The sequence below is a fragment of the Delphinus delphis genome, chromosome 2 (assembly GCF_949987515.2).
Source record: "Delphinus delphis chromosome 2, mDelDel1.2, whole genome shotgun sequence".
Classification (NCBI taxonomy): domain Eukaryota; kingdom Metazoa; phylum Chordata; class Mammalia; order Artiodactyla; family Delphinidae; genus Delphinus; species Delphinus delphis.
Genome location: NC_082684.1, coordinates 5,079,623 through 5,647,518, shown reverse-complemented (window position 1 = coordinate 5,647,518; position 567,896 = coordinate 5,079,623). Strand labels below are relative to the sequence as shown.

The following is a 567,896-nucleotide window of genomic DNA, read 5'->3' as shown; positions in this document are numbered from 1 at the left end:
TTTAATGCTGATGAAGTCCAATTTATCTATTTTTTTCTTCCGTTGCTTGTGCCTTTGGAATCATATCTAGGAAGCCTTTGCGTAACCCAAGGTTATGAAGATTTAAACATGTTTCCTTCTAAGGGTTTTATTGTTTTAGCGCTTACATTTAGGACTATGATTTATTTTAAGGTGATTTCTGTGTATGATGTAAAGGGTCCAAACTTCATTCGTTCGTATGTGGATGTCTAGTTGTTCCAGCGCCATTTATTGAAGACTATTCTTTCCTGCAGTGACTTATCTTGGAGCCCCTGTCAAAAATCAACTGAACATAAGTATAAGGGTTTATTTCTGGACTCTCAATTCAATTCCATTGATCTATATTATCTACGCCAGTACCACACTGTCTTGATTACTAAAGCTTTTCAATACATTTTGAAATCAGGAAATATGAGTCCTCCAACTTTGTTCTTTTTCAAGATTGTTGGCTGTTCTGGGTCCTTTGCATTTCCAAATGAATTTTAGGATCAGCTTGCTCGTTTCTGAAAAAGAGATTTTGACGGGGATTGCATTGAGTTTGCATTCAATCTGCGGACTGTTGCCTTTGTAACAATATTGTCTTCCAATCCACGAATGGATGTCTTTACTTTTATTTAGGTCTTCTTTAATTTCTTCCAATGACATTTTGTAGTTTTCAGTGTATGTCTTAACACTTCTTTTGTTAAATTTATTCCTAAGTATTTTATCCTTTTTGATGTTATTGTAAATAGAACTGTTTTCTTAATTTAATTTTCAGATTGTTCATAGCAAGTATATAGAAATACAATTGATTTTTTGAATATCTCTCTTGCATCCTGCAACCTTAGTGAGCTCGTGTATTAGTTTTAATAGTTTTTCAGTCGATTATTTAGGATTTTCTAAACGCAAGATCATGTAATCTGCAGATAGAGATCGTTTCACTTCTTCCTTTCCAATCGAATGCCTTTTTTTCATTGCCTAATTACCTCCAGTACAACCTTGAAAAGCAGTGGTGAGAGTCGATAACCCTGTCTTCTGACGAGCCTCCAGTCTTCTGACGAGCTCTTTTGATTTAAAAACTCTTATTTTGTCCTCAATTATGGCTTTTCCTCCCCATTTGGAACTCCTCTTATTTAGAAGTTAGATCTCTTGAATCCATCATTTACGTGCTTTATCTTGTCAACGATAATTTCCACTTCTTTCTTTTTTTACTCTGCTTCACAAAGTAATTTTTTCATCTGATCTTTTAGGTCCCTGGATTGCAGGCCCAATCCTGCCTGCCACCTGTTTTTGTCAATAAAGTTTTATTGGAACACACTCACATCCATTGGTTTAGGGATTGTCTGTGGCTGCCTTCACGCTGTGATGGCCGAGAGGAGTAGTTGTGACAGAGACCGAATGGTCTGCAAAAAGCCAAAAATATTTACTATCTGGCCCTTTGCAGAAAAGTGTGCCAACCCTAGTTCTAGATCAGCGTCTTTTCTGTTTTTCCCTGCCTCTAATTAATCTTTTAAATTATGAAGTAATGGTTTTTGTTCTCAAGAATTGTCTTTTGTTCTCAGATTGTTCATCTGCAAGATCTCCTGACTCTCCTGATAACTTCTCTGTCATTGCCTCCTCTAGACATGTCACCTTCTGACTGCTCAGCGTGGTAGAGCATTTTTTGGGGGGATGGCAGTCTTTAAACTTCCCAAGCTCACGGTTTCAGAGGCCCCAGGCCTCCCGGCTCTGTTGCAGAAATGAGTTCCCCACAGAGGCCTGGCTGTCAGAGTCTCCAAGGCAGGTGTGAGACAGCCGACAGGGAGAGAAGTAACCAGGACATTTCTTCCGCAGGCTACTGGTGAACAGCCACCCACACTGCGACCTGATGGCTGTTGCTGGGAATGCCAAGGAGGTTGGGCTTCCTAGGTAGGAGCTGGCTGGGGCATCCTTTTCCAAAGGTCTGGAGGCTCCTGGGTAAAGGCTTCCCAGGGATCAGCAGCTCCCTCTAGGATTGCAGGCTAGGCTGGCTTGAGGGATGCACTTGGCTAAGTTTTCTTAATTTAATGAAGTGGGAACATTAAGATCCTGTTAAGTGGGAACACTCAGGCAGCCCAGGATGGCAGGACTTGGCTCCAGGCTCCTCCAGAAAGGCAGGCCTGCTCCAGCCTGGGTCCTCGATGCTCCTCTCCCAGTGCAAAGAGGTACTAAGAAGTTGCCCTCTGCCAGATGGGTACCCAAGGTCCTCCCCCTGCCCCCAACATGCACACATCTGGCCCAGCTTCCCCTAGATTGGTCCAGGTCTTTGAGTTACCGAGGAGTCATCCCCGGTAGGACCACTGCCGGCTCCTCTCCCAAGAGTTGGCCCCTCCTGGGCCTTCAAAGTGGGTGAAACATAATCTTCAGGGGAGTTGCTTTCTGAGCTGAGGCGCCTGAGAGATGGAGTCAAAGAGAAGCTCCAGCTGTGTGCCCCACACCAACCTCAGTGTGCGGAAGGCAAGGTGGGCCAGGAACAACTTATATTTCCCACCAGATGCAACCAGAACACAAGCGAGAGCTTTGGTTTCCAAAATATAATGCCTGCAGGCTCGTCCCTGCCCCACACAAGCACCGTTTGGATGAGGATGACATGTCAGTTCTGTGCTGTAAGAAGCTTGGGGGCGGGGGGCGTGGGGGGAAGAAACTCGGGGGGGACAAAGAGGAATAAGCACGGAAGACATGACTGCTGCTCTCATGGAGTTCACAGTCCAGTGCGGGGGCCAGCAAGTGAAAAGACCATTCCAGAATGGGATGGCAAGGGTGTGATGGAGTGGAGCCCAAAGCCCTGAAGCCTTTCGGAGATGGGTGCCTACAGCCCTGTGGGAGGGGGTGCCGAGTGTTTGGGGGGCGGGGAGGGGAGGTGACATGTGGGTGGAGTTGAAGATAATCGGCCAGGTAGAGAGTCAGTGGGCTGGGCGTGAGAGGAGGCAGACGTGTGTAGGTGCTCAATAAACAATGAATGAATGAATGAAAACAAATGGTGCTGTATCTAAGGGAAACAACTATTGGTAATAACTGAATTGGTCAAGGAGATTAACGGTCTGAGTGGGGATTTTCAAAAAAGGGCTGCAGGGTCACAGGTGATCCCAAGTTCCCTGAGACCTCTGTTGTCTTCCCTTTGAAGAAGACACTTCAGGTGTCTGACACGAATTAGTAATTTACCTCGGCTCATTAATATAAACCAGACATGTTCTCCTTGGTGAGTCATCAAAAGCAACTGTGTTTCTTTTTATTATTAGTGATGAGTGAGGCAATTACTTTGTTTTGGCAACCTCAGGTAATGGAGAAGATGATCCATGGAGTTGGTTCCTCACCAGTGACTCCAGGCTGGAAAAACTTCTAGAAACAGGGAGGGAGTATGGGATAACGTGGGCAGTCCTGGGGCTTGTTGTTTGCAGAAATGTGTTCGTTAGGCTCTTCATCCACTCACCCGTGCACCCTCTCAGGGTCTCACCTCCACCCTCTGGACAAGGAGGTTGCATAGGATACTCTTTAAGGACTTTTTAGCTCTATTATGTATCTGTGGCTCTATGACTAGCCTGGGCTTAACACACAGCAGAAACCCCATCTTTCCTGCCTCCCCCATGAATGAGAAATCCAGTCCAGGAGTGCCTCAGAGCTGACCCACAGATAGCTTGGCCACTTGTCCCGAACCCCAGTACAAAGTCACTGACTTTGGTGAGCAATCTTTTCAAATACAAGAACTGGTGACTTCAGATACACATTGTTCAGGGGCCACATGTCCCCCCAAAATGTTAGTTTTCTTTTTAGCAGAAGAATGGAAAACATGAACTCATGTACTTTTAAGAAATAAAGCCTTCATTCAGCAAACGGGAGAGATGCTAAATAGATGATGGGTTTAAGTGCTGCACAGTCAAGGGAAAGGGGAAGGAGCTGTGAGAATGAGGCACTGGAGAAGGGCAGGAAGGATCTTCTGGGAGCTGACTTTGTGCTTATCCTCAGCAGTGCCTGCAAGACAGCGTTAGGAGTCCCATCTGTCAGTAAGAAATGGAGGCTCAGAGAGGTCTGAGCTGCTGAGTAAAACGCAGGGCTCTGTCTCCCCAAGCATCCTCGGGCTGGTTGGACAAATACCAATGCCCATTCATGGGGAAGTGGGGCTCAGCTTAGGGCACAAGTGGTCCCTACCTGCCCACCCGGCCCTTTCTGCAGCTCAAGAAGCCCTCTAACGAACAAACATCACATGGAAGAAACCTACCAAGGAGGCTGACACAGCTGATTTCGTGAATTCACTGAGTGACGTTGGGCCGCTTAAACCTTTCGCAGTGTTCTGTGCGCCAAACCCCTTACTAAGAGTAGGATTTGCAGGTCCCCAATAGCATCCATATTCTCTGATGCTCCTTAAAGGAACTTGAATGTCTTTACTGTTCCAGGAGATTAGTAGTTAGCAGGAAAGGTTGACGGAGGCAAGTCCCCCTCACCTTTGGTGCTAATGTTCTATAGGAAGTCTGCCATCAACATCTCCCAGCAAATCATCTTCCAGTTGCAGAGTCCAAGACAGCAGGGAAAGTGCTTGATCTAGAGGTTAGAGTGCACCACATGCTTCAATAAATCAGGCTGGGAACAAACAGGCCAACATCCTGGGAGGGTCTTCTCACAGAACTTTGATATGCATGAACCAGGGGTGACCCTGCCTCTGCAGAGCACATTGGGACATCTCCAAGTGACCTGGGGCTTGTCCATTTCAGTAATTTTTAGGGTCTAACAAGTCTCTTCTGTAGCAAAGAGACCGATCTTGACCCTGGAAAGAGAGGGACAGATAAGGTTAGGAGGGGCTGAAATCCTCTGGGGCTGCTAACAGGACTGTTAGAGGACCAAGGTGCCCTTTTGAGTTTGAAGACTCTAGCTCAAAGAAATCGGGGAAGGAAAGTGGAGATGTGACAGCCAATCGCTAAAGAACTCTGAGGACAAGTGGATGGTGACGAAGAGAGATCAATCGGCAACGTGTAAGAATGATGAACAACTGCAGCAAACAAGAATGGATGGGGGACTTCCCTGGTGGTGCAGTGGTTAAGAATCCGCCTGCCAATGCAGGGAACATGGGTTCGAGCTCTGGTCCAGGAAGATCCTACATTCCTCAGAGCAACTCAGCCCACGAGCCACAACTACTGAAGCCTGCGAGCCCTGGAGCCTGTGCTCCGCAGCAAGCAATGAGAAGCACGTGCACCGCAACGAAGAGTAGCCCCTGCTCGCCACAACTAGAGAAAGCCTGCGTGCAGCAGTGAAGACCCAAGGCAACTGAAAATAAATAAATTTATTTTTTTAAAAAAAGAATGGGGCTTCCCTGGTGGCGCAGTGGTTGAGAGTCTGCCTGACGTTGCAGGGGACGCGGGTTCGTGTCCCGGTCCGGGAGCATCCCGCATGCCGCGGAGTGGTTGGGCCCGTGGGCCATGGCCGCTGAGCCTGCGCGTCCAGAGCCTGTGCTCCGCAACGGGAGAGGCCACAACAGTGAGAGGCCCGCGTACAGCAAAAAAAAAAAAAAAAAAAAGAATGGATGGGCACTGGGATTTTGAGTCGGAAAAACCTTGGCTTGAGAACTGACTCCACCACTTCCTGTATCTTGGGAAAAACCACTCTTCTCACTCTGGGCCAGGAGTAGAATTGCGACCCTTCGCTGCCCTCCTACTATATGCCAGAAACCACTTAACGCTTGATGTGCTCTTGCTCAGAGGCAATTTTTAAAAAGGTAGATACGATTCCATTGTTGCTGTGATAGAGGGGAACGGGAGCATAAGTGGCGATGCTGAGAAAGCGTGACGAACTGTGTCTAATTAGAAGTGAGAAGTGAGACTCAGAGGGTTTAGGGTTTCCAGCCAGCTATGAGGATGACTAACCTTTAGGAAGGGTGGGGATTTAACAACCAGAGAAAACCTGGACGGCCTCGTGCAGTCGATGTGATTTTTCACAAGGTGTGGTTTGCAGGCGCCAGGTGGGGCTTTTTTGGACTGGGAGATCCTTCAGCTGTTGATATTGCCTCAAAGATACGACTCCCCGTCCCAGCCTTGGCTCTTTATTTACAAAGAGAGGGGGTTGCTCACTGCCTCGGAGCAGGCTGGGCACGCCGCAGGGCCGGGGAAGGTGGACTCCTCCCGCCAACTCGCACGGACGCCGGCGCGCTCAGCTGCCTTTGTAGTTGAGAGAGTCACCCCGCGCGGGGAGGGGTACACAGCGCTCCACGTGCCGCGCCAGCGCCCCGCCCACTTTGGGCCCCGCCCTCCTCTTCGGCCCCGCCCCTCACGGATCGCGCTTTCTTCTATGCCCCGGCCCCCTCACATCCGCCAGTCCCACCCCGCCCTCGGAGCTCCTCCCCGCCCCTCACTGAGCACCCTTCCTTCGAAGCCCCGCCCCTTGCGGCCCGGCCGGGCCCTCACGACCCGCCCCCCAAGGTTCCGCCCCGCCCTTCGCACACCCCGGCTCAGCTCTCCTGGAGGCGCGGACGGTGGGGCCCCGCGCCTTTTGTGTCGGGTTTGGGCCGCCGCGCGCGCTCTCTCCTCAGTTTCGACTCGCGGGCTGACTTTGCCCGCGCGCCCTCTTGCCTCTCCGTCGGCGGCCTCGCAGCCGCCCGCGCCCGCCCGGGGACCGCGTCCCCAGTCTCGGGCGGGCGCACGCTCCCCCGGCCGGAGGGACCCGGGCGACGCTCGCCCCCTCCCCTCCACTCCCCTCCTCCCGGCGGCGTGCGCACACGGCGGCCCGGGCACGCGCCCGCCAAGATGGCAGGGGCCGGGGCCCAGCTGTCAGGCGCCGCCGCCGCAGCCCGTCCCCGCAGCTAGCGGCCCGGACGCCAGCCCCGAGAAGATGAGCCCTCGCTGCCCCCCGCAGCCCAGCGAGACGCGGAGCCGCCGCGCCCGGGGCCGGCTGCCCCGCTAACGCCCCGCGCCCCGCGCCGCGCCCCCGGCCCCGCGCGCCCGCCCCGGCAGCGACAATGAGGTGAGTCGGCGGGCGCCTGGGCGTGGGGAGGTCGGGCGGGCGGCGTCCGGAGCGCTGGGCGGGCTTCGGTAATACCGTGGGGGTGTGGGGGACCGTGAGAGGGTCTGGGGGAGTCGGAGTGGGCGGCCTTCTGGAAGCAGCGGGGTGTGCCGGCCTTTGCAGCTCGCGGGAGGCACACGTGGGGGCTGGGGGCCGCGCGGGGAGGCCGACCGCGCGGCAGGTGTGGCCGCCCCCGGCCCGGAGCCCCTCCGGCCTCCCTCCCCGGGGTTCTGTACCCTTGGTCGAAGCCTCCCTGTGCCAGCGCTCTGGGGCTTACACGTTAAGTGGTCGTTTCTTTCCACCTGGAGCTCCTTGCCGGCTTCAGCTCCCTTTTTCTTGTCCCCGTCTCCTTTCTTCTTGCACGCCGGTCAAGTGCAAGACCCGCAATGTACAACTTATTGGTTTATCACCCAGCCAGGGGGACTGGTGGTTACCAGTTCGAGAAAAAACATTGCCAGCACCCAGGAGCTCGGAATTCTCTCTCCGGAGGTAACCCAATCCTGACTTTTTGGGGATGATCACGTCCTTGCCTTTTGTCTGTGTGAATTTACCTTCGAAACATATATCCCATAAAAACTGTAGTGTCGTTTCATTTTGACTGTTTTGTGATCTTTATATAAACGAAATACTAATGAAATATATATTCTTTTGTGTCCGGCTTTTTCACTCAACGTGCTTCTGAGATTCATCCATTATGTCGTAACCGTTGTTCATTTTTATTAATCTATAGTATTCCGTTGCATGAAGTACTACAATTTAGCTATTCTGGTATTGGTAGACATTTGAATTGTTTCTAGCTTTAGACTATTAATAATAATGCTGTTTTGAATATTCTTATACATCTGGTACATTCATTTCTGTTGGGTATATACCTAGCAGTGGAACTTCTAGGTCAAAAATACCCATATCTTCAACTTTAGGAAATAACACCAAGTTTCCAAAGTGTTTGTACCAATTTACACTCCTACCAGCAAATGTATGAGAGTTCTCGTGCTCCATGTCCTTCTCAGTACTTGTCAACACTTACATTTTAGCCATCCTGGTGAGTGTGAAGCCATCCTGGTGAGGTATCCCATTGTGTTTTCGGATTGCAGTTTCTTGCTGACTGATGAGGTTGAACATCTTTTCATGTTTGTTTGGTATCCTCTTTTGTGAAGTGCCTGTTCAAAAGTGTTTTCTTTTGGGATTTACATGCCTTTTTCTTCCTAATTTGTAGGAGTTCTATTCCAAAGTCAAGAAGATAGTTTCCTATGATGTCTTCTAAAAATCTTACTGTTCTGCCTTTCAAATTAAGATCTACAGCCCACTTGTGACTTTTGTGTAACTTGTGGAAAAGCGGTCAAATTTTATATTTAGCAGAACCGTTTATTCAGTATTGTCTATCAGAAAGGTCATCTTTTCCCCATAGTTCTGCAGTGCCACCTTTGTCATCTTCCAGTCTTCCATTTGGGATCATTTCTTTCTATCTGAGGAATACCCTTTAGAATTCCTCATGCAGGTCTGCTGGTGACAAATTCTTACAGTGTTTGTTTGCAAATGTCATTATTTATCCTTCATTTGAAAAAAAAAACAGATTTATTGAGATATAATTCACATACCATAAAATTTACCCATTTAGAGTATGCAGTTTGGTGGTTTTTAGTATTTTCACAGAGTTAAACCCTTACCACAATCTAATTTTAGAACATTTTCCTCCATTTTAGAAGGATCTTTTCAGTAGTTACAGAATTCTTGATTTACCGTTGCTTTCTTTTAGCACTTTAAAGATACCTCATTGTCTCTGACTTGGATTGTTTCTGTTGAGAAGTAACTTGTCTGTCGTTCTTTGAAAGTCATGTTTTTCTCTGGCTGCTTTTAAAATGTTCTCTGTGTTTGGTTTTCAGCAGTTTTTTCTGTGCTGTCCTTAGTATGGATTTTTTTTTTTTTAATAACTTATAACTTAGGGCTTCTTGAGTCTTTGGCTTTATGTCTCTCATTAGTTTTGGAAGTCATGAGCCCTTAGGACTTCAAATATTGCTTCTGTCCCATTCTCCCTCACCTTTCCTTCTGGGGCTACCATTATACATGTTAGGCTATTTCACTGTATCTTCCTTCTGTGTTTTCTTAACCTTCCTTCTGTGTTTTCTGTTTGTCTCTTTGCCCTTCATTCTGGTTATCTCCTCACTTATCTCTCCTATCAATTGACTTTTTAATTTCAGTTATTATATATTTTTTGATACTTTAATTTCCATTTGCTTTTTTTTATGGTTTCCAGCTGTCTGCCAAAATTATCAATATTGTCTTTCATCTCCTTGAATATAGTATGTATGATTATGTTAATGTTTGTCCAATTATGGCAGTATTTGTGAGTCATTTCCAACGTCTGTTTCTCTTGGTTTTCATTCATATTGTCTTAGCTCCTTTTGTGCCTAGTTGTTTTTGTTTTTTAATTCCATGCTGGACATCATATTTGCAGAATTGTTTGTAGAAATAATTTGAGGCCTAAGAAGATGTTTTTCTCTTCCAGAGATAATTCACATTTGCTTTTGCCAGACAAACGGGGCACTTATAATCTGGGGTCACTTCAGTGTAGTCTCAAGGAATTGGGCTGTTTCTAAGCTGAGCTCCAGTCCTTATGAGAGCCAGCCTGTTCTGTTCACCTTTAGTGCTCATGTTCAGCTCTTCACCAGCACCTTTATCCTCCAACCTAAAGCCAAACTTTTAGGATTCCCTTCAAAGTTGGCAGAAATCTCCAGGGGAAAGTAGCCCCAAATACTGAACTTACCTCCCTGAGCCTCTGATAGCCCTTCTTCCTCCAGGCCTCCAAGCAGATATTTATTCTGCTTTTTTCCCTGCTTTTTTAGTTCTTTTCAGCTGGAGGATTGTTCTGATGTACTAAGTTCATGTTTACTGGAAGTAAAAGTCTCTGATGTATGCATGTTAGGAGCAGTTTGAGTCAATATTCAATTTCAGAGGAGACTCAAGCTACCTGGTTACAGAAGCTGTGGGGAATAACACCACCAATTTTTTTGTGTTATAACTATTTTAGATCATTTCAGTTTGTGAAATGCACTTAGAATCAAGATAACTTTAAGAATAAATCTTTATTTCCTCTTAATATGTAATTAATTGAAAAAATGGCAGATCATTACTGTAAAGCAAAGGATTTTGGAAGCAGGTGCTTTCCTCTCTTCTTTTAATATTCATTTCTTTCTCCTGTCTTGATTTCCTTAATTGTTTATTTGATAAAAATTACCCCTTTCTTGGCCCACTTGAATAGAACATTTCATTTTTTGATCAATAATGACATAATAGTATTCTCAGATCCCGTTTTGGGGGGATCAAATGACAAGGCATGGATATAGAAATGAAAGTTTTTAAATACTTTTTCCAAAATGAGTCATTCAGTTACCCTTTTTCTTTACACAGATTTTTTTTTAAAACGCTGCTAGCCGTTTAACATGGTTCTCTGTTGCAGACTGTTTGTAGTTAAACATCTATACGTGTATATTTACATGTACCTCTTGAGGTACGTGGCTTTTGCAAATGGACCTGAATGAGTCGAGGAGGTCTGTTCATCATTACCGCTGTTGTCAGTTCATTTGATTTGCATATTTATAAGCAGTGTGGCTCATCTGTGAAAAATGCTCTTTTTTGTTCATTCTGAATTTTTTTAACGAAAACGACACATTTTTCTTGTTAGATAATCTCATGGGAGTACATAGATATGACGTTTTGAAAATGGTCTGAAATGGAGCCTCTAAACTGATGCTTTTCAGGAATGTCTCAGAAAGGCATAGAGCTAGAGATGCATTCTAACAAATAAATTGAACATTTGAGGCACATGTCCACATAGTTTAGTTTTGCTAAACTATGTGGACATGGTGAATTATCCGAGTCACTGTTTTGCTGACTTGGATAATTAAGGATGTGTCTGAGTTTTTCTTAATTTTCTAGACTATTGCCTGAATTCTTATTTCCCTTTTCCTAAGAGACGTTATGTATTCTCATATCTCATTCAGAAATCATTTTTCGAGGCCTTACCGTTGCCTGATACTGGATTTGGTGGTAAGGAGGTAGAAGGGGCCAAACCTCCCCTCCCCCAAATAGTCTCTATCCCTAAAAGATTTACAGAGATTTACTAAATCCCTTTGTGCATCATTTTTCTACTTAAAAACAAAGATGCCCACATACACAGTATACAATATATTTCTGCTTATATACCTTAGTCATCTATCTGTTGGGAAGGTTCTCTTCTGTGAACGTTTTCCCCCTCTGCCTTTTATCTTTTAAAGATTTGATATATAGAAGTTTAAGATTTTTATGTTATCAAGTCATTTTCTTCGTGATTTTTCCATCGTTTCTTATGTTTTAGCATTTGTCTAGTAGTTCGGTAAGTATTAAGTTGTTTTTTATATGTAAAATTTCACAAAAGTTCATCCTTCAGATTGTCTGGAATATGAAGTAAAGATCAAAATTACATTTTTCTTCGAAATGGCTGATCAGATACTTGATTATTTTAGTAGATACGTGGCGGAGGCATCAGGAATGGTTTCTAAGTTGGATGGCAGAACAAACCTGCAGATTCCAAAACCCTCTCCAGGGCTGCATGGTAACATCGGAAGCAGGATCACCCGCAGTCTTCAGAGAGCTTGCCTGCCCCCGCCAGGGCCAGCCTTGTGTGTGTAAGGCATGGCCAGCCTACCATCTCACAGGTCTGGCTGTGTGCCAGGGAACTACCTCATCTGGGCCAAGGGCACTTTATCAACTTGGAGTTCTGCAGAATGCAGTGCGGTTACAGGGTACAGCACGAGATACCCAAGCACAGACACAGTCTTCACACACCGCAGTTAGCCAGCACTAGCTGACACAAGTACATCTCAGCTTATTGCTGCAGGATAGGGGCAGGGGAGCATTCCTCCAGGAATCTTTGGAAGTTGTGTTCGGGAGACCAGCTGCGGGGTTGCGGCGCTTCTGTGTGTGTACCTTCGACTCTCTTCGGTTGTTCTGTTTTTAGACCTGTACCGTTACTATATTTACCTTGTGGGTGGTGATTTTTCATATGAGCAACATCATCTTTTTATTAATGTCCTTTTGAATTTTGCTGGGTTGGTGGTTTTGTTTGTATCTAGTTACATAAACATAAGAAATTTAAACTTAGTTTTATAACTGCACATAAACAAGCCACATGAAAATATATCGGATTGTTTCACATGAAGATTTTTTTCCCTGTAAAGGTAATCTATATACTACCCAGGTTTGAACCTTGCGGTAGACTATAGGCTCGGTGACTCCGAGTTGAGTGAATATCATAACTGCCTTAATAGTGTGACGATAACTTAGACAAGAGTACCTCCAGCTGACGTCAGGGTGGGGTGGGAAGGACAGTGGTCCCCGCAGCAAACAGCTTTTTCTCTTTCTTGGCCTGAAAGGAGAAGACCTCATAGAAATGACTTCTAGTGGCAGTTTTTATTTTTCTGGTTTAAATGTAGTATGTATTGAATGTGGAGAATTTGAAAACAGAGAAAGTATAAAGAAGACAATAAAAGTCAGCATTGATCCCGCTGTTTAGGGATAACCCATTAAACGTGGGGTATAGTCTCTTTATCTTTTTCACGTGTAAGTGTAACGTTTTCACAAAATTGATATTATACTGTGTATTCGTATTGGGCATTTTACATTCAACATATATGCATTTCCCCTTCGTTAAATGTTCTTTGAAAACATTTAAAATAGCTGCATAATAGTCTATCAGATGATATACCATAATTTATTTACCAGTACCCCAAGTTTGGGACAGTTAGCTTTGTTTTTAGGATTTCATCATTGTAAATAATACGATGATAATGACTGTACATAAATCTTAGGGTATGTCTCTGATTATTTCCTTAAGATAAGTTAGAAAAATAGTATTATTACTGGAACCAAAGGCTGTTGATAAATTTTAAGCAAAGAAGAGAGAAAGATAAAGTTAATGAAAGGGACTTTATTCCTGGTCTTAAATTGGAGGTTCCCCTCCCAAAAAGCAAAGGCCTAGGAGAGGAATCAGAAGTAAATGGTGTGGTTGCATCTGCTTGCCAGTGGGGGGAGCCCTGTTCTCAGGTCCTCTATAGCTACTGTGAAGATGGATTGTCTGTCTTTGTCTTTAAGGCTGTGGGAAAGGCATCTTCTGCTTCTGGGTTTGGACTTAACGTAGGAATGTGAATGACCTTTTTCTTTTTATAATATTGAGTTAGGCCACATTTGTCCCTTGTATTCTAAACAGCCTGGGTTTTAGAGTCTAATAGACCTGGATTCTGCCCCAGAGCCACTCCTTACCAGCTGACTGACTTTGAGCAAATTACTTAGCCTTTATGAGCTGACACTTTTCTCAAACATAAATGAGGATAACCCTCCTTTCTCGGGGTTTTGTGAGGATCAGATGAGAATACATAGAAAGGTCTCGGCTTACGGTGTCCAGTAAAGGTGAGCTGTTTACTTCCCCCACCTCAATTTGTTATGTCTGTGAAGGAGATGAACCCGGAAAGATCTGGGACAATTCTGATTTCAGATATTCTGCCCTTTTGTCAGATTGCTATATAAGTTCTCTACCATATGTGATAATTTTTTGGTTTAGAAACCACAGTTGCTATTGATGCTTCAACTTCTAAAAATGATTCAGGGCCATTCTCTGTAAAAGAGACAAAATAGAACTACTGAAATAAAGACAAAACAGGAGGCATGTTATTTTGGGGTAGAGGAGATCATTGTACCAGGAAATTTAGATTAAGAAACAGTTACTGCAGTTGAGCAGTTAGTTGTGAAAGTCATGGAGGTGGTGGCAGAAAGGGCAGTGGGAGCCAATGTGACACGTTTTCTGAGTGTCTTAGCGGAAATGGGCAACGTCCCTTACAAGGGCTTGGTTTTGGAAGCCTCTTACTCACCTTCTCCAGTCCTTCCCCCTTGTCGTATATCTGCCCTGGGCCCCTGTGTAAAGCTTCCAGCACCTTAAACGCTCTGTGGGTACTGCCCTCCTCTCTGGGCTCTCTCTGTGGAGCTGTGTCTATTGCTCTGATCTTGTCTACTTCATTCTCCTCCAGAGGATCCTTAAGTAAGAAAAGGTCTGATGGACTAATTCATGAGTTGACCAGAGTTCAGCTACTTCCTTTTCCTCTTCACCTTGCTAAGTTCTTAGCCTTCAAATCTTAGCTTAAATGTCACTTCCTCAGGGAGGCAGTCCTTGACTCCGGCCCGGGCTGATGGCCCTTCCCGATTATTTGCCTCTGTGGCATTCCATATTTCCTCTTCTGTTATTTTATTTTATTTTATTTTTGGCCAAGCTGCGTGGCATGTGGGATCCTAGCGCCCTGACCAGGGATCAAACCCATGTCCCCTGCGCTGGAAGCACGGAGTCTTAACCACTGAACCGCCAGGAAAGTCCCTCTGTTACTTTTTATATTTATAATTACTTATCTTTTTCCTCCTATGCTTCATAAAGGATTATGCTAGTTTCCATCTCTGTTGGGTCCCTAGAGCCTAGCGCTGTGCCTGGCAATTGGTAGATGCTTAATGAATATTGATGCTGCCACTTGTACGTAAAATGGGTAGTAAATCATGACATTCCTTCTGCATTGTCATGGGTCCTTCCAAGTACCACATTCAAGGCAGCTCCCAAATGAGTGAAGCTGGCATCCAAGATGAAAACTCTTTCATTATGTGCTCAATGAGTTAATGAATTCCTGGGTGACAGTGCTTTCATCTGGTGTTTCCGTACCACTACCAGGAGACAGGATTTGTTTATTGATGTGTGGATGGATTCTTTTTTCCTGAATTTTCTTTGTAAGGACATTGTGCACTGTAACTCTCGATGTCCCTGATGTTTCTCGAACTTTAATGTGCGTAGGAATCCATGTGTGTATGTCCTTCCAAAATGCAGATCCCAGGCCCCATTGCCAGGGATGGAGGAATGCTTTTCATAAATCTTTTTTTTTCCTGTTTTTATTAATAGACTTTATATTTTTTACTCTTTTTTTTTTTTTTTTGCGGTACGCAGGCCTCTCACTGCTGTGGCCTCTCCCGTTGCGGAGCACAGGCTCCGGACGCGCAGGCTCAGCGGCCATGACTCACGGGCCCAGCCGCTCCGCGGCACGTGGGATCCTCCCAGACCGGGGCACAAACCTGTGTCCCCTGCATCGGCAGGTGGACCCTCAACCACTGCGCCACCAGGGAAGCCCTAGACTTTATATTTTAAAACAATTTTAGAGTTATGGAAAAGTTGAGCAGAGAGTTCCCATACACTCTCCACATATATAGTTTCCCCTGTTATTAATATCTTACGTGGTACATTTGTTATACTTAGTAAACTAATATTGATACAATATTATTAGCTGAAGTGCATAGTGTATTCAAGTTTGCTTGTTTTCACCTAATGTCCTTTTTCTGTTCCAAGGTCTGATCCAGGATACCACATTACATTTAGTTGTTAAATCTCCTTAGACCCCTCTGCTGTGGATAGTTTTCCAGACTGTCTTTAATATTTGAAGATCTTGACTATTTTGAGGAGTACTTGTTTAGGTACATTGTAGCATGCCCTTCTGTTGGAATTTGTTTCATGTTTTTCTCATGGTTAGCCTGGGGTTGTTAAGTTTCAGGCAGGAAGATCGCAGAGATGAAGTGACATTCCATTCCATGTTACAGAGGGTACATACTGCAGCGTGACTTATCACTGTTGACGTTGACCTCGATCACCTGGCTGAAGCAGTGTTTGTCAGGTTTCATCACTGTAAAGTTACTCTTCTAGTCCCCTTTTCATACTGTCTTCTTTTCAAGACGGTCACGATTCGTAGCTCACACGTAAGGAGGAGGGAGTCATGCTCCTTCTGCTGAGCGCTTTTTAAATTTTAATAATTAAGTATTTATTTTTGTGTATTAGAAGAAAATCAGTGCATCAAATTAGTGGCATTTTAACTGGGTTCCCCAGAAAACTGTACCCGAGATGAAGGCTCCTGTGTGTTTGGAGGAGAGCACAGGATTGATATTTGTGGGGCCCGAAGGGAGAAGCCTATATCCGTTAGCTACTGTCTCCATTTGGCAAAGGATTGCTCCACGGGGCACTAATTGCCCCCGTACATGGTGATGTTCTCAGTGGGTCCTGACAGGGCTCACGTGGCAGCCCCCTGCGGCCGCAGCAGGGACTGGACACAGGTCAGAGCCCGGGCAGAACTGGTTGCCTCAGGGGTGGCTAGAATAAGAAACAGGTAAGGCAGGAGGGGCTGAAATGACACCAACTAGGTGCTTAATGCACGTGATTTTGTGGGGATTACTTCTCTCTTTTTGAAATTTTTTTTTACTCACTGCTTCTTGATTTTCAGTCATGGCTCGAAAGTTTTCTGTGATACCAGCTTGAATTCACCTATGTTTTTTCTAGTACTTGTACAGTTTCTTTTCTTTGTCAAACATTTAAATCTTTGATCCGTTTGGAATTAAATATATGGTATGAGAGCTGGATCCAATTTTAACCTTTTCTATCTGGTTTTTCAGTTATCCCAATACCCCTTATTAAAAATTTCATTTTCTGGGACTTCCCTGGTGGTGCAGTGGGTAAGACTCCACACTCCCAATGCAGGGTGTCCAGGTTCAATCCCTGGTCAGGGAACTAGATCCCACATGCATGCCTCAAATAAGAGTTCGCACATACCACAACTAAGGAGCCCACGTGCCACAACTAAGGAGCCTGCCTGCCGGAATTAAGGAGCCCATGTGCTGCAACTAAGGAGCCAGCGAGCCACAACTAAGGAGCCCCCAGCTGCAGCTAAGACCCAGCACAACCATATTAATTAATTATTTTAAAATTCCATTTTCTCCCAGTGTTCTGAGATTCTGTCCTTTGTCATATTTAATTAATTTAACCTATTTCTGGATTTTCCATTATGTTCCATTGGTCTGCATTTATTCATGTGTCAATACCTCACTTTTGATTAAAGAGGTTCTATAGTGTGTTTTAATATTTAGTAGGGCTAATATTCTCTTACTGCTCTAGTGAGTTGATTTTAAAGAAAAAGATTAATTGATAGCACTCACGTTAAACAGATATGACAAAAATCATGAATGACCAAACAGTGCTTTAATCCAAGGGAACAAATCCAGAATGGCATGAGTCAGGCGTCTGTCTGCCCCTCGGGGAGAATTCTCACTTATAACATGACATGTGTGGCTTTTGAATATGAATCCAAGGAGGCATCTGTGAGGCTGGAGGACACTTACAGGCAATGCGACCCCTCGGGCCAGGATTGTCAGCACAGTTGAAGCACCCCCTCTGTCACTCTCCCTCCAAAGTATTGATGAAACTGGTTTATTTTGGAGGGTTTTGACCTGTAAAAAATACTCATTTGTCAAACCATAGAAAGTTAGATTCAGAAACTTAGAAATTCTCTAAGTCCAGTGGTTTTTAACCCTCACTGGGCATCAGCAACAGTTGAAAAGGCCCTCTTCCCCACCCTCCACCTGATGCCCGGGCCCTACCTTAGAGAGTCCATTAATCTGGGATGAGATGTTTTGCTGTTGTTTCATTTGAAATCTCCAGGTTATTTAAGTGTGCAGCCACAGTTAAGAACTGCTGATCTAGTCCTGAGTTTCAAGACTGGGGCTGGGTTTTTGGAATGTAGTAAGTGCTCAATAAGTGTTTGTTGACGAATGAATGAGCCCCTATTTCTCAGATGAGAAAAAGGACACAGACTCCAGAGGCCACTTGCCTAGGCCTCACAGGCAGTGAGGTATTAGGGGCATGAAGCTCAGATTTCTTGTCTCGCAGTTCTGGTCTTATTTTTCACTCTTCTTCACCCACGGTTTCCTCTTTAGTTATAGGCAGAAGTAGGCAAGAGCATTTGCTCTCTTGATTCGTGGGTTCATCTTTATGACCTCAACCCTAGCTCCTCCTATTCAGTACAGCAAAAACTTGGGAATGAGCCTGAGACTTCGTAGTGAGACAGCTGGACTATGCTGAAATTTCAGCCTGCGTTCAGTGTCTGCCCACCTCTAGGTAGGGGTCAGGGGGAGACAGGAAAGGAGGAGCAGGGGCACCAGGGACTGCCATTCCTTGTGTATCCGTGCTGTGTCAGGCTCTGTGCCTAGGAGTTTTCAGCTCTCTCATTTTTTGAAGGGAGGTCCATGCCTCCAGCCATAAGGTGTGTGAGATTTTAGATTACAGTGCATGATGACATTACTTTTGATTAATGCTTTGTTTGAATTCAGGCTTTATGGTTTTCTGTTAGTCAGCAGTAATGCCTAATCTCTATTTTCTCACACTCCACATTGCTTCATCCCCTAAATTTCTTAGTCACCTGGGAAAAACTGAAACTTCAGAACTGCAGAAATTGTAGAGACCAACTAGAGAAGACTTGAATTAAATTATGAGTGATTTATGTTAGAAAATTGCCGTTTGGTTTCGTTTTAAACACGTTAAGTTGTACTGGATTGAGGGGTTCTACTTCTGGAACTGTTTTAGTCCTATTAAGAGCATGAAAAGTTAAAAAATAACATCCCAACCAAAAGACACAGACTGGCTGAATGGATACAAAAACAGGACACATATATATGCTGTCTACAAGAGACCCACTTCAGACCTAGGGACACATACAGACTGAAAGTGAGGGGATGGAAAAAGATATTCCATGCAAATGGAAATTAAAAGAAAGCTGGAGTAGCAATTCTCATATCAGACAAAATAGACTTTAAAGACTATTACAAGAGACAAAGAAGGACACTACATAATGATCAAGGGATTGATCCAAGAAGAAGATATAACAATGTAAATATTTATGCACCCAACATAGGAGCACCTCAATACATAAGGCAAATACTAACAGCCATAAAAGGGGAAATCAACAGTAACACAATCATAGCAGGGGACTTTAACACCCCACTTTCACCAATGGACAGATCATCCAAAATGAAAATAAATAAGGAAACACAAACTTTAAATGATACATTAAACAAGATGGACTTAATTGATATATTTATATTCCATCCAAAAACAACACAATACACATTCTTCTCAAGTGCTCATGGACCATTCTCTAGGATAGATCATATCTTAGGTCACAAATCAAGCCTTGGTAAATTTAAGAAAATTGAAATCGTATCAAGTATCTTTTCCGACCACAACGCTATGAGACTAGATATCAATTACAGGGAAAAAAATCTACAAAAAATACAGACACATGGAGGCTAAACTGTACGTGACTTAATAACCAAGAGATCACTGAAGAAATCAAAGAGGAAATCAAAACATACCTAGAAAGAAATGACAGTGAAAACACTATGATCCAAAACCTATGGGATGCAGCAAAAGCAGTTCTAAGAGGGAAGTTTATAGCAATACAATCCTACCTTAAGAAACAAGAAACATCTCAAACAACCTAACCTTACACCTAAAGCAATTAGAGAAAGAAGAACAAAAAAACCCCAAAGTTAGCAGAAGGAAAGAAATCATAAAGATCAGATCAGAAATAAATGAAAAAGAAATGAAGGAAACAATAGCAAAGATCAATAAAACTAAAAGCTGGTTCTTTGAGAAGATAAAAAATTGATAAACCATTAGCCAGACTCATCAAGAAAAAAAGGGAGAAGACTCAAATCAGTAGAATTAGAAATGGAACAGGAGAAGTAACAACTGGCACTGCAGAAATACAAAAGATCATGAGAGATTACTACAAGCACCTATATGCCAATAAAATGGACAACCTGGAAGAAATGGACAAATTCTTAGAAATGCACAACCTTCCGAGACTGAACCAGGAAGAAATAGAAAATATGAACAGACCAGTCACAAGCATTGAAATTGAGACTGTTATTAAAAATCTTGCAACAAACAAAAGCCCAGGACCAGATGGCTTCACAGGCGAATTCTATCAAACATTTAGAGAAGAACTAACACCTATCCTTCTCAAACTCTAAACTCAAAATATAACAGAGGGAGGAACACTCCCAAACTCATTCTACGAGGCCACCATCACCCTGATACCAAAACCAGACAAAGATGTCACAAAAAAAGAAAACTACAGGCCAACATCACTGATGAACATAGATACAAAAATCCTCAACAAAATACTAGCAAACAGAATCCAACAGCATATTAAAAGGATCATCCACCATGATCAAGTGGGGTTTATCCCAGGAATGCAAGGATTCTTCAATATATGCAAATCAATCAATGTGATAAACCATACTAACAAATTGAAGGAGAAAAACCATATGATCATCTCAATAGATGCAAAGAAAGCTTTCGACAAAATTCAACACCCATTTATGATAAAAACCCTCCAGAAAGTAGGCATAGAGGGAACTTTCCTCAACAGAAGAAAGGCCATATATGACAAACCCACAGCCAGCATCGTCCTCAATGGTGAAAATCTGAAAGCATTTCCACTAAGATCAGGAAGAAGACAAGGTTGCCCACTCTCACCACTATTATTCAACATAGTTTTGGAAGTTTTAGCCATAGCAATCAGAGAAGAAAAAGAAACAGGACTCCAAATCGGAAAAGAAGAAATAAAGCTGTCACTGTTTGCAGATGACATGCTACTATACATAGAGAATCCTAAAGATGCTACCAGAAAACTATTAGAGCTAATCAATGAATTTGGTAAAGTAGCAGGATACAAAATTAATGCACAGAAATCTCTGGCATTCCTATACACTAATGATGAAAAATCTGAAAGTGAAATTAAGAAAATACTCCCATTTACCATTGCAACCAAAAGAATAAAATAACTTGGAATAAACCTACCTAAGGAGACAAAAGACCTATATTCAGAAAATTATAAGACACTGTTGAAAGAAATGAAAGATGATACAAATAGATGGAGACATATACCATTTTCTTGGATTGGAAGTATGAACATTGTGAAAATGACTCTACTACCCAAAGCAATCTACAGATTCAATGCAATCCCTATCAAACTACCACTGGCATTTTTCACAGAACTAGCACAAAAAATTTCGGCTTCCCTGGTGGCACAGTGGTTGAGAGTCCGCCTGCCAATGCAGGGGACGTGGGTTCATGCCCCGGTCTGGGAAGATCCCACATGCTGTGGAGCGGCTGGGCCCGTGAGCCATGGCCGCTGAGCCCGCGTGTCTGGAGCCTGTGCTCTGCAATGGGAAAGGCCACAACAGTGAGAGGCCCGCGTACCACAAAAAAAAAAAAAAAAAAAAATTCACAATTTGTATGGAAACACAAAAGACCCCGAATAGCCAAAGCAATCTTGAGAAAGAAAAACAGAGCCGGAGGAATCAGGCTCCCTGACTTCAGGCTATACTACAAAGCTACAGTAATCAAGACAGTATGGTACTGGCACAAAAACAGAAATATAGATCAGTGGAACAGGATAGAAAGCCCAGAGATAAACCCATGCACATATGGTCACCTTATCTTTGATAAAGGAGGCAAGAATATACAGTGGAGGAAAGACATCCTCTTCAATAAGTGGTGCTGGGAAAACTGGACAGGTACATGTAAAAGTATGAAATTAGAACACTCCCTAACACCATATACAAAAATAAACTCAAAATGGATTAAAGACCTAAATGTAAGGCCAGACACTATAAAACTCTTAGAGGAAAACATAGGCAGAACACTCTATGACATAAATCACAGCAAGATCCTTTTTGACCCACCTCCTAGAGAAACGGAAATAAAAATAAACAAATGGGACCTAATGAAACTTGAAAGCTTTTGCACAGCAAAGGAAACCACAAACAAGACGAAAAGACAACCCACTGAATGGGAGAAAATATTTGCAAATGAAGCAACTGACAAAGGATTAATCTGCAAAACTTACAAGCAGCTCATCTAGTTCAATATCAAAAAAAAAAACAACCCAATCCAAAAATAAGCAGAAGATCTAAGCACACATTTCTGCAAAGAAGATATACAGATTGTCAACAAACATGAAAGGATGCCCAACATCACTAATCATTAAGGAAATGCAAATCAAAACTACAGTGAGGTATCACCTCACACCAGAATGGCCATCAAAAAAATCTACAAACAATAAATGCCGGAGAGGGTGTGGATAAAAGGGAACCCTCTTGCGCTGTTGGTGGAAATGTAAATTGCTACAGCCACTATGGAGAACAGTATGGAGGTTCCTCAAAATACTAAAAACAGAACTACCATAAAACCCAGCAATTCCACTACGGGGCATGTACCCTGAGAAAACCATAATTCAAAAAGAGTCATGTACCAAAATGTTCATTGCAGCTCTATTTACAATAGCCAGGACATGGAAGCAACCTAAGTGTCCATTAACAGATGAATGGATAAAGAAGATGTGGCACATATATACAATGGAATATTACTCAGCCATAAAACGAAATGAAATTGAGTTATTTGTAGTGAGGTGGATGGACCTAGAGTCTATCATACAGAGTGAAGTAAGTCAGAAAGAGAAAAACAAATACTGTATGCTAGCACATATATGGAATCTAAAAAAAAAAAAAAAAACTGGTCACGAAGAACCTAGGGGCAAGTCGGGAATAAAGAGACAGACCTACTAGAGAATGGACTTGAGGATATGGGGAGGGGGAAGGGTAAGCTGTGACAAAGTGAGAGAGTGGCATGGACATATATACACTACCAAATGTACAACAGATAGCTAGTAGGAAGCAGCCGCATAGCCCAGGGAGATCAGCTCAGTACTTTGTGACCACCTAGAGGGTTGGGGTAGGGAGGATTCGAGGGAGGGAGATGCAAGAGGGAAGACATATGGGAACATATGCATATGTATAACTGATTCACTTTGTTACAAAGCAGAAACTAACACACCATTGTAAAGCAATTATACTCCAATAAAGATGTTAAAATAAATAAATAAATACAAATACACACCAAAGGGGGGGAAAATGAATCAGTTTGAAGGCATAGGAGAACTACAAGGCAGAAAGGATTTGCAGAGCCAAGATTTGGTAGAGGGCTGTCAGGTAAGCCCGACATTGGGCACCAGTTCTTCCTTTGACGCAGTTGTCATTGCTGAAATTGTCAACTGAGAAGCTGGTTAGAGCTTTCGGGAGATTCATGGGACAGGGGAGATTTTTAAAAAAAAGTTGGTATTTGCACCCTTGCCAGGGACGAGGAGCCCTAGTAAACGCCCCAGTTTTCATAAGGGCTCTGCTTAGGAGCAAGGGTGAACTTAGGCATAGACTGGCCTTCTCAGGAGCTGGAGTACTGCTTTGAATCATCTCAATATCTAACTAGATTAAGGTGACCCGGAGTGGTTTGTACCCCTGACCTACCTATCTGCGCATTGGAAACAAAAGCAAATCCTCCTAGAGGAGCCGTGAATTACCTATACAGTTTTTATTTTTAATAATAAATTTGTTTTTACTTTTGGCTGTGTTGGGTCTTCGTTGCTGCGCATGGGCTTTCTCTAGTTGAGGCAAGAGGGGCCTACTCTTCGTTGTGGTGCACAGGTCTCTTACTGTCGTGGCTTCTCTTGTTGCAGAGCACGGGCTCTAGAGCGCAGGCTCAGTAGTTGTGGCGCACGGGCTTCATTGCTCTGCGGTTGTGGGATCTTCCCGGGCCAGGGATCGGACCCGTGTCCCCTGCACTGGCAGGCAGATTCTTAACCACTGTGCCACCAGGGAAGCCCTATACAGTTTTCATATACAGTGACTGGCACTCGATCAAAAATTATCAGATATATGAGAAGATAAGACTTAACCAAAAACCAAGGGAAAACATAGACAGTAAGGACAGACATAATAAAATGATCGACTTGGATTTTAAAAGAACTATGATTAGCATATTTAAGGAAATAAGTTGTGTTTTACCTTTTCTTGTTCACCATGGCCATCTCAGCTTAGAGGCTGACTCAGACTCCAGACAAGAGTGTTTATAGTATTTCAGTGGAGGACACGTGTGAACAAGTGTGACTGCCAGTTGTCCTTGGGCGTATTTGCATGGTTCTAATCATCTTTGCTTAATCCCCTGCTGTGTAGCTTTGAGGTAGGGACAGAAGAGAATTGGAATGATGATCACAGGCTTTTAGATCTCAGAACTAGAAGAGCCCCTGGAAGTCAGTATATTGACCTTTTTATTTTTATCTTTGAGAGACGTGTACATGGTGATTGGTTTAGGCAATGTAAACACATGTGGAAGTTATTTGACACAATAAAGGTGGTGTTAAATACTTAATGTAAACATAATTTCAGTAAATATGAGTAGTTTTTTTTTTGTCTGAGCCACATGGCTTGTGGGATCTTAGTTCCACGACCAGGGATTGAACCTGGGCCCCAGCACTGAAAGCGCCAAGTTCTGACCACTGGACCTCCAGTGAATTCCCTAAATGTGAATACTTTAAAAATACTTTAGAATTTTAAATTTACTATAATAAATGTGAATTTTTTTTTAAATAAAGTATAGACTTCTCTGTATTATAAATACATGACTACTGCTTATTTATCTATTTTCACATGTCACACCTGCTTAAATTTTTACTTGAAAGATAGATATTGAGTACCTACCATATGCAAGACAGTGGTACTAGGGATGGGGCGAGTGAAAGTTGGACCTTGGGTAGTAGTATGTAGCCAAGAAGGGGAGCGTGAGGCATCTGAGATGAGAGTGCCAGAAAAGAGGTATGGACAACACAGTTTTTTTAATTTATGTTTTTGCATTTGCAGTGGGCTAGGCTAGGCTCTTCTATCTTCTGTTTTCGTTCTTTTACACTTCTTTTTACTGGTTTATTCTTTCGTCCAGTTGGCTTTTCAGTTGCTTGAAAACAATAGTCTTCAGAAAGTCTCTCATCAATTTAGTTTAATGTCTCCGGTTCTTCAAGTTATTCATGATTTCTCTCTAATTAGTGGCCCTTTAGAGGGCTTTCCTTTCACTGAGCTCTGACCCACTGAAGTCATTAGCAATTTAAAAATTTAAATTCTCTAACATTTGCCTGAACACAGAAAACTGTTGGGCCTGGCACACGTTTGAAGCCCTTTATACAAAATGGAAACACCACACCTTGGAGCCTCGGTGCCTATAAACAGATGAAAATCAAATATACCCATTGATGCTGCGTTCTTCTACCAGCTGAGATTTCTAACTGATCAGCTTTAGGGACTTCCTTTCCTAGGAAGAAGGAAAATGCTCTCCTCGTTTTGTGTCACTGTACAAAATAGAAGTGTAAGCCATACACTGAATCAGAGAAGAGTCCCAAATGGAAGAGCAGTACTAGAAAGAGAACCAGCTGGTCCCTTCACGAGAGCAAAGAGTGATACACCTCAGAGTGTCCACATCTGTGGGTGATGAGGCAGCGACTGTGAATCACACAGATGGATAATCGTCCACTGACTTTCATCGAGTTCACTGATTCCTGGGCTGTGAGTAGAAGACATGGCTATCCACACCTGTAGCTTATTCCTAAGAAGACAGAGCACAGGTACCTCAAGTTCAGCGTGTCTAAAACTAGACTCACTACCACTATTTTATGAGCAATTGATTTTTGACAAAGATGCCAAGACAATTCAATGGGAAAAATAGCCTTTTTAGCAAATGCTGGGACAACTGAATATCAACATACAGAAGAATGAAGTTGAACCTACCTACCTCCATATACAAAAGAACTCAAAATAGGTAATGAACTTAAATGTGGAAGCCAAAACTTTAGTCTCTTATAGGAGGAAATATGAGTAAATCTTCATGGCCTTGGGTTAGGCAGTGATTTTTTAGACATAACACCAAAACACAAATGGTATCAATAAAAGAAAAAAATAAATTGGATTTCATCTAAAGTAGAAACATGTGTGCTGCAAAGTATACTATCAAGCAAGTGAGAAGACAGTTCACAGAATGGGAGAAAGTATCTGCACGTTATATATCTGATAAGGGACTTATATCTAACATATACAAAGAACTCTTACAACTCAATAATAAAAAGAAAACTGACTTTAAAAATGGGCGAATGATTTAAATGGACGCTTCTCCAAAGAAGATGTACAGATGGCCAATAAGCACATGAAAAGGTACTCAGCATCCTTAGACATGAGGAAGTACAAACCAAACCCCAGTGAGATACCACTTCACACTCACTGGAATAAAAGGGACAGATGATAACAAATGTTGGTGAGGGTGTGGATGCTCTGCACACATTGGGTAAGTGGCTCTGTGGGTAAATCTCATTGGAGCCCTCAGACACTGGCTGGGGTGAATGTAAAAGGGTACAGTTGCTTTGGAAAACAGTTCGGTAGTCCTTCAAAACATTAAACAGAGTTTCCATGTGTCTTGGCATTTCCCCTGTGAGGCACATACCCGAGAGAAATTAAACATACGTCCATACAAAACTTCTACATGAATGTTCATAGGAGCATTATTTATAGTAGCCGAACAGTGAAAACAACCCAAATGTCTGATAAATGGATAAATAAAATGTGGGCTCTTCATACAGTGGTACCCACTGATGAGGTACCCATACTGATACAACAGGGATGAACCTTGAAAACGTTATGCTAAGAGAAAGAAGCCAGTCACAAAAGACCACATATTGTTTGATTCCATTTATGTGAAATCTGTGGAGACGGGAAGTAGGTTAGTAGGGCTGAGGTTAAGGGGTAAGAATGGGGAGGGGCTGCCGAGGGGTGTAAGGTTTCTTTGGGGGATGATGAAAACATTCTAAAATTAGATTGCAGTGATTGTCGTGCCGCCTTGTGAACATACTAAAAAATCATTGAATTGTGTACTTTAAATGGGTGGTTTTTATGGAATAAAAAATCTCTTTCTAAATAAATCTGTTTAAAAAAAAAATAACTGAACACATTGCTCTCCTTCCCAGACTTTCCTTCTTCCAAAATCCTCAATCTCAGTGAGCTGCGCACTGTGGTCCAAACTAGGAACCTAGAGGCTTGATGGAGTCAGATCCAAGTGGTTGCATCATTATCATTATCATGTCTTCCTCCTTAAACTCTCTCTTGTCCCCTTCAGAGCCGTGATACTGACATACATAGGCCTTCATCATTATTAAAATGCCATAATTATATTCCGCTTTTGTTCTCTACCTCTTAAACTGTCTCCTCTGTATTTTGTTAAATTGTCAATACTCAAATCTGAGTTAATATTCTCTTCCTGAGTTTCTTCAGGATATTTCTGTGTCTTTCTGGGTAAAGTGATGTCTCCTTAGCTTAGTTTACAAAGTATTGCATGAACTGGCCTCTCTCTCCCTCTTCAGAGTAATTTCCTCTGTTCTCCATATTATAAGGAGCCTACCCTCACATGTTCTTTCATATGATACCTCCTGATTATAATGCCAATTTCAAGTGGTCAGCAGCCCCCTGTGGCTACCATGCTGGACAGCACAGATTACGGAACTTGCATTATTGCATCATAAGCACTCAGTTAATACTTCTTGAATGTAATCATAGCCATTATCTATGTTCGGCATTTACCCAGCTTCTGCTTTTATACTTTTGGTGGTAAGGTGTTCCCTGGGTTGTTACGTTACTAACCCAGCCCTGGGTATCTCTTCCTTCTTCTTATATTCAGCTGGTGTTTGCTTCTCTAAAATGTCTACTAGTTGATCCAAGTACTGCATCATCCAAAACGGCACCCAGGTTCTTAGACTATGGCAGTCATTTCCTCGACTTTGCCCCAGGTTAACACACTGCTCACTTGAGCTTTGTACAACAGGTTCTAGTTTGTCAGTGGTGCTTACAGATTGTTGACTCCAGTTAAGATGTGGATATGGTGTGACTGGTGCAGAATTCAGGGCTTTATCAGCTCTCTTTCTGATATGTACATTTCAAGTTGTGCAGCCCTAATTGTTAATAAGTTTCAGCATTGGGCACAAAGTTCAGCGAGTAGGCAGTAGCTGGCTGAAAGAACTATTCATTGAATGCATGTTGAATAAGCTTAAGACTTTTAAAGGTTTTTGGAGGGAGTGTTTTCTGTCACCGAGGTTGTGATCAAGTAAATTCTAATCAGTCTTGTCTGAAATTATTTATTGCCTCACTGCTATTAAGGCACCTCTTTTTTAAAAAATAAATTTATTTATTGTTTTTTGGGGGGCTGCGTTGGGTCTTTGTTGCTGCGCGCGGGCTTTCTCTAGTTGCGGCGAGCAGGGGCTACTCTTCGTTGCGTTGCGTGTGCTTCTCATTGCAGTGGCTTCTCCTGTTGCAGAGCACGGGCTCTAGGCGTGGTGTGGGCTTCAGTAGTTGTAGAGCGCGGGCTCAGGAGTTGTGGCTCGCGGGCTGTAGAGCGCAGGTTCAGTAGTTGTGGTGCACAGGCTTAGTTGCTCCGCGGCATGTGGGATCTTCCCAGACCAGGGCTCGAACCCGTGTCCCCTGCATTGGCAGGCAGACTCCCAACCACTGCACCACCAGGGCTCTTCTTTTTTTAAATCATAAGAATATTTGATCATTATAGAAAAATTTGAAGACGATGGATCAACAAAAATAAGAGGAAAAGCAGTTGTCATCACATCATCCATTGACAGTCACTGTTAACTTTCTGCTGTGTATCCTTTTCCACCGGGCGCACGTTAAAAAAAATGTATATATTGTGGATTTGTACTATGCATACAGCTTTGTAATCTTTTTTATTTACCAGTTCATCGTGTTTGATGACATATTTGTGTTATGAAGTACTCTAGAGCTTAACCTTTTTCAACATCTTATGAAAATTTTCAGACTTAGAAAAATCACATTATCCAGTAAATATCTATACTCCCACCACCATTTCACTATATATGCTTTGTCACTTCTCAATCCATATACCCATCCTTCTGTCCTTCTGTCAATTCATGTTGTTTTTTTTGATGAGTTTAAACTTTTTAACAACTCACTAGTATTTCACTGACTGGAAGTAGCTAGATTATCTAACCAGTCCTCATTGTTGTATATTTATATAGGTTATTTTCAGTTTATATTATGGTTGTTCTCTCATTGTTGAGTTTTGAGATTTTGTTACTCAGTGTGGATGTAAGCATTTGTCAGATATGTGATTTCTCCCGGTCTGTAGCTTGCCCTTTCATTTTCTTGGCAGTGTCTTAAAGCACATATATCTTTAATTTTGATGAAGTCCAGCTTACCAATACTTTCTTCTATGGACTGTTCTTTGCCTGACTCAAGATTAGAGAGATTTTCCCTTATGTTTTCTTCTAGAGGTTTATAGTTTTATACTTAGTCTGTGATCCATTTTATATGGTGTGAAGTAAGGGTCTCAGTTCATTTTTTTCGTATGGATCTTCAGTTGTTTTGGCACCATTTGTTGGAAAGACTATCCTTTCCCCATTGAGTTGTCATAGCACCTTTGTTGAAAGTCACTTGACTATCTACCCATTCTTTCTTTTTTTTTTTTTTTTTTGCGGTACGCGGGCCTCTCACTGTTGTGGCCTCTCCCGTTGCGGAGCACAGGCTCCGGACGCACAGGCTCAGCGGCCATGGCTCACGGGCCCAGCCGCTCCGTGGCATGTGGGATACTCCTGGACCGGGGCACGAACCCGTGTCCCCTGCCCCGGCAGGCGGACTCTCAACCACTGCGCCACCAGGGAAGCCCCTCATTTATTTTTAACTTGCTACAGCATATAATAAATCTCTCATTTCTGTTTTATTCTTTTTTACCTCTGTTCCTGATGGCTTCACTCACCAAGCATTTTGGAAACAGTGTATTCCCATGGTGCCTCTCATCTTGATTATTGATGCTGGGTGGCAGAGATCTGAGGGCATTGTGAAGAATTGGGAAAATACAGTGGCGGGCCCTGCGTCTTACCCCTTCTCCCTTCCACCAAGGTTGGTTATTTGCCTGGGAAAGTAAGTGATAACTATTGAGTGCCTAATTGGTGAAAATTTCATAAGAACAACGATTGAATACATGCTTTAACTGTAAAAAAAAAAAAAAAAATACCATCTAGCATGTACTAGGATATCAGCAAAGCTCAGAAAGCTTTCTTAAGACTAAAAGTTAGTTTCTTCCAGTACTCTCTCTCTTGAAGTCATCTTTCTCTGGGCAGTAATTTAATTGTTTTACAGTTTGTGAAAATGTGATTAAATGTAAAAGTGCAGCTTGGTAAGAAGATGTGAAATCTGTTTCTCAATTAATGTACTCAGTAATAAGGATGGCAATAGCTTGTACTAATGAGTACTCTTCACATGCCATCCTTGTTCTAACCACTTAACATACACTGTCTCGTTTTACCTTCGCAGTACTCCCAGAAGGTAGGTGCTGTTGCTGCTCTCTTTTCATGGTGAAAAGCCTGAGGCACAAAGAGACAAGCGACTTGTCCTTTTGGCTGGAAAGCATGGGCCCCAGCAGGTCCCAAGCACAGGAGTCACAGCCCTGTACTGCTCAAAAATTCACAGTGGTGGAGTTCCAGATACTCTGTTTATCTGTGATCCTAGCCTTCAGTTAGTACTCGATATTCCCCGTGTTTGCTATTGCATTTATTTTTTAAATCACTTGTAAATGTAATTGTTTGCCCGAGCGTAGCTCCTTCAGCATTTCTCGTATGGCTAACATAGCTATCTGGCTTCTCGTTGAGAATTTCAAGCTTTGAGGAAGTTGAGAAGCAGAAGGAAAGGACAGTTCAGTTTCTTTTGTCTGTTGCCGTTCGTGCCTAAAGGGCAGGTTGACGGCCAGCCTGTATCTGTTAATCAGCATGTAGGCTCATCCCTTATGTAGTAAAGGTCTGGAGATGGGGGTGTTTTACTGCCACATTGAGCATGTGGTGTATTCTGAGCGTCCACTTACCAAGAGGCCTGACTTCGATTCCGAGAGAGGAAAGGATTAGGATACGGAGGGCATAGGGAGCGAGGGTGGCGTAGGGCTGTTGTCACTGGAGATAGGTCTGAGGTCAGTCGCTTGAGGAAGGCGGTAAAGAGGGCATTAGGCCTGGATCCAGGAGAGCTGGGTTCTGGGCCTGCGCCGCCCAAGCTCCCTGGCAGCCTTGGTGAGTCATTTCCCTCCTCTGAACCTCATCGTCACCATCGATCTGTTTTTGAAAGGAGACTGAACTAAGTGATGTCCAAGGACGCTTCTGGTATGCTAGCCTGTGGTCCCGTGGCTCTTTCAGACCCGGGAGGACAGTGTGCTGACGTGCAAAATTAGGGCAGAATAAGTCAACCGGAGGCATAAACATAAGTATCTTTCTCGGTTGTTCGCATTAGGGAAAAGTGATCCTGATGTAAGCTACCTGGTGTCAGCCTCTGGCCCCGTCCTTGATTAAGCAGGGCTAAAGGCACAGCTTTATTTTCCCTCCCCTCTCATCTTTCCCAAAGGGAAGTACAGGGCTGGTCAAAAAGTTCGTTCGGTTTTTTCCATAAGCTGGCTCTAGTAGCGCTTAGTTGTCTTTAACTTCATTTGAAACAATTTTGTTAGATTGTATTGTGACAGCTGTCATATCAGCATGCATTTTAAAAAAACTTATCAAAATTGGTAAATTTTTGTGTAGCCATTTTAGTATTGAAGATGGAAGAAAAAAAGCAACATTTTCAGCATATTATGCTTTATGATTTTAAGAAAGGTAAAAACAACTGAAATGCAAAAAAAGATTTGAGCAGCTTATGGAGAAGGTGCGACGACTGATCAAACATGTCAAACGTGGTTTGCGAAGTTTCATGCTGGAGATTTCTTGCTGGACAGTGCTCCATGGTCAGGTAGACCAGTTGAAGTGGAGAGTTGATGTCAAATTGAGACATTAATTGAGAACAATCAATGTTATACCACGTGGGAGATAGCCGACATACTCAAAATATCCAATGCTATGTGCAGTTCCCTGTCTGTTACCAAGCATGGCTGGCAGTGTAAGGCTTGACTTTGATCAGGGGCACTTTAACCGCTTAGATCCATAGTTTCCCCCCCTCTGAAGTCAGCATAATAACCCCTGCCTTGCCTGCCATGGCAGATGATTCTTTGGCCAGAGAAGACGGTGTGGAGAACTGCTTTGAAAGGGTTCTGTAGATGTCAGCTGTCACTGAGGTGCTCCACAGTGAGAGCGTGGGTGTGTCCATTAGGTAAGGGTTTCAGCTGGAGGCATCTCAGATGGGTTAGTACTTCCTCTTAAACAGTGGGAAGAAGCAAGAGTTCCCATCTTTCTCATCAGGAGAACAAAACCACAAGCCGCCAGCACTTCCGCCAGCTCCCTCGTTCCGTGCTGTGCAGTCTTTAGCAACGGGCTGAAATAGACCAGGGTTTCTTGGGAGGCAGTGATTCCAGCCAGATCAAGGCAGACTTTATTTTCAGGTAGACAGGGATTAGGCTATTCTGGGAACGTTCATGAAGGTCAGTAAATTATTACTAATTAATAAAATCTGCATGTTTCTCAGATTTTAAAGGCTGTCCAAGTTTAGTTTATTGGAGCCAAGAGGCTATAATATAAATTGAACCAAAAAACTCCCATAATAATCATAGTAAGTCTTTCCATTTGTATAGTACCTGATACTATACAAAAAGCTTTTACATAATTATCACAGCATCCCAAGGGGTAGGTGAATATTACACTCATTTCATAGGTGAAAAACTGAGAACTTGTCCAGTGTCACACAGTTTGTCATTAGCAAACTTGAGACTAGAGGGAAAGAACTCTTTTATTGAACTTTTACTAAATGCAAACTGCTTTCACGTTTACTGTCTCATTTAATCCACATAATAGTCTTATAAATTGGTACAGTCCCATTTTATAGGTGAGGAAACGCAGGATCAGAGGGGTTGAAAATGAAGTGTTCAAGCTTAACAGCTAGAAATTGACAGAACTGGTATTTGAATCCAGCTGTTTGGCTCCAAAACTCAGCACTGCTGCCCTCTGTTGCCTCTCAATTCATCTGTTCCTTCATTCATTCAACAGTGTTCCAGGCCCAGGGTCTCAGGCTCCCCAGCTTGCTCTGTTTCTAATTTGAGATATTGCCTATCACGTGAATTCTATTGGAATAGAGAGCACATTCATATAGTACACTTATCTGTATGTTGGGAGGGTATATACAAAGCAGTGTTGTTGTTTTTATAAAAACCATACCTATTCATTGTAAAAATTCAGCAGTACGGGAAAGTACAAAAAATAAAGTACAGATGACCAGGGCATATTCAATCCCCTGGAGATAAACAGTTGTTAGCATTTTGGCTAACATGCTTCCGAACATCTCCTTATGCACATATGTACACAGATAAAAGCATAGTAATAATGAAACAGCTCAGCCTAAGAGCTGTTTCATAGTGGCTCCATGTGCATCGCATCATTTGATTCTCACCAAAACCCTATGAGACGACAGTGTTACCCCATTTTACTCAGAAGGAAACTGATGTTGACAGCAGTGCAGTAATTTGCTCCTTAGTGGTGAGCCCTGTGATCTAAAGACTTAGTCTGTAACTACTGCACTGTGTTGTATGTGATGTACAGGCCGACCTGGCTTTACTGCGCTTCGCAGGTACTGCGTTTTTTTATTACAGGTGGAAGGTTCGTGGCAACCCTGTGTCCTGCAAGTTTGTGGGCACCATTTTTCCAACAGCATTTGCTCAGTCACTTCGTGTCTCTGTGCCACGTTTTGGTAATTCTTGCAATATTTCGAACTTTATTATTATTATTATTTTATTTGTTTTGTAATCTGTGCGTGATCTTTGATGTTCCTACTACGACTCGCTGAAGGCTCAGATGATGGTGAGCATTTTTTAGTAATAAAGTATTTTCTAACTAAGGTATGTACATTTTTTAGACATAATGCTGTTGCACACTTAATAAGCTGTAGTGTAAATAGAACTTTTCTATTCACTGGGAAATCAAAACATTTGTGTGATTCATTGTATTGCATTATTGTGGTGATCTGGAGCTGAACCCGCAGTATCTCTGGTGTGCCTGTGTATGATGGGGCATAAGTGAGAATACACTATGGGCCTTTCTATAACTTGTTTTATTGTTTGATTTCTGGAAGTGTGTATCATACGATAATTCACAGTTTGTAATAATCCTCTAATGTTTTTACTCAACAGTAGTAACGTCTAGGCAGTTGATGTAGGTCTATACTTATAAAGACTCTTTGTATATGTACTTTATTTGAGCAATCCCTCGTTGAGGACATTTAGTTTATTTCCAGTTTTTTGCTATTTTAAGTTATGCAAGAATTAACGTCTTCGTGCCCTTTGGGTTTTAACTTGTTCTGTAGTGATTAAGAGGACAGAATCCCCCCAAGCTGAGGATCACAGGTGTTAGAGCGGTCAGTATTTCTCCATCTTGACCATGCATCAGACTCCCCTGGAGAGCTTGTTAAAACACACAGCTTGCTGGGTTCCGTCCTCCCAAAGTCTCTGATGCACTTCGTCTGGAGACAGGGCTGAGGATTTTCCTCTTTGACAAGCTCCCAAGTAATGCTCGCACAGCTGGCGAAGGACCCCATTTTTGAGAGCCACTGATGTACAGGAAAAGCACTTAAATTGGAAATCAGAAGACTTCAGTTCTAATTCCAGCTCTGACAGTAGTTCTGTGACCCTGAACGGGGGGCTGTGGTTTTCTCTGTCTTTGGTCAAAGTGGGAGGATCGGACTGACCTTTTCCTTAGGCCACTTCTCGTTATCAGTGAAAACTATGAAATCCTTCAAAATCCATGTTCTTCTGATGTCGTACAGTGGCTCTCAAGGTTTGCTTCATTCAGTGCCTGTGTCCTTTTTGCCCTCTTTTTCTTTCTTTTATTCAGTATTTACTGTGAGCCCATGGAAGGTAGTATCATAGGAGAGTTGAATGGTTTGAGAGTGAGGCTTAGAAAATGCTTATTTTTTTCGTGTTAGCAAGAATACATCTTTTAAAAAAGAACCGCAGTTCCAAATTTAGTCAGCTACCTAACAAATCCCAGCGTAGCACTAGCAATCCACAGGAAGGTCTTTAATCAGTTTGTCCTCATACCTATTAATTTAAACACCAGGGTTATATGCTGGTTGTCAGAGCTTTTTGTAAGAAGGAATATAAACACCATTGTAAGATTCATGCAAATGGAACTTTTTTGGAAACTAAGAAGCCGTGCTATTTTGGATGAGGAAAAACACTACCCTGTATATTTTAGTAGGAGATCAGAAATAGAGAAAGCCTGATTATCAGAAATAAAATATGAGAAAGAGGGGCTTCCCTGGTGGCGCAGTGGTTGAGAGTCCGCCTGCCGATGCAGGGGATGCAGGTTCGTGCCCCTGTCCAGGAAGATCCCACATGCCGCGGAGCGGCTGGGCGCGTGAGCCATGGCCGCTGAGCCTGCGCGTCCGGAGCCTGTGCTCCGCAACGGGAGAGGCCACAACAGTGAGAGGCCCGCGTATCACCAAATAAATAAATAAACAAACAAACAAATAAAATAAAATATGAGAAAGAAAAACTAGCTTTTAGAGGGAAAAAAATACATTTATCTAAAGCAGGACTTTTCATGTTACATCTCTCTTAGGCATATATTCATGTAATTCCTTTGTCATTATCTCTGCTATCAGAACATGTGTGAAATGAAGGTTTTCCTTTTTAGTGCTTGCAGATTAGGAAGAGCTTGCATGGCCTGGATTGGTGCCTAGACTTCAGACCTTAGGGAGGACCGCTGGCTTTGAGGGCAGCATAGGTGCCTTCAGACCTGTGTGGGTTGATTTGACATGTATGCATTTATGCTCCTTTAATTCCCTGCCTTCAAAATCAAATATCTTCATCCCTGCCTTGCCAGTAGGTGCTAGAAATTCCCACAGTGTTCATTCATTTGGTCGTTGCTATGATGTGAATGTTCGTGTCCCCCCAAAATTCACATGTTGTAATCCCTATGTGATGGTGTTAGGAGGTGTGGGGCCTTTGGGTGATTGTGTTACGAGGGTGGAGCCCTCAGAAGTGGGATTAGTTCTCTTGTGAGAGAGACCCCGCAGGGCTCCCTGGTTCTTTCCACTGTGTGAGGACCCAGTGAGAGGTCTGTGACCTGGAAGAGGGTCCTCGCCTGACCATGCTGGCACTCTGATCTCAGACCTCCAGCCCCCAGAACTGTAAGAAATAAATTGTTATAAGCCACGGGGTCCGTTACGCCACAACCCAAGCGGACTAAGCCGGTCTCCATATCTGAAGGCTCCCGCTGGACTAGTCCCCGGAAATTCCCTTCCTTACTTAGCCTCTTAAGAGACACTTAACATGCCAAAGCCTTTGGAATCCATTCATTCTTTCAGTTCTTTAGAGCATTTACTTAATTAATCTGTTTGTTTATTCATTCTAATTTCCTAGCCTCTGTGGAAAATACAGATATGAACAAGACATTCTCTGATCCATTAGATTTCTTCTTTGACTTCATATTATTGTGCATTTAGTGTGGGTTGGGTTTATATGTGCCTCTCTGTAGTGGGTTTGGTTTGTGACTTCCAAGCACGGTTATATTGGAAAGGAAGGAGTGATAGGGGTGGTTTTGTGAAGTTAGGAAATTAGAGTTAATTATGGTAACTGCCTCAGAATAGCCAGAGCCTGGGGGAGGGGACTCTCTGAATCAGTGCCTGTGAATCAGATGTTCCCTTTTTGTCTTCAAGAGACTCACAAGTGTGATAGCTGGAGAGAATTCAGAGAAGCACTGAAGGCTGGAAATTCTGGAAAACAGGGCCCCCCCAAATTTCAGATGATTTGACCTAGGAAGACAAAGCAATAATTTAGAATTGACTTCAATTATTTGAAAGGATTTCTTTTACAAATTAAGAGGATATAAATGAGGCAGAAGCAAAAAATGGACCAGATAGGAAAGAACTTCTCATCCTTTCCAACCAGTTCATTGGAATGGATAGTAAGCTAGGTTTAGATATTTTAGGAAAATTACCTAAAACTTGGAGAAAAGGCAAATTGATTATTATGTGCCCTTCCAATGTCACTCAAGAGCATTGTCTAGCAAACCTGTCTAAGGGGTATCTGATATTCTTGGAGTTGACTTACTTTTGTAAAGTTAGATTTTAACTTGTGAAAAATTGATAAGTGACAGGTGATCTTTTTCTGTCCAGAAGAGATCTAAATGATTTCTGTTTAGTAGAAGAGATAACCTCAAAAGTTACAGTTTAATTGCTGTGTAGGATATTAACCAGTTTTGTATCTAATTTGGCAAGATTATTACAGCATTCTTTTTTTCCACCACCTTTGAACCAGCTTTGCCATCCTGCTGGTTCCCTCATTAAGGACTTAGTTAATACATGCATACTATATATTTGTGAGAGAGTTATGTTTTTAGCTTTTTGAAGTTTATACTTTGACAGAAATGAGTGCTTGTGGAGGATATAAGCATCTTAGGTAGCTTACCCAGGAGTGGGGTTTGACTAATTTGACTTCATGTCCTTTCAGCCCTGAATTCCCACAATTTTGGGTGTTTATATGAATTCTCTTGGTCACCTGGGTAGTAAATTGCATTTATGGATCATCTAATTATCTGACCTGAATGAATACTTAAAATTCCTGCTTTATCAAGATCTCAGATAGCACAAAGTAGAAAAGGATCATTTCTTTTGTTGTTAAGAATAGCACTATTGGGGTTTCCCTGGTGACGCAGTGGTTAAGAATCTGCCTGCTAATGCAGGGGACACGGGTTCGAGCCCTGGTCCTGGAAGATCCCACATGCCGTGGAGCAACTAAGTCCGTGCACCACAAGTACTGAGCCTGCGCTCTAGAGCCCGCAAGCCACAACTACTGAGCCTGCGTGCCACAACTACTGAAGCCCACGTGCCTAGAGCCCGTGCTCCGCAACAAGAGAAGCCACCGCAATGAGAAGCCCGCGCACCACAACGAAGAGCAGCCCCCGCTCGCCACAACTAGAGAAAGCCCGCACACAGCAATGAAGACCCAATGCAGCCAAAAATAAATTAATTAATTCATTAAATAAATTTATAATAAAAAAAGAATAACACATTTATTTATGTAGCACTCACAGTTACAAAACACTGGCACACCTACTGTTGTATCTGACCCTCTCTCTTTCTTTGTGAGGGAGCAGGACAGGAATTATGGTCCCCATTTTATAGGTAACTAAGCTGAGCCTCCGGTAAAGTGCCCTTGCCGCAGGGCACTCAGCTGGTGACGAGTGGAGCTGGGACCACAGCGCAGCCCTTCACACTCCAAGCTCATCAGCAGCTGCACGAGGGAACCAGGGTTCAAGAGGGTCTTGATAAGAACAGTGAGCTGAAGCAGGGAAAAACTGAAGCAACCTAAATGCCCATCGACAGACAAATGGATGAAGAAGATGTGGTACGTAGGTACAATGGAATATTACTCAGCCATAGAAAGGAACGAAATTGGGTCATTTGTAGAGACGTGGATGGACCTAGAGACTGTCATACAGAGTGAAGTAAGTCAGAAAGAGAAAAACAAATGTATATTAACGCATACATGTGGAACCTAGAAAAATGGTATAGTTGAACTGATTTGCAGGGGAGAAATAGAGACACAGACGTAGAGAACAAACGTATAGACACCAAGGGGGGAATCAGCGGTGGCGGGGGGTTGGGGGGGTGATGAATTGGGAGGTTGGGATTGACACATATACACTAATATGTATTAAATGGATAACTAATAAGAACCTGCTGTATTAAAAAAATTTTTTCAAAAAAAAACCAACTATAAAATCCTACATCACGGCTCCAGACCCCTTGCACACTGACTTACCAGTCCTGACTCTCATCCTGTAGTTTTGTTCGTCTGTGTGCTCTGTTCCTGACTGTTGGAGAGACCTGAGATGTGTCTGAATCTTCCTTCACCCTCCCTCCCCTCTCAGGGATAGAGCGTTGCTGGACACACAGCAGGTGCCCAGGAAACAGTTCTCGAATGAATGTAGGAATTTGCTTTACGTGCTTTTATATCTTGATTCTCCCTCTATTCCTGGTAAGACTCTCTCGGCAAATTTCTGTCTCTCTGGGTGACATCGGAGCAGCTGCACTTGTTCATTCAAAAGGATAATCTGCCCTTTTATTTGATGCTTGCACTGGAAAGAGGACTGCTGACTTAACCCAATTTCATCTTTTTATGAAATCTTCCCTAAATCTACAAACTGCTGATTCGTTAATTCAGCAGATATTGATTGACTAGTCCTGTGTTCCAGGCCCTGGGGTAGAACGGGAAAGACGAGGCAGGACCTCCTCTTGTGGGGCTCCCACTCCCTTTGGCTCATGGCCCTGGTGGTGTCTTAGTATTTTTCTTTTTTCTTTGGCATGCAGGATCTCAGTTCCCCGACCAGGGATCGAACCTGCACCCCCTGCAGTGGAAGTCTTAGCCACTGGACTGCCAGGGAAGTCCAGTGTCTTAGTATTTCTGTTGAAATATTTTCAGTCTTTGCCCTGTTTCATGAAACACAACGTGAAACAACTGAGTTGTGAAAAAGACTCTCTGAAACCTGCCCCCAACCTATCAACTTGTCTCTCATCTGCTGCTGCCCCTGGAGTCCACAGCCCACCATCTCTCACCTGCACAGCTGCAGCAGCTTCTCCCACTTCCATTTCCTTCTAAAAATGAAAATCAGGTCATGGTACTCCATTGCTTAAAGCTCTTCAGCAGCTTCCCTGCTGATAAAGCCCTGCTTTCCCCTCTGTCTCCATCCCCCTCTACTCGCTCCTTCTCCGTTCCAGCCACACTTGTGGAAGGGCAGAAGCCAAGCTAGTTTCCTCCTCCCTCGGGCCTCTGTACCAGCTATGTTGTCCGCCCACACTGATCTTCCCCTGGTATTTGCACAACTGTCCCTACTTGTCATTCACATCTCAGCTTAAATATCCCTACCTGAGAGGGGCCTTTCCTGTTACCTCTTTTAAGTTCAGTAGCTCCTCCCCCATCACTCTGGTACTTTGCCCTATTTTACCATCTTTTTCTTATTTATTATCTTACTTCCTTCATTAGAATATGAAACTGAAGGCTTTAGCTTTTCACACAGAAATTTGTTGAGGGAATGCAAGGATAGTTTTCAATAACCTGGTACAGATACTTAGAGAGTGCTCATTGGGTGAGAGGGATTGATGTAGACAGGAATGAAGAAGTAATTACCAGTAAACTCCTACTTCTGAACAGTGGGAGACTGAAAAATGGATTGTGATTGTGTTTGCTTAATTGTGGAATGATTTTTTTGGATAGCTTTTACTTTATTTTATTCTTTTAACATCTTTATTGCAGTATAATTGCTTTACAATGGTGTGTTAGTTTCTGCTTTATAACAAAGTGAATCAGTTATACATACACATATGTTCCCATATCTCTTCACTCTTATGTTTCCCTCCCTCCCACCCTCCCTAGCCCATCCCTCTAGGTGGTCACAAAGCACCGAGCTGATCTCGCTGTGCCATGCGGCTGCTTCCTACTAGCTATCTGTTGTACATTTGGTAGTGTGTATATGTCCATGCCACTCTCTCGCTTTGTCACAGCTTACCCTTCCCCCTCCCCATATCCTCAAGTCCATTCTCTAGTAGGTCTGTGTCTTTATTCCTGCCTTACCCCTAGGTTCTTCATGACCTTTTTTTTTTTTTCCTTAGATTCCATATATATGTGTTAGCATACAGTATTTGTTTTTCTCTTTCTGACTTACTTTACTCTGTATGACAGACTCTAGGTCCATCCACCTCACTACAAATAACTCAATTTCATTTCTTTTTATGGCTGAGTAATATTCCATTGTATATATGTGCCACATCTTCTTTATCCATTCATCTGATGATGGGCACTTAGGTTGTTTCTATCTCCGGGCTATTGTAAATAGAGCTGCAATGAACATTTTGGTACATGACTCTTTTTGAATTATGGTTTTCTCAGGGTATATGCCCAGTAGTGGGATTGCTGGGTCGTATGGTCTTTCTATTTGTAGTTTTTTAAGGAACCTCCATACTGTTTTCCATAGTGGCTGTACCAATTCACATTCCCACCAACAGTGCAAGAGTGTTCCCTTTTCTCCACACCCTCTCCAGCATTTATTGTTTCTAGATTTTTTGATGATGGCCATTCTGACTGGAGTGAGGTGATATCTCATTGTAGCTTTGATTTGCATTTCTCTAATGATTAATGATGTTGAGCATTCTTTCATGTGTTTGTTGGCAGTCTGTATATCTTCTTTGGAGAAATGTCTAGACCCTTTTTGACCCTACTCCTAGAGAAATAGAAATAAAAACAAAAATAAACAAATGGGACCGAATGAGACTTAAAAGCTTTTGCCCAGCAAAGGAAATCATAAACAAGACCAACAGACAACCCTCAGAATGGGAGAAAATATTTGCAAATGAAGCAACTGACAAAGGATTAATCTCCAAAATTTACAAGCAGCTCATGCAGCTCAATAACAAAAAAACCAACAACCCAATCCAAAAATGGGCAGAAGACCTAAATAGACATTGCTCCAAAGATAGCTTTTACTTTAAATAGAATTCTCAACATGGAGGCAAGGGATGTCTTTAAAACTTTTGTTTTGAAGTTAAATAGTTCAGGTGACATGTAGTTTGGGGGGAGGAGTTACTGGAGCAGGACTCACACGTTCCCTGTGCTTTCAACGAGGTGAGGGTTTTGTGTGGTTTTAAATTTTTGAAAGGTTAATTCAACTGGAATAAAAGCACGTTCAGTGCATTCAGCACATCTCTGACAAAGAAATCTATGCCTAAGATTGTGCTCTGCCTTGTGAAGGCTTAGAAAGGACTGAAAACAAAGGTCACTGCTAGTGGGCTCCCCACCGATTCAAAATAGGAGAGTTCAGAGCCGGTGGTTCCATATCGTGGCGGATTTCTCTTGACACTGTATTTGCATAGCAAGCATGTTGTTTCACCTGGAATGTCTGTACATTTCTCTTTTTTTAATATTTATTTATTTATTTGGCCGCACCGGGTCTTAGTTGTGGCGTGCGGGGTCTTCAGTTGCAGCATGCATGCGGGATCTAGTTCCCCAACCAGGGATCGAACCTGGGCCCCCTGCACTGGACCGCCAGGGAAGGCCCTGTCCATACATTTCTGATGGAGGTTGTGAGGGGCTAAACCCCTCAGGTCTCCTGTCACCAGCCCCCTTAGACACTGTCCCCAGTGGCTCTCACCTGGTCAGAGGCCTAAGACACGTGATGGACAGAGATTACTCCTCAGTACAAGACTTTTGTACAGTATGTGAGATTTTTAAAATAATAGCTGTTGATTGTCACAGGAATTGCTGAGTTTTAGAGCTTATTGTCGGCTGGCTTTGGTCAGGAGGGCGCTCAATGGGATTTTGCAACATGCGGTAATATTAGCCACCGTGGCGTGCGGTTAACGTGTGCCAGCACTTCCTCTCCCCAGCATCCCACACGCACGCTGTCATCCCCGTTCTGAGATTAGAGACTGAGGCTTAGATGGGAGCGAGTTTTCCCGAGGCTTCTCAGGCAGGTAGTAGCAGCACTGGGTTCAGAACCCCAGTCTCCATAACCTCTGTGGAGAGGAGGCGGGGAGACCCCCACGTCCGGGTCCCGGGTTGGCAGGGTGGGAAGTGGGTGGAGGCGGGAAGGCCCGGCTGGGGTGCCGAGACTCCATTCTGCAGTGAGGAGGAGTTGTGGGTTTTCCCTGGGAGGTGCTGGGGTGGGTGACTGTGCCGGAAGGGGTCAGATGGCAGGGTGATCAGGAGCTGGGGTGCGACCAGGAAGGCCACTGAGCACACTCTCGAGCGTCTCTTGTTAGGCTCATCCCCCTGCTCAGTGGAACATCTGCGGCCAGGCCGTGAGGACAGAGCCGGATTTTCAGTCTTGTCTGTAGCTGGTTTCCCTTTATGCTCCCTCCCGCTTGGTCTGTATGCAGCACAGCCGCAAGTGTACGGGCCCGTGCATGTCAGAGCGTACCTGCTCATATGATGGGAATGCTAGTCTCTGCTCAGATGCCCAGTCCTTGTTTTGTTGCACATACATCATGGCTGTGCAAACCTAAAAACGTAACCTAAAAAAGTGGCAGAGGGGCTTCCCTGGTGGCACAGTGGTTGAGAGTCTGCCTGCCGATGCAGGGGACACGGGTTCGTGCCCCGGTCTGGGAAGATCCCACATACCGCAGAGCGGCTGGGCCCGTGAGCCATGGCCACTGAGCCTGCGCGTCCGGAGCCTGTGCTCCGCAACGGGAGAGGCCACAACAGTGAGAGGCCCGCGTACCGCAAAAAAAAAAAAAAAAAAAAAAAAGTGGCAGAGGAAACATTGGTTGTGATGCCTCAAACCCATGGGGCCTCAGGGCCTGGAACTCATAGATTGTGTCTCTGAAGGAGCTGTGAGGAGGATTCAGTGCCAACACTTAAATCACGACTTCACTTCCTTGGGAAATCGACCATCTCACGTGGAAGCCATGCTGCGGCAGGCTGAGCGTGTGCACCTTAAGCTAAGGAAGGACACCGGTTTCAAACATCCTTCTCATGTGGCTTTCCAAGATTGTCCCAGGTTTGGGAACACCTCCTGTCACCCACCGTGCTTCTGCTCCGTTATCCCCACGCCTGTTTTTCTGCGGAAGCCTCGGGCAGCCCGCACGGCCAGTACAGGCAGCAGGTCAGTACTGGGACCTGATGGGACAGCCGGGCCCAGTCAGGAGGCTTCTGTTCATAGGATGAGACCGGGAAGAGGAAGTGAGTCCAGAGTGACAAGGGTGAGCGTGATGACGTGTAGCTCGGAGAGGCCTCAGAAGGTCAGCGCTGATGGGGCTGCCAGGTCATCTAGGCCTGGTGTTGCCGGGCTGACTCTGGTCCTGACCCTGGTGGAGGGAGGGGAAAGCCCGGTAGCAGGTAGTCTGGGGCTCTTCCATTTTTATCAGTTTTGTGTTCATATCAGTTTCATGTTCCAAGTAAGTGGCATTTAAAAAAACAAAAGCCTAAAAAATTACTGTCTGGTTGTTCCTTGGTGTTACAAAGGGAACGTAAGTCACAGAGTAGGAGCGTGCTTTGTCACTGGTGGATGGCCTGGGATCACTCTTTTTCAAAGCATTGTATGGTCACAGAAGTGCCACTTAGAGGGGAGTGGAGTGGTCAGGAGTCCCTGTTCCTGACACTGGTGTTATTAGTTATCAAGTGGCCAGGTGCGATTGCCCAGCCTCTGAAGCACACTCCTTCCCAATCTGGTCCGAAGGCCATGTCAACTCAGGTTTTCCTACTTCCTGGGGCAGCTGAACCACCTTTTCAGCCCTTAGCGGTCTCTTGTCTGGCTGTGAAATCTGGGGATTAGCCAGGGCCAGCTGGATGAAGGAACCTCAAAGGTTTGCCATGTCCCAGCCCTGTCTCAGGGCCACGGCTGCCTGACAGTCTGTGGAATAAGTCCTCTTAGGGAGGTAGCCTGAGGCAGTTGGGTCTGTGGCGTTGGAACCCCAAGCAGGCACAGGGGTTAAAAACTGTGGCATTAAACCTAACCAGGTGCAGGCGGGACTTCCCTGGTGGTCCCGTGTTAAGACTCCACGCTCCCTATGTAGGGGACCTGGGTTTGATCCCTGGTCAGGGAACTAGATCCTGCATGCATGCCACAACTAAAAATCCCTCATGCCGCAACTAAGACCCGGCACAGCCAAATAAATAAATAAATAAACCTACCCGGGTGCAAGTCATTGCTCTGCCACTTCATAGCAATATGATCTTGGGCAAGTTACTTAACCACTGTGGCCTCTGTTCTCTTATTAGTAAATTGGGGAATCTCATAAAATTATGTCTCAAATACACTTGGTGCTAGGATTTGGCGATTTTTCACCATTTCTATCAACTCTACTAGGACCTTAAAAGAATTGCCCTGAAAGGTATAACCAGCTCTCCAAGAGGAGATTCTTGAGTCGCCGGTGGAAACCAGGCGTGAAGTCCAAAGGTTCTCTAACCCACCAGGCCTCATCACCACGCTGGACCTTCCTGGCGGCCATGGTAGAGCACATCTGGCAGTTCTCACCGTGCCCAGTCTCGGGGGGTTAAGGCCCCTGCTACTCCCCCCATGCCTTGCAAAGAGTACCGGGAATGTAGGTTTTGACCTTTATTATACCAACCAACAGATCCGTCAGGTCATTGTGGGGTGTCTGCTGTTTACTACCCCAGCCCTCAAGGGTGGGAAGGATGGGCAGTGGGTGCTCGGTCTGGTGTCTCCTTTCCCTCGAGAAGCTTGCCCCTACCCCTATCCATCTGTGACTCTAACCAGGTAGTTTAATAAATTAAAACATCATATCATTTTATTTGGTATGGGTAAATTGTTCTTCCTAAGACTTGGATAAACTCTACTGCTTTTTTTGTTTTTTAAAGGACTTAGGACAGTGATTTTATCTGCATATCCATTTATCTTGTATTCCTGTCCTGAGAATCACAGGACAGAAATACCTTGCCCCTCTTCCCCCTGGGAAAAAAATTAAATGAGCTCCTGTGAACAGACAGAACTTCAGTGCCAGGGTGGCCTCACATAGAGAAGAGCCGTCCCAGCGCTGTCAGCGAGAGACCACCTTGTGAAGTAATGAAGACAGTGAAGAACATCTCTGTAACTCTACATGCTTGTAAAGAACTTTCACAAGTCCTGCCTTGTCGGGTCCTTGCCCCCATCCTGTGACAGAGGCCTGGGCAGGATCCGCATTCTTCCCGTTTTACATACAGGGAGTCTCAGGCTGCCGGTGATCACAGAGTTAGCAGGTGGCAGGTCTGGGACTTAAACTTGGGTTATTTAGTGACTCTGCCTCTCCTGCGTTTTCTGATCTATCACAGTGCGGCCAGGAAGCTGCCACCCCTAGAGGGTCTCGGCAGAGGCTGTCAGGAATACTGTGGAAGGCATCTGGGCCGGCGTAGTTGACGACTGCTGTGTGGTTTGAGGGACAGAGGACTCCCCAGAGTATCCTGCTCACCAGTCAGTCGCCTCAGTTGGCCGTCATCACTTCATTACTTTAAAGAGGAGCTCCTTCATCCTGAGCACCTTTGTGTGAATGCACACATGCCCTAGCTTGCTTTTGCTCCCTGATAGAAAGCTGCGGAGGTTCGCTCAGCAAACCTTTACTAACTCCTCCCTGTCAAGCTCTCTACCGGGCCCTGGGAATACAGACATTAACTTACACAGACCTCCCTCAAGGGCCTCATAGATGTGGGGTGGGCAGGGTGCTGTAATGCAGCGCAGTTGACAGCAGAGAGAGCAGCTGACCATCCTGCGGATGGGTCAGGCCCCTGGGGACGGAACAGCCCAGGGAACAATGGGGGCCACGTGGAAGGGTGCAGCCCATGTGGGGAGCAAGAAATAATCTGGGCTAGTTGGCCTGGGGACCAGAGGACAGAGGACTGGCTTATTTTGGGAACTGGGAGTGTCTAGCTGAATTTTGGGGGCTGTGAAAAGTTTTAATGGAAGAAAGTTGGAGAAATAAGACTTTGTGTGTTGCGCTGAGACATTTTTACTCAATCCCGTGACCACCGAGGAACTAAGGGTTGAAATAGGTGGACATCAAAGTCAGACTGAGCACAATTGTTCTGGTAGATTGTTAGAGAAGGGACGGAACCAGGAAGACCGGTTACTAATGCAGGAGACTACGAGGGAAATGCTGAAGGCGAGAGCCGAGGCAGTGGGTCTGGGAGTGGGGCAGGGTCAGATTCAAAGAAACCTTCCTGAGGTAGAATCAGAGTCAGTGACCGGTGTGAGGGAGAGGAGAAAAGTCAAGAGTGACTCGCCGGTTTTTATTTGAGATCTGCCTGCCTTATTTTATAAAGATTTGCAATCCAGATGCTACAGTTCTCCTTAATGGCAACTTTCAGAGCACAGCCTCAGCTCACTTGCCAAAGCTCGCCAGCTCGGGCTTTACAAGCGGGGAAACATTCCTCTTTTTTTGGCTGACGTCTCGTTTCCTTTTTCTTAACTTCTGTTCTGAAATTATTACAGCAGTTTTTGTACTTCAAGGAATTGGAGCCTGGTACATATTAGGTACTCAATAAATGAATAATCAGATAAATGAGGTCACGCATCCTGGTTGACCTACAGGGTGATGTTGTTCGTGGTAAAGTGCTGGGCATAAAATGTGAATTCTGTCATTCCAGAGCAGCTTGTGCATTTGTGCTAAAATAATGTTTGATAGTGGAAGGGTAAAATACAGAATTCTGAAGAATTTCCGGTAGCACGCAGCCCGGTATCAGTCTCCTCTGCGTTCGCTGCCCACGGTGGTCATCGTACCTGACCCTGAGCACAGCGGTGGCCGCGGGAGGGTGAGGTGACCCAGCAGCGCGCGGGGGAACAGATCGCGCTCTGGTGCCTTTACACTCTTGCCCCCCACCCCATCCCCCGTACGGTTCTTGCTGGGGGGGGGGGGGGCGTGTGTTGTGTGATTTCCCCAGGATCCCAGGCGTGCCTGGGGTTCCACTTCTTGCCCGGGACTGACCCAGCTCCCAGCGTGGAGCCTCAGCGTTCGCTGCGTTAATCAGACTTGCTGGAATGATCACGTGGTCCTCTAGCTGCCTGCCTGTCAGCTGCTGCTCGTCAGCAGCTGGCTGGCTGGAGGCTGCAGGCCCGTCTGCAGAAAGCCTTCTACTTCAGAATATGGGGGGTCGGGGGGTGCAGACCCGCCTCTTTCTTCTGCACTTTGCACCATCTGACTGACTAAACGGTTGTCCTCCGAACCAGAAAGGCTACCAGGCAGTATAAGGAAATTGTCTCTGACTAGGTCATGTTTGCATTTGAAGAATTCAGGTATGTTCTGGGTTTTCTGCATCAGTCTGCCGCTGGGTTTTTGTTCTCGCTAGGTTTTTGCTGTGTAATGACAGCTTAGGCTCTGGCTCGTTCTCACAAAAGAAGGGTTCTTTTCTGTGGCGGGGTTTCTCCCGGTCACGGGGGCGGGAGGCGCGGAGGTGGTACCGGTCCAGGCTGTTTACTGCAGGACAGATGCAGCGTGGGTAATTGGTTTGATCGTGTGTGAATGTGCCGAGGACCCCACCTTGTGCCTCATCTGAGCTGTGCTGTTGCTGGTGTAGAGGTATGAATACAGAATAGGAACTGCTTATCCAGAAGGAGTCTCTTGCTGCCTTTTGTTTTTCTTCCTTTGTCAAACTCATGGAGCCTGACTGCTCTTTTAAAAAACGCTAACTGTAGCGGTGAAGGTGAAAATCCTGCAAGTCCGTCTGCTTAGTCAAGATCTGATCTGGGCTCTGATTTTGCTCGTTGTGAATAGTGATCTCGCGGCTGGGCGGTTTTCTGGGAAGTACCCTCATGATGTTTTGTTAACAGGGTCCTTCTTTGCTTTCGTCAGCTTTTCAGCTGCTGTAATTATCAATGCTCCAGATTAGAGTCTTTTGTGAATCTTATGCCTTCTCTTTCCTCCATCTCTCCTCCCCGGGTATGAATGCAGGGGCGGGGGGGGGGGGTGCTCCAGAAGAGATAGTCTCTAAGAAATGAAAATAAAGGAGCTGGGATGGGAGGGTTACCGGCTCATTCTTGTGCAGGTCTCCACCTCTTTGGAGCGTACGGAAGACAGTGTGTCTGTTTCTAACCTCTGACAGCTCATTTCTCAGATGGAATTTTTGTGTATTTTAGAACTGAACGAAAATACCATATTGATGGGCGAAGAAGTGATTGTGTGGGAACCTCCACAGGCCTTTTTCGTTCCCTCCAAATGTTGCTGCAATAGACATGAAAATGATAGTAGAATTACCGCCTTTCATTACTTGTAAGAGGAAACTAGAGACCTTTTGATCAAAATCAAGGGAGAGGATGAGAGCATTATCAGCTTTCCACAAGGAAAAGCAGGGCTACGGAGCTTGTTCCCGCCCTTTCTATAAACTTGGGGCTTTGGATCCAGGAAGTTATCCTTTGTTTAAGAGCGTGCCTCTGCATTATTTCTAATGGACTGGGTTTGTGAAAAGAACATTCTTTCTACGTGGCAACGTGCTCGGATGACATGGGGTGACACCGTGACCAGAACTGACAGTTATAGGATAGCTCCATTAGATAACTAACAAGAATTCATTTAATGCCTGGCATGTAACAGTAGATAGGTCCTTAGGGAATGAATTGTGAGTCTTGGGTTCTAATCCGAGTTTCAGAATTGGCTTTCCTGATCCTTGTGAGAGTTACGGAAGAGCTTTGTACATCGTAGAAAGTAGTACGATGGTGAGGCTCAGATTTTATTGCTAGCATTTGTTTGAGATGGAGTAAGTCTTGGCTTCTGCCTCGAACAAGCTTGGAGCCTTTCGTTGCATTTTGTAGTCAGTGGGGAGGGATGCATATCAACAAACCCACTCCCACCGTGGTGGCACCTAGTCCTGGAGCCAAGAGCTGGGTCTGATGAGGTGGAAGGGGGTTGAGTTAAAGGCCACTGCTCTGCTGAGCTGAGAAAGTGGGGAAGTCTGTTACCCTTCAAGTTTCTGCTTAAGCTGGCCCTGAAGAATTTCGCTGAGTATGATTGCATTTTATGATGGCTGCACGGGGGCCAGACCAGGTGGCTTTCTTCTTTAGTCATGGGGCCTATGCACATGGGGGCCAGGTGATTGTGGTGGGGCAACGCTGCGCTCGAGAGGAGCTTAGCTTAGCTTTTTAGTTTAGGTCAGGTCGGTCCTGAAGCTATAGCACACAGCAGAATCACCCGGAGGGCTCATGAAAACCCACCCCCAGAGTTTCAGATCTAGCAGGTCTGGAATGGGGCTCAGGATCTGTGTGTCCGATAAGTTCCCAGGTTTTCTGATGCTGCAGTTCTGGGGACCAGACTTTGAGAACCATTGGCTTGGGGAAAGCAGATGGTGTTGTTGTCGTTGAGGTGGGAAGTCTGAGGCAGAGGCGAGGAGGGAGGTACAGGGAGGAGCCAGAAGCTGCAGTTCAGGTACGGGCAGGTGGGCCAAGGCGGGGGTGCAGGCATGAGGGGGGCACGCTCGTGGAGCGGCGGTGGAAGGGAACACTGGGACGAGAACCAGGGGACTTGCTTTATAATCCTCGTTCTGCCGTGTGCTCCTTTGTGGGCTTGGCCAGCCTCTTCATCGTTCTGAAGTCTCAATTTTCTCAACTGAAAATGGGGATAGTTGTTCTTGCCAAGAAAGTGTATAATACTGTTAGAATTAAATGAGATAACATAAACTTACTTAATAAATTATAGCACTCTTTCCACATGAGTGTAAAGGGAGTAGAGGACCCTGGGGGTCTCCATCAGGTTATCTGGACACAGCCCTCCATACACACACCCAACTCCAAGAGCGCAAGGGCCACGTTCATTTTAAAAGGAAGTCTGATTGACAGACACGTTTACCTGCCGTTACTCCCTACTGGACTCTGAGTTCCAATGTGGTCTGTCAGTCCCGTCTTTTTAACTTTGTCTCCTTAGTGCCTAAAACTGCTTGACACACAGTAAGGCCTTAGTAAGTGGCGGACGCAGTTCATTTTCACGAGGACTTAATAAGGAAGAAAAGGCAAGCAAGCTCTCTGGCCAGCTCGGCGCAGGCCTGGGATAGTACCATGGTGCCCGCTGAGTGTGCTGGTTCAGAAGAGCATGTCGAAAAGCTGACATCTGACCTCCTGAGAAAAATGTGAAGTGTCCTCAGCACACCCCCATGGCAGGAGTGCCAGAGAACTGCGAGCACATTTCACGAGGAATCTCCGCGATGCCCTCACTCTAGAATGGGCTGCTGATTGTCGTGACGTGCCGGGGCCCAGGGCCCAAGCCTGGAGCGCTGCAGGGTCCCGAGAGCTTGAGAGACCGTGCCGGCATTTTCCAGCTGGTTAGAGGGTTTCTACCTTCCACTGACTGCAAGACTGTGTTGTCCTAACACGAGGCCAGCTGTTCTAGCTAGCTGTGCTGGGAGACGCACTGCATTTGTGTTTTTGCTTTAAAAAAAAAAAAAACTTCCTAGGCGAGATGTGTGCTGAACTGATAGTTTAAGTCAACATTTACCTGTTAACTGCACACCACAGAGGCTATCCTCTGAGCCCTGCTGGAGACAACTTTGTGGCATACTGTAGTTTTTCCTCTACCTCTAGACCCAGAATAATGACTGCATCCTCTTACAGACCTTGGAATAAAGAGTTTGAAATGTGATTTTCGGCTTCGTAATCCCTCAAGTGAGAATGGAACCCAAATCAGAAACCGCTGTTTCTCAGAATTCCTGCCACTTATTCTGATTTATTTCCAGAAGGAATGTGATATATCAACTCCAGTATTTAAAATCCACAGTTGGAGGGTTTCCCCGGTGGCGCAGTGGTTGAGTCCGCCTGTCGATGCAGGGGACACGGGTTCGTGCCCTGGTCCGGGAAGATCCCACATGCCGCGGAGCGGCTGGGCCCGTGAGCCATGGCCGCTGAGCCTGCGCGTCCGGAGTCTGTGCTCCGCAACAGGAGAGGCCACGACAGTGAGAGGCCCGCGTACCGCAAAAAAAAAAAAAAAGTGGCATCAGGGAAGACCTGAAGTTCGCACACGAGGAGAGCCCCACCACCCCGTTCGAGTGTCCAGAGCCCAAGCCAGCTTAGTCCCTCTCGTTTCCCAGGGTCCTGTAATCCCTTGAAGAAACAGATATTTAGGTACAGTGACTTTCACATGGTGGTGAGGAAATAAATCTCAGATCAACAGGAGATGGAAACTGGGCTGGGCAGGGAAAGGAAAGGTACAGAAACTTGATCACTGAGTACCTACTATGTACCAGACACTGCTAGCTGCTTTGCCCCTGGTAACTTTAACCCACATAAAAATGAAAACAGAGGCTCAGAGACATGGGACTGTCCCCAAACCTCCGATCCATAAATAATGTTAAGTGAGTGAAGGAAATGAGAACGGAGGCTCAAAGGGGTGAGGTAATTTCCCTGAAGTCACCCAGCGGTTATGGGGATCTGGTCAACTTCAGTTCAGTCCCTCTTTCTCTGATACTCTGGGCCTAGAATGCCATCCTATGAATTGACCTTGTGTCTTCCAGCCAGCGCAGCCTTTCTGAGTCTCTCCTCTGGGCCCAGAGCCTGTTGTAGCTCCAGGCACTTGGCTCACCTCCCTGACTGTGGGAAAAGATGGGGAATAGAAGAGGAATATTCTGCCCCCAAGGGTAGAACAGACTGACCCCTCCTCCTAGCTCCCAGGGCTCCTAGTGATGTAGCGATGTATCAGTAGTACTTACTGTAGTGCGGTTGTGTAACAATCAGTTTCTTTCACATCCTTCTACCCTACTAGAGTATGGGCTCTTGGAGGCCAGGAGGCATTATCTTAGTCATCTTACCTCACTACCAACTATTAGCCCAGTATCAGCTCTAGGAGGGATTAGTAAATGTCTGACTATTAAATGTCTACACTACTGACATTGTGGGCATTAGAATAACTTTAATTGAATAAGTCACAGTCCCTAACTGCGGGGAGCTTACCGTCACGCTGTCTGATCCCCCAGGGCCATTAGTATGCACAGCCACGTGGGTCTTCAGTAGGGGGTGGTAGGGGCACCTGGTTGGAGTACATGGGCGGAGGGTGGAGGGCTGAGGGAGAGAAAGGTAGAGCAGCAGAGAGGGAAGGACAGAAAGTTTCACTGACTTGACAGTTTCGCCGAGTGTTTGTCTAGCCACAAGCAAAACTTATTTTGCGAAACAGATAATTTAGCTGTAGGGTGGCCACGCAGGTATATTTAAAAATACCAGTCTATTCTCCATTATTAAGTGTTACAGTTGTTGAGTTTCACTCAAAGCGAAGCAGTGTTGTGGAACCAGACTCCCCTGCAGTTCATACAATGTAAATTTAAAAGCTGGGACCTTGCAGAAGTCACTTTATCTCTCTTAGAGGAAAAGGGCTATTTTGAGGATAACATATAGGAAAGAAGTGTATAAATTATAAAACTTTGCTATAAATGTTTGCATTTTATATTTTGGAATCAGTTCATAGTTGACCGGTTCAGGTGCTGCTTTATAAAACAATTTTTGTTTCCATCTCCCATTTCTCTTTGCTTAGCACTCTGGTCTCTTATGTAGAAAACAAAGCAAAACTGAACTAAGAGGAAAGAATTTTAACTGGACTCATTACCTAGAGGAATAAGCCCCAGAATAGGACACAAGCTTGGGTCTGTGTAACTCTTGCTAGTTACCTAGGATGGTTGCAGAAGAGTCTCCCAACTGTGCAGGTGTGTCCTTTTGGAGGTGGGAGGGCCTTTTTGCTATTAGGATAGCCCTTCATCCAACAGACCACTTCCTGAACATCAGTAGAAAATGCAAATATGTGTCATCCTTGGTCCTGCCCTCAGGGAATTACTGTCCCCGAGAAGGTGCTGAACCAACACCAAAAGCATGGCGTGGGGGTGGCCAAAGACAAAAGGAATCCAGGGAAAGCCAGGGGAAGTTCCACAGGGGTCCGGATAAGGTGCCTGGGCTGAGAGGAGGATCTGGTTTTTCTGTTGTGGAAGTTAGGGAGACTTGCGGGCCGGGCCAGGCCATCTCTTGGAGCGAGTCTTAGGGAAGCATAGGATTTGAGTGGGTGAAAATAAAGGGAAGGGCTGTTGGCAGCAGTGCAGGAGCTGAGGCCCAGGGAGCCGGGAGCCAGGGGCAGTGTGCTCTCAGCCGTATTTTGGCTGGTAAAACCTGAGGAGAAGGGACTTTTTCTCACTCTTTTCAGAGTAACCCAACCTGGTTGTCTTCCTCATGATGGTCACTTCTCTCTGCCCTGAAGGTCACTATTTTGCAGAGGCACACATTTTTCACCTTTAGGGAACAGGTAAGTATTCGTGGGAGACGCATGTTTTGCAGTGCTGGCTTGTTACTTCACACAAGTTACCTAAGTTCTTCGTGGTTTAGTCTGCCTGTCTGTAAGGTGGGGGTATTACTTACCTCCCAGAGCTACTGTGTTGATTAAATGAGATTACTTATATAAAGCATCTGGCAGGGTTCCTGGCACTTAGTAGATACTCAATAAATTAATTCCTTTAATTTACCTTAAGCAGCAGAGCATTTAATTCAGACCCTCATCCTGGATTAGAAATTACACAGGAGCCAGGAAGGAGACCTGACACACTCTTAAGGGTGGGGAGCACCTCTGATCTCCCCGTTTCCTTGGCATTCAGACTCAGAATGCCAGCAGTCAGTCCGTGGAAGATAATCCTGTTTGCTGCTGAAATGTTTATGACACAGTGAACTGACTGTGGTGTGACTAGTCAGCTGAGAGCCTGGATCTCGGCTTGGTTGGCACACAGATTCACTGGGCTGAGAGATTAATTAAGTTCCCTGAAGTTGACATAACTGGGACGCTGCCGCTTTCTGCCTAATCATGATAACATAGCCAGAGCCCACCATCAAGTGTCAACATTGTCCCAGTGCCTCCCTGGTTAGTCCGTGGCCCGTTCCTCATTGTTCTGTATTCCTCCGGGTCATATCTCTTTATCTCCAGAGACTGACATGAGCAGTAGATGTCTGTTGAACTGACATGGGCCGCACTGGACAGGTTCGGTGTGTGAGCCCTCCTTTGGGGGGAAGCAGAGTGAATTACGGGGGGGAACTCTGTGGAGAGCACCATTCCACCCAGCGGGCGCTGTTGGGGATGTGGCGTAGTATATCGTGGAGCAGCTCTGCTGGGCCTCAGGAGAAGCCACTGGAGACCTCAACTGGGGGATCCCCCGTAATGGTTCCCTACTGGGAGGGTGCACTGAAACCTGACACAGGTGCCCAGGTCGCACCTCAAACCCACCGAGTCCAGGTATTCAGAGGTGGAGTCCAGGCGTGTCCATTTTTTTTTCAAGGCTCCGCTGATGACACACCTCCCTAGCTGGAGTGTGTGGGGAGAACCTGAGCTTGGGAACCTGAAAGCCCTAGGTTCTAATGATACTGTGTTACCTTAGATATGCCACTTAACTTCACTGGGATGTAGTTGGTCCACCTGGAAAATACAAATAATAATTTATGTGGTTCAGAGAGAACAAGATGACGGCCATGCAGGAGCGTGGGAAAGTCAGGAGCCCTGGATAATGAAAGGCGCTGTCACACGTGCTTTCAAGTTCAGCTGGCGCCTCCTGCGGCAGATTGAACCCAGGTGTGTTGAGTGTGTGGGGCTCGTACAGACACACACTGGGTCTAGAACTGACGGCCTGCTGGTTTGTGGTCTGTTGGGTTTGGTAACTGGTCATGTGGCTCTCGAGTTCATCCTGAACCCGGTTACAAGTGAGTGGGATTGTTTTCACTCCAGTCAGCCACTTCAGGGCCTGCCCGACGCCAGGACGGATCTCGCTGTGCGTCTTTGAGACTAGCTTGGCCTCTGTCTTCCTCAGCACGAGGGCTGGAGGAGAGAAAAGGCAGCCTGCGTTTACTTGTGGAGGCACTGGAGAAAACTGGAAGCGGGGAGCCCTTCCGTCCCTGAGATCACCCCTATGCCCCTGGAGCACAGGGTCATTGGAAAGAGAACCCAGAGCAGGAAGGTGGGTGTCCCTCCGGGGCTCCCTCCAGGGTATTCAGAAGCTCTGTCCTTCCTGTTTCACTGTGTGCCGTGGATCAGAAGCTGTGTATTGAGTCAAGATAGAGCCTTCTCAGGACAGATGGGGAGATGGGTAAAACTATGTGGTTGGATATACGTTTATGAACAGGACATCAAGCAAACTGTATGATTTAAAGAAGTGTTTGTACTCAGTGATGAAATTCCTTTTCCTGGAGAGAGGATGCTTTCATAGTCGAATGAACCCTGGAGCACTTCCAAAGCCAGAGTGAAGACTGTGTATTTTCCTTATTCACCAACTTGCTGAAGAGTTGAGGGCATTAGAGATTCCTAAGGTAGAGGAAGGCAGATATGTTTTGCTACAGTTGATAAAACTGTTTGTTTTCCTGGTCTTGGTTGGGGCATTATGATAATCAGGTTCCTGTGGTGATTCGAAGTGTGAATCAACTCACCCCGCCCTGACTGAAAACTTAAATACAGCCTGCCTCAAAGAAAGGTGGGCAATGCGGGGAACAAGTCCTAGTATTGGGGGGACGGCCCTTTACCAAGTTGCAATAGAACTCTGTCCACCACCAGTGCAGCTCCCCTTTGTCTTCTGCGAATGAAGCCGTCTGTGGCCTGACTGCGTCCTCTCTCTTAAAGCTTAACTCCCAGGAATCTTCCCTCTGCTCCAAAAAACGGATTTAGTCACAGATCTGCACGTGCCACTTTGCTTCCCCGTCTCTAAACTGAAACCACAGAACGCGTTTCAAGAATTCAGCGAGAGGCAGAGTGACAGGTAAGCAAAGAGTTTATTAGTAAGTATAGGATGCTTGTGAGAGATACAAGCGGGCAGGCAAGGGAGTGCCGCCCCCAGAACTTAGTGGGCTACGGTTTATAATCGAAGGAGAAGTGGGGCGGGGGAGAAGACCACCTTCGTCTTCACTCTTAAGCAGACGTCAGGCCTCCACCATCAGCTCCTCCTCCACGGCGGGTGGGGGAGTTCTCTTGCCTCTACACTGGCGAACTGGGACTGTCACGGAGCCATGGAAACGAGCAAAACGGCGGTAACATACACTGAAATGCAGTAAACCGTCTCAGGTTTCAGTGTAATGTCACCTTTTCCTCACATTTTTGTTTTTCGTGTGTGTAGAGGAGCATGTCCTAGGATTCACTAACTTCCTGGCCTCACTGGGCAGGATGTGGGCCTCATTCCACCATTATTTTAGTGTTTTGGGGGGGCATGTCTCATGCTCCTGTTGCATGGTTTTGTTGCTAAGCAAGCCCGTTCGGTTTTGTGGTTAAGCAAACCTGCTTTCTTGACTGATCATTAACTCACAGGATTCGCCCATACCTTTTTCTTTACTTAAGATTCCCTAGTGCAATTAACTGTTTAATCACCAACTTCATCCCTTTACTCTTTTCCTGTCAAAACCGTTGTTTTCTTCCCATGAAACCCTTCGAAACCCAGGACTGCACATGCTACCTTCAGGAGCCTTTTCTGACCTCTGTCGCCCAAATACGTTCTCCTTTCACTGAACTCCCATAGAGCACTCAAGCTGTATAACACATAATCTAATACTTAATGTTTCTCAGTCTGATTTTCCTGACTAGACTGAGGGATACTTGAAGGCAGAAGCAGGGTTTGATGCATCTTCATCCCATCTGTCCCACTTGAGCAGAGCTGGATGCAGCCTGGCTTCTCGGCACTTTTTATTTGCTCATTTTTATGACTTATTTAAAACCCTCTGCCATATGCCAGTCATTGTTCTAGGCCCTAGAAGGGGAAACGGCAGGAAAAAGGACAATTTGCTGCCTCTCTGACGTCTGTTCATTACTGAGCACAGAGGCATGATTGGGATTTTGAGAGAGGTACTGAGTCTGGGGAGCAGGACCTGCTGTGCACGGGCAGGGTCTGTCCGGGCAGTAGACCAGCAGGAAGGCCTGGAAGGGCCAGGTGGTAGGGTTTCAAAGCTGTAGGGACTTAGAAAAGGTTTGAGCTAGTAAAAATGCATGTGAAGTTTAAAGAGTCGTTACGTATTTAAATGAAGTTTTTCTGGTTCTTCTGGATTCAGATGCAAACAAGATAACACCTGTGCACGTGTACCCGCCATATTCCAGGCACTTTTGTTATCATCTCTAATTTTCCCAACAATCCTATGAGCTAGGCATTATTATTACCATCTTATCTAAGAGGCACCTAAGGTTCAGAGAGGTTAGGTCACTTCCTCAGAGTCACACATCTGCTTAATTGGTAAAGCTGGAAATTGGATCTAGGTCTTCTAACTAAAACGTCAATGCTTGTTTTTATCATTCGGACCCTAATTTTGTAGAACAGAGTCTGTGAGGTATTCTGGCACTATTTGTTTTATATAATGTTTCATTGGATAAGTGAGTATATCACATTTATTGAGCCCTGACTGTGATCATTGTAACCTGCTAAGCCCTTTGTAGGCATGAACACATGTACCGCCGTCCTCATAGGAATCCTGAGACAGCTGCTGTTATTGTCGTACCTGTTTCACAACTTGTCCAGCATCACACAGAGCTGGCATTTGAACCCAGGGCCGTCTGACTCTGAGACCTGTGCTTTTGACTGCTGTCTTAGTCGTACAAGGGGCTTCATGGGGAGCAAAGTTCTGTGGTCAGCTGTTTGAGGAAAATTGCACACCCCATGCCCTGGAGAGTAGCATGAAGGCTCTGAGAAGTCCTGTAGCGGCGGGTGTGTGTATATGTGTGAATTTTGCCCCGAGTTTCCCATGTGTGTTTGATGAAGGAACTTTTATTGCCTAACACTTAATTTTTAGTTTTAACTCTGGAAAATGCTGCTGTAGCGGAAGGAGAATCAGAGCCTGGGAATTAGAAGAGGGGGGAGAGGAGAATATTCAGAGCAAAATACATAAATGGAAGAAGAGAATAAATGGAGCCTGTGATTTGAAGTCTCGTTTAGGTGTGAGTTCAGGCTTCTGCTCTTACTGGCTGTGTCATTTGGGGCAAATCACTTATTCTTTTTGGGTCTCACTTGCCTTATCTGTAAAATATTGTTGTGAGGAAAAGTGTGATTTTATACGCAAAAGTGCTTTGTTAACAGTAAAACGCGTAGTTCTTTTTTCAGTTATTTGCCAAGTTCATTTAGTGCCTTAGTACCTAACACGGCATCTACTAGATGTTTGAAGGACAATTAAAAGTTGTTCCATGGGGGCTTCCCTGGTGGCTCAGTGGTTGAGAGTCCGCCTGCCGATGCAGGGGACACGGGTTCGTGCCCCGGTCCGGGAGGATCCCACATGCCACGGAGCGGCTGGGCCCGTGAGCCATGGCTGCTGAGCCTGCACGTCCGGAGCCTGTGCTCCGCAACGGGAGAGGCCACGACAGTGAGAGGCCTGCGTACCGCAAAAAAAAAAAAAAAAAAAAAGTTGTTCCATGAATGAATAAATTTTGTCTTACGTGTCTCTGAGTTCTGTAGCTGACATGTTACAACTGAAAAGTTTTTTTAAATGTTCCTTGAATTTTCTTTCTCAGTTGTGTTTTTGCTAGGTTTTATGTTTTTGGAGGTTAATGAAGTCACTCAATTGGAAAATCAAGAACCATGTTTCTGTCATTCACTTTGTTGTACCCCAATTTGGACTGCCAAGGCAGTTTATTTTGTGTGTTTCTGACATGTCCCTGGCAGCAAGAAACTTTTGACAGTTCCAAATGGTAAATTTCATTCAACAGTGTGCACGTGTTAGCTTTTTTTCTTTAATAAATTTATTTATTTATTTTTGGCTGCGTTGGGTTTTCGTTGCCGTGTGCGGGCTTTCTCTAGTTGCAGCGAGTGGGAGCTACTCTTCATTGCGGTGCATGGGCTTCTTATTGCGGTGGCTTCTCTTGTTGCGGAGCACGGGCTGTAGGCTCATGGGCTTCAGTAGTTGTGGCGCGTGGGCTCAGTAATTGTGGCTCGTGGGCTCTAGAGCGCAGGCTCAGTAGTTGTGGCACACAGGCTTTAGTTGCTCCGCGGCATGTGGGATTTTCCCAGACCAGGGCTCGAACCCGTGTCCCCTGCGTTGGCAGGCAGATTCTTAACCACTGCGCTACCATGGAAGCCCTCTTTTATTTTTTACAATGCTCATTCTCTCAGATGTGCCCATCTGTGGTGGGTTTTTTTTTTTAAAGGAATTTCTAATGTATCACCCTCTTGATGGAATTACTCTTGATGTCTCCATGATAAAGTCTAGCTCTTTTCAAGGACTGTAAGGAGGAGAAACTTGCTGCGGTTTTGCTTTCCAGTACAGATCTTACTGATGGGAAGTACTAAGATGTCAGGGCATTCTTTACCCACTTCAAATAAGTCATTGGTTTTTTAGCACCTGGCCAAAGAGACAGAGATGGGCTTGAGGTTATTTCAATAAGTAAGATGTTGTACAAAGATCAAGAAATTTTTAAAAAGAGAGAGGCAGTCAAAATACTTTTTAGCACACCTGTTTGTTTGCTGGAATAGCATTTATTGCTAGAAAGATACTGTGTTTTGCCCAGCAGCCGTTTTGGAGAGGAGGGTTAAGTAGAGGGGAGCTAGCTTTCCGTTCCCTGGAACTTGACCTGGTCATGCAGTTTGTGTGGGCCTGACAACTCACCGCCACTCTGGGGTAGCACACAACCCAGGCCTGGCCCGGCCAAAACTCAATCCCCTGACTGTGGTGATTGGCTTAGGTGCAGGCATGTCATCTACGAGTCCTCTAGGAGACCGCTGATGGGCTAGAGCTATTAGGAAAGATGCTGGTTTTCTCTGTCAGGATCATGAAAGCCTCAAGTCACTGGTAACCTTCTTTCCCACCATGTGGGGAAAGATGGTCTGCTAGTGAAGCCAGAGAGAGAAGTAGGGTTCAGCAAAGGCCAAAGAAACCGAATTCTCCTGGCATCGCTGAGCTTGTGTGTCCCGCTTTCCGCCCTGCTTAATCCAGGCGTATTCATGAGCCCACTTTTTTGTACTGTATGAACTAATAAATTCCATTTTTTTCCCATTAATATCTGTCACCTACAACCTAAAGAATCCCAAATAATACAAAACCATGCAAGATAAATAAAAACAGACCCAAAACTGTATCATTTTTACCTCTGGAGGAGATGACTGTCCCAGTAATCTTCAAAATTGTCAGACCACATTTACAGTGTTGTATTCCATCTGGGTGTTTAACAAAGGACTGTGGCCTAGGACACTGATATGGATGGAATTGTGTCCCCCTGAATTCATAGGTTGAAGCTCTAATCCCCAGTGTGACTGTATTTGGAGATGGGGCCTTTAAGGAGGTACTGAAGGTTAAATTAGGTCGTAAGGGTGGAGCCCTAATCCAATACGACTTGTGTTCATATAAGAAGAGGCAGAGTCACCAGGAGAGCTCGCGCACAGAGGAAGGCTGTGTGACGACACAAGGAAAGGCGACATCTATTGTACAAATCAGGTGAGAGACCTCTAGAGATACCAACCCTGCTGACACCTTGATTTGGACTTGCAGCCTCCAGAACTGTGAGAAAGTGAATTGCTGCTTCTAAGCTCCCACTCTGGGGTATTTCTTTACAGCCACCCAAGTTGACTAATACAGGTTCGTTCACTTAACTTTTTTTTTTTTTTTTTTTTTTGCGGTACGCAGGCCTCTCACTGTGTGGCCTCTCCCGTTGCGGAGCACAGGCTCCGGACGTGCAGGCTCAGTGGCCATGGCTCACGGGCCCAGCCGCTCCGCGGCATGTGGGATCCTCCCGGACTGGGGCACGAACCCGTGTCCCCTGCATCGGCAGGCGGACTCTCAACCACTGCGCCACCAGGGAAGCCCTATCTTTTTTTTTTAAGGTTTTTTTTTTTAACATCTTTATTGGAGTATAATTGCTTTACAGTGGTGTGTTAGCTGATTCACTGCTATACATATACATATATCCCGATATCTCCTCCTCCTTGCGTCTTCCTCCTGCCCTCCCTATCCCACCCCTCTAGGTGGTCACAAAGCACTGAGCTGATCTCCCTGTTCTATGCGTCTGCTTCCCATTAGCTATCTCTTTTACATTTGGTAGTGTATACATGTCCATGCCACTCTCTCACTTCGTCCCAGCTTACCCTTCCCGGGTCCTCAAGTCCATTCTCTACGTCTGCATCTTTATTCCTGTCCTGCCCCTAGGTTCTTCAGAACCTTTTTTTTTTTTTTTTTTTTAGTTTCCACATATATGTGTTAGCATACGGTATTTATTTTTCTCTTTCTGACTTACTTCACTCTGTATGACAGTCTCCAGGGCCATCCACCTCACTACAAATAACTCAATTTTGTTTCTTTTTATGGCTGAGTAATATTCCATTGTGTATATGTGCCACATCTTCTTTTTCTCTTCATCTGTCGATGGACATTTAGGTTGCTTCCATGTCCTGGCTATTGTAAATAGAGCTGCAATGAACATTGTGGTACATGACTCTTTTTGAATTACGGTTTTCTTAGGGTATATGCCCCGTAGTGGGATTGCTGGGTCGTATGGTAGTTCTGTTTTTAGTATTTTGAGGAACCTCCATGCTGTTCTCCATAGTGGCTGTATCAATTTACACTCCCACCAACAGTGCAAGAGGGTTTCCTTTTCGCCACACCCTCTCCAGCATTTATTGTTTGTAGATTTTTTGGTGGCCATTCTGACTGGTGTGAGGTGATACCTCATTGTAATTTTGATTTGCATTTCTCTAATGATTAGTGATGTTGGGCATCCTTTCATGTGTTTATTGACAATCTCTATATCTTCTTTGGAGAAATGTGTGCTTAGATCTTCTGCCCATTTTTGGATTTGGGTTGTTTGTTTTTTTGTTATTGAGCTGCATGAGCTACTTGTAAATTTTGGAGATGCATCATTGGTTAGTTGCTTCATTTGCAAATCTTTTCTCCCATTCGGAGGGTTGTCTTTTCATCTTGTTTATGGTTTCCTTTGCTGTGCAAAAGCTTTTAAGTTTCATTAGGTCCCATTTGTTTATTTTTGTTTCTATTTCCATCTCTCTAGGAGGTGGGTCAAAAAGGATTTTACTGTGATTTTTGTCATAGAGTGTTCTGCCTATGTTTTCCTCTAAGAGTTTTATAGTGTCTGGCCTTACATTTAGGTCTTTAATCCATTTTGAGTTTATTTTTGTGTATGGTGTTAGGGAGTGTTTTAATTTCATTCTTTTACATATAGCTGTCCAGGTTTCCCAGCACCACTTATTGAAGAGGCTGTCTTTTCTCCATTGTATATTCTTGCCTCCTTTATCAAAAATAAGGTGACCATATGTGTGTGGGTTTATCTCTGGACTTTGTATTCTGTCTGTTCCGTTGATCTATATTTCTGTTTTTGTGCCTGTACCATACTGTCTTGATTACTGTAGCTTTGTAGTATAGTCTGAAGTCCAGGAGCCTTATTCCTCCAGCTCCATTTTTCTTTCTCAAGATTGCTTTGGCTGTTCAGGGTCTTTTGTGTTTCCATACAAATTATGAAATTTTTTTCTCTAGTTCTGTGAAAAATGCCATTGATAGATTGATAGGGATTGCATTGAATCTCTAGATTGCTTTGGGTAGTATAGTCATTTTCACAATGTTGATTCTCCAATCCAAGAACAGGGTATATCTCTCCATATGTTTGTATCATCTTTAATTTCTCTCATCAGTGTCTCATAGTTTTATGCATACAGGTCTTTTGTCTCCTTAGGTAGGTTTATTCCTAGGTATTTTATTCTTTTTGTTGCAATGGTAAATGGGAGTGTGTCCTTAATTTCTCCTTCAGATTTTTCGTCATTAGTGTATAGGAACGCAAGCGATTTCTGTGCATTACTTTGGATCCTGCTACTTTACTAAATTCATTGACTAGCTCTAGTAGTTTTCTGGTAGCATCTTTAGGATTCTCTATGTATAGTATCATGTCATCTGCAAGCAGTGACAGCTTTACTTCTTCTTGTCCGATTTGGATTCCTTTTTCTTCTTTGATGGATGTGGCTAAAATGTCCAAAACTATGTTGAATAATAGTGATGAGAGTGAACAACCTTGTCTGGTTCCTTTTATCTTAGTGGAAATGGTTTCAGTTTTTCACCATTGAGAACGATGCTGGCTGTGGGTTTGTCATTTATGGCCTTTCTTAGTTGAGGTAAGTTCCCTCTATGCCTACTTTCCGGAGGGTTTTTATCATAAATGCGTGTTGAATTTTGTCAAAAGCTTTCTCTGCATCTACTGAGATGATCATATGGTTTTTCTCCTTCAATTTGTTAATGTGGTTTATCACATTGATTGATTTGCGTATATTGAAGAATTCTTGCATTCCTGGGATAAACCCCACTTGGTCATGGTGTATGATCCTTTTAATGTGCTGTTGGATTCTGTTTGCTAGTATTTTGTTGAGGATTTTTGCATCTATGTTCATCAGTGATATTGGCCTGTAGTTTTCTTTCTTTGTGACATCTTTGTCTGGTTTTGGTATCAGGGTGATGGTGGCCTCGTACAATGAGTTTGGGAGTGTTTCTCCCTCTGCTATATTTTGGAAGAGTTTGAGAAGGATAGGTGTTAGCTCTTCTCTAAATGTTTGATAGAACATTTCGCCTGTGAAGCCATCTGGTCCTGGGCTTTTGTTTGTTGGAAGATTTTTAATCACAGTCTCAATTTCAGTGCTTGTGACTTGTCTGTTTATATTGTCTGTTTCTTCCTGGTTCTGTCTCGGAAGGTTTTGCTTTTCTTTTCTTCCAGGTTGTCCATTTTATTGGCATAGAGTTGCTTGTAGTCATCCCTTATGATCCCTTGTATTTCTGCAGTGTCAGTTGTTATTTCTTCTTTTTCATTTCTAATTCTGTTGAGTTGAGTCTTCTCCCTTTTTTTCTTAATGAGTCTGGCTAATGGTTTATCAGTTTTGTTTGTCTTCTCAAGAACCAGCTTTTAGGTTTATTGATCTTTGCTATTGTTTCCTTCATTTCTTTTTCATTTATTTCTGATCTGATCTTTATGGTTTCTTCCCTTCTGCTAACTTTGGGGGGTTTTTGTTCTTCTTTCTCTAATTGCTTTAGGTGTAAAGTTAGGTTGTTTATTTGAGATGTTTCTTGTTTCTTGAGGTAGGCTTGTATTGCTAATAACTTCCGTCTTAGAACTGCTTTTGCTGTATCCCATAGGTTTTGGGTCTTCGTGTTTTCATTGTCATTTGTTTCTAGGTATTTTTTGATTGCCTCTTTGATTTCTTCAGTGATCTCTTGGTTATTAAGTAGTGTATTGTTTAGCCTCCAATGTGTTTGTATTTTTTACAGATTTTTCCTGTAAGTGATATCTAGTCTCATAGCCTGTGGTCCAAAAAGATACTTGATATGATTTCAGTTTTCTTAAATTTACCAAGGCTGGATTTGTGACCCAAGATATGATCTATCCTGGAGAATGTTCCATGAGCACTTGAGAAGAAAGTGTATTCTGTTGGTTTTGGATGGGATGTCCTATAAATATCAGTTAAGTCCATCTTGTTTAATGTATTATTTACAGCTTGTGTTTCCTTATTTATTTTCATTTTTGATGATCTGTCCATTGGTGAAAGTAGGGTGTTAAAGTCCCCTACTATGATTGTGTTACTGTCCATTCCCCCTTTTATGGCTGTTAGCATTTGCCTTATGTATTGAGATGCTCCTATGTTGGGTGCATAAATATTTACAATTGTTATATCTTCTTATTGGATTGATCCCTTGATTATTATGTACTGTCCTTCTTTGTCTCTTGTAATAGTCTTTATTTCAAAGTCTATTTTGTCTGATATGAGAATTGCTACTCCAGCTTTCTTTTGATTTCCATTTGCATGGAATATCTTTTTCCATCCCCTCACTTTCAGTCTGTATGTGTCCCTAGGTCTGAAGTGGGTCTCTTGTAGACAGCATAAATACGGGTCTTGTTTTTGTATTTATTCAGCCAGTCTGTGTCTTTTGATTGGAGCATTTAGTCCATTTACATTTAAGTAATTGTCAATATGTATGTTCCGCTTACCATTTTCTTAATTGTTTTGGGTTTGTTTTTGCAGGCCTTTTCCTTCTCTTGTGTTTCCTGCCTGGAGAAGTTCCTTTATCATTTGTTTTAAAGCTGGTTTGGTGGTGCTGAATTCTCTTAGCTTTTGCTTGTCTGTAAATGTTTTAATTTGTCCATCTAATCTGAATGAGATCCTTGCTGGGTAGAGTAATCTTGGTTGTAGGTTTCTCCCTTTCATCACTTTAAATATGCCCTGCAAAAAAAAAAAAAAAAAAAAAAAAAAAAAATGCCCTGCCACTCACTTCTGGCTTGCAGAGTTTCTGCTGAAAGATCAGCTCTTAACCTTATGGGGATTCCCTTGTGTGTTATTTGTTGCTTTTCCCTTGCTGCTTTTAGTATTTTTTCTTTGTATTTATTTTTTGATAGTTTGATTAGTATGTGTCTTGGCGTGTTTCTCCTTGGATTTATCCTGTATGGGACTCTCTGTGCTTCCTGGACTTGATTGACTATTTCCTTTCCCATATTAGGGAAGTTTTTGACTATAATCTCTTCAAATATTTTCTCAGTCCCTTTCTTTTCCTCTTCTTCTTCTGGGACCCCTATAATTCGAATGTTGGTATGTTTAATATTGTCCCAGAAGTCTGTGAGTCTGCCCTCAATTCTTTTCATTCTTTTTTCTTTATTCTTCTCTGCAGTAGTTATTTCCACTATTTTATCTTCCAGGTCCCTTATCTGTTCTTCTGCCTCAGTTATTCTGCTATTGATTCCTTCTAGAGAATTTATAATTTCATTTATTGTATTGTTCATCATTGTTTGTTTGTGCTTTAGTTCTTCTAGGTCCTTGTTAAATGTTTGTTGTATTTTCTTAATTCTATTTCCAAGATTTTGTATATCTTTACTATCTTTACTCTGAATTCTTTTTCAGGTAGACTGCCTATTTCCTCTTCATTTATTAGGTCTGGTGGGTTTTTATCTTGCTCCTTCATCTGCTGTGTGTTTCTCTGTCTTCCCATTTTGGTTAACTTACCGTGTTTGGGGTCTCCTTTTCGCAGGCTGCAGGTTCGTAGTTCCTGTTGTTTTTGGTGTCTGCCCCCAGTGGGTGAGGTTGGTTCAGTGGGTTGTGTAGGTTTCCTGCTGGAGGGGACTAGTGCCTGTGTTCTGGTGGATGAGGCTGGATCTTGTCTTTCTGGTGGGCAGGACTGTGTCTGGTGGTGTGTTTTGGGGTGTCTGTGAAGTTAGTATGATTTTAGGCCGCCTCTCTGCTAATGGGTGGGGTTGTGTTCCTGTCTTGCTAGTTGTTTGGCATCGGGCGTCCAGCCCTGGAGCTTGCTGGCCATTGGGTGGAACTGGGTCTTAGCGTTGAGACGGGGATCTCTGGGAGAGCTCTCGCTGATTGATATTATGTGGGGCCGGGAGGTCTCTGGTGCACCAATGTCCTGAACTTGGCTCTCCCACCTCAGAGGCACAGGCCTGACACCCGGACAGAGCACGAAGACCCTGTCAGCCACATGGCTTTAGGCTGGAGGGCTCTGGTGTCAAGATTGCCAGATTCAAAACTCAGTTTGGCCTTCTCTGGCTCTGTGGTCTCAGGTGAATTTCATCATCCACTGGGTCCTAAAGTACAGCACCCGTTCCCTGTGACTCCGAAACTAAAGGGCAGGAGTGGTGGACTGAACTCTGAGGGGAAAAAAAATGCAAGGAAATGCAGAAGATGGACAGCCGGTGGTAGAAACCTGAAGAAGGAAGACTGGGCAGGGTGAAGCTGATGCTGCGCAGCAACAGCGGAAGCTGGAGGAGCCCATGTCAGGCTTCTTAAAGTGGACCTTTAAGGAAAGTGAATAACCTCGGGTGCACAGTATAGATAAAAGAACTAGGTTTAAACCATGTGCAAGAAAGTTCTAAATAAATGACAACGTGGGTCCATCCCTGCATGCTAAGGCGGTCCTAAGTAATTTCCTCTCCTGGACTCGTCAGCATCTTAACGCACTCTTTTCCCCTGGCTCGTGTGTCCCAGTGGTGGCTTCGAGCCGGTCCTGGGTGGTGTCTGTCCCTCTGCATGCTGGCTTCTGGCACGTGGACAGCTCGGCCAGCGGCTCAGTACATGGTGATGGTGTTACTAGCACCTTGCTCCCTCTGCAGTTTCTTACAAGCTCCTCTTGTTTCCCCGCTTTCTCTCCTCCCTGTTCTTGTCCGCTGTCATCAGTTGCTGTGTTTTTCTCTTGTGAACTTCTCCTTGCTCCTTGTTCGTAATCTGCTGTGTGGGGTTACTCCTGCTCCTGCATCCTCTCCCTCTGGTCCACATGCAGGCTTACCTTCTCCGCTGTACTTGGATTACTTCTGTGTTTCACTGTTTTTCCCATATTTTTACTTCAAGCGTTAGGGCAGAGCGAGGATGGAGTGTGGTTGCCCTCTTGCTCCTCTGGAAACTCACCTGAGGACAAAACAAGACAGAACAAAACCAACCCTGACTCCTACACAGTGGATGCCCTTCCCTCTCAAGAAGTTAAACCTTTTTATGCATCTTCTGTGCTTTTGCTTTTACATTTTCCCACCTGCACCAAGGAGTTTATACATCCATCAGTCAGACCTTCCCTGGGCTGTTAGAGACCAAGAAGAAGGGCTTCTCCCAGGCGCTTCTTTGTTTAACCTTTGCTGCCTGTGTGTTTAATTTGTTTGGTCCATAAGTAGCTCTGAGAGCTTTTGTAAAAGTCACTCAACTGTCCCATGTCTCAGTTTCTTCCTCTTTCAAGTGAGTCTGACACTATAAGCGTGGAAGAGCTGATAAATACATAAAATATCACACTGAAAATTCATGGTGCCGTTCCTACACTCATAATATAAGAGTATATCATATGCGGTAATATGTGTTTGTCACTGAACATGAATATGACTATTATTGACAGTAATGGTCTGCCTTCTGTTGTTCCCTTAATTCCAAGACCAGGAACGCAGTCAGTATTAATTAAAGGAGGAGGTTATGTTTGGTAGCATGGAGAGGGTACATTGGAGCGGATATTGAACTTGTTTTCACAACTCCTAGGTGTAAGACTGTGCTCCACCAAGCTGTTAGGTGTAGGGCAAGTCCTTCACACAGCTTTTCATGCCTTGCTTTTAATATGGTGATTGATAACCTCCATGTCTATCTCACAGAATAGCTTGGATAATTAGATGATATAATGTATCTCAAAGTACTTTATGTTTGCCTCACCCTTTACAGTTTACCAAGGCAGAATGTTGGCAGAGGGAGGGATGGGGCAGTGTGCTGTGGTACCAGGACCGGGGTTCAAGGTGACCTGCACGTACAAGTAAAGTGGCCTTGAACCCCCTCTCTGAGCTTCAGTTCTCTCGTATTTAAAATGAAAGTAATGCTAATAAATGTGAAGAGCCCAGCATTCAGTAGGTGCTCAGTAAATGTCTACAGAAATAGATGATTATTAGACGTATATCCTGGATGTGACATTTTCACCTGCATATTGCCAAGGGGATTTGGACCCCATAAATAAATGTGTCTGTCTTCGTGTATTTTCCCAGGTATTTTTGCCAAACTGTTTTTTATTTGTGTGAAAATACTAGTATCTGACGTAGAAAATCCTCTCTGAAAGTTTTGCTTTTGGTTTGCAAAGAATAGAACGATTCTAAGCTGGGAATCAATTAAGCAGTGATAGAGTGAATAGAAGCACAGAGTAGTGGCTAGTGTGCCACATTTTCTGGAGCAGCCCTGGCCAACAGAATAGAGCACAAGCCACAGATGGGAGCCATATGCCACATTTAAAATATTTCATAGCCCTATTAAGTAAGAAGAACAGATTTAATTAATTTTAGTCATATATTTATTTAAAATACTGTGTCTAAAATATAATTTCAACATGTAATCAAGGTAAAAATTAATGAGCTCTATTAGATGACTTTTGGTACTGAGTCTTTGAAGTCTGGTATGTCCTTTACACTAGCATCGCGTCTCTACTCGGACTGGCGACACTTCTAGTGCTCTTGGTCACGTGGCTCGGGGCATGGCACTGGACAGTGCAGCTCCGTGTCCCCATGAACTGAGAAGGAAAAGTAACTCAGACAGATCTCTTTCACGTTGCTGCATTTAGCAAACGGACTTGAAAGTGCTGAGCTAAATAGAATTTCCAGATTTGTGCAGTATTCCTTGCTCTGTATTAGGTTGCAGTGATATTGGAGGCTTCCACATACTCCTCGTTGCTCCTAATTTCTCTGCTCCTGACACGAGCGCCATGGGCATGCTGCCTGCCTTAACCCCCTCGTCTGTGGGCGCAGTGGTCCCTGAGCAGGGGAACGTACCATGATGGGGCTTCAGCGGCAGCCCCCAGGCTGGGGGCAGTTCATAAGCTTCCGGCGGTGGGAAGATCTCTTTTTGGAGATTTGGAGCACCTTTGAAACCTGAATGGAAGTTATTAACACAGTCCCTGGAAAAGTCCAACATGCTTAAAACACAGCATTCTGTGCAGTTTCAGGGGGTTATGGATCCCTGAAGCCAGCGTGCGCACCTCCGGTGTAGAGCGGGTATGCCGCCTGCACCCGTTTGTGAGGGAGGGAAGAGGCTGGGGGCTCACCACACACTTGACTGTGCGTGGGGGTGGGTGGGAAGGAACAGACATGGAACTAGTACCAGCAGTTACCCCTGGACAGAGCTTTTTATTTAAAAAAATTCTTTATGACATGCAACATTGCCTAAACACAGAGATTTTGCTTCAACACACATACATACAAACACAACAACACCCCTCCATCCAGAATCCCATGTTAGAACTGTCCAGAAAGCGTCGACTAAAGCCATAGGAAAATAAACGTGGGCTGAGCGCTCTCAGGCTGCCAGGTGCTGGGGAAGATAAAGTAGGGCCTGGTGCCTGCCCTCCCAGAGCCCCCAGTGGCAGACAGACCCCGAAACAGACCTTGTAGTGGGGTCCAAGCATGTCCTAGGCAAACCTGGAGGAGGGGGTAATTAAATGCATAGGCTCCTCTGGGTGAGTCCTGAATTCCCCCAGAGACAGAGCCTAAAGGGAGCCCTTTCACATCAGCGGGGGTGGCCAGAGTGGCCGCCGGTGGGAGCCGGCCTGGACTGTGCTTGCGGATAAGCTCCCCAGCATTGAAGCCTGGGCCGGCTTTACACCACTTCCCACAGGAGATGGGTCTTCTTCGGGGGGTTTTGTGTGAGGACCTGACATTGTCAGATGTGCATTTTATCCAGTTACTCTTGGAACTAAGTATGTGGAAGCTGGGTTTGAAGGAGCTATAGCTAGAGGCAGGGCAGCCAGTTAGGGAGCTGAGTTAGTCCACGTGAGAACTGCTGAGGTTTAATCTGGGTTGCCAGTTCTTGGCAAATTATTGGTTGAGGAATAGGAAAGAAATTCCAGATTGCCTGCCAAATAAATGTGGTAGCATTAATTAAAGTAGAAACTATTAGAGGAAAAGCTGGGCATAGAGACGATGAAAGAGTAGCTAATTCCAGCCAGTGTGTTGATACCGTCCTAGGGTGGTGAGCCTCCTGCCTGGGGTTGGTGGAGTTAGAGCTGCCTGTGAACTCTGGGTGGGGGAAGGGCTGTGAAAAGAAGGAGACACCTGAGAGGCAGGAGGCGGCAGGAGGAAGAGGATCTGAGCATCTGTCTTCTCGTAGGGACACTGAGGCCCAGAGAGGGGACTCACTTGGCCAGGCTGCTGGGGAACTGACAGGAGACCTGACGGGAAACCCAGGACCAGCTGCCCAAGTCACGTGCTTCCTGGGCCAGGGCTCTTTCCTCTGTGCCCGAAAATGAGCATCTCCTAAGTTTAAGATTTTAGAGAACAGTGCTGGTACATGGGATTAGCCTAGCATCCATCGTGTTTGCAGAGCAAGGAGCTCCCAGGAAAAGTTCTGATTGACAGTCACTATCCCAAATGCCAGGCTAGGAGAGGTTTTTTTTAAAATAAAAACAACTGGTCACTTTTTTTTTTTTTTCGGTACGCAGGCCTCTCACTGTTGTGGCCTCTCTCGTTGTGGAGCACAGGCTCCAGACGCACAGGCTCAGGGGCCACGGCTCATGGGCCCAGCCGCTCCACGGCATGTGGGATCCTCCCAGACCGGGGCACGAACCCGCGTCCCCCGCATCGGCAGGCGGACTCTGAACCACTGCGCCACCAGGGAAGCCCCAACGGGTCACTTTTGTACTTGCTTTGTAGAATACCCATGGCTTCCAGGTCCGCTGTCTCCTCATCAGTCCTAGGCAGAATAAGGACCAGTCACCTCATCTTACAGGTGATGAAATAGGCCAAGGGTAGAAAGGTAAAGAGATTTGCCTGGAGTCCCGCTGCTACTAAAGGACAGAGCTTGGGCTTGTCTAGGTCTTCTGATGCCAAGGTCAGGCCGTTTCACTATAATGTACTGTACTTCCCAAGTCAGCCTTCCTCCATCCAGTAATCCTCCATTTATACAGCAGCCCGAATCCAGTCCTGTGTCAGGGCCTGGGGCTGCAGAGATGACCAAAACACTATCCCTGCCCGATGGCTCAGTTTGGTGGTGGTTTCCCAGAGGACACAGTGCTGCAGTAGATACAGGTGGGTGGAGCAGAGTGCGTCTGCCCTCCATATTCCCTTGCTGGGTTCTCAGGTAGGTCTGTTCTGAATCAGTTTGGGCAGGACCTTAGGCAACCATTTCCTGGCTGTGAACTCAAGGTTGAAAAAGAGACTGGTATTGGTGGAAAATAGAGGTTGACTGTTACTAAAATTTTAGACCTAGGATGCTTTGTGAAGAACTGGAGATTGTGACCTCCTTTAGGGCCTGACAGATGGAGCAGCTGGATCTGTCTCGTCACTGTCGAGTAGACGACTTCAAGGCAACGACCTTGAGGAGTTTCTACTGAAGTGCTGGGTCAGTGGGCATCCGGAAGAGGCAGAGTTCCATGGACTTATGTGCCTATTGTCATCCTGCAAAGATTTTAGTGGCATGTGTCAAAAACAGATACATTAGTTCATAGATTCCAGGCCAGCCTGATAGGGTCTTTTTAGATTTTTAAATCATGAACTCTGTTATTAGCTAGATCTAGACTGATGAAACTGGAGTGGAGTTAAGCAGAAGTTGAAGACAGTCCCCCAAACCAGGAAGTGACTGTCAGATGGGTGGTAGTCGCTTAGAGGATGCCCACCCAGGGTTGTATGGAATGTGATTCCACCTGTCTGCTAAAAAGATCATATTGTAATGTAAATTGGCAAGAATGATGTTATAGGGGTAACTTTGATTCATCTTGGTGATGGGGAAAAAGGTAATTCTTGCAAACGTTGATACTTCATGGTAATAACTTGCAATGCAATTTTCTGTAGAACTTTTCCTGACACACGGGGTGAGCTGCACTTCCTTAGTTGAGAACTGCTGCTGAAGACCCCTGTGCCTGTGTAAACTGGCATCCACATGCATGGCCTTTCGTGTGCTAATTAAGCGGAGTGCTAAGCTCCACACCCCCCTGACAAGTGAAATGTTTTACTTTTCAAGAATCTTCCCCATTCGTTGTTGTATTTAATCTTCACAAGCAGCATGGTAATGAAGAAACAGACTCAGACCAGTTGAGACTTAAAATAGTTTGAGACAGTGTTGGCTGTGTGCAGGTGGCCTCCTAATCCCGTCCCTCATTTTAAAGATGAGGAGATTATGGCCCTGAAAGGTAACTCGTTTCCCTGAGACCCGACCAGGTGTAGCTTGTATCCCGACTCCCCACTCCCAGCTCATCCCATCACACCTGCCCTGTGTGTCCCCGAGGCCCTGAGGCCCAGTCAGGGCATCAGTCACAGGAGAAATGTTAGCGTGAACAGGAACTAAACCGTCATCAGCAAAGCTGCCTGAAACAGCAGCCAGGATGTTTGGACAGAGATTTTTTTTTAAGGATTCATTTTTTTTGAAAATTAATTCATTAACGAAGTAATTATATTTCCTGTCAGCGTAGGCTAAGGCACTAAGCTATACCAGCTGCCTCACCCATAACAGTTTTTGTTGGCCACACTTAAAAGCAGTATCATTGGCTTCAGGAATAGAGAATTTTAAAATAGCATGGACTCCATTTTCAGAGCAGGGAGGGCTCTCAAAGGTGATCTGTGGTTCTCTCACTGTGCGCACAGGCAGTGATGCCCAGAGAAGCCAGCAGGCTCACCTGATCTCGAAACAGGGAGCGGCCCAGGCCTGCAGTGCCTCCCTGCTCGGGGCCTCAGTTCACCAGGAGGCGTGCGTGCTTGCCGTCACAGGGAGCCCTTTCAGAGACACCTGTCCCATCTCCGTGGGCCGCAGGGGGGCCGAGAAACTCACGGCGGGTGCAGGGCTGGGGTGCAGCGCTTGTCGACTGCCCGAGACGGTGCTGACCGTCGAGTCCTGCCTCTCTCTGCAAAGCTCAGGGACCCTGGGTACAGCATTTCGCCCTTCTGGGCTTCAGAGAATGGAGTATATTTTTATCTTCACCTCTCCCACCTCGCTGGTGAGGCTGTTGTGATGACTGAGAGTGTGAAACCCACTTCTTTAAGTGCAGATCACTATAGAAATGTTAAAGGGTGTTCTAAGAGTCAGAAATAGACGGCCAGCTGCCTGCTTCTTCCTTTGCTTTTTTCCTTCTCCCCTTCTCTCTCCTTCCTCTCTCTCACTGCTCCAAGTCTGTGCTGCTCTGATACTAGGACTCAGGTTTATCCTCCAGCATCAGTCAAGCTGCTGCCCCAGCCCATTGTCCTTCATGCTTTCCCTCTGCTGCCCAGGTGTAGACCTGTACAGGCGATGACCTGGGACACCTGTCTGGGGTGCTTGGTCACGGGAGACCGGCGTTCAGGTTCCAGCCCTTCCACTAGCTTGCTGTGGCCTTTCGGACGAGTTGCTTCTCCTCTGCAGGCCTGTCTCCTTTACAGCAGGCCTGCTCAACATTGGCACAGTCGACATCTGGGGCCAGGTAACCCTTTGTCGGGGAGGCTGCCCTGTGCATTGTATTAATAGGGTATCTACAGCATCCCTGGTCTTACCTGCCAGGTGCCAGTAACCTCCCTGGTTGGGAGCCACTGCTTTATGCTACAGTAAGGGTAATAGTAAAATCATGGCCCACTTTTGCAGATATCTCGTGCATCATATAAAATAAACAGAGTGAGGTATTTTCTAAAATCTGGTACCGTCTTCTGCTACCTTAATACCCTGTTCATGCCATAACTTCACAATCGTCGTTTCTAACTGCCCAGCCTGGGAATGGACCCCTCCTGAGCTCTCCCATCACCCTGTACTTTCCCGTCATTGTGCTTGCAACAGTATGTTATGTCTGACTGTCTGGACTGCGGGGATATATTTTAGTTTACTTTATATCCATGAAATTTCACATGGTGCCCGCCATTTAATAGGTGCCCGGCACATGGTTGTTAACTGAGTAAATCTCTCCCTTAAGTACAGTGCTTTTCACTTTTCCTATCGGTCATCTCCTTTGATCCCCACCAGAACTCTGTCTGCTAGAAAGGACTGGGGTTATTTCTTCCCTTCTATAACTGAGCACACATCAGAAAGGAAGAGGTGGGACTGTCCGCCTCAGCCCTGTGGCGACTTCCTCCTGTCCTGCACCCTTGCTTGGGGAGCTTGGGGAAGGGAGGGGCTGGCAATAAACTGAAGCGTTAGCTACTTTTCTGCTTTGTCCTGTCCTGGGTATATTGGTTAATACTAAATCATTCAGTGATGTTTGTGCTCCTTGTTTGTCTGTGTTGATGGTTACTTGATGGAATGAATTATGGAATGAATCAGTGAATTCCCGGAATGCTCTGATGCCACTGTTGGCACTGATGACGCTAAGTAGTCTTGACAACTTTTTCCTCCAGCCATAGTCGAATCTCATGAAAGCCAGGTCTACTTCCAGCCTAATCAGAGTAGTAGGTCACCCAGAAGCAGCTCAGAGCAGAACGAAAATCTTCAGAAGAGCCCTGTCTGATTTGATATGATTTTTTTCCCCCGTCTTGTCATTGAAAAAAAGTGTTGAAATTCCAAATGTAGGATTCCTTTCTCTTTAAAGGCCTCTGAGACAGTGAGCCTGCGAGACTGAAAGCCCAAAGGGTCAGAAAAACCCAGGAGACACTATATATACAAGAGGAGGCACCGGGTTACTGAGTCTTCAGCAAATACAGTGTCGACTAGTAATTTTGACAAGCAGTGAAAAGCAGTCCTGGACTAAGCATGAGGAGGCTTGGTTTACAAATCCAGTTCTGCAGCCACTGTTTGGAGACCCTGGGCAGATCGCTTTCACGTGGCCTGAGCCTCTTCCTGAGGCCATTAAACCCAAAGACAGAAACAAGTCGTTTGTTCAAAAATAGAGTTGTTGGGCCACCTTTGGCAACCATGCAAAATCAGCGGCAAACAAGCCATTCAATCCGGTCTCCTATAAAGCAGATGTCCGTTACACTTAAAATTGCTTGGATGGCCCACGTCAAAACAAAACAGTCTTTCCTGTGGCTTCCCCCTCTGAAAGCAGGAAGCATATCTTGTCAGTCTCTGGGCTCCCAGCACATAGCACAGCGCCTGCTTTAGCCACTGGTCCTAATCATCTCCCTAAAGATCCCATAACAGAAGCACTCCGTCCTTCCGGTGAGCTCCACTGCATAGGTCCAGAGCTCGTGTTCACATTCGCCTTTCATCTCCAGGCTAGGCAGCCCCAGTTTTCTCAGCCAGTCCTCATGTGTTATGATTGCTCTTTGCCTCACTATCTTAGTCACCCTCTCAGAGTGTTTCCAGGTGGCCAGTACCTTTCATATTGCAATATCAAAAACTGACCTCGGGGCTTCCCTGGTGGCGCACTGGTTGAGAGTCCGCCTGCCGATGCAGGGGACGCGGGTTCGTGCCCCGGTCCGGGAAGATCCCACATGCCGCGGAGCGGCTGGGCCCGTGAGCCATGGCCACTGGGCCTGCGCGTCCAGAGCCTGTGCTCCACAACGGGAGAGGCCACAACAGTGAAAGGCCCGCGTACCGCAAAAAAAAAAAAAAAATTGATCTCAATATTCCATGTGTGGTCCAGCCTGGAGAGGGCACGGGTTACATACTCCACAGCCTGTAGCACAAAGGTAAATGAATCAAGTACCTAATCACTGTTTCTGATTCAGGTTCTGAGTTCTGATGTTGAGACGTGTGTGAGATACCAACAAGCTTGCCTTGTGATTTTGCAAGATGACTTAGAGACATGTTGGACACTTGGGTGGAAAATCCGGAAATAGGTCCATACAGATTTGTCAGTTGATGTTTGACAAAGGTGCAAAGGCAATTCAATGGAGAAAGCATTGTCTTTTCAACAAATGGAGTTGGAACAATTAGACATTAATCTGCCAAAAATTGAACTTTGATCTAATCCCCACACATTATACAAAAATTACCTCAAGATGGATGCTAAATCTAAATGGAACATACAAAGCTGTAAGAATTCTGGAAGAAACCTTGAGACGGCCTCCACGAGCTGGGCTTAGGCAAAGGGGTTGAGACACGACAGCAGAAGCAGCCATCCGTAAAAGAAGAAAAAGAGAGATGAATTGGACTTAATGAAATTAAAATAATTTTGACAAGGCAGGAGACAGACTTGGAAAAAATAATTGCTCATCCCAAAGGACTTGTCTTTGGAATGTATAGAGATCTCTCAAAGCTTAACAGTATTAAAACAGCCTGATTTTTAAAAAATGGGCAAAAGACTTGAATAGACATTTCACCAAAGACGATATACAGATGGCAAACAAGCACATGAAAAGATACACAGCATCATTAGTCATTAGAGAAATGCAAATTAAAATTACAATGAGGTACTACAACGCACTTACTAAAATGACTGAAATGAAGAAAATATTGACAATGCCAAATGCTGGTGGGGATGCAGCTCTCCTACATCGCTGGTAGGAACAGAAATGGTACAGCTACTCTGGACAACAGTTTGGCAGTGTCTTATAAAGTTAAACATATAACCCAGTAATCTCAATCCTGGATGTTTACCTTATAGAAAAGAAAACTTACATTCACGTAGAAACCTGTGTGTGTGTGTGTGTGTGTGTGAGAGAGAGAGAGAGAGAGAGAGAGAGACTGTTTACAGTGGCTCTATTTATAACGGCCAAAACCGTAAACAACTCAAATGTGCTTCGGCTTAGTGGATAAACAATTCGTGGTATATCCGTATGATGGAGTACTACTCTGCAAAACAAGAGAAAAGAACCAAATTATTTAATGAACACAGTAACTTGGATGAACCTCAGACGCATTATGCTGAGTGAAGGAAGCGTCCTAAAAGGTTACATACCGTAGAGTTCCATTAGTATAGCATTCTATGAAAGAAAACTGTAGATCTGGAGAACAGATCAGTGAGAGCAAGGCGGGGGGCGGGGGGGAGGGAACGTGTGACCACTAAGGGACAATGGAGGAGGTTTAGGGGGTGATGGAACTGTATCCTCTGATTGCGGTGGTGGTTACTCAGATCCATATGGGTGTTAAATTCACTGAAATGAGATAAAACCAAAACCAAGCCAAACCAAAAGTTCTGAGGAACAAACAAACAAAAAACTCCAGTTGTTTGGATGATAAAAAATGGTTTCTCATTATTGTGTTCCTTTGGATTTATTTGATTTATAGTTAACCAAAACTACCTAATGTGTCCTTCTATCTTCAGATGATCATTAAAACCATTGGAAATCACTGAAAGGAGGCAGAAGGCTTGGCAACATTAAAATACTCAACATATAGCTTGAGATATGAATTGTTCTTGGGTTAGGTTCGTAGGCTTCCCTTGAAGCCTGAGCATAATTCAAGTTCATAGGCATTGCCTTGAAGCCAAAGAGCATATATACTGCAACTGCTGGATTCTGGGGAGGTCTTTTTAGTCAGAAGTCCCCTTGATTCATTTTATATTCTCTATATTCTAGAAGGCTGAAATAACTTGAGGGTTGTCACCCTACGTGAGGTCCTTTCTACTGGGTATTGTTTCTGATGTGAGCCAGAATGGTTTTCTTCAACAATCTCAAAGTCCCACTAATTCATAATCCAGTTGGAAGCATTATATTTGCTGCATTTGGGGTTAATTTTTTTTGTTGTTTGTTTTTGTGGGCTTTTTTTGCTTTGTTTTTGGTTTTGTTTTTTTTTGCAGTACGCGGGCCTCTCACTGCTGTGGCCTCTCCCGTTGCGGAGCACAGGCTCCGGACGCGCAGGCTCAGGGGCCATGGCTCACGGGCCCAGCCGCTCCGCGGCATGTGGGATCTTCCTGGACCAGGGCACGAACCCGCGTCCCCTGCATCGGCAGGCGGACTCTCAACCACTGCGCCACCAGGGAAGCCCTTGGGGTTAGTTTTTAATCATAGCTTTACTCAGACATAATTTACATACCATAAAATTCATCCACTTCAAGTGTACTGTTCAGGGGTTTTAGTATATTCAGTTTTGCCACTGTTACCACAGTGAATTTTGGAACATTATCATCACCCCACAAGGAAACTCTGTACCCATTAGCAGTCCTTTCCCATTTCCCCCAGTCTCTTCCCCCGGCAACCACCAATCTACTTCTGTCTCTGTGGATTTGCCTGTTCTGGGCATTTCATATAAACGGAATTGTATGATGTGTGGTTCTTCGTGGTGGGCATCCCTCCCTTAGCCTGATGTTTTCAGTGTGCCTGAATGTTACACTGGCATTCCTTTTTGAGATGCTAAGTTGCACGAGTCCCTCTACTAAGCAGGGCTCATTTTAGTCCATCCCCACATTATACCTGACGCGGGTGTAATGGAAGCAGCGCTGGACCATGATAAATGAAAATTGTGACCCCTTATTCCGTACAAACATTTTCCCCAGCATGAACAATGGTTCTCTTTGGGGAGAGAGGACCAGAGGAGAGGAGAGGGGCCTTAATTTACTTTCCATATCTTTCTATAGTTTGAGTTTTCTAACTTTAAACAAATATAACTTTAAAGCAAGGACTAGCTGAGTGGAGAGCTAATGCCTCCCACTTTGTTTACTTTGTATCTCTCTGTTTTAAGAAAGATCTAATAAGTCATATGTTTCTAAAATTTCACTGGGATGGTTTATTTAACTGTTTCTCCTCATAATTTTTTGGTTACTTTACACAGTTGAAGCTATATTACATATGTATGTGCTCATGATTTGTTTTTGTATTTAATATTCCTCTGGATCCTTAATCATGTTTTTCTCCTTAAATTGTATTTGTGTGATATTAAAATTGCTAATGATGTTCTCTTTATATTTGCCTTATAACTTTTCCATTTATTTATTTTCAATCTTGAAGTATCCTTTTGTTTTAACTGTCTTGTGTTGACTCTGTAACTCTGGTTCTTATTTTTTATGAAATCCAACAAATCCCCGTCTGCTGACCAGTGATTTTAACCCACTTATGGTAGGTCGTGACTATTACATTAGCACAGCCATCTTCAAACTGGGGCACGTTCATTCCTGGGGGTGTGTTAAGACTTCCTGGGGCTACACTGGCAAAGATAGCTTGAAGGGAATAAGTCTCCTGAGTTCCCAGTTCTGTGTGCCTGTGCTATGCTGGCTCCCCTTCCTCACATCACCTCTCATGATTCCTCTTTTCTCACTGTGTGGAAGAGAGGCTTATCGCCTGCCCTTTCCAAATCTTATGAAGATTCATTGCCTCAGGATATACTAACTTTCAGTAGACCAAACAGAGGAATAATTTGAGAACGCATTGGCCTTGAAGGAGCGTCTCCTGAGAGCAGACCAAAGAAAGCATCTATAGAAAATACCAGGGGCTTCCCTGGTGGCACAGTGGTTAAGAATCTGCCTGCCAATGCAGGGGACACGGGTTCGAGCCCTGGTCCGGGGAGAGCCCACATGCTGCGGAGCAACTAAGCCCCAACTAAGCCCGTGCACCACAGCTACTGAGCCTGTGCTCTAGAGCCTGTGAGCCACAACTACTGAAGCCTGCGAGCCACAACTACTGGAGCCCACACGCTTTACGACCCGCGTGCCGCAACTATTTGAGCCCACGTGCTGCAGCTACTGAAGCCCACGTGCCTAGAGCCCGTGCTCCACAGCAAGAGAAGCCACCGCAATGAGAAGCCCGTGCACCGCAATGAAGAGTATCCCCTGCTCACCACAGCTAGAGAAACCCACGTGCAGCAATGAAGACCCCATGCAGCCAAAAAAACCATAAGTTTAAAAAAAAAAAGAAAGAAAATACCGAAGAGGGCAGCTCTTATTTCATCTAGGCTGCCAACTCGTGCAAAGTGCCGTGCCTTATACGTGTAGCTCTCTGTTCTACAATTAAGAATTCTCTCACTGTGCTGTGTATAAGCATGTTAGAGTTCAAAATTTAGTCAAGGACAGGACTTCCCTGGTGGTGCAATGGTTAAGAATCCACCTGCCAATGCAGGAGACACGGGTTCGAGCCCTGGTCCAGAAAGATCCCACATGCCGCGGAGCAACTAAGCCTGTGGGCCACAACTATTGAGTCTGCACACTCTAGAGCCCATGAGCCACAACTACTGAGCCTGCGTGCCACAACTACTGAAGCCCGCAACCTAGAGCTCATGCCCTGCAACAAGAGAAGCCACCGCAATGAGAAGCCCGCACACCGCAACAAAGAGTAGCCCCCGCTCGCCGCAACTAGAGAAAGCCTGCGCGCAGCAACAAAGGCCTGACGCAACCAAAAAATAAATAAATAAATGTATTAAAAAGAAAAAAAGTTAGTCAAGGCTTCCCTGGTGGCACAGTGGTTGAGAATCCACCTGCTAATGCAGGCGACACAGGGTCGAGCCCCTGTCCGGGGAGATCCCACATGCCGCGGAGCATCTAAGCCCGTGTGCCACAACTACTCAGCATGCGCACCACAGCTACTGAGCCTACGCGCCACAACTACTGAAGCCCGCATTCCTAGAGCCTGTGCTCCGCAACAAGAGAAGCCACCGCATAGAAGCCTGCGCACCACAACGAAGAGTAGCTCCTGCTCACCGCAATTAGAGGAAGCCCGCGCACAGCAACAGAGACCCAACTCAGCCAAAAATAATAATAATTAATTAATTTTTTTAAAAAGTTAGTCAAACTTTTTCTGATAGAAAGTATAACTGATTTGGCCGAATAGTTTTATAGAGCAAGCAAGTTCTACCAGTTAAGTTTTATGGCAGACCTTTTTCATAAATTGAAAGAACTTAAGCTTACATCTTAAATTGCGTTTATAAATTTAGCGTATTTAGTGCACATATACCACATATGATGTTTCTAAATATTAAATCCTTCGCAACCATCTACACTTCCTGTGAAAAATTATACATGTTGTCTTAAAAATATGCAGGAGGATATATAATTTTCTAAATATTTCTAGAAGGTACATAAGCAGAAAAATTGGGTGACCAGAGTAATACACTGATTTCTGCTGTCTTATTCTATATTTCTGTTTTTAACGCTTTTTACTCCTTGTTTTTTTCCTCCCGCCCTGCCTTCTAGTGTATTATGTATATTGAATTTTCCTAAATTGAATTGAAAGCTGTAAATTCTATTTTTATTCTCCTGGTTTCTGCTCCTGACTTACTGTGACCCATGCTTGCCCCTCTTTCATCATCATTATTGTTCTAAGGCTTGTCAGTGTCTGCGCTTCCCTCAGCCTTTAATGTTCTCTGACCTCCCTCTGTTCCTCATCGGCAGTACTCCCCCACCCCCCCAACACACACACACACACAAGTTGGTATATCTGGAATTTTTGTTCAAAATTATAGATACACTTCCTTAAAAAATGGTTACTGATTATCATTGCTTATTCAAACATAGATTAAACCTCAGGCTATAAGAAGCTTCACTAGATTTTTGCCCCGCCCCCGTAATTTTTCTAACTATTTTAAAAGACCATTTGAATCATTCTGCAGTCTGCAATTCAGTGATATTTAGTACATTCACAGTGCAGTGCAACCGTCACTACTATTTAGTTTCAAAGCCTTTTTATCACTTTTACCAAAAGGAAACTCCGTACTCATTAAGTAATCTCTTCCCATACCTCCCTCCCCTCCCCTCCATATTAATTATATTTTTAATGGGTTTTTTTTGATGTCTTGACATCTTTGGGGGGCCTTGCTGGCTGGGGAGAGACTGCCCCTCCAGGGCTGGCTAATTCCTCTAGACAGTAAATTTGTTGGTGGGTCCACCTTTCATGTACAGACCAACCAGTCTGGAGTCCATACCCTCAGCCGCCCCCTTTATCTAACTCACACACCAGGCCAGTATTTCCCCTGCCCTAAATCAAGCCTGGGACAGGTACCAGACAGCTAGGGACAGGCCCTGGGCCCCACAGCCTGCTGGAATTATTCAAACCAGCCAATCCTAATCTGTTTACCCTGCTCTGCTCTTCCCACGGAAACTCCAAGAAGGGCTGTCGCCTCTGCCTTCCCCTTGCTCCTTCCTGCCTCCTGACCAACACTGGTGCTTTCGCAATCCCAAACCTCTTGTTTCGAGGGAAACTGTCGGTAACGTTAAACTTTTCTTAGAACGGCATTGTCATCACTCAGTCACCTTTATAAATGAAAATCCAGACACAAATGACCCTCCTCAGCCCACCCCGCCCCGTGACAGCGCTAATCTGTGAATTCTGGGGATCACATGGAAATGGGATCATACAGTGTGTGGCCTTTCATGTCTGGCTTCTTTCACTTCGCATAATGATTTCAAGGTTAATCCGTGCTGTAGCGTGTGTCAGTACCTGCCTCCTTTTTATGGCTGAATAGTATTCAATTATATGCTCCCATTTTTTATATCTTATTTCTTCCTTCGTAAATTTTCTTTTCTTTTTTTTTTTTTTTTTTTTTTGCGTTACGTGGGCCTCTCGCTGCCTTGCCCTCTCCCGCTGCGGAGCACAGGCTCCGGACGCGCAAGCTCAGCGGCCATGGCTCACGGGCCCAGCCGCTCCGCAGCATGTGGGATCCTCCCAGACCGGGGCACGAACCCGCATCCCCTGCATCGGCAGTCGGACTCCCAACCACTGCGCCACCAGGGAAGCCCTCTAAGATCTTATATACCTGAAAGTACATTTCCCCCGCCCCACATTTAAATAATGGTTTAGCGAGGTATGAAATGTGAGTATCAAAGTTTTTCGTCCAGTATTCTGAAGCTAATATCCTGTTGTCTTACTGCAGCTAGGATATAGAAATCTGTTCTGATTTTTGTTCTTTAACTGGTCATCTGATTTTACTTGGAAAACTTTTTAGAATTTTCTCTCTGTCTGATTTTTTTTAATTAATTAATTTTGTTTTATTTATTTCCTTTTGGCTGCATTGGGTCTTCGTTCCTGCACATGGGCCTTCTCTAGTTGTGGCAAGCCGGAGCTACTCTTTGTCGCGGAGCGCGGGCTTCTCATTGTGGTGGCTTCTCTTGTTGCAGAGCATGGGTTCTAGGCGCATGGGCTTCAGTAGTTGTGGCACGCGAGCTCAGTAGTTGTGGCTCGCAGGCTCTAGAGCACAGGCTCAGTAGTAGTGGTGCACGGGCTTAGTTGCTCCGCAGCATGTGGGATCTCCCCGCACCGGGGATTGAACCTGTGTCCCCTGCATTGGCAGGTGGATTCTTAACCACTGCACCAGCAGGGGAGTCCTCGTCTGATGTTTTTGAATATTATTATAATCCTTGTATGTGCACATGCACACTTACATTTTTTACTTATCAATTCTGTTTGTCACCCTGTGAGCCTTTTCAGTCTGAGGTCTTACATCTTTCTTGAATTCTGAAAAATTCTGCCATTATTTCTGCAAATATTTCATCTCTTTGTTTTTCTTTCCTTCTCAGATGCCTTTTTCACAGAAACTGGTACTTTTCTCCTGTCCTCCTCTTTTTCACTTCCTGATGTGTCTAGGTCAGTTCTTTGACCTGATTTTGTGTTTTTCATCTCTCTCAGTTCTTCTGCTGAGGCTATGCATTGAGTTATTTCAACAATTATATTTTTATACTAAAATATTGTTTGGTTCTTCTTTCTCACTGCTTATTCCCACGTCATTATTAAATCTTTCCTTATATCTCCAATAACTTTTATCATACTTATTAAATTTTCAAATTCCGTTTCCCATGGTATACGTTCTCTAAAGGAGAAACTCCTGTGTGTTTCATTCACTGTTACACTGCTCTACTACAATACTGCTTCACTTCCTACTTTATTTTTTTTTATGTTTTAGTTTTATTGAAGTATAGTTGATTTACAATGTTGTGTTAGTTTCTGGTGTAAAGCAAAGTGATTCAGTTTTGTTTTGTTCTTTTTCAGATTCTTTTCCATTGTAATTTATTACAAGATATTGAATGTAGTTCCCTGTGCTATATAGTAGGACCTTGTTGTTTATCTATTTTATGTACAGTAGTTTATATCTGCTAATCCCAAACTCCTAATTTATCCCTTACTCCCTTTCCCCTTTGGTAACCATAAGTTTATATTCCATGTCTGTGAGTCTGTTTCTGTGTCGTAAATAAGTTCATTTGTGTCATGTTTTAGATTCCACATACAAGTGATATCATATGGTATTTGTCTTTGTCTGACTTACTTCACGTAGTACGTTAATCTCCAGGTCCATCCTTGTTGCTGCAAATGGCTTTATTTCATTTTTTTATGGCTGAGTAATATTCCATTGTGTATATATTACCACATCTTCTTTATCCATTCATCTGTCGATGGACACTTAGGTTGCTTCCATGCCTTGGCTATTGTAAATATTGCCACTATGAACATTGGGGTGCATGTATCTTTTCAAATTATGGTTTTCTCCTGATAAATGCCCGGGAGTGGGATTGCTGGATCATATGGTAACTCTATTTTTAGTCTTTTAAGGGACCTCCATACTGTTCTCCATAGTGGCTGCACCAATTTGCATTCCCATCAGCAGTGTAGGAGGGGTCCCTTTTCGCCACACTCTCTGCAGCATTTATTATTTGTAGACCAACACTGCTTCACCTCTGACACCGGATGTGGGGTTTTCACACATCAAGCAGTTCTGCAGTACCAGCTGGGTGTTCTAAGTTTAACTCAATTCTGATGCTGTTTACCTGGAGATAGCATCAGATCCCACAGGTTAAGGGCTCTGTCCCACAAGGCTGTTCCTCCCCCTGCTTCAAATGCCAATCACAAATCCAGGTTATTACCTGGGCTTCAGACCAACTGGCTATTAATTGGAGGCTCCCATGCCCCCTTCCTGGGGTTCAGTTAATTTGATAGGAGAGCTTCCGGAACTCAGGAAAGCAGATTATTACAAAGGATATTAAAGGATACAAATGAACGGCAAGAGGAGAAGATATCAAAGGCAGGGTCCAGAGGGTGCTGAGCGCAGGGGCTTCTGTTCTCATGTTTAGGTTGTGCGCCCCTCCCAGCTTGCGGATACATTCTCTCCACCCACCTGGAAGCTCTCCAACCCTGTCCTTTTGGGAGTTTATGGAGGCTTCATTAAAGAGGTGTGATTGAGTAAATCATTAGCCATTGGTGACTGAACTCAATACAGTAAGTCCCCTACATACAAACGAGTTCCATTCCGAGAGCTCGTTCGTGAGTCCAATTTGTTCTTAAGTCCAACGGAGTTAGTCTAGGCACCCAACTAACATAATCGGCTATATAGTACTGTACTGTAATAGGTTTATAATACTTTTCACACAAGTAATACATAAAAAAACAAACACAGGGCTTCCCTGGTGGCGCAGTGGTTGAGAGTCCGCCTGCCGATGCGGGGGACACGGGTTCGTGCCCTGGTCCAGGAAGATCCCACATGCTGCGGAGCGGCTGGGACCGTGAGCCATGGCCGCTGAGCCTGCGCGTCCGGAGCCTGTGCTCCGCAGCGGGAGAGGCCAGAACAGTGAGAGGCCCACATACCGCAAAAAAAAAAAAAAAAAAAAACCCAATAAAACAGTTTTAACCTTACAGTATAGTACCTTGAAAAGTACAGTACAACAGCTGGCATACGGGGGCTGGCATCGAGTGAACAGGCAAGAAGAGTTACTGACTGGAGGAGGGAGAGGAGGTGGGAGATGGTAGAGCTGCAGGATCATCAGCAATAGGAGATGGAGGGCCAGCTGCAATTTCACTCACGCCTGACGTTGATGGACTGCACGTTTGCATCTTTGAAAGTTCACAGCTTGAAGGTTCGTATGTAGGGGACTTACTGTATCAGCCTCTCTGCCCTCCTTGGAAGTTGAGGTCAAGGCTGTGGGTTGCAAGTTACAACCCTCTAATCACATGGTTGGTTCTCCAGGCAACCAGCCCTCACTCATCCTTAGGGGCTTTCCAAAAGTCACCTCATTAACATTAATTCAAGGGTAGTTGAAAGGGGCTTGTTATCAGTAACAAAAGACATCAGTTTCACTGTTATCACACAAAACTCTTTCAGGAAGTGAAGACCAGAGGCCAAGTATTATAACAAAGGATGCTTCCATTCCTCTTACACTTTGGAAATTCCAAGGGTTTTGAGAGCTATGAGCCAGAAACAGGGACGAAGACCAGATATATATTTCTTATTGTATATCACAGGTTTCTTCATTAGTTGCCTTTCTTTTAAGTCTTTTTTTTTTTATAGTTCTTACACTTCTCAGAGATATTATCATTTTCCCCTGTGAGTTCATCACTGTTTCCTTGGAACATTCAGTTGCCTCGGCCAGTCCTGCTGATTTATGCTGCAGATGAGTTTGGCCAGGACCTTAGTTGGGATGGAAGTTCCTTGGGGCAGAGGACCGTGGTATTATGGGCAAGGCTCAACCATTCCCTTTCCAAATGCTGAGATTTGAAAAACAAGCCCGTATCTGTCCCCTCTCTGTACCACTAATAATTCCTGTACTTTTTGAGTCCCAGTCTCTGCAGCAGAATAACTTAACAAACATTCTGAACACCCAGTATGTACCAAGAATTGTGCTGGTGGGTACAGGTGGTTATAAAAGATGAATAAAACATGGTAGCCCTTACCTAAAGGATAGTGATCTGCGACAACTATTGATAATGCTGTAAAATGCTGAAGAAACACAGCAGCAGGAATAATTTTCTCTGGGGGCCTGGAGGGCATTAGACACCTCACTGAAGAGGCGATATGTAAGCTGGGTCTTGAAGGACAAATCCAAGTTTGACTACAGTTGGTCATGAACCTTGCTAGTAGGTTTTCATAACATGTCAATGATGTTAACTAATTCTGTGTAGCCGTTTCTCTATCCTCTTTTTCTCTACTCCTAGAACACAAGGACCTACTGCTCAGAACACTTTGCTTCTTTTTAACGCAAATTCTCATGGAAAGCCAGTATTACACAAGCATAATTTTTTTCTGTATTTCTTAGTCAAAGACCCTTTTATGCTCAAATATACCACTGAGGCAGAGTAGAAGAGCGGTTAGTCTGTTTAAAGGAAAGGAAACTAAAGCCCACAGAAGGTGACTTCCCCAAGCCACACAGCAACTAGATCTTAACTAGATCTCCTAAGTAAGGTGTCTTTTAGTATAGCTTCCTGATTCGTTGTCAACCATTCTGCTTCCTTTTGGGATCTAGCCCCATGGAAAACATGACTCCTTCTTGACTCCTTCAAGTCAATATAGTTGCTGTTTATTGAACATGACCAAGGGCCAGATGCTTTAGCATTTAACATCCTGTGTGAGATTGCTGCCCTTCTCTTTCATCTGTTCATTCATACATTCATTCGTGCAGTTAGCATCTACCCTGTGCCTACTATATCCTAAACAGTATACTAGGTGCTGAGCTCAATTCATAGGAACACAGTATAGGGTGCTACCTTAAACGACATTTCTTAACTCTCTCACTAAATTGCTCTTCAAGTGTCAACAGCCCCTATCCTGTTTTTCCAATACTTTTGTTTCCCTGACACAGTTGATGTAGGAATTGGTGGTGTACCTGCAGCCCATAGTTATTAATATAACCAGTCCTTTCATTGAACAGATGAGGAAGCCAGGGTCGAAAGTGAGGAAGTGAATGCCCAGGGACATACAGCGTGCCAATGATAAAGCGTGGGCTGGGGTCCATGTCTCACAACACCCTGTTCATAAATCTTGCCACATTTCTTGCTCCGTCTCATAATCCTACTCAAGTGCTGTTTAAAAAATGCCCCCAAAAGATTCACTCTTACCTGTGACCTACTTATTGAAACCAAGAAAAAGCAGTAGTAACATGTTTGGAGGACAGAGGAAATGAAGGATGAAAGTGAAAGGCACATTTCTCACAGTGAGGATATTTACACTGAAACTAATATCTTTAGGAAATGCTCAGGAAATGAAAAAGAATACCCTTTGGTACTTTAATAATCATAATCAACTTCTGCTTCTGGCCATGACAGAGTATTTGTAATAGACTTGTCATCTTGACAAAAACAACTGTGAAACTGAACAAAATATACAAAATTCCTAAATATATGAAGGATATTGAAACTCAGACAAAATATTAAATTCTGGCTGTTTTCAGGCATTGAACAGGCGGCGCAGTACTCTGATCTTTGAGTGGAGAAACGCACATGATAAGCCCCACAATGGCTCTAGCTTTCTACCTGGAGTCTCTTTCTGGTCTTGGCACAGAATGGTGGAACCCAAGCTAAAAGTTGATCTTAGTGAGCGGAAGAGTCAATTGTTGGAATTCCAAGCTACTGAAATAGCTGGATGTTGCAGGGCAAGGAAATAGGGAAGAGGAAGCGATGTTGAGTTTTGTGTAGGGAATTCACTTTGGGTTGTTGGCTAAGGGCTGGCTGTGCATGAGTAGAATGGCACTCTCCGTGAGACCTAGCACAGATTCCCTTCTGTAGGGCTAAGAGCTGAATGATGATGCCAGAGGTCATGCAGTGCTGGGAAATGCTGGAGATCCCTGTCCACCTGAATGAAGAAACCTCACTGAGCAGCACCTAGGCATTCAGTTGAGACCCCAGAACAGCTATGCATTAGGAGTAAGGACTATGTCCTTGAGTAAAGGACATACCCTAGGGCTAAATCAAAATGGAAGTAGAACTTAAGAAAGAATTAATCCAAGCTTGTTAACAATAAAAGGACATGCCAATAATTTACCTAACTGCCAGGACAAACTCAATACCTTTAAAGGAAGACAGCATAGCCGAGACTGTGCAGTCTATCATAACGGGAGAGAAATTATATAGAGAGGATTATATGAATGACGGCTGACTTCTCATCAGATACCATGGATGCCAGAAGACAGTAGAACAACATTTTTAAGGTGCTGAAAGGGAAAGAAAAAAATCTCAGAATTCTCTATTCAGAAAAAAAAGTGCCTTTAAGTATGTAAGCAAAATGAAGACATTTTTCAGATAAAAGAAGAGTAAGAGAATTTATTGCCGGCATACCTGATGTACAAGAAATGCTATTGGCAGTTCCTCAGGCTGAAGAAAAAGGATGCCAGGCAACTCAGATGTTTAGGAAAGGGTGAAGAATACTGGGAAGGATAAATATATATGGGTAAATATAAAAGACTTTTTTCCATAATTAAAAAATACAAACACACATACAGCGTTCTAGTGAGATGATATAATGCATAGGACTACTATACCATTAAGGGTGGGAGTGGATTTATGCAGTTATAAAGTTCTTACATTTTACATGAAGTGTACAATATTAATTCTAAGTATACTGTACGAAGTTAAGAATGTATATTTTAATCCCTAGAAAGACGTCTAAAAAGTAATGTAAAGAGGAATAGCTAAAAAGTCAATAGAAAAATTAAAATGGAATTCTAAAGGGTACTTAGTTTACCCAAAAGAATGCAGGAAAGGCACAACAGGGGAACCAAAAACAAATGAGATAAACAGAAAAGTAGCAAAATGGTAGATCTCTACCCAATCATATCAATAAATTAAATGTAAACGGACTAAATATTCCAATTAAAAGGTAGAGATAGGGCTTCCCTGGCGGCACAGTGGTTAAGAATCCGCCTGCCAATGCAGGGGACATAGGTTTGAGCCCTGGTCCGAGAAGATCGCACATGCCGCGGAGCAACTAAGCCTGTGCGCCACAACTGCTGAGCCTGCGCTGTAGAGCCCGTGAGCCACAACTACTGAGCCCATGAGCCACAACTACTGAAGCCTGCGCACCTAGAGCCCGTGCTCTGCAACAAGAGAAGCCACCGCAATAAGAAGCCCGCACACCACAATGAAAAGTAGCCCTGCTCGCCACAACTAGGGAAAGCCCGTGCACAGCAGCAAAGACCCAACACAGCCAAAAATAAATAAATATATAAAATAAAATAAAATGAATAAAATCTATCTTAAAAAAAAAAGGTAGGGATGGATATGTTCATTAACTTACTTGTGGTGATTATTTCATAACATACATATATATCATGAGCCAAGGAGTACAGGTAGCCTCTAGAATCTGAAGAAAAGGCCAGGAAGTTCTTCTCCTTTAGAGCCTCCAGAAGAGACTGTATCACTTCCAACACCTTGAGTTGAGCCCAGTGAGGCCACGAGATCTATGTCAGATGGCTGGCCTACTATTATCTTACAAAACTAAGGTAATAAATTTGTGTTGTGGTAATTTGTTATAGCAGCAGTGGAAAGCCAATAAGGATGGAAGAAGATATACTAGGTAAATAGTAAGCATAGAAAGTTCCAATGGCTACATTAATATCAGATAAAGTAACCTTAAAGACAAAGAGTGTTACCAGCAATAAAGAGGGGCATTTCATACTGATCAAAGGGTCAGTTCATCCGGAAGATAGAATAGTCTTAAAAATATATGTACCTAACAAGAGCTTCAAAATACATAAAATAAAAATTGGCAGAAATACAAATCCACAATCATGTTTGGAGATTTGCCGCTCCGCGGCATGTGGGATCCTCCCGGACTGGGGCACGAACCCGTGTCCCCTGCATCGGCAGGCGGACTCTCAACCACTGCGCCACCAGGGAAGCCCATGTTTGGAGATTTTAACACCTTTGTCTCAGCAATTGATACAATTAGACAAAAATAAATCAACAACGACAGCAAACCAATAAAGACATAAGATCCGAACCACACTTTTTTTTTTTTTTTAATTCATTTATGGCTGCGTTGGGTCTTCGTTGCTGCATGCAGGCTTTCTCTAGTTGTAGTGAGCGGGGGCTACTCTTCGTTGCTGTGCGTGGGCTTCTCATTGTGGTGGCTTCTCGTTGCGGAGCACGGGCTCTAGATGCATGGGCTTCCATAGTTGTGGCACGTGGGCTCAGTAGTTGTGGCTCACGGGCTCTAGAGCACAGGTTCAGTAGTTGTGGCACATGGGCTTAGTTGCTCTGCGGCATGTGGGATCTTCCCAGACCGGGGCTCAAACCCGTGTCTCCTGCATTGGCAGGCGAATTCTTAACCACTGTGCCACCAGGGAAGCCCCGAACCACACTTTTAACCACCTTGACTTAATTGACATTTTTAGAAAAATGCACCCAGTTTCAGAACACATCTTCTGACTACCTGCTGGACCATCAAACAAGTCTCAGTAAATTTAAAAGGACTGCAGTCATACCAGGAAGAACCAAAGAAGAAATTCTAAGTATGTTCTTTGACCACAGTAGAATTAAATTAGAAATAAATAATGATAACAGAGGTAAGATAACACTAAATATTTGGAAATTAAACAAAATATTTCTCAATAATCTATGGATAAAAGAAGTCAGGGAAAAATAGAAAATATTTTGAACTAAGAGAAAATGAAAACCACAATATGTCAAAGTTTGTGGTTTGCAACCTGAAGCTGTGCTTAAAGGGAGATGCGTATCTTTGAAATCCTTTGAAAGTGCACTTTCAGCCTTCAGCTCTCACTGCCTGTGCTTTCAGCTCTCTAGTTAGAAGTGATCTTTCTTTTGTACTGTTCTCGGTGTAGCTGTTTTCCACTGTATCAATCATAACATCTTAACACATCAACTTGCTAACCTGTCGGTCTCTTCCTTTCTAACCGCAAAAGCCCTTTAAGGACAAGTAACTGCTGTTCCCATCGACGTTTCGTCTCTAGTTTCTAGCACAGTGCATGACACTTGGTGGGTCCCAGTCAATTTTGAATGAAAGATTGGGAATGGACCTTATCTTCATGAGGACCCTGTGGAGACAAGCAAACGAAGAATTATTAGCCCCATTTTACAGTTGAGAAAACAGAAGCCCAGGTTCCCTTAATGAGCCAGTGACAAGGCCAGGTTTCCATCATTCCTCAGAAATTTTCCTTTCGGGTCCTAAGTTGCTGACAGAAACGTCACCATTAGTGAGAAGCGTCTCCCCAGCAGAATTGTAGAATTTATACCGGGGTAGAACTAAAGCCTTCACCAGCTGTAACCTCATCATGTCGTCTTTTATTCTCTGGAGGCTGGGCCAGGGCACCTTTCCGTGAATGCTTGTAGGAAGCCCTCGGCGCTGGGCCTCGGCGTCCTGACCGGTGAGGGAGTCTGGCCCTTGACCTTTCAAAACGCCCTGCCCGGCTGCGACCTCATCCCGGCCCTGCAGAAAGCGCTGGAGCTGGAGGCTGCAGCCTGGCGCTTTCAGGCAGCCCACGCTGGTGGGTCTGTGCACCACGAGCTCTGTTTCTCTATTTTCTACCTAGGTTTCAGTTCTCAACTGGGGTTTGTTTCTCCGTTGCCTCTGGTTCAGCTTCCTTTTCCTGTTTGGTTTTAAGTAGAGTCTAAAAATCAAGTTGCTGCCTTCCGAGGGTCTGTGCTCTCTGATCAGCTGGCCTGGTGGGAATACAGGACTTACCTCCTCGGGTTCCCTGTGCTACAGACGTGCAGCCATGGCCACAGTGTGAGTACGGGGACCAGAGGGGACAGAGGGACGTCAGAGGAGACCGAGAATCACGGGGACTGTAGAGATCTCCCCAGATCCCCTGGGTGTACTGATGGGGAGACCGAGGACCCAGAGGGCAGAGGACTCTCTCACAGTCACACAGCAGGTTACGATGGAGCCTGCCCTCTCCGTCTGCTGGCCTGTCCACTACGCTGGCCTGTGTCTCTGGGTGCCTGTCATCTTTAATGGCTTTTTTGTGTGTGTCAGAATCACTTCCTCAGCAGTCAGGTGCCTGCCTCGGGTGGTAGAGGGGGCTCTGAACTATCTGAGGGGACTGGGGCTTGGCTGAGAGATGCTGTGGACAGGTCCTGGCTCTTCTCTCAGAACGACCTGAAAGCATCAGGGGGTTTTCTCTGAATGCTGGGCACAGAAGGAGGAGCTGGGGTGCCTTCTGTACAAGTTGAGACCTCATGGGCTGTCACAGCAGAGCCCTGACCTTCTGCTTGAGAGACTTGGGACTGACTTTAGACCGCAGATCACTTAGGCTGCTGCGGTTTAGCACATGTGTGGGCACCAGCCGGTCTGTGTCCTGAACTGGTCATTGTGAGCGCCCTTTCCAAAGGTGAGATTACGATTCAGACGTGATTTGCCCCTGCCCTGCGACCCCGTACAATACTGTGGCTCGTAGGACAGAGCTTCATCCTCTGGGATTTGGGGCATTGACTTGATCGACTCACTGCAGCTGTGCGTCTCAGCATAAATTATAATCCCTCCCCTTAAAAATTACTTCACAGTTCCCAAACTGCTGTTTCACCGGTTTTCTTGATTCTTTCAACCGTGTTGGTTGGTTAGCTCAGGAAGGGGGCATCACTGCTGTTCTGTGGGCGAGGAGGCCTGGCCTCTGATCGGCTGTGGCCCTCGCTCAGGGTTGCATGGCTGGTTGAGGAGGGACTGGAAGGAGAACCACCCAGAACAGCTGCGTCCAGCGTTTCTCCCAGGATGCAACACGGGCTCTCTAGGAGCATTTTGCAGGGAGTTATGAGAGCTGACACACAGTAAGTGGGGCCCGTCCGATGCTTCTGGTCGGCAGGGGAGCTTTGGAGAGGGCGGCGCTCTCGCGCCATGGCGCGGCCTTGGGCAGGCTGCCGGAGCCCTTCCTCCAGGCGCTGGCAGCTCTCAAGGCCAGGGCCGCAGTTGGCCTTCCCTGCTCCTTTGCAGCCAGTTTCCTATCATCCTCGAGCTCTAGAGGACTTGTGGGTGGAGCTGCAGCAAACCAGACTTTCCGTTTCAAAGGCTCGTTAGCTTCCAAAGTGGGCAGGCGCCAAAGTCATTACCTGCCGAAAACTACACTGAAAAGCTGAGTCTACTCTATCCTGTCAACTACTGACTGCAGAAAATAGTATCAGAAGTAAACCAGGAGGAAGCAAAGCAGTTCTTAAAAGTCTTTTAAAGTTGTAGAACTCTTAGGAGTTTCCATCTTGAAAGCAGGTTGAGACCATCTACAGTAGATCACCTGGGTTAGTGGTGCTTCAGGCATCTTACCCTCCACTTCAACCAGATCCACTCTCTTTTATCTTTTTAAAGTACTCCTCGATATTTCTTTGAGGAAAAGAAGTTGTATTATTGCTGGTGATGATGATTTTGAAATCTGAAAACTACTTATTTAGTCCAGCTCTGAGGTATACACAGTTGGGGAAATTGAGGCCCAGAGCTGGGGCAGAACTTGTTCTTTGGTGAGTGAGTTAGTGGTCCAGCCAAACCAAAACCCAGGTTCTCGGCACCCACCCTCCCCGTCCCAGGCTGCCTGCGCTCACGGTGCCAGCGGGGCCGCACGTACAGCAGCTGTGAGAGCCGTAGATGGCTTGCTTTCCACATGCTGACATAGCAGAGATGTGATCGCTGGATTCCTAGGTCACCGTGGTTCCTGTGGTGGGGATGGAAAAGGCCTTCCCATCATGAAAGCGGGTCAGTCCCAGCTCCGGCCATCCATCAGTCAAGAAACATTTTCTGAGCACTCAACCCTGGGCTGGGACCGGGGAGTTCTCTTGAGCACGTGCCGGCGTACAGCACGCTGTCTCGGGCATGATTTCATTTAATGCCTACGGCGATCCTGAAGGTGGCAGCTATTGCTTTTATTGTTCCCACTTCATAGTGGAAGAAACCACGGTAGAGAGGCAGGGAGTAAGTTGCCCAGGAAGTGAGAGACCCAGGCTGGAGCGGGCCTCCTGATGCAGACGCTCTGCACTCTTGCCCCTGAGCTGGTCGAGTGGGAAGGCGGTGTTCTCAGGAATGAAGGAATCACAGGGCCTTAGTCCGGTGCAGTGTAGACCATGGTGAGTGTAGACAGGAGGCACGGCAGGAGTTGAGAAGTCGGGGGCTGCCAGGAGGTACTTCAGGGAGAAAGTGGGGTCTCAGGTAGACTCGAAGGATAGGGGTGAGTTGTATTTTTATTTTTTATTTTTATTTTCGGCTGCTCTGGGTCTTAATTGCAGCATGAGGGATCTTCGTTGTGCCATGTGGGATCTTTAGTTGCAGCATGCCGGCTCTTAGTTGCGGCATGCGAACTCTTAGTTGCAGCATGCATGCGGGATCCAGTTCCTGACCAGGGATTGAACCCAGGCCCCCTGCATTGGGAGTGCAGAGTCTTACCCACTGGACCACCAGGGAAGTCCCAGGGATGAGTTTTAAAAGGGGCCGAGGGGCTGCTCTCGGTGGCAGGGAGACAGAGGGAACAGGACAGACGTCCTGAGACTGCACTAGGGGCAGTAGGAAGCGGGCGCACGGTCGAAAATCGTGGAGAAGCGGAAAGCCCAGCTAGAGCGACAGCAGAGGCGGGGCCCTGCTCACGCCCGCTGCAGCCTTCACCCCCCGACCTGCGCGAGGGCATGAGGCAGCCACGCCAGACCTGGGCATGAAAATATGAGGAGGGGCCACACGGGGAGGGACAGCGAGGGGAAAGACCCTGAGACGGGAACGGCTCGGTGCGTCCAAAGGTCAGGAAAGGAACGGGGAGGCTGAAGCGACATAAGGGGAGAGTGAAGGGAGGTGGGGCGGAGGGGCAGCCAGGCCTCATCACGCAGAGCCCGGGAGCCCGGAAGGAGTCCGGGCTGTGTCTGTCGTGTCACGAGAAGCCTTTGGAGGGGGTTACGCAAGGGGAAACACATCCGATAGAGCTTCAAGAAAAGTCACTCTGGTCACTGAGTGGATAAGGGTCTGTAGCGCGACAAGAATGGAGGTAGGAAGGCGTCGGGGAGGCTGCTGCAGTCACGCAGGTGACAGGCCACGGTTGGGACCAGTGATGGAGCCAGTGGCATAGCGGGAGAGTGGCCGGATTTGGGAGGTGCTGTGGAGGTCTAGCCTCTGGGACTGCCCGCTGGATCCAGGGTGGTGTGAAGGAGGGAAGTGAATCAAACCCAACTCGGGCGGACTCGGGGAAGGCCGGGTGCAAGCCTGTGTACTGGCTGGGTCGGTGAGGGTTAAGCCGGTGCAGGACGGCTTCCAGGGAGTGTTGGCTGAACGAGGCTGCACGAAGCGGGAACTCAGCGCGCCACGGCAGCGGGAGGACCGCACGCGTCAGTGATGCGTCTGACCCTTCCTGGTGCCGCCGGGTAACTCCAGCCCCTTCCCTCGTCTCCCTCTTGTCCTTACCGTGCTTGCTTGGTTGGTTTTCTAATGCACTTGTCACCTTCTGACATATCACATGACTTTTTAGTTTGTTGTTTGTCATCTGTCTCCACCCCACAAGGATGTAAGTTCAAAAGCAGAGGGTTTTTTGTGTTTTGCTGACTAGGGCGTCCTCAGTGCCTAGAACAGTGCCCAGCAATACACATTTATTAACTTGCTGGAATTAATTAAGTACTTTCGTTACGATACTGGAGATGGCTGGGCCACCGACGCTGCCAGCGGAGCTCCGCAGTGTGGCCTGTTGGAGCAGCGGCCAGGAGAGCAGATGTTCCGTGCGTTCTCAGCTCGTGATGGAGCCAGGGCTCCCTGTGCGACCAGTCGGTAGTCAGCTGCCTGGGCCCAGCAGTCACCACTTATTCCACAGCCCTTCAGAGCTTGAATAAGCAAACGTGGAAGAAGTCCCACGGCCTGGCCACCCCACGGTGCCCCCCAGCCCACACCCTTGCCTCTGCTACAGGGTTTGGAAGACCGTCTCTAAGGGCAGCTGGTGTTTCCTTTGACGTCTTGTCCTCACAGGCGAGTGTGAGTCCCGGAAGCTCACAACCAAACGAGCCCTCAGAGATCATGCTGTGCGTTTGCTGTCCCGGGATGTGTAGCCCAGTCATTTGAAGACGTCTTGAAACTTTGCTGTCTTCTTCTATTCAAAGAATCCAATGTGTCTGCAGTGGAGAAACACTCCCATAACGACTCTAAGTTCTTCTCATGGGAGTGTGTTGTGTTCCCTGGGCTTCCTGAGGCAGGAGATGGTTGAGAGCTAGTCTAGACTTTGACACCTGAACCCTTAAAAGAGAAAAGTAGCAGCAGTACCCTTTTCTGAGTGTTCCATGCCAAGCACTGTGCTAATTACATTGATGTGATTCGACATGTGTTGTACTTGACCCTCATCCTCGGAGGTGTTCGTTGCTGTTCCCATCTCACTGGTAGAACAGGGGTCAGCAAAGGTAGCTTGCTTGCTCCAGGTCACACTGGTATCACTTGGCAGAGTTGGGCTTTGAAGCCAGGTCTCTTGTGTTTTCAAAAGCTAAGCTTAGCTGTAGCCTCTCGAAGGAACTTGCCCAGAATGACCATCAGAGTTAGAATCAAGGCTCCTAATCTCTGTCTTTCTTTGTAGTCTCCGATTTTCCACCGTTAGTACCACCGGAGACGGGAGACCTCCTCAGCCCTCCTGTGGCGCCCACGCTTCTCTCCGTCAGTCATCTGTTCATCCACCACCTCCCCTCCCAGCCTAGAGCTGTTCGTGGACAGGGTCTGCGTCCGCCCCCATGGCCAGGGGATGGCACGCACTCATTCTGATGCGAATCTGAGCCGAACCGCCCCGCCGATAATCAGGGGTGTCAGCCGAGGCGCAGCCGGGTCTCATTCCCAGGCGATTGATTAACTTACCCTCGGGGATGCGTGCACCGCCCCAGTCCTTGGCCCAGCCAGGTCTCTACCTCTGTCCCAAGGCCGTGTTAAAACCTGTTCCACTCCCACAAGTGGTCAGAGGCACAGACTCTGGGGACACAGGCATAGAGTGGAATTTAAATACGTTTGAAGTTGGAGCAGTCCTCGTGTGCACATGGCCTGTCAGGTGGCTCCCCAAGGGAAGGGCTGCGTCGGTGGCCTCGAGAGAAAGTGTGGGAAGGGGTTGAGACAGGATCAGTCTAAGGATGTCAGGCCCTCTCAACAGTTGGTTGGAGTGTTTGTTCCAGATTCCACTAGACTTCACAGAGAAGTGGAGCCAGCTGTCCAGGCATCCGGGACACTGGCATCAGAGCAGAGAAAAGGCAAACAGTCTTTTTTTTTTTTTTTTTTTTGCGGTACGCGGGCCTCTCACTGTTGTGGCCTCTCCCGTTGCGGAGCACAGGCTCCGGATGCGCAGGCTCAGCGGCCATGGCTCACGGGCCCAGCCGCTCCACGGCATGTGGGATCTTCCCGGACCGGGGCACAAACCCGTGTCCCCTGCATCGGCAGGCGGACTCTCAACCACTGCGCCACCAGGGAAGCCGTGGCAAACAGTCTTGACCGCACATGACGTGGCAGTCTGGCTCTCCCAACCAACTTGGGTAGAAGAAAAGATACTTGGGTTTGATACCAAATTTGTTCTTCACTTACCCAAAGCCTTTCTTTAATTCTAACACTCACAAAAATGGAGCTTAGTCACCATTTGAGATTATGCGTGTTATTCTGTGCGGATCTAATTTATTGTTTTCATTACTGTAATGCAGCAGTTCTCAAAATGTGATCAGGAGACCTACTCTTTTAGGGGTCTGTGAGTCAAAACTATATTTGTAATAATACTGAGACATTATTTGCCTTTTTCACTCTCATGAGTGCAAAGTGGAATTTTCCAGAGGCTTACATGACATGTGTTGACATTGTCACGGTGACAGCCAAGGAAGTGTATACTTGTGTTTTTAAAACTTCTTAGTTTTAATTTCAAATATGGTAAATACAGATAGACTTAATCTCCATAAACAGAAGCTTTTTGGCACCCTCAATAATTTTTTAAAATTTATTGAAGTATAGTTGATTTACAGTGTTGTGTTAATTTCTGCTGTACAGCAAAGGGATTCAGTTATACATGTATATACATTCTTTTTCATATTCTTCTCAATTATGGTTTATCACAGGATATTGAATATAGTTCCCTGTGCTGTACACTAGGACCTTGTCGTTTATCCATCCTATACATACTAGTTTGCATCTGCTAATCCCAAACTCCCACTCCATCCTTCCCCCACCCCCACCTCCTTTGGCAACCACAGGTCTGTTCTCTGTGTCTGTGAGTCTGTTTCTGTTTTGTGAATAAGTTCATTTGTGTCATATTTTAGAGTCCACGTGTAAGTGATATCATATGGTATTTGTCTTTCTCTTTCTGACTCATTTCGCTTAGTAGCATAATCTCTAGGTCCATCTATGTTGCTGCAGATGGCACTGTTTCATTCTTTTTTATGGCTGAGTAATATTCCATTGTATATGGATAGGTACCACATCTTCTTTATCCAATCATCTGTTGATGGACATTTAGGTGGCTTCCATGTCTTGGCTATTGTAAATAGTGCTGCTGTGAACATAGGGGTGCGTGTATCTTTTTGAATTATAGTTTTGTCCAGGTATACACCCAGGAGTGGGATTGCAGGATCATATGGTAATTCTATTTTTAGTTTTTTGAGGAACCTCCATACTGTTCTCCATAGTGGCTGCACCAATTTACATTCCCGCCAGCAGTGTAGGAGGGTTCCCTTTTCTCCACACCCTCCCCAGCATTTGTTATTTGTAGACTTTTTAGTGATGGCCGTTCTGACTGGTGTGAGGTGGTACCTCACTGTAGTTTTGATTTGCATTTCTGTACTAATTAGCTGCCATCTCCAGTAGTTTATACGGGCGTACAGGGGTCCTGAGACCAAAACAGTTTGAGAACCACTTCTGTAACATAGTCTGTTATGTGACTGTGCTATGAAGGACATGCACAGAATTGGTAAAAGCCCCTGGTTCAGGGGGGTGGCTCCCACTGGTCGAGAGGAGGGCACTGGGATGCAGGGGCGTCCCAGCTGAACAGCCTTCTGAGATGACATCACATTTCCTGGCCTGAGTGGTGGGATCATGGGAACCTACTTCTCACAGGCGTGAACTGTTTTCAGAATAACATTTTACGTTTAGAACAAAACACCAAAGCTGTAGGCATGAACTGTTTCAGAATAAACATTTTAAGTTGAGATGAAAACACCAAACCTGTTTCAGGCCTGTTTCCATTAAGAGGAAAAAAGGTCACCCTAGAGGGGATTTACTCATTACCAAGAAGGAAGGCACCTTTCCATTGGAGACATCTGGCGTCTGCTCCAGTAGACAGGCTTGCCTCTGCAAGAGAAGGCACCTGAGTGTGCTGCCCCATGTGATGTGGTAGGATACATGCCCACTACCACCTGTGCTGTGTTCTTCCTGTTTACCCTGAATTTAGTCACGAGGAAACAATCCAGGATGGGGACGGCCCCCAACACAATTGGCCTGATCTCTTCACACACACAAAAATCAGTATCAGTGATAAACAGGAAAAAAATAAGCCCTAACATTCTAGCTTAAACGAGAGTAAGCAGACAACACAACTAAATGTAATGAATGAGCGGATCCTAGATCTATAAAAAATCAAAACATTTTGGGGAAACTTGGGTAACTTTTAATATGGGCTCTGTATTGGATCTATTAGTAAATTACTAATTTTCTTAGATGTAATAATGGTGTTTAAGTTATATATCAGAACGTCCTTATTTTAAAGAAATGTAAAAACCTTAGGATTGATGTATCATGATATCTGGAACTGTCAAATGGTTCAGAAAAAAATGACATAAAAAAGAGAAAACTTGCATGTGGCAAAAATGCTTTATTCAGGAGGCAGAGAAGCCCTATCTTGTAGCAGAAAGGGGTCTGCAGTCTAGTCCCGGCCTCCCGCATTTAGCTGTGGGACGTTGGTAAGCTTGCCCCCTTCACTTGGCCTGACTCCTCCATCTAAAGGTTCCTTACGAATGTTTCTGGGCTCTGACAGGGCTCTGTTTCCATCCCTGTTCCTTGGTCCCTGGATTGGGATGCGGTGCCAGTACGCCTGGTGCAGGCTCCCTGGTTCCCCTGGAACGCGTGCGTGTTGAGAAGTAACGGGAGGCCCAGGGTGATGGCCAGGAGCACCAGGCACTCTGCCCGAGACGCACGCACCCCCACCCTGGGCCAGACGCGCCAGGCTCCCCTTCTGCTGCGGGCGCTCTGCACCCCTGGAGTGCCGTGGGCTGCGCGCGCGCCTTCCCTTGATGGCGCAGACCGCGGCTTCTGTTCAACACACGGTCTGCTTTCTAAGGACCAGGCGTGGGGATATATTTGCTTCGTAGTCGGTACTCAGTGAAAGGGGTGTGTTCTTGGTTTATTTGTTAAATTAATGCGGGAAGAGAAAGCAGTGGTGGCCCGATCTCAGGTGGGTCGTGACCCCCTCCCCACCCCAAAGAATCCTCGAAGGCTGAGAAGCAGGATGCCTGGCAGAACTAGGCACACTCAGAAGCAAGCATGTATTCAGAGATAATTACTGAGCAATCCAGCAGGTCCCAGTTATTGGAGCTACAGAGATGAACATCTTTAAAGCAACCACAAAAAACCTGCCTCGTGGGGGAGAGAGAAAATCAGCAGACCTTCAGGACAGTGGCAGTGAATGGACAGGTGTTTCCTGAAGGCAGTGGCACTGAGCTGAGAAAGGTGAGATGCAAACTGTGGATGTAGGAAAGAGAAGTTGTCTTGAACGAGGGACATACTGGCTCAAGTAAACAGCACGTCTGCATGAGGTAAGACTTGAGGTGAAGCCAGTGTGAGGCGCCTTCTGTATCCACGTTGGAGCTGCCCTTACCCCTTATTCTTTTAACCTCCAAGGAGAAAACTAAGGTCGGGGGCTCCTGAGTGTGACCTGGAGAGCCACCCTGGGCGTTCAGGTGGCAGCGCGCAGGCTGTTGGGTCCTGCCTTTGCCGGGAGCCCCAGGGCGGAGGCCTGCCCACTGGGGGCACAGGCTGTGCTGCCGGGGCATCTCCCACGCCGGGTCTCCGAGCCCTGCTTTGCCCACTTACTCTCCTGAGTGCCTGCCCCTGGGAGGGTGATGGCCCACCCCCTGGAGAAGGTGCTGGGTGGCTTTCCTTCATGCCACTTACTGTACCTGCCACTGTTCTGCAGGTCTGTCTGGCCGGGTATCATATGTCTCAGCCTGACGGAAGAGAAAACGAGAGCTAGAGAGGTAGCGGCTGGGAGCAGGGAGTGGTGCCAGCTCATATCAGCTTACATCAGCCAGACTCACATTCACTGGGTGTTTATTGGGCGCTTAATCCTGCGATAGTTATTGTGGAGAGGGAGAGGAAGCTCCCAGTAGGGTAACCACTCACTCTGCTTTGCCTGGGACCATCCTGGTCTTAGCGCTGAGTGTCCTGCCCCACCTCCCGGGAAACGCCTCAGTCCCAGGCAAACCTGGATTCCTGGTCCTGCTGGGGCGACAAGATACGCCTTCAGGACAGAGTGTGATGAGTTGTTCTGTCTGAAGGGAGTGACCGAGCTGGGCATTGGGTTGAGCCCGTGCTGGCGGGGAGGGTGAGGTGTGATCCAGGCGACAGAGTGCGCTCCTAGGCTGACCTTCCAGAGGACCCCGAGAGGGCAGCCTGCACTTTCCCAGAGCCGCGGGTCTGTGTCTGCAGCTGGCCTCCTGGGAGCCTCACTCTCCGTAGGCCCACCCTCAGCACTGCGGTCTCCTGACTCTCAGATCCCAGGCCGCGGTGATCTGATGGTGCTCTGTAACCGAGACTTTTATTCAGCTACTCTCTCTGAGGATTAACGGACTCGGATTGTAGACGGAATGTTCCCACGGGCACGCGGTCATAAATGCACTTATTCACAGTTAGAGAGTCATGTATTCAACAGTTTGTAGTGTCAGCAGCACACAAGGGAGCAGATTTACGAAGGGGAAAGCAATAGAGCCCCTGCCTTCAAGGAGCTCACCTTCTAATGGGGCAGACGGATGCTGATGCAGATGTTGAGAAGCAGGACAGACAGGTAAGAGCTTTGGTGAGAGGCAGAGACGAGCACAGTGCTGCGGGGGCTGGTTCTTCTTACAGGTCCAAGTGCTGTACAGGTTCCAAGCTCAACCCTGGGCTTAGTTTTCCAATGAGCCTCTCTTCGTTGGACCTGTTGTTCTCTGTTCCCTTTTTGGCTTTGCACCTTTTTGCTCTTACTTTACGAAATTACACTCTGTTCTTCAAATTTTTGTAGTAAATGCCTGGAAAAGCCCCGAAAGGTATTTGTAGAGTGGAAAGGATTCCACATTCACTGCGCACAGGGAAGAGCGTGGCCAGGATGGGGTGTCACCGCAAGCCCGAGAGAGGTTCGGAGACCTCATTCCCGGTCACGTAGGGAGCGGTGGGGCGGGAGTCCACCAGCTGGTGGGACATGGAAGCTGCGCTTTTCCAGAAGGAATAGACAGAAGCAGAGGTGGAGACTGACTTCAGGCTACTTTCACTGTGTTTTCCCGTGTATTAGTTTTATCCACAGTGTATCAGTGGTTTCTTATGTCAAGTCCAGGAATATCTGTGAGTTTGTTTCACAGTTATATGCAGAAAGTTTGGGGTGTGTTTGCGCTTTTTCTTTTTAAGTGAGAGATTTCAACAGGGATTCAGTAGTGGTCTCTGACGTATAGCCTAGAGGAGTTAACTGCTGAACCAGTGACAAGACACTGACTGCTGACCCGGGGCTGGGCTTATGGGCAGAGCTCAGCACGAACGCTTGGCTGTCTGAGGGGGGCCCTGAGGTCAGACTAGCCTTGTACAGATGAGGAAACTGAGGCCCAGAGGACGCCATCTTCCTCCTCTACGGTTCTGACAAAAGCGCTGTCCCAGCTTTCTTAGTGTATGTCTCACCTGCCACTGGGAGGGAAGTTACAGACTTGAATATTTTGCTGGGCCCACAAATACCCATACAAAAGCCCAAAATGAGACTGGAATTGGACTGCTAGCTCTGCAAGAGCCTTCTCCTGGGAGAGAAACTGCTTGTACCTGCAGCTCAGAGCAGCCTGTTAGGTCCCAGGGGGCAAAAGTCCATCAGCCTGGCAGTTCAGCACCATGTGGAACAAACCAAACGGCATATTGGACTGATTCCCACTGGTCAGTGGTTGTTTGCTCACGTGAAGGCAGCCTGTCCGAGATGAGCCCTCAGGAGGACCAGCTTTGGCGCAAGTTGTGTAGGGCCAGGGCTGGGGGAGGGGAGGGGTAGCAGTAGTCCTTCTCAGTTTAGTAAAGGGAATCTTGTATGTATGTGTTTGAAAAATAGTTCAGCCATTCTGATATTTGTCTACCAAATTAACTTTCCTCAAAAAACTGATTTAGACAAATGAAGTGTCTGGTGCCTGTGAAATAACACGTGTAGTGTAGAGTTTGCATATTCATCCCCATGGAGGTGTCGAGAAGACAGTGAATATATGGCGCTCAGAGGCACTGTCTAGGCTGGAGAGGAATCAAGAGTTTACTAAAACAAAACACAAGAAAAAATTTTCATAACTAGGTGTGGTGATGGATGTTAACTAGACTTACTGTGGTGATCATTTTGCAGTATATATAAATATGGAATCATTGTGTTACACACCTGAAGCTAATATAATGTTACACGTCAATTATATCTCAGTAAAAATAAAAAGTAATAAAGTGCTGACTCCTGCAAAACAAAACAAAAATCCCGAAGGGATAATAAGACGAATCTTAAGTAAACACGTGTTTTCTTGCACTTAGGGTTTGTTCGTGGTAATAAAATAAGCAGAGATAGACAAGCACTAGTCAAATGGGAACAAAAATAGGGATTTTTGATTAACCACAAGTTCAATTTGAACCTAAACTGCTAAAAAAAAAACAAAAAAAACACAAAAAGGGAGCCTGTGGCTATGATTACAATTTTTAAAAAGTGGTTGATGTTGAAGCACCTAGCAGGGGCAAGCACAGCGGGGGGTCCGTTGCCGTATCATGTCCGTTGAACAGCCCCGAGAGGTGTATGTGGTGCCCCAGGTGGGCTCTGCACGCAGTGCGCTGTCCTTGCCTCGCTGGCTGCGGGCCGCCCCCGCCCGGAATCCCACATCCCCTTCCTGAACCCGCCTGGGGTTGAGAGCTCTTCAGCATTAAACCCACACTGCGGTTTCTGCAGAAAGTCTCCCCTGTTCCCTCAGTCCCTCCAGGCTGAGGAAGGTGTGTAATTATTTGTCTTATTTCCTGAGTAGCTGTGAGCAGAGACTGTCATGTGCATCTCTGCATCACTAAATGTTTTTGGACTCACCGGCATCTGTGCTTGTCAGACGAAGGCAAGAGTATCATACCCAGATCCTGAGAGAACATGTGACAGGTGGTGACTCACTGGGGTGGCACGGCGGCCTGTCGCTGTGTTGTGTGAGTGGTGGATGGCAGAGCCAAGGTGCTCCTTCAGTTGTCCACTAGACTGGCAGAGCTGTCCAGAGCCCCTTTGTGCCTCTGGAGGGCGGGGAGTGGGCTGACCCTCAGGACAAGGACAACTCAAACCGTTTCACAACAAACAGGCTGCTCTGGAGAGCAGAGTTCTCCGTCGCCAGCAGTTCCATTCAGAGGCTCGGCGCGCTCTTCGGGCTGCTTTAGGAGGTGTGCTGTGTTGAGCAGGAGAGGGGCTAGGTCCTCTCCAGAGCTCTCTTCACAGGGAGCAGTCCTCAGGCCCCTGCTGTCTGCCGGGTTCTGGAGATAGTGGAGAATGAGACCCCTGTGTCCCTGCCCTCGGGGAGCCTGCACCGTGCAGGCTGTGTTACTTCGGGTCTTCCAGAAGCAGACACCAAGTCCCCCAGGACGGCTACATTCCAGAGATTTATCAGAAGGTCAGTGAAGGGTGGAGGGAGTGGAGAGGCCCAGAGAGCCTCAGGCCAAGGTGCAGGTCTGGCGTCTGCAGAAGAAGGGGCGAGAAGGACTGAGGAGGAAGCGTCTCAGCCCACAGCACAGTTCTGAGACAATCTGGGCCTGGCTGATGAGGTTTCCCCTGGGGAGGAGCCCTGCGTGGGCCAGCCATCCCTGCCACCACTGAGTCATTGGCAGACAGTAGCCCAGAGAATGTGGCCTCTGTGCAGACGTGGTGGGCATCCAGAGGGCAGCAGCTGGGACCACTGGTCAGCTCTGCTCCAGAACAGGCTCGTTTGAAGGTGATCAGAAGGGCGGCACTCCGCGGCCTTCACACAGGGACTCTACCACACGGTTCCTTCCCGGCTTGCTCCCCCAGAGGCATCTCGAGGGCTTCTGTGTCACGTGCCAGTGAGCGCTACGCCTGGGACTTTGGCTCAGATCCCTCTGACTTGATCGAGTCTGTGCTTTGTTACCTAACACTGTGCCGCGTCTCAGGATCTCTCCCAGCTCCTGAGCCAGCATTCAGAGCACACACCTACTTGCCCACTGTCACCATGAGTGCCTAAGTGCGTGAGTAGCAGTAAGTGACACAGCTTAGCCCGGAACTTGATTAGTAATTAGTTTACATTGGTGTGGGACTCTGACTTGATCTGAACCAAGGTCTAATTCTGTGTACAGTTTACTCTGATTCCTACCTTCGACTTCATGAGGACAGGGCCCCAATGACTCAGCCAGGGGAGCGGCAACTCCTCCTAATATTCTCGTAGAAGATAACATGGTTTCGGGCTCCAGAGCTCAGAGAAGGCAAAGCTTAGTGCTGTGTTTGGTTCTCCTTTTGTTTTTCTTTTTTCTCCCTGCCGGTATGATATGGCTGTCTTCAGGGGAAGCCCATGCCTGCTCGGCTCATCACTGATTTCCCCTTAATTATTTGTTGAATGAATAATGAATTATGAGAAAAAAGATGCAGCACAATTGCACAACAAAACCCACCTAATTCACTCCCAGTACACGTGTCCACAGAGGGAGCCTCGGCACAGGGCGTGGGCGGCTGGCGTCCAGGGCACCCCAGACTCCTGCACCCTCGGGCAGAGCCGAGGGGCCAGCAGAAGGATTGAGGTGGAGCAGCGTAGGCCTGGAGCGGGTCTGAGAGCGCCGGCACGCGAAGTCGTTAGCCGGACAGCCATCAAATGTACGTAGGGATTCGTGTAACGTGAGGTGAGGGGATGTGTACGGACAGGTTTGTGTGTGCACATACCCAGAATCGTTGCTAAGGTGGTGACCATCTGTACGTGTCTCCTCCGCCGTCTTGGAGTCGTAGGGGAGCCGGGTCCCGGGGAAGTTCAGCCCACAAGAGCCCTCAGGCAGGCTGCCTCGGCCAAGCTGAGGTTTCCAGGTCCCTGAGGGCCAGTCTCCTGAAAACCATCGTTTTGTCACCTGGTGACCGCTGGGACTGGGGAGAGAACTTCTCCGAGTATTTGGTTTCCCTGCCCTCTTAGAGGTGGTGAAGGGAACGGACTGTGACTTTCTCCTGACTGCTTGGTCTCCTCATCACGACTATCACAATTACACTTTCACTTCTTTATAACTTGCCGCCGACTTGCTGGGCTTTAACTTTCCGTTTCTAATTCTTCAGCCTCCCTTTCTGCTAACAGCCACTCCTCGCTGCTGTTGGGGTGCCTACCTTTGAAAACCACGTCTTACCTTTTTTTTTTTTTTGCAGTACACGGGCCTCTCACTGCTGTGGCCTCTCCCGTTGCGGAGCACAGGCTCCGGACGCGCAGGCTCAGCGGCCATGGCTCACGGGCCCAGCCGCTCCGCGGCATGTGGCATCTTCCCGGACCGGGGCACGAACCCGTGTCCCCTGCATCGGCAGGCAAACTCTCAACCACTGCGCCACCAGGGAAGCCCGTCTTACCTTTTTAATTGGGGGATTCTAATATACTAGAGACTGAGAAAGTAAATGTTTAAGATTATTAGGCTTATATGTAAATGAAGAGGCCGGTGGGCTCTGGGAGACTTGCCCTGCGTGCTGTGGCAGGAGTTGCAGTGTGCTGACTTCAGTCATGACTACCTTCTCTCTCCGGGTGCTTCTTTTGCTTCTTCCCTCGTTTTCTGTCACATGCTGAACAGGGGAGTTTGCTCGGAAATGTCTCCATTGAAGCAGGGTGGACCATCTATTCATTTTGATTTTCATCACTCTGTTCTTCAGAAGATCACCTAATCATGTTATTGTCTACATAGCATGTGTGAAGCCACACTGTCGTGCTATCATAAACTGAGCGTTTTGTTGGATGTTGTGGAGAATATTATCTGTATCATGTATTCTAGAGTCAGACAGAACAGGTTGGAAATCCCAGATAGAGTCGCTGAGTCCCTATGTGAATTTGTATAAATCTTTCCAAGTCTCTGAGCCACTCTCTTGTCATCTACAAAATGGGGGAAATAAATGGCTGCTTCATAAGTTGCGAAGCTTATGTGCTTTAGTGCATTGTCTTATTCAACACCGTGCCTAGGACATTGTGGACAGTTGGCAAATTATAGCTGTAATTCCTTTCTAATTCAAGCACCTTTTCCCCTGAAAGTGAAGCTGGGAGTCTCTTCCATGCTATCAAAAACTTTGGCATAGAACCTCCTGTCCACTCCCCCTGGTCTTTGGAGAGTCAAAACTTATCACCGCACAGAGCGGCCCTTCCACAGACAGTTGGAAGCTCTGGCAACTAGGAAGTTCCTTTGTGTCAAGCGGCAGTTGGCCTCTGTTTCAGAAAAGGACAAAGCCAGCATCCATCCCTTGTAACTGAGGCTGACGCTTAACGTTTTCTCTTGGTCTGCAGCGAACAGAGTATCTGCCAAGCCCGGGCTTCCGTGATGGTCTACGATGACACCAGTAAGAAGTGGGTACCAATCAAACCTGGCCAGCAGGGATTCAGCCGGATCAACATCTACCACAACACTGCCAGCAACACCTTCAGAGTCGTCGGAGTCAAGCTTCAGGATCAGCAGGTGAGTGCTGGGGCGACAGGCCGTCCCCACACACACCCCTCACACACACACACCTCGCACACACACACACCTCACACACACACACACACACACACACCTCACACACACCAGACACACACACACCCCTCACACACACACACCCCTCACACACACACACCAGACACACACACACCCCTCACACACACACACACCTCACACACACACACCCCTCACACACACACACACCTCACACACACACAGACACACACACACACCTCACACACACACACCCCTCACACACACACACACCTCACACACAACTCACACACACCACACACACACAAAACCTCAGGCACACCTCACTTCACACACCCACACCTCACACACACACCTCACACACCACACACACACACAGACACACACACACACACACACACACACACACACTGGTGGACAATGGTCAGAGAACAACAAGGTCATGATTTAGAGTCAAAGGTCTGGGTTCAGTGTCTGGCTCTGTTCTCATACTCCAAGGTGTAAGATCTTGAGCAAACTATCTTTTCTGAACTTCATTTTTCACAGCTGTCTTACACAGGCAGTAATCCACACCCTGCCTACCTCACTGTGTTATTGTCATATTAGAATATAAATAAAATAATAGATGTGAAACAGCTTTGAAAAATATATTGTACAAATGTGTTAGTATTCTCTGCCTGCATACCCATAAGTAATATAGCTGTGAAGATTTTGGGTCCACCAACCCCCTAAGTCTTACTTTGGGGGGAATATCAAGATGATTTAAAGAATCTGGGATCATTCTCCTCCATAATAGTACATCCTGGAAAAATCAGATGAGGTAGTTTGTGAGTGTACCTGGTAAGTACCTGTGCCAATAAATACAAGGTCAGTCCACCTGTGTCCGCGGTAGTCGTGTACAAATAACTCAGACAGACTGAGCTGATGTGTCGTGGACTGAAATAGAGACATGGAGAAAGGGCTCGTGTGGCTTCACCACAGTGACTCTGTTAGGGCCTCAGGCTCTCCCTCCAGCTCTCTTCTTAGAGATGGACAAGGACATTTTTCAGCAGTGAAATCGACAGATCTGTAGTTCAGCGTTTATGAACACCTCTGCCTTAAATAGGCAGCCCTTGTCAGTCAGCCCTGGGCTGAGTTGAGCAGCAGGTTTGCTGCTATCTTTGCAAGAATCATCGTGTTCTCAAATAGGAAAGAGAACAGAAACTGAGGACTCTGTTTTTAGTGTGTTGCCTATTGAATGGGTTTCTGCTTTTGCCAAAATAGCCCTATTAGATTTCAGATTCTTGTGGCTAAAAGGGACCTCCTCACTTCAGAACCCCTGATCAAAGGTGGTCCTTCTGACCTGGAACTCTGGGTACCTTCAGGGGCATCCCTGTCCCTTGTTGATGAGCCTTACGGATAGGCAGGTTATTCTAAAAACCTTCTAGAAGCTGCTTCCCTGTTCTTCTAGTTCACTGATTCTGGCTCTGCCTTTTAGAGGCACAGCGCACCATACGCTGCAGGCTTTATAACACCTTTAGCCCCAACTCTAGTGACAACCAAAAACATCTCACACATTTCCCTGACAGCCAGGGCAGTTCCACCCTGGTACTCGCCTTTGACGTAAGGCGCATTATCTCAGGCAGTTCCTGAATCATAGTGGGTGTTCCCTAAGTGGCTGCTTTTATTATGACAAGTTTTCCATTCTCTTCATGCCTCTTGGTTGCCCTGCAGGGCACACTAGGAAGATACCATGGTGTGTGGGAACCAACGTGAACCTGGTTCTCGGAAGCCTCAGCTTCCTTCAGAGGAAAGCACGTGTTGGGGCTCGTTTGGGAGGAGACCTTTGCTGCGTTCAGGGAGGGACTGGCAGCCGTCCTCAGTGATCTCCTGGGGAAACTCAGAGAGACTCTGTTGCCTCAAACTTAGAGATCTTCTGGGACCTGATGGAGAAGTTACCAACATAGCCTTCCAGCTGGAATTACACGTTCATCAGACAGGCTCCTGGAACATGGTTGCAACTCTGCCCAGGTGGGTGGGACACATTAGCCAGGAACACAAAAGAGATTCTCAGTAAACCAAGGTATTAGAGAAAGTGTCAGGAAACCTGGTCCATAATAACTTTTATGGACCCAGGAGAAAATATGAATTTTCACAGGTCTGATTTCCAGGCAGTATGGATTACAAGGTCAGACATCTTAAGAGAGACAGAGATTCCTGGTCTTATAACCAGAGGGGGACATCGTACATGCTCAGTGCTCTCTGTGGCTTACAGGGCACTCTTCATGTTTATTATTTCAGTCCCCCAGTAACCCCATGAGGATAATGGTATAAGAATTGTCTCCCCCGTTTTGCTAATAGGTGGACATAAAACCAGGTGATCATTTGTGGGGAAAAGAACTGGTAAGTTATAGTATCATTAGCCAGGGTCTAACCTGAATCTCACATCAAAGGTGAAGAAACCAAAAGATGTTTAGTTGAGAAGGAGTTATGGCCACTAAAAATGTTAGTGACTCTCAGGCTGAATTAATAGAAGTAGAGGCCCAGAAGGAGGGATTTTATAGTCGTGCTCTGCTCTGCACTGGTTGTACTTTCCCGTGAATGTTGGGACCAAATCTGAGTGCCGTAAATGAAATCTGTAAGGAGGAGGGCGTCCAAACTGCTGAGAGGTCTGAAAGCAGCATTACTATGTGGAACAGTTGAGGAAGTAGCAAGAGATATTTACTTGGAGGAGAGAAAAACGGAAAGGGGCATGGCCACAGTTTTCAAATCTCTGAAGAGCTCCTTCTCCATGTGGAGGAGAAATCTTACTTTTTCTGTGAAGCCCTGAGAGCAGAACTAGAAATACTGCGTGGATACTACGATGGAGACGATTGAAACTCCATAAAAGGAAGAGCTTTCTTAGAAGCACACTACGGAAGAGGGGCTGTGTTGCTTTGTGAGCCCACGAGCCAGCAGGCCATTTGGTAAGCATCCTGGGAAGAACGTCCCATCACTGGGTGGACATTTGGATGAGACCCCAGAGGCCTTTGCCAACCTGTAGATCCTGGGAGTTTTAGACCCAGGTGAACATGTGGGTCAGGAAGACCATTCCCCACCATCAGCTTTTTCTGTAAAGGGCTCTTGATTCTTCTTACTCAGAAGCCTCAGAAACCTGTTAGACAGTATTTGGAGTTACAAGGTCTCCTTGAAGAGAACCGGAAAACACTCCCACTCGTTCCTACACTTCCCAAAATAAAACATGTGCAAACATTGTTAATTGTGGGCTCTTACACAAGAAGTGTGACCTTTTAAAATAAGTTTTACTACAATGAGGTACCACCTCACACTGGTCACAATGGCCATCATCAAAAAATCTACAAACAGTAAATGATGGAGAGGGTGTGGAGAAAAGGGAACCCTCCTGCACTATTGGTGGGAATGTAAATTGATACAGCCACTATGGAGAACAGTATGGAGGTTCCTTAAAAAACTAAAAACAGAACTACCATATGACCCAGCAATCCCACTACTGGGCATATACCCTGAGGAAACCATAATTCAAAAACAGTCATGTACCACAATGTTCACTGCAGCACTATTTACAATAGCCAGGACATGGAAGCAACCTAAGTGTCCATCAACAGATGAATGGATAAAGAAGATGTGGTACATATATACAGTGGAATATTACTCAGCCATGAAAAGAACGAAATTGAGTTATTTGTAGTGAGGTGGATGGACCTAGAGACTGTCATACAGAGTGAAATAAGTCAGAAAGAGGAAAACAAATACCATACGCTAACACATATATATGGAATCTAAAAAAATAGTTTCTGAAGAACCTAGGGGCAGGACAGGAATAAAGACGCAAACATAGAGAATGGACTTGACATGGGGAGGGGAAAGGGTAAGCTGGGACAAAGTGAGAGAGCGGCATGGACATATATACACTACCAAATGTAAAACAGACAGCTAGTGGGAAGTAGCCACATAGCACAGGGAGATCAGCTCGGTGCTTTGTGACCACCTAGAGGGGTATGATAGGGAGGGTGGGAGGGAGACGCAAGAGGGAAAAGATACGGGGATATATGTATACATATAGCTGATTTGCTTTGTTATACAGCAACAACTAACATAACATTATAAAGCAATTATACTCCAATAAAGATGTTAAAAAATAAAATAAAATAAGTTTTATCCTTCAGCACTTGTCTAGATTAGTCCTACCAAAGCTTGGAGAATTAGTTTTAATATAAAGCTGATAAGGACACAGGTTGAAAGTAATAGAGTGGAAAAAGATGAACCTTAACAGACACTAACCAAAGAAAATGGTGTGACTATATTAATATTACACAAAGTAGACTTTAAGGCAAGAATTATTAGTGAAGATAAAGGACCTTTTTAATGATAAAAGAGTCAACTGAAAAGGATGACATAACAATCCTAAATTTGTAGGCATCTAATATATCTTCAAAATATATAAAGCAAAAATGGACAGATCTAAAGGGAGAAATAAAGGAATCCAGAAGCCTGGTCGGAGATTCTGTTCATACCTGCAAGAGACTGGAATAAGTAGACGTAGAAAATCTGAAGAGCGTTATTAACCAACTTGACGTAATTTACATTTATAGAAACTACAGGCAGCCACAGTAGAATATACAGTCTTCTCAAGTGTACATTGAGCATTTAACAGGACAGACTACATGCTAGGCCACAAAGCCAATCTCAACAAATTTAAAAGGATTAAAATCATACAGAGTTTTTCTTAGACCACAGAGGAATTAAGCTAGAAATCAGTAATAGAAGGATAACTAGAAAATCTTCAAATGTTTAGAAATTAAGCAGTATACTACTAAATAACCCATAGGACCAAAAAAAAAAGTCACAATGTAAAACTAGAAAATATTTTGAACAGAACAATAGTGCAACTGCAATGTAGCAAAACTTGTGGGATGCAACTAAAGCACAGCATATAGACAAACGTATAGCTAGAAATGCATAGCTTAGAAAAAGAATGATTGAAAGTCAGTGACCTAAGCTTCTATCTCAAGAAGCCAGAAGAAAAAAATTAAACCAACAAAAGTAGAAGGAAAAATTAAAAGCAAAACCAAAAATCTAATGAAACAGAAAGCAGATACACAATAGAGAAAAGCAAAATGTTGTAGTTTTTTTTGAAAAAAAGAGTCTAGATAGACCCACATATATATGGTCACCTGATTTATGACAAAGCCCCGTTGCACTCAGTGGGCTAAAGATGGTCTTTTCAACAGATGATGACAGAACAATGAGATATCAATATGAAAAAAAAACTTTATCCCTAGTTCCCACTATACCCCCAAATTAATTAAAAATCAACCTAAATATGCAAAGTAAATCAATAAAGTGTCTAGAAGAAAATTCAGGAAAATATCTTCATTATATTAAGGGGAAAATACAGGAAAATATCTTTATGACCTTGAACGGGACACACAAAGCATTAACTGTAAAAGAAAAAAAATTAAGTTGGACTTCTTTAAATTTAAGGAGTTTTCTTTGTTAAAAGGCCCCATTAAGAGAATGAAAGGGCAAGCTACAAACAGGGAGAATATACGTACGTACGCACACACATACGTACATACATATATGCATGCATACATGTGGGCAGGGAGAAAGAGAGGGAGAGAAATGAATATGACAAAGGATTCATATGAAGAATATATACAGAACTCCTACAAATCAAAAAGAAAAATCATACAACCTCTTAAAAATGAGCGAAATGACTGGGACAGGAGTTTCACAAAAGAGAAAAGAGCAGCGAACAGAAGACGTGGCCAGTGAGCACGTGAAGGTTGCTCTACATCATTACCCATAAGGGAAATACAAACGAAAACTGCAATCAGAGTACTGCACGCACACCAGAAAGGCTAAAATTCAAAGGACTAAAGGCTAAAATTAAAAGGACACCAAATGTTGGTGAGGATGCAGAGCAGCTGGAGTTCCCATTACCGCTGGCGGAGGTGTCAATCAATACAGCCTGTTTGAAAAATGGTTTGCCAGAACCTAGTAAAACTCAGTATACACCTACCCTATAACCGACTCTTGGGCACCTACCCAAGAGAAATGAGTGTCTGTGTCCACTGAAAGACCTATATGAAAATATTCCCAGCAGTTTTATTCCTGATACCCAACAGTTAGAAACTACGAGAATGTCCATCAACAGGAGAATGGATAGGTTATTTATAGTATATCAAAAAATGGAATGTTATGTAGCAATCAAAAAAAACTATATACTTATAAATACAGTGACGCAGGTGAATCTCATAGATATTATATTGAGTGAAAGAACACAGAAACAAAAGTGAACATACCATATGAATCCATTTCTGTGTAGTTCAAGAACAGGCGAAAGTAACTGATGGTGATACTCAGAAACGTGGACATCTCTGGGGAGGAGTGTATTAAATGAAGCTGATCCGCAGCCCTAAGTGGACTTGTAGTAATACACATGCTCTAAGGAGAGTAAACAAGGGAATGGAACCATTGAGTAGGTACAGAGATTTTTAACTATCAGCGCTCGTAAGTTCTGTTTGTCAGTTAATGAACACTGACCACCTCTCGAGATGGTCAAGTGACAAATAGGCCATGTGTCATCTGCACATATGTCCAAAACACATTGCATGGACTCTCCTTTTTTAGAAGGCAGTTTAGAAGTTTCAGAGTAGATCTTTTCAAACAGAAAATATAAATGTTTAAATGGTCATGTCCATTGATCCAGAAATTCTGCTCATAGGAATGTTCACACAGACATATGCACAAGGATATTCAGTCCAGCATTATTTATAATATTTTCATTTTACGTATGAAGAAGCTAATGCCAGTAACTTTTCCAAGTTTATTCAGCTGCAAAGTAATAAGGCCAGAATTTTAATCCTGAACCGTTTGACTCAAAACCCTCTGCTCAGTCCTTGTACCTAGTACGGTAGTTGTGTTTGGAGCAGTCGTAGACCCTTGTGGGCTATGTCTGGCTAGCAGACACAGCACTCGGTGAGCAGCCTTTATAACTCTATGCTCTAGGTGTAGATGGATCAGAAATGGTAACCCAAGAGCTGCAGTTGGAGGACAGGCCAGCCATGTGCAGCAAAGAACCCAGAGGACTTCTGGGACAGCTTTATCACACTCTCCCAGTCCAGTAGCCGAAAATCTCTGAAAGTAGAGAATCGATTTCTGAGGCTCTTTAGAGGTTAGAGCTAGGACCAGAGAAGGAATTATGGGAAGAAAGATTGCAGCTCATTATGCTGGCAGTCAGAAGCAGCACAAAGTGCTAGGCTACAGGCTTGGATTCTAAATTCAGTTCTACCATTACTTACCTTGTAACCTTGGGCAAATCACTCATTCTCCCTGGGCCTCAGTTTTCCCAACTGTAAAAAGGGAGGATGAGTTAGACATTCTGTCTGGTCTCTGAGTTCCTTACGCCACACTGTTTCTAGATTCTGGATAGGCATCCACCTCCCCCAGTTCCCGCTCCCTCTAAGTCCCCCTCCAAGAACATAGCCAACCAGAGATTTCAGATCTTAGGATTCTAAATCTCACTTCCCCAGATCATCCCCTCGAGTACCTGGAAAGATATGTGATACACTGAAGAGTCTTCTTTTATCTTGCTTCCATATCCCTCAACCATTCTTGATATGATGTGGTTTCCAGACCTTCGTCCATTTGAAACACATCCCTCTGGCTTGCTCTAGTTTGTCAATGTCCACTAAAAGTGCAGCACCAAAACCACACAGACACAGACCTTCTGGTATAGACTTAACCACGGCAGAAAGGAAGAGGGTCTCATCTCCCTCATTCTGGTCACTGTACCGCTATCATCGTGCCCTCTCCTCTGAAGAGCTGTGTTAACCACAAGTCACTGTGCTTCTTATCATGCATGTAGCCACAAAACCTCCAGCCCTTTTCTGACGATCTAGAGCCAAACCCAGAGAGAGAACCACCGAGGAACCTGGTTATAGATGTTGGCCAAAACTGCAGTGTCAGTATGTAACAAGTTAAGAAACTGTTGGGCTTCCCTGGTGGCGCAGTGATTGCGAGTCCGCCTGCTGATGCAGGGGACACGGGTTTGTGCCCCGGTACGGGAAGATCCCACATGCCGCGGAGCGGCTGGGCCCGTGAGCCATGGCCGCTGAGCCTGCGCGTCCGGAGCCTGTGCTCTGCAACGGGAGAGGCCACAACAGTGAGAGGCCCGCGTACCAAAAAAAAAAAAAAACTGTTGTGTTTCTTTAGCTAATTTAGTACACGTGCTTCTCTCCCTCCGTCTCTCTCACTTGCTGGCTCTTTTTTCACTATAGGACAATCCAAACCTACCTTCCACCTGGCTGAGACTTGGGAAAAACCTCTTGTGGGTATTGCCCGTGTTTGCTATCCTCTGGCCTTTATCCAACAGCACAGCAGGATGGAGCAGTAAATCAGAGTTCTCATCTTAGTGCCCCAGCCAGCACACAGGGTGTCTTGGCCATGTCCCCTTGCATCTCCAAATTTTTTCCTGAGCTCTCCTTCCTGACCAGGGGGACAATAGACTGAGTTACCTCCAATTCAAGTCACAAAACCCTAGAGCCTCAAAGCCAGAGGAGATCCGAGAAATCATCTTGTACCTCTCCTAAAGCAGAATCTTTCCATTGTATCACTAACAGCAGGCCATCCAGCCTTATCTAGACTCTGCTTGCATATTTCCATCTCTGAGGACCTTAATATTTCTCAGTTAACACTTGCTGGCAGCCTGTGTGCTAGCAGCTGTGTTAAGAGGTTTCATATGCATAATTTCTCCCTGCCATTCCCTACCCCCCCACCACCACCTCTGGCAACCATCAATCTGTTCTCTGTATCCATGAGCTTTTTTTTTTAAGATTCCACATACAAGATAGATCATACGGTTTTTGTCTTTCTCTGTCTGACTTCTTTCCCTTAGCATAATGCCCTTGAGATCCATCCATGTTGTCAAGATGGCTAGATTTCATTCTTTTTATGGCTGAGTAATATTCCATTGTGTATATACCACAGTTTCTTAATCTGTTCATACATCAATGGACACTTAGGTTATTTCCATATCTTGGCTGTTGTGAATAATGCTGCCGTGAACATGGGGGTGCATATATGTTTCTGATTGAGTGTTTATATTTTCTTCGGGTAAATACCCAAAAGTGGAATTGCAGGATCATGGGATAGTTCTATTTTTAACTTTAAGGAACCTCTCTACTGTTTCCTGTAGTGGCTGCACCAATTTGCATTCCCACTGACAGTGCACAAGGGTTCCCTTTTCTCCGTATCCTTGCCAACACTTTATTTCTTGTCTTTTTGATAACAGCCGTTCTGACATGTGTGAGCTGATAGCTCCTTGTGGTTTTGATTTGCATTTCCCTGATCATCAGTAACGTTGAGCATCTTTTCTTGTACCTGTTAGCCATCTGTATGTCTGCTTTAGATAAATATCTATACGGATCTTCTGCCCATTTCTTAATTGGATTGTTTCTTTGCTATTGAGCAATACAGGTTCTTTATGTATTTTAGATATTAGTCCCTTATGAGATATATGTTTTGCAAACAGTTTCTCCCATTCAGTAGATTGCCTTTTCATTCTGTTGATGGCTTTCTTTGCTATACAGAAGCTTTTTAGTTTGATGTAGTCCCACTTGTTTATTTTTGCTTTTGTCACTTTTGTTTTTGGTATCAGATTCAAAAAATCATCACCAAGGCCTATGTCAAGGAGCTTACCACTTATATTTTCTTCTAGGGGCTTTATGGTTTCAGGTCACAAGTATGTGGAGATTAAACAACATGCTACAGAAGTGGGTTGAAGGAGAAATCAAAAGAGAAATTTAAAAAGTACCTGGAGACAGGGCTTCCCTGGTGGCGCAGTGGTTGAGAATCCGCCTGCCGATGCAGGGGACATGGGTTCGTGCCCCGGTCCGGGAAGATCCCACGTGCCGCGGAGCGGCTGGGCCCATGAGCCATGGCCGCTGAGCCTGCGCGTCCGGAGCCTGTGCTCCGCAATGGGAGAGGCCACAACAGTGAGAGGCCCGCGTACCGCAAAAAAAAAAAGTACCTGGAGACAAATGAAAATGGAAGTATAACATAACAGAATTTGTGGGATGTAGCAAAAGCAGTTCTGCATTCTACCGCTAAGTTCATAGCAGTCAGTGCCTACCTCAAGAAACAAAAGTCACAAACAACCTAACTTTATGCCCCAGGGAACTGGAAAAAGATGAAAAAAGAAGCCCAAAGTTAGTAGAAGGAAGGAAATGACAAAGATGAGAGCAGAAATCAATGAAATAGGACTTCCCTGGCGGCACAGTGGTTAAGAATCCACCTGCCAGTGCAGGGAACACGGGTTCGAGCCCTGATCCGGGAAGATCCCACATGCCGCGGAACAACAAAGCCTGTGCACCACAACTACTGAGCCTGAGCTCTAGAGCCCATGAGCCACAACTGCTGAGCCCACGTGCCCCAACTACTGAAGCCCGTGCGCCTAGTGCCCACGCTCTGCCACAAGAGAAGCCACCGCAGTGAGAAGCCTGCGCATTGCAATGAAGAGTAGCCCCTGCTCGCCACAACTAGAGAAAGCCCACACGCAGCAGCAAAGACCCAACGCAGCCAAGAAAGAAAGGAAGGAGGGAGGGTGGGGAAAGAAAGGAGGGAGGGAGGGGAGGGAGGAAAAGAAGGAAGGAAGGAGATGATCATTTTAAAAAAGAAGAAATCAGTGAAATAGAGACTAAAAAGACAATAGAGAAGGTCAAGGAAACTAAGAGCTGATTCTTTGAAAATGTAAACAAAACTGACAAGCCTTCAGCCAGACTCACCAAGGCAAAGAGAGGAGACTCTGTGCTCATGTTAGAATGTCCACACCACCCAAAGCAGTCAACAAGATTCAACGCAATCCCTATCAAAATGCCACAGAACTAGAACAATAATCCTAAAATTTGTATGGAACCTCAGAAGACCCCAAATGGCAAAAGCAATCTTGAGAAAGAAGAACAAAGCTGGAGACACCACACTCCGTCATTTCAAACTATATTACTGTAATTTTAGTATAGTAATTAAAAACCTTAGTAAATAAAAAGCATGGTATTGGCATAAAAACAGACACAAAAATCAACGGAACAGAATAGAGAATGCAGTAATAAACCCATCAGATATGGTTTTATTAATTTATGACAAAGGAGTCAGGAGCATATAGTGGGGAAAGGACAGTCTCTTCAGTAAATGGTGTTGAGAAAACTGAATAGCCACATGCAAAAGAATGGCTAGTTGTCCTTTTAACTAATAACCCATTTATTAGTGCATTCTGAGTATTAAGACGCTATGCAGAGGGCTATGGGAGGCATAAATATGAATTAGAAAAGGCTCTCGCCCTTAAGGATCTTAATATCCAGAAGCCTCCATAAGATATGTGTCACTGTGTGACCTTTGCAGTAACCCCATTAGGTCAGTAGAGCCAGGATCATTATCCCCATTTTATAACTGGCGAAACTGAGACCCAGAGAAGTGCAGTGCCGCCTAGGGTGACATGGCTGGGAGGCAGGGCCAGGACCAGGACCCAGGGAACCTGACTCCCAGCTTAGGGCTGTCCTGTGGAGGTCACGACCACACTCTTTGTTAGTTAAATGAAAGAACTAGTGTTCAAACCCTCAGTGTTGTATAGATCATGTTGAAAAGCTGCCGGGTCGTGCTTTCCCCTTCTGCTGACCCCATCCCCGTCCCCCTGTCCTCTTGTAGCCCCAGGGGACACAATATCCTTGCCCCACACAGCTCACTTACCTTTTATTTATTTACACGTATTTCTCTCTCTTTTCCCTTTCAGGTTGTGATCAATTATTCAATCGTGAAAGGGCTGAAGTACAATCAGGCAACGCCAACCTTCCACCAGTGGCGAGATGCCCGCCAGGTCTATGGTTTAAACTTTGCGAGTAAGGAAGAGGCGACCACGTTCTCCAATGCCATGCTGTTTGCCCTGAACATCATGAATTCCCAAGAAGGAGGTAAGCGGGGCTCGGTCTTGGCCTGGTGCCTAGACTCTCTCTCATTCTACCTCTGCCCTCCTACAGTTCTGGCTGCCTGGGTGTCCTCGCCCTGCAGCTGCGCTGAGCTGATGCTTTGTGGGTTCTCAGAGAAACGCACTGCCTGACTCTAGATTTAAAGCTACGTTAGCAATTTGAAGGGGGAGAGAATGGCATTTACATCTTTTGGCCCTCGGTAAGATACAGATTTGTGCTGTGTTCCTAAAGCCAAGTGTCCAGATGCATCTTACATTTGTCATCCTAATTCGATATTCTAGACACATGTTTGGCGTAGACCGGAGGGAACGAGCAAAAATGTATTCTTGTATTCAATCATGCGTATGTTTAGCACACTTTTACTCAACATTTACTGAGTGTTAGAAACTGACTAGACAGAATAGGTAACAAATGGGGAGATGGAGTCCTTTCCCTCAAGGCACTTGGTATCTTGGAGTAGACGGATTCATGAACTGCTAACTGTAACGTATTGTGATAAGTGCTCATAAGGTATGAGCAGGGCAGGGACTTGAGGAGCACAGAAAGGGAAATCAGGGACTGCCCCTGTGGGCTGCCAAGGGAGGCCTTGAGCGGGTGGTGACATCTGAGCTGGAGTTTTGAAGGGCAAAGAGGTGCGAGTGGGCATCCCAGGCAGAGGGAACAGCAAATACAAAGGCACGTGGGCCCGAAAGCCCAGCACACGCTGGGAAAGAGAGCGCTGCAGTGTCTGCAGACCGCGGTGCCGGTAGCAAGGAGATTGGATGTGGAATTAGAAGGGTGGCACGGACTGCACAGTGAAGGGCTCCAAATTGGAAGGCTTGGGGTGTAGACAGTGGGCTGGGGGCGGCAAGGGGCGCTAGCAGAAGCTTCCGTGCAGGGCAGGTAGAGCAAAGGAGCAAGAGCACACGCGGCCGTTCTCGGAAATTTGTAGCGTTAGCTTCAGAGGGAGGTCGCAGGCCTTCCAGGATGTTGGCATCTCGGTGGCCACAGACAGTCCTGCACTTTGCTGGAGATCTTACCTTGGTAGAGCGTGGTAGTGAGGAACTGGGCCTCGGGGTGCCCTGCTGGCCTTGAGTCCTGGTCATTTTTCTAGGCTTCAATTTCTTTAGCTATAAGATGGGTGATATGTGGTTGTTTCTAAGTTTAAATGAAGTCGAATGTATGTTAGCAGGCTGCCTGACACGTATTAATCACCCAGTATTAGTATTTGTGGGTATTATTACTGTCACTGCTGCTGCTGCTGCTACTGCTGCCAGAATTGGGGTGGGAAGTGGAACCTGGAGGGAGATGGCTTTTCAATACCTATTGTGCCTGACAGGTTGGAGCTTTGGGACCCAATTTAAACCCTAGGAGAGTTTTTTTAAGAAAATAAAGAACACGTTTTGAGTATGCTTCCCGCAGGTCGTACATAGAACTGGTACTTGTAGAGTTCTGTCCCCACTGTGAAAAGGCCCCAGGGTTTGTGGATTTTCTGCTGAGAACTGGGGGTGCGCAGCGAGGAACCACAGCGGTGTGCGTGATGAGTGCAGGGCCTGCCTGCAACATTGTAGGCACCAAATAACTGCGTAGTCAGCTGTCTTTTTTTCCACCCAAAAGCCTTGAGCTTCGTGGTGGAGGGAGCTGAGTTGAAGGTTTCCGATCCGAGCTGCCTCACTGGCCCCGGGATGCGGGAGTTAAGCTTTATTTTATCTGTACATGCAGATACATTAAGGGGGGAGAAGAAGGTCTTATTTTATTCAGATGACTGATGCAAAGCAACTACTGGTTATTTTTTTAACTTCACCATAGAATCACAAGGAAATCAGCTAATCCAGCCCTCATTTTCAGATAGGAATCGTGTGACCTAGTATGAAGAAATAACTTCCCGGTGCCAGGTAGTAACTCAGATTCAGAACCCCGACCTCCTGCGTCTCCTCTGGGTTGAACGGGTGTCTTTGTTGGGGTAGGGGGTGGATGTGTGCTCACGAGGTGACAGCGGCCTGATTTGAAACTTTCATCATGAATAGTAGTCGCCCATCCCGGTTCCACGGCCTTTGGTGGAGGGGAGACCGTGGGGCCGCTGAGGAGGAAGCGTTTTCTTCACCTGGGGTGTACCGCACTGTACCGTACAGAAACCTGAAGTGTGAGCTCGCTGAGCTTGTACAGATGCATATGCAGAACCCCTGCCAGGCCCTGACAGGGACCAAATCCCTCCGCCCCCTCCCAGGAAAACCAGGATGTCAAGTTCCGTGACAACAGAGCACTCTTACCTGTGTTCGAACTTCGTGTAAATGGATCATATAGTGTGTACGTCGGGGCCTGATTTCTGTCCCTCGACATTACGTCTGAGAGACCCGCCCCTGGACCCATGTGTCTCTGCAGCCGGCTCTGTCACTGTGGAGTGCCACTCCACGATACGGCTGTGCCACGCTGACCTGTAGTTCAGGCCTCAGAGCGCGGGCAGGGCACAGGCAGCCTCTCCACCAGCTACCGCAGGAGGCCTCTGCTGCAGGATAATAGTGAGGCTTCTATCAGATCCCCTCTGTATCGGCAAACTGTGTTCTGCCCTCCTCGGTGGGAGGCGGTTTGCGGTGCAGTGGACCCTTGAACCAACACGGCTTTGAAGCAAGTGGTCCACTGACAGTGGTTTCTTTTCCATGAATGCGTCTCCGGCCCTACATGATCCGCAGTTGGTCGCATCTGCGGGTGCAGAGCCGTGGATGTGGAGGCCAGCTGTGCCGTTACACGCAGGTTTTCACCCATGCAGACTCAGAGCCCGACCGCCACGTTGTTCAGGGGTCAAGTGTAGTGAGAAAAGCATGTGTTCGGAGGCAGTGAGATCTTATACTAAGTGGCCTTGGGGTAATAAACCCTACTTCCTAGGGTTGTCATGAGGGTTAAGTTTAAAACGTTTATAGAGTACTTAGTGTATCGTGCCTGGTATGGAATAAGAGCGTGAATGATACTGGTTCTTTCCGCTTTGGTCCTGTTGAATTTGCTTATCTTCTGTAGGCTTCAGCATCCTTATTTGTAAAATGGGGTCATAAGTCCCTCTTCCAGAGTTGTGGAGAGGATTCAGTTGCCCGGCATGGGGCCTGGCACCTCCTAAGTGCCCACCTCTGCTCCCTCCTCTCCTCACTGGCATGTCCTGTTCTGTGCTAGGCATCTGGGGCTCGGGCCATCGGATCGTGGACTTCCTGAGACTCAGGGTCTCATCAGCATGTCCCACCTCCCCCTCATGCGTGAGCGACACTAGTGTGGCCTCCTGGGGTCCAACAAAGCTGGCAGACACAAGATGCTTAGATACAAACCTGAAAGCAAAGGAGAGCAAATCGTGGCTGCCCAGTCTTCACACCCCTTTCTCTTACCTGATTCTCACCACAGCCCTGGGAAGTGAGTCCCCACACAGCATGGCTGGGTTAGGAGGCTGGGGCTCAAGAGGGGAAGGGGCTTCCCTGGATGTACACCCAGGACTTGACCCACTCTCGCAGTTTGCACCCTCTGTGTGCTGAGGACAGGTCACGACTCTGTTCTTTCTTTGTTCCTTCCTGCCTGTCACCCTGGTGAAACCCATTGTTCAGCCAGAGTTCTTGACATTATTCTGGAGAAAGAACGGGCGCAACAGAGCAATGTTCTCGCTGCCTGACTTCTACGTGGAAGAGAGAGGAGAGAGTCAGACCCTTGAGAGATCTGTTTTGCTGGCCTTGTTCCTTGGCACCCACAAAACCTGTCTTTTTATGCCAGTGAGTTTTGGATACTCATTCTTCAACTTCAGGCCCAACCTAGGGAACCTAAAGCCAATTTAGCAAGTCAAATCAACAAATTAAATAATGGTCCTGCTGCCTGGTGCTTTCGGTTCCCTGGGGAGGCACAGGAGTGCAGAGCTGGCTCAGGGTTCTCTTGGGACCCACAAGGCTCTGGGTTCAGGGGTTATCTCAGTGGATAGGGGGACAGTCAGCCCCTGGGTTCTTGGGGCTTTTTCTATAGAAATTGGCACCTGGAGGTAGTTTGGGGTGTGGGGAGGAGCCGTCTGTCTCCTAACGCGCAGCCGTCTTCTGCGTGAAGGAGGAGTGCCGACATTGGCGGAAACGGGGCCTCCCTGTGGGTACCGCTCCGTGACGAGGTGTGATGGCCGCGGGTGGTGTGTGTGCTTAGGGGGACTCAGAGTGGGGCTTCTGTGGTCTAGTTGGATGGCAGAGATAATGACTGTAGTAATAATAACATCTAGGCTTCCTCTGCAAAGCCCAGGATTTTCGTTTCTTACCAGGATCTTCTCCCACATGCCCCTTCCCTGCCCTTCTTGAGGGAAGGGGCTCCCACTAACCAGGCAGCCCCACAGGTAGGCCTCAGCTGGCTAAGAAAGGACTTCTTATACTCTAAAGAGCCTATAATTTGGCTTTTATTTCCCACAGGTTGTCAGGCCGGCTACTGTTAGACACATTTATTCAGATGGGGACTTGGGGTTAAAAGAGGCGGCATGTCTGCCAGGATCTTCCAGTGGAACTGAGACTCAATTTTAGGGCTCCTGCTTTAAAATCCAGTGTTTTTTCTACAGCTCTGCAGGGCCTCAGTAGGTCAGAGGGGAGGGTCAGCCAGCCGTGGGCCCAGCCTGAGCCCACAGCTCCGGGTGGGCTTCTTGCTCTGGGGATCACAGGGGCTTGGTCAGGGCGGTGAGCATGGCTCATGGCACGTTACAGCTGCTACAGAAAGAGGACCGAGGACGCGGGCCTCGGTGCCGGCAGGTCTGCACCGTCTCAGCTCCCACGCCACTGATGCACGTACCTGGACTCCCTGCGGCTGCTGTCCTCAGTGGGCGCGCACCACCGTCTGGTAAAGCCGCCAGCTGTCAGGCAGGGCAGCAGTGTTTACAGGCTATACTTGGCCACCCGGCCCAGCTCAGCTTCCCTCCCCGCTGCAGTTCATTCTCTTAGCAGACTTCAGTTCACAGTTTAGTGGCCTTGTAAAGGCAACTGCTTCCATATGCTTCCATGTGAGCCTGCTTCTGACCTTAAACAGGTCATTTCTCTGGGGGCCCCAGTTTCCCCGTCTCTGAAAGGAGGGATACAGACTTGATCAAGCTCTCTACAGGTCCTTCTAGCCCTAACGGTTTAGGTTTTATGTATATTGTCTGGACAGAGTGAATGCTAGTTCACTGCTTACAGATGTGGTCACTGTGGCCGATGCTAGAAGCAGGAAAAGCCCTGTGTAGAAACGGGAAGGAAGAATGTCCTTCTTTACTTCCCGAAGGACCTAGCACGTCCGGGAGGCAGCATTCCTCATCATCCGTAGTCCTTGTTTATAACTGAAAAATAGAAAATACAGACCAGCAAACAAAAAATTATCTCTGATCCTAAAACCCAGAGATGACTGCTGTTAACACTTACGTAGCCTTCCAGAGTTTTCTGCGTTCACATATGACTGAAGAGCTATTCCCCAGAAATAGTCTGTATGTACTGTCTTGTAAGCTTTTCTCACTTGGCACTATGGTACGCATGTCCTTCTGTGCCAAGGAAGTCGGATCTCCTCACCATTTAAGTGGCCAGAGTGTTGCACTGAGTACCATATAGAGATGTTACTACAATTTAACCAGCCTTCGGCTTGTAAGTAAGTTGTCCCCATTTTTCACTACTATATTCGTGTAACAGAGGGCTGTTACAGGCTCTCAGGCTCTGTTGTATGTTTATATGTTAATTTGTATGTATGCTTTGTGTCTCATGTTCATCTTTACACACTTGTCCGATTATATCTTGGGATATTTCTGAGTCAAACAATACATACATTTCTAAAGCTTTGACGTATCTTGCTGAATACACCTTCCGGAATGAGAGTACTGGTTTGTACTGTGTCCAGCCCAGTCGATGGTCACCCACTGCTGAGCCCGCACCAGGACCAGGCCTTAGTACTCCTATAACCTTAGCAAACACAAGAGAAGGGAAAACGTATCATTTTAATTTGCGTTTTTGTTTACTAGTATGATGACCATTCTTCATATGCTAATTTGAGCTTTCATTTTTCCCATTATTTTCAGGAGTAGCTTTAATTAAGTGCAGTACAACACGCAGGGCTGCAAACCTCCTGCGCCTTTAGTCACGTCTGCATAATTTCCCACTCCCACGGCAGGTGCGTCCTCTAATGACCAAGAGATCTTTTATTTCCTTTGGCAAACGAGTGGAGGCAGCCTGCTCTCATGTAGTGTGTTTCAGGCTCACGACAGATAATAAATACACCTCCCTCGCCCGGCTGCTGTGGCGTAGTGTTACTTCATCTGTATCTTAGGAGTCGTTGTTATTCATGCTCGGCTGCATAGACGTAGAAGAAAACATTCACTCTCTTTCATTCCCTGGAACTTTACTTCTGCTGGAGGAACTTCTTTCTGTTTAGAATCTAGAATCATGTCAGTAGGTCAGAGAGGTTCCTTGGCTGTTCCTTCATCTGGCTTCCTAAAGCAGGGAGGGGGTCTAGGAGTTAGAAGACCTAGCTGTCAGGTGTCTGGGTGCCCGTCTGAGAAAGCGTTTCCCTGAATGAGTCACTCGGTAACATGAAAAAGAAGAATGGCTCTTTTGTTGGAAAAGCAAGTGTGTAGATGAATAATTCCCTCATTAACCTATATTTAGAAATAAATTTAAAGATGGGAAGGATCTTAGAGATACTTAGCCAAGTTTTTTTTTCCAAAAAAACTGGAGGGCTTCCCTGGTGGCACAGTGGTTGAGAGTCTGCCTGCCGATGCAGGGGACACGGGTTCGTGCCCTGGTCCGGGAAGATCCCACATGCCGCGGAGCGGCTGGGCCCGTGAGCCATGGCCGCTGAGCCTGCGCCTCCGGAGCCTGTGCTCTGCAATAGGAGAGGCCAGAACAGAAAAAAACTGGAGTTTTTTTGTTTTTTTGTTTTGCCGTTTGGAGCTACTTCTCTGGTTGAAGGGGGAGGACAGAGGGGAGCTGGCCTCCCCGACGGCTCTGCGGCAGCTCTGGAGAGCACAGACCTCGGCGGGTGGTGCCAGCACCTGGCCCGTGCACCTGCTGCCGCACCCCACGGCCTCCTGTCGCGGGCGCTACAGCCAGCACCCTCGGCCCTGCACATCCCCTCTGCCGGGGTACTTACGTGTTTTACTCACAACACCTCTGTGGGGTCTGCTTCCCCGCCACCTTACTGGTTCTACTGGTGGTAGGACTGGTATAGCCTTAGTCACCAGCCATTTTCCAGGAACAGAGCCGGAGAGGCACCCAGGGAGCTCAGGAAATGCGTGTGAGAAGCAGCAGCCTTTTTGACTTCCTGAATCTCAGGAGCCCAAGTTCTGTTCCTCTGGGCTAGGACTCAGGAGGTCTGGCTCTGGTCGCAGCTCTGCTCCTCACGTGTGCCCTCGATCAGCACAGTGACCTCCATGGGCCTCAGTTTCCTCATCTGAAACATGCAGTGCTGGTTGTCCTCCAAGGTCCCCCCAGGCCAGAGGCCCTCAGAGCCCTTTGTGTGTGGTGCCCGTCGGCTCCGCGGAGGAAGAGGCCATGGTGGCCCGGAGGTGAGCAGACCTGGGTGCTGCCCGCCTGCATGCAGCCTGGGCAAATCACCTCCCTTTTCTGTGCCTCGGTTTCTCCATCTGTAAGATGGGCAGATTCTGAGGCGTTTAGCGCAGCCTGGCGCATGAAAGGCTGTGATGGTGACCAGCCAAGCCCCGTCCGACTAAGGCAGAGGCTCCCCCAGCACAGCGTCTGGGTTCCCCGGGAAGCTCCGCCCTCGGTGGGAAGAGCCTGGCCTGGAGGTCGGGCATCTGCTTGTTGGCCAGCTCGGCCGCCACCATGCCTGTGGCTTCAGGCGTGTCTCCTCTGCCGTGCAGGCATCGGTGCTTAGGCTGGACCAGTCAGGTGGTTCCAACAGGGACAGTGTGGGAGCGGAGAGGAGGCATTTGGTGGCCGGTGGACAGAGGGCCAGGAGCACTGGACGCATCACGGTGCGCTGGGCAGCCCCGTGTGATCCCGTACTGTCCTACGTGTTCCACCAAACACATGGAAGCAAGGAACCTAATTATCTGAGACAGAACTTTACTGTGTTGCGAGAAAAAGCACTCCTTTTTTTTTTTTTAATTAAGTTATTTATTTATGTTTGGCTGCGTCGGGTCTTCATTGCTGCACTTTCTCTAGTTGCAGCAAGCGGGGGCTACTCTTCGTTGCAGTGCACGGGCTTCTCATCGCGGTGGCTTCTCTTGTTGCAGAGCACAGGCTGTAGGTGTGCAGACTTCTGTAGTCGCGGCACATGGGCTCAGTAGCTATGGCTCGCAGGCTCTAGAGCACAGGCTCAGTAGTTGTGGCCCACGGGCTTAGTTGCTCCATGGCATGTGGGATCTTCCCAGACCAGGGCTCAAACCCGTGTCCCCTGCATTGGCAGGCGGGTTCTTAACCACTGCGCCACCAGGGAAGCCCCTCCTTTTTTTTTTAATACCAGTTCTAGTATGTGCTGGATTTTCTAGGAATGCAGCCACCCCGTGCTTCGGAAGAAAATTGTGCTTTAGTTTGTTTGTAACTTTACCAAGAGTTGTTTTCTCTTTTGGAAAATCTTATCTCCAGCGTTATGGCTGGTGAGATACACAGCACCGCATTATTGAAACCGCTTGTGTCAGTAGTGGCCACTGTGTGTCTGGGGGCGGTGCCGGCACCTGACTGATGATGTCTCCTACTGTAGTTGTCTGAGCTGTTACGTGGTGCAGTGTTGTCTTATTATTGGTTACTTCTCTCTCTTCTCTCCTTAATTATTTTTTTCTAATTTATGTAGGTAGGTTATATAATCTTTAAATTTCACTTCAGTATAATACAGGGAGTGTTATAAAATGTTTGTAATAAAAAGGGGCCATTGAGTCTGAAAGGAAGGGCTAGAAGTTCTGTAAAAACGAGACGAGTTCGGTCTTCGTCACGTCTGGTATCTCCTTGGGTCATCACCTAACAGTGCCGGCTGGATAAGGGAGGCTGGGATCTGAACACTGTTCCTCTTCTCCTCCAGAGACAAGCAGGAGAGGCAGCGGGGCCCCCGGGAGGCGGGGGGTGGGCGGGGAATGTACATTTTGGAGCCAGGGTACCGCGGTGTGAAGGAGAGCCACGCGTTCCTCCCACCTCTCCTCCGAGCACGCCTGTGCTCCGGCACCGCGTCCCTCCGACAGCGCGCCAAGCGGTCCAGACGCTGCCTGCAGGCAGCATCCCACAGGCTACGGGCTCAGCCCCAAAAGACCGCCCCCACCCCCTTCAGGAGCCAGTCACCTGTGCTTCTGACCAACAGGCCATGAGTCAGAGGGGCCTGTGCCCTCCTCAGGTTCAATGAATTTGCTAGAGTGGCTTGCAGAACTCAGAGAAATGTCTGACTTACTGGATTACCGACCAGTGTATTAGAAAGGATGGAACTCTGGAACAGCCGGATGGACGAGATGCACGGGGCAAGGCGTGTGGGACGGGCCCAGAGCTTCTGTGCCCTCTCTAGGCAGCACCCTCGCCAGCCTCCACATGTCCACCAGCCCAAGATCTCTGAGCCCCATCCTTTTGGGTTTTTTATGGGGGTTTCATTACATAGGCCACAGGCGATTGAACCCAATCTCTAGCCAGTCTGCCCTCCGTAGAGGTTGAGGGCGTGGGGACTGAAAGTTCCAGCCCTCCAATCAAAAGTCACTGCATTAACATCAGCTCAAGGGTGGTTGAAAGGGCCTGTTAGAATACACCCATCTCACCTCCATGCTCTGCAGCTGTGTCAGGAATTGAGAAGGAGCCTAAATGTTATCACGAAAGATGCCCCTTTGGCTCCTGTTTAGGAAATTACAAGGGTTTTAGGAGCTATATGCCGGGAACAGTGTGCGAAGACCAAATGTACATTTCTTATTATAAATCACAGTATCACCCTTGGGTTCAAATTTCTGCTACTCACAAGCAGTGTGACCCTGACGAGTCACTTCGTCTATAAAACGGATATAATAATACCATTGATGGCTGGAGGATCACCCCACACAATTCCTGTGTGACACCTGTACCTGTAGGTGTCCGGTAAATAAAGCTTGTTTCCTCCAGGCCTCTGCTCTGCCCCCCTCACAGGCACTGCTGTTCCTTGTCAGCAGAGGAGCGCTCTTTCGTTAAACTAGGTTCTCTCGGAACTTCCCGCAGTCACTGTCTAGTTGTCTTTTCCTTGTTCCTGAAGGGTAGGGCCTTGGTGGCACCGGATGCGAGGCCCCAGGCTGATGGCCTCCAGCCCTCTGGCGGGAGTGGGCTTTTGAGAATAATCTTCCCCCTCCAAGCCTCCACAGGTGTGGAGGACAGATGGTGGAGGCCCGGCCAGCACTGATGTGGGACCAGAGAAGGGCTTAGACGTCAGGGCGCTGGGCTTCCCTTTTGCAGCTGGGACCCAGTGCGGGGAGGGACTTGTGCGGGTTGCACAGCACATCGGGGCGGAGCTGCACCCAAGCCCCCTCCCGCTGTCCCACATCACGCCCAATCCTTCCTAAAGAAGGATTTTCCCTGGGACCCAGGCCCAGGGTGGGGCTAGGAAGAGAGCTGTGGAGCCTGGAAGGCGGGGCTCGGGAGGGCTGGAGAGCTTGGCTTGTCCGTGTTCTCTCCAGTGACATCCAGTCCACCCTCCCAATGGGCAGAGTCATGCTGTCCTGTAGCTCACTCAGAGTGGGAAGACCCCAGACCAAAACTGAGGGTCCCCTCCTCCATTCCCGCTAAGACCTCAAGAAACTCTTCAAATCCGAAGATGCGGCGACCCTCAACTCATCCCAGAGTCATAGACGCTCCCAGTAGGTCACCAGCAGTGATGAGGGGAGGGGGCCAATGTCATGTGCATGTGACCAAGCCTGAGTGTGCCGGGAAGAGTGGAAGAGACGGCCCAGAGGGCACCCCACGGCATGTTGGGCCTTCCGCACAGACTGCCAGGGTCTGGGGCCCAAGAATGCTTGAAGCAGGAGACCATTAAAGCCAGCACTGGAGGCGGGAGTCCGTTTCCCCAGAACCTTAGGGCTTCTGGAGCCCCCGGAGGGGTGCTGGGAGGACCTATGTCCCAGTGCCTGGGCTTCTAGGGCAGGACCGTGAAGTTGCATTCACAGGGGAGAGGCCAGGAGCAGCCCTGCTGCTGTAGGCTGTCAGACCTTGGGCAGGACTCCTCCCAGCCTCAGCTTCTTCATCTGTAAAATGGGGTGGTCATGCCTACCTCAGATGAGATCATGGGTGTACAGCAAAGCATGGTGCTGGTGGCAGGAGTTCTGAAGACTGGCTGGCTTGTCACGAGCAGGAGGTAACACCTCAGAGCATCCAGGCTCCGTGGGAGTGTGGCTTTCCTTTAAAGGCCTTGGGCTCAGGATTACTTGCAGGAATGCCTCAGGGCGTTAAAGCCTGATGCTGGCGCTGGGCAGGGAGGGGCACAGGGGCTTGCCTGGTCAAAGGCAACTTTGCTTACAGTTTGGGGTTGAATGCAGTGAATTTCAAACTGTCTATGTTGTGGAGTTCCAGGGGTTCACCAGGCATGTCCTACCCTCACACCCTGATGACAACCAGAATAGTTCCATTTTATCTTTTGGGACTCTGCAAAAAAGGAAAAGGAGCACCTGGTAGCTTGGTGCAAATCCACACGGGATGAGTTAAAGCACGTCTCTCAGAACATAGCGGTGTGGCCTTTTGTTACCTGGTTTGCTTGTGATAACATCATTCGTTGGTGCATTTCAAGCCGGTGCTGGTGATGAATGTTCCCCCAGTCTTTCCAATGTCCTTAACCGCTGCAGCGTCAGCTCCCACAGGAGGGCGCCCAGGCCAGGGGCCTCTCCTGAAGAGTGAGGCCTGGAGCCGTTTCCTCTCACTGTCCCACCTCCCGGCTTCGTAGAGCCGGGGCTGGATTCTGCTTTTCATAAACCTCTTTTCTTCTTAAAATTACCTGCTTTTTTCTCCTAAGGAAAAAAGCTGTTTTCACCTCCCTCCTGCGGAGGCCGTGGGCACTTTCTATCCCCGACAAAGGGTCACTGAGGACACCCGTTCCCTGAGGCTCCGCGTCATCTCCTGCCTGCCCCCTGGTGGCCGCTTCCTGCGCACCAGCCCCCGGGGCGTCCTACCACCTGCACCCACGGTGACTCACCAGGGCACCTTCCCCAGAGCCCCCCCACCCCCGGCGTGCCCTCCTGTCCCCACTCTTCCGAGCCCCACTCCTTCTGCAGGACCCTGGCTCTGCAGACAAAGCCGTTTCCGGCCACCGTGGCAGGGTGCCCCGCTCCTTCCCCGCACTCCCACGGTGCTCATTTACGCCTCCATCGCAGGGGTTAATGCCACCTAGCATGTCACATTGTTCTCAGCATGTGCGTTCGGTCAGGCTGGGAAGTCAGAAAGTGTCCTGTTTGTCTCTGGACCCTCAAAAACCAGCACACTGTCTAACTGACAAGCTCTGGCTGCATCCATACAGGTGAGGGGGGGCAAACCAAGACCCGGGGACTTGCCGGTCTTGAGACCTCCAGCCCCATATTGCGATTGCATTGGATGGTCTATCCTGACACGGACGTGCACTGGGCCCGACCCCAGACCCCAGCCTCACGTGTGTTGTCCTCGTGCTTCGTGCTTGGGCTGCGAGCCACAAGGCACCCTCCCCTCCCCTCCCCTCCCCTCCAGGGGCCTCCTCCTGCCTCTCAGCACATGGTCATCCACTTGGTTTGAGCTCGCTATTTGCTCATCTAGACTGTGAGCCCGTTGAGGGCAGGAGCCCCGAAGAAGGGCCAACACAACCCAGGTGTTTGGACAGTAGGTGAGCTCACTGGTGCGGTCACACATCTGTCTGTCTGTCCCTCACGTGGCCTGATGCTTCCTGCCGTCACGCCATCCTCTGCAGACCAAGACGACGTTCCTGGACCAGCACCACTTTTGGAACTGGGCGCAAGGCGAGGGGTGCTATCTGTGATTGAGGGACATGGCACATAGAATTGTCTCACACAGAAATCGCACCCGTCACCTTGGCCCGCCTAGCAGCACCCTGAACCGAGGAATACGCCTTCCCCAGCCAGCAGCCGTGTTCTCACCGACCTCCAGCTCTTTGTGGCCCTGGGGTACACGTGTATCGGACGTGGAGTCAGGCAAGTCTGGGTTCGTGCACTGCTTGTGCCAAGGCTGTGCCCTCGGGCAAGTCACTTCAGATTTCTGAGACTTAGTTTCTCCATCTGTACAATGGGTTTACTACACCTACCTCACAGGGTTGTTGTGAGGATAACATGAGATGATGTTTGTGCAAGTTTTTTGTCACCTGTAAATTACTATAACAATTTGAAGTTACTCTTTTTTTTTTTTTTTTTTTTTTTTTTTTTAGTATTTGAAAAGTTAACTAACTAACATATCAACTCCTGTGGTGATGCCTTGGGAGACACAGGGAGGCCGGGCTGCTTGGGCTGGGCTGGTGAGTTCAAGTCAAGGGTCCAAGGAGAGGCTGTACCTGACCCTTGGGGTCTCCCTCTGCACCTTGGCAGTACTTTGTAGCCTTCTTGGGACCCCTGATTTCTGAGCATCCCAGCAGCAGCCTGCTGCCATCATTGTCTTCCTTTAAAGCACTGCTGGTTTGTGTGTAGCTCCCATCCCGGAGAAGGAGGACCTCCTTCCACCGGCCCCAGGGTCATCTCCCTAACGCTAATGGGAGGATTTCTTTGGGGCTTTTCGTTTTCCTTAGATCTGACCTGGGTACCACATGCTCAGTTGGGGCTTGAGCTCCTGAATGGTCCATTATGGATGCCCGCCTCGCCAGTGCCCACCAAGTACATCTCGCGTTGGGTCGTGGTGAGCAGCCTGTGGTCAGCACAGCGACTGACAGATGACACAGACTCTGGGGGCAGAGGACAGAGTGCCAGGCCCGTGCTCCAGGCCCTGTCACACAAGAGCCTGTGAAACCTTGAGCAAGCCGTTTCATCACCCCGAGCCTCAGTTTCCTCATCGTTAAAGGTGGTTATAATAACCACCTGCAAAGTTGCTGTGAGACTCAAATGATAACATAAGTGGGAATGTGACTTGCAAGCTGTAAAGCACCCTAAGAATGCAACAGTGTCCTGGAGCACCCCATCCCAGGACACTGTCTGAGATCTCAGCCCTCAGAAACGGCCAGAGTCCTCACTGGTGTGGGAAGAAACAGTGACGTGCCCGGGGGCTGGCCCACACGCTCCTCAAGGAAAGGAACGTGTCTTTTGTTGTACCTGTCCCGCCTGGTCTCACTGGGTCCCCTGGCATCCTCCTGAGACTGTCGGGGACAGGTTAGGAATTCCTGTCCCCACTTTAAGGCTGAAGAAACGAAGGCTCACAGCAGTGATTCGCCAAAGGCTACACTAGTGAGTGACAGAGCCCAAGTCTCTGATTCAAAGTCCAGGCCTTTGCCCAGTGAGCCAGATGGCCTGTCAAAGAGATCCCAGTCAGCTGGTGGCCTCCACACTTTCTAAATCATAACCCAGCTTGATCACGGGTTGATTATTATGGGCGTTTAACCTGGCCCATCTTTATAGCGAAATGCCTACTTCTTCTGAAATAAGTCAAAAATTAATTAGCATCCATTTTCTTTTTTCTCAGTTAGCATACTCAATATCTTTCCTAAAGAATGATAATTTCCAGGTCAGCCTTCTGCCAACTTTAGCTCATATAGGATAAGAGCCAGCTCAAACATTTTAGTAAGTGACCATCCCAGGGACGCAGAAACCCAGGTGCTGGACCTGGATGCAACCTGCAGCTTCTAGAGTGGACAGGGTGTGAGCATTTGAGACCCTGCCCCCCACCCGCTTGTCAGCTGCCTGCCTTCATTCATCATTTATTCATTCAACAAACGACTGGGCTTTCACAGTGGACACCTACTTGATTTGCCTGCTTCTGCGCTTAGTCTGTTCTCCACACACAAGCAGATTGATCTTTCCATGTCTAGGTCAAGCCAGGTCGAGCCTTGCTCAGGACTCTCCAGAGACTTACAGTCTGACCCAGAATCAAATCCAAACCCTGACTGAGGCCCGCGTGGACCTCCCTGGCCCTGGCTGCCTTGCTCATTCATTTCCACCCCACTCTCTACCTCACCCACTTACTTCCAATCACAGCGGCCTCCTGGTCGCCCCCCGATTGTGCCACACGTGCCCCTTCACCCCGGTGTCCCTTCTATCTGGAATGCTCTTCCCTCCGAGTAACCCATGGCTCACATGACGCCTCGTCAGGGAGGCAGGACCCACACACCTGCCCCTTCAGCTCTTCCTGCTGCGTTCCTCCTGTTACGTGCTACCGTGTTGCCTGTCTTTCCTCTCGAGAACCAAGGGCCCAGGAGAGTGGTTTGTGTCCACAGCTGTATCCCCAGTGCCGCGCACAGTGACGTTTGTGTGATGGATGAAGGACCAGGCATATCCTGGGCCTGTTCTGTTATGGGCCGTGCACCAGCACACAGAGAGGACCAAGACACGGTTCCCGCATCTGCAGAGCTCAGTCAGGCAGAGAAGAGGGACTTGACAGTACAGTGTGGCCAGTGCGGGGACAGAGGGAAGTAAGTCCAGGGCCTCGGGAGCCTGAGATGCAGGGACAGGGCTCCAGGAAAGCCTCTGCAGAGGGCATGCTGGATCTGGGGCTTCAAGGATGGATAGAAGTTTGCCAGTTAGAGAAGAGAGAGGACAGTCAGGTGAGGAAGCCGCGCGTGCAAAGGCACAGAGACGTGCTTGAGCCTTTCACGGGGGCACTTCCCACCCTGGACGGGTGTGGGGGAATCGGTGAGGCTTGCGGAACAGTCAGGGCCAGGTCTGGAAGGGCCTAGACCTTCCCCTCGAGCCCCAGGCCTTCATGGCCTCCTCTCCCTGCCAGACAGATCTTCAGAGGTGAAAAGTTACATGCTGATGTCCTGCCCTGGCGCCGTGGCTCTTGCCGGGGCTTAGAGGGAGCGTCCGTGCCGATTCCCGGCTGCCTGGGACTTCCTGAGGCCTGAGAGCCTCGTGCTCTGCCTCTGCGGCTCCTGCGCAGCTCTTGGCCACAGCCCGTGGCTTCTAAATGGACTCAGCGATGGTTTGCCCCGGCCGGCCAGCCCCAGTTGCCACTGTCCATGGATAGCACCCCACCTGTCTCCCAGCTTTGGAGGGACACGGCATGCTGTTTGCGGTGGCAGACGGGTGGGACTGAAAGAGTCCTGGCTTCACCCATCTTTACCACCGATTGGGGGTAATTCATGCCTCTGAAACTCCATTTCTGATCTGTTGCATGGGGTTGTACTGACAGCCTGTCAGGTGGTTTTGAGAAGTAGACACGGTGGTGTGGGGCATAAATGTAGGGTATTTCACTTCTCAAGGCGCTCGCAGTCCGGCAGGGGTGCACACAGGCACCTACACAACTCTGATAAAGGACAGCCTGGGGCCTGGCGGGCGGGGCTTCACCAAGTCCCTGAGCAAGCCTGGGGCCATGGGCTTGTGGGGCAGAGGAGGGAACGTGCCACATCACAGGCAGAGGAAGCACCAGAGAAAGGCGGGAAAGAAAGCAACATTTCAGGAGGCCGCAGGCGACCGACTGAAGAACAGAGAGGTTAGGAGAGCGCACCGGGGCGAGGCTCAGAGAGTGAGTCGCAGGGCCCTGGATGCCGGTCAGGATCCCGCCTGTCCTGGGGCTGGTGTGCGGTGGAGCTGCAAGAGACCCCCAGCCTCCAGAGTCCTTGCAAGTCCTGGGCCATGTTGTAAAAACTCACGCAGATTTTATGTTCTTCTCCATGGTGTATCTGTGCCTCCTTCCCTATTTGGAATTATTTCCCATCCAGTAAAACTGATGCTCCAGGGCTTCCCCGGCGGCGCAGTGGTTGAGAGTCCGCCTGCCGATGCATGGGACGCGGGTTCGTGCCCCGGTCCGGGACGATCCCACATGCCGCAGAGCGGCTGGGCCCGTGAGCCATGGCCGCTGAGCCTGCGCGTCCGGAGCCTGTGCTCCGCAATGGGAGAGGCCACAGCAGTGAGAGGCCCGCGTACCGCAAAAAAAAAAAAACAAACTGATGCTCCAGAAGGGTGCCCTCCTGTTTCTGCACATAGCGCAGAGCACCCCACGCCGGGGAAGGGTCTGCCCAAGACACAGGGGCCTCTCCAGTTGAGGCGTGGAGGGCGGAGAGTGGCCTGGCCTCAGCGGCAGAGTGCAGGAGCAGCCCTACCGTGTGACCTCAGTGACTCAGGCACAGCTGGAGGTTAGCCAAGCCACGCATAACCGGCAGGACGTTCTTACGTGAGCTCATCTAGAAAACTTAGAATAAATCCTTGCTGAAGAACCAAATCCATTTAATTAGCTAGTTCACAGGCTCATAGCGTAGAAAAGGACCTTACAAGCCACATCAGCCAAGACCCTCGCGTTACACACAGAGAAACTAGCTCGGAAAGCCCCGCACCGGCAGCAACAGGGCTCAAATCCAGCTGTTTGCCTGACTGTGTTTCGGTAGCTCGTGATTCCCGTTGCAAACACTGCTAATGAAATGTCATCACACACTTCTGGAGCATCTAGCAGCTGGAGGTGGAGCAGGCAGCTTAGTCGGGGTCTGAGCCCTGCCACCTGCAGGGTGTGAATTCTGCGGATCCCATCCACTGCGCCTTCAGCAGTTGGAGGTAATGGAGACACTAAAGCCCAAAGAGAATTAACACTCGGCTCTGCTGACCCGCATCCTAGCTTCGGTTACAACCTCACCTTCAGTTTCTCCAGCTGCTTGCACCTAACGCATAGCGCTTTTCTAAGGAGAAGTGGTCCGTGGCTGGTGGGGTGGCCCGGGGCTGCGTTTCTGACCACTGGATACCAAGGAGAGAAACTGCTCCTGAAGACCTCCCCTTTGGGGAGTTTTCTCAACATGACCCATTGCAGAGCTGACCTCTGAAGAGACAGGAAGCTGATGGGGACAGAACATGGGCTCGGAAGCTGCAGGAGCTCGTTCTGCTTCTGACTCTGTCACTTACTTGATATAGACAAGCTTTTAATCTCTCTGGGCGTCCCTGGCCTGCTGAGGTAACGATTATTCCACTCCTGGGATGTGTTATGAGAATTTAATAGATAGAGATATGAAATGTTAGTCACTCAGAATTCCCTAAGAAGGAGGGGCACTGGCAGAGGGCTGAGTCGTGCTATGTCAGACTCTAGGCTGACACTAACGCGTTGAAGATGCACACCCCAAGATAAGGGATGCTCTCGCTGTGTTTCAGACCAGACAACAGAGAGAAAGAGCTTCAGCCATATGCCCAAGGTCAAAGAGTGGCAGAGCCAGGACTCAGATTTAGCTCCAAGTGGCCTCAAGTCCGTGCGCTGTGTGAACGGGGAGTGCCGCTCTCAGCACCCGATGCCTGCTCTGGCTCAGCCCCGCAGGTGGGAAATTAAGTCCCAAAGAGGGAAAGCGACTAGCTACCCAAGGCCCCAAAGCCCAGCAGAACCGATGCGTTAATCATCCGGGGAAAGATCTGGACAGGCAAGGCCGTGTGAGCCCCGCGTCAGGGAGGAAGGTCGGGGTGGGGGCGGGGGGTAGGAGGTGCCAACCTTGAGCTGCCCCTCCTAGGCAGCAAGTCTGGGGGATCCCAGATTCCTTTGAAGTCCTTTGTGGTACCTTACAAAGCCGTACATGTTTGCATTTTAGCTCAGGGCAGTAAAGACGGAGCAGTCAGCATCACAAGGGAAGATGGTAAGGGAGGTGGGGCCTGACCCCAGTAGGTCACTGGTAGGGAAAGAGGAGCTGGAGGAGGGGCTGGGGGCCCGGGAAGCGTTTCCCAAGGGACCCATGGGAATGATGTTTCCCACGTGGGGACCAGCACAGAAGTGCTATGCTTTCTGATGTTTCGTGTGAGAGCAGGGCTCAAGGGGAAGAGTCAGAGACAGAGAGACCGCAGGAGGCAACCTAGGAGTCGAGGAAGGCTCCACGGGGTCAGCGACCCCCTTGACTCTGGGCTTTATGGGCCCTGGGGCTTTGCCCGCTGGGGAAGTGCAGAGGCACCTTCTCAGCGGAAGGAGCAGCAACTGCACCCACAGGTATGATGGCAGAAGGGGGTCCAGGGTGGTGGAAGGGGGTGAAGGATTGACTTCCCGCGGGCCTTGAAGCCGGTTGGGCTGGAAAGCAGGCAGGAGGGGCAGGGATTGGCTGAGAGAAGCAGCGAGGAGAGGAGAGGAAATCCAAGGAACGGCCGATGGAGCTCGGGAAGAGTGGGCGGCCAAGGTCAGCAGTTGCCTGGGACTCTTCCCTCGGTTGGTCACCTGTTCCCTCTGGGTCCGCACCCACCTCGTCCCCTCCCACGGCCCACGGGGGCAAGAGGAGAGCGAGCCACGGTGGGAGGCTCCTTCTGGAAGACACCTGGCGTCACCAGGGCCCGTGGGCTGGCCCCACGAGGGGTCTGGACCCTCCTCCTGGGCCCCCAGAGCTTTCTGGAGTCGGGTAGGCAGGCGGGTTCTGATAGGTTAGCTGGGAAGCCTCATTAAACATTGAAGCGGCGAAGCCCATTTGACGGCTGCCCGGCGTATCAGTTTCCCAGTGCCCAAGCCAGGCGGCTGAGGAAGGAGAGGTAAGTGGGCAGGATGTGAGCAGCGCGCCTCCGGACTGCGCCCCGGGGCCTGCCCGTAATGGTCAGCAGGGAGTGGACCTTCCACTGCTTCTGCTTCTGCCACTGCGACTGCACCGTGCTTTGCAGAGTGAGCTGTAGGTGACGGGAGCCCCTCCCCCTCCTCCCCGCTCCTCCCGGGCCTCCCCTTCCGCTCCCAGGTGCTGGGGGAGGCGGGGCCGGAGCTCTGGGTCTTGCGACGACCTCCCTGTCACTGACGGTCGGAGGGTTGAGATGCTGTTCTGACCGAGGCCTTGCAGGAAGGGTGGGCAGACGCGGCAGCACGCGGGCTGGGCCGCGGCCAGTGTGGGCTCCGGTCCCAGCAGCCCCGTCCACTTGGGGTACCTGTGGCCTTGGGAAGTCGCTCACCCTTTCCAAGCCTCAGTTTCCCCGTCTGTGACATAGGTCTGACAGGCTCTGCCCTGGATGATTGAGCAGATTAATCACAAAAATGACGCAAAGGTGGTTTGTCACGCAGGCAATAAATGTGTGACAGATTTTATTCTATTTGAGATCCTTTTCAAGGTGTGTAATGTATGCTGAAAGGAGCTTATTAAGAAAGGGAGAAAAAATATTTTACTAGGATGATAATTGGCCTGAGGACCACAGCCTGAGTGGGACTAAGCAGGCTGGTTGGCAGCATCCTGGCCTGGAAGCCAGGAGACCTCGGTTCTCGCCCCGTTCACCCCTGTTTGGATGTGTTCTTGGGCAAGTCCCTCCCTTTCCCCTGGCCTCAGGATCCCTCTACGCCAGGAGAGGGGACCCTGCTTGCTAGCACCCAGGGTGGCACACAGGCCTCCTGCTGTCATTGGAGTGAAAGGGCCTTTGCTCTCTGGCGTACCATGCTGGTGCTGAATTGCAAGGCTGGTAGGTGCTTCTTACTGTGTGGCCTTGGGCAGTTCGCCCCTCTCTGAGTTGCAGCCTCTGCATCTGCACGTGCTGACCTGGGTCTACAGGTCATTTCGACGCTGGCCTCTTAGACACAGCTTTAACCACCGGTCACCCTGGGGTTGAGCCATAACTGGCGGGCCCGTGGATGAGGGTGTATTACAGGATTGCAGTGGATGATAAAACAGCTGGCCCTGGTGATCTGAGTAAAACAAAGCAAGCTGCCTCACGTAGCAGCCACTGTGAGCCTAAACTCACTCATAAGGACTGGCAGAAAGGCACTAGAAAATTGACACGGGGTAGCTTTCAGCAAGCAATCAGACTGGCAGGGCCGTGGCAGTCGGGATTTGTCTGCTGCTGAGCCAGGCTCAGGAGGTGGGTTAGGCACCCCTGCCTGGGCTTCCTGAGCATCTCAGAGGTGGTGAGGCAGCTGTCTGTCCAACCAGAGCCGAGCATCAGCATGCTGGTGTGGACAGAGCCCTGGGCTGGGAGACACTCGTCCTGGGCGCTGGTCCCAGCTCTGCCACCGATTCCTGGGTGGCCTTGGCAGGGTGGCTCTGAAGACCGTGGCCAGGCCTGAGCTTAGGCCCGGATCACAGGCTCCATTCCCACGTGTGTGTTTGCTCGCTTGGCAGCAGGAACCTAGACACGAGAAGGGAAGGCTGCACCCCATCTCAGAGTGTGGCTCTGAGCCGGTCCAAAATGGAGACACCTCTGGAGAAAGGAGAAGGAGTCAGCCAGAGAGACGGCAGAGGGGAAGGGGGCTCGAAAGGGCTTGGGGCTCTGCCCAGCCTGGGCCAGGTGGCTGTCACTTGCCGGCCAGAAATTCCATCAGGCATCACTGAGCAGGTGCTGGATCCTTGGTTTCTGGTGCTGCTGGGATCTCAGGTTCCATCTTTTCAGGAGGCCCAGGGGATGCCTTTCCTGTAGAGACTGCCTGGAAACCTGGCCTGTCCCTTCTGTCCCAGAGGAGCTGGGGGCTGGTGTCCCAGGGCCTCATAAATGTTAATGGCCAGCAGGAGGACGGCCTTTCTCATGAGAAGGTGTCCACAGTGCTTATCTGCCTACCTCAGCTGTGTAACTTGAAGTGCGGTACCTGGGGCAGGAACGGTACGGCCTCTGCCTGCCCTGCACAGCCAGACTCAGGGTGGAGTCGCAGTGGAGCGCTTATCCCCTCCGTGGGGACTCTTAAGTCTTTTGTTTCTTTATTATAAGCTGATGCGTCCTGCTTGTGCAGAATTTGGAAGTTCAGAAAGAGGGGAAGAACCCACAATCCAGAGGTAGCCACTGTGAACATTTAGGTGTATTTCCTTGTTTGTCCTTTTAAGTTGCAGAGATTCAGAACTAGGAGATCCTTGCTTCCATCCTTCTCACTCTATAGGAAACCGAGGCCAGGAGCGAGGAGGGGCTTAACTACGGCGTGGCCGAAATCCAGCAAGAACCTGGGTCTCCCCGGCTCCAGGTTCACTCCAGAGGGGATTTGAACAAACTGAAACGGTCCAGGGAGGCTAGCCAGGAACGGGGAGGGGCTGGGAAACAGGAATGAGGGGTGCTGGGAGGACTGGAGGGGGAACACGAGCTCCGCTCTCCACCGTCCAGGCCCCTGTCTGGTCCTGACCGGCTCCCGTGGGAACAGTGCCAGCAGGACGGGCTTCAGCCCACTGGGAAGTAGACCCCGGGTAGGCTCTGGGGTCTCTCCTCGCTGCGGCCCTTCAGGCTCTGCACAGCTGAGAGCCTGGGATACAGATCTTTCTCCTGGGTCAGGAGCGTTCATTTGTGCTCACTTCACCCAAGCACTACGTGGGCAGGGCACCTACGTGGGGTCAGGCAGGATGGCGGCAGGCAGGCCGACCCACGGTCTCCCTCTCCAGAGGCCAGTGGGTGCTGAGAGTCTGGGGGGGCTGGACTCCGGCCGGGAAAGGGCGCCGGGGCTCCCCCCACTCCCCCCCTCCCCGACCCGGCGGCCGCTGCCTGCCTCCCGCCCTGCACGCTGCTCTCTAGGACCCTCTGCCTCTGTCCTCCCATCCGGCCTCCCCCACCCTCCCTTCCCCGGGAGGCGGAGCAGTTCAAGGGCATGTGTCTAAGGGAGCTGAAGTCACTTCAGCAGAGCTGAAGTCTGCTCTCCGGCTTCCTTAGGATGAAATACGGATGCTACCAAGGCTCCTGGGGTGAGGGTGCGGGTTAAGTGAGTGACGTCTGGGAGTCTCTGGCGCAGGACCTGGCACGCAGCATGGTGGCTGCTCGATAAACTTGAGTTCTCTCATCCCGCATCCCGTCGCCTCGAGTTGGCCAAGTGCCACCCCCGCCGGTGACCACGGTGTCTCCCTGCTCGCGAATCTCCCGCTCGCGAGGCGCGTCCCCGGCTCGGCCACGGCCTGTTTCCAGCGTGAGGGGAAAGCTCTAGAATGTGCCACCTGCACAGCCTCGACAGCTGTTGGAGATCATCAGACAGTTTGCCTGGGGCCCGGTCATGCGTTTATTCAACAGGTATTTGTCGAGTGTTGACCGGATGCCAAGAAGTACGTTAAGTGCCGGGCACGTGGAGAACAGGACAGTTACGTGCCTGGGGGTTAAGTCGGACGGCTGTGCGCCCGGGTCCTGGCACATACAGGTGCACGTAATACGTCCTAGGGGACAGGGAGCCTGGGCTCGCAGAGTCCCCGTGAGGAGGTGCCCCCTGCACAGCAGAGCAGGGCCTGGGCCCCGCCTGTCCCCTGCACCCCTCTCAGCAAGGCTGGGGCGGGGCCGGGGGTCAGCCCCTTTGGGTCCCTTCTCCCGGAAGCCTGACCCTGTGCAGCCGGCTTTTCCTCCATCTGCTCTCCCCGTCCCCTTGCTGCTGAATGAGGGCAGTGTTCCCGAGGATGATCGCATCTCACGCTGGAATCTGCGTCACAGATGGAGGCCGTGGAAGTCTTCGGGGGCGCAGTACCCGGACCGGGCGCTCTCACCCCACCTGGGAACAGCCCTGTACCCCGTGGAGGGCGCGGGGTTGTTCACGCCCTGCTCGCTGCTGAGGCCCCAGGTCTGACCTCAGTCCTCCCAGCCCCTCTCTCCCCTTCAGTGTGGCCTCCGGTCACTCAGTGACTTGCCCTAGGGCCCTTCGGCTGCCAGCCCCCCTCCCGGGCGGGCTCATGGCCTGGGTCTGGCCAGCCTCTCCCTCCCCTCTGGTGTTGTCTCTCCTTCCCGTCCCCCACCTCATGACCCCCAAGGGTAAAAGGGCCTCCTCTGAGTCACCAGCGTGTTTGTAGGAGTGGGTGTGTGATGGGACTCCGACCTGAAGCTGGAATGTGGGCCTCAGGGGACAAGAAGTCACTCCTTCCCCAAGAAGCATCATGTCAGATGGACTCAGAGCGGATGAGCCTGCCTGTCCCATGCCCAGGCTCCTCTCTGTGGTCAGACAGGGGCTCCATCGGGCACGGGCCACCCTCTGCCCTGGCCTGCCACCAGGGTGTGCACTCTGACGCTGTGGGCTGGACCCACAAGACACCAGAACCTCACAGGCGCCCCGCTTCTCCCGATGTTGGGTCTATGTTCCACGTTCAATTTTCCTCTTTGTCACGTGTCTGTAGTGCAAATTAGCTCTTTATTGTGACTTTGCAAAACTTGTTTGAAGTGAGTGAGAGAAGGGCAGCATCTGTCTTAGTTGGAGCTCCCAGACTTGGCAAGCTTGTGACACCGAGCCCCATGGCCTTGGGCAAGCCCCCTCCCCACCTCTCAAAGCCACCAACACCCCTTCTCCGGGCGGCAGTGGGCCCCGGTGCCGGCGGGGAGTAGTTAGCCTGGGAACTGGGCCTCAGTCGGCCTCCTCTCTGAACAGGCACGGACCTGGGGAGCCCTGGTTCTGTGGCTCACTTCTAGGTGGGTCTTATCTTCATCTGAGCGAGTTCAGTCCCATTCCTTCACCTGTGCTTTTTTCCCTGGGCTTGGTGATCACACCAAGGTTCCCTCAGACCTTCCCAACTCCGTTTGATAAAATACGCCGAGTACCTGATGTGAGCCGGCCTTGAGCAGGGAGTGATGAGTGACAGGCGTGGTCTCTGCCCTCCAATCACTGTAATATCAGAAAGTGGTGTGGGAGAGGCCGAGCAGTGGAGGCAGGAGGAGGTAGGGCAGGCTTCCTGGCAGAGGCAGCTATGCAGTTGGGCCTTGAAGATGTGGTAGGTGAGGAAGGTGTCCCGGGTGGATGGGGGCCACACAGAGACGGGGAGGTGGGAAGCACAGCAGGTGATCCAGGCTTAGTGAGCAGGTGCAGAAGGCCTGCTGTGGGGGCGGGGGGGGGGGGCGGTGAGTCCAGGAGAAGCGGCTGTGGGGATGGGCTGGACTCCTAACTCCATTGAGCTTGGACTTGACCCCATAGGGGTCAGACTTGTGTTTTCCAGAGATCATGTGATCTGCAGTCAGTGTGGAAGCTGGATGGGGAGAAAGGGGTGTGGGTAGAGGCGGAGGTCCCTTTGGTTGACTAAGGCACGGGTCCAGGAGAGATGCTGAGGCAGCCGCGTGAGCAGGGAGAGGCAGGTGGATTCTGCTGGGGTCTCAGACGCAGCAGCAGAGAACTTGGTAGCTAAGGAGACTGGGGGGTGGGTGGCCTGCGGTCCTCACCTGGATCCTGGATCCTGGAGGTGGGGGCACGGCTGGCCTGCGGTGACTCGGGCACAGGACACTCCGCGTGTTTGGCTTCTGATCGCACCGCTCAGAGAATCATGGGAAGTAACTCGGGACGCGGGACAGACGGGAGTGATGACCAGACGCCCGATGCTCCCGCCCTGAGATCTCAACACAAGAGGCATCTACAGATGGGCTGTGCCCAGGCTTCCCGAAGGCCCTAGACCGTCCTGGAGGGTGGAGCCTCCTCCCCGTTCTCCTCCCGCCTCTGCCAGTGGGGCACCGTGGCCAGTGGGTGGAATGGGCCAGGAGGAAGGAGGCACGCCCCGCGCGCCCCTGGACAGACCCCTCCCCTCTGAGACAGAGGGCCTGTACTTCCTAATGCTAAGGACCCTCGCAGCTCAAAACATAGCCACGTTTTCTGAGGTTAAAAAGAGTGGGAGGCCTCACGCAACCAGTGTTGTCTCTTCCTGCCCCGTAGTGTCTAAAGTTCTAGCCGTCGCATTTTGAGATGCCTCACGCGCAGGGACTGGAGCCCCCTGGGAGCAGCGAGGGCTGCGCTCGATCCTCCCACCCTGGCCAGGCCGGCTGGCTGAGGGTGTCAGGAGGCAGTCCAGACCGGCGGGCGGAACAAGGGGCACAAGCGCAGGACCTCCGCAGTTCACGCCGTGGCAGCTGGCTGCCAGCGGGGGTCCTGACAGCTGGCGGAGCCCGGTCAGAGCGAGGGTGCGCTCCCGTCCTCAGACCAGGGGCCAGGCGGGGGCTCCGGGGCAGGGGCTTGGCCCCGGAAGAGGGGCAGATCCGGACGCGGGCACGGGCCCAGCAGCCGAGGCCGGGTCTTGGAACAAGGCAGGAGTCCAGCTGTGAGGCCTGAGCCCCAAATGCTGGGCTGAGTGGGTGGCACTGTCCGCCGCGCGGACACCAAGCAGAGCCTGGGTGCTGTCTGAGGGCTGCGGCCCCTCACCCAGGACTCTTCTGGCCAGTCTGCCACCTGCACTCTTCATCCTACAGGCCGGTCTCAGCCGACACCACAGTGCGACTGAATTTAAGAAAGGAAGTGGCGTTTTGCGGGTAGTCTGAGCTTGGTTCTCCTGTTTACAGGTGTGTCACTTACCCTTTCTGGGCTGTGCCCTCGCCTGTTACAAGCCTTCCTGGGAGCTGTCCAGTAGGGTTGTGAGAATTACAGTAACTGTAAATTAAATTAAGAGAAGTGACCTGACACTGCTGTAAAGCAGTGTTCTCGTATTCTTTCTCTGGTTTCCTGAGAACAAGAGGAGAGGAGCCCTAAGGCCTGGGCCTCACGGAGTAGGAGAGAAAAGAGGTCCCCTCCACCGCGGATTTTTTTTTTAATTAGGAATGTTTTTTCTTTATTAAACTTGAAAATTTTTCTAATGTCTATACTGGACATATTTACAGAAAAACCTATTTTTAGAAAGAGCAGAGTTATTTTATGTTAAATAAAGCAGAACAAGCATGTTTAGAGACAGGAAAAGAAAACCAGTATTTATTTCACACCTACTAATGTGCCAAGCCACCAGATATTTGTGTAGTCACCTCTGTAAAGAGTACGCAGGCGTCTTCTCTCCTGCCCGGCCCCTGAGTTCAGCAGTTGGCATTGAACAAGGCAGGGTCAGGCAGGGCCACCCAGGGGAGAAATTTATCCTCAGGTGCTGGGAGGCCCTCCTCCCGTCAAGCAGCTGGCCCACTGCCCACCACCTGGATCCTCTTTCCCCAACTAAAGCATCCACACAGGGGTCCGGAAGCAGCAAAGCAAGGCTCACTGAAAACGTGACTGAAGCCCATACTGGGGCCTAGGACTGGGCACTGCTGAACATGGAAGCAAACTCCCGGCTTGGAAAGGACTGTCAAGCATAGAAAAGTAGAAAAGGATTCAACCCGTGTTGTCACACCTGGGGGTGGAAATCGGGCCTTCCTGGGTGGGTAGATTTGGGACCTCGGTGTAGGAAGGGACCTGCTCCCTTGGGAGGTGAGGCTTGCGTTGCGGGGATCATGCTCGGAGAGCCGGCCTGGAGGGCACCTGTGCTGGGCAGAAGCTTGCCCCAGAATCAGATGACCTGTTTCGGCTTTGAGATTCTGTTACTCTCTGTGCCACTGTGCCCCTGGCCCAGGGGACGCCCTGCTAATCTCTCAGCTGTTTGAAACACCTGTGGGAGAAGCCTTCTGCCCATCGTGGATTTTGTCATACGCCCCTCATCCTAGAGAGGAGACAATGCCCCTTCCCCACCTAGGCAGCGAGGCGTGAGGCCAGCTTGCCCGGAGTCCCTCCCCCATTGCTGTGACTCCACAGTTCCCCAGTGACACCTGAGCTGGCGAAGAGAAGGAACAATCAGCTCCTTCTCAGATTGGAGCAAAAGCTTGATTTTCCTGTGAATGTAACACAGCACCAGCCCCGGTCTGAACAGGAGGTACACTCCACAGACCTCGCCTGTTCTGGGGCCCTGCCTTCAGGGTCAAGGGCAAGAATGTAGCCTGGAAGGCTCCACAGTTGCTCTGTCCTCTTCTGCCCACCGCACAGCTCCAGACTCCTAGATGCAGGCAGGAGGGCGTCACATCGCGGTGAGGGGCACGGGGCTGCGGCCCAGACCCGGTGCTGAAACCCCGGCTCCGACGCATACCTGCCGTAAGGGTCATTCGCCTGCTCAAAAGGCGGAATAAAATGGATCTGCTGGGTTCAGTGATTCCAAATTTTCGTTAGAACAGCTTTGTGGGGCATGGAGAGGCCAGAGCCAGATGGTGAGGGTCGAGGGCACAGTGGCAAGGAGGAAGTGGCAACGGCAGGTGCAGTTTGAGAGGGAGGCCAGAGGGGTCAGGCGAGAAGGGGCGATTCTGAGCCGTGTGAAATGGCACCCCCTTTACTGGCGCCAGGGCAGGAGCCGCAAGAAAGGGAGAAGGAGGTTTGACTGAGAGGGTGAGGTGGGACAGGGTGTTGCAGGGCTGAGGACCCGCGGTTGAGACCGTCTCCGGTGGGACCAGAGGGCAGAGGCAGGGAGAGTCCCGGGGGTCCTTGCTTCTCTGTTAACCGCTGCGCTCTTGTGCTTCTCTGCCCCACAGGCTCCTCCAGCCAGCGTCAGGTGCAGAATGGCCCGTCTCCTGATGAGATGGACATCCAGAGAAGGTAACCCCCCAGCAGCAGGGGCCAGCCTGGAGGACACACCTGTGGCTGCAGCCAGGACTCCCAGAGAGACACGGGGGCGGGGGAACAGGCCTGACCAGAAAGGAAGGGGAGCCAGCTCACTGCTGCTTTGCCAGTGACCGTGAGAGGGTGTGGTTTCACGGGGGGCAGGGGGCGGGGGTGAGCTCGCCGGCGCTGCAGCCTCGTGATCAGCCTGGCAGTGTCCTGTGTCGTTCACTTATTGAGCACAGCCCTCCTGGGTATATTAGGAGGTAGTCATCTGGGGATTCAGTAACGTGGCCAAGGCTGTACTGCTGGAGATGGGCGGACATGACCCGCCAGGCCTGTGCGACTGAGGCCCGTCCTTGACCCCGTCCTGTGCTCTGTCCGAAGGCCTCGTGAGCCCTGGTCCTGGCACACTCTCGCTGGGTGCCCTGGGTGGGTGCCACGGCCTCTCTGGAGGATCTTAACCCCTTGCCTGCTCACCTCCCGGTGGAGGTTAAAGCAGACAGAGGCTGTGAGAGCAATTTGTGCACTGCAGCTGCTCTTGGACAGCTGGGCCAGGGCTGCGCCGGTGGGATTTGGGCCATAGGGTGACGCCCTGCCCCCCCGGCCCCCTCCAAGGAGCCTCTTAAGTGTTAGAACTGGGAGGAAGGGCCAGTGCCATTGTCCTGAAGTTACAAAAGAGGTCGTGGTGGCCAAGGAGGGAGCAGCCTCCCCAGGTCACGTTGCCAGGTGAGGCAGCGCCAGGGCTTGAACCTGCTCTGTGCCTCCTGGGTGGGGACTCAGCGTCTCTGAGGGGCTTGGAGTCCCGGCTCTGTGGGAGCCGTGCTGCGGAGGCAGGCCTGGGGCCTGCATCCTCACCCGGGTCAGCGGGAGAGGGCGTGCCTCCAGGGGCCTGTGGTGAGGCAGGCAGAGCCCGGGGCCGGGAGCTGGGCAGGCGACATCCCCACCCTCACCTGGCTGTGAGACTCTCTCAGGGAGTTCTCTTCTCGAGCCTCTCCCCTGCTCTGAGCACCTTCTGGCCGCCATGGTGTACTTTGTGACCTTGGGCCAGTTACTGCTCTAGGCCTCGGCTTCCTGTTTGAAGGTAACAGTGTTAACGAAGGAAAGATGGGAATATGCTTCCCAGACTCAGGTTGGAGAGGTTCCTTTTTTTTTTTTTTCGGCTTTTTAACAATTTATTTAAAATTTTAAAAATTTTAAAAATCATCAGATTTACCATATTAGCCATTTTTAAGCGTACAGATCAGTGGTATTAAGGACATCCACGTCATTGTGCACCCATCCACAGAACGTTTGCATCAAAAATGAAACTCTGTCCCCATTAAACACTAACACCCGGGCTTCCCTGGTGGCGCAGTGGTTGGGAGTCCGCCTGCCAATGCAGGGGACACGGGTTCGTGCCCCGGTCCGGGAAGATCCCACATGCCGCGGAGCGGCTGGGCCCGGGAGCCATGGCCGCTGAGCCTGCACGGCCAGAGCCTGTGCTCCGCAACAGGAGAGGCCACAACAGTGAGAGGCCCGCATACCGCAAAAAAAACCCCAAAAACAAACAAACAAACAAACAAACTGAAACTCTATGCCCAGTGAACATTAACTCCCCCCTCCCCACTCCCATAGCCCCTGGCAGCCACCATCCTACTTTCCATCTTTATGAACTTGACTACTCTGTGTACCTAATGTAAACAGAATCATACAGTAAGTGTTTTGTGGCTGGTTAATGTCACTGAGCATAATGTCTTCAGGGGGCATCCAGGCTGTATCATGTGTCAGAATTTTCTAACTTTTAAAAAAAAATTTTTTTCTTCCTTTTTAAAGTACGTAATATTGCATCGTATGTGTAGACCACATTTTTCCTATATTATTTTTCTTGCTTTGACATTTTGGCTATAGTAAATAATGCTGATATGAACACGATTGTCCAGTGGATGAAGGTGGCAGCCTTGCAGCGAGTGGCCGAGACCAGTTCCCCTGACCTCAGAGGTTCCTTTTTTTTTTTTGCGGTACGCGGGCCTCTCACTGCCGTGGCCTCTCCCGTTGCGGAGCACAGGCTCCGGACGCGCAGGCTCAGCGGCCATGGCTCACGGGCCCAGCCGCTCCGCGGCATGTGGGATCTTCCCGGACCGGGGCACGAACCCGTGTCCCCTGCATCGGCAGGCGGACTCTCAACCCTGAGCCAGCAGGGAAGCCCAGAGGTTCCTTCTTATTAATTCCCCTGGCCTGTCTGCTAGCCTCTCAGGAGTATCACATACTGCAGTTTACAAGGGCTTTTACACACTTTGTTTCATTTTAATCCTCACATCAGCCGTCAGGGGTTGTTACGACCCATACTATTTCTCACATGAGCCAACTGAAGCTCAGAGAACAGAAATGACTTGCCCAAAGTAAGCAAAACTTAGTAGCAGAACCAGAACTGGCCCCAGCTCAGCCCTGTGCCAGGTCCCAGGGCTGCCTCCACCCAGAGAAGGGCCTGCGTCCTAAACACACCCTGCAGTTGTGCTCTCAGAACTGGTGAAACACCACGCACTTTATCCAACGCCACCCCCCAAGTCCAGTGTTCCAGGCCACTGGCTGCAGAGGGCCATTCAGTTTTGTCTGCAGTCGACTGTGCACAGACCGAGCGACCCCGAGAGGTCAGTCTATGAACCACAGGCATCAAACTGCAGAGCAGGGATCCTACTCCCCCTGCATCCCTGGCAGTCACCACGGAGCGGGGCCCAGAAAGAGAGGAATTGCGTGGTGCCCAGCAGTGAGGTAGGGACTCTTTAGGGTCAAAAGGGTCTTTTTCATTATTTTTTAGATCTCGGGCATAATCCTCAAAAGAACCCCATGAAACAGGTGTTCTTATGCTTATTTATGGAGAGGAATCTGAGGCCCAGGAAAGGGAAATGACTTGCCTGTAATCACAAACCAGTGAATCCCAGAACGGGAACCAGAAAGCTCTCTACCTCTAAATGACCTTGCAGTAAACCCCGGGTCCCACTTGACCTTCCTCCAAGGGGAAGGCAGCTGGGCAGCCCCGTGTAGCTCTTCCACACGCAGCGCGTACTGAGCAGCTGCTGCACGCACACCCGGCCCCAGCCCCAGACATCAGCGCGCTGCACACCAGCGGAGCAGACGCGTGGCCCACAGCCTCCCGCTCAGCCCCGCGCCCCATTACAGGCCTTCAGAGTTGGCTCTCAGCAGTTGAAGCCCTGCTGCCACCCGGGCCCACATGACTCCTCGAGCCCCTCCTCCCCCAGCATCTCAGCCCCAGGTTCTCTGGATGTGTTTGTGGGTCAGTGTGTTCACTCGTCCAGCCTTGAAGAGCAACCCAGGGCCACTCGTGCGAGGAGCTAGGAGGTTAGTCCCCGCAGAGGTACACCGCGCACTACAGCGCAGCCTCCCAAATGGCCCTCCAGATGGAGGCCAGGCCTCAGCTGGATCAGTGGGAAAGGAAGGGGACAGGTAGCCTTAGTGTCCGCTTCTCTCACAGCCAACAATGCCTGACAGTTGTTCCAGGAAACTGAGCCAGGTGCGGTAAGAATGGTTGCCCCTGAGGTCGAGTCTGTTGTGGCCATAGGCCCCCAAAAGCTAGGCGAGCTTGTCCAGCCTAGGGGAGAGCCTGGTCTGCCCAGATGTCTTAAGACTCAGCGGCTGCCGGTGCTCCCCTGTGTGAGCCCTGGAGCCAGGGCCTACAACTCTGCCTCTGTAAGCAGGGCGGCAAGCCCAGCAGCCGGAGCCTAGGGTGGGATGAGGCGAGCTCATGCTGAGCCCCCAGGGGCGCCGGCAAAGCCCAGCTCTGCAGCCTGGGCTCTGACGCGGAGCCGCGCGGTCTCGCCCCAGGAGGTGAGACCCACTCTGCTGTGTTTGCTTTTCAGACAAGTGATGGAGCAGCAGCGCCAGGAGTCTCTAGAGAGAAGAGCCTCAGCCACAGGTGAGAGTGTCCCCTGCCTGTGCCCACTGGCGCCCCTTCACCAGATGGTGCCCAGGGACACACTGGGAACGCTGTGACCAGCTGCTGGTCGCACAGGCCTCAGAGCGTGACAGCCACGCCCGGTGAACGTGGGGAAACAAGGGAACAGAGCACGGGTGCGGGGATTAGCTCAGCTTGGCCCAGCCCTGCCCACGGGCCTTTGGTCCTCCCCCGACTCATCCCCTGAGTAGAGCGTGTCTCAGGCCCTGTACTAAGGGCTGAGGACACAGCGGTGGACGAGGCGGATGCACCCTCTGCCCCAGGGAGCTGACTGTCCAGTCAAGGACACAGACTAATGACCCTGGGTCACCGCGGGGCACATGCAGTTACCAAGTCAGTGCAGGGGTGGAGGCACGTGGAGGGGGCCCCAGCTGCCCTGGGGGTCAGAGAAGACCCCAGGGGAGGGGTGGCTTCAGTCCTGAACAGTGACTGGAGCTCAGCACAGTGAAGCAGAGGGGTTTTCTGGAACAGGGTAATGTTGATTAGTAAGCATGGGACTTCATAACTTACAAAGTACTTTCACGTCCTTCGTTTCACTTAATTCTCTCGAGCCCTGTGAAGTAAGCAGGTGAATGTTTCCCTGTCTTACTGACGAGGACCCCGGGCCCCAGCTGGTTGCAGAAGCCCCCGCTGGTGGGGATGCTGTCTGGTGCCGCCCCCTCTCAGCTGGGCCGCTGCACCCCTCGGGCTCCTGTCCCGCTCTGCCCCACCCCTGCGTTACTAATGCGGGTCTCACCCTGTCACCGGGTCACCCTTCTCCATCACTCCTGAACAACCTGGGTCCTTGGCACGGGCTCCCGGTGCGCAGGCCCAGTCCCTGCAGACCCACTGCCCTGCACGCTCCCTCCCGCGGCTCCTTCAGTTCCCGCAGGGCCTCCCCCCTCGCGCTCACTCACCCTTCACCAGACGTCACTCCTGCTGTCCTGTCCTGTCCCAGCGCAGTCATTGCTTCCCTGAGGAGGCCTTGCACGGCCTTCTGGTTGGGTTGGGGCGCCTCCTCACAGGCCAGGGCGGCCCACGTGCGCCTGCTCTAGGAGGCACTTGCCCCCCTGCCGCGGGGACAGTTCTGCCTTCAGCCATGTGATGGGTTTGCTGCTACCAGGCCATGAGCACCGTGAGCAGGGAGCCTGTGGCCACTTGTCCCCAGCGCCCTGCACGGGGCCAGGCCTGCAGCAGAGGCTCGGGCGTTGGATGCTGGGTGGGGGACGGGGGACTGCCTAGCACGCAGCAGTGCCCCTGGACAGATGCCCCGGTCTGCCCTGCGACCCGCAGCTGCTTGCTGCTGTCCCCACAGGCCAAGGGGCAGTCACAGCTATATCTTGGGGACTAACAATTGCTGAAGCCTAGGGGGGTGCTAGGAGCTGAGGAGAAACAGAGAAGGAAAATAAGACACAATTCGTGCCACCGAAGAGCTTCTTGTCCCACTGGAAGACCACAGTTGAGCAAGAGAAAGTTAGCGTAGCTCAAGGGCTGCTAAGCAAGTATGTGACGCTGGGTCCAGCCCGGCCCCCGAAGTAGGGAGAGACTGGAACAACGCCAGGTGCATCCCGCGGGGGCTTCCTGGAAGAGGCCACCTTGAGCTGTTCCTCATCCCTCAGGGGAGTAGGCTGCCCTCTGTCCCTGCTCCCGGGGAGGCGCCCGCTGGGGGCTGGGCACTCACTGAGCGCACTGTTGTTTCAGGACCCACCCTCCCAGCGGGGCACCCCTCCATTGCAGCTGGCGCCCCCCTCTCGTGTAGCGGGCCTCCACCCCCACCCCCACCCCCTGTCCCGCCTCCACCCACAGGGGCCGCCCCCCCTCCCCCACCCCCCCTGCCAGCCGGAGGAGCCCAGGGCGCCAGCCACGACGAGGGCTCCGTGTCCGGCCTGGCCGCCGCCCTGGCTGGGGCCAAGCTGAGAAGAGTCCCGCGGGTAAGTGTCCCGGGCCCTGGCAGACAGGCGGGCGGGTGGGCAGGACGGACCAGGCTGGGGGACGGGTTTCTAACTGGCAGAGGGGCGGGCGGACCCTTTCCCGCGGCGGGGAGCGCAGCGCCGCCCTCCCCAGCCAGACGGCACCTCCCATCTCCTCAGTCACAGTTACCGGGTTACTGAGACCACTGGGACAGGGCCGCGTGAGAGCCGTAGGTGCCTGCAGTTACGTAACCTGCTGCTAGTCCTTTACAAGCGAGGCAGGGATCTCTGCCCTCGTAGATGAGGAAACCGAGGCGCAGGCACGAGCACTTGTTCAAAGCACGCAGGCCATCAGTTGCGGTTTGGAGTCAGGCCCTGGGTCTCCTGCATTTAAGCCCACCAGCTCCCTCAGGCTCAGCTGGCCCTCCCAGCCTTCCGCAGCGTCCTGGGAGGTGGGGCTTCTAGAAGGCCGTACGTGTGGCTGTGGGATTAGGAGCACCTGGGACACAGAACTGTGCCTCCTCCCCCCTCAAGCCACGCTGGCCTTGGCGAGGGTGCTGACCGTGAGCCAGTGAAGCTGGGGGTGCCTGCCAACCGTGGCCCCCCAGGCCCGGTCGCTCTCTGGACTCCAGCTCTGCCGCCAGCAGGTGGGGTTGGGGGACTAGATGGCCTCGACCTCTTGCAGCACTGCCATCACACGTGGCCCCGTCTCCCCTCGAGTGGCGCCCCGCCACGGACACCAGACCGAAGCGCGCCGTCCTCTCCCCTTAGCCAGAAGATGCGTCCGGAGGCTCCAGTCCCAGCGGGACCTCGAAGTCTGACGCCAACCGGGCGAGCAGTGGGGGTGGAGGAGGAGGCCTCATGGAAGAAATGAACAAGCTGCTGGCCAAGAGGTGAGTGCTTAGGCTTCCCCCAGACCCAGCCACTGTCAGGAGCTGCTGTTCCTCAGCGGAAGGGGAAGCCTGCCTGGCCCCAGGACCCACCGTCCCCTGGGTTCAGCCAAGCAGGGGACTGGTCGTCGCGCTTTCCCTTCTCCAGGGCTCAGTCTGAGACGTCAAGCCAAAGGAGTCCTCTGAGCTCTGCGTCCTTCCTCATTTCAGTTTAGCAAGTATCGTTGAAACATCTGCCATGTGTCAGCCTTGTCCTGAGCAGAGAGGAATTTGGAGATCATTTCAGAGATCAATTCCGAGGGAAAACAGGAGTATTCCCAGCGGTGACCGTATGACGGAGGGGCCCGTCTTGTGGGGGCCCTTACAGAGGACTCGGGAGAAGGGGTGCTGAGGTGGTAGGAGCCCAGAGGACATTACCCCTCAGGGACGGAGCAGCAGTTCCCTCCCCGTCGTGCTCAGCTCTGCGGCCCCCGCCTCCATCCTCACCAGCACATGTGCCTCCAGCTTGCCCAAGGCCATCAGCCTGTCACTATGGCTCTTCGTTGTTCCCCAACTGAATCCCAGGCAGTTGGAGAGATCAGACAGCTCCCTCTCAGAAGGGTCGCAAAAGCTTGGGTCTTACTTGTAAATGTGGTGTGGCAGCGGGAATGCCCTGATGGGGTTTCCAGGGCCATGGCTCACCCGGGCACCAGAGGACCCAGGAGTGGGCCTCACCTGTCAGCACGCTCCTTGTTGCCCAAGAAAAGCAACGGCAGGGGCCTTGCTCCCCCGTGACCCCTCCTGCCTTCTCTCAGTCTCCAGGCTCTTCCCGGTGCCCCCATGGCGGCTGACCCCGGGCGAGCGCTTTCTGTGCCGGGTCTTCGGTAAACCCACACGGCACTGCGAGGACACGGGGGAGACAGAGGCCCCCAGAGTGCAGGTAGCTGGTCTGGCACGTCTCGGCGGGGCCGGTCCAGGGCCCTGTGTGCCCAGCAAGGGAGGGCACAGGGGGAGGGGAGCAGCCAGGTGGGTCCACGTGCCGTGACCAGAGGTGAGCCGGCGACTGTGGCCGGACAGTGCAGAGCAGCTCCAGGGAGCCGGGGCGCTTCACGGAGGAGGTTCTGCATGTCCTCTGGGCCGAAGCAGCAGAGGAGAGGTTCCGTGCAGAGGAGGAGCAGAGATGGGTGTGGTGGGTGGAGTTACACTACCTGGAGAGGCTGAGACACGCCCCCCACCCCCCAGAGCCCAGGGCCTGGAGGAGGTGGACCAGGATGCAGGCTAGAGGGGAGAGCCTCGTGTGCCCGTGCGTTAGAGTCCATTCCAGAGGGGCCTCGCATAAAAATAGAAGATTCTTTAAAAAAGGAAGTGTTTACACTCTCCCCAAGTCCAACACCAGTGCGTTCCCAGTGACTGCTTGGCCTAGATGGTTTAGACCAAACGGAGAGGAAGTTTCTGAGAACAGGAAAAGGCCGGTGTGCCAGGAGCCAGTGAGACGCCAGAAGCTGGTGGCAGAGCCGGGCCCACCGAGAGCACTCACCCTGCACGACCGGCAAGGGGCGGCCACGCTGCTCTCTGAAGCCCACCTGGGCGCGCAGGATGCTGGGTGGAGCCTACAAGGAGATGCGCGCGAGGGCTACTTTTTTTTTTTTTTTAAAGAAGATCTCTACTTCCACTTTGTACAGACAGCTAATTCTCTATCTTAATCAGCTTGCGATGCTATAAAAATAAATCAGCATGCATGGCTTATAAACAGAATTTTATTTCTCACAGTTCTAGAGAAGTACAAGACTCCTAGAGAAGTACAAGACCACGGCACTGACCAATGCAGTGTCTGGTGAGAGCCCACCGCCTGGTCCATAAATGGCCATCTCTGCTGTGTCCTCACGTGGTGAAAGGGAGCAGGGAGCTCTCTGGGGTCTCTTTTATTTATTTATTTATTTTTTGGCTAGGGTCTTGTTAAAGCCCTTTTTTTTTTTTTTTTAATTAGGGTATAGCTGTTTTACAATGTTGTGTTAGTTTCTACTGTACAGCGAAGTGCAGTTCCCAGTGCCATACAGCAGGTTCTTATTAGTTATCTATTTTATACATATTAGTGTTTACGTGTCAATCCCAGCCTCCCAGTTCATCCCACCCCCACTTCTCCCCTTGGTGTCCATACGTTTGTCCTCTACGTCTTTGTCTCTGTTTCTGCCTTGCAAACAGGTTCATCTGTACCATTTTTCTAGATTCCGCATATATGCGTTAAGATACGCTATTTGTTTTTCTCTTTCTGACTTACCTCACTCCGTATGACGGTGTCTAGGTCCGTCCGTGTCTCTACAAATGACCCCATTTCGTTCCTTTTCATTAGGACTTCTTTTTCTTATCTGTCAAACAGGCATAGTAACAGAGCTTAGCTGATCAAAGGTCCTTGCGGAGTCGCTGCCTCCTCAGTTGCTGAGGCCTGTCCCGGCAGTGGACCAGGCGGGGGAACCGTGTCGCTGGGAGCTGCTCGATGCCGAGCGTGTCCACAGACACTCAGCCCAGGGAATCTTCACAGGCCTGGAGGGGCCTGGTCTGCTGGGTATCCTTAGAAGATTAAACGCAGGCTCTGGGTAGGAGCAGAACGTCACGGGCGCGGTGGCAGTAGCAGGCCAGGCAGGAGCTGGTGGTGCTCGCACGCAGCGTTGGGAGTGAAGACGGGCCAGACAGCCCAGAAACAAAGTACAGAGCCAGAAGTGAGCGGACCCACTGTCACGAGGAAGAAGTCGGGCGTGAGTCCCGGGCTTCTGGGAAGGGCCATAGGTGGATGGGATGAGAAGATGAGGAAGGAGCCCCCTGTGGCCGGTCCCTAGACGGGGACAGGCAGCCGGTGGCCCTCACCCCTGCCAGGCCAGCTTCCCTCCTGACAGCCAGCTACCTCGTGAGCTCCGAGAGCTTTGTTTGTGTCCTGGCGGCTTCACCGAGTTGAGAGCCCCCGGGGCCGGATCTTTGGAGAGTAGGAAGGGGTATGTGTGTAGATTTGGGAATTAGCCAGAGGTAGGCCACCACTGAGGCCGGAAAAGAGCAGCGAGTTCTCAGTGTCTGAGAAGGGGGCTCATCCCTGCAGGGAGGTGCGCGCCGTGACTAGAGGGCGTCTCTCGGGTTATTTCCTTCCTGAGCACGTGCCGCTCTTCGTGGTGTCCAGGTCGGGGAGGACATGGCTGCTGAGCTCTGAGGTAGGAGGAGCTTTAGGGCGATAGGGAAAGGCTTCCTCCTCCGTCCCGCAGGCGGCCTGCAGACGGGATGCCCCCAGGCTGACCTGTGGCGGGGGCAGCTCTCCTGCCCCTCGTGGCCAGGCATTGAGCGTCCTGGGAGGACAGCAGCCACCCGGCCGAGCCCAGGTCCCCCGGGACCTGGACAGGGTGTGGACCAACCTCCTCGGCCTTCAGGTGCTGTAGACAGAGATGGGGTGCCCCCCACCCCACCACCCAGACCAGTTTTGTGTCCAGGGTCCTGGGGCCAGCACAGAAGGCCTGGACACTCACCCGGGCATCGCCACAGGCCAGATGGGTGCCTGGACAAGTCACCTCCTTCACACGAAACAGGGGTCACACCCCAGCAAGGAGTCTCTGAGGACCAAGCTGTGTCCGCACAGAGGCGACGTCTGCTCTGTGTGGAAACCTTTAGGGCTGATTGTATCTTCTCCCTCCTTGTGTTAGGAGAAAAGCAGCCTCCCAGACAGACAAGCCGGCTGATAAAAAGGAAGACGAAAGCCAAGCGGTAAGCACACCCCACGGCCAGCCCAGCCCGGCTTCCCCAGAGGTGTGAATGCACCGGGCCTGCGGGACACCGTGTTTGGACATACACGCGGTAGATACTTCGCTGGGTGATTTGTAGGAGGGCGGGGGGACGGTGACAAGAGGGACAGGAGGGGGTAGTGCAGGGGGACAGGGCCTGTGGGCGCTCATGTCCGTCCCTGCTGCACCGGGTGGCAGGCCTGTGCTCACTGAGCATCTAGCAGACACTGGTCTGCTTTGGAGCTCGCAGCCTCGCAGGGAAGGCAGGGAAGAGGCAGAGAAGCAGGACCCGCCTGGGAGCGCCTTGAGGGAAGGGCCTGGAGGCTGGGGAGCTCAGAGGGGCAGCAGACAGATCTCAAGGGACTCGGGGGGTTGGAGAGTACAGTCGCAGTAGGCAGTGTCTGCTTGAAGACCAGGGCAGTTATTATTTTCAAATTATTCCTGTTCTTGAAAGGCTTCACTTGAGTCCGTGGATTCCAGCAAGAGCCGCAGGGAAGCTGGGCAGAGGAACCCAGCGCTCTGGCTCTTGTCCTGAGGGGGTCCTGGAGCCTAGTCTATCCACACAGGTTCCAGGCTCCCGCCGTCACTAGGGTGGCTAACACTCTTTCCCTCTGTGTTAAGCTTTCCCTGTAAAAATAGACTCCTACTGAAACGGCTAAGTTTAGACCTTAACTACAGATGGCATACAGGTTGCATCTCGGTGGCAGGAGACAGAAGAAATATTACAACCACCAGGCGCCAGGGTACCGTGCCACCCCCGTCAGCAGGGCAAGGCTTACCGGGTGTGACCCCCGGGCTCCAGCCTTGCCAGCGGCCCTCCCTTCCCCTGGTCCCCCCGCCTGGCACATGCGGTCCCCTCGGCCCCAGCAGCTAACTCCTCCTCGGCTGCACTTCTCTGTGTAAACAGTACTCCCTGAGAAACAGGCTCCCGACCTCCAGGCTAGTAAGGCTCTCTGCTACGTGGACCCCGGGCCCCTCTCCCCACCATGCTTCTCCCTGCCCTTAGCACACACATCTCTGCTTGTTCAGACTCGCTCGTTCCTGCTGAATCATGAGCCCTGTGAGTACCAGGCGTGCATATTCCACTGTTCCCATGCCTTGCACAGAGTATGGAGTTCATCCAGCTAACTCCCCACTAATTTCTCAAACTGCAGAGGCCTGTCTGGCCAGGAGCCCAGGAATAATTACAGGTCTCCAAAGGCGCCGGCCAGTTCCCGCCATCACAGCTCCAGCCCCGGTACCCAACCTCCCTCCTCCCTGGTCTCCAGGAAGAGTGTGTTTCAAATCCCAGGGACCCAGGAGAAATCTTTGACCCCAAGAGTAGAGTTTTCTTCCTCTGACTCTCCTTTTTCTTTTCTTTCCTTTCCTTTTTTAAGAAGCCTCCTGGTCACTGGGAGTTCTGTTTGCCTTGGTCCCCCGCAGTCAGGAGGCCCTGCCCACCCGGGAGCAGCCTCTTCCAGGGCAAGGGCTAGGGCAGTTCCACACACCAGAGCAGGTGCCACGTGGACGGAGACACTGGAGACTGGCTTTTCTTCTTTCTTTTTTCTCTTTTCTTTTTTGTTTTTTTGGCCACGCTGTGCAGTTGGCAGGGTCTGAGTTCCCCGCCCAGGGATTGAACCCGGGCCCTCAGCAGTGAGAGCACCGAGTCCTAACCACTGGACTGCCAGGAATTCCCTGGCTTTTCTTTTTTATACTTTTCAGTGTTTTCCAGATCCTCTTCATTGAACATGTACTAGGTTTATAATTAATGAGAAACAAATAAGCATTAGTTAAAGAAGGAAAACACCCCAAATGTGGAGTCAGATGTGGCTCAGGCGGGCGCTCTGCCGCTTGCTGGCCGCAGGCCAGTTATGTCACTGCTCTAAGGACGTGTTCCATGGCATGAAAACACAACCCCCAGGCGCTGGGCCGGCAGCCTCGGGGCAGGGGTGTGGGCACGGCTGAGCCCCGTGCGCTGGGAGCGAGGATTCTTGTTAACTGTTTCTGAAATAATAATAGGATGACACAAAACAACTTACTGATTTTTTTCAGTTACTCTAACTTCACCCATAATGGCTTTCATTCTTGCCTGTTTCCTCTGGGCCCTGGTCCCCACGCATACGTGTTGATTTATATAGTTTCATTTATTCCACTCTCTCTTTAAACCAGAACGCTCAGGAGACTTGGCCTGAGACCCACGCCTAGCACGTTCTTTCGCCCCTGGACCAGCAACTCCCAGGTTCATTCAGTCACCATGCAGATACAGGGTGGGGGTTCCTGATAGGTCTGATAGGTGCCAGGTCTGCTCTCGGCGCAGGGACCAGGCGTGAGCAGCCGTGGTCCTCGCTCTCACAGGCTCGCATTAGGTGGACCGGGTGTGGTGGGTCCTGATTGGAGCGCTGAGCCTGGAGTCCTGGCCCTGGAGGTGGCCGTGAGCGTCCGAGAGCCCTCACCCCAAGGCTCGGATGGACCAGATGGGAAGCAGAGTTGACGTGGGCAGTGGCAGAAGGCGATTCTTGGCTTTGGTCAGCATTATGCTAGTTCCGTCTCGTCGGGTCGGCTGGCTGTCTCTGGTCAAAAGCTCCGGGTAGGGCGTCCCTGGTGGCACAGCGGTTGAGAGTCCGCCTGCCGATGCAGGGGACACGGGTTGGTGCCCCGGTCCGGGACGATCCCACGTGCTACGGAGCAGCTGGGCCCGTGAGCCATGGCCGCTGAGCCTGTGCATCCGGAGCCTGTGCTCCGCAACGGGAGAGGCCGCAACAGTGAGAGGCCCGCGTACCGCAAAAAAAAAAAAAAAAAAAAAAAAAAGCTCCAGGTAGCAGCTGTATGTGTTTTGCTTGAGAAAAATGGAGGAATTATGATTACTTAATAAATGCCATTTTCCTAAGAGTGTAGAATCTTTCAAAATATGTGCGATAATAAACGTCAGCTTGTGTTACTGCTGCATTACTCACCTCCATTACAAGTGTCGCCACAGGCTTATTCCACGGGCAGAGCAGACACGCACGGGCCGCCTTCGTGGGGCCCCGCTGGGAGCCAGGCACGGGGGTCCTGGGTGGATAGGACCATGGCCTCTGTGCTCAAGGTAGGACACAATAAACTGACTGCCGATACAGAAAAGTGCTGAGGACAGAGACGGAGCACCAGGGCCCTGAGCCCCGCGAGAGCTCCCAGGACAGGCGGCACCTGCCCCGAGCTCTGAGAGGAGCAGGCGTGCAGGACAGAGACGCGCAGCGGCCGTGTCTGGGGGATGGTGGGGTGCACGGGCGAGCGGCCGGAGGCTCGGGGCTCCACCTGGCCCACTGGTCAGCAACATTGATGAACCCGTAGCCTGGTTGGACTAAAGATAACCTTCAGAGAATTCTGAATTCTTTTTTTCTTTTTTTTTTTCTTTTTTAATTTTTGGCCGCGTTGGGCCTTCTTTGCTGCGCGAGGGCTTTCTGTAGTTGTGGGAGCAGGGGCTGCTCTTCCTTGCGGTGCACAGGCTTCTCACTGCGGTGGCTTCTCTTGTGGCTCACGGGCTCTAGAGCGCAGCCTCAGTAGTTGTGGTACACGGGCTTAGTTGTTCCGTGGTATGTGGGATCTTCCTGGACCAGGGCTCGAACCCATGTGCCCTGCATGGGCAGGCGGATTCTTAACCACTGCGCCACCAGGGAAGCCCCTACATTCTAAATTCTTAATGCTTCCTCCTCTCCTGTGAAAGAGAAGTGAAGTGCTGGGGTCTCTAGGACTCAGGCTGTGTCCGTACCAAGCCTTGACCAGCAGGGCTGACCGGAAGCGGGCTCCTCCCAGGGCTGTGGAAGGGTCCCGGTGGACAAGGGGTGGCAGCGCCTCATGAGGGACAGTGAGTCTGTGGGCAGCGCCGGGCCCGGGGTCCAGGCCACGTCCACTGTGTCCCCCTGCAGCCTTCTCCTCCCTGACTTCCGTGGGGTGGACCACCTCCCCACCGCGACCTGGGGTTTTCATTGGTGAATCATATTTGTTGTTTCACTGATTATAAAAATAATATATGTTCGTTGGCTAATTTGGAAAACTGAGGTTTTCTAGATGACCTGGCCCAAAGGTCCCCCACCCAGCCGGCCTTCCTAAGCAGGCCGACAGCAGAGCCTTTCTCTTCCATTTCAGGAAGAGCCGAGCACCTCTCCATCTCCGGGGACCCGAGCAGCCAGCCAGCCCCCCAACTCCTCAGGTAAGGCGCACCGCCCTGCCAGCGCCAGCACGGGGTCTTAGCACAGGAGGGGCTCTTACAGGAAGGCGATCTGATCCCCCTGCCTCACTTTACGGTGAGCAGAGAGGCCCCGCCATCTTCGCGGCCTCCACGCCGAGCCTGAGCAGGGGCACCCTGGAGGAAAGACTGCCCAGTCTAAGCCTCGCGTCTCCCAGCCGGCCTGCCAGCACCTACCGAGTGGTGTGGGAGACCGTGCCCTGGGGCTCAGGTTCCTGGCCTTGGGCCCGTGCTCCGAAGAGGGGCACGTAAATGTCACGTTCCTGCGCCCTGCAAAACGCCAGCTGTGACCCATGTTACAGTGATTAGCAGTGAATCTCGCTCGCTGAGAAGTCAACCAGACAAGGCGGTCCTGAACCCCGCGCAGAAATCCCCCAGTCTGAGCTGTGGAGCGGGGGTTGCGATAAGAAGAGTGCCTTGAGGCTCTACGGTGGGAAGAAGCCACCGCAGTCAGTCACTCGTCCAGCGTTTCAGTGTCTGCTCTGAGCCAGGCCTGTGCTCCTGAGCACATGGTGCGGTGCAGGCTTGGGAGAGGCGGAGGGGAAGTAGCGCCCCCGCCCCAGCCAGCGGAGGGCAGCTCTTGCCAGGGGCTGGCTGCTCGCTGGGGCACGGCTCTGCCCCGCACGGGCCTAGCGTCCTGACTCTGTTGGCGCGTCTGCCTCCCTTGCGAGGCTGCAGTCTGTGCCCTCTCCTTCTCAGGCAGTGCCACCACAGTTCTTGGTGAGTGACTGCATGAACAGCTCACGTCCCGGTGGATGGGTTGTTCCCAGTCTAGGGGGTTGAGGCTCAGTGTGTTTAAATGGCTTCCTCCAGGCTGCATGCCTGGACCCTGGACGTGGTCCCAGCTCTCGTACCTGCCCTGCAGGCCCAGCGTGGGCCTGTCGGCCTGCACAGTCTCCAGGCTCAGCTCAGAGTGGTTGGCCCCCTGCTGCCCCAGGGGGTTTTCCTTCTGCCTCTCTGCTCATCCTGCAAAGTCAGTGAATTCTGTCCAGCTCGACAAATCTCTTGAAGTAAAGTGAGATGTAGTTTAACACGAGTTAAAAAGGAAAAAGGAAAGACAAATCAGCTTTGAAGCCCAGGCTGGGAAAGAACCAGCTGCAGTGTCGGGGGAGAAAGCAAGGAGTCAGGGTCCTGGGTCGTGGGCCTGGCCCCTGAAGGCGAACGTGGACCCCGGGCTGCCCGGAGAGTGTCCTGGTGGGGGCCTCCTGTGCCCTGCTCGACCCACTGCTGGAGTCCCAGGTCGCCTCTAGAAGTCGTAGTTAAGAGGTTCCCTGACCAGCTGGCTCACGTTCCAAGGACAGACCCAGTCATGGTGAGAGGGCTCAAAGCCAGGCCACAAGGTCAACCGAGTCGAGGGAACAGAGGCTCATGTCCTGAGGGGGGGTAGACGCCGGGTGACAGCAGGGCCATCTGCACCCTGCCAGGGCCGCCTGGGCCAAAGGGGACTGGAATAAGGAGCCGGGTCTCAGCTGTGACGGGGGAGCACGGGTGGGCCTCCTGCCCGGGACGCTGTGGGATGGGGGCCACTGAGCGCCCTCCCAGCTCTGAGGCGCTTCATCCATGACGTGAACCGACAGAGGCCGGCCGGAAGCCCTGGGAGCGGAGCAGCTCGGCGGAGAAGCCCGTGTCCTCCTTGCTGTCCAGGTGAGCTGCCCCGGGAAGGCTGGCCCTGCGCCCGGGTCGGTGGGCCCAGGCGGGCAACGGCACCAACTCACCTCTCTGTTCCATTCCGTTCCACCGCGCAGAACCCCGTCTGTGGCCAAGAGCCCCGAAGCTAAGAGCCCCCTTCAGTCGCAGCCTCACTCTAGGTACCGAACAGCCCCGCCTCTGGGGCCTCCTTTGTCCCTTGCCCATGACTAACACCCCGGATCCCACCTGTGTCCTATCATCTAACAGTCGGCCCTGGGAAAGGGTGGTCTGCGCTTCGTCAGGGACAGGGCGGGCCAGCTGCTTTCTGTCTTCTAGACAGAGGGCCCGAGGCCAGGGGAGGGGAGTGACTGTCCAGAGAGGCAGCGAGGTGGAGCTGGGATCGAATCCCAGCTCTGGCCTCGCTAATTCTGACACCGGGCAAGCCAGGGGACCTCTCCGAGCCTCCACTGCTCCCCCACGCCACGAGGAGGTCTCTTCATCCCTCACGCACAGGGTGACCATGTGTGGACAACAGCTGGACACAGGAAATCTTCAGCAGCCCTGGCTGCATCCCGCAGCTCAAAATCCTGGGGGCTGGCCCAGCACCCCACCTCCTCTCCTTCCTCTGCCTTTTCCCCGGAGATACGCTGACCATATTTCCCAAACCAAAAGCTGATGTGATAACAGGATGGGTTGTTTGAAACTGAGGTCGCCCAAAAAATCGAGAGACAGTCACACAGTAGCTATGGGCCAAGTGTGGCCTGAATTTTGCAGGCTTCTAGAATCCGTACTAGGAAGTGTCTTCAGTGCCCATCACAAATTGGAGGGGAACAGCCCAAATCCCAGAGCAGGTGGAGTTTGAGCCTGGTCTTGCCAAATCAAACAAGGTGACCAGAGAGAGCTCCAGCCGGCCCAGCAGGAGTGACGATGACAGATGCGGGTGAACAGGGTGAGGGGTCTCGGCGGCAGCCAGGACTTGTGGAGGGCCTTTGTCAGCCAGGCCCTGAGCTGGGCCCTGCAGGTCCCTGCCTGCGAGGAGCTCATTTTCCTGTTGGAAAGGCCCGTAAATAAGACAACTGTGAGTTCTGAAAGGTGCTCTGGGGAAGACGTAGAGGGCTGCGTGGTGGACGGGGCTGGGGACGGGGGTGCTTTAGCGAGTGGGCCTCTCAGAGGTGGCATTCGAGTTGACCCGGGTGAGAGGGAGCCTGCCCCGTGGAGACTGTGGGCACGGCCCTCCAGGCCGAACGAGTGTAAGTGCTAAGGCCCTGAGCCTGCCACCAGCCTGGCAAGTTCAAAGAACAGAAAGCAGGCCCTTGTGGCTGGCAGGTGATCGGACGTGGGGAGGGCAGAGGGAGGCACGTTTAGAGGGGCAGGAAGGAGCCGCACGGTGAGAAGTGTGGATTTTATTCTGTGTGCGGGCCCCAGTCTCCGAGCTCTGAGCAAAGGGCGCCGCGATGGAGTTGCTCTCTGAGCAGCTCGCTCTGGCTGTGAAGCGAGAGGTGGACCGGAGCCGGGCGGGAGCCAGAGCAGCCGGGGAGGCGAGGCGGCCGGGGCTGACCTGCAGCTCCCAGCAGAGCTAGCTGCTTCCTGGTCGTGGAGTAAGGACGGGCGGCCAAGTTCTGAGTGGCCAGGCGTCCCTCACAGGGCAGGAGCGTCGTCTAGGGCATTCCTACACGTAAGAGGGCTCTCCGGCTCCAGACTCACAGATGGGGCGGGTGCCGCAGGGCTCACAAAAGCTGTCGGGGTCACCATCGGGGGCACTTTCCAGGTCTGCAGATGGGGGGACCGAGGCCCAGAGAGGTGAAGCGGTTTGTCCAGGTGACTGGAAACTACAGGATGGGTATGACGGATCCAGGGATCTCAGGCCGGACCTCTTTCCACATCAGGACCCAAAGTTACTTACAAACTCAGTCAGGACCACATTTATTGAGTCTCCTTATTGAGTTCATCCAGGAGGGGTGCAGGAGCACTTTTTCTTTTCTTTTTTAACCCAGCTTTGTGCACTGGACACTAAAATTTTATTTACATAGCATTCAGTGGTTTTTTTTAATCCAGTTTTATTGAGATATAATTGACATCTAGTGTTGTGTAAGTTCAAGATGAACCACACTGTGATTTGATATACGTGTGCATTGTAAAATGGTTACCACAGTCAAGTAAGTTAACTCGTCCGTAACCTCACACAGTTACCTTTTTTTGTACGTGTGTGGTGAGAACTTTCAGATCTATTTTCTTCGCTCCTTTCAAGCATACGACACAGTATCGTTAACCATAGTTACCGTGCTGTACGTCACACCCCCAAGAGGGAGCCCATCTTATTAGCGGAAGTGTGTGCCCGTGGACCACCTCCACCAGTTGCCGCCACCCGCCAGCCCCTGGCAGCCACGAGTCTGCGCTCTGTTTCTGAGTTTGGCTTTCCTAGATTTTACATATAAGTGAGATCATGAGGCATTTGTTTTTCTCTGGCTTATTTCACTTAGCATAATGTCCATGTTGTCACAAATGGCAGGGTTGCCTTCTTTCTTGTGGCAGAATTCTCCATTATGTAACCGTGTGATGTACATATGTACACGTGTGTGTACACACACTCACACACGCACACAGATGCAGACATGACATCTTCTGTCTCCATTCATCTGTCAGCGGACCCTTGGGTTGTTCCCATGTCATGGCAGTTGTGAATAACGCTGCAGTGAACATGGGGGTGCAGCTGTCTCCTGGGACAGTGATTTCATTCCCTTCGGCTGTGTACCCAGAGGTGGGATTGCTGGCTCGTGTGGTCATTACGTTCTTAATCCTTTGAGGCCCCTCCACACTGTTCTCCATCGCGGCGGCACCAGCACTTTAGTTTTCATGCTTGTTCTCCTTCACTGTGGAGAACACCAGCCCTCGATTTCCCCAGATGGACCTAATCTGTACAGTGACCCCTGGTAGCCATGCCAGTCCGCCAGGTCAGTGTCTGTCCGCCAGCTGTCACATCCACGATCCCTGCAGCTGGCTCTAGCCACATCATTTCCCTGAACCTGCCTTTCTCTCCACGTGGGGACAGAAAGTGGATCCAGAAAGTGTACCCTCAGCACCATGGTCCTGCTTTGAAAGGCCAAGTAGTTAGACGAGCGTTTGCCAAGATTTCCTTCCTTCTTCCCTTCCTCCGTCCTTCCGTCCTTCCATCTTTCCCTCCCCTCCTCTCTTCCACTGGTGGGATCTTAGTTCCCCGACCAGGGAGTGAACCTGGGCCCCGGCTCTGAAAGCAGCAAGTCCTAACCACTGGACCACCAGGCAATTCCCTGCCAAGATTTTCCAGGGAGGATTCATGTGTAAGAGACATGAAGTTTCAAACCAGCTAACCTTAGTTCGGAAGCATCAGGACAGTCCCCAAAACTGAAACCTTTGCCTGAGACGAGCAAAACCACATCCAAGGACGTTTCCTGAAGTAATTACACACCAGAGCCGGTTACCAACACCAGGGACACGTGTTTGTGTCGGAAGTGGGTGCCTTTAGGATGAGTGTTTAAGGTTTTTGCAATTTTGTCTCGTATTTAATGCCATCGTTACTGGTTTCCCCCAAGCCTCCGTCTAGCCAGGAACGCAGACCCTCACACTGAGGGCCAGCTTATCAGGGTCCCTTTCCAGGGGAGGCAGCATGTGACGCTGTCCGCTTACGTGGCTGCTTCTGTGTGAGAGCTGTCCAGGCAGAAGACCCCAAGTCCTGACTCTTGGGTTGGGAAGTATGGTCACAGTATCCATGAGCCCCTCTCGAGGTGGAGACAGGGCATTGGAGTCCTTTTCAGGTAGCTAAGGAGCGGCCGGAGGTAGAAGCAGAAAGCGTGTGAAGGACGATGGGAGAGGGCAGGGCTGGGCCCGCAGCCGGGAGGCTCCGGGGCACCGCTCAGTCTCCCAGCACAGGGGCGCCTGCCGGGCCCCAACGCCCACCTGACCGCACCCTGCCGCCCTCTCCCCAGGATGAAGCCGGCGGGAAGTGTAAACGACGTGGCCCTGGATGCCTTAGATTTAGACCGGATGAAACAGGTGAGTGTGTCCTTCCCGGAGAGGCTGTGAAGGAGCCAGAGGCTGGGGACTTGTTGGGGCCGCGTGGGCAGGCAGGCCCGCCCTCTTGCCCAAGAGGGCCACGTGCGGCTGCCAGCAGTCGGGAGCCGGCAGTGGGGGAGGGGACACGCGCAGCGTCGGTCCCCCTGCCCCTGTCCTTACCAGGAAAAGGCTCCCGGCCCGCCTCTGGGGCTTCCCCTTCCGGGCACCCCGGCTCCTCCTGAGTATTTCTCAGGCGTGGGAGGGTGTCTCACGTCCCACTCACACACCGTTCCCCAGCTTGGGGAGGGAGCCGAGAACACGGGTGACATGGGCAGGGGTGTGGGTTGTGGCGCTGCCCCTGCCCCTCGGTCAAGGCCACTTCTCCTCTGCTGTCCCTTCACTCCGAGGCTCTGCCCCCACCAGGAGATCCTCGAGGAGGTGGTCCGCGAGCTCCACAAAGTGAAGGAGGAGATCATCGACGGTGAGTAGAGGGCCCCCACCCCCGGCATCGCCCTGAGCCGGGGTGCACCCAGCGTCCTTGAAGACGGAGGCCTGCCTGCGCCCAGGGCGGCCAAGCAGGGGTCCAGGATGGTCCAGCCAGGGAGGCCGTCCTGGGCCAGGAGGCCTGGGCCTTGTACCAGCATGGGGGCGGGGGCCAGTCTTCCTCCCAGCGGCCAGCACCACCCTCCCGCGTCTCTGAGCAAACTGAGACTCAGATTAAGCGCCTCGTGTAAGGCCGGGGACGCCCTGCTGGTCTGCTGCCGCAGTCTGAGGCTTCCCAGGATTAGCCTGTGTCGAGGAAGAAGATCCGCGAGTGCATTCCCAAGCCCAGAGCGGCCCTGAGTTGTCTGCTGCTTAGCTCAGCACCTGTGGACGTAGATTACTTCTGTTTATTCTGCCACTTCTGATCACTGGGTTTGGGGTTATAAGGGCAACCGCTGCCTTCCCAGAGGTTTAGGGGTCCAAGAAGCCACAGAATTACCTATGGGCCTGACCTAGTTCACAGCCTGCTCGGCCTGGCCTGAGGGCGCGGGCATGTGGCTCCAGCGGCAGGGCCTCGTCACGGTGAATCACATCCGTCCTTCCGGGCCCCACCGTAGCCTTTGATGCCGCTGGCTCAGATCTGGAGCCAGAGGAAAAGGAAAGGTTCGGGCAGGGCTGGCTCCGCCCGACAGAGCAGTGAGGCACAGCCTGGTGCCCACACCCCTCCCCATCCCACCTGCTGGGTGCTGGTGGCGGAGGGCCGCCAGACATGGGAGAGAGGAGAAGCGGCTGGGAGCCTGCGTGGGGTGCCAGCAGAGCCGGACCCCTGCCCAGGGCTGGGTGACGGCCACACCCCGTCCTTGACCCAGAGAGCACTCAGTTCCTGTTTGCCCAGTCCCCCCACAGGCCTGGGATGGGCAGATAAGGAGTTAATGAATGAAGAGAGAAAGCAGAGCCAGAGAGGAGACAGAGGCCAACTATTAACCCTGCTCTGATGCTGGGCGCTCCCACCTCAGGAGGGCTGCTTGTGTGGCCCCAGTGCCAGGGCTGGTGTGGGGCCCGAAGCAGGGCTGCCAGCCAGCCAGCGAGCAGAGGGCACAGGCCTCGACGGAGGGAGCCAGTGGGTGTGGGGGGGCCCCCGTCTCTGCACCTGCCACAGCGCGGCCATGGTGGACGCAGCCTCTGGGGCGGGCGGCTGAGAGGCTGGGGGAGATGTGGGCCATGGGGGTCTCCTGGAACCCTCCCCTCGTTCCCCTGCTGCTGGAGACGGGCCCGGCCCTTAGCTCTCTCTCCTGGCCTTCGGCTGCAGGCCCCCTGGGGTCTGTCCTGGCAGAGGCTCACATCTGGGGGAGGACTCTGGGGAGAGGAGTAGGGAGAAGCCCCGGCCCCCTCCGGATGGGGCGAGCCCAGGCCCGGGAGGCAGGGCGTGGGAGCCCTCCGCCTGCTCAAGGTCACCGACCTGATGCTGCCCCTGGGGGCGGGGTGGGGGGCTTGCCGGTCCTCCGACCAGAGCTGGGCTGCCTGCCTGCCCCTTACCAGTCCGTCCTCTGACGGGGAAGGGGCAGTGCCATCCTTGAGGGGCTGCCAGCTCACGAGAAGCGGCAGATGAGACCCACAGAGGGCTTTGCTGTCACCCCGGAGTCGGCCGGAGCCCGCTGCACTGCCTGCCCTCTGGCCTGGGGGGAGACAGAGCGGGGCAGACCCCAGGCAGGACCTGAGCAGGCCGGGGGGCGGCGCCTGAGCCTCCTGTCCCGCCCTGTCCCCTCAGCCATCAGGCAGGAGCTGAGTGGGATCAGCACATCGTAGGTCGCTCGGCCCCCGACGCCGCCTGAGACCCGGTCCAGCCGAAGGCGGGGACAGCAAGGAGCCCAGCGCCCCGGGCCTCCAGCACACACGAGCACGCACTGAAGCTAGGATGTGCTTCGTTTAAAAGTCTTAACCTGTGATAAAATATTAAAATGAGGAAAAAAGTTCAGCTCCTGGATTTTTTTAGATTCAACCTGACACAGCACACCAGGCCTATCGCCTTTTTTTGTATTTTATATTTGCCTATTTAAGTGTACATTCCTTTCGGTTTATAGAGAAGACACCCCGAGTCAGTCACGCGCCTCGCTAGGTGGTTTCAAGTTTTCTCCTAGGTGCCACCGGGAGCAGCGGCCGCTTCCACGCGGCTCCTTCCCAGCGTCCTGGTGGCTGGGGTCCATGCACGCGCCAGGCGGTCTGTGTGCACATGGTAATAAACGCTTACCGTCCACACCCCGGCTCCGACTCGCTCGCTGTTGGCGGCTCCCGGCCGGGGAGGCCTCTTTTGGGGGAAGGGCCCACGGCAGTGGCGGCCGTGGGTGCGAGGCTGGGCTGACTCAGATGCGAGGGGGGACGGGCCGCTGAGCCGCGCAGCTCAGGCACTGCCGGCGGGGGGCCCAGGAGCCGCCCCCCAGGGCCTCCTCCGGGGAGACGGGCTCTGAGTGGCGCCTGGAACATCAGCAGGGCCGGGAGGAGGCACCAGCTTACCCTCCCCGCCGCGCAGAGGGGCGCCCCGTGACTCGGGCCCAGCAAGGCGGGCAGGGAAGGCCTCCGCCCTGCCCCACGAGTCTCCTGCAGCCCCCAGGGAGGAGCACAGGTCCCCGCCTCCGTGGCAGGAGTGAGGCCCCAGCCAGTGGGAAGGCTTTGGCGTCCTTTGACTATCACGCAGGCACCACGGCACAGTGTGCCCAGGCGCTGGCCCAGGCGCTGCCCCAGCCGTCCCCTGGGGGCCACGGGAGGAGGGCCCCCAGTCTGGCTCGTGACAGTGGGGCTGTTTTCTGGCCAGGCTCTGGACACATCGTCTCACCGAGTGCTCCCAGCGACCCTGGGACACAGGAATAGGGCTGTTCTGCCGGCTGGGAGGTGAGCGGCTTAACCCACACACAGCTCCATGAGCCGCTCTCCCGGGCTCCTTCTGCCTCCCGCTGTCCAAGAACCCTGTCGCCTCGGTGCCTCGGGGAGAGAGTCCTGGCAGGTGGCGATGGGGTGCTCCCCTCTTCTGGGCAGCTGCCTCTCGAGAGATTTGTGCCAGAACCCTGCCCTGGGCCCACCTTCGGCTCTGGGTGAGGCCCAGCCGTGACCGTCCCGTCGGCAGATAAGCTCGCTGGCGGACACGGAGAGCTCGCGAGGCTCAGCTGGGCTCTCTGGGGCTCCCCTGGGCCCAGGCCAGCGTGTGTGCACAAGGAGGGGCCGCCTGCCCAGGCTCAGAGCCGCATTGCCCTCCCACAGCCAGTCCAAGGGCCTCTTCCCCGGGCCACCTCAGTGGTCAGAACACCCGTGGACAGGGGTGCCTGGCACACGCGAGGCCACTCCCAGCCCTGAGCAGGAAGCCCTTGCGTAGCAACTGCCCTGTCTCAGGCACCTGAGACCTTCCTCCCCGCCCAGCTGGGCCTTCCTCCCAGCCCTCTCTCTCCCGGGCCAGCTAAGGCAGCCCCGCCATGCCCGCCCCTGGGCCGTGGTCCTCGGCCTCCCCAGCCTCACGGCTCCAAAGGGAGGCCGTCTTGGCCCGGCCGCTTTCTCTGGCAGGGAGGGCCTCGCCCAGGCATCCCTCCTGCTGCCCGCCTGCCTCTGGAAGACCAGGACCCACACCCCGACACAGCCCCCGGGCCCAGGGGCTGGCGCCAGCGATGCCTCCCCACCTCTCAGCTGGGCCATTAGCCCTCCGCACAGTCCGGCCGAGCCGCATCCCGCTTCGCAGAGACACCGAGGACACCAGCCAGCTTCCGTCAGAGCCCTAGCTCACTTGGGCAGTCACCCGTCGGTCCAGCCGCCTGTGCACCCGCCATCTGCCTGGCCTGTGGTACCTGTTCTCCTCAAGCCCCACGTCTGAGCTGGTGGGGGTGAGGGCCCCAACGTGCAGCAGGAGCTCGGCAGGCGCGGGGGTGGGGGTGGGGGGCAGGGTTGTGGCGGGAGCAGGGACGTGGCCCGAGGACCACGTGGATCTCATCTCTGCCCACACCCCCAAAACCGGCCACTCAATGACAGGGCCCCCGGGGAAGGCTGCCCCAGAGGGAGGAGCGTGGCCTCAGGCCCTGCTGGCCAGGAGCCGAGCCCACTCCTGGGAAGCACCCTCTGTGGCCTTGAAAACATGCTGCTTTAATTTAGGGCATGGGCACGCCAGAGAAATCAGCTCCCTGGGCACAGGGCACCCAGCGCCGGGCCAGGCCTCGCGCGTGACGTCCTGAAAGGGAGGGCCCGGCCTGCGGTCACCAGTCCCCGTGCAGACCAAGCTTCTCCAGGCTGCCACCCGCGCCCGCTGTCTCCAGGCGTGGTCTCGGGACTCCAGGGGGACAAGAACAGCAGCCTAGGGTGCGGGAACTAAATGCAGCCAAACCAGTTCTGGGCACTGCACACCCTGGGGACAGGTGACGGCCAGCCCTGCAGGTGGGCGGGGCGGGGCCGGGCAGCAGACAGAGAGCACAGGCCCTGCTCCCACCGGGCACTGAGGCGCGCGCAGCAGGGTCCGTGCTCTCGGGGCACCGGCCGTCGGGCTCACAGGCCGTCCTTCGCCAGCTTGCACACCCGCTTCACCCTGGCGTAGGGCCCCAGGGAGTCCTCGGACACAAAGTCCCAGAGCACCTTCACCCACGAGTAGTGCTGGGGCAGGTGGTCGTAGTACTCGGGCGCGATCTTCCGCACCTGTGGAGAGGGCACATGGGTCAGAGGCCGCGCACAGGCACGTGCACAGCCACAGGCGCACGTGTGCGCAGACACACGTGAGCACACAGACCACGTGAGCACACGCGCAACCCTGTCATCTCCCAGGGTACCCGTGTCCGGGCCAGCCGGGCAGGAGGCCGCCCGGCGCTGCCCATAGGCGGAGGGGCCATTGGCCGGGGCCACCAAGAGGCGCTGAGGCCCCTGCCCCAGATGGGGGTGAGGAGGTAAAATGCCCACACCCCGAGTTTCTGATCCAGGAGCCTCGGGGTGGCCGAGTCCTGCTGAGCCAAGCTCACGCCCACGCGCCTCAGCCCGGCCCCTCTGACCTTGGCTCCCACCATACCCCCACCCCGTCGCCCTCCTGCCAGCCTCAGGACTTATTTCCCCCTCCAGCTCCCTGCCCCTCTCTGCACCTGACACCCTCAGCCCGCCTCCTCCAAGAAGTGCTCCAGCCTCAGCACCTACGTGCACACCAACTGCAGGGGAGGCCTCCCCCTCCCCCCACAGAGGACACACCGGGTGCACAGGGCCTGCTTTATAACTGAAAAGGGGGGCCTAAGGGGGATGAGGTGACATGCACGGCAGGAACAGGGAGCCTTTGACTTTGCTTGGGAGAAGGAAAGGCTCACAGCTGACAGCAGCTGCTTCTGTGAGTGTCCTGGGTCAAGATTCTGGCTCTGCTGCTTCCTGAGTCAGGGACCCCTGCTCCCTGAGCCTCTCCCTTCGCGTCCATGAAATGGGCGTGATGGGCTTGAAATGCTGCGTAGGCTTGTGGTGAGGCTTCAGTGAGATGGTGCCCAGCACAGAGCAGGACCTCAGTACCATTGGCGGGGCGGGGGGGGGGGGGGGGGCTGCACAGCCAGGGTGGACACACAGGCTGTCAGACTCCAGAGTCACGTGGGCCATGGCACAAACACCTGCACACCCAGACCAGCGCTCACGTGCACTCCAGCACACCAGTGGGTGAACATGCACTCACAGACATGCACATATGGACAGGCACACCTAATCACGTGTAGGAATGCGGGCACACAGACGTACACACAGTCTCACACACTCAGACACCCTTCCCACGACCACAGTCTCCAACCCCCTGTGCGCGGTCACTTCTGCTCTAACCGACCAGTGCCAGACCAGAACAACAACAACTCCCTCTTCCCCCTCCCCCTCCTCCTCCCCCTCCCCCGTTCTTCTTTAGAAATTCTCCAACCCAGATCTCCCAAGACAGAGGTGCCAGCCCAGAGGCTTCCACTCCGAGGCAGCTCGGGCCAAGCCCCTTGGGTCACAAAGGGCAAGGCCCACCCTGTCCTCTCTGTGCCGTGAGGGGGCCCCTGGAGGGTCACAGGGCAGTGACAAGAAATGCGGAGGGACAGGGTCAGGAAGGCGAGGCGCTTCACTTGCAGTATCGTTACTGCTGCACCATTTACAGGAGAGAAAGCTGAGGCACAGAGAGGGCAAGCGGCTTGCCCCAGGACACACAGCCAGCCAGTGAATATCACAGCTGTGCTCAAACGGGTTTTCATTAAACCAAGAGGCCTGAACTGTAAAATGCCCCTTGAGCCCCTGCCCCGCCCCCCCGAATTCACCTTCCTATTCTCCAGCCAGGCACTCCGTGTGCCAGGTGGCCTTTCCTTCTCCCCTGGGGACCCCAAGTGAGCACGTAGCCATCCCGTGATCAGCACGAGAGAAAGGCCGGAGTGTGGCCCAGAACCCTCCCCGCGTTCCCCCACCTCCCACTAAGGTGCCACTGCAGCCCCGCGACCATGGCCACATACCAGGGGCAGGTTGCAGCCCGGGATGCTGGGGAAGTCGTGGTGTTCCATGTGGTAGCCCACGTTGAAGGTGATCCAGTTGAGGGGCCCGTAGTAGGAGTAGGTCTCATGGCCCTTGAGGAACATGTAGTGCTCAGCCACGAAGTGGCCCGAGATGGGGTGCAGGCCCAGGCCCAGCAGGGAGCTGGCCAGCAGGTAGACCATGGGCTTGGGCCCCCAGAGGGTGAAGATGGTGGCGTTGGCCGCCAGCTGCGCCAGGGCGTTGAACACCTCCATGCGGGTCATGGCCTTGGGGTGCACGCAGAGCGGCCGCAGCGAGTAGAAGAAGGGCTGCAGCGCCAGCCAGAGCAGCTTGCGGGCCGGCGTGCAGAAGAGCCAGCCCTCGAGGCGCGTGGGGACGTCCACGTCCAGCCCGTCGCCGCCCAGGTAGCGGTGGTGATCCACGTGGTACTTCTTGAAGGAGGAGGCGTAGGGCACACCCAAGGGCAGGTTGGCGAAGACGGCGAACCAGCGGTTGTGGGCGGGGTGGCCAGTGCCGAAGGCCGTGTTGTGCGAGATGTCGTGGATGGCCAGCGTCAGCGCGTGGTTCACGCAGCCCCCGAAGGCGTAGGCCCAGAAGAGCAGCCAGCGCCACGCCAGGCCTCGCACCAGCCAGCAGGCCAGCAGCTGCGCCAGCACCAGCCCCAGCACCAGCCACTTGAGGTGAGGGTCCGGCCGCATCAGGGCCTTGATGGCCGGGTACTTGGCTGCAGGGAGGACGGGAGAGAAGGTGAGGGGGTGCTGGCCGCGTGGGTCCAGATGCGTGCTTCCCCTCCCCCCTCCTTCAATCTTTCCTGCCATCTTCCCCGTCTTTCCCTCCACCATCCATCAAGCCCCCAGGCAGTGCTCTGAGATCCGGCACTGCGGCTCTGGGCCTAGAAGCAGCCTCGCCTGTGCTCGTGCCGAGGGAGGCAGGCAGACCTGTCTCCCCCCACCACCCAGGGGGCTCTGGGGAGACTCCCCAGGGTGGGGGTCTTTGTCACCAGCCTACACAAAGAGCAGGCGTCAGCATGGGCCACAGAAACGTAATTCCCGCCATCAAAACAGATGCCAGGAGCCACAGGTTCAGCGCACGCGGTGCTGTGTACGGCTGCTTGGTTGCTGTGGGCTTCCAGGGAGCCCGAGAGCCACAAGCAGACTCTTCGGGGGGCGGGGGGGGCCCTGGGAGGGGGCAGGGTGGCTGGGAGAGGGGAAGCTGGAGGGCTCTGGCTTTGTCTCGGTGTTTCAGTTCGTAAAACAAACAAGATCTGAAGGAAATATGATAAAATGTTGAATACACTTATTTTGGGTGGTGGGTGTTTGTTATAGTATCTTTTGTACTTTTCTGTATTTTGTTTTACAGAAAAGGAAAAAACAATGGCAGTGGGAGCTGCCCAAGCAGGGAGGGCCTTCTCAGCCGAGGAGGCAGCCGGAAGAGAACAGGGTGGGGTGGGGGCCTTGGGGCAAGAGAGCGGTGCCTTCTAGAAACCTCTGCTTGTGGGAGGGGGCTGGCAGGCTTAAGGCTGGTGAAGCAGCTGGTGCTGTATCCAGGGGCACGGAGGGACAGGGCCGGGGGGCATCACATGCTCAAGGGGACAGTCAACCCTCCCACTCCAGGTCTGCTGTGTCCCTTGGTTCCCTGGCAGAGGAGACAGGCCCTCAGGTGGAACCAGCGTCCTGACACACAGATTGGGATCCAGGCCGGCGAGGGCGGGGCTCGTCCCAGGCACCCTTAGGACAGTCAGTACCCGTCTCCAGTGCCTTCAGTGCCCGCCCCTCCTACCCATCCAGCAGCTGGGCGGCCTCAGGCTGGCCTGTGAAGAGGGTGTCCAGGGCTGCAGCAGAGGCTGGGCCCCAAATGGAATTGGCCAGGCCAAGGTTGAATCCTGGCCTACGCTTCCCTCCTAGTGACCCAGGAAGTCGCTGCCCTTTAGTGCTCAGAATGGAAGTGTGTGACAGGGCTGCCTTCTTCCTCCCAGACCAGAGAACTTTCTGTCAGAGCCCCCCAGCAATGGAACAGGCTGCCTCACAGGTGGTGAGCTGCCTGTCCCTGGGGGTATGCAAGGAGAAACACAACAAGGACTTCTGCCCCAGAGGGGAGACTCAGGCTCAGAGTCTTCCTGCCCAAGCTATGGTGGTGCCACAAGCCCATCTCGAGGTCAGTCTTGATCCTGCTGTGTGGCCATGGTGCATTCCCACCCTCTCTGGGCCTCTGTGTCCCAGTGTGACACAGTGTGGGCAGGATGTGCCTCACGGGGTATGTGTTCCACATACCGGTCCTGGAGCCTGATGGTGGGACAGCCCGCGTCTGCTGGAGATGTCGGGGCGGGGGCGGGGGGCGGTAGTCGGGGTTCCCACATCCTAGAACCGCTGCCCAGGAAGCCCACAGAATCCCCCAGGCAGCACTGACACCCCTGCTATCTACACACCAGCACTCCCACCGAGCCTCCACCTCGTCTGGCAGCTACGGTGGTTTTGGCTCCGACCAACTGAGCAGTGGCGCTATACAGCCCTCAAGACAGCCTGCCAGGGGAGGCGGCCGAACCTCACACCCCTACCCCCGGCTCCCATTCCAGCCTCCTTCCCCCTGCTGCTGGGGCCACCCCCCAGGCTTCCAAGCTCGGCAAGACTGCCTGGGCCCTTTGATCCTGGGAGCTTTCCCCGAAGCTGCCAAGGACACCCCCAATCAGGCCCCGAAGGATGGTGGTCACAGCACAAGCGTCAAAGCAGAACTGAGGAAAGAGCAAGCGAGCCCAGGCCTGGCAATAAACCACAGCCCTGCTTAAGAGGGGCCCACGGGGCCACAGCATCTCCCGGGGGATGGAAGGGAGCAGCGTTCAGAAAGCGTTCAAATTCCAGCTCTGGATACGGGTTTAGTAACAAGAATATATAAAGATATCCTACAACCCAAAAACAAAAAGACAAACAACCCAACAAAAAATGAGCAAAGGACTTGAATAGATATTTCTCCCAAGATGTGCACCTGTTTCTCTAAGCACATGAAAAGGTGCTCAGCAGCAGCAGTCGCAGGGATGCAGCCAGCCCGACGGTGAGATCCCACCGCAGAGCCGCTAACGGCCAAACTCAAAAAACGGAAGATAGCAAGTGCTGACGAGGCTGCAGAGAAATGGGGGCCCTTGTTTGTATGCTGCTGGTAGGAATGGAAAACGGTGCAGGCACTGTGGAAAACAATTGGGCGGTTCCTCAAAAAGTTAAACATGGAATTACCATAAGACCCAGCAATTCCACTGCTAAATATATACCCCACAGAATTTAAATCAGGGACACAGACAGAAACGTGCATATCCATGTTCACAGAACTATTCACAATAGCCAGAAGGTGGAAACAACCCAAGTATCTGTTAACTGATGAGTAGTTAAACAAAATATGGTCTCTCTACACAATGGAATATTATTCAGCCTTAGGAAGGAATGAAACTTCCAGTTACAAAATAAGTAGGACATGGGGATGTAATGTCTAGAATGGTGACTGTAGTTATTAATACCGTGTTGCATATTTTAAAGTTGTTAGGAAAGTAGATCTTGAAAGTTCTCATCAAGAACTTCTCATCCAAATAAAGAGGGAGACATAGAGAATGGACTTGAGGACTTGGGGTGGGAGCGGGAAGCTGGGGCGAAGTGAGAGTAGCATCGACATATATACACTACCGAATGTAAACTAGGTGGCTGGTGGGAAGCAGCCGCATAGCACAGGGGGATCGGCTCGGTGCTTTGCGATGACCTAGAGGGGTGGGATAGGGAGGGTGGGAGGGAGGCTCAAAGGGAGGGGATATGGGGACACGTGTATGCATATGGCTGATTCAGTTGTGCAAGAAAAACTAACACAGTATTGTGAAGCAATTATACTCCAATAAAGGTCTATTAAAAAAAAAGAACTTGTCATCCAAGAACTCATCAAGAAAAAAAATATTTGTAACTGTGTATAGTGACTTGTTGGGGTCATTTCACAGGATACCATATCAAGTCACTATGTTGGTGGGGGAGGGATAAATTAGGGATTAAAATATACACACTACTGGGACTTCCCTGGTGGTCCAGTGGTTAAGACTCCATGCTCCCAATGCAGGGGGCCTGGGTTGGATCCCTGGTCAGGGAACTAGATCCCGCACGCTGCAACTGAGAGCCCGCATCCCGCAACTAAAGACCCCGCATGCCGCGATTAAGACCTGGCACAGCCAAATAAGTAAATATTTTTAAAAATATACGTACACAGGGCTTCCCTGGTGGCGCAGTGGTTGAGAATCTGCCTGCTAATGCAGGGGACACGGGTTCGAGCCCTGGTCTGGGAAGATCCCACATGCCGCGGAGCAACTGGGCCCGTGAGCCACAACTACTGAGCCTGCGCGTCTGGAGCCTGTGCTCCTCAACAAGAGAAGCCGCGATAGTGAGAGGCCCGCGCACCGTGATGAAGAGTGGCCACTGCTTGCCACAACTAGAGAAAGCCCTCGCACAGAAACGAAGACCCAACACAGCAAAAATAAATAAATAAACTCCTACCCCCAACATCTTCTTTAAAATATATATATATATATATATGCACAGTACTATACATAAAATAGATAACCAACAAGGACCTACTGTATAGTACAGGGAACTCTACTCAATATCTTGTAATAACCTATAATGGAAGAGAATGCAGAAAAATTATATATATATTTTTTTATATATATGTATGTATAACTGAATCACTTTGCTGTACACCTGAAACTAACACAACATTGTAAATCAACTATATTTCAATAAAAATTTTTTTTAAATCATTATGTTGTACACCTGAAGCTAATATAATGCTATAGGTCAATTATGCCTCAATTTTAAAAGCCCTTATATTGAATTCGCTGCTTCTCTGTCACAGTGCCGGCTCCCTCAATCCTGCTCCCGGGAACTGACTCCCAAATAAACTAGCAGCACCTCCGCCGCCCAAAACACAGGCATGAAGGACTACCGCGGGCTGCGTACAACACGGATGAACCTTGAAGACATGATGCCGACTGAAAGAAGCCAGTCAGGAAAGGCCACGTACCGTACGATTCCACTTACGTGAAATATCTAGAACAGGCAAGTCCACAGAACCAGAAAGCAGAGGTTTCCAGGGCTGGGGGGTGGGGGGAATGGACAGTGACTGGTAATGGGTGTAGAATTTCTGTTTGGAGTCATGAAAAAGTTTTGGAAATAGTAGTGATGGCTACACCACACCGTGAAAGTCATGAATGCCCCCAAATCCCATGCTTCACACACGGTTAAAATGGCAAATTCTATGTTATCCTTTACCACAATTTTGTTTTTTAAGTTTAAAAAAAAAAAATCCGGGGCTTCCCTGGTGGCGCAGTGGTTGAGAGTCTGCCTGCCAGTGCAGGGGACGCGGGTTCGTGCCCCGGTCCGGGAAGATCCCACATGCCGCGGAGCGGCTGGGCCCGTGAGCCATGGCCGCTGAGCCTGCGCGTCCAGAGCCTGTGCTCCGCAACAGGAGAGGCCCGCGTACTGCAAAAAAAAAAAAAAAAAAAAAAATCCCAGCTCCGAGCAGGTTACGTCAGCTCCAAGGCTCGTTTCTGAACCATAAACAGGTCACTGGGAGGATGACTAGATAAGGCACGGAAAGCTCAGGCTGACTGGCCGGGAGCAGACGCCCAGGTGAATCTGCGCTTTATGACGACCACCCAACAAAGTGCACCGTGAAGGCCGGCGGCCAGGATGCTGCCCGAAGACGGGCATGCTGGGGACAGCGGTGGTGGGATTAGGCTGCATAGCGCTCTCCTCCCGGGCCTGCCCACATGGCCCAGCGGCGGCCGAGTGGGCTGTCCCTGCGTTGCGTGTGGGAAGCGACTTGGCTGTCCCAGAAAGGCCAGAGGCCCAGAAGGGTACTCGCTGCCCCCGGCAGGTGGAGGAAGATGCAGGGAAGGGGATGCCAAGGCCCCGCCGCCTGGAACCAGCTCAAGGTGGAGGGAGAGACTGGCAACTGGGGTGGGCAGAACAGGGGCCCCCCAAACGCGTCCAGGTCCTACTCCCCTCACTGTGAATCGGTCAGCTTCTGAGGGACCCTGGAAGTCAGGCTGCACCCAGGGTGCTGGTCTGCGGACCTCACAACAGCAAGGAGAGCCTGGAGTATCCCGGCGGCACAGCGTCATCCCAAGCTCGGGACAGTGGGAAAGGGAGCAGGAGAGGAGGTCTGGGGATGTGCAAGGTCTCCACCGGCCTCGCCAGCTGTGAAGATCGAGGGGCACAGGCGGCTCCAGAAGCTGGAAAGGCCAGGAAACAGATTCCCCCCGGAGCCTCCAGAAGAAACTTCACCCAGTGGGACCCGGGTCAGAGTTCTGACCTCCAGAACCGTAAGATAAGCGCGTTGTCTGTGGTCATTTGTCTCTGCAGCTCTAGGAAACACACAGCAACTGGACGGGGGATGAGGAAACCCCGAGGCTCTGACAGCCCAGCTGACCTCACTGCCCCATCCCTGCACTGGCCTGGCGCTGGGCGCAGCGGCAGCTCACATTCGACCCTGCCCCTCAAGGGCGCCACTGCCTGCCAGCCTCAGCTGAGGTGGACCAGCCAGCATGACGTTCGCCCAGCATCACCCCGCCAGACGGGGCAAAGGAGACGAAAGGACCCCAACCGGGGGGGTTGGCCCCACTCGGGAGGGGGGGGGGGGCAAGCCTCATCCCAGCTTGTTCCTGCCGCCAAAGGGGGTCAGAGTGAGCGGGCACATTTCAGAAGGCGGGCCTCAGTGGTGCCCAGGAAGCTGCGTGATTCCACTGTGGGGCTGAGAGGCCTGAGGGGGTGGTGATCCAGCAGCCGCAGTGAGGTGGAGCAGGGGAGGACAGAAGTGTCTTCACGAAGGCCAGGGCAAGAAGGATGCGCCTGCAGCCCAGCCTTCAGGAATGTTCTCGCCCAGTGCCCAGGAAATCACGTGCAAAGTTCCCGAACATTTGCATACCTGAATGTCAGGTTGGAACCACAGGCCGCAGGGCTCCATCAGCCTCCCGCCCACCAGAGGTGGCCTCTGGACGCCAGCCTCCAGGGGTCCGGGCCCTCGCCCGCCCAGGCACACCTGGGAGCTCAGCCAGGCAGCCAGAGGCCACCAGCCTCCACAGGGCAGGTCTCTCCATCTTCCCCTTGGAAGGAGGCCAGGCCTGGGGCAGGCCACACCTGCAGCAGGTGAGCACAGACTGGCAAGCCAGCAGGGACAAGCACCCCAGCTCAGGGATCCAGGCCAGCAAACAGGCCACTTCCGCACCCCTCAGAGGCAAGGGCAGTGACAGAGCCCAGCAGCTGTGACCTTGGACGGTGGGCCTCTGGTGCCCCGCCTGTCATACAAGGCCAGTAAGTCGTGCGTGAGTGGAAGCAAAGGAGAACATCCTTGGGTGTCCCTTCCCTGCCTGGCCTGGCGCCCCTTCCTCCTTTCCTGACAGTTTCCCAGGGACTCAGCTGCCCTCAGCTCGGGTGCGGCCTCAACACAGCCTGGGGTGCCTGGTCCCCAGCCCCTCACCCCGGCCGACTGGGTAGCCCACAGCACTGCCCCAGCCTAGGTCTCCACATCTGGGAAATGGGGGTGACACCCCGACCTGCCCATCCAGGCTCTGGTGAGGCTGGGATGACAGCTCTGAGCCCTGGGAGCCGTTACTACTGTTGTTATTAAATACAGTTTTCTGATCTGAGAGTAAAAAACATCCCATCTCTGACCTTTGGGGCTGTGGGCTGCTCTTGGAGGTGATCTGGCCCCAGGCTTGCTTTAACCTATGAGCAAAGGCCCCATGCTCCCCGGCCACGATAGTCACTGGGCCCAGCCACCCTACTTGGAAGCAACGGAAAAAGGCGGCCCACGCACAAGCCGGATGCTGGGCAGCTCAGGGGCGATCCCGAGAAGGGGCCAAACACGTGAGCTCCAGACCACCTCCACCCTGCCCGGAGGCCCTGTCCAGACCACAGTGCAGACAGGAGGAGCCCCAGCAAGCCAGGCGACTCAAAACTGGGGGCTCAGGGGCTTCCCTGGTGGCACAATGGTTGAGAGTCCGCCTGCCGATGCAGGGGACACGGGTTCGTGCCCCGGTCCGGAAGGATCCCACATGCCGTGGAGCGGCTGGGCCCGTGAGCCATGGCCGCTGAGCCTGCGCATCCGGAGCCTGTGCTCCGCAACGGGAGAGGCCACAACAGTGAGAGGCCCGTGTACCGCAAAAAAATAATAATAGATTTTTTTTTAAAAAGTGGGGGCTCAGAGACAGTGGCCAGGGGGCTAGGAGCCCAGCGGATTCCAGGGGTAACACGGCTCGGAGACCTCGCTGAACACCCCTGGCCTTCGGCGGAGACCCCAGGAAGGCCCATCTAAGGAGTGGGGCCCCTCCGGACCCACCCGAGCCGCGCCGGCGAGCAGGGTCAGGCTGGTTCACTAGCTCATCTACCGCCTGCTGGACGGAGATCCATCTTCGCTCAAACGAAACAGCAAACATCGAACCTTTTCACTTCCAGGGCTTCTGGGTCCCTAGGAGGTGGGAGGCCTAGAGGCCTCCCTGAGAAGATGCTCTGGGGCCCTCCAGCCAGGCGGGCCTAATGAGGTCACTGGGTGCAGTCGGGTTTGGGATAAATGGAGCCGTGGGCTTGGGGGTGCCCAGCTGCCGGGGGGTCAAGGAGGGTCACGGCAAGGAAGGCCGGACAGGCACCTGCTGGACTTAGCAAGGCCCTGGGGGCCCCAGCAAGAACCGTGTCAGCAGGAGGCGAGGTGAGAAGGTGAGGCCAAGCGCAGGCCTGGGGAGGGAGGCCTGGCTCGGGGGGTGAGATGGGAGAGATTGGGGCCAGCGGATGGCAGAAGGAGAGGACAGAGATGCGGGGCGGGGGTCACGGAGAAGGCCAGGGGGTGCTGGCCTGACAGAGGGGCGCCTCTTCTGGGGCTCAGGGGTGAGGCTGGGTAGGGGAAAGCTGCTGGCTTCATGTTCTCTGGGCCCCAGGAGAGGTGGGATGCCCAGGAGGAGGGCGAGAGTGCCCTGGCAGCCCCACGAGGAGTCCTCCGGGCCTGGCTGGACACCCAAACCTGGCCCAGCCTGACCAGGCTCTGCCCCCCTGGGGGATCTCAGCTGATGTCGGGGGGGGAAACCTGCTCGCTCAGGCCTCCAGCACAGAGCACCAGAGAAGCTGGGTGAGGACACTCACGCCTCAAGGGCTCTCTGCTCCAGTGGGGCAGCCTGGAGCCCGCATGGACAGCCACATGGAACCAGAGACAAACAGACCCATGCAAATGGCCTTCCAGCAGCAGCCTGGGCGGGGCCCAAGGCAAGCTGCCCACGAAAACAACCATTGCTAGAAGCCACACTGTCCAGGCATGACACAGAAAGGAGCGGCAGAGGCCCAGGGAAGGGTCTGACAAGGCAGGGCGAGGCCGACAGAGCCAAGACTTGACCTCAGGACCCCCCGCCTTCAGGCCCGTGGACGTGGCCGGAGCCCGGGTGTGGACGTGGTGCTCAGCAGGTGAAACGTGCCCGGCGTCTGACACACTTCCTCGTGCAGCCCTCACCACCCTGCCCGGGAGGGGACCGTCCCCCCGTCTTAGAGATGAGCATGCAAAGCTTCCACCACACGGAGAAACGACCTAATTCTCCACTGGCTCCTCCAGAGTCCACAGGGATTCCTCAGCCCCGAGAGGAGCTGTTTCCTGGAGCTGGGCTACATCGTCAGGGCAGAGCGCCCAGAGAAAATCCTGGGTCCCAGTTCAAGAGAGCCTCACTGCAGCCTGGCTCAGTCCAACTGCTGCGTGCCCTTGGGCCAGCCCCTGTCCCTCTCTGGGCCAGCTTCCTCACTCTCCGTCCCTAAGGCACCCACTCGGACAGCTCTGGGCTGTGAGGGCCTGGAGGTGGGGCCTTCCCCGGGGCACATGGGCCTCGGGGGGACAACGGAGAGGAGGCCGCAGGCCCCGAGGTGTTGGGGAGCTTGGCTCCAGCAGCTGTGAACATTTCCGTGCATTACATATATTTACATACGTGGCGAACTTGTTCATGAGGACCCAGAGGGCTCAGCAGAGGAGCCTGCCTGAAGGGAAGCAGCCTGACCCCACTGCCCTACGCTGACCCCACAGAACAGTCTCCCCGTGGACACCAGGTTATTCCCAGAAGATTCCTGACAAATCCTGCTGTGCCAGGCGTGGTGGGGAGGAAACGGCAGAAACAGGCAGCCCGGCGGGGGCGCTGCCGGGCCCTCGCCCTCCGCAGGGAGCGAGCGTCCCCACGCAGCCCCTGCTAACCGGCGGCGATAAGGTCCCTTCTCATTGGCCTCCTCCAGGGCTCCCAGGAGCACATGGGGCTTCTCCCCACTCTGGGTCCTCCACGCACCCGGCCGGGCACGATCTAGGGCTAGATGCCCTGACTGCTTCCCCAGGGAGGTCAAGTGACATCGCAGGACAGTCCCGCTGGCTCCAGGGGGCCTTGTCACCGCCTTTCACCACCAAGCGCTCTCCAGCCTGAACATTCCATCGTGTCAGTCAGCTCGCTGTGCCCACCTGCCTCCAGCGCCTGTCTGACCCTGTCCCGCCACAAGCCACCCCGTGCGGAGCACCTTCCCTCTCCCCCCAGCGGCTGAGCACCTGTCCTCTGACAGCATCTCCAGCAGAGGCACCCAAGCCCTCTTCATCCCCTCCTTCCTAAACGGCTCCCCCGCAGTTCTGGCCCCAGTGCTTCCTAAGCCGCCTTGTTCTGCCCCATCTCGCCCCCTCCTTTCCGGTTTGGGAGCCCAAAGGCAAGCCTAAGCCTGGCTGGTCAGTGTGGGCGGTGCTCTGGGGGAACCGGGGAAGCGGCCCAAAGTGCCTTCAGGAATCACTGACCCACCTCCCGCCAAACCTGCTCTTGATTCCGGACAAATATTTGCCGAAGGTCTGGGCCGAGCCGGCCCCAGGCCCCAGAGGCGGGAGGGGCTCGCAGGCTCAGCGGGGGTGGGAGGCACACGTGCGGGGCACAGTGGTGTGTCCCGACTAGGACGTGCTTAGGACACACACGCTGAGTCCCGTGACACTCGAGCCGAAACTCGAGGGACGAGGAGTGGCTCTAAGGATACAGGGCGGGCTGCCGAGTGGCTGCAGGGGGTCCTAGGGACCTCTGGGGTGAGGGGAAGGCTCCAAAACTGGACTGTGTAACTTTACTAAAAAATCACTGCACTGTGCCTTTAAAATGAGTGAATTTTATGGCATGTAAATCACTTCATAAAAGCTGGTACGAATGAAAGAATGTGGATTAGAAGTAGGCCAGGTGAAGGCACAGCACACACATCAGTACAGAGGCAGAAAGAAGGAGAGGAAGGGGCCACGTGAGCTGGTGACTGCCCGTGGGTCACGTGCCAGGGAGGACAGGAGGGGGGACAGGCTCTCTTCAGGTCCCGCGTGGAGAAGAGGGTGGAACAGAGGCGCAGGCCGGAGTTACCAAGTTACAGCCCTGTCCTAACCCTAACCAGGCTGGGTGACCTTTGGGCAAGGGGCCTAACTTCCCAGGGTCCTGCCCTGCATTAAAAAAGATGCAAATGTCTGTAAGGCCAAAAAAAAAAAAAAAAAAAAAAAAAAGGAGTCGGGGGGAGAAACGAAACGAATGAAAAAAATGTTAGGACTTCCCTGGCGGTCCAGTGGTTAAGACTCCACGCTTCCAATGCAGGGGTGCGGGTTCAATCCCTGGTCAGGGAACTAAGTTTCCACATGATGTGCGGTGTGCACCCTGCCTCAAAAAATAAAAAAAGTTCCAAGGGAAAAGACAAGGGACAGACATGGGAAGATTCTCGTTACATGTGGCAAAAGCAGGGCCACCACAAGTCATGTGTAAAAGACTCCTACGGATCCAGGAAAAGGGCTCCTCAGATAGAAAAAGGACATGAGTCGAAAATTCACATAAGGAGAAAGACAGTGAAATCATGGAAGAAACACTCAGCCTCACTAATCAGCTCAGAAATGCCAATTAAAACGGGATGTCTCAGGACCTTCCTGGTGGTCCAGTGCCTGGGACTCTGCGCTCCCAATGCAGGGGGCCGACGTTCAATCCCCGGTCAGGGAACTAGATCCCAGAGGCCGCAACTAAGAGTTCACATGCCACAACTAAAGATCCTGCGTGCCAACTAAGACCCAGCAAACCAAATAAATAAATAGAGAGAGAGAGAGAGAGATTAGAGGGGAAGAAAAAACGGGATGTCTCCCTGCTCTCCAGCTGGCAAGGATTAAACCGCGTGCTCTGAGCTGTGGCTGACAGGTCCCTGGCACCTCTGGATGGAGGGAAACCCTGCGACGGTCGTGGCAGGTTGGACTAGAGTTGCTCAAGCTTTGGTAGGTGCCTACTGCCTCACTCAGCCTCGCTGGGAAGGGCACTGGTGGAGGTGGGCCCGGCCCTGCCCTTGGGAAGCTCAGAGTTGAGTGGGAGAGTCAGACAAAGCTATCACCCCACAAATCAATGTAGAATTACAGATGGGAGCAAAGCTCACAAGGTAACAGTGCACAGCACCCTACGGAAGGATAGGGAAGGAATAGCTGGGCGGCGGAGACGGGGGTAGACTGTGGTGTGGGCAACCAGCCTATGCCTGCCGCTGTCAAGTGCCCAAATATACCGCCCTCTCCCCAACTCAGTGGGCAGCGATGCACGTTGGTAGTTTGAAATGGGCCATGATGGAAATAGCTACAAAAATTGGCAAATGCCAATTTGCGAATCAGGGTCTTTTGTTCCCTCCAGAGATTCAGTTGATTATTTAACATTTCCCAGCATACGGCGTGTGAGGGCACGCGCTGTTAGACAGTGTTTCTGAGAAAGGGACATTTAGGCTGAGACCTGAAGGATGCATAGGAGCTCCGTAGACGAAGAGTAGGGAAAAAGAATTCAAGCAGAGGAAACAGCATTTGCAAAAGCCAGGAAGTAGGAAATGGGCAGCTGGCGGGTATATTCCACCAAGTGGCTAGAGAGCAGACAGTAAGGAGAAAGGGCAGGGGCCAGAGCATGGGGGTGCCAGTACGCAGAGCAGAGATGAGATTCTAGGAAGGGAAGCCCTCGGAGGACTCAAGCCAGGGAGGACACAGTCAGCTCAGATAGGGTCCTAGAGGGACTCCCTGGTGGTCCAGTGGGTAAGACGCCATGCTCCCAATTCAGGGGCCTGGGTTCAATCCCCGGTCAGGGTGCTAGGTCCCACATGCCGCAACTGAGACCCAGATAAATAAATATTTTTTTAAAAAATAGGGTCCCAGGGATCACCTATCGTCTGTGCTGCTGTGTGCCCATGCACCCAGCACCCCTCCCTCCCCACCCAACTTAGGATCACAGCACCCCTTTCTCGGAGAGCTGCAACTCTCTGACGTCACAATGTGACACTGTGCGGTTTGCCCATCACAGCCCCCCGCCCACTGGCCAATCAGAGGACTCACAGCTCTGGCCAGAGATGAGCTGGCTCAAGGGGAGGACGGGCTACTCAGGGCAGAAGGGGAGAGAGGCACCTCTCTCTCTTCTGTGGGAATCTCAGAGCTGGGTGGACACAGGCTGCAGCCCGCCTGGAGGACAAGGAGAAGGCTGACTGCAGCAAGGACACGGGCGGGAGAGAATGGCCGTGTGGCCGGCCGGCCGGCCCTCCACCCCTGGCTCCAGCATCTGTGTGGTTGGGTGAAGAGCCTCCACGAATGCACATACATGGTAAAACACAAAAAACAAAAACTCACAAAGCTATTTGTTTTTGAAAAGACAAATTCAAACCCTGCTTCTTATTCCGCTGGGCACACCTGGCTTGGACTCTGGTCTCCAATGTGACCAGAGTCTCGCCGGCTCCGTTCCTGCCCTCACAGCACAGGGAGCCTCAGCCCTGGCCTGCAAGGCACGCCCCCATCCAGGCGGGATCTGGAGACGGACCTTGGTCCTGCGCGAAGAGCACGGCAACCAGCTCTAGGCGAGGCCTTCCTGGGTTCTGACTTCAAGATTAGGATCCTTGAGCATCCAGTGGCCCCCCAAGGAGCTTGGTGTGGGCCACAGCGGCCAGCTGGCTGGGACTGGAGCACATCCCTGCCTGAACACCAACTTGGCCTCTGTGGCCACTGAGCTGTGTGGGCCTAGGCAAGTCACTTCCGCTCTCTGAGCCCCACTCTGGGGCCTCCTCTGTAAAGAGAGGCTGACAGTTACACATAGGATTTCCCTCAGGCTGGGAACAGCACAAGCTTCAGGAAAACAGAGATGGAAAGGCATTCCCTGTCCTTGGGGAAAACATGGGCCTTTCTGCAAGAGGTAATAATTATCATCGCAGCTAACGTTTTGTTGAGTGCTGGGCTGAGCATGAACACCACCTCATTTAATCTGCACAATAGGGACTTCCGTGGTGGCACAGTGTTTAAGACTCTGCGCTCCCGGTGCAGGGGGCCCAGCTTCCATCCCTGGTTGGGGAGCTAGATCCCACATGCATGCCGCAACTAAGAGTTTGCATGCCACAGCTAAGGAGCCAACCAGCCACAACTAAGACCTGTCGCAACCAAATAAATAAATACATTTTTTTAAATAAATAAAAATGATATTTAAAAAAAAATCTGCACAACAACTCCATAAAGAAAGTGCTACAATTCACCCCTTTTAACTCAATCAAACCTCAGTTTCCTCATCTGCTTATCGACTTGCCCAGGGTCACATGACTAATGAGTGGGTGTTGTCCTTGCCAGGAGATCAGCTCACAGCCAAGGTCTAGAGCCACATAACGTGCCCCAGAGAGATAAGGACCCGATGGGCTGGAGCAGTGGAGGGGAATCCGCCTGAAGCACCCTCCTCTGGCCCGGGCTCGGTGGGGGGTGGGGGGGGTAATTCCTACAGGAGGGAGAACTGAGCGAGCGGGGCAGAGTAGCAAGGAAGGTCCCCCAGGCGGAGGAACAGCGTGCGCAAATGCCTGAGAGGGAGGGGGAATGGCACATTCCAAGTTCGTTAGCTCAAAACTGGATGCGTGGGGAGGAATCCACAGCACACACTGCACAGGGGGAATTTGCAAAGCTCCCTGGAGAGTCAGCCCTTGAGAACCTGTGCTGTCCCCACCCTGGCCCAAGTCACCTCCCTCTCCTCCAAGTCTTCCAGGCTTCCCAGCCACCCTGTCCAGGATGCTTCCTGGATTGGTTCCAGGGTCCGTGGCTTCCATCTTGAGAGACAGATCATTCCCCATGTCCTGGCGTGCTGGGTACCACAGTGAGCACCTTCTCACCCAAGCTCTCCTTTTATCCTCATACCCACTCCTCCAGAAAGGATGATGGTGCCCATTATGCAGATTGGGAAAGTAAGTCTGCAACCCAGAGTGTCTGGATCCCTCCAGGCAGCTCTGTGGGCCAGGATACATCCCTCCCACAGCCTTCTCCACCTGGGGCCAGGTGCCCCGTGAGTCCTGTAAGGGGGAGGTGGGGGACAGCCAGGGGAGGGGACGGAAACACAGCCCTGCCTTGAAACTGCTGAGAGACAGCAGCCACGATGCCTGTGCTCCGTGGGGGAGGGAGGACCAGATGATCACCAAGTGCCCTCTGAGCCACCTGCAGGAAGTTCGCAGGCGTAAATAGTGCTGGGTTACTGCTCACCTCACAGGAGAAAACCACAGACGTTACAGACCCACCCAGGGGTCTCTAGGCCCTGAACCCCCAGCAACAGCAGGGCACGGTCATACACTAACCACTCAGTGCATCCGGTGTCTGAAAGGTAACAGGACAGATATTTCCCTAGTCTTGGGGTGGGGCAGGAAGACACCAAAGGGAAAATTCTAAAGAGAAAAAAGCCAACCTATTCAAATGCATTTAAAAAAAAAAAAAAAGCTTTTGTGACTATAAAGGGGAAAAGATTTGCAACGTATAAGACAAAGGGTTAAAAGCCTCTATACAAAGAGAGCTCTAACACCAACAAGCAAAAGACGAAGCCAAGAGAAAAAAAATTTTTAAATGGCCAATTACACGTTGAAACCAATCATCAAATTAAAAATTTAACCCACAATGAAATAGTATTGTTTTGTCAATCTGCTTGGTAAAGATTAAAAACGTTTGCCAAGCCCAGGTGTAGGCGACGGTGTGGTGAAATGGCGACGGACTCTGGGGCAGGGGAGCGCGTTCACCCTGCTGCAAGCTGGCCCGGCACTGCAAAGGCCATTTGGCGGCACCTAGTAAAAGCTGTTCTGGAGGTGCGAGCCCTTTAACCCCTAATTGCGGGTAAAGGACTGTACATCCTGGGTCTTCCTGAGAGACGGATGGAGCCCATCAGGATGGGTGAATCCAAAGGATGGGCGACCACGTAGGTAAAAATGACCTCCCGGGACACTGAACGACAGAGAGGGGGGCCACCGTGTATTAGGCTATAAAATAAAAGGACAGACTCTTTGGTACAGTCTGTTTTTTAAAAACTTGTCTCTCTGGTTCAGCGTTTGTTTCCTTCGAGGCGCTCATTCTGCCCTAAACTCCGGGATTGGGGGTGGGCTTGGCGACTCCTCCGGCTGGGCCGCCGGGACCCCGGCGCTCAGCGCACATAGGAGCCCGGGATGCGGCGGAGGACAGGTGGCTGCGGAGCTGCCTTCGAAGGCGGGGGCGGTGCATCCCGTACAAAGACAGTCCCTGGGGCCGACCTCTGCGCTGCGACCTCTCCCCAGAGCTCGAGCCCTGGTCCCGGCCCTGCGAGTGGTTCGCGTCCCACAGCCAGGATGGAGCAGCTGAAACGCGCTCCCCTGACGCGCGGAGCGCGTGTCTTAGAGCCCAGGACAGAGGCAGAGACGCAAGGGGAGTTCCAGGCCGGAGCTGGGGACCCTCAGGAACCCCGAGCCGGGGACGCTGAGGGAGGAGGAGTGGCGCTCCTACCCTCTCTGGAGCAGAGGTAGGGGAGGGCCTGCTGGGCATCCGGGCCTCAGGAGCGACCCCTGGGCTCGGGCTGTCCCGGGACACCAGACGGCCCCAGGGCTGTCCCCACCTGGGGCCCGAGCTCACCGAGCATCTCCTTGCGCCGCTGCGTGTGCGGCTGGTCCGTGTAGACCCACTCGAAGTCGCTGCGGCCCGCGCTGTTGCCCATGGTGGCGCCGGGAGCGCGGCTCAGGGCTGGGCTCCCCTCCACCTGTCTCCCTCCTCTGCGCGAGGACCAGTTCGGGCTCAGGGCGGGGCCTCCGGGGGCGGGGCCTCCGGGGGCGGGGCCGGGAGCGCCTCTGCCACCAGACCTGGGCGCGGTCGTGTCGGGGCAGAGGCGGGTCCCCGGGGCTCTCGGAGCCTCAGTTACCTCGGTTGGAAAATGAGACTGTTAGGACGCAACCCATGCAGAGTCCCCGGACCCCACGTTGTGTGGCGACGCCCCGTTCCCTCGGTTTCACTGAGGCCCGCCCCCCGCGCGGCTGAGCACCAGTTCTCTCCGCGGCCCAGGGCCACTCGCGCTTCTGCAACCCCTGCCCCTACAGACCCACCGGTGAAAGCGCCCACCTGGCACGGGGCAGGGGTTGGAGGGTAGAGATTAAATGGATGCGACAGTGCTGGTAAAGAGAAGGGGCTCGGGAAAGGTTCGCCACAGCGATTCTCCCTTCCCCTACCCACTCCTTTCATGCAATAAGGCAGAGGACAATGAGGTGTCTGCAGGTTGGAGGGAGTGAGTCAGCCCCACCCCTGCCTTCAGGGAAATCGAGCGACAGGGACACAGGCATGGAAGAGGCCTATTAATGACACAGGATGATACGTACTACGACACCTGTATGTCCTGGGACAGCTAAGGTTCAGTAGAGGGGTCTTTTGTATTAGGCTTCAAAGGATGAGTAGGAGTTCAACAGCTAAAGAAGGGCAAGGGCATTGGTGGTAGAGGGAACAGAAGCTGCAAAGGCTGGGACTTGAAGAATCCAAAAATTGTCAGAATGGAGAGTCTGGTTTGTGGGGAGTAGGGACACAGGGCCCCTCACTTCTCTTCTCAGGGATTCCTCCCAGCCTCCTCTTGCTTCTTTGGAGCTTTGTATGGTGTACCTCGTGTACCTGGAGCCCAGCCTGTAGGAGCTGCCTAGGTAGCAGACTGGCCTGGCAGCCAGAGGTACCACAAGGTGGGCAGGTAATAACGGTGAGCCTCCCTCCAGTCTCCCGCAAGTCTGTGGGCCAGGGCCGAAGGCAGTCCTGGCATGAGATGGGAAGGAAGGCAACTGGGTGTGGGCATCTGGTGGCAGCCAGCCACCTGCCCCTGAGTCAAGGATAGGAAAATGGGCCAACAGAGAGGCTGGATTCCCTGTCCAACAGAGAGACACTTAGAGCCTAGGGTTGCCACCACCCCTTGCACCACCCAACAGTGTCACCTACCTGGCTTGCACACCTCCAGGAATGGAGAACTCAGCACTCCCCAGGGCAACCTGCTCTATTCACAGCCAGAGGGACCCTCAGAATTCCCAGCCGCCCCAGCGGCTGCCACTTTACATATGGGTAAACTGAGGCTCAGAGATGAAGGGGGCCTCAGAATAAGCAGAAGAGATGGGACAGGCCCCTGATCTTTGACTTTAAAAGCCCAAAGTCAGAGTGTCGGCCCCGTGTTACAACCAGTGAGATCTGGGTCCCAGCTCTGCCCTCTGGGGCACCACCATGCCTGCCAGCTCCCTCTGCCCAGGATGGAGATCAGCAAACCACTCAGAGATCGACCCCAGGACTCAGTCTGTCCAGGTGAAACTAGCCCAATGGCTTCATTTTACAGAGGAGAAAATTGAGGCCAAAGAGGGGACAAGTCAAAGGACAGACTGGAGAGAGACCTGAGAGTGGAATAAAAGTTCATGACTTCCAGTCGGCTGCCATGCCAAGTAATCCCAAATTCCATGCGGTCGGGTTGGACCACAGAGACTCGGCTTCACGATGATGAAGCCACTCAGAGCACGTGGGCCAGCCTCCCCACCAGTCCCCGGTCCTAGAAATGAAAGAAACCGCATATTCATTTGTAATGTGGTGTCCCGGGTGGGATCCTGGGCCAGAAAATGGGCAGTAGGTAAAAACTAAGGGAATCTGAATAAAGTATGGGCTTTAGTTAATAATAATGTATGAATATTTGGTTCATTCCTTGTATATTAGATTATAATATGTCCCTATATTTTAAGAGAATTGGGTGTGGAAGCAATGGAACCATCAATACTATCTTCACAGTTTTTCTGTAAATCTAAACCAGATGTTAAAGTTTATTTTAAAAATGAAGCGGGGCTTTCCTGGTGGTGCAGTGGTTAGGAATCTGCCTGCCAATGCAGGGGATACAGTGTTCGAGCCCTGGTCCGGGAAGATCTCACATGCTGCGGAGCAACTAAGCCCGTACGCCACACTACTGAGCCTGTGCTCTAGAGCCCGTGAGCCACAGCTACTGAGCCCACGTGCCACAACTACTGAAGCCCGCGCACCTAGAGCCCGTGCTCTGCAACAAGAGAAGCCACTGCAATGAGAAGCCTGTGCACCATAACGAAGAGTAGCCCCTGCTCACTGCAACTAGAGAAAGCCCGTGCTCAGCAACAAAGACCCAACACAGCCATAAATAAATAAATAAATAAATATTTCTTTTAAATTAAAATAAATAAATAAATAAAAGTGAAGTGTATGGACTTCCCTGGCGGTCCAGTGGTTAAGACTCCGCACTTCCACTGAAGGGGGCACAGGTTCGATCCCTGGTCGGGGAACTAAGATCCTGCATGTCAGAGGGTGCAGCCAAACAATAAAAATAAAATTAAAATGAAGTGTCTAAAATGTACATATGTACAAATACATACATTCATAGATACATACATATATATATACAGATACATATATATGTGTGTGTGTGTGTGTGTATATATATATATATATATATATATATATATATAGTAGTTGTTGTTAAATCCCTAACAATATTGGAAAACAGGGACTTTTGTGGATGGAAACTGAGAGGAACCCAAGGCCAGCCACTCTTCCATGACTCCTGCACACCCTCCACTCCCCCACTTCCCCTAAGCTGGGTACCAGCCCCAGTAGGCAGGGTTCACCGAACCCCAGGAGGGACCCTGATCGGAGGCTCTTGGTCAGGGTGCTCTGGTGTCTTCAGCTGCCTGTGAGAAGCAGGAAGCACCTATGCCCAGAAGTTTTGACTATAGTGTTTGCTGTCCCAGCAGAAAGTCCTCTCCTGCCCCGTGTTTGCAGAAAACAGGCCAGAATGCATTCCACACAGCACCTCCCAGCCCTCCCCAAAGCCAGCTGAGTCTAACAGCCCGTGACCCAGAGCCAGCCAACGACAGAGAGAAATCACTCCACGAAAAAGGGCAACCACCCCAAGAATGGGAAGAACTTCACACCTGGGAAAACAGAGCCACTGGAGAAAACAGAACTGGACTGAGGAATGAGAGTAACGTCTCCCAGGAGACATAAAGGGCTATTCCAACCTATCAAAATAAACAAACACACCAGAGATGGGCAGGTATGTATTGTTCTTTAAAAAAAAAAAAAAAAAAAAAACCCTCAGAACTTCCCTGGTGGTCCAGTGGTTAAGAATCCTCACTTCCACCGCAGGGGGCACAGGTTCAATCCCTGGTTGGGGAGCTAAGATCCCACTTGCCACATGGGGCAGCCACAGGAGAATAAAAAAACCTCTATTGAAATAAGAGGGACTTCCCTGGTGTCGCAGTGGTTAAGAATCCGCCTGCCAATGCAGGGGACATGGGTTTGAGCCCTGGTCCGGGAAAATCCCACATGCCGTGGAGCAACTAAGTCCGTGCGCCACAACTACTGAGCCTGCATGCCACAACTCCTGAAGCCCACACGCCTAGAGCCCATGCTCCACAAGAGAAGCCACCGCAATGAGAAGCCTGTGCACCGCAACAAAGAGTAGCCCCCACTAACCGCAACTGGAGAAAAGCCCACACGCAGCAATGAAGACCCAACACAGCCAAAATAAACTAATTAATCAAAAAAAAAAAGAAATGAGAGCTGGGGGACAGGAACAGAACCCCAACATCCTTTTAATGAGATTTCTAGGAGAGAGAATGAAGGAGAGGTGACATTTACCCCTCCCCTGCCTTGTTTTCTTCAAAGAAGCCATCTCCCACTGGAATTATAATTTGATTATATGCACGTATGATTCTGCCAACCTTAAATAAATTGTTACATCATGTACTTATTTATTTGCTTACTGTCTGCTCCCTCCTCTCCAGTGTCTTGTTCCCTTGGGTTCACCCCTTGCATCCCTAATGCCCAGAAGAGTTCCTGGCACAGGAGATGACCTTAATAACAATTTGCTAAATGAAAGAATGAATGGGGACTTCCCTAGTGGCACAGTGGTTAAGACTACATGCTCCCAATGCAGGGGACCCGGGTTCGATCCCTGGTCAGGGAACTAGATCCCACATGCATGCCACAACTAAGAGTTTGCATGCCGCAACTAAGGAGCCCATGTGCTGCAACTAAGGAGCCTGCCTGCTACAACTAAGACCCGGTGCAACCAAATTAATTAAAAAATTTTAAAAGCCTACCAAAAAAAAAAAAAGGAGGGACTTCCCTGGTGGCACGGTGGTTAAGAATCCATCTGCCAATGCAGGGAACATGGGTTCGAGTCCTGGTCTGGGAAGATCTCACATGCCGTGGAGCAACTAAGCCCATGCACCACAACTACTGGGCCTGCGCCGTAGAGCCCGCGAGCCACAACTACTGAAGCCCGTGCACCTAGAGCCCATGCTCCACAACAAGAGAAGCCACCGCAATGAGAAGCCCACGCGCTGCAAAAAACAACAGCCCCTGCTCAATGCAACTAGAGAAAGCCCACACGCAGCAACAAAGACCCAGCGCAGCCTAAAATAAATAAATAATTAAAAAAAAAAAAAAAGAATGAATGAGTCACATCAAACAAGTAATAACTGAGGATTTCCCCAGAACAAAGGAAAGACACGAGTCTTCAGACTGAAAAGTGTGTTGTCAAGATGAAAACTTGGTTCAGCCAGTTTGGAAAACTCTGCAGCAAAATCTGCGAAGCTCCACATCCAACCACCTCATGATGCAGGACTTTCACAGCAGGGCGCATCTTGCAGAGAAATGAAAATAGACGTTCGCCAAAGACACGGGCAGGGATGTTCATAGCAGCTTTACTGGTAGGAGCCCTGTCCTGGAGACAACACCAACCTCCAACCACAGGAGAATGGACAGACGTCTCATGGCAAATCCACCTGCTTAAAGGTGTGCCACAATCAAACCGTGGCACCAAAACCTACACCGACGTGGTGTATCATCTGAGCTTTTAAAATTTACTGTATTTCTAATGCTTTGACATCTTGGGGCATTGCTGACCCTGAAGAGACTGCCCTCCAGGGCTGGCCAGTTCCTAGAGATGTAAATGCTTGGCCGGGGAGTGTGCCTTCCATAAGCAAACTCAGACCTATCTCCAGCCCACCACCTGACCTACCTGCTCTGTACGCAGGGCCAGTATTCCCCTGCCCAAATCACCCCAGGGCCAGGTACCAGACAACTCGACAGACAACCTGAATAAAATTATTCAAACTAACCAATGCTAAGCCTGTTGACCCTACCTCATCCTTCATGGAAACCACAATAAAGGCTCCTGCCCTGCTTCCCCCTCACACCCTGGGCTCCTGACCCTGGTGCTTCCCCGTATGACCCTGGTGGCACTGCCTCTGCTCTTGGGAACCATGCAGGACAAACTGTCTTGTCCAGGACAGTGGCCTCCTGATCTCTTGGCCTCACCATACCTGAATAATAATAAAACCTGCATTTTAAAACAATTGGTGCAGCGAGCAGGGTGTTTTGGCCTCAGACTAAAAGGATATGCTCTTGGCATACTAACTGGTCCCACCAGGTGGCAGTGGTAGCCTGGGAGGGTGGTGCCACCTGCTGGCAACACTTGTGCTTGGTGCCACTGCCGCTGGGGACTGGCGGACGTGGCCACAATTCCTGGAGTTCTGGTCTGAGCCATTACTTGCCGAGATTCCAGGAGGACGTTCCCAGGGTCCCCCTTTTTCTTGGTTGACCAGCTGAGTTTACAAAGGCCCCTCAGAAGGGAAGGAGGTGTGACTTCCCGCTAAATGTTGTGGCCGGGCCTGACCGGGCAGCACCGATACGTGTGCACAAACTGAGCTGCAGTGAAAGGTGCCCTGCCTTTCAGCCCGGCCCGTGGGGCAGAGTCGTGCTCTTCAGAGCCACACTGCCAGGGCGCCCACCCCAGGGACTGTGGCACCCTGCAGGTCCTGGGGGAAGGGCCATCGTCGTTGTGTTGTTTGCCTTGCTGCAGTCCCATTTTCCCTCCACCCAGAGGAATAGGAGGGAGCACACTGGTGGAGACCTGGGGCGGGGTTGGGGGGGGTGGGCAAAAGATGCGTCCCAGGTAGTGGCTGCTACCTAGAGGCTGACAACTGGGCTCCTTGTCCCTGCCCCTTTTTTGCTTATCGGCCCAAGACAGAAACTAAAAACCACAGAATCAAGCAGCTAAACGCCTCAAACAGAAAAGAAAAGAAAAAAAAAAAAGAAAAGAAAAGAAAAAGAAAAAAAGCAGGGGTGGGGGAAAAGAGAAAAAAAGGAAGAATAAAGAAAACCCTAGATACAGGGGGAGAAAGCAAAAGGTGAATAAATAAATTACATATCTTATAAATATATAAATATATTTATAAAATATATAACAAATAAATTTTACATATAGTATGTATTTTAAAATATTTTAAATATATTTATAAAATATATAATAAATTTTACATATATACATAAATTAAAGGTCCATAGTTTGACCCAACTGGAGATCCAAAATTTAGACACTAACAATTTATACAATAAATTATATGTATATCAATACATAACTATACATAACAAAAATACCACAGAATTTATATAACAAAAAAAATTAAAAAGCACCAGTTGGCTTTTGTGCTTCTATAACATAGGTTCTAAATTAGCTTTAGTATTTGCTGACGTCACCCACTGACAAAACTTCATGGGGCTTAATCAATACTGGGGCTCAAATGATTGTCATACCTGGGGATCCCACCAAATTTGAACACTGTGGCCCCTATAATCTTAGGGAAGAAACTGAATATAAAGTAGAGAGGAAATAGATAACACTTCACTTTAATAGTAGCCTTGCCTAAATTTCCCATAGTCATAGTACTTTTGCCCTAAAATATCTCATATTGAGCAAAGACGCTCTAACGCTATGAATAATAAAATTAAAGTCTTTGGCATCTACAAATTGACCTGATAAAATGGGACCCCACAGACCCCCAATTAAAATAGTTAATATGACCCAACGTAAGTTAAAACAGGGCCGTCAGGGAGTAAAACTTTTATATAAAACCTAATTAACAAAGGGTGAATATCCCCACTGCTTCCATTTAACGACCCAACTTTGCCTATTCTGAAACCTGGGAAAAGAAAGGGTTCCTCCTGGTGGATTCACAACAGTAAAGCTGTGGTTCATGCATTAAGGCCCCTGACCCAATACCCAATTTTTTAAAGAATATTTATTTATTTGGCTGTGCTGGGTCGTCGTCGCGGCACGTGGGAACTTCACTGCAGCATGCATGCAGGATCTAGTTCCCTGATCAGGGATCGAACCTGGGCCCCCTGCATTGGGAGCGCAGAGTCTTAGCCACTGGACCATCAGGGAAGTCCCTCCGATATTATTAAAATCACTCCCTCCACCCAATCAAGACCAGTATTTATTTTGCTCTTACAGATTTGGCTAATATGCTCTGTTCAGTGCCTATATCAACAGTCTTTCTGCCAGTTTGCCTTCAACTCTAAAGGAACACACACACCTTTTGCAGGCTACCCACGGGGACTTCGACAGCTTTGCCATCACCTCTACATGAGAACACCCACTCCCCAGGGCCTTCCCCTACTACACCCTCCAGCTTCCCAGCGGGACCACGATGACTGCCCCTTCCCCTTGGTTACGCACACCACCACTCACCCTCACATAGACTTTACCCGACGGTCACCTCATGCCCCCAGCAACTGCCCCCCAAAACACACCAAGATAATATTGTAGAAAAACAGCCAACAGCAGCAAATCATATGTATCTCTTATATTAATATTTTTAACACACTCTAGGACTCCACAGAGATATTGTTAGAGACCCTGGAAATTTCAGGTCTGTTTTCTTGGGTAATGCCATATAGATGAGAACCTTCGGTATAGACCAGCCTAGAAGGACCCCTAATACTTGCCCCTGTGTCCTTCCTATTCTCGCAATAGAAACTTATGGCCTACTCTCTAACATCCTCCTCTATCATCTCCCCACAAGGGTTCCTTAAAATTATGTCCAAGCAGCGCAGGGCCAATTACATTCATCATACCTATTCATTCTCTGTAATTCGAATGCTCTGACATCTTGAAGCCTTGCTGACATTGAAGAGGCTACCCACCTCCCAGGGCTAGCCACATCCTAGAGAGAATACACGGGGAGTGTGCTTTCCACACGCAAATTAACCAATCCCAAGCCCATGAGCCGCAATACTAAAGAATAACGAAGTAAAGATTTCAGGACTTACTGTGAGACAAGATGTCCACGTGAAAGAACAGACGCGCAGACCCACAGGACAGAACAGAAAGCCCAGAAACAGAGCCCACACGAATGTGCTCAGCTGATCTTTGACAACGGAGCAAAGGCATTCCATGGAGAAAAGAGTCTCTTCAGCAAAGTTCTAGAACCACCGGACGCCCACATGCAAAAGAACAAATGAACCTAGACACAGACCTCACACAAAAAATTAACTCAAGATGGATCACAGACCTAACTGTGAAGTACAAAATGATAAAACTTCTTCAAGAAAACAGGACGCTCAGGTTCGCCCAGGCCTTCGCAGATGGGTGCGCCGGCAACTGCTGGGCAGCGACACTGAGGCAGAGGAGGGGGAGGGGGGAAGGAGAGCCCAGCTTCGGGGGACGGCAACGCCCTTAACCACCCTGCGGGCCCAGCCCTGGCCGCCCCTGTGAAACGAGGTCCCTGGGGTTCCCTCTCCCCCACTGGCCCAAGGGCGCCACCTCTAGGCCAAGGCCCGCTAAACGGCCTCCTGTGACCGCGTGCTGAGCCAGGGCTTGGGCCGCGCGGAGGGGGCCCAGAAGCCAGCCTCGGGAAAGGGCATCTTGGATTACGCGGCGGGAGCGATGCCCTCTGCCCCCCAGTGCCGGGACGCCAGCTCTCAGCCATCTCGGTGGAGATGGGCCCGGCCATCACGCTCTGGTGGCTGGGCGCCTGCTGGGAGTACCACTCCCTTCGGGGACTCCCACACCACAGTCAGCAAGGTCATAATGGGGTGTCGGGTCCCTGCCACGTGCTGCCCTCAGAGGGCTCGTCTGCAGTCCTGGCGGCTGCTTTCTGTAGCGTTACACGGCTCCTGCAGCTGGAAGCGTCCCATTCTGGCCCCGGGGATGCTCATAGCTGACTGTAAAGCGTCTGGCACTCATTGGTCGGGGAGGTCCTCTGAAGAATCTGGATTCAGGCTGCCTTGGGGGTGCCACGATGCGCCACCACCCGGGACTTCAGGGTTGGCTCCGCGGGTCGCCCAGGCCGGAGGCATGTTGTTCCCAGGAGCATAGAGGGTGCTTGCATGTGGAGTGCAGAGTACGCATTGCTCCCGTGGTTGATGAATACCCTTTGCAGGTGAGATAGGAGCATCCCAGGTGCGGGGAGAGTTTAATCCAGGCTGTTCGCTAGGCCTGGGCACACTGGGTAGGGCAGGGCGTTTGAAACAGGGCAGGGCAGGGCTGTGACCTTCCCACCCACACTCATTGCTCTTGCTGCCTACTTCGCCTGTAACTGTAGTGTGAAGGCTGGGAAGAAGGCTGCTGGGATGGCTGGCTCCACTGGACTGGAGGAGAGAGGGAACCGGAGCAGCCAGGAGCCCCAGAAGAGGAGAAAGGGAGGTGAGGCCGATTCGACACCAGCTGTGTCAGGCTTCGAAGGATGAACCCACGAGGGCATCGGGCCACACGGCGACATTTTCATCCCTCCTCGCCAGCCGTTCCTGGCTCCCCAAGACTCAACCACGGAAGGTACAGAAAGGTGTGTGACAAGAAACTCATGGCTTTTAATCCTGGCAGGAAGGACAAGGAAAACCAAGGATAAAGATTTGATCACGTTTTACTATTCTCCCCCTGGAGATGGGGGAGGGGGAATCAGTCATATTTAATAAACATCTCTCTCCTCAAAAAAAAAAAAAAAAAAAAAAGAAAACATAGGATGGACTTCCCTGATGCTGCAGTGGTTAAGAGTCTGCCTGCCACTGCAGGGGACACGGTTCGAGCCCTGGTCCGGGAAGATCCCACATGCCGCAGAGCAACTAAGTCTGTGCGCCACAACTACTGAACTTGTGCTGTAGAGCCCGTGCTCCGCAACAAGAAGCCACCGCAATGAGAAGCCTGTGCACCACAATGAAGAATGGCCCCCGCTCTCTGCAACTAAAGAAAGCCCACGCGCAGCAACAAAGACCCAACACAGCCAAAAAATTCATTCATTCATTCATTCATTTTTTAATAAAAGAAAACAGGAGAAAAATCTACATGACTTTGGGTTTGGTGATGAGTTTTTAAATGCAACAGCAATAGTACAATCCATGAAAGAGAAAAAAATTATAGTTTCCACTTTATTAAAATTGAAAATGTTTGCTCTGTGACAGACACTGTTGTTAAAAGAATGAACAGACAAGTCACAGAGGAGGAAAAAATATTTGCAAAACACGTATCTGATAAAGGACTTGTATCCAAAACATGCAAACTACTACAAAAAGTCAACAATAAGAAAACAAATAACCCAATTAACAAATGGGTAAAAGATCTGAACAGATACCTCACCATAGAAGATATACGGGTAGCAAATAGCTTATGGAAAGACGCTCAACATCATGCCGAGCAAATTAAACAATAATGAGATACGACTGCACACCTATGAGAATGGCTAAACTCCAGAGCACGGACCCCACGAATACTGTCAAGGATGTGGGGCGACAGGAACTGGGCTGCATCCATACAATGGAATATTATTCAGAGATAAAAAGAAATGAACTAAAAAAAAAAAAAAGAAATGAACTAATAATTCACGGAAAGATGTGATGACTCTTCAATGCACACTGGTAAGTGAAAGAAGCCAGTCTGAAAATACTGTGCGACTCCAATTATAGAATATTCTGGAAAAGGCAAAACTATTGTGAATACAAACAGAACAGTAGTTGCCAGAGCGCTGAGGGTAGGGTTAGGGATTGATGGGGGTAGCAGGCAAAGCACAGGGGAATTTTTAAGGAGGTGAAATTATTGTGTAATAGTGACTATAAGACATTAGCAATTGTCAAAACTCGTAGAACTTTATATCACAGAGAGTGAATCTTAATGCATGCAAAAAGCCATTTAGGAGGTACGCATCCCAGGATGCAATGCAGAATATGACAAAAGAATCTAATTGTCTTAAAAATGGGTGAAACAACCTCACTGAAGGGCCTGGAGGAATAAGGTGCTGACCTAAGTAACACTGGAAATGTGTACAGACTGCAAGACTAAAGGCAAAAGAACTGTACTCTAGTTGAGAAAGTTGTTTCCTGTGGGGACATGTGTTAACAATTTTAGAACCACTCTACAAGTATCCTGGAATTGAACAATTAAGTAAATAAGTGGCAGACGGTAAGAGCCAGGTTTCTTGCTGTTGGAGTGGGATGTTAGGATAAGCAACGGCGAGAGGCTGACATGTTCCAGGCAGTAATGGATTAGGGTTGGAGACGCCAACGTAAATTTATGTTTAGCTTAACATATACACAATGGTTACATGTTGAAATAGTAATAGATTGCCTTGCTGTGTTAGCTCTGAGCACCTAGAAACAAGGACATCCCAGTAGCTATGATCACATGTGATCTTCATTTCTAATACCCTTCTCCAGTGAAGAACCCAGGCTCCTTGGAGAAATGGCAGATGGTACGACTAGGGCTAGAAATATACAAGATGAGCCTGGAGCATCCTGTAATGGCTGAAAGTAAGGAAGCGCTCAACACACACGCGCACACACACACACACACGCACACACGCACACACGCACACACACAGAGTGACGAGGGCATGACAAAGAGACCCAGGAGCCAACCACAAGAGTTCCCAATAGCCAAAGCTAGGACAATTTGAGCAATAAAGTAAAGTAGCATTGAATCATCAGAGAAATGCAAATCAAAACGACATGAGGTACCAACTCACACCGGTCAGAATGGCCATCATTAAAAAGTCTGCAGGGCTTCCCTGGTGGTACAGTGGTTAAGAGTCCGCCTGCCAATGCAGGGCACACGGGTTCGTGCCCCAGTCCGGGAAGATCCCACATGCCGCGGGGCGGCTGGACCCGTGAGCCATGGCCGCTGAGCCTGCGCGTCCGGAGCGCAACGGGAGAGGCCACAACAGTGAGAGGCCCGCATACCGCAAAAAAAAAAAAAAAAATAGCCTACAAATGACAAATGCTGGAGAGGGTGTGGAGAAAAGGGAACCCTCCTACACTGTTGGCGGGAACGTAATTGGTGCAGCCACTATGGAGAACAGTAACGAAGTTCCTAAAAAACTAAAAATGGAGTTGCCGTATGATCCTGCAATCCCACTCCTGGGCATGTATCTGGAGAAAACTCTAATTCAAAAAGATACACGCACCTCACTGTTTATACCAGCACTATTTACAATAGCCAGGACATGGAAGCAACGTAGCTGTCCATCGACAGAGGAATGGATAAAGATGTGGTACATATATACAATGGAATATTACTCAGCCATAAAAAAAGAATGAAATAGGACTTCCCTGGTGTAGCAGTGGTTAAGAATCTGCCTGCCAATGCAGGGGACACGGGTTCAAGCCCTGGTCCAGGAAGATCCCACATGCCACGGAGCAACTAAGCCCGTGTGCCACAACTACTGAGCCTGCACTCTAGAGCCCACGAGCCACAACTACTGAGCGCACATGCCACAACTACTGAAGCCCACACGCCTAGAGCCCGTGCTCCGCAACGAGAAGTCACCGCAATGAGAAGCCCGCGCACAGCAACAAAGAGTAGCCCCTGCTCGCCGCAACTAGAGAAAGCCTGCGCACAGCAGGCTTCATTCTTCATTGCACACAGCAATGAAGACCCAACGTAGCCAAAACTAAATAAATTTTTTAAAAAAGAATGAAATAATGCCATTTGCAGCAACACAGATGGGCCTAGAGATTATCATACTACGTGAAGTCAGACAGAGAAAGACAAATACCATATGATATCCCTTATATGTGGAATCTAAACTATGACACAAATGAACTTATTTATGACACAGACACAGACTCACAGACATGGAATATAAACTTATGGTTACCAAAGGGGAAAGGTGGGGAGAAATTTGGGATTAGCAGATACAAGCTACTAGATATAAAATAGATAAACAACAAGGTTCTACTGTTTAGCACAGGGAACTATAATCAATATCCTGTAATAAACCATTATGGAAAAGAATCTGGAAAGAATAAAGAGAGATATATATATGTATATTTCGGAGATATATATATATATATATAATTGAATCACTTTGCTGTGCACCAGAAACTAACACAACATTGTAAATCAACTATGGAAGGAAGGAAGGGAGGAAGGAAGGGAGGACTAGGACTTCCCTGGCGGTCCAGTGGTTAAGACTTCACCTTCCAGTGCAGGGGGTGTGGCTTCGATCCCTGATTGGGGAGCTAAGATCCCACATGCCTCGCAGCCAAAAAACCAAAACATAAAGCAGAAGCAAGATTGTAACAAACTCAATAAAGACTTTAAAAATGGTCCACATCCAAAAAAAATCTTAAAAAAAGAAGAAAGAAAGAAAATGGCATTGGATTATAGCCCAAAGCATTAAACAAATATCCATGAGGCCATATTGATATAAATGACTGAGTAAATAACTAAATGGAGAAGAGACAAGCCTCCCGTGCAGAAGAATTCCGAGGGATTTAGGTTCACACCCCACCCTCAAGGACAACTCCCCACTCCTCAAGTGTGGGCTGCACCATGACTTCCTTCCTTCCGAAGACGACAGTATAGGCAATTCCTTGGCAGTCCAGTGGTTAGGACTCAGTGCTGTCACTGCTGAGGACCAGGATTCAATCCCTGGTCAGGGAACTAAGAGAGAACAAGCCGCGCTGTGCGCGGCCAAGAAAAAAAAACAAAGCAAAACAAAAAAACCCCCGAAGAGGACAGTATGGAAGGGGAGGGGGAAGAGTCACTTCATGGAGGAGAAACCCGACAAGCACATCTCAGCCAGGTGACCCAGGGCAACATCAACAGTGATGAATCTCGTTGATAGTATGTGGCCTTGATATGAAGAAAGGACACTTCACCTCTGCGGTCTTCCTCCCAAACCCGTCACTCAAGTCTAATCACGAGAAACAGTCAGAAAAATCCCAGCTGAGGAACATTATACAAAACACCTGGCGGTACTTAAAACTGCCGAAACCATCAGAAACAAGGAAAGCCTGAGCAAGTGTCACGGCCAGGAGGCGCCGGAAGAGACCTGACAACTGAATGTAATGTGCTGTCCTGGAAGGAAGTTTGGAACAGAAAAAGGACATCAGGGAAAAACTGAGGAAATCTGAACAATGTATGGATTCTAGTTGGTAATAATGTATTGACATCAATCCGTGTTCACTAATTGTAGCGAATCTACCATACTAATGAGCATGAGTATAGAGAACTCTCTGGACTATCTTCCCAGTAACTGTAAATCTAAAACTGTTCTAAAATTTCAGACGTTTACTTTAAAAATATACACGAAGGCACGCAGACTATGTTTCCACTTACGTGAAGTTCAAGAATAGGCAAAACTAATCCATGGTGTTAGTGGTCAGAATCGTGGTTTCCTTTGCGGGTGAAAGGGAGCCCACCAGGGGCTGGAAGTGAGTGGTCTGCATCCGGACTGGGGTGGTGGTTACACAGGTGTAGACAATCGTGAAAATTCACGGAGCTGTATTCCTAAAATGTGTGCATTTAATAGGTTACATTTTTAAAAATTGGAGTAGAGTTGCTTTACAACGTTGTGTTAGTTTCTGCTGTACAGCAAAGTGAATCAGCTATACGTATACATATATCCCCTCTTTTTTAGATTTCCTTCCCATTTAGGTCACAGGTCACTGAGTAGAGTTCCCAGTGCTATACAGCAGGTTCTCATTAGTTACCTGTTTTATACATAGTGGTGTATATATGTCAATCCCCATCTCCCAATTCGTCCCATGCCCCCAATACATGTTACAATTTAATTAAACAGAGAACACAGGGACTTCTCTGGTGGCGCAGTGGTTAAGAATCCGCCTGCCAATGCAGGGAACATGGGTTCAAGCCCTGGACCGGCAAGATCCCACATGCCGCGCAGCAACTAAGCCCATGTGCCCCAACTACTGAGCCTGCGCTCTAGAGCCCACGAGCCACAATTACTGAGCCCGCGTGCCATAACTACTGAAGCCCGCACGCCTAGAGCCTGTGCTCCGCAGCAAGAGAAGCCACCACGATGAGAAGCCCACGGACCGCAATGAAGAGTAGCCCCTGCTCGCCGCCACTTGAAAAAGCCTGCGGACAGCAATGAAGACCCGAGGCAGCCAAAAATAAATTAATTAATTTTTAAAACAATGAACACAAAAGGAAACAATAACAGCAAAAATGCCTGACATCACCATCTACAAACACGGTCGAGAAATTTCTGAATACCTGCAATGAAGAGAAAAATGCCAAAAGCTCCCAAGAAGAGACAGAAAAGAAACAACCTGTAAAAGAACACGCGTCAGCCTGGCCACAGACTCCTCAGCAACGCTGTGCACAGGAAGCCCTGGAGCCGGCTGCCAGGTCCACCCCTCCTGCCTCTCTCCCACCTTGGCGCCCCCAGCCCGCCCAGTACGCCCAGACCAGGCCAGCTCTGCCCTCGTAGCTAAGTCTGAGCAGCTTCTCCAGCTGCACCCCACAATGCCCCCACCCCCTCCCTGTGTCCCCAAATCTCTTACCTCGCACGCCTTCCCCATCTCTCTCCAAATCCTTCATGCCCAGCCCAAGTGCCACCTCCTCCAGAAGCGTCCCAGACCTGTGAGCCTGACGAGAGGCTCATCTCCCTTCCACCCTCTCCCCTCAGCACTGGTCGCTATATAATACGGAAGAACCTTTGTATTCTATTACAAGTTAATCACTAAAGGGATGTTGCCTATAAACCTCAATTATACACAATGGCCCGTCTCTGGGGACCCTGCCTCCCAGGTAATGAGTGTTAAGCTAAAATACTTTTGTTTAGCTCATAGGAAACCTCCTGACCGGGTCCATCTGTGAACGGCTGCGGGAAGGAAGAAAGGAACACATCCCCTCCAGAGGCTGGCGGAAACCAGGACTTTACCCTGTCCCCTTTCAGTGTAAAAGCAGCCTGAATTCTAGCTCAGGGAAGATGGTTCTTTGGGACATCCAGTCCACCACCTTCTCAGTGTGCTGGCTTTCTGAAGAAAGTCGCTATTTCTTGCCCCAGCACCTTGTCTCTCCATTTATTGGCCTGTCCTACAGCAAAGCAGTAACATCTGTCTGTGTGATCTCTGTCTTCCCAGTTCTGCCCAAGGGGCAGTGCAGCCTCTAGACACAGATAGACCCAACTGGGATGGCAGCTCTGCCTCTCACCTGCCAGGTGACCTTGGGCAAGCTTCACATCCCAGCCTCGGTTTCCCCACCTGTAAAGTGGGGATAGCTACTCCACTTCCCAGGGTGGTTGGATGTAAGTGGAAGCCTGTGTAGGAAGCACCCAAGACCTCGCCTGGCACCTCGTAGGCCCTCAAATGAAGGCAGTTATCCGCTGGGAGAACCAGCTGATCACGGGATTGATGGACGCCTCCTCCGTGGGGCCCTTGGCACTCCGGGCGGGGAGCCAGGCCCTGAGCACTCTTGTTGAGATTTAATTCATGACCTTCTTTGATTAAGTCATTTCAAACATGTGGCTTAAGGATAAAATTAAAACCAGTTGGAGAAGTCCGCCCTGATTTGGCGGGGGGAGGGTTCCAACCACAGACAAACGAACCCAGTCAGGTGTGGATGGATGTTTGGGGCATGGGATGCGGTGCCAGTCCCACGGGCCCGAAGTCAGGCCCTGCCCCAGGCCACGCCAGCGCCTCCCCTGGTCCAACAGTAAACTGGGCCCTCCCCCTCCCGTGTGACTGTGGCGGAAACAGGTTCAGCAGAGAAGGGAGCTTCTGCCCAGGACTGCCTGGCTTGTGCGTGTTCCGCGGAGCTGAAGCTTCCAAATCAAAGCTCTGGAAGGCCCTTGGTCTCCAGGGCCAGATCCCCAGCCCAGGCCCAGGTGTGACAGTGTGACAGCCAGGCGCAGGGGCAGCCTAGGGCTGGCACGCTGCACACTCAGTCCTCTCCTGCCTCCGTCCACGCCTGTCTGTGGATCCTGGCAAGGTGTCTCCGCAGGGCCCACTCTGGACCTGGCAGCCTGCTGAGAAGCGTTCTGAAGCTCAGATCTTATTCAGGGTGTGAGGCCTCTAGGTGCCTTTGAAGCAGGAGGGGAGCAGACAGGGCACAACCTCTGAAAGAATGACACAGCCCTCGAGGACAGGACATAAACTGGTTAGAACCAGCTAGCTCCAAGAGAGCGGAAGATTCGACTTCCAGTGGACCCTGAGCCTCATTATGCGCTCATTGTACTACATTAGCATAAGCTAAGTGACACACCCACCAGCGGCATGACAGTCCCCAGGCCGACCATAAAAGGCCAAAAAGTGGGCGGCGGCCCAGTGCCTGGAAATCTCGGCCCTTTCTCCAAAATAGTTGGAATAATCCTCCCATTCATTACCCAGCTCATAAAAACTAACCACCCCATATTTCGGGGCCTCTCGCCTCTGAGACAGCCCCAAACCTGTCTGTGGAGTGTGTTTCTCCCAAGGCCGGTCTTGCCTTTTGAGATGGACCGCATTCTGTCTATAATGTGTATCTCTCTAAATAGATCCACTTCTTACCTATCACTTAGTCTCTCACTGAATTCTTTCTGTGATGAGACATAAAGAACCTGAGCTTCGGACTTCCCTTGTGGCGCAGTGTTTAAGAATCCTCTAGCCATGGGCTTCCCTGGTGGTGCAGTAGTTAAGAATCCGCCTGCCAGTGCAGGGGACACGGGTTCGATCCCTGGTCCAGGAAGATCCCACATGCCGTGGAGCAACTAAGTCCGTGCGCCACAACTACTGAGCCTGCGCTCTAGAGCCCACGAGCCACAACTACTGAAGCCCGCGCGCCAAGATCCCGTGCTCTGCAACAAGAGAAGCCACCGCAATGAGTAGCCCCGCTCGCCGCAACTAGAGAAAGCCCACACGCAGCAACGAAGACCCGACCCAGCCAAAAATAAATAAATTAAATAAATAAAAGAACCTGAGCTTCATTAAGTCCTGAGACCAGGTGTGTGATTTTAATTAAAAGACAGTGGGTTCAGGGCTTCCCTGGTGGCGCAGTGGTTGAGGGTCCGCCTGCCGATGCAGGGGACACGGGTTCGTGCCCCGGTCTGGGAGGATCCCACGTGCCGCGGACCGGCTGGGCCTGTGGGCCATGGCCGCTGAGCCTGCGCGTCCGGGGTCTGTGCTCCGCGGCAGGAGAGGCCACAACAGTGAGAGGCCCGTGTACCGCCAAAAAAAAAAAAAAGACAGTGGGTTCAAGTCCCAGTCCGGGTTTCGGCTGCATTCAAATCCCATCTGAGCTGTGCGCTTCACCTTCACTGCCGGCGCCACCCAGTGGGACCACCTTCTGAGCTGGGCCTGGAGTTGGGGGTTGAAATGCTTCCTCCCCACACCCAACACACACACCCACAGACTGTAGAAGACAGTGTCAACCAGTCAGGCCCCCTGGGGGCTCTGCTGGGGCTAGGATCACCTGGGCCATAGTGGCTTTCAAGAGAACTCCCCAGAATTCACCAGAGTGGGGGTAATGGTGGCATTGCAGGCAGAGTGACTGGGCCCCCATGTGTTCAGGTAGACCAAAAGCCCCGGGTGTGGGAGGGCCCTCTCCTTAAGGGTCTCTCCGGGGTCTGCTTTCAGCTCAACATGGTTGCATTTTCAGGGGATAATCAGTGTTTGCGGCCCACACGAATCCAAAGAGCCCCCAAGGCCTCAGACATGTCCCTTGAGAGGGTCAAGGGGTGGCCCCAGGCCAGCCACTGGCCTCTGACTTCTCCCCTCCTTGGCTTTGCCCTCACTCTCAGGGCCTCTTCCTGAATCCCAAGTGGTAGGCAATACCCCATGCCCACACCCAGGGCCCCCCATCACCACCACCCAAGCAGCCCCGGCAATGTGTCATCAGCCGTGAAGAGTTTAGACATGGGCCACCTTGCACCTAGCAGCTGGGCTCACCCACAGTGCGGAAGATGGGATGGAAATGTGAAATGCCTGTTGGTGTGGCAGCAGGAAAGCCGGAAAAGGAGGCGAGGTTTTTATGCAAAACCTGTAAAAATAAAATGTATGTAGATTCATCACCAGAGATGTGTCTGCCTAAATACACCCACGCCACAGAGGATTCTGACCAACCTATTTATGTGCTACAAGTGTTCTCATGTATCGGCGTGTCCCTGTGTGGCTGGGTGAGTGCGTGTCTGTGAGTGCATCTGGGAGCCTGGCACCTTGCTGTGTGTGTGTGTGTGTGTGTGTGTGTGTGTGTGTGTGTGTGTGTCCTTGCACACGTGAATGCTCTGGAGGAGGCCTGGAAGGATGCTCCCCAAGAGGGGAGGGCAGGGCAGGGATTACTTCCGAGAGGAGGGGCTGTGGGACCAGGGCTGTTATTTTAATGCTTCTGTCCTGTTTGAGTTTTATAAGCTTAGATCATTAAAAGAATAAAAAATATCTACATGGACCAAAAAACGTTGCCTGCCATCAAGCCAGCAGCCACTGCAGCCGCCTCCCACGGTGCGCCCTGAGGGGAATTCAGGATGGAGAAAAACGGGATACTGACCCTAAGTAGTTAGGGTGCATATATAAGGAATAATTTCAATGAGCCCAGACTCTTGCATCTTTTTTTTTTGCATTGGGTCTTCTTTGCTGCACTTTCTCTAGTTGTGGCTCACGGGCTCTAGAGCACAGGTTCAGTAGTTGTGGCCCATGGGCTTACTTGCTCTGCGCCATGTGGGATCTTCCTAGACCAGGGCTCGAACCCATGGCCCCTGCATTGGCAGGCAGATTCTTAACCACTGGACCACCGGGGAAGTCCCTAGACTTTTTCCTCTTTCCATACATAGAAAGGCACTAGAATCATTAACTTGAGATGCCTGGTTTTTGTGATTAGCAGTAATCGTTTGATGTTCTACTACTTTTTTTTTTTTCCCAGCAAAAACTCCTATATACCCTGGCTCCTCACTTACCTCTTTGGAGCAGTTCCTCAAAGCTATCTGAGAGGCACTGAGCTCTCAAGTTACAGTCCTCGGTAAGGCCACCAAATAAAACATAATTCTCAATTTTTAGGTTTTGCATTTCTTTTTCAGTTGCCATCTAATTTAATGTTTTAAAATTAACAGACCTCTCTGGTCCAGCATCGTTCAGTCTCGCCCTCCTCCACCCCCAAGGCCAACCCGCGCCCCCTGCTGGCTGGAAGGTACACACGCGTCCCTAGCCCTCACTGGGTCACCTGGCCTGTGGCCTTTTTTGTTTTGCCTCTGAGAGTCCCACCCTCCCACCCCGAATCCCGGCCCACCGAGGCAGCCCAGCCCAGCCCCTGCCTTGAACTGCCCCCGCCCCGCTCCGCCCCGTCCCCACCCCGGGGCTCCCCGGCGTGCAGCCGGTGGGAACCGGGGCACTGATGGCCCGACGGCCCCCCATCCCACCCTCCCGCGAACAAGCGCCAGAGGTAAGAAGGCCCCAGAGGGGAGACTCGCAGGTCTAGCAGAGAGCTTGGTAGCGGGGAGGGGGGGCCGCAAGGAAGGGAGAAATTCGCTTTTGGAATCCTTCTTTTAACCCCTTTTCTGCCGGCCCATCTGTCTCCTATCTCGGGGAGGGGGGCAACAGGCCCCTCCCTGGGCCACGCTCAGGGCTCTCAGCTCTCCGGGCGCCAGCCACGCCCATGCGGGGACGGGGGTGGGGGGCGGGAGCGGGGAGGGAACAGCCACCCAGATGCCACAACCTTGGTGAGGGTGGGAAGCCCTGAAGCTGCGAGTTCGGGCCTCCAAGGAGAGGGAAGAGAGGGTTCCTGACCAGAGGGAGAAGAGGGAAGAGACTCCCAGCGGAGGGCACCACTGGGCAGAGGCCTGGCATTGGGAAGGAGCCCGCGGGCTGCGGCTGGAGAGGGCGATCACAGGGGCCTCGGGAGGGGCTCCAGCCGTTGCGGGGGAGAAGGGGCAGATGACAGGCGGCCACGAGAGAGACCATTAGAAGTCCTGTAAAACGGGGGCTCCCCCCACAGTCCCGTGGTTAAGACTTCCACTGCAGGAGGCGCCGGTTCATACCTAGTAAGGGAAGTTCCGCATGAAGCCAAAAGAAAAGGAAGGGATGGAGGGAGGGAGGGCGGGAGGAAGAAAGAAAGGAAAGAAAAAGAGTGAATCCTCCTTCAACATTTCTTCTTGGGCCCCTGCTCCTGGGGCCACCTCCATGGGGTCTGGATCAGGGACACCTCCACTTCTGCAAAGAGCAAAGGGGACTGTACCTGAGACCTTGAAGGAGACAAATGCAACCAGCAAGTCAGTCAGTGGCTGAACCAGGGGAGGTAGCCAAGCCTCCTGTTGGTCCTGCCAGAGAAGCTGAGTGTGCCCCCCATCGGTGGAGTGCAGGAATGGCCTGCTCCAGGAGATGAGAGTAGAGAGCATGCCTAATAGAGCCAAGACTAATCCTTGTGCTGATTTCATCACCTGTAGGCCTAGGGCCCTGGCTCATTCAACCCCACCTGCCTCCCTGGCATGGACTGCAGCTTTCAAACCCCATTCACTGATTCACTACACCCCACCCTCCATTCATCTATCTGCCACAGGGAGAGATTTGGAGAGATTTACCCAGGGGCCAACATAGGGTCACACAGAGGGTGAAAGGAAAGCCTAGAGCTCAGGTCCTGCACCTGCTCCAAAGGGAGTCTCCAAGGTTCACCAACACCACCCCAAGGAGGGTCTTGGACCAGGTTCAACAAGCCTTTCTCCTGGGGAATTCCCTGGCAGTCCAGTGGTTAGGACTCTGTGCTTCCACTGCAGGGGACCTGGGTTCGATCCCTGGTCAGGGAACTGAGGTCCCACAAGTCTTGGTGCAGGGAAAAAAAAAAAAACAAAGGAAATAAAAAACAAAACAAAAAAACAAGCCTCTCTCCTGAACACTTCTCTCAGCCAGCAGCCCATCGCTGGCCCCAGATCACTCTCCCACTGCTAAGCCTTTGTTCCAGCGGTTCCCTCTGCCTGGAATAACCTCACTTAGGCCTGGCCAAAGTCCCTGAGGCTTCAAAGGCCAACTGCCTGGTGAAGCTTCCCCAGACCCCTCCCCGGAGCACGGCTCTCCTTGGCCTGGACAGGTTGGCTTATCTCTGGGTCTTCAGTGCCTACTCAGGGTACACAGTAGTCGCCTAATAGGTGCTGGCTGAGTGCTCATCCACTCCCTGAATAAACACTCAGCCTGCACTTGGAGCTTCAGTTTCCCATCTGTGTGAGGGAAGCTAGGAAGAGCAGACATGGCCTGTCCCTCCGGGAGGGACTTCAGAACCAACGAGAACCCACCCCCTAGGAGCCCCTGGATTAAGGCACCAGTCCAGAGATTTCAACCTGGGGGCTCTGGAGCAGGATGACGGAATGTTTTCTCCCCTCCAGACCAAGGCCAAGGCTTGCATGTCTCACCTCCTGGGTATCTACACACAGAGGAGGACAGCAGAGTCCTAGACACCAAGGCTAGACAAGAGCAGGCGCTTGACCTGGGTAGACCAGGGCGGGGCGGAGGGGTAGGGCCCAGTGACCCCAAGGGATGACAGAAGCCACCAGCTTGAGGTAACCTCAGGACGCTGCCAGGGCATTTATAAACAGCAAAGCCAAACCACAGATACCAACGACCAGTAAAGTGAACTCCCTGGCGTTCTCTGCTGCCCTGATTTCCACCTTCAGAACAGTTTTCAACAATGGAGTCGACTCAGGTCACGTTCTCGTACAAAAAAAAAAAAAAAAAGCTGAAAGGGTCAAGTTCCCTCAACCAAGCCTCACTATTAACTAATCACTTGCCATGTGCCAGGCCCCAGGGGGAGGGGGATACAATTATTATTATTGTCGTTATTAGTATAATAACATATAGACGGATAACATAATAATGTTGAGTGAAAGAAGTCAGACCCAAGAGAGCACATACTGTATGATTCCATTGATGTAAAGTACAAAAATCAGGCCAAATTCATCTATGGTGGTTAAAGGCAAGGTAGCAGTTGCCCTTGGTGGGGAATTTTGGGGGCTGAAATGCGGTTTGTTTTTTTATTTTTTATTTTTGTCTGCACTGGGTCTTCCTTGTGGTGCATGGGCTTCTCTAGTTGCTGACTGGGTGGGCTCAGTAGTTGTGGTGTGTGGGCTTAGTTGCCCCGCGGCATGTGGGATCTCAGTTCCCCCACCAGGGATCGACCCCGCGTCCCCTGCATTGGGAGGTGGACTCTTAACCACTGTGCCACCGGGGAAGTCCCTGAAATGTGCTATAACTTGATCTGCATGGAGTCACAGTGTAGACATAGGGAAGAATTCATCTGGCTGCTCACATAAGATTTTACACTTTAATGTAAATAAACCAGTAAAGCTAATATAATAATACTATACCAAAATACTAATGATTGCCCCCCCCCCCATTTTTGAGCCCCGCTGGCAGGAAGGGCCGTCTCCAACCGCCGTGTCCTCACTGCCACGCACAGGGCAGCCACTTGGCCGCAACTCTCTCTATTCAACCTCACAACTTTTACAACCATGGAAACCGCGGTTTGGTGGAAGTGGGTCTTGTCTGACTCCAGTGCCTTTCCCGGGAGGTTCTGTGGCCACTGCAGCTCTAGGAATGAAGGCAGAGACGTGAGTCCGAGGATGGAGCCAGGGTTTCCAGCGGCCTGGTGGCCAGCTACCCCCGGCCAGGCCGTGAGGGGCCAGAAGAGGGAGGGTCTAATGCTTCCAGCAGGAGGTGACGTTCAGGCTGAGGGTTTAGACCAGTGGGTGAGGTTTAGACCAGCAAAAACTGGAGGGAGGACGGCAGCCCAGGTGGAAGAAACAGCAGAAGCAAAGGCCTGGAGGGAGGCAAGTACAAGGCGTGGGCGGGATAGGGTGCCCTGGTCAGGCTGGCACACAGGAGCTAGAGGAGGCTCAGCGGAGCAGGTGTGACTGGCACAGCCATGGGTTGGCACCAGGCAATGCTGGGTTCTGCTGAGAACTCTGGGGTCCTGAGAAACTTCCAGAAGGCTTTAATGAGATGTTATTAAACAGGAGTTGTTTGGGGGACTTCCCTGGCGGTCCAGTGGTTAAGACTGCAATCCCAATGCAGGGGGCACGAGTTTGATCCCTGGTCGGGGAACTAAGATCCCACATGCCGTACAATGTGGCCAAAAACAAAAATAAAAACAAAAAAAACAGGAGTTGTATTTGAGCTAATGTCAGCCACGCCCAGATTCACAAAAAAGGCTGGAGAAAGAAGACAGTCAAGGCAGGGCGGATGTGACATCACCGCCCCCCCACCCATCCCCCCCTCCCCCCACTCCCACCACCCCCACCCCACCCCCGACACAGAGCTTCGCGCGTGCCTGGAATCCAGGGAGACACAACCAGAGCCCCTCCACCCAGGTGGCTCCTGCTGAGACACTCACAGCTGTGATCACTGGCAAGGACGCTGGACACCTCCCCCAAATGGCCCTAAGGAGGACAGGAACTCTGTTGGCAGCCCAGTCAGGGACACAGGGTTCAGAGACAAGCCGATCAAGAGGCCCCTGAATTCCATCTTGGGCATGACCACCGTTAGCCCTCTGCAGGGACTGCGGGATGGGAAAGAGTTTTGTTTTTGTTCAAGAAGCTGTTACTACGTCAGTGGAGCATCTTAAAATCAATGCCATCTTAGACACAAGGACATATTTTATATATATGTGATATAAATGGATATATTTAACCTGATGTTTCTTTCATTTAAAATTATATTGTGAAAAGGATGGTGGAGAAAAGGAAGGAGAAAGGAAAGACATAATAGTGTCATCATTACTCATAGCTGGGAGTCAGTAGATAAATAAAGGACTAAGGGTGTTATATAAACTTACAGAGGTAACCACAAGTACACAGCTACAAAATTTCCAAAATATCAGAAGAAATCTTGCACCTAAATTAAGCCAATAGTTTATAAACTACAAAAATAGAAAGCGTAAAATAAGATGACTTCACTGAGTCTAAGATAGATTTGTCACATCGATATATGCAAACTCATCTGTAAAGGGACCTGCCCGTCAGATGGCTCACGTTCAACTTTAAGCTGGAGGCAAAAGACACTCCCCAATCCAGAGGACTCAGAAGGAATGAAAATAGAAGCATGGTGCAAGGGATAACAGGCAAATGCAAACAAACAGAAAGCAGGGGTCAAGTTCAAGGCAAAACATTAGGTGGGGCCAAGAGGTGCACTTTATAATGAGAATGAGTGCAAGTCACAGTGAAGGTATCACATATCTAGTATGCACCAAACTGCATTCATTTGCTCTTCGGTGCCAACCCTGCATCAAATAACACAGTATCCACATTCATACAATGAAAAAAATACAGGGAGCAAGTGAAAAGCACATCGGTAGTAGGAAATTTCAATTCATCTCTCGCAGATACGTGTATTAAGAAAATTAAGAAAAATTAAGATTAGAGAAGACAATAATATAATTATTGACATAGATTTAATTAATTTTTTTAAAGATCTTTTCTTTCTTTCTTTATTTTTTAAAAGTTAGCCTTTTGGGCTTCGCTGGTGGCTCAGTGGTTAAGAGTCCGCCTGCCGATGCAGGGGACACGGGTTCGTGCCCCAGTCCGGGAAGATCCCACATGCCGCGGAGCGGCTGAGCCCGTGAGCCATGGCCGCTGAGCCTGCGCGTCCGGAGCCTGTGCTCCGCAACGGGAGAGGCCACGACAGTGAGAGGCCCGCGTACCGCAAAAAAAAAATTGTAAAATGGTTTAGAAGAGAAAAAACAGTAGAACTAATTCAAATAAAATAAATCCAGTAGAAATAATTTTTTAACAATTGAAAATAGCAGGAATTCCCTGGCAGTCCAGTGGTTAGGACTCAGCTCTCACTGCCCAGGGCCTGGGTTCAATCTCTAGTGGGAGAACTAAGATCCCACACGCCCCACAGTGCAGCTAAAAATAAAAGAAAAAAGAAAGATTGAAAACAGCTAAATCAGTAGTTGATCTAGTCAAGGAAAGAAAGGAATAAAATACAAATACACTACAGATGACGACAGTGGTGGTAAATTTTTCACTGCACACCCTCTGATGCCTTTAGAGCTTACCTTTTGCGGGGAGAGAGGCCATAGCGAGATAGATCAATAAGGTTGTTTCGTGTTTTGGCAAAGTCCTTGCTCCCACGGGGGTGAGTGGCCTCTGCAGCAGGACCTGACGCCTGCTAGGAGTGCCTGTTTACCCGAAGCTTTGCCCTGCGCTTTGCGTATTTTTTTTTTAATAAATTTATTTATTTTATTTATTTATTTATTTTTGGCTGTGTTGGGTTTTTGTTGCTGCGCATGGCCTTCCTCTAGTTGCTGAGAGCGGGGGCTACTCTTTGTTGCGGTGCGCAGGCCTCTTACTGTGGTGGCCTCTCTCGTCGCGGAGTACGGGCTCTAGGCACGCGGGCCTCAGTAGCTGCAGCACGTGGGCTCAGTAGTTGTGGGTTGCGGGCTTAGTACTTGTGGCTCACGGGCTCTAGAGCGCAGGCCCAGTAGTTGTAGCACACGGGGCCCAGCCGCTCTGCAGCATGTGGGGTCTTCCCAGACCAGGGCTTGAACTCGTGTCTCCAGCATTGGCAGGCGGACTCTCAACCACTGCGCCACCAGGGAAGCCCGCTTCCCATAGTTTTGATGCAGTTACACGCCGTTTTCACAGCTTGAATACTGGGTGCAAACGGTCCTTCCTTGGATGCTTTCTAAGGCGCATCTCCCTTACCCTCGGGCCGTCTGAGGGGTCGAGGCCGGGTCATTGGTCCCCATCTGGACTGGTACAGGTGGGGGTTCCGGGGCCAGAGGACACTTCCGGCTTCCCAGGCCTCACAAGTCACGACCGGCCTTGGCGGAAGAAGCCTCCCTGTCTGCATCTCCTCCGGGTCAGTTGCGGGTGGGCCAACTTCAGCCCTTTACTTTGCCTTGATGGACCCCCCAACGAGCCTGGGGCCCTGCCTGGGGAGAGGGCCCCTGCCCTCCGGGATAAACATCCCCATATAACGATGCTTCCGGATGGAGAGAAAAGCCCAGAGCCCTGGGAAGCCCCAGGGAGTCCAGCCGCTGGGGCCTCCAGGGAAGGCTTCTTGGACGAGGCGGCGTGCACGCTGAGACTTATAAGTCGGGACCTCACAAAGGGGGAGAGTGAGTGTTGGGGGGAGGAGGGCAGACTTGTAACTCCACGGCCCCCACAGACCCCCTCACTCCCGCCCTCAGAGGCTTGGAACTCTGGCTCAGCAGAGGGTGGGATAGAGACAACGAGAAATGATCACTTTCCAGCGGACGCCGGACGACCTCGGCCAACACACACGTCATCGTCAGTTCATAGAAATTGGTCTTTTGGCCAAGTGGACGTCCGGGGAATTGCTAATCTGCAACCTGCTGCCAGCCCCCATTCGTGAGCCCCAGCAGCCCGAGGCGCCCTTTGCCGCCCCCTGCCAGCTGGTCTGTAAGCGCCTAGCTGCGCGGCAGAGCTCGGGGCCCGGGACCCTGCCAGCGCGAGGATTGGCCGCTCTGAGTCAGGTGCCCCCGCCCCGGGCCAACCAGAGAGGGGGAGGCGGAGTCACCGGCGTGTCTCCTGCTGGGCGGGGCTGTGGGCGGGACGGCTGGGCTGTTCGCTCCGCCCCGAGCGCCCGGCGGGGGACTGGGTGCGCCCCTCCCGGCCCCCTGGGACTTCAGGACGCGGCGCCCTGGAGCTGCAGCTCCCGCCTCCTTTCCCCACTGCCTCCCTTCCGCACTTAGTGGCGGGGCAAGGTTTTCAAACCCCGAAGTGGCTTTTTTGGGATAAAGACGCAAATCCTTGCTAGGCCAAGAGGCCCTGCGGATCGGAGCCTTGCGGCCTCTCAGCCTCCCCTCGGCCCTCGTCCTTGCCGTTGGCTCCTCAGCTCCAGCCACAGCTCCCTCCTGCCCTGGGCTTTCACCCAGTCTGTGCCCTGTGCATAGTCAGCCCTTCCCCCTCCGGTCCCCTCCCCCTCCAGCCCCCATCTCTCCTCAACTGCAGCCTCCCTCCCCCCATTCTCCAGTTACGCTGACCCGTGCCAAACTCCCAGATCAAGGCCCCTGGGACTTTGCGCACGCCGCCGCCTCCGGGGTTCACCCAACCCCACCCCCATCACGTGGTCAAGAACAGTCCCTACTTTCCAGAGCCCAGTGCCTCTGCTCTGGCCCCACCAGTTCCCTGAGGACCCACAGTTGCAGAGACTTGAGTTCAAACCCAGCCCTCTGCCTGACACATTTGTGGCCGCCCTGGGAGAATGGCTCATCGGTGTTCTTGCAAAACAGTGCAGCCAACTTAGGGAGAACTCTGCTGATTTGCCGTCACTGAGCAGGGGCTTGGTGGACATTGAACCTCCACAGCCCAGCCTGCAAGGTCAGACATGTGGAAAGGGCCTTTCAGGTTCATAAACAGCTTTTTAACATTAACTCTCAGGTTCTAACTTCAGCAACATCTGACAGTGAAAATAGCCTGTCCTCAACATGAGTCTGGTCCCTCTGGCCAGATGGCCTTCTGTGCACCTCCAGCATCAGGTCCAGCGGGGCTGTAGGGCCCACCTCCGTCTCAAGTCTGAACTCTGGCTCAGCTCTGAATCCTGTGTGACCTTGGGCAAGTTCCTTCACCTCTCTGATCCTCTGTTTTCTTTCTCTCTTCTTTTTTTCTCTTTTATTTTCAATAAAATTAGTAACAGGTACACATCTTTAAAGGACAAATAGAATTACAAGGCTTAAAATGAAAAAACGGCAGTTTCCCCACCTTCTCCCCCTCCCTCAGCCCCACCCTGAGTCCTCCCCTCAGAGGCAGCCATTTGTGCTCTTAGAAGTTTCTTCTGGCTTTCACTTTTTTTTTTTGCGGTACGTGGGCCTCTCACTGTTGCGGCCTCTCCCGTTGCGGAGCACAGGCTCCAGATGAGCAGGCTCAGTGGCCATGGCTCACGGGCCCAGCCGCTCCGCGGCATGTGGGATCTTCCTGGACCGGGGCACGAACCCGTGTCCCCTGCATCAGCAGGTGGACTCTCAACCACCAGGGAAGCCTTTCACTTTTATATGTGTAAGCGACAGGCTTATACTGACAATTACTGATTTTTCACTTTTTTTTTTTTTTTTTTGGCCGCACAGCACAGCATGTGGGATCTTAGTTCCCCAACCAGGGATCGAACCCGCACCCCCTAAAGTGGAATCGTGGAGTCTTAACCACTGGACCGCCGGGGAAGTCCCTGATTTCTCTCTTTTTTTTTTTTTTTTTTAAGATACGATCCAATGGCTGCCTGCTGCTGAAAGATGAGGATTTAGCTCCGTTAAACCCTGGTACCTCCACACTTGTCCCTCGCCCTGTCCTCCCAACGTTACCACACGCCTCTAGGTCTCTCACCTGTAACAGGTGCTGGCTCCTCAGGCCTGATGTGAGGATAAAATGACCTCCTGGATCCTAGGAACACTTCACACAGTGCTTGGCACACAGCAGGTGCTCAATAAATGCAGCTATTCAGTGATAAATATCTGCTGATTGCTTCAGGTATATTTTAAATTTTTTATTATAAACAGTTCCAAACATACGTAAAAGTAGAGAGAAGTTAACAGTCTGATGAACCTCCAAGGACCCATCACCAGCTACAGCTACATCAACCCACAAGCCTAAGGGCAACCACTTTATATTATGGGTTTTCCTCCCATCATTTCTAACATAAATAAAAATGTAGCTATTTGTGTCCCCCTAACCTTTTTAGATAGATGATGACATGATATATACAAGAATCAAGTGGGTTTTTTTAAAATACCTTTTCATTTATTTATTTATTCTCTTTTTGGCCATGCAGCATGAGCGATCCCAGTTCCCTGACCAGGGATTGAACCCGTGCCCCCTGCAGTGGAAGCACGGAGTCTTAACCACTGGACCACCAGGGAAGTCCAAGAATCAAGTGTTTCTTCTTTTTTCTGTTTTTTTAACATTTATTTATTTATGGCTGTGTTGGGTCTTAGTTGCGGCACGCAGGATCTTTCGTTGCGACACATGGGCTCTTCGTTGCGGTGCGCGGGCTTTTCTCTACTTGTGGCAGAGGTTCCAGAGTGCATCGGCTCTCTAGTTGTGGCGCCCAGGCTCAGTAGTTGTGGCGTACAGGCTCAGTAACTGCGGCACGTGGGCTTAGTTGCCCTGCAGCATGTGGGATCTTAGTTCCCCGACCAGGGATCGAACCCATGTACCCTGCATTGGAAGGCAGATTCTTAACCACTGGACCACCAGGGAAGTCCCAAGAATCAAGTGTTCTTAAGTAAACTTTTTAAAACTACTGATTACAAATGTAACACAAGTTTATTATGTGTGTTTATCTCACACAATAATCTCACTGCCCAGCTCTGTGCAGGGACCACATTGCAGGAACGTGTGGAAATTGACAGAAATGTAGGTATTTGCCTACACACCTTTTAATACCACATTTATTGAGATACAGTTCTCATGGCCTAAAATTCACCCATTTAAGCGGTTTTCGGTATATTCACAGAGTTTTGCAACCATCACCACTGTCTAATTTTAGAGCATTTTCAACACCCCAACAAGAAACCCTGTACCCAGTAGCAGTCGTGCCCCATTCCCCAGCCCCAACCAATCTACTTTCTATCTCTTTGGATTTGCCAATTCTGGACATTCCATAGAAATTGGATCTTACAATATGTGGCCTTTTGTGGCTGGCTTCTTTCACTTAGTATATTTTCAAGATTCATCCATATTGTAGCATGTGTCAGTACTTCGTTCCTTTTTAAGGCCATATAATATTCCACTGTAGTTAAAACATTGTTTTTAACCTGCTTTAAAAAATAACAACTTAAAGAAAACCCCGCATATTAGGAAAGTAACACACATCATTGCAGGCGGTCTCCTCTGAAACATGAGTCATGCAAGAAGCTTAGAGATCATGGCAGGGAACAACTTTGTCATTCACTCATTCACTCTTTCATTTATTCATTCAACAAACACCTGCTGAGCCCTGACGTTGAGTTGGGCCCTGGAGACCCAGAGGTGGAGCAGCCCTGGCCGAGACCTTGCCTGGGTCCGTCCAGCAGGATAGCCCAGCCTGAATACAAACACTTGAGATCAATGCAGATGCTCTGAGGAGAGATGGTAACAGCAGGAAACTAGAGTGAGGGGGGACCTTGTGCTGGGGCTGAAGCAGGTGGAGGCTTTCCAAGGAGTTGGGTGGGGGTGGCAGATGGGGCAAGGGCATGGGGTGGAAAGGCCTAGCAGCGGGAACAGCATGTGCAAAGGCCCAGAGGCATAAAAATCGGCCCTATGCTTCCCTTTCAAGCAGACCCACCCAGTCAGGAAGGCTTGCCTCTCTCTGCACACACCCTCCCCCGCTCCTCTCCTAGTCCCTCTTTCACAAGCCTATTACCAGAGCAGGCCTCTTAACCAGGCTTCACAGAGAGAACCGCAGGGAGGGGAGACCGGAGGCTAGAGAAGCCAGGGGTTTCTGAAATTGGACACAAAAATTTTACATCCTCATCTCCACACACCTCTGACTGATATTTACTTTCTCATCAGTTAGGAATGGGGGCAACAAACTTCAGTGGTGTCAGCTGCACCCGTGACTTTGTCACCAACAGAAACCCAGATATTTTCAGATCACATTTCAACTGAAGAAAAATCTTTAAATATCATTTACACTCACTGCTACTTTAAAATGATGAATTTTAATTTTATTTATTTAATTTTGGCTGCCTTGGGTCTTTTTTTTTTTTTTTTGCGGTACACGGGCCTCTCACTGCTATGGCCTCTCACGTCGCGGAGCACAGGCTCTGGATGCGCAGGCTCAGCGGCCATGGCTCACGGGTCCAGCCACTCCACGGCATAGTGGGATCCTCCCAGACCAGGGCACGAACCCGTGTCCCCTGCGTCGGCAGGCAGACTCTCAACCACTGTGCCACCAGGGAAGCCCCTGCCTTGGGTCTTTGTTGCTGCACTAGGGCTTCCTCTAGTTGCGGCGAGCAGGGGCTATTCTTTGTTGAGGTGCGCGGGCTTCTCATTGTGGTGGCTTCTCTTGCTGCAGAGCACGGGCTCTAGGCGCGCGGGCTTCAGTAGTTGTGGCCCACGGGTCCCGCCGCTCCGCGGCATGTGGGATCTTCCCGGACCAGGTCTCGAACCCGTGTCTCCTGCATTGGCAGGCGGATTCTTAACCACTGCGCCACCGGGGAAGTCCTAAAATGATGAATTTTGGACTTGCAGCTTTGGTCTTTTTATTTAATGTGCTAATAAATAAAATACACTACTACATTGCACACGTGTTTAAAATTTTTTATTAATTGCTTTTCTATATAATTGGTTTCCTCCATCTACTCATTTTAAAATACTGTTTAGAGAAGTCCATAGGTTTCCCCCAGACTGCCTCTGGGGTCCGTGGCATGCAAAGTTCAAAGGTGCCTGGTCGAGAAAGAGGAAAGTTCTCAGGGGTGGCAGTGGAGGCCCCAGGGGAGGAGCAGGGGCAAGAGGCCAGGGCCCGGACCGTGGGGAGAGCCCGTAAAGGGCCTGCCACCCGGCCTACGGAGGGCGCAGACGGGACTGGTCCTTGCGGGGAGGGAGGAAGCCACTCCGGCCACTAACCCGGTTAATCTAACCGGACCCCAAAGCCCGACTTGTGAGGATGGTCAAGGCTGCCGCATTTGACAGCCTACAGCGTGCCAGGAGCTCCAAGCGCATCCCGTGTTACTTTCGCACCTTCCGATGACACAGGCCGGGAAGGCGAGGCGGAGGTCCCCAGGGCAGCCTGTGGTTCCCTGACGCCGCAAGTCACCCCCACGCTCCGCCAGCGCAGCCTCCGGACCCTGCCTGCCTGTCCCGCCCACCCTGAGCGCAGGTGCCACGGGGAGAGGGGGCACAGCGTCCGGAGCCATCGCCCTCTTGGGACGCTTGCTGGTGCTGATTCCCCCTGGCCTGGGGGAGCGACTTTCCCAGCTGCTGCCATGGGCCTTCGGACCCGGACGCGACGGGGCGCACCGGCCATGCCGGTGGGGGGAGGTGGGCCCCATGGGCCCAGATGCGCCGCGGCGCGCAGCCTTGGACACCCCAGCACTCGGCAGAGATCCCGAGAGTGCCACCCGCTCAACAGAGGGGGCTCCTCAAGGCCGGCCTGTAGTGTGACAGAATCCCATCTCCTTTTTTACAGGTGGAGAAACTGAGGCTTAGAGAGGCTGCGTGACTAGCTCGAGGTCACACAGTGAGTTGGTGGCAAGGCGAGAAGAACCCAAGCCCCTGAACTCCCCGGGCGGGGCCTCTCCCCACGACAGTCTGAGAAGGCAGCAGGTAGAGCCCATGAGGTGTGATACTAAGGTAGGGGCCAGCTGCACATTTCGGTGTTCCCAAGGTAAGATGTGTGTCGTAAGAGAAGTGAAAAATTTGGGCCCCCAAACAGGGACACACAGTTTGACCCATTATATTTTTTAAAGGGCCGGTGGTGTGGGGTGGGAACTCAGAGCCAGGCTACCTGAGTTAAAACCCTGCCCTCCGTCTTCCCTGTCACCTTTAATTTAAGAGCTCTGTGCCTCAGGTTCCTTACCTGTAATAGACATACCTAGTCAGGCAGGTTATTAATGCATTTCTAAAGCTGGGAAGAAATGCACCAATAGTTAACAGTGAGATTTGGGGCGATTTAATTTTGCTTTATTTATACTCATACCTGTACAGTGCAAGCTGTTTTAATTCCTGCTCACTGGAAAGTTTCGAAACACTTGGAACCTGTCTGTCTTAGTTACTGACGTATCCCAGCACTGAGCATGGTGCCTGGTGCACTGGACATGTTTGTTGACTGAATAAGTAAACTATCAAAAACAATGCCCGCCCTCTTGGAACACTCATTTGAGTAAAGAATAATTCTACCCAAAGCAATTTTGATAATATGCAGAAATAGAGAAAGAAGAAGAAGAAGAATGTATGTATATGTATAACTGAATCACTTTGTTGTACAGTAGAAATTAACACAACATTGTAAATCAACTGTACTTAAATAAAATAAATTTTTAAAAAATGAGAGCAGCACAGAAAAAGAAAAGAAAGAAATAGAGAGCCACAGGAGGGAGGGGACCCATAGCTAAAGGGAAGGGGCAGGCTGCCTGGAAGAGGTGATGTTAGTGGCAAAAGGGGTACGGACGTGACAGCCTTTGGTAGTGTGTCCGCACGGACAGAAGCTAGGTATGCCACAAGCTCCGCAGGGCACAGCACTAGGGAAGGGTGGACAGGTGGTCCAGCCACAGTTGAGGGCCATGAGCATCTTGCTATAAGTCTGGATTTTGCCTGGGGGCAGTGGGGACCCACGCATGCTCTGAAGCAGGAGAGAGCTAGGATGGAGATGGAGCTTCGGGAAGACTAGCTGGGGAGGCCCAGGGCAGTACCCCTTAGGGTGCCACAATGGTCCATTTGTGAGGTGGTCTGGTCTGGGAGGAGGAGAAGAAAGGGATGACATTTCTGAGAAAGTTGATCAGGAGTCGAACTTCCCACAGAGCAAATGGCCAGCCCAGATGGCTTCACCTGTGACTCTCACATGCATTTAAGGAACAAAGAGTTCCACTCTTACACAAACTCAGAATGTAGAAAAAGAGGGAAATGCCCCAGTCCTTCTGTGAGGCAGTCATAGCCTTGACACCAAAACCTGATAAGGGAAATGGGAAAAAGAAAAAGTACAGGGCAATCTCATGCATGAAATACAGGCAAAAATTCAACGTGAGTAACAAACGGAATCCAGCAATACGTGAAAAGGATAACAACACAGCCAAGGTGGGTTAATCCCAAGAGTGCAAGCAGATTGGTTCAACATTGGTAAACTCAGCATAATCTATTGCTTTAACAGAAAAAAAATGAGAAGTCATACCATCCTCTCTATGGTTGCAGATGAAATTCAAGCTCCATTCATGAGAAAAACTGTTAGCGAACTAGGAATGGAAGGGACTTCCTTGCCCTGATAAAGGGCAGCTACAAAACCCTATAACAAGCATCACATACAGTGCTGAAGCACTGAAAGCTTTCCCTGTGAGACTGAAAACACGACAAAGATGTCCATTGTCCACTTCCAGTATGGTTCAAACTGTCCTGAAGGTCCTGGCTAGAGCAGTAAGGCAAGGAGAAAAAGGGTATAAAGATTCAAAACGAAGAAGCAAAATTGTCCTTATTTAGAGAGGATAGAAAAGTCACAGAACCAACACATAAGTTACTAGGACACAAAGGTTTTAGCAAGGACACAAAGGTTTTAGCAAGGTTGCTGGATATAAAAATCAATGTGCAAACCCCGCCCCCCCCAACCCACCAGTGTTAAAAAAATTCTAGCTAAGACAATTAGAAAATGAAGGAAGAACAACCATTTACAATAACGTCAAATATAAGCCTCTTAAAACACGTACAAGACCTCTTTGGAGAAAATCATAAGACTTGATAATGAGATAAAGAGGCCTCAGTAAATGGTGAGATATACCATGTCCATGGATTGGAAGACTTAACATTATAAAGAGAGCCACTCTCCCCACATGATACATACGTTCAATGCCATCCCAGGTAAAACCCCAATGGGCTGCATCACAAGGCTCTGCACTGGGCTTACCTGCAGGGAGAAGGGAGGATCATGGTCAGGACAGGGCAATGTCTCTGGGGTTCAGCAGTGTTTTTATGGGGGGGGGAACATTTTCAGGCGAAACTGGTCCATTGCTGTTGGCCTTGTAAACTGATGCATCCCTTTGGGGGCAAAATTTGATAATTGTATATATCAAGATCTATGAAAATGTGGAATGCTTTGACTCTGTCATTGCTCTCCTGAGAATAATCCAAAAGAAAAAAAAAAGTAATTTATTCCTTGCCAACGTTATTTTAATCCTGAAAACTGGGAGGAAAAAGCCCCTCAGTATCCAGCCACGTGGCTTGAATTCTGGCCACCTACTAGCTGCTTGACGTCAGGAAAGCCCCCTCTTCTCTGGGTCCGTTTCCTCCTGTGTGGAATGGAGGGAATGGTGTCCAGCCCTCCGAGTGACTGCAAGGCACCTGGCACCCAGCCAACAGCTCCCTGAAGCCTTTCTGGAGTAAGCATGCCCCATGCTCCCGGGAGGTGACTCTCCTGAGGTTGATGCAGCCAGCTAGGCTCGGCTACCAGCCCAAGTGCCCTGGAGACAACGTCCCCATGGCTGCAAAACCCCACCATTCTGCTCTGCTCAGCACTCCCCGACCACCCCCGCTTCCGGCACCCCAGTGCTGTTCTACAAGCCGCTTCAGCTTCCCAAGCACCCACCTCCACACCCCAGCCAGAGGCGCCCCGGCCGGGGCCAGCTGCTGCAGCTCACCAGAGTGGATAGCAGCACCTGGCTACAGCACAGCACCTGCTCACACACCTGCTGGCCCTGGGCTAGACCCGGCTTCAGCGCAGCTGCCCGCCTGCCCACCGTCACTCCCGTCTGTCTGGATCAACTGCCATTTCCTGCATTTCCTGTGCTCTGACCGACTTGGCAAAGGCACAGGGCGAAAGGGAGGTGGCCCCCGGCCTCACGAGCTCCTGGGTAAGTTAACGACAAGCCTCCAGGCTCGTGGCTGTCTTCCATGAGGATGGCCTCCACAACCAGCTGATCCCACCACAGAGGCCCCATCTAGGAGCCCCCGCCCTGGTCCTGCTGAGGAGTGCTCCTTGGTCTGCAGTCTCCCCACCCTGGGTCCTGAGCCCCTGGATGCTACTGCAAGTTACAGATAAAAGGCCATGTAGAAACTAGCGAAACGGGCCACGTTGTGACTTTTTTGGGGTATTTTTCACAGATATCACAAAATAAGTCCATTTCAACCCAGAGGGGACTGACTTACCCAAGGTCACATGGAGTTAGCAGAGACAAACAGAATCCAGGTCTCTGATTGTGGGCTAGGGCCCGCCCCGCGCGCCAAGCTAAGGTGCTTTACATACAGAACCTCACCTCATTCTTACAAGTGCCCTGAAAGCCAGGCCTGTTTCCCCACTGTGGCTCAGAGAGGTTAGGTCACCTGTCCAAGGTCACACAGCTAGTAAAGAAGCAAGGGGGGCCCTGTTCTTCCTAGTCAGTGTCCAGCTTGGGTCGCATTTAGGACGCAGCCACAGAAGCAAAGAATTGTCAAGCTGGAGCAGGCAGGCACTGGAGAAGCCCAGCTCATCCACGGTCAAAGCCCAGCAGGACACAGCAGTGAGCGGGAGTCTGTTTGGAGGCGCAGACAAGTTCCTCCGTGCTATGTGGGGACAACAACAGACACCCAGAAGGACGTGCAACCCCCAAAGCAGCAGATGATGATACATATCTGTGGAGAATGTCCCACAGAAAATGAAATAAAATCCAGGGATCCAATCTGACGCAGAGAATGCAGATACAGAATAATGCACAAGGACTAAAAGACTGGTGGTTTCTGACGCTCGATGAAACGTGGAATTCAGAGGAATATCTCCATTTGGATTTGGATTTGCTGTTAATGTTGTATAGCTTTTGAGTAGTGTACTTTATGAATACAATGCTATACACATGATTTCATTTGAAAAACCATATTGTATTTGGGTATCTATTAATAGTTTATATTGGGCCCGGGTTTGATCCCTGGTCGGGGAACTAAGATCCCGCCAGCCGCAAGGCACGGACGAAAAAAAAAAAAAAAAGAAGAAAAAGTTTATACTGTATAGAGAGATTATTTTTTAGTTCAATTTAAAAAAAAGAAAAGAAAAGCACAGCAGATGCGGGGCGCTTCCCACGGCTCACACTTAGCGGCTCCTGTGGCGTTTCCCTCCCCAACCAGAAGGTAAGGCGGGGTCAGGCTCCTGTTGCAGGAACCCAGGAGCCCCCACAAGCACGCGCTGCTCAGCCTGCTCTCCCCTTGCCTTCACACCCTTTTGTCCCAGTTAACTCGGAAAGCTTTAAGGTCGTTTGGGAGCCCGACAGTGCAGATTCCCACTGGAAGGGACGGCCGGCCTACTGTAGCTCCAGGAAGGCGCCTCCGTCCTGTGTGCCCCACTTGCCTCTCCTGCAAATCCAGGCGGCTTCCTCACCTCACCTGGATCCCGAGGCAGTTGTTCCACTCCAGAAATAGCTCGTATTTGTTTTACTACTTTTGAGCTGATACAGATTCCAGCCTCATTTAAGGCAGAGGAGTTTCTTTGTCCCTGAGGTAGGCCAGAACCTGCCCTGAGGACAGAGCCACACCCATGACCCAGGTCCTGCTAGAATTCCTTGATGGGCTTTGGAATCAGAGCTTTGTTAAAACCAACCAGCAACTAGGTTTAAGGGCAGGGGGCCCGGCCAGGTGTTAAACCACCCCCAGGTATATGCAGTGTGTAAAGGATAGGCTGACTTTAAAGCAGGAAGTGACAGCTAGTTAGTTCTACCCCTTCCCTGACCCATTTTGCATTGGGAATTAGAAAGACGGAGGCTCTGGGAAGTCACTTTAGTCCAGATTCCATATTAAGCACCTCTCTGTACAAGCCCTGGGAAACTAGCTGCTTGCTAACAATGGAAGGAGGAGAGAGAAACAACAGGTACCCAAGGCAGTACAGAACTACACGCCACGATGCTGCAGGGGAAGGGAGAAGGAATAATGGGGAGGGGTTGCTGCCCAGTGCGGATGGTGAGAGACGGCTCTGTCTGGCCAGGCCGCTGTAACACAGTGCCATAGGCTGGGTGGCTTATAGACAACAGATATTTATTTCCCACAGTTCTGGAGGCTGGAAGCCTGAGGTCAGGGTGCCAGCACGGTCGGGTCCCGGTGAGAGGTCTCCTCCTGGCTGCAGATGCCCGTTTTCTCACTGTGTCCTCACAGGGCAGAAGGAGCAGAGGAGCTCTCTGGGGTCCATTAGGGCACTAATCCCATTCACAAGGGCTCCACTCTCATGACCTAATCACCTCCCAAAAGTCCCACCTCTTAATTAATACCATCACATTGGAGACTGGATTTCAACACATGAATTTTGCTCCGGGAAACATTTAGTCCTTAGCAGGCTCTCTCTCTGCAGTGGTTATATTTCTTATTTTATTCATTTATTTATAAAATAAATTTATTTATTTTTGGCTGCGTTGGGTCTTTGTTGCTGCATGTGGGCTTTCTCTAGTTGCGGTGAGCGGGGGCTACTCTTCACTGCAGTGCGGGGGTTTCTCTTGTTGCAGAGCATGGGCTCTAGGTGCGCGGGCTTCAGTAGTAGTTGTGGCTTGTGGGCTCTAGAACGCAGGCTCAGTAGTTGTGGCACACAGGCTTAGTTGCTCCGCGGCATGTGGGATCTTCCTGGACCAGGGCTCGAAATCGTGTCCCCCGCATCGGCAGGCGGATTCTTAACCACTGCACCACCAGGGAACCCCTGCATTGGTTATATTTTAAACCGGCAGGGGTTAACACAGGGAATTAATTTACAAAATCACTGGATGGGCTGAAAACAATGGGCCAGAGATCCAGGGATGGCTGAACCACGAACAAGGGCCGAGACCAGGAAGGCCACCACCGGGATTGCCGAATTCAAAGGTGTGCAGCAGGGAATTGACCCAGGGGTCAGAAGGCAGGGTGACGGCTGGAGGTACAGCCGTGGATGCGCTGGTGTCTCTGTGATCTTTCTCGCCAGAAAACCAAGTACTGGGAAGCCTTGCACGGAGGGGTGCTCAATATGGGAACTGGACTGGAAGTGATTTCCCTCCAGAGCCTCTGTCTTTCTAATTCCCAACGCAAAACAGCCCTCAGCGTCAGAGAGGGGGTAGAACCAATGAACAAACGAATGAAGGAACGAACTAACTGCACTGCCACCTCCTGCTTTAAATTCAGCCTGTCATTTACACACTGCATATGCCTGTACACGGCAAAGCTGACACTTTATTTCAGCCTTCCAAAATTGAGTATCTGACCGAAGAAACCCAATTTTCACCCAGAACCCCAGCGACCAGGGAGTCTGGGAAGCAGAGCAGGGAAGAAGGTGCCCAGCCCATCCTCCTTCCCAGGAGGCAGAGGGAGAAAAACTCCCCACAGGCCCGACGCTGCTGGTGCCAGGGACTGGATGGGGAGGGAGAAGGCCTGTTCCCAGGTTTTGGTCGGTGCAGTGGGTGGGCGGCGGGGAAAGCGTGGAGCTGGGGGGCCGGAGAGGGCCAGAGTTCAGCTCCCACAGAGCTGAGTCTCTGGGCCTCTTTCCCAGGCCTGTATTTCACAGGGCAGTGGGGAGCTTTTCTGTAGAAGATCATTGATCAGGGGAGAAAAATCAATTAAAGCCCACTGACTGGAAAAGTAACTTGGGCTGGAATTTTTCTAGGGGAAAAGCAGCTCCAAACCGTAACTTATCTACTGCTCTATTAATAACACACGAAGCCACAGCCGATAAGCAGAACAAGCGTGAAGCGTATACATTAACTTTATACTGAAGAGGGAGGAGCCAGTGAAGCCGGGGAGGGAAGGATGACGTATGGGGACAGGAAAAGGGAAAGCAACAGAGGAGGAGAGGAAAGCCCGGGAAGAAGCCAGGGAGACAAGGTGCAGAAAGGAGAGAATCAAGAGGAGGGAGAGCTGGGTGCAGAGGGGGAAGCGTTGGGCGACAGGGCCGCAGCCCCACATAGGCAGCGAGAGGCCCGGGTGATGAGAGGCTGACTGTGCCTGTTCTCCCATAAATAAGAACTCTATTTAGTTCACCAGGAATATAAAAATACGCCATGCTTCTGGAAGCAGGCTCCAGCTCCTCTGCCCCGAGTCGCTGACGTAACCCATAACCAGCAGGAAGAGCCGTGATGCGATCCTCAGCCTGCTTCCTAGTGACCCAGATGTGCGCTGCCTGCCTCCTTCCAGCTTATTTCCCGCACTTGCTCAGAGCTCAGTAGATAAGCTTGTTTTCAGTTCTTTACATTCTCCCTTGCCTCGCCTAAGGTGACCGTTAACTAACTAAAGAGTGGGTACATTCCCGTTCCTTTCTTCGTGCTCATATAACATAAAGATTATCTGTATATCTATATCTGGGGGGGGTGGGGAGAGGATGGGGACGACGGAGGGGAGAGAGGAGCCGACAACATATACACACAAGCACAACCGCAAGCCTGCTGCCACACGGAACATAAACGGCGCACCGATCAGAGAACAGAGGTGGATCAAACAGGGAGGTCTTCTGCCCTGCCCGGCTGGAGTGCTGAGGAGGTGGCCTTTGAGGTGGAAGTTGAAGGATCCAGCGGGCAGAGGTGGAGCCTGGGGAGGAAGACATTCCAGAAGGAAGGAAAGGCAGGGAGGGACAAGGCACACCCAGTGTGACCGCAGAGTGACATCTTGCAAAGGAGGAAGGAGTAGGGCTGACAGGAGGCTTGTAAGAGGAGGTTAGGGCCAAAGAGCTGACTTGGGTCTGCCTGGATGGTCAGAGCTCACAGACGATGGGCGTCAACCAGGATGAGCGCGGGAAAGGCCCTTTCAGCTGAACCTACAGCCTGAATGCCTCGCCTAAGTGTCTCACGTGGCTGGACGAAATCAGGTCTAGGGGCTCTGGACTCAAATTCTCTTTTTTTTTTTTTTTGGCCACGCTGCGCAGCTTGCAGGATCTCAGTTCCCCAACCAGGGACTGAACCCAGGCCACGGCAGTGAAAAACATCAAATCCTAACCACTAGGCCACCAGGAAACTCCCCTCTGGGCTCAAATTCCACGACGCCCACCAAGTTAGTGGATTCTAACACTGCCTCTTCCACCTGAAGCAACAGGTTCCCTGAAGGCCGTCTGGTACCCGGTGGGCCTGTTCTTCGCTGACCCCTGGGTGCCTAGCGGGGTGGCTGCCACGTGGGAGCACCTAATCTAGTGACTTGAACTTGCTGCTCTCTCGCTTTCTGTGTAGTTCGCTGGGGAAACTGATGACGCCACTACACCTTCTGAGTGCTGCAGGAACACCCAGGGCTGTGGGCACAGTGAGCGGCTCTCCAGGGACGGTCTCAGAGGCGGGGGGCCGACAGGTACTAGGGGAGCATTCTCAGGTGGTAAGAAGTCAAATAACCTGCTCTTTAACTACGAGGGAAGGGGGGAGATAGGTAGAACGCTTGAAAATGGTTAACCACTTCACTACTCTTAGGTTTTTAAATGGGGAGAAAGCTCCCAGCCACCATTCTTCCTTCTGATAGGGAAATGGTACAGTTAGTTGTCTAAAGTATCCAAAAGATCTGATACAAAATGGGAAATGATGGGAAAAAAGCACAAATTTAATATGGATAATTTGGCTTCCACAAGCTTTTCTTCATTTGCTACTTTAAAAAAAAATTATAAAATACTTATTTGTACCCCCATGTTCACAGCAGCATTATTCACAACACCTAAAATGTGGAAACAACCCAAGTGTCCGCTGAGGGATGAGTGGATTAGCAAAATGTGATATATACATACGAAGGACCATCATTTGGCCTTAACGAGGAAGGAAATTCTGACATACCTCATGACATGGATGAATACTGAGGATATTTTGTTAAGTGAAATAAGCCAGACAATAAAAGGACAAACACTGCGTGATTTACTTACATGAGTGAGGTACCTAGAAGTCAGATTTACAGAGACAGAAAGTGAATGGTGAGTGTCAGAGGCTGCAGGGAGTGGCAAGTGGGGAGTTACTGTTCGACAGGAACAGAGTTTCAGTTTGACAAGATGAAAAGAGTTCTGGGGACGGACGGTGGTGAGGGATATACAACAATACAAACATACTTAACACCAACGAACTGCACACTTAAACAGGCCTATGATGGTAAATTCTATGTCTTTTACCACAATAAAAAAATCTAACAGTAAAAATACATGTGTGATAACTGCACACAAATATAAACAAACAAACAAACAAAAACCTACCACATAAACCCCAACTGCTCAAAATCCTAGTTCCCGGAAGCAAACGACACTGTTTTGACATGTTTACTTTCCACTTCTCCTATACCTTTCCCTCAAAAGAGCTGGGATTATAATATATACATAAATGTGCTACATTTTTGCTTATTATTGTATCGTAGCATTTTTTTCATATTAAAAACGTTTACAAAATTAAAAATCATTACATATAAAATCTATCCCGTGGATTCCATATGGACGGACCATAAAATTACCAAGAGACAACCCTTTAGACACGCAGAACGGTAACACCCCCTTCAATGTCCCTTCCCCTCCATCCCATTCCCTGGTCTCTCGTTCCCCAAGGGAACAACTTACAGTCTCCTCTGTGGCAGTAGGTCAAGAATGGGCCCCTGCAAGTTCCTCGCACCCCAGGACAAGGGTTTACGTGAGAAGCCCAGTGGGAGCAGTGGGTTCACGGCTCCACAGGGCCTGACCCCTGACTCTGCAATTCCCTTCGCCTTTCCACACAGTCACAAGATAACGCCACAGTCCTCGCCATCACGCCAGTTTCTGGGCAGGAAGGAAGAGGGGCCGTCTTCTCTTAGGGCTTTATCTTCTTATTAGGGAAGGGAAGCCTCTAATGTAACATGTTTTCCTTAATATTTCACTGGCCAGAACTGGGTCACGTTCTCCCCGACTCCTTTTCACATCCATCACTGGCTAAAGGAAGTAAGACTGCCTTGGGGGGAAAAGAAAGGGACTTCCTGGCGGTCCAGCAGTTTAGGACACTGTGCTTCCACTGCTGGGGACCTGGGTTTGATCCCTGCTCGGGGAACGCAGATCCCGCAAGCCATGTGGCGTGGCCCAAAAATAAATTAAAAAAAAAAAATTTTTTTAAAAAAGGACTGCCTTCGCTGTTTAGCCAATCATGATTTATCCCGCGAGCTAAGATAGTTCCACCCTCTTCCCGAAGGAGCAGATTTCTACCTGCTACCCGAAGAAAAAACTGGGGCTCTGTAAGGAGGGAGCATTGGATGCTGGGAGAAGAGTGGTCGCTGGCCAGACACCAGAGTGGATGCCACAGGGACCTGATGTATTCTGCTAAACAAATGCACACACGTACATCCGCGTGACATACAGTAACGTGTTCAACCACTCCTCGAGGCTATTTCTAGAAGGGATTTCTGATGTACGACCCCAGCTTACATAAAGGCTATGTGAGAGTCAGCAGCTAACATCGAGCTGGTGGAATAACGTGATGGACGACGGTCAAGACGCCTCCCGTCTCCACAGGCTCCTATGACAGACACAGCCAATAAGATGAAGATCCACATATTACATCTCGTATGTAACAGGTAAGTCACTAAATTTGGATCCAAAGAAAAGCAACGGTTTGAATAGAGGATGGGGAAAGGCGATTTAAAAGCTACATACATGTGAAAGCAAGCAGTGGCTGGTTTGCAGCTCTGAACACTGAAAGGGATGAGTTCCAGTGAACCTTGACACCATGAAGTCACAGCTGAACATGGCCAGGCCCGCTACAGGTGGAAGCCAGAAGCGGACAGACTGTAGTCTTTCATCGAGTAGGCTTTGCATCTAGAATTCAGTGGTTTGGGGGAAAAAAAAAAAAAGGGATGAGTAAGCGTCCAAGGGAAACTACCACTTCATGGCTGGAGAGATGTGTGTGAGCAGATCTATAAAACACCTCTACCTGCCTGTAACACAAGCAGCATTGTTACCTGCTTACCACTGGATTAATACATGAATCAAGGCATTTACTTCGGCAGGAAATGGTCTTTCTATGTGGACTCCCTCTTTGTTGTGGCAGTTGCACTGGGGGTTTGCTTGTAGTAAAACGTTTGCTTTGAGAGGGCTGGAGCAAAGACTGTGTGGGCTTTGTGCAGGTCAAAATAAGACCGTTTTTCCAAAGCACAGTCTCCTTAAAGGGTTTCATTTTTGAAGACACTTTTGAGAAATAATTAGAAATATACACTTTCATGTAGTTTGGAATAAGCAATATTCTTTACTTGTTTCACATTATAAACCAGTTTTCACTGTTTGAATTTCCTAGAATTATGTCTAATTTCCAGACACTTATTTGCTCGCAAACGTGGAAATTCCTACTACTCAAAAAATCTTAAGGACGAGTAAGCTAAATTCAGGGTTCCCAGAGTCTGATTACTTTAAGACTCTGCCACGCTGCTTAGCCCATGAAGCAGCATTTTCCTGTCCCCACCAACCCCCATCAAAGTACACCACCATTCATTTAACACTTAGGGCGTTCCAGGCCCTGAGTAACTCAGATGCATGAACAGCTACGAGAAAGCAGAAGAAACATCCCTACCTTCTGGAAGCTTCCAACTCAGGAACTATCTACAAGTAATTAAAGTAAAAGACAGCTAACTGCTTAGCAAGTTGGGAATTTTCCATGCTGCGGGGAAACGGAAGACCAGGGAGGGCGTTATTTGCAACTGGAGGGTCTAGGACGCCTTGAGGCAGGCTCGGAACTGAGCGTGAGGAAGGCATTCCTTAAAGAACGGGAGTATGAACAAAGGCGGAAAACGAAGGGGCAGATTCACCAACAATGACGCTTCTGTGAGGCGGAACTGCGGGGGTGGGGTGGTGCCGGGAAGCAGCAGGAGGGAGAGTGAAAACCAGGAAGAGGTGAGGGAATTTATTTCGCACCTATTACATGCCAGGAGCATTGTGCGTATTATTTAGATCAAACGTTACAACAATCTTGAATAGTAATATTCTGATTTTACAGATCAAGAAACTGGCCCAGAGGGGGTCTCCTGGTGGCCTAGTGGTAAGGATTCCCGGCTTTCACTGCCAGGGCCCAGGGTCAGTCCCTTGTCGAGGAACTGAGATCCCACCAGCCATGTGGCCCGGCCAAAAAAAAAGAGTGAGAAATGCGAGTAGAGGGAGGAAAGAGAAGAGGACTGAAAATTGGGGCATTATTCCAAGGTGAGGTTGCCAGACAAAACGCAGGACAGCCAGTTAAATCTGAATTTCAAATAAACAAGGAAGACTTGTTTATCTGAAAAACCAAAAAACAGAAAGAAACTGGCCCAGAGAGTTCAACAAACTCACCTGAGATCACTTAGCTTATAAATAGTGGAGCAAATATTCAAAACCGGGTCTGTCTGATCAGAACTCCTATTTTTTTCCTGCTATGCCATGCTTCCTTTGAGCCCAGCCAAGGATTCGGGACTTTATTCCACGTGCAGCAGGGCTGGAGGACACAGAAGGAGCATCACGGGCACTTCTGCTCTGACAGGGCGGACGCAGGTCCGGCATTGGGCAGATGAGAAACTCCCTGCCCTCAAAGCATGTGCAGCTTTGTGGATGAGCAGAAACATTAACAGCCGTTTTCATTATAATGTGAGGACAGTGAGAGCAATTTGGTCAGAATGCTATGGAAATTCCCCCCCAAGGAAGGCTTCCTAGAGAGGTCATCTGAGCTGTTTCGGAAGAGGAATAAGGTCGAAGGAGGTGAGAAAGGATCTCCTAGGCAGAGAAAAACAGTCTGAAAACAAAGGTGTGAGCTCTTGTGGTGCATGTATCTGGGAGTAGCGGGAAGGACAGAAAACGAGGCCGGCAGGTTTAGGAATGCCTGGCTGAGGAGCAGCTCCACCCCGAGTTTGCACTGGAGTAACGTGGTCCCATCTGCATGTTAGAAAAACCCAGGAGAGCCTTGGGAACAGAGAGGGCTGGAGGCAGGTAGAGCGGCTGGTCGCCAAAGCTTTAGGTGAGAGAGCGCCAAGGCCTGCACCAAGACAGTAAGAGCAGGAATGGAGAAAAGTTGGTTTGAAAAATAGGAGGACTTGGTGGCTACACACGGGGATTACGGAGCCAGAGGAGTAGATGATTTTCAGATTTCGGCCCCGGGCAACTGGGTGTGACTGGTGAGAGGGTAGGTGCCCGAGAGGAAGAGGGCAAGAAGGTTGTTAGGGAGACCCCGTGGGACACTGAGTGGGGACAGTGGATGTACGTCTAGAGCTCTGTGGAGAATCCAGACTAGAGACAGAGGCTAAGACTGCTCAGCACGCAGGTGGCTGTTAAGGCCACAGGGATGGATGAGGTGACGCAGGACAGCATACAGAAGAGGGCCAAAAGGAGGAAAAGTCAGAAGCGAGAAGATGGACAGCAGAGCTAAGGAAGGAATCCGGGGACCGAGCAGCCGGCCACATGAAGTGCAAGAAAGGATGAGAAAACGAGGTCAGAAAAGCCTCACCTGGGCAGGGCACCACAGCAGGTGAGGACACAGTACCTGCGGCTCAACAGATGGAGCAGAGACTCTCAACACAGACCTGGTCTCAGGAGGCTTCGCTGGGAATGGAAGGAGATGGGCAATGGTTACAAGGAGACACAGGGTCAAGAGACAGCCTTGTTTCTGAAGACCAGGAGAGGGATTTCCCTGGTGGTGCAGTGGTTAAAAATCCACCTGCCAAGGCAGGGGATGAGCCCTGGTCCGGGAGGATCCCACATGCCGCGGAGCAAACTAAGCCTGTGTGCTACAACTATTGAGTCCACGTGCCACAACTACTGAAGCCCGCGCACCCAGAGTCTGTGCTCTGCAACAAGAGAAGCCACCGCAATGAGAAGCCAGCGCACTGCAACAAAGAGTAGCCCCCGCTCGCTGCAACTAGAGAAAGCCCGCGTGCAGCAACGAAGACCCAATGCAGCCAAAAATAAATATATTAAATAATAATAAAGACCAGGAGAGACTTAATCCAAAGAAAAAGAGCCAGGGACAAGAAAAGAGCCAGGGACAGACAAGAGATGACAAGTGATGGCACAGAGCCCGAGAGGAAGAGGAGGAGGGAACACAGGTAGAGACAGGACACAGGCTCATCCAGGAGCGGCCACAAAGGGAGAGCTGGTGTCTGAGGGAATGAATTCTGACCCTTCCAACTTTCTTGAAGTAGGAGGCATTGGAAGTGGGCTACTGCAGTGGGGACGGAGAGAAGGACACAAGCAGATTTCTTATGAACTTTGAGGCAAGTAATTTAAAGAATCTGCTGAGCAAAATGGTGGAGGGGGGCTGAGTCGGGACAAGTAAAAAGAAATGTCAAGTGACATCACTTAGGTGATGCCGGGGACCATAAGTCACTGCAGAACTCTACATACACAAGTGGCGTTTCTTCCAGTAGATGCCAGGATCTCAGAAGTATACAGACAAAAGTGATACAGACAAAAGGGTGACGTTTTATCAGCCATAAGCAGTGCGGGAAGCTGAGGATGCTGGTAATCGATTGTGGAGTTCTGGTCTGGGAAGGAAAGAGAGATTAGAAAATTGAAGGTTTGAGGCTGAAATAAAGGGATAACAGGAAAGACGGTGTGAGAGCTGGAGAGGATAGGAGATTGGGAGTTTAATGTTCCAAATGTGGGACTTCCCTGGCGGTCCAGTGGTTAAGACTCTGTGCTCCCAATGCAGGGGGCATGGGTTCGATCCCTGGTTAGGGAACTAAGATCCCGCATGTTGCACAGCGCAGCCAAAAACAAACAAAAAGAGATTCCAAATATGGCACTGCTCCTAGGAATGACAAGGACCAGGATATGGCAGCCGAAGAGGTGGGAATGAAGGTAGCTGGAGTTTTGGAAGCCAACGTAAAGAGGCTGCAGTGACTCAGACGACTCAGGGGCTGGTATGGCCTAGGTTTGAGAGAAAGATATTACACAAGTTTAAGCGCCAGGTCTTCGATGAGCACGGGAGACAGTGAGGTGATGATAGAGAGGGGCATTGTGGGGTGATGGCTTTAGCCTCCAACCATGTCAGTCGGCACTGCCTTTGGTATGATTTGGTCAGTCACTAGGAAAAGATCCAGGCGATCCACGATCGCATTCTCGCTGCAATGACACCGCTGTTTACTCAAAACAGTGCAAGGACACTCCCAATCCACCCCTCGGGAAATAAGGGGATGGCATGGTTTGGAATATGATAGTTCTTCCTTTGCATCCACCCTTTAAATCCCCCAATTAAAACTGTACACAAGCGCTAAGGAAGTTTGTTGGCAACCCTGTACTGGGACGTGGAGAGAGGAGACCGATGCTCATCCTCTTCTGTCTGCCACCTCTGGACTGCTGTTTCCCTGAGTGGCAGCTGTTGACCCCTCCGTGACGACGATACCCTTGCCAAGTCTTCCTGGGTCTACCCTTTCCAAAGCACCTCTGTGTCACAAGGGGAAAAGTGACCAGTAAGACACGAGCAGCTGGATCCCAATGTCGACCCACTTCCAAAAAGAGCTCCAGTGTTGAGAAGTTGAGTTCTGATTGACACAGAAAACACAAAAGCAGTTGTTTAGCCTACTTTTAGTAGACAGTAATCCACCTAGCTCGGGGAGATTCAAAACTTATCCCTGATATGACAAATCTCTTTAAGAAAAGTCTGGCTAGCAAATGAATTCTTATCTGCTCTAAGAAACCAAGTAAGCACTGGGTCCAGCCTATAAGGATGAGCCCTGAAACCAGCACAGAAACTGAGAGGTGAGTGGCAGAGGCTAGCTCACCTGGAGCGAGATGGTAAGAAGGAAATATAATCAGTCCTGGGAAGCATCAAGCCTTCACACGGTTTACTTACCGCCACGGCGGATTCCTATAAGCCTGAAGACTGGCACCGTTAGGCCCGTTTTGAAGCCGAGGAAATGAAGACCGGAGAGGCTACAAGACCTTGTGGATGTCACCTGGATGACAAAGGGCACAGCCAGGCCCCGACCTGTTTGGACGGCACTGCTCTGCTGCTGCCACTCATCAGTTTTGCCTCCCTAAGTACCTTTGTAGCTGGTCTACCTTCCAAGGCCTGGAACTCCAAGACCATTTCCATTATTAATCCCCAAGTTCAAGTGGGACTCTGAACAAGGAATGGCTCATAAAAAACGAAAACGAAAAAAAAAAAAAAAGGACATGATGTCAGTAACCAAGTACTGAGAAAACCTCAGGCATCTCAGTAGCAGTTTTGGTGGATTAATTTGCTCATTTGATGAGTTTCTGAGACAAAAATAGCCCTTTTACACTGAGTGTTGTGGGCTTATCGCAAATATTTACAAATTTATCACTTAATTTATTTTATCTACTTTCTTTTCACATAGAAATTAACATTTCAGGAAAAAAAAAAAAAAGCTGGTTTGCAGCCAAGCACTGGCCTTGGCACTTGGTGGTTTATTTAACTCTCAAGTCCCAGGTGAAATGTCCCCTCCTCAGGAAGGCCTTTATCTGACTAGCTTGGCCTAGGTCCACTTGTCCCCAGACTCTCCACTTCTTGTCAGGACTGCCAAGTGGAAGTGAGACCGGTATCTCTGAGCTCTCTGGTCATAGCCTGTCTCCCGTCTGGGCGCATTGTTTGGTTAACGGCAGTATTCTCCAGCCTCGAAGAGCAGGTGCTTGACAAACAGGGATGAACAGCTGGGCTCACCTAATCCGCCCGTCACTCCTCTTTAGCAAACGGAGAAAATCCCTAACAGAGGCTGCGTGTCCAGCCCACTCTCACTGAGCTCCAGCACTGACCTGCCTCACACACCGATGCAGGAGTGGCTCGGCTTCCTGTATTTCTGCGCTGCAGTAAGTATGCCGTGAAACAAGGTACCGCGGATTGAGACAGAACTTGCCATTCATTCTGTTCAATCACACGGGTGACATTCATTTGGATGGGCAGGTGGCAGGAGCAACTGCAGTACAAAGAAGCTGATTTAGCTTCTACTTTGGAGGGGCACACAACGAGCGAAGTAGAGAAAAACAAGGCGAATTTATCACTAGAGATTTCAACTTTCCTTAGACTTATGGGCAATAACCAGATTCATCTACTGTACTAAACCACTTAGCCTCAGAAAAAGAGTCTAAGACCCTATAAAAGCGAAGGACATAAAACGTTGCAGAAATGGTGCTAGCTTTACAGACTTGTATGGTTAAGGTATTTCACCACAATTTAAGCTCCAAATCTAATGTATGCATTGATTTGGGGGGAAGGGAGGAGTATCCCCTGAATAGCCCAGGTTTCAAAAATTCCACAATCAAGAAATAGTTTAGATGATTAGGAAAATGTGTACACACCTATGGTCAATTAACTTGTATTGATCCAAACCAGGGGTAACTAATTTAGATGCAGAAACACAAATTTTCATCCTGATTTTTCTACATGTTTTATTGGAAACTCGGCATGGATCTGGAACAGGGTCCGACCAGCAAATGTAAAAAGACTTCTAGCCTAACAAAAGGCAAAGCTCTAGCTGCAGCCCCATCACTACGCTGCAATGTGACCTTCAGCAGCTCCTCTCTCAGCTGGTTTCCTTAACTGCAAAATAGAGACTGGGCTAATATTCTCCATACAGTAACCAATGCACAGCACCAACTACCTGCTAGAAGTAACTCCAAAAGAACTAGACATTAGAACTAACCAAAAAGCAATTTCATGAGACAGCCAAACTAGTTTGCGGTAAGGGAAATTACTTAGCATGAGTTCACTGCCTGAACCGTTTCTGATCTGTTAGAAATAAAAATAAGGTAGAATCAGATTTCATCGCTAGCCTCCCTATAATTAATAAATGAGAAGATACTCTGAAAAAAGGAGAGAAAGAGATACTAGGTGTCTCTCAATTCACATCCTTTATTCTTCCACCCACTCCCACCCTCTCCCCTCCTCTCCACGCATGTCCCTTCCTAAACCACATGGTCTTAAAGCTGAGTTGGAAATTTAATGGAGGTTTCCGGAAAGGAACCATTAGGAATGAGGGAGGAGAGAAGCCATCCAAAGAGCTGTGGGTAACAGTCCACACCTTTGTCCTGTGCTGTCCTGTCAAGGGACACACTCCTTGCAGGATATGTGTCACGTCTCCTCAGCCATTAGTGAGCTGTGACTTCTCAAAGATTCTAGAAACTTTACACAACTCAGGATTCTTCCAACCTTCTACTTTCTTCTATAGTTGTTGACATTCATTTCCACGGTGGACTGGAAGTCGTTGGAGCTTTTTTTTTTCTTCTTTTTTTGCGGTACGTGGGCCTCTCACTGTTGTGGCCTCTCCCGTTGCGGAACAACAGGCTCCGGACGCGCAGGCTCAGCGGCCATGGCTCACGGGCGCAGCCGCTTCGCGGCATGTGGGATCTTCCCGGACCGGGGCACGAACCCGTGTCCCCTGCATCGGCAGGCGGACTCTCAACCACTGCGCCACCAGGGAAGCCCTCGTTGGAGCTTTTGAGACACCTAAAATGGCCGAGCACTTTCACACAGAAGTCCTCTCTGTCATGGTGCCTTCATTTTTTGATGAACCAACCAACCAACCATCATTCCATGTACAAGGCATTAGGCTGTAGACGGACCCAGCCGTGGTCTTTGCCCTCAGTTGGAAGGATGAAAGCACGCAAACATGGCTGTAAAATACCCAGTTTAATTAAGTGGGGTCAGTCAATTTTCTTGCTGCCAAGACAAAAGGACTCTAGAAGTTCCGAGGGAAGGTTCATTGGCCCAGTTTACTCTGCCCAAACAGAACAGGATAAAAGCAGTGAAATTATCCCTACCTTTAGAGGCCCATGGCTCTGGAACTGCACTTTAACCTGTCCTTTTAAATGGATTTTCACCTTTAGCAGCAAACGCAAGCAAGCTAGAGCAAATACAGCACCGTGTCTTTGCATGCCTATTCATAAGGTACTCCACAGCTAAAGAACACGAGACGAGAATCTCTCCCACCATGGAAAACTCAAGACCTATCTAACAGGTCACCTGCTCTGGGGCAATTTTTAAAAGCTCTTCATGCAGCAGGTGAATAGCTGGACCGTCTCAGTGCTTTCTCCCACCTACTACCCTTCCTGACAGATAAACCCTTTTCAGCTTTCTCCACTTGACTGTTAAGTCTGTAGACCTATGACTCAGGAGCTAGGCTGCCTAACTGGGTACTTCCCCCATTTCTCTTGTATCTATGGGGAAGCATCAACTACTTGCAAAGACATCCTCCCATCAATTACTAGAGAGTGGGGAAAGTGAAATTAATTAAGCCACACAAAAATTCTCCCACAATTCGTTTTCATTTGTGAAATATTTATGCAGAATTTATAAGCTACGAAGCCAGAAATGACTTATTTCAACAGACTTGACTTTGTCAAACTGTGTGGGTGTAGCACTCCAATGGGAATTACTCAGAATTTAAAACTCAAAGAGACAATGATCTAATTTTTCACTCCCTATACCAACATCCTCAAATATCAAGTCCAATGCCGTTGAAAAATAAGCACGGACTAAACGAGATTGACAAAGTCACTTTTTAATCAGAACACACAAACCTCTTTCTCTAAAGGTTCTCAAGAAAGACACCTGCTTGCTTTAATAAGTTGGATCTAAGATTAATGTATATATTACAGTTCAGAATAATCACGGTGTTCACCTGCAAGAACACTGTTCCAAAAGACAAGGCTAAACGTTGTGAATATACACGTTTGAGAAATGCACTCAGCCGTTAAATTGGCCAAACGGGTACAACAAAGACACACCTTCCCAGCTTCTCACTTTCACATGATTTTCTTTCTTAAAAACCAGTTTTTATTTCCGTTGCTTCAAACTCAAAGTCAGGTCGACCAAAACAATGAATAAGGGCAAAACCACTTCACCGCAGCTATTCAGGAAGGGTTAATTGCTGCTAATTCGTGCCAGAAAAAATATAGGCTCTGCTGCAGGTATTAAGGAGAACAGTGCGGGAAAATTGTGGAATTTTCAACGAGGAAACAAATGCAAAGCCTGGTGGGCATTAGGAGGAGCGTCTATGCAAGTGAGAAAAAGGTGAAGACGGTGGTCGAGGGAAACAATGATTGGCTGGAGAGCGAAGAAAGGGAAGCTCAGAAGGAAATTTTCGAAAGCCACAGAAAGCCAAGCTACCGGACCAGCGGCCGGGACCCTGCTGTTCTTAAGACCTATGGGGAAGCAGGCACCCAACGGCTTCGTCTCAGGTTTCCGCGGGTCACAAAAGGATAACGGACATCCTCCCAACGGTGGACCTGGGGGCTCCGCGCGCCGCTTCCGCCCGCCCCGCCCCGCGTGCAGCCCACCTGCGCTCAGCCCCGGACCCAGCGGGGACGGGGCGCTCGCGGCGATATGTGCCGACCCGCGGCCGCCGTCGGACGTTTCCCTCCGCTGCCCGCCCGCCCACCCTCCTTTGTTCGCCTGGCCCTCCTCCCTCACTCGGCCGCCATCGCCCGCCCGAAGCTAGGCGTCAAGAGCGAGCGCCGCCCGACATGAAAAAGGAGGCACAAGCGTTTCTCGTCAAAGCAGACTTTATTGGGGCGCCGGGACCGCCCCGCGCGCGCCGCCCGCTCCCCCTCGCGGCCCCCGGGCCGCCCACCGGCCGGGACCCTGCGCTCGGCCGGCCCCGCCCTGCCCCGCAGGCCCCCTCCCCCGCGGCGCCGGGGGCCGCGCGGACGGCTCACCGGCTCCAAGGCGGCGGCTGCAGCGTCGACGCCCCGCTCCCGAGTGCGGCCCGGGCCCGGGGCGGCGGGCTCCGCAGCTGTGGCACCGCGAAGGGCGGGGGCCGCGCGACTCGCGGCGGCGGCGGTGGCGGCGGCGCGCTGACGTCACGCGCAGCGGCCAGCCAGCGCGCGCGGAGGCCGTCCCGGCGGCCCCAATCCGGGAGGAGCCCGGGTTGAGTGGGCTGGGCCGCGGCGGCGAACGGGCAGATCGATTGGCAGAGGAGGAGGAGCGAGAGGGCGAGCAGGCAAGTAGGAGCGAGGCGGGGCGGGCCGAGGCTGCACGGAAGTCTCGCGAGGCCGAGCTTGAGCGGAGTGTGGCGGCGGCGGCGGCGGCGAGATCTGGGCTCGGGGTGAGGAGTTGGTATTTGTGTGGAAGGAGGCGGAGGCGCAGGAGGAAGGGGAAAGCGGAGCGCCAGCCCGGAGGGCGGGAGGAGGCGCGGCCAAAGCGGGCGGCCGAGGCGCGGCGGGGCGCCGGGGCGAGCAGCGGCCGAGCGAGCGCGGGGCGCACCGAGGCGAGGAGGCGGGGAAGCCCGCCGCCGCCGCCGCCGCGCCCGCCCCTTCCCCCCGCCGCCCGCCCCCTCTCCCCCCGCCCGCCCGCCGCCTTCCTCCCTCTGCCTTCCTTCCCCACGGCCGGCTGCCTCCTCGCCCGCCTGCCCGCAGCCCCGGAGCTGAGGCCGCCGCGGCCGTGGCGGCCGAGCCCTCAGTCATGGCCTCGGGCGACACCCTCTACATCGCCACGGACGGCTCGGAGATGCCGGCCGAGATCGTGGAGCTGCACGAGATCGAGGTGGAGACCATCCCGGTGGAGACCATCGAGACCACGGTGGTGGGCGAGGAGGAGGAGGAGGACGACGACGACGAGGACGGCGGCGGCGGCGACCACGGCGGCGGGGGCGGCCACGGGCACGCGGGCGGCCACCACCACCACCACCACCACCATCACCACCCGCCCATGATCGCGCTGCAGCCGCTCGTCACCGACGACCCGACCCAGGTGCACCACCACCAGGAGGTGATCCTGGTGCAGACGCGCGAGGAGGTGGTGGGCGGCGACGACTCGGACGGGCTGCGCGCCGAGGACGGCTTCGAGGACCAGATCCTCATCCCGGTGCCCGCGCCTGCCGGCGGCGACGACGACTACATTGAGCAGACGCTGGTCACCGTGGCGGCGGCGGGCAAGAGCGGCGGCGGCGGCTCGTCGTCGTCGGGCGGCGGCCGCGTCAAGAAGGGCGGCGGCAAGAAGAGCGGCAAGAAGGGCTACCTCGGCGGCGGGGCCGGGGCGGCGGGCGGCGCGGACGCGGGCAACAAGAAGTGGGAGCAGAAGCAGGTGCAGATCAAGACCCTGGAGGGCGAGTTCTCGGTCACCATGTGGTCCTCAGGTGAGCGCCGGCGCGCGCCGGCCCCCGGGATGTTTTTGTTTTGAAGGGAAGCCATGTTTTATGTGTGTGATGGGCGCCGCCATCTTCTTCGCGGGGCAAGTATGGCGGCCCCAAAAGATGGCGGGCCGCGGCGGGGGCGGCGGGCGGCGGCGCGGCGAAGATGGCGGCGGAGGCGCGGCGCCGCCCGCTAGGCCGCAATGGCGTAGTTTGCTCGGGCGGGGCGGGGCGGGGCGGGGCGTGCTCGGCCAACAGCCGGCCCAGGGCCCGTTGTTCGCGGCCCCCGGCCGGCCGGCCGCGAGGCCGTCTCCCCGCGAGGCCCGGGGGTGCGGGAGGGCGTTGGCGGGGCTGCGCGGCCTGGACCTCGCGCCCGGGCTGGGCCGCCGCCTTTCCCCGGCCTTCCTCTGGGGGGCGTCGCTGTCCCGGCTCCGCCCCCGCCCCTACCCGGAGCCTCAACTGATCCCGGGAGGCGCCTTCCGAGGGGGGCGGGGGCGCCCGCCCGGCCCTCCTCTCGCCCGCCCCGCGTGCAGGCCGGATCCTGCCCGCGGCCGCGCTAGCCTTGCCCGCCTCGGCGGGGCGGGACTTGGGCGGCACGTCGAGCTCGCGTGTGTGCGGGCTCGGCGTCGGCGGGGCCTGTCACCGCGCTGCGGCGAGGGCCTTGCCTCTGCTCCCCCCGCGGCGCCTAGCGAGAGGGGCCGCGGGTTTTTGCAGATTGTTCTCAGTCCTGGGCGTTTGGGGGAGTTTTCTTTCCCTTCTTAAGTATTTGGCTCTTTGCAGGAAGGCTGGTTAGTTACACAGCTAGGAACGTTTGCCACTAAATTGATCAAATCGAGTAAAGCTGCCAGATGCTTTTTACTTGACAGAAAACTCCTTATTTTTCCCGTGAAAAGAAGGATTCTGGAAAGGGTCTTTCTACTGTTTTAGTACTGCTTTGAAGGAGGGCCAGAAAAAATATCTGGGGCAGAAAAGCCTTATCTGCATATGTAAATTTTCTTGTTTTTAACTTCGTAACTGGTGTTTTCAAGTCCTTATCCTATTATTTTATCCACAGGCTATCTTGTTAAATTGTTGGAATAGTAAATAGACTGAGAATAATCCTACCATAACTAGTTAACCTAGTACCTGTGATAATTAGATTTAAGTGGTAGAATCCTTTACGCCATAGTTACTCCAGCGCTGTCTTAATAAATTCTCACAGTTGGATGGAGCCTCAAAATGCGGTGAACGTTGAGTATTGAAGCGTTGTTAACATTCTCAGGAACGATTGAAATAGGCGAAAAGTCTGGACTGAGAAGCTGGTCTGGTTGTATCGTATCTATCTACCCCAGGCGGAGGTAACTAAAGCTGGATGGATCTGTGACTCAGGACTGAGCGAAGGAGCGGAGGTTCTGTCAAAATGTAATAGCAAGTGCTAACAGGGCTGCTGTTCTGGATTTCGGAGGGCCTGGTAGAACTGTCAGTACTTTGAGTTTAGCGGGGGCTATAGGTTTCAATGAAACATATATTTGAGTACTTAAAAGGTTATCAAAAGATCCTTTCTGTATGCATTCTGGTAGCGCAGAATGATTGCACAGTGATCATGTTGGAACTAAAAGCCATGTTTTCCCATTATTAATCGGAATGGAATAAGAGAGGGGGTGTTGGTTATTGATGAGTTTGCTGAATTCGGGATATCGTTTGAAATTTTTTAATTTTTTAATTTTTTATTTTTTTTGCGGTACGCGGGTCTCTTACTGTTGTGGCCTCTCCCGTTGCGGAGCACAGGCTCCGGACGCGCAGGCTCAGCGGCCATGGCTCACGGGCCCAGCCGCTCCGCGGCATGTGGGATCTTCCCGGACCGGGGCACGAACCCGTGTCCCCTGCATCGGCAGGCGGACTCTCAACCACTGCGCCACCAGGGAAGCCCAGGGTATTTTATATATTCTGCATTTGATCTTATCAAATTGTTAATCCACTTTTCCATACTCAGAAAACTTGGTGATGTAGGCTTTACTTGAAGTGGTACATATCAGGTTAGCTTAAAAGTCATTATTTTCTCTGTGCAGGTGGTTGCTGCAGGGTTGTACAGTTTAGGGGTATTGTAATGTCCATTTCTTTAAATTGTTATCTTGGCATGTATGGTTGGTATCTTTTGAATGGAACAGCAGAAAGGGAATCTAGTAGTTCTGTAGTAGAGTAGTTATAGATCTGAAAGAGTGCCTAGAGATCCACTTTTTTTCTTTTCTTTTTATTGACATAATTCCCACGTGCACAGTTCGGTGGTTTTTAGTGTATTCACCAGTTTGTGCAATCATCACCACTATCTAATTCCAGAACATTTTTATCATCCCAGAAAGAAACCCCATAACTGTTATTCCCCACCCCCACCCCCAGCCCTTGGCAACCACTATCTCACTTTTTCACCGGATTTGCCTATTCTGGACATTTCGTTTGCATGGAATCATATAATATGTTGCCTTTTGTGTCTGGCTTAGTCTGTTTTCAAGATTTCATCCAAGTTGTAGAATGTGCTTCATTCCTTTTTACGGCTGAGTAATACGCCATTGTAGAGAGAAAACAGCAGGAGCTGCTTATTTTTGCAGATGAGAAAAGTAAGGTCTAGTTAAGGCTGAATATGTTTTAATATTTAATCACGGTTTAACTGTGTTTTGAATAGTTTTAATCCTTTGCTTTAAGGCTCATGTTTGTTTTTTTCCCTGGCATGTAATTAATGAACATTTCATTGTTGCCAGATTTAGGGCATAGTATTATGTATTTTTTTTCCCCTAGATGTTCATCACTATAGTTTGGGAGCGACATCCTCTTTTGTAGAACTTACTAAAAACTAAACCACTTAACTAAATCACTGGGTCGAGTAGGAAAGCTAAGAATAAGAGCTGAGTATTTAAAACATTTAGTTTTGAGAGAACCCTAAGAAGCCTTTCAAATCTTGAGGTTTCAGGTAGTTAGAATTCGTGATCTTCACTGTAGGTTGTTGGTATTTTAACTATCTTCGGTTAGACCAAATATAGAAGTGCTTTGTGCTAGATCGAGTAAAACATCTCAGAGCAGAAAGCCATTGACATCAGAATCAGCAAATTGAAAGAAAGTCAAAAAGTATTAAATTTTTTCTCACTTTCATATATTCAGAAGGTTCAGGTTTGCCAAAAAATTACTAATCCTGACCATTCCATTCACTATTTTTTCCTTTTTTACCATGCTCTTTAACACTAAGGAGAAATGCCATAAATGTAAATTCCCATGGAGCCAAGCCCAAGAAACCCTCCAAAGTAATCATGTCAACCCCATGACCTACATAGGGCAGCCTAAGTCATAGAGCCCAATGCCTAACCTGGTAGCTCTGGAAGCCTGGCTTACTGATAAGCCTCGGTGCTGTCAGATTGCATCTCCCGGTTATTAACCCTCCCTCCCCACCACCCCCAGTCAACAGCTGTCTCCCCCAGTAGGAAAAGAAAAATCCGTGTCTGAAGAGGCCCCAGCTCCTGACCTACCTACAACTAGCATTTTAGGCTTTTGGAAGAGAATGAATAATAATTTTTTAAAGTATGCCAGACTCCTGGGTTGATATTTACAAAAAGCTTTTCTATTTGTTTTGATGCCTGCTTTAGTAAGATCAGTTTTATTTATTTATTTATCTAAAAAATTATTTTGGCTGCGTTGGGTCTTCGTTGCTGCGCGCAGGCTTTCTCTAGTTGCAGTGAGCGCGGGCTTCTCATTGTGGTGGCTTCTCATTGCGGAGCACGGGCTCTAGGCGCTCGGGCTTCAGTAGTTGTGGCACGCGGGCTCAGTAGTTGTGGCGCACAGGCCTAGTTGCTCCACGGCATGTGGGATCTTCCCTGACCTGGGATTGAACCTATGTCCCCTGCATTGGCAGGCAGATTCTAAACCACTGCGCCACCGGGGAAGTCCGATCAGTTGGTTTTGAGGCTGGGAAATTCAGGGCCCACAACAGGTTATTAGCAAAAACAATTATCAAGAACGAACATTTCCTAAGATCTACATTCTTTTGTCATCTCATGACCTTCTCTTTCTAGGTGACCAATTTATAAACTGCTCTCACTACTTCCCATGGGAAGAGTGAATAAAAGTGAAAACTTTTTATAATTTTTAAATCTGAACATTTACCAGTGAGTTGTGTCCTATCGTATTATTGGATAAACACGCAAACATTGTATTTTCAAAATTTGGCATCAGAAACACTACCTGGATGTTGAAGAAAACATTCATGTCATTACTGTTAGCAGACTATTAGGAAGATGTGGGCAGGTCTTGGAAGTTAGTCGACTCTGTTGTGTAAGGTTGTGCCTTCCTATTTATGGTGGACTTCACAGGTCAGGAGAGGAGCCATTTTCTAGTCCTAGGTGTCTTGTGTTAGTAGGTCCCATTCTGTTTAACTTTATGATTAATTATCAGTAACAGCAAGCCCAGTGGTTTCTGGGAATCTTATAGTAGCAGCATCAAATTTCCCTTTAGAGGGCACTGACCAGAGGTCTGACCTTGGCATATCTTAACTTCTGACCTTGGGATCTTTGTAAAATGACTTGTTTGAGTAGGAGGACCCCAAAAGGCATTTTTCATTTCCTTTACAGCAAAGAAATTCTACTCCTTTATGAATTCTTATGTGACAAAAGGAAGCAGTAAACTCAATTTCTTAAAGAAAACTACCCAATTTTAACATGATCTGGTGAGATAATAGGAACTCTCTTGAGTAAAATTCATAGTAACTATTCAGTTACTTTAGTCTTACAGTGTGGTTTCAGATATGAATAAACATTAATGTAAATGGTTGTGATGGGCTCTTTTCTTTCTTGTGTAAGTTATTCCCCTCAAATATAAGAACTGAGGGGCAGGGAAAGAGGCACTGTTGTGCTGGAGGCTGTTCTGTGGTGTCTGGACCCTGTCTCCTCTCCTAGGAGAGCCATAAACTTCAGGTAGAATTTCTAGCGTCTCACAGTATCACACTCTTAAAAACACTCCAAAGTGTCTTTGTCCTTTTACAGTTCTCAACTCTGCCCCCTTCTTTCCCCTTTTTGTCTTCTAGATTTTAAGCACCCCAAAAAAATAGAAGCTGCTGCCATGACTCCAAATTGAGAGTTGGTTTTTAATTTTTTATTTTGTTGATAACTCACTTGTAATTTGCAGTAATACATATGGTTATTGTACTAACTACTGTTTTATAGATTCTTGACAAGGATTGAATACAAACTGCTGGATTTTACTTCTGGGGATCTGACTGGATCACACACACACTATTCCTTTCTGAATTAGATTCTAAGGCTTAAATTATGTGAATTCACTCCCTTGCATAAAAATCCCTCAAGCACAACAGTGAGGATATACTTGATACCACTGAACTGTAAATTTAAAAATGGTTATCAGAATGGTAAATTTTATGTTTTATATCTGCACACACACACACATCATCATCATCACCATCATCCCAGAGACATATCATTGCATTCAGTAGAATCCAGGCTTCTCATAAGCCACCAGCCACACGTGATGTGGCCCTGCTTCCTCCCTGACTTCCTTCCTTGTCCCTATGCTCCCATTATGCTCCAGCCTTCCCGGCCTTCTTTGGGTTTCTTGAACTTGTTTCTTTGGACTTATTCTTACCTCTGCTTCCAATGCTCTGACCTCAGATGTTCACCTTCTTAGTGCCATCTGTTTTTCAAGTCTCAGCTCTAAGAGGCCTACACTTTCATCCTTTCAAATTAGCACCCCCCTCGCCATCGTTCTCTCTCAACCCTGTTTTTCTTTGTAGCACCGTCTGAAATTGTCTTGCTTTTATCTTCTAACTTGCTGCTTGTCTGTCTACTTCCTCTAGAGTATAAGTCCTGGGCTGTAACCCTGCAGCCTTACGATGGTACAAGGCACATAGAAGATTCTCAGTAAATAACTTAGTGAATGAGTGCATGGAATTGTGCTATAAGGCAGAATCCTAGTCTAGAGTCCAAAATACCACTCTTACCTGTTACTACTTTCAGAAAAGGAGTAGTGAGTGTGGGGGAGAGGGTGGAGAAGCATTCCTTTTTTAGAAAACGCATGGACTTTAGTCAGTTCTAGATTCAAATCCTGGATCTACCACTTTGCCTCTTTAGATACACTACTTGGCATTTCTCCCCTGCCCCGGCCGCGCCATGCAGCATGTGGGATCTTAGTTCCCCGACCAGAGGTCGAACCCTCACCCCCTGCATTGGAAGCGTGGAGTCTTAACCACTGGACCACCAGGGAAGTCCCACTACTTGGCATTTCTGAGGCTTGATTTCTTCAACCAAAAACTTGAGGTTAATACCATAAAAGTTTTGTTTGAATTGAGGAATGTGACAGTTGCTGGCATGAAACAGGTACTCAGTAAATGATAGTATCCTTTCCTAAGGTCTCTGTTAGTGGGGAAAAGTGGAAACAGCCTATGTCTGATTTTTGTCTGTTGCTTAACAATGAATCTCAAGTATTAGCTCCCCCCCATTTCGGTGAAGGTTTGGCTTCATGGCGGTGGTGAGTATATAATGTCATTTTGGTCAAAAGTTACCTAGAATGGTCAGACCAAAGTTAATGGCCTAAGATGGAAGGTGTGGAGAAACAAAATCTAGCCAACCCACAAATAAATAAATAGGGAAGTAGGTAAAAAAATATGTAAATTGGTGAAAATCAGGATCACAGAAAAAAAGGAAGCATTAGGGTCAACCCTAATGAGCTTCCTGGCAATCAGGATAAACAAGGAAATTATACTACTGTTAGCTGATTCTAAGATAGAAAAGCTTCTAAGGGAATCAAACTTTTCTTAGGACTGAATTCTAAAATAAACTGTTTTCTATATAAGGGGCCCACTGAGTGATAGCAATGCACAGATTCCAGCTAGTATAGTGTCAGATTTCATGCAGTGTCTTGGAGCAGCCAAAAGACTTAAATGTAGCCTAATTGAAGGTGATTCTTTACTTGGCTTACTATAGTTTTTAAAAGTTCAACATTCTTTAAAAACCATAAGCATAGGACCTACTCTTCCCCTTAGGCCCAGGAGGGAGGGCAAAGTGGAATAAAGGTTTTTTGTTTGTTTATTTTTTGGAATAAAGGTGTTTTTGCACACCTCTTTTCCAGACACCATGGTTTCCATTTAATGTGTTACCTTGTTTCAGCCTTATATATGATAGGTGGTCTACCCTTTAATAAGTAAGGAGACCAAAGAAGGGTCAGTGATAGCAATGAGAGGCCTCTTGAAGGAAAGAGATCTTGATCTGGGCTTTGGAAAGCCCAGGTGGGGGATGAGAGGTGGGCAGGAAGGGAAGGAGCGTTGTGTTTATTCACATACCTTTTATCAGACATTGAATAACATTGCAAGCAAACCAGTTTGGTGGGAGCATGGAGGGCATGTGAAGCTCCACTTATGAACCTGTTTTCTAGGCCTGTAGAGTGCTCCCAGCCTTTACATTTAGTTCAGTTCCTTAGTCATTTCTTTTTGACTGTAAATGTTTTGAGTCTCTTTGCTTTGCCTCTCAAATGACTGAGAGCTTTGGTAACTTAGAAACTGAATAGCTAAGAGACAGGGACTTATTTATGTACCTTTTTAACCTTTTGAATAGTTCCATGTACAGAAAAAAGAATGTTTTTAAAATGTAAATGAATAGATTGTCCTGCTGAAACAACTCAAGGTGTGCCACCCCATTGCTGGATGGTATTGGCTAGAGTTTGTTTTTCCAACACCTTCCATCTTAGGCCTGGTTGTTGTAGGTCATTTGCCTCTAGCCATAGTATTAGTGAGCACGGGAATCATCTAATCCACACTTTTGACTAGAAGTTTTCTCAATATTACGTTTTTCCTACCACCCTACTTCTTTGAATCAATGACTTGTTTTCTCAGTTTTTTCCAAACAGGAATTCTGATATTTGGTTTTCATTTGCACTGCCCAGTTGTGTTGTATAATCACAATTATAAGTTTAAGTCACACTGATTATAGAAACTGATTTTTTTGTTTGTTTTGGAGTATAGTTGATTTACTGTGTTACGTTAGTTTCAAGACTATAGAAACTGATTTTGGTGACACTTCTAATGTGGATTAACCCTGTCCCCTTGAAACAATGAGATAATTAACTAAGTTCTACCCTCAAGGAAAACTCCAGAGAATAATATACAAAACAGATTTTAAAGCAAATTTAGATACTTTGCTTCATGAACATGCTTTACTTTGATGTGTATTTGTTTGTTTGTTTTTAATTTATTTTATTTTATTTATTTTTGGCTGCGTGGGTCTTCATTGCTGTGCACGGGCTTTCTCTAGTTGCGGCTAGTGGGGGCTACTCTTGGTTGCAGTGTGTGGGCTTCTCATTGCGGTGGCTTCTCTTGTTGCAGAGCACGGGCTCTAGGCGCTTGGCCTTCAGTAGTTGTGGCGCTTGGGCTTAGTTGCTCCGCAGCATGTGGGATCTTCCCAGACCAGGGCTTGAACCCGTGTCCCCTGCATTGGCAGGCGGATTCTTAACCACTGTGCCACCAGGGAAGTCCCTTGATGTGTATTTGATAATTACTCTGTTGCCAGTCACTAGAACTCAGTAACACATATAAGAAACTTGATAATCAGAGCTGATCAGTGAACACCTTCATTCTCTTCTATACAGTGAATCTATTTCAGTAGTCATTCTGAAATGGAAGGAATATAATAATGGCCACTGCAGGCAGTGAAAATCTGTATTTGAATACATATTATAATAGTAAAACATTTTAAAATAAAATTGTACAAAAAGAAAAAATGAATTAATACTTCTCACTTAGGTGTTTTGAACAAAGAGGGAAGCTTATGTACATATGGTCTGTAAATGCCGTTATTTGTCTTTCAGTGCATCATAAATTTCTCTTCTATTTGGCAAAAACTTATGAAGATTTTCTTTGCAAAAATCAGATAAAATGGACAAAGTATAGCAAACAGTGACATAATTTGATCTGTTGCTTTAATATGTGTCCAGTTCTTGGTGAAAATGAGGCAGACATCTTTGATTTCTTCTGGCAATAGATCCTAGCATCTTTTGTCATTTCTCTAGCAGTCTTCTTTGAAATGTGATTTTTTCCCCCTATATAAATAGTTTATTTTCTTAAATTTTGCTGTTGAATAGTTAACAACCGTCTGTTTTACAGTTTCTGTGCACTGGTCTTCAAGGAGTTCTCCAAATTAACTTCCATGAAATACAGTGTTTGTTAAGGAATAAGTAAGAAATATGTGATGATAATTTGAAGTTTTAAGTATATATTATGAAAGCGTACAGTAACCACAGCAATTATTTAGAACTTAGGCCAACAAAAGTTTTTTAATTTTTTTTAAGGAAAGAATATTGTATCACTGACATTGCTTTCAAAGTGCAGGTATATAGTGATAATCAAAAGCAGACTGATTTTTAATCAGTTTAGTTGCGGTTTTTAAAATGATGTACAGATCATGCACTTATTGTGTGTACTTCAGGGCAGATTGCTTTCACTGTGTGCCACTTTCACTTGGTGTGTCACTGATTAAGATTCTCATTAGACAAAGGTAGTTTTCTCTCTATCTGAACACATCTCTTTAGTCTCCTTTGCAAAGTCCTCCTCATTCTCTCAGTATTGGAATTACACAGCTTTTGGTTCTGAGCCTTTTCTCTTCCTATATTTTTTTTATAGATAAGATATATTTCTGCAGCTTTAAATGCAGTTTGTATGCCAGTGATTCCCATTATATTTCTCTCCAACCTAGATTTCTTTTTATCCCCAGTACATAGCTATGTCTTACCTCCTTGAGGTCTGTCCACTAGGTGTCGCACAGTTAGCCAGTGGAGCCAAACGAAAGTGGGATTCCAGATCCTCTACTGCAGGTTGTCTCTTCCCCCATTTTCCATCTTAGCTAATGACACCACTGTCCTCCAGGAAACACAAACAAGAAACTGAGATGGCATACTTGACATCCCTCTTCCACCCCCCCCCCCCGTCTGATTCATCACCCAGCCATGTTCATTCCTTTTCCACAATAAAACTTGAATCTAACCTGTTTTGTTTTTTTTAAATAAATTTATTTATTTATTTTTGGCTGCATTGGGTCTTCATTGCTGCACGTGGGCTTTCTCTAGTTACAGCGAGTGGGGGCTACTCTTCAGTGTGGTGCGTGGGCTTCTCATTGCGGTGCTTCTCTTGTCGCAGAGCACGGGCTCTAGGCGCACTGGCTTCTGTAGTTGTGGCACGTGGGCTTATTTGCTCTGTGGCATGTGGGATCTTCCTGGACCAGGGCTTGAACCCTTGTCCCCTGCATTGGCAGGCTGATTCTTAACCACTGTGCTACCAGGGAAGTCCCATGTATTCTGATTCTTAATCATTTGATTGTTTTCTGGGTATTTTATATTCTTGAATGTTGGAACTAAGAACTGATCCTCAAGAAGTATTTCCTCATTCGACTTCAGTTTGTGTCACCCCAGAATTCGTACGTTGAAGCCCTAATCCCTGATGCAGTGGCATTTGGAGGGTGGAGCCTTTGGAAAGTTATTAGGTTATAAAGCCCTCATGGATGGGGTTAGTGCTTTTATAATAAGAGACAGAAGCTATGTAATGTGATGAGAAATGGTGTGTATGTAAGGATACAACAAGAAGACATCTGATGTGTGGGAACCAGGAAGAAGGGATTCAATGGGCTGGCACCTTGATCTCCAGAACTGTAAGGAATACATTTCTGTTTAAGCCACCCAGTCTAGAGTATTTTTGCTGTAGCAGCCTGAAACAACTGAGACCACTTCCCTCGCCAGAATGTAAGTCCCATGAGGGCAGAGACCTGGTTTTGCTTCTGCTGCCTAGATCAGTGCCAGGCTCACAGGAGGCCCTCAGTTATTACGTGTTGAACTAATACAAGGAATGGTTGAGCCTGTGATTCCTTTATGCCAAGAGTTCAGCTTTGTTTCTGCCCCAGCACACTTGAGACATAATCCTTATCAGTGGCTTGCTCAGAGCAGCAGTGATTCTCAACCTTGCCATCATTCTTATATTTATTAGAAAGATACCAACAAGAATGTGTCTTCACTGTGAGAAGAAAAATAGTTTCAGTGAAGAAAAATAGCCTCCCTAACCACCAGTTTATTTCGATACCACTAGAAAGTTGATGTGGTAGTAGTTGTGCCTAGGCTGGAGCGATCAGAGGGTAAAGGAATTATCACAGCCCTGAGAAAAGAAATGAAAGAATCTGGTTACAGTGCGGAATCCCAGCTTTGTAACTTGTGATCAGTAGCCACATTTCCTCTTCTTTTTTATTAATGCATCCAGCGAGATTTTCTTAGGCTTCTTCATATGTAAACGGGTAACCTGGGTTATATTATCAGATTCTTTCTAGTTCCAAACAAGAGGCGGCTGAGCCTAACAGTAAAGCGCTCAGGTCTTAGAGTTCACCCGTCAGTTACTAACTGGTTAACCCTGAGCAAGTTACTTAACCTCTCTGTGTCTCAGCTTTCTCTTCTGTGAAATGAACTTGCTAATTTGCCCACCTCATAGGGTAATATGTGCAGTGATTAAAATAGTGCCTTCCCAGAAACATTCAATAACATGTCAGCTGCTATTATATTCTGTGGTTCCTTGTAATGACCTATAATGTTCCCTGAAGTGAAGAGCGGTGGGAAAGGAGAAGCATTTAAAGTTTAAAACTGTTGTATTCTGTGCTTTTCATTGTGAAGCAATTTGATGGAGAAGCAGAAATTTTCAGTTAGCATCGAGAGTTTTGAAGCATTCTATTTTCTGCTTTAGTCACCAAAGTAGTAGAAGACTGGTTTTGGTCTCTGGGCGCTTCACTCTAGTTTGAGAGACAAGGCCAACAAAAGTTCAAAACAGCGTGATTTAGAGTTCATCAATGTTATTATTCAGAAATAATCCAGGAATTCAAAGGTAAGGATCTGAGGTTGGAGCGATGGAATCAGCCAGCCCTTAGAGAATTTGAGCTAGACTCCAGAGGGTAGGCTGGGTTTGGAGAGAGGTGATGAGAAAGAGCAAAGGCAGAAACTCCTTATTCTTATTGAATATTTCCTTCCAAGCACTTCTGAATTAACCTGTGTGAAAAACAGACTGGTTGGAATATAGAGGGCATGTGCAAAGGAGAAATAAAATACTAGATATGGTAAAATGAGACCAGACAGCATAGGACCCAGAATGGTCAATAGCATTTGGTGTCTAGAATATAGGAGACTCATTGTGGGGGTCAGTATTCCTTTTCTTTTTTTTTTTTAACCTGTTGGATTTGTGATGGTAGTAGAGCTCTCCTACATTCTTTGAACACATATTTTATTTATTTATTTATTTATTTTTCTTCATTTCTTTGGTTGCGTCGGGTCTCAGTTGTGGCACGCGGGGTCTTTGTTGAGGCATGTGGGATCTTCTGCCGCCGCGCGGGGGCTTCTCTCTAGTTGTGGCGTGTGGATTTTCCCTCTCTAGTTGTGGCACACGGGCTTTCTCATTGAGGCACACAAGGTCAGTAGTTGAGAGGTCTGTGGGCTTAGTTGCCCCGAGGCATGTGGGATCTTAGTTCCCCAACCAGGGATCGAACCCATGTTCCTTGCATTCGAAAGTGGATTCTTTACCACTGGATCACCAGGGAAGTCCCTGAACACATATTTATTGAGGACCAACCTACATGCCGACTCAGAGCAAGGCTCTAGGGATACGGGATACATGGGGATCAAAACGGACAAATATCCCTGTCTTCGTGGAGTTTACAGTCTAGTGGGAGTGGGTGACGGAAATCACACAGCTCTGAGTACACGTCGTAGTCAATAAAAATTGCACGGGTAAAGGCCATGAGGTTAGGGTGGATGGGCCATGGTACCTTGGAGGAACTTAAAAGGCCAATATAGCTGGAGCTAAGAGTGAGCGGAGAAGAGTGAAGAATGAGGAGGCTGGAGCGGTAGGCAAGAGGCTAGCTAAGAGGTGAAGGCTAGAAAATCAGATCTGAGTCAGCGTTGCAGAGTTGCTGGTTAACAGGAAGTGTGTGTGGTGGACAGAAAGCAGAACTCTGAGAAGTGGTAGGAGGAGAAGCAAGGAAGCCGAAAATAAGCCGCCAGTTAGAGAAGTGGGCGTAGAACCGGGAAAAGTGGACGCTGAGGACAGTGATGGCCAACGCTTCCCACTAGGCTAAGAAGGAGCAGTGAGGGAAAGGTTGTTGACTTTGGCATTGAGGATTTTGGTGACCTTCAAGCAGAAACAGGGTTTTAAGAGATTGAGGAGAAAGACTGGGTGGTTAAGAGGTAATGGCTATAAATCACCCATTTAAGAAGCTGCTAAGGAAAGCATTTTTATGGTTTTAAAAATGTGTTTGCTTACATATACTTCTTTACTCAGCTAAGACGATCCATCTTACGATGTTTTTCAGATGAAAAAAAAGATATTGACCATGAGACGGTGGTTGAAGAACAGATCATTGGAGAGAACTCACCTCCCGATTATTCAGAGTATATGACAGGAAAGAAACTTCCTCCTGGAGGGATACCTGGCATTGATCTCTCAGATCCCAAACAACTAGCAGAATTTGCTAGGTAAGTTATAAGAACTTTTCCTTTCTTTTAGTTAAAGAAAGTACTTGAGTGTTGCCAGTTGTGTTTTTTAGTGCCTAAGTTACAATAGTGGTTTGTATTCTTGCTCTAGGGAAGCTTCTGAAAACAAAAGCAGTTGGTTTTTATTTTCAGTGGTAACTATGCTATGAATGTAACTGGCACCATTTTAGATTTGAATAAGATGAAGCAAATACCTACTCTTTAATTCTGTAATTGATGTTGCTTGTGAATAAATAAAATTGCACTTAATTTGTTTGGAAATGGATCTTTACACTGCCTCCTGGCCTCTTTGTATACATTTTAAATTTGCGTGTATTGTCCTGGTCTGAAGCTGCTGGAGGCCTGGGTCTGTACTGGATTTGTACAGCTGACCGCTGGAAAGGACTTCATCAGTTCCAATTTCAGCAGGTCATCAGTTAGGCTCCCGGTGTTTTGTTGATTTAAGCTGGCATGACAGGAAGAGATCAAATATTTAGGGCCAGGACCCTGTGCCTGACTATCCAAGGTGAGGAGCAGGAAGGAAGGTCTGAACCCAATGGTTGTTTATTTGTTTTGCCTGAAACCAGCCAGATTCCTATAGAAACCTTGGCCCCTTTTTACATTATTTTCTAGTATAGTTTGGCAGTTTTTATAAGGACGTGAAAAAACCCACACAGATGTAAAATTCTGAATAAAATGAACTAATAAAATCTAGAGTAGGAAGTATACTCCTTTTCCCTACTTGAGGTTGAATGGAACCTGGAACAGCCCAGGAAATTGAAGAAAGACAGAATCAGTAAGAAAGAAATCTTTGTGCTCTCCTGTCCTGTCTAACAGAGTGGAGCACCTTTTCTTTCCGCCCCCCTCTCTTGAGAGCAGAGTAGGGAAGAGCTGGAGACCCTGGGGTGTACTGGTTCCTCCCAGCCTGCCAACAACAAGCTGGGCGGCCTCTGGCCATTTGGAGCCTCAGTTTCTCCACATGTCACGTGGGTATAAGAATACCATTGTGCTTTGATAAAAGGGTCTGTACGCTTTTCTCCTTTCCAGTGAACTGTAGTTATAGGGAATATAAACATTAATTTATTTCTGACTTATCATGGCTTTAAAAAACTTAAGGCCCTATCCTTTTGTTAATGACACCGTGTTCCAGCTTTTTTTGCTGTTTGTATTTTAAATACAGATATGTGAATTGAATATTAACTGCCCTGCTCCCCTCCCCACCAGAAGTACAAATAAAAATGGAATCTGTAGGGTACATAGTTAGCAGTGAGGTCAAGAGTTTTTGGACAGATTGAGCCAAATATCATACCTGTGTTTAATGTTGTCATGTGTTCCTAAAGTTAGTCACATCTTCCTTATGGTACTCGGATTTATTAGGGTATATGGGCTGCTATCCCAGCGATAGAGAGCTGGAACACGGGAATCAAGGAGGGCTTTGTGGAGGGGCCAGCATTTGATTTGGGCCTTGAAGAACATAGAGTTGTGACAGGTGGATGGGGCTTTCATGGTGGGGCCTCCATGCCAGAACAACATGAACACAGAATACACATTCGCTGTCCAGTATATATTCAGAAAACAGAAGTAGTCAAGTTTGGCTGTGAATTAGGGTGCTTACAGGGAAATGACTGGGTTTAGGTAAACATAAACCAGATCATTAGAGCCTGTGAATACTGGGCCAAGATACGGGCTCTTTAGTATGTAGTAGACAGCTGGTGAAGGTTTTTGAGCAGTAGAGAAGGGGTTGTATGATCAGAGATTTAATCTGAGAGAATTACTTTTCAGCTGTATCCAGGCTGGATGGGTGCAGGGACACCCAGGAAGCGGGAGAAACCAGTTGAACAAGAGCTCATGAAGGCCTGAGCCAGAATTGTGGTGGGTGGCGGTCAGACTATGTAAATGTGAGTAAATGTGACAGAGATGACAGGAGACAGTGGAAGACAGAGACAGTTTGGCTGTATGTCTAGAGGGAGGGGCAAATGCACATTAATTTTTTTTAAATGCACATTAAAAGCTTTGCTCCATAGGTGACAGGGAAATTGGGAGAGGGTGCTGGTGTGGGGTTCAGAGTATGCAGTGTTTGGTTTTAGATGCTGAAGAGACATCCGTGCTGGACTTGAGATTGATTCAGGAAGTAAGTTAGGGCTAGAGCCGTCTGATGGGGGCCAGCTAAGAGCATGAGAGTGTTCTGTAAATAAGCTCTTGGCGGGGGGCAGTAGGAGGTTTTGGAGAGAAAAGAGTAAAGTCTTGGGAAGGCCCTTGTATTCAGAACCAGTGACAGAGCCAAAGGATCATTCAGACTCAAGAAAATAAGTACAGCGGACTTCCCCTGGCAGTGTAGTGGTTAAGACTCCGTGCTTCCACCGCAGGGGGCACAGGTTCCACTGCATCTCCCTGGTTAGGGAGCTAATAAGATCCCACATGCTGTGGGGTGCGGCCAAAAAAGAAAAGAGAAAAGAAAAAGGTAAGTACAGCATTCCAAGAGCCAGTAGAGTTTCCAGAAGGGCCAAGAGAGGGAAGAATAAATATTTCTCTAAATAATATATTGTGAAGTAATTCTGGTGGAGGAGCAGAGGGCTGAGGCAAGATTTTGCAGAGAGGTGGGGCCCATGGGTAGTGAGCAGTAGAAGTAATTAGGTGTTGGTGACCCTTAGCCTTGTTCCCCTTGCTGGAGAATTGGGGCAGCAATCTTAAAGCTTGTCCCCAGTTTTCTGAACGGAAACTCCAGGATGTTTCAGCTCTAAACTCAGGCACATGTCGCTAAAAGCTTCCAGGGAGAAAAGATAGGTCTACAAAAGGATGATAATTAAACCTGAATGAGAATTTTCTTCAACAGCAATAGATAATTAGAAGACAAAGGAGCAATGTTCTGAGATTTCTGAGGAAAATTATTGTAAACAGAATTCTTGATCCAGCAAAGCTATCAGTCCAACACAAGGGCAAAACAATGACAGTTTTAGACACCTAAGGATTCGTTTTATGTTACATGCATCCTTTCTGAAGAGGTTACTTGAGGGTGTGCTCCAGTATAATGAGGATGAACATCAAAGGGAAGACTTCCTAAAGAATACAGTGAACAGAAAATCAAGAAGACTGCTGTGCAACAGGCTGGAAAACTTGTTCAGTTTAGAATAGGAAGTCAGTGGGTTGTAAGAATTTCTTCAAGAAAAGTCCATTTCATTCAGTAGTGGATAGAATGAGCAAGGAGCTAGAAGATCTTGGTAGTATGGGAAAGAGTCTTCTAAAGAAGAGAAGATAGAAAGTCCATGACAAGCGTGGCAGGGTTAAGAAAACCATGGCCTGAAAATGGGGCATAATCTTGACCATATTTAAAGAGAGAACACTCATTTGACTCGACTCTAGGAAAGTTCTCTCCTTGGTAACTGAAGCTCTACTGTATTGGACTTGCAGAGCAGGAAATATGATCCTAGCACACAGTTAAATTCTTTAGTAAGCATTACTTATGTAATTACCTGAATATAGTGTGTGTTTATTATCTTTTATAATCAGCCTGTTAAAGATTCCATTTTGTATACAGAATAGAATGTAATCTTGCTCCCCTTGACAACATGTACAAAGTAAAGGTACAGGATTTGGGCAGTTGTGAGGTTGGGCTCATTCTCCTCCCCATTTTCCATAGTATCTCTTGAAAAGATGAGTAAAACCAAATAAATCTCTCTAATTGGGCAGTGGTGGTGAGAAATAGTTGAGCCTGGAATGCCCTATTCTGTTAGGGCTTCACATTTTGACAATGTAACAGCTGTGAATAGGACTTTCCAGAGACCCCAGAATGGTGACTGGGTCTCAAAGCTGTTGACAAAGAAGCACCAAGTTTCAAACTGTTGGGGGCCATATCTTATCTTCTTGGCTCATAAAAATGCACAGAAGGGCTTCCCTGGTGGCGCAGTGGTTGAGAGTCCGCCTGCCGATGCAGGGGACACGGGTTTGTGCCCCGGTCCGGGAGGATCCCACATGCCGCGGAGCGGCTGGGCCCGGGAGCCATGGCCGCTGAGCCTGCGCATCTGGAGCCTGTGCTTCACAACGGGAGAGGCCACAACAGTGAGAGGCCCGCGTACCGCAAAAAAAAAAAAAAAAAAATGCACAGAACTTGTTCTCCTCTTTTCATCCACCTCCACCCTGTGACTCAGTTCTCGGCTTAAGGTGGCATGTTAGTTGCTTTCCCCTCCCCTCCATGTACTGGCATGGTAGGATTCTAGACTGGACTTGGAACTGACCAAAGAATGTTCAGGTTCCTGCTGCACTGAGCCTAGACCGCTTGTAAATCACTTAGTGTGTGTGAACAGGTATAAGAAATAATGACTTATTTGAAAGTCATGGTATCGCGGAGGTGGGACTATGGTGATTTTGTTCTTTCTTGAAATGTGTTTTTAGTAAATACTTCAAAAATTGGTCAGTGGGTGGGACCTAGAGAATTCTGTTCCCTGATTAAATTTTGTGCATTTTTCGTTAACTAAACTTAGCCCTTTGAAACCTTCTGAGCAGGAAGATCAGAATAACAGGTGGTTCGATCAGTCCCGAGTGGGCGGTGGTTTGTTGTTGTGGTTCACTACCCACCCTGAGGCTTTTTCACTGGTTTGATATAAAGATGAGGTGTGATGGTGGAGCTGAAATGCCATAAAACCCCTCAATATCACATGAACGTACACTAAGAGAGAACCCCTTGAACAAACTTGGGCTCGTTTGCCTTAGGCAACACAAAGAAGGGAGGTGAACGGTGCTTGCAGATGGCAGCGCTGTTACACAGGGCCTCCTGTCCCGTCAGCACAGCTGGTTCCAGTCTGGAGTCAGCTAAGCTGCTTATTTTCATTCAGGAATCACTTCTTCAGAAATGTTTCATCTTGGCTTCTGGGACATTTACAGATTTAACTTAGTCAGAACTTCTGGTTTACATAACGCCCTGCTGAAAATTGTCCAGGAAATTCCTGCAGTTAGTGGTACTGGTGTCCAGCCTTCACAATGTATGCAGAATGGCAGAGTGTAAAATCAGCAGTCACGTCATAGGGCACGTAGTCTCTATTTTTAATTGAATGGGAAACTTCTGTTGCCTACCTGGCTCCTCCATATCATTTCTAATACATGGAGGGGCCTTTCCACGTTACCTGTGCAGTTCTTTCTCAGTCTCTCAGTCCTTTATTTGACAATGGTGGTTTGGAGCCACCAGTACCTTCTGGGTTGTTAAATACAACTGGCATTTTTTTAAGGAATGAACTCAGTTTTGCCTCGGCCCATTTAGCACAGGTTGGCGGTAATAAAAGCCGTCATTTCTCAAGAGCTTAACGTACATCATCTCTTAATTTCCACAGCTTTAAGTAGGTAGCATTAATACCTTTTTACAGAATAAGAAACTGAGGCTGAGAAGTTAAGTGATTTGCTCAAGGTCGTGCAGCTGGTTGAAGCCGGCACCCAGTCACACATCCCATTCCACCTCGCTCACGATGCTAATGCTCTTGTCATCGTCTCCGGGTCCAAGAGCTTTGTAAGCTTCTCAGTCAATGAGAAACTCATATCTTGGTTACTTGTGACTGACTAGTTTAGGTGGGTCAAGAAGGTATTCTAAGTAGTAGTATATAATTTTAGTCTTTTTAAAAAATTACTCTCTTTTTTAGGATTTCAAATATATATATCTTTTTTTATTTTGTAGGTTTATGTACCAATTGTTGCCACAAAGATTTTAATTTTAATCTTTACTCACAAAACAGAACACTGTCAATCTAGGCACGCTTGTTTGGAAAATGCCCTTTTTAGTGTTTGCATTCGAATATAATGTAAAAGGTACCTGCGTATACTGCCACTCTGAAGTGAACAAGACTGATTTGCTCAGGAGCTTAAGAGTGGCTGCAATTAAATACCTCCACTTCCTCCTTGAGTCCAAGGGTGTTTGCCCAGATGCGTTTTAAACTCTAGTTCTAAAATTAAGTATATTGCTAAATATTAGCACACATTTTAAAAACGACATTTTAAGAAGAAATGCCACTTAATAACATTCAAAAAATGAATCAAGAGTTGGGTGAATGGCACATAGGACTGTTCTCTTTACTTTTGTGTATATTTGAAATTTTCCATGATAAAACAAAATTAAGTTCCTAGGAATGAATTTAAGAAAATTTGTGAGGTCTGGGGACACTCGTAGGTAACTGGGCCACACCTATCCTACGGTCATAGGCATTTGACTGCCACTGTCCCCACGTTCAAGCCCTAAGGCGGGTGGAAGAGGGGAAAGGTTGTCAGTACGACGTATTTGTCAACCCAGTGAATGTGTTTTTAAAGTCAGAGTTTTTTGTTTTTGAGATAATTTGCATACAGTAAAATTCACCTATTTTAGGTTAGTACCATTCTATGAATTTGGACAATCATGTAGTTATCTTCACAGCCAAGACAGCATTTGAGTGGAATCATCAAAGAGTAAACATCTTAATTGGGAAGATTAAAGCTTGGTTCTTAATATACAGTTCTTATTATTAACATTTGATTGGTGTAGAACCCTGTCGTATGAATCACTATTATTTTTCAGACTCTGTTATTATAACCTCCAGGTGGCGCAGTGGCACCAAATTTTTGTGTACCTGGTTTTGTGAACTCAGACCCAAACTCTATTTAAGGTAACATAGGCTAGTTCAGAGCCCTGTACACAGCAGGCACTTAGAAGATGTTTGCTAACTGATGTGGTAATCTTCCAAGTACAAGAAAGAACAAGCATCTACACGGTTGGACTGGGGAGGATACCAGACTGAAAACGTTCTCTTAGAATTCCAAGTAGGAAATTTGTACTGTCTTGAACAAACTCCTTTAGAGATAAGTTATAGGTACCAGATGAATTGTTTCGCCTCTGCTCATCCAGGATGTGGAAAGTTTAAGGAGGTGATTTCATGAGTTCAGGTTTTAATAAAGTAAGGAGCCTCAGGGAATCCTTTTCTCAGATCAAGAGTGAAGAAGGATGATACTGTTAGGGCCTTTGCTCCCTTCAAGATGACAGCAGCAGTCTTTCATAGTAAAAGAGGGGTGGTAAGTGAGCCTGCTCTCAGGGAGCATCAGCTTAGTTGTGTATTAAATATGCATCCTCACACAGGAGTGTGAGATGGCAAAGCTAGGGACAAGAACATCGGTTTCAGAGATTTTAAATCTTTTTTTCTAGTTTTTCTAGGAACTCTTAATTTCTCACCCTCTGCCACACACAGATCTTTAGTGAGTTTTGGAGAGAAAGTTTTGACAAAAGACCAAAGGTTGGTTCAGTGAAAATAGCAGGTAGGTAAGTTACCAAATAAGCAAGCTCTGGGTAGTAACTCCACAAGCAGGACTCTCCCTGACTGCCCAAGTGGTCGAAACTATAATCTCCCTCCCATCACCACCAACACCAAAACTAATAGTATGATAAAAATTAAACAGTGTGAAAAGGTTTGGGGGTTTTCCCGCCAGTCCCTAGGGGCTCCTCCCCAGAGTAACCATTACTCACAGTTTGCTGTGTTTCCTTCTAGAGCTATTACACGTATATGTATAGAAATAATTCTCTGTTTAAAAGGACTTTTCTGTACCCTTTTTAAAAAAGAGTCTATTATAAAGATCATTTCTGTCAGTATGAGATGGACAACCCCCCCTTTTTTAAGCAGTTGTGTAGGATATATAGTTTTAAGACCCCCCTCCCATATCTTCCTTTTTTAAAGCACCCTTATTATCACAGCAGCTGCTTTTGGATACCTCACTTTGCTTACCTCACTTTGCTCCCAGTAGGAGTTTCATCTGTGGTTTTGGGGCTGTTGGTCTTTTTTATTTTTTAAAGAGTTTGGGGAAAAGAGCAGATACTTAAATCATGCAGCTCACAGTGCCATCCTAAGCTGCACCAGCTTATCAGCTACGAGACCATAGGCAGCCACTCAGTCCTGTTTGTGCCTGAGAATACTTACCTGTAGGTTGGAAGAGTGCTTCTTCACAGTCGCAGGTCCTCGGAGAATGTGAGTTTTCTCATCCCTTCCCCTTCACGGAAGCATGTTGTAATCTTAGTTTTTGTACCTATAGGGAAAGCATTTTAGGGACTATACGATTTATGCCAGATGAGTCTACCCATTCCTACAAACCTCTCTCTCTTTTTTTCCCCCCTTTGGTAAGAATGAAGCCAAGAAAAATTAAAGAAGATGATGCTCCAAGAACAATAGCTTGCCCTCATAAAGTAAGTAACGCTAGGGGGAAGGTGTGCATTACTGTGGATGAAGTTAGAGAGCCTGTAAGAAATCGCACTTTCTGTTTCCATCTTCATAGTTGAGATTCAGTGAGGAACTATAATCTGGTTTCTAAATTCAAGAGACTGTATCTTGTGATGTAAGTATTGTTGTTCCATAAAGCCACTTAAATTTAAGTACCATTAAATGGGGTTACTGTAGGGTGCCAGTGTTTTTATTATCACTGTACTGAATATACTCTGTTAGGATTTTCTTCTTTTTGGATTGTTAAACAAGTCAGTCTTAAGGCATTGGGTTGTGCCTCACCCATGGACCTTTATGGGACTGTGGGCTCCTTATGGAAATTTGGAAATCTTTTTGGATGTGGCTGAAGTGACCCTAATAAGACTTCATCATTTCCTTCGCAATTTTAATTTACCCTGTTAATTGTGTGTTGCTAGGGAGTACTTAATTGTTTTCAAATGTGGCTGTTTATTAGTCTTTAATGACAGCCTAAAAAGTACTTTGAGATATTGATTGGGTCTGTTTTAAACGTAATTGGAGGTGAAAATAAAGTATCAAGTAGGTGGTACAGAAAAACAGGAGGGGAGAGATTTTGAATGGAGTAAAAAATTTAAAAAGACAACAACAATTGGAGAAGGATAAACTTACTTTCGTGGTCTTCTCTCTGATGGCTGTGCACCCATAAGTTCTTTTTGTCTCTTTTTTTAATGTTCTTGCTGTGGAAATTTTGATATGTAAAAGCATTTCTGTTGAGGCCAAATACTAATAAGCTTTTGAAAACAGTTATGCCTTAAGTGCTCGTCTTCTCTCTAGCTTCTCTCTGTACTTCTTTTCCAGAAAGATTTTTTTTTTTTTCCAATTCCATTTTCTGGATGGAAACTCAGCCTAGGGGTCAAGGTGAAAAATCTGTGGTGCCCCGCCCCCCTTGCCTGTGAAGCTGTGCAGTGTTGACTCGTGCTGTCCTTCTGTCCTGCTGTCTGATCATTTCCCCATTCACTCCATTATTGGGCAACAACTGCAGAAGAAATGGTGCAGGACATGCTTCTCCCGAGCATCGCCTACCCATCTACCTCCCCCCCCCCCCCCGCTCTGGTATCAGTTTACCTGCTTCTTTTCCTAGTGTCTCACAAAATAAATTTCTTCTGTAGTTGCCATTCCTTGGAGACCCTCTTGCTTCTTTCTCTGTCAAGAAGGGGAAAGAGGCAAAGAGAGAAGAGGGAACAGTAGGCGATGGAGAATGACAGCCCATTCTTGCAGCACAGAATACGGGGCCCACCAAAGGTAGTGGTGGACTGCCGTCATCTTAACTCCGTTTCTCTCAGTGCTTCTGTTACTTCATCTGGGGGCATAGCCGGGTGAGGCGGCCGTGGTGTAGCCGGCAGCCAGGGTGTCTGGGTTCTACTCCCAGCCTGGCTCCTACTACTAGCGTGACCTTGGGCAAGTCTACTTAAAGACATCTCTAAGCCTCAGTTTCCTCACTGTAAAACAGAAGTTTGCATTTCATGTTAAGGCCTTTTTCAGCTGTTTTTTGGGTTTTTTTTGTCGTAAATAATATTTCTACTGTAATATGAAGTAAAATGTATGTGGGGAGGTTGGGAGGGTCGTTGTATTGTGTCAGTGAAGGCTGTCAGGCGGTAGAATCGTTTGTAACAGTTTGCAGTGTGAACCACTAAGCTTCTCTCTCTGTTCAAAGGGCTGCACAAAGATGTTCAGGGATAACTCTGCCATGAGAAAACATCTGCACACCCACGGCCCCAGAGTCCACGTCTGTGCAGAGTGTGGCAAAGCTTTTGTTGAGAGCTCAAAACTAAAACGACACCAACTGGTTCATACTGGAGAGAAGCCCTTTCAGGTAGAGCCAGCCCTCCTCCCCTCCGCTGTCCCCGCAGGTGTAGGCAGGGCGGCAGCCTGCTGGAGAGACGCCGCCCAGAGAGGCCACAGTGGGGTCCTGGTGACTCACTCGGGGGGCTGCCCCAGCTCTCGCCTCCGCTGCGTGTGATCTGTGTGGTACCAGAGACGGGATGTATCGAGGTGTTTCTGGAGTGTACTTGGCGTCAGGAGAAACACGGGATTGCTCGAGAGCAAGCCTAAAACAGAAGTTCTCATGTGTTCACTGCGGGATTAAAGCAATTTACTTGCTGTAGTTAACTTATTTTTTAGAGTATATTGAACTGCTAATTGACAGGGAACTTCTAAAATTTTTCCTGTAAGAGAGTAACTTTGAAAATAGTGTTTATTGCCTTGTTTTTAGAAGCCCATGGACAAGTGAGCGAATTAGCAGTGCAGCTGGTAAATCTCACATGGTTCTTTTTGATACTTGACACCAGGAACCTTCCTAACCATTTGCCTCTTATTATTTGAAATATTTACACAAATGTTAGGATCCTAACATAAGATTTAGGAAGATTCTTGCTGTTTTGCTGAATGTTTCTTTTACGTTGTAGTTAAACAATTCATGAGGGCTACGCATGGGTCCTAGGAGTTGTCTGGGCAGAGTTACAGCTCCCTGCCCCCTAATTTAGACTGTATCTCAAAAGCTTCCCCCCAGGGCAGGGCAGGGCAAGGAGGGGCAGGGAGGAGCGAGTGAGGTAGAAGAGGTAGGCTGCTCTCCCCCCAGCAGTGAGCTGCCCCCTCCCGGGCCTGGTCGGAGTCTGAGCGGGTTGTCTCTGGTCTCTCCTCGACAGTGCACGTTCGAAGGCTGCGGGAAACGCTTTTCACTGGACTTCAATTTGCGCACGCATGTGCGAATCCATACCGGAGACAGGCCCTATGTGTGCCCCTTCGACGGTTGTAATAAGAAGTTCGCTCAGTCGACTAACCTGAAATCTCACATCTTAACACATGCTAAGGCCAAAAACAACCAGTGAGAAGAAGAGAGAGAAGACCCTTCTCAGCCTCGGGAAGCATCTTCCAGGAGTGTGATTGGGAATAAATATGCCTCTCCTTTGTATATTGTTTCTAGAAAAGAATTTTAAAAATGAATCCTACATACCCAAGGGACATGTTTTGATAAAGTAGTAAAAATTTAAAAAAAAAACTTTAATAAGATGACATTGCTAAGATGCTCTATCTTGCTCTGTAATCTCGTTTCAAAAACACGGTGTTTTTGTAAAGTGTGGTCCCAACAGGAGGACAATTCATGAACTTCGCATCAAAAGACAATTCTTTATACAACAGTGCTAAAAATGGGACTTCTTTTCACACTCTTATAAATATGGAGCTCACCTGTTGCTTACAATTTTTTAATTTTGTATTTTCCAAGTGTGCATATTGTACACTTTTTGGGGATATGCTTAGTAATGCTATGTGTGATTTTTCTGGAGGTTGATAACTTTGCTTGCAGTAGATTTTCTTTAAAAGAATGGGCAGTTACATGCATACTTCAAAAGTATTTTCCTGTAAAAAAAAAAGTTATATAGGTTTTGTTTGCTATCTTAATTTTGGTTGTATTCTTTGATGTTAACACATTTTGTATAATTGTATCGTATAGCTGTATTGAATCATGTAGTATCAAAATATTAGATGTGATTTAATAGTGTTAATCAATTTAAACCCATTTTAGTCACTTTTTTTTTTCCGAAAAATACTGCCAGATGCTGATGTTCAGTGTAATTTCTTTGCCTGTTCAGTTACAGAAAGTGGTGCTCAGTCGTAGAATGTATTGTACCTTTTAACACCTGATGTGTACATGCCGTGTAACAGAAAGGGCAACAATAAAATAGCAATCCTACAGAAAGAATATGGCAGAAAAAGATCTGTAAGCACAGTCTTATTTCCTTTTGTTGTCCAGAATAATTATAATTCTTGAGCCTCCCAGAAATTGGAAGTTAAATAAAGCAACTCAAGTTTCCTTTATTTTGCGCTCAATTCCAGTGACTTGTGGTTAAAGCGATGCATGGCTATTGTAATGCTTCCCATGTGTACTGACTTCTGAGAGAGTAGGTAACAGGCATCCCGAGTTAAGGAACTACCTCAGAGTACCCCACGCCAGGCCCGTTGGTAATAGGATTTTGATTTTAGCTCCCCCAGCAAACGTGTGACCGAAGCAGTTTGTGCTACCCTGGCCTGTGTGTGTTCTCAAGGTAAGGTGTTACCTGGCAGGGGACGCGAGCAGAGGGGAGACCAGGCATTTCCATTGCTCAGGCCGCCTTCAGGGCAACTCCCGCAGGTCCTGGCCTGTCTAACAGGAAACGCTTATGGTTATTGGCTATTTGGTTTGAGAGCCTTGGTTCCTCCGTCTAGTGGAATCTTGCAGCGCTAGCACATTGTAGCAGTTGAGCGCCAGTAGCTTACTTTTGTGCTTCTAAACAAACGGATACTGAGTGCAGATTGGCAAGGTGATTCGGTTATTAAGAAAACTGTACTCAATGAGTACTTTACCTCTCACATTGTGACCTCTTAAATGTACGATTATAATTTTTGGGTTTTACTTAGAGTCAAATATCAAACTCATGAGACTGTTTTATAAACTGCCATGATACAGCAAAATCCCATTTATTCAAAATGCAAACATACTGTGTGTCTTTGTGCTGTATGCTTGACTCTGCAAAGTAATTGACGGACTAGCTAATACCAGAGATTCAGGTACAAGACGTCCAGGACATCATCAGGTCAAAAACAGAGCCCTGTCTCTTACAGCTTCTCCATTGGTCCTATACAGGAGGATTGGTGACCTAATGACAGTGACCCTGTGGCCCTCCGGAATTTTGAAGTGCCTTCTGAATCATAGATGAAAAATTTAACTTGAGACACTTTTTTCTATTTGTTCAGAATCTGTTATCCATTGAGTAGTTTGATGGAACTGAGTTAATCAGAAGACCCCAGCTGTTCTCTGGGTAAGCCAGGCTTTGCTGTATCTGGCAGTCAGGAGAGAGGTAAGCCCATGGCGGAGGTCCCCTTCAAAGCTGAGCGTCCCAGTGCGAACCTGTGGTTCTTTGACTAGACCTGGGGCAGAGGCCTCCACCGCCGCCCGTGGTGTCAGTGCCCGTGCTTCCCTCCCCACCCACCATCGGGTGAGCAGTCCCCGGCTGGCTGCGTTAGGCATCTGGAGCTGCGTCACCCTCACCCAGCGTTGTGCCACACTGGAGCCTGGTCCTGGCACCGTCCTCAGGACTCCTGCCCAACGGCCCACGGCAAGACAGACTTGGGCTGTGGGGAAGTCTCCCCGGCAGCCCCGAGAGCCATGTCATGACCTACAGCAGCCAGGCTCCTGAGTTGGAGGGAGGTCCCTCTTCCTCTGTGCCTTGACCCCTTGGGGGATACCTTTGGTCATCTCTTCTGTCCCTTTCTGTCTCTGAGTGGAATAGCCATCGCTCCCCTTGACTCTTTTCTCTGTTCACATGTTTGCTCTCAATCTGCAGTTAATTTGTGAAAGGCATTTCATTGGGCGTTTGAGGAAAATGTAATGCCCAAGCTCCTCATTGACAAAGCACTCTCAACTTAACACCGGTAGTGTAGGAAACTGATAAATGAGCAGCAGCTTACAGAGTAGGGGTAGTTCTCCTTGGGTATAACATACCCATTTTGCTCGTGGTTAGAATTTATAATTTTGGTAAAGATGTAATTTACTAAAATTTAAAATCATGTTCTCACAGTGAGTCAATTGTTTTGAGGATTAATCTGATTTATAAGTAATACTGATAGACATATTTTCTTACATCTGAGCTGAAATAAATGCATGTTTCTAGCATATATAAAAACTCCAGAGGATAAGTTTACATTTAACAAGATGTTGTTTTCTATTTTTGGATTTCTTATTATTTTCCCCTTTTTTTGGTGGTAGGGGTTTAGGGGGAAGCATAATATTTGTATAAAGAACTGTCACCCCAGAGTGACATTTATTTTCCAAGGTGACATTGAGCTCTCTGTTGGTTTCATATGGTGTTTGTGTGCTGTGCGCCTAGGTTCAAGGCCTGCGGATTTGAGGAAAATCAAAGTTGTTCTTGTGGTTTTTTTTTATTTGGTTTTTACGTACATTCTTTTAAATGTCGACTATTCTGCTAAATTTGAGTAAAGCGAGACCCGTTGGATAGTACCCTGGACGCCTGATGGTGTTGCTGAGTTCTGGTTTGTTTCTTCATGATCTATGAGACCCTTCATTCAGAAGGGCGCCTGTAGAGACCGGCGGCTCTGCCTGAGCAGCTGTTGAAGCTCTTTAAGGAGGTTTACTGCTGCCGGCGCTGCTTAGCCAGACTTACCTACTGTACCTTAACCTCAGGATCGGCGTCTGTGGCGCAGGAAGCCCTGGTCTCTCTACGTTTTTGAGTTGGAACCCTGATAATCCACCCGCACAACAACTACAGGAAGGGAACACGGATCACTTCTTGTGTCTGGTTCTTCTGGTTTGGGATCAGCATGCTTAGTAAGGCCACGTTACTAATCCTCAGTTCCTTCTATATTCTTGACATCTGACCACCAGCAAAAGCAAGGACCCCAGAGGGCAGAGCAGTGGCGAGAGCTGAAGCGGTTCGTGGGCGTCCGCTGGACGCCGGGCCGCACCGCGAGGCTCCCTCTCCCTGCCCCCGCCCGCCCCGTGACTGCCACTGGATGGCCTTGACCGTGGCCTCCCGGGCACCTGACTGCAGAGCCCCTTGCCCTGGCTCCCGTTGGCAGCGGTGCAAGTGCAGCACATCGTCAGAGCTCAGACCCGGCAGGTCCAGGCAGGTGTGTTCCACCCTAACTTTGACCCCAAGAGGTTGAGGAGGAGGCGCGACCCCCCAAGCTGTGCTTCCTCGCAGCCGAGGTCGCGCGCTCCACAGTCTGCTCCTCTACTTAACAGAGGGTGGCCTCGGGGTCCCTCGCGCCTGCGCAGAAGCACTTGACTGCGTGGCTGGCTAGGTCTCCTGCACTGCAGCTTCCTGCCCTTTATGGGCCTTGACTGTCACTGCCCGGACTGTGCGGACTGTGCTCGGGTTCGCTGGTTGCCTGAAGGCCTGTAAGTGCGGGCCCTTCAGAGCCACGGCAGCAGGCAGGAGGGGCGGGCCCTCCACGAGTGGGCGTGTCCTGCCAAAGGCTTCCGGTGTCTGTCCTCATGACCGAGTGGTCTCCGGAGGGCCGGAGAGGATGTTTGCTGGAGCTGGGGCTGGATGGAGACCTGATGGGAGGGGCGGGCGGCGTGCGGTTGGCACACTTCATGCGCTCCCATTGGAAAAACCGGAAGTGATAGAACGTTGGCCGTTAGGTCAGCAGGCAAATCAAAATTCCCACAGGTTGGTCACCCGGGCCCCCAGGTCTTCAGCCAGCATTCGGGGAGTCCGCAGAGGAAGGTGGGTGTGGTGGCATCACATTCATCTAAAGCGCGATGATTGGTTTTCCACAAAGTGGCAGGTTTGATCAGATTGACTGCTTTTCGTTCAAGGCACTCAGACGCCGTAAGAAACAGCCTTGGGATGTCATAGGGAGGGGGCCAGTCGCTGTGCTGTATTCTGTTTGCTGCTCTATCGGGGGGCTGCACGATGTCTGCATACAGTATGGAGGGGGAAAGGGCATCAGTACCAAACAATACCCTTTTTTCTACAACATCCAAAACTGGTATGAGGCTCTGTTATCTACAGATGGTGATTGGTTAAACTATTTTCATAGAACAATTCTGTTTTTATTCACTTTCTGGTAACTTCTGTAGGCCCTGGTTCAAGGACTTAGCATTGCGTCTCATGTACATCTTTTTCTTAAATGTTCTTTGCCATTTCTGGAATTGTCCTTGGTTTTTCCTTAGCTCATAGGTCATAGATGCAGAAATATTAATAGTATTTAAGGCATCCGCATCAAATGGCTTTGCATCCAGAAAAACATTTAACAATAACTCAGTTTGAAGCACCAAGCATGTGTAACATGGCTCTATAAACTATAATAAACGCATAATATTGTTAAGCTTTTTAACGCCTGTGCTTCTTGTTTGTTCCGCAATCTCTAAGCCACCTCTTTTCCTGAGTGTCATCACACAGTACAGCTGGCCGCAAGCTCCCGCTTGGTCTGCCGGCTGCCTCGGCTGCCCGGGGCAGATCCTTGTGGGTCTCCTTCTGGCACAGGAATGGGAACTCCTAGGATTCAATCTTTCTTGTGTTAAGAAATGCTTTCATAACATAACCTCAACTCCAAGATGGACTAATGGGCCAGAAGGAGTTTAAATGAGAACCTCACCCGCTTTTTTTTTTTTTTTTTTTTAAGAATTCAGAACCTTTAAGACCCAGAGCACGGTTTCAGGCCGTAGTAAACAGCAACATTATTATAATTTGTCGTTTTTCGTTTTTGGGGTTTTTTTTGGCCATGCGGCATGTGGGATCCTAGTTCCCAGACGAGGGGTCGAACCTGTGCCCCGTGCAGTGGAAGCGTGGAGTCTTAACCGCTGGACCGCCAGGGAAGTCCCTTCACCTACTTTTTTTTTTTTTTGCGGTACGCGGGCCTCTCACTGTTGTGGCCTCTCCCGTTGCGGAGCACAGGCTCCGGACGCGCAGGCTCAGCGGCCATGGCTCACGGGCCCAGCCGCTCCGCGGCATGTGGGATCTTCCCGGACCGGGGCACGAACCCGTGTCCCCTGCATCGGCAGGCGGACTCTCAAGCACTGCGCCACCAGGGAAGCCCTCACCTACTTTTTAGAGGGCACAGCCAAATGAAATTCTCATGCACTTGGGTCCATGACCCTCACTCAGTGTTAGTTCTGGAAGCTTCTGTGGCAAAAAGAAAAGCTTACTAAAACTGAGATAGACTCTTTAACACTTGGTAAATATACTGAGAACTAGATAGGATTTAGGGACTGGGGAACGAAGTACTCCCCCACCCTCACCCAGCCAGGCTCCTGTGACTTATGTACTGCAGATCAAGGTTTATTATTACCCCTTAATTCATGTGACTTTACCTCCTCTTTGCTAATGATGGAGGGGCTGCTGACAGAATGTGGCTGAGGGGGCACGTCCACGTGAGGCCCAGACTGCTGAGTGAAGGGCCAAGGTCGAGCTGAGCCGAGGAGCAGCCATGGTGAAAAACTGCGCATCTTCAGGCGTGAGATGGGAAGGACCTCGGATTGTGAGGGCTTTGGCGTTGCTTTCTGTGGGCACCCCCAGATAACAGCGAGACCAGCGTCCCTCCGTTGCACGTGCCTGTACCTCCACCCGGCGAAAATACCATTTGTTGAGAGCTGTGCCCAGGACCGTGCCCGGCATTGTGAACACCCTCTCAGTCATTCCTCCAAACTGCCCTTGGAGGAATTCCACAGATCACCCCATGCCATGGATGAGGGGCACTGGTGAAGGTTCGGGCAGCCACAAGTCAAAGCCCAGGCTACCTGGCTCCCAGCGGCACTCTGTTTGCCCCAGAACCCTCAGCCTGAGTTCATCTCCAACCCCCTTTCAAAGAAGCCCTGGTCCCTGTCTGTGGTGGACGCCATGGCCTCTGGGCTCCCAGCTAGGCAGCCTCTCTGGCTCTTAGAAGAGAGCATCTCCTGGTCTTGGATCTGGCTCTCCAGGCACTCCCACTGCCAGCAGTTTTTCAGCTCCTAGATCTGGCCCCTGCGGCCTGCCGTCACTGCCGTGCCAGGTTCCAGCGTGGGAGCTGTCACCGCACCGGAACCTCCAGTGACTCCCTGCTTGTACCCGGTAAAACCCTAAGCCCCAGCCCCGACCTACTTTTCCAGCCTCTTGCCTCCCTCTTGGACGTTTTCATTTCCAAAGCTTCCCTGTCCTTGAATTGCCAGGTTTATTCATACCGCTGAGCACCAATGATGTGTCACGCCCCGTTTCAGGTGCTGATGGGACCGCACTAACTAAGGGTACTAGGATTACATCTAGTAGAGGAGATGGCAAGAGACGATAAAAGATAAGTATGGGGGGGTGCTGTGAAAGAAAAGAGAGGAAGGGGCTGGGGAGGGAGGGCAGCCTCAGGGCAGGAGGCCCCAAGGAAGGGTGTGCTTGCCTGTCTGGAAGCGACCTGCCTTCTGCAACGTGTTGCTTATGTACTGGATCCCCCGAGTGTCCCCGGAGCTGGTGGCCAGAGACCCGCTCCAGCTCTGCCCACCACTCCCCCACACCCCAGGCTCTGCCATGGCGAGTTCAGGCTCTGGTCCCAGGTCCCACGCTGCCTCGCACCTCCGGCTTTGGAGCAGCTCGGCCGTGGGGGGACCGCGGGTGGGGCGGGGGGTCGTGTCCGGGCTGGTGGGGACAGGTGCCTGCGTGCGCGGCGTCGAGGTGCCGGGACCCCGAAAGCCAGCTCCCCTGGAGACGCCTGGCCATTTCGGGAGCCCGAGTGCCATGGGAAGCTTAGGGGCCCTCCGCCTCGGCACCCCATGGCCCCCATGCCCGCCGCGGGCCAGGGGGAGGGGACACGGTGGTTGGAAAGGCCTTGGCATTCGACCAACACGAAGGGCACATGACCTTGGGCCTGTTGACCTTGGGCCTCAGGAGCTTCCTCTTCCTGGATGGAAGATGGGAGGCCTGCTCCACCGTGAGGGGCCGGCAGGGGGACCAGGGGCCAGCCTCGGAGTCCAGGAGGAGGAGGCACCCGCCTTCCAGGGACCAAAGGCAGGAGGGGAGTGGGCGCTCGACTGGCCCCCAGGAGAGGCCGGGAGGGCGGTCGGGGGGGCGTCGGGGGGTCATCTGAGCGGGCCTGGGGCTGGGAGGGCTCCTGGCACACGCCCAGACCAGGGAGAGGGCGGTGCCTGCCCGTGGAGGGTGGGGCAGGGGGAGCAGCGGCCCCAGGAGGCCTGGCCATCTCGGCTGAAGTCAGGACCTGTATCGGGAGGGTGGGAGACGCTGAGGCTTCAGTGAGGGGGGCGTGGGAGCCCCCCAGGCCAGCGCTGCTTTGTCTCCGTCACCCTCCTTCCGTGGGCCAGGGGCTGGGCTGCTCATCTTCCCTCCCCCCCAGCCCCTCTCTGCTGCAGTCACCCCCTTCTAGTGCCAGGCCTCAGGCTCCCCACCACCCCTGGTGACCTCAGCATCTGTCCTAGGATGGCCCACCCCCGTCTGGCCTGTCTGTTCCTTGGCTTCTTCCTCCTGATGACCCCACCCCTGAATGCACTGCCATGGCTGCCCCCAAATTGCCTTGTCTTCACTGACACCCGCCCCCTCCAGTCTGTCCCTGGGCGTCCTGCTCTCTGATTGCCACTCCTGCCTCAGCCTGCAGGCTGCCAGCAGATCACCCGTCGCCATTCAGCCACTCAACCCCATGTCCCGGCTTCACTCTCCTGCATCCTTGCCTTCCCTCCCTCTGCGTAGGCTCAGCTCCCAGCAGCCGTAGCTAGTGGCCCTGGTCACGGTGGACACTGCCTCCCCCACGGAGCCCGGGTGGGTGCCAAGAGGTCAGGGTCTGGGTACCAACGCAGCAAGGGAGTTGAGACCAAGGCTCGCACAGAGTGGGCGCTGGCCTGTCCCAGGCTCCTCTGCTACGTGAACTGCCACTCCAACCGCAGAACTTGACGAGTCGTCCGCCAGGAGTCGGCGGGGCGGGTAGGGTGGGAGCCCAGGCTGATCCTGGTTCTTGTGAAGCTCCCGCCGGTGGGTGGAGGACGGCCGGTCGCCGTGAGGGCTGTGGGCCCACAGGGCCTGGGGCTCTGGCCTCGTGACCCTGGACAGGGCCCCCCGCCCCCCGCTGGTGTCCTCTGTTGGGCTCTTGGGAGTATTAAAGTGTGTGTGTGTGCAAAGGGCTGATCCGTTGTTCCTGCAGTCACAGGAGCCCGCCCCCCATGGGGGAGCCATGAAGGCCCCAGATCTGTGTGGGGCGAGGGGCTTTTGACCAGGAGAATTGATTACATCAGTGAAGGCGGGCCAGGTGGGGCCAGTGAGGATGGTGTCAGGAGGAGGGGCATGCTTTGTTCACTCCCTGTGCCTGGGGCCCAAAGGATAAAAAAGGAAAAGGAGAGAGGCGTGAAGGGGCGCGGGGAAGGGGACGCACTTTCCCACGGCCAGCCTCCCGTGCTGCAGAAATCGGGGAAAACGGTTGGTGGGTTGACTCGGGGTTTCCCTCAAACTGCATGGGGGCTTCACCTGTCTCCCTTCATTCCCCAGTGGCCCCGCCCACCTGCCACTGGCACCCTCCCTTCCCAGTCTGGAACTGCCCTTTGGCTCAGATGCCCCCATCCAGGCTTGCCTCCTCTTGCCCAGTGTAGCCCACTCACCTCACAGCCTCCTGGGGGGGTCTTTAAGGCATGACCCAGATCACCCCCCCACCCCGGGCAAAACCTGCCAGCTCCTTACCGGGTCGTGATGCATTTGGCTACAAATGACAGAGAAACCAAGGAAGAGTGTGTGACTGGCCTTCCGCAGGCCAGGCTGGTTCAGTGGCCCACCAAGGCCACGGGGCCAGCTCTATCCCCACTGCACCTGCAGGCATCCTGTCCCCATTTCATCAGTAAAAGGGGGCAGGGTCAGAGGGCAAGGGATGTGTCACAGCTGCGTGTGTCCCTTTCACAAAGCTTTCTCAGAAGCCCCAGCCACAGCTTTCATCTCACTGGCAGGATCTGGGACCCATGGCCACCTCTAGCTGCAAGGGAGTCTGGAAAGGTGTTTTTTTATTTTTCTGGACACACTGAAGCACAGAACAAACTGGGATTCTAGGCACCTGGGAGCGTCTGCCACGCCGCCCTTCCTTCCCGTCCTCCCTCCCAGGCCTTGGCTAAATCTGCCCCCTCAGCTCCAGCCTCACTGTCCCTCTGTGGCCTGGTCAGCTGTTGCCCTTCCTCCAAGACTGTTCAGCTGTCCCCATCCAGTTACTGTCCCAAGCGTAGCTGAAAGAATAAAGTAAGGAATGCTCACCCGATGAAAGGCCATGCAACTGTTCACAAAAACATGGCCGACTGGAACACACTGATAAGGAAAGGTGTCTGTTGTGGGTTGAATTGAGTCCCCTCAGACGTGTTGAGGTTCTTAACCCAGGTGCCTGTGAATGTGACCTTATTTGGAAACGGTCTTTGCAGGTGTTATTAGTTAGGTCATCCAGGAGTAGGTGGGCCCTTAAGCCAACGCCTGGTGTCCTTATAAAAAGAGAAGACAGGGAATTCCCTGGCTGTCCAGTGGTTAGGATGCCCGCTTTCACTGCCGGGGGCCCGGGTTCAATCCCTGGTTGGGGAACTAAGATCCTGCAGGCCGCATGGTTCCGGGTTGGGGCTGGGGAGAGAAGACGGAGACCCACAGGGGAAAAGGGCACATGAAGATGGAGGCAGACACTGGAGGAGCGATGTGCTTACAAGCCAAGGACTGCTGGTCACCAGGTGCTGGAAGAGGCCAGGAGAGATTCTCCCTCAGAACCTCCAGAAGGAACCAACACTGCTGACACCTGAATTTCACACTTCTGGCCTCCAGAACTTAAGAGGATAAATGTCTGTTGTTTTAGCCACACAATCTGTGGGCTGTTGTTATGGCAGCCCTGGGAAACTGCTACAATCTCCAAGATAATTGTCAACTGAAAAAAGCAAAGAACAGAACGGTCAGTACCTGGGCCGTGCTTTGCGGGAGCGTGGATGTTCCCACGTGCTGGGACTCGCCTGGGACGTGCCGGGAGGGGTGCACGGCTGGGAGGCGAGGACCCGGTTTTTCTCTTCGCAGCATAGCCTGGGTTCCGTTTGCATTTTTTACTTTGTAATGTTAATATAGTATTCATTGCAAATAAAACAAGTAAAAATTCAAATCAGGGAGAAAATAAAGTGTCAAAAATCCACACAAACCCTACACCTCTCCCAACCCCTCCTCCCGCCTGAGTCTTTGGTAACGTTTAACCATCGCAGCATGGATGGGAGTGGGGGACCCTGGGCTTTAGCAATTGCCTGGTTTCTTTCAGAGGGAAGGGAAGTGAGAGAGAGGCCAGAGGAACCTCACGGGGGAAGGAGCTGCTGCCTGGGACACGGGGGTCAGGGGGAACACCCCTGGGTTAACAGAGCCTGTGACGTGTCTGAGGACACCCTGCCCGGGGTCACCAGCCAGCCCCTTCCTACCCTCCTGTCCCCGGAAGCTGCAGACAAGCCTGACGTCACAGGCTGATGCTGGAGATTCAACGGGGTGTGAAGGCCCAGGAGAGCTGGCCCCTCCTGCAGCGGAAGCTGGGCCCTCTCCTGCCTTCCTCTGCGGGCGGGCGGGGGCTTCTGGCTCAGCAGTTGGAAGGAGCGTCCAGGCTGTAGCTGTGGAGACTCAGCGTGTCCAGGATTGACTGCAGGAGGCTGGGCAGAAGTGGGGGTGGGCAGACATGAAGACACTCCTTTGGCAAGCGAGGCTTCCTCCAGGAAGCCCTCTCGGATCACTTAGGTTGGGCTAGGTCTAACCTCAGAGGGACGGGTCCATTCGCCCTTCAGAGCTCCACTCAGACCTCCCCTCCTCCGGGAGGCCGAGTCTGGCCTCAGCTCGTGTCCCCTGAGCCCTCCCACCTCAGTACTTGCAGAGAGCTCCTAGCACAGGTCGCCTGCCCTGCCCAGCGGGAGGATGGGCGGGGCCCAGGCCTCCCATCACCCGGTCACAACAGTCACGGAGAAGCGCTTGCTGCCCGGCTGCGACTGTGCTCAGCATGTTTGTGAGCCGTACTCCCTTAATCCTCACGCCTCCATTAGCCCCATTTTGTAGATGAGGAAACCGAGGGTCTGGAGGTACCCCGTAGCTGGCCCAGGTCAGGCAGACCACCACCATGCTGGCCCCTCTGACTCGTGTCGGGGTGGGACTGAGACCTCTTCCTCTATGATACACAAAGCCCCGCTGTCTTAAAAAAACAAAGAACACTTTATTCCCTTGGCGGTTTCTGTACAACAATGATGCCACGTGTACAAGGTGGGAGACCTGTCCTTCCTTGAGCACAGCCTGCCTCCTGGGAGAGCTTATCACTTTGCCCAAGAGGCTGAGCGCCACTCGGGGCAAAGGAGGCCACAGTCACCTCCAACTTGTGCGGAAGCATCCTCCTCCCCGCCTATTCCCACGGCCATGAGGCACTGGATGCGCCCAGGCTGCCCTGAGCTCACACCACAGCCCCGCTTCTAGTGACAGTCCCTGGAGCGTGGGCTCAGATGCCCTTCGGCCTGGAGGGGCCCAAACTGGCGGTACCTGTGCCCACTTACAGGCCCTGCGATGATTCACAGGGACACGAAACATTGAGGTTGCCTGGGAAAGACACCATTTCCTGGGGAACCCTGGTGTTGGTTCCTGGCCGTTGGTAGTGGGCCAGAGCCCCAGACATCCGCTGACCCACGTCCCCATTTTACAGATGGGCAGCCTGAAAACCCAGAGGGTGAAAAGACTTCTCCTTGCCATGGCTGTATTTACCTGTTGAGATCTCCCCTCCCACTGACCTGTGCCCGCTCCCCCACCCCGGCCCCTAGGCCAATACGGAGCTTCCAGAAGGTCTCATGGCTTCTTAGTGGTCCCCCAGATTACCCTCCAGTGGGAGCGTCAGGGGTAGGGGTATTCCCAGCCTTGCCACATGGAGAAGCTGGAGTGCACTAGAGGATTCAGTTCTATGACACCAGGAGCCCCTGAGCTGCCTCTCTGTCCCTAACACAGACTGGACAGGTGGCCGAGAAGTGTCCCGAGAGCTCCGCCAGGTGGAGGATTTGCAGCGTTAGCGAGTCGCTGGCAAGCTCATGGGTGGGTCATCAGAGACCCCATGGTGGTGTGGCTGGGATCCCAGGAAAGGGCTGGCGTGTTGGCTGGGTTTCTGGAAGACTCCAAGTAACAGTGCCAGGCTGGGCGCCGCAGGGGCATCATCTCTGAGCTTCCTGACTGTACAACGTGGGCATGAGGATCCCCATTTCACAGAGGAGAAAACCGAGGATGTCAAATTTGTGGCCAGGGTCACCCAGCTCGGGCGTGGAATTCAACCCAGGTCTGATGGAGTCCACAGCCCACGGGGTCTGGGAGTCCGGTGCAGGGCGGTTGGCGTCAGGGGCCCAATTTATGTCTAGGCTGCGTTTTGGAAAAGCGGCCCCGGGAGAGGTCGGGCCCTCTGGTGCCGGGGGCCCCGGGTGTCACAGGCTGGAGGGCTGGGCCAAGGCGGGCCCCGCCGGGGCGGCGGGCACGGCATCGCCCTCGGGCCGGGCCTCCTCGCCGCGCGCGTAGCTGAGCACCACGGTGACGGTGGCGAAGGTGGCGGCGTTGACGGGGAAGGCGCGCAGCAGCGTGGAGGCCAGCCCGCGCGTGAAGACGCGCCAGCCCTCGGCGCGGTAGCTCTGGCGCACGCAGTCGAGGATGCCCCGGTAGCGTGGGGCGCCCCGCAGCCCGTCAGCCTGCAGCCGCGACTTGACCACGTCCAAGGGGTAGGTGGAGAGCCAGGACGCGATGCCCGACGTGCCGCCCGCCAGCAGCAGCTTGGGCACCAGCAGGCGGTCGCCCGGCTCGCAGCCCAGCGCGCGTGTCAGCGTGTCGTAGGTGAGGAAGTAGACGCCGAAGCTGGGGGTCTCGCGCAGCAGCGTGGACACCATGCCCCGGTTGACGCCGCGCAGGCCCTCCCGCCGGTAGACCTGCGCCAGGCAGTCCAGGGGCCCGCGGTAGGTGCGGGCCGGCCCCGCCTCCTGCAGCTGCAGCCGCGTCTTGGCCAGCTCCATGGGGCAGCAGATGACACACTGGATGGCGCCCGCCGCCGCGCCCGCCAGGAACTGGTTCAGCGGCGAGTCCCGGCCCAGGGCCCGGAGGGTGTTGCCCTGCACGCCGAACACCAGCGCGTTGATGAAGGTGAGCCCCAGGAGGGGCGAGCCCAGGCCGCGGTACAGGCCCAGCACCTGCGGGGCGCACAGAGACGCGTCAGGGGCGTTCCCGCTTGGAGTCCGGGGTTGCCCAAGCCCACCTCTCCAGGGACCCTCCATGCAGCTGGCAGCTGCCCCGGCCCACCCTAGCGGTACACGAGGATCAAGCAGAATTTTAGTAGAACCGAAGCCCTCAATCTGAGAGGCCTGGGCACTTGCACCCTGCCATTCGCAAAGCCCGGATTTGCCCGACAGTTGCCCCGACGCCTCTTCTTCCAGCTCTGTGGTCTGCGGAGGGCAGCATCCCAGAGGCTGGTTCCCCGCCACACCCCCACCGGCCCCAGGCCACTCACGCCTTCCTGCTTGATGATGGCTTGGAAGCAGTGCAAGGTCCCTCGGTACTGCGGCTTCTCCACACTCTGGACCTGGAGCCGCACCTGGAAGGAGGGCCCGGTGAAAGGCAGGCTAGTGGAGCCAGGACGCCCAGCTCCCCGGAGCCAGCACTCAGGACACCCGGGGAGGCGCTCTCCAGGAGGCCCGAGGCCAGACCCAGAAGGCAGGGAGCCAGGGAGCTTTCTGTGGCTTTAGGAGTTCCGGGGGGTGGGGGCGGGGGGCAGGGCTGGGTGTCTGTGCCTCTTCAGGGAAGGCTATCAGCGGGCAGCCACAGGGACAGCCAGCTGCAGAGGGGCAGGGGTCCTCAAGACCCCTGCTTCACTATCTCTGCGCCGTGTAGTGACAGTGGGGCATGAGACATCTCTCGAGACCTCCCCACCCTCCCGGTAGCAAATCGTGGCCGACGCCAAAGGGGCTCAGGATCTAACATCCCACCACGCACTCCCTTCATCAGGGGCTGGCAGCGCGCAACGGGCACTGAAAGTGAGGAGCCTCGGGCCTCGTGGGCCTTCCGCTTGGTTTCTGCCAGTGCCCCCCGCTGAGGGCAGTGGTCATGAGTTAGTAAAGCGGTGACAGGAGAGCAGCTGGCAGCCTCCTTGGGGACCGTGTCAGCAACTCTGGGGCCTGGGGGATCAGGCTGCGCTGCCCTTGGAGCCCAGCGGGCCAGAACCTCACTGTGAAAGCGTTCTTTGTTGACCGAGAGCTTATCTCTGTCCTTGATACGCAGGCCCCACAGTGCAGAGCAGAAGCACATTTCCTGAACTCCGAATCCCTGTCACGCGGGTCGGGGTGAGCTAGGTTAGGTCCCATTCCGGGAGCTGGTCTCCGGCTCTGACTCAGAGATTATCACCATTACAGGCATAATCACTGGCTGAAGTGGGTTCGGTCACTCCCATTTCAAAGGTGGGAAGACAGGCTCGGAGATGTTTTGCAGCTCGGTCAGGCTGTCCACTCCAGGGACCTGAGTGGCTGTGTTGGTCGGGGCCAGGGTGGGGTAGGGGTGCTGGCGAGTGCACTTACAGGAACTGTTTTGTAAGGAAGAAAAGAATATACCATCTCGGCACACGAGGACCTCAGCCAACAGCTGGCAGACACTGCTCTGAGAGGCAGCTGACCACCGAGGGCACCCTGCGACGTTCACCCCAGCACCCCTCCCTGCCCTGGCTGCCAGCTCAGAGGAGAGAAGCACAACCACTCGATGAACTTGGAGAACATATTAACACCATGAGCTCTGTCTCAGGTTGTTTTCTGTGATGGGAGGCTCTTCATTTTCCCTTCAATGTTCTGGGGTCTCTGGGGGACTGTCTCTTCCTCCTGTGGTCCCCCGACACTGGCACCAAGAGGGCTGTGTCAGCAGACATGACCTGAAACGGAGCTGTTCCCTCCGAGGCTGGACTTTCAGATGCCTCGGGGGAGTCTTTTAAGTCTTGACAGGATGTCATTTGAGGACTGAGGGACCCACCCCTGGAAAAGTGGTCATTCGCACACAAGCCCCGGAGGCTCCCAGCTCCCCGACGGGGCTGGGAGACCCCACGTGAAGACTCCCTGATCCAGAGGGGACTGATTTTTCTCAGCCAGCCCCCAGGGCTCCCACCCCAGGATCTGGGCTGGGCCCAAGCTCACCTCACACCCTCCCTGTCCCTAGCTGGGGAGAGACCTCTGGGGCATGGGGGGTGGGGAGGGGCGTGGCGTGGCGGGGTCCAGGCCCAGGGTCTGATTGGGGGGGCGGGGAGGGGGGAACGACAGAGAAGAGAAGCGTTGGGTTCACCTGGTCTGTACTTACTAGCGCTCTCCGGGGTGAGGCTTAACGCTCATCTACAACAAAGTTACATTTTGCTATGGATGGAGACAGCCCCTAGCTCAGAAAGTAAAGGCGGTTAAAGCAACACAAAATTTCAACATCACATCCAGGCAGGGACCCCCGAGGCCAGCCCCCAGCCTCCCCGCCCCCTCCCCTGCCCGGGCCGGCTGTTCCCTGGTGAAAGAGGGCTCAGACACGGTGTCCCTGGTCACTGTCACATCCAGTGACACAGGACAGAAAATGGCCTTCCCACAGAAACATGTGCGAAGGCGGTGTGTCTGCGGACAGCGGCTGTGGTTCTGGGTGCAACAGAGGAAAACCAAACTTTGGACTCAGATTTTAGCCCCAAAGACCTGGAGGAACAAGCTGCCAATGTTGCAGCCATAAGGCAGCGTGGATGGGCATGGAGCACGGGTGTCCCTGCGCGCATAAGGCAGCGTGGATGGGCATGGAGCACGGGTGTCCCTGCGCGCATAAGACAGCATGGATGTGGCCATGGAGCACGGGTGTCCCTGCGCGCATAAGACAGCATGGATGTGGCCATGGAGCACGGGTGTCCCTGCGCGCATAAGACAGCGTGGATGTGGCCATGGAGCACGGGTCTCCCTGCGCGCATAAGACAGCGTGGATGTGGCCATGGAGCACGGGTGTCCCTGCGCGCATAAGACAGCGTGGATGGGCATGGAGCACGGGTGTCCCTGCGCGCATAAGACAGCATGGATGTGGCCATGGAGCACGGGTGTCCCTGCGCGCATAAGACAGCATGGATGTGGCCATGGAGCACGGGTGTCCCTGCGCGCATAAGACAGCGTGGATGTGGCCATGGAGCACGGGTGTCCCTGCGCGCATAAGACAGCGTGGATGGGCATGGAGCACGGGTGTCCCTGCGCGCATAAGACAGCGTGGATGGGCATGGAGCACCGGTCTCCCTGCGCGCATAAGGCAGCGTGGATGGGCATGGAGCACGGGTGTCCCTGCGCGCATAAGGCAGCGTGGATGGCCATGGAGCACGGGTCTCCCTGCGCGCATAAGGCAGCGTGGATGGGCATGGAGCACCGGTCTCCCTGCGCGCATAAGGCAGCGTGGATGGGCATGGAGCACGGGTGTCCCTGCGCGCATAAGGCAGCGTGGATGGGCATGGAGCACGGGTGTCCCTGCGCGCATAAGGCAGCGTGGATGGGCATGGAGCACGGGTGTCCCTGCGCGCATTCCGGAGCCCAGGTCCGAGTTCATGAGGTTCAAGAGGTAAAACAGACCACAGATGAGAAGTTAGGATGGTGGCCGCCTGGAAAAGGGGAGGGCGGAGGTGTCAGGAGGGGAGGGGGGCTTCGGGGGGACCGGCCTCGTTTCTTCTCCCAGGTGTGTGCTTCACGGTGATTCATAGATTCGTACACGGAGCGCGTGCGCACATTTCTCTGTGTGTGACACTTCAATTAAAACAACCACCGCAGAGCTATGAAGTAAATCCCACCTTTGCCAAAAGCAAGCAATATATATGCGCCTGTGTACATGTCTGTTTTTTGGTAGAAATCATTAACAAGGTTTGGGGGAAAGGTTACATAAAGGACTGTTGTCTTTTTGTTTTCTTTTTAGTTTATATGTCTCTGCTACGGTGAACATTTTTTATGACCTACATTACTTTTGTAATAGAAAGTCAACGAAAAAAATGTGTATGTACCCGATGATTAAAAAAGCCATCAAAAAAAAATCACGTTTCCCAATTTTCTTTGAGAATGCTTAACTTTTATAATGGAAAACAGTAAAAAAAAAAAAAAAAAAAAAGGCCATTGGTGATAGAGCATTAAATCAAACCAAATGAGTGTCTCCCGAATCAGCACAATTTAATGGTACCTGAGCCCATGGGTGGGACAAGAGTGTCAGTGGTGACTGCTGGGGGTGGGTTTTCTCCCCCTTCCGAATAAAAAGCTTGGCTTTTTTTTTTTTTTTAAGAAGGAAACAATGTAAATATTTTAATAAAAACAATCCCACAGCATTTATTGTCATCTGGTAATAACATAAAGGTGAGCAAAACAACACGAATAAATGCTTTAGAACTACACTCCTAACAAAGGACACCTAACACACTGCATTGCCTTCTCAACAACTTCTCACTTCACTGATCATCTCTAGCTGGAGACACTCTGGAGCACAGTAATGTTATCTCCTTTCAGCGTGATCCGACTCAGCTGTTTTCTTGACTTTGTTTTAGCATGAATCTCTTCTGCATCATCTAATACGGAGTTCATATACTCATCAAAACCAGTGATACAGCCCTCTATCTGCATATTCACTTGCTCATAAAGCCACACGTGAATCCCAGATTTTGCAAGCATCGGACGATAAGATCGATGGGATGCACCTGCACCTTCTGCACCTTCTGGCCCCGGCCCCGGCCCCGGTACGCCATGGTGGAAGTTCACAAAGACCACACTACCCCGCACACCAAGAGCTTGGCTTTTTAAAGACAGCTTTGCCCAGATGGGATGCTGGTGGGCCACGGTGGCAAAAACACAGTTCCAAACGGATCTCCTCAAAGCCCACCCTCCAGGTGCCAGGTAAGGTGGGGGAGAGGGGTGTCCCGGGGGCAGGAACCCAGTGGGGCAGAGGCTCCTGTGCTCAAATTACTGCCGGGGGTGCTGGTCATGGTTCAGAAGGTCCGAGGGAGCTAGAGACGCCAGAGCAAAGTGCCCCCCAGCCTGGCGGGCCTGACTGAGGGGCCGGGGGCGGGGAGCTGCAAAAGGCCTGGCCAGGCCTGGCCGAGTCCTAGCTCACAGAGGCCTCTGCAAAGCTGGGCTGAAGAAGTGACTCGGAGACACTTCCTGGCTGGATGCAGCTCTGAGAGGCGTTCACAACACATGAACACGCGACAGAAACACAGCACGACGTGGACCCTGCTCGGCTGTCCTGGGCTGCTCTGGCCCGTGGGCAGGCCCCGGGGGGTGGCCAGCTGGGCAGACACCGGAAGCCGTGCGGACAGGCTGCCCCAGCACCTCACTCTCACAGGCCCATATGGGGGCTCAGGGGCTGCTGAGTGGCCAGAAAGCCCGGCCTTTCCAACTCCTCCCCAAATGCGCTGAGTGGCTTGGAAGGAATAAGGAATTCCACGACCTTCGGAACCAGCACTTCACCCGGCACAAACTGCACTGTCGAGCACCGGGCCCAAAGGCCTCAGTAATCTTGCCAACCCCTCACTGTGCAGGTCAGAACTTTACCCAGAGGTAAAGTGACTGACCCACAGTCCCATGACAGATCAGCCGGGCAGGGGGCCCGGAGCTGCACAGGCCCAGGGACAGACTTATTTTTTTTGGCAGGGGGTGGGGTGGGGGGCGGGGGAGACTTTGCTGAGTGGCTTGAGGGATCTGAGTTCCCCGACCAGGGATTGAACCTGGACCCTCAGCAGTGGAAGTGGGGAGTCCTAACTACTGGACCACCAGGGAATTCCCGGGACAGACCTTTTTAAAGTCAGAGCCAGTGCATAAGGCAGGGCCCTCACGCCTGTGCTGGAGAAAATCCCTGCCCTAGTTCACAAGACTTGTTCTCAGCCCAGGAACACCTGGGTTCCTGAAGAAAGAGGAGACAGGGAGTCCTCTCAAACCCACCTAGGGCTGACGTCCTCGCCTGCGCTCTGCCCTCGCCCCCCTGGGAAGAGATGACAAGTTCAGTGTTCACAGCGGGACACCAGGTCTGGCCGAGTGCCTGCTGCTGGCAGCTCACCGGGCTCCCAGGGGAAGCCCGCAAGGAAGGGTCCTGACGTGGCTACAGCTGAAGGACCAAAAAGCCCCAGAAACGGGGGTATCTTATTTGGGAATTTCCAACTGGGTATGCGGACTTCCTTGGTTTCCGTTGAGGTGCCGGAGAACCTGGGGCCCGACGACGTGCCAAGGTGTGGGCTCGCAGAGGGGAACTGGGCGCCGGCCCCGGGGCCATGCTCAGGAGCCACCAGCACCCTACAGGTGCACACCAGCCCTCGGGAAACGACTGCTCAGTTTCTCAGCCCTGATCACCACCGCTCTGTGAAGATCACGGTCACGGGAAAGGCTGACAAGGTTTGATTTTTCTGCATTTTCTCCCTGAACTTTCTTTCTTTTTCAGGAAGCTGTCTGGAGGAGTTCTGTGTAAAAACGGGGGGTGGGGGTGCCCCTTGCTCTGGGTGGGAGGAAACCTGTCCTTCGGCCCCTCAGTCCCAGCTGGCCAAGCCCCAGAATGGAGCTCCAAGTTCAGCCCCAGCTGGGAGACTGCAGGGACAAACCTGGGAGGAAAGGCCGACTTGGCCCGGTGGACAAGCTGCCTCTCACCTGGGCAGCAGGGAGAAGAACCCTGACTCTACCTTCATTCTAGAACCTGTGGGAGGACCTTGGAAGGGCTCCCAAGGTGGTGCCCAGAAAGGGGGGTCCAGCCACCAGGACGCTGCAGGCCGCCCTCCAATGTCTGTGCCTCCACGAGGGCCTGAGAATAAAACCTCGACGAGAGACTCACCTTGACCGTGTCAAACGGGTGTCCCACCAGCACACCTGCCACACCTGGAGGGAGAAGGGAGGACGTGTGACCCAGATGCCTCGGAAACCGCAGCGTGGGGCACGGTTCTGGCAAGGACGTGCCTGGCACATCCGGAGAGCCCCTTAATCCTCCGCGTGAGGGTAAGTGAGGGTGACCGCCCCGAGGTCAGGCCAGCACCTGGCCAGCTCAAAGCTGGTGACCCTCCCTCCGCCCTGCTGCTCACTGCAGGTGACAACAGAAGCTCCCCCTTGGGAGGCTGCACGTGCCATTTCTAAGATGCTCACATCACTCCAAATACCTGGCACGGCTGGGGGCTCCAGGGCTCTGGACTTGGGGCCGGTCCCTCGCCCAGATTTGAACTTTCCCTGTCATTTACCAGCTGCTCGAGCTCACAGAGAACTCGGTGTCCGAGCATCACTCTCCACCTGTACAGGTGTGAAGATCAACCTCCCCAGGGCTGCTCCTGGCCCCGAAGTGCTGACCCAGGACCTGAGGCGTTCATGCCTGGTTATGTACCAGTCCAGGACCTGTCCGAATCCAGCCCCCCTCAGAGGACAAAGGCTCCCCCTCCAAATGGCCCACAAGCACCTGTCAGAGTCCTGCGTGCTGTGTGCGTTACAAACATCCCTGTGAATCAGGCAGTCTTGTTACTCTGCTTCATGGAAGAAGTGAGGCTCAGTGAGGTCGGGTGACTGCTGCGCTGACTCCCATGCTTTCCTCCCTAGAATTTCATGTGTGTACATCTTACAGTTCTTTTTTTTTTTTTTTTGCTATATTTAAATACAGCAATTAAACAGGCTAACATTTGTTGAGTAACAAACAGTAACGTTTCTACCTTCTGGTTACCGTTCTTAGTTTTGTCCGTGTACCAACTCTCTTTCTTATGTATGTAAAGAAAGGACCATTAGCCCGTTTTACAGATGAGGAAACTGAGGCATAGAAAAGTAATATGTCCATGCCACACAGCTAGGTAAGCGGTGGAGCCGAGATCTGGACCCAAACCTTCTGGCCCTGGAGCCGCCCTCCTTAACCACTCAGAGCTAACTAACTCCCTGTCAGAGCTGGTTAGCATGTTCATGGATGCCCAGAGTCAACGGGAGTTACTACGCTTCTTCATAAATTGAATTTTTAAAAATTTATTTATTATTATTATTACTTTTTGGCCGCACCGCACAGCATGTGGGATCTTAGTTCCCCGACCAGGGATTGAACCCGTGCTCCCTGCACCGGAAGCGTGGAGTCTTAACCACTGGACTGCCAGGGAATTCCCCCATAAATTGTATTTTTAATCCTTGTATAATGTCCTCTTCATCTTAATGCTTCGGACCTTAAAATCCACTTTGTTTGATATTAGCTTTGCCAATCCTGCTTTGTTTTTGGTCACGTGTGTCTGGTATAGTTTTGTCCAGTTCCTAATTTTCAACCTTGTCTTACTGCTTTGTTTTAGTTGTTCCACAATCTACAGCTGGGTTTTGGTTTCTACTCTGGCCTGCAGCAGTCTCAGATTTTGCCAAGACAAGAGCTCTGACGTGATTCCGTCTTATTTTATGGGCATGATCTATGTACTTCCTTTCCTTTCGACATTTTTGCTGGTTCAGGCAAACTACTATTTATCCCCTTTCTGCTTGCTAATTTCTAACTTCAGCTAAGAGTTACTTCTGCTTTTGAACACTCATAACCCTTATGTAGAAACAGGGTGAGAACCGTCCCTGCCATGGGGTGAGAGTAGGAGGCTCTCTCTGCCCTCTACTGCCCCACCCTACCCCCAAGGGGGTTCCCACCCTGCCAGCTTCCACTGATCTACAAACCCCACGGGACTCGGGGCTATCCCATCTCCTCTTCACCTCTCCCGCCATCTCGGGGTCTCTACTCCGATCGTTGGAGCCTTTCTTGACTATGGCCCTCAGTTGTAACACATGGGAGACATGCCCTCTGAATTCCTGCTCATCTGCAAAATCTGCTTCTTTAACGCCATTAGGGAAAACAGTCCTGTGCTCTGGTGAGAATTCCGGGCCCAGGCCATTAAGGGCGGCAACGTCCCAGAATCTTCCGGTTTCCAGTGCAGATGAGAAATCTGTTGTCAGCGTGTCTGTTCTCCTTTATCAATAACTTATTTATTCTATGAAGAAGCCACTGAGATTTTATCTGTAGATTTCGGGAATGTCACCAGGAGATACCAAGGGTGTTGTCTTTTTCCTTTAAAAGAACCCAGCCTGGAACTCTCCCAGCACAGACTAGCCTTTTCCTGATCAGAGAAAATTTCCTCTATTATCTATTCATCATCTCCAGACCTTTTTCTCCCTCTGGGACCCCTAACATTCAAGGTGGGTGAAAAGACACCCCAAGCCTGTCTTTCCCCTCGAGACTTCCACCTCTGTGTTTCTGATCTTCGAGACACACTTTGTTTTTATCGCTTGAGATCTACCTTCTTTTTCATTTCATGTTTCGAATTTTCTGAATTTGAAAATCCTAATTCTAGGACCTCCTCTCGTGGGCTGTAACTGGATCTCCTCGGGTTCTGGAAACCTAACACTGCCTGGGGTGCGTTGCCTGGCCTTCCTTCTCTCTCCAGCCGTGCCCCCTGCAGCCAGGCCCAGCTGGGGTGGGGGTCCCCTTCCTGTGGGTGGATGCCCCCGCCTCTGGTCCCAGACTTGCCCAGGTGCTAGTAACAGCCTTCATCAGCCTGTGGGGTGGGAGAGGCGCCCCTCAATCCCACCAAGGGCTCCGAGAGCAGGCAGCTGCATTCCTATTTTCTCCCTTGATCTGAGGGCCCTCAGGCGAAGGGCTGGCGCCCCTCACCCTAAACATCTCCATCCACAGAAACAAGAGTCGGCTACGGGCCTGCCTCCATCAGGGCCTCCAGTCCCCCAAATCCTTACCCTTTTAACCTCCCAGTCACCTTGAGAGCCAGGAAGCCTGAGGGCCGTCTCCCTGAGAGGGGCCTACAGTCACAGCAGCCAAAGTGGACCGTGTCTCCCAACTCCAAAGCCGGTGCCCACTGCCTTACATAAGCTGCCTTTGAGGGGCAACCCGCATCCCATGACCCTCAAGGGCAGGAGGTGGGACCACTGTCCTGGAGGCGCCTGGCAGAAGAAGTGGTGGGAAGGGACACCAGGATGACTGACCTGTCCCCCATATGCAGGGTCCCACTGCCTACTGTTGAATTTCTCTCCTCCCATCCATGCCTGTGGCAAGGGGACCCCCATTCAGAGCCCAAGGTCAGACCAGGAACTGACCCGTGGTGGGGGAGTGCAGGCGGGCATTGGGACCCTTCCATCCCGGGAGACCTCGGGGAAGCTGGCAATCAAGGTCCCACCCGCACCTCCCCGGAAGGCGAGGTTGAACACGTGGCCCACACTCAGCCAATCAGAGGTGACGTACTGTCCTTCCTCCGGGCAATCTGAATCAAGAGGCACCCCAGCTGCGGAAAGGCAGCCTTCATCTGCCCTGAGCCTCTAGGCCTTGAGGAGCTCAAACCCCAAGGAGCCAGGCAGCTTCTGGGGGACAGGCCCCAGGGCAGGGGCGCCACCTGAGCAAGGTTCCTGGACGGCCCCTCTACTCCAGCCAGGCCGTGCCAGGGGCCCGGAAGGCAGGCCTGGGACACAATCCGGTCACTGTCCTGTGGGCCAGCCCCTAGCGCCCGTGAGGCTGGGGGCAGGGAAGAGCTTGGCAGCCTCTCTCCACTTCTGAGGGCCTAGGTTTCTCCTGGGTCAAATATACCAGGAGAGGGTCTCTCCTACCCTTTCCCGTCACTGCTCACACAGTGCGGGAGAAGGTGGGCACCACCAGCCCCAGGCTTCCACCTGGATCCAGGTAGGGCAGTGGGTTTGGGGGTTGTGGAGTACCTACAGCTCTCCCGGGTGCTGGACCCTGGCCTTGCCCCAACCCTGGGGCCTGGACAGGATCTCTCCCAGGTGGGCTTGGCGAGGATGGGCAGAAGGCATTCCAGGCAGGGTCCTGGGTAAGCAAGAGCCCAGAGTGACTTAACAAGTGTGTCTGGGGGGATGGGCCTGGCCTTAGGATGAGTGTTCCCAGCCCAATCCCCGTGGATCCCAGGACGCCTGCGTGAATACAGAAGGAATCCTGCGCCTCTGGGGAAAGAACCCACTCTGCCTAGCGGAAAGGGGTTGGAAGGGGTGTTGGCCCTGGGGCTGAGCCACCACTGGGGGTGGGTAGAGAAGGGTCTGGGGCCCAGGAGAAGCTGGCAGCCTGGTGGCAGGACGCTCAGGGAGGTCCCTCAAGGGGGACAGGAAGAGCAGAGAGTGGAATGGGGATGGGGGGGATTGAGAGCTGGGTCTACAGAGGCCAACCCCTCCTGTCTCCTCTGGCACCCTGGGCTTGGGAGAAATGCTCCCCAAATTACTGAAAGCTCTGGGGCCTGGAGGCCTGATTGGGTGACCGTCTGGGACACTTCCTGGGCACACCCCCTTCTCCACCAGCCCTCCTCTGGTGCAGAACAGGAAGCTAGCAATGCACTGGTTTAAATGCTAGATGCTCTCCTCTTCCTCCAGGGTGCCCACGGCTGGCAGGCAGCTGAGAGCTTTATTAAAGACAACAGGGGCAGGTGCCGGAGAAGAGAAGCACCTGATGTCAGAGACTGGATGGGGCCTGGGGACACCCAGCCAGCAGCCCTCTCCCCGTGAGGCAGAGCCCTGCCACTTCTGTCCACTCTGCTGAATTCCTGAGGGCTAAACCTGGCTCCCAGTGAATACCTGTTGAATAAATTAACTCTACAAGTAAATGCAGAGAAACTAAAGGCCAGAGAGGCCAGTGCAGAGCCCGACGCCCAACGGTCAGGCCACAGCAGAGCCCGTACAACACACTGACTCAGGTTCTCCCGGGGACACAGGACCCCAGCGCCACGCCCCGGCTCCGGTGACACGCACGCGTGAGACCAAGGCCTAGCTCGCGCGGCGTGTCAGGCCCACTCTGCCAGCCGGGTGGAGTCTAACCACCAGCAGAACCACGTAGGAAGGGGGCGGGGCGCCAAAGCGTGACTCGGTGCCTGGGGTCGTGCCGGCGCCTTTTACGCCATCTCCCTAGGGCATCGTCCAGTGGCCCCGGCCCCAGCCCCACCCAGACGGCTACGGGAGAGGGGGTAGAGCCAGCTTCAAACTTTTTGGGTCGAGGGAGGGGACCCTGCTCCAGGTGGGCGCGGGCTGGGGGAGGGGGAGAGGGAAATGGGCTCGGGGCCTCGCCGTCCGCCGGCCTCGGGCGAGGAGGGCTGTGGGGCATCCTTCTGGCAGTCCCCTGGCAGCCACGGTACTGTCCCGGAGCGCCAGACCTCTCGTCCGAACGTGCCCTGAAGGACTTAGAAGACACCTGCCCTCGCGGACAGCGTGCTAGGCACCCTCCCGGCTTGTCGGCAATTCACGCCCACGAGAATCCCGTGAGACAAGAGCACTGTTAACCCATTTTACAGACGAGGAATCCCCAGCCTCAGGGTAAGCCACTGGGCCGAGAGCTCGCAGGTGAGCTGGCCTCCCAGCCCGGATGCCTCGCCCCGGCGTCCCGGCGTTCCCGGCCCCCGCACGCGCCCGGGCAGGACCCGCCCGCCTCCTTACCCCCAGCGCATCCAGCCAGAAAGTCGAGCGCCATTGCCGGGTCCTCGGTGAGGCCGCCCTTCCTCCTTGTCCTCTTTCTCTAGCCCCTCGCCGGGCTGGTCGCCGTCGAGGGCTCCCCCTGCCCTGCTGGGCCGGGACTCGGCCTGGCCGCCTCCAGGCACAGAGCACCGCGCAGGCTGGGGTCTGGCGGCGGCGAAGGCGGCGAAGGCGGCTCAGCGCGCGACTCCTCGCCGGGCGCACGTCCTTCGCTGGCCGGCTCGCCGGCCCTTGCTGTCGCCAGCGCACCACCCGCGGTCCCTCACCTCGGTCGGCGTGTCCGGCCCCTCGGACCTGCCGGCCGGGCTCGGGCGGGGCGCAGAGCTCAGCCAACGGGCGGACGAGGCTCGGACAACACCCCGGGCCCTGCGCGCCGCCGCCGCGCTTCATTGGCTGGGCGGACCTGGGGCGGGCGGGGCGGGAGGCACGTAACAGGCAGGCGGGCGGGCGGGGGAGCTGCCGAGGCGCTGCAGACAAAGAATGTGCTTCGTGCGCCCGCCCGCGCCGCCCCGGGCGGGAGAGGAAGCCGGGTGTGTGCTGCTGCGGGAAGGTGGGGCCCGGCCCGGACGGGGAGCCAACGGCCTGCGCGGCCCAGGAGCTTCCCGGCGTGCGCGATGCGGGTCAGCGGGGCGGGAGGTGGCGTGCGCTCGCTCCGGATTGGGCCTGGGATCCTGGGGCCTGGGTTTAGATCCCGACTCCGCCGCCCAGCCTCAGGGTCCTCGCCTGTATAATGGGGACACGCCGCGGTAACGAACGTGGAAGCGCCAGGACCCTCCAAGGCCTGCAGGCTCGGACACTAATTGTCACACTCCTCGAGCGGCGAAACACCCCCTCGGGGAGTCTTCGCCCCTCCCGTCTGTGCGCCCTCCTGGCGGCGGCCCTGCGCCTTCCGGCCGCCTGGCTCACCTCGGGAGGGGCGAGGGGCGTGGTCAGGCCCTCGCGGGCCCGCACCTGAGCGCGAACTGCGGGAGCCGCGGAAGGTTGTGAGGCGGGGGAGGTTCCTGGACTGGTCCGAGAGCCGCGAGGCGGGAGAGGCCAGATCGCGGCGCCTCCATATCGGCGGCCAGGCGCTGTGTGGCCGGAGGGGACGGTCCTCGAGCCGCGGCTCTGGGAGGCCTGCGGGCCTGGAGAGCCGGGCGGAGGGGAGGGAGGGTGCGAAGGCGAAGTGGGAGGGCGCTGGGCTCCTGTCTACGCGGGTGGCTGGGCGGCGGGGGGTCGGGGGGGTTAAGTAGGAGCCGAATCCGACGCCGCTCCCCGCCCCTCCCCCCCAGTCCCCGAGATTGGCAGTGGCAAGGGACCCCCTCCCTGCTCCCTGGGGAGGGTCCTGGTCAGAGACTTCCCCCCTGCCCTCCTTCCCCAGCGCCTCACGAAGTCCTGATTGGCCGGTTGGGACCGGGCTTGGCTGGACGCTTCCTCACAATGGGAGTCAGGTGACACCTTCAGGCCTGCGCCCAACTTCCTTCTTCGTGCTCATGTGGTCAGGACCACACCTTGCGGTGTGGCAGATCACACAGTTCTTTTATTTGCATTTTACTGTTTCTGAAATCGACACGGGGGTTGCCGTGGACATGTATCTCATGGACAGGTTTTAAATATTATATATACTTGGTACTAGGGGGTATATGTCAGGAGAATGTACAATAAGTAGTGAACCCTGGTGGTACAGAGGCCACTAGGAATCCGACGATTATGTGCGGTTTCCTTTTCTTCTTCTTAGAATCTAAATAGAACATTCCGTAAGCAGAGACCCAAACCCAGGTCTGCTGACTCCTAGTCCAGTGCTTGTGATGGCTGGTGGGCCCTGAGCTAGGGGTCTGGAGGCCTGGGTTTGAACATCGCCAGCCTCTGACCCAGCTCAGGCCTCAACAAGGCCCATGAGCCAGAAAAGCATGTGGGCCCCAGGAGCAGCCCAGACTCAAAACAGGGGCAGGAGTTGGCTGGAGACCTCTGAGGCCGTGGCGATTAAACTGGACAACCTACGTCCAGGTGACTCACCTCTAGGAACAGGGGGTCCCTGGGTGACTGAGGCCTCAGGAGATAAAGCACAAATGCCTGTAGCATCCGTCCCTGTTTTTGGAGGTTTGAGAGGAGAGTCAAGTGCCTTAACAGGGCAGTGAGTCAGAAGATTATTATGGACCAATTCATAAGGAGACAAAGAGGACCCGCTTTGTTTTGCTTTTAAGAGAACACAAGTGCCTTTAAGTTAATGCCATGCTTGGGGCAGGTGGCATGAGCCCTGACTCCTTGGGGGGGGGCGGTCCTTGGGAAGGGGCCCAGCAGCCTGGTGCACAGTAGGCACTCAATATTTGAGCTTCAGAAAGCTCCTTGGAGGGAAGCCCTGTTCGGGCCGACCCTACAGGGATCCAGGTGGGGGAGCTGGTAGCTGGAGGGTGGGATCCTACAGGCCAGGGAGGAGGGGTGAGGTGTGAGGCCTCTAGCTGTGCATCCTGCTGGGAGGGCTTGGAAGTGGGGCTGGGCTGCGGGGGAGCCAGCGTTCAGGCTGAGGCGTGTCGGGTCTGGGGACAAAGGTCCAGTATGTGGTGAGCAGTAGAGGGGTGGGCTCTGGGGCAGGTCTGCCCACAGCGGCGTGTTGGAGAGGCCTAGGCTGTGGGTGCTGGGCAGTGGCCTCCAGCTGGGAGCACCCCAAGGGCAAGTCCAGGGTCTGTCCCGTTCATCCCAGGGTGTGCTGGAAGCAGCATTTTCAAGGCCGTGAGGAAGGAGTAAAAGCAGGCACTGCGAGGGGTGCGCCGCTGGCTTACTAAACCCTACGACCACAGCTCCTGAAAGCCGCCTCTCCCTGAGAATCACGCATGTCCCCGCTGCCCGGGAATCCCTCCCCCGGCTGGTGCTCTGGGCCTGGAGCAGACCCTGGACCACATACAGTGTCACTCTAGCAACTGGACGAAAGCAGGGCATGGGGATGGGGTGGGGGGAGACCCTCCTCCCTGACCTCCTGGGCCTTCCACGACAGCTGGGGAGAGACCCAGAAGTGAAGAAGTCGTGGCCAAGTAAATGAGTACGTCCAGACAGGCCTGCGTTATTACATCAGCCGCTGGGGCCCATGTCTGTTCTTCTTCATTTCCTGAGGCTAAAATTACAGCACAGAATGTGCTCTTTCAAACTTCTCACGTTCCACGGGGCCCCAGGACACTTCCCCCTCCCAGGGGAGGCCACCTTGCGGGGCTCAGACCCCAGCCTTTAAGAGGTGGGAGGGGCCCAAGGCCAGAGCAGTATGAGGACAGCTGGGAGGGGAGAAGTGGCACAGGGGACCAGGGGTCAAGCCAGGTCACTGAATGCACGGTAGAGTTTTTATTTTGCACAGCTTTTATAACTTCTTCCACAAGGCAGTTTGGGTTTGGAAAATTTAGAAACACGAGCAGGTAAAAAAAAAAAATGGGTCGTAAATGTTCTCACCTTGGAATCTGATGAATTCAGTGACGGGAGGCTATTTGGACCCCGGGTGGGGTGGGGAGTGAGATTGGAGCTCAAGGTGTCACAGGGTGAGTGGGGTGAGGGTGGACCGAGGCACCTGCTGTGTAGACCTTCTGGGGTGTTAGGCCATGCCGGAGGGTGCGCAGGGCGAGGCTGGGGGCCAGGGCAGGCGTGATTCTAGGATGGAAGCCACCGGAACAGGTTCCAAAGCTCCTGGGCAAAGGCTGGTGGGGGGGACAGGGCTGTCAACTGGCCCCCCTCTCACTTGGAATAAAACCCAAGCTCAGTGCCTCAGAGCCCAAGGTGACCTGGCTGCACCCTCACAACTCCAAGTTCATTCCCACCTCAGGGCCTTTGCACTGACTGCTTCCCCTGGGTGGCAGCTCCTCCTCCCAGCCTGGCACAGGTCATCTCCAGAACTCAGTTCCCTGCTCAACTCTCAGCTCCTCAAAAGGGGCTCGGCTGGGGGCCCCCCCACCCCATCCCCATGCCCTGCTTTCATCCAGTTCCTAGAGTGACACTGTATGTTCCTCTGTGTTTATCACCTCCCTTCCTCAGGCATGTTAGCTCCACCAGGGCCGGGACTTTGCCCCTCTTTACTAACACTAAACTGGGCCTGGCACACAGCAGGGGGTGAGCAGGCAGCCGAGGAGCCTGCCCTGGGTGAGTGAGTCCTGCCCTGTGGCCACGGGTCTCCCACCCCAAACCTCTAGGATTGGAGTCTCCCAGAGAGACCGCTAAAATGCAGATTCTAGGGCCCCACCTGGGCCCTCGGAGCAGGCAGAGGCAAAACCTGCATTGAAACTGACCTCTTCAGGGGCTGAGTCCGTCTCCAAGGACAGGTTCGGGAAGCTCTGGCTCAGTTTTGCTTTTCAGTCTCAACTTGGACCCCTCCTGGCTGTGTGGCCCTGTGAGCCATCTTTGTCTCAGGTTCGTCATCTGTCAGATGGCTTCAGGAGGATTCTAGGGTCCAGAGCAAGTGAAGGAGGCCACGCAGAGTGGGCACAGAGCAGGCGCAGACCCGACCTTGCTGTCGTTCCTCCAGAGCAAAGTGCCCGGCTCTCTGCCTTTATCCATTGACACCTTTGCAGGAAACATGGAAGATCAGAATTAATTAATCAGCTGAGGTACTGAAGGGTTTCCTAAGGGCCTCTTTTTTTTTTTTCCTAAGGTCTTCTTAAACCCTGACCCCACAGCTGGGCTCCAGGCCCTGGCTCAGGAGGGCCCTCTAATGGCTGCTGAAGATGCTGCAGTGAACAGGCGTGGTGGCTTTGTGCCGGTGCCGATGAAGGGGCTCTGCCCAAGGGGCGTCTTTCTCCCGGTGGATAAACGTCTGCCGTCTGCGTGACCCTCTGGCCTCTGGTCCAGTCTGCACTGGGAGTGACTCAGCCACCCCAGTGAGGGTGTCTGCGCTGGGCCTCAGAGGGTGGAGGGCCTGGGACCCCTTAGGGACAGTCAGCCAGTGTCCTGGCGGCCCCTCCCGAGTCCACGGCGCCCAGAGTTCTCCTGTTGGGTAGATTTTGTGGAATTCACATCTCAGTTGAATTTAGTCATCCCCAAAGCGGCCACCGCGCTGTGTGTGTGGGTTTCTTGCATCTTCCTTCAGCTGCAAACAGTCACAGTTTTCCCCAGGGCCACCTCTCCAAGTGAGCTGTGGCCTCCGCTGCGCTCCGCACCCACTTGGCCTTGGAGTGAGTGGACCGAGAGGCAGGATCGAGGGAGGCTCTGGCCAGAGTATGAGATGAACAGAAACTCAAGATGGGGAGTGACATAAATAGACACGGCAAGTGCTCCTGGTGTAAAAATAGAGCTAAGGGGAAGTGCCTGGGGCGCCCTGGACCCGGAAGGCCAGTAGGGGTGGACCCCGGCTTGGGTTGGGCTAACTGGCCAGCACAGAGGGGCTGGGCTGGGGGGAGCTCGGCCAAGCGTGGACACGTGTGCTTGCTGCCCGCGGGCCTCCTGGGGCCAGGCCTGATCGGTGCCCTCTGGGGGCCCCACTGTCATGGTGGGGGCAGCTGGGTGAGCAGACCGTCCCCGGCTGACGGGCAGTGTGAGCAGGCACCCAGCGCAGTGGCCAGAGGAGGGCCGTGTGACCCCACCCAGGCGGAGTCGGTGGGAGGGTGGGGCCCCGGGCAGGGGTACTGGGTACTGAGCCCAGGGGCGTGTCCGGACGGCAGGGTGGCAGGCAGGCTCCTCGCCAGCGCCGGAGACCACTGAGAAAGGGGCTGAGAGAAAGACCTCGGCACCCTGGAACCCAGGAGCCCTGCTGTGGTTGTTGGACCCAGAGTCCAAGCTCCCCTTTTCCAGAACCTGTCCGGGCGGGAGGGGCCTTTGTCAGCGCTGTGTCCCTCCTCCCTCCTGTGTCCCTCCTCCCTCCTGTCCCTCCTCCCTCCTGCCTGCCCAGCCTGGGGCAGTCACCCAGCCAGACGTGAGCCAGCGCCCGACTGGGGCAACCGAGCAGGGAGAACGGTCCCCTCTGCCCGAGCCAGAATCCCCCCTCTGCCACCTGCCCTGCTGCTTTGGGCTCTGCCCTCTGGAGCCCCTGCCACGGGCCCGGCCTTGGGCCCCTTGGGTGTCTGACACTCGGCTCCTGTGCCACTCAGCCAGGGGCCAGGCTCACCTCCCAGGTGAACCCCTCTCGGGGCCTTGCTGTCCAAATGGAGGGTGGCGGGCCGGCTTCTGTCATCCGCCTTTGAGCATCTGTTGTGCCAGCGGGGGTGCAGGTGAGCCTTCCCTCAGGGGCTTCCTGTCAGAGTGTGCCTCTCTCTCCTTCGCAGCTGGCTCAGGCGTCTCCTCCGCCCTGACACTTTGTCCCAGCCTCCCCTCCTTCACTGGCCACTGCCCCCCCAGGCCCGCCGCTTCCCCTGGATGTGCCTGTGCCCACAACCAATGAGATGTGTCCACATGCTCCAGCCAGGGTGGTCCAAGCCCCTCCCAGTCCTGGCCCGCCTTCGGCCTTCCCCCACCGCGCTCCCTGCCGGTCTCGTCCAGGTCTCATGTGCTGATGACGCCCGTCCAGGCAAGCGCTCCCTGCCCGTCTCGTCCAGGTCTCATGTGCTGAGGACGCCCGTCCAGGCAAGCGCTCCTCTTGCTGCCTGTGAGCAATTTGTCTTTTTTTTGGCTGCACGACGTGGCCTGCGGAACTTCCCCAGCCAGGGATCAAACCCAAGCACCCTGCAGTGGAAGTGCGGAGTCTTAACCGCTGGACCACCAGGCAGGTCCCCCTGTTGCTGCCTGTGCAGAAACCACCCCCTTCAAGAGGGCCACGACTGCATAAAGGCACTGTGGCCGGACCCCGGCTGTGTGGGAAGCTAGGCGCCGTGTTTTGAGCCTGCTCAGGCGGTCCTGTGGAGCAGGTCCATTTGGCCAGGAACTGAGGCCCCCAGCCGACAGCCATGTGAGCGAGTCAGCCTGGAACACGGTCCTCCGGTCCCCGGCAGGCGTCCGATGGCGCAGCCCTGGCTGACAGCTTGACTGCAGCCTCACGAGAGACCGTGAGCCAGAGCCCCGAAACTAAGCTGTTACCGGATCCCCGACCCTCAGAAATGGCGAGATAATAAACATTTGGTATCATAAGCTTCTGAGGAATTTGGGGATAATTTCTCATGCAGTAATAGATAACGAATACACTCCCCAGCCAGGCCGGGGCTGCCGGGCAGCATCTGAGTCATTTTTGAATCCCAGCACCCAGTGTGAGGCCTGCACAAGAAGGTGTGCGCTGGAATGAATGACTGACAGACGTCAATAGCTTGCTCTCCCCACATCATCAGATATGCTAGGCCTCAGGCCCTGCTTGGGAGAGAACCTCATTCCTCAATCCACGCCCCTGGGTCTTAGATCTGGGTGGTGTCAGAGGTCACCTTGTCCAGGCGAGAAGCCTGAGGCCCAGGGGGTATGGTCCTCTCAGCCCTTCCAGCCAGTGGACCCCAGGGTTGAAGATGCCTCCTGGGCAGGTCGTGAAGGGGTCACAGGGGACTGGAAACAGGAGACGCTGCAAGAAGTGACCAGAGGGTTTTGGCTATGGCCTGGGTGCCGGGGAACTGGGGAGACAAGGCCGGCGTGTGGGTGGAGGCAGGGCAGGACTGGAGGAGCCTGACCGCAGGCCCAGGAGCAAGCCAGCAGCGGAGCCGGGCCTGAGGCTGCTGGCTGGCCCTTCGAGGGTCTCTTCTGCTCCGTCTGACAGCCGGTGCCTGGAGCCTTCAAAGTCCTTACTGGCATTGGGACTTCCCTGGCCGTCCAGTGGTTAAGACTCCGCGCTTCCGCTGCAGGTGCTGTGGGTTTGACCCCTGGTCGGGGAGCTAAGATCCCACATGCTGTGTGGTGAGGCCAACAAAATAAGAAAAAAAGAATTTTAAAAGTCCTTATCTGCATTAACCCTGCCCTAGGTAGCTGTCGTCCCTGTTCGCAGATAGGGAAACTGAGTCATGGGGTCCAGTTCATCGGTGTCACCGGTGGCACAGCGGGGCTCAAATTCCAGGTCTTCCCCTAACTGTGGCTGGTTGTTTCTCTCTGGCCCACGGTGTCCTCATCTGTAACACAGGGGTGGCTCCAGGGGGCCTGGCGCTCTGAGCTGAGCTCAGACGTAAAGGCGGCACCATCTGGCACCCCCACTGGGAGCAGTGGGAGCTGGGGGCAGCCCTTCCTGTTCACCCCGTTGCCAGGGTGGAGGTGGGGGCACAGGAGACAGCAGGGGACGCGCTGTCATATGCTTTGTGACCGAGGCCCTGGGAGCCAGGGCCCTAACGCCTCAGGATATCAGAGGGGGGCTAGGGTGTCTGGGAGAAGTGAGGTGGGGACTCTTCCACCCCCTTTCCCCCGAACCAGTCACACCCTAGAGATAACCCCCCCCAAAGGTGGGTGCAGCCTTGCCTCCTGCCCGTGGCCGTGTGGTCTCAGCGCCCAGCTGGGCATGGTGCCATCGGGCAGAGCACGGCTGGGGTCGAGCCAGAGTGTACAGGCTTCTCTCCTGTCCCATTTTACAGATGAAGAAACTGAGGCTCGGAGAGTCACAGAGTAAGCCAGGAGAGCACCTGGGCCCTCCTGACCTCGTCCAGTCTTGCCAAGGAGCCCCGTTTTCTGGAAATGCCAATCTCTGGGGCCAGCCCGGTCCTCCAGTGCCCATTCTGGACTCATTGCCTGGAAATCCCACTGTCCTCCTCACCCCCGCCCCTCTAAATCCTGCCAAAAATGGCAACGTACGTGACAGATAAAAATAGTTCAGGTATCCTTGACCCAACAGACTCCTCTCTGAGAACGTGCCCACTGAAACGCCAAAGACTCCAAAGCGTGATTATTGGAGCACTTTCTGTAATAGACCAGAGTATCAAGTACAGTCCAAAGGACGTCACTAGCTCCAAGGACACCACTAGCAAGTTGAATCATAAGGGTGATGTTCAGAGCGTCTCCTGGCTGAAGGCATGGCTCCAGGAGCCTCGTGGCTGCTGACACCTTAGCTCTCTCAAAGCCATATGGTGGGAAGCAACAGAACTGCTCTCTTACAAAGACACTGAGGCCCCAGTGGATCACACAGTGAGAAGCGCAGGGTGAAGGCCACGCCCGGGCAGCCTGGCTCAGCCTCCTGTCCACCCAGGCCCCGCGGCCACCCCATGGGCACTGTGTTCATGCAGGAGAAGGAAGTGAGTCCCCAGGTGCCACGGTGGCAAGGCGTCCCAGATGTACTGATAAGGAAAGGAAGCAAGTCGCAAAAGGATGGTAAAAAAGAACTTGTATCTGCCTGCGTCGTGCTGGGTGGCGGGGCTCTCACTTCTGTGCCGGCTGCATCTCTCTGGTCTGGACTTTTTGTTAGTAACTTGCAGTCATTCCTCTTGCTATGAAGTGTAAGAACGCGTTTTAGGATGTGTCACGCTCCTCCATGGCGCCTCGGCCAGCAAACAGCCCCGCCATGCCCGGGGCGGGGCTCGCTCCCCCGAGCCCTTTGCATTGGCGGGGCCACGGTTGTTTGTGCCATGTCTGTCTCCCCCTAGAGGGCGGCTCGGAACTCCTCGCTCGGGCTTTGTAGGGCCGCACGTGGTGGGGCTCTGCCGTTGGTGGAGGAGGCCTACAGCTGACCTTGCTGCTAGTAATAGTAACCCTTGCCACTGGGGGGCGTGGCCCCAGCAGCTGCCCATGGGCTCTGTCTCCTGCCATCCATGCAAGACTCAGAGAGGTCACACCACTGTCCGAGTTCACACAGCTGGGAGAGGTGGAGCCAGGAGCCAAGTCTAGGCTGGGGTCTCCCCCAAACCATGTGGGGTTCTCCTGAGCCAAAACCCCTGCCCACCCTGCCACCAGACGGCCTCTTTGCCAACTCCTGTGTCAGGGGTGAGCACATGACCCTGCCCTGGGTTCATCCATCTGTCCATCCACTATCCATCCATCCAACCATCCCTCATCTACCTACCCATCCCCCACCTTTCCATCTCTCTGTCTGTCCTTCTATCTACCAGTCCTTCTCTTCTTCCGTCTATCCATCCATCCATCTCTCCATCTATCCGCCCTTCCATTCACTGACGCATTTTTTTCACGCATTTACTCATCCAGTCTCGCCAGGGTGCTCGCCCTGGGCTGGGCGCTGTGGGCTCAGGGACAAGTCCAGTACGACCCTGCCTGCAGAAGCTCACAGCTGGCTGGGGAAACGCGTAGACCTGCACAAAGCAGCCTGAACAGTGAGGTGGCATGTTTTCTGTTTCTGCTGTGGAGAAGGCTAAAGTTTGGGCATGTTTGTTCAGGAGACAAAGGGCAGGTGAAACCTGGCTGCAGTGACCAAGAAAACACGCCTGTCTCAAATGCCACCTCTTGGGGTGCCCTTTCTAGCACTGTCCCCGCCCCCACCAACACCCCCTGTCCCCTCCCTACTCTGACTCTCACTGGCACTTATCGCCCTCTGGCAGACTCTTTATTTTGGTTATTTATTGTGTTGGTTTTCTGTCTCCTCCCCTGGAACGTAAGAGCCAGGAAAGGACCTTTGCCTGTGTTTACTGCAGTGGCCCAGTGCCTAGAATGTGGCATGTAGCAGGCATGCAGCGTGTGTTGCCGAGGTGGGGGGCATGGGTGGGGTGGGCTGTTGTCCAGGGGTGGAGACCATGCAGCTGGGGGCTGTGCACGTGGGTAGCGGGAGTGGATCCCAACGTGAACTTCAGAGGGTTGACCTCAGGACCGGGTGCCTCACAGGATGTGGGGTGCAGGGGGAAGGGTGGCCAGGGCAATTCCTGGGCTCTGGCTCAGGTGCCTGGGGCTGGGTGGCACTTAACTACATTAGACACTGCAGGAAACATGAGACTAGACAGTTCCCTGTTCTTTCAGTTAGACAACACGCCTCAAGCTCCCTCATCATCCAAGGTTCCGGCCCCTCAAGTGTAACATCTGCAGTTGAACCCATGTCCCAAATGGATTTGCCCTGCTCAGAACTGTCCTTTCGTCACCTCCCTCCTTCTAGAACCTATGCTCCTACTAATGCAGCCTAGTGTCTGGCTGGCCACTCCCGCAGGGACACACGCGGGGTTTGCCCTGAGTGCCCACAGACGAGAGGCAGGCACTGTCCTCATTTCATGGGTGCAGAAACGGAGGTTCAGAGAGGTCAAGGGCTTGCGCAAGGTCTCAGAGCTGGGATTTGAAGGCAGACAGCCTGGCTCCTAACCAGATGCTAGCCTGAACCTCTCTAAAGGCCAGGATGGATATCAGGACTGGCCTTGGAAAGGCTGCCTTTTGCCCTTTGTCCTCTGTCGTGGCAGCGGCCACTGCCAACCTGTGTCCCCCCACCTTGCTCCACAAACAGCTGGGCAGGTGGAGGCAGGCCTCCCCCTCTGTCAGCACCAGTCAGTTCAAGGCCAGCCTGCAGATCCTTCTGTCAGAGGACAGGAAATGGGCGGACACATGGCCCCTGCCCCAGGGCCGCCTGGACAGGGCTGCCCAGACACGGCCCTGTCAACACCTCTCCCCACCGGGGGTGACCCTGGGCAAGTGCACAGCCTCCCTGAGCCTCAGTGACCTCGAAGGGCTGTGTGGGGTCACGTGGGGGCGTGTTGAGCACACCACTGGGTTGATGGCCATGAGCGCAGGGCTCACGGGCGTCAGGGCCTGGCCCTCGGCAGCAGAGAGGGGCTGGTTGTGCAAGTATCCAGCGATCGACTCTGGCCCTGCCGCTTGCATGGCCCTGGACGAGTCCCTTTTCCGGGCCTCAGCGGCTCCATCTGTAAAATGAGACCATCAGCCCTGCCTCCCTCCCGGGGCTGTGACGGGGACCCCCTGAGCTGGTGAAGGAGGGCGTGGTTAACTAAAGCGGGCTGCAGCTGCCGGGGGGTGCGTCACCATTCTTTACAGTGGTTTCCAGTGCCCAGCAGACAGAAGTGGCCTCTTATTGGAGCGGCTTCCCCTCCAGGAGTGCCCTGGTTTGGTTAGAGGCCAGATCAGCAGCCCCTGCCCCCGTCCTTTTGTTCAGTGAGCCCTGTTCAGAGCTGGGTCCGTGTTGGGCGCTAGGGACTCAGAACAGAGGCAGACCTGGCTGGGGCCCTGGGCGCAGGGAGAGAGGTATGGAAGCGGCAGGGGAAGTGTGGGCCCAGGGTGGTGTGAAGGGCGTGGAGTACAGGGTGGGCTGCCCGTGACCTCTGTTGGGGCTGCTCACAGAAGGGCTCTGGCCAGCCTCCTGGATGCTTAGTCGTCGGTGGCCTGTCGCCCCCAACTCCCTCCCTGCTAACTGGAGCTCCTTGGGGACAGGGCCGGGGTCTTATTTGCCTCAGTGCAGCCTCAACTCAGATAGTGTTTGTTGAATGAATCAGCGACGGAGCTTTGAGGGTTCCCTGGGCAGGAACAATTCCAGGGGAGTCGAGGAGGCCCCAGGACACGGATAAAGTCTGAGCTTGGGCTGGGAGGGATGGGGGCATCACAGCCTCCCCAGGAGCTGCCTGGACGTGGCCTGGGGCTAGGCCTGCAGGCGGTGCAGACGGTGATCCTGCTTCCCGAGCTTAAGCCTCCTGTGGTCTCCCACACACTTCCCGACACCTGGGTTCTGAGCACACTGGAACAGGGTCCTTTGGGGTAGTGGGGAGGGAGTCCAGGTGGGCACTGACCTGCCTGCTGCCCAGCACGGCCTCTGCCTTCGGGGCCACTGGTCAGCAGGCTCCGCCCCCCACCGCAGGTATAAGGTCTGAGAGGAGCCAGCTGGAGCTGTTGAGGCCACCCTGGTGGTGGCAACGTACCTCCCTCAGGCACGCCGACCGCAGGGCCTTCCCCACCAGCCACGCTGTCCATGGAGTTTGCTGCTGGAGCCATCGGAGGTAACAGTGGGGACAGAGGGGTCTCGGGGGGGACGCTGCTCCTGGGGCCAGCAGGAGGGGCTGGAGGGGGTGCTCTGCCCGGGCAGCAGTGGGGTTTGAAGCCCCCCGGAAGTGGCCGGCACCTGGTGTGGGCCACAGGTGCTGGGAGGACAGAGCAGTCTTCCCGGAGGTTCGGGGCAGGCGACACAGGGCCCAGGAGGAGCTTTTGGGGGGCCGGCGGGGGGGAGTCTGCACTGGCCTGGGGGGGCTCAGCCTGGGAGGGTGAGGGGCTGCTGGGTGGGAGCAGAGGGTGGTCTCTGCGTGGCCAGGGGGAGCCTGGGAGCTGTAAGCATGGAGTGGGATGGCGGAGTCATGGGAGGGGAGGGGAGGCTCCAGGAGAGGGTGGACAGTCAGGACAGATGGGGCCTGGGTCCTGCCACACTGACTGCAAGGGTGGGCGCGGAAAGGGAGGGTCCCAGCCGAGCCCAGCACCCCCGTCCGCTGGCTGTGTGCACACACAGGGCCAATCCCGGCCTTGCTGACCCCCGGACCGTTTTCACTTTTGGGGAAAGGGCTATTGTGAACGCCCGATCCAGAGGTAGCCGGCCCACGGGGAACGGGCTCCTACCGGCATCGATCACACACACAGGCTATTTTGGGCGAGGCGCCCTTGGCCTTGCTCCTCTTGTGAAACAGCAGCGGCTGCCCGTCAATACTTCTGGGAACGGTGTGGGGTGTTTTCAGAAGGGGAGGGCGGTGCCGAGCCAGGAAAGACCAGGGCCCTGGCCTCATCAGTGGGTTTCCTGAGGTCCCGCTGTGGGCCGGGCCTGAGGCCAGCTGCTTCCCTGGACATTAGCCCCCTAAGGAGGAGGCTCAGAGAAGGGGCTTGACTTGCCCAAGATCACACGGCAGGAAGGGCTCCCGAGTCCTGCATCTTTTCTCCAGATCCCAGGGAAGCCCTAGGTGGCAAGGGCTCCTGCTCTGTGCCTGGCTCCGGGTCATGGGGATCAGACCTGGGCCTCTTCCTTGAGGAACTCTAGTTCTGGAGTCAGAGACGGCAGGCGGTGGGACAGCAGCAAAGCCATATGACAGGGGTTGTGACTAACGTGTTTTCTGGCACAGAGGCAGCCCGGAGTATAGGGGTCAGGGAGGGCTCCTGAGAGGAGGTGATGCTACGGCAGGGCTTTGGTGGATGAGTAGGAGTTTGGTGAGGTATATGTAAGGGTCAAGGGGGGGTAATTCTACCCAAGTCAGTCAGTCAGTCTTTTGCTTCACTCTTTGTTCCTTCACTCATTCATTCAGTTTATTCTTTCATTCATGCGTATTTCGTGAGTCCTGGGATACACAGTAAATAGGGCACAGCCCCCACATGCCTTACTGTCCTCAGATGGCCCTCACCGCCCCCCCCAACCAGGGATGAAATCCCAGGGACCTGCCCACTAGCTCTCTGTCTTTCTCATGGCAGTGCTGGGGGCTTGGACGTTGAGACCCTGGTGTCAAGACAGGAGAAAGAGATAGGCGGGTGGCACCTGGCCCTCTTTGCAGGAGGCAGAGGGTCCTGGTCCAGGAAGCCTTGAGTCCTACTCTGTCCCATGCAAACTTGTGTTTCCAGGCAGTTCCTCACAGAGGCCTGGGGTGACCTGGACTTTCCCAGCCCCCAGCCTCTGCTTGGGCTGTGTCCCCCCGCCATCACCCCCAGAGCTGTGAGGTGCAGCTGCCTCCTGGCTTGCAGACAAACCCTTCACAGACTGAGACTTGAGGGTGAGCTCGGCCTGGCTTGGAGACAGGGCCCAGCAAATTTTGGACCAAGTCTCCCAAAACACACCGCCAGAGGGGAGGCCAAGGAGTGTCCCTGGCTTTCAGAATGCGGCTCCAGTGGGCCAAGCCTCGGGAAGGAGAAACCACTAGCAGCCTGGCAGACATCAGTTCACCTCTCTGAGCCTCAGTTTCCTCATCTGTAAAATGGGGTCACGCTCCCTCACTGATGAGACACGGTGTGGAAGAGAAGAGCCAGGTGTGGCCTTTCTCAGCAGGAGCACCGTCAGGGTTCACCCACCCCCTCTCCCTGGGACGGCTCAGGCTCCCGCTCCTCTCACCGGTTCCTCTGGTTTCCTTCCAGGCGTCTGCGGTGTTGCTGTGGGCTACCCCCTGGACACGGTGAAGGTGCGGTCATCACCAGGCCCCTGCTACCCACCCCAAGGCCCCTGCCTGGGCTTAAGCCCCCCATTCATGGCCAGAAGACCTTTCTAGCCTGCTATTCAGAGCCAGTCGCCCCATGCTCCTCGGGACTGTAGTGCCCCTTTCTCCCCCTGTGCCTCAAATTTCTCATCTTAAATGGGGCTCACTGTCCCTGCTCTGCCCACAGTCAGCAAGGCTGCGACAATCAGGTGTTGGCTCTTCCCCTCCCCCAGGGCCTGCCAACCTTGCCCCTGGCCTGGAGCCACGCCTTCCTGAAGCCCACTTCTCCCACAGGTCAGGATCCAGACAGAGCCCAAGTACACAGGCATCTGGCACTGCATCCGGGACACGTATCGCCGAGAGCGGGTAGGCCTGGGGAGAGGGTCACAGCAGCAGGATGTTGGGGCCTCGGACCCCAGGGCTGCCACTCACCAACCAGCCTGGCAATACTGAGCTCCTCTCTGAGCCTCAGTTCTCTCACCTTCCAAATGGGAAAAGTTGTACCAACCTCCTGGATTCCTCCGAGAACAAGAGCCAGGGTGTCTGGCACACAGGAGGTGCTCAGAATGAGGTCCTGCCTCCAGAAGAGGGTCTAGAGGGGACATCTGGGGACTTGGAAGGTCTGGGGAGGAACCTGTTTGCATTTCTGTCCCCTCCAGCCTGGGCACCCCTTGAAAGAATGCTGGGTGGAGTCATCAGGGGTCCCAGGGTCCAGCTCGGAGCCCCGTCCAGAGGAGGGTCTCAGGGACACTTACCAAAGTGAACTTGGGAATCAGTGCTGACCAGGGGTGAGCAAAAGAGAAACAGCAACGACCAAGCTGCTAGTTCAATGTCATCGTCATCAAACAGCTGCCCTAGGTCAGGCCTGGCCCCCCGCCCTTCAATCCCTCAGCACAACCTCACGAGTCGGGGGTTACAATCCCCATTTTACAGCCAAGGAAACTGAGGCCTGAGGCAGTCTACATGACTTGCCTGAGGGAGGACAGGGCAGGGGCTCAGGACCCCCTCGGGCAGCCACTCCCCCCAGCTGGGCCTCTGGCCTGACTCGAGCCCTCGGGCCCCCTCCACCTGCCGCCAGGTGTGGGGCTTCTACAGGGGCCTCTCGCTGCCCGTGTGCACCGTGTCCCTGGTGTCGTCTGTGTCTTTCGGCACCTATCGCCACTGCCTGGCACACGTCTGCCGGTTCCGCTATGGCAGCGCCGACGCCAAGCCTGCCAAGACGGACATCACGCTCTCTGGATTCGCCTCCGGCCTCGTCCGCGTGAGTGGGGCGGGGTGACGGGGTCCCGGGACCGCAGGGGTGGGGAGAGGCTGGATGGATCCTGGGGGACTGCGGCTGAGGACACAGCTGACTCGGTAACTGAGGGCAGGCTAGGGAGCCTCTCTGAGCTTCTGTCTCTTCATCTGTAAGAGGCGTGGTGAGGTCACGCACGTGAAGCCCCCAGCACAGGGTCTGACAGGTATGAGTTATTAGTAAAATTATCCTTTATGTTATCTATTAACTTTATCAATGCTTACATTAAGTGTTACGTTATTCTTACACTAAATACTTACATTAATTAAATAATACATTAATATGTCATTAATAGATTAATGATGAGATTAAGCGCTTCCGTGAACTGGAGTCACATTTACCCGACACCTACTGTGTGTCAGGCCACTGTGCCAGCAGAGAACGTGTAGCTAAAGGAAGCACTGCCTCCGGCTGGGTGGGCGCAGCCGGCTTTGAACCCCACTCCACCATGGCCCGTGGGCCAGCCCGGAGCCTCCTGGGGCCCAGGCTCCCTGGCGGTCACCACGGGCCACAGGGGCGGAGGGAGGCCAGGGGCAGGGAATGCGGGCAGCGGGCAGCGCTGCATCCTCATCCCTGTCGGCCCCGCCCCTGCTCCAGGTGTTCCTGACCTCGCCCACCGAGGTGGCCAAGGTCCGCCTGCAGACGCAGACGCACACACACACGCAGATGCAGACGCAGCAGCGGCGCCCCTCGGCCTCAGGGCCCTCGGCTGCGCCCCCCACGTGCCCTGCGCCCGCTGTGGGTCGGGCGCCAGGGCCCAAGTACCGCGGGCCGCTGCACTGCCTGGCCTCGGTGGCCCGGGAGGAGGGGCTGCGCGGCCTCTACAAGGGCAGCTTGGCCCTGCTTTTCCGGGACGGTCACTCCTTTGCCACCTACTTCCTCTCGTACGCCGTCCTCTGTGAGCAGCTGACTCCCGCTGGCCGCAGCCGGCCAGGTGAGCGGGGGCCAGGGCCTGGGGCGGTGCTGGTGGTGAGGCTCAGCCTGGCGGGGGTTGACGTGGGGGGAGGAGACGGGCTGAGGTCACACTGGCACCCAGGGCCTCCCAGGTGGGAAGCTCATTGCCCTCAACAGGAGTCAGGACAGGCCTGCTCTGGGTGGCCCTGGACAGGTCATGTCGGTGGCGAGACCCCAGGGCTCCCTCATGGCCAGGCCCCGCCCTGGGTACCCACCAGCTCTCCTCGGGGGCCCCAGTGCGGCTTCCAACCAACGTGCCTGTGGGGCCCTCCCCGCAGACGTCTTGGGCGTGCTGGTGGCCGGTGGCTGTGCAGGGGTGCTGGCCTGGGCCGTGGCCACCCCCATGGACGTGATCAAGTCGCGCCTGCAGGCGGATGGGCAGGGCCAGCGCCGCTACCGGGGCCTCCTGCACTGCATGGTGACCAGCGTTCAGGAGGAGGGGCCGAGGGTGCTCTTCAAGGGGCTGTCGCTCAACTGCTGCCGCGCCTTCCCCGTCAACATGGTGGTCTTTGTCACCTACGAGGCCGTGCTGAGGCTCATGCAGGGCCTGCTCTCATAGCTGGCGCCCATCCCCCGGGGCCAACCCGCCAGCAGCTTCCAGAGGCCGCAGGGGCTGGAGGGGGCGGAGGGGAGTGTCGGGGTCTGGGCCCCAGGGGGCCATCCCCTCGGCTGACCACGAGGAGGTCAAGGGGCCCAGGGCTGGCCTGAGGGTCACAGGAGCCAGGGAAAAGCGGGCCTCTGGGATGAGGATGCGGCCGCCTGCAGCCGTCTTTGCGTGTGGTCAGTGGCTTGTACCGGCTCCCCTCCCACCTCGTCCCGCCACCCCCTCGGCTCCCCATCCTTCTCTCCCCGCTCAGCTCTCCCTGCTGGGCAGCGTGCTCTTCATTCCTGGTCCGCAGACGCAGCCAACTGGTCTCCCCACCAGCCGGAACCCGGGTGCAGCCGCCTGGCACCCGGCACGCTCGGTCCCCACACCAGCATGCTCAGGGAGGTGTCGCCCGAGCCCCGTCACCCCCCCTCACTCCGCCTGTGGACCCGAGACTCAGCGGCGAGCTGTTGCCAATAAAACGTTTCTCGGGCAGTTCGGTGGTGTTGCTCCGTGGTCTGTGGGGCTGGTGACTGGGTCCCCATCTCCAGCTTGTCCTCAGAGGCCAAGCCCTCCAAACCTGTGTGACCAGGGCTCCCACTGCACTGACGGCACGCTGAGGCCCCGCCAGCTCTCCGGCTGGCCCCGCTCCCTCGGCCTTTGGCGCCGGGGGCCACGCCTGTGCGCTGAACCTGCCCCAGGGGGCCGTTCAGCGTTCAGTATGATGCCTGCTCTCCTCACCACCTCCATCCCAAACCCACCCCCTTTCTGAGTGAAACTGATCTCCAGCCAGTTCCAGACACCAGGATGTGAGCTGCCTTTCCATGGGGCCTGGAGGAGGGAGGCTCCGTGTGTCCTCAACACTGCTGGGTCCGTACACAGGTTATCACAATGGCTCAGAGAGGACCGGCCTACCCAAGGCCACCCAGCAGGGAGAATGGGGGTCTCACACCTGCACTTCTGAGGCCCCAGCCCTCTCTCTGGCATCACGTGGCTTCCGGTGACGGTCCAACACGAACCTTCCGGGTGCCCACCACAGCAGCCCCCTGGTAAAGCCAGACAGCACCTGCCTCGACGCTCACTCAGACACTAGCCTTGACCGTGACTTTGGACTGAAGTCCAGTGTTCACTGGTCCACCTCCAGTGTTCTGGCTGAACACAACTCGTTCCTGTTCCCAGAACACGTGGGTGGACCCTCTCCTCCGGCCTCTGCTGTCGTACGGACCCAAGCATTTGCTTACACCCTGTGCTCCCTGCCAGGGACGCCCTTCCCTCCGCTCTGCCTGGCTAACTCCACGCATCACTAATCCCAGACATCACTTCCCCCAGGAAGCTCAGCTGCTTTGAGGCGTCTCCTGCTCTGCTCCGTGGGGCCTGGTTTGTGGTCTGGTCACTTACCCACCTCCTGCCCCCCCCCCCGCCCCCGCCGCCCCGAGACGATGAGCCGCGCACGGGCTGCACATGCCTGATGTCAGGGCCCGGCACGCAGCAGGTGCTCAGGGAGTGTGGAATGCATGAATGCACGAGTGAGTGAACGAAGGCCCGCAGTGGATTCCTGGAAGTTCATCAGGCTTGCGGTTAAAGATGCTGGGATGCTTTGGCCAGGTGCTGGGAAAAGGGGGTCTCCTAACAAAAGGTTTCAATATTCGTCAAGCCCTGTGTCCACTTTTGGCAAGAAGACGACTAGTGTGTCCTCCTGCTTTGGCCCTGGAAGGAGAGTTACTCCTTCCTCATGGGGAGGGTGGGGACCGTCGGTCACGGAGCACCAGCTCTGCTGTGCTGGGGAAGTGGCTCTGCAGGAAGGCCCGGGCCTTGCTCCGGCTGCATCCTCTGGGAAGCAGGGCCCTTCGGAGGGCGGATGTGAAGGGACAGGGAAGAGAAGGGCTGGGCCCAGTGTCAGCGGGCCAGAGCTGGGCTCTCCTACTGAACGGGGCCACCCTAACCACGTCCGGGCTGCACCTGAAGTTTCAAATGGGAGATAAAGGGTGGTCACCCAAGGGCTCCCAGAGCCTGTGCTGACTGGGGGTCATGGGACCTCCGAGCCGCATCTGCCGCAGTCTGCGCAGGGCCTGGCCCAGCTCTCCACTGCCGTCAGCGGGCTCCTCAGTGCCCCTCAGATGCAGCTCCACTGGGCTCCCCCAGACTGGGGACAGAGGCGGAGCAAGGTCTGAGGGGTGGACATTAACTGTCATGGGGGCTGGGGACCGACCTCCCACTTCAGCCCCCAGACACCGCCGGGCCGCACACCTGCCCATCCTCATCCAGGGCGTCTCTCGGGGAACTTTAAGAATCTACTGGTTTGCAGCAAAATGTGGCGGGTGGGAGGGTCTGTGGCTCTTACCAGCAGTGACCTTGGGCAAGTCACCTGACCTCTGGCCCAGGGCCCGGCTGACCCAAACATGAGGTGTCAGTGCTCTTGTTTTACGGGCAACGGGGGGTCCCGCCCAAAGTCACTGGCCTGTGTGGGGCCTCAGCCCTGCCCTTCTGTGGCCCCAGGATGACGCCCACTCCTTCTGGAGGCTCTGGCTGGGTGAAGGGGCGGCTCTGCCACCCCGGGGACTTTGTTGTGGTCCCTCCTGTGACGTGGACACAATGGAGCAGAGAGAGGTTGTCTCAGCTGCCCAGGCCACACAGCCTCGCCACCTTCTGGGCTCACCTCCACGGGCCACATCCGGTCCAGCGGGAGCCGAGGCCGGGAGAGGAGACGGGATGAGCTCGTGCCGCACACGGCACCCGGTCACCCAGGTGGAAACCTCAGGGCCCTCACGTGTAAAACAGCCTGTGCGAGGGGACAGCACACGAGACAGGGTGGGCGCGTTTGGTCGCAACTCACTGTGTGGCCTCGGACAAGTCACATTCCTCTCCTGAGCCTCAGTTTGCCCACGTGCAGTACAGGGTGGGCGGGCAGAGTGAGCCCAGGGCTCCATTCCGGCTGGGCCCCTGGCCTGGGCCCTGTCACTACATGGCGCTGCTCTGATGCCCCCGTGCTGTCCGCGAAACAAGGACATCTGCTTGCATTCTCCAGCAGCTGCTGGGGACCTCCAGGAGGGTGGAAACCAGCACGGGGAGACCGCTGAGCGCCAGGAAGGCGCTGCTTCCAGCCTATTCCCGAAGGCTGCACCTCCACACCGTGGGGCTCCTGGGACCACGCTTCCATCCCACACACATCCTGGTATGACCCGTGCAGGAGCTAGGGCATCCACGGAGGGTCAGGCGCAGCACGGCCCTGGGCTGGAGCGAGGCCTCTGCTCACCCCTCAAACCCCAGACGGAGCACAGTGACACAGGCGGGACCAAAGGAAGTTTATCTGTCACGAGTGAGACCAGAGTGGGGCACCCAGGAGTGGACCCTGCACCTCCAGCCAGGGCAGGCTCTTGGACCCAGGCTTCCCCGAGACAGGCCATTGCTTTTCCGAAAGTACACAGGGCGCTTGGTTAAACAGGCCTCCCACAGACACACAGCTGAGGGCCTCGAGGGCTGCTGCACGCTGCCTAGCTGTGCCCACCCGTCTGGGGCACAGGCAGGGCACTGCTCTGTGCAGACAGACTTCCACGCCAGTCAAGTGTCAAAACAAAAGCACCTGCAAAGGCAGCACACTCCCCTCAGCGTCCGGCACCATCAGAGGAAAGCAGCCATCGGTTCTCAGGACGGAGTGTCTAGGATTACTTGGTGCAAACAAAATACTAGTATGTTCAGGGAAAACAGCTTGACTTCTGGAGTACAGTACATGCACGGTCTGGAGTCTGGCACGCAAACTGGGAAGTTTCACCCACAGAAGACTCAATTTAGTAAAAACTGGCCCACTCTGGCCAATATTCAGAAACGTTCAAGGCCACTTCCAAGCCGAGAGGTCTCTTGGTTAAATGCTTAGCAAAGTTCTTGGCCAGCACTTCTTTTTTGATTTTGGGGGCATTGCTGAAATGCCTCTTGTGCCCATTAAGCTTCCCCACAACAATTTTTCGAAGCACTTCTTTTTGGTTTTATGATAATAACATCTTTTTTTTTTTTTTTAAGGGATAATAACATCTTGATTCCAGGTATGCATACACAGACTACATATTCTTTGATAGAGCACGTTTAAGAGTATGTTTGGATGTGGGATGCTTTCAAACAGGAGCTGTCCTGTGGACCAGAAGAGGCTGGCCAGTGGAGCCCAAGGCTGCACATCCTTGGGGCTGCTTTGTGGGAGAGACTCCAGCTGGACTTGCCTGCGTGACCACTCAGTGTTACCCGGCACCCAATCACCCCACAGGGTTATGCTCACAGGAGACAGGGAATGACATTCAGCAGAAGAAACAGCATTGATACACACAGAGGGCTTATAGACACCAGGCCAGTAATTACCGTGTGACATAGCCTAAGGGAAGTGGTGATTCGACTGGGCTGGGATTCTTGGTAAATTACATCTCAGTAAATGTATAGAAAGTGAGCGTTACTCAAAGTCGTAGGACAGCTTCCGGGGAGTCATGAACTCTTTCACTATCTCGTCTGTGACCTCCTTGCGCCGGGCCTGGTGCTCGGCGATCAAGGGCTGCAGAACTTCTATGAGCTCCTTCTTGAGCTCGCCGGTGAGCATGGCCCCGCTGGTATAATCCTGCCCGGGAGGAGACAGGCCATGTGAGAAACGGCTGCGCACGCTCTGGGTACCTCCCTTGCCCGGGCACCACCCATGCAGAGCCTGGCACATGGGCGGCATAGAAAAACGAGAACCTTAAGCCATGCCTTTCTTAAAATGACTCTGGGCCCTGGTAAGCAGCCGCGACTCAGGCTGGCACAGCGAGGGGAACAACGGGGTCCGCCCCCCCACCTCGCCCACCCTCCTGCGGGGTCGGGGGACTCCAAGCCCTGAGCCCGGGGCTGCCCCCTTCAGCCTTACTGGCTTCTCTAAAATCTCTGCCGAATCTTTTTTCATTTTCTGATCGTGATGGTAACATGTACTTACTGAACAAACTTAACAAGGTACCGAAACCACAGAGCAGCAGCAAAGTAAAGAAAAAAACCCCCTGCGAAGCCAGTGCCCAGAGGCTAAGGGCCACTGCTACTATCCTGGCATGTCTCCTTTTAGACTTTTTCTGGTGCGTTGTATTTAAACATAGTGGATCTCACTGCACGTCCAATTTGGGGTCCTTTTACCACTGTCACTGGCGTACTCCCCTGTGTGATCATAAACCTCACACCTGTGTGATAATCCCTCCTGACGATTCTCAGTTAAGGTTTCCTCTGTTGTACAGAGTCTCTTCTGAACTTTTTGCTACTGTCATTTTTACCGTCTTTGCATAGAGAGCTCTTTCTTATTCAGGATTAGCTTCTTGGAAAAGATGCCAAGAATTGGAAAACCTGAAGCAGGAGCTATGAACATTCTTCGGGCTCTCTGGCTCGCTGAGAGGCACGCAGGGAACGCTCGACTCACCCGGGTGAGCCCCAAAGCGTCTGGATTACAATCAGTGCAAATACGGCACAAACCCGCTAAATCGGTAGTGGAATTGTTTCAACACTGAAGGCGTCCTGATTTCACTTCTGTTTCTCGATGACTCGTGGGATTAAACCTCTCTGTGTGGCTACTCACTAGCGGTTTGTATTTTCTCTTTTGGGAACTATCTGTTCAGGAGGTTTCTGGGCACGTGGTCAGAACACGACCGACCTACTCAACTCTAATCTGGTCTAAGCTGAGCGCCTGCCCCCCAGGCACCAGGGACACCGGCTGCCCCCAGCGTGGCTGCCGGGCCTTCCCGGTCCCGTGTGGGCACTGGGCCCCCGCCTCACCTTCCTGATCTGCTCCAGCCTGTCGTCATCCTCCAGGAAGAAGGTCAGGTACATGAAGGACACGTCCACGTCGCAGTTGCCCCCAAACTGCCGGTGCTCCTCCGTGGTGTCTCTGCCTCCGGAGAACGCGTGCTTGTTGACCTGCGCCAGCGAGAGGACACACATGCTCGTCAGGCCGCCGCCCTGCGCATGCAAGCCAGCCTGAGCAGTGGGGGGAGGCCTCGGACGCTCCTTCCCACTGAGCCCGGGACGGGCCACCGCGGGGCTCGCTGCGGAGAAGGGGGGACCGGAGAGGGGATGAGCTCTGACCCCCCCACTCCCCAGAGACACAGAATAGAATCGGGAAAGCCAAAGCACCACCTGTGCTGAAATTTGGGGAAAATGTCCTAAAGTGTCCTCGGATTCAGTAAGAGGACAGATACGAGCCATCTTCAGAGCAAAAGGGACGAGCAGGGAAGGGCGGCTGCTGCCTGGGAGGGTGCGCTCTTGGCGGAGGACAGGAGAGCAGAGCACCCCCCCACCAGCCCCCCACCGTGGACGGGAGGACGCGAGGCACAGGACCGGGCTCCCGGGAGGGCAGAACCCGTGAGGAGCGCCGAGGTGGACAGGGCCCGCAGGCGGTGCCCACCTAAAGACAGGCACTTCGAGAAGCTGAAGAAAGACAGACTCAGAAACTAACAAAATGGTTTGTAGGATTGAAGATAATCTTAGAGAAATCAGGATCAAGAGGTAAGAGAAGAAAAGCCAAAAAGGGGAGACAAAGTTCCTTCAGTGTTCTTTCAACGACTATTTGAGAAACCTATCACGTACAAATGTCACCCTCATTTTCTTCCGGAAAAGGGTGTGTCAGCAGTCTCAGTGGAGACGTTTGGTACAGCAGGACTCCAGAGAGGATTCCTAACCGGATCATCCAGAATCGCAGACTAACGTTGGGGGGCAGAGGCTGGCGGCCACGAGTGAGGCCAGAGAAAGCTGGACTTTCTGGTGGGAGTGCCAGCGGCTCTGAGGGACAGCAGAAGCTCCGACCTGTCCCTGGGCGTGACGTCCCAGGGAGGCGGGAGGCACGTTTTGGCCCGCATGACAAAGGAGCGGTCCAACGATCCACATTTGAACTGAAATCTTAAATTTGGGTGGTACTCTACAGTTTGCAACCACTTTATATGTGATCTCATGCAAGCCTTGCCCCTAGTCTGCAGTTCTGTACAGCTGCTCCCACTTGACAGTGACACCTGGACAGCCATGGTCACCCACCAATGGCAGGTAAGTGGCGGGGCCCAGACAACCCAGGGCTCCTGCCTCCAGGCCACCCGAGGGCCCAAGCCGTGCGGGACCCGGGTTATGGCCCTGCCCCACTGCTTCCCAGCTGTGTGAAAGTAGGGAAGCTGCCGGACCCCTCTGAGCCCTACGTCCTTGCTTCTGAAATGGACGCAGCCCCCGGGGTGGCTGTCAGGACTCAGTGAGCTCGCACAGGTGAGCACATGGCAGGTGATCACGCAGCCAAGCTGCCGTGTCCCCAGCACTCTACTGTTGTTATTCGTGGGAGGGGCCTGGAGCAGATGCCCCCTCTCCTGGCTGGCATGGAGATTCTGCTTCTGGAGTTGAAGGTGGGCTTGGGAATTGGGAACAAGGGTCTGGCCTGACCCTGTCCTGCCCCACAGGGTGCTCGTGACCCTGGCAGCCTGGGTGGCTCCCGACCCTCCACTCACTGCTCACCCAGCCCTCGGGTCTTTGCTCGTCCTGAGTGAATGAAAAATGTCCCAGAGCCAAAATGACTTCTTTAAAACTTCCAAAAACAAAACAAAATGACTTCTCTGCTAGAGGGAACAGGAGCTTCCCGTCCCCTCTAATGCACTCCGTGCTCTGGAATTTTCGGCCAGAAGTGAAAGAGAAAGGAAAGCCCTGCCGAGGCTGGGAAAGCTGGTGGCTACCACTTCCTGGAAGACGGTTCTGATACTAAGGGTTCCCCATTGTCCACCAGAATCTGGGACTTTCCAGAAGGCGTAGGGGCCCGGTGGCCACTCAGATGGGGGCACTACATGCCTCGAATCCAGTTTCTGTCACTCCTGTTGTGATCGTCCAACACGCAAACGTGCACTTGGTTCCAAATGAAATGTCAACAGCTTTGTGGAACAGAGAGGGGACTGAACACATACTGGCAGTTCAGAACTGAGCAACAGAAGTGCGGCCCTGAAAAGCAAGGAAGTTCAAACTCATTCTGATTTCCAGTTTCTCTGGTGACCCGGGAAGTATTTACTGAGCTCCTGCTGCATGCCGGGCCGGGCATAGCACTCCCAGGCGGGGCCCGACTGTGGAAGGAGGCTGATCAGTCCTGAGTCTCAGTGAGAACGCTCTGGAGAAAACCAGCCCCTACCAGCTTGGTAACGGCAGCTCGTGGGCCGTGGGCCAGGAGGGCATCTCCTGGTTTCCGGTGGAAACCTGGTCAAGCTGGTCATCCTCTCCGGGCCTCATCCTTCTTGTCTTTAAAGGGAACACACCACTATCTCCCAGTGAGAATTAAAACCTAGAAACATAAAGAAAGCACCTGGCCCAGCTCCTGGAATACGGCTGACGCCCAGAAATACACTACATTTTTTCTATTGTTTAACTGTAACTAAAGAAAATTGCCGTGATTTTGCTTCCCGAACAGGGTTGGTGAGGAAATCAGAGAAGAAAAAAAAAGAAAAAAATTCCAAAGCCTTGCCCACATGAAAAGACACAAATAAGAAAATCCCCCTGTCATCTGGGAACGGGGACAGGCTGCCTGGACCCTGGAATTCAGGGCCCCCGTGGCAGCGGAGGCCAAAGGACAGAGCAGCACCACGCGTGCGTGTCTCCCCGGGGTGTGGCCCTGCGCAGGGGCCGCCCGCGCCCCAGCTGCCGCTCACCTTGGTCTTGATCTGCTTGGCCGTGTCTGTGAGGAAGATGGAGGAGTTGGGGTCGCTGGCGCTCATCTTGGTCTGGGCCCCCTGCAGGGCGGGGAAGAAGGTCGAGTGCAGCAGGGCTGGCTTAGGGTAGCCAATCCTGGGGGCCACGTCTCTGGTCATCCTGAAGTATGGGTCCTGTGGGGAGGGAGGGGACGGTGGGAGGTGTGGGCCAGCTGCTAGCCCGTGAGCAGCCCCCGCGCTTCCGGTGAGCAGCCCCTGAGCGGGCCTCATGCAACCCCAAGCTTCCGGTGAGCGCAAAGAGTCAGCTCCGCCCCGCGGCACCTTTTCGACCCTCCTTTCCCACCGAAGAGGGCAAAGAGCCTCCTGCAACACCCAGGATGACACAACCCTGGCCCTGCCTCCTGACCTGGTCAATGGCACACGGGATGAGGCACTGGACATCTGTCCGGTCTCGGAAGATCTGGGGGAACGAGTTGCTGAAGGAGGGAGCGGCCTGGATGGCAGGAAAACTGATCTTCCCTGGAAAGGAGGACAAAACATCTTTATACACGAGACCGCTTCCTGCTGGAACTGTAAAGGGGTGAACAAAAATCGGCTTTCTCCCCACTGGAGAAGTAACAGTCATTAAAGAAAACCTGAAAACTACAGAAGAGCAGAAGGAAGAAAAAAACCCCTATAGTGCCAGTTTGTGTCTCTTTTCACCCATTTCCTCTCCCTCTCACACTCTGCCTTTCAGTTGTGATTCTCCTCCGGTCTGTTTTTACAGGCTCCACTTTGTACCCACACTCTATCCCATCCACGTGCCCTGGAGAGTCAGCGGTTCTCCACCCCCTGGGCGTCTGGGGTGTTCCTCGGCTTTAATTATGATACATTATGACCTCCTGGTGCATAAAACGTTCTCAATATTTTGGATGCTGCTGTTGTTAACACTGCTACTGCTATTTGCTTAGACCTGCAGAAGCGGAACTCTGGGGTCAAAGGGCATGGATCTTGGTGTGACCCTTGATAAGTGGAGCTGGGCCAGTCTACCCCTCTGCGCTGCTCAGGCATTTCCCAGGTAGCCCACGTGGCTCCAGCCCTGAAATGCTGTCTCTGTGATGCTCTTTCCCGGCAGCTGTTCTCTCCCCTCTGCAGAAAGACATGCCTCATTTCTGGGCTCCTTTCTGCCTCTGGGTGTCCGCGTGGCAGCTGCCACTGACACCAGCACCCCCTTTACAGCACTGAGCAGCCCCGGCTCTGGCTCAGGGCCTTCCCTGGGCTCGTCTACGCCCCACGACTCTATGGAGAAGGTGTCACTGTCGTCCCCATTTTATGCACGTGGACACCAGGCTCAGACTGCCTCTGTGGTTTCCTGGGACTAGTGTGCAGTCAGTGAGTGGCTGAGCCAGGGTTCGAGCCCAGGTCCCCTGGCAGCAAAGTGTGTGCAGCTCCTCATCGCGCCTGCTGTCTCCCTACTCACTTGGGCAGCCTTCAGGGAGACACCTCTCCACTCCATGCCGGGATTCCCAGGGTTAAAAAACCCTTTCAAAAGCACCGGGTTTATGCCCCAGTTGTCAGGAATGATCTGACCGAAACATCGAAGGGTTCTGCTTATGTGAAAAGCCTCCCAATAAGGCCTCTGCGCATTTCTCTCTGCACTCTTCCTTACAGGCCCCTCACGGTGGGCCCTGGAATGTGCTCCGTCCCAGCAGGCACACCCGGCACAGAGCGCCTGCAGGCACATCCTGGGAGCTGCCTGGGGCCGTGCACCCAAAATAAAGGGGAGGGGGTCCGGAGGCCCAGCCGCTAGTCTCAGGATTGATTCTCTGCCCAAGGAGCTAAGGGTCTCAAAGGAGAGAAAGCCAACGCATCTGAAGGGGGCGTGGAGGGAGACACAGGGAGAGGGGCGTAAACGTGGGCAAAGGGGCCTATCTGCTGCAGACAAGCCTGGAAGGAGAGCGAGGGAGCGCAGGTAGGGTGGGCTTCCCAGGGCCTCCAGTCAGGACCCTCCTTTTGCAGGTGGGGAAGCTGAGGTCCAGGGAGACAAAGACGGCAGGTTCCGGCCATAGAGCAGGCCCTCCTGCAGCCCCTGGGCCCCCACCAAGGCCTCCCACGCGGACTGGCGTCCCAGGAGCAGGCGGAGGACAGAAGTCATCCGTACCCTTCTCTTCCTTCTAAACCTTAAAACGAACGGATAACTAAGGAGAGGGACAGAGGGTGTCCCGAGGGATAGCTCCACATGGCCCAGAAAAGGGGCCAAAGGCATCACACCAGCTCTTGATGTTCCAGGGAAAACCCACCTATTTAAAGAGACAAACTGCAAATGCTACCACCTCAGAGAGAGCTCAGCCCCGGGCAGGCAGCAAGCGCGTCAACCTGCCTCCTGCTGAGCTTGGCTCCTGTCTGAGGGCAGCGGGGCGGGGACCGCGGGCAGCAGCGGCTCCTTACCGATGCAGTCACTGTCAGTGAAGCCGAAAATGCCTTTCACCTGGTTGAAGGTGACGTGCTTCTGTATCTTCACCACGTTCTTGTAGAAGCCTGGGCTCATCCTGCAGAGACAGTCAGAATCAAACTCTGGACCCAGAGGGTGGCGTCCACTGAGGGCAAAGCAGCAGATGGTACAACATGGCAGGCCAGACACAGGCCGGAACACACTGGGGAGGAAGGCGCTGTGACACCCCCTGTACGCAAAGATGCCTGCGGCAGGCGAGGCGAACACACCTCTACCTGTGGAAGGAAATCAACATGAAGCTGATAAGCAACTAAGGCAAGAACACACCGGATTCAGTGGTTGACTCAGCGGCTAACATGAGATATTGAGATTCTGCCAGGGTCACTGCTGAGCTTATGGGGCTGTAAGTTTGGGGGCCCCAGTGCAGCTTTTCTGTTGAGACGGACCGTGTGCTTTCTCGTGGGAGATTACCGTTGACCCTGGAACAACGCGGGTCCACTTACACGTGGTACTTTTCAATAGTTAACACTGCAGTGCTACATGGTCTTGGCTTGTTGAATCCACGGATGTGGGGAACTTAGGCTGTGGAGGGCCGACTGTGAGTTATACGTGGATTAACCTTCTCATTGTTCAAGGGTATTTGCAACCTGTTGCTGGATGTAGTGTCCGGATAGCAACTGACGGGCCCAGGAAGGAGGGTCTGTCTCAGTGCAGCTGGTCCTCCCTGCATCCGGCCACCACTGTCCCCTCCACCGTGGGGCAGCCAGGCTGTCTGGACAGGGCGAACTCTCCTGGGTGGTGAGGGGTGTGAATACAAGGCCTGGATCTGTGGCAGCCATTCTGCTATTAGAAGGAACTAGGCTGAAGGGGCAAAACCCAGAGGGGCTTCTTACACTGCATCTTTTGACTGACATATTCAGTAGCTTTTCCTCCAGGCCCTATTATGTGTCAGGCACCATAAAGATAAAAGGAAAAGGCGGGAAAGCTGCCGTTTACTATCGGGGGCAGGAGCTGTGCTGAGTGCGGGAGATACACTGCCACTGCCCCGCTCCCCTGTGAGGCGGCAGCTTTGCCTCCACTTTCACAGAGGCTCAGAGAGGTTATGGTCATAGACCTAGTGAATCTAGGACCTGGGATCCAAACCTAGGCTCGTCTGGCCCCAAGGCCTGTGCTTTTCTCACCACATCTCACAGCGTTTGAAGAGTTTAAGGCTTCTGGCCCTGACGGAGGGCCACCGAATGCCTCTGGGCAGGCACGGGGCGCGCGTCAGAAGCGCAGGGATGCCGGCTGCCTGCGTCTAGGGCAGCCACAAGGCAGGGAGGCCGGTAAAGGCCAAGGCCACCGCAGCAGGGTCTGTTTGAGTTGAGCAGAGTCCCACTCAGACAGGGAGCAAGGGCGGGGGAGGGATGGTGGCTTCCACTTCAGCCCTGGGGGCACCGGCCAGGGTGGGAACAGCGCTGCGAGGACGCGCCAGGAGCAATGGCAGCAAAGCGCTCCCAGCACAGGTCACCCCCCCCCCTACATCCCCCGACGTACACTGAACACACCAGAGAGCAGAGCGGGATAGCCACCTGCAGAGATGCCCGCTCGTTCATCCTGCCGGAACAGGAGCGACCTCCGTGCCAGGGGTCTCCTGGGGGAAAGCAGCAGGCCTCGTGCTGCCTACGCCTGGCGAGGACCAGCGCTGTCCACCACCAGGGGGGGGATGGGCAAGAACTCCGTGCATCCTGGGGTTGAGGCGACCGTCAATGCTAGTCCCCTGGGCAGGTCAGCCGGTAGGCCCATCCTCTTGTGTCTGGGGTCGTGCTGCATAAGATGGCCTCCAAGGCCCACAAGGAGGGAAAGTCTACAGCAGCCCTAGTATCAGAAGCAGTGCTTCTGAAGAAGACCGCCTTGACCGTTCTTGGAGGCCGGGTCGCTCTCTGGCTGCACCGAGAGCATGGCCACCCCCCGCCACCCCCCCAGGGATGTCTGTCCCCCGGGCTCGCCCCTGTGCCGATGCAGCGTGACGCACCCCGAGGCTTCGCCTTGGGGACCAGGAACAGACCCAGCTGCATCCTGTAAATGAGGGCTGGGTACCAGTTTGTCCGCTGAGAACACCTGCCCCTCACACTCACGTAGCTTGGAGAACATGGCCTGGATTTCCTCACACAGGCAGGCAAATGAGCGACAGGGTTCTAAGTTGGAAGAGATTTTCAAGAGTGACACTGGGCACTCACCAGGGCCAGGCTCTGCTGGAAGCGCCCCACATGCAGCAGTTCAGTGGTCAGTCCTTATGAAGCTGCAGCGTAGGTGCTCCCGTCCACTGAGCTAACCACCCTGTCCTTTCTGTTCTTCCTTTGTCCTCACAACACTCATTCTCACCTGGTTTACTACCTGTTAAGTCCCGTTAGAGAGAACCTGACGGAGCGGCTGGATAACTGTCTTGGCTGCTGACCCCCAGCATCATCTGACATGTAGCAGATGCTCAATGAACACCTGTCCAACACTCACTGCCCGAGTCACACAGGAGGTGGCGGTCAGGATGCGAGCCCAGGCGGGCACTCTGAACCCCTCAGCTAGACCACCCCTAACTAGTAGTAACCCCCCACTGCATAGGAAAACGGGAGCTCAGAGAACTGAAGGACTTGCCCACAGGAACCAAACCAAGCCCGGCACAGAGCTTGGTCTGGACCACTGGCTTTCAGCGTCCCGGAGCAGTGTCCTTCCACCCCTCGGGGGTCCTGTCAGGAAGGCCCCTCTGGGCCCAAACGTGTGGGGGGACAGGGTGGCGGGAAGCCTCAGCCCCAGCACCGACTCCTTCCCCCATGGAGCCCCCCGAGGGGGTGGAGGAGGCTTTGTTGTGTTTCTTGTTCGTAAGGAAGACTGGCTTGGGAAGGAGCTTTATGAAGTCAGAGGTTTAGATTTTGAGTTAAACTTCAAGAAAAACAGTAAAATGCTTGAGTGTTTAGAAGAAACTCTTAAAGGGAAAAAGACACTTGAAAACAGACTTTAACATTTAAATGTCCCTCCTAACTTTAGGTTCAACATAAAATACCTAAGAAGAGCTAGGACAGGCCCTTTGTCTGGGCTTTCATCTTTACCCCACGTTCATAAAGAAAAAGGGAGTTCTTAGGGAGCAAAGGTGGCAGAATTGAAGCTGCAGGTACCAGAAAGACAGGGTGGAAACCAGTCGCCACAGACGCCACATTCTCTCAGAACGAGCTGAAAGCACGTGGGCCATGGTGGTCTTCTCACGCGGACTGTTCAGAAGTTCACGCCCCCGCCCTGACATTCTCACGGACTCGTCAGAGGTGTTTGTTTCTGTCCTATCAACATCTCAGCACCACAACAGGGGACTTTGTTTTGCTCAGTGCTGTGTTCTCGGGGCCTCGGGGGGCACCTGCCACGGCGAGCACCCCGTGACGGCTGCTTTACTGGTCTAGTGTGAGAGGACAACCCCTCACACTGCACCAGAGGGGGGGCCCGGGGCGCAGGGGGACCAGAGAGGGGTACCTAAATCTGGCTGCAGGAGGGACAACTCCCAGGAGAAGGTGGTGCTTGACCACGTGTTTGGAAGGCAGCATAGGAATCCGCGGAGCTGGGAGTCCTGGGGTCAGGGCAGAGAAGAGCAGGGACAAAGGCGAGGGTGTGGAACAGCAAATTGTTCTGTATAGCTGCAGGGGGCGGTGATCAGAGAGGAACACAGGTCAAATCACAAGAGGCTGGTGTGCAAAGGAGAAAGCGAGAACTTTATCCTGATGATGATGGAGAACCAGGAAAGCTGTGAGCAGGGGACTGAGCCACACCTGCCTTTTAGAAAGATCGCTGGCTGGTGGGGGACCAGAGGCTGAGAGGGGCCACGGTGGGTGGGAAGAGGCTGCACAAAAGGATGCCAGTGACTGTGTGATGCCAGTACTGCCTTGTCCTAAAAAGAGCAGAACCCATGGTGTGTCTATGGGTTCAAGCAGTTGAATCAGGTCCTTTTAAGGAATAGGGGGAGAGAAATAAAACTAAGTGTCATGAAAATGATAATAACGGTGACAACTAAGGTCTCATCTAACCCTATTTCATGGACCAGACTTGCTGACTCACAGACCCTGAACAGAGGAGACCTGGGACTCGAACCCAGGTCTATTTTCCTCCCTTGGAAGGTCATGTTTCTTCATGGACCCCACAATGCCTCTGTGCCCACAAGAGAGTGGTTAAAAAAATGTAATAGGTAAAATTAGAAAATGCATTCATTTACTGGCTGCTAGAAAGGTCAGATTTCATACCAAGGCGTGTATTCCTCTCAATGGCTATAAAGCTCCCCCTCAGATCTCAGTAGTTACAGAAGGGACCCTTCTGGGCAGTGTTAACCAGCAAGCTCCTCTGCACCTACTGCTCACGCAGCCTTTGGTGTTTCCGCTACACCCCGTCTGGGCCTCTAACGAATCTCCTAACAGGGGCCACACTCCACCAGCAAGGTGGGCCCTCAAGCACTGTCCCCCACGGGCGGCCAGACCCGTGCAGGGAGCGCCATATCTTAGGGGCTCATGCAAGACTTGGTGACCTGAAGAGCATTCTTCTTGGGACGGTGGACAGAGTCTTACTTTTCTAACACACTTCTTGGTAGTCGTCTGGAATGAAGTTCAAAACCGCAGAAGTTACAGTTTGAGGACTTCCAGAAGGAAATCTTTTGGACTATTAAGTGTCTGGTTTAACTAGACTGTGAGGGAACTGTGTCACCAGTGAGTCTTTTCTCTGTAGGGAAAAAGGTACACTGAGAAAGAGAAAGACACCCACATTGGCACAACTGACCATCCGTGGAGAGAAACTACGACACAGATGCACATCTGTCACAAGCTGAGGATGGAAATCGTATTTGTCAATAAACCAATAAACCAGACCATAACATTTAATAAGGGAAGAAAAACACCTTCCAGACCTCGAGATGCTTCAGGTGTTTCAGCTGCAGCCGTGGCCATGATGACTTGTCTACAATCTGCATCTACTTATTTAAAAGGCAGGCAGGCGTTCTCTCCTTACCCCATGTAGTCAAGGTCAGAGAAGATGAAAGTCTTCTTGATGTCAAAGCCGCAGGCGATGATGTCCTTGGCGTTCTCCACAGCGTAGCCATAGGCCTGGTCCAGGGTCAGGTCCTTCCACAGGTACTTCTCGTCATCGGTCATCTGGATGACCAAGGGCACATTGAACACATCCTGCAGCCACCTAAGAGAGGGGGGGAAGAAGGCCGTCATCTCATTTCCCTGCAGAAAAACGCCACTGTGCCTCTGAAAACACGGTTCCTGCTAACAATGTATGTCAAAACGTCCCTGCCCACAAAATCACACGCTCTGATCACACTGTGAATTTGACTCCTGTTAATAAGGGCTACAACTGTTTATTACCGTGTCAGCTCTGTGCCGGTTTCCCTGCACACTTTATTTTGAAGCCTTACGAGAACTGTAGGTGGTAGGTATTATTACTCCCTCTGGCAGATGTGGAAACTAAGGCCCAGAGAAGTAACTCTTCTATGGTCACGTGGACAGGGGAAGAGGAGGACGCAGGTCCACTGACTCCAAAGCAGTGCTCTCTCTACCACCCACATCCCGCTAAAGCGACACCAGGAACAGGGTGAAGAGAAGCCACAAAGGCAGCAACTCCCCAAGACCTTGGTTGTTCAAGCAGATGTGAACTAGTACTGTCTTGTCAGTTCTAGACAAGGTTTGTGACTAACATTTCTTTCTTTTTTTTTTTTGGCAAAATAATACATATATTATCTATGATTGGCAGATATACTGCTGATTTAGTCTCTCCATGGTTCAAAAGAATTTCAAAATAACAAAGTAATTTTATACACCATACTTGATCAGTAATGTGACTAACATTTCTGATTCACTAATACAAGTGAGAACAGTCACACGACGCAATACTTACTTTGTGAAGATAAACGGGATGAGATGACCTACGTGCATTGCTTCAGAAGAGGGGCCCCTGCCCGTATACAGGTAAAATGGTTTCTTATTTTCATAGGCATCAAGAATTTGATGCATGTCTCTAAAGGAAAAAGGAGAAAAGAAAATAGTGTGATGTTCTGAGAAAAAAATCGCGGTGTGAATGCTCATTTGGAAATGATAAACAGACAAAACAACCCGGATAATCACTAGAGCTTGTTATCCTTGGCGCTTATGCTGTAAAAACAACAGGAAACTTCTTCTGAGCTGGTTCTCCTGTGATTGTTTTAAAAGTGGAAGACATGCAGATTGGGAATAATATATTTAAATGTTGGTCAGACGCTGGATCTCTCTTGGAATTCCTCCAAGTGTCGATGTTGACGTACTGCCTGCTTCACACACTTTCCTGGGAGCGACACCAGGCCAACACCACCCCGTCCTTGTTGAGAACCACACAGCGCCGACACTCTGCTGGCCCAGATGGGGGAAATCACAGGGCTCCCACAGTCCTGACTTAGGCAGGGAAGTGAGGGATGCCCCCAGGTGGAGATCTGCTTTGGGCTCCCTCAGCTACACTGGGACCAGGTGTCTTCATCTGGGAGTTATTCTGGAATCATCCACCCTCCCCAAGGACTGGGGTCCACTAACAGCGCACACGAAGAGGCCTCCTCCCTGGCGGTGCATCAGAATCACCTGGCCGGCTGTTTCCACACCACATCTGCCTGAGCTGTGCCTCCACAGACTCTGGTCCAGTGGGTCTGGGGTGACGCCTGGGAATCTGTATTTTTAAAACCCCTGCCGGTTCAGAATGGCCATCATCAAAAAATCTACAAACAATAAATGCTGGAGAGGGTGTGGAGAAAAGGGAACCCTCTTGCACTGTTGGTGGGAATATAAATTGATACAGCCACTGTGGAGAACAGTATGGAGGTTCCTCAAAAAACTAAAAACAGAACTACCATGTGACCCAGCAATCCCACTACTGGGCATATACCCAGAGAAAACCATAATTCAAAAAGGGTCATGTACCACAATGTTCACTGCAGTTCTATTTACAATAGCCAGGACATGGAAGCAACCTAAATGCCCATCAACAGGTGAATGGATAAAGAAGATGTGGCACATATGTACAATGGAATATTACTCAGCCATAAAAAGAAATGAAATTGAGTTATTTGTAGTGAGGTGGATGGACCTAGAGACTGTCATACAGAGTGAAGTAAGTCAGAAAGAGAAAAACAAATACTGTATGCTAAAGCACATGTATGGAATCTAAAGAAATGGTACTGATGAACCTAGTGGCAGGGCAGGAATAAAGATGCAGATGTAGAGAATGGACTTGAGGACACGGGGAGGGGGAAGGGTAAGCTGGGACGAAGTGAAAGAGAGGCATGGACATGTATACACTACCAAATGTAAAACAGCTAGCTAGTGGGAAGCAGCTGCTTAGCACAGGGAGATCAGCTCAGTGCTTTGTGACCACCTAGAGGGGTGGGATAGGGAAGGTGGGAGGGAGATGCAAGAGGGAGGAGATATGGGGATATATGTATATGTATAGCTGATTCACTTTGTTATACAGCAGAAACTAACACACCATTGTAAAGCAATTATACTCCAGTCAAGACGTTAAAAAAATCCCACAAAACAAAACAAACCCTGCCAGTGACTGCAACGTTTGGCAGGGTATGAAACCACCCTTCCAGGGTGTGAATGTTCTTTGTTTCTGGGCAAAGTATGCCCAAATAAAAGAGGAATAGCTGCCTTTTCCAGAGGTCTGGGCAGGAGAACCCAGACAAGAGTATTCTGAAAGTGACTTCTCCTTATGCCCCAGACCAGGGGCTAACAGTGCTTATCTCTGGGCTGATAGGATTAGGGGGATTCTGGTTTTCGTGCATAGTTTTGATTTTTCCCCAAGGAATGATCACCCAGTGCTTCTGAGATAAGGAAAGAATGAAACACTTGATTTTGGAAGAAAAAGAGTCCTTCTTTGGTTCTCATGAGTAACCAAATCAAACTTTTATCAGCTTATAGAAAAGAAAAAGAGCACAGCCGTCCCATGAGCTGCTCTTTTTATTTTTTTGCCGCACCGTGTGGCATGTGAGATCTTAGCTCCCCAACCAGGGACTGAACCTGTGCCACCTGCAGTGGGAGCACGGAGACCAGGTCCCGGCTGCGCTGCTCCAGATGGCTTTGCAGGAAGTCTCTGAGCACTCACGACGTGCTGTCCCGAGGGGTGCTGTCCCGAGGGCAGGGCGCCGACGAGGCTCCTGTGCTGGGCTCAGCTTTGTGAGGATGGCTTCCCGCAGGGCCCCCTCGGCTGCAGAGGGAGACAGCGCGTGGCAGATCTCATCAAACGCCTACTTCACAGACCTGAGAGGCGTTCTTAAATCTGAGCATGGCCAAAGCTTCAAGTCCTATGCCTCCCTAAACCAAGAGCCCACAGCATTATTATACTGAAGTAAATACGTCACAGGGCAGTGAGAACTGTAAAATGCTAAGATAAAAATTTGATTTAAGATCAACAAAATTGATAAAGCTTGAGCTAAAAAAACAAAAGACTCAAATTACCAAAGTCAACAGTACTAAACACTTTATAGGAGTAAAAAGGATTATAAGGGAATAATACTAGGGACAGCTGTATGCCAGCAAGTTAGACAACCTTGATGTAATAGACACATTTACCAAAACTGACTCAAGAAGAAATAGAAAATCTGAACAGATCTATAGCAAGCAAAGAAATTGAACTAGGAATAAAAAAAAGTCACACAAAGAAAAGCCTCGGGCCAGATGGCTTCACTAGTGAATTCTCTCAAATTTTCAAAAGAGAATTAACAACAATCCTTCACAAACTTCCAGAAAAATGGAAGAGGGAATACGTCTCAACTCATGCTATGAAGCCAGTATTATTCTGATACCCAAAGCAAAGACATCAAAAGAAAACTACAGACCAATGTCCCTTATGAATACAGATGAAAAAATCTTCAGCAACTCACAAACCAAATCCAGCAACATATAAAAAGGATTACACACCATAATCAACTGGAATTTGTTCCAGGAATGCAAACTTGGTTCAACATACAAAAATCCATCAATGTGATACACGGTATTAATAGAAAGCATGACAAAAGCCACATGATCATCTCAACAGAGGAAGAAAAAGGATTTGATAAAACCCAATATTCTTTCATGATAAAAATACTCAACAAACTCAGAACAGAAGGGAACTTCCTTAAAATGAAGGGCATTTATGGAAAACCCAAAGCTACTCAATGGTGAAAGACTGAAAGATTTCCCCCTAAGATCAGGAATCAGACAAGGATGCTCACTTTCACAAGGACTGTACTAGAATTTCTAGCCAGAGCAATTAGGCAAGAAAAAGAAATCCAAATTGGAAAGGAAGAAGTAAAATTATCCTTACTCGCAGGTGAAATAATGCTATATAACAAAAATGCTCCAGAATCCACAAAAAAAGAAAAAAAAAAAAGAGAATGTTAAAAAGAAAACCACAGGCCCAAATGGTATCATGTTAAAGCCCATGACACTAAACCAAGACTTAATATCTGATTTAACTGCACTTTCCACCTTCCCCAGAAATGTAATCTTAATCAACCAGTCTGGAATTTTCTGCTCAGCACCTATGAGGTAAACTGTCTCCTGCCCTACACCTTCGATCCCTCAAGAATCAATCTGCGTGGTAAAACCCTTGCCATTCCTGTCCACAAAAAGATGTCCTGGCCTAAAAATAATCCTTTTTTCCCTTTTGCTAATTCCTCCCTTGCCCCACCCCTCTCCCTGTAAAAAGCTTCCATTTTGTAAAACCCCTTGGAGCGCCTTTCTAGTTGCTAGATGGGAGGCTGCCTGATTTATGAATCACTGAATAAAGATAATTAGATCTTCAAATTTATGTGGCTGAATTTTGTTTTTTTTAATAAGAACTAATAAATGAACTCGGCAAAGTTGCAGCACGTAAGATCAACAAACAAAAATCAGTTGTGGTATTTCTATACAGTAGTGCAACATTGTGATTGATTGAAAGAAATATACATTTGGTCTTCGTTCTATCCTGTTTCAAGCACAGAGCTCCTTTAACCATTGTGGGAATTTCCTACGTGAAAAGAATGATAAAGATAGGAGTGTTATTCATATAATAAGCTCCTTTCAACCACACCAAAATTTATGTTACTTAAGTGACTTTTGGAAAGCCCATAGATAACCTAAGGAGGCGGGCTGGTTCCCAGGGGAGCTAACTCTGATTAGAGGATTGGAACTTTCAGTCCCCCCTGCCTTCGCCCCACTTTCTGGGGAGGGCGGAGGGGCTGGATATTGAGTTTAATTACCAGTGGCCAGTGATTTAAATAATCACGTCTATGTAGTGAAGGCTCTATAAAAACCCAAAGGACAGCTTCAGAGAGCTTCCGGGTTGGTGAACACATGGAGAAGTGGGGAGAGAGGTGCCCAGCGAGACCATGGAAGCGCTGTGCTCCCACACGCCCTGCCTTGTGCACCTCTTCCATCTGGCTGTTCTTGAATTATACCTTTTATGATAAACTGGTAATCTAGTAAGTAAAATGTTTTCCTGACTTACGTGAGATGCTCTGGCAAATTCACTCCACGAAGCAGTCATGGGACCCTCTGATTTATGGCACGGGTAACAGTCCAGACCCGTGATTCCTGTCTGAAGTAGGGAGGTGGGGGGCAGTCTTCTGGGACTGAGCCCTTAACCTGTGGAATCACACGCTATCTCCAGGTAGACAGTGTCAGAACTGGGTTAAATTGTAAGACACCAGCTTGTGCTGCAGAACCTGATGTGTGGAAACCCCACACATCCGGTATCAGAAGTGAAGCAGAGCTGCAGTGAGCACTGAGCTAGAGGAAACACACAGGAGTGTGCTTTCCCTTCAGAAACAGCAATGAACAATCCAAAAAAGAAATGAAGAAAACGTTATCTTCAACAGCATCAAAACAAACAAAACCTTAGGAATAAATCTAACAAAAGAAGTGCAAGGCTTGGGGCTTCCCTGGTGGCACAGTGGTTAAGAATCTGCCTGCCAATGTCGGGGACACGGGTTTGAGCCCTGGTCTGGGAAGATCCCACATGCCACGGAGCAACTAAGCCCGTGTGCCACAACTACTGAGGCTGCGCTCTAGAGCCCACGTGGCACAACTACTGAAGCCCACGCACCTAGAGCCCATGCTCCACAACAAGAGAAGCCACCGCAGTGAGAAGCCCGCGCGCAGCAACAAAGACCCAATGCAGCCAAAAATAAATAAATAAATAAATAAATAAATTTATTTAAAAAAAGGAAGTGCAAGACTTGTACACTGAAAACTATAAAACACTGCTGGAAGAAACTAAAGACCTGGTGAATGGAAAGACGTCTATGTGCATGGAAAGGAAGACTTGATATTTTAAGATGGCAACACTCCCCAAATTGATCTATAGATTCAGTGCAAAATCTCTACCAAAATCCTAGCTGCCTTTTTTACAGAAATTAGCAAGTTGATCCTAAAATTCACTTGGAAATGCAAGGGACCTAGAACAGCCAAAATAATCTTGAGAAGAACAACGTTGGAGGACTCACACTTTCCAGTGTCAAAACTTACTACAAAGCTACAGTAATCAAGACTATGTAGTATATTTAATAAACCCTTAAATATATGGTCAATTGATTTTCAACAAGAGTGTCAAGAAAATTCAACAACAGTCTTCAAAAATTGGCGCTGGGACAACTGGATATTCACATGCAAAAGAATGAAGTTGAATCCTCCCTCACATATATACAAAAATTAACTCAAAATGGATCAGAGACCTAAATGTAAGGGCTAAAAGAATAAAACTCTTAGAAGAAAAAACAGGTGTAAATATTCATGACCTTGAATTAGGCAATGGTTTCTTAGATATGACACCAAGCAACGAAAAACAAACAGAAGAAAACTGGATTTCATCAAAATTAAAAATTTGTGCTTCTAAGGACACTGTAAATTAAGAGCTAATATTTGAAAATCAAGTATTTGATAAGAAACTAGTATCCAGAATATATAAAGAACTATTATAACTCAATAATGAAAAGATAAATAACCCAATTAAAAAGTTGGCAAAGGATCAGAGGAGACAGTTCTCTAAAGAATACATAAAAACAGTCAATAAGCATATGAAAAGGTGCTCAACATCATTAGTCATTATGGAAATACAAATCAAAATCACAGTGAAATACCACCTCACACTTACTAGTATGGTTATGGAAAAACACAAAATGGAAAAGAATAAATGTTGGCGAGGATGTGGAGAAACTGGGACCTTTGTTTGCACTTTGCTGGTGGGAATGCAAAATGATGCAGTCACTGTGGAAAACAGTTTGGAAGTTCCTCAAAAAGTTAAATGGTTAACTTATGACCCAGCAGTTCCACTCCCACGTACACACTCAAGAGAACTTAAAATATATGTCCACATAAAAGCCTGTATACAGGACTTCCCTGGTGGCGCAGTGGTTAAGAATCCTCCTGCCAATGCAGGGGACACGGGTTCGAGCCCTGGTCTGGGAAGATCCCACATGCCGTGCAGCAACTAAGCCCGTGCACCACAACTACTGAGCCTGCGCGCCACAACTACTGAAGCCCGAGTGCCTAGAGCCTGTGCTCCGCAACAAGAGAAGCCACTGCAGTGAGAAGTCCGCCCACCGCAACGAAGAGAAGCCTCCGCTCGCCGCAACTAGAAAAAGCCCACAGACAGCAATGAAGACCCAACACAGCCAAAACTAAATAAATAAAATAAATAAATTTATTAAAAAAAAAAACCTGTATGCAAGTGTTCGGAGCAGCATTATTGATAACCCAAAAGTGAAAATACCCCAAATGTCCATCAACTGTTGAATGGGAGGGTATGTCCATTCAATAAAATATTTTTCAGGTATGAAAAGGAATGAAGTACTGACATATGATACATCATGGAGGAACTTTGAAAACATGATGCTAAGCGAATGAAGCCAGACACAAAAGGCCACATGTGGTATGATTCTATTTATATGAAATGTTCAGAACAGGCAAATCCACGGACACAGGAAGTAGGTTAGTGGTTGCCAGTGGTGCTGGTGGGGAGGGAGGAATAGGGAGTGACTGCTAATGGGTAGAGGGTTATTTTTTGGGGTGAGGAAAATGTTCTGGAATTAGACAGTGGTGATGGTTGCACAACCTTGCGAATACACCAAAAAAACCCACTGAATTATGTACTTTCAGAAGGTGAATTTTATGTCATGTGAATTAAATCTCAATTAAGGAAAAAGCTTTGATTGCATTCTGCCCAGAAAGAGGGCTGAGCGGGGCTTGGAGTTCTCGGCCTGTAGAATTTAAAGTGTTCGGCAGACTGCCGAGTTCTGTCCTGCACGTGCTCTCCGTAACCCTGATGTGCGGGCAGAACAGAACAACCCTACCTCGGACTATAAACTCCACGAACATGGCCTTGAACCCAACCCGAGGCGATGTGTGGGGTGGGAGAGGCAAGACCTCACTCAGAAGCCGGCTGTTCTCTGATGTTATCTGCATGGAATTTATGATCTCAGGTAGGGATATTCTGTGCGTGTTCGCTCTATTAGTTTCTCTCTCTTTTTTTAACTTTTTTTTTAACTTTTAATTTTGTATTGGTGTATAGCTGATGAACAACGCTGTGATAGTTTCAGGTGCACAGCAAAGCGACTCTTTGGCTATTATTTATGAGTAGGCCAGAACAATAGGAGGAAGAAGTATGTAATTTCAGGAAGCCTCCTGCTTATCTCATGGGAAATGCTGAACTTGGACACGTTGATCTCTTTTGTGACATTTTATAGTTTATTGCACGTAACCTGGCATGAATCTCATCTGCTGTGTACTTGACCTTCACCTTGTGAGGTGGGCAGTTTACAGGTGAATAAACTAAGGGCCAGAGGTGAAGGGACGGGCACCATCCCACGGCCAGTCACTGCCAGCACAGGAGGTGGAACCGGCCTTCTGCCAACTGGCAACCACTCGCCGCAAGGGCCTGGAGGTCTGAGGGAACAGCACCCTGATAGTTTTCTTCATTAGAAGAAGAGGAGGGGTGGGAGGCCCTGCAGTGAGAAGACCCTGACCTGTGTGAGAAGAAGATTCCCCTGCGCAGGAAGCGGTGCGGCCTCTGACCCGTGGCTCTCTCTATTCGGTTTATCAGCTCCTTGTCAATTTTACTGCTTCCGAACCGAACTGGAAAAAAAAAGAAGAGATGCCGATCTCAGGTGGTGGGAGGTTTGGTGATATTGCTGAAACGAGAGGGAAAGCCTTGTGATCCACGCACAGTCTCAACAGACCCAGGCCTCTTCAGGCCTGAGGCTCTGGTCCCTTCCACCAGCCCAGAGTGGAGGTCACAGCCAGCAGAACAGAGAATAAATTACAGAACAAAATGCTCTTTTGTCTGGGATGGGATTCTGACAGGAAACAGATCCAGAATGCAGTTTAGCCAGCAACTCCAGGCAACCACACACACACACACACACACACACACACACACACACGCACACACGCACACACACACACGCACACACGCACACGCACACACGCGCACACACACACGCACACGCACACACACACGCGCGCGCACATACACACACACGCACACACGCGCACACACACACACACACACACGCGCCCCCGCTGCTGACTGCTCATTAAGCTATCATTTATATTCACTCACAACCATAAATTTAAATAGTCTTTAACCGAATTAACAGCTGTCTTCAAGAGAATTTTCCCTCCTTGATAGTCTATAATAAATCATGGAAAATGGCTTAGACTTAGGTAAGAACATTTTAGTTCTGTTTCTTTTTTGACAGCCATCAATGTTCTCAGAGTAAGGATTTTCCTGAGCAGGAAGCCCTCCAGTGAAGGGCTTGGCAGTGAGGACCTGCCCCCTGTGAGGAGTCATCTTTCTTAAGCTGACTTCCAGATGTTTAGCTCCACACTCAGTATCACACTGGAGGAGAAACCTTAAGTAATCTATGACTGACTTGTACCCACTAAGTTAGAGACAACTTAAGTGACTGTAAAGATGCCCAGTTCCATGGACCTTCCCCAAGTTCTGAATTGCTCAAAAAAAGGAAAAAGCTTCTACTAAGCTCTCTACTATAAATCATTATTTTGAGATTTATTTTATATTGTTATGTTAATTAACAATAATCCTCTGGGAATAAAATGCACCACAAAAGATTTTAGGATCTATTTTCTCCTTGGCATTGAAGCTTGACTGGATGTATGATTAATTCAAATTAGAAAACATCAGTGGAATCAACTCAATGGAATCACTCCTAAAAGCTGGGGCTTTTCCCATAACGTACCGATGAGCTTGTCATAGTCAATGCCTTTTGCACTGCTTGTCTGTACTGTCCATGGGTCCACAAAATCCTCGCCTGCTTCTGTGGCATCCAGGCCACCATCACTCCCAGGTGCCGGGTCCCTTGGAGGGTAGTCAGCCTTGTAATCCTCCCCCGTGGCAGCTTTGTAGCTCATTTTCAAGGATAACAACATCTCCACTGCGGAATCAATTTCATTCTGCACAAAGGAGCAAGGGTGAAGGCTGAGTGTATTAACAACGACTAACATTTGCCGAATGTTACTGCTGTGTGGCAGGTGTTGTGCTAACTGCTTTCACACACATTACCTCCTTTAGCCTTACAATGACCCTACGAGGAAGGCGTCATTGTCACTGTTCTTTTCCAGTTGAAGAACAGAGACTCAGAGAGGTGAAGGAGCTTGCCCATGGACACACAGCAAGTCATGGGCCTGAACTTATTTTAATTCATGATTTTAAAAAAATCTATTTATTTTATTTATTTATTTGTGGCTGCGTTGGGTCTTCGTTGCTGCGCGTGGGCTCTCTCTAGTTGCGGAGCACGGGCTTCTCATTGCGGTGGCTTCTCTTGTTGCGGAGCACAGGCTCTAGGCGCGCCAGCCTCAGTAGTTGTGGCTCATGGGCTCTAGAGCGCAGGCTCAGTAGTTGTGGTGCACAGGCTTAGTAGCTCCGCGGCATATGGGATCTTCCCGGACCAGGGCTCGAACCCGTGTCCCCTGCATTGGCAGGCGGATTCTTAACCACTGCACCACCAGGGAAGCCCCTTTGTTTTTTTATCTGTTGGTCTAGTGCTACGGATTACTACCACAAACACTATAGGATACGTGTAGCGACACAATTTACACCGTTGTTTATGACAGAGTTAATGTGCTAAATGTTACTTAAACACCACCAATGCCAGCGAACATATGGGACAAGCTCCACTAATCAATTACACTGAGCTCTGCACTGGAACTTGTTTTTACAATCCACACAGGTTGAGATGAATATTTATGGAAACTTAAACAACGATGCCACCAAGGACAGCAACAGCAACTCAAGTAGACATTGTGAAAACAGATAAAGGCAAGGAAAAAATACAGACTTTCAGGTCATAAATTAAGGAGGGATTCACTGGGAAACAGTTATACTACAGCATTTTGGAGTCTTATCAAGCTGTCCAAAGTGTTTGCACATTTAGTGTTTTAAAATAAGCATAAGAAAAACAAATGTAAAATATATCCTTGGGTAAGCTGGAAACCTATTAAAGACCTCCTCTCTTCCAGGAGCCCACACTAGCCACCCCTGGAAGCCTGGCATTTGAAAAAGCAAACCTAATTAAGCAGATCAGTCATGCTATGCCCTAAAGCTCTACTCCCACAATTGGCCTTGCTGGATTAGATCACAAAGAATATACACAGTCCAATCTGCTTGCCAAGGGAAATACAAACACTTCCATTTAGAGTTTATACACAATGTGCTATAAACTGGGCTTCCCAGTGGAGAAACATCACAGCACCAAACTCCATTCAGAGAGAGCTCCTCTGTCAGGTACGGCACCTGGGCCACAGAGGACTGTTACTGTAGGGTGATTTCGCAAGCACAGATTTGTGTTTCAAACTCCGAAACCATCTGGAATTCATCGTTTAAACGAGTCAGAGTTGTGGCATCAATAGCCCCATGGATAGACCTCATGCAAGAGACAGGATGTTGGCCTACCTTAGACAGGCAAGCATGTTTTCCTCACCTCATTACGGTAGTGCCTAGGCTGTACGTGCAGCAGAATAAAGGCTTAGCAAGCATGATCTATCAAGTTATCTATGGGAGAATTACCTTGCTTTCAAGTGCCCTGAAGTCACTACCCTTTAATCACCAGCTGTGTGACATTCATACTCTATGTGGCCTAACTCAGCTTCCAACCAGGTGGCTCTTTGAAAGTCAAACATCTAACCAGGGTCCCAGTTCAAGGACCACCTGTTAACTGGAATGGGACCGAAACAGACAAGCAGGCTCGTCTTGTCCGTTTTCTTGTTCTCAATCTAACATGGACCAGGACATTGAAACAGATTTTAAAAGCTGATGTTCTGAAAAAAGCCAGACATGAAAGACTCTATATACACTACCTGATTAAATAAAGTTCCAACACAGAAGGAACTATCCACAGTGGGGGAGACAGGGTGGAGGCCTCTCTTGGGAGAGTAGAGGCAGGGCCTGAAGCGGCCCGAGGGCGGCTTCTGTGCCATTTCTCCAACTGGATGCTGGTTACACAGGTTTGGTCATTTTGTGAAAATTCAGTGAGCTGCCTGTTTGTGATCTCCATATTTTTCTGAACGAATGATGTATTTCAATTTAAAAAGTTTACTTAAACTAAAAGAAGAAGAAAAAAGGCTCTGTTCTCTACCTTAACCCCTACGATCCAGTGTCATTTCGTGAATCCCGCTCTAACTGTCTCCCGTTAGAGCCCCCAGATTCCGACCTACCCGCCAGGAGAAGCTTTGTGAGCTACTGCTTCTGAAAGCAGCGGGTGTTATTCTCTTGGTACACTAAGGAGAAAGAACGCCGAGGGCCATGACCTGGACAGACGGCAGAGAGAGTGGAGGAAGAGCCTGCGGCACCCTCACTGGACCAGAGATCCCCGAGTAGCTCAGCTATTTCACTTAAAGTGAATTTCCAAAACATCAGGTGCTTCTAGTATGATACATTTCAGGGTCAGATACAAACTTACTCCATTTAACTCTGGTTTCATCATGTAACCTCTGATCTCTCTTGTTGAGTCAGCTGACTATGCATTAGTCAAAGACCACCCTCGAAAGAGTTATTCTAAACTGTGTTAACAATGTTCATTGCAGCACTACTTACAATAGCCAGGACATGGAAGCAACCTAAGTGTCCACTGACAGATGAATGGATAAAGAAGATGTGGTACATACATACAAGGGAATATTACTCAGACACAAAAAGGAACGAAATTGAGTTATTTGTGATGAGGTGGATGGACCTAGAGTCTGTCACACAGAGTGAAGTAAGTCAGAAAGAGAAAAACAAATACCGTATGCTAAAGCACATGTATGGAATCTAAAGAAATGGTACTGATGAACCTAGGGGCAGGGCAGGAATAAAGATGCAGATGTAGAGAATGGACTTGAGGACACGGGGAGGGGGAAGGGTAAGCTGGGATGAAGTGAGAGAGAGGCATGGACTTATATATACTACCAAATGTAAAATAGCTACCTAGTGGAAAGCAGCTGCTTAGCACAGGGAGATCAGCTCAGTGCTTTGTGACCACCTAGAGGGGTGGGATAGGGAGGGTGGGAGGGAGACGCAAGAGGGAGGAGATATGGGGATGTATGTATATGTAGAACTGATTCACTTTGTTATACAGCAGAAACTAACACACCATTGTAAAGCAATTGTACTCCAATCAAGATGTTAAAAAAAAAACCATGTTAAGTATTGTTTGCTAAAATGCTGAACATAACTGGAGTCACTAAGAGTTACTAACTAAAAGCATTTATTAACATTATTCGAATTTAACGTTAAATGACAAAAATATCACCGTCAGGTTCCTGAAATGGGTTTATAGAGTAAATGATCAACATTTCGGTCCTTTATTTATTTTAGGTTTTCAGATTTTTTTTTTTTAAAACAACTTAGCCTCATCTATTGAGCCCTGCCTGGTGTTGTAAACCCCTTTCTGTGAATAATCAACTCCTTTTTTTGGATATCACTGTTTCTTTCTTTTAAAATGTAATGGATTATTTAGGGTCCAAATAGTCAAAGTAAACTACTGGAGTGACTGTGATATGGTTGATACCATCTGGTGAGAATCTAGGAAGAGATTTTTGAAAAGACGACGACAGGGATTGGAAGTGACAGACGAGGAAGTCATGGACATGAAGAAGCTGGGTGACCGAGAGTGAAAGAAAGTGCTTAGGTGATGGTTACAGACGCAGACTGAATGGGTTACACTTCTAAAACCCACTGCAGCAACAGCAAAGAGATCTTTAAAAAAGGCATAACCCACGAGGACCAAGGGAACAGGAAGAGGATGACAGCAACAAGATTCAGAAGCTGGAAAGCGGAGGGATGAGTGGTACCTGACCGAACACGGGAGAAGAACAAATGCTAAGACAACACGGGGAACCTGGGCAGCGACTGGACTTACATTGCTGTGGAATCCCTGAGAGGTCTGGGCATTGGCGGCCCTAGATACTCAAAGAAGTGAGGGTGAAAGCGGGCTATAAAACTAGGAGCACTTTGAAAGTCTGTCTAAGAAGCAGTTATTGAGATCTCCCCCCTACCCGGTACATCCCCCCTCCCCCATCCAGAGGTTTAGTGTCTCATCAAGGAGAGTAAAAAGTGTCCAGACTGGAGGCGCTTTGCCCAGCGGGGGCGGGGGCGGGGGCAGTGCACAGAGAACGGGGGCTTCAGCGAGCGATCACACAGCCCAGCTCCTCTGCCCCACTCAGCTCACAAGGCTGGCGGCTGGACCCGTACCCTCTGGACAGCAGACTGGAGGAGTCCTCTCTGGGGACTCTACAAGCCTCAAAGAAGAGCTCTAAAGACCCTGACACTGAAGCCTTCCCAAGGCCAGAGAGCAGCGTGGCTGCCGTCCAGGGAAGGGAAAGCCACAGGACAAGCCCCTCCCAGCTCTGAGCGCTCCCGCTAAAGTGCCGCTACACGGCTGAGCGTCACCAAACACCAGACGACGGCATCTAATGCAAAAGGCAGAAGGAACAAAAAGCTAACTTGGAAGAAACCGAGTTTATAAAGTGGGTAGAGAACACTGGGAAAACTATCACCAAGATCTCAGAGACAGAAGGACAGTGCACCCATGAAATAGGAGCAGAGAGCTATGAGGAAAGGCATGTTCAGAGGTCAAACGAGCTCTTGGAAGTCAAAAATGACAGAATAAGTGAAAAACCATAGGAGGGTTAGAAGTTGACGAAACATACCTAAAAGAAGAACAAAAAGAAAAATAAATGAGGAAAATAAGCCAAAAAATAAAAAATTCAGAGGACCAGTCTTTGAATTAAAAAAATACACAAAGAAACAGAAACCAAAACAAAAAACCCAGGATAAATCAAAGAAATGATATAATTTCTGAGAATTAAAGGTCATGAATTTCTGGTTTGAAAGGAACAAACTAAAAGATCCTGTACGCTGCAACTAGATCCCACGTGCTGCGACTAAGACCTGGCGGGCGCAGCCAAATTAAAAAGGAAAAAGAAAAGCCAAGCAGGGGAGTTCCCAAGTGGTCTAGTGTTTAGGATTCTGGGCTTTCGCTGCCGCGGCCTGGGTTCAGTCCCTGGTTGGGGAACTGAGATCCTGCAGGCCGCAAGGTGCGGCCAAAAAACCCCAAAATGAAACAAAGACAAGCCAAGCAAAAAGCAATTAAGACAACTATCAACTCTGGAGAAAACAAAAGTTGGGCAGGAAAGGAGAAGCACTTATGCTATACCCAGTGGGTCAGCAGCGTTTACAATGGAGACTGGGGGGATGGGAAGTGCTTACGAAAGTGCTAATTCCTTGTCGTCCACAGTGAAAGCCCCAAACCCGAACACCTATCAGGAGCAATATAATGTGTGGGGTTTTTTTGTTTTTTTTTTTTTAATGTGTGGTTTTGAGAGACGTAGGGGTTACATAGCCAAAGAATCAGCTAAAAGAATTGAAAATCGTTGTTTCTGGGAGCAGGAAACAGAGAGAGGCGGGATGGACGGCTGCTGTGTTTCCCAGGGGCTTCCCTTTAGACTACACGCATCGATGCTGATAAAGGAGAAAATACATTTAAATTGAGAGCCAAAACACCTCAGGTGGTGAGGGAACGGAATCCTGGTAACATGACCCTACAGACATGGCTTGGATGTGTGTGTGTGTGTGTGCGTGTGTGTGTAGGACCCAGCTAAATGACATACCTTTGCCGCGTTTCTGGCTTTGAGGGCCCTCACGAGCTCCCCTTGAGCAGCAATGTTCTTGAACAGCTCCAGTGGAGACCCACAGCCCTGCTCACCGTTGGGCACATCTGCCATTTTCCAGGACCTGCGTTCACAGCCGGCTAGGGTGTTGGCAGATTTGCTCAGTGGTCCAGACAAGACTGTGGGGGGAGGAGAGAGAGAGATTAACAAACCATCGCAGCTGTTTTTCCTTTACCGTAGCTAGTTCTTCTTTCCAAAAAGGTTGGAGATGAGTTATAAGAAAGGGCATAGATAATATAACATTAATACAAATATAAGCAGAAATTTGGAGCCATGAAACAGGGGAAAAGAGGAAGAACAAATGCTAATGATGAGGTCGAAAGGAATCGCTGTGATATACAGACTTAGGGCAAAGAAAGACCCCTCCTAACCAAGGGCAAGTGTGCATCTGCCGAGGTGCCCCTGTGCCTCGGCCAGTGCCCAGGACACAGGAAGGACTCGTGTCTGCTCAGGCAGCAAACATCAAAGTACTTTAGTAACCCTAAGTTCACCACAGCTAGAAACATTTGGCAAATGGCTATTTACTCTTTATCTTAATTGCTTTCGGGATGAATTCCCAGGCCTTTGCAGTCATAACCAACATACTGCTGAACAAATGGCTTCCTTTGCTGGCCAGCTGTTCCGTTCTCAGACGAAGGGAAGTCTGGGTGGAGGCAGGGCCTTATCCCTTTTGGGTTCCAAATGAGGTAAGAATCATATACAGCCTGTCCACTCCACATGCTGCCTTATTTAACTGCAAACCTCTGAAGAAGGTGTCCCTGCACCTCCTATTGGTCATTATTTACTATTAACCTTAAGAAAGGTGGGGCACACGGCAGGCTACCTGAGGCCGCCTTGGGGCCCCTTTTGGGTTGGTCACTTCCCTTTTCTGAGTGTCAGCTTCCTCAGCTATAAAGCAGCAGCCTCGGGAACTCTGTCACCTACCTCAAGAGCTGTTATGAGAAGAAATGAGAAAAAACGACATGGTGGCATTTTACAAAATGTAAAGCAAGGCACAAACCCATTGCAAGCATTATTTGTTAGGGCTCCAGAGCTTGGCTGAGCTCCAGTTCCATCTGTAACTTGCTGTTACACCTTGGACGAGGAGGATGACCGTGACAGTGCGGCTACACCAGAGCAGCTAACCTCCAGCTCTTAAGTGCCTGGTACTCTTCTAAGCACTTAAACCTACAGCAATCCTATGGGACAGATTTGTTATCTCTGTTTCGTAGATGAGCAAACTGAGAGGCTGTAACACTTGCCCAAGATAACGCAGTTACTGAGTGGTCGAGATGAGATACAAACTCAAACAGTGTGACCCCAGAACCTATGCTCTCAAACATTATCCTATGGGCTACTTAACTGTCATACGCCTCAGTTTCTCAACTGTAAAATGGGAATAACAATAACAACACTAACTTGCAGGACTGGTCACGGAATAAGTGCGATAATGTGGGTAAGTAAATAGTCTAGCACAGCATCAGCCACAGAGGAGAGGTTTAACGAATGACTATTTTGTGTCTTTAATCATTAAAATTTTTTTTTCTAGCAGCTCTATGAACAAAACACAAATTTGAGGGGGTAATTTATTTTTATTCATCCATTTGTTAAATATCTGTTTAAAAAATACGTAAAATTTAAACCAATCTTTATATAAGTCAATGAAACCGTAATACTGAAACCAGGATGGGACAGCAGCCAGTTTCTTTCTCCTCCTTGCTGAGAATTGCCTCAATTCCTGGAAAGGGAGGCCCGTAAAAAAGAGAAGGAATGTGGAAGAAGCTTCTGACTAGCGCTGGAGAGGAGAAACACTCAGGCCCGTATCAAACAACAACCAAAGTGAGGAAAATTCCTTCTAGCCACCAATGCTCGAACATCACGCCCAGATGCTTTACCCATGATGCCCAATTCTCCCAACCTTCAAAGCTGGGTGGTACAGTATCTGCTCTGCATTAGCGACCAGAGGCGGACGGCTCAGGGAAGTTAGAACCGTCCTCTGAGGTTCCATGCCAGAGTAGCCGAACCGGGATCTGATGCCAAAGCCCCCCTCGAGCACGTGCTCTCTCAAATTCCAGCTGCTCCCCCTGCCCGGAACGTCTCATACCCTCCTCTGCCCGCTGTCTTACTAATTCAAACCTCGGCTCCTCTTTGCGGCCTTTCCTGACCCCTGCACCCAGGGGCCAAGCTGGTTGCTCTGTCCTTGGTGATCCCTGAGCGCTCGTGAGTGAGGTTATTAGAGCACTCACACTGCATGTAGTTACTTATGAAAATCCGTCACACAGAGAATGCAAGTACTGGGTTTTATTCTTTCATGTGCTTCTAGCACCTGGTACAGAGTAGCTCATCAACAGACGTTTACGGAATGAATGTCTCACAAATCATCTAGTTTACTTTTCCCCTTCTGGTTTATATCCTCTTATAATACCTCTGCAGTATTCCAGTTTAAGGTAGATTTCTCCTACCTGGACTTTAGAAGTCCTCTTAGAACGTCCTGACACTGCACTGAGCCTTCCGAGACTTGAGAAGAGCCAGGTTAATCCCACGTACCCAGTCTTGTTTCCTCACCCATTGCGAACATCTGCCCACTATCCTGGTCATTCTTTTTGGAATTCCCTTCGGTTTACCCTTGTCCTTCCAAAAATGTGGTGTCCTGCACGGAAGGCAACAAGTGGCTTTTGAAGTCTGCTAGTAGGACCCAAATCAAGCACAGATTAAAATTACCCTTAAAAATTCCTAGGGAAAGCGCCAGGTAGAATGACTTGGTGAGCCCCAGACGGCTAATCTACCCCTGCGAAGGAGCAGATAACTGCAGAGGATCAGCTAGATGAACTGAGCCTGCATTTAGGGTCCCTGTTGTAGGGAAAAACATGTATCTTTAACTATCAGAATCCCATTTAAGTAAGAAGAGGCACACGGGAATGAAACTTGACTGAGGAAACAGCAGGTGAGGTCTCCCTGCTCTCAGGATCATGAGGCATGTACTCACTGTGTGGGAATCACCCACACTGGAATCTCGTGTGTGTGTGCATGATGCAACTTCCTGAGTGATTACAGTGCTTCGGCAGTGATCAGAGACAAAGAGAATAGAACTATCACTTCCCTCATGTCAGGCATCCATTCATTAGCCCATTTATGGGCACATACTCTCCTTTTGTCCTCCTATCTAGTCAACATTCTCCTTTATTTCTTTGTTAACTAACTTTTAGAATTTAATTTAGCTTCAGAGGTTTTTAACCCAGAGTTCAGAACCTCTGAAATGACGTCAACGGTTTGCCTGCACGTTTGCGGTTCTAAGCAGAGTATCCAGGTTTTACTACTTTCTCAAAGTGGTCCGAGATGCCAAGAGACTAAGGACCACTGCCTTCAGTGTTTACTGTGTAAACTGCAAATAGGGCTTTGAATTTTTGTCAAGGAAAACTGCTTTATCTATTTCACAAATACTACAATCTAAAACAAAGAAATGAAGCTATATCTGTGAAGTAATGTATCATCTCCTCTAAAAAAGGACTGGGAGTGAAAAGAGCAAAACTGCAGAGTCCACAGCAGGTCAGCACACAGCTAAGGAGGAAACGACAAGACTCTTCAAAATGAACTCTCCGTCCCTCTTTTTAAGGAACTTGAAACTTGTGCTCATTTTGAAAGGTTCCACTGTTCCCAAGGAGCATAACAGGCACCTGAAGAAACTGTGCACAGTTTTGGGATGAGGAATGGAAAGAGGAATTACAGAACTGTTTAACAGAACGGCAGGACAATCCCTTGGGCCACAATGAAACCATCTCACAGATAAGATCAGAATACATTGATTCTGCAATTTGGGGGAAGGGTGGCATTACGCACTACAGCCAATTCTGGAGCAGCTGAGAAGAGTGGGGTACCCAGAAGTTCCTGGATGCCTGGAATATTACCAGGAGGTGGGAGACCATCTTCCACATCCTGACCCCTGAGTGTGGATGACAATGGCCTTGGACTGTCAAGTTTCCAGAGGACAAGAAAATGATGTCTTACCAGCTAGGAGTCCTTTAATGCTTCAAACCTTGGAACAGATTGAGGTCACTTTTTCTTTTTTAAACACTGAGAGGAAAGCTTACTTTCCCCTCCAAATAATAAAATGAACATCATCTTAAAAGGCAAAGAGGACATTAATTTATATGAAGCCAGGCATAAGCTACTTATGAGTATCACAATGAGATACCGTGGATGGATATCGACTATTTAAGGAGGGCTCATCAGTGTAAAATAGGATAGCCAACATCAAAGTGCTGAAAGTCAAGCTACGAATCCAAATAGGCAGCTACTCTTCCAGTATCTCCACTCCCTACAGAAGCTGTGAGCCACCTGAACTTTGGGACAATGAGATGAAATAAAATGCACAACACCCTGGTCCTAAGAGATGCTACTCCTCATGCCCTAAGCCAAGGTTTCCAGTACTTTGGGAAAAGGCTGGTAGAAATACTAATAAACTCTAAGCCTAGCAAAGACGGCAATACATACCCAGGTTGCAGGAGGTGCTGCAGAGGTGGCCACTGGTCACGCTGGGCAGTTGAGAAGCTGAGACTGCCCAGTGCAGCTCGAGCTCGTCTTTAATAGTCTTTCCCTTTTTCTTTCAGTTTCCTTTCTAGAAAAGACTCTTCTCTCTCTTTTTTTCCTGTTTACCCCACCCTTTACTACTTGCATGTAGGAGCTTCTCGTAAATCACCCAATTTCTCGGAAACACTTGAGCCTCTCGACCAACCTCTTCGATGAGACTATCCAATCAGGGGTGGGCGGAGGGGGGGATGCGGGTGGGGACCAGGGAAACTCTCTCGGGAAGCAAGACATTAGCTGGTCATTGCATCAGCCACCCCGTATCCCAGGTTGGCCTCCATATAACCTCCCCACCCTCTTCCCGTTCCCTATTCTCAGGATCAGTATGAATAACTGTGTTTGTGTATAGTCTTGGGGCGGGGAGGGAGGGGGTTGGGGGGGAAGGCGGATGGTAAATTCCTCGCCGCTGCTGTTCACGGAGGCGGCACAGGGCAGTGGAGAGATCATGAGTTCTGGGGTCAGACCCGGATTTCAAACCCAGTTTGGGAGTCTTCTTGTTACAAGACCTTGCGCAAGTCACATTCCCTCTCCGCTTCATCCTGCGTTTCCTCATTTGTGAAATGGGCATAAAGAAGCCTCGTAACTTTATCGTGGAGGAAACTAAGTGCGATACTACCGGCAAAGCCCCTGTCACATGGCAGGCACTCGTTAAAAGTGAGGGCCTCTCCCCTCGGCGAACGAGGAGGGAGACGATGAAAGGTCGGTGCCGGTGGCAGTGGGCGACAGGCCAGGTCGGCAGCGCTGGGGAGGACGGGGGCGATGGGCGCCGTGGCAGCCTCCGCGCACCCCGTGGTGCCAGAACCCGGCGAGCAGCGAGCCGGGCTCTGAGGAGGATACTCCGGGCCTTGGTGTGCAGGAGGCTCCGGGAGGGCCAGGTCATCTGGCGCCGCCCCGGCCTCCCTCCCTCTTTCATCCCCTCACTTACCCGCCCAGCCGGGGCCGTCAGCGCTGCCGGCTCAGCCACGGGTGGCCTCCTGGGCGTCCGTGGAAACGCCTTCCGGCCGGAACAACTTCCGGCCTGGCTGCGCCATCATTGGCTGTTCGCGTCGCGGGGCCGGACGGAGGCCGCCGCTGATTGGCTGGCGGCCCCGGCGCCGGCAGAACGCGACTGGGTTGCGGGGTACAGGCAGGACAGCCTCCGGGAGGACCGAGAGCTTCCGGTGCGTGTGGTGAGCGGAGGGCCGGGGGCGGTAGGGGACTGGGATCTGGCGGTGGGCCGAGCGCTCCACGCCACTCCGCGCGGGCAGTTCACTGCCGCTCGCCTGTCCTGTGTCTCCGGTTACTTCCGAACGCGCAGTGCTCTGGACGATCCTCACCTCTCACTCTTGACAGCCCGGCTAACTCCTTTGCATTCTTCAAAACCCATCTCTGGTCGTATCTTGTTTGTTGCCTTCATCAGTCTGTGGCCTCCGGCGCAGGATCCGTGTTTTGTGCTTAATCTCTGTCCATAAGACCTAACATAAGGCTTGGCACAGAGTAGGTAATCAGGAATATTTGTTGAATGAGAATATCCTATTCCTTTTACTTTCTCTGTGCCCCCCCCCCGCCAGGTTGCATTTCACAAATATTTCTAGATGCTGGCGATCAAACAGTGAACAGAACACGAAAAGTCCAGCCCCGGTGGAGCAGACATGCTGAGGACTGCCAATGCCACTCCCCCCTTTTGTAGCCTTATTTCTCCAAAGATGACTTTTTCTTCTGGCTGTTCTTCTTGGTTTAATCGCTCCCTCTTTCCATGAAAAAGTTTCCTTTTCTTCCCCCTTTGCCTTAGAAACATAAAAGGCAGCAAACACTTTCCCCCTAAAGTTTACATTGTCCCCAGTGGCTCACAATCTTCTCCATTTTTGCCTGTTTTTCTTGAGTCATCCTTGCCTCCTTCTCTCTCACCCCATTTGATCAGTTTTGTTGGTCCGGTCTTCAGTGTTTTTTTTATCACCTCTGCTCCCTCACCTGCAGAGCATCACCTTCTGCCTTAGGCCTGCCTCGGCCTCCCAATGTTAAACTGCATCCCAGGCCCGCTACCACGCCTCCTTTTCTTTTCTGTTTTACTTTTCTCCTTAGGATTTCTCACCTCCGGACATGCTCTGTTTCGCTTGGTTCTGGTCTGTCTCTCCCCACTGGCATGTGAGCATGGCGAGCACAGGGCATCGTCGACTGTCTCATTTGCCCTGGTGTTCCTGGTGCCTCGTGTGGGGCTTGGCTAGTAGCCCATGCTCCGTCAGTGTTTGTTGAATGACTGAATGAAATGTACATGAAGCAGATGGGGAGCCCTATCATCCACCTGCCTGCATTCATTCAGTCCTTGCTGCCTTGCCTTGTAGGAAGTGGGGCTCATGGGCCCCAAGCCCACTACTCTCTGATCTTTTGCTGTAGACTTCATCTTTAGTTCTGGTCATTGGCGTCTCCTGTGATTCGACAACTGTGGACAACTGGGTGGGTAGGAATCCATCCCAGTGGCTGCAGACAGGAGCCTTTGTGGTGGGAACCTGGTGGGTTCCCTCTGGCAGGACGGAATGCTGTGGTGGGCGGTCCTGTGCATAGGAATTGAGACAGATGAAGTGTCTGATCAGGATGCAGGACCAGACTAAGTAGTGAGAGAAAAGAAATGCCAAATCCTTCACAGTGCACGCTTCCCTTTGTTTATAATTCGTCCGTTATATTAGTTCCATTTGAGATGGGCTGGCTTGTTGTGGAAGTTTTATTTAGATAACGGCTCTGTGTGTGGAAGGTGTTACCTGCCTGGATTGGGCTACAGGTGGGGGTGGGATTTTTGGAGGAGGCAGGCAACAGACATTTTTTGAATGATGACATAACTTGTTTGGTACCCTTTATGGGAAAGGCATGGAAGGGGTGGGATGGTTGATTCCAGGGGACATGAAACCCACTGCCCAGGGGAAGACGTGGGTGATAGACAGGCTGTCTGGAATGGCGTAACCGAGGACCCCCAGGGAGTCTTCAGGCCTCACCTGACCCCACGTGTGGGAAGAGGAGCTCAGGATGGTTTATTAAGGTAGGGGACGCAGGCTTTCCTGGAAGTGGCCTGTTGCCTGAGCTTTCAGGGCTGCTCCACCGCGCCCTCTGCTGTCCTGGATGTGTGCAGCAGCGTTGTTTTCCTCTTGATTACTTGCTTCCTGTTAACTGCACAGAATTGAATTCCAGGAGGAAGTACTTCTTTGTGGAAACTAGTTGGCTACAACTGATTCTGTAGGATGTTTCAGAATTCCAGGAAGAGTTTTTTAGAAAGGGGAAGTTGTTGTGTGAGCCTGTGTTTGGAGTGAAACTGGCAGATTTGGTTCACACCCTTGGAATGGGGTGGACCCATGCCTCAGGCACCTCTCCGCCCTGTGTTGCCGGTCTATCTCTCCGACTGGCTTGTAGTTGAGATGGGATATCTGGGGAAGAGTGTTCTAGGCAGAGAGAATAAAAGGAAGGACTGGAGCATGAAGGGAGGACAAAGGTGAGGGCAGCTGCTCTTAGCACTTGGTGGGTCCTGGTCATCTTTGCATTTCGGTATTTTCAGAACTAACCTCACTCGCGTTGATGAGTGTATGCTCTTCTTGTCTGTTGCTCATAAACAGTGCTGCAGGCTCTCTGTACACCTATCTTTGCAAACACGTGCTAGTATTTGTGTAGGACAGAGTTCCAAAGTGGGTTGTGGCAGTAAAAGCTATGTGTGTTTAAATTTACAATAGATCCTGCCCAAAGCGCCCTTCCAAAACGTCTCTTTAAAACCATGAGTCTTTCTGTCCAGGCACCCTGTCTCCATTTAGTCAGGTCCTCTTTTATATCTTTCAGTACATTTTTAGTTTTCTTTGTGTAGGTCTTACTATTTTCTTGTTGTTAAATTTTTTTTTTTTTTTTTTTTTGGCCGTGCGGCACAGCATGTGGGGGGATCCCCGACCAGGGATTGAACCCGCGCGTGGAAGCACGGAGTCTTAACCACTGGACCCCCAGGGAAGTCCCAAGGCCTCATTTTTAATGTGTTTATTCTTATGGGTTTTTCAGTCTTGGATTTGCTCTGTGGCACGTTTGCTTTTGGCACGTGGTAGGAAACATCCTGCCATGCACATCTTCTGACACTTTGTTTGACCTTAGGTAGTTTGCCCTTGACGCACAAGGAGAAACTGTGTCTTCAATGGCTTCGCTGGTGGCTTATGACGACTCGGACTCAGAGCCTGAGACTGAGCCTGGGGGCAGTTTTAATCCTGCCGGCCAGATGAAAGATGCTTCAGATGCCATCAGACCTCCTGGGCGGGATTTTGCCTCGGAAGTCCTGGATGCGAAGGACGGGGGCGCACTGCCCACAAAGCATGGTTCTTGTGAAGATGCAGCCAGCTGTCGTCTCCCTCTGGCTCGGCTCTGGAGCAGTGACTCAGGATCTTGCCCCAACCAGAGGCTGCAGTGGCCCAGGACAGAGCCTGAGGTCACCTTCCCCACCAGCCAGCCTGCTCGTCCTTCCCTGTGGACCAGCCATGCTCCAGCTGGCCACGTGCCCCTGGCAGCTGCCCGCTTAAAGCAGGTGAAACTCTCCTGGGGAACTTCTGGCTCCCCTGAGCCATCTTTCTGTGCCCGAACTGGATCTGAAACCCCAGGTAAAAACGGCAGCTCTCTTCAGAGGCAGTGGTGTGAGGACTGTGTTGTACCCTATACCCCGAAAAGACTAAGACAGTTGCAAGCATTAAGCACGGAAACAGGCAAGAGTAAAGACATGGAGCCCCAGGGTCCCTGTGCAGGGCGTGCCCCAGCCCCTCTCTGTGTGGCGCCCCAAGTGTCCGAGTTTATTCAGCCGTATTTGGACTGTCAGTATAAGGAAACCAAGATTCCCAGGAAGGTACTCTTCCATCTGAGAGGCCACCGGGGCCCAGTCAACAACATTCAGTGGTGTCCAGTCTCTTCCAAGAGCCACATGCTTCTCTCAACTTCTATGGATAAAACCTTCAAGGTAAGACTTGAGTGAAATTGCTCTTTTCAGCTGCTCTTAGGAATAAACTGCTGGGCTGTTTTGTTCTTCAAAACGGTGAGGTGGGGCCTGGTTACAGGTTTCTTTTTGGGCATTTCTGGAGTTCTCTTTGTTGCCTTTGGGAGAGGGTTTTCAATGGCCCACCTGGACGGCTGGTGCGTCCTGTCCCATCACCGCCCCCCTCCCCCGAGGCGGCCTTGCCCAGGCCACCAGAGGATGCTAGCCCTGCCCCCTGCTGGGGGCGCCAGGGGCGCCCAGACACACTCACGCCCCCGGAGGATGAGGTCGCTGAGTGAGAGGGAGCAGAGGGGGAAGAAAGGCCCAGGCCAGGCCCCAGGACCTTGGGGACATCCACTGCGACCCCCACTGAGTGCCGAACAACAGTTAGCTCTGTACCAGGTGCTGTGCCGGATGCAGGGGGTGTAAAGGTCGCTGAGCTGACCCTGGCTTCCAGGCTGGCACAGTGGACTAGGGGCCATGGACTAGCGGAGAGGCGCTCACAAGCCCGCGTCGGGGCCGTGAGGATGGGGCCCCAGGGGGTTCCATGGGGGCTGAGGGCACCCGGGGGAGGGCAGCAGCTCAGCTGGAAAGGGCTTGGTGAAGGCTTCCAGGAGGGAAGTTTCACTTGGTGAAGGGAGTGGGCTTGGCTCTAAGCATGGGCAGCTATGAGGCCCATGATGGGGTGAGGGGCCCGAGGCTGGGGAAGAGGGCAGGGTCAGAGCAGGGAGGGCTCTGGATGCCCCGCCGGGGACTTCCGGTTTACGCAGAAACTCTTTTTTGGTTGTTATTTATTTATTTTAAAAGCTCCCGAGGTAAGGCAGACTTGTAGTAAGCAGTGCCCATGTGGACAGGTAGGTAGTGTGACAGGTGTGTCACACCTGCCTGGAACCTGCCCTCCAGCCCCCTCGCCTGCCCCCCGCCCCGCCCCAGACTGTCCTCTGTCCCCCTCCTCACTTTCCTCGGCCCCTAGCAAAGCCCAGTACATAGTTGGTGCCAAATACACGTGAGCCAAGCAAAAGCTTCCTGGAAAGAAAGTAGCTTTGGAGTTGCAGGGACGGGGCTTCGGGTGCAGCTTTGCTGTGAGTGGCTGGCCAGCTGCCCAAGCCGCCCCCTCTGAGTCTGGAGGCTCATCTGTGAAGGGCCTGGTTGTACCTGGGTCATGGGACTGTGTGATGAAAACGCTTCCAAAGCCCCTGGCGCAGAGGCAGGAGCCCCATAGGTGCTCAATAGATGTCAGCTTCCCCGCCTGTTTTCCTCACGGTTTTGGATCCTGCCTGCCGAGGACACTGTATTTGCACGTTTCATTTTGAGCTTTTTTTCTCAGGAGGCATTTTTGGAAGCTAAGAAAGGAAGCCCAAGTACAGTGAAGTCTTGGAAACGACCTCTGTCGATGAGTGTCATTTTAGGTGGCACGTTTGAGTCCTGGAATGACGTGTCTGTGTTCTTGTCTGCGAGGCTGATGGAGTTCTGTGGGGACAGTGTCGTGTCCCGTCTGCAGCCTGGAGCCCCAGGGTTTACATGCATATTTTTGTTGCTTTTCCTGCGAGTTCGGGGGCCCTGTGGTCCGCTCAGGAGGCTCCTCACGTCCCTGGTGTGCGTTGTCACGTGCTTGGACCCATCCCCCAGTCCTGGGGCTTCTTGGCCCTTCCTCCCGCGAGCCTGCACCTGTCCCTCTGGTCAGGAGCCTGTCTGGAGGGTTCCTGGTGGGCAGTGTCTGGCTGGCCCCTGGAGTTAGAATGATCTGGGCTCAAGGGCTGGCTCCATCCCCAAAGCTTCGTGATCTTGGGCAAGGCACTTGACCTCTCTGAGCCTCTTTCCTCGATGAGACAAGCTTGTGAGACCTACGGCCGGGGCTTCTCAGGTGGGACACACGCCCAGGTGCTGTGTGTAAAGCCCCCAGTCTGATGCCGGGCCCGTGGTGTGGTGGAGTTCTGTGGAGAGTGGCATGGTTACAGGTGGGCCACCTGAAGGGCGTGGGCAGCCCCTTCCTAGGACCCCAGGGGGTGGGGCCAGTCTGCCAGACATGGGCAGCCCAGGCTTTTGTGTGTGTGTATATGTGTGTATAGTATGTGGTGTGATGTGTGTGTGTGCACGAACATGCAGGTATTTAAATTTTTTCCTTTTTTCTTCCTATTTTTTTAATTTTTTAATTTTATTTTTTTATACAGCAGGTTCTTATTAGTCATCCATTTTATACACATCCGTGTGTACATGTCAATCCCAATCTCCCAATTCATCACACCACCCCCACCCCGCTGCTTTACCCCCTTGGTGTCCATACGTTTGTTCTCTGCATCTGTGTCTCCATTTCTGCCCTGCAGGCCGGTTCACCTGTACCATTTTTCTAGGCTCCACATACATGCGTTAATATACGACACTTGTTGAGGAGGAGGCAAGCTTGCCGGGGGCCTCAGAGGACAGGCTGGGTCGCTGTGGGCAGAGCTGGGTGGAGGGATGTGTCTGCCCACCCGCCCTCGGGGCTGTGTCTCCTGGTGGGGAAGGGCAGGCCTGGAGCCCTGTGGGGACCGGTCTGCACCCGGCCTCAGTCAGGTGCTCTGCGGGCCCTGCTCCGGTCACTTTTGCCCAGAAAGTTTAGATTTGCTGAGCAGGGGCATCCCATGATAGTTTTGGAACACAGAGCGTCTGAGTGACGCCTCTGACTCGGGGCGTGGTGTTTGTTCGAACGTGTAGCGGGTGTTCGCGCAGAGATGAGCCTGCGGGCTGTGTGCTGGGGAGGCGGGGAGGCCCCGCGGAGGGGACCTGGGAGCAGCCAACCCGCTGTGACAGCTCATGACCAGAAGAGGGCGCAGTTGGTCCACCTTGGGACGACTGCTCAGGCAGAGGGACTATGTGTTACAGGAAAGCAAGCCCTGCTTGGGGCAATTCCCTGAGGCCTCCCCTGGCCGTGGGGCTGCCCTGGGCGGGGCCTGGCACCGCTGCGTCGCCCATCTGTCCCGAGGACGGTGGTGTGTGCTGCAGGCAATGACGCGGGCACTGGCTCCTTGCTTGGCCTGGCACCCTCCAGGGAGCCCTGCCCCCGGCGCTGTCCGTCTCTCATGGTGGGGCTGCAGAGTGGCGTTGGGGGTGGCCGCCGGGGCAGAGTGTGGCTGCCGTCATGGCTGCTGCGGTCCGCATCTCCTGACCATTTTCTTACCGTGGGTGTCTCGAAAATCAGGGCCTCTACAAGCCATAGATGCAAATAGTCTGGCCAGGGTCCTCTCTGCTTTATGATGTTTGACAGTTTTCAGTGACAGAATTATTTGGCAAATCGACCTTAAGCAACTTTTCAGTCTGAAGACCTTGAGGCAGGGCTGGAGGAGCCAGGATGGGAAGATGGATGGAGAGCAGCTGGGGGCGGGGGGCTGGAAGCCCGGGAGGGAAGTCCCGGCTGGGGCCTTGGAAGCGCTGGGCCCTCAGGGTTGTGTGTGTACCGGTGGGCAGCTGGCAGCTTTTCCCTCCCCGGTGTCGGAAGGTGGGCCACGTGGGGGTCCTTGTGGTCGGGTAGGAGCTGGAGGGGTGCTTGGGAGGCACTGCGTGGATGCTTCATCTGAGGTGGGGACAGGATCGTGGGCACAGGCAGGAGTCCTGGCTTGCTGCAGCCCAGTCCTGGGCGGAGAGCAGATGCTGGGTGAGTAGGGAATGAGCTAGAAGAGGTGGGTGCGACAGGGCACGCCCCCCCTCCCCCCCTTCGCCACTCTGCACTCTCTTTGGAGGGTACCTTCCCCTTGTCTTTCAGTTAAAGTCTACCAGAGTGCCTTCTTACCGGCCCCCCCGCCTTGGTCAGGAAGGAGGGGAGAGCTTGGGGGCTGGGGTCCTAGGACTTCAATTTGAATCCTCCCTCTGCTGCTGACTGGCTGTGTGATATCAGGCAAGTTACTTCACTTCTCTGAGCCTCAACCTGTGTTATGTAAAGTAGAGGTAGTTATGCATAGCTTGCTGGGTTTTCATGAAAAATAAATGCTATTAGTTATGAATTACCTGGTGCGGCTCCTGGCACATAGGAGGCACTTACTGCGTGCTCCCTCTCTTGCTCTCCCTGGGAATTTTCACCCTTCCTTAACCATGGGGTGGTATCTCTTTCTACCTGCATTGCCATGGAACCGTGTCTGCTTGTAGATTTTAAACTTCTTGAGCATGGGAACTGTACCAAATCCACTTTTATATTCCCCAGAGCACCTGGCACAAAGTTTTGTACATGTTAAGTGATCAATAAAGATTAAAAAATTATTTTGGATTTTACTTCCAGCCTTTGGGAAAGGATTCTCTTTGACGTGCATAAATGCTCTTTGCCACTAGGGGGCACAGTAGGACAGTATAAGCTGCTCACCCAAGCTTCTAAAACGTGGAAGAATCCTTGATTCAAGGTAACATGTACAGAAATACGATTTCCTTTCTGATCAGGAGAAAAACAGCACAATCCATGTGATTGATCTAAAGAACGTGGCGCGCCAGTTCCTTCATTGCCTTAAAATGCAGCTTTGGAATTCACAAAGTTCAACTGGGCACATTACGGCAGAAAGATTCTTATTTTAATATGTTCTAAATGTTCTGTGAGCGGTAAATTATGGTTATATTAGTTTTGAAAAATTTACAGCTGGAGAAATTAAGTAAAACAAAACAATGACTCATAATTCCTCATCGATGCTCCGTTTTCTTTCCTGCCCGTCCCTCCCTGGCCCTGTCGGTACTGTGCGTCTGTTCCCGTAGTTGTAATCCCAGCACGAATACCCTGCTGTACACTCTTTTCATTTCCCCCCTGTCTTCACTTGGCTCAACATGCTTGAATACCCATTCCACGTAAAGGTAGACTTCAGACTTTGAGGCCCTTTTTGAAGGAAAAAGCACAAACGGAATGTATCCTGCTTTGGCCAAACACGGGCAGCCCTGATGGTCAGCCCCGTGTGCAGAGCCCTCTGCCAGGCACCGAGAAGACTCCCAGAGGCATACGGCATGTTTCTTGCTGCCAGGGACCGACTTTGAAAATGCAGAAAACTCGAAGAATGAAGGAGAAAACAGAAATCACTGACAATCCTCACCCGAGCCAGCAGCTCATTAACACAGGGAGCTCCCCTGGTCAGGACAGCGCATCCCTCTGCGTTTACAGAATCGGTCTGGCGCTGCAGAGCGTGTGTGGTTTTGACTGTGCGCTTCCCCACCCGCATCTTTTTTTTTTTTTTTTTTTTGCGGTACGTGGGCCTCTCACTGTTGTGGCCTCTCCCGTTGCAGAGCACAGGCTCCGGACGCGCAGGCTCAGCGGCCATGGCTCACGGGCCCAGCCACTCCGCGGCATGTGGGATCTTCCCGGACCGGGGCACGAACCCGTGTCCCCTGCATCGGCAGGCGGACTCTCAACCACTGCGCCACCAGGGAAGCCCCCCACCCGCATCTTTTGTACTGTTTGTAAGGGGCATTTTTCTACCTCATTCAAAACTTTCCCCAAACATATTTTTCTCACTCTCTCAGATTCCAAACTTTGCTTGGTCATTTCCATGTTGTGTCCTATTGTTTCCTGCTTTTGTTTTTCAAATAGCCAGTACGGCAGTGAACATGGCTATACATAAATGTCTTTTTGCTGTTTTAATGCATTAAGGACGGCTTTGATTTGAACGCAAGCTTTAGCTGAAACCTTTGTGTGTGGTGAGTAGAACCTGATTAGATTGGCCAACCTCCATCAGTGCCATTGTTATTCGAGACTCCTGGGTTGCCATTTCGTATCTGCTGCTTGGTAGCTTTGTGACTTTGGGAGAATCACCTAGCCTCTCTGATCCCACATTTTTTTACTGGTAAAATGGGGATAATGGCTACCTGTTAGGGTTGTTGCTGTGGAAGAGAAATGAGAAGATGCAGCCCAGTGCCTAGCAGTGGGAGGGGCTGAAGAAACAGGTTCCCGACTCCCCTGCATCTGGATCTATTAATTAAAAACAACTGGATGAGAGACAAGTCACCCAGAATCCTCCGACTTCATGTAACTCTCGTTCTTGTGAATCTCTTCATAATCTGTCTATAGCTATATAGTTTTCAAGAGTTTCAATATTACTTCCTGAGATGGCTACTTTTAAAATTTAGAAAGTTTTTGAGATTGTCTGTAGCAAGCCATTTACCCGCTCCGTTTTCATGCACCGTGCGCTTGGAAGTTTATATTGGAGGGCTGGGTCCACGTCTCCAAACTGATCGCGTTCAAGTGTGATGGAGGAGCATGGACCCAGCGACATTCGCCAGTTTGCAGAGTGTTTCTGTGTCTGGGCCTCTGGCAGTGCTGGGGGCAGCGATTTCCCACCCGAAGAGACCCAGGAGAGTGAGTGCCCGGTAGGGTAGGTGTGCCGCCAGGTGGGCCTCGGGTCCCCTTCTTATGTACGTTGTCCTGGAGGCTGCGACCTCTGCCTGTGATACAGATGAGAGGATGGGGAGAGCCAACCATCCTGGAGCGCCCACCACCTGCTAGGCACACCCCTAAAACACCCCATCTCGTCTTCATAACAGGCGTACAAGGCAAGCGCTGTTATTATTCCCATTTTACAGGTGAGGAAGTCGAGGCACAGAGGGTTAAGGGATTTGTCCACGGTGACACAGCTGGTAAACGGTAGAGGCAACTGGCTGTCAGGCTCCAGAGTCTGAGCAACAAAAGCTAGAAGACCCATTCTGCTCCTCTGCCTCTGAGAATAAAGGATGGAAAAGCGTATCCCCTCGCCTCGGGGGTGCCCAAGCACTGCCCAGCTTCAAAGCCTTGTGGTTCTTGTCAGGGGCATCAGGAGACGAGGTGATTTCCGTGGTGGTTTGGATTTGCATTTTTATGTATTACAGGATCCCGTTGATTTGTCATTGTTAGCGTATCAGATGATGTTAGGGTATCTTAGATGTGCTTTGTAGCAAGTAGTATATCTCAGATTCAAAGACAAGGAATTTATGGATTCAAGTGCCAGAGTGAGGGTTTATTTCAGTTTTGAAAGAATTATTCTTGACGGATTTTACAAAATGAGATTGAGAAAGGACGTGGTGTGTACAGTGAGGAGTCGTGGAACATTATGCAGATGACCGGCAATGTATTCCAAGCACGAGGCAGATCTATTGGAAATGAGAGCCGCACAGCTGGGGAGGAGGGCTGGGTTGTGGTGGTGGGCGTTTGGTATTTGGGGAGTGAATGATTAACAGTGCATCGAGGGTAATTAGGTGAAGGCGAGGAGAGAATGGGTGGTGTGTGCGCGCACGTGTGTGTGCACGCAGAGATCATCTGGTTCCATCTGCATTTGACAGAAGCCCAGAGAGGGGAAGACACTTGCCCGAGGGCATGCAGGGAGGTCAGGTGTAGGAAGTGTTCGGCTGCTCCCCTCTCTGTACCCTATGTTTGCTCCTCTCTGTTCCCATCCTTTAAGGGTTTTCCTTCCAGGGAAAGTTCACGACCATCTGAATTGTAACAGACCGGGGAGTGAGGGCTTTAGGCTGGTCGACAGCAGGGCTGCCGAGCCTCCGGGAGGAGCTGTGAGATCCTGGGTTGGAACCTTCTCCTCGTGGGAAGTGAAGTTTTGACACTCCTCTCCCCCATATGAAAGCTGCGACGTTTCTGAGGCCAACAAATGAGATATTTCCCACTTCTCCCTCGCCTGCCAGAAGGGCCTTGTAAGCTTGTGACTTGAAGGAAAAACCCTGGGTTGAAAGAGGGATAAGAGAGGAAAGTGTGGCAGAACCCAAGCTGTGTTTTCTTTATGTCTTTTGAAAACTTCATTCGGTTTAACTTAAACAGTTCAGTGTCCCCAGTGCCAGAGGCTGATGGGGAGAAAACAGTGCCGTGTGAAGGTGCAGACTCTGTTCTCCGGGAACCGGCCTCATCCAGTCTCATCCTGTGTCATTAAGGGAAGAATAGAGCAATTTGGGAAAATGCTTTTAATGTAATTGAAAAATGCTGATTGCAAAATTGGCACACTTAGGAGTTGAGACAATCTAGTAAATTATTTCTTGCTGCTTTTAAAACTTGGACACCGAAGACTCTTAAAGGCCCCTATCTAGTGCCCAGTGATGGCTTTGTCCTTCTCCTTTTTTTTAAAAAAAAAGGCAGAAAATTAAAGATGTAACCATAGACCCTCCACTCAAACATATGGACTATGAACATCGGGCAGGGAGTGTTTCCCTCCAGTCTTTTTCCCCATGTGCATCAGCTGATTTTAATCATAGCCTAGGTACTTTATTTGTGTAACCAGCATTAAAAACTGTCATGGTGGTCATTTCCTCTCCCAACTGCTAGGATTTTTATCCCTTAAAAGAAGGAGTGGATGAGTCTCTCCAACTTCTCAGCCTTTTCTCCCGGCTTCCGCAGTTTGTAGTTTCGCGTCTCTCCCAGATGAACACGGCTCTAGCAAAGACCCCACGAACTGGGGGAGTAGAGCGGGTTGCAGGGGCCAGAGCCCTTGAGTGAGGCCGCGGTGTCAGCCCAGCATCCCTGGAAGCCTGCCTTCACATAGCTTCCCTTTGGCAAGCTTCCTGAAGTTTCTTTACTCGACAAGAAGAAAGAGAGCATGCTTCAGCCCCCCTCACAAGATACTGTGACCTAGCATGAAACGGAGGAGGGGCAGGAGGGCTTTGGAAACCTAGCACCGGGGAGGGTGTAGCTCTGCTTTGCCAGGGGTCTTGGAGCTGGTCCAGGGCTGTCTTTCCTCACGAGGAGTGAGATGTGGGGACCTCAGGCCCTCGCAGGGAAGGGGGGCCACGGGGAGATGGGCGACACCCCCCGTCTATTGCCGGTCAAGGGCGTTGACTCTGGGACTCTGATTAGTTAGATGATCTGCGTGTCCCTGGATTGCGCTTCTAATTTTTCTTATCTAGTTTTCTGTTGCTTTGCCTTTCTGTTTTATTTTTCTGGGGAATTTCCTCCTTTATCTTTCAATCCTTTTTTTCCTGGGATTTTGTTATTTCTGATGTCCTATGCTTAAACTTTTCTACTGAAGTATAACATATATTCAGAGAAGTATTCGGTTCTATCATATTTTTACATTCCAAGAGCTGTTTATTTTCTGAATGTTCCTTTTAAAAGATATTTATAGGGTATTATTTTTTATTGCATGTTTACAAGGTCTTTTCTTAGCTCTCTGAGTTCTTTGAAAGTTTTCCCATGTTTTCTGAAATGTTTCTGTCTTTTTTCAGCTCCTTTTGTCTTTTTTTTTTTTTTTTTTGCGGTACGCGGGCCTCTCACTGCTGTGGCCTCTCCCGTTGCGGAGCAAAGGCTCCGGACGCGCAGGCTCAGCGGCCATGGCTCACGGGCCCGGCCGCTCCGCGGCATGTGGGATCTTCCCAGACCGGGGCACGAACCCGTGTTCCCTGCATCGGCAGGCGGACCCCCAACCACTGCACCACCAGGGAAGCCCTGTCTTTTTGTTTTGGTGTCTGTGTTTCACATTAGAGATTTTCTGCTGCTCATTCTGATTCAGGAGGGAGACCCAAAAAAGCTGATGTGACCATAGGCTCTGTGTGTGCGTGTGTGCGTGTGTGCGTGTGTGTGTGTGGCTTGTCCACAGTGACGTTGTTACAGAGTGATGAGGTAAGCTGGACCCCCACATGTGAACATCTCTGATGATTTTCTCTCAGCCTAGTCAGTTTCCCAGAGAGGAACCTTCCATTCCCTGGGGTGCGCTCAGCCCTGCTACCTGCATTCTGGCATCTGCGTGGGAAGGAGGACTGGGGTCTGTGTTTAGCATGCAAACTTCACTCTCCGTGCCGTCCTCCAGCTGGATCTTTCACTCACGTGTGGTGCACATCTTTCCCTCGCAGTGCCCAGATCTACTTCCTTCTTTCTTTTTTTTTTAATTGGCGTATAGTTGCTTTACAATATTGTATTAGTTTCTGCTGTACAATGAAGTGAATCAGCTATATGTATACATATATCCCCTCCCTCTTGGACCTCCCTCCCCCCGCCCCCAATCCCACCCATCTAGGTCCCCGCAGAGCACCGAGCTGAGCTCCCTGCGCTATACGGCAGGTTCCCACTAGCTATCTGTTTTACGCATGGTAGCGTATATATGTCATTCCCAATCTCCCAATTCTGTTTATGGCACACAGCATCATTTACGAATGTGATCATGTCTCCTCATCCGCGACAGCGCTAGAATTATTACATTTTTAAACGCTTGCTAATCTAGTGGTATCTTGTTTGAGAACCAAATGAGTTCATTTATGTGCAGCTCTTTTAGAACTGAGCCTGGCACCTCGTTAAGGCTGAAGGAGTGTTTGTGGTGGTGGTTCTTGCCCATTAATCTCCTGTAGTCTTGGTGTTTCTCTTACCAGAGCAATTTACATACTAATGCTATTGACCTGTCAAAATAATCGCCCCTCCCCACCCCCTGCCATGTGGTGTTTGACTTTGGTATTTCATCGTTTTATTTTATTTTTTGCAGAGAAAACCTAACATTTTTTGTGGTCAAGTCTGTGGACCTTCCCCTTTGTAACTGTCCTCTGGCTTTAGAGCATGTCCTCTCCCATCCGGGTGCTGATAAATAGTCACCTATATTTGACCTTCATCTAGAAGTGATTGGCTGGGGCCCGCTTCAATTCTCGTCATCTCTCCCCGGCTCTCCGTGGGTCTGGACAGGCCGTGCGTGCTGTGATGGATGTGGTCCGGGTACCAGCGATCGATGGGTATACCAGGAGCAGCCGCGCTTGGTGACGCTCCCCACACGGATGCTGGCTACCAATGATTTAAAATGACCTTCCTCCCATCGGCTGCTTCCGTAGGGCACGGATACACCGCGGCTACCCAAGCCATTCCTCCAAAAAGAAATGTTGTTTTTGACCATAAAAGAAATATACATACACTATGGAAAAAACAGGAAGGCATAAAGAAAGAAATTGCCCAGCGCCTTTCCACCCAGAGGCAATGACTGCAGACTTTTTAGTATATTTCCATCCACTCTTCAAAAAAAATTCCACGTTGTTGAGTTCCAGCTATACATATAATTTTAAAGCACCCCCTCCCCATTACAGCAGCAGTTTTCAATGCTGTAGTTTATTGCAGTGGTTTTCAGTGTGTCTGCAAACCCCTAGGGGTCCTCGAGACCCTCTCATGGGGGTCTGTGGGGTGAAAATTATTTTCATAATAACACCTAGAAGTTCCTTGCCTTTTCACTCTCATTCTCTCATGAGTGTACGTGGAGTTTTCCAGAGGCTATGGGATGTGTGCTGTTGCCGTTGATTAAATGCAGAAGCAGCTATGAGAACGCAGCTGTCTTGTATTAAGCCAGCCATTAAAGAGATGGCAAAAATGTAAACAGTGCTTTCTCACTCTTTTATTTTTGCCTTGGAAAACAGTTATTTTTCATAAGAGATACGTTATTTATGTTAACGTGTAATGAGTTTATTATTGTTACTTTTACATAAATTAGTAAATATTTTAAAATGTCCTCGGTTTTAATTTTTAATATGCTAAATGTGGAGGGATTAAAACTCACATAAACAGCAGCTCTTTGGAGTCCTCCCTCGCTTTAGAGAGTGTCAACGGGACCAGAGGGTTTGAGAACTGCGGTTTTATCCTCATCTGTAATTCCATCTGGGGGCATGTTTGTAGTGTTCACAGCGGTGTCACATCCCCGCTCCGGCGCGTGTGTGCAGGTCAGCCCCAGCTCTGCCACTGCCGCCTCTTGTTTGGTTGGATTTCCAAACTGTGTGACCGAAACACGACCCTGCAGGGTGCAAGCCTCGCTCGGTCCCCCTGCCTCTCCTCCCTGCCCTCCATTTTGCCCTTTACAAAGATGATTTAACAGCATTACAAAATGATGGGGGAAGATCGCCCAATTCCAACGTACACTAAAATTATGATTATCCTTTTAACACCCTCCCATCAATTTCTGGTCCATATGGGCTTGTGTTTCTCACAGGGTGCACGCACAATTTTGCAGCCTGCTTTTCCCACTTAACATTCTCTCCCAGCCTCTCCTGCCACAGCGCTACCGGCTGCCTCTGAGTCGTTGGAGGGCCGTCAATTTCCACTGGTTCCATGATACTCTATCGAGTTGATTAACTGTAATTTACTTAGCTGTCCTTGGACACTTAGGTGGTTGCTAATTTTTGCTATTATAGATAATGCTGAAGTGGTTATCTTCATGCATGAAACCTTTTCTGTTGGATTATTTCTTTCAGATTGATTCCCAGAAGTGGGACTGCTGGGTCAAAGGGTTGTACATTTTCATGGGTCCAGATACATCTCCTGTCAGATTGCTTTCCAAAAGGATTATACCAATTTGCACTGCCACCACAAAGCCTGCGTAATAACCAACTATTTTGCTTAACTATCATGCCTAGAATTTTCCCTTGGAGCCCCGAGGGGGCAAAGGCTCTTATCTAAGTGAATGTGACCTATAATTATTTAGACTAACACCCAAATTGCTTTCAGAACATTTTTAACCTGCTGAGTTTAGGATTCTAATTCACATACATGCCAGCATTAAAAGTTTCACAAGTAGCAATTTCTCTCTCCCCGCTCACAGTGTGTTTACACAAGCCCTGGCAACTGGAGGAACACTCAAGGGCTTTTATAAACAGAAGTGATTTCTTTCTAAACTAGCTGAAGTGTTATTTTGAAAGGTACAAAAACACAAATTAAAACTCATTTTCATTGTAACCTTTGGTTAGAGAAGTTGTTTGTTCTCATCCTGGTTTCTTTTCATGTTCTTTTGCTCTCACCCAAGTGTGTTCTGAAATGTCCTGGCTCCTCAGGGTCTCGTTGTGATGCTCTTAGCCAGGTGGTGGGGGGGACGAGTGGGGAGCACGTGGTGCTGGCAGGGCCTTGGTGGGGAAGAGGAACGAGACGCACTCTGATTTGCTCCTAGGGCAGGAGCAGGACTAAAGGTGGAAATTGCAGGGGACAGAGTCAGCACAGGGGAGGGAGAACCTTCCAGCACTCAAGAACTGGTCACCATGGCGAGCGGATTCCTCTCAAAAGGGCTGAGGATGGAAGGGTTCAGGGCAGGCTGGAGCCCATGTGGCCAGTGGGCAGGGAGGTGGGTGCGGGTGTGCGTCAAGGCTCCAAGGCCCCTTCTGGAACAGTGGCTCTGCTGCCCACGGCCAGCCCCAAGCTTGGTCTTGACACGCGACAGCCCTGGCCTGCACGTGCTCAGAATAAGGTCGCGAGTCCTCCCCTGATTTGTCTGGGCTTCCGTGTTCTCATCTGTGAAATAATTACCTCGCAGGGCTGTAAGGATCAGATGAGGTTAGATGTGTGAAACCACTTTGTAAACTCTAAACCCTTACAAATGGAAGGTGTTATCAAGAAACTTCAAGCCAGGGTTTCTTCTGTAATTGCCTCCTAAGCCTCGTTCCTAAGCACATGGGGCTGGCGGTCCAGTTTGCCTCCAGTTGCCTCGATTTGTTGAACGAATAACCTGGCGGGCGCCCACTGACGCCAGCAGCCTCTCCAGGCACCTGGGCTGCGCCTGCCTATTTTCCGGCTCAGCAGCATGACGTCGGCCGCTGGTCATTGGGGTGTAGACTTGGGACGTGCAAGCCAGGCCTTCTGGACTCTCTGTTGTACGGCCAGTGAGTTGCTCGGACCTTGTTTTAGGCTCTGTCTGTGGTGTGAGCGGCGAGGGCCCCAGAGGGGCACCAGGTGCCAGGGTGCATGAGTTGCCCCTCCGAGTCTGTATCAGGAGACCTGCTTCCCCTAGCACTTCCTTTGATTGAGCATCCGTTGGTCCAGCCATTGATTAAATGCTGGCTCTGGACAGGCTCGGAGGGGATCAGACACCCTTGCTGGCACGAAAGCTAATGGGGGACAGGCATCAAAACAGACTGACAGTGTGACAGGCCCTCCAGGGGCCCCCTGTGCTGGGGACGGGAAGACAAGGGCAGTGGGGTGGCTCTCTTGGGGACAGGGGCTGAGGACCAGCCAGACTTCAGGGAAGGGGAAGGTTGAGCCGGGTCTTAGAGGACGAGGCGGTGGGCAGCTGGCTGGGTGACAGGGATGGCCCTGCGCTGTGCTGACTGCCACGCTGTAGGGGGGCCAGGGAGGGTGGGCCTAGGCAGTGCTGGGGCCCACCGAGGGGAGCCAGGTGGGGGTTCTTGTGGGCTCTAGGCCTGGACAGTCGGTGGCATGAGGCCAGCGCCTGTTTCCTGTGTCGGGTCAGCCTCCATACTGGGCTTTTGCATCTCATTTACCCCCAGCTGCGGCACAGGGCAGTCAGCAGAGCTGGAGTCTCACTGTGGTGGGTGAGGGTGTGTGCTCAACCCTGGCCCCCGCACTTTCTAACTGTGTAGCTTTGAGTAAGTTACATAACTCTTGGGACCTCAGCTTCTCCATCAGTAAAGCAGGGGTAGTCACAGCATCCATCTCAGTCATCTGACAATTAAGCAAGAAAACTCGTGGAAAACTCTTTGCCGAGCATACAGCAGGCGCTCCCTAATGTAAGCTGGCACCGCCATTAGCAGCATCCTTATGTCCATTTTACAGATGAGGAAACTGAGGAGCAGAGAGGGGCAAGCACAGAGCTGGTATGTGATCTCCCCTCTCTCTGCTCTTGCCTTCTGGGGTTGTTCCCTGTGCCCTTCCTGCTTGGGAACTCCAGAAGGCAGTCACATGTGTGTTGGCAGGGCCCTTAATCTTCGTGAGTCTTAACTAGTTCATCTGTGAAATGAGAAGAACTCTAATAACAATTCCATGACGGCAGGGAGTTTATTTTCTTCCTTTGTTGTATCTCCCCTTCTGGGAGGTGAGCTGAGCACATAGTAGGTGCTGAAGAAACATTTGGGAATGAATGAATAACACCTACTCGGTCTGCCGCACTTTTGTGGGCCTCCTTGGACCTCAGGGGCATGGAGGCTCTTGGGGCTGGTCTTGTCCACACACCTTGACGCCGTCCCCCACCTCCAATCCGTGCAGGAAGCATCCCTGCAGAGGTGGCTGGGCTTTGGAAAGGGCTTCGAAGATCATAGCTGGACACTAAATCAAAGCAATGATTGTTCCCCATCTGTTGAGATGTTTGCCTGTACACTCTCAGGTAATGGGCTTGGGCCGACGCTTGCAGCTTGTATGTCTGTTTATTTATTATTTATTTATAAATCATAAATCGAGAAAAGGTTTGAGGAGGCTTACTATAAAAGACACGAATACAGTAAAGCTGTTAAAACAAAACACAGCATGAAAAGCCACCCTGAACGGAGAAGGAGGCCCCTAAATCAGGGCTGAGCACCGCCGTAGGGCTGGCGTGGCTCTGCGTGTCCTCGCGGCCCCAGGGCAGGGGTGCAGGGATGCGCAGTCTTGCTGCCTGAGCGTAGCCACAGCAAGTGGTCCCGAGCGGGGACGTGGGCTGGCAGGATGGTGGGGCTTGGGGACAGGCATTTTATTCCAGGGCCTTGGCTGCCCTGCGATGAGATCTGAGGGTCAGAGCGGAGGCTTGGGGCAGTTGTGTAGAGACAGCCTGAGGAGTTCGTGTGCTCTCCCCGGGGCCCTGGGCCGAGTGGCCTGGGATGCCCCTCACTTTTCTGCACCTCAGTTTCTCTCCTGTCAAATGGTGCTGAGAATACGTACCCGGCTCGGCGGACCATTGTGAGGATTAAACGTGGCCCGAGACCTGGCACTTGGCAAGCGCAGTTGTTGCGAATCTGACCTGTGTGGGCTGATTCCCCTGATGAATGTGGTCCTGGGCAGGTCCTCACCCGGGCCCCCGGGTTCAGAGGGGGCCCCGCTGGAGGCGGTGGCAGGACGGGGTGCCCCCGCATGTCCTCGGCTCGTCCGTACTGACGCCGTGCACACTGAGCCTGGCCTGTTCGTTATTGCTTATAAACACTTAAGGAGTTCGAAGCAAAGAGAACATACTTTTTAATTATTTCCCTGCTTGTCTCCAGCAATGCTGTTGTCAAGGAAACCAAAACCTTTGAAAAGCTTTTCAGCTCTCTGGTCAGAAGAGGATACTTGTGCGGGACTCGTGTTATCTGTGGAAACGGACCCGTCATTCTGTAACAAAAATCTGTTTCTCTTAAAAGGGCTTGCTTCCTTCACTTCTGACAAATAGGACCCTTTTTTTTTTTTTTAAATAGGACCTTTTTGACCCTTTAACGGACGATGGAAGGTTGTATACTGGTATTTTCTCTTTTAAAAGAGTTGCCCATATTCTTGACTCTGAGGCTTTCATTCATTGAGTATCTGTCCCAAGACTTGGGTGCTGGGGATGGGAGTGGGATGCAGAGATGAATACAGCGTCTCACCCTTCCTTGAAAGACTCCTGGCCTCTTTGGGAGAAAGAAACAGGTGGACGTATACTTCTAGTGCATCATAGCTGCTCTGGTGGGTGGAGGATAAGATGCCCTGGGGCACAAAGGATAGCCCTGGGGGCGCAGTTTCAGCCAGAGTCACAGGGGGTCTTAGAGGATGGGTAGAAGTTGTTCAGCAGGAAAGAGACGGAAGAGCATTCGGGCAGAGGGAGTGGACTGTGTGAAGGCTGCAACGCGTGGAGGAGCCTGCAGATTAGGCAGGGCTGGTCGTTGGACCCATGGACCGAGGGGAGCGAGGTTCTCTGGAGAAGTCTCAGGAGGCAGGGAATCCAGAGCGTGCAGTGTGAGGAGGTTGTAAAGGCAGGTTCTTCAAAGCTGTTCTAGTTCTGTCAGACAGAAACCTCGCTCCTTGATGCGCGGGGACACGCCACTCCTTATATCCCAGGTGCAAAGCGCAGGGACACTGCTAACATGTTCCGAGTTCAGTAATTCACTTTTGCTGCAGGAGTACAGCTTTCGCTATAATGTTTCAGTCAGCCTTCCAGTAAAGCTTTAGGATAGTTAAACCCTATCAAGGGCGTTGGTTTTATATGAAAAAACTAAATCAGTGTGAGAAAAACAGGAGTCTCGTTTTTAAACAAACCTCGTTGTTTTTCTTTGAAAACTGTAAAAAATAATTTTAGATTTATAGAAGAGTTGTAATCCAGAGAGTTCCTGTATACCCGTCCCCAGCTTACCGTGGGGCGTTTGTCAAAACCAAGATGATAACATCCGTATAATTCCGTTAACTAAACTATAGACTTTCCTGGGGTTTCACCAGTTTTTCCCCTCATGTCCTTTTCTCTTTCAGGATCCAAGCCAGGATCCCATGTTGCGTTTAGAGCGCTTGTTATTTTTATTTGTTAATTATCCGCTCTTGGCGGGGGGGAGCTGGGGGGACAGGAAGTGGACTGAATCTTGTCCTGGCCACTTATTCTGAGCTCCTTGCACTGAGGCCCCCCACCCCCTGTCCCCCAGTCCCTGGCTGCTATCCCCTGTCAGAGCCCCACAGCCAAGCTCAGGCTGGACACTTTTTGGTTTTCAGGACCTGTTTCCTTGTGGAATCTCGAGCAGGACCCGCAGGTTGGCCCGTTAATGAGGCTCAGCGAGCACGCTCACTCATCAGGCACCAGTGGGTCCCTGTCCTAATGGCTGTAGGTCAGTGATAGCAGGTCTCCGGGGCCTTTTCTTTTTTCTTTCTTTTTTCCTTCTGGATTTAAGCCAGCCAGACCTTTGGGCTGATGTTGACATTAGTGAGGGTTTGGAGTTAGACCTCTCACTGCACGGACGTTTTTACACAGCTTTCCTGGGGTTTATCAGATAATTGAGCGTGTCTCGGGGCACTGACTGAGAGTTGAAATGTGTTACATTTAATGACTGAAACTAGAACATTCTTTGCGGACAGATAGAAGCACATCTGTAGGTGATTTGGCCTGACTGAAGTCTCAGCTTCTGATGTTTCCTCCCCTCCCTTCCCTTCCTTCTCTCACACCCCTCCCCACATTCCCCCATCCTTTCTTTCGCTGTCTTTTTCTGTACTTCCCCCCCGCCCCCCCCCCCCCCGCCTTCCCCCACGTCCTGTCCCCGTTTGCCCTCTTTTTAGCTTTTCCTCCTTTCCACTCCCCCCTTGCCTCTTTTCCCTCTCCCCCTCCAGTTTCCTCCTTCCATTCCTTTCTGTGACAGGCCAGTGAAGCTGTTACCACAGAAACAGAAGCCCAGCAGAAGCTCTGCTCTGCTTTCCGGATGCTTCTAACGATGATGACGCAGATAATGTTGAGCTCTAGAATCAGCTGAGCCCCGGCCTGTGGCCTTCAGAGTCCCTTCATTTATCAAAGGCCAAACTGTACCACGGCTCGTAAGTCTGTTCAGTAGACGGTCCCTTTTGATTTGGCAGCTTCAAAATTTTGAGTCATCCACTTCCCCGTGGCCCCAGAAGACTGGTTGCAACCCGTGTGAAAAATACTCGGTGGAGTTTACTTATATTAACGGAGGGAAAACGCCAGGGGAAAGGCAGTGGGGCTGCCCGGTTCAGAGAGTCATTTACATTCCACCTGGGAGGTGGGTGCTGCACGGTGGTCGCGTTCTTGGGGTGGGTGCCTGATTGCTTTTAAAGGAGGTTGGGGGAAAGAGAAATATAGTTGGGGCCTTAAAAAATCTTCAGATACTTAGTTTCACTCAACAAATGTTCAGTGAGGACTTGCCAGTTCCAAGACAGGCGCTGCTCCTCTGGAGAAGCCCGTACTTGAGTAACAGAGCTGGGGTACGTGTGTGCGCGCACGTGTACGCAAGAGTGCACGCGTGAGCACACACACGCACACACACACACTTTACTGCAGAGTCACATTCCTTGATATTTGTCATAGTAATCCAGTGAGTCCAGCTGTTGTCAGTTCTGCGGAACAGCCCGCATGCCTGCACATTAAGTAGGCTTTGTGGTCCCCTCAGAGGACTATTGGCTTCTGCGTCTTCGTGGAGCTGGTTTATAGTGGTGGCAGCGTTGCTCCTCTCTGTTTGTTCAGGGTCTGACTTAGGCCCAGCTTGTTGGCATTAGCTCAGATTTGGAGTTTTGCCATTCAGCCAATAACCCAGCTAAGAACCCAGCAGGGAAGAGTTAGTTCATGGATTATATTTAAGTTAGTACTTATTCCCAAAGGTAACTTTACTTAATGAAAACCTTAAGCCTTTATTACTGTGCTTATGGGTATCTTAGCTCCAGGGTGTAAAAATAAGACTTGTAAAATCCAAGCATTATTTGTGGAAATGCAAAAACATTTTCATTAATAGAGGGTGTGATAAAAAGCAAAAGGTGCTTCTCGTTGATGCCTAAGTGGTCTTTCCGCACTCGGGTCTTTTTATTTTCATAGTCATTTCGAGCTTATTTAAATATCGTCCTTTCAGCGGTGAGTTTTAAAGGAAGGAAGCTTTGGTGTGTGAATAACTTTATCACAACCCACGGTATTTCCAGCCAGTTGCTGTGACTTAAGTTGATAATGGACCCCACACAGCAGTCACTAATGGCTGATAATCTGGAGTGTTTTTGTTATTGTGGTTTTTATTTTAGAAGAAAGGATTGAAATTAGCATAGTAAATCTCTGTGGGATCTTTGCAAATAAAAGAATATTCACGTTAAAAACAACTTTCAGGAAAGATGTATGGTAATGAATAAAACATCAGTGAGTGAAAATAAGCGTGTTTAATTATTCAAGTAGAAGTAGTAATTTAAACTAATTATTGCTTGCGGATTTCATAATTCAGTTTTTGTCTTGCAATAATATTTCCTCTGGGCCTCTGGGGCGCATCGGCGGCTGCTCCCATTCCCGGGGCGGGGCCCCCCTCCCTCCCCACCACAGCCCCTTCTCCTCTGAGCATCTGCACGGCCTCCTGGGTGGCCTCGGGCCCGCGTGGATCCCCCCTTGCACTGCTTGATTAAGCATTTCCTTGCTTATGGCTTTCTCTGGCTGCTTCAGGGAGTCCCAGACCAGTCCTGCCCACGGGTCCTAGGTGTTATGGGGGCAAGACACCTCTCCCCGCCGCAGTGTCTTAGACTTCTCTCCCCTACCCTGGCAGAAGTGACCCCAGGGCCCACGTCCCTGCATCCCCAGTTCTTCACGAGGCAGGTCCTTGCCTTCCTGGGCTGCCGCGAGTTCCCTCTCTGCTGGATGGCCATCCTCACCCCCTGCTGGAATTGATCATTTCTTTCTCCTCGTAGCTTTGGACCAGTAGGCTCTTAGGACCAGTGGTCCGTTAAAAATTTTTTTTGTTTGTTTACAGTTTTTTATTTCTTTGGCTTTTCACTTTGTTTCTGATTCTAAAAGAAAAACATGTTCATGTGGAGGAATTGAAAAGTCCTGGAGAGGACAAGAAACTGCGGGTGATGAATTGCCTGTAACTCGCGCCTGGGCCTCTCTCCTCCTTCCGCAGCTGCCCTCTGCCCTCGTAGTTCAGCTCATCCTCTGCGTGCTGGTGCTTGCCATCTTCCCCCTGGATTTTGGGGGGTCATCTTATTTATTTATTTTTGGCCGCACCGTGCGGCTTGTGGGATCTTAGTTCCCCAACCAGGGATCAAATTCGGGTCCACGGCAGTGAAAGTGGACCGGGACCGCCAGGGAATTCCCTCGGGGTGTCATTTTAGCACGACTCCTGGGAGGGGCTCTAGCTCACTCTCCTTGGTGCACCTTTCTGGGGTCTGACTGGCATTAGTAGGTGCTGGGGAAGGAGTAGTAAGTGCTGGAAAGGACTCGTGCTCAATCGTATGGGGCTTTTAAAACCCAGTGATTACTGCTGCCGCCATGAATGCCTGCGATGGTGCGGGAGCTCTGGAACCTCCCTTTATTACACATATGCCACCCTGAACAAGTCTTGACGATTCAGGTGAATTATTATTCTACCCCTCAGAAAGTAAAGGGAAAGCTTTCTCTTTGTAACTTCTTCTTCCCAAGTGCCCTCTGTCAAAAGGTAGTGACATCTGCTCTCCTGACATGCGACAGCCATTATTAGCTTGGTATAATCACACACCATTCCATCTCATGCCCAAAAGCTTTCCATCCATCATGTCAGGAAGGACAGGCTTTATTTAAGACACCCCCCCTGCCTCTGTTATTACTTTTTCCTAAAAAAACAACCTTCTGATTTTACAGGCATGATCTGGGTGAGCAAGTGACTCATTTCTTTGTGCAGCTATTACTGTGGACGGGAACAAGACAGGAGAGCCACGGGGGTGGGGAGAGCCGTGGGCTGGCTGTCGGAGCCGGAGTCCACGTGCGGATCTGCGTCTACCAGCTGAGACCCTGAGAAGTCAGGCCAGCTCTGGCTTTGGTCTCTTATTGGGAAAACAGGAAGGTTCCACGGATCTCCAGGGCCCTTTTAAGTGGTTTTGTGATCTGCAAACTAACTTCAGCTAAATGAGGTAATGAGAGGATTACAGGTGTCACCCCAGCTCTTGCTGCAGAGTCACTGAAATGAGCTTTCCGGATGCTGAATCGGAAGTCGTTAAGCGAGCAGGGAAGTTACTAACACCTTGTGACCACCGTGAAAGAAAATGCCACGGGGATGAAACCGAGGCAGCAGCACCGTGCGGGTCCTTCCCTCTCGGAGGAACTGACGGCTGAGTTTCACTGCCTTTGTGACCTGTCTGGCCGAGCTCAGGGCCTCCATAACACAAGAGCCCAATAAATGGTTGTTGGGGTGAATGAAATTTTTCCTGTAGATCAAATCTCATCGCCCCTATTTGACTGTAAGCTTCCTCAGGAGGAAGAAACCATTTTTACTTATGTCATTAAAAAACTTATTTTTAAGAGTAGAAATACATGAATTTGGTACAAAATTCAAAAGAAATGGGTGAACTGTTTTTAATTTTTTTAGTTTAAATAACTTGGGAAAAAAATAGGCAATTAAAAGAAATCAAAGGAGACAAAGGATGTACAGAGAAAAATGGGTCTCCTCCTCTCTGCCCTCGTGCCCCCCGGTCCCCTGTCCTGAGTCTGGAAGAGCCACTCATCACTCATCTCTGAACCTTGGGGAGCAGTCCGCCCAACCGCAAACTGACTTGGGCTCAGTCGAATTAGAAGGACCTAGCTGCCTTTCCAACCAAAGCACTTATGGCCACATATTGAGAGAGTGAACTGGAGGCAAAAGCCTTCGGAATTATTGGGATCAGTGGGACTCCTGGAAGAAGCTAGCGGACTTGTCCTTTAGCGGCCGGTCTACCTGGGGCCTAGGGAAGGCCCTTGGCCTCTCTCTCCTGTGTCTCGTGAAGTGAGGCTAGTGCCACTCCGCCTGCAGGGCTGCTTTGCACAGTCAGCAAGATGGCAGCCCTGAGTGACGCCCGGAGCTTCGCGCAGCCATGGTAACTCCCGGTTCCTTCCCGGTGCTTAAAATTCAAGATGGAGAATGAATATGCATCGTTTTGAATGATAATGTAAAATCATTGTGGAGGTGTGATTCCATTAATAGATTGCTGATTAACGCAACTTTTTAGGAGCCCATTTGTTGCCCAGGGTGAAGCTGGCTGGAATGAAGTGGAATTAGAATGGCCAGCCTACTCTTCTAATTGAAACGTACATAAAGTGCTTGGCCCTCAGACTTCCATCGAGATGATTGCGGCGATCAATATTCCAGTTTGTTTGGCTGGCAGCTTGCAGGGAATAGAATGGATGACGGACCTAGGGAAGCACTGCCAAACGGAGCATTAAGTTAATTCTCGTTGGCCTGGTTTCTGCCTTGCCTGATGAAGTGTCTCGAGGAGAAGGGGCCCATGCTGGTGCAGACTTTACCATGGGCCGCCTCTCGTATCACCAGAACTCAAGGTGAGATGGAATTTTGGTGGGATGATAAGTCCCACTGGCTGAGATGAATTTTGGTGGGATGATAAGTCCCACTGGCTGAGATCCCACCATGTTCCCAGCTCAGTGCTGGCGTCACACACATGATCAGTCCTCCCCGAACCTCTGAGATGTTGATGGTCTGCCCATCCTACAGTCAAGGAGCCCAGGGCTCAGGCCCATCCTACAGTCAAGGAGCCCAGGGCTCAGAGGGCCTAGGGGCTTGCCGCTAGCAGGTGGCGGAGTTGGGACTGGAGTCCGCGACTGTTTACTTCCAAAGCCAGCGTTCTTCCCACCCTCGCGTGCTGAGTAAGTCACATATTTGGATTCTCCCAAGGCTTTGAGGCTCCAACTCAATCAAGACGTGTGGGCCCCGAGTTCAAAGCAAAGGACGGAGAAGGGAAGTCTGGAGTCCTCGTGCTCACATGGATAGACGTGTGCCCGCACTGAGACCTGGATGACTGGCTTTGGAGGCCGGCTGGGCTGCTGAGTACTGATGGAGTGGGCTCGCCGCAGGAGCACAGGGCAAGCGTGTATCCTGGTCGTCATACACCCAGGAGGGGGTGTGGGACGATTCAGTGACATAATTCAGCAGCAGCTGTTGACTGTTCACCGTGCGCGTGGACCTTCGTGTGGATAGCCCCCACTTCTTCAGGAGCCACTTTTAGGTGTTCTGTCTTCATTCTGCAGTTGAAGAAATTGAGACTTAAGCTGGCGGTGTCTGTATTTAGTGTGAGGAGCTGGGAGTTGAGTGGGAAATGCACGTGTGGCAGCAGGTACCAGGTCCCTCCTGGGCGGCTTGCCCAAGGTCAGGCTGCTACCGGTGGTAGAGCAGGAATCCGTGCCACCCAGCTTCATTAATCCCCACCCCGCCCCACGCACCTCCAGAATTTGTGCCTGTCGTATGTGCGCAGCCTGGGTCCCCTGATCGTCTTCATGTGCTTTTGGACTGGGTTCTTTAAGGTCGGGGCCGCGTCTGCGCTTCCCGGGCTCTCTGCCTTGCACAGAGTGGGTGCCGGCTAGGCATTGGTGCCGTGAGTGAATGAATGGCACACCATGGGGACAGAGAAAGGAGGGGCAGGCTCAGGGCAGTTGGGCAGATGCGAAACATGATTTAAAGACTCGGCAGTAGATCTGTAGTTGGGTCCCCTCCTTTCTCCATTCCCTTCTTTTTTCCTCATTGTGACTCAGAATTGCTGTCTGGGCAGGGGGCCACCGAGCAGGACCAAAGGTGGGGACCTGGGATGAGCCCAACTTGTTAGGGAAGCCCCGAGGCGTGCGTTGTGGGGATTCAGCATGGTGGTGGCTGCAGTTTGGGAGTGGAGTGAGTTAAGCGCAGAAGACAAAGTTTGCTGAAGTCCTTTCAGGGGAAGAAGCTCGATGCCGGGCTGAGTCTGCAGTTAACGTCGTGACAGTAACCAAAGAGTTTCTCAGAGATTAGGTATATATATATATACACTGATGTATGTGCAGTGCTCAGACATTTAATTTGCATTGTGTCCTATATTCCTGGAAAGTTGCTTTCACATTCTTATTGATGTGCTCCCATTCTGCGGGGTACTTGTTCTCCTTTGACATGAATAACTCCCCTGTTTACTCTCAGGCCCACATACCTCTCACAGTCCGGGGGCAGTGAGGAAAAGCTTTTAATTCTAAGCGCTATTCACCTTCCCAGCTCAGGTGAGATGGGGATTGGAAAGTCAACTTGGCTTCGATCAGCGAGGCTGGCTCCTGGCTGGCTGCTGTGGGCTCCCTCGACTCCTTCTTCAGGGTGCCCTCGTTGGGAGCTGGTGCATTCCCAGGGCAGCTGCTACTGGTGGCTGCTTATTACATGCAAATCAGAGAAACCTGCCAGGCCACCTGTACTCTGGGAGCTCTGGCTATGTCCTTTCTGGAGGCTTTGGAGGCAGCTGTCCCCTGAAGCATAAATGTATTAAGAGCGGGGACCACAGTTTCACACTTTGGTGCCCGAACAGGCTCCGATGCCCAGTATTGCTAGGTTGAGTCTGGGTGCCAGAGATTGGAGCGGGGACAGAGATGTGGCCAGGCCCTCCCCTGAGCGCTCATGGTGTCTGATGAACGTCCAGACAATTATAATAACGTGGGCTGTAGGAAGGACCCTTGGCTGGCGTAAACCGGGTGTCGGGGAGCAACGAGGAAGAGAGCCAGTCCTGATGGGGGCGGGAGGGGACAGGTGAGCTGGGCCTGGGGGTTGGGAGGTGGTTGGGGTGGGAGAGAGACTGCAGGCCGAAGGCCCTTGGGTGCAGAGTACAGATGCCTGCACATCAGAAGGGGAGGAGGGGTCTGGGGTGGGGAGCCGTGGTCATGGTAGTGGCCTGTAGTGGGGGGTCGGGGCTTTGTGGGGCATGTGGCTGGATCTCAAGTGTTTCGTATAAGAAGTGGGAGCCGTGGCGAGTTTGTGTACCGGTGTGTATGCAGTTGGAGGGAAACCCCCCTGGGGAGACCTCTTCTGAGGCTCCTGTGATAATGTAGACCCCGGGGTAGAGCAGATGGGGAACGGGTGTAGCAAGCCCGACTTCAGACAGCTTTGCCCACTCCTTTATTGCAGACTCCCGAGATTTAGGTATAAATGTAATCAAAATTTAGGGGCTTTAAAATGCCTGCATTTACTGAAAATCCACTTGCACGTATATTGAGCTCCGGTATTGCCTGGCCCTGTGTGGCGGATGTTAGGGGTGAAGAAACCCGAGGTGAGGGAAGGCCAAGATCTTTCTGGAAGCTTCCACAGAGCCCCTGCCCTCTTAGTGCCGGCTCTTTTCCTTCCGGTGCCCCCCCTCCCGCCCCCAGTCTCTAAAGCTGAAGGCGGCTGGGGTTATGAGTGTTTACGCAGGCCTGCACAGGGCTCGGTGACGCAGCAGAGAGCCGCAGAGTGCTGGGTGACTCATCAGACCTTTCCAGACACCGTGGTATTTTGCTGCTCTGAAGGGACGAAAGCAATTAGCTGTTAACGCTGGCAGATGACGCTGGAAGAGTACAAAAACCTTCCCGGCTGGTCTCTTCTGTGCCTCGGGTGTTTTTGTTTTGTTTTTTTTAAAGCCATGTGAATTATTTTCTTTTTAATAATGTTTGTTTTCTTCCGGTTATTAAAATAATGTATGCTTATTGTATAAAATACATAAATGCATTAAATAGGAAATAAAATGCATGAATTATTTTTCCATTACAGTCCTATTAAGAGCGTTTTGCTTGTGTGCAAAGGAAACTCGGAGCACTAGACTTATTTTATTGGAGGGTCCGGTCGAGATAACTCAGATGGTTGGTTTGCAAACTGTGCTTTGGGGGCTCTGAGGGCTTCATGGAAATTTTCGGGGGCTGCCGCCAAGGAGGGTGAGCTGGGGGGCTCGAGCACCCTCCCCCCTCGCCCCGCATAGTTCTGCATTATCTGTCTCAGGTGGGCTTCCTCACATGGCTGCCTTGGAGCAAATGGCTCCGTGGCTTATATCAGGATGGGGACTCAGTGATCCGGGCCCAGCCTGTCATCTCACAAGTGAGGAGTCTGAGGCCGTGGGGAGATGTGTCTGGCCTAAGGTGACATGGTGGCTTGGGGCTGGTCTCTGTGCTTTCTGACTCTGCATCGCCTTTTAGAATATGCATCAGAAATATTGGCAGACTTGAATGTCGTTATCCCAAGCTATGCCACCGTGCAGAGATCCCCCGCAGGGTGAGCAAGGATCTCTAAAGGGCGTGCTTTGGAGGGAAGGGGAGACCTCAGAGCAGCTGGCCCTCGAAAAGATGAAAAGCAAAAGCTCCATCATGACTGTTAGGTACACAGAGGACGAGAAATTGCTCTGGGTGATCCCTGGTTGTATGAATAATGAGAAGAAATTAAGTAAAGGCCGTGTTTCCTGACACTGATGTATTAGAACACAGAGTAGCTTTCTACAGGAAATTGGAACAGGGATCCCTTTAAATTGAATTTGAAGCTGTGAATAGCAAGCCTACATTGGCCCTGCTTGTCCTAAAGCAAGTTAAGTAAGCAGTTTCCTGGGTAGGAGTTAAGTACTTTAGGGATACAGGTTAATGTTGAGGCCAACATGGCACGAGTTAATAAATTACCTCTCCCGTGTACTGTCTGTGAAGACGCAGAAGAGTAATTTGCTGCCCGCAGAGCCGCGCCAGATTTCTCCTACTTGTTTTATTAGATTTTTGGCCCAATACATTTGTTCCCTCTCGTTGGTTTCGTTGATAATAATTACCCACCCTCCTTCCATCTCCCCATGGATCGCTTTCGATTTTAATTGTTTGCAGTAGCTGAAAAAGTTTACCATTCTAGAAAACAAGTGTTTTAAAATAAGAACAGTCGGGGCCAGAGCCCTTCTGAGTTTCCAGAGGGAGATTGTTAAAGCTCTGTTTTAAAAGGGATTCTGAGGATGACAGCCACTGAGATCAGGAAAAAGAGCAGCCCCCAGCAGCCGCGTGAGGCCAGTCCCTGGCCTCAGGGAGCTGCTTCCTGGCGTTTGGAGCTGCTCGAGGGCCTCCCAGGGGAGGATGGAGGCCAGAGCGCACGGCCTCCACTATGCTGCTCAGGTGTGGCTCTTGACCCTGCGGGCCCAGGGGAAGACAGCCGTGGGTAATGGCAGCCATACTCACTGAGGGCCTCCGGGGTGCCAGACGCCATGTGGGGCCGCTGTGCCTAGCTCACAGTCTAATAACTTAACTCATTTACAAGGTAATTATAAGTAGCAAAGTGCTCTTTACTGGGAAATAGAGGAAAATGGCCAGCAGGTAGGGGAGAACCCGTGGAAAGACAACATGGAAGCTGAGCTTGGAAGTGTGAGGGAAGGACTCAGGAACGAGAATGGAGGGGGCAGGGCAGGTGGTGGGGCACGGAGGCTGGGGCTGGGGGTTGGTGTGGCAAGAAGGGAGACAGATGCAAGAGCCGGCTCGTCCTCAGGTTCTCCTCAGACGAGGCATTTCCTGTATAGTTGAGTCTGTTGAAGTTTCTCAAATTAGAGGACACTCTCTTAATTTTGGACCACAAAGTTTAAGCAGATCTTTTGATATTTTGTCTATCACTTAGTTTGTTCCAGCCCATCTCTCTCTCTCTCTCTCTCTCTCTCTCTCTCTCTCTCTCTCACACACACACACACACACACACACACTCACACACACACACACACACACACACACTCATACACACAGTCTTGATAAAGCATTTAGCAGTAAATGCATCTGTGAAGGCCATGTTGCTTTGTGCTGGGTTTGGACCCCAACTTCTTAGCTCTATGATTTTGGGTGAGCAATCGCTTGGTGCCTCAGTTTCCCCATCTGTAAAATAGAGACAGTGGCGCAGAGGGTCTCAGTTTACAACGCTCTTAGTGTCACAGTAACGTCTCCCACCTTTCTCCAGGCCAAAGGAAGCCCCTTAGTGGTCCTGTTTACTAAGGAGTTCGGGCCAAACAGCTTAAGTATTTGTGTCCTAACAGCTCGGCACCTGTTGGACACGCACAAGTTCTCCAGTGTCAGGGGCGGGCCGGGCACTGCCACCCACATGTCCTGTTCCACCTTGATTTTCATGTGATACTTGCTTTTTATCACAGAACCTCTGATGAAAACCCAGCTTTGCATAGATATGACCATGGAATATAGAAACGCAGAGTGATCTAACGTTGAAACGGTTAACGACCTCAGCTAGCAGTCTGCATGGTGTCAACAGATAGTACTGCGTTTCCTTTAAAAGGTTAAAATATCTCTTGACACTCACCCTGGTGAGTTTGCTGGTGTGCCTTGGGGTGCCCTGGTGCAGAGTTTGGGAACTGCAGTGATGTTTACCTCTTGTGGTTTTGTGAAGGTTTAAATGAAGTGTTCATTGCAAATGCTCAAGGCAGTGCCCTATACTAGGTGCTTAGTAACCGCTGGGTTCCCTTTTGGACACGCGTAGAATCGTCTCCTTGGAGTGGTGAATACACTGATCTTGAGGATGCCTAGGGATGGCAGTGGAAGGAGACAGTATTTCTGCACTTGTCATAATAGGTGATTCTAAATATGCATGTGTGTAAGTTAATAAATTAAATATAAATATTTGATTATTTCCTCAGTATCTCTACAAGTGTATATGTTCAAGATGGCCTCTCTCCTTTTTGTTTTGTTTTTAATCTTCTCATTGGGAAAATGAGGGAGTTCCCTACAGTTTGCCTTAGGTTTGGGATATTAGCAAAGGGGAGAGTGGTGTGAGTTGAGGTTGGTGACTTAGGCAGGAACCAGATTGTGAGAGGCCTCGAAGGACATGACCGGGCCTTAGGGTTTTGTTTTAGTTTTTAATTTTTTTGCTAGGCACTGTTTTATTTATTTATTTATTTTTCCTTTTTTTTTTCTTTAACTTTTTATTTTATATTGGAGTATAGTTGATTAACAGCGTTGTGATGATAGTCTTAGGTGTACAGCAAAGTGATTCAGTTATACATATACACGTATCTATTCTTTTTCGATTCTTTTCCCATTTAGGTCATTACATAATATTGAGCAGAGTTCCCTGTGCGGTACAGTAGGTGGGATTTTATTCATAATGAAGTAGAGAGGTTTTACATTATTAAAAAAGTGAATTAACTTTATTAAGGTGCAATTTACGTGTAATGAAAGGCACCCATTTTAAGTGTGCTGTTGGGTGAGTTTTGACAGATCTGTACACTTGTGCAGTCATCCACCCCTTCTGCATCATCAAGATACGGAACATTTCCACGACCCAGAAAGTTCCTAGTGTCCTTTATCAGTTACCCTCTTCCTCCTAACCCCAGCCCCAGGCAACCATTGATCTGCCTTGTTATTATAGATCAGTTTTGCCTGTTCTAGAATGTCACGTAAATGGAATTATGCAGCGTGTAATCTCTGTGTCCGGCTTCTCGCACTCGGTGTAATGTCTTGGAGGCTGGTCCACATCACCGTGTGCATCAGCAGTGCGTTCCTTTTTATTGCTGAGTAGTACCCATGGCATGAAAATGCCACCATTTGTTTATGTGTTCTTCTGCTGATGGGCATTTGGTCTGTTTCCAGTTTGGGGCTATTAGAGTTAGGACTTTTATGAACACCTGTGTGTGGACATTTGTTTTCGTGCCTCAAGTAAATATCTAGGAGTGGAACTCCTGGGTTGTATGGTCATTGTACGTTCAAGTTTGCAGGAAACCACCTATCTTGAGCAGGGGTGCGACCTATTACCTGTGGGCATCTGCTGTGCCGGGCCTGTGCCGACACCAGCTGAGGGAGGAGTGCTTTAGCAGGACACTTAACACATGCTGGAGGCTTCGAGTTCCTCAGTCTCCCATCACCCAGTGAGTCCCTGGGGAGGCAGAGGACCTCAGGCCTGAAGAGCTAGAGTTGGAGCCATGTTTGGGGCCAGGCTCTTTCCCACAACCTGGGTGACTTGCCCGGAAAGGGCCTGAGCCTCCAGGCTGTGGATCCAGCCGCCCTGGCCCTGGCCCTGCCCCTGCCCTGATGCTACTGTGAGCATCTCCCTCCCACAGGAAGGAGAGCTGTGAGCATTACCTCATCCTGCGGATAGGGGTGCTAGAGACTGAGCCTTGTGCCGGCTGCGTCTGCCTGCGAGGTGGGAGAGCGAGCCTTTACCTCGACGCTGCCTGGTCTGTCTGTGTGACAGACACAGAGCCGCCATCGCATTTTCCGCCCGACTTCTCTGGGGCCGCAGTGACCCTGAGCTGTTCCTGGCCACTGCCATCTACCTTCCACTGTCTCTGTGATGGTGACCTTCTCCCCGCGCTGGGCCCCGACACTTAAACTCCGTGCGTGTGCTTTTAGGTTGGCATGAAGGTCATTACTGAATTCCTCACATCCTGCTTCCCTGCCCGTGATTTTGTACATTATGCACACAATGACGGCCCTGCATTCACTTCCCTGCATCTATTAAAAGTGACCACTTTGAGCAAAGTGGTGCCGTAGTCCCAGCCACGTGCGTAAAAGGCAGGATGTGTGACTGGGACACACACCTGGGACAGGCCTAGGGGTCACCGCAGGCCGTACTGAGTGGAAGTCTCCCCCCTGCCAGCATCACCCACGATGGCAGAGCGGGCCGGGGAGTGGTCTCCACGCCGCAACTCACATGAATCCCGTCCCCTCTCCTCTGTTTTCTCACGTGGGACCCCGGCCCTGAAATGCCGCGCTCCAGGGAAGCTCTGTTCCCCTCTCCGTGGGGGCTTCGTCTCTCTGGCTTCCTGGTGCCTCTCACGGCCTGCCTCTCACTGCCTGCCCTGTAATGTGATCTCCTTCTCAGGGAGTCTTCAAATGAACAGTTTTTAGAATTGTCAAAAGCTCTGTTGGAAAACAGAAAAGGCTATTTCATGGGAAGATGATGCCCTTTTTAACTATAATTAGGCAATTCACAGAGGTTTCCAGTACAGTCCAGCATCTTGCCTGGTTGAAATTCGGGGAAAATTCTATGGTAATGTCTTTGGGGATGTAATAGTCTTTAACACATTAACAGTTTAATTTCTTCTTGAAGGTTTGGCAGCCTGGTGTTTTCATTTAGCAAGCCGAGGTAGAGTTTTACAGTCATCCACATTAATATAATGATTATAATTGTGAGCAAGTCATTTCAGACACTGACATCAGGAGCTGTTTTTATAGCGGGAGGAGATCTCAGGTAAGAAGGTGGAGCCTCACGTCTAATCTCCCATGAGAAGCATGATACGGCAAACACAGGCGGTTCACGTCTCTGGACTAGACTTCATATTTCGGGCCGGGGATGTAAAGGCTCAGAAATTCTTTCTGCACTCAGTCCTCAGAGAACACGCGTATTTGAAGTTAATGGGAAACTTTCTTTCCTGAAGAGTTTCAAGTACATGAGCCCATGCTCTGAAATTCCTTCTGGACTCTTTGTATCAGGTTGCCCCGTGCCCTGGGGTTGTGTGAGGATGCACCTGGGAGGGGGCAGCACCCACCGAGTCCCACGAGAGCTTCCCTCACCAGGCTGTGTTGCCCAGACCTCTGAGGGCCCCTGGCAGCCTGGAGCTGCCATCTTCTGGGCAAGGAGGCTGTTACTCCCCACCCCCCGGCCCCCTGCACCCCTCCCCTCCGCACGCATCAGGCCCTGGCCGCTCCCTGTCCTCTCAGCTCCTTTTGCTGGCTGGGCCGTCCCTGCCCACAGCGAATAACCTGGGTTTTGTGTTTCACCTTTCCCTTGTGAACAGATTTTTTACAGTTCTGTAGGTATTATTCATATATCATTTTGGATCCTGTTTCTGAAGCTTAATGTCTCTCCTCTTTTTATAGGCTTCCAAGTAGACGACTTCTTTCATGTGGTTGCACCACAACTTACTAAATCGTGTCCCTATTGCTGAACATTGAGGTTTGTTCCAGCAGGTTTTTTATTGTTGTTTTATAGGCAAGGCTGCGGTGATCATCTTTATGTACATAATGTTTAGCTTCTGTGTAGTTATTTTCTTGGGCTTGGTTCCTAGGGCTGGAATTTCTAGCCAAGACTCGGATCAACTTAAAGAAAAACATAAAAATTTTCTTATCATGGTAACAGCATTTGGAAAATAGGAAAAGGGAGAAAAGGGAGAATAAAGATGGCCAGTTGTCCCCTCACTTGGCGTTTGCACCCTGTGGACTAGTAGTGCCCTAGGCTGCACATAACAGGAAACGCCCCCCCCCCCGCCCCCCCAGGGCAGCTCAACCAGGTGGAGGCGCGTGGCTCAGGGGACAGGATGCTCGAGGGGGCCCGTGGCTGCCTCCTGGGTACCGCTGAGCCGTTAGAGGTGCTGCCTGTTCTCTTCCACCCCCCGTCCTCAGTGGCTTGGCCGTGGTCCACAGCCCGCTTCCTCGTCCTCTGCTCAGCCTTCCCCATGCAGCAGCTTCCTCCTTGCCTGGCTGCAGCCTTCCCCATCCCTTCCTCTGGATGAGTCTTTTGATTTCTGTCCGCTTCTGCTCCTCAGACAGACCGTCTCCGTCTCCTGCATTTGGGCTGTTATTATAATGAGATATTTGCTGCTATTTTCTGTACCTTCTGCATTTGCAGCTGCCTGTGTTTGTGACATACCGTTTGGCCAAAGCTGCAATCTTAACAGTGTCCAGGCAGAGAAGGGGGAGCCGTGCGCCTCAGGCCGAGGAAGGGGCTCGTCTTTCTCTTTAGTGGAGCCGTCTTTCATCCTGCGTTTTGAGGCCTGCCGAGTCCCTTGGGTTAATTAGCGCATCTCCTTTGCTCTCTGCTTGGCTCCCATGCACCAGGGGAGGGAATGCACTCTTCCTGCGGCCTGTTGGTTTCTCCGGTCGACCTGGCAAAGGGAAGTCCGTCAAGCACCAACCGCGTGCAGTGGCGATCTCGAGCACAGTCCTTGCCTCAGGGAACTCCCAGGAGAGTGGAGGAATCAGCCAGAAATGCCATCACCAGCCTATCATCGTGTAAACCAAGCTGAGCGGCACAGAAATGAGCAGTTAGTGACCTGCTCTAATCCTACAGAAAATAAAAGATAATAAAAGGCTCCCATGGACCCCCACCGGATCTAACTGTTACTAACGTTTTGCCGTGTTTGTGTTGGGTCCCTCTTCTTGTTTTGTAAGGAGTAAAATATTTCTGATATAGCCAAAGGCCTGCCTCCCTCCCTGGCAATGGCTGCTCGCCTGAGTCTGGTGGATCTGCTTTTGAACTTTACTGCATGTGCTTATCCATAAACAACGTGTAATATCGGCTTTGTACTTTAAAGATTTATGGAAATATTACCATGCGCTATATCCTTTTGTAATTCGTAAAACATTAAACATTATGTTTTTGCAGTTTTTCCATACACACAAACACACACTCGCATCTGTCTGTTTTTCTGGATTATTCATTTTTAACTGCTGTGTACTATTCCACAGGATGGACTAACCTATAGTTTGTTTATTCATTCCGCTACTCATGGAAGGTTGTTTTTCGCTTTTTATCTCTTGCAAACAATATTTCAGTGAACGTGTTCCAGTCATCCACTGCTGTATAATAAAGCACCTCCAAATTTAGTAACTTAAAACAGTAATGTTTCTTTTGCTTGTGAATCTGCAATTTGGGCCGGGCTTCGTGGGGAGAGCTCATCTCTGCTCTGCTTGGCGTCATGTGGGGTGGAGTCATCTGAAGGCTGTGCGCTCACATGGCCGAGGCTGACTCTGGCTGCTAGCCAGGTCCTTGACTATGCTGCTGCCTGGAGTGCTGTGGCCTGGGCTTCCTCACAACGTGGCGTCTGGTTCTGTGCGCGAAAGAGCCAGGCCGTAACGGGATTGCTTTTATGATCTTGGCTCAGAAGTCAGGAAGCGTCCTGTTTGCTGCATTCTGTTCGCTGGAAGCCAGTCACCAAGGCTGACTCCCATTAAGGCTGGGGGGGATCCGCCTCCATCTTAACGGGACAAACATCACAGCTTTTAGAGCTGCTTTAAAACCGACAGCCTTAGCTCTGCTTCCTGTACACACCTGGGAGGGGCTCTTGGACCCCTCTGGGTGGGCTGACAGGCCTTGGCGTGGTGCCCCTTTGGCCCACCCTGATGTTGCCAGATTGCTGTCCTGGGTGTTTGTTCTCCTGACGCCACCACAGCACTCGAGAGTTCCATTACTTCACACCCTCTCCAGCCCTTGCTGGTAGGGATTTTGAGTTTTGCCCCTCTGGTGGGTGTGAAACAGGATCTTGTTGTTTTAATTTGTCTGTCCACCAGTGAGGCCAAGCGCCACACTGCCTCCTGAGATGGTGTTGTGTTCCCTTTCCCAGCTGGTTGCCCTAAAGAAGACAGAAACGTCAAAGGGCTATTTTTTTGGCTTATGATGTCAATTTTTCAAAAGAGAAGTGGTGAGTATCCCACAGAGTTTATTGAAAACTATTATAAAGACCTTGGAGTTATTATTGGTGTGACTCACTTATGAAAAAAATATGATCTCAGTAACTGCAGGCTGAATTTGTAATGTGATAGATTTTCATTTAATCTCTCACCTCTCTATAATTTGCCCAATTTAAAAATGCCCTGAAGCTTGCTTTCTCCTTGTCTGGGAGTCCTGTTCTTGCTGTGTGTTATCACAATAATAGTAATAAGAAATGATGCCGATATGAGTCTGTCTTCGAGCCTTGCTGCCTCCTTGGTCATTTAATTACTTCTGGTACCGATTCCCCCACCCTGGTCTCCTGCTAGAACAGCGTGTACGTGAAGCTTCTGGGCAGAAGGCCATCCAGGACTGGTAGCCATCGGGGTTGGCAGGCCCCAGGTTGGGAGGCTCACCGTGACCCCCAGGCTGGGTTGGGGTCCTCCCTGGGCCGCCTGGCACCCCACTACTCAAACACACCTTGCTTAATGACGCTGTGAGGTCCAGTGGGCAGTCTATCGCCTTCAGAAAGCCTGGCACCTGGGAGCGTTCAGGAAATGCTCACTGAACCAAATAATTCAAAACGCTTGATTATTGTAATGATCAGTCTGACCTACTGGCTTCTCTCCCAAACATCTGGAAAATAGCCACATCTGATCACGAGTTTTAAAATGAATCCCTAGGCCTTCCTTGAAAAGCGAACTTTGGGCTACTTTTAAATTTAATCAGGTTCCGTCTGAACACTCTCTCCGCGGCTTGCTGGAGAACATTATCTTCTCCATCGCCCTCCTAAGGGGCGCTCGGCTTCTTATCTGTGCTTAGAGCCGGAGCCTCTGTGCCGGAAATGAGGCCTCGTCTGTGTGCTGAGAGCTGGCTCAGATCCTCTGCAGACGCTCTGGAAGCAGCCTCTGCCTCCAAACCAGGGCCCCCGGTGAACCGTGCATGCCACTGCCTGAAGCTTCTAGGTCGGGTGCCTGCAGTGTCCTCATGCCATCGCTGCTGCCTTGCTGTCCAGACCTTGCAGCGGGCGCACAGGTCACTGCAGGAAGCTCAGGGGAGCTTCTGTCCTGGCCAGGCTCCATGCTGGTCCTGGGGAGCTGGTGATGGGTGTTGCTTCACAGAACAGGGCGGCCAGCCAGGACTGTCAATGCTGGTCTCACGGGGCTTGCCCTGTACCCACCAGAGTGGGTATAAATGAATAGTTCATTATCTGTATTTTTCAGGGGAGGAAGGCTTTGTGGTGGTTCGTTCGCTCCTACGTGGAGCCGCTGGGTCCTATTTGGGTTCTACTTGGGCAAGGCCTCCTAGGCTGGGGGGGTGGGTGCCCGCAGCTCAGGCACTCCCAAGACCATCCCACTTCCGGGGAGCCAAGTTTCAGAGCCTGTGGAGTTTTCACACCACATTCCAGGGGCCAGCAAAAGTCTAACAAGGGCAGGGCATTAGCTCCATTTTTGTGACAAGTTTGTTCACGGCCTAACAGTTTGTATCCCGTGTAAGCAAATACAAGTACCTGCTGTCTTAAACTCAGACCTCATTTGCATAAGGAGAGTAAGCAGGACATATCCTTTGCTGTTGGGGACCTACCCACTGACCCCAGGGCTTCCTTATCTGATGACCCAGGTGTGACCTGACTATGCTTTGCCAAGGGGCCCCAACCTCCTGTGGGTCTTGAAGGCGAGGACCCTCGCCGTTGCTTGGCATTTGGGCCGGAGCATCCTGGGCCCAGGGGTCTGGGGCCTGCGTTCTGGGACAGCCCTTCCCAGCTCGGGTCTTGGTTTCCTAGTCTGTGAGATTCGTGGGTTGGGCTGATTTGGGGCTCCACCCAACAGCAGCTGATGCTGTCATCACCTAGAGGGCACCCGCGATGGACCAGCCTCTGCCAGGTACCTTGCAGTCACGCAGGGCAAGAGTTTAATCATTCATCGCCCTGGTAGGGATACGTAGGTCCAACAAGATGATACCTTGCCCGGCACACCCGCCCCTCCTGCCTGCCCCTCACAGCGAATGATCCCACCTCCTGCTTGGTGGTTGGGTGAAGATACAGAGGTTGCTGTGGGGTGCACAGCTAATAATTAGGGAGACCAGGATTTGGACCCGCATCTGTTAGATTCCAAAACTTCGAGGTGTGATGGGGAACGATACCCAGGCCAAAGCCCGCCTTGTGTATTTCGAAGGAAGCGTCCCTGGCAGCCTGACTCGCCTCTGTGTGAAACCCATTAGGCAGGGCCGTCCCATGCTGACGACGGTGGGACCCGTCCCGCGTTGACGCGCACTCGGCAGGCTGTTATGAAGGCCTTGGCAAATTTTTGTTTTAAAAGAGTTCTCGAAAATGACAGCCGTCATTTCGGGGGTCTTTGTTAATCTAACAGTGTTTCCTGGCTGAAATGTGTGGACTGTTTACCAAAGTTCTTGCACATAATGAGCTCGGGGCAGAATTAAAACAATTCTGGCTTGTTTCAGGCCCGGTGTGCAGCCGGAGAAGCCATCTGGGGGAAGGAGCCCTCAACACGAGCCCAGGGCTATCCGGGTGGTGCCAGGGTTAGACCTTGAGGCTGTCGAAGGCCCCGTGCTAACATTTTCACCCCCAAGTGGATTTGCATCAGCACAAAGCAGTGCCCGGTTATTCTCCGCACGGTGTCACTGCACATATGCATTCCACGGCTTCGCATGGCGTAGTTTAAAAAATTAATAGACGAGCCTTTATTTCTCTCTCTGTGAGCCAATGCTTAGAATTAATTTTTTCTGGCCCACTAACTCCTGTGGTTAAAAGTACAAATTAAGCTTTCTGGGAGAATCCATCACAAAATTATTGAAAAGTCAGTGTGGAGAAGATAATGGGGCCTGTATTGGGTTATGTCTATAGGGTTATTGTTTTCTGCAATTACACTTTTCTTTGTTTTTCTTCTTCTGTGCTTTGGGAAATCAACCCGAGAATGGTCTTCCAACTCGGAAGAGTTATGGGCTATTTTTCCCGAATGGGATTGCCCTTCCCGAGAACAGTGGGCATCTATTTGACAACAGGTTATAAATTTGTGCTCCAAGTTCTCTGAAGAAAGCATGAATCTCAGACAATGGTGCTGTGGCGCGATATTTCAGGCGGGCGTGTAGAGGTGTCAGAAGTCAATAAAGTCCTCAGGCTCCAGCGTGTACCCAGGCAGCATCTGTCAAGCATTCTGTGTGGACTTTGCGCGGGATTAGAAGGTGGATTACAGCGAGTTTTCCAGCGTTTCTTGCCCTGCAACTTCCCTGTGCCCCAAAGCCCATCCTAGAGCGTGCTCCGCTCGAGCCCCAGCCCTCTGGGGGAGTGTGCCCGAGCCGCGCCATCTGTCGGCCACGCTCACAGCATCTTTCCAGTCACTAGACCCTGCTGGGTGCCAGGCGTGGGGCCGGGCAGTAGAGCACACAGAACGCAGGTGTGCCCTGCCCCGGAGAGCAGCTCCCCTGCCAGGTGGGCCCTGTGCCTGTTTCCCGCTCGTTTCTCTAGTGGCAGCTACTGAAGTTGCAGGCAGAGGGGCTCAGAGGTCCTTGATCACTCCCAGTCTTGCTTCAAACCATCCAGAGGTGCCCCTGCATCTCCAGAAGAGAGTCCCGATTCCCCCGTGCGCCTCTGAGGCCTTCTGGGGCCTTCCTCTTCCCTTCTGCGGTTTCATCCGCGTAATTCCAGCTGGACCTTTTCCCAGGGTCCACCCCCCCACACTGGGTTGGGAGCCCCTCCCAGCGTGTCCCCACTGCCCCTAATCTCTCCCCTCACCACACTTGTCTGTCACCTCTTGGAATGTGTCCCTTTGGTTAACATGGGGGCAGGGCCGCGGGGTCTTTCTCATGGCTGTGTCCCCAGCATGATCATGGTGCTTTGTCAGTGTTTGTGGAGTGACACACGGTGCCCTGCGGGATGGCGCCGGCTCCGTGGGCTGAGCGTGATGGCCCAGCAGCCGCCAGCATGTTAGCGGAGGTCTCAGGGAAGGAGCTGGAGGTGGCCGTGTAGGTGAAGGATGTGTGCTGGGGTCCCAGTCATCACTTTCTTTATTAAACTGGGCCTATCACTTGACATCCTTCGCCACTGAGGGAAAAATAGCCTGTTTCAAAGTACAAGTTCAGGGGTGTCTGGGCTGCTGCCGCTGGGAGAAAAATGACTCCTGGCGAGAGTGCTGGGGTGGGCGGGGCTGCCGTTAGGCTGCATTGACGGGCTTCCTTCCTGCTGCCCGCTCCGCTGTACCCACAAGGACACTGGGGCCAGAGGGCAGGGGGAGGAGCTGGGGCCCTGGCTGCCTGACTCCTGGTGCAGGGCTCCTTCCTGCTGTTTTTCCAGGCAGCGGAAGGGCCGAGCAGGCAAGAAGGCAGGCCTGTGCGCTGGAGTGGACGTCTTTGGCCCAACGGCCAGGTGGGTGCTTCTGGTGATTCTGCTGATGCCCCGCCTGGGGTGGGAGGCTCCTCCTTTACCGTTCCCAGCCTGGTTCCCCTGGGGAGCGCCCACCAAGGCCACTTTTCCCTCCCGGGGAAACACCTGTTGTGTGCGCCCATCGCGAGATTTGAGGCTGTGCTGTGGGTTCCCAGACGCCGGCTAGAGGCAGGCGGCGTCCCCTCTGCCCCTGGACGGTGAGGGTGGCCTGGGGCCCACGGGCAGAGGGCCGGGACGACTGGGCTCCGGTGTGGGTGGGCTGGTCAGCGTGGAGTGCGCGCTGGTGGGTGTGCGGAGCCACTGTCCCGGCCCCTCTGGGCTCCGTCCCCTCGTCTGCGGAGGGCTGGCCCCTGAGCTCTGTGCCTGTCGAGGGGAGCAGACCCCTCCGTGTGGTTCCTCCCGGTGCCGTGCCCTGCCTGCAGCTGCCCCTGAGCGGCGCCCTCTCTTCTCTTTCATCAAGGGGATGCGCGTGTGTTTTGTTTTCATCTATAACACGTTTTTCAAAAGTGCCGCACCTTAATTTTTATTCTACTTTGAATGTAAGTTTGATTTCAATGCACATTTATGTTTAAACCTCATATGTATTAACTTCATGATACTGGTTTGCTTTTCTTCTCACCGTCACGAAGCAGTATTATCGAGCGTTCTCCTGCCTCTCTGGCACCCGCGTCATCACGATCCCCCAGGCCACTCTGAGACATCTGATAGAGTTTTCCAGAGCGTGGCAGCTTCACTTCCACCTAAGTCATTTCAGATCCTGCACTTACTGAATCAGTGAACGGTGCTGTCACTGGAAGCTTTCTACCGGGCCGCAGGTGCTCATTTGTAAAACTTTTGGACATTTTGTTTTTCTATTTGGCACTTTGTGGACGTGGTCCACCCACCTTCTAGAACTCTGACCTTCAGCTTGTCACCACTCCCCCTGTCCTTGGGGACCAGGGAGGTATGGGGGCAGGGTAGCACAGCAGAGGGAAAGGGGGCCTTGCATACTCCCACCGCTTGGGGCTCACAGGAGACCTACCTACTAGCAGGTGAGCAGGGCCCAGAGTGAAAGGAAAGAGATGGAGCCATCCCCTCAGGGTTCAGGGGCTCGAGTGGTACAGGATACAAGCCTGTCCTCTTGTAGGACAATCCACTGTTTATCTGCAAGATGCCTTTTTTTCTTTTTTTTGAGGTACGCGGGCCTCTCACTGCTGTGGCCTCTCCCGTTGCAGAGCACAGGCTCCGGACGCGCAGGCCCAGTGGCCATGGCTCACGGGCCCAGCCGCTCCGCGGCATGTGGGATCTTCCCAGACCGGGGCACGAACCCGTGTCCCCTGCATCGGCAGGCGGACTCTCAACCACTGCGCCACCAGGGAAGCCCTGCAAGATGTCTTTTATAAACAAGGTCCCAGTGGTTTGTGGGGAGGCCTAGGCAGTCCTACACATACAGCTTCTAAGAGCCTCAGAAAATCAAAGATTCAACCCAGTGATGTATGTGAAATGCCATGTCTTAGTCTGCCCGGGCTGCCATGACAAAATACCACAGACTGCGTGGCTTACACAACAGAAATTTATTTTCCCACAGTTCTGGAGACTAGAAATCCAAGATCAAGGTGCAAAGGGTTGGTATCTGGGGAGGGCTCTCCTCTTAGGCTGCAGACGGCCACCTTCTTGCTGTATGCTCACGTGGCCTTTTCTCCTGCATGGAGAGAGAGTGAGCAAGCTCTCTGGTGTCTCTTACGAGGACACTAGTGCTGTCAGATCAGAGCCCCACTCTTATGACCCCATTTTATCTTATTTACTTCCTTAGAGGCCCTGTCTCCAAATACAGCCACGCTGGGGGTTTTAGGCTTCAACTTATGAATTTTGGGGGGACACAATTCAGTCTGTAATATGTTTAGCACATTGCCTGACACATGGTGGGTGCTGCTCAGTGAACATTTGTTGCACGTGAATCTGAAACATCTTAGGTAAGATGGAATTTGCCCCAAAGGCTCTAGCCAAATCCTGAAGATCAAGAGGCCCTGGGGAGTGGTGTGTCTTCCTAGGAAGGCACATCCTGAACCTGTGCCCTTTAATCTGAGCCATCTCCAGATGCCTTGGTCTCTGACTTCCTGACCCTCCTGGGGAAGTGGAAGAGTTGCAAGGTTTGACCAAGGTGAGGGGATGATACTAATGGGGCCAAATACTGTGAAGCCCAAATTCTTAGTCTGTTTGTTAATCATAATACCTTATTTCTGAGGAATTAGCTCCAGGAAAGCCAGGAGTTTGACTGTTTCATGACCAGCATGTTAAACAGTGCCCCGCAAAAATTAGGTGCTCCCTGAATGGATGTTGAATGGGTGTTGACTTAATCGGAAGAGTTGCAGGGTCCTCATGGACCGCTTAATGCTTCCTGCACTGGCAACTTCGGACGAGGCTGGCAGGGCTGCTGTCCCCGCTGGTAGGTGAGGACACAGAGGCGCAGACGGGACCGGGGACCGTGTAGGTGATCCAGTAAGGAAGCCTGGGCCTGCTGGACTCAAGGGGGCGACGTGGGGCAGGTCCCAGGAGGACCGGGCTGGGCAGGCGTGCACGGGAGGGGCTTGCTCTTCGGGTCCCCCCCCACCCCGCCCCCGGCGGCCTGTGCCTTTCTGGCAGGTGGGGAGGGCCCCGGGAGGTGCCCACTCTGCGGTGCTCCAGTCCTCAGCCTGCAGGGACAAACCGCTGGAGAAAGCCTCCATTCTGGCCTGCCTCGGGTCTCCATGGCCAGCCCGAGGCAGGGGTTTCCAGCCCGAGGCAGGGGTTTCCTGAGTGAGTGAGTGAGTCAATGCAAGGACACGTTAACCACCCTCGCAGGTTTAAATGGAGGCCATTTCTGCTCAGCTGGTTAACCTGTCACTCCCTTTGGCCCCTGACATTCATTCTGAGGTGCATTCTTCTTTTATTGGTGTGGCTAATTAATGCATGACATTAAAATACTGACATGGATTGATTCGGGTATCTGAACCCTTGGAGCCTCAGTTAATAAAACAACTTTTGATAAGACTAGTGGTTTTAAAACGTTTAGACTTAATTATATTTTCTAAAGGATTTTTCTAGACTCATATGGCTGCCTGGCAAGGTACTTCAATTCCCTAGTTAACTGAAAGAAATTGGTTTTTCATTTGGTTTTGCTTAATATAAATTAAAAGTCATATACATTTGATGCAAGTAGTTAAAGGATTATTTATTAAAGTCTCCCTCTTTATGTATTGGGGGAAAAATCTGTCAGAACTGAATTAACTTTGAGCATGATGTGAGGAGAATCTGACAGTTGGAGAGCTGTTTGGCCTGGCGAAAGCTCATTTCTGTCTAGAACTCCCTTTTCGATTCTTCCTCCGGGATGACTGCATTTCTTCTTTGAGTTTCTTCTGTGCGGTAGATGTGTTAGCCCACGTGCATCTCACTTTCAGCGTCAGCAAGTTGTGAATTAAGACAGTGCTTGAAATGGGAGAGCTGAGGAGAATTCAGGTGTTTTATTCTCATCTCACTCAGGTTAGGAAGCCTGCCAGAGGTAGCAATTTCAAAAGAAAGAAAAAAAGAGAGGAAATGAAAAGGAAAGTATCCTCAGAAACACTAACTGTAAGAGGATATAATAAGTCAATGGATATTACCCCACTTGTAAGAGTCAACTCCTCTCATTAATTATTTTCAGAAAGCTCACTGTCACAATGCCAAAATCTCCCAAAAGCATAGCCTAACAAAAGACCTTGCAAATAACTCCATCAAATTTACCAGCCTTCAAAAGAAATCTTTTCTCCTTTCTTCTTCTTTTTTAAGGTTTTGACATAATTTCAGCCTTACAGAAAAGTTTTGAGAGTAGTGCAAAGAATTTCCAGACACCCTTTACCCAGATTCCACTACTATTAATACCATTTTATCCTCTCTCTTTCTCTCTCTCTTGATGTATAGATGTACGCGTATATACATTCGTACATACATACTTAGGTACATTTTTTTTTCTGAACCACTTAAGAGTAAGTTGCAGACTGATGGCCCTTTACCTCTAAATACTTCAATGTGTGTTTCTTAAAAACAACAAATTCTCTTTCATAACCACAGTGCATTTATCAAAATCAGGAAAATAACATTGAAACAACATTATTATCTAATCTCCTGTGTATACCTTACTGAGATTTTTTTTCAACAATGTCCTAATAATGTCCTTTATAGTGAAAGAAAACTCAAGATCATGTGTTACCTTCATTGTCATGTCTCTTTAGTCTCCTTTAGTTTACAGCCTGTAAACATTCCTGTATTTCATGACATTCACATGTTTGGAGGGTACAAGCCAGTTATTTTGTAGACTATACTTCATTTTGGGTTTGTCTGGTGCTTCCTCATGGTTAGATTCAGGCTGTAGACTTTTGGGCAGGAATGTCCTAGGGGTGATGCTGTGTCCTTCTCGGTGCCTTGTGTCAGGAGGCACATGCTGTCAGTTAGTCCTATTGTTGGAGTTACTGGCTTTGTTTGGTTAGTGTGATGTCTGCCAGGTGATGTCTTTCCAGTATAGTTACTGTTTTGCCTCTTTTTTTTTTTTTTTTTTTGCGGAACGTGGGCCTCTCACTGTTGTGTCCTCTCCCGTTGCGGAGCACAGGCTCTGGACGCGCAGGCTCAGCGGCCATGGCTCACTGGCCCAGCCGCTCCGCGGCATGTGGCATCCTCCTGGACTGGGGCACGAACCCGTGTCCCCTGCATCGTCAGGCGGACTCTCAACCACTGCGCCACCAGGGAAGCCCGTTTTGCCTTTTGTAACTCAAAAGTATCATGTAGGGAGAAACTTTGAGACTAAATAGCCTGTTATCCCTCAAACTTTATCCACTAGTTTTAGCATACACTGATGATTCTTGCTGTATCAGTTCCTATGATGATGGTTGGAAAATGGTGATTTCTGACTCTATCATTTCTTCCTACTATAAAGAGACCCCCCGCTCCCCATAAGTTTATTTATTTTATAAGAATGTGGGTTCATGGACTCTTTGTCTAACAAATTCTAATTTTTTTTTTAAATAGAATTGCTGGGATTCTTTCTCCTGTGGGTTTTTTTTTTAATTATTTATTTTTGGCTGTGTTGGGTCTTCATTGCTGCGCGCAGGCTTTCTCTAGTGGTGGCGAGTGGGGGCTACTCTTCGTTGCGGTGCGTGGGCTTCTTATTGCGGTGGCTTCTCTTGTTGCGGAGCACGGGCTGTAGGTGTGCAGGCTTCAGTGTTTGTGGCACATGGGCTCAATAGTTGTAGCGCACGGGCTTAGTTGCTCCGCAACATGTGGGATCTTCCCGGACCAGGGCTCGAACCCGTGTCCTCTGCATTGGCAGGTGGATTCTTAACCACTGCGCCACCAGGGAAGCCCTCTAATCTGTTTTTATCATTGGACCAGTGGAAGCTCCTTCAAGCTGGCTCCTGTGTCCATTTGTCTCCATCATTCCGTGAACACCCACTTACTATTTGGCACGGCAAAATAATCCGGTCTCATCTTGTTCTATCCCTGTCCCATCTCCAAGGAGCTATCTCCAAGGAGCTCTAAGGAGCTCTGCCTTCTTTTAGTGGAGAAAGGCATTTAGAAACCAAGATTTGGGTTTTAAGTGTGCTCACCACTGCTGGGGTGTCAGTGCATCTCAGAAGACAGATCAGTAGATGTACACGTGCACATACCCATATATACCTCTATCTAGTTCTTTCCATTAAACCCACGAGTTCATGTGGGTTCCTCTGAATCCTACCCGGTATTGTGGGGTTCATTTCGCCCTTTTCCATTTCCGTATTTGTGACTTCCTTCTCTAGTAATGTGAAACTTAGCTCCCATTTTCACAACATATTTATATACTTGCTCAATTCTAGAATGTCAAAAAGCCATTTCAGAATTGTTAACCTCTGTAAAAAAGCCTACTAATTAGAATTCATTATTAAGAGTTCTTTCATGCCTTTAGCCTGAGGGTATAGAGTCCAAATGTATTCAGATGTTCCTTGGGCTAAGTTCTTTTTCTCTTTCCCTTTCAGTGTGATTTTGTTGTTTGTTTGAAATACCATTTGGTGCATTTGTTTTTCTTTGTGTTCTATTTTTTCCTTTTCCCTCCCTTCCTTCCTGCCTCCCTCCCTTCCCCCTTTCCTTCCTTCCTTCCATCTTCCATGTGAACCACTCACATATATATGCAAGTCAAATCTATAAAAAAAGTTCTATTTAGAGAGGTATCCCCCATCCCCACACCATTTTCTCTATCCCATCTGCCCACTTCCCAGCCCTGCCCTGTAGGTAACCAATCTCATTAGTCTTTGGCTTTTCCTTCTATGTTTCTTTTTGCTCAAATGGGTAGTTTCTTTTTTCTTTTTCTTTCTTTCTTTTTTTTTTTGATGTGGACCATTTTTAAAGTCTTTATTGAATTTGTTGCAGTATTGTTTCTGTTTTGGTTTTTTGGCCCCGAGGCATGTGGGATCTTAGCTCCCCAACCAGGGATAGAACCCGCACCCCCTGCACTGGAAGGTGAAGTCTTAACCACTGGACCACCAGGGAAGTTTCTTTCTTCTCCTTTTTTTTTTTTTGTGACTGTGCCATGAGGCTTGTGGGATCTTAGCTCCCCGACCAGGGATTAAACCGGAGCCCCCGGCAGTGAGAGTGTGGAGTCCCAACCACTGAACCGGCAGGGAAGTCCCTCTCCTTCTTTCTTCATGAAAACATATTAGCATATTATAGATCCTCTTTCACATTTTGCTTTTTTTTTTTCCCCTCCCACTTAACAATGTGTCCAATCAGGCCACACCAGTCCCTAGAGCTCCCCTGGTAGCTTTGTCACAGCTGCAGAGTATTCCATTGCATTCTCCTTCCTTTTGGCTATCATTTGGGTACATGAGAATGAACTATACTGCGTGTATCTAGGTGCTGGTAATAGTACAGTCCTTCCTGGATGTCACCTCGTTTCCACCTGATGGTGGAAGAGTGGCAGTGTGCTTGGAGGAGGAAACTGAGGCTAAGAGTAGTAGCATTGACCCCATGTTATGCACACTGAGCTGGATCCTGGGGTTTGAGGTCCGTCTGTGTGGTGCTGGAGATCGAGCTCATGCACGACGGCTACATTACACGCCCTAGTGGCCCGTCCTCTGTCAGGAGACGGGGATCAAACGGAGGGTGCTCCTAAAAGCAAGGCTCACATCCCTGGGTGCCATGATCCTGGGGGAGGGAGGGTAACCCAGGAGAAATTGTTGTGCATTCCATTTAGAGCTACTTTTCATATCATCATTCTGAAATTTCTATTTGTGTGTGTACGTGTTTTATTTTTTTATTTTTTATTTTTTTGCGGTACGCGGGCCTCTCACTGCTGTGGCCTCTCCCGTTGCGGAGCACAGGCTCCGGACGTGCAGGCTCAGCGGCCATGGCTCATGGGCCCAGCCGCTCCGTGGCATGTGGGATCTTCCCGGACCGGGGCACGAACCTGTGTCCCCTGCATCGGCAGGCGGACTCTCAACCACTGCGCCACCAGGCAAGCCCTGTACGTGTTTTATAATGTATCTAATGTGTCGGTAGAATAGTATTTCTGTACTCGAGGTTGTGTGCTCAAAAAAAAAATTTTTTTTTTAATGCTAGTGATAAGTGATCAAAAAAGTTTGGAGGCTACTGAAAGAGTTGTTCTCTCAGCTGTCCTGGAGTGGAAAGAGCCTGGCTGGGCCTTTGGTCCAGAGGTGACTCTTGTGACCCGACCTGTCCCTGCCAAGCGGGGTGAGGAGCTGGGCACTCATTGATTCATTTACTCAGCTCTGCTGGGTGGTGGGTTAATGCGGTGAGCAGTGCATTGCCCAGACCTCATCTAGTGGCTCCCAGTCCAGATGGGAACTCCCAGGCCTCTCAGGGAAGAACACGGTGCTGCGGCTCACCTAGGAGAGGCGCCTAAGCGAGATTTGGTGGTTGGACACGTCTTCCAGGGAGAAACGAGTGACAGCGCAGGAGACACCTGCGAGCCTTCAGCTGAAGAGGGGCCTGGAGGAGGGAGAGCGCAGCTGCGGGTGGAGTTCACCGTGCACAGATCTTTAATCTCCCCGGGGCCTCAGTTGACTGCTGTGCACCACCAGCCCAAGGGCGAGTCTTCTCAGATGAGTGTAGATGCTTCCAGCCCAGACTCAGGCGTCACCCTTCCAGACTCTTCCTTCTACTGACCAGCCACGTGAGCTTGAGATGTGTAGTGTCTGAGCACGTAACTTTCTCCCTCTCCACTCATCTCATTTAACCCTCCCATCAACATAGCATTTTTTGCATACGGGATCTTGAGGCTCAGGGAGGTGAAATGCTTGTGGAGGGTCACACAGCTAGCTGGGGATTGAGGCCAGGCGGGAACGCAGGGCTGATTGCCAAGTCTGGGCTCAGCTTTTCACCACAGACTGCGTGCTTTTTACTTAGAATTCTCTTGAGCTTGAGAAAGGGGTTGTTTGCTTTAACGTTACTTTAATGTTTCTTGGAATCTATTTCCTTTGTTTATTTTACAGCAGTATAATTTGCAATAGAATAGTTTTGCATTGAGCTTCCATGTTTTAATGGTGTTTTAATGGCCTCTTAATGGTGTCTCCATGGATTTGTAGTCAGATACTTTTGTTATCCTAACTTCCTCGCGGCCTGAGCGCCCCTCCAGGCCTGTTGGACAGCTCTGCGATGGGTGCCGCGTGTCTCAGGGCGAAGAGGCCTCTGTGCGCTGGGGAGAGGAGAAGGGGACGTAGGTTGCCCGTGCGCCTGGGTTTCACTTTGCCACGTCATTGGGTCGCTCCTGGGGTTGATTTCCACCTAACAGCACCTGCCCGGGCATCATCTACATAGAAGAGAAAGTCCGAGTCTCTGTCCCCGAGTCCTTGGGGATGTGGAGGGCGTGCACCCACCCTGGAAGCCAGGACGCTGACCCCACAGGGCCTCGGTTTGCTAGGATGCCCTGCTTGCAGTTGTCCCTGTGCCACACCATAGGCTGAACCATCTGTTCTGCCTTTCTGTTTTGGAAACCGTGACACAACAGTTAGGGTCTTGCCTGGTGGAGCACAGAAGGCCCTTTAGGTCTGCGGCTGGGCCTCAGCCTTTTGGGTCCCCCCAGTGCTTGGCATGGAGCAGGGGCTCAGTGCTTGCTCATTGAATGAATGAATGAAGGCTTGAATGCTGAAGACGATGATAAGAAACGAGGAGGTGAAACCCAGTCCCGGGGACTTCTGTTCAGGACGAGCCCACTTGTTGGCCTTGCTCCTGGGACAGTGTCCAGCTACAGAGAGCAGGTCCCTCCATCTCTACCGCCATCCAGCCTCAGCCCTACTTTCTTCTTGGCTTCAGCAAGACCCACCTCCAAGGTACCAGCCGGTGCTCGTCGAGGGCCGAACCTTGCTGTTGTGGTGGTGTTGGCACCCAGTACGTGGTGCTCGTGCGCTAGGGAAAGCTACCGAAAGCTGGGCTCGTACTCCCGCTCTGGCGCTCACTAGCTGTGTGGCCTTGGACCAGGTGGGTGCCGAGCTCTGGCACCTCAGTGCCCTTATCTCGAAGTGGGGACAGTGTGTCCCCGTTTGCAGAGAGTGGCTGTGGGGACTTGGAATGCTGTGTGTCCTGCCCAGCACCCAGACACGCGGACATTAGTTGCTGCTGTCATCATTGTCATTACTATTACTGTGCCACCCCAATGCGATTATCTGCTGTCCCCCACTAGCACACTCCCCCCACTGCGTGTTCACCCACAGCCCTGGCGCGTTAACTCTCCCTCAGTGAGACAGGAGAGACGCTGGCGTCAGTGTGTATGTCTGCTAAGCTGCTCAGAGGCCCCAGCGGATGACTGGGGATTGAGGACCGGAGGGGCTGGAAGGGAGCGGCTGCCCTCCCTTTTCCTCGCCTTCTCTCTCTCTCCTCTCCTGACGCACCACACTTTTCTCAAAAGAAAAAAAGACATGGTTTGAGTCAGGGAGAGAAATCCCCAGGGCCCTGTTTCACACAATTGTCCCATTTCTAAACTTGAGTTAATAAGAATAAACAAAGTAGTAGGAGGGTTTGCACAGAAGAATATTATTCTGACGATTATGTAAATATTTATGTGTTCTGGCTTTCTCATTTTGTTACTGGTGTCTAATTTCTGAGTCTCATAATGAAGTGTAATTTGGAGAAGATTTGCAAAGACAGGCGCAGCCGTGAAATAATTTGATTTGTTCAGTAAACTTGGTTTCAGCTATTCCTTTTCATCAGTTGTTTTAGAACCGCTTCAAGTTCTTTGTGATTTGACAACCGCTGTTAGCCTGATGAAGATACGACTCTTAAACATTGCCAGGAATTCAGAAGAGGTTTATAATATCGTTGCTTAATAAGAAAATGCATTCATCGGCAGGATATAAAATTTATGGGCTTCAAATGGATTTGAGTTTGTAGTTTTAGCCTTCTGTGCTCCTGCCATTCTTGAGGCTACGAGTGGGGTTTTTTCATTAAGTTAAATTGAATTGAATGAGCTTTTACTGAGCGCCCACTCCCTGCTAGACACAGTCTCCTTAACCCGTGCACTGCCTGTACGGTGGCAATGGGGGGCGAGCTAGCGGAGGCCCAGCGAGGTTCTGCCCCGCGCTCACGCACATCCGGCTGGCGAATCTGGGAGGTGGGATCTGAAGTTAGGGCTGAGGCGTCTGCTCTTTCATCCCCTGCTGATTCCAGGCAGAGCTGATTAGAGAGAAGAGACGGGTTGAGTGGCTTTGCATATGTTACCTGGTTTAATCTTCTCAACCACCCTGTGAAGTTCAAGTTTGTTACATTTCCTTTCCTTTACATCTGAGGAAACTAAGGCTCCGAATGGTGTGGTGACACGCCAGGTCACAGAGCTGGTGAGAGACGGAGCTGGGATTTGAACTCAGAAGCCTCTGGCTCCAAAGCCAGCGTTCCTTCTAGAACTCCTGGGGGGAGGTGGGGGGAGGAGTGTCTGCATTTCCTCCAGCATGTGGCTGACCGCCTGCCGTGAAAGTGGCCTAGCACTAGTGACTGGGGCACCTTCCTGTAAACCGAGGCAAGGGGAGGTATGGAGGCGGGGCTGGCCTTCAGTTTCCTGGGCACTTTCTAACTCTCTGCCCCAGCCAGGGCCATCTGTCCTCTCTGACCCTCCCTTTTCCTGCTGGTGAATGAATGGCCACGATGACACATCCTGGGTTGTTGGTGGGATTACAGAGAGTATGTGTGAGGCACCTGGCGGTGTGTCTGGCGCGTGGCGGGCCCTGCAGTGAGGAGCCCTGCCCTTTAGAGACCCGCTCGCTGCCGCGGCTGAGAAGCTGCCATTGCTTCAGCCCCGGGACTCCTGTGCATCATGGAGCTGATTGCCAGTGGAGACGGGCGATTCATTCGACGGCCTTTTGTGTGGCATGGTGCAGTTCAGCCTGGCACAGCACGCCACGTCCACAGCAGGTATTCAAGAGCCATTAGTGCTTATGAAGGTGGTAAAATTGCTGAGATGGAGGGAAGCCGTCAAAGTAAGAGCCTCTGGCTGTCTTGTGAAAGTTAACTCGCAAACCTAATGACTGTTGCGCTGTCGAAAAAGTGTCATCTGGGTTTCTCGCTGGAGATGGAACCCTCTGGAAGGGTAGTCGGGCAGCCCCTGATGGCTGCGCGGGGGCGGTGCTTTTTCTATGACAGTGAGTTGGAGAAATTAACAGTGGTCTCTGAGGAGCCGCACTCAGCTTAACCCTTCGAATGGCAAAAGCTTTAAAATGGATCCTGGAAATAGCTGTATATTCTTCATACCCCGCCATGTTTTCTCTGAAAATGAAAGCGACTTTGAATGTTTGAGGTTTTGGTGACAAAGATCCCTCTCCTTCGTAAAGCATGTTTCAGTGGTTGGGAACGAAACCAGCACAGCGTGTTCTGTGCTGTAGGGGAGGCTGAGAGATTCGTCCAAGCCCCACTTCTGTTCGGTGGGGGGGAAACAAGGACCCCGACTTTTGGTCCGTGTCCAGATCTATGTCAAGGAGAGGATTCATTCTTTAGAAACAAATGTGAGTAACAGCCCCTGAATAGTCATTTTCAAGTCATTCTCTGATAAAGATAGAATGCTTAATTGAGGCACATTGAATGGTTTCAGGGCATTTGGAGTAGTCCCAGGGTGGAACGTTTCTACCTGACTTCATTCTGCCATGTGGGTTAAGTGTCGTTATACCAGGGGAGCATTTTCCTCTTGGCTGCGTTTGTACCTGGCAAGTTGCGCAGGAATTCCTTAATTGCAAAGTAGCTGCTCTCAGAATGCAGCCAGGCAGCCGCACTCAGTAGCCTCTTGGCCACGGGCAGCGGGCTGGTGCCAGGCACCTGGGCTTGAGTCCTGTTGCGCACGCTGCTTAGCTGTTCTCAGCTGCCATTTGCTCGCTTGTAAAATGGGGCTAGGATGGGACCCCTCGGAAGGTTCTGGGGGGCACGGAGGCCGGCTAGTGTGATGCGGTGTGTTAGCTCTGCGGGGGCCGCACTGGGCGCTGAGGGACCGTGGGACAGAAAGACAGGCCCCGGTCCACTGAGGTGGAAGAAGCTCGTGTGTCCGGGGCCGCGCGACACCCACCTTTCCCGGCGACCTCTACCTTCTGGGGTATTGCGAGGCTCGTTCCTTGTTTTTGTTCCCTTTTCTTATGTAGGGAGAGTCGGAGCAGCAATTCTCAGGTCAGATTATTTGGAAGATCCATATTACCACTGATTATTTACGAAGGGACAGGCCAGGGGGAGGTAACCAACTCGATTAATTTGTCAGCGAGGCAGCTGGAAGGATGTGTGACAAACAGACCAAGCTGTCATTTGGCCAGAGATTGTCAGCGCTGGGGTTGTTCCCCCAGGAGAGCCATGATGGCAAATGTAATTGACATTTTTTATTAACCCTGAAATGATTAAAGATGCCACTGCTGACTTTGTGTCAAAGTGCCCAGTCCCTGGCATTTTGAACCAGGGTTCTGTGTTGGAGCCAGTAAACAGCCTTGTGTTTACTTCCTGCTCATCGCTTTAATCAAACAAGGCATACAGAGATCTGCCTGATTTGGTCTTGAAACCAAGCCAGGGAGCCAAGGCTCTGCTTCCTGGCTTAGGTTCTCAGAACATTCTGGTACGAGCGTCATGATGGACACTTAGAAGGCACTCTGTTCATTGACCCACTTAGGCATCAAGCGTTAGCTGAGCTCCTACTGTGTGCTGGGTACCGAGGTGTACAGAGGTGCGGGTTGGGGGCCGTCCTCTCGAGGGAGGTGTCACTACAGAGCGGGGATGGATAAATGTTCATCACTAATTGCGTGACCCAAGCTGTTGGGACCGCGACCAGGGCTGCCCTCATTGCCGGGGGAGTGAGAAAAGTGGCACAGGGGTGATTTGGGTCTCAAAGGGAGAGCGTCTCCTCGCCATGCAGGACTCACCTCAGGGGCTTTCCAGGCAGAGGTGGAAGCAGCCGTGCCTGGGGTGAGCGGGCACGTGGAGGGGCGTGAGGGGGGAGGGTGAAGGGCACATAGGGCCGCTGGCAAGAGCATCCCTGCAGGTGGGCTGGGGGCTCAGTGGAGAGCGGCGTGGGCCTGCTGCTTCCTCTCCTGCCGCCCAAGTTACTGAAGCTCTGTGTGCTCAGTTTCCTCATCTGTGAAGTAGAAGCAGTCATAATCTCCCATCTGTCAGGGCTGCTCTGAGGAGGGAATGACCCTGGGGGTAAAGCTCCCGACCAGCCCGGGCCTGGCAGAGGGCCTGCAGGCACGCCGACGGGGGAGGAGGGAGGTTTGCGGCCATGCAGAGTCCTCACTCTGACTCTCTGTTAGGTATTTTTATTCCCATTTTATAGCGGAGAAGCCTCCTCGTAAGAGGGTCAAGCAGCTGCCCAAGGTCGTACACGGCAGTGCAGGGGCTGGGAGGGTGCAGGGGGGCTCCCGGAAGAGGAGCGGGCCTGTGTAGCAAGGGGGTTAGGACGTGGCCCATCACGGCGAAAGTCGGTTTGTCGCACCGCCCCTGAGTGGAGCAAGGACTCGTATGTTTCCTGAGCACCTGCTTTGTGGCCCGCTCTCAGATGGGCGGTACACACGTTCACTCAGTCACTGAGCAGTATTTAGTAGGCACCGACTGCATCCCAGGTATTCTACCAGATCCAGAGTACCCTAGTGGGTACCTGGCGGGGAAAGAAGGAAAGAAAATAAAATTATGACATGTCCAGCAATGTGGATAATTGCTGTTTCAGCCTTGAAATAGTGGGTGCGTGTCATTAAAGTTTTATATACTAGCTCCCCTACAGCCCCAGCTAAAGCCCCCCCTGTCGCCCTCCCCCACTCCCCCCCTCCTCCCCACAGTACAGGCTTAGAACGAGATTTATCACTTGTGACTTAGACCTGTTGCTTGGGAGCCTTCCCCATCAGTTTAATCTCTTCTCCCTTTTAATCCTGTGGCTGGCAGGATGTTGCAGGGGCAGTAATTTAATAAAAGTACGCAGTTTGTAAAGCAGCTGCTATTCTGTGTACTAAGCACATTTGCCAACCTTTTCGGGGAAACCTCCAAGCTGTTCTAGGAACTTGGCGATATTGCAGGAAGAAAAAAGTTATATTTAATTTCATCCTTTGGGTTCTGCGGCTAATAGAAGCGTAAATGCGAGCCATGTCTGAAAGCCATTTCTTTATGTGATTCAGAGAATCAGGACGCTGCAATTACCCCGTGTATGAGATTTATGAAAACATTAATGCCTAACGAGAAGAAAACATCTCGGTAAGTTATTTAATTTGAAGTTGCAGGCCTGGCTGCTGGTTCCTAATTCAGACCTCGTGCTCTGCCGCCAGCCCACAGGCACTCACTGCCCTCTGGCTCGCCCAGGAGCAGGGGTGGGGCAGGGCAAGGCGGAGCTGGGTTTGAATCCCGTCCGTCTGATTCCGAGCCCACCCCTCGCTCCCCAGCCCTGCACGGGCAACCTCTTTAGGTTTGTCACATGTGGCAGCTGCATGATCTGCACACATTTAAAAAAATGTACGTGCCGCATGCTTTTCCTTTCTTTATTTCGCTTTCCCCTGAACTGACATAAAAAGGGGAGTCACACACAAGCAGATGTCAAAATGACTGCCGTGCTTTGCCTCATCAACTGGAAAAGCCACCGACTGAATTACTCGCGACACCATTTCTGTTTACTCTGTTTACGGCAGATGCAGAGCGGGGCGCTCGGGCTGGGGGCCGTATGTTTTCCTGTTTTTGGCGATGGCTGAAGCCTTAATTCAAAAACAAATTAAGTCCTTCAGCTGTCACTTGATTGTTCCCTCCGATCTTTGGGGATAAATATCATCGCTCCTACCTCGTATCTCTTCTCTCTCCTTTTCCCCAAAGGTTTTCCCCCCTTAATTTTTTTCTCTTTGCCCAGAACTGAACATTTTTTTTTGACAAAAGCATGCATTATTTAGAGCCTGTCGCTTCCTGAAGTTCTTTAATTACAGAATTAAACCAAAGTAATGACAGTTTAATTTGTTCTTTCATTAATTGGGAGCGCTCCGGGCCGATGTGAAATGAATGCATTTGGAAAGCATGAGGAATGTGCGTTGAGTGATTGGAGCATGGTAATAATGATCGCTGTCGTTTAACGCCTGGCACTGGGCAAGGCGCTCTTAAAGCATGTTCTCAGTTTATCCTCCTAGCCACCTTGAGGAGGGGGTCACGCTTCTCTGTCCTGCAGATTAGATCTGGAGGCCAAGAGAGGAATGACAGGGCGAAGTCCTCCCGGGTGCCCGGAGGGAGAGTCAGGCCCGCACACCAGGTCGGGCCGCCGAGCCCCTGTCCTGTCCACAGCACCCCTCGGTCCTCAGGCCCGAGCGGTGGTCTCAGTTCTACAAGGAGCCGCCCACAGGAAGACAGGCACAGCCTGGTGGGGTGTACCTGCGAAGCACGCACCCGTGCCAGGCTGAATGCTGAGGTTGAGCCCGTGGAAATGAAAGGAAAGCTGGGCAGGAGGGGGCTGATGCTTCGCCGAGGCTGCTGGTGGTTTTTCTACTTTGAAAGTAGCCATGGGGATGCAGAGAGGCGCGCTTGCAAGCACGGCCCGTTCCGTTTCGTTGTGGGTCAGGAGAGCTGCCCCAGAGAACCACAGGACCTATGTCTCTCTGAAGCCTGTGGTTCAGGGTGGAACCCAGGTGTGTGGGGCTCTGTCAGGCCTGCACTCCTGGGCTCCACTCTGTCCAGGGCCCGGTCCAGGTCTGCTCCGGCTTAGGACGGGTCTCATCTCCAGCTGAGGCCAAGGCCAGGGCAGCTGCTGAAGCCAAGATGGCAGTCATCAGGGCAGCTGCCTTTCCACGGACACACGTGGCCCGGGCATCGTCCTCCTCACACTGGCCTCAGGGTCCGCCAGACCTTTGGACCCTTCTGTGCAGACTTCGGATGTCCCCGTCATGTCTGCATTGGCCCTGGGCTGGGGCTTTGGTACTGGGCTTCTGGGACCGAACTGAGGGTGGACACTTGGTACCTTCACTTGTGCAGCTGAGCCATCTGGCCCGGCCAGCATCCCGAAGGGAGGCACTCAAGAAGGACCTTACTTTGTAGGGTCTCGAGTCCTGTTTGCTCCAACAGAGGGTCATTTCGGCAGCAGGTGGTAAAAGACGGGAAAGAGAACAGACGGCTAGTGGCGCCTTCCTTTGTACCTTCTACTTTACCGTAATGCCCTCTGAGCCTCCCTGCAGCTCTGGGAAGCGGTAGGCCTGGCCCCATTTTCTAGCTGTGGACATGGCAGCTCAGAGACGTGGTCGTCTGCTCAGGCCATGTCAATAGAAGGGGCACAGCGGGGTTAGGATTCGGGGTGTCTGAAGTGCCCTGTGGAATCGGACCTTGATGTCCTTGTTGCTTTCATCCGGTGTCCCCCAGGCCGCCTGCTTGCTCTCACGGTTCCCAACCCCCGGGACTCTCAGAGCCCCGCGCTACAGTTCCCCTGTGAACTTGGGATTTTATTATTAATGCGTTCTCTGCAGCGACGTCTAGATGAGTTTAGGATTAGAGGATTCAGTTACACTTTATTATTGTTTGCCATTAAAAATCATGCAAATAAGACACAGAATAAAGCAACTTGTATTGTTTTGGACAGCAGATTTACATGTTTACTGCAAGAAAAATGACACCAAACGCCTGCAAGGTGGTAATAAGATTGTACCTCAGAGCTTTCGCTTTGTTGGTCTTTATTCATAATTTATGCCACGACAACTTCCAAAAGAGGTTTTAGACTAGTTTATCATAAAAACTTACAGCACAGCAAGAGGATTTTAAAGCTTACTGTTGTAGAGATGAAAAGAAAGCCTGGAAGCCATGTAGCTCGGGGGAGGGGGTGGAGGCGGCAACACATGCTGTAGCCGGCTGACCTGGGCCCCGAAACTGCCGCAAGCTTCCTGGTCGCTAGAGCTGAAAGGAGGCCTGCTGGGTGGCAGGCTTCTCAGTTTTGGAGTAACAGGAAGCTTTCCTCCACCTTCGTTCTCAAGCCCTTGGGTTGCCTTGTTGGGCTTCTGACTTCTCTCTGGGAAGAAGTGGGCACGGAGCCTGTCTGGGAGCATCTGGGCGGAGAAGGGCTGGTGTAGGAAGACACTCTGTTCCATCCTAACCCGAGTGTCGGAGGTGGTGCTGGGGAGCTGTTACCACGCCTTGGAGTTTAGAACCCTGGGCTTCTGACTTGGTGGTGGGGCTGCCTGGGCGATGCCAGCCTTAGGGGCAAGGACTTTAGGTCGGCCAAGGAAAAGGAGGCTCAGTCCACGGTGACCCCAAGCCTTCAGTTAACTGCTACGTCTGGTGCTTCCCCAGCACTGTGACCACCTGATGTTTCAGCCCTGGGCCCACCTTCCGGCGGGCAGGGTGGGAAGGATCGACCGAGGCCCAATCAGAGTCCAGAGCAGAAGCGGGCTGGCCTTGTGCGCCTGCTCCTGGGGTCCCCAGGGGTCTTCACAGATGATGTGGAGCCACAACAGGTGCACTGCCGACGTTGATGGTCACATCAGTAAAAATATATAAATCACAGCACACGGTACACACAGCGCAGTACTGGTAATAATTAACTCAACAAAGGACAGCTCGAAAGCTAAGCAGCAGCTGTCCTGCTTTCCCTCTTCCAAAAAAAAAAGTTGGAAGCCGCGTGCCATGTCTGAAAGCTTGTGATCAAGAGTGTAGGAGAGACAGATTGACTAATGGCCAAATGAGCCTTCTGTAATCACTACAGGTATTGCTGACCTCACCTGGCTCTTGGGGGAACTGCTGTTCTCTGATGTGTGAATCCTTGTTGCTGTCAGCACAGGTTCAGGTAAAGGGATTTCTGGCCGTTAAACTCCCAGCCAAGCACCTTCTGTAAACTACAGGCTGTGTGACCACAAAAATCATTGACCTAAGTGCTATGGACTTATTATCCTATTATATAACTTTTCTTAATCCTTTAGAATCACTTGTTAGACTTTTATAGGTAACATAATTTTGTGCTCATTGAAGTAATGTAATTATACAGACTAATTCAAGACTATTAGAAATTTTGGGGACACCATTTATAATACCACCGAATGCATTTCAGGCACAGTTTGTTAGGGAATAATGAATATTCAACCCCCAAGAACCCCAGGCCTGGGCGTGAGCTTGGGCGCTGAGGAGGTTTGAGTTGACTGAAAGCTACTGGAAACTGGTTAGTTAGTCCTTAGCTGGCCCCTTCAGAAGCCATTAGACTTAGGGGTTGTTTCTGAGAAATGAACTTGAGACGCATAAATGTACTATGATTTTATTTTTGGGCACCAGCCTGGAGATATCACAAAGATAATTTCTGGGGAGTTAACAGCAGTGCCGGCCGCAGAGCAGGAACTTCTGCTGCCGGTGGGCATGGTGGGCATGCGAGCTTTCCGGGGGGAGATGGGACTTGTTCCTTGTCAAGTGTCAGCAGCTCTTTTACTGTCTGTGAATTGAGCAGATCAGAACCATCTCCTTGTCTTTCAGGAGGGATTTGGGGGTGATCTGGGCCGAGGGGCTCAGCCTGCTACCACCCCGGGTGCGAGTGCTCTGAGTTTGTCTAATGCAGCGCCGTGGGGCACCACTGGGCGGGTCGGGGAGGTGGCAGAAGCCGGGCCTGCAGAATGACATTTCTGTGGCCTAATGATTTTCAAAAACCATTTGTGAGATTGAGGTAATGTATTTCCCAGGCACAAGCAATTTACTCCTTCCCACCGTGCTGAACCAGGCTGTTAAATCCTCTTGCTGTGTGCATATAGCTGTCGGCACCAGGGGGAAATGGTCAAGTTCAGTGCCCCTGCCATAGCCATGCTTGGCTTTTCTGGAATTGATGAGTAACTGCTCTTTTGGAAAGGAAGTTTTTAAGAACACTGGAAAGTGTTAAGTGAGGAAAGCAGGAGGCCAAATTGTATATTCAGTGAGATCCCAGGAAAAACCAAGCCTGCAGAGAAAAACACTGGGCGGGTGCTGGCAGCAGGGTCACAGTGGCTCCTTCGCCTGAGCACAAGGATTAGATTCAGTGTCCCCTTCTGTACTTTTTCAGTCCCTTACCCACTTCCCACTGCCTAGAGTGGCAACACCTGGCACCCAGGTGAGGAGCACCCCAGCGAGAAGCACACAGATTTGGACACTGGCCATGAATCCTGGGCCCGTTACTTGCACATTGTGTAACCTTGGGCAACTCTCTTCATACCTCAGTCTCTTCACCTATCAAATGGCCCAGTTACATCTACCTCAGAGGGGTGCTGTGAAGATTCCATCACTCGGCTCAGCACCTGGCAGTGTGGGGCAGGTGGGGGTCTAAAGAAGTGATAGCCCCGGGCTTCCCTGGTGGCGCAGTGGTTAAGAATCCGCCTGCCAATGCAGGGGACATGGGTTCGAGCCCTGGTCCGGGAAGATCCCACACACCGCAGAGCAACTAAGCCCGTGCGCCACAACTACTGAGCCCACGTGCCACAACTACTGAAGCCCGCATGGCTAGAGCCCGTGCTCCACAACAAGAGAAGCCACCGCAATGAAGAGTAGCCCCCGCTCGCTGCAACTAGAGAAGAGCCTGCACTCAGCATCAAAGACCCAACGCAGCCAAAAATAAAAAAGAAATAAAATAAATAAAAAAAAAGAAATGATAGCCCTTGTGGGGGTTATTATATAAGTGCATGTGTTTCTTTCATAATCTTAAAAACATTATAAATAAATAATGGGAGAAAGGAGTAATGACTGAAAATGGAAGAACAAAGCAGTCCATCTAGCTGCACAGTGCCACCGACCACTCTGTCCCGACCACAATGACCACTCTTCACTTGTCTTCAGGAAAGAGGTCAGAGGGCAACCACTGCCACATGGTGCATCCAGCCCTCCAGGAGGGAAAGCATGGAGCGCGATGGGAACATCCACTGGGATTATATCCCAGATAGTCAGGAGGGCTTCCTGGAGGAAGGAACATCTCAGCTGAGACTGGAGGGAAGAGTAGGGGCCAATGTGGTGGAGAGGGAGGAATTTGCTTCGGGTACAGGGAAGGGCATGTGTAAAGCCACAGGTCGCAAAGAGCAAGGTGAGTTTGGGAAGCCTAGCTAGAGGGCGATGCGCAGGTGAGGTGGTGGTGAGAGGTGAGGCTGGGCAGGTGAGTAGGTGGCTCTCAGGCCAACTGGAGGCTTTCCCACTAGACTGGGTCCATTTGCAACCCGTATGGAGTCCCTGAGCGTGGCCAGCAGAAGCCCACAGGCAGATAAGGCCTTAAGGCCAGAAGGCTCTGAGCGTACCTCCTTGCTGGGTGTCTGCATGCGTTTTAGGGTGAGGGGCCTGCGTTTTTTGTTTCGTTTTGTTTTTTAATGCATAGTGAGAAATCATAATGAGAATGACCACCCCCATCCAAACCCCCTCACGGAGGGCTGGTGAGAACCGTGGCTTTGGTGGGCAGTGTGGGCCTGACGGAGCCTGCCCTCAGGGCTGCCCTGGAAGGCCTCTTTGGGGAGCAGAGACAGCCTGGTGCTGGCCTGTGGCGGTTGCCGTGGCAGCAGGACCTGAGTGGCCTCACTTTCTGAGAGTGGTCACCCTGTTGGGGGGTCCTGCCCTGGCTGGCGTCAGGTGGGGTGGGGGACTTAGCTGGGTCTCTGGAAAAGCTGTCAGGAGGTGCTCCCCGGGGACAAGGCTGTGTGTGACAGCCAGGACACCAGGGCCCCCCAGCCTGGGCCTGCACAAGGATTAAGTTGGAGGCCACTGGAAATAAGTCAGGCCGTGCTCTCAGGGGCCCCCACTCAGTGACTGCTGCACGCAGCCCCTCCCTGCCCGTGGGTGAAGCAGACACGCTGATCACGAACCGGCTCCTCCCCCGGCTCAGGTGGCGGGTGTCCCACCTCCCTGCCACTACTGTCCCTTGTCCCCGTCTGTCTTCCCTGCCACTCCTCCAGTGGTGCCCCCTCTGTCTGCAGCACCCCACCTTCTCAGCTTCTCTCCTTCCACCTCACTGCCAGTCAGATCCACCCCCAGGTCCTGGTGACACTTCTCCAAAATGACGTCCAGTGTGTCCTTAGCCCCGGCCTGCTCCCTCCCCTCTGGTCGTCCTCTTCACTGGTCTCCCCACAGGTTTCTGGCCTCCTGTGCAGCAGCCAGACTGTTCTTTCAAAAGGAAAGCTGACTCCTGCTTTTCTCTCCTATGTTTAACCCTTCAACAGCTCCCCATCTTTTGTGGAGGGAGACACTTCCAAAGTTCTCCGATCTGTTTCGCCCGCCCCTGCTGCGCTCCCATCCACATGGGGCCCCTGGCCTCTCTGCAGGCTGGCTCTCCCCGCCCTCCCACCTCCCACCTTCCTCAGCAGCCCGCCCACCTCCCCAGTCAGAATTAAGCTTCACCTGCTATTATTATCTCTTGGAGGCCAGCTCTTTTCTCTTAGCACTGTCCCCAGTTGTAATACCCGTTTGTACATTTGCTTAATATCTTTTTCTTTCATTAGACTCTTGTGAGCTGTTTTGTTCCCCGGAGATTCTAGCAGTGAGCAGTGTTCTTGGCACGTAGTGGACCCTGAATAAATAAATACCTGTGGAATAAACCCAGTGAATGAATGAGAGTTGCCCAATTTTCAAAGCCTCTGTTTGCACATCTGTAAAATGGAGGTAACTTCCCTGCTGACCTCATGGGTCTATGTGAGGGTCACATGGTTCCGTAATTTGGAAAAGTACTGTGGAAAGTGATGCACAGAAGTTAAAGTATGATATTATGACTCCTTCTAACCAGGTCACACCCTCCTCTTTCCCCGGGCATTTTTTGAGAACGAGTACTTCTTAGCATGAAAGAGTAGGGAGCAGTACGAAGCCCCTTTTGATGATCTGGCGCGGAGGAGAGAGGCCTGCGGCTCAAGGGCAGATGTGACATTCCGCCTGGAAAAGTCCCTAACTGCCCCTCCTGCTCCCCCTGAGGCGGCTGGTCTGGAAGAGCACCTGGCACTGTTTAAGTGAGCTCCAGCGCTGAGACCTAGAGCATTCTACCTATGTTGATGGGCTGCGGTAGCGCTTAGAAACTGTGGCGAAGGGGGGAAATTTGAGGAGACGAGATGGGCTTTCCAAGAGAGAGAAAAGGTGGTGTTAGAAGCTAACTATCAATAAAACTAACATTGACCTCTGGAAAAATTCTACAATGGATTTGTGTTAGAACTCTTGGTTCCAAGTGATAGAACACTCAATTCCTAGTAGCTTAAAGCAAAAAAGTGAATCTGTTGGTTCAAGGGTGACAATGCTGAGGGCTGTTTAGCTTCAGGCGTGGCTGCACTCAGGGGTCAGATGTCCTCATGTCTTTGTCTCACCTTCTCTGTCTCTAGGTGTGCCCTGGTCTCAGGGACACACCACCCCTGTGGTGGCTCCCTTTCAGCCTCAGGGCTACTGCTTCGCAGCCCCAATAGAGAGGAAATGCCTCTTCCCCTCTACTGCCTGCTGCAGCCCTGGGCTTGTACCCCAGTGCCTCGGGTTGTCCAGGACTGGGTTACGTGTCCTTTGTAGAAGCTTTGAGCCAGTGCCTCGTGCAACACACTAGCCGAGTGGGGCATGCGTGGTTCTCCAAGGAAGGTGGGCGCATGGACACCAGGCAAGCAGTAGAATCCATGGCACTGCAGGACTAAAAGACAGGTGTGCTGCTGGGAGCCAGCATTCAGTCACCAAAACCATTCATTCTTTTTTGAGTTCTTAGACTCATAGGATCTGTGTATATTGAGGCCGGAGACCAAGTGTATCTTAATTTGCAAAGGCACCTGACACTCATGGGGCCCAGGTCTTTAGAATCTTGACGATTCTATCTCATCCTTATTTTGCAGAAGAGCTGGAACCCCAGGTCCTCCTGGTGCCAGAGAATCTCAGGCTGTTCTTGCGAACATGGCAGGGTGGTGGTGGTGGTGTCTACCATGCGATAGTGTCCAACTAGATGGCCGTGGCTTGTTCAAAAATAGCACCCAACCTAAAGAATCAACGATTTACTTCTAGGGTGGTAGAGGTTTCTCATGACCAAAGGGCACGATACTTAGCATTCTTCTGTTCCACAGCTTAATAATAAACAAATTGGGTAGCATTTCAGAAGGGAGGTCTGCTTGTCCAAGCTATAGAGGACTCAAAACTAGGATAGCCATCCTTTGGTTCCTCTGTCCATTCGTCCATACATCTGTTCATCTGTCCATTTGTCTATTCATCCGTCCCTAAAGGGCTGTCAGTGGGAAGAGGGCTCCGTCTGACTTTTTGTTGTATTAGTCCAGAGCCGTGTATGGGACCGCAGAGCACACTGCAGGTGGGAGGTGGGTGAGCGTTGATGGTTAAGCCTGAAGGCTTTCCAGCCAGTCTGCCCCCATCTGATTCTCTGCTCCACCTCTCACCATGTGACCTGGGGCAGATAACCTCTCTGTGCTTCAGTTATCTCAACTGTCAAATGATGTTTATAATAATACCCACCTCCTACTGTGCGGTAAAGATTGAGTTAATTCTTGTGAAGTGCTTAAAACACGGCTTCTGTGTAGTACGGTTGAGTGCGTGATTACTGTTACCTGGAGGTATGAGGTGAGGTGGTATTTTGTCTCAGAATAATGTCCAAGGTTGCAGTGCTCTCAGAAGGGTCTCCAGCTCCTCCTGGAGTCGGGCAATCCCCACCGCTGGACAGGCTGCACCACCTGCTGGGGGCTCTGCAGGCCGAGGGCTCCTCCCCACTCCACAAGGAGGGTGGAGTGATGACCTCTAGAGCCCCCGCCTCCACTCTCCACACATTCTTCAGCAACCTCTGCAGACATCTTGCTCTTAATCCTTTTTACGCAAAGAAAACTCTTTTTTGCTCCTTTACATCTTCTACTGGCATTTAAAACTCCTTCCCTTTGTTCTGACCTTATTGAACGAGAGAATAATTTCTTGGAATTCTCTGTCTAATGAAAATGCTCATGTACTTACAGATTCTGATCAAGTTTCTCCTCAACCTTTACTTTGAAGGAACTTGCATCATTTGGTATAGAAAACTTTTTTTCTTTTTCTTTTTTTTTTTTTTTTTTTGCGGTACACGGGCCTCTCACTGCTGTGGCCTCTCCCGTTGCAGAGCACAGGCTCTGGACGCGCAGACTCAGCGGCCATGGCTCACGGGCCCAGCCGCTCCGCGGCATGTGGGATCTTCCCAGACCGGGACACGAACCCGTGTCCCCCGCATCGGCAGGCGGACTCTCAACCACTGTGCCACCAGGGAAGCCCCTGGAATGGCATCTTTAAAGTGCTGATAGAGAAATAAAAATTCTCAACTCATGATTCTGTATCCTTTAAGAATGAAGGTGAAATAAAGACATTTTCAGATGAATGAGAAGTAAGTGAGAATTCATTGGAAGCAGATGTGCACTACAGAAATGTTAAAGGAAGTTCTTTAGGATGGAGGAATATGATACCAGATAGGAACTCATATCTTTAGGAAGGATTGAAGTGGCTGTCAATGGCAAATATGTGGGAAGATATAAAAGACTATTTTTTCCTCTTAAATTAAAAGAATACATATGACTATTTAAAGCAAACGTTTTCACATTGCATTGTGGGGTTTATAACATATATGGGTGGAATACGTATGACAACTATAGTGTAAAGAATGGGGGTTGGAGAAGACATTTATGGTTGCAAGCTTCTTATATTTTATGTAAACTGGTACAATTTACTATAAGAAGACTTTAAAATATTAAGCATGACATATATACAATGGAATGTTACTCAGCCGTAGAAAGAATGAAATTGAGTTATTTGTAGTGAGGTGGATGGACCTAGAGTCTATCATACAGAGTGAAGTAAGTCAGAAAGAGAAAAACAAATACTGTATGCTAACGCACATATATGAAATCTAAAAAAATGGTACTGAAGAGTCTAGTCACAGGGTAGGACTAAAGACTCAGACGTAGAGAATGGACTTGAGGACACGGGGGGCACAGGAAGCTGGGATGAAGTGAGAGAGTAGCATTGACATATATACACTACCAAATGTAAAATAGGTAGTGGGAAGCAGCTGCATAGCACAGGGAGGTCAGCTCGGTGCTTTGCAATGACCTAGAGTGGTGGGATAGGGAGGGTGGGAGGGAGGCTCAAGAGGGAGGGGATATGGGGATATATGTATACATATAGCTGATTCACTTTGTTATACAGCAGAAACTAACACAACATTGTAAAGCAATTATACTCCAATAAAGATGAAAAAAATAAAATATTAAGCATGTATATTATAATCCCTAGAGCAACCACTTTAAAAAGGTTAAGAGGCATAGCTAAGAAGCCAATAGATAAAATGGAATTCTAAAAATAGGTATTTCAAAAGAAGGCAGTAAAGGGGGAAAGGAGGAATAAAACAGAGGTAAAACAGAAAACTAATAGCAAAATGGTAGATGTAAATCTGCTCATATCAACAATTACATTAAATGTACATGGACTAAACACTACAATCAAAAGAGATTGTCAGGGCTTCCCTGGTGGCGCAGTGGTTGAGAGTCCGCCTGCCGATGCAGGGGACACGGGTTCGTGCCCTGGTCCGGGAAGATCCCACATGCCGCGGAGCGACTGGGCCCGTGAGCCATGGCCGCTAAGCCTGCGCGTCCGGAGCCTGTGCTCTGCAACGGGAGAGGCCACAAAAAAAAAAAAAAAAAAAAAAAAAGAGATTGTCAGAATGGATACAAAAGCAAGACTAAATTATATGCTGTTGACAAGAGGTGCACTTCAAGTAAAAAAGAAACAAATAAGCTAAAAGTAAATAGGTGGAATAAAGGGATATCATCCAAATAGTAAGCATAAGAAGACTGGAAGTATTATAATACTAACCAATAAAATAGACTTCAAGACAAAGGGTATTACCAGAGATAAGAGGGACTTTTCATAGTGATAAAATGATTAATTCATCAGGAAGACGTAACAATCTGTGTACCTAAAAACAGAGCTTCAAAATACATGAAAAAGTTTTCATAGAATTAAAGGGAGAATAAACAAATCCATAGTCATAATTGGAGATATTAACACTCTTCTCTAAGTAGTTGATAGAACAACTAGACACATCAATAAAGATGGAAGATCTGCATAACATTATCAACTACCTTAACTAAACTGACATTTATGGAACACTATACGTAACAATGCTGGGTACAGATGCTTTTCAAATTCAAATAGTACTTCTCTAAGGTAGGCCATGTGCTAGGACATAAAGCAAATATCAATACATTTAAAAAAGCTTAGAGACTTCCCTGGTGGTCCAGTGGGTAAGAATCCATGCTCCAAATGCAGGGGACCCGGGTTCAATCCCTGGTCGGGGAACTAGATCCCACATGCATGCTGCAACTAAAACATGCTGCAGTGAAAATCCTGTGTGCCACAACTAAGATCCGGCGCAGCCTAAATAAATGTAAATAAATGAATATTAAAAGAGGGTTTAAACAATAGAAAGCCAAGTCTTTGATCACAGTGGAATTAAATTAATAATAAATAATAATAAGATACTGAAAAGTAAGAAAAACTCCATAAACATTTGACGGTTAAATCACATACTTCTAAATAACTTATGGGGATTTATGCTTTCGGCTAAGATGGAGTAATAGGGACCAGATTTATGCTTCAATCTTAAATAATTAAAAGAAACAGGTAAAATATAAGGAACAGTGGTTTTCAGGCACTGAACACCAGGTAGTGTAGACAGTGATCCCTGAGAGAGGGGAAACAAAATGGGATGAGCCCTGAGATTGTTGCAGCTTACAGCCCGATGAGAGTTTCTGGACTATAGCACAGGGAGAAGAAACCCAGATGGGTCCCAGTGATCTTCCTGAGTTGAGGAGACAGAGCTGGAATCCAGGAAGGGCAAGGCAGCTAGAGTTCTCAGAGTTCTCTCTAGAGTTCTGTTTCTCAGAATAGAGAACCAGAGACTAGAGAGCTGCCCAGAGAGAGAGAGAGCTCCAGAGCCTACAGGAGGTTCCCTCAAAGTCTTCAGTGAAATACTGATCAGCACACGTGTAGGAGGAAACTCCCCAAGGTGGGGAAAGAGCCACTTGAAAGGAACAGGATGAACAATCCCCAGAGCTCACAGGACCAAGAATACGTCATATTCCCATAAGCCAGAGTGGGAAATCCTTGTAATTCACAAGGGTATTGCCTCAGGAATGGAGTAAAACAACCCTAGATAAATGCTGCTCTTTTTCCTCCTATCAAAGCTTAGAGACTATCCTGGCGAGAAGTGAACTGTTTCCAAGTAATTTAATTGTGTCCCAGAACAAACCTCAAGACTATTATAGGAATACAAAAATAAAAAAAAAATCCACTAAAGTAAAATTCACTGTGTCTTGCTTCCAAACAAAGATTACAAAGGCATGTGAAAGAAGAAGAAAAATCTGAACCATGATGAGAAGAAAAATCAATAAGTAGAAACATACCTAGAAATGGCAAGATGATACAATTAGTAAATAACGTTATACCAGCTGTTATAAATATGCCTTATATATACAAAGAGGTGGAGAAAAGTATGAACAGAATAAGGAGAGACATGGAAGACAGAAGAAAGGTCCAAATCGAACTCTAGAGGTGAAAAAAAAATGTTTTGGATGAAAACTACACTAGATGGAATTAATTGCAGATCATAAACTGTAAAAGAAAAGGTTAGCAAATTTGAAGACATAGTTATAGAAACTATCTAAAATGCAGCACAGAGAGTAAAAAGCTTGGGAAAAAAAATAAACAGAGCACCAGTGAACTGTGAGATAACTTCAAGCTTACCCAATATACATGAAATTGGAGTCTTCAGAGGAAGAGAGAACAGAAAAAATTATTTAAAGAAATAAAGGCTGAGGGCTTCCCTGGTGGCACAGTGGTTAAGAATCCACCTGCCAATGCAGGGGACACGGGTTCAAGCCCTGTTCCGGGAAGATCCCACATGCCATGGAGCAACTTAGCCTGTGCACCACAACTACTGAGCCTGCGCTCTAGAGCCCACAAGCCACAACTACTGAGCCCGCACGCCTAGAGTCCGTGCTCCACAACAAGAGAAGCCACTGCAATGAGAAGCCCACATACTGCAACAAAGAGTAGCCTCTGCTCACAGCAACTAGAGAAAGCCTGCATGGAGCAACAAAGACCCATCACAGACAAAAATTAAAAATAAATAAATAAATAGAAAGAAAAAAATTTTAAATAAAAGAAAGAATGGCTGAAAGTTTTCCAAATTTGATGAAAATTAGAAACCCATATATCCAAGAACCTCAATGAACCCCAAGCACAAGAAATATGAGGAAAAAGTTTACCAAGGTACATCATAATGGAATTTCTTATAATCAATGATAAAGATAAAAATCTTAAATGCAGCCAGAGAGGGAGAAAAAGACAAGTTACATACAGAGGAACAAAGATAAGAATGGCAACAGACCTCTTATTGGAAATGATGCCAGTGGAATAGCATACTTAAAGTACCAAGAGAAAACAAACAGACCACTGTTAACCCAAAATTCAAAACCCAGCAAAACATCTTTTTAAAACAAAGGCAAAATACTGTTTCAGACATTTAAAAGTTGAAGCAATTCATTTCCAGCAGACCTGCACTAAAGGAAATGTTAAAGTTCTTGAAACAGAAAGAAGGTGATGCCAGATAGAAATTACATCTTCACAGAGGAATGATGAGCACCAGAAATGGTGAATATGTGGGTAAATGTAAATATTTTTCTTTTTATTAAAAAATCACTTTAAATGATGATTTATGTTTAAAGTAAAAATAATAACAATGTTTTGTGGAGTTTATAACATATGTAGGTATAAAATATATGATAACATGCATAAAAGCTGAGATAGGAGGAATGGTGTATATTGTTATTATGATTGTTATGATTCTTAAGGCAAGTGCTAATATTACTTGAAGGTAGACTGTGATAAATTACAAATGTATGCTGTAAGTCTTAAAGCAAATAGTAATAAAACAAAACCAAGATTTATGGTTAGTAATCTAACAATGGAGATAAAATGAAGTAACAAAAGATACTCTTAACAAAAGATAAAATGAAGTAACAAAAGTTACTCAATCCAAAAGAAGGCCAAAAAAAAATTAGGAAAGAGGGAACAATCGAGATAAATGGAAAACAAATAGCAAATTTAAGCCCAAACCATATCAGTAGTGGATAAAATGGCCTAAATACCCATTTAAAAGACAAAGTTTGGGGACTTCCCTGGCGGTGCAGTGGTTAAGAATCCACCTGCCAATGCAGGGGACATGGGTTTGATCGCTGGTCTGGGAAGCCTGTGCCACAACTACTGAACCTGCTCTCTAAAGCCCACGAGCCACAACTACTGAAGCCTGCACGCCACAACTACTGAAGCCCACATGCCTAGAGCCCATGCTCCGCAACAAGAGAAGCAACCGCAACGAGAAGCCTGTGCACTGCAACGAAGAGTAGCCCCTCCTCGCCACAACTAGAGAAAAGCCTGTGTGCAGCAACGAAAACCCAACACAGCCAAAATAAATAAATTAAAAAAAAAAAAGACAAAGTTTGTTAGGTTGGATAAAAAGGCAAGACCCAATTATACAATACCCGCAAGAAACCTTAAATGAAAAGACACCAAAGGTTAAATGTAAAAGGATGGAAGAAGATATACCATACTAATAGTAATTAAAAAAAAGAGTGGCCATATTAATATTAGACAAAGTAGATTTCAGAGCAAAGAATATTAGCAGGGATAAAGAGAGACATCTTATAATGAGAAAGGGGTCAATTCATCAAAGGACATAACACTAGATACTTAACTTCGGGCACATAAACATTAAGGGCATAAATATGTATACATCTAATAAGAGAGCTTTAAAACACATGAGGCAAAGCTGATAGAACTGCATGGAGAAATAATCATATATACAATTATAGTTGGAGCTTTCAACACCATTTTTTCGATAATCAATAGATCAAGTAGACAGAAAATCAGTAAAGGTGTAGAAGACTTGAACAACACTATCACCAACTTGGCCTAATTGGCATTGATAGAACAATCCATGTAACAACAGCAGAACACACATTCTTTTCAAGTGTACATGGAATGTTTACCAAGATAGACCACATTCTAGGCCATAAAACAAGGCTCAGTAAATTTAAAAGGATTGAAATTATTCAAAGTATATTCTCTAATGGTGATAAGATTAAATTAAAAATCAATGACAGATATCCCAAATATTTGGAAACTAGACAGCACACTTGTAATTAACCTCTGGGTTCAGGGAGAAACTGATAGGGATATTAGAAAGTATTTTGAACCAAATGCAAATGAAAACACAACATATAAAATTTTGTGGAATGTAGCTAGAGTAGTTCTCAGATGGTAATTTATAGCATTAATGCCTATATTAAAGAAGAAAATTTCAAATCAATGATCTTAGCTTCCACTTTACATACAAAAGAAAGAAAAGCAAATACAACCCAAAGTAAGCAAAAGAGAGGAGATAAAGAAAAAGCAGAAATAATTGAAAGAGAAAACAGATAAACAGTAGAGAAAAGTCAGTGGTGCCACAAGCTGGTTCTTTGAGATCAGTGAAAGTGATAAACCTTTAGCCACTCATCAGGAATAAAGAGAAAACATACAAGTTACCAATATTAGGAATAAGAGAAGTGACTTAATTACAAATTCTAAAGATATTAAGAGAGTACTAAGGTAATATTATGATCAACTTTCTGTCAATGAATTCTACAACTTAGATGACCTGGATAAATCCCTTGAGAGACTCAAGCAATAAAAGCTCACTGACAAAATTAGATAACTCCAAAGCCTTGTCTCTATTAAAGAAATTGAATTCATAGTTAAAAGCCTTCCCATAAAGAAAACTCCATGCCCCAAAACTTCACTAGTGAATTTTACCGAACATTTAAGTAAGAAATAGGACCAATTTGTTATTGGTTAAATTGTGTCTCTCTCAAAATTTGTATTTCTAAGTCCTAACCCCCAGTGCCTCAGAATATGTCTTTATTTGGAGATGGGATCTTTTTTTTTTTTTTTTTTTTTTTTGCGGTACGCGGGCCTCTCACCTCTGCGGCCTCTCCCGCTGCGGAGCACAGGCTCCAGACGCACAGGCTCAGCGGCCATGGCTCACAGGCCCAGCTGCTCTGCGGCACGTGGGATCTTCCCGGACCGGGGCACGAACCCGTGTCCCCTGCATCGGCAGGCGGACTCTCAACCACTGTGCCACTAGGGAAGCCCTGGAGATGGGATCTTTATAGAGATATTCAAGTTAAAATGAAGTCTTTAGGATGGACCCTAATCCAGTATGACTTTCATTTTCTTTTCTTTTTTTAAAATTTATTTATTTATTTATTTATTTTTGGCTGCGTTGGGTCTTCGTTGCTGTGTGTGGGTTTTCTCTAGTTGTGGTGAGCAGGTGAGCAGAAGACTGCTTACCACTCTTCGTTGTGGTGAGCAGGCTTCTCATTGCAGTGGCTTCTCCTCTTGCAGAGCACAAGCTCCAGGTATGCGGGCTTCAGTAGTTGTGGCTCTTGGGCTCTATAATGCATGCTCAGCAGTTGTGACGCATGGGCTTAGCTGCTCTCTGGCATGCGGGATCTTCCCGGACCAGGGCTTGAACCCGTGTCCCCTGCATTGACAGGTGGATTCTTAACCACTGCACCACCAGGGAAGTCCCTATGTTTTCATAAAAAGGGGATATATGAAGACAGACAGGCATAGAAGGAGAACACCATGTGAGCGTGAAGACAGCCATCTACAAGTCAAGAAGAGAGGTCTGGAACAGATCCTTCCCTCACAGCCCTCAGAAGGAACCAATCCTGCCTTGATTTCTGACTTTTGACTTCCAGAACCACGAGACAATACATATCTAGTGTTTAAACCAGCCAGTTTGTGGTATTTTGTTATGGCAGCCCTAGAAAATTAATACACAATTCTTTTCAAACTCCTCCAGAAAATCAAAGAGGAGGAAGCACTTCCCAACTTGTTCTGTGAGGCCACCATTACTGTGGTACCAAACCAAGAGAAGAAATAAGATTTAGCAAATCAATCCAACATTTATTTATTTATTTATTTATTTATATGTCATGACTAAGTAGGATCTGTCCCAGGAATTCAAGTTTAGCTTAATATTTGAAAATCAATTAATATAATACAGCCTATTGATGAACTATAAAAGAAGAACCATATGATGATCATCTCAAGAGATATAGAAAGAGCTTTTGACAATATCCAGCTTTCATTCCTGATAAAAACTTTCAGCAAACTGGAAATAGAAGATAATTTTCTCAAACTGTTAAGGAGCATTTATGAAAACATAACCTCTAGCATCTTACTTAACTGTGTAAAAGACTGACTGCTTTCCCCATGAGGTCAGGAACAAGGCAGGGGTGTTCACTCACACCGTGTCTGTTCAGCATTGTTCTGGGGATTATAGCCTGTGCAATAAGGCAAGAAAAAGAAATAAAAGGTATCTGGATTGGAAAGGAGGAAGTGAACTTGTTTTTGTTCACATATGTGATTGTCTATGTAGAAAACTCTTCTGAATCTACAAAAAAAACCCCTTTAGAACTAATAGTTTAGCAAGTTTGCCGAATTCAAGGTCAATATAGAAAATTAATTGTATTTCTACATTAGAAAAGAACCTGAAATTTAAAATTTTTAAATACTATTTACAATATCATCACAACATGAAAAAAATAGGGATACATTTGACAAAAGTTGTGCAAGATTTTTTCATCAAAAAACTATAAACCATTGCTTAGAGAAATTAAAGACCTAAATATTGATAAAAAGAGAGAGATATCCTGTTCATGCATCAGAAGACTCAATATTGTTAGGACATCTCCCCATATTGGTCTGTGGATTCAACGCAATTCCAGCCCTTGAATACACACACATCCTGAAGGATTCCCAAAACTTTTGCAGGTAAATGGCCTGATGAAGGCTTGGGCACTGGCTGCACCGGCTTGTGCTAAGCTGTGCAAGCCTGACAGCGGTCTCTAGAATGATATCCTGGGACAGCAGAGACTGTCGAGGATAAACAGGAGTCCATGAGCTGGGACTGAACTAGGAGGGTCTGTGAGGCAGGAGCTGGCAGGACAGGGCCAAACGGGAGGCAAAGATTCACCCAGAAGTCTGACAGCTATTATCTCCAGGTAGTGGGATGATAGCTGCCTCTTATTTTCTTCTTTGTGTTTTTCTGTTTTTTTTTGTTTGTTTGTTTTGAAAAATTTTTTGCAGAACACTTATTTACAATGTAATCAGAGAAGCAGCCATCCTGTTGTTGGTTCCTATGGGGTTTTACTTTTTGCACTTTTGTATAATTTGAGTATTTTTTACAGAGATTGTATTTGTTTTATAATATTGGGTTGGCCAAAAAGTGCCTTCGGTTTTTAAGGAAAAATAAAAGACACATTTTTCATTTTCACCAAGAACTTTATTGAGCAACATATTCACCCTTTCGTTCCACTACCTTCTGCCATTTTTTTAGGCAACTTCATAATTCCATCTTCCCAAAACTTTTTATCTTTTTGAGCAAAGAACTGTTCCAGGTGCCTTTTACAGTCTTCTAGGGAATTGAAATTTTTTCCCTTAAGAGAATTTTGTAAAGACTGAAATAAATGGAAATCCAAAGGTGCAATATCTGGTGAGTACGGCGGATGAATCAGAACTTCCCAGCCAAGCGGTAACAGTTTTTGCCTGGTCATCAAAAAACATGTGGTCTTGCGTTATCCTAATGGAAGATTATGCGTTTTCTGTTGACTAATTCTGGATGCTTTTCGTCAAGTGCTGCTTTCAGTTGGTCTAACTGAGAGCAGCACTTGTTGGAATTAATCGTTTGGTTTTCTGGAAGGAGCTCGTAATAGAGGGCTCCTTTCTAACCCCACCATATACACAACATCGCCTTCTTTGGATGAAGACTGGCCTTTGGTGTGGTTGGTGGTGATTCATTTCACTTGCCCCACGATCTCTTCTGTTCCACATCATTGTACAGTATCCACTTTTCATCGCCCATCACAATTTGTTTTAAAAACGGAACATTTTCGTTATGTTTAAGTAGAGGATCACATGTGGAAATGCAGTCAAGAAGGTTATTTTCACTTAACTTATGTGGAACCCAAACATTAAAGTGATGAACATAACCAAGCTGGTGCGAATGATTGTCAACGCATGAGTTGGATACTTTGAGTATGTCAGCTGTCTCCTGAGTGGTTCTCAATTAATGTCTCGATTTGATTGGTATCAACTTCAACTGGTCTACCTGACCATGGAGCATCGTCCAGCGAGAAATCTCCAGCATGAAACTTTGCTGACCACTTTTGACGTGTTCAATCAGTCAGAGCATCATCTCCATACACCGCACAAATCTTTCTTAGTGTTTCAGTTGCATTTTTACCTTTCTTAAAATAATAAAGCATAGTATGCCGAAAATGTTGCTTTCTTTCTTCCATCTTCAATATTAAAATGGCAACACAAAAATTCACCAATTTTGATGTATTTATTTTTATTGGGGTATAGCTGTTTTACAATGTTGTGTTAGTTTCTACCGTACAGTGAAGTGAAGTAGAGTTCCCTGTGCTATACAGCAGGTTCTCATCAGTTATCTGTTGTATACATATTAGTGTATATATGTCAATCCCAATCTCCCAGTTCATCCCACCCCGCCTTTCCCTTCTTGGTGTCCATACATTTGTTCTCTATGTCTATGTCTCTGTTTCTGCCTTGCAGACCGGTTCATCTGTACCGTTTTTCTAGATTCCACATATATGTGTTAATAGACGATATTTGTTTTTCTCTTTCTGACTTACTTCACTCTGTATGACAGTCTCTAGGTCCATCCACGTCTCTACAAATGACCCAATTTCATTCCTTTTTATGGCTGAATAATATTCCATTGTACCACATCTTCTTTATCCATTCGTCTGTCAATGGGCATTTAGGTTGCTTCCATGACCTGGCTATTGTAAATAGTGCTGCAGTGAACATTGGGGTGCATGTGTCGATAAGTCTTTTTTATAAATGCATGCTGATATGACAGCTGTCACATACAATCTAACAAAATCGTTTTGAATGAAGTTAAAGACAACTAGGCGCTACTAGAGCCATCTTATGGGAAAAACTGAACAAACCTTTTGGCCAACCCAGTAAAAAACAAAAGCCAGGCAGGTAGGCAGAGAGAAGGTGACCCGTGGCTAAAGCTATAGGTCTTGAGAGACTGTTAGGAACTCCTGGTGGGGCCATGTCTCAGTAAGCAGAACACGGAAACTGCAGTGAACGTGCACCTGCACCACATTTCACTTGTCATGTTCTTTCTAAACCTGACTTTTGTTGGACACGTAGAATGTCTCCAGTTAATACAGCAAGTCATCTTAGCACATGTGACAGAAGACTTAACTCCTTAATTCCATGAAGGCAGATTGGGCTCTCTAATTACTTAATTGAAAAAAGGTACACACTTCAGGCTGCGCGGTGTTTGGGAATTAATCTTTAAAACCTGACAGCAAACATTAAATTCAATTAGGGAGAGCGATTAGCAAAGATTCTTCTCTCCCTCACCCTGGTTACTTTGAGAAGTGGCTGACTGGGGTGCATTGATTCTGATGCTATCGTTGTGTATATATCAACCAGGAGAGCCAAGTATGCATTTTTCATTTCAGAGGGGAGTTACTGGATAATTTACGGATTGATGGATTTCCTTAAACATGTCTCCGCGGCTGATTTAGGAGGCCGTGGCCAGGAACTCAGACCTCTCTGGTTGCTGCTTTCGGCCTTGGTGCCACCGGGTTTAAGGTCTCTTTTTTCCTCCGTCTTTGATTAGGGTTATGAGCCACCCCCTCCTCGTCCCCCACCACCTCCTTCTCCTCCTTTCCCAACACCTAGCTGATAGCAGGTACCCAGGAAGTGTTTGCTGAATGAATGATTAAATGAATGACTTTAATAGATGGGGACATTTGGGCATGTTTGCTTTGGAGCACATTCATTTTCTCACGCTCTCTCTCTTTTTTTTTTTTTTCTGTACGCGGGCCTCTCACTGCTGTGGCCTCTCCCGTTGCGGAGCACAGGCTCCGGACGCGCAGGCTCAGCGGCCATGGCTCACGGGCCCAGCCGCTCCGCGGCACGTGGGATCCTCCCAGACCGGGGCACGAACCCGTGTCCCCTGCATCGGCAGGCGGACTCCCAACCACTGTGCCACCAGGGAAGCCCTCTCACGCTCTCTTTGCCTCTCTTTAGGGGAAATACAGTGTAGTGTTCACAGCTCCCATCCCCCAACCCTGCCCCTCTCCCTCTCCCCTCTCCAAGCATATTTTTTATAGTCTGACTACAAGTACACAAAGAAACATGATAGAGTTTTGCTTCATGTGTGTTTTTAAAATTGTGGTGAAATACACGTAAGGGTTACCAGCGTAGCCATTTCTAAGTGTAGGTTCAGCGGCATTGAGTACATTCATTCACATGGTTGTGCAGCCGTCATCGCCATCCATCTGCAGAACTCTTCATCTTGCAAAACTGAAACTCTGTCCCCATTAACAAGTCTCCATTTCCCCCTCCCCGCAGCCCCTGGTAACCACCGTTCTACTTTCTACGTCTATGATTTTGACTGCGCCAGGGACCCCACATATGTGGAATTATACTTTCTGTCTTTTTGTGAGTGGCTTATGTCACTTAGCGTGTTGTCTTCAAGGTTTATCCATGTGGTGGGTTGTGTCAGAATTTCATTTCTTCTTAAGACAGTAATATTCCATTGTGTGTGTATATATATATATATATGTATATATATATCACATTTTGTTTATCCATCTATCCATCAGTGGACACTTGGGTTGCTTCCACATTTTCACTGTTGTGGCTAGTGCAGCTGTGAACATTGGGATACAGATATCTCTTTGAGATCCTGGTTTTAATTTTTTGAGCACATACACACACGTGGAATTGCTGGATCACACTGTAAGTCTATGCTTAATGTTTTGAAGTTCTGCTCTGCTGTTTTCTCTAGTGGCTGGACCATTTTGCCTTCCCACTAACAATGTACAAAGGTTCTGATTTCTCCACCTCCTTGCCAACACATATCTTCTTCTTTTTTTTTTTGATAGAAGCCATTCTGCTGGGTGTGAGGTGGTGTTCCATGTGTTTTTAAAACTTAGATGGCATCGTACTGCATATATGCGCTTGTCTTATGTATTCAATATTATCTTTTCACTGTTTAGCCAAGTTAACCCTGTAGATCTAGCTCACTCATTTTACTTTATTTTTTCCTTTCAAGTCATACTTGCACATCGTTTTGAGAGAACAGCAGTTCCCTGTGCTCTGCGTTTCTGCCATGAATTCTCACTTCACTTTGAAGTCTTCTGGCTCTTTCCTCTGTTACCTCTGTTCGTATTTCTAAATGTAAATGTTGCTACTTTTTGCTTTTCAGTCTGAAACCCCAGCTGTTGACCCCTAATTAGGAAGAAAGGAACTGAGCTGTCTTAGCATTCTTTCAAGGCTACCCTTGACCTCTTGTTTTCTTAATCTTAGACATTTCCGTATGCCCGGGAAATACGCGTTCAGAGCTCTCATCCTATGCATTTTGAGAACCTTCAGGATGTGGCGGGGTGAACTTTCTCATCTTGAAAGGGGAGCTTATCTCTCACATCCAGTTTGTGGATCTGTGTGGGCACGCTTTGGGTTTACTCTTATCAAGGAAATAAGAGAGGGTCAGGGAATCCTGCTGTTAAGAACCGCATGCACTACCTGCCTCAAGAAGCACAGCCTCCGGCGCCGTGGCTCCTGCTGTGCTCCAGCTGCGGTGCGGTGTGCCCAGCCCTCGCTCATTCCTCACCACTGCCCTTGGGACGGGGCTCTTCTTATGCCCATTATATGGACGAGGAGACTGAGGCCTGAAGAGGCCAAGCTTCAGCCAAGTCACAAGGCTGGAAGCATCACACAGGAGGCCCTGTGGGTGCCTTCCTGCTTCTGTGTTCAGTCCTCTGACCCACCTTGGATGGCAGGTGAGAGCATCCCTTTCTGCCAGCAGTGACACCAAGGGAGGACAGTAGCACTGCTGAGCACCTCCGCGTGCCAGGCCCTGGGCCAGCCTGGTTGGGCTCCTCGCCTGCCGGCCTTTCCCTGGGGTGTGTGGTGGTCGGCAGAGTTTCCTGGGAGAGCCGGTGGGAAGCCGAACGCAGCCCTTTCATGCACAAGTGGTCCTGGCCCTTGGAATGTACAGTTCTATACTTGAGGGCCTAAAAACACATTTCAGAGGTCATTAAGTATACATAGGGCTTTCTGCCACAAGCCTCGCTCCCCAGGGAAAGCAGAGGGGAGTGAGGGGCAGTACTTTCTCTCCCAGAAAAAAGGCCAGCTTGCCCCTCGGGCAGAGATCTGCTCTGCCTGGTTGCAAACACAGGTGTGGCAGACTCTATTTTGGATCTTAGTCTTAAAGCGGGACCCGTGCAGGTAGCCTGGCCTGGTGCGGCATCCACTACAGGTCTCAGAAAGTCCTGTCTCGGAGGACACATGTCAGAGGTGCAGGTGAGGCTGGGCTGGAACTTTTTGGTGGTGAGCAGGTGTGAATCAGGTGTGAAGGGCTGGGCAGGTGAGCGGCAGAACACAGGACATGCTGTTTCCTTGTGAGCTCCCTTAACCCCCAGAAAAAATTTTGTGAAAGTCTCCCCCTCGACTTGCCAGTCCCAAGGCCTTATTACATTTCCACGAAGAGAAGTTTAACATCTAGATGTTGCTTTGATGGTAAAATATTGGGAATCTAGTTCCACTGTGAGAGCCTTTTCCCCGTGCACAGGGGCTGAGCTGAGCCCCCAGGATCAGGCCCCCGCTTGTGACATCTGGCGCTGTGTTTGCCTCGTAGGTGTGGAACGCCGTGGACTCGGGAAGCTGCTTGCAGACCTACTCCCTGCACAGTGAGGCAGTGCGGGCTGCCCGGTGGTCCCCCTGTGGCCAGCGCATCCTCAGTGGTGGCTTCGACTCCGCCCTGCACCTAACAGACCTCGAAACAGGTGTGTTTCATTACCCCGAGGCGCCCCCTCCTCCGAGTTGGCGCCTTTCTCACTGGGGAGGTTTCTGGGAGGGGGATTCTGCAGCCGCCAGCTGCAGACGGTTTCAGGGCAGGGGCAGACGGGACGAGGGGAGACTCATACTCGGCAAGCCTGTCTCCAGGCTGTTTGCCTGAAACCGAGACTGGCCCGTAGGCTTCACAGTGGACCTCTGCCAACCTGCCCGGAGGACAGAGTCCCAAGGTTGTCCCAGCCCCAACCTGTGGAGCTGGATAGAGGTGACTTTTTAATCAACTTCTGACATGCAATTTGTACTGAGATAGATTTAGCTTCATCACAGCGTCCTTTGGTTGGAATCAGTTTAGAATTCCTGTCAATTCACTGTCGCTGAAAGGCTGTAAGGAATGATTCCAGCTCGTACGGAAAGCCAGCAAATGAGCTCTGCTTTCATGCCCACACTGAAAAGGCATTTGGGCGAGATGGATTCACGCTGGCTAAATCCTAAGGGGGCTCTCAACAAGCAGCGCGAGGAGGAGAGAGGAGTCAGTGGGAGGAACTTTCCATTCCCCGGCATTCCGATGCAGCCGGCACGTTGAGCACGAATCCCGCCACAGCCCTGGAGCGGGGGCCTGTCTGTGCTTCGGGCGAGAACAGAGCCAGCGAGCGCAGACCTGGGTTCCAGCCTTGCCCCTGACCCCCGGGCCGGCTGCCCTCAGCGCCCACGTTGCCTTTTCCTCCCTGGGTTCCTCCTGGGTCACTTTTCTGCTGGGCATCGCTGCCAGCACCAGGAGGGGAGGCCTGGGTTCACACCAGTGCCCGGGGCGTCCCTCGAGCCCTCAGGCAGCCCCTGCCTGCCTGGCCCAGCTGTGGTGGTCCTGGGGTCCGTGCCTCTCCCAGAGCCTGGCAAACAGGGGGTGATCACTCCGGGGTCCAGCCACCCAGCTCCGCCCCGCAGCTTGGATGCAGCGGGTTTGTTGCTACCTGGAGTGTCCTCCTCTCTTGCTGGGTCACTGAGGGACGACCCTTTTGAGGCCATGCAGCTCCTTTGGCTGGGCCCCGTGTGCCGTCAGTGGGGTGTTGACCAGGCTGTTGGCTGTGTCGGCGGCTGGTACTGTGCCACAGGCTTTGCACACATTTCAATCCTGCCAGCCATTGTTATCCCCATTTCACAGGCGACTAGACTGAGGCTGCAAGGGCCGAGTGACTGGCTCAGGGCCTCCAGTGGTGCAGGGCAGGTGGGGGTTTGGAGCCACGTCCGTGCAGCTGCAAACCCTGGGCCCTTTACACAGTGCTGAGTGTACGGTGTTCTTTTTGGCAACAAAGACCACGCTCTTCCTGTGAGCCCCTCTGAGAGGGAGTCGAGGCTTAGGGGGTTTGGTGCCCTGGGTGACGGTGACAGTTGGGTCGCTGGTGCCAGCAGTAGGTACTGTCACTGAGCACCGACTGTGTGCAAGGCATTCCTCTGCAGCTTAACATGTGGGGTGAGGGCCCATTCACCCTTTGAGACTGGCACCACCGGAATCCCCTCGTCACACACAGGCACGGGGCACAACCAGGAAGTGGCTGAACCAGGATGCACACAGGTCTGCCAGGCTCCGAAGCCAGCTGCCTGACTGTTATACTTTGTTACCTGTGTGTCCAATAAGCCGTGCTCGGTATTGGAGACACAGAGGTGAATAAGTCCCAGGATCCACCCTGGAGGAGCTCACATCCACTGGGGGAGACAGAATTGCAGAGAGTCCCAGGGTACAGTGATGGAGAGAGATATAGGAACCGCAAGGACATCTAGCCTGGGATATCAAGGAAGGCTTCCTGGAGGAAGTGGGACCCAAGCTGAGGCAGGAACTGGGGGACAGAGAATCAGGATGGAGTGGGGCTGGGGAGGGGGAGGGAAGTGGGTTCTCAGCAGATGGAATGAGGACGGAGTTCAGGAACATGAACCACGTGGTGTGTGTGGAAGTGTGGGGTGCAGGGAGCTGGGGGAAGTGAGTTTGGGGGTGCAGGAAGGGGAGCTCGGGCTCCATGCGCTTCCTGGCCTGTGGGGTGTGCATTCCCCAGATGCCGCTCCCCAGTCCAGTGTCACTGAGCACCCATGGGTACCTGCACTGCCTGCCCAAGAGTGGAGAAGGGATGCTTCTCACATGCTGGTGATGCTGTCGTGTTAATCAAATACAAGTTCATTTGATAACATTAATGGATTCCTAGCGGCCCTTTGTCATGATCTATCTTCTCAATCAACAGATGTTAAGCAGACATTGCCATTGTGTGTGTGTATGTGTGTGTGTGAGTGAGTGAGTGGGGGGGGGGCTCTGACATTTTCAGACGTTCGAAGAGAGTCCTCTCACCTGGCCCGTTAGGCACTGCCGCAGCAGGTGGCAGTAGGGGCCATTGCTGAGTTTGGAGCAGGAGAGAATCATGGCTCCATGTGCACCCTGGGCAGGCCTCCCTGGTGGCTGTAGCGGGCTGGGGGTGACCCGAGGCTGGGTGGGGAGCTTCAGGAGGGGATGTGGCAGCCCTGCCCAGCTGGTGGTAGAACTCGCTGGAGGGAACATTGTCTGGCCCGGTCCCAGCTGCTCCTCTAGCTGTGGTGTGTTGGGTGGGACAGGGAAAGCATGGCCGGGCCCTCAGGGCTTTGCCGTCCCCCCGGGGAGGTGAGGGGGCACTTTTGCCCCCCACCCCTCTGCTGGGAATGGGCTCACCACCCGGTTTGCCTATTGAAGGCCCCCTCTCATTCCTTCAGCAGCTACTTGTACAGGACCTGGGCTGGGGCTACCATGGTCAGCGTGCTGGATGTCCTTTGTTGCTTGGTGCGTAGGGTCCAGGGGTCTGGCCTTGCCCTTGGGGAAGGCCGCCAACCCCTGGGTGGGGCCTCTGCCACTGAGAGGTTTGGTTTCTGTGTCCATCTCCATGGCTAGTGTGGGAGCTCCTTGAGGATGGGGCCCATCCAGGTGGTCTTTGTGTCTCTGTCACGTGGCCAGGCCTGGCTCGGAGCAGCTGCTCAGCATGCGTGCACGTGAGGCAGAGCTGAGGAGGCCCTTGCCAGGCGGGGGTGGGTTCATCAGGGGCCGCCGGAGTGGGGTCTGCACGCACGCCCACGCCGCATTCCGGCACCCCACCTGGCCCAGGGCGTGCGGGGGCTGTATACAGCCCCCGTGGCTCTCGGCCTCATTTGACTTCTGTCCTTTCTTGTCACCGAGTCTGATCTTCCTTTTCACTTGCTTTGCCTCTTTCCGCCCTTGGTGATTTGGCTGTTCCATTTCAATCTAATTAGAACTCCCCGCCAGGAGAAAGCAGCGCAGGGCGTTCTCACCGCGGCGCTCTGGGAATTAGTCACTCGGTGCCCATTGTCGTTAATGGGAATTTGGCGCCAAGGCCATTTATCCTGGTGTCCTCAGTCAATACAGTTAAAAATCTGTGGATTCTAAAACGTCAATACCCGGCCTGAAATATGGAGGGCCAGCAACATTTTATCTCGTTAATTTATAGTTCTGACGGGCTGTTGGCTTAGAGAACAACCATGAATCAACACTTAAATAAAATCTGCTCACAGGTTAATTATTTCTGGTGCTATCATTTCAGTCTGTAATCTTCCTAAGGAAACGTCTCTGGTGCGTCAGGCTGAGGCGGCCTCGGGGAGCGCTGGTCTTCGACTCCACCAGGGCCCCGAGTGCCGCCGGCTTTATGAGTCAGCTGTCCGGCACACCACATCGGCCAGTCTCCTCAAAAGCCCCCGAAGAGCTTGAGCTCGTTCAGTTCTAAGTGGTACTGGTTCTTGCAGATTCCACCCCTTAGACCATCGCCCCCAGCCTGGCTGTTAAGGCCTGGGAGGCACACGAGGCCTTGAACTTTGCATTTGTTGGCTGCAAAGGAGATGGTCCTTTCCCTGGAGCCTCCAGGGCCCTGGATGGGCAGGGCACCCTGTCCTCCTTCCTGTGCCCAGTCAGCTCTCCTGACGTGTGTCCAGCCCATCCGGGGCATCCAGGCCGTGCCACCCGGTCCCAGCTCCCGGATGCTGGAGGCAGCCCCGTGTGGTAGGAGGAACTTGGATGGGGAGACACGGCTCTTCCACCTACCCAAGCCGGGCGTCCTCGGGGAAGCTTCCTTTACTTCCGTTTCCGCATCTGTGAGATGGGTAGCAATGCCCAGCAGCTGAGGTCATGGAGGGGAACAGCTGGGATAACGTATCCAGAGTGCCTGCCGCACGGCAAGCGCTCAGCAAAGGCTGCCCTTCCCTTCCCCGCCCCTGCCCACAAGGCCCTTCAGAAGGTAGGAAATCATAGCCGTGTTCCTCTGAGCATCCGGAGAGCCGCAGTGGCTGGACCACGTCCCCAAACGGGGCAGCTTTGGTGGCTCAGTTCCAAAAGCCCCCAGAGGTCCCCCCGAGCCAGCTTCCTGGTGTCGCTCTTGATCCCACGTGTGGGTCTGGGGGCAGACCAGCAGGAAGACCGCCTTTCAGGGTCTCCCAGCCTCTCCTACGTCCTCCGCTGCTCCGTGACAAAATGGCCTGAGCGGGGTAGCAGCTTCCTCCTCGTGATGGGTCGGCACGTGCCTTTCGCTTGAGCGGGCGTCCTCTTCACTCAGACCCCGCTTCCCGCGCCCTGCTGCCCCCGCCCCTGCCTGGCTCCTTCTGCTCTGGGGTCCCTGTGTCTTTCCGTGGGGGTCATGGTGCGTGGGCCCGAGTGACCGACTGGAACTGGACCCATGAATGATCATGACTTTTCTTTTCCAAGAAGTGTCTTCTGGTGTCTCCCTTGTTTTTGCATCATGACTGGGGCCTCCATCACAGGAATGCTCCAAGGAAAAGGGGAGTGACAAATCGGCTGGGCGCTCCCTGTGGGCCAGGCTGTGAGCCGTGTAGCCCTGGTTCCTGGCACCCTGCCTGGCCTGGATCAAGCCAGAATGAATAAGTGGATGTTAGGCTCTCTGCTTATTACATAGTTAGTCTTCACGCTAACCTATGGGGGAAGTGTTTTCATCCCTATTTCATGGGCTCAGAAACTGAGGCTTGGAGCGTTGGATGACTTGCAGTGACAGAGCTGGGGTTCAGCTCCGGCCCGTGTGACTGGCAGAGGCTTTGGCTGTTCAAGGACAAGAGTGGGTACCCTCAAGCACGTGTGTTTCTGGGCTGTGACCGAACAGTTTGCTTAAGCCGACTCCGGGGGAGCCCGCTCTCACCCGGGCAGCTGGCTCACCACCTGCCGAGGATAACTCGGGGCCTCTGGGAAGAAAGCGCGCCCAGACTGATCCCTCTGATGAAGTGACTGGCTGAAGGGTGCTTCTCCGGCTATCGACAGCCGCCGTCCCAGCAGGAGAAATGTTTGCCCTGACGATTTTAAAACACTTGTCAGAGGAAGGGTGAGAAGCGTCCATATTAAAAGCCCGGAGAAGAGTGTCAGGGGCTCACTCGGCTTTGGAGAAGTGGCGGCAGGGGGGCTCCTTGTTGGGCTAAAGCCTTCAGAGTGGTGCCGCACCCTGACCCTGGGTCTCCTGGGAGGCGCTGGTGAGAGGGGCCTGGGCTTTTCCAGCCGTTAGGCTTTCCAGCACCATGACTATTCTCTGGAACAGCTCAGAGGAACCCGGTTAGGTGTCCTTCACGCGCCCGCGGACAGCAGCGGGCATGGACATGGAGCTCCCGAGGGTGTGGGCACGTCTCGTGTCATTGCTCCTTTGGTCCTCGGGGTTTTACTACTAGATCCAGATATGGAGGCTGTGCAGAGCTCTGTGCCCCAGTGAGGTCTGAGCTGATGGCGGTCCCTGGCTGCCGCCCCTCCAGTGCCCTCTTGCCCTGGGAGCAGCCGCCTGCCCTCCTGTCCTCCGTCCCACAGATACAGGCGGGACCCCGCAGACTCCTCTACACAGTGGAGTCCCACTTTCTCCTAAGCTCGCTCCTTCACCGGCATCCCTTTCCCAGCCCTCCTTTAAACTAGTCTGTTCTCAAGGCTGTGCCCTTTTGATCCCGGGCACCCGTCCCCATTCCCACCCACGCTCTTCTCCTCCGCTGAGGAGTATTTCTCTGCAGTCCCAACCTCGATTTCTCCCCCTCTTTCCATACAGCTTTGGAGTAAGAAGCTGACCTAGTTGTGGATATTAAATCAGATGTTACCAAGCTTGAGTAAAGCCCCTGCCAGCCCCATATCTCACACTTTAGAACCTGCCTTCGAGGTCCTTCCACGCCTCCACAAACCTCTGACTAGTCATCTGCCTCTAGTTAAGCTCGTGCCAGCCCTCTGGATAAATCAAAGGTGGTTTTTAATCAACGGCACTGTTTCATTCATTACCCTTATTGCACAGACGTGATGTTTTTATCTGTGTGTGTGTTTAATTGTGCTTGCACTGCAGTTTGGCTCCCTTTGTAGGTAGGACGACCTCTGTTGACTGACCCCGGAGGCTAAACACAGTCACGGCTTGTTCGTTGTCCTGGTGGTGACTTCTGAGTCCCAGAAAACCAGCATAAGTTGTACCTTTGGGACCTGTTTGCAAGTTGAGAACTTTTTTTTTTTTTTTTAATTTTGGAAAATTCAGACTTGTCCAGTTAATGAAATGCAGTGGCCAAACTTGATACGAAAGAAATTTCTACAACAGCTACTGCTGTTTCTGCTGTGACTACTGCTGCTGCTGCAGCCGCTGTCTGTCTGTCTGTCGGGGCTGTCGTTTGCCTGGGGCTTGCTGTCTTATGTGCATTATTTCTAATCCTCACAACAAGCCCTGAAGGTAAGATTTATTCTCCTGAGTGCACGTATTAGGAGCCCACGGATCTGAGAGGCTTGCCGGCGGATCCCGGGGCTGCTAGCTTACCTACAGGGAGCGTGCAGACGCGGGCCCGTCTGACTCTGGCCTGGACCCTCCCCGGGACTCTGCCCGGCGTGCCAAGATGGTGCTCGTTTCTGATTCACAGAGTTTGATTTGAAAGTTAGTAAGCTCCTTTCTTCGTTAACTTTGAGTCAGGAGGGTTAAATTTACGGCTGGCTGAATACTTCCCAGAGGATGAGTGTAACGATATTGATTTTCACAGGATGAGTCATACACCGCCTGCCTGGGAACACGAGCTCAATCACCACCAGCCGACAGCACCAGCCAATCCCTCGTCAGCATCTCCCCTACCGGCTCCCGAGCCTGTGATGTGCGCGCAGAGCTCAGCGGAAGGAAAGGTCACGAATCGCTCGCGGGCGGGCTCCAGGGTCACAGGGGTCCAGCCTCTGTCCCAGCGTGGCCGACTCACAAGGCCCTGGACGAGGCCTCACCTCTCTGGGCTTCCATCCCTCATTCCCCCAACGCTGAGAAATGGGGTAATTACACCTCCCACGCAGGGTTGTGGCATGACACGTGCAAGCCCCAGGCAGGCCTGGAGGCGATAGGCGCCATCTCTCTGGAGAGGAGGGCATGAGCTTCCCTGCTCTTTCTTGGGGACCCGTACTTGGGTTTCACCTGACCTGTGTCAAGTGCTTCTTACGTGCCAGGAGCTGGGCCGGGGGCCAGACGTGCTGGGACAGAGGAGGCCCCTCAGGGCCCTGGAGCCCTCGTGACCATAGGGTCCCACAGGGTAGGCGTTAGGGTTGACAGGCAGTGTTGCCTGGCCACGCAGGTGGTCACCCTGGGAAGCTCAGTGTCTCCACCGGAGAAAGAGGGGGGCTCCCCGAGGAGGAGCGCGGCCAGTGTTACAGCTGCCTTATCACAGCAATATTGGTGACGGTGCATTGCCAGCGCTAGTCGTGTCAAGAGACCCAGTTGAGTTTCTGCGTTCTGTCTTAAACAGGCTTTTGTTTTAATGGCGATTTATAGTTTATCTGTATCATTATGGATTCAAGGAGGAAAAGAAGTGGTTTTTCCTAACTCCAAGAGAGTCTGAACAGTTCTTTTATCCTGGTTGAGATCATTAGAACAAGATCAATAAAGTCAGTGTCAGTGGACTAAATATTTTAAAACTCGGTTTCTTATAAGCAGCATGCAGTGAATAAATGGAATTTTCCATAACAAACATGTAAACAAGCCAGATAAGTCTCACGGTTAAAGGTTATATACAACTAACCATTGTGCTCAAAGTAGCATTGCCCAGGAGGGGGTGCGATAAACAAGCTACTCCCGGCTTCCCTGGTGGCACAGTGGTTAAGAATCCGCCTGCCAATGCAGGGGACACGGGTTCGAGCCCTGGTCCAGGAAGATCCCACATGCTGCGGAGCAACTAAGCCTGTGTGCCACAAATACTGAGCCTGCGCTCTAGAGCCCGCGAGCCACAGCTACTGAAGCCCGCGCGTCTAGGGCCTGTGCTCCGCAACAAGAGAAGACACCGCAGTGAGAAGCCTGTGCGCTGCAAGGAAGAGCAGCCTCCGCTCACCACAACTAGAAAAAGCCCGCGCACAGCAACGAAGACCTAACACAGCCAAAAATAAAAATAAAAAAAATAAAGAAAATAAATAAAGAAAAATTAAAAAAAACAAAAACAACAAACAAAAAAAGCTACTCCATTTATGAAAAGTTGCAGAGTAGGAACACATCTGACAGCAAAGGACCTTCACCTCCAGCGTGGCTGTCACCTTCAAGACAGTTTCTGATAAATATTTACCAGCCTTTATTTGTATCTCTTTAACTAAATGTAAAGGCAGCCCAAGGCATTGTATTCTCATAGCCTCAGAACAAAAACTCAACGTCAGTAATCTCTCAAGTTCCCTGCTCTTAAAAACTCATATCCCTTGGCTTTAGCTTTCAGTTTAACTAAGGGTGGATTCAATAATTTGAGGTTTAGTTTTTTTCAAACTGTAAGAGTTTTCCCCTTTGTTGTTTGCTGTCTGCCAGGCCCTCTAGAATGCTTTCCGTACAGCCCTCCCGACAGACGTGTGTTTATGAGGGCGTGTGACACAGCAGGGAAGGGCCCTGCCCAAGGTCGCTCCACTGGAAGTGACAGAGCTGGGGCGGGACCCGGGTGTTTGTGACTCCCCACCCCTCTGCTGTATCACCTCCCACTTTGAACAGGTTGCTGGGTGACAATGGCTGGGGTCCTGATTTCTGTGCCACAGTCTCGCCCCAGACCTCCTTACCTCGTGTTTCCCAATAGGTATCTGTAATTATTATTCAAAACTGGAAAAATTTCATTTTGGTCCCTTTTAACAAAGAAGTACAGTGAAGGCCTAGTTATTACAAGTAAAAGTAGGAAAAAGTAGAAATTACAGCTTGTCTTCTAACTGGAAAATTTTAGTACTTAAAAGACATAGATTCTCTCTCAGTCTCTTTGGGGGATTGAGGATGAATAACGTAGTCAGAAATACATTTTTTCAGCAAAAAAGTCCAGTCATTATCTTTTAGCAACTCGACTTTCACTTTTCCTCTCATCTTTTTCCCCCATTATTGGCAAGACTGTCACGGCACTTTTTGAAAAAAACATGGCTAATTCACTGCTTTTCCTGAAATAAGCATATGGTATATGCTATGGTCCAAGAAACAGGGAGAATTTTTTCTCCAGGCATATAGAGTTTGTTTTTCCTTTTGGACTTAAGGGTTGGCAGTGAGTTCCAAATGAGCAAGGAGTCGGCATTAGGCGCGGCTGTATCTGTCTGGAGAGAAGACTTCTGGCCTACAGGGGCCTTCTTGCGCCGGTGTGAGGGTCGCAGCGACATCTGTGCTCCTTTTCCATCGAGGGGATGTAGTGATAGTCCCTCGCCCTTAGCCCCCATGTGGCTCCCCCAGCCCCCTGGCTGGAGCGAAGCTCCTGCAGCCAGCGCTGCAGGCACGAAGCCCATCCCCAGGGCACGCGGTACCGCACGGGCGGGCGGCCCCCTGCTCCATCCTCCCTGGGCGGGGGGCTTGCTAACCGGGCATGTCACGCTTGCTTTCTGACCCCGAAGTGTAGCAGAAAAGGCGAGGAAGAGTTTGGGTCCCAGACAAGTTTCAGGAAAGGAAAAGAAGAATAAGAACTGGGAATACCAGGTTTCCAATTAGACCAGTTCCTCAGGAAGTGATTTTTTTGGTCTACTTGAGAGTGTTGCTTGTCTCTTGACCTAATGAGAGGGACACAGCACACAGCATACGACAGGTCTGCTCATCTTCCTCGTGCTTTTATAGAAGAGTTCTTTACTTATTAGAAAAACAGTATTATGACAGCAATATTAGTATAATTTAAGAAGTTACCTTACTACCCCTAGAACAGCTCATTTCCTGTGGGTGAATCACGTCTTCCCTATCTTTGTTCATGTCAGTCCTTCTTTAATACTCCTGTAATTTAAGAACGGGTATCGAGCTTTGTCCTTCTTGCCACAGAATGCTATTTATCATTCCAGTTGGAAATGGCTTTTCAACATCCCACCAGGCAGAGAACCACATCTGCCTTAACTGCCCTCTCAGCTCGGACAGCTAGGCTGCTGTCTATAGTCCCGTCACCGTAGTCAGTGCAACGACCCAAACTGGCCAGGTCTTGACAGCATTGTGATGACATAGGATGACCGTGGAAATCTTTGTGAGTTGCATTTTGTAGCAAAATAGTTAAGGGGCTTGTTGAGCTTAAAGAGGTATAGAGTCTTCATTTACAAAAAGCCAAGTGTTTCCAGAGTTTTCTCTGATGACAACTGACTGCCAATTGTAGGCCCTTAGAAGATACTAGAAAAAAATCCACACAGTTAGTCATCCATCAGGGTAAAGGTGATGCTTGAACAAAGAACAAGGGAGCAGCCTCTTTCCAAGAAATCTGCGCTTTGGAGAGAACACTTTGAAAACAGATGTTTTTAATTGTTTATACCACTGTAATTTTTGTTGCCAAAAACTATGTGAACGTGTCACCTATTAAAAACTTCAGTGTCAGCACTGTTAACCTGGGAACAGTGTTTTTCTAATCCTGCTTTAAAATCCTGTAAATGAAAATTTCAGTGGATTTTGAATTAGGTTGTTAGAAATAGGAGCATATACAGCAATACCCGCTGATTAGTGGCGGGAGCCATTATTTGACATTAGGGGAACTGGAGCTTTACTAGCAAATTGTTCACAAAATCCTTTGCATCAGTGGTAGATGGAAGCGGAAAATGTCTCCCCTGTTGCTAGTGGTAAACGTCTCTTCCATTCTGGGTCCTCACATCTCTGGAAGGAGGCTTTGGGGCTCTGACAGTGTTCAGTGTGTAAACTTAAGCTGTAACCGGGCTACTGTCAAATCACTGACTCACAAAAAGGTCCCTACATTTTAAAAAAGTGTAAGCATATTCAGTCCTGTTGCTCTTACTAAAATTATTATAACTCATTTGATTTAATAATTTCCAAGAGGTTTGTTGATACTCTTAGTAAATGGCATATTAAAATATATTTTAAAATATTGTTTGTTTTATCCTTGTCTCATCTTTCAAAATGTTCTTATTTTGGTAATTGCTTTTAGACTCATAATATACTGGTACAGTAGCACATAAATAAATATACACGTGTTGGCGGTATGCGCCTAAGGGTTTCTCATGGCTGGGATGTACTGTCAGACAAGTTTGGAGACCAAGGATCTAGGCAAATTGGATTTGTCAAGGCTTCTGCTGTAACTCTCGAGAGGACCAATTGATGCCTTTCATTTCCTTACCTGGTGAGCCGGTGGAGCATTTAACTACAGTGTGGTCCTAAACACAGAGCAGGACAGCCTTCCGGAAGTGCTCTCTGAATTGAAGGACCAAGTGTACTTCCTGGGTTCCCGTAAGAGGAGGTGATGCTTGAGATCTTGGCGTTGCATTGGTATCCAGCTTCTTATGTCCAGGGGAAGGGTTTCAAGCTAATTGAGTACCAGGTGGCCAGAGAGTGAGGGCAAATGCCGCTGCTGTTGTGTTTCCAGAAAGTCTCTGTTGGCCGCCTCAGGCCCAGGGGAAGGGTTTCAAGGTTGTCCCTCCTGGGCTGTGGCACCGTGTAGAGGAAAGCATGCTGGCTTTCGAGACCTGGGCTCAGCACAAAAGATCTATTCCCCGAGTCTGACCTGTTCTAAATGATCGACATTTCTGGCGTTTTTATGGCTTACCTCTAAGAGAGCTCAGTGACAGGAAGACAGTTTCCACGGCAGAGGTGTGTGTGTGCACGCAGACGTTTGCACAGCATCCAGGAGCAGTTGACAGCATTTCATGGCAGATAGAAAAGGTGGTCCACGCACCCCCTCCAACCTGTGGCCTGAGCCACTGTGACGTCACACTCGCATTTATTGCCCAGACGCTGACGCCACCCCACTGGCCACGCTCTATGGAAAACCATCGATGGGTTATCATGAGGGTGTGACTGTAAGATGCTGATCCTAAAAAGAATCACTTTGGAGCATTCTGCTTTTTTTGTTTTTTTTTTTGCGGTACGCAGGCCTCTCACTGCCGTGGCCTCTCCTGTTGCGGAGCACAGGCTCCGGACGCGCAGGCTCAGCGGCCATGGCTCACGGGCGCAGCCGCTCCGCGGCATGTGGGATCCTCCCGGACCGGGGCACGAACCCGTGTCCCCTGCATCGGCAGGCGGACTCTCAACCACTGCGCCACCAGGGAAGCCCCTGCTTTTGGTTTTTAGACTCCCAGTAAATAATCTAACAAAATTAATTGTGTAGCTCTGGAAATGTTATTCAGTCTCCCCGAGTCTTGGTTTTTTCAACTGCAAACTGGATTATGTGCTTGAAATGAGTTGATGTGCATGATGTTTACAGAGCACCTAAAAGGTGGATTCAGACGTCTCGTTTATCCCTGGGGGTGGGGGGATTCAGCTAATTGAGTACCAGGTGGCCAGAGAGTGAGGGCAAATGCCGCTGCTGTTGTGTTTCCAGAAAGTCTCCGTTGGCCGCCTCAGGCCCAGGTGGGCTTGTGCTTTCCCGTGGCTCCGTATCAGATGGCATCTTAGTGTCAAGGTATTTCGTTTGTGATCTGAGTAGTTTCTAACCCTCTCTTCTCTTTTCGTGTTGTAGGAACCCAGCTCTTCAGTGGTCAAAGTGACTTTAGAATCACTACCTTGAAATTTCATCCAAGAGACCACAACGTTTTCGTATGTGGCGGCTTCAGCTCTGAAATGAAAGCTTGGGATGTAAGGACCAGCAAGGTAACACCCCTCTTCCTCACATGGCCTTTCCAGCAGAGCTTGCCTGGACATTTTGAATGATTGGGGGTGGGTCAGCATCTATATATAGGACCCTTGAGATGGAATAATTACCACTTAATATTGAATCAGTGGGAAGCATAATTTTTAGATGTTTTGAAAGAACATTCTTGAGTTGTTAGATTATTAAAGCACTATAGGTGCAATTCTATACAGCATGTTACTAAACATATTTGTTGAGCACCTACTGTGTGCAAATGCTTCCTGATGTTATAAGATGAATCAACCTCAGATTACTCAGGGGAATAATATGTAGATACAAATAAGTGGGGTGGAGAAGTGCTCTGTGTGTGTATGTGAGTGAGAGGAGGGGTGGTGGGGAGGGAGGGGCTGGCATTCAGAGCGGGTGAGCTTTCAGTTCAGCTCAGTGTAAGGAAGGCTTCTCGGAGGAGACAGTGTTCTCGTTGGGGCTTAAAGGCTGGTCGCCGTCAGTCCCATAGAGAAGTGATGTCCACTCCCGTCCTTCACCACAGCCTGCCACTCCTGTTGCTTCCCTAACTTAGGAAATGGCAAGTCCAGGACTTCCCTGGCGGTCCAGTGGTTAAGACTCCACGTTCTCAATGCAGGGGGCATGGGTTCAATCCCTGGCCAGGGAACTAAGATACTGCGTGCCACATAGTGTGGCCAAAAAAAAAAAAAAAAAAAAAAGTGGCAACTCCATCTTTCTGGTTGTTCAGGCCCAAACCATCAGAATCATCCCTCTCTCCACTCTTCCTGTCATCCCCCCAACACCCAAACCATCAGCAAACCCAGTCGTAACTCAGGTTTAAGCTGCCGTTGTCTCTTGCTCAGATAATTGCAGTAGTTTCCTCTCTGGTATCTGTCTTCCCCCACCACACCCCCCACCTCCCCCGACCCCTTACGGTTTGTTCTCAACACAGTAGCCGGCGTGGCCTGTGACAGTGGAAGTCAGATGTGTCACTCTTCTGGTCAGAACCCTCCAGGCTCAGGTCTCACTCACAGGAAAAGCTGTGTCCCTAGGGCGGCCCACAAGGCCTCCTGATCTCCGCTCAGCCTCAGCCCCACCCGCCTCCTTGCCTTTCCTAGAACACACCAGCACAGTCCTGCCTCAGGGCCTTTGCACTTTCTGCCTGGAATGCTCTCCTCCCAGTTTTCTATGGAGAGGCTCCCTCCCTCCTACAGGGTTCTGCTCAAATGCCACCTCTGCAGTGAGGCCTTCCCAGACCACCATGCCAGCCACCCCTGCATTCACTAGTCCCCCTGCCACCTCTTTTCTCCCCATAGCACTTATGATCACCCGGCACACTATGGATTTTCGTTGTCTATTTGCCTTGTCTCCATCCCCTCGAATGTAAGCTCTTCCAGGGCAGGGATTTTTGTCTGTTTTGTTTGCTGCTGACTTCTAGCTCCTAGAACAGTGCCTGGCACATAGTAGGCACTCATCAGACCGTGGGTGACCGAATGAGTGGACGGAGGCAGAGGGCAGCCACACGGGATGGGGGATACAACGTGTGTGCAGGGCCAGTGGCCTGCTCGACGTGGGGGATACAACGTGTGTGCAGGGCCAGTGGCCTGCTCGACTTGGGGGATACAACGTGTGTGCAGGGCCAGTGGCCTGCTCGACTTGGGGTATACAAGGTGTGTACATGGCCAGTGGCCTGCTCAACTTGGCCAGGCGTGGGCCCCAGGCAGTGGGACAGGCCGGGCAGGGAGGTTTTTAATGCCATGAGTCTGGGTTTGGATCAGCAGCGGGGAGCCATGGGAGGTTTGTGAGCAGGGGTCTGGGATCAGGGGTGCAGAGGGGCTCAGGGAGGGGCAGTGGGGAAGAGCCTGACTGCCTCCTGCCTCTGGGGGGGCTCAGTGATTTCAGGATGGCTGTTTCAAGCTCTGAGAAGCACCGCCCTGGTCTGAAGGAGGCACACAGCCACTAGGATGCTACAGGGTAGTTCATGATGATACCGGCATTGATCTTGACCTTGAAAGAAGAGGGTGTGGAACGTCAGAGAGTGTCCTCCTCCATTAGGGATTCAGGGGCGTCAGTGGTCCCACACCAAAGGGCTCTAGCCTGCTGCATCTGCAGCGCCAAAGCCTCTACCTGAAGGCATCCCCCTCCAGGGCCGCCTCCTGCCCCATCCTGGGCAGGTGCAGCCCCCCATCAGGTCTTCACTGAGCAGAGGCCGTTCTGCGTGGCCAGGATGGAAGGAGGTGGGACACGACCTCCACTGCCGGATTCGAAAGGCGAGTTGGTGCGTCAGACCGGCTGCTGCAGAAAGACGCTTTCCCCCCAGGCTGTGGGAAGGGGCTGCTGGTGTTTGCAGGAGAACCTAAAACCAGAGACAGTTTCCTTAAAGAGAACAGGATGTTCTATCCGTAGGTATTTTGCCTAAAGTACTAAACAAGTGGGAGAATGAGAGCATAGAGAGATGTACTCTTTTTAAAAAAAACACACATTTTTCTTTTACAAGACTTTTTAAAAACAAGAACATTTGGAAAAGAGAGAAAAGTTACCCGTAAAGAAGTGGATATGTGGACTTTTAAAAGCACTTGAACACTTGTATATGGGATATAAATACATGATAAATGAAAGAAGACATTGGAAAGTGCTGCTGGAGTTAGAAACTCTTAGTCATGCTGTTTGAAGCGGGGCCTCCTGATCAACCAGCCCCTGGTGACAGCCACGTCCCTTAGAGGTGTGCTGTTTTTAGCCTCAAAGAGCAAACACGTAAGAAATTACTCATCAAGGACGCCATCTGATTTAAGACTTTGTTAAAAATATCGGATTTTCTCCTAGGGCAGACGCCAGCTGACGTGTTCTGAGAATGCTGGGGGAGAAGCAATTAGGAGCAGATGTTGCTGTGACTGGTATCGGCATGTTTGCCAGTCTCTCCCCAGCTAATAATGTGGGTAAAGGGATCTGTGCAATATTTGTTTCTACTTCCTTTTTACCAACAATCTGACTGCCTGTCCTCCCTTGCTGGGTCACAAGGACTGTTTCCATGTGCATCAGCCAGACTCAGGGGACCAGTCTCTTTCCTGCTTCAGTTCTGTTTCCTCTGATAGGTGTGGCCCAAGTGCCTTGTACGGACCCAGCAGGAGGACCAGAGAGGAAAGGTGTGGACAGCCACCTGGGGTGGCTCTCTGCCCTCCTGCTGGGCTCCCGTGGGGCCTGGGGCTCTGTCCCAGGTGCTGAACTTTCCAGCCCTCCCTGGTGAGTGTAGGAACACCTAGGGCTGAGCGGCTTGTCTTCTGACTGCCTTCAGGGGCAGCTGTGGAAACTGCAGGAGGGACACAGACCTTAGCTTAAAATCAAGACGGGTTTCCTCTTTTAAAAACAACGGAAGGACTGTTATTATTATAAAAGTAATATGCGATTATATGAAAAAACAAATAGAAACAGAGAGAAGGGGTAGTTGAGCCAGCCAAAGGTAAACATTAGTAACATTTAAATATTTTTATTTCATTGTTCTTTTCCACTGTGTGTTTTTTAAAACACTGTTTGGTCTTATTTTGCTTTTCACGCAGCATTGCAAGGGTTTTCCTCGCAGTGAAATGAACTCTTGTAGGTGTTTAATGCGTCCCTCTGACGCAGCTGCTCGGCTAATTCGCTCCATGTTTTAGCCTCAGCGCTCAGGGCCGCGTCTGACACAGCAGGCACTCGATAAATATGGATCGAATGAGTCAATTTCAGATGGTTGAGCTTATTAAGCCATTTCCTGAGGTTGGATTTTAGGACATTTCCTTTTGTTTGGTTTGGTTTGCCATTTAAAGTTAATAGATGTGAAGGTGGAGATCAGGGATCGGCAAGTGCAGCCTGGGGCTAAATCTGACTTGCTGCCTGTTTTTGTAAATAAAGTTTTATCGGAATGCAGTTCCTATCATTCATTTGTGTAACGGCTGCAGCTGCTTTCACACCACAGTGGTAGAGTTGAGTAATTGCACCGGAGACCACATGGCCCGCGAAGCCAAAAATACTTAGGATCTGGCCCATCCCTGCTAAGACGTATCTGGCTGTGGTGTGTGTCACGCTGTGGCTTGTGGGGACTGATCCTTCTGACCTGGCTGACAAGATGGGTGCCCCTGTGCCTCACCCTATTATGGGCACCCTGTGGAAGCCGTGTGCTCAGAGAATGTCTTTTCCAGAGAACCGTGCCTCAGTCAGGGGTATATGGGTCGTTTCCCCCTCTTCTTTTAATCTCCAGACAAACCGTCGCAGTCTACTTTGTGATACATTCCACTGTGGGACACGTTTGTGCATCTAGTGTTTTCCACATTTGCAGTTTCTTTCCTGCAGCTTGTGCCCCAGAACTCAAACTGCTGGGTTAAAAGTGAGTCAGCATTTTGAAGGTAAGGGGTAGGTTTCCGACGATGGAGCTGAGCCCACCACTGGAGCAGGACGGTGCGGCCAGACAGCCTCTTGCCGGGTCTGAGGAGTAGTTGGAACAGATAACTTTAAAGCTACTTTCCAGTCATAGACTTTCATTCCTTAAGCTTAGCCACACGATGAATGTTGGGACTCTGGACTTCTCTGGTCCAGCCCGGTGCATTACAGCAAACGGGCTCTTTGGTTCCCCTGTCTTTTCTTGGTCCATCTCTCTCTGCTCTGGTTTGATGAGTGGATCACATCCCTTGTCGCCGCAGAGCGCCTGGCTTCATTTCCGGCAGGTCGGCAGGATGTGTTCTGCACGAACCCTCCGAGCCTGCTTACTCGTGCCGACCCCGTGCTGCCAGTGCAGGGTCTTCTGACTCTTCTGTCTCCCGACGGTCTGCTTGAACGTGGGTCTGGTCTGGAACCCAGGATGTCTGTGGTCTGACCTTCATGTTACCACGGGGGTCCAAGCCCCTCCGGGCTGCCAGTGCTTATTGGCCTGAGATCCAGCAGCCCTGGGTTCCCATCCTCCCTCTCCTACTTGCTTAGCTGGCTGATTTTAGGCAAATCTCTAAACTCAAGCCTCTCCCAGTCAAGGGTTTCCCCCGTGGTATAGTAAAGGGGCAGGATGAGGTCATCTTTCAAGCAGGGCCTCTGAACTCTCCTGTGCGTAGGAGAGCGCCTGGGACTCTTGTTAGGATGCAGACTCTGTTTCAGCAAGATGATGTCTTAGCTCAGACTGCTGTAATGAAATACCACAGCCTGGGGGGCTTAAACAGCAGACATTTATTTCTCATTGTTCTGGAGGCTGGAAGTCCGAGATCAGGGTGCCAGGGTGGTCAGGTTCTGGTGAGGGGGCTCCTCCTGGTTTGTAGATAGCTGCCTCTTGCTGTGTCCTCACATGATGGAGAGCGAGCAAGCTCTGGCCTCTTCATCCCTTAGAAAGGTCCCATCCACTCCCGTCATGGGACCTCCACCCTCATGACCTTATCCAAACCTAATTACCTCACAAAGGCCCCACCTCCAGATATCATCACACTGGGGATTAGAGCTTCAAAATATAGATTTTGGGGGGGACACAAACATTCAGTCCTTTGCAGGTGAGATCCTGCATTTCAGCAAGCTCCCAGGAGATGCAGAGACAGACGGCCCATGGACCACACTTTGAGAAGCCAGGTCTCAAAGGGCCTCTGAACACAGAGGTCCCATGCTTCTCTCACGTGGGCACCCTTGGTCTTCGTCCTCGATTGACCTGCACCACCTGTGACCTATCTCAGCGATAAATAGGTTGTGAGCACCTTCACCTGACAGCTATTCATTTACAACTGCCTGTGAGGGGGGCTCGGTCCAGTCATGTCTGCGCCTTGGCATCTTCCACAGGACCTGGAACCGGAGCAGGTGCTCAGGGGGTAACTTGGAGTGAGCTGCTGGGGTCAGCCGCCCCTCCCATCACGATGGAGCCCTGCAGGAGCATCCACCTGCCCACATTTCGAGGGGCAGTGGCCTCCCTGGGATTTCTGCAGAGGGAGTGGGCCCTCCAACAAATGGGAAATAAAGGCTAGCTGCAATTCAGCTGTAACTGGTCATTCCAGAAGTGTAGACAGAGGCCGAGGACTTGGGAGATCCTGGGCCAGATGAGGGCTGGTGCAGTGAAGCTGTCAGCCAAGTCTGAGCTCTCATGTGCCCCAGTGTCTCGTAGATGACAGAGTGTCCAGCCTCGCAGGGCCCTGGCTCTTTGCCCGGCCGGGAATGGGAGCTGGAGAGTTCCAGATCTGCAGGGCCCACCAGCACTGTGGGAAAGGCTCCAAGGTAGTTACTTTTAGGTTTGCTTTAAGATGACTATGTAGTTTGAGCCAAAAGTTAGGATAGGTAATAAAATTTCTCCCTTGTATCATGCATTAAAGTTGTAGAAAAACTCCTACAGAGGCTTAAAAATCCTATTGCATATTTCGTGAATCACCCTTTTTGCGAGACTAAATTCTGGAACCCCAACCTCAGCAAATGACCTCTCGGTCAAGCAAAACTGAGCACTGCCAATTGGAGCAGCCCTGGAAAATCTGGGACATGTGGCTCCCGACACTGGGAGCCTGGCCTCTGCTCCAGTTCTCTTCCCTTCCGTGGGCAGGGCCGACACTGGGCAGGCTAGGGCCCAGCACGACTTCCGATGCATAGGTCTACTCTGCTCCCGAGAAGGAGAGTCTCAGGTGCCCTCAGGTCCCCACTGGGCCTCGAAAACACCGACCCCCACCCGCTCGGGTAGTTCTCAGGATGAGATCTACTCTGACAGACCAGCTCACTTTCTTTGCTCTAGTGTTGGTTTGACCCGAATCATCATCAATAGTCCATGCTTGTTCTACATCTTTCTTTCCTTTTAAGTTTGTAAAGGGCCGTCTTGACTTCCAGATCTTGAGTTCATTCCTTGACCTCCTTTGGGAGCTTTGTCCCAAACCCACTGCAGGTGTGTGTCCTATCATGCAGGTGACAGTGGGCGAGGCCTCTGGCTCGTCCTTCCCACCTGCTTGGGTTCTCATCTCTGCCTGTTGTTGTCACAGCCCCTCACTCTGCTGCAGTTTCCCCACAGAATGTAAGCTCCCTGAGGGCAGGGATTTGCTCCTTTCCTGCTGTTTTCCCTGAGCCTAGCGAAGTGCTGGCTGGATGGGATGGGACTGTTGCAGGAATGACTAACGGCCTTAATCCAGGCCAATTAAAAAAAAATCCCAAGTGATAAGCCTACCCAGGTGAAGTGGAAGCTGAGTCAGCATCTGTTAACACGCTCTTCTCCGGCACCGACCGACCTTGGCCGTCCTGCCCCGAGGGGGAATGAACCAGCTGGTCACGCAGCCAGTGGTTGCCGGTCTGGACTGGCTGCCCTGGTGCCATGGTTAGAGCACCCGGAGCCTTAGAGGATACCCACCCGCCCCTGCAGGTGGCCTCGGCCTCCAGCATTGTGAAAACTCTCCAGGTGGTTCTAATGAAGAGCCCGAGTGGCGAACCACAGCCCTGGGGGCCAGGGTTTGGGAGCAACAGTGCGAGTCCTGAAGGGTGTTTTGCAGGGTCTCTGCTGGTGTAGGTGAGGGTGTCCTGAAATGTCCATTCCTGCAGTGGCAGCTGTCGGGAAGACTCAGCACCTTCACCTCCTGGTTCCTGGGCGCCATCAGTCTTCGTGGCGTTGTAGGCCGGTTGCTTATTTGCCCTAATGAGGTTCTGATTACTCTCCATTTGTCTCTTTCATCAGCTTTATACTAAAAAGCCTTTTGTTTGGACTCTCCATACTTCTGCAGTTCTGGCTAAGTTTTGCCTTCGGCCAAACTTTTTATGAGATGAGAGCGGGAGCCTAAGGGAGGTGGAGACGGGGAAGGGCGTGGACAGCCTGGGGCTGAGGGAAGCGTGGTCGCCGCTCCGTGTGACTCGCCATGGGTCCTTGTCTCTTCCGGGCTCCCATTGCCCCACCTGTCAGGTGGCGGTGGGGTGCTCTCGGGTGGCATGGACTGGGCGGCCACCACCTGCCAGGCTCTGTACTGGACCCTCCCTGTGTGTCATCTACCGCGACACAGCAGTCCTGGGAGGTGTACTAGGTGCTGCTGTCACCCCATCCCCCTGGCGGGGTGCCCGAGGTTCAGCAAGGTTCCAGCAGCCAGCACACGGCTGGTTGGTCGGGGGGTAAGACCTTGACCCGGTGCCTCGATTCCCGCGCCCTTGCAGGCCCTCCTGTTCACAGGTCGAAGGAAGCGCTGGTCTTGGGTGTAAATAAAGCTTTGGCAGTGAGAGCCGTGTGCTTTCTTCTTGGAGAAGCCTGCAGGGGGCAGCCCTTGAGTTCAGACGCCTGCTCGGTCCCGCCGCTTGCAGCTCGAAGCCCGGTGTCAGGGGCCCCCCCTGTGAACTTGACAGTGGTGGGCCCTGCGGCCTCAGGCCTGAAGTCACAACCCCGGCGCCTCTGTGAGGGCAGCCCTTCGGCCTCCACAGGTGGATGTGGAAACCAGTCCTGAAAGGCTCAGCTTTCAGCGCAGGGGTGGACGGCCACGGTGGGGCTTGGACCTGATCTGTCGGCCTCACCGGCTGCCTTCACAAGCGGCCAGGGGGTCCCCATGTGTCTCCTGGGTCATCCAAAATCTTGGGCGAAGCTGGGGAAGGGGTCCCTGGAATCCAGAACCTCAGACCCCTGCCCCCAGCCCAGTCCTCCTCTTCACCTTCACTCGGCAGCGCTGTCTTGGGGTGTCAAGCAGACTCCAGTTAAAAACCTGAAATGTGAGTTGCCACCTGGAGCTCAGTGTGTGACAACGGGAGAGCATGGCACTCAGGAGGGCCACGTCCCTGTGTGATCACTTGGGCTCTTAAAGATGCAGTAGGATGTATCAGAAAATATAAAGCAGACTCTGGACCCGTAATGATTATATAAATAAAATATTTATGTAATGCTACTGTATGACCTTTGTAATTCGCTTTGCCGCTAAAATAAGCTCTGTTACATACACTGAACATCTCTCGTTGAGATTTTTTATCTCCTTGAGATTTTTAAAAATTTAATATCTTTATGAAATAGATTCACAGTTTTTGTTTTACCTAAAAACTTATTTTAGTTTGCCATAACTGATAGTATCCCAAAAAAATCATGGGTTTGATGCCCTAGTTATTTTTTTGTCTTAATATACTTTAAATACTTATTAAATTTTTTTGGTAGCAACATTTTTTCTTTTAATTAATTAATTAATTAATTAATTTTTTTGCGGTACGCGGGCCTCTCACTGTTGTGGCCTCTCCCGTTGCGGAGCACAGGCTCCGGATGCGCAGGCTCAGCGGCCATGGCTCACGGGCCCAGCCACTCCGCGGCATGTGGGATCTTCCCGGACCAGGGCACGAACCCGTGTCCCCTGCATCGGCAGGCGGACCCTCAACCGCTGCGCCACCAGGGAAGCCCTAATTTACTTATTTACTTGCCTGCTCCAGGTCTTAGTTGTGGCGTGCAAGATCTGGGTTGCGGCGTGTGGGATCTTCAGTTGCGGCATGCAGGCTCTTTTAGTTGCAGCATGCGGGCTCTTAGTTGCGGCATGCAGGATCAAGTTCCCTGACCAGAGATCGAACCCGGGCCCCCTGCACTGGGAGCGCGGAGTTTTAACCGCTGGACCACCAGGGAAGTCCCAGTAGCAGCTTTGTTGAGATGCAATTCATATACCATACAATGCGCTCATTTAAAGTATACAATGTGTTCGTTGTTAGTATATTTACAGAGTTATACAACCATCATCACTGTCAGTTTAGAACATTTTCATCACCTCAGAAAGAAACCCTCTACCCTTTTTAGCAGTCACCCCAACTCCCCTGCCTCTATCCCCTACCCCCAGCCCCTGGCAACCACTGATCTACCTTCTGTCTCTATAGATTCGCCTATTCTGTACATTTTATAGAAACAGAATCATACAGTATGTCACTTAGAATAATATTTTCAAGGTTCACCTATGTTGTAGCATGTGTCAGTACTTCATTCCTTTTTACGGTCAAATAATATTCCATTGTACGGACAGATGCATTTCGTTTATTCATCAGTTGATAGGCATTTGTGTTCTTTCCATTTTTTGGCTCTTATGAATAATACTGTTATAAATATTCATTTACAAGTTTTTGTGTGGACATGTGTTTTCGTTCCTCTCGGACTCCACCTGGGAGTGAAATTGCTGAGTCATGGTCCCTCTATGGGTGACCTTTTGAGAAACTGCCAGACTGTCTTCCAGAGTGGTTGCACCATTTTGCAATGTATGAAGGGTCCGATTTCCCCGTCCTCGGCTTACTTGTTATCGGTCTTTTTGCTTTTCCCCATCCCAGTGGGTGTGAGGTGGTGTCTCCTTGTGGTCTCCTTAAGGTTTGATATAGGACTGTGCAGACTGTATATTTCTTCATGAATGAGCTCTGGTAGTTTGTGTCTCTCAAAGAATTTGTTCATTACATCTAAGTTATCAAATTTATAAACATAAACTTGTTCATAATATTCCTTTATTATCCCTTTTGATGTCTTTAGGTTCTGTCTTCTCCTTCATTCCTGATATTGATAGTTATGTCTTCTTTTTTTTCCTTAGTCAGTGTGGCTAGAGATTTATTTTCTTCTACTTGCTTTGGGTGTAATTAGCTCTTCTTTTTCTCATTTCTTAAGGTAGCAATTTAGATCATTGATTCAAAATCCTTTTTAATGTAAGCATTTTAATGCTATACACATCCCTCTAAGAATGCATCGCACAAATCTTGATATGCAGTATTTACGTTTTCATTCAATTAAAACATATTTTCTAATTTGATTTTTGCCTCCTCTTTGAACTATGGGATATTTAGAACTTATTACTCAGCTTCCAAATTTGTGGGGATTTCCCTGATATCTTTCTGTTGTTAATTTCCTTGTTATTAATTGTTATGCTCAGAAAACATACTTTATATGATTCAAATACTTCTACGGCCCAGAATATGGTCTGTTTCGCTACATGTTTCATGCGCTCTTGGCAAGAACGTATATTTCACTGTTGTTGGGTGGAGCGTTCTATAAACGACAGTCTGGTCAAGTTAGATGATGGTATTGTTCAGTTGGTTCTTCTCGATCCTTGCCGATCTTTTGTCTACTTGTTCTTTCAGGTATTGAGAGAGGAGTGTTGAGGTCGCCAGCTAGAATTGTGGATTTCTGGATTTCTCTCTTCAGTTCTGTCTTTTCTCCCTTATGTATTTTGAAGCTGCTACCACAGCTCCACTGGGGGCCTGCTTGCTGGTCAAAGCTGTTAGACAAAAGAAGATGAAGAAGAAGAAAAAAAAAGACCAAGGAAAGAAAATAGCAGCTCGTCCCCGTGCTGCGCACTCCTCCAGCTTTGCCCTCTCTCCGGGGTCTGTCTGCTTGTGTCCACTTTCAGTGTTCTCAAACGCCAGAGCCTGTCGTAATCAGTGGGCAGAGAGGCTCTGGTGGGCTTACTGGATCCCACGTGGCCCCAGGTGGACTTTGAACATATTTTTTTCCTGGCCTTGAGTTTCCCCTCTTCTGTTGGCTGGATGCCACCTGCCCGTGGGCCTCCACTGCTGTCTCCTCTCCAGGGGCTTTTCCCAAGCCCCCCTGGGTCGGGTGCCCCCCTCCTTCTCTCAGTCTGGGTTGTAGCTGCTTGGCAAGTGTCACCCCCGCACTGGAATGTGAGCCGCATGAGGGCTGGGGGACACGACGGCCTTGTCCTACCTGGCATTGTGTCCCCAGACTCCGTATTGCTGGCATGGGGTCAGTGGCTCAATCAGTGTTTCTCGAATAAATGGTCACAGCAACCTCCGTGAATCTGCAGCCTAACTCTGCAAAGATGCTATGACTTTGGGAAAGTTTGTGCGATCCAAATTCGTGCCCCAACCAAGAGCCCCCCAGCTAGAGGGCGGTGTGGACAGCTGTGCTGTTTCCAGTGCATGGATGTTCTGTGTACCCTGCCAGTGGGCAGACTCTCCCGGTGGCCACAGCCTTCCCTACCTACCCTGAGGGAAGACTGCCTGGTGCCTTTCACAGACGTAGTGCGCAAGCTGAGAAGGATGAGGGGACGTGTGAGAGGAAACCTCGTGGTGCATCCTGTAATTAGGCTGTGCAGAGCTGTCCACTCATCATGCTGGATTCAGAGAGGAGATGAAGGGTGGACATCTCTCCTCACCCGCTGTGTGCCCTTTTTATATCAAGTGAATTTCTCAGTTTTTAATTCTAGTATTTCACTTAAAAAATTTTTTTAAAAAGATGTGGTTACCTGGTTTGCCTCATTCATTTATTCATTGAACATTTGCTGGGCACCTGCCACGTGTAGGACATCTTCCTAGTTTCCAAGACTCAAAGAAGCTACAGGAAACGCCTCACGCCTGCTGTTGCCACCGTTATCCACCAAGTTGCTAGACCATGTGGGAAACCTCCCTGGCAGCTTTAGGATTGCCCTCCCCATACCACCCCCATACCCTGTGCTTCCCTCTTCTGGGGTCGTGCAGGCTGTCCACTGCGCACAGGCACCTGGCCAAGGGGGTGGCTGGGTGCTGGAATCCAGCCTATGCTCCGCTGGCCAAGCGATGCCCCTAGCATGGGGTGATCTCCACCTGAAGGAGGGTCTTTTCCCGATATGCACCAAGGGGCCAGGTGGGGCAGCCATGGCCCCATCCCTTCCCCTCTGTCTGCTCTATCCACTCCCTCTCCATCCCCGCAGCCTCACCAGGTCTGCCCCTCGCCCTCTCCCCCCGAGATGCCAGCGCTGCCCACTGCCCACCGCCTTACGTCTTCCACACCACGGCAAGTATCATCATTTGGAAACGCAAATCCGAACACATCGCCCTTGGGCTCAGGGCTCTTCCCGGCCCAGCTCCCTGCAGTGCCCGTGAGAGCAGGTCCAGGCCTTCCTTCCTGGTGAGGACAGCTCCGCACCGCCCAGCCCAGCCTCCCTCACCAGGCTTGGCTCTGAGAGCCCAGCCTGCCCCAAGCCACCACCTCACAGGACTGGGGGACTTCACACCTTTCCAGACTGTTTGACTTGTCTGCCACGAGTGGGATTTACTCTTCAGAATAAAAGAGTAGATACATTATTTTCCAAAGAAGATAGAGGAAGGGGAGCTTGCAAAGGAGCAGCCAGAGACCTGGGAGGAGAGCTGGGTCCAGGGCTGCGAGCTGATGGGGATTGGGGGAGGGACTGTGGACTCGGGGTTCCAGCAACATGCAGAGGTAGAGGTGTGAAAGGATGTCAGGGACCTGGAGACGTGGTGTGCCCGTGACATGAGAGCAGAAAGGGAGGCTGTTCTCTAGACGTTCAGATTACAGAAGTAATCTGTGCTTTTTGCAGGCTACTTGCAAAATGGAAAACTGTAATGAGGACGATAACGCATTCAATTTCAACACAGCCAGAACCACCGTTGACAGTTGGGGTCCTTCCTTCCAGTTTTTCAATGCATATATTTACATTTTTAAGTAATTTCCCCCCAACTGAATATATCCTTAGTGTTTCTGTATTGTTAAACAGTTTTTGGGTGGTGTAATTTTTAATAGTTACCCAATATACTGTCATGTATTTAACCAGCCCTCTATGATCGGGTATTTATCATCTTCCCAGTGTTCCCTTTATGACAGCACTAAGGCGAACATCCCTGTGTGCAAATTCCCAGATGCAGACTTGATCAAAGGGTACGTGTGCTTTTAGGTTCTGGATCGCACTGAATCCAGAAGCCACTCCTTCCAGAAGGGATTACCAGTTCACCCTGGGAACGGGCTTGGTGGGCTAGCTCGCTTGTTTTGGGCATAGGCGAGGCGCATGCAGGCTCACCACCGTCTGGGGAAGAGCTGGTTCAGGGGGAGGGGCTGAAGGTTGGGGTGGGCGGGGCGACCGGAGGTGGAAGGAAGTGGGGCGGGGGGCCAGGGCAGCCAGGCCAGGGGGGCCTGCTTCCTTCCAGGGCCCCTGTCTCGGCCATGGACTAGGTCCCTTGTGCTCTGGTTTCCTTCTCTCCGGCCCAGGCAGGACAGCCCCACACTCTCCGTCTGTCCTGTCCAGAGTAGGCCTGAGCCTCTGTGCATTGCCCCGTGTTGCTTCTTGAGGGTCCGAGACGCCTGGAAGAGATGGGTGCATACCGTGCACGGCGCAGGCGCCCAGACTCCGCCGAGCTGCGCTGCCCTTGGAGGTGGCTGCATTGTTAGAACCCTATTTTAATTCATACCTCCATTGTAAAGTGAGGAAAACCAATTTTTCACTTGAGAGGTTCAGCAATGTGGATACATGTGTAATTGTCTATTTCTGCCTTTCTTCCTTTCTCTCGTGTTCTGTAGCCGTAATTTAAAATCTCACGGTCTCCAACCTGATGGCTTCTCTGTGGGCATGTTCAGATCCGCCTCAGGTTCAGCAGGCACTAATTGAGCAGCTACTCTCTGCCTCTGGCTGGGCAGCCTGTGGGGTGCGGTGGGGGGTGGGGACGGGCTCCGGTGTCGGCCGCAGATCGCATGTCACGCCGGCTCTGCCTCTACTCAGCTGTGTGGTCACCGGCAGGCCCTTCCCGTTTCTGAGCCTGGGTGTCCTCGTCTGCACAGTGGGGCTGGTAATCTCCACCCCGCAAGGTGGTCATGAGGATTAAGTGAGGCCACACGTGAAGCCCCTAGCAAGGCGCATGGCACACAGTAGGTGTTCAGTTAATGCACCCTGCCGTCCCCGATGATCACCACAGGGTCGTGCTTTCCATGAGCTTGGGATAATTGGCAGTCAGGAGCTGCCTTCAGCTTTGCTAAAAGCTGAGTGGGGATCGTACCTTTCCCCCAGCCAGGCAGCGCGCCTGACCGAAGTGTCAAGTGCCTGCTTCCGGCTGAAGACGTTCTAACCGGTTGTGATAACACGGGCTCTCTCAAGCTGATCAGAGGCTCAGATATGCATTCCCCCGCGCCTCTGATTAATTTTTAAAAGAGAGAAATGAATTAATTATTGCCTAGTGAGCATGGATGCTCAGAGCACAGGGGAAGAGCAGACAGCGGGACCGCAGGAGATGCCTCGTTGGGAACCTAGCCCCAGGCGCCCAGGAGTTGTCCCAGGTCCGGTGAGTCCCAGAAAACTGGCCAGTGCAGAGACAGAGGAAGGTGGCAACTCAGGCCCTATCCAGGGGTGACTGTGTGGGTGTGGGTTTCCTGGATTCCCTGGGGCTCCTGGACAGTGAGATGCAGTTGGCTGCTTCTCTCCAGGTGTCCCCTCATGTCCCCCTCCCCCAGGCCCGAGGCCCACGACCTGCCCTGCTACTCCCTGGCCAGCTCCTCGGGCTACATTGTGGAGGGTCACACCTAGGAAGGCGGTCCTTGGGGGCCATATCCTGCTCCTGCTTGGCCGTGGTGGAGGAGCCTGAGGCAGTTTCTGGAGGTGCCGTGTGGGGAGAGGTGCGGTGCCCTGGGCCTCCCACCCAGCTGCAGACAGCTGGTGGCTTCCTTCTCCACGTGGTCTGAGGGACAATCGTCCCCGCCACTCCTCCACTCCCACCCCCTTGGGGAAAATGCCCGTCCTCTGGGCCGTAGTCCTCCCATCGGTCAGGAAGGGGCTGGACTCTGTGATGGGGTCTGCACCGAGCAGAGCCCCCTCCGCACAGGGTGTATCTGGGAAGGGCTCAGCTGAGGCTTCATGCTGCAAGCAGTCAGCCTCCTGTCCCGCGCTCAGGGGAACTGGAGGCCCAGACGGGGCTGCTCCCCACCCGCTGACTCCCCAGGGTCCTGGAGTGCTTGGTCTAGATCCATTCATCAGGGGCTCCTTCAGACGCTCACCAAATACCTGCCGGGTGGCATGTGGCCACAGGATGGAGGGAAACGAGGCTCATCCCTGCTCCGAGCCCTGAGCTCACAGTCAAGGGGAAGAGACAGAATCAGGCAGAGTGTAGTGTGATGGTAGCTGCCGTGGAGGGGATGACGAGAGGCCCACAGAGGAAGGAACTGATGAGTCTGCCTGGCACTTTGGGAGGCTTGGTTGGCAGAGGGTTTTAAAGGATGCATAGGAGTGTTCTAGGCATCAAGTCTGGGTAAGGAATTCTAGGCATAAGGAATGCACAAAGGCACAGAGGCGTGAAAGGGCTTGACAGGTGAGGGAATGGTGAGGGGTCTGTGTGGCTGGAGTGCGCACAGGGTGTGTGTGTAAGTCGATGTGGGTATGTTTGTGTGTGTGTGTCCAGGAGGGTTAGGAATCAAGGTGGCTGTCTGTGCAGGGCCTCCACCCCAGCCATGTTTAGGTTGTGGCCCAGGGCTGAACACCTCGAGGGAGGCTTTAGAGACAGGGAGCCCTCGGACACCCCCGGTGCCCTCAAACAGGCACGCAGGCACCCCCAGTGCTCACGACATTGCCTTTAGGGAAGGCTCAGAGCAGAGGCTGGTCCTCTGGGAGCCCGAGCCAGCTCATCAGTTACACCTAAATGTAAAAGGGAAAGGTGTCCTCCCCCAGCATATGGTTATTAAAGCTCGCCATCTTTAAACCTCATTAAGGAGTGTTAAATGCTAATGAATTTACAGAAGGGCATCTTGGGGCCTCTGTTTCCTAGGAAACATTTGAGAGCAGGTGCTTTATAATGAGCTGTACCTATTTTAAAAGTGAGCCACGAGGCCCACTTTGATAGGCTGGATCTCAGATGCTGATGGGTAAGTGTGAACAAAGCCGGTGGAGGCCAGTGGAGATGCTCTGAGCTCTCTGAAATATCATTCTCTGGTGGTTTCTATAGAAACCACTGGCACCTAGGTAGGAGAATTGCCGAGCTCTGGAGTCTCATTTACGCAACACAGCGTTGCCTGCAGCCTCAGCAACTCGGCCCCAGCCTCTGAAGACCACTGGAGTCCTGTTGGCAGGTTGGGACTGGGTTCTGGACAAAACAGGACAGATGTGTGTTGCCACAGCTGTAATTTTGCTTTAATTATGTCTGTTCTATACCTGCTGCTTGATTTCCGCTGGTCCCCACTCTGCTTGTTATTTCAGGCCCACTGACAATGAGAAGAATTAACATTTGTGGAGCTCATTCCTCCCCACAGAGCACTTTAAAGAAACTTTTTATTATTGAAGCAGTTAAATATATACCAAAGTAGAGAAACTGATGAACCTCCAGCACCCTGTTTAAACAATTATAAACATATGGCCAAGCTTCTTTTAGCTATAATCCTACCCGTTTTCCCAACAGTCTCTCCCTCCGTGCCCCCGCTGCTGAATTATTCTGAAGCAAATCCCAGAAACATGCTAGTATTTCATTTGTACACACTCTTGTTTCTTTAAAAGATAAGGACTGAAAAAGATGATTATCATACTGTTGTCCCTTCTAACAATTTAGCAATAATTCCTTTATGTCATCAGATATTCAGTACATATTTAAGTTTCCCTGATTGCCTCATAATTTTAAACATTTTAAGACAGTTGCCTTGTTCAAATGGGAATCTGAACATTTGGTTGATAAATCTCCCAAGCCTTGTTTAATCTCTGGGTTTCTCTCCTTCTTTGTTTTCCTTGTAACTTATTTACTGGGGAATGAATTGGTTGTTTGTCCTTCATTTTCCTCACTGCATCCCCTGTGGTGTGATTTAACACATTCCTCTGTTCCCTGTATGTCTTATAAACCGGCAGTTAAGGCCAGACAGGGCTTCTCATGCTGTGGCGTGCATGCAGATCACCTGGGGAGCTTGTTACTACAATTCTAATTGACTCTGTGGCTCCAGAGAAGGTACATTTCTAATAAGCTCCCAGGTAATACCTATGATGGAGGCTTGATAAGAGTCAGGGACTTATTTTCTCTTTCCTTTTTTAAAAAAAAATTTTATTATAAATTTATTTATTTATTTATTTTATCTTTGGCTGCATTGGGTCTTCGTTGCTGCGCGTGGGCTTTCTCTAGTGGCGGCGAGCGGGGGCTACTCTGTTGTGGTGCGGGGCCTTCTCATTGAGGTGGCTTCTCTTGTTGCAGAGCACAGGCTCTAGGTGCGTGGGCTTCAGTAGTTGTGGCGTGCGGGCTCAGTAGCTGTGGCTCATGGGCTCTAGAGCACAGGCTCAGTAGTTGTGGCGCACAGGCTTAGTTGCTCCGTGGCATGTGGGATCTTCCCGGACAGGGCTCGAACCCATGTCCCCTGCATTGACAGGTGGATTCTTAACCACTGCGCCACCAGGGAAACGCTCTTTTCTTTTTTTCAAGAATATTTGATCAGATTCAGGCTCAGTTTTTTAAAGACGAGGTCATAGGTGGTGGTACATACTTCCATCAGGAGGCACCTAATGTCTGCTTGAACCACTTTTGATGATGATGTGATTGATCAGGGAGTTCAGGGGTTGTCTGCCTGGTACCTCATTTATAAAATCCTCATCAGCTTTGCACCTAATGGTCTCAGTAGTTACTAATGATCATTGTCTAGATCTATGAAGTCATTAGAAGTCGGAAAATACTGGACTACTTCTATAGAGAAAGATTTGCTTTCAAACTTAGCTACCCTGAGGTCAGGAAAGCCAAGAGAAAGGCTTGAATCTTTTCCTTTATTCACAAGTTTTCAGAATAATGGGTTGCTTCCCTAGCATCTCCAAAGGTACCTAATTGGGTTTTCATGGGTGTTCTTTTTTTTTTTTAGTGTCATTATGAACTTCTGGCTTTATAAAATATTTGCTATGTCTCAATCAGTTGTGGCCCTTATTACCGCGGTGGTCAAATTGCCCTGTATTTCGTGAGTGAGTCTCTTTAAATATGCTTCTGAATCTTTTTTTTAAACTCAGCTTTACTGGAGTATAACTTGATACAGTTAACTGCCACCCATTAGGGCGCACAAATCAGTGAGTTTTGACAGATGTACACATGTGTGGAGCCACCGCTACAATCAAGATACAGAACATTTCCATCACCCCAAAATTCCCTCGTGCCCCTTTGCGATGAATCCATTCCTCTATTTCAGCCCCTTGGTAACTACTGATCTACTTTCTGTCACTAAAGAGAGGTTTGCATTTTCCTGGACTTTTCTATAAATGGAATCATAAGTAGGTAATCTTCTGTATCTGGTTTCTTTTAGCATCATTATTTTTGGGTTCATCCATATTGTTGTTTGTATCAGTATTCCTTCTTATTGCTGAGTAGTATTCCATTGTACGAATATGTCACACATTGTTTATCCGTTTACCTGCTGATGGACATTTTGGGTTGTCTCCAGTTTGGGGCTGTTACAAATGAAGCTGCTGTGACTGTTCATGAGCAGGTCTTTGCGTGGATATGTATTGATATTTTCATTTCTCTGGGGTATGTAACTGGGAGTGTAGGTGTTAAGTGGTCTAGTATGTGTAAGTTTACATTTATAATAAACTGCTAAGCTGTTTCCCAAGTGGTTGCACCATTTTGCATTCCCATCAACAGTGCAGGAGAGTTTCGGTTCCCCCCACGCTCTGACCAACACTTCGCGTTGTCGATCTTTTCCATTTTAGCCATTGTAGTGGGTGTGTAGTGGTATCTGATTGTGGCTTTCATTTCATTTTCCTGATGACTAATGATGCTGCTCATCTTTTCCTGAGTTTGTAAACCAACCATTTGAATATCTTCTCCTGTGAAGGTCTGTTCAAATCTTTTGCCTATTTAAGATGATGATGATGATGATGAAGAAGAAGTTCTACGAATTCTTTGTATATTTTCTTCTCCCATTCCATGGCTTTTTGTGTCCTAGCTAAGAAATCTTTGTCCACTGTAAGGCTGCAAAGATTTTCTCCTGTTTCCTTATACAAGTTTTATAGTTTTTCCTTGGTTTTTTTTTTGTTTTTTTTTTTGGCTGCGTTGGGTCTTCGTTGCTGCGTGCGGGCTTTCTCTAGTTGCGGCGAGCGGGGGCTCCTCTTCGTTGTGGCGCGTGGGCTTCTCACTGTGGTTGCTTCTCCTGTTGCGGAACACGGGCCCTAGGCTCACGGGCTTCAGTAGTTGTGGCGTGCAGGCTTCAGTAGTTGCGGCACATGGGCTCAGTAGTTGCGGTGGGCTCAGTAGTTGTGGCTTGCAGGCTCTCGAGCACAGGCTCAGTAGTTGTTGCTTGTATTTTTAAGTCTATGATCCATTTTGAGTTAATTTTTGTGTATGGTATGAGGTAAGGTTTTTTTTTGTTTTTTTTTTTTTTATTTTTGGCTGTGTTGGGTCGTCGCTTCTGTGCAAGGGCTTTCTGTAGTTGCGGCGAGCGGGGGCCACTGTTCATCGCGGTGCGCGGGCCTCTCACTGTCTCGGCCTCTCTTGTTGCGGAGCACAGGCTCCAGACACGCAGGGTCAGTAGTTGTGGCTCACAGGCCCAGTTGCTCCGCGGCATGTGGGATCCTCCCAGACCAGGGCTCGAACCTGTGTTCCCTGCATTGGCAGGCAGGTTCTCAACCACTGCGCCACCAGGGAAGCCCTGAGGTAAGGTTTTTATTTTTGTCACAGTATTTTGTAGGATACTCAGTTGCTTTAGCACCATTTGTTGAAAAGACATTCCCTTCCCCATTAGATTGTTTTAGGACCTCTGTATGAAAATCAATTGGCCATGTAAGCATGGTCTCTTTCTGGGTTCTCAGTTCTGTTCATTGACTGATATAGCTATCCTTTTACCAATACCATTCTCTCTTGGTTACTGTAGCTTTACAGTAGTTCTTGAAATTGGAGAGTACAAGCCCTCCAACTTTGTTTTTCTTTTTCAACATTTTTCTGGCTATTTTAGGTTCTTTATCGTCCCATTTCAGTTTTATAATCACCGTGTCAATGTCTACAATAAAGTACCTCCTGATATTTTGATTAGGATTATGTTTAATTTATAGATTGATTTCAGGAGAACTGACATCTTAACAATATTGAGTCTTCTGACTCATGAGCATTATATCTTTCTGTTTGTTTAGATCTTCTTTAATTTCTCTCAGCAGTGTTTTGTAGTTTCCAGTGTTGAGATGTTTCACATATTGTATGACATTTATTCCTTGGTATAAACTATATTTCATGGTTTTGGATACTATTGTGAATGAATTCTTTTAAAATTTCATCTTCCAATGTTTGTTGCTTGTATATAGAAATACTATTTACTTTCTCATTTGACCTTGTATCCTGTGACCTTACTAAATTAACTTCTTAGTCCTAGTAGTTTTTTCATAGATTACTTAGGAATTTTCATGTACATGATCATGTTGTCTGCAAATAATACAGTTTCATAGCTTCCTTTCCAATGTATATGCATTTCTATCTTTTTCTCACTATATTGCAATGGCTAGCACCTCCAGTACAGTGTTGGATAAAAGTGGTGAGAGTGAACATCCTTGTCCTGTTCCTGATCTTATGGGGTTTTACCATTAAGAATGATGTTATATGTGGGGGTTTCTAGATATCTTAAATTGGCTTAAGGGACTTACCTTCTAGTCTTAATTTTCTGAAAATTTTTATCATATGTTGGTGTTGAATTTTGTCAAATCTTTTTTTCCTAGATTCAGTTAATATGGTGGATTACATTGATTTTTTTAAAAATGTTAAATCAATATTTATGCATTTCTGGGATAAACCCTACTTGGTTGTGATATATTATCCTTTTTATATACAGTTTAATTCTAGTTGCTAATAATTTGTTAAGGATTTTATATCTATGTTCATGATGATTATTGGCTTATACTTTTTTCTTATGTTGTCTTTGTCTGGTTTTGATGTGAGGTTAATATTTTCCTCACAAAAATGAATTGAGAAAGGTTCTCTCCTTGTATACTTTCTGAATGTTTGTGTAGGATTGGTGTTATTTCTTTCTTAATGTTTGATAGAATTCACCAGTGAAGATACCTGAATCCAGGGTTTTCTTTGTTGGAAGGCTTTTACTTATAAAATAATTTTTTTTAAGTATAAATAAGGAAACCATAAACAAAATGAAAAGACAGCGCACAGAATGGGAGAAAATATTTGCAAATGAAGCCACTGATGAGGGATTATCTCCAAAATATACAAACAGCTCATGCAGCTGAATATCGAAAAAACAAACACCCAATCAAAAAATGGGCTGAAGATCTAAATAGACATTTCTCTAAAGAAGACATACAGATGGAATAGACACATGAAAAGATGCTCAACATTGCTAATTATTAGAGAAATGCAGATCTAAACTACAGTGAGGTATTACCTCACACCGGTCACAATGGCCATCATCAAAAAGTCTACAAAAAATAAATGCAGAGAGGGTGTGGAGAAAAGGGAGCCCTCCTACACCGTTGGTGGGAATGTAAATTGGCACAACTACTACGGGGAACAAACAGTATGGAGGTTCCTTAAAAAACTAAAAGTAGAAGTACCATAGAATCCAGCAGTCCCACTCTTGGCCATATATCCAGAGAAAACCATAATTCAAAAAGACACATGCTCCCCAGTGTTCATTGCAACACTATTTACAATAGCCAAGACATGGAAGCAACCTAAATGTCCATCAACAGATGAATGGATAAAGAAGATGTGGTACATATATATACAATGGAATATTACTCAGCTGTAAAAAAGAATGAAACAGTGCCATTTGCAGCAATATGGATAGACTAGAGATTATCATACTACGTGAAGTAAGTCAGACAGAGAAAGGCAAATATCATATGATATCACTTATATGTGGAATCTAAAAAAAACGATACAGGTGAACTTATTTACAAAATAGACTCACAGACTTCAAAAATAAACTTATGGTTACCAGAGGGGAAAGGTGGGGGTGGGGGGCTTCCCTGGTGGCGCAGTGGTTAGGAACCCACCTGCCAACGCAGGGGACATGGGTTCGAGCCCTGGTCCAGGAAGATCCCACATGCCGCGGAGCAACTAAGCCCATGAACCACAACTACTGAGCCCGCGTGCCACAACAACTGAAAGCCCATGTGCCTAGAGCCCGTGCTCGGCAACAAGACGAGCCACCACAACGAGAAGCCCGTGCACCGCAACGAAGAGTAGCCCCCTCTCGCTGCAACTAGAGAAAGATCATGCACAACAGCAGAGACCCAACTCAGCCAAAATAAATGAATAAATTAATTAATTAAAATTTTTTTCTTAAAAAAAAATCTGAAAAAGAATGGATATGTGTATATGGATAACTGAATCACTTTGCTGTACACCTGAAACTAACACAACATGTAAATCAACTATACCCCGATATAATATAAAAAGTAAATTAAAAAAAATTATATATAGGGCTATTCAGGTATTCTATTTCTTCCTCATTTTTGTAACTTTTTTCTTTCAAGGAATTTGTCCATTTCATCTAAGTTGTCAGATTTGTTGGCCTAAAATTGCTCTTATCATTATTTCTTTCAATTTATTTTTTAATTGGCTGTAAGGTCTTCATTTCTTCCTGTTGATCTGAGTACCAATCTGCTGTCATTACCCTTCAGCCTGAAGAACTTCCTTTAACGTTTCTTGTAGTACAGGTTTGCGGGTTGTGAATTCTCTCAGTTTTTGTTTATCAAAAAAGTCTTTATTTTGCCTTCATTTTTTCCATGTCAGCCCTTTAAAAAACACCTTTATAGAAGTACAAATGACATATAATAAACAGCACATATCTGAAGCATACAGTTTGATAAGTGTCGACATGCACATATGTCCGTGAAACCATCACCACAACCAGGGTTAAGTATTGATACATCCATGACCTTCAGCTGTTTCTGTGCCCCTTCATAATGCTTTCCTCCTACCCCTCCACTGATTTGTTTCCTGTCATTGTAAGTTAGTGTCCATTTTCTAGAATTTTTGTGTAAATATGGTCATATGGCAGGTGATTTTTGATTTTGCGTGATTTTTTTTCCCATTCAGCATAATTATTTTGAGATTGATCCATGTTGTTGTGTATCAGTAATAGTTCGTTCCTTCATATTGCTAAGTATTCCATAGTATTCCATTGTAAGGATATACCACAGTGTATCTTTTTACATATTGATGGACATTGGGTTGTTTCCAGTGTTTAGTTATTACAAACAACGTTACAATGACCATTCATATACATGCCTTTGTGTGGACACATGTTTTCATTTCTTTAGGTGTTATGGGCCGAATTGTGTCCCCACCCCCCGGACCCCTTCCCCCAAACTAAACTGGTATGTTGAAGACCTAACCCCTAATGTAACTATATTTTGAAAGCAGGACTTTAAAGACATAATTAAGGTTAAATGAGGTCATAAGAGTGAGGCCCTAAACCAATAGGACTGGTGTTCTTAGAAGAAGAGGAAGAATCACCAGAGCTTTCCCTGTGCACCGCATAGAGAAAAGGCCACGTGGGAACACAGCAAGAAGGCACCGTCGTCAAGCCAAAGAGAAAGGCCTCCCCAGAAACCAGCCCTGTTGGCACCTTGATCTTAAGACTTCCAGCCTCCAGAACTGTGGGAAAATAAACGTCTGTTGTGTTAAGCCCCCAAGTCTGTGGAACTTTGTTATGGCAGCCTGAGCTGCCTGAGACATTGGGTAAATACCTAGGACTGGAATGTCTGGGTCATATGCTGGGGTACGTGTAACTCTTTTAGAGAAACTGCCAGTTTTCCAAATGATTGCACTATTTTACATTCCCGCCAACATTTTGTGAGGATTCCGTTGCTCTCTGTCTTAGCCAGCATTTGGTATGGTCAACCTTTCTAAGTTTAGACGTTCTAAAATGTACTGATACATAGTGTGGTATCTCACTGTGGTTTTGATTTGCATTTCCCTAATGACTAACAATGTTGAGGATGTTTTCATGAACTTATTTGCCATCTGTTGATTTTTTTGATGAAGTGTTTGTTCAGATTTTTTGCTCATTTAAAAAATCGGACTGTTTGTTTTTGTAATACTGAGTTTTGAGTGTTCTTTATATTTAGAATATAAGATGTTTATCACATATGTGATGTGCAGATACTTCCTCACAGTCTATAGGTTGTATTTTCATTCTCATAACAGTTTTTTTTTAAAAGAGCAAATTAAAAAATTTTTGGTAAAGTCCGATTTATCAACATATCTTATTGGTGTACAATCTAAGTAAACTTTGCCTAACCTAAGGCCACAAAGATTTGCTCCTGTTTACTTCCAGAAGTGGTATAGTTTGGGGCTTTATATTAGTCTGTGGTCCATTTTGTATTAATTTTTATTTTTGGTGCAAGGTATGGATGGAAGTTAATGGTTTTGCATATAGATACTCAATATTCCTGTAACATTTGTTGAAAACAATATCTGTGCCTTTATGCCTCTGTGGAAAATCAGATGACTAAATATGTGTAGGTCTTTTTTGAACTCTCTCTTCAATTCCATTGTTTTCTTTGTCTATCTTTACCCCATTGTTTCCATTATTGTAATCTTATAATGGGTCTTGTAATCAGGTAGTGTAAGTCTTCCAATTTTTTTCTTTCGCAAAATTGTTTTGACTATTCTAGGTTCTTCGCATTTACATTTCAATTTTACAATCACTTTGTCAGTTTCCACAAGAAAAACCTGCTTAAACGTTGAATGATATTGCATTTATTTAATCTACAGATCAATTTGGAGGAGGACTGAATTCTTTTTTCTTTTTATATTGACTTACAGTTTTGTTTCAGTGTTCTTATGTGAGCTTATGTGAGCTTTATGAGGGAGGACTCTACCCTAGTTTTATTTATACCTTAATTACCATTCCTCCAAAAACCAACCAACCAACCAACCAACCAGCACTCCTTATTGCTATCTAAAGGGACATTTTATATATATATATATATATATATATATATATATATAAAATTTTTAATTTTTGAATTTTATTTTATTTATTTTTTTATACAGCAGGTTCTTATTAGTCATCAATTTTATACACATCAGTGTATACATGTCAATCCCAATCGCCCAATTCATCACACCACCATCCCCACCCCCCTGCGGCTTTCCTCCTTGGTGTCCATAGGTTTGTTCTCTACATCTGTGTCTCAACTTCTGCCCTGCAAACTGGTTCATCTGTACCATTTTTCTAGGTTCCACATATATGCGTTAATATACGATATTTGTTTTTCTCTTTCTGACTTACTTCACTCTGTATGACAGTCTCTAGATCCATCGATGTCTCAACAAGTGACCCAATTTCATTCCTCTTTATGGCTGAGTAATATTCCATTGTATATATGTACCACAACTTCTTTATCCATTCGTCTGTTGATGGGCATTTAGGTTGCTTCCATGACCTGGCTATTGTAAATAGTGCTGCAATGAACATTGGGGTACATGTGTCTTTCTGAATTATGGTTTTCTCTGGGTATATGCCCAGTAGTGGGATTGCTGGATCATATGGTAATTCTATTTTTAGTTTTTTAAGGGCCCTCTGTACTGTTCTCCATAGTGGCTGTATCAATTTACACTGCCACCAACAGTGCAAGAGGGTTCCCTTTTACCCACACCCTCTCCAGCATTTGTTTGTAGATTTCCTGATGATGGCCATTCTAACTGGTGTGAGGTGATACCTCATTGTAGTTTTGATTTGCATTTCTCTAATAATTAGTGATGTTGAGCAGCTTTTCATGTGCTTCTTGGCCATCTTTATGTCTTCTTTGGAGAAATGTCTGTTTAGGTCTTCTGCCCATTTTTGGATTGGATTGTTTGTTTCTTTAATATTGAGCTGCATGAGTTGTTTATATATTTTGGAGATTAATCCTTTGTCCATTGGTTCATTTGCAAATATTTTCTCCTGTTCTGAGGGTTGTCTTTTCATCTTGTTTATGGTTTCCTTTGCTGTGAAAAGCTTTGCAGTTTCATTAGGTCCCATTTGTTTATGTTTGGTTTTATTTCCATTACTCTAGGAGGTGGATCAAAAAAGATCTTGCTGTGATTTATGTCAAAGAGTGTTCTTCCTATGTTTTCCTCTAAGAGTTTTATAGTGTTTGGTCTTACATTTAGGTCTCGAATCCATTTTGAGTTTATTTTTGTGTATGGTGTTAGGGAGTGTTCTAATTTCATTCTTTTTCATGTAGCTGTCCAGTTTTCCCAGCACCACTTATTGAAGAAACTGTCTTTTCTCTATTGTATATCCTTGCCTCCTTTGTCATAGATTAGTTGACCATAGGTGCATGGGTTTATCTCTGGGCTTTCTGTCTTATTCCATTGATCTATGTTTCTGTTTTTGTGCCAGTACCATATTGTCTTGATTACTGTAGCTTTGTAGTATAGTCTGAGGTCAGGGAGTCTGATTCCTCCAGCTCCGTTTTTTTCCCTCAAGACTGCTTTGGCTATTGGGGGTCTTTTGTGTCTCCATACAAATTTTAAGACTTTTTGTTCTAGTTCTGTAAAAACTGCCATTGGTAATTTGATAGGGATTGCATTGAATCTGTAGATTGCTTTGGGTAGTATAGTCATTTTCAGAGTATTGATTCTTCCAATCCAAGAACATGGTATACCTCTCCATCTGTTGGTGTCATCTTTAATTTCTTTCATCAGTGTCTTATAGTTTTCTGCATACAGGTCTTTTGTCTCCCTAGGTAGGTTTATTCCTAGGTATTTTATTCTTTTTGGTGCAATGGTAAATGGGAGTGTTTCCTTAATTTCTCTTTCAGATTTTTCATCATTAGTGTATAGGAATGCAAGAGATTTCTGTGCATTAATTTTGTATCCTGCAACTTTACCAAATTCATTGCTTAGCTCTAGTAGTTTTCTGGTGACATTTTTAGGATTCTCTATGTATAGTATCATGTCATCTGCAAACAGTGACAGTTTTACTTCTTCTTTTCCAATTTGTATTCCTTTTATTTCTTTTTCTTCTCTGATTGCCATGGCTAGGACTTCCAAAACTATGTTGAATAACAGTGTTGAGATGGACATTCTTGTCTTTTTCCTGATCTTAGAGGAAATGCTTTCAGTTTTTCACCATTGAGAATGATGTTTGCTGTGGGTTTGTCGTATATGGCCTTTATTATGTTTAGGTAGGTTCCCTCTATGCCCACTTTCTGGAGAGTTTTTATCATAAATGGGTGTTGAATTTTGTCAAAAGCTTTTTGTGCATCTATTGAGATGATCGTATGGTTTTTATTCTTCAATTTGTTAGTATGGTGTATCACATTGATTGATTTGCGAATATTGAAGAATCCTTGCATCCCTGGGATAAATCCCACTTGATCATGGTGTATGATCCTTTTAATGGGTTCTTGGATTCTGTTTGCTAGTATTTTGTTGAGGATTTTTGCATCTATATTCATCAGTGATATTGGTCTGTAGTTTTCTTTTTTTGTAGTACCTTTGTCTAGTTTTGGTATCAGAGTGATGGTGGCCTCATAGAATGAGTTTGGGAGTGTTCCTTCCTCTGCAATTTTTTGGAAGAGTTTGAGAAGGATGGGTGTTAGCTCTTCTCTAAATGTTTGATAGAATTCACCTATGAAGCCATCTGGTCCAGGACTTTTGTTTGTTGGAAGATTTTTAATCACAATTTCAATTTCAGTGCTTGTGATTGGTCTGTTCATATTTTCTATTTCTTCCTGGTTCAGTCTTGGAAGGTTATACCTTTCTAAGAATTTGTCCATTTCTTCCAGGTTGTCCATTTTATTGGCATAGAGTTGCTTGTAGTAGTCTCTTAGGATGCTTTGTATTTCTGCAGTGTCTGTTGTAACTTCTCCTTTTTCATTTCTAATTTTATTGATTTGAGTCCTCTGCCTCTTGATGAGTCTGGCTAATGGTTTATCAATTTTGTTTATTTTCTCAAAGAACCAGCTTTTAGTATTATTGATCTTTGCTATTGTGTTCTTTGTTTCTATTTCAATTATTTCTGCTCTGATCTTTATGATTTCTTTCCTTCTGCTAATTTTGGGTTTTGTGTGTTCTTCTTTCTCTAGTTCCTTTAGGTGTAAGGTTAGATTGTTTATTTGAGATTTGTCTTGTTTCTTGAGGTAGGCTTGTATAGCTATAAACTTCCCTCTTAGAACTGCTTTTGCTGCATCCCATAGTTTTTGGATCGTCGCATTTTCATTGTCATTTGTCTCTAGGTATTTTTTTATTTCCTCTTTGATTTCTTCAGTGATCTCTTGGTTATTTAGTAACGTATTGTTTAGCCTCCATGTGTTTGTGTTTTTTAGGTTTTTTTCCCTGTAATTCATTTCTAATCTCATAGTGTTATGGTCAGAAAAGATGCTTGATATGATTTCAGTTTTCTTAAATTCACTGAGGCTTGATTTGTGACCCAAGATGTGATCTATCCTGGAGAATGTTCCGTGCGCACTTGAGAAGAAAGTGTAATCTGCTGTTTTTGGATGGAATGTCCTATAAATATCAATTAAATCTATCTGACTTATTGTGTCATTTAAAGCTTCTGTTTCCTTATTTATTTTCATTTTGGATGATCTGTCCATTGGTGTAAGTGAGGTGTTAAAGTCCCCCACTAATATTGTGTTACTGTCGATTTCCTCTTTTATAGCTGTGAGCAGTTGCCTTATGTATTGAGGTGCTCCTATGTTGGGTGCATATATATTTATAATTGTTATATCTTCTTCTTGGATTGATCCCTTGATCATTAGGTAGTGTCCTTCCTTGTCTCTTGTAACATTCTTTATTTTAAAGTCTATTTTATCTGATATGAGTATTGCTACTCCAGCTTTCTTTTGATTTCCGTTGGCATGGAATATCTTTCTCCATCCCCTCACTTTCAGTCTGTATGTGTCCCTAGATCTGAAGTGGGTCTCTTGTAGACAGCATATATATGCGTCTTGTTTTTGTATCCATTCAGCAAGGCTGTGTCTTTTGGTTGGAGCATTTAATCCGTTCATGTTTAAGGTAATTATCGATATGTATGTTCCTATGACCATTTTCTTAATTGTTTTGGGTTTGTTTTTGTAGGTCCTTTTCTTCTCTTGTGTTTCCCACTTAGAGAAGTTCCTTTAGCATTTGTTGTAGAGCTGGTTTGGTGGTGCTGAATTCTCTTAGCTTTTGCTTGTCTGTAAAGCTTTTGATTTCTCCATCGAATCTGAATGAGATCCTTGCCGGGTAGAGTAATCTTGGTTGTAGGTTCTTCCCTTTCATCACTTTAAGTATATCATGCCACTCCCTTCTGGCTTGTAGAGTTTCTGCTGAGAAATCAGCTGTTAACGTTATGGGAGTTCCCTTGTATGTTATTTGTCATTTTTCCCTTGCTGCTTTCAATAATTTGTCTTTGTCTTTAATTTTTGCCAATTTGATTACTATGTGTCTCGGCGTGTTTCTCCCTGGGTTTATCCTGTATGGGACTCACTGCGCTTCCTGGACTTGGGTGGCTATTTCCTTTCCCATGTTAGGGAAGTTTTCGACTGTAATCTCTTCAAATATTTTCTCTGGTCCTTGCTCTGTCTCTTCTTCTGCTACCCCTACAATGCGAATGTTGTTGTGTTTAATGTTGTCCCAGAGGTCTCTTAGGCTGTCTTCATTTCTTTTCATTCTTTTTTCTTTATTCTGTTCTGCAGCAGTGAATTCCACCATTCTGTCTTCCAGGTCACTTATCCGTTCTTCTGCCTCAGTTATTCTGCTATTGATCCTTTCTAGTGTAGTTTTTCATTTCAGTTATTGTATTGTTCATCTCTGTTTGTTTGTTCTTTAATTCTTCTAGGTCTTCGTTAAACATTTCTTGCATCTTCTCGATCTTTGCCTCCATTCTTTTGACAAGGTCCTGGATCATCTTCACTATCATTATTCTGAATTCTTTTTCTGGAAGGTTGCCTATCTCCACTTCATTTAGTTGTTTTTCTGGGGTTTTATCTTGTTTCTTCATCTGGTACATAGTCCTCTGCCTTTTCATCTTGTCTGTCTTTCTGTGAATGTCAGCACTGAATTCTTAACTTCAAGTCTTCCAATCCTTAATCATAGTATATTTCTCCATATATTTAAACCTTTATTTTTTCTCACCAGTGTTTTGTAGTTTTTATTGTACAACTCCATCACATTGTTTTTGTTTAGATTTATCCCTAAGTATTTATATATTTTTATGCTATTGTAAATAGTATTTTTCAATTTCAATTTCTGGTTATACATTGTTAGAATATAGAAATATAGTGGATATTTGTATATTTACCTTGAATTCTGCAACTGTGGTAAGCTCATTTATTAGTTCTAGTTGCTTCTTTGTAGGTTCTATTTCTGCAAAGATGATCATGTCATCTGTGAATAAAGGCAGCTTTAATTCTTCTTTTCTAATTTGGATGTAATTTCTTCTTTCCTTCTTCCTCCTGTTACCTTATTGCACTGGCTCAAACCTCTAGAACAATGTTGACTTAGAAGTGGTGAGAATGGACATACTTGCCTTTCCAATCTTAGAAAAAAAAATTTCATTCTTTTTCATAGTTACATATGATGTTAACTGTAGTTTTTTTCGGTAGATGCCCCTAGCAGTTTGAGGACATCCCCTTTTATTCCTAGTTTGTTGAGATTTTTTATCATGAATAAACGTTGGATTTTGTCAAATGCCTTTCTCACATCTATTGAAGGGATAGTGTGGTTTTTCTCTTTTATTTTGTTAATATGGTGGAATTTCTTGATAGATTTTCAAATATTAAAACAACATTGTATTACTGGGATAAATCTCACTTTATTATGATACATTATCTTCTTTATATCTTTATGGGATTCTATTAGGTAAAATGTGTTAAGAATTTTTAATGTATGTTCATCAGGGGTATTGATCTATAGTTTTCTTATAATATCTTTGTCTGGTTTTGGTATCAGAGTAATTCTGGCCTCATAAGTAATTTGGGAAGTTTTCCTTTCTCTTCAGTTTTCTGGAAGAGTTCATGTATAATTGATATTATTTATTCCATAAATATTTGCTAGAATTGACTAGTGATGAGACTGGCTTGGCCTGAAATTTTCTTTGCGGGAAGATTTGAAACCTCAAATAAATTTATTTAGTAAATATAAGGTTATTCCAATTTTCTGTTTCTCTTTGAGTGACCTTTAGTAGTTTGTATCCTTCAAGAAATTTATCCATTTCATCAAAGTTATCTCTTTGACATAAAGTTTTTCATACTATTTTAATTATTTAAAAATATCTGTATAATCTGTAGTGATGTCACCTCATTTCTCTCATTCCTGATATCGGTAATTTGAGTCTTTTCTCTTTTTCCTCTGATCAGTCTGGATAGAGATTTATCAATTTTGTTGATCTTTTTTAAGTATACATTTTTGTATCATTGATTTTTCTCTATTTCTTGTTTTTAATAAATTTATTTATTTTTGGCTGTGTTGGGTCTTTGTTGCTGCACGTGGGCTTTCTCTAGTTGAGGGGAGAGGGGGCTACTCTTCATTGTGGTTTGTGGGCTTGTCATTGGGTGGCTTCTCTTGTTGCAGAGCATGGGCTCTAGGTGCATGGGCTTCAGCAGTTGTGGCTCACGGGCTCTAGAGCACAGGCTCAGTAGTTGTGGCGCATGGGCTTTGTTGCTCTGCGGCATGTGGGATCTTCCCGGACCAGGAATTGAACCCATGTCCTCTGCATTAGCAGGCATATTCTTAACCACTGGGTCACCAGGGATGCCCTGATTTTTCTCTATTTCTTTTATTTAAAAAAGTGATCAATTTTGCTTTTAAACATTTTTTTTCTGCTTAAAATTTAGGTTTATCATTTTTTTCCATCATAAAGTGGAAGTTGAGGTCATTATTTTGGGATTTTTATTCTTTTCTATTGTAGATGTTCAGTACTTTTAATTTTCCTCTAGGTTTTGCAGCTGCATTACACAACTGTTGATATATTGTTTTTCATTTTCATTCAGTTAAAAATACTTTCTAATTACGTTTTGTATTTCTTCTTGATTCATGGATTATTTAAGAGTGTTTAGATTACAAATACTTGGGAAATTTCTACATACCTGTTAGTGATTTCTAATTTAACTCCATTGTGGTCACAAAACATACATTGTATGTTTGAATCCTTTTAAATTTATTGAAATTTTGTTTGATGTCCTATAACATGGTCTATTTTGGTAAATGCTCTGTGTGCATTTGGAAATAATGTATATTCTACTGTGTTGTGTGCAATGTTCTATAAATGTCAATTATCTCAAGTTGGTTAATAGTGTTATTCAAGTATTCTGTATCCTTTCTGATATTTGTATTTGTTCTGTTAGTTATGAGCACCTAGTTGAAATTTGTGACTATAAGTGTAAATTTGTCTAATTTACTTTTTAAGTTCTGTTAGTTTCCCGTCACTTATTTTGAAGCCCTGTTATCAGGTGCATAAACATTTAGGATTGTTGTGTTATCCTGATGAATTGATTCTTTTATCATTGTGAAGGACCCTTTTCATCCCTGAAAATATTTTTTACTGTGAAATCTACTTTGTCTGTTACTAACAGGCATTCTTGGTTTATTTTGATTACTGTTAGCATGGTATATCTTTTTCATCTTTTTACTTTAACCTATTTGTGTCTTTTTTTTTTTTTTTTTTTTTTTTTTTTTTTGCGGTACGCGGGCCTCTCACTGTTGTGGCCTCTCCCGTCGCAGAGCACAGGCTCCGGACGCGCAGGCTCAGCGGCCATGGCTCACGGGCATGGGATCCTCCTGGACCGGGGCACGAACCCACGTCCCCTGCATCGGCAGGCGGACTCTCAACCACTGCGCCACCAGGGAAGCCCTGTGTCTTTATTTTTAAAACATGTTTCTTATAGACAGCATTTAGTTGGGTATTGCTCTTTCATTTTAATTCTGTATAACAATCTTTTCCTTTGACTTGTGTATTTACCCTATTTTAATTTAATGTAATTTTTGATATGGCTGGGTTTAAATCTAGCATCTTGCTATTGTTTTTTGTTTGTTCCATCTATTCCTTTTTCTCCTTTTTTTGTTTTTATGGTTTCCTTATAGATTAATTTAGCTTTTATTTTGTGATTTCTTTCTTGTCTCCTTTGTTGCTTTATCATCTGTGGATTTGTGTTGTGGTTTATTTTTAGTGGTTGCTTTAGAGTTTATAATATATATTTTTATCTCATCAGTCTACCTTCAAGTCTTAACTCCTTTTGTATTGTATGAGGACCTTGGAACAATATGCAGATGTTCAATTTTACCCCTCAGGGTCTTTGTGCTGTTTTTGGCATAAATTTTACTTGTACGTATATTACAATCCCCTACAATACATTGTTATTATTTTTGCTAGAAACAGCAAGTTATCTTAAAAATATTTTAATAATAGAAAAGCATTTTTTATTTTCCTTCATATTTACCATTTTTTGCTGCTTTTCATCCTCTTGTGTAGATTCAAGTCTGGTATAGTTTTCTTTCTGCCTTAAGGACTTAGAATTTTTGTTTTCAACAGTCATGCATATTTTAAAGAACTTAACTGGAGAAAAATGACCTTTTATATTTGCCCAATCGTATGCCATTTCTGTTGTTCTTCCTTCATTCCCGAAGTTCCAAGTTTTCCTCTGCTATTATTTCTCTTCAACTTGAAGAACTTCCTTTAGCGCTTGTTTTAAATAGAGCAGGTCTCCTGATGACAAATTCTCTTAGTTTTTCTTCATCTGTCAAGGTCTTTATTTCACCTTCATTGCTGAAGGATATTTTTACTGTCTATAAAATTCTGGGTTGACACTCCTTTCTTTCACCATTTTCAGTATGTCCCACTGCCTTTTAACCTCCATAGTTTCTGATGAGAAATCCACAGCATTTAAATTGTCGTTCATATAATGGTTCATTTTTTCCCCAGGTGCTTTCAAGATTTTTTTCTTTGAGGTTTTCAGCAGTTGGATTGTGGTGTGTCAGGGCTTGGATTTCTTTGATTTTTACCCTCTTTGTGGCTTGCTGAATCTCTTGACTCTAAATTTATGCCTTTCACCAAATTTGGGCATGTTCAGTCAGTATTTCTTTTCTGCACTGCTCTCTTTTCCCTCTCCTTCAGGAACTCCATTGACAAAAATATTTAAGCTTCTGATATTATCTCACAGGTTCCTAAGTCTTTGCTTATTTTTTCTTTGGATTAAATTATTTCTATTGATCCTTTTTCAAGTTCACTAAGTCTTTCTTTTGTCACTTCCATTTTGTTATTGTGCTTATCCCATGATTAAAAAATTTTTTTTTCAGTTCTAAAATTTCTACTTAAAAGTATATATATAATTTCTGTTTCTCTGTTGAAATCATCTCTCCATTTATTTCAAGGGTGTTTATCTCATTGATGATTATTATTTAATAGCTGTTTAAATGTGTCTGATAATATGGGTCAAACATCTGGGTCACTTCAGGGTTGACATCTATGGTTTCTCTTTTCTCAAGGGTACTGTTTACATTTTCCTGGTTTTTGTGTGTCAAGTAATTTCAGAATATATCCTGAATATTTTGAACATTATGTTGTAAGATCCTGGGTCCTATTAAAATCCTGTAGAGAGTAGTGATTTGTTTGTCTTAACAGGCAACCAAACCTGCTAGATTCATATTGCAAGTTCCTTCTCTCCTGTGGTCAGTGGCTCCATTTTCAGTTCTGTATTAAAAACCTTTGTTATGCGGAACCACTAAAGGGTTAGTTTCGGACTGAGGCAGCAGTTATATGGTACTCCACGTCTCAAAGCTTTAGCTGTGCCCCTTTGGCCGTGTTCCATGCACATGTAGCTTAGGGATTGTCCTGGGATGTGTGTCGGTTCATACACAGAAGTAGAGGATTCCCTTCTCAGCTATCTCCTCTTTGGAATTTCACCCACACTGCCTGGCTCCCTGGGCCTCCTTTCCTGGTTCTTCTGCCCAGAGCAATGGAGTTCTTTCAGAATGTTAGCCTTCTCCCTTGTCACACAGTGTCCATAACCGGGATCACTTTCAAAGCAAATGGGCCAGAGAAGATAGAGGAAAAAATAACATGAATTTCCGTCCCTTTTCCCAGTTCTTCTATTCAGGTTTTTTTCCCTTCTGGTTTTTAGGTATTTGCGCTGCACTACCAGAGCTGTTGGGATTGGCATCAGGGCAGGGCTAGGAGAGCAAGGAGATATTTTAAAAATTTCACCCGATACTCTCTGGCTCACAAGGACCCACTTTCTTGTTCCTCTGGCCAGGATGATGGATTTAGTTCAGAAGCTTTGCTGTCCATGTCTACTGTGTAATTCCTTGATTCAGTCTGTCTGTGGGTCAACACCAGGAGTTAAAAGACAAAAAAACTCCCCCAAACCCCCAAAGTAAAAACTAAAACAAAAAACTAGAACCTTACCTGTCATATGGGTCTTTCTTCAAATTTTGACTTCCCTCTTCAACCTATCAGCTGTTATTTACTTTTCAGAATCTTCAGGTAGTTGCTTCTTGAATTTCGTCCAGAGTTTTTAGTTGTAATTTATGAAAGAGAGTGAGAGACCATAGTGGGTTTGCTCCATTTTGGTTTAAAACTAGGTTTTGTTCATTTTAAAAATTCAGTCTTTTTTCTCTCCAGTATGTTTTGGAATTTTCCATTGCTATGTCCTCTAGTTTCAGTAATGTTCTCTTTTGCAATGTCTCATCTGATGTTAATGCCATCTAATATAGCTTTTCCTCAAACATTGTGCATTTCATCTTTGGAAATTCAGTGAGGGGCTCATACATCCTCCATGTCTCTACTAACCTTGCTCAGTCTTCCTTCTACCTTCTTAAACATATGTTATGTATAGCTGTGATGACCATTGTAATGCCTTGCTCTGTCATCTGTGTCACTTGTGGGTTTAGAGACCAGAATCTGAGTGTTGTGGTTGGTCATTGTTTCTAGACTTCTTCTGTGGGCAGAGCTAAGAAATGTTTTTCTTGTTAAGAAAAAAATATATCATTGTTTATGCTGACTTGTCCCATTCAAATTTAGCATTACAGAATTTTTCTTTAGCTTCTTTGTTTTTATATGTTTTTGATCTCTTTTAAACTGAAAAATTTTATTTCTGTCTTCCTTACCACAATTTTTTGGGTGTATGTGGACACTAGCAATGTAATGACTGAAAACAATTGAAGATTTCTCACAGTTCTTTTTGTCCATAAGGTATATCCAATTAGGGTTTACCATCAGATTACTGGTTTTCTGTTCATGATGTATATTCAGCTGAGGATCTGCCTTAAACTACTGTGCTTTAATGTCTCTTAAAATAAACCCCATTTGTGTGATTAAGCTACCAACTCAATACATGTTTAGTTTCATTTGCTTAATTTTGCTTTCACATTTTAGAGCCTGCTTTTTAAGTTAATTTTGTTGTATAATTTTATAAAATACGTACATGGTTCTGGAGAAGGGATTGGAAAACTACAGCCCATGGGCCCAGTCTGGCCTACGGCCTGTTTTTGTATGGTCCTTGAGTTAAGAATGATTTTTACATTTTTAAATGGCTGTAACGCACATACACACACACACACACACACACACACACACACACACAAAGAGAAGGCAACAGTGACTAAATGTAGCTTCCAAATCCTAAGATATTTACTGTCTGCCCCTCTACAGAAAGCCTCTACTTTCTGCCTCCAGCCCTGTCTCCCCCGTTCTGTCCCCTCCCCTCTAGAGGCAGTCTGACTGATTTATTTATTTAGTTTCTGGTTTATCTTTCTACTGTTTTTTATGGAAGCAGACACAAACCTCTCGTATTTGCTGTACGCCCTTTTGCTCTCCACCTTGCTTTTGCACTGAGCAGTACCTCCTGGAAGCCAGCCCACAGCAGGCGGGGAGATGGGCCTCTTTTTTACAGCAGCACACATGGTATTCCAGAGTGTGTCTGGACTGATGTCTGTTTAACTGGTCCCTTCTTGTACATTTGGGTTATTTCTGCTTTTTAATTTTACAGGTAGTGCTGCTTTCAGCGGCCTTGTGCTTGTGTTTTCTGGTGTTTGCTGCTGTAACTTCGGGGTCAGTTCCTACAAGTTGGTTTGCTGGGTTATGTATATTGCCGAGTAACAAGGCACCTGCTGCTTTGCTTGGTGTCACCCGAATTCTCTCCATAGGGACCGTACCATTTTGCATTTCTGTCAGCAGTGTGCAAAGTAAGTAATGCCCAACAGCCACCTAACGGAGTGTGTTGTCAAACTTCTGGCTTTTCTAATCTGACAAGTAAGAAATGATATCTCCATGTCATTTAAAATTTCATTTCTTATGAGCAAGATTGAAGGACCAGTTACATTCCCTCTCATATGAACTCTCTGTTCACTTCTCTTGCCCATTTTTCTGTAGAGCTCTTGGTCTTTTTCATTGATTTTTAGACCCTGTCTGTGTACTAGGGACAGTGACCTTTGCCTCTAATATAAGTTGCAAATATCTCTCCCATTTGTCTTTTTTATTTTTCTTAATTATTTACCTGTTTTTTATGCCGTGCAATAATGTTTATTATTATTGTTACTACTACTATTATTTTCATGTAGCCAGATTTATGCATCTTTTCTTTTATTGCTCTGGCCTTGGCGTGATGACCAGGAAAGTTTCCCCTACTCTCAGATTGCACAAAAATTCAGTCATACTCTTTTTTCATACTTGTATAGTTTCTTTTGTTTTAATATAAATTTCTGTTTTTTTTAAAAAATTATCCACAGAGCACTTTTTTTTTTTTTTTTTTTTTTTTTGCTGTACGCGGGCCTCTCACTGTTGTGGCCTCTCCCGTTGCGGAGCACAGGCTCCGGACGCGCAGGCTCAGCGGCCATGGCTCACGGGCCCAGCCGCTCTGCGGCATGTGGGATCTTCCCGGACCGGGGCACGAACCCGTGTCCCCTGCATCGGCAGGCGGACTCTCAACCACTGCGCCACCAGGGAAGCCCCACAGAGCACTTTAGGTGTACACTATCCCATGTGATTGGCTACTTTTACTTGTGTGATTTTAAACCGTAGAAAGGGGCTCTCTACTCACCTCTCCAGTTTGCCATTGTGCAGAGACTCCTCGCATCTTAGAATTTGAAGAGGCCAATATATTCAAGGGGAAGGAATTGAAATCTGGGGAGAAGGGACTTGCCCAAGGACCCCCAGCCCCATCCCAGGGACTAGCTCTGGCCGGCCTGGGAAGAGGTTTGTGAGCATCTGCTGTGTGTTGGCCTCTTGGCCAGGCCTGTCACCGTCCTTCACGCCCAAGCTCTAGGTCCTGCTATTAGCCCCACCTTATAGGTGTGGGGACTGAAGCGCTGAGAGGTGAGCTGCCTGCCCAGCGGCGCGCAGCCAGTGATAGGCCATCAGGCTCAGATACCCGGGTGTCTGCCTGAGAGCTTGGCCCTCCCGCCTCCGGATGTCTGGTGGTGGCATGCATGCACTGAGCCCTTCCCTCCCCTCCCCCCTCCACGGTCTTGGAGGACCTTGGCGGATGAGGTGTTCTTGTCTCCACGCCGAGGGCCATAGAGGGCCCCGTGAATGAACATCATCTCCCAGGGCGCCTGCTGGAGCCAGTGGCGGCAGGTCCACGTGCATTGCCTCAGCCCCAAGGGCCCGCCTGTTACTGGCAGCCAGAGGCCTTTCAAGCTGTCCTTTCGTTCGTCCGTCCATTTGGTTATCTGCTCATTCACTTATCCAGCCCTTAATTCAGCACAACTTACTGATGCCTGCAGTGTGCAGACCCAGTCCTGGCCAAGGGTGTCCCAGAAATGTGACAGGCGTCTGTCCCCAGGAACTCACAGTCCTGTAGGGCGGGCAGGTGGCCTCGGCCGTCCTGGGGGGCCCAGAGCAGTGTCTCCCTCATTTTCCCTCCAGGCTTGGGTGCAGAGGACTGGCCGGGGTGGAGGGGAGGGGGGAGCTGGGCCCCCAGCCTCCCTCTTTCTGGGGTCCGGTAGCGCATAGACGCGAGAGGCTGGCTTGTTGTCCAGTCCAGGCCCCTGGTGGTGATGACTCAAAACCAGCCGCGGAGCGGGCAGGGATGCCCCAGGCACACAGTGAGTCAGCAGCGGGCCAGGACCGGAGCCTGCCCCCCAACCCCGCGCACCTCGGAAGCGGCACGGCCCGGGGAAGGGAAAGGCGAGCCTTCGGAGGTCTGTTTGGTGGGCCAAGCAGACAAGATTTTAAGGATATTAGGTGATTTTCATCACACCTGAATGTGTCTTGATCACGTCTTCCATTTTTCCCAAAGCCGTAGACTTTTGGCCAAGTGTCTGCAACTGTCTGCCGACAGGGGCCCTGGTTGCCAGAAGGGTCTGAGTGAGGTTCCCTCCGGCTCCAGCTAGTTAGGCCCTGCAGCGCTGTCCCACGCCCCTGGGATGGGACGTACCAGCTGTCGGTGTAATTAAGGTTGCCATAAAACCCACCAGCTAGACACACAAATGGCTCCTCTGCTCTTTCCCGGGGCAGCAGCAGTTGTGAAGGCAAGTGAATCATGTTCGGCGGCAATCACTTCAAAGGTCAGCCTTCCACTGACAGCAGCGCTGTTGGCAGGGATCGCCCGTGACACGGCTTGTTTCCCGGCCATTCGATTTTACGACGCCCTAATGAATTGGGCCATTTCCATCCATTCTCAGGAAGTGTACAGAACGAGGGTTTTCGTTCTCCTGGAAAAGGCAGGTGGTGTGTCGGTGGGCACGTGGGTGGTTCTGCCGGGGACAGGCCGAGGACCCGTGGCACGTTGCTTCTCTGGGCCTTCGCACCACCCTCTGGGATCAGCTTCTCCCTGCTGCCATCAGGAGATGATTTCTGTGAAACCCCCGGCCTGTGGCTGGAACTCAACGGGCCCTCCTCTTCCTCCAGGCTTTCCTGGGTCAGTGTGTTTTCCGAGTGCGTGTGGGGATCCAGGTGCCGCCGCTGGAGAGGGGCTCAGGTGCCCACAGATGTCACGGTCCTGCCCATCGGCAGCCACTCCCTATGGGCTCTTGGGGCTGTGTCCCCGCTGCCCGGGAGGAGACGCGCCTCAGTGCACAGGCCACATCTAGGGACGTGAGTTGGGCCGGACTTATCACTCTCCCTTGATTCCCTGCTCCTCGCCTGGACTGTGGTGATGGGGAGGGCGTCGGGAAAGGCGGCAGGAAGGCCTTCAGGCCCCACGTGGCCTTGGCAGATGGAGGCCTGGGGCTGCTGGTGGAGAGGGTGGTTTAAGTCAGAGGTGACCGTGGCGCTGGGGATGGGAGGTGGGGATGGATCTGGAGCCGTGACGATGGGCCTTGCTCCCTCCCCTCCCTTCTCTTCCCACCAGAGCAGATTCCAAACCCTGCCCTGGGACAGCGCTGTTCTTTGAGTCGGGATGTTGTGCACTTCTCAGAGCACGTGCTGGGGACTCTGGTGGTCCACGTCCCCTCCCAGGCCCTAGACCGCTGCCCCAGCTCCAGACTGGGCAGGCCAGAGCATCTGCCAGCAGCACGGCTCCTATGCCCCTCCTGGCGGGGGCTCTGGAGCTTTCCTTCCAGTCCACACTCCAGGAGACTCATGGCTACCTGGGAGGGCAAAGCGGGCATGTGGGATCCTGGTGCACAGAGTGGGAGAGGAAGGGAGGGAGGAAGGTGGGCAGTTCCACGCTGCCTGGGGCACAGCTACACAGGCTGGCCAGTGTTCAGAGGCCTGCAGGACTGCCTTCACTTTTCTACCCCTGGACTACTCCTCAGGCTCCAGGGGGCCCACCCTGAAATCGCCCTAGCTGAGGGCTGCTTCTGAAAAGGCTCAGAGAAGGTAATCGTTTGTTCCCCACCCTCCACCAGGAATTTGCCCCAGCGTTTACTGAGGCAGGACTTGGCCAGAAGGAGATGGGGATGTAGGCCCCAGAGAAGCACCACACCCTGGCCCTGCGCCCTGGAGTAAATCCCTGCATCTCTCTGAGCCTCAGTGTTCCTCATCTGGAGAATGGGTCTCAAAATACCCCTCTGTCTAAATTGGATTTATGGAGTGCTGCATTTAATGTGAATTTGACTTATATATATTTGAAAGAGGATGATAGAAAATCTATGTCTGAAACATTTTGAAAGTTTGTAAACTCCAGTTTTTATTTTATTTATTTTTTTAGATATTTACTATTTAAAATTATGTTTATTTATTTCTCTTTGGCTGCTTTGGGTCTTCGTTGCTGCGCGTGGGCTTTCTCTAGTTGTGGTGAGCGGGGGCTACTCTTCCTTGGTGTGCGCGGGCTTCTCACTGCGGTGGCTTCCCTTGCTGCAGAGCATGGGCTCTAGGTGCCGCAGGCTCCAGTAGCTGTGGCGGACGGGCTGAGTTGCCCTGCGGCATGTGGGATCTTCAGGGACCAGGGCTCAAACCCATGTACCCTGTCTTCTCAGGCGGATTCTTAACCACTGCGCCACCAGGGAATCCCTAAACTCCAGTTTGTAAGTAAGTGTGAAGACAGCTCGTTTCACGAGCCGGCTGCCAAGGTGCCGGAGAGCTGTGTTTATGCTGTGGCCACATGGTGGCGCCCTGGGAGCTGGTAAACAGGCCGCCAGACCCGGCAGGCGGGCCCGAGGCACTGTGCCCGCGGCCTGTTGCTCACTATTGCAATTTGAAGTCGTGTTGCCCAGGAGTTTACTGGAGGTGCGTGTTAGTCCGGGCGCTGGGACCTCCACCCTGCCCCTGCCCAGCCCTGTTGCTGTAGGCTGGAAGGTTCAGGTGAGAAAACACCCTGAAGGAAGCGGGACAGCAGCTTGCCGCTTGATTGTGTTAGTTTGGAGACAGGAGGCTGTGGAGTGTTGGTGATGACGTAAGAAAGAAAGAGTGTCTTTAAAGCTAACTTACATGCTGCGGTTCTGGTTCCGTGGGCTCGAGAACACTGGCTCCCACGATGCACTTATCACTCCAGGGACGTTAGGCTGAGGCTTTGAAAGCTGTGAATTACGTGACCTCTTCAGAAGCCAGACCCTCGCACAGAGTATCGCCCTGGCATTGATGGGCATCACTGGTGCCTTTAGGTGCCCTGGGCTAGGCGTGGGCCCTTCCCTAAGCTCTCCTTCGCTGGACCCCCGCTGCTCTCCAGGGCACCAGTCTGACTGGGGAGATCTTCATGCCTCCCTGCACCCATGCGCCAGTGGGTGTGGGGAGGGGACGCGGAGGACTGCCCACTGTGGAGGTATCACGGGGCAGGGCCTGAGGTCACCCCGCAGCAGCCCCACCTCCACGCTTGGGCTCCTCAGCCTGGGGGCGCATTTTCCAGCACCAGCCTCTCCAAACTCTCCAGCCCTCGGGGCACTCAGCGGCCCTCCTTGTCCCTGTCTGTGGCACCCGCCCTGTACCCCTGGGGCCCACCGGCATGACGGGTGCCCACTCTTGCAGGTGGTGAGAAGCTACAAGGCCACCATCCAGCAGACCCTGGACATCCTCTTCCTCCGGGAAGGCTCCGAGTTTCTGAGCAGCACAGATGCCTCGAGCCGGGACTCTGCCGACCGCACCATTATTGCCTGGGATTTCCGGAGCTCCGCCAAAATCTCCAACCAGATTTTCCACGTGAGAAACCCTGTTTGGCATTGCTTCCAGTTTCAGGGTGCATCCGTGTAGTCCCAGGCTGTCCGGGGCCCCAGGTCACTTCTGCAGAGATGGTTCAGCAGACAGGACCTTTGGAGACAGATGGGCTGCCTGAAATCTGTAGGGTCGGGGAAGGCAAAATGCAGGTCCAGGCCTGCGCAGAGAACCTTCCACTGGCTCCCAGATCGGAGTGACTCCCTAACGGTCCTCTCACTCATCCTCCGTCCAGCACAGCCTGGCTCCGGGGTAAGCGTGTGGAGGGGCGGTCCAGATCCACGGGAACGCGGATGCACCCCCGAGACACCCCTACCCTCCCTCCGCCACCCCAGCCAGCCTGCAGGGTTCCACCTTGCCCTGGCTCAGTGGTTTTGGCAGGGGCTGTGGCTCAAGGGTTCAAGCAGGGACCCCGAAGGTAGACCACCTGCATTAAAATCCTGCATTCACCACTTATAGGCAGAGGGCCTGGGCCCGTTATTTACCCTCTTTGATTCTCATTTTTCTCTTCATAAACTGAGGGTGAGAATGTTTCTTGCCTCATAGAGAGGCTTTGAGAATTAAAAGACATAAAGAATCCAGCACAGTGCCAGGCACAGGGAGTTCTCCATAAAATGCACTACCTGTCATCACCCCACCTCTATTACCATCACCACTGTCATCATCATCACTACCGTCATCACCATCACCATCTCCAACACCATCACCACGCGTCACCACCATCACCGACATCACTATCGCCACCCACCATCATCTTTTAAGGTTTCAAATTAGCGATGGCTAGTCTCTTTGGTGCTGCCACCCTGAATTTAAAAATACATGTCACGTGTATATATACACCATCTTCCTCTCCCTGCTTTTCCCCTTGTTCTTAGAGGATTCTAAGTGACCCTGAGCCAACCTGCCTCTAGACCTTCACTTCAGGGTTCTAGTGCAACCCACCGGGAACAGTAAGCCCTGGGAGGGCCCGGAGGGTCATGTGTAGCCATTGGGGCATCCTGCCTCTGACGGCCCTGCAGAGACCAGGGAAGCAAGTGAGGTAGCGAAAGTGCTGTGTGCCTGAGCCACCAGCCCTCCTAGGGTCACACCTCCTCACCTTCTGTGCAGGCAAGCAGGCACTCTGCCCGGTAGCATCACACCAGGAGCTCATCATCAGGTTCCCATGTGCCTCTGACAGCACATCAGTCTGCAGCCATGGTTCCACCTGCTCCTGACGTCACCCTCTGAATTTGGGCTCATTTAGAGGCTGTGGCTTCAGGACATCACCTAGAACACGGAACGCGTACAATGGAGAAGGGAGCTTTTAGGGGTGTTTCTGTGTGACCGAGCCTGTTAAACAGTGAGATTTTCCCTCCTGTTTGGAACCCCTTGTGCAGGCGTTTACCTCCCCGCTTGGCCAGTCACCTTCTCACTTACTATGTGTTCTGGCTGCGTGGGACCCTGGGCTGGGCCGGGGACCCTTGACGGCTCACTGTGGAGGTGGGGAGATGGGCGTGTGGATTCGTTTTCTATCGCTGTATGACAAATTACAAATTACCATAAACCTGGTGGCTTAAATCAACAGAAACGTATTTTTTCAGTGATGGAGGCCAGAAATTTGTAAAAAGTATCACGGGGCTGAAATCAAGATGTCGTCAGGGCCCGCTCCCCTTGGAGGCTCGGGGGAGCGCCTGTCCCTTGCTTCTTCCAGCTTCTGGTGATACTGGCTTGTGGCTGCATCACTCCGGTCTCCGTGCCAGCATCTTCAGGTCTCTCTCTGCTCCGTCTTCACATCGCCTCCTCTGTGTGTCTGATCTCCTCTGCTTCCCTTTTATAAGGGTGGCTGTGATTTCATTTAGGGCAGTAATACGCGATAATCTCATCTCAAGACCCTTAAGTTAATTATACCTGCAAGCTCCCACCGCCTTTTTTTTTTTTTTTTTTTGACATATAAGGGGACATTCACAGGTCCCAGGAATTAGGACATGGAAGTATTTGGTGGGACATTTTTCAGTCTACTCCAAAGGCCATGAGCCGAGGAGTGCAGGGGGCCCCTAGAAGCCAGAAAAGACAAGGGAACAGATTCCCCCCTGAGGACTCCGGAAGGAACGAAGCCCTGCCGGCCTCTTGAGTTCAGTTAGCCCAGAGAGCCCGTTTGGGACTTCTGAGCCCCAGAACTGTAAGATGATACATGTGTTGCTTTAAGCCACGACCCTGGAGGCATTTTGTTACAGCAGCAGCAGGAAACCCACACACCCCTAAGCCAGGTCTGGGCAGAGGGCCCGGGGCCCCGCGGGCAGAGTCTGGGGGGCGAGTCCGTCAGAGGCAGAAGCCCAGTTGGGAGCCTCCTCCGCCCTCTCTGTGGCCCTGCTGTTTCTCAGGAGCGGTACACCTGCCCCAGCCTCACCTTGCACCCGAGGGAGCCTGTGTTCCTGGCGCAGACCAACGGCAACTACCTGGCCCTCTTCTCTGCCGTGTGGCCCTACCGGATGAGCAGAAGGCGGCGCTACGAAGGCCACAAGGTACCTCGTCCCTGTCCCCCAGGTGGAAAATGGTCCCACTGACAACGCCAGCACGGGGCTTGCGGCCCCCGAGGGCAGGGACCCTCTGTCCAGGCAATTCGTGTTTTCTCTTTCCTGGGTGACCCCCATGCCACGTGGCCTGGTGTCCGCTCGAGGCCCCGGGCCACATCTGGGCAGGGACAGTTTCGTTGATCTGTCAGCTCACATGGACAGGTCACGGGGCTTGGGGAGGGGCGCAGGACGGAACGGGAGTGGGGCTGTTTCTCCATCTGCCCCCTTTCCCTGCTGAGGGCTGCCTCATGGGGCAGAGCCAGTGGGGACCCAGCGCCTGGCGCGGAGGCCAGACGCCATCAGCTGTGCTGGAGCTGGGCTGTCTGGGTTACGCTAAACCAGCCTTGTGACACAGGCCGATGCCGGGACCCTGGCCTCAGGGCAGGAGCTCGGCCGCTGGGTGTGAGACCCAGCCCTGCTCCTGGCTGGCTCTGGGCCCCAGCCCGCTCCCCTGTGGGAGGGGCGGGCGAGGCCATGCGCCCTGTGCCGCGCGGCCTGCTCACCCCGGGTCGCCCTCTGACCCCGGGTCGCCCTCTGCAGGTGGAAGGCTACTCGGTGGGCTGCGAGTGCTCTCCAGATGGTGACCTGCTGCTGACGGGCAGTGCCGACGGCCGGGTCCTCGTGTACAGCTTCCGCACCGCCAGCCGCGCCCGCACGCTGCACGGACACACGCAGGCCTGTGTGGGCACCACCTTCCACCCCGTGCTGCCCTCCGTCCTCGCCACCTGCTCCTGGGAGGGCGACGTTAAGATCTGGCACTGAGCCTCCCAGCACGGAACCTTCCAGACACCGGCCGGGGTGGGCGTGTGTGTGTGATGAGGAGGCTCTGAGGTTGGCTTCGGGGTCAGGCTCGGGTGGCCGCTGCCTTCTCCACCCTCTGAGCCTCAGCGTCCTCATCTGTAAAATGGGGACAAAATCCCGTGTGCCTCGGGGTTCTGAGGACTGCGTGAGAGAAAGCGCCTGGCGCGGTGCTGGTGACGCTCAATAAACGAGTGTTTTGCTCTTTCTTAGGTTATTTCAGCGACAAATATGTATCGGCTCCCCAGTCGCAGGCCTGCTGGAGCTTGGAGACAAAGCCTGGGGTGGGAGCTGGAGGGGGGGCAGCCCCCGGGGGCGCTGGGTCCGGGTCTGCCCACCCCCGGTCTCACAGGGCCTGCTCAGGCGCGGGCCGCCCTCTCCCTCCCCCGAAGTGTGGCCAGCGGGGTCCCCGGGTTTGTCCGAGCCCTGGGCCATCTGCGCTCCTCCTTGCCCACTGCCTGTCAGGTGTGCGCGCTGCCCACGGGAGTGCGTCTGCCCCGGGGGAGGGAGCAATGTGGAGAAGCAAAGGTCCCTTGAGGAGCCGCAAGGAGCCCTAAGCCCCAGGAGCCCAAGGTCCACCGATGGGTGGGGGTGGGGACCGAAGGTGCGCACGTCTCAGGACAGGGGCGTCCCCGAAGCCTTGGACGTCTCCCTGGAGGGGGCAGACCGTGAGCCTGTGAGGAGGGTGTCCCCGGCAGGGGGTCAGTGAGAAAACACAGGGGACCCGAGGAGGAAGCCACGGAGCAGGTGGTGCCCAGCCTGGCCTCTCCAGAGCCTGGGCTCCAGGCCCAGCTCTGCTGTCCGTGTAGCCGAGACCAAGTCACATTTCCTCCCGGAGCCTCAGTTCCCCCCTCTGTAAAGTGGTGTCAGGATCCCCAGCCTGCAGGCTTGCTGTGAGGGTCCAAGAAGGTCAAGTGTGTGGGGGTGTCAGCACCCTGGGAGCTCCAGTCTGGGAGGGGCACTGGGCAGATTGGGGGGTGCTCTGGGGCTTGCTGGGGCTGGTGGTAAACGTTTATTTCAGTGTGTCTAACCCACCCCCGGGCCCTCGGGAATCTTGGGGTCCACAAGCAGGGCATCCCAAGCGGAGGGAAGGGCAGTGCAAAGGTCCTGAGGCGGGACTCATCCTGAGGGCCGACCCCTTTTCTGTCCTTCGTCCTCTTCCCCTGCAGTCAGCACGAAGCCTGGCCTGCAGTGGGTGTTGAGCGGACACTGTGTCCCCGAGCTGGGCTGGAGAGGCCAGGGCCAAGCGCGTGGGTGGGTGGCGAGCACAGGATCCCGGGTGTGCCTCACACCAGGGAGGTGAAGAATGGCTCAAGAATGGCTCAAGGCTCAAGAATGGCTTCTTTGGTGGAGGGAAAGATAACCGCACCCCATGCTCAGCCCTGGCAGAAGTGGAGGCCCGCACGGGGGGCTGCCCCAGCCTGAGCAGAGGGGAGGCTGAGTGTGCATCTGCTCAGAGCCTGGGCAGGCAGTGGACACTCCTGCCTCGCCCCTCACGCCCCCAGGTGGCTTCGCCTGCTCTGAGTGGGGAGCTCTGTGACCTGTGAAGCCCGCCCTGGGGTCACTTCCTCTGTGAAGCCTTCCCAGGTTACAGCTGCCTCCCGCCGCCCCCTGTGCTGGGCCCCTCTTCCCCCCGCACCCCGCACCCCGCTCCTTCAGGGCCCCGAGTGTAACAGGCGCCCTGAGCCCCGTCCCCTCCTGACGCTGCCTCCCAGCGTGCGTGCTCAGTGCAGTGCAAACTTCCCGGGCTCGCAGGGCCCTGCTCCCGGCTGCATCCCTGGCCCCTGCGTGCGGGGGGCATTCTGTGAATAACTGCAGGTAAGACCTGCCCACAGGATGTGGGCTTTGGGATCAGACGGCCGTGGACTTCAACCCCGTCACCCCCTTTCGCTATTGCGCGGTCACAGCCAGTGCTGAGCTGCCCCGTGCCTCCGTGTCCCCTGCTGTAAACGAGAACTCACAGCACCCAGCTTGTGGGGATTCATGAGGTTGGGTGCGATGGCTCTCGGCAGGACGTGTATGCAGCAGGCGCTCAGGAGCAGCAGTGGGAGTATCGGTATTAGCGATAGTATTAGCATCAGTGTCAGCCCAGCCACTGGTGCAGGAGTTGAGCCAGTTCAGGCCAGAGGGCGCGGTTGGGTTCATCCTCAGACCTGGTCTGGCGAGGCCCCCTCTGGCCAGCTCTGGCTCACTCTCACGGCAGAAGCCCCCCGTGAGCTCCTCCCACTTGACAAGTCTCAGGGAAGGCCTCTGACTGGCTGGCTTGTGTCACATGCCCGCCCCAGACCAGGGGTCCCTGGCCAGGCATAGCTGCCACTATGCAGCTGGAGGGGAGAGTGACGGGACCCCCACAGTACTGTCATGAGGGTGTGTCCCCCCAGGTCCAGCCCGAACAGCCCCTTGGCTGGCATTTGTCGGATGGATTGACCACGTGTGAATGAGCCCAGACACAGGCCGGGAGGGGAGGCTGTGCTCGTCTGGGGCGTAGCGGGGCCCGGCCTTCCCAGGTGCCTCTCGCCCGCCTCTCCTGCCCCCACCTTGCATCCAGCCCCAGATCCTGGGGTCCAGACATCCTGCTTTCTAGCCCAGCCCGAAGCGGGCGTTTTTCTGCCTTCCTTGTTGTGGAGTGTGTACTGAGTGAGAATTTCATCGCGTGGTTTGCTGACTGCTCTCCCCACTGTGATATGTCAATATGACCACTCCTTTGTTTAATGAGCATCAGTTACACACGTGCTCGACTGGCTTTGGCGTGGCTGCTGGGGTGTGGCCAGGGGATGACCTCCCTGTCCACCGAGCTGCCCGGCCCCTCCCCTGTGCTGAGTCCACACCCCGGCTACCTGCAGCCCTGTGGGACACCATGGGTCCCAGACCCGTCACCTGCTTGCATGGGGCCTTTGTGGGCTGGGACCCTTTCGACTTCTCTCGGGGCAAACACCAGCCAAGTCTCTGTCCTTGGAGGCCGTTTCTTTACCACACTGGTCACCTGGAGCCAGCCGAAGCTCTGACCCTCCTGGGACAGGGATATCCAGGGATCCCCGGACACCACTGCAGCTGCTTCTTAGCACCCCTCCCCTGTGGATTTGATTTCCTAACTACGTGCCCTGCAAGCCCTACCCCTTCTTAGGTTATTTTACTGGGAAGAATGGCAGGTGCTCTCCGTACCCTGATCCTCTGCAAGGCGTCTAGGAGTTCACCATTTGCAATTTTAAAATAAGAGAGCTAAATTTAGAAAGTATGGAGCAGGAAAGAAAAAGGAGTGTGGGCTGCCCCTCCACCCACCTTCCTGGGGCTGAGTGCCTACCTTCGCCTCACCCGTGAATCTGAAATACAGATCCGAAGCCATCGTGGGAGAAGAACGCTTTCATGTTGAGATGCCAGCGTGGCTGTGTCTGTTGCTGAGCGAGGCTGATGCTCGCAGCCCCCGTGAGGTGGCTGTGGGCCCCACCGTCCCGGTGGGCAGAGGGACAGGCCCGGGAAGCCTGCGCTCCTCCCCTCCCTCGGGACCCATCTCTGGCCCAGCCTGGGGCTCTCCGTGCAGTGGGACAGCCACCAGTCTCGAGGGCCCCTGGGAATCTCACGAGTCACAGTCCTCAGGCTCCAGAAGGGGAAACTGGCCCAGAGGGCCCAGGACTTGCCCAAGGTCACACAGCCCTGCACTGCCTGCTGTGGGTTGAGAAGAAACATGGACAGAAGGGTCGGTGGACGGTGGGTGCACAGCCAGGGTCCTGTTGGGAGTGAGGCAGGACCGGAGTGGAGCGAGGGGTGCTTGGTGAGGGAGGGAAGGAGGGAAGGAGGGAAGGAGGGAAGGAGGGAAGGAGGGAAGGAGGGAAGCCCATCCCGGCCGTGGCTGGCTTCAGAGGCCATGGCAGGACAGCTCTGTGAGGCCTGTTGGCCGCCTGCAGGGACGAGCAGTCAGACTCTGAAGTGACCATGTAGGGGCCCGCCCTTCTGGGCCCAGACTGCAAAGCCCTCGGGGTTCCCAGCCCTGCTGTACAGTCTCACAGCCCACGTGGTGCTGACGAGGCTCAGGGCCCCTCTGGGAGCGTCTCTGAGCGAGAGCCTGCTGGGTGCCGGGGGCCATGTGTTTTCCCCTCCACCCACTCATTTGCTCCCCAGTTCCGTGAGGGTTGCTTCCCCACCTGCCCACAGGGAAACCGGGCCCCACACAGGGGAGCTGACTCCGGAGCCTCTCCACAGCCCCTCCCCCGCCAGCAGGCTGCTTCCTGGGGTGCATCTGCTCCTGGGGGTGGGCAGCCGGGCCTGCAGTGGCAGGTCAGGTGCAGGCACCCTGGAGCTACACAAAGCTGGGTGGGCCGGAGAACTTCAGGTGTGCACCTGGGCCGAGGTGGTCCCCTCCCAGTGGGAAGAAGCAGACATAAAGCCCCCTGGAGGAGGGGCCCTCCATCCTAGGCCTTGCAGAACGTTCACAAGTACTTTCTCAAGGGCATCAATGAGCATGCTCAAAGATAACCAGGCACACACAGAAACAAGGCGACATGGGCAGGAGCCAAGATAAACAGTCCACACAGACCCCACCTGATGGACGTGTCAGGCCCAGACCGTGAGCCAGCTGTGCCCGCTCTGTTTAAGGAAACAAAAGACAAGCTTGGAAATCTCTCCAGGGAATAGGAAACTATTAGAAAGTGGCATAGTGGGTTTGTAGAATGATCAGACAGAACTTCTAGAAATGGAAAACATTAATAACAAAAACTAAAAACGTGGTGGCTGTGTTGGGCAGCTGAATGGACGCAGCAGAAGAGAATTAGTGACCTGGAAGAATGCAGGTTGAGCACGGTGACACCAAGGTGTGGGTCTCAAGGAGGCAGGGACACGGAGGTAGAGGCAGTCCCAGGAGGAGGGACGGGTGGAGAAATAGTTTAAGAAGCAGCTGAGGATTTTCCTCAACTACTGAGATACACCAATCCACAGATGCAAGACTCCCTGTGAATTCCCAGCAAGGAGAAATCCACAGCGAGACACACCTCAGGGAAATTGCAGAAAACCAAAGGGAAGATCTTCCACCGCTGGAGAGAAGAAGACAGATTAGCACCAAAGGAACAACTCCTGGGAAGGGGGGGGACTGATGGCGAGTCCCACCCCAGCAGGAAGCCAGGGGACATCTCTGTGCACTGAGGGTAAGAGACGCCCGCTGACATTCTCCCCAGTGAGAATATCCTTCAGAAATGGGGCAAAGACATCTTCAGAGCAAAAAAAAAAAATAAAACCCAAAAGAGTTTGTCACCAGCAGAGCCGAACTAAAGGACATCCTAAGGAAGCTTGAGGCAGAAGCAAAGTCTATAAGGAACATCGTATGAAATGGCAAAAACAACGTTTAGTGGGTTGAGACGATGGAAGAATTCAAACACTGGACGACACGGTGCCAGGGCGGGGGAGGAGTGTTATCATCAGGCTGCCCTGGCCTCAGAGAGGGGAGGATGGGGGGAGACACCCAAGGCCACACGTCCCGAGATCAAAAGGCAGGGGGGAGAAAAAACTACCGAAACCCAAATTCTTTCCACCGACGTCTTTTATTAATGAATGCAAAATACAGTACTGAGACGGGGCATGCATCACAGACGACAGGAAAGCAAGCTACAGAAACCGGGGTCGGAGGGCCTCATTACATCTGAGGTAGAGCGAGGTGGTACCGGGGAGCGGGACACTGGGGGGACGAGCACCGGCCCCACTTGGGACTACGGACCACGGGGGAGCTGGGGGGTGGTCGGTCGTCGGCCACACGGCAAGAACAGCTGAAAACGTTACACATCCCTCCACCCGTTCCAGTCCCCCTCTTTGTGGACAGAGCGTCAGGGTTCCCTTGTCACTGGCTGGCGGGGGGTCTCCGCGGGACACCGTCCTTCCCTCTGAGGGGCAGGCCCCACTCACCCTCACCCGAAAATCAAGGAGCGTCGCGTCGAAAACGCCTAGGCCACCATCCAGGGAGCTGGAGGCTGAGTGCGTTAAGAAAGACCCTTTTGCTCTATAAAAATAGTTGCACTTTATAAAAGGGGGGATGCTCATCTCCGGTGGGGAAGGAGGCTGCTGTGTGAGAAACGGTCCACCGTGGCGGTGCGGGGACGGACGAGACACGTGGGTGGGGTGCCCCCCCTCCCCCGGCTCAACGGGGTCCTCGTTTGCGGGGCCGGGAGGACGGGTATCAGGGAGGCGAGGCAGCACCCCTCGGGACCCGGTGTGCGGGGTGGCCACGGCCGAGGCCTGCACGTGGGTGCTCAGTTGAGCAGGGTTCCGTAGAGCTGGGCTTTTGTGAGACTGTCCTTGCGGCTGAGCCCCGAGCCGCCAGTCCGAGGGAAGGCGGGCTGGGGGCTGAGGCGGGCGCCGGGGTGCATCTCCGGGGAGGCCTCCATGGAGCTGGGCTCCAGGGAATCCCTGGAGCTCCGAGGGCTGTGCTCGGGCTCGGGGCTGCCCCCCGCCCCACAGAGCTGCACCCCGAGCCTCTCCCGCTCCCCCTCGCTGGCCGCGTAGCTGGGCAGGGGCTCAGCCGAGCGGCCGGGGCTGAGGCTCAGGTCACCGGCCGCCCGGAGGTAGCGGGGCTCAGCCAGGTGGCCCTGGGAGAGGTCATCGCCCTCCGAGAAGCTGTCAGCCTTGTAGCTGGCATAGAGGGGGCTGGCGCGGCCCTCGGCCTTCTCGCCCGGGCCGCCTCCGGCCCCGAAGTAGCGGTCGTTGAAGCCGCCGGGCGAGGCGCGGCCGGGGGCGGCGGCGGCCGCAGCGGCGGCCGGGAAGGGGTAGGCGCCGATGTCCTCCACGCTCAGCGGCCGCCACTGGCCGCGCACGTCCTCTGCGGCCAGCCGGGCCGACCCCGGCTTGGCCCGCAGGTTCCACAGGTTGGGGGGCATCAGGGCGGGCTGGGGGCCGGGGGAGACCGGGAAGCGGTAGGGCTCGGCGGGGTACGGCGACACAGTCCTCGCGAACCCCGGGGCCGCCTCGGCCTCGAGCGGGGCGGCCACCGCAGCCGCGGCCGAGGCATAGCGCGGGCTGCTCCCGTAGGCCGCAGGCGGCGTGCGGCCGAAGAGCTCGTCGCGGCTGTTCAGGTAGATGGCCTGCTGCGAGGCGGTGAGCGTGCTGGCCTGGGCGTGCTCCTTCTCCTCCGACGCGGCGCTGAAGCTCGAGTAGGAGCTGGACGTGGGCAGCGAGGCCGCGTAGCCCCCGAAGGCCCCGTGCCGGTAGCCCGCGGGGTAGGCCGCCGCCTCGGGCTCCTCCTCCTCGGCCGCGCTGTCAGTGGAATTCTGGGCCCGCAGGAAGCCCACGTCGGTCACGGGCCCGTCCGCACTGGGCCGCCGGTCACGGCGCCGCTCCTCGGGGCAGTAGAGGGCCGTGTCGCTGCAGTAGATGTCCCCCTTGTAGGGGGGCCGGGGGCCCGGCTTTTCCAGCCTGTCGCGGAAGGCCAGGTCACGGGCTGAGGCATCCGACAGATGGGAGGACAGGCTGCCGGGGTCTGGCTTCTCCAGCACCTTGGCGAGGACGCAGGGGGGGACACTGTCAGCGTACGCCGGGCGGCAGAGCGGGGAGGGCAGGCTGCAGCCTTGCTTCTCCATGTGCAGGCTCACGTGCTCCTGGAACTCTGAGGGCAGCTAGAATGGGATGCCGCGAGGAAGAGGAGGGGACGGGGGTCACGGTCGGCCCCGGACCGGCAGCCAAGGCTGACCCACCGGGGACCTGCCCAGGGCCTCTCTAATCCCACCAGCTGGAGCCGACGCCCGGGATGCTCTATTTCGCAAGCTCCCGGGATGTGCCTGTGAACCCCTGGTCACCGCCACCCACCCAGGCCCACTCCAGTGGGGCACTGCAGAGCCTGGAGGCTGGAACCCGGCTCTGACTCAGGCCTCTCTCGGGCCTTCCCCTGAGGGGCTGACTTGCTCTCCCAGCCCCAGGGTCTCTGGGAGGGCACCCCTGGCCCACGCACGTGACTTGGGTGCTCCCAAACCAGACAGACTCAGAAACAGATGCGACAAAGATTGAGGGCCAGGCGCCCAGCGGTTTCCGCAGGAGCGCCTGGTGCCCTGTGGGGGGCGTCCCACTACTGTTTGATCTATTTTGTGAGCGTCTTAGGTGTGGCCCAGGCTCGGGGAGGCGGCAGGTGGAAAGGCCTGGGTGAGGGGAAGGGCAGCCTGGCTGGGGTGGGAGCCCTGGGTCCGAGGCTGGGCCCTGTGGCCTTGGCCCAGTGACTCCCGTGTGAAGCCAGTTTCTTATCTCTGAAATGAGCACTGTTAGGAATTGTACCCAAACCAAACCACAGGGTTTCGGGGGGAGGGGGGCTCACACAGCAGGTGGGGACTGGGGGCTGTGCCCAGAGGAAACGGGGTGGGGGGTGCGCTGGCTGTCTGGGCTTGGCGGGGAGGTGTGTATGCGGTGGTCCCTCCACCACGTACCCAGAGAGGCCAGGGCACGGCAGGATCGAGTAGGGCCAGGGGGCCTCGGGCGCAGCCAGCCCCTTCGCTCTCAAGGGTGGGACCTGCGAGGAGGGGCCCCGAGTGGTGGCAGGGGCAGCGGTGGGCCTGGCCGGGGCGGGGCTCACGTTACCTCGGACACCTTATGGCCCCTGCCGTACGTCTGGCTGCACTGCAGCAGCTGGGCCGCTAGATTGCAGTCCTTCCTATAGAGCTCCTAAAAGACAAGAGAAGCTGTTCTGCACAGGCTCGCCCCTCGCCAAGGTCGCTGCCACCCTGACCGGTGCCCAGTGGCCAATGCGGAAACCGGCGGGCAGAGCCAGCTGTGCAGTGGGCAGCACGAGGACCCTCTCTGGGCCTCACACTCTCGCCTGCAGAACGGGGGCCCCTGCTCTGACCTGGAGCCGCTGGTGCATGGAGGGCACCCTCCCAGGCAGTCCCACCACTGACCCGGGTGGGAAGCTCCCACAGGGTGGGGGGCAGTGGGAGAAGAAGGGCCCGCAACGTGCCCTAAAGTCCCAGAGGCCCCAGGCATGGACACCAGGCCCGGTCTCCCTGCCCGCGGCCTCTGAGTCCCTCCCAAGGGAACACAGTGGAGAGCGCCGGCAACGGCGAGGGACGAGGAACGGGCCTGCCGCTCCCACGTCTCAGAGTGAGGCCTGGACTCGGGCGTGGCTGCAGGGCCGGGCAAGGGTCAGGGCGAGTGGGGGGCAGAGGGCCTGTGTGACCCCGGGTCCGGGCGGGGACCAGCTCAGCCTCCTGAGCTGAAAACAGATGCAAACAGTAGGCCTCGAGGGGTTTTGGTTTCATCTTTGGAAAATCTCTGTTGCACGTGCCTGCCTCTGGGCCTTGGTTCCCACTGCCGGCCAGGGACCCTCTGCAGCCAGGGCTCTGACGGCGGCGGGGGGTCTGGGGTCCACGGATGGGCCCTGAGGTCCACCTGCTCCCATAGTCTCAAGTCAACCAGGCCCAGGCGTCCTGCAGCTCAGGCGAGCTGCTGAGGGCGTGGGCGCCCCTGCCATGCCCTGACCCTGGTCCTGGTGGCTGCCGCCCCTCCACCTTCTGCACTGAGGCTGGTGCCCCGGCTTGGCCTGCACAGTGGAGGGAACCCGGGTCTCCCACTCCTTCATGCATCCCTGAAAGGGTATAGTTGGTTGAGAGCTGGGAACTGGGCTCCTGTGAGGCCCCAGACTGGCTGCCGCTGGCATCAGAGGGCTGCAAGCACCGTCTGGCCAGCCCAGACCTGCCACCAAGCTGTTAACAGTCTTCTGAGAGCCGCCCCTCATCTCTGTGCACTCTTCCGCCATCTCCTACCTGTGGCATCTCCACCTGGCTGTCCAGGGCCCGGCTCCAGCCCCACGCCTGCCACCCCTCCCACGTCTCCCCCAGAAGGTCCCAGCCCAGGAGATGGCAGGTGGCTCCCTTCCAGCAGACTCGGACCCCTGCAGTCGGGCTGGACCCATTTTTTCTTCTCATAACCCACATCCCAAATCAGTCAATCACTTTGGTTCCAGCTTCAAAATATAACCAGAATCCAAGCCCCCCGCTTCCCACCTCCCTGGCCGCCATCCTGGCCAAGCCACCATCGTCTTTCTCCCAGGTTGCTGTCTCATTGACCTTCCCACGCATGGCTTTGTCCTCTACGGTCTGTCCTCAGCAGAGCAACCACTGGAGCCCAGTAAGAGTAAGTTCAGTCAGGCTACCCCTCTGTTCAAGAACCTTCAGTGGCTCCCTACTTCACTCAAAAAAAACCCCCAGATTCCTATCGAAGCCTATACAATGCGGCCTCCTGTTTTCCTTCTGATCTCAGACCCTCGGCCTCTCCTCCCCACAAGAGCCCCTTCTGGTCTCTTTGCTGGTCTTCAAGTTACTCAGACCCACCTTTGCCGCTGTGGCTCTTTCCGCCTGGGAAGCGCCCTTCCCCGCTGTCGCATGGCTAGCTCCCTCATTGCTTTCAGGTCTCGGCTCCAGCAGCCTCTTCCAGAAGCACCCGACTGAGATTCCCTAACCCTGCACCTGGCAGCTCCCAGCGCCATCCCCTGCTTTATTTTTCTCTGCAGCATCTAGCACTTCTAAGTCACTACACAGTTGACATATCCATCCTGTTTACTGTCCGCCCTCCCCACTCCCCTGCTCAGATGTAAACTCCACGTGGGCAGGGCGCTTGCCTGTGTTGTTCACACGTATTCTCAGAGCCTCGTAGGGTCTGGCCCGGCGAGGAGCAGAGGCTAATCAGTGAGTGTGTGCTCAGCTGACGGGTCTGTGGCAGGCAGCGGGGCCCTTCTCGCGGGACCCTGGAAGTCAGGACCCACGGGTAGCCACAGGACTCTGATGTCCACTGAGAGTGGCCGAAGGCAGGAGTCCTGAGTGGCCACGCCCCAACCCTGGGGTCAGGAAGCCCTGCCTTGACTGGGACAGCGTGGCCCCATGCTCCCTATCTCAAGCCCCATCTCCTTCCAGTAGAGGGTCTCGCGGGATGCAGTTTGTGAGGCAGCCCCCGTCCTTCCCCGACTGCCCAGGTACTCCGTGAGGTCCTGACCATCCCATCTGTCCACCCGGCCCTGCGCCAGCCCCTCAGGGTCAGAATGGCCCGGCACTCACGTTGTCCTCCGATAGCTTGTCGATGGTCACCTTGGCCTCCAGCAGGTGGCTGTTGAGGGCGACGATCTCGTGGCTAAGCGCTCGTTTCTCTTCCTCATAGTGCTGGCCCTGGAGGTGGGGGACAGGCAGAAGAGGGAGGCGCTCAGCAGCCAGCCAAGGCCTGGGGGCTCCTGGGTCCCCTCTCGCAGCCGATAACGAGGAGGAGTTTGGAGGCCAAGGCACGCAAGGGTCAGAGCACAGAGCAGCCCATGTTCCAGTCCCGCTCTGCCAGGGAGGAGCCAGACGGCCTTGGGCAAGTCACGGCCTCTCTGAGCCTCAGTCTCTCCTCTGCACCATGGGGACAGTGATAGGTGAGTGCTGGAGAGCACCCAATCAGGGCAGAGACAGGTGGGACTGGCCCAACCCCGGGGAGCAGGGAGCGGGCAGCGTGGAAACGAGGCCTTTGGCCCAGCTCCTCATGGGCAAGGGCATGACCACCAGGCCCGAGGTCCTCACCATGGTTCCAGAGCTGGGGGCCCAGGGCTGGGAGTGCTGGGGTGTGGGGGTGTGTGGCGTGCCCTCACCATGCGGTACAGCTTGTCCTCCAGCTCCTGGTTGATCCTCTGCAGCGCCATGTAGTTGCTCTGAATCCTGGAACGGAGGCCTTGACGTCACCGCTGTGCCAGGCCTGACCCTCCCACGGCCCCCGTAGCCATACAGCCCGCTGAGGGCTGAACACAGGCCCCACCCTGCTCTAACTGCTCCTGTGCTAGAAAGCATCTGATTGAAGCTAACTTGTTGCAACATTTCCTGGGCCAGGGCCGAGGACCCCTGTAGATGAGAAGGGAAGGCCTGTTATTCACAAGGGACTCTGTCGGGTCCTCACTCAGAGCCGGTTAACTCACAGTTTACACACAGTCCTTACAAAGCTGGCGAAAGGGTTCACAGTTCAATAGCAGTTTAGCAGGGGTCTAACCTGAAGACTGTGTGATGTGCCCTGGGGTGAGTGCTGGGGACACACAGTGAATAGGATACGGTTCCCCCTGGAAGAGGCTGAGACGGAGGCAGGTGTTGGGTGGGAAGCCGTTGACGCCATGCGGTGTGACGGTGGAAGGGGCAGTGTCCATCCTCTCGACAACCTATGTGTAGTGTTATTGCCCCTGTCTTGCGAGTGGGGAAACTGAGGCTGGAGGTGCTTAAGTAGTGAGGGACAAACAGCCTCCCTGCAAATCCAATGCTCTATAAACATTTATAACAAACCAAGCCAACAGCAAAGTTTGCGTTTCCTTTCATTCTTCCTAAAAGAAGCCTGGAAAGCGTGTAATAGTTTTTAGAAGAATACCCATCTTACACGTGCAGCACAATGTTTACAGAAGTTTTGTTTTTAAGGGAGCCATTGCTCAGGGTCCCGCACCCTAGCCTGCTGTCACTGGCTGCTGTGCTGCTCAAGGGAACCGTCTCTAAATGCTGGTTCACCTCCAAGGCTGGACATCATTTCCCGGTCAGAGACCCAGGCGCCAGTGGCTGGGGTCTGGGTCTAGGGATGGCTGCTCCTGTGTCTTGCTGCCGCCCCACCACATAGATACAACAGAAGGAATGAGCAGGGGACGCACAGGTGCCTGGGAAGAGCCTGTACCCGGCAGTAGCCAGCGCCAGTTCAGATCCTGGTGTGGCAGCTCTTGGCACAAAGCGCGACTCTTGTCAGAGCCGCCTGCCCTCGCTGAGCCTTGGACTCCCCGTGTACGAATGGGGTCACCAGCTCGGGTGGGAGGCACGGCCCTGCTAGCGGCAGGTCGCCGGCCCCGCGCCCCGCGCCGCCCAGGCCCCGCCCCTCCCTGGCCCCGCGCCGCCCAGGCCCCGCCCCTCCCTGGCCCCGCGCCGCCCAGGCCCCGCCCCTCCCAGGCCCCGCCCCCCTACCTGCGCAGCTTCTCCGTGACCTTCTCCAGCTCCTCCTGCGCTCGGCGCAGCTCGATCTCCAGGTAGTGGCGGGTGGAGTCGAACTCGGTCTCGAGCTTCTCGAGCTTGTGCGTAGTGTAGGACAGCCGCTTGCGCAGCTCGCCCTTCTGCTCCTGCAGCGCGCTGCAACGACACGCGGCGGCGGGCCGGGCCGCGGCGCTGAGCTCGAGGCGCCGGTGGGTGCGCACGGGGTGCGCCAGGCCGCACCAACGCACGCGCACACGCACCACAAGCACGCACACCGCCCAGCCCCCGCCCCGGGGGTCAGGGTCTCTGACCCTGAGCCAGTCTGGCACTGGGGGGGGCAAGTGCTTGGGGCGGCTTAAAGGACCCTGGTTTAAAGAGCACCCATCGGCACCCAGTCTCTCGGTCTGCGAGCCGACCTCCAGATGGCATCGCTTACAGGGTCCCCCACTTTTGCTCCTCCACAGCGCTGGCTGGGGACGCTGAGGCCCAGAGGCACTAGTGCCACACCCTAGACCAGGATTGTCTTCCCCAAATTGACTGTGTGGTCCCAGCAGGCTGTGTGATCTCTGGGCCAGGGAGAGGATGAGCCTGGATGCCCCACGTCCAGGTAGCATCCGCCACAGTGGCCAGCTAGCTGCACAGAGCATCAGACACTCAGAAAACCACTGGCCTGCTCATGTCTCCCTTCCTCCAGGAAGCCTTCCAGGGCCAGGCTTGGCTCTTCAGGCGCTATTTTCCCCACAGACTGAGGGCTCCTCTGGGACCCCAGGCCGCCGAGTTCCCATGCTCAGGAAAGAGGAACGGGATGATTCACCCTCTGAGCCATATGCCATCAATTCACATCAGCTACCGTTGGGCACAAGGCAGGAGGGACAGGTGTGGTGGCCACACCCAGGGGACTGGCCGCGAACTCCACCAGGGCAGGGGCCACACCCTCCTGTCGGCAGCCACCCAGGTCCCAGGGAGCACCTAACCACGGGCCGAGCTGAGGCACCTTTCCCCTGACTGGCTGAGCACGCAGAAGGGGCCAAGGGGGAAGGACTCACCTTAAATAGCCGGGAGGGCTGATTTCTGCAGGGAAGGGAGAGCGGCCCGGTGGGTGAGGGGCGCCAGGGGAGTTCTGCTGGCTGTTAGCCACGAGTGAGGCTAAGGTTCAAGCTGCCGTTCAGTGCCCTGGGTGTGCACTTTGCTCTGTCACTCCCTGCACTTTGCCCCCGTCACCCCCTACATTACAGTCACAACGAAGCCCAGAATGGTGCAGCCTGAAGGTGAACTCCATGGTGTCACGGGGTGGGCGGGGTCCCTGCCATCCCACAGACCTGGCTGCTGGTCCCCGCCACGCACCCCCCCAGTCCACCTGCGACTGTCCTCATCTTGCCCTGGGGACACAAAGCCCTGGCTTCAGAGAGGTGTCCGGGTCGGAGTAGGGGCCCAACTGGGCTGTTTGCTGGAGGAAGCCCAACCCTCCTCAGGGGACCATTTGGAGCTAAGACCCTTTGGATGGTAACTTCTGGTGGGTTTGCTGTGGGCAAGCAGGAGGCTTCCTCCAGAGCCCGGGGTAGAGTGGGCTTCAGTCTTGGGCCCTGTCTGTAAACCACGCGTGTTACCATAGGCGCACACCCAGAGAGCCCCGATTAAGCCTTCCTGGATTCCTGCCCAGGTCTACATTCTTAAAAATAAATAAAAATAGGGCTTCCCTGGTGGCGCAGTGGTTGAGAGTCCGCCTGCCGATGCAGGGGACATGGGTTCGTGCCCCGGTCTGGGAAGATCCCACATGCCGCGGAGCGGCTGGGCCCGTGAGCCGTGGCCGCTGAGCCTGCACGTCCGGAGCCTGTGCTCCACAACGGGGGAGGCCACAACAGTGAGAGGCCGCATACCCCCACAAAAATAAATTAATTAATTAATTAAAAAAATAAAGAGTTGCCTACGTTTTGAGAACCTCAGAGAAGGGCGGGGTGGGTCCTCCCAAGAGTTGGTCCCCAAGGAAGATGCAGAGTGACAAGCAAGGAGGGAGACCAGTGGCAGAGTGCCCGCCCATGGCTGCCAAGCAGGCCCTGCCGCTTCCTCCAGGCAGCACGCCTGACTGACTCACTCCAAGCCCCCTGCAGCTACAGGTCCCAGACTGCCCCTGGCCCAGGCCTTTCTCCCCAGGGGGCTGCCGAGCTTCCTGGGGGCTCTCCCATGTCACCCAGGGCCCCCTGCACACATGGGGTCAGGCGTGGGAGTGGGGCGGCGGCCCCTGAAGTCAGTCATCCTGCAGGGGCTGCAGGTCACCCACAGCCCTCGGTCACAGGGTACAGGCGGGGTCCGCACCCTCGGAAAGAGGTGAGAGCACCCGTGGGGCCACCTGAGCCCCTGCCCTCCCCCACCTTGGTCACTCGCCTGCAGCCACAGCTCGGACCCTGCCGTCAAGACTCTCCACACCTGACGTGACCCAGCCGTATCCCCCTACGATGCATCCACCCGTCACCCTCCTTCCTTCCTTTCCTGCCCTGTCCCACCATTCCCTGCGCCTCACAGCACGAATGAGACAAATGTGGTCCCCGCCCCGCGGAGCTTATAGTCTCGAGGGGAGACAAACAGTGAACAAGGGAGCAGGTTCACCAACAAGGCACGTGTAGGAGGAAAATATGACAGGGCTGTAAGGTGGGCTCCGAGCAGAGCCGGGACCCGCCAGACGGGCATCTGAGCCGCGACGGCCCCTCGCGAGGCAGCCAGCTTCATCGAGCCGGCCCACCCCAGCCTCAGTTTACCCTTGGCCTCCGGATGGCCTTCCAGACATACTGGGCGGCTCTGTCCCACCACCCGTCAAGTACTGCTCTCACCTCCTGAGCCCCTCACACCCACCCACCCACCCCTCAGCCGCAGCGGGTCCGGCCCTGGGCTGCCACAGCCCCCAGCCCGCTTGCTGGAGGTACCTGGGCCCTGGCCCTGGACACGCCCCCCTGGTCCCTCAGTCACAGCAGCGCCAACCCCGGTGCCCCACCACGCCTCCCCACCTCTGCCGCTCCAGCTCCGTCGCCCAGGCTGATCCTCAGGGCCCTGGTTTACCCCTCGACCCCTCCCCGCACATCTCAGGCCTAAGGTCCTCTGTGCCCAGCCACACACGAACCCCTCCCCAGCCTCCATCTGCAGCCCCGACCTCTCTCTAGGGCTCTACTGCCCTCCACGTCCAGCCGCCCACCGGCCTCTCCTCCCAGAAGGCCTACAGGCACCTCACAGCCAGTGCGTCCAGTGCTGACTCTTCTCTGCCCCCTGTGCTCCCCAGCCCCGGGAAGGTCACAGCTACCAGCGGTCCCCAGTCAGACCCTGAGAAGCCGTGGTGACCCCTCTCACTGCCTGTGGCCACCCTTCACAGTCCTTCACCAAGTCCTGGCCATCAACTACTCCAGAGCTTTGGACATGTCCCCTCCCCTGCCTGGTCCAGGGAGGGCCCTGGGCTGGGCACCCTGAGGTCTTCAGTCACCTGTTTGGTACCACCATCCTTTCCTGCCTTTCCCTCCCAGGGAATTTGCCCGAGCCCTGCCTGACCTCAGCCTCAGTCTCCACATCTGTAAAACGGGGATGTGTGCACCCACACGCTGAAGCACCCGCCCTCAGGGAGCAGGGCTGTCACCGTGGTCCCTGCATTCCCCGGATCATCAGAACCGCCAAGAGACGATGCCGGGGGCAGGCACCATGGGGGGAATGCTCAGTGCCTCTGCCTCCCCCCTGGTGTGGAGTTGGCTCAGGGGGCCCCTCAGCAGATGCACAGGGAGGGCCTGGAAATGCCTCATGCGCCACCCTCCGGATCAGGGTCACCCTCCCGGCTGGGGGGCTCGGGAAGCCCTGCTCACACTGCTGCCCGGGGGGGTCCCCTCGCTTTGACCTGGGTCCTGGTGAATTGATCAGTATCTGGCCTCACCCGGCAGGGTGTGTGCTGGTGGGTGCATGCTTCGTGGTTCCCTCCTTGCCCGTGGGAAGCCCCTGGAAGGCTTCCCCACCTCACAGGGGAGAAAGATGAGCTCCCTCGGCGCAGAGTGGGACCCCGCCTGCCTCCCACCAGGAGCCCCTCTGGCTGCTCAGCAGAGGCCTGAGCCCGATGACCGAGCCCAGGGCTGGTCTGTGGGGACACCGGGGCCTCGCCTCCAAGACCAGATGGCCGGGAAGCAATGGCGAGGGTGTGCTGGCAGCCGACACACCTCTCTGGGCCTCATCGGGGGAGTTGATGCAGATGTGGGATGGACGTCTGGGGACAGGCGCAGAGACACCGAGGAGCCGGGGAGACAACAGGTGTATTACCTGTCCCAGAGCGAGGGTGAGGACCTGGCCAGTCGGCCCTGCAGGACGCGGGGTTGCCCGAGGCACGAGGGCACCCAGGGGCTGCGCAGCCTGTGGGTGAAGAGGACAGAGCTGCTCAGAACGGGGACCGGGGGCCACGCCGGGCCCGCCATGGGCACGCAGTCACAGAGAGATGGGGGATCGTCCCCCACCGGCAGGAGAGCTCCTTGTCATCAGCAGGGTGGCAGGGTAGGAGCGTAGGAGCTGGGGGGTAGGCACCTGCCAGCCCCGGCTGCCCGACTGCATTGCTGTCACCGAGTCCCACCCCAGGCCTGCATCCCCATCTCAGCCTCAGAGGGGAGCCACGGGGGGCAGGCTCCCCCAGCTCCAGGTTTCTGTCTGGCTACTGCTCCTTCCTTGCAGGACCTGTTGGTCAGAGAGCCTGGGAGGCAAGGAGGATGGAGGGCATGTGACCCCCGACCTCTGCTGACGGACACCAGGGGGGTATTCTGGAGGTTGTGGGACCTACTGGATGTTAGGGGTCCAGGGCAGGACCCACTTCACCCCTCCTGGCACCCCTTCTCACTCACCCTGCCTGTGGCCTGTCTGGGCTGGGCGGGGGGTGGGACAGAGGCGGGTGGATGACCCACCCCAGCCCCATGGTGCCACCCTGCTTGGGGGCAACGGGACGTACATCACAGTTTTAGGCGCAAGTCGGCTTGGTCGCCCCCTTCCCGTAGTCTCTCCAGGGAGGGCTCCCGGTGGCCTGGCTGGCCCCGGAGCCGGAGCAGAAATCTGACGGGAGGACGCTGCCCCGGACATCAGGCGTCCAGACAAGGCTTAGAGACACGGGCGAGTGTATGTGCTAAGAGAAACCCCATTTACAAAATAACTGCGTACAGACGCCACACAAGATAGCAGAAGGGAAGGAACGTTAATGTCGTCTTGGGTGGGTGGTGGGATTCTGGGCAATTAAAAAATTTTCTTTTATACTTTTCTGGATTTGTCATATTTCCTACAGCGAGGATGAAAAATCCTCACTGGCGGTCCAGTGGTTAAGACTCCGTGATTCCACTGCAGGGGGCGCGGTTTTGTTCCCCGGTCAGGGAACTAAGATCCCACATGCTGTGGGGTGCAGCAAAAAAAAAAATTTACTAAGGATCAAATTTTGCCCCTCCCCCCAGAGAAGGTTGAAAGTGTTGATTTGATAGGCTGGGGGCTGAGGGGACCGCGAGCTGCACGTCGATCACCACTTCCGTAAGCCCCCATCTGCTCATCTGTGAAATGGGCTGCCCCTGGCCCTGGCCTCCTGGGCTGATCTGCAGGCTGGGCTGGGGGAGGGGTGGGGGGAGAGGCGGCCGCTTGATCTCCATTTGAACTGGACTTTGGAAGTCCAGGCCCAGGGTTCACTCTTGGCCCATGACCCCGACGCTGCTGAGTGAACGGAGAGGAGGGGCAGGACTGGCCCGTTCCCGTGGGAGCAGCCAGAGACCCAGTCTCCCCTTTGGCGGCTCGGCTGGGTCCAGCAATCCCTGGGGGAGTCCCCGTCCCAGCCCTCGCCAGCCAGTCCCCACCCCAGAAGGCCCTTCCGCTCGGGACTCCTGGCAGGTGAGTTCTCAAAAGAGTAGAAGGGAGGCTGGGACCCTGGGAAACTGAGGCCCAGGGAAGGGGCGGGGCTTGCCTGGAAGCACAGAGAATGGGGGGCATGGCTGTGACTTGACCCAGACTCTGCCGCTGGTCACACACAAGGCATTTATCCCTGACAACCGCTCTTGTTCTGACCCAGATTCTCATTTCAGGCCTATGGCATGGGGGAGCGCCTCTTCCTAGAGTTAAGAAAACTGGGGCCCAGAGAGGTTAAGCAAGATCACACAGCAAGTCTGGGATGCGGCTGAAATCCCCCGATGCCTGTGATGCTGTGCTGGGCACGGGGTGGAAGGACACGTGAGCTCTGGGGCCCGGGGGCCATCCTTCCCTCCTCCGCGGTGTGAACAAGGTTCCTGGGGGCAGAGGTGCTCCCTGGTGGGCTGTGGTGATGGGGCGGGTGGGGCTAAGGAGCGTCCGCCCTCCGGCTCCCAGGTACCAGGAGCCGGTCCCTGTGGCACCCCCGTGGCACTGCCTGTCTCCACACGCACTGTCCGCGCTCAGGCTCTGGCCCCCAGTCATGCTCCAGTGACACCAAATTGCTTGTCATTCTTCACACGCTGCAGGCAGCTTCTCATCCTGGTGACTTTGTCGCTGTGTCCCCTCTGCCAGGACGGCACTACTCCTTCCCGCTCAGGTTAACTCCTCCCCACCCAGGGCTCACTGGTGGGACCCTGACACCCATCCCGCCCCAGCCTGCCCGCCAGGGAGCGTCACTGGGGTTGAGCCTCTGTCCCGGGGCCCGGTCTCCTGCCCTCCGCCAGGTCACGAAACCCAGCCAGACCACTCCCGCCTCTGGGCAAAATTCCCCGAGATTCCTTCCTGAAGCCCCCGTCCCCTCAGACCCCCACGGCCCCCACCTCGCCCTGCGCTGGCCCCCTTCCCGCGCGCTGGCTCCAGGCTGTGCCCGAGTTACCCTGAGCCCCTTCCTCTCCACCTCAGGGTCTTTGTCCTCACCGTCCTCTCGGCCAGGTACCCCCCCCCCACCTCAGGCCCCTGCAGCCAGGGACAGCATTCCCTCCTCCACCCTCTCCCATTCCTGCGGGGACAAGGACCTGGGGACCTACCTGCCTGCCCTCCCCTGGGACCACCTCCCTCCTTCACCGACTCGTCCCGGTGCCCCGTGCTGTGTCCACGTGGAGCCAGGGACCAGCAGCATGTGCTGTGTGAACGGCTGCAGAAACATCTGCAGAAACATCTGCAGGAGAGGAGCCGATCTTGTCTCCGGGGCTGCAAGGTCCGGTGCATTTTTATATCCCCGGGGCCTACTCTGGGGTTGGATAAATGGGGGGGTAAGCCCCCCCAAGTCCTCCTTGCTCCCCTGAGGTGCTGGTGAGAGCACCCGGTCCCTCCCCCACTGGCCTCTCCCCTTCCCGCAGGGGCCGACACCCTGGAACTCATGGCACAGGGACTCGTGCCAGCTCCCAGTGTCAAGGGCAATGCCCAGCAGAGGCAGACACCATGGAACCACCCTCAGAGCTACCACTGACGGGCCACCTTGGCCAAGGTGAGCCCAGCCCTGGGAGAAGGTCTTTGCCCCCAGAGCTGCTCAGACCCAGCTGGTCCTCTCCCAGCTGGGCCTCCAGTGGGCACCTTGGGACCACCGCATCAGACTCTTGGGATGCCCTGCGTGGGCCCGGGGGCGGGTCCCTGGAGAATAGCCTCTGGCCCTGTCCCATGCTGGCATCATCTCTGAGTCTCCCTGTAGAAGGTCTGGTACCACCATCCTTCCACAAAAGGAGCCAGAGGCAACCCCTGCAGGGCCTCAGAGCCCCCTCGCCCCTGCCGCACCCCCCGTGCCCTGGCCTGTGCCCCCGTGCTTGGTGGCCACCGCTTTTCTGTGTCTCAGAACAAACAGTCTTTCTCTGTTCCCCTTGAACTTGTTCACTGCTGCACTGATTCCATCCTGTGTCCCCAGTGGGAACCTACTGAGGACCCTTCTCGAGGGGCAGGTGGGCATGAACGGTTCACCAACGCCCCCAGCACCTGCCGAGGGCCTGCCCTGCCCCAGGTGCCCACACGCACCTACTCATCTAGTCTCAGGCCACCCTGTGAGGGAGGCGTGCACCACACCCATGCGACAGATGAGTAAACTGAGGCTCACGGCAACGACGCCACACAGCCCTCCTGGGGCTCGACACCGGGCAGCTGTTCTTCCCCTCACGTTGAGCCAGGTTTTAGCGCCAATCGCAGCCCTTTACTCTTCCTTGAACCGCCTCCCACACGTCAGAATCACAAGGCACAGCCACGGGCTCCCTGTGAGGGTCGACCGCGGCCAGCTTGACGGGGCAGAGGCTGGAGTCTAAGAGGTGAGCCACCTGGCGGGGTCAAGGGCAGGGGCCTGGAGTCCCACAGGACAGCTCATCCCGCTTCCTGGTGGGCCGTGAGCTTCTCCTTGGAGGGAAGCAGTCCTGGGCCTCCGGCTGGCACTGGTCTGCGGCTCAGACACGCCTGCACAGCCCCTGGGCAGCCCCTGGGCTGACTGTAGCCATTTCACCAGCACCGCCACGTGCACGGAGAAGGGGACTCTGGACACGCCAGGCCACTGTGCAACAGCGTGTGCGTGTGTACTGGGGGAGGGGACTGTCACAGGGCTGGCCTGGGGGCTCACAGCCAGGAGGGGTCACCCACTCAAGCCAGACAGGGGGTGACCTCAAACTCTACGCCTGCTCAGGCCCTGCTCTCTCCTGGTTTGCTGACCGAGGTCATCCAGTGGAACCAGTCCCTCTTCCCTCCTCGCGGCCCGGTGACACGGACGCTCCACTGCTCTCCTGCCCAGAGACAGGAGATGGGAGACGCTGCAGGGAACATTTCATCTCGCTTCCGCCTCATCTTATCAGGCGGCTGCAGCCCTGCTCCTGCCACCCCCTCCCCCCACGCCCATCAAGGCAGAACCACGTGCTGGGAGCTGGCAGCTCTGCAGCCTGGGAGCCCTCAGTGGGCGGGTGGACCCAGGGGTGCTCAGGGCCAGGACAAAGAAGAGCAACCTGGGCAAGTGGGCGGAGCAGCTGCAGAGTCACCGCCGGGCCTTTGCACATGCTGCCGCTCCTGCTGAGAACACCCCCTCCCTGTTCTTTAGTTCATTCTGTCTACCTCCTCCAAGAAGCCCTCCCGGACCTCCCAAACCCCACTCTGGTTAGGGTCAGCTCTCCATAGACTCGGCGCCTGCACCTGTACAGATGGCAGGAAGTCACACGGCCGAGCTGACAGGCCTCCCTTTCTGCTCATCCGGCAGACTGACCCAGGAACCTTACCACATCCCCTGTTCCGTTCCTTCACTTTCTCCTCCCTGCTCAACCTCCCAACGCCTCCTCCCGCACCGCCACTCACAGCTGATGACCTCGCTTCCTTTTCCTCGGGAAAAAAGAAGCCACCCCTAGGGAACTTTCGCAGATGCCACCGCCAGGTCTCCCCACCTACCAGCATCTGCCCGCCTGTTACTATAGACAGCCCGCCAGGCAGCCCCTCCGCCCACTCCAGGCGCGGCTCCAGCTACCCTCCCCTCACTCCCAGACCACCAATTTTCCCCTCTTTACTGCATCATTGTCTCCAGCACAAGAACATGCAGGTACGCTTGCCATATTGAGAACAACCCTCTGCTGACCCTCCTGGACCTGTCCTCATTCTCTGCTCCAAGAAACGTTGCCTGTCCTTGCACCCAGCCTGCCAGGACCAATACCCAACCTGGCTCGCGTCCCCTCCACGCGACTGAACCAGCTCTCGCCGGTCCCTGAGCTCAGTGCCCAGGCGACCTGAGCCCTCAGCGGCCAACGGCACGGTTGACGCCTCCCTCCTCCTGCAAACACCATCCTCACCTGGCCGTCCTTCTCAGCCCCCTCTGCGGGTGGCCCTCCTCTCCCTGGCCTCCTAACCAGCAGGACCCAGGAATAGTGCCTCCAATCTCTCTCCTGCCCTGGGTACACTCACCCCATGGTGGCCTCAGCCACAAATACCATCGCTCCACTGAGGGCCCCCAAATTTGTGTCTCCCCGACTCCAGGCGTGCATACCCTCTGCTGCCTCTGACTCTGCTTGGATATCTCGCAGGCGGCACAGACCTGTGGGGCCCACTGTATCCCACTCCGCTCGCCCTCCCCAAATCCACAGCCTTCCCTCCCCAGTCCCTGCCCCGACCCAGCAGGGCCAGCACTCCTCCCCGAGCCTGGAGGCACCCTTGACTCCTTTGCTCTTTCCAGCGCCGCCCACCACCCTGAGTCCAACTTTTCTTGTGCGGCATTGCTACACAGCCTCCTAACTGGCTCCTGCCCTCACCTGCTCTCAGCCAGAGGGGTCCTGTTGAAGGCTAAGTCCAATCCGCCCTCCATCTCCAAAGCTCCTACATCGCCAGGGTCAGGCCCAACGTGTTCACACTGATCACTGATGGCAGGTAGCCTTCCCATTGCCCCCTGGACCTCACCTTCCAGCCGCATTCAGCACGGCTTTGCCTCAGGGCCTTTGCACGTGCTGTTCTTCTGCCTGGATCTGTCTCCCAGATACCCCACGGCTGCCCCTCTCCTCCTTCACTCAACATTCAAACGCAACTTTATTGGCGAGGCCTTTCCTACACTCTGCAGGCATCCTCTCTCCCCGTTTCCCTGCCGGGCCTGTGTGTCCTTGGCCTCACCCCCCTGGAGTGGCAGCTCCCCAGGACAGGGATCTCTGTCTGCCTCGTTCCCTGCTGGGTCCTCAGACCCTGCAGCAGAGGCTGGCAACCAGGAGGGCCCAATAAACATTCGCTGAATGAGTGAAAAACACAGAGTGAATGCATTTTACAGATGAGCAAACTGGGGCTTCGAGGGAGAAAGCGCGCCCCGCCCCAGGTCAACAGGCTGCGGGCCTCCTGGCAATCAACCCGAATTCCCCTCCGCAGCCTCCAGTGTTTTGGGCTCTTCCTTGCCTCTGAGGTCAGCGGCTTTAGGGGGTTGGCTTTGTTTGTCTGGCTCTGCCAGAAGAAGTTGCTCTCTGATTTCCATAAGGGCTGAGCGCCCTGAAATGATCATGAGAGGGTGAGATGTGAATTTCAGGTCAATAATGAGTGTTCAGTGTAAGTATGTGCAAAACACGGCATGGAAGTGCTTACACTAAGTAAGCATCCAGCTGTTTATTGAGGCCGGGGAGCCCGACAAAGTAGAGGATGCCCAGTGAAATTTATTTAAACTCGTTTAAATTCCACTGGCCATTCTGTGCTTTATCTGGCAGCCCGAGTACGGAGACAGAGGTGACCCCATGGAGGAGGGCCTCCAGCACCGGCAGGAGAGGTCATCCCGTGCCCGTCATGAAGAAGGCCAGCCATCTGCGCGGGAGACACAGCTTGGGCAAAGGCCGGGAGATGAGTGTGGCCAGAGCCCAGGCCTGGGGCAGCTGGCAGGAGGCCGAGAGCGCCTGGCCCTAAGTGTGGGCCAAGTGTCCGGTCCCCTTGCTCGGGGCGCCGGGAGCCCCAGGGGAGCTCCACAGTGGAAGGGACTGGCGACAGGCTCCGGCCTGGGGCTGTCCCTCTGGTGGGTGAGTCGGGACAGGGAGTCCCAAGGAGGCTGCCTCAGGAGAGGTAGGGCCAGCCACACAGCGGGCCCCAGGAAGCCCCCAAGGCCCCCCTTTCTGGCTGTGTTGGGGCTCCTTGGGCACCCCCGCCTGGCCTCGTCTTTCCTAGCACCCAGCCCAGCACCGCTGCTCATCTACTCTCTTTCCTCACCCCCTAGACTGAGGGGGCCTGGAGGGTGGGACTGTGCACACGTTGGCCCTGGACCCCTCCCCTGCCCCAAGGCCACACCTGCTCTCTGCCCAGAATCCGTGTGCAGGGGGCGTCCGCTGGGAGGACAGGTGGGTGGTGTGGTGCGACCGCGGGTGAGGCTCCCAGATGAAGCTCCCAGCGCCCGCCACGCTGCCCTGGAGCCCAGGTGAGAAGAGGCTGCCGTGCAACACTCTGATGATCAGGTTCTGCCCACCACGGAGCCCACGCTGGCTTCACTCATGTGACCACCCCACCACAGACACGGGCACGCATTAACTGGACCGGCGGTGGGGCCCGCTTTCCAGAATTCTGGGGATCATAAAGGTAATCAGGGCTGTGGGAGGCTTGTTGATGACCCTGGAGCGCGGGGCATAGGGTGGCCTGCCCAATCCCAGCACTCTCTACGTGCCCCTGGGCCCCTCCGGGATGCCCTTGGTCCCTGGTCCCTCTGCCCTCACCGCCCCACCTACCCCGCACCTCTCCACACCCACAGGAGACAGTCCTGGGGGCCAAACTGAGTCTAGAAGAAAAGAACACTGGCGTTATGATCATAGATTTTAGCAGCAGCTGGTGGTTGCAAGGCACTGGGGCCGAGGAAGGAGGCTGCTTTTCTGGGCCTCAGTTTCCCCATCAGTAACCAAAGCCCAAAGGACACCTGTGACCATCACCTCCTCTGGAAGCTTCCCCCGAGATCACCCCCATTCAATCACTCAATCACCCAGAGAGACCTACTGCGTGCCCTTGACAGTCCCCTCACTGAATCCTCACCCGAGGCCTGGCAGGGAGTGGGGAAGCTACCCATTGTACAGATGAAAGAATTGTGGCCTGGAGGGCCAGGGCCTTTCTCAAGGGCACCCAGCTAGTGAGCATGGGAGCCAGGATAGAACCCTCCCCATGGCAGCCCCTCTGGCCAGGACACAGGACACAGAGGCGCAACCCCCTGCCCTGGCAGGGCACCCCCCCATGCTGTCTGCCACGAGGGCTGAGGATCCCAGGATACCTGCTCCCGAGCACCCATCCCACAGACATCTCGTGCATCCCCGCCTGCCCCATCTCCATCCTCCCCATGTCAGGTAGCAGCAGCTCCATCGCTCAAGAAAGACACCCAGGCCTTGCCCCCGACACCGGCGCCCTGATGGGCAACGCCTCCAGAGCCTCAGTGGGCCTGTCGAGGGATGCAGGCAATGCAGCAGCTCTCAGGCTGTCATGAAGGTAGGGTGAGAGCGTGCAGGAGGGGGCCAGAGATCTCAAACAGTCAGGGCTGGCTTTCTGCCCGTGGTGAACGGGGGTGAGGCAGAACGCTGAGAAACAGGTACACGGCACGTCCTTGCTCTGAAATACTCAGCCACCACCAGGACTGGTGATGCGCCCGCTCTGGGAAAGATGCAGTCTGGGGGCACAGCAGAGCCGGCCCGCTGCCCCTGACCCTGAAATGCTCTCGCAGTCCTAATTCAGTCTAGGTCTGCAGGTCACAGCCCGACACCCCCCCTCGCCAGGCGGTCCTCTCCTTCACGATGGGAATAATGCCATCTGCCCAATGGTTGGGGAAACAGGGTCTGGGAACAAATGAGACCATGTGAGAGGCGGGCAGGAGGCTAACAGGGTGAAGCGGCCCACACAGCGCCAGCCACGTGCCCAGCTCCACGTTCACGAGTTCATTCGCAAAACAACCTTCCAAGTTAGGTGCTATTATTATGATCTGCGTTTTAGAGATGCAGAAACTGAGAATCAGAGAGGTTCAGAAACTTGCCCAGGTCCACACAGCCAGTAAGTGGCAGGTCTGGGATTCAAATCCAGGTAAGTCCACCTTCTTAACCACGTACTTCATCAGGGAGCCTTTGCAGAGGAGTGGGACTCAGATGGGCTGTGAGGACAGGAGACTTTGAAGGGCAGGGCAGAAGAAGGTAAGAGAGAACAGTCCATGTGGATGGTCCCTTTATAATGCCCTGACTCCCAAAGGGAGAAATCAAAGTGAGGCAGTCATTCACAGCTTAGTAAGAATTAGCACATAAGACTTCCTCTGCTAGAATCATGTTTAGAAGTGAGGCAGAGCTGGGAGGAGCAGCTGGGTCCAGGGCTCAGGTGGCCACACAGAGGGGCGCTGGGTGCCACACAAGAGCTTTGGGTTTTCTGAAGGGTCAGTGGGGGCCCGGAGGCCTCGGAGGTGCATCCTCACTCTGGGCTTCGGGAAGGGTGTGGGTGTGGCCCTCAGGAGGGAAGGGGCGAGTGGGCTGCAAATTTTGGCCCAGACACAGAGAGGCCTCCTCCCACTGGGCAGTGTCCAGCTGCTCTGGGAGGCTGTGGCTGTCCTGACCCCGGAGACCTAGACAAGCCCCTTTCCGCCTCTGGCCTCTGTTTCCCCAAACCCCTTCGGCTCCGTGATCCCTCCTGGCTGGCAGGGGCGGGAGGCCGAGAGCCCGAGAACAGCAGAGCTCAGCTGCCAGGTGAGGAAGAGCATCCGCCCTGCCCGCGGGCCTTTGCCCACGTCGGACCCGCTGCCGGGAATGCCCTCCCCCCACTCCTCCTTATCTCCGTCCAAGCATCTCCCTCTCAGGAAGGCTCCTCTACATGCTGCTGAGGCCAGATCCCTCCGGTGGAGGCTCTCACACCTCTGAGGGCCTCTCACGGGGTGATTTTTTTTAAAAAACACTACTCCCTGAGGGGGTGGGGGGCAAAAGTGTCCCCAACACTCCCCTTCCTGGGGGGCAGAGTGGAGGCCCCCCTCTCGGGCATCATGAAGCGTGGGGAATCGCTGTTCCCCATCCTCCTTCCTCACTGTGCACCACACTTTGGTCTCATTCCAGAGCATTTACTGAGCATCTACTACGTGACAGCTCTAAGTGCTGGGGGTCAGCAGTCAGTTGCTGTTCTTGGCGGGGAGACGGACGTAAATAAGATAAATAAATAAGACAAATTGAGAGTCAGGTGGGGATGAGGGAGATGGAAAATCAAGGCAGGGAGGAGGAGGAGGCTGGGGGAGGGGCTATAATTGTACATGGAATGAGTGGTCAGGAGCACCACCCTGACCAGGGATGACATTTGAGAAAGATGTGAGAGGAGGGGAGGCAGGGAGTCACGTGGATATCTGGGGATGAACATTCCACGCAGAAGGAAAGGCACCTGCAAAGGCCCTGGGGCAGGAGCCTAAAAAAAAAAAAAACCCAAAACAAGGAAAACCAAAAATATTTAAAAAACAAAAAATGAAAAAATTAAAAACACAACAAAAACACAAAACAACCCCCCAAACAAAAAAAAGCCAAAAAACAAAAAACCCCCAAACTCCCACAAAACCCCAAAAAACACAAACCCAAAAAAACACAACAAAAAAACCCAAACAAAAAAACGAAAAAATTAAAAAACACAAAACCCAAAACACAAAAAATCTCCAAAAACCAAAAAAAAAAATTTAAAAACAGAAAACCCAGAAAACCAGAAAACAAAAAAAGCCAAAAAACCGAAAAAAATTTTTTAACCCCAAAAACAAAAAAATCCCCAAAACCAATTAAAAAAAACCCAAAGTAAAACCCCACAAAACTCCAAAAAGCAAAAAAACACATACACACAAAACGAAAAACCAAAACCAAACCAACCAACCAAACAACAGCAGCAACAAAAACCCACAAAGAACGACGACCAAGAGGAGCCTGACCTCAAAACCATACGCGAAAATCACTTTCAATAGCTTCATGACGACAGAAGGGTTTCTTAAACAAGACACAAAAAGCTTTCATCAAAAAGTGAAAGTCTGAAAGATTCAAGACAAATTCAACGGAATTAAAATTAAGAACTTCTGTTCATCAGAGGACCATTGAAAGAGTGAGAAGCAAGCAAACCAGCGGGAGGGGCATTTGCCACACGTGTGACTGACAAGGGCTCTCTGAAGAGCTCCAAATCAATAGGACAAGCGATGGAAAAACACACAGAAGTCACAAACGAGGAAGCCCAAACGGGCAGTAATCCAGGGCCGTGCAATTAACGCTACAGCTACCGGAGGAGCAGCTCCCCGCCTGTGGCCTGAGGGAGCCCAGGGAGGGGAGGCTGCGGAGACACAGGAAGTCCCAGTGCCGCGGGGAGGGCGTGGCCTCATCTCCTAAAGCTGGCGGTGGGCGTGCCCTGTGCCCCCGCAGTGCCGCCCCGAGGTACCCCAGGGAGGCTGCACGAGCTCCCCAGCACCTGGACAGGCACGGTCACAGCAGTTTCATTCAACAATGGTCCAGGCTGGAAGCCGCCCGTCCGGATGGCCATCAGTGAACAAAGAGGTATAACTTCACTCACAAATGCCGTTCCCCAAGACAGCCAGCAATGGGCAGCTCCACGCACTCTAAGGACACCTCTCGAAAACATGATGCTTTAGTGGAAAAAAAAAAAAGCCAACCTGAAAGCACAGGCTACTAGACACCATGTATGTGAAGTTCCAGACCGGGCAAAACAAAACGACCTCTGTTAGGGATGCTTTCAGGCAGCCAAATCGGGAAGAAAACAAGCAACCACTTTATCACAAAAGCCAGGATCCTGAAGACTTCCGGGGGAGGGGGAGGGGGCTGTGACTGGGGAAGGGTCTCGATGGGGGCTGATCCCTGGGAGGTTGGCAGCATTCAACGTGTTGACCTGGGTGGCGGTCGTCCTAAAGTTAACCTCTAAACGGCACAGATGTTTATTACTTTTTCTAGATGCCTATCACAGTTCACAACTTTGGACAATTATATTGTGGGGGGAGGGATGGACTTGGAACAGGAATAGCTCTGGGTTTCCTAGGCACCTTCTGTGTCCCAGGTGCCATGTGAGGCGACTGACCCACTTTGCTCTATGACAGAGGAGAGAACTGAGGCTCCCACAGAGGAAATGGCTTGCCAAAAGGCATGCAGCAAAGCGGCCACGGCGGTTGTTAAAACAGGCGGAGCCGGGGCAGACAAGGCAGAGGAGGGGATTAACTTGGGATTAGCGGTGCAGCGGCTCCGCGTGCTGACAGCCAGCCGGGACTCGCTAATATCTGCAAATATTTGAGTGTCACGGGAAGAGTTTTTCAAGCAGTCAGAGGCAGGAGAGCTGGGTGAGCGAGGGACAGGGGGCATGCATCAGGCCAGAGCAGAGGCGGCCAGATCTGGGGCTGGAGAAATGGACCCCATGCTCTGCTCCCAGGGGCTTCCTTATGGGGTGCAGAGGACAGAGGACACCCCACCGACCTCCACTCCCCACCCCTCACCGGTCTCCCTGAACACAGCCTTGTTTCCTCAGGCCCCCAGGACTCTGCACCTCTAGGAAGGCTTGTCCTATCTGTCCTCCTTGCAAACTCCTATTCATTCTTTAAGCCTTGGCTCAAGTGTCCCTGCTTCCAGGAAGCCCTCTCTGATTCCCCAGGCTAGTGTCTCCAACCTGGGATCCCCGGGGGCCTGTGTTTTGGGCCTGGGTCCCTGTTCTGGAGGGCTGACCTGTCTCAGCACGAGCGCAGGACCTGGTACACAGAGGGGGAATGAGCCCATCTGGGGGTGAGGGATAGGAGAGTCACAAAAGCCACAGAGAAAAGTGACAAGGAGGATAACTAGTCTGTCATGTGGACAAGAAGGTGGGTGGAAGGGCATTCTGAGCAGAGACAACAGCATGGGAGGCCTGAAAGGCAGAGAGGCATGAAGGTGACAGCTAGTTCGGGACTCAGAAGTGGGGCTGCAGCGTGGGGTGGTGGTGAGGAGAGAGGCTCGGGCAGAGGGAGCCCCAGCTGGGTACCTGCTCACAAAGGGAGCCGCTGAGGGTCACAGGACATAGTCCTTGTGGTTCGGGCACTGCGGGTGGGTGTGTGTGTTGCGTGACAAGTGTTGGACGGGGCAAAGGGCCTGCCCTCTCGGAGCTCAGTTCAGATTCCTAGGCCCAGCCTGCGATGCGGGCCCCAGGACAGGAGGAAGGACCCCGGCACAGAGCCATCCTGCTGGACAGCCAAGACCCCTTCACTTGGACCACAGATGAATCTTCTCCCGCCTGAGAACCCAGAGTTGTGCAGGTCGGATGCCCCACAGTGAACCTCTACCTGGACACCTGCTGTGGGCCAGGTCCTGGGTGAGGCCCGCCAGACCCCAGTATCTCAGGTCGTCCTCCCAACAGCCCTGCAAGGTGGGGGTGCTCAGGATACCCACTTTACAGATGAGGAAACTGAGCCCCAGAGAGGGTCAGGACTTTGCCAGAAGACCCTGTGACCTACACCATGGGAGGCCATGCTGACCAGCTTCCCCTACATCCCTTGGGGCCTCTTGGTCCTGGACCCCCAACACTAAATGCAGGGCAGAACCCTACAGGGGCAGCCCCAGTACTGGCTGGGAAGAAATAGTCTGGAAAGGCCCTCGAGGTCGCTCTGAAACTACTAATAGGGTGAGAGGGAGAGGAGAGCAGGATGCTCCCCAATTCTGGGAGGCTATGCTGTGTCCTGGCCACACGGGACCCCCAATCCCACCAGCTCCTGAGCTCTGCTTCCGATGCCTCAGTGAAGCCAAGAAGCCTGGAACCTGGCCACTGCGACCAACCTTCAGGATTCCGCTCAGGGAAGCCCTCAGACCACCCAACAAAGAGATGCTCGTGCCCTCAGCAGCTGGGACAGTGGATCTGCCCACCCGGCTCACTTGTCCACCTGTGTTCCAGCCAGGCTGGGCCATGTCTCTGTCCCTACTGCTCACAAGCTCCAGGCTGGGCATGGAGAGAGAGGGAAAGAGAACCAGAGAGGGGCCCCCCACCAGGCTGGCCTCAAGGTGCCCCATGAATACTACCTTCTTTTCAAGTCCCAGCTACGTAGTGATGCCTCCTCCACAGACAGCCCCATCCAGTAGGGGTACTGGTGAGATGATAGCTGATGGGGGTATAGAGGAGGGTCCTGGCATGAGGTCAGAGGCCCGAGCTCATCTATGTGGCCAGAGGCAGAGCTGCCGCTGTCTGGGCCTCATAAGCCCCACCTGGACCTTGACCATGATAAGGTGGGCCTGGCTGATGGACGTTTGGTTTTGTGTCTGAGCTCCTACGACCTAAGAGACTGGACTCCTCCTCCCAGCCCAAGACAGATGGGTTCTGGTCCTGTGGGACCCACAAGGGAGGGCTGCACTCCAGCTCAGCGGCCAGAAGAAGGCCCTGCTCTCATGTCCAGTCTGGGGCCTCCGTGTGGGCCCACCTGTCCCCAGGTCCCCCGGGCATTCCCGAGTGACTCATCCACAGCACTGAGGGTCACTTGGGAAGGCCCCGGGGCCCTCTCCCCTAGCCCGTGGGGCCTGCCCTGGAACAAGCTGGGCTCTGCTGGGTCCCTGCCCCCTGGGGAATGGGTGCACCCGCTACCGAGCTGCCTCCCCAGGGGTGCTGATCCTGGCCTTGGGAGGGGGGAAGAGGGGGAAGGAGGAGGCCAAGAGACCCTCCAGGCCCCGCGGATCTTCCTGAAACCCAGCAGCCAGAGCTGGGCCTCGGTTCAGCTTCCGGAAGGCAGACACAGGAGGGGTGATCCCAAAGTGGGGGTCAGGGCGCCCAAGGGAAGTTGTGAATATTCAAATCGACTGATCCCGGGCCAGCCGAGAAGGGCGCCCAGTGGAGTCCTTAAGGCTCAAAGTTTAGCACCTGGAGGGAGGCCGAGGGAGACTCTCCCCAGACGCCCTCTCGGGATTCCCCTAAAATGGCTCCAAGACGCGACTGCCTGGCCCGCCGGGAGGACCCCATCCCCCGTCCCTGCCCCCACAAAGTGGAAACTTAAAAACTCAGAACAGGCAACTGTCAGCTGGGGGATGGGAGACCGGCCGGCGCGGGGGACTGATGCGTAACGGCAGGAGCAGGGTCCCGGGGGACAATCCAGAGTCCAGGGCAGGGCCGGGGGTACCGCGTAACCCCGCGCGCGCGCCGACCCGGCCCTGGGTGGCGCACTCCCACCCGCAGCCGCATCGGCCCAAGCCCGGCCGGGGACCCCCCGCGCGGCGCTCCCCGCGGTCTAGCCGAGCGCGCGCGCGCGCACACACGCACCACACACACGCATACCGGCCCGGGCCAGCCCCGCCGGGCGGCCGCGGGCCGTAGATGCGCTCGGGCAAAGCCCTCTCCCGTCGCCCTCCCTAGCGCCCCCATCCCCGACCCCGGCCCCGGGAGCCGCGGCACGGAAGACGCTCCACTCACCTGAGTTTCTCCATGTCTGCGGCAGAGGCCTGCGAGAAACCAAACGAGAGGGTCAGCAGTCAGGAGGCGTGCGCTCCGCGGCCGCGCCGGGCGGAGCTGGGCACCGCGGGCACAGGCGGGCGCGGCGGCGGGTCACCCCCGCGCGGCTCGGTTGTTGGAAAGTCCGGCCCGCGCGCCCCCAGCCCACACTCACTGGCCGCAGTCCCTGGGACTCAGTGGGTGCGCGGGGCCTCGGCCGAGTAACAGGTGAGCCCGCCCGGGCCGCCGCGCACCGAGTTACGCCCCCCGGGGAGAGGAAGGGGCTGGCCCGGGGACTCGGGACCGCGCTGACCGGGCCGATCCCAGTCTCGCCTGCCCGAAAAAGAGGGGACCCGGACTGGCTGCGTTAACTCTCCGGCGGCCGCGGTCCCCGCTGCACCCCCCGCCCCGCCCCACCCCGCCCGTTAACCCTTCCAGCCCCGCGCTCCCTCCCGGAGGAAGCCAAGCCCTGAATTGCAGAATCTCCGAGTCGGAGAATGTTCAAATCGGGCAATTGGGGGCCATATGGAAGTGCAGAACCTGACACGCACACGATCCGAGGGTGCTAGCAGTCGGGACCTCAGACTCCTCAATCAGGGACCCTGCTGCCCTCAGCTCCTGGGGTCCGGGCCTGGCTCGCCCCTCCGGGCCCAAGGGATTAACCCTTGCGCGCCCTGTTCGCCAGCGGGGCTCCCTGCCGGGCTTGCGCAGACCCGCCCGCGCGCGGCTTGGAGACCCTCCCCGCCCAGCCCGGCGCAGCCGGGAAGCCCCTCCGAGGGCCGGACGGGGGGCCCATCGGCTGCCATTAACCCTGCGGGCGCCGGCGAACAACCCGGACCGCTAGCGGCCCGGGCGGGATCGCACTTCCTGCGCGAAGCGGGGGGCGCGGGAAGGGCTCTCCATCGCCCGGGAGAGGCCGCTCCCGGGGGCTTTTCCCCGTCCTTCCGTACCATGGCCGGCATTAAAGGGGGACGGGGGGCTGAGCCCAGGGACCACGCGACACACCTGGGAAGACTGATGGCTGCCCATCCCGGCCCCTCGCGCCAGGAGCCGCCGCCGCGTCCGCCGGGAGCGCGCTCCGCTCCGGTCGGGGCCCCACGCCGCCTCCCCACCGCCCCGCCGGGCGAGGGCGCAGCCCGGCAGCCAGCGCCGAGCTGGAAGGCCCGACCGGGGGCCCTCCGCCAGGCTCGGCCACCAATTCCCCGGGTGCTGGTCAGGCCCTCCCGAGACTCCCCTGGCCTCAGTTTCCTCACCTGCGAGCTGGGCTTGGGGGCAGGGGGAGCAAGACAAGGCGCTCTGCTGCCCTTCTGCATCGCGGACTGCGGAGGGGCTGGGGTGCGGGAAGGAATTCCAGAGGAAAGGATCCCCGAGGCGTCTGGACTGGCGGCCAGACACAATCCCCGACGCTCTAAAAGTTGTCGGAGACCACGAGCCCAGACCCCTCTATATACCCTCCTCCCCCAAGACAAAGAGCTGGCCGATTGGCCAGCATCTCCCCGACGCCCCCTATGTACCCAGGCCCACCTTTCCCAGGTTCCCATCACCGCGCTCAGCACACTAGATCCCAGCATACAGCAGGCGCTCAATAAACACGGATAATGCATGCTTGAATCCTACACCTCTCTGGCGTGTCTTTCCTGCCTCTTCCCTTCTGGCTGTGAGTTCCAGGCAGGAGCCCGGTCCCTTCACCAGGGCACCCCCAGCACCCAGCAGGCCTGGCTTCCACCCCGCCAACGCAGGGTGGGAGGAGCCCTGCGCTGCGAGGGTCAGCCCCAAGCCCCAAAGTCCAAGTGTTCCATCATCCACCCACGGTGTCTCGCTCATTCATTAGCTCTGGGCTTGGTTCTTGCGGTTCGGAGGCGGCAGCAAATGAGGCGAGCCCTGCCCTCAGGGGCTAATGGTTGAGAAATGAAACCGCGGCTTGCCTCGCGGGAGTGTCCACTCACAGCAGAACGGCAGAGATAATAAGGACACCACCGCCCAGCAGCCCCGCGTTCACCGCACTGTCCGGCTCTTCCTCAGGGAAGCAGTCACTCGCATTTTACGCGTAAGGAGAGCGAAGCTCAGAGACAGAGCCCAGCCGGGCCTGGACCCCATTCCTCAGAGACCTTTCCCACCCAAAGCCTGGGGACACCCCTCAGATGCCTCCAGTTGCCTCAGTCACTCACAGTGAATGACCTGCCAGGGAGTTTGTCTAAAATTAATAAGAATGTATTAAAATTTAATTATAAAAATCTCACATTTATTATTTATATTGAATGTTTCAGCTCTTCTCGAAGGCCTGTCTGGGGATTTCTTCCCCAAGAAGGGACTCTAGGAGAGGCTGCTGAGTCGCCCTGGTGGCAGGGGGTGGGGTGGGAGGGAGGGAGGGGGGTGGGAGGGGCAGAAGGCTGACAGGGAATGGGAGGGGGGGGGTCCAGCCGCAGCACCTCAGCAGCCCCTGCCTTCACTCTGCTAATCCAGACCCTGAAGCCTGGCTCTGATCCTACCACGCAGTCTCCCCAGACCCAGTGACTGTGTGGTCACCACCGCCCTCACCCTTAAAGGCCGCTTCCTCCAGTCAGCCCTCCATGATGGAGGCCCAGCGGAGTAGTTGGGTTTGGCCTCCACACCAGTTCTGTACTCCCCGGGGCAGGGCCTGTGTCTTGCCCAGCTGTGTCCCGGGGCTAGCCCAGCACCTCACCCAGGGGGTGGGAGCTGTGCGTGAAGCTCTGGGTGTATGTGCAAAGAGTGTCACAGCTGTGTGTGGCTGGCCCTGTGCGGAGGGGCTATGCCTTTGGCAATGGTCTTGGTATTGGGGCCAGAGAACCACGTTTGAGTCTTGACTCTGCAAATCAAAATCACAAGATTTGGGGATACTCCTGACATGCCCCTCTTCTGGATGAGGAGACCTGGGCCGGAGCATGAAGTGGCTTGCCCTGCCACCTGAGGTTAGCTGAGGCTGCCTGTGGGGCTGGGTGCAGGAGAATGGGGCACTGCGTGGGTCTCAGACCACAGGTGGTGCCTCCATTATAGGAGGGGGGCCGGGGCTGGTGGAGACCATGACTATGAGGGACCTTGAGATGTCTAGGGTCCCCAGTGTGAAATGATGGGGCAGGAAATACCCTCAAGGTCCTATCTGGCCCCTCCAGGGACCACAGGCAAGTGGGGTCCCAGTGCTCTCCTGATACAGGTAGGAACACAGGCTGGCACTCCGGGTGCCCTCAGAGGGAGGGTTCATCCCTGCCCTGGGCGCTGTCCCTCTGGTTCACCCCATACTCACAGCCCCACGCCTATTCCTGCGACACACCTGTGACATTGTCACTGTCTGTCCTAGACTCTCCTCTTGTCTCTTCTAGGTGGTCCAGCCCGGTGGCCGTCTTTATTTCACAGAAGCCCCACTTGTTGGCTAAACCGGACCACACCATGCATCCCTGCCTCAGCCCACCTGCTACGTCTTCCTCCATGCCTTTGCTGGTGCTGGCCCCTGCCGCCCCGAATGCTCACCCTCCTTCACCCCAAGCCATATTCTGAGCTCTCTGCCGACCACCACGGCCCCACCACCTCCCTCCTTTCCCTATTCCCTGAGAGACTCTGAGCTTCCCGAGGGCCAGAGACAGGCCCCTCCACCCTTAGTTGCCTACTGTACAGCCCGCGCAGCCTTTGGCCCTGTTAAGGAAATCAATCCTGTTTAATCCCCATCGTGACTTGCGAGGCGGGTCTTACAACCCCCATTTTACAGATGCCAAAACAGAGGCTCCAAGAGGCAAACCCCTGCAGGTCGGGTGCAGAAGCGTGGAGGGTTGGGGCAGCTTCCCGAGCGGCCATCCTCCCGGTGGCACCTGGGCACGTGACTGATGCACACAGTAGGTGCTCCCAAGGGCAATGGAGGGAGGCGACTCTGCGTCACAAGTCAAGCCTCAACGAGGGGTCGGTAAATACTGACTGGGCCCGGCCTAACCCTCTGACCACACCCCCACCACCTGCCCTTCACTTGGCACACATTGGCCACACTGGCCACTTTGCTGGTCCCAAGCTCACCCAGCTCACTCCTGCCTCAGGGCCTTTGCACTTCCTTCCCTCTGCCTGGATCTTTCCTTCTCTGACTACCCACCTAAAGTAGCTCCTCTCTCCCACCAAATGATTTCTCATCACGCCCTGTCCCTTTGGACGCATCCTCCGTGTCCGTTTGCCTGCCCCCGCCCCTGCACCTGCACTACAAGAGACACCCCTGACAGCAGGGTCCCTCTGCTTCAGCTACGGTGTCTCCATCACCAGGGCCTGTTGCAGAGGCCTCTGATGAGCCGTTGGTGACGCCTGAATGAATGCAATCGCTCTTAATCCCCAGCCAGTGGCATCTGCTCTCCACCTCGAGCAGCCTCTGGTCTGCTCTCACGGTCCCTGTCACTCACCCGTCGTCCCATCCCCTCCCCCAAGCCCACCCCCATGTTGGGGGCACCTGAGCCCGGTTGGTACCCAGCACACACACACCTGCACAGAGCCCTGCCCAGGGAACCCCTCTGCTGATGGGGGTCAGTCCCACACTGGCTCCCACGAGCAGATGTGTGAACCCTCTACTGGACCATCTGGCCCGGGTGTGTTGCTGCCCTTTCCCACCCAAATCTTGTGATGCCTGGAAACTGTCGCGAGAAGGAAAGCGGGTCCAGGTCAGGGAGGGGTCTGCTGGGTGCTGAGGCCTCCCCTCTGCTTCCGACTCACCCTGTGACCCTGGGCGAGTCCCTGCCTCCCTCAGGGCCTGTGATGGGTCCCCTGGGCCCTCCTTAGATCTACTCTGAGCTCCAGCTTCCTTGTTCCTGACCCTGTTCCCTCACCCTCTTCTCAAGGGGAGGAAACGAGCCGAAGAGTACAGAGGGCAGAGATGGGGGGGGGACCAAATCCCAGATGTGGCCCAGGCAGCGGCCACCCACCTCCCACTGACGGAGACTTGGGCTTCCTATGCAGCTTTGTGAACTTGGGCAAAACCCTCAACCTCTCCGAGCTCAATCCCTCATCTAGGGAGGATGGAAGATCTTCAAAGGACGTTGTGAGTGACACGGTGGCCACGCATGCGTATGGGCCTGTCTTGGGGATAGGGCTGCAGCCACTCCCGAGCCAGACTCTAGACGTCATCACTCAGGGTGGACCCTCTTCTAAGAGGTTTTACATCACTCCTTGCCTTCTTGCATTCACTCAACAAACATTCACTGTGTGCCCTGTTCTAGGGGACTCAGCAGTGAACAGACTAAACTAGAGGACCTTCTCTGCTCTCACGGTGCTGAGATTCCCACCGCGGGGAGGCAGATTAGCCAGGGCATCAGTGCAGTGCCCGTCCTGCCCTGAGTTCAGGAAGCGTCCGGTCACCAGTGGGCAGCAGAGGTTGAGTTGGGGGCCCCTCGGGCTGCTGTGCGGAGGACGCACTGAGGGGTGAGGGCAGGGCCCGAGGAGTCCAGCTGCAGGCACCTACACAAATCCAGTGGGGACCAGGGTGGAGGCGGGAGAGGCACTCAGATGCCCTGACAGACTAGAGAAGGGGGTGGAAGGAAGAATCGCCAAAGATGAGGCCACGGGTTTTGGCCTGAGCAGCTTGAAGGGGGCTGGGGAGAAGCTCGGGATTCGGGTCCAGACATCCCAGCAGGGATACGGACAAGAGGGTGGGGACTTGGGTTTGGAGTTCAGAGGAGGGTCCAGGAGATGTGAATCTGGGAGTGGCCAGCATGGAGACAGCAATTAGGCTTGGAAACTGGATGAGGTCGCCAAGGGAGCAAGCGTAGATGGGGAAGAGGAGGGGCTCTGCCAGGCGAGGGTTCAGAGAGGGGGCGGGGCCAGCCCAGGGCACCGAGGAGGGGCAGGCGGGGAGGTAGGAGGAGAGTGTCACGGGTGAGAAGCCAGCCTCGGGTCCCTCAGCATCCCCCGCAGGGCTCGCTGCGCTGGGCACACAGTGGGTCATCCTGATACCTCAGTCGGAATACCAAGGTGAGCACAGGTGGACGGGAAAGGGGCGAGCGCTGGCCCAAGGTCACTCAGCAAGTTGGGGGCTTGAACCCGTACCTTGGCTTGGGGCTGTCCCCAGATGGGGCCAAGAATGTCCTTCCCCTGGGGATTCTGGAGGACCTCGCTGCGGGCTGAGAGGTGCTCCGTCCCATCCCCCCGGCCGGGCCCCAAGCTTCTCTGCGTGGCCTGGGCAGGGCCTCGGCTTCCCAGCCGCGCGCCGGTACAGACGGACTAGGCCCGCGGCAGCAAACTGGCCCGCTGAGCTAAATTGGGCCCGCCGGCATGTTGTATTTGGCCTGCGAGAGGGTTTTAATTTTTTTTTTTTAAACGTTTGAGCCAACATTTAAAAATTGGGAGAGTTTACATTTTAAAATCCGTATTTTTGGCTTCTACTGAAATTTTGGAAGATCTGGCAACTCCGGCCCACATTCCCACATGGCAACAGTTGGGGAGCAGGGAAGCAGCTGCCCCCTCCAGAAGCACCTTGGGGGTCCCCCACCGGGGAGAGGCGCTATCACACCTTACGCTGGCCCTACAGACGGGGAGCCTGAGGCCCAGAGGGTGGAAGGGGCTCGCTCGTGAGGTCTCACGTGGGAAAGCCCCTCAGGCCGGATCCAAACGCAGCCTTGGGGAGTTCCAGGCCTGGCGTCTGGGGTCTTGTCACATCACTAAGGCCACTTCAGAGCCGCCAGCCCGCCTCTCCTTCCTTGACCCCGGCCTGTGCTTTCTGCTCTCTTCTGCCCGTTTTGTTCTCAGGAAACGCCTGGCTTCAGTCATTGACACTGTAGTACGAGTGAGCCTGGTACCAGGTCTGTGACAGTGACGGCTGGAGGTCCCTGAGACCTTCCACAGTGGCTTCTTGTTTGCTGGACAGTGAAGGGGCGGACCAGAGTCCCCCACGACCATGCCGCCAGACGGGGCAGAGGCCTTCCCCCACCCTTGCCTGCTCTGCCACTTCCTCCCTGAACTGGCTGACGGCGCGGCTCCAGGCACTGTCCTCCAGAAAGGGCTTTCAGACGGCTGCCTGGAAGCCCGGGGTCTCCCTACCTTCCCGAAGCCCCACCTGCACCCTGGGAACTGTTCCGAGGACACAAGCCTGTCCAGGCTAGGTAGAGGGGCCGTCGTCATCACCTTCACGGCCACCATCGTCCCAGGGACGGGATTCCTGTCGTGCGCCAGGCACCTCCACTGGCCACACACACGAAGACACTGGGGGATGCGGCTTGTCCGGGTTCCCTGAGCCGGGGCACAGCCCAGCCAGAACCCTGCCGGGCCCTGCTCGCTGAGCCTCAGTTCCTAGTCTGAGAAATGGGCCAGATCCTAGTATCTCTCACTGGCCTGTTTGGAGTATTCGACGCGAGGCTGGAGCTGACCACATATGACGCTGGGCTGGGCTGGGCTGGGGGCTGAGGCCCACCTCCCGCTTCAAGGAGCCAACACCAGCTCCTTGGGAAGGACATGCTGGCCGGGACCCAGGACAGAGCCCTGCCCCCCAGCACCTGCTGCAGGACCCCGACAGGTCCCCGAGGCCCTGTGCTGCCTTCAGACAGAATCTTCCAGAGGCCTGAGCATCACGGGGCTCCCCCGGGCCCAGTGGTCCCTGGAGTGAGGTCTGCATGGTGTGCAGAGCCTAGAGCGGAGGGTGGGGAGGTCCCGGATGGCCAGGCCCACGTGGAGGGGGCCGGGGACGCGATCCTTACTGGGTGCCTGCTGGATGCTTTCCCCGTGACAAGGCGAAAGAAAACTCGTGACCATGACCGCTTTTCCACGGCCGGGGAAACCGAGGCCCCGAGTGGGTGGGCAACCTGCCCAGGTCCTTGAGCTGGGTCCCCCTGAGCTGAGAACTCCCCGGCTGCACTTGGCCCAGCAGACCCCAGAGGAAGGGCTGGTGGTCTTCAAATACCCAGAGCTTCCCTCCAGCCACGCTGCTCCCTGGCTCTCCCTGGAGAAAGGCAGGTCAGGTCATTGGAGGCAAGTGACGCGGAGAAGCATAGGTGCAGAGGGGGAGGTGAGACGGCCTGTGTCCAGCCCCGGCTCCTCCCGTGACCTCCCCTCGCCTGTCGCCTCCCAGTGCGCAGTAGTTCCGCAGCACAAGGATGACACCGACCCGCTGGGGGTGCACAGGGATGGAGAGTTAGAACAACTCTGGTAAGCACTCGGCAAGCATCAGCTCTCTGCTACCGCTCAGGATCTTATTTTTAAAAGAACCCCTCCGTGCAGGGCGGCCATTCCGGGAGGGGCCGGGACGAGATCTCCACCACCTGGCCCTGCAGCCCCACCTCGAGCCTGTGGCCAGGACAAGGCCCTCAACAGCCCATAAGGACCCGCCCTGGTCCCTGGGGACACAGGTGGTTTGGGAGACGAAGGCTAGCAGCGAGGTGGGGTGCCGTCATCCTGACACCTGCACGACCCGATCCCCCAGGACGGCCGAGCAGGTCTCACCGAGTCCTTCTTCCCACCTGTCTGAGGCTGAAGTGTGTGTGTGGGGGGGGTGATGATGGGCTACTTAGATTCCAAGACCTCAGTCCAAGCCCAGACTCCCCAGGGGGCCCCGGGGCAACTCAGAGCCTCAGTTTTCCAACTCCATAAAATGGGCAGCTAGGAAGGACGTGGACCCACCCGTCTGCCTGACAGGACTGTGACATCCGACCTCACGTGGACGTGTCTGAGGTTCAAAACTTCAAAAGAATCATCATATAAAATCCCGCGGTGAAACACCAAGGTCTCTGCCACTGGGGGTGTGATATTATTGTTATCATTGTTTACTCGTACGCACTCCAGAAATAGCCTGCCTGCCCCAAAGCCAGAAATCTCATCCTAGAGCTGCATTCTTCGGGTGCTTAAGGTCTTTCCCGTGACAGTGATTATGAAAGGGGGGTGATGAGGGAACTCGGAGGGGGTCAGCCAGAACTTGTGAGGAAATGGCCCATCAAGGAGAAGGGAAGGGGCCCCAGCAGACCTCTGTCCAGCTGCCCCCTGGGGGATGGGCGGGGGCTGAGACTCACCGGGCTTGGAGGCCTCTGGGGGGAAGCAGCTGGGCCTCCATGCTTGCCGCCGCCCACGCGAGTCTCCGTGGCCCGGCCCGGCCCCCCTCTGCTTGCAGCCTCCGGGGCCACCTCCGAGGACAGCTGGGGGCTCAGGGCCAGGGTCTTCTCTGGGGCTGCAGATTCTGCGAGGGGCTCCCGGGCCAGGCCTGGGTCTTGCTCGCCTGGGGAGGGCTCCGGGCTGCGGCCTCTGGGGCCCCGGAAGGCCTCCAGGGTCCCGGGGTCCAGAACCCGCACGGCGACCTCATCCAGGAATCTGGAGAAGGGCAGCCTGGCCTCCTGTCGGCGGCTCAGCCGGGCGAGAGGGCCGGTGGCAGCCCTGCTGCCAGTGCCCAGGGGCTCCGGGATGGACAGCGGGCCAGGTGATGCCTTTGTCTCCTCCTGGCCAGGCTGTTTCAGCCAGCTGGGGTGAGATGGTGGGCCCTTGGGGTTCTGACCTGAGCTGGGGCTCAGTCTGCAGCTTTGAAGGTCCTCTCTGCAGACCTCCTTCCTGGGGGCTTCGGCCCTAGGCTCCACAAGGGAGCCGTGGCCATCCTGTCTGCGGCTGCCGGGGTCAGAGCCCCGTGCCTGGAAGCCGGCCCCTGAGAGCATCCTCCTTGGGCAGTCCAAGGCCAAGCCTCTCCAAGTACCTCACTGACACCTACTTCTCTCCTCCCACGTGGCTGGGACCCCTTTGCCCTCTGTGGGGGGCGGCGGCAGGGCCACCCGTCCCTCACTGGCCAGAGTGATCAGCTGAACGCTCGCCCCCATCGATCCAGAGAGCACGTGGCAGGGGGCCTCCCGCCCCCTAAATTGATTCTCAGTAAATAGGAGCTGGACTCCAGGGCTTAGAAAGTGCTAGAGAAGGGAAGGTCATGTCCTGGGCTCTTCATCTGCCTGGGGAGGCAGCCTGCACTGAATGAGCACCTGCTGTGTGCCGGGGGGCGGGGGGAAGCCCTGGGCTGGGCCTCACACCCTGCACTCCCCACGTCTCCTCATCTCTGCCAGGTGTGGGGTTGGGTGCAGGGACATGGGTGAATATGGGGCCTGAAGGAGGGGAAATTAGAACCGCAACCATCTGGCAGAATGGGAGGGTGTGGTGGAGACTGCTGGCTGCCCACTGTCCTCCCACTCTTCCTTAGTGAAGAACCCTCCTTTTATTCTGGGAGGCAAGATACCCAACTAAAAGACTGCATTTCCCAGGCTCCTCTGCAGCCAGGGGTAGCCAATGAGATATAAACAGAAATTACTGGGTGTGACTTCTCCTTAAAAGGGATCAGAAAGCTTGGCTGTGCCCTTTTTGCTCCCACTCCCAAACTCTCCTGCTTCTTATCTAGAACATGGAAGTGATGGTCGGAGCTACTGCAGCTGTTTCGCACTGCGAGGCAAACTTGAGGCGGAAGCCATATATAAAGGCTGGAGGAACAGAAAGACAAAAAAGAACCTGGGTTCCTGATGACCACTGAGTCATCACACTAGCCCTGGACCACCTGCCTCTGGCACTGCCTTAACTTGACAGAAATAACCCCCTGTCTTACTTAAGCCCTGGTTATTTCCAGTCCCTGTTACTAGCAGCTGTGTGCAATTCCTCACTGATACACAGGGGATAAGGTTAGGAACCATGGTTGACAGCGCTACGAGGCCAGAGCCTTTGGCACATGGGGGCCCAGGGTGCAGTTAGATGGGGAGTGAGGTGGGGAAGAATACCCCAGAGAAGGGCCAGAGCCCTTGCTCCTTTGCGTGAAGGGAGACACACAGATCCCTGGCATCTCAGGAAGCCAGGGGTCCACGCAGAACTCCTGGGATGCAGCTGCATGAGTCAAAGGAAGGCTCGCTAGGGGGTGGCAGCCCCAGGCTCTTGGCCATGATCCCCAGCCCTGGCTTCTGGTGCTGCTTGGAGGATGGCCTAGGCTCTCTTTGGCACTGCCGGCTCACGGCTGTGTACCTGGGGCCTCTGCCCATCTGGCAGTGCCGAGGTGCCTCACATCAAGTGCTGGGGACCCTTCTTTTCTGAGCTCGGCTGGACACCTCTCTGGACGCCTCACAGCACCTGTGACTAAATGTCTGAAAAGCTTCATGAGCTCACCTGCCCAAGACAGGGGTGGAAGCTGCCTGGACCTGCCCTCTCCCTCTCCCCCTTTCCCCCACTGTACCCCTAGCCATCAGGCCCTGACTATTCAGCCTTTCTCACACCTGGCCACCTCCCTCCATCTTCAGCATCACCTTGCTGGTCCCAGGTGCCACCATGTTTCATCCGAACACCTATAATCACCCCTCCCTGGGGTCCCTGACCCCAGCTTGGTCCACCCCACAAACGAGCCAGTGTGAACTTTTAAAATCACAGACCAGATAACCAGACAACATCACACATTCATACGCCCTGCAAGGCCCCAGTGTCTTTTCTACCCTCCCCCACAGACCACTCCAGGAACTTCCGTCTAGTTCCTGGATGTGCCAAGCTCTCTCTGGCCTCAGGGCCTTTGCACTTGCTGTTCCCTCTCATCATCTAACTCCCAGCTAACTTTCAGGGCCCCAGTTCAATAGCCTGTCACCTTCCTGGCCCCAGTTCAACAGCCTGTCCCCAGGCTATTGAACTGGGGCCCTGAAAGTACATGATGCTAGCATGTACCCATTCACACCTGGTCTGATCTGGACTAGCCCCAGATCAGATCAGGCACCCCTGCAGCAGCCTCTCATAACCCCTGCTCTTCTTAACATGACGCCTACCTGTAATCGACATTGCAATTATTTGTTTATTATCTGTATCCCCCTAGAATGTAAGCTCTACCCCAGCTCCCCGCACAGGGCCAGGCACATAGGGGGCACTCAACAAGTAGTTCTCGAATGAATAAGTGAAGGCACCCCAGGTCCGACTCTCTCTTCACAGGCATCCCCAGCCTGGTGTGGGCCTCCTCTGGGCTGGGCACTGGGCAGGAGAACGTGGGGAGTCAGGGGTCTCAGGCTCTTTGGAAGGCCACAGTGCTCCCAGCCACTGCTGCAGGCCCTGGAAGGCCACCCCTTTACGCATGGACACCCCCCTCCCCCGCAGCAGTCATCCAGCCCTGCTTCATTACTAGTGGGAACTGAACTTGGAGGCCGGCAGGTCCAAGGTCAAATCTACCTCCAACACCCCAACTGATCCTGGGCAAGTCACGTCCCCTCCTCATTGCCACGTGGGGACACAGCAGTACCCCGCCCCGGGCAGTGATGTAGTGAGAGTGCAGAGAGCGCGCTGGGTGTCTTCAGCACAGAGCCTGGCATCTCGTGGGACCTCAGAACCCATCAGCCCAGGGCTCTAAGTTGGCCATTCCCCTACTATGTGCGGTCACAGGAATGTGCTGGGGGCCCTGGCCAGCCGGTCCTCTGAGCCTCTCCCAGAGTTGCTGGCTGTATCAGACAAGTTCCTGTTGTCATAACAACCCCCTGGCTGTCCGCCGCCTGGGCCCGAGGCCCCGGAGGATGCTGTCGGCTGCCACGGCTCGCAGCCTGGGCCTGCTCACCTCTTAGCAGCCCGGGCTGCCTCTCCTGAAAGGGCTTCCGGCTCCCCTGCCTCTTGACTCATCTGCTCCAGCCCCGCTTCCTGAGCCCCTACTGTGTGCCAAGCTCCACACCATTGCCCAGATCCTCACCCAGTCCTGTGAGGGGGGACAGCCGTGAACTGTCTTATGCTTAAAGGAGCAGCCTCTCACGGGGGGCAGGTGACTTGTCTGAGGTCACGTGGCTTGGAGGCGGCAGACCCAGGATGGGACCCCCAGAGGTCAGGCACTCATGCCCTGTTTCACTCCTGGACCCCCTCAGTCCCTCCTCTACCACCCAGACCCACCCTGCTCCCAAGGATGGGAAGCTGGTGTCTGTGAGCTCCGAGGGAGGAGGGACCCAGCTCCTGGTTGCCTCCTGGGGCTGGAACAGGAAAACCTGGCCACAGGGCACTGGTGGGACCCTGCAGCGGGGGCTGGGGGGTGGGGAGGGCAGGCTGAGCATTCGCTAAGAGCTCCAAACATCACCTCACTTATTCTCACGGCACCCCCCAAACTGGGCCGTGCTACCCTATTTTATGGAGGAGGGCACGGGCTTCGGGGGCTGAATGGTAAACAGCCATGGCCTGCCACAGGCCAGGGACTGCAGCCAACACCCACAGAGCGCAGTCACCTTCCAAGCCTCCCTCAAGCCAGCGCAGAAGTTCCTATTACCATCCCCCGCTTTCATAGATGAGGACTTTCCGGGTCTGAGGATTCGCACACTTTTCATCACCCTGCCTCTGCTTCTGGTTATTTCTGTGCTGGCCTCAGAACCCTCGAGGGCGGCCACAGGCCCAGCATTCATGCTCTGTGCCGTCATGCCTGCACTCTGAATTTGGCCCCGGCCTTTGTTCCTCAGAAGGGGGGTGCACTTGAGCCATCCAGACCTTCCAGAAAGTCTCCCGGGACAAGGAGCTCCATGCAGGAGTCCCCGCTGGTCACCTGTCTTTACAGAAGGCTATACTGCGGCTTCGTCGTTCCCTGAGCATGTCTTCCAGCATAACTGGAGAGGCCTCATGGCCCCCTGCCCTCTCCCCAGCTCTGCAGCCTCCCTGCTATGGGATCACGGAACGGGAGGGACGGGGGGTTACATGAAAAGAGGCTCCACCCATCCATCCCCGTAACCATTCATCTGCTAGCACGTACCCATTCACGCCTCAGTGCGTCCTTCCGTGCCTGTACCTGCCATCCGCCTCCCATTCACCCATGTATCCATCCTTGTCATTTGTATCTCATAACCACACATCCATCTGTCCATCCACGGTTGCATACCTCCACTGACGTGTGTCTATTCGTGCACTGATCCACCCTCAAGCATGTCTCCATCCACTCTTCCTGTACCCATCCATTCACCCATCCGTTCTTACATCCATCCCCTTATTGACATTATTCAAGTGCCCATCCATCCAGCCCGGCATCCACGTGTTGCTGCAGTGGCAGCCTCCAGGCGCATGGCCTTTGGGGGCTGGAGCCACTGCTGCGTCCCCTTCCTGGCTGGGGGCGGGGGGACAGTGAAGGTCCCCGTCACTCTCCTAACACCTGCCACACTAGTCAAGGTCCATGTCTCCTGGCGGTAGACTGAGATCTTGAAAGGTGAGGTCTGTATCAGAGTCACCTAAGTGGTCCCAATGAAAGGGGCAGAGGGGTACATGGGGAGAGTGCGCTAGGGGGATGGAGAATTCCTTCATTTATTTGCTCACTCAGCCATTCATTCCTGTAATATTGAACCAACAGAGACAGCTCTGGCCAGCTCTTCCCACCACCAGCTACCATCGAGGGCCTGCTCTCGGGTCACGGAAGCCACTCCTCTGACCGAGAGAGGTGTTGTGCCTCAGACAGTGAGCCCCAGAGGGGGCAGGGCCTTGCTCAAGGTCACACAGCAGAGGAGGAACTGGAACCCGCGACTCCAGACTCCTATCCAGGCCTCTCCTCCAGGCTAGTGACCTGCTCTGCGGCAGGAGCGGGAACCCGGAGGGGACCCTGGGGGTGATTCTAGGCCAACACAGTGAGCCTGGGGTCACCCTTGGATTTGTCTCCAGAGATCTTTACCTGCTGTGAGGGGAGGAGACACACACACACACACACACACACACACACACGCACACATGCCGACCCATGGCCATGCCCTTGACCTCCACACTCCAGCTGGACTGACCCTCCTCTGATCCTCGCACGCCCCCCTCTCACCCCCAGGCCTTGACTCAGGCTGTGCTTCTCAGGCTCTTCCACCCCTCCCCTGTTCAACTCCTACTCACTCCTGGGCTTCACGAGCCTCCTGGGATTTGGGAAATTGTGAACCATCTCCAACCAAGCCCTGGATCCACGGACTGCCCTCCTCCCCTCTCATTCATTCATTCTTAACCATCCTTAAGTGCCTACAGGAGTAGGGGTGCTACTTCAAAGTGTTGCCGGGGAGACGATGCGTGAAGATGTTTATACCGGGCCTGGCACGTAGTAGGTGCTCAATAAGTGGCAGCTACCTGGGGCCAGACCCTGTACCCAAGGGTCTTTGAGAGAGGATGGGGTATCGATCACCTTCCAGACTGCTTTGACTCACTTCCGCTCCCTGACCCGGAAACGACCCACTCCCCACGCCCGGCGCATGGAAAGCCAGACCCACACCACTGAGGCTCTAGGCACCCCTAGCCCTGCCCACTCAGCATCCCAGGTGCGAACAGCTCCAGGTTCTGAGGATAAGAGGAACTCGAGCGCAGGAATCTATAAATATGAGACAATAGCTCGGGAGGGTCCCTCTGCAGCAGCGCAGCCTCCCCTCGCCCGGCGCCAGCGCTTAGCAGCCGGGAAGAAGCCGCATCTGCCACTGTGCCTGCTTTTCTGTGCCGGCCTGATTATAGTGAGACTTGGGGAAATTAAGGGTTTTCGGGGACGCTGCCAGGGCCCAGGCTGCTGCCTTCCCGCCCTGTGCGTCACAGATGCCAGCGGAGCCGCCTCCATGGGCCACTTGCCCCAGCCGGCAGGGCCGCACCCGGCGTGCCTGGGACGGCACACCACAGTGTATAAGGGGCTTTCTTCCACAGTCCTCCCTGGCCCTGGGAGTGCAGAGGGCTCTGCTGCAGGCAGTGGGCAGGGGAACTGGGGCCCGGTGAAGGGCAAGGACCTGTCCCCGGCCCCAAAGATCTAGGGCACTGGGGCCTCCATAGGAGCCAGGCCCATGGAGACCCTGTCCTGCTGGCCTGGGGCCCCAAGGCCTTGACCCCTGGTCAGCTTTCGGTCTGCACAGCCCAGGTCTGTGGCTGACCTTGGCCATCCAGGGCTCCTCCTTTGTAGGCACAGCTCATTCTGCCACCCCCGCTCACTCCTGGGTGCCTACTCTGCTCCCCTCCTGCTGGTCCAGGAGGCTCCAGGATGTCGCCCACGCTGTTCCTGCCCCAAAGGAACCACACTGGGGATGGGGTGGGGCCCAGACAAGGAAGGAAACACCTCTAAACCAGGCAGGAAGCGGAAACGCTAGGGCAGCAATTCCCATCCAACAGGGCTGGGGTTCAGGGAGGGAGGAAGCTCCAGTGGAGCGGCCCTGGGCGAGCCCTCCCCTCCCTGAGCCTCAGCGGCTTCGCTTCTTACTGAGGAGAAGGGGAACACCTGCCCCGCAGGTGCCGAATGAGACCACCGAGGGGGTCTGGGGCCGGCGCAAGCCCACGCGCTGCAAACGCTCAGTGAACCAGCCCCTGGTCCAGCCTCCTTCCGGCTCCTCGACCTCTCCCAGGCGGTCGGCCTCACCGAGCCCTGACCCCGGGCAGGAGGGGGCCTGCCTGCACCGCGGCCACCCGCCGGGCACAGCGGAGGGTCCCAGATCCCTAGGCCCCGCCCTGCCCCCCTCCCCCGTCCCACCCTCCCTTTCGCCGCAGGGACGCACGTGTTGGGGGGCGAAGACCCGGCAACTCGGGCCCAGGTGCTGAGGCCGGCCGCGTGGGGGGCAGGGCAGCGCGCTGAGGCCGAGTCCCCGCCCCGCCCCGCCCCGCGAGCGCGCCCCGCGAGTGCTCCCCGCGGCCGGGCAAGCGTTCCTGTTGGGGCCTCGGCGCACCGGCACCGGAGGGAGCGCCACGGGCGGGGGAGACGACGCTGGACCGTCGCCCCCCTAGCGGGAGGGGGCACGCGGGCCGCCTCCGGCGCCGCGCGGAGACCGCCCTGCCGCGTGGGTGGTGCCCGCCCCGCCTCCGCGCCCGCGCCCTGCCCTCCCGGCTCGCAGGTACTCACCGCCCGGCGGAGCCGGCCCGGCCGCCGGCCACCCGTCCACATGGCCCCGGGGCAGCCACGCCGCTCGCCGCCGCGCTCGGGTCCCGCCGCTGCCGCCGCCCCCGGCCCGCGCCCTCCCCGCCGAGGCCGAGCGCGCCCGGAGCCGGCGCGGCCGGGGCTCCCCCACCCCGCCCGGCTTCCCGCAGGGAGCGCCCGCCCCCCGCCCCCAGCCCGGCTCCTCGCCAGCCCCGGCCCCGCGCAGCCGCGGCTGATTCAGCGGCTCCCCCCGCAGCGCCCTGGTGGGGCGCACTCGGGGGCCGCGGGGCCGGACTGGGGGCGCGGGGCGCCACGTGCGCACGGGAACCGGGGAGGGAATGGCGGCGGGGCAGGGAATGAATGAACCTGCGTGAGCATGAATGGCAGAGCGCGTGAATGAATGAGTGCGGAGCGTGCGGGAGGAACGAATGAATGAGGAATGAATGCACGGGCCGAGCTTTGAGGGAAAGAGTGAATGAGCCCTTGAAGGCGGGAACCCTCAGTACTCACCTGTCTAACCCATTCACACATTCACTCAGTCCATCCCTCAACATTTATTGAACACCTCCTGTATACCAGCCCTGCTCTAGGCCCTGGGGATACTCCGCCTCCTGGAGCTCACGCTTCCCAGATTTAGAAAATTCAGGGCGAAGGGTGCGACCCGCCGACTTCCCCCTGTCCCTTGCTCTGCCCCACTTCCCACTCGGTGGCCCACTCCAGCACTGCAGATGTCTGCCCCACTTTCCCTCTCTGCCTGACCCGGCACACGTGTGCCAAGGTAGCCAAGTGATGGGGGAGGGGCACTCCCTTCCCCCACCCCGCCAGCAATCAGGAAGGGGAGGTGGCCTCTGGATGGGTCAGTGTTGCTCCGGGAACCTCTAGCTGGAGCACCCCTATCCCTGGCCCCAGCGGAGCCCAAGGCTGGCCCTTTCCTAGCCCTGAGGAAGGGTGCAAGGTGAACCTCAGCCCTTCCTCCCTGAGGCATTGGGCAAGGTGACCTTGCTGGTCCAAGCCAGGCTGGGGCCTCCTCAAGAAGCAGCCTCAGTTCTGAGGGCATCAGAACCCCCTGGGGGCAGCTGGACAAGTCTGCCAGCCCACCCAGCCCAGCAGCAGCCAGTATTCGAACCCTGGAAACAAACACAAGGGGGCCAGGAAGGATCCTGGCTGGTGCGAAGAGAGGTCACAACGCACAGGCACTTGACTCGTGTCCTCCCTCAGGACCTCCGGGCCCATCGTTCACACGTGTTTATATAATTCCCAAGCACATGCTACCAGTGAATATATTTTTTGACTTTTTTTCATCATATGGTAAAACATACACACAGAATGTACCGTCTTAACCATTTTGCAGCATACAGTTCAGTGGCCTTAAGTACATTCACCTTGTTGTGCAGCCATCCAGCTTATATTTTATGTGTTGTGTACTTTGCAGATTCTATTCACTCATTTAATTAGGGGAGTAGGTTGCGACATTCAGGCATAGGACAGTGCTGTGAAAAGGCATTGAAAGCAAGGCAAGTGAGAAAAACAATAAAAGGAGACAGGAAAAAGGAGCCAGCAGCTGACTGGAGGCATGAATGTGGAGGCAGAGTCCTCTCTCTCCTCCCCCTCAGGCCCTGGGGACATTGTTGAGTAACAAATGGAGAAAGGGAGGTGCAGGGTGGGGTGAGCGTCAGAGGACAAGCTTCTGTCTCCAGGCGGCACACAGGGTCTACGATCCGGACAAGAGGAGAGGTGGCGGCTCCGTGACCTTCACTCCTGCCCTTTAGGGTTCTGACACCGTTCAGGCCACAGGCAGGGGTGGGAGTGGCCCACAAGAGGCAGTGGGAGCCCAACCCCCCACCCGCCAGCCCTAAGGTCCCTGCCCTCCCAGGTCCCAGGGGGACAACAGTAACGGCGGAATGTGGATGAAGTGTGCACACAGGGCTCTGCCCACATCTCCTGCCCAGACACTGGTCCTGCTCAGATGGTGCCAGAACATTCGCCAGCAGCCCTGGCTCTGCTGCTGCCAACGATGCAGATGGCTGGGGAGGCGGGGGAGGGGCGGGGGCGCCCATGCCCAGCTCTGGCAGCTTGCACCCTTGAGCTTGGGGCCGGCTTGGGGAGGCCCCAGGAGAGCCCTTCCCCCACGCTGCACACCTAATCCCCACCCAGCAAGCCCTCTCTTCTCCCCTCCCCCAGCTCACTGATGATGGGAAGGAGGGGAGAATGCCAGCACTGGCTGGTGGTGGTGGGGGGGGTCTCAGTTAACCCCCATGGGACCTTGTGAGGGAGGTGGCACTAGCCCTCTTGGGCTGATGGGAAAACTGAGGCTCAGAGAGGCAAAGTCCCTTGCCTAAGGCACTCAGCAAATAGGGACTAAGCTGGGATTTAGTACCTTGGTCATTCTGGTCAGATGTTCACCCCCATTCACATCTCACCTTAGGACCCACCTCTAGGCATCTCTGAGGAGAAGGTCCAGTTGATGCAACCTGAAGATCCTTGCAAGACGGGCTGGTCTGGAAGGGCCTCTGAAGCCAGTGTAGCAGGAGCCTGGAGCATCAGTGGCATCCAGGCAGGCTTCCTGGAGGAGGTGGGGTTTCAGGTGAAGGTGGGAAGAAGAGATAAAAGTGGCAGGGCTTGGAGACCATGCCCTGGGGCGGGGTAGGTCCCTTGTCCCCTGGCCTCCTGCCCTCATTTGGGCGTCTGTGGACCACCCTGGCCACAATCCCTGCCCTCTGTCTCTCAATTCCATTCCCTGGTTTTATCTTCTTCATGGCTCTTGCTAATCTCTGCGGTTACCTGATTTACTTGTTTCTGTGTGTTTACTTGATCTCCCCAGCCGGAGTGTGTGCTTTGAGATGAGAGGAGGGGAGCTGGGGAGGAGAATGAACAAATGAGTGGAGGATTGATGGAGGGCGGGGAGCAGAAGGAGGGAGGGTTGGAGGAGGCCTCTGGTTGCGGTGGCCGAGTAGAAGAGGGAGGACAGCAGATCAGGGGTCATTGAGAGTGAGGTTCCTGTAGACACCCGGGTGTAGGAGTCCAGCCCGTCCCTGCCTCGGGCTCCAGAGTTGGCCGGTCTGGCCAGATGCGAGCCTTCTGTGTTTCCTGCTGCCTCTCAGGCTGGGATGGAGAAGTTTCTTGGAATGTGAGCTCTGGACCTTGCGGCAGCGGAGAGGTTTGTTCACGCCATGCCCTACGGATGCTGTGACTTAGCCTCCAGGCTGCCCTGCAGGGTCTGGTGGAGCTGCCCTCTGCAGGGCCAACGCCCCCAAACCACTGCTGCCCCATCCTGTTGCCCTCACCGTCCCTCACTCATTTCTCCTGGGAACACTTTCTTAAAAGTCAAGGATTCAGGGAATTCCCTGGCAGTCCAGTGGTTAGGGCTCTGTGCTTCCACTGCAGGGGGCATGGCTTCCATCGCTGATCGGGGTACCAAGATCCTGCCTGCCGCACGGTACGGCCAAAAAAAAGTCAAGGATTCAGTGTCTGCTTCTGGGGGTAACCAGACTTCCAGGCAACCAAAGAACAAAATTGTACCCAATTCACTCAAAAAAATAGGGGAGTCAACACCATGTAGCAAAGGCTCCAAGAAGAGTCCTGCCCTCTCCCGCCTCCCGCGGTCCTGGGCCCGCCTCACGGGATTGCATCCCACCCACAGGTCCCAGGACCCAGCTTCTGGCCCAGGGCTGTCTTTGGGTTCCTCATCCTCCCTGCTGTGTCCCCACCCTGGGCCATCCCTGTGGGAAACGGCAGCAGCCTCTCCAGGACTCTGCCCCGTGCTGGGCTGTTCTACCAGGGAGGATGGACTGGGCGCTGTGACCTGGGCTCAGAAACTATAAGGAGGAGAAACATTTCTACCAAATATTTATCAAAACAATACATGTGAATATACTTACTTATCACGCAGAAATAGACAAGCCAGGTGAGGCAGAGAAAAATGAGGGCAGCCCTCCTGGAAGGAGGGGCTTCCAGGCACCACAGGACATGGATCATTTCATCCCACCGGGGACAGCTCTGGTCAGTGCCTTGTTCTCCCTCTGGACCACCTGTAGCCCCTGGGGAAGGGCAGCGTCCAGATTCCTGCTGGGAAGGGGCGCAGGCCTGGCAAGGGAGCCTCTCTCTGGGCCTGGACGTGGTGAGAGACACGGAGCACGGGATGGTACCGAGGTGGCCTCACTGGGACGAAATTGCCACTAAGTGTATACCTGCCGCCAGTGGGCAGGTGTTAAGTAAGGCCACACCTGGGGACCCAGGCTTCTTCAGCAGCCCACCTGCTTGGTCCTGGTCCAGGCCTTGGCTCCTGGGGTGGGTGGGCTCCCGCCCTCCTGCCAGGCTGAGGGCCCTTCCGCAGCTGGCCTCAGCTCCAGCCCCATTGTCAACGTCCACACGCTCCCGTTTCTGGGCCTTTGCACCTGGTGTCCTCTCACCGTGGGATGCCTTTCCATGGAGTGTCCTCCTGGAAAACTCCTCATCTCAGCTCCCAAAGTTGCCTTCTCTCAGGAGGTGTGACCCCAATCGCTGTGTGTGGCTTCCAAACGGCAGCAGCCTGGGGGTCACCAACCAGGTCGTAGGAGGGGGACCCTGCAGGGGCCTGGGCACTGGGGCAGGGAAATGGAGGCCAGCCCTCTGAGAGGCTCAGGAGGCAGGAACAGACCAAGAGGCAGAGCCTGAGGTCAGGGATGGCCACAAGCCAGGTTGCCTGGAGGCGGAGCGCCGACTCCTGGTGTGCTCGTCTGGCACTGTGCTGCATGGCATGGCTGACGGCGGGGGGCAAGGCAGTGCCAAGCGGGTGGGCTGGTCCTGTATCTGGGCAGGTCACCACACCCACTATTCCCAGCCCAGACGCTCCCATCTCCAGGGAGCCCCCCCAGGTTCCCTGGCGCTCCCTCTCTCTGAAACCTGCCTTATGTCTATTCTGGGTCCTGGACAGTGTCCCCAGTACCTTTCTCACCCTGTCCCTCTATTGTTCAGGAACCTGCAATGGCTCCCCACTGCCTGACACATCCCATCCGGCGCTCAAGGCCTTCCGTGGGCTTCCATGAGTCTCCGGGAACCTGCAAAGGCTCCCCACTGCCCGACATGTCCCATCCGGCACTCAGGGCCTTCCACGGGCCTCCCTGAGTCTCCGGGAACCTGCAAAGGCTCCCCAGTGCCTGACACGTCCCATCCGGCTCTCAGGGCATTCCGTGGGCTTCCCTGAGTCTCCGGGAACCTGCAATGTCTCCCCACTGCCTGACACGTCCCATCCGGCACTCAGGGCCTTCCACGGGCCTCCCTGAGTCTCTGGTGTGACTTAAACTCTTGACAGAGGTGGAGGCTCTTCTGCTTCCTCATGTCCCTTCCAGACTGCCCGCTGCCCCCCTCCACCCCCAGGAATGCCCACTCAGCTACTTTTCCTCTTGTCCCAGCTCAGAACAGGAGACAACACTACAATAAAATAAAGGCTCATGGGCTTCAGAGCCCCTGGAATGGTTAGGGTGGGCCCCGGGTGTGGGACGGGGTCCGCATGGTGCCACCTCTGTCCAGATGTCCCCCCTTCCTGGCCCCCAGCACACACCGTTTCACCACTTCATTCTTCAATAGCTGTAAACCCTCTTCTCCAACCAAAGGGTGACCCCTTCTTGGTGGCTCCCACCCAGGACGATGACAAGGTATGGGTGACCTGTAAGTCCCCTACATGTCCAAACGGCCACTGGTTAGGCCTCTGGCCTGGGCCCCAGGAGACCGCGGTTCCGGTCCTGTCTGCCTGGGATTCCCCGGCAAGACATTCTCCCCTCTGATCTGTTTCCTCACCTGGGGGATGGGAACCAAGCCTGTGAGCCCAGGGACAGAGGAGTTTGCAGCCTCGGTCTGGGGGTCAAAGACCCCGGACGCCCCGTCGCTGGGACGCGGAGCCACGCAGACGGCGAGGTGGGCGTGCAGGCCGGGGCCGCTGGAACTGGGCGGGCTGCACTTGGTGAAACTGGGCTGCAGAGGCGGACGCCAATTTTCCCCACTCCACTGGGCAGGAAAATTATTTCTTCGGATTCTTCTGTGTTCCCGCCGGTTCCGGGCCTGCAAGAGATCTAGAGGCTGGTCGGAACAGTGGCTGCGGCGAGCCTCAAAGTCACGCAGCGGCAGGGACACCCGCTCCGGCCGCGATTGGAGGCCGAGGCAGCCTGCCCGCAGTGGCCGGAGCTCTTCGGGGCCCTGGAGCATCTCCAGCTCCTCTTTCTGTGGGCTCTGCTCTGACGGCCCCCACGCCAGAGCAGTGGATTCGCTCTGGGCTTCTTACGTCCAAAACGAGGGACCCAAAAGAAAAGCGAGTGGGACCGCCCCGCACGTCCTCTGCCCATTATTGCTGATCCCATGGCAGCCTTGCCAGGAAGGGTCTCAGCCCCACCTTAGAGGGGAAACCGAGGCACAGAGGATGAGGTGAAAGTTCCCAGCGGGAGTGAAGAGGCTGCGATTTGTCTGCCACAACATCTGAGCTCTTCCCCGTAGCCAGTGGCCTCGCTTGTCCACAGATGGGGCCAGCCAGGTGGAGGGAAGCCGCAGCATGTAAAGCAATGGAGATGGTCCCTGTACTGAAGCGCCCAGGACAGAGAAGTCACGTCCGGGCGGTCAGACGCAGGGAGAACACAACCAAAGCCTCGCGTCTGAGGATGCGGGCCAGGGGTGGGGTCACAGCTGAGGTCTGGGAGCCCAGCGTGCTGCTCTGGGGCTGGGGGGCGGGGGCGCCAGGGACCAGGGCAGCCTGGAACACAGCTAAGGTGACTGACCCAGTTGGCACAGGACTGAGTGGGTTCCCGGGACCTGGGGCTTTCGGCTCTCAAATGGGACAGTCCTGGGCAAACCAGGATCAGTTGGTCACCCTAGGCAGATAAAGAACTTGCAAGGGTTCAAGTCCAAAACGGTAGACTGGGAGGTAGCGGAAGCTGCAGGGCTAGAAGGAATCAAGTGGAGGGGGGGAGGGCTTTGCCTCTGGAAGCATTTCTGGCTGGGAGGGAGGTCAGGTCGGCGTGTTCCAAGGGTCTGCCAGGAGCTGAGCACAGTCCTGAGGGACTTGTGGGCTTTTCCTGGTGGAGCTGCCCCTCCGGGACCCGGTGTTGGACCCCACCCCTCCTCAGGGCAACCACCCCCGGATGCTGGGTCCGGCCTCCGGGCCATCTGGATAGCCATCCCTTCATTGCTAGCGTCTCTCTGGCCAAACGAGCAAACCAGGAGGCAGAGGGAGCACAGTCAGGGCTTCGTTCATTCTCAGCTTGGCCTCCTCCTTTCCCTGGGAGAGGCCATTGCAGCTCGCGCCTTTGTTCCTGCATCTGCAAGACTGCATACTGACTCTTCTCTGCAAGGATGCTGTGAAGCTGGAAGACTTGAAATAAGGTCTGTGGAGGCCCTGGCATGGACCCCGGCGCACCGAGGGAGTGTAGCTTCCCCTGGGCATTGGGTCCGGGAGCAAGGAGCTTGGAAACGAATGGAACAAGTTTGAATTGCTGAGCAGGAAGACAGGGGCTGGATAGGGGCTCCCAGACCCCGGTCAGCCCCGGGGGCCCATCCACAGCCCCCAGGGGGTGCTAACCCAGAGACTGCACTTGTGGCCAGTGTCTCCCACCCACATGGCTCCCTCCCTCCCTCCTGAAGAGAACCTTGTTCTGGGGGCGGAGGCCCAGGCCCAGCCGAAGGACGACATTTTCCAGCCATCCTCACAGCCAGAACGGCCAGGTGAATCGTGTGGGGAATCGTGTGGAAGAAGGTGTTAAAAGGGATTTTTTGTCGTCGTGGTTTTCTTACAGCATTATTAAGGCACAATTGACTTACAATAATCTGCTCACACGTAAACTGCACAAGTTGATAAGTTTCGACATGTATGTCAGGAAACCATCACAATCAAGATAGCAAATATTTCCACCAACTGCAAACACTTCCTCCTGCCTCTTTGCAAGCCGTGCATCACTTCCCCCGTCCCCAGGCAACCCCTGATCTGCCTTCTACCATTACAGATTAGCTTGCACTTTCTAGAGTTTTATATAAGTGGAATCCTACAGTGTGTATTTGCTCTCCTTTTTTTATTTTTTATTTTTGGCTGGGGGAGTTCTGGCTCTTTCCACTCAGCATCATGATTTTAAGATTCGTCCATGCTGTTGGGTGTATCAGTAGTTCATTCCTCTTTGTTGTTGAGTCATATTCCACTGTATGAATAAGCTATCATTTGTTTATCCATTTCCCTATTAATGGACACTTGGGTTTTTCCACTCTTTGGCTATGATAAGCAAAGCTACTTTTGGGTCCAAGTTTGTGTGTGGACATATTGCTTTAACTTCTCTTGGGAAAATACCTCCGAGTGGAATGGCTTGATCATATAGTAGGTGTATCTCTAACTTGTTAAAACATTGCCAAACTGTTTTCAAAGTGGCTGCACCATTTTACCTTCCCAACAGCTGAGTATGAAAGATCCAGCCGTTCCACATCCCTGCCAGCACTGGATATGGTGAGTCTTTTAAATTTTAGCCATTCATAATGGGTGTGGGCTGATACCTTGCTGTGCTTTTAATTCTCATTTTCTGAATGACTGATGATGTTAAGAATCAATTTTAGTGAAGCGTCTGTTCAAATCATTTGCTTATTTCCTAGTTGGATTGTTTGGGTTATTATTATTCAGTTATAACTGCTCTCTCTCTATTCTGGACATGAGTTCATTGTCAGAGACCTGTTTTACAAATACTCTCGGGCTTCACTGGTGACACAGTGGTTAAGAACCCGTCTGCCAATGCAGGGGACACAGGTTCGAGCCCTGGTCCGGGAAGATCCCACATGCCGTGGAGCAACTAAGCCCGTGCGCCACAACTACTGAAGCCTGCGCGCCTAGAGCCCGTGCTCCGCAACAAGAGAAGCCACCGCAGTGAGAAGCCCGCACACCACAACAAAGAGTAGCCCCCGCTCGCTGCAACTAGAGAAAGCCCACGTGCAGCAACAAAGACCCAAGGCAGCCAAAATTAAATAAGTAAATTAAAAAAAAACAAACCAGACAAATACTCTTTACCAGGCTTTTTTTTTTTTTTTTTGCTGTACACGGGCCTCTTACTGCTGTGGCCTCTCCTGTTGCGGAGCACAGGCTCCGGACGCATAGGCTCAGCGGCCATGGCTCATGGGCCCAGCCGCTCCGTGGCATGTGGGATCCTCCCGGACCGGGGCACGAACCTGTGTCCCCTGCATCGACAGGCGGACTCTCAACCACTGCGCCACCAGGGAAGCCCCTCTTTACCAGGCTTTTGCTTGCCTTTTAACTTTCTTAAAACTCTTTTTATTTTTTTTATTTTTGGCTGTGTTGGGTCTTCGTTGCTGTGCACAGGCTTTCTTAGTTGCAGCGAGCAGGGGCTACTCTTCGTTGCGGTGCGTGGGCTTCTCATTGCAGTGGCTTCTCTTCTTGTGGAGCACAGGCTCTAGGCACGCAGGCTTCAGTAGTTGTGGCTCACAGGCTTAGTTGCTCTGTGGCATGTGGGATCTTCCCAGACCAGGGCTTGGACCCGTGTCCCTGCATTGGCAGGCGGATTCTTAACCACTGAGCCACCAGGGAAGTGCCAAAACTGTCTTTTGAAGAGTAATGTTTTGATAAAGTCCACATTATCAATTTTTAAAAATAATTTGTATTTATTGTGTTAAGAAATCCTACCTAGCCAATCGTTTGTTGCTAGTATGTAGAAATACAATTGGCTTTGTATCTGGCAATCTTGCTAATCTCACAGATTAGTTTTAATAGCTTTTTTTGTAAATTCCTTAGAAATTTTTACGTAGGTGACCATGACATCTGTGTGTAAAGTGTAGCTTTACTTCTTTCTTTACATCAGTATGATTCTCACTTTGTTTTGTTTTCTTGCCTTATTGCACTAGCTAGGAACTCCATTACAGTGTTGGATAGAAGTGGTAAGAGTGGACACCCTTACCTTGTTCTCTGTGTTGGGGGCAAGCATTGAATTCTTCACTATTAAGTGTAACTTAGTATTAAGCTGTTAGGTTTCTCTTAGATGCCTTTTTCAGGTTAAGAAAATTCCTTTCTGGGACTCCCCTGGCAGTCCAGTGGTTAAGACTCCACACTTCCACTGCAGGGGGCATGGATTTGATCTCTGGTTGGGGAACTAAGATCACACGGTGTGGCAAAAAAAAAAAAAATCCTTTCTGTTCCTAGTTTACTGAGTCTTTTTTTAAATAAATAAATAATTAATTATTGGCTGTGTTGGGTCTTTGTTGCTGTGTGCAGGCTTTCTCTAGTTGCAGCGAGTGGGGGCCACTCTTCATTGTGGTGCGTGGGCTTCTCATTGTCGTGGCTTCTCTTGTTGCGGAGCACGGGCTCCAGGCACGCAGGCTTCAGTAGTTGTGGCTCGTGGGCTCTAGAGCTCAGGCTCAGTAGTTGTGGCGCACGGGCTTAGTTGCTCCGCAGCATGTGGGATCTTCCTGGACCAGGGTTCGAACCCGTGTCCCCTGCATTGGCAGGCGGGCTCTTAACCACTGCACCACCAGGGAAGCCCTACTGAATCTTTATTAGGAATGAAAGTTGAAATATGTCAAAAAAATTTTTGCGTGTGTTGAGATGATCATATATATATATATGATCATATATATACACATATATATTTTAGTTTGTCAATATGCTGAATCACAATGATTGATTTTCAAATGTTAAACCAATCTTATATTGCTGGGATAAACCCTACTTTGACATGTTGTCATTCTTTTTATACTTTGTTGAATTCCACTTGCAAATATTTTGTTAAGAACTTTTGTGTCTATGTTTATGAGGAATATCGGTCTGTAGATTTCTTCTCCTGTAATGTTGTTGTCTAGTTTTGGTATCAGGGTAATGCTGGCCTCAAAAGATAAGTTGGAAAGTTTTCTCGTCTTCTACCTTTTGGGAGAGTTTCTTTAGAATGGGTATTATCTCTTCCATAAGTGTTTGGTAGAATTTGCCAGAAAAGCCATCTGGGTCTGGAATTTTCTTTGTGGAAGCTTTTTAACTACAAATATAATTTATTTAATAGATATGGGGTTATTCAGATATCAATTTATTCTTCAGAGAGCTTCGGTAGTTCAGATCCTTCAAAGAATTTGTTCAGTTCACTTAAGTTGTCAACTTTTTTGGCATAAAGTTGTTCAAAATATTCACTTGTTATCCTTTTAAGTTCTGTAGGATCCATTGTCCCCTTTCATATCCCTGAGATTGGTAATGTATGTTTTCTCTCCTTTTTTCTCTGATCAGTCTGGTCAGAGATTTGTCAAGTTTATTGACTTCTTCAAGACCTAGCTTTTGGTTTCATTGATTTTTAAAATTGTTTTAGTGTTTTCTATTTCACTGATTTCTGCTCTTTATAATTTCCTTTCTTCTGTTTACTTTGGGTTTTTCTCTTCTTTTCTCTGGTTTCTTAAGGTGAATACTGATATCACTAATTTGAGACTTTTCTTCTTTTATATATAAGCATTTAGTGCTATGACTTTCCCTCCAACCATTGCTTTAGCTTCATCCCACACATTTTTATATGCTGTGTTTTCACTGTATTCAGCTTAAAATATTTCCCAATTTCCATTGTAATTTCTTCTTTGACCCATGGCTTGTTTAGGAGTGTGTTGTTTAGTGTCCAAATGTTTGATGATTTCTAGGCATCTCTCTGTTATTGATTTCTAATTTAATTCCATTGTGATAGGAGAACATACTTTGTAGGATTTCAATTCTTTAATCTTCACTGAGATTTGTTGATCGCCCAAAATATGTTTTATCTTGGTAAATGTTTTGTGTGCACTTAAGAAGAATGTGTATTCTGCTTTTGTTGAGTAGTGTTCTATAAATGTCAAGTTCATTGATATTATTGTTCAGATCTTCTATATCCATATTGATTTTCTGTCTCTTCTATCAATTATTGAGAGAATAGTGTCAAAATCTCCCATTGTAATTGTGGATTTGTTTATTTTTCTTTGCCATCAGCTCTTGCATCATGCATTTTGAAGTGTTGTTACTAGGTACACAAACATTAAGATTGTTAAGATTGTCCTCAAGCTGAACTCTTGAGGAATTAAAGTCTTTATCATTATGAAACTACCCTCTTTATTCCTAGTAATATTCTTTACTCTTAAATCTACTTTGTATGTTCCTAGGATAGCCACTTCAGCTTTCTTTTGACAAGTGTTAATACAGTATATTTTTCTCTATATATTTTACTGTTAATTTATCCATGCCTTTATACTTAGAGTGGGTTTCTTGTACATACTGTATAATTGAGTCTTGCTTGTTCATCTTATCTGAAAATCTCTGCTTTTTAATTGGTGAGTTTAGACAATTTGTATTTAGTATGATGATTATTATGGTTAGGTTTAAATTGATTATCTTAATACTTATTTTACTATTCTTAATTCCCTTTTCCTATTTTCCTGCCTTCTTTTCTGATTAATAGAGTAATATTTATTATTCCATTTTACCCTTTTTTAGCTTAACAGCTGTGCTTCCTTGGTTGTGTATGTGATGTTGTGGTTTAGTGGTTTAGATCTTACATCTTTAATTTATCACAGTCTACCTTCAAATAACATTGTATTATTACTTCATGGTTAATATAAGAACCTTACCACGATATACTTCCATTTCCCCCCATTCTAGACTTCAGGTTATTTTGTTGTACATTTTACTTCTGCATATACTATAAGCTCCACAATTTGTTTTCCCCCCCTTTAAACAGTAAATCAGTTTGTAAAGAGATTTTTAAAAATAAGAAAAAAAAAAGCCATTTATCTTTACCTACATAATAGCCATTTCTGGTGCTCTTCATTCCTTTTTGTAGATCCAGATTCCTTCTGTTATCATTTTCCTTCTGCTTGAAGGACTTCCTTTAACATTTTGAGCTGTTCTGCTGGTGATGGGTTCCTTCCAATTATGATGGTCTGAAAAAGTCTTTATTTTACCTCCAAGTTTGAAAGGAATTTTCACTGGGCATTAAATTTAAGGTGGTCAGCTTTTATTCTTATGATAAAGCTGTTGCTCCATTTCCTTTTAGCTTGGATTATTTCCAACAAGAAATCTACTCTTACTCTTATCTTTTTTTTCGCTGTACATAATTTGTCTTTTTATTCTACTTTTATGGGTTTTCAGCAATTTGATTATAATATGGCCTGGTGTAGTTTTCTTTACCTGCTTCAGGTTCAGTGAGATTCTTTGCTTTGTTTTTTTCCCTGCTTGGGGTTCATTGAACTTTTTGGATCTGTAGATTTATACTTTTCATCAAATTTAGAAAATTTTTGGTCATTATTTCTTCAATTATTTTTTCTGTCCCCTCTCCTTTTTTCTCCCTGTGACCCCAGTTACACGTGTGTTGGGCCACTTGATGTTGTCCCACAGGTCAGTGATCTTCTGTTCATTTTTTAACCCAGTCATTTTCTTCTCTATGTTTAATTTTGGGTAGTTTTTATTGCTGTGGCTTCCAGTTCACCAGTCTTTCGTTTTGAAGTGTTTAATGTGCTGTTAAATCCCACCTAGTGTATTTTTCCATCTTGCACTTTGTATTTTTTTTGGTTTGAGAACAGCTTTTTTTTTTTTTTTTTAAATATTCTCTTCCATTACGGTTTATCACAGGATATTGAATATAGTTCCCTGTGCTATACATTAGGGCCTTGTTGTCTATCCATTCTATATGTAATAGTTTGCATCTACTAACCCCAAACTCCCAGTCCATCCCTCTCCCTCCCCTTCTCTCCCTTGGCAACCACAAGTCTGTTCTCTACATCTCTGAGTCTGTTTCTGTTTTGTAGATAGGTTCATTTGTGCCATATTTAGATTCCACATATAAGTGATATCATATGGTACTTATCTTTCTCTTTCTGACTTACTTCACTTAGTGTGATAATCTCTAGTTGCATCCATGTTGCTGCAAATGGCATTATTTCGTTCTTTTTTTATGGCTGAGTAGTATTCTGCTATATATATGTACCATATCTTCTTTATCCATTCACCTGTTGATGGACATTTAGGTTGTTTCCATGTTTTGGCTATTGTGAATAGTGCTGCTATGAACATAGGGTGCATGTACCTTTTTTGTTTTTTGTTTTTTTTTGGCTGAGTTGGGTCTTCATTGCTGTGTGCAGACATTCTCTAGTTGCAGTGAGCGGGGGCTACTCTTCGTTGTGTTGCGTGGGCTTCTCATTATCGTGGCTTCTCTTGTTGTGGAGCACAGGGTCTACGCGTGCAGGCTTCAGTAGATGTGGCACGTGGGCTCAGTAGTTGTGGCTTGTGGGCTCTAGAACTCAGGCTCAGTAGTTGTGGCGCATGGGCTTAGTTGCTCCGTGGCATGTAGGATCTTCCTGGGCCAGGGCTCAAACCCATGTCCCTTGCATTGGCAGGCAGATTCTTAACCACTACATCACCAGGGAAGCCCTCATGTATGTTTTTGAATTATAGTTTTGTCTGGGTATATTCCCAGGAGCGGGATTGCTGGATCATATGGTAATTCTATTTTTAGTTTTCTGAGAACCTCTGTACTGTTTTCCATAATGGCTGTACCAACTTACATTCCCACCAGCAGTGTAGGAGGTTCCTTTTTCTCCACACCCTCTCCAGCACTTGTTATTTGTAGACATTTTTGATGATGGCCATTGTGACCAATATGAGGTGGTACCTCATTGTGGTTTTGATTTGCATTTCTCTAATGATTAGTGATGCTGAGCATCTTTTCATGTTGCACATTGTATATTTTAACTCTAAAAGCTCAATTTGGGCCTTTTAAAATATACTCTATTTCTTTCATTTTCATGCTCATGGTTTCTTCTACCTTCTTGCACATATACCTATTTTATCATCCTTTTTCCTCATTCTATCATCAGGTCATTTATGGATTCATTTATATTGATTTATTTGTCTTCTTATGGATCCTATTTTCCTCCTTCTTTGCATTCCTGGTAATTTTTTTTTTTTGTGGTACGCGGGCCTCTCACTGTTGTGGCCTCTCCCGTTGTGGAGCACAGGCTCCGGACGCGCAGGCTCAGCGGCCATGGCTCACGGGCCTAGCTGCTCCGCGGCATGTGGGATCTTCCCGGACTGGGGCACGAACCCATGTCCCCTGCATCAGCAGGCGGACTCTCAACCACTGCGCCACCAAGGAAGCCCATTCCTGGTAATTTTTGATTAGATGCCAGGCATTGCAATTTTCCTTCGTTAGGTGCTAGAGTTTTTCATATTTCTTTAAATATTTTTGGCTTTGTTCTGAGCTGTAGTTACTTGGAGACAATTTGATTCTTTCAAGGTTTACTTTTAAGCTTTGAGGCAGATCCAGGTCAGCCTTTAGTCTAGGGCTAATTGGGCACAACCATGAAGGCAATAGTCTTCTGAGGACTCTACTTATGCCCTATCGTTATGAAATCTTTCCACTTGGGCTGGTGGGAAGATGAGCTATTCTCATCCCTGTACAAGTCCAGGGGATTGTTCTGCCTCTTCCATTCTTTCTTCGGCCTTGGTAGTTTCCTCACACTCATGCACTGATCAGTACTTAGCTAAAGACTGGAGGAGAACCCTCTGCAGATCTCTGAAGCTCTTTATCTCTGTGCAGCTCTCTCTTCTCTGGTGTTCTAGATTGTGAATTATAGCTGTCTTGGACGCTCTGATCTCTGTGTCCCAGCTCAGAGACACTGTTGGGCTCTGAGTAGGTCTCCCTTCTCTGGATGTGGCCTGGAAACTGTCTCTAGGGGACATTGGTAGTGCTCACCTCATTTGTTTACCTTCTCTCAGAGCTCCCTATCCTGGGCTGCCTTCTATCCACTGTTTGAAAAACCACAGTTTCATTAGCGTGTGTGTGTGTGTGTGTGTGTGTGTGTGTGTGTGTAGATTAAGATTGGAGGGTAAATCTTATCCCTGTCACTCAATTTTGGCTGGAAATGGAAGTGCTTTGCATGACTTTGGCGAAGGGAGACAGCTGGGCAAAGTCTCCCTTTGCATTCCCCCATCCTCGTTCCTGTTATCTGGGATTAAGACACGATGGCTGGAGCTCCAGGAGCTTTCTTAGATCAGGAGGTGACTTACAGCATGGAAGCTACCTTCTAAGGATGTAGGAAAAGAGAGATGGATGGAAGCAGCCCAGGACCCAGCCATGCCAGCTCTGCACGGCCAACTTCTCAATTTCTTTTCCTTGAGAAAACAAATCCTTGTGTGTTTAATCCTCATTATTTTGTGCTTTCTGCTTTGCAGCCAACCCTGATTCTAGTGGATACAGCCCCTCATCCCATCCCACCCCAATCTTCCTCTCAAATGTCCAAAGAGTGCCCAAAGGACGTGGCTCCACAGTGAGGAGTGGCGAGGCTGGCATTGCCCCCGACCACCGCTCATTCCATCTGGCTTGGGTCTGGGCAGGTCTGGGCTTCCCTCCCACCCTCTGTAGCTGGCCCATGGGTGGCCTTTGCTCTGGGCTCTACTTCCTGACTCTGCTCGTGCTCCTTGGATCCCACCCCCAGCCATGGTCCCGCACTCCTGGGCCCCACTCACCTTACAAGGTGCAGTGGTGGGACTTCCCTGGTGGTGCAGTGGTTAAGAATCCGCCTGCCAATGCAGGGGACATGGGTTCGATCCCTGGTCCGGGAAGATCCCACATGCCACGGAGCAACTAAGCTCGTGCGCCACAACTACTGAAGCCTGCGCGCCTAGAGCCCGTGTTCCGCAACAAGAGAAGCCACCGCAATGAGAAGCCCGCGCGCTGCAATGAAGAGTAGCTCCCATCCGCTGCGACTAGAGAAAGCCCGCGTGCGGCAACGAAGACGCAACGCAGTCAAAAATAAATAAATAAATGAATGAATAAATGAATTTTTTTAAAAAAAGGTGCAGTGGTGCAGATGGTGTGGCTGTGTGGCAGTGGGGAGGGCGGTCCAATGGGATGAGTGGTGCAGTGGCAGAGTCGTGCAGGGGCCAAGGGTTTGGTGGTTTGGTAGCGCAGGCAGGCAGCAGAGGTGGTGCAGGTGATGTGGGTGGTGCAGCGCAAGGGTGTGGCTTTGGTGCGGATGGTCTGACTTCGCTTCTACTTCTGCCTCCTGCTGACTGTGGTCCACTGGCAAGGTGGCCGACACTGACTGGGAATTGTCCACCCACACCCTTCTGCTCACTCCCTTGCCCGCCCTTCCTCCTCGCCAAGGGAACATCTATTTGCTCTGGTCACCTGGCTTCCTGCACGCAGCCACTAAGCCAATCACAGCAGTGCCATTGCCCTCCCCAGCAGTGGTCTGGGAAGGCCACTGGGACAGGTTGAGGAGACCAGAGGAAAGTATGCAGGGGTCTGTGGGGACCCATCAAAGAGACTCACAGCAAAGACAGCACCTCTTTCCCCTGAAGATGTGTTGTGGATGCAGGTGACATCGGGAACCCGGGGCTACCCTAGGGCAGGTGGAAGCCAGGTCGACACGCCACGGCTAGGAGAACAGACAAACGGAGGGGTCTGAGTCCCGGTGATGCCGTCAAGGTGTGTCCCCTTCCTTGGGTGACACGCCTTCCTATGGCTTGAGGCAGTCACATCCTGCAGGTCAGTGTCCCTGGTTGTGAGGCAGGGACAAGAGTCACCATTTGCCACGCGGTCATGAGGAGCAAAGGGCCCGAGCCGGGGACCCCCAACCAGCTTGGGCACACTGTGCACCCCCGAAGTGCTTGCTTTCCTCCCTTGAACGGGAGGCGGCGTCCGTGGCAAGAAACCCGTGGGTCCTGGATGCCCACCTGGGGGCACACAGAGGACTTCAGTATTATCTGTAATGTTTCTATATTCTGCATTGAAAGAGAGAAAGAGTTGAAACAATTGGAACAAAATGCCAGTGATTGTCATGTCTGCGCGGCGCGTGCACAGCTGTGCGCTCTTTGTTCCGTGTACTTTTCCAAAAAGAAATCAGAGGCGGTGCGGAGCTGCCCTTCCTCCCTCCCCCGTGCGGGTCTGCAGGCCCACTGGCGGGGCAGGAGTGGCCCCTGCTCTGCTCACATCGGGGTTGGGGGGGGCACTGCCAGCCCAGCGGCCCTTGCCGGCGTCCTAGCTGCCGGCTCACGCGCCTCTCTGCAGCCCACCGTGCTCGGGGCACAGGAGCAGATGGCGCTCCAGGGGCCTCCCTGACGCCCTCCAGCTTGTCCCTGATCCCTGCCATTGTGCCGGGGCCACGCTGCCTTCCAGCAGCTCCTGGGCAAGGCTGCGCGAGGCCTGCCATGGGCTGAGAGCCGGGAGGTCCCTGCGGGGGGCCGGGGAGGGTCGGGGGAGATGGGGGCCAGGGGCGAGGGAGGGTTGGCGCTCTCCGCTGCTCCTGAACCAGCAGCTTTCAGACCACAGCTGTGTGTGTGTGTGTCGGGGGCAGGAGACACAGTCAAGAAACCTAGTGTCACTGGGGGTCCTGCTTTACTGCTTGGGGGTCAAAGGATGCCCTCAGTGGGGTCCCAAAGAGCAACTCGTATATCCCAACACATGCACAGTGACAGGAAGCCCCAGGAGGGCCCCTGGCTCCAATCAGTGTCATGTGTCCTCAGTCCCTCCTGCACGTCTCGCTGCCCCTGCCAGGTGCCCGGGTCCACGGGGGTTTGGCAGAGGATGACTTGGAGGAGGGGCTGGGTTGATGGCAGCAAGGCAAGGGATGGCGCAAACTGAGCATGACGGGAATGGGTTTGGGGAGGATTGGACTCTTTGAGGGAGAAAAGTGGGGCTGGTGGGTCCGGGTGGGTCAGAGCAGGGTTCAGTCCCGGTCTGGTTCAGAGTGGCTGAGTGACCTTGGGCCAGTCATACTGCCTCTCAGCCTCGGGTTTACCCCTTCATAAAATGGGTCTAATATTGACAACTCAGGGGTCAATAAAGTGTATGTAAGACGTCCACCCTGGACTTCTCTGGTGGTGCAGTGGTTAAGACTCCACCCTTCCACTGCTGGGGGTGCAGGTTTGATCCCCGGTTGGGGAAGTTCCGCATGCTGCGGGGCAGAGCCCCCCCCCCAAAAAAAAGAAAGAAAAGAAAAACCAAAAACGTCCACCCTGGTGCCTGCCTCATTCAATAATTCAATAACTACCACCCCCTTCCCCTCCTCCGTGGGCGGGCTGGCCGCCCGGTTCCAAGCACCGAAACTCGCAGAGGCCCTGCCCTCTGCCTACTGGGAGCATTTACTTGCTCTCTGTTTGGCCTTCTCTGGGGTCTCATGGCCACCGGTTCACCTGCACGCGGAGCAGCGGACACCTTGGGAACTGGGCTGAGGCATCCCATGCGCGCTGTCTCCGTCCTGGACAGGCAGCTCCGGCCTGGCCGAGGAGCCGGCTCACGTACGGGTTAAACGCTGAGCTCTTGTGGCTATTTCACTATTATTGTTGCAAAAAGAAAACCCCCACAATTCTCACACCCGTCCTCCTCAGCAGCGTCTCTGGAGGTACAAACGTGTTAACCGTGTAAAGCAAAGCTGGAGATTTCTAAGCGCAACTGAACCGCAGGACTCCTGGCCTCCATCTTCCTCCCACACGCCCCTCCCCTCCCTCCACCCTCTGTTTCCGGGCTGGGAGCGGCGCCTGAGGTCTGCAAGTCTTCGAAAAGTGATAACAGCGATCAACGTGGGCTGTGTCGCTGGAGGTTTTCTCCCCTTCTGAAATTATGGAGAGGGAAGGAAAGAGCTCCTGTCTGTCCTCCGTGGGCTGTGTTTGCCGAGTGGCGTGCTGGCTGCGTGGGACTGTGAATGTGGGCGGTGCTCACCTTCCTCGTTGCCGTAGCTTCGTCCCTGGGACAGTAGTTACACCCGGAGGCTCCTGGCCGGCCACCAAGCCAGTCATTCATAGTGCCTCTCAGATTCATAGTAGCTGAACTGAGTGATTTTGCTGCAGTGACGAGCAGAAGCCCAGCTGAGCTTTCCAGCCTCCTCTCCTGCCCACTGGCCCAGCCTGAGAAGGCCTTGCTTTTTGTGTCTATTCAGTGAACCCTGTATTTTATGGCCCTGCCCTTGGGCCTCAGGCAACCAGGAGGGATGCTCTATCTCTTATAGGACTCTTTAGGTTGCAAAGGACAAAAAAACAACTCGTGGCTTCAACATAAAGGGAATTTATTGGCTCATATAACTGAAAAGTTTAGAAGCTTCAGGTCAGGCTTGATCCAGCAGCTCAAAAGACTATCACCATAACCCAACTGTATTCTGTCTCTCCACTTGTTTTCCTCTTTGGGCTCCAAATGGTACCCCTAGCAGCACCAGCTGCTCTCCTCTTGGTAGCAAAATGTCTGCCCCACATGCTTAAATCTCCCCATCACCCTATCCCGGGGCAGAGAGAGAGAGTCATTTTCAGTAGCACCAAACACATCCTGAATTTTCTTCTCTTATTGGCTAGACTTAGGCTACATGCCCATCCCTGACCAATCACAATAGCCGGGGCGGGGGGAACATGCTGATTGGCTTAAGCCAACCCTGGTCACTTTTTAGAGTGAGGTTGGGGTCAACTGTGGAAAACTGAGGCTCAATTGGCCAGAGACGTGGGCAGCCAAGGGAACACAGTGACAGTGCACCGTCATTGATCGAGCATCTGTGATGCACAGGGTCTGTCTGCCGCGCTCACACGTTATCATCTCATTTAGTTCTCATGACAACCCTGGGGGTGTGTGTGTATTACAACAAGGAAGCTAAGGCTCAGAGAGGAAAGCCATGCAGCCACGGCCACACACCCAAAAGCATGGAACTGGACGGAGGGGAGCCTAGGTCTGGCCCTTTGTGCACTGCAGGGCCCTGTGCGGGAGCCAGAGCTGGCGTCAGTTAGGCCCTCAGTGCAGCACTGGCCATGCCCTCCGCCCACCCCGGGGGATCCTGAGCTTGTGAGCAGTGTCTGGATAAGCTGTCCCCATCCCACCTCAAGTACCTGCATTATCCTGCAGAGGGTTCCCTGGCCTCGGAGCGCTGGGCAGCTGTGAGGTGCCTCTCCAGAGCTGGGGGTGGGAGTGGCGGATAAGCACCCAGTTTCTTCTTCTGGCTGTGGGTTGTGCCTGAGGGTGTTCCCCACCTTCTCTCTGAGGGTCCCCTGCAAGGTGAGCCACAGTGGTAACGGATCATTGACACAGCCCGTATGAACCTGCTGCCCACCCCACTCCTTTCCCTGTGTGCTTCCTGGAATCTCCTCCCGGATAAACAACTTGCATCCAAATCCTTGTCTCAGGATTGCCTTTGGGGACCCAAACTGAGACAGCAGCAGCTGGGACTGAGTCCCTCCCGGAGCTCGAGGGGTGCATGCTGCCAGGCACACTGGGATCGACCCTCTATCCAACCCCTGGGCTCAGGGCCTGAGGACGGGGTCTGGGCATGGGGCATGTGGCAGGAGAAGATGGGGTCCAGCCCTCCAGGTCCAGCTGAGGTCAGAGGCCTGCACATTGTCCATAATCTGGCAAAAGGGGGCTCAGTGGACACTCTCCTGCGCTCCCTACCTGATGCGTAAATTCTCTGTATGGCTTCCCTGTCCTAGTCATCCACTCTGTTTGCATACCCCTAGGGATGGGGAGCTCACTACCACTCCAGCAACCTCCTCCATCTATCAATGGTGATTTCTTAGCACAAATACTGTGTGTTGGGTAAATGACTAACAAAACAGTTATTTTAATATCAACTCTCCCAGTGCCTCCGTTTGGAGGCAAAGAGTCAGAAACACGATAATGCTGGGAACGAGGACATTAGGGAGCACTTCTGTAATCTAGTTCAGAGACAGCCAGTGGCTTGAATCCAGCCTATTGTCTGTTTTCATACATCCTGCAAGCTAAGAATGATCTTTATGTTTTTAAATGGTTGGGGAAAAAAATAGAAAGAAGATTTCATGACACGTGAAATTATATGAAATTCAAAATCCAGTGTCCATAAATAGAGTTCTACTGGAGCAAAGCCAAACGA

The 567,896-nt window shown here is 51.2% G+C and overlaps 8 protein-coding genes and 1 long non-coding RNA gene across 21 annotated transcripts; 4 read left to right on the top strand and 5 right to left on the bottom strand.

The window, feature by feature from the left end:
• Window positions 1-6,457: 6,457 nt before the first annotated feature.
• Window positions 6,458-171,800, top strand: EVL (Enah/Vasp-like). Of its 5 annotated transcripts, none has more exons than XM_060003933.1 (14): window positions 6,458-6,960; window positions 108,643-108,811; window positions 120,618-120,795; window positions 148,868-148,931; window positions 152,792-152,847; window positions 154,567-154,796; window positions 155,547-155,668; window positions 159,325-159,385; window positions 163,507-163,570; window positions 165,184-165,250; window positions 165,352-165,414; window positions 169,198-169,264; window positions 169,688-169,745; window positions 171,516-171,800. In XM_060003933.1, exons 1-14 carry the CDS (start codon window positions 6,956-6,958, stop codon window positions 171,551-171,553), a joined length of 1,242 nt encoding a protein of 413 aa, XP_059859916.1. In that variant the 5' UTR covers window positions 6,458-6,955; the 3' UTR covers window positions 171,554-171,800. The 5 variants fall into 5 exon arrangements, with proteins under 5 accessions (XP_059859916.1, XP_059859914.1, XP_059859918.1 ...); XM_060003931.1 differs by lacking the exon at window positions 6,458-6,960 and adding an exon at window positions 47,311-47,501; XM_060003932.1 differs by lacking the exon at window positions 6,458-6,960 and adding an exon at window positions 92,654-92,758.
• Window positions 171,792-219,705, bottom strand: DEGS2 (delta 4-desaturase, sphingolipid 2). Of its 2 annotated transcripts, none has more exons than XM_060003936.1 (3): window positions 193,139-193,265; window positions 176,206-176,948; window positions 171,792-174,409 (listed from the first exon to the last, which is right to left on the bottom strand). In XM_060003936.1, exons 1-3 carry the CDS (start codon window positions 193,218-193,220, stop codon window positions 174,263-174,265), a joined length of 972 nt encoding a protein of 323 aa, XP_059859919.1. In that variant the 5' UTR covers window positions 193,221-193,265; the 3' UTR covers window positions 171,792-174,262. The 2 variants fall into 2 exon arrangements, with proteins under 2 accessions (XP_059859919.1, XP_059859920.1); XM_060003937.1 differs by lacking the exon at window positions 193,139-193,265 and adding an exon at window positions 219,567-219,705 and having other exon boundaries at window positions 171,984-174,409.
• A 28,681-nt stretch (window positions 219,706-248,386) lies between these two features.
• Window positions 248,387-274,622, top strand: YY1 (YY1 transcription factor). The gene is made up of 5 exons (XM_060003927.1): window positions 248,387-249,069; window positions 262,416-262,578; window positions 270,694-270,754; window positions 272,461-272,619; window positions 273,452-274,622. The coding sequence occupies exons 1-5, from the start codon at window positions 248,397-248,399 to the stop codon at window positions 273,632-273,634; spliced, it is 1,239 nt and encodes a 412-aa protein (XP_059859910.1). The 5' UTR covers window positions 248,387-248,396; the 3' UTR covers window positions 273,635-274,622.
• Window positions 274,623-285,433: 10,811 nt separating this feature from the next.
• SLC25A29 (solute carrier family 25 member 29) lies at window positions 285,434-300,043 on the bottom strand. Of its 2 annotated transcripts, none has more exons than XM_060003926.2 (4): window positions 299,662-300,043; window positions 294,077-294,120; window positions 287,760-287,843; window positions 285,434-287,442 (listed from the first exon to the last, which is right to left on the bottom strand). In XM_060003926.2, exons 1-4 carry the CDS (start codon window positions 299,693-299,695, stop codon window positions 286,693-286,695), a joined length of 912 nt encoding a protein of 303 aa, XP_059859909.1. In that variant the 5' UTR covers window positions 299,696-300,043; the 3' UTR covers window positions 285,434-286,692. The 2 variants fall into 2 exon arrangements, with proteins under 2 accessions (XP_059859909.1, XP_059859908.1); XM_060003925.1 differs by lacking the exon at window positions 299,662-300,043 and adding an exon at window positions 294,686-294,761.
• SLC25A47 (solute carrier family 25 member 47) lies at window positions 299,448-317,912 on the top strand. Of its 2 annotated transcripts, none has more exons than XM_060003923.1 (7): window positions 299,448-299,541; window positions 312,263-312,401; window positions 314,500-314,543; window positions 314,853-314,924; window positions 315,637-315,819; window positions 316,450-316,786; window positions 317,085-317,912. In XM_060003923.1, exons 2-7 carry the CDS (start codon window positions 312,374-312,376, stop codon window positions 317,363-317,365), a joined length of 945 nt encoding a protein of 314 aa, XP_059859906.1. In that variant the 5' UTR covers window positions 299,448-299,541; window positions 312,263-312,373; the 3' UTR covers window positions 317,366-317,912. The 2 variants fall into 2 exon arrangements, with proteins under 2 accessions (XP_059859906.1, XP_059859907.1); XM_060003924.1 differs by lacking the exon at window positions 299,448-299,541 and adding an exon at window positions 311,640-311,655.
• Window positions 302,984-305,942, bottom strand: LOC132419994 (uncharacterized). Its single transcript, XR_009518292.1, has 3 exons — window positions 305,750-305,942; window positions 303,939-304,212; window positions 302,984-303,353 (listed from the first exon to the last, which is right to left on the bottom strand). It is a non-coding gene; the product is annotated as an uncharacterized lncRNA (long non-coding RNA).
• Window positions 317,913-320,393: 2,481 nt separating the features above from the next.
• Window positions 320,394-355,250, bottom strand: WARS1 (tryptophanyl-tRNA synthetase 1). Of its 3 annotated transcripts, none has more exons than XM_060003921.1 (11): window positions 355,181-355,250; window positions 349,633-349,811; window positions 343,725-343,938; window positions 342,489-342,597; window positions 334,373-334,492; window positions 333,482-333,664; window positions 328,468-328,568; window positions 326,447-326,559; window positions 326,041-326,214; window positions 323,156-323,296; window positions 320,394-321,986 (listed from the first exon to the last, which is right to left on the bottom strand). In XM_060003921.1, the coding sequence occupies exons 2-11, from the start codon at window positions 349,744-349,746 to the stop codon at window positions 321,825-321,827; spliced, it is 1,431 nt and encodes a 476-aa protein (XP_059859904.1). In that variant the 5' UTR covers window positions 349,747-349,811; window positions 355,181-355,250; the 3' UTR covers window positions 320,394-321,824. The 3 variants fall into 3 exon arrangements, with proteins under 3 accessions (XP_059859904.1, XP_059859903.1, XP_059859905.1); XM_060003920.1 differs by lacking the exon at window positions 355,181-355,250 and adding an exon at window positions 354,163-354,345; XM_060003922.1 differs by lacking the exon at window positions 355,181-355,250 and adding an exon at window positions 352,134-352,148.
• WDR25 (WD repeat domain 25) lies at window positions 354,680-496,863 on the top strand. 2 transcript variants are annotated; one of them, XM_060003918.1, is made up of 7 exons: window positions 354,680-354,954; window positions 358,351-359,197; window positions 437,128-437,275; window positions 450,147-450,277; window positions 493,120-493,290; window positions 495,663-495,803; window positions 496,395-496,863. In XM_060003918.1, the coding sequence occupies exons 2-7, from the start codon at window positions 358,391-358,393 to the stop codon at window positions 496,614-496,616; spliced, it is 1,620 nt and encodes a 539-aa protein (XP_059859901.1). In that variant the 5' UTR covers window positions 354,680-354,954; window positions 358,351-358,390; the 3' UTR covers window positions 496,617-496,863. The 2 variants fall into 2 exon arrangements, with proteins under 2 accessions (XP_059859901.1, XP_059859902.1); XM_060003919.1 differs by lacking the exon at window positions 354,680-354,954 and adding an exon at window positions 355,403-355,415.
• A 5,292-nt stretch (window positions 496,864-502,155) lies between these two features.
• Window positions 502,156-546,187, bottom strand: BEGAIN (brain enriched guanylate kinase associated). Of its 3 annotated transcripts, XM_060003310.1 has the most exons (8): window positions 546,060-546,185; window positions 529,316-529,344; window positions 513,842-513,931; window positions 509,555-509,716; window positions 508,222-508,288; window positions 507,659-507,766; window positions 505,191-505,274; window positions 502,156-504,241 (listed from the first exon to the last, which is right to left on the bottom strand). In XM_060003310.1, the coding sequence occupies exons 1-8, from the start codon at window positions 546,099-546,101 to the stop codon at window positions 502,883-502,885; spliced, it is 1,941 nt and encodes a 646-aa protein (XP_059859293.1). In that variant the 5' UTR covers window positions 546,102-546,185; the 3' UTR covers window positions 502,156-502,882. The 3 variants fall into 3 exon arrangements, with proteins under 3 accessions (XP_059859293.1, XP_059859294.1, XP_059859295.1); XM_060003311.1 differs by lacking the exon at window positions 505,191-505,274 and having other exon boundaries at window positions 546,060-546,187; XM_060003312.1 differs by lacking the exon at window positions 513,842-513,931.
• Between the last annotated feature and the right edge of the window lie 21,709 nt (window positions 546,188-567,896).

Bases quoted from the DNA above. Each gene is read 5' to 3' on its own strand.
- WARS1 (XM_060003921.1), bottom strand. From the start codon at position 349,746: ATGGCAGATGTGCCCAACGGTGAGCAGGGCTGTGGGTCTCCACTGGAG. The intron at 343,939-349,632 runs GTATGTCATTTA...TCCTTTGTGCAG, and splicing joins AAGCCAGAAACGCGGCAAAG to AATGAAATTGATTCCGCAGT. The intron at 333,665-334,372 runs GTAAGTATTGCG...CCCCTCTCTTAG, and splicing joins ATCCCGTTTATCTTCACAAA to GTGGCTGCAGGATGTGTTCA.
- YY1 (XM_060003927.1), top strand. From the start codon at position 248,397: ATGGCCTCGGGCGACACCCTCTACATCGCCACGGACGGCTCGGAGATG. The intron at 249,070-262,415 runs GTGAGCGCCGGC...GATGTTTTTCAG, and splicing joins GGTCACCATGTGGTCCTCAG to ATGAAAAAAAAGATATTGAC. The intron at 270,755-272,460 runs GTAAGTAACGCT...CTCTGTTCAAAG, and splicing joins CAATAGCTTGCCCTCATAAA to GGCTGCACAAAGATGTTCAG.
- WDR25 (XM_060003918.1), top strand. From the start codon at position 358,391: ATGGCTTCGCTGGTGGCTTATGACGACTCGGACTCAGAGCCTGAGACT. The intron at 450,278-493,119 runs GTAACACCCCTC...CCACTCTTGCAG, and splicing joins GGGATGTAAGGACCAGCAAG to GTGGTGAGAAGCTACAAGGC. The intron at 495,804-496,394 runs GTACCTCGTCCC...CGCCCTCTGCAG, and splicing joins GGCGCTACGAAGGCCACAAG to GTGGAAGGCTACTCGGTGGG.
- SLC25A29 (XM_060003925.1), bottom strand. From the start codon at position 294,722: ATGTTTGTAACGCACACAGCACGCAGGACTCTGACAG. The intron at 294,121-294,685 runs GTGCTTGTGGGC...TTCTCCCTCCAG, and splicing joins AGCACGCAGGACTCTGACAG to GTGTGGCAGGTGTGCTGGTG. The intron at 287,443-287,759 runs GTGAGTGGCCTG...TGCGCCCCGCAG, and splicing joins CCATCATCAAGCAGGAAGGC to GTGCTGGGCCTGTACCGCGG.
- BEGAIN (XM_060003310.1), bottom strand. From the start codon at position 546,101: ATGTGGACGGGTGGCCGGCGGCCGGGCCGGCTCCGCCGGGCG. The intron at 513,932-529,315 runs GTGAGTGGAGCG...CTTCACCCACAG, and splicing joins GCAGACATGGAGAAACTCAG to GCTGCGCAGCCCCTGGGTGC. The intron at 509,717-513,841 runs GTAATACACCTG...GTGTCGTTGCAG, and splicing joins TCACCCTCGCTCTGGGACAG to CGCGCTGCAGGAGCAGAAGG.
- DEGS2 (XM_060003936.1), bottom strand. From the start codon at position 193,220: ATGGGCAACAGCGCGGGCCGCAGCGACTTCGAGTGGGTCTACACGGAC. The intron at 176,949-193,138 runs GTGAGCTCGGGC...TCCTCCCTGCAG, and splicing joins GCGGCGCAAGGAGATGCTCG to CCAAGTACCCGGCCATCAAG. The intron at 174,410-176,205 runs GTATGTGGCCAT...CCCTCTCCACAG, and splicing joins CGGGCTGCAACCTGCCCCTG to GTGCGGAAGATCGCGCCCGA.
- EVL (XM_060003931.1), top strand. From the start codon at position 47,479: ATGTTTGCATTTGAAGAATTCAG. The intron at 120,796-148,867 runs GTAAGCGGGGCT...TCTGCCCCACAG, and splicing joins CATGAATTCCCAAGAAGGAG to GCTCCTCCAGCCAGCGTCAG. The intron at 152,848-154,566 runs GTGAGAGTGTCC...CTGTTGTTTCAG, and splicing joins GAGAAGAGCCTCAGCCACAG to GACCCACCCTCCCAGCGGGG.
- SLC25A47 (XM_060003923.1), top strand. From the start codon at position 312,374: ATGGAGTTTGCTGCTGGAGCCATCGGAG. The intron at 314,544-314,852 runs GTGCGGTCATCA...CTTCTCCCACAG, and splicing joins ACCCCCTGGACACGGTGAAG to GTCAGGATCCAGACAGAGCC. The intron at 316,787-317,084 runs GTGAGCGGGGGC...CCCTCCCCGCAG, and splicing joins CGCTGGCCGCAGCCGGCCAG to ACGTCTTGGGCGTGCTGGTG.